Raw genomic sequence first — 576,716 nt, 5'->3', positions numbered from 1 at the left:
GTGGGCTGTCCTCAGCTTTCCTGTAGAGCATTTTGTGTAAAGCAGCAGCAGATTGACCTGGAGCCTATTACTTTCTGGGCCATTCTCAAAACTCTGTGGAGCAGATTATGTTCACTACAGATGCTGCAGATATAACCCAAGAGCAGTATTTTGCCACTCTCACTTAGTAAACTAAGTGGTACCCTACCTTGTTACAGAGCAGTTTTCCTCCTCCGTAAAATTCCAACATTGACTAGCAACAAAATGTCAAGTGAAAAATCAAAACAATGAAAAATGTTCAGATGCATGTTTGCCAGAAGAACATCAGGCAAATCTCAAACAATTCAGTTCAGACCAGCAACAGGAGACCACAAAAATTCAAATTACACCATAGGCAAAATATCTAAGAACTTTATCTTACTTTTCAGATTATTTATTGCCCTGTTTAAATATTAGCCTAAAAAGTCAGCTGTCGCCTTTGCATTTGCTTAGGTCCATAGATCACATATACCTCAAGCTGCATAAACAGAAGTAGACTGCACTGTTAGAAGTAACTCAGTTAGGCTGTTCTAAAGAAAAAAAATGAAAGGAAAATGTGGCTTATTGAAAAAGACAAGGCATTCGTGTTGGCATTTGACTTTGAAAGTGTTAAATCTTTAGTCCTGAATAAAGAGGGGCTGGATTAAGTTACCCTGGGAATATGTTATCATGTTTGTCAAGAAAGACACATTTTTAACGAAAGCTGGGATTGATGTGATCATAGGACCTGGGCTTCACAGCAAATACCAACATATGAATCCAGCTTTGATTAAAGAAGAAATCCAACACACCACAGTAGAAGAGTTCAAACAGTTCATCATATGTCCCTGACTAATCACTTTTAACATTTCTTGTGTTTGGGGAAACAGCGAGGAGCTCCACACCTCACGGGTGCTGCCCCCAGCCTGACACCGCTGCTGGGCAGCCGCAGCGGGTGCCTCAGGCGTGTCTGCATTCATCGATACCCTTCTCGCCCCATGCTTACCCAGCATTTGAAGAGGACATTTCAAGTGCATTGAACACAACACAAGCCTGAGTAGATGAAAATAAGAAGAAGAAGAATCCTAAAACAGTAATGCCACTGTGTACCAATCCACTGATCTGGAGGAGCTGTATCGCTTAAGAGGAGCGGCCAGGCTGCTGGATGGCCCCAAGGCTGCAGTTAAAGAGCCTTCAAGGCTCAAAAGCTTCAGTCATCTCTCTCTCTCCTCCCTGCACCTCAGGAGCTGGGAATCTGGATCATTTCCAGTTACTTATGCGCCACACGCTGCCGTTCTCTCAGGCACACTCAAAGGCAACATGCCTGCTCAACAGGTAGAAATACCACCATCCCAGAAACTATAACATGCAGTCTTCATCTTTGGAGGTTTTCAAGGCCATATTCCTGAGCAGCCTGGACTGATCTCAGAGCTGGCCTGGCTGCAATCAGGAGGTTGGAGTTGAGACCATCCTGAATTATCGCATGACCTTAGGGTTAACTGCAGATAGTTTCTCTCATTAGTTTTACTGACTTCTATAAAAAGAAGACTAAGAGGAGCCTTACAAAAACTTCTATCAGGCTACCTTCAGGTTTGTTTTGTTAATGAAGGAGATTTTGCAGGGGGAGGCTGGCAATTCAGCATTGTTCACCTTTTTGAAGTTAACTATTGAAGCTTAATACCTGAAATTTGAAGTAATTGTGTAGCATTATCCAGGCTCCAGCAGAATGTTACCAGGATCAATTAAAGGCTACATTAAGTTTCCAGTTTCCTAACAAAATATGGGAAGAGATTCCCTGAAGCCAGACTGATTTTTTTTAAAGGATTTTATTGAAGCTAGGATTTCAATTGTCTTCCAAAGTGTTGCCCAATCATTATGCAGACTTTAGTTCCTTCTTCCTCTTCCTCACCACCCAGCAGAGAAAAATTAGGGAAGAAGAATTTCTGGTTTATATATTGAGCCTCTTATAAGCCTTCCATTACGTTGTCAGCTCAGCCCTCAGAATTCAAAACTCATTCTTTGGGGATGGAACTAGATAGATATGAAGCCTGCAATCACTTGAAATACTTTCAGCACCGAGTTGGTGAGAACCCCAGTTATCCCATACCCATGTGTACACGCCCCCTCTCAATACTTAATGTGTCTGAAGCAAAACTTACATACAGTTTGTCCCAAAATGTCAGGAAAGGTTAAAATCCGTTTTGTTATTTGTGTGATCTCTAGTAACAAGCACGCAGTTTTGCAATCCTTGTTCACAGAAAGACCAGTATGGCTGAGATTACTGGAAATGGAACAAAAAGGATAGAGTCATAAAGGGGGGGGGGGGGCAGGGGGTAAGTATGGTTTAGACAGCAAGCAATGTGCTTTTACACATTCCCAAACACAACTGTAAAGCCTTTCAATAGAATTTAGAGGAATATAGCTACAACTAACAAAAAAAAAAGTAGTTATGCCTATTTTACAGTAGATACTGCATGACACTATGAATTTAGTGAAATTCATTAAAATAATTTTTTTTTACTCAAAATTACATTAGACAGGACATTTTAGTTAAACACTAAGCTTTTTGGGGTATAAACCACCACTAGTTCTTACAAACTTGGAGGTCCTACCTACATGAGACTCATCATTTTCTGTTGACTGCACTGTTGCATGTAATTTTTCTTTCAGGAAAAAATATGCCTCAGCATCACTAATCATCCTTAGTGCAGGGCTATCAAGACAGGTGAACACAAGTGGTAAAGGATGCTAATTGCAGTTTCCCAGCATTCTCAAATCTGCATTGGCATCAATGAAGAAGATAACTGAAAAATAGGGTAAAGCTTCAATATGGAAGGGCTTTTCTGTGCATGGAAACATGCAAAGAGAGACAACACACCACCAATCATTTCCTCAACACCACTTTATCAAAAAAGATTCAGTTCCCAGACTTATATATGGTCAAGTCTCCTTCCAGTAGGGATCCGGTAGGAGGATGAGTGACCTGGGTGATACTGATAATGATCTAGATTTTGGCTGAAGCAAAAAAAGGACCTAGGCTGGGTGTGCCCCTGTACTCCAAGGTCTCACTACTTCAGTTCAGTCAACAAAACAAGAGACATCAAAGGAATGAAAGATCTGCTGGTATTTTAATGAAGCTGATGAGTCGGGCATTTTCTCCTGTAATTGTAGGTTGACCAGAACTGTTTGTGAGAGGTTTCCAGCTGTCTCAGGCTGCCTAATCTGTTTGTAGCATTTCTGATTATTTCTATCCAGTCAAAAGAAAACAAAAAAACCCCACAGAAATCTGTCTTGCTGAGGTGAATCTCAAGGAATGCTTCATAAAAAGAAATTCACCAGTTTTAGTAGTTTGTGGGCTTGTTATGTTACCATATCGCCATTATCTCCTGTATTATTTCCTGCCGTGCACCACCGAAGTTGGGATGTTGCAAACCAAAAGAAAAAAAAGAGAAAAAAACAACCCAAGCAACCAACCAACCAAAAAACAACAACAACCCTCTAGTGGCCTAAAATGTCCTCAAATATCCTTAGGTTTTCAAAAGCCAATTCCAATTTTAAAATTACTTTCTAAATCTCTCCAAAGCTTGAATCTTTTTTCTCTCCATGGATTCCATCTAAGCTTTCAGTGACTGTTTATTGCTCTTTCCCAAAACTTCCCAGGACCCTATAAAACACATAACATTTCCAAAGTGACTTCCATGTCACTGGACCAAACCTCAAAGTTCTTGCTGCTCTTTCTTGTTCAAAACACACCATCTTAAAAAGGAGCTTTGTTCAAACAGGGACCAAAGTGGAACCTGCGACTTCAACCCACTGAGCAATCCCTCTGCTCTAAGTGGATAGACAGCACAGCTGTCAACTTTTCAGATCTGTGGTCTGAGTTATGTATCTCCCAGGCTACATATTAGAACACTTCAGTCCATTTTCCTAGAAGAGATGAGAAAGCCTGGGAGATAACATCACTTGAAAAATGCCTAAACTTACTCCTCCATCCAGAGGATTTATTTGAACTGATGACATGTTTTCTTTCTACACTGTTGCAGTAATATGCTTCTGCAATGCAGTAATCTTGGCTTTAGAGTGCTCTTGGAGCAACAGCAGCCCAGCTTCAGACCTGTGACTGTTTATCCTTATTGGCATCCCATTTCGTCAATTCATCTCCATTATCACATGCATCTCGACTTTGGTTTCCCTGACAAATCAAACTTGGTTTATTCTCAGGCAGAAAGGAGGATTTCTTAATGTTTCTCTTGCTCAGAGCACAGTTTGTAACTTTACCGTGTCTTGAGCATGCCATAAATGTAGAATCTCTCTCAAATCGTGGAGCAGAGCCGAGCGGAGATCAGAGCTGCAGCAGCAGCCAATTCCTTATGCTCCAATTATCAGCTACTCAGCATTTTCACTCTGGTAAATCTCTAACTCAAGAGCTTATGAAATGAAAAGTTTGTTACAGCACAGACATTAATAAGCCCTCTTTAAAAGAATACATTTGTAAGTATTGCAAGGAAGCTTAATTAACAACATCCTTCTCTAGTCTCTTTTCAAATCACCCCTCTAATTTAAATTTTATGTTAAAGAATATCTTCACTTTTATGGTTCTATTAGTGAACTAGGGAAAGATGCCTGACTGCATGGTAATTAGAGAGACAGTGACATTTTAACGTACCTTGTAATATGGTACTGTTGTATATAATTTGTAAAGTTCCATAAGATTTTCCATAAATAAATAAAAAAAAATCTGTGTAAAAAAAGAATGTAAGCAAAGATTTTAATCAAGCTGAGTCATATGGAAATTCTGTTGAATGACCAACTCTGTTTATGCTTTCAGCAGATGAAAACACTCAGAGGAAAAGTGCAAAGTGACATCTGAGCCATGTATTTATTTTTTTTTGCCCACTTATCAGTGAAGCAGATATATAATGTTTCTAACCAATGAACATAATTAACACATATGTGACACTTCATGAAAACTCATAACATTAGAAAATCTATGTATTGGCATTTATACCTGACTTCCCTAAGTTACAACTGACTTGTTGGTAAGCTCCACTTCTGCTCTCCTCATTGCTTGAGGACAGAGATCAGGAGTGGGGGCTGAGATGAGGGGAAATGGAAATTAAGCCTCTGTATCTAATAGAGGGATCCTTCTCCAGAAGGCAAGATTAACAACATGGCCTTATTTTAGACTTTCTGAATCAAATTCTTGGGCAATCTCATCTTCTATCAAGGACAGGAGAAACCACAGATTACCCTTCCTGGGCTGAAGCTATGTCTTCTGCAAACACCCCTCAAGGTACTTACACAGATGATAGCTCAACAGAGTCAGGTCTAGGACCAATATTTCCTTTGAACTTAGTACTACAGTGCATCAACATCTTCCAGCTGCATAAGAGAAGATAGTCTTATTTCAACATCATGCAAACCCAGGGAAATCTTGGCAGTGTCTTCAGTGTGAGGAGAAAGGGACATGCGACAGACAGTGACAATATATCTTAAGTTATTTCCCATATGAGGGTGAAACCTCCAAGTAAACCACATAGCTGCACAGGTATATTTAAGCTACTATACCTGTAGGGCATTATTAAAAAAAACTTTAAAGAAAATTTATGCAATTTTACTGCAATTTCCTTTTTATCCAACATTCATTTCCAAACCTTTCAAAATATATTGTGTTCAATTAAATTATTTACCATCCTGCTCCTTAAAATTAACTAGGACTGAATTTTCACTGTGTTATGCCTGGACCTACATTTAATTACCCACACTTAGAATATTAGACACCATGCTGATTTCTGTCTAACGGAAATGACCTAGGATCATTGGAAGCATATGAAGTTCATTTTAAGATGAAGCAGTAACTTATATTAGAGGATGTAAAAGGTCTTAACCTCCAGTCCCTCAACATACTGCAGCAAAAAGCTCCTCTTTTTTTTTTTTTTTTAATTAAAAAAAACATCTGCAATGCATTTTTCCCCCAAAGTCATTTAACAGTCTTTAAAACAAAAGTCTTCCTGGCTAAATGGCTGTGCATGAGCATACATGTAAGAAGCATCACCCAACCTGGCTGGCTGGCTTTGTTACAGTAGTTCATGGTGCTCCTGAAGCACAATCTTTATTTCTGTCAATTTTTCATTTTAAAACATTTAAAAATAATAAATAAAAAGTGACCAGTCTGACACACACAGAAGCTTTTCCAGAGCTTGAAATTCACTGCTAAAAATGTTGAACAGTTTACTGAAGCACAGATAGAGATTTGGTTGGCAGTTGCTAGTTCATAGAAATACGGTACCTGCCTCTTAAAAAAAGAAAGAAATGGGCACAGCTATGACAGTAATTATTTAGCGCTTGTCAGAGGCTGTTTTGGTTGATTTCAGGGAAATAACATAAATTGGTTACTCAAAATAGGAATTTTACAAGTGCTTCAGGAAATTAATGTCTGAGCTGCCTATCAATCTTGTCCAGTCATTATTGTCTAACTAAAAGCTGAGTTAATTAGGCTTTCCATTAAGTGCACTCTTTCTGGAATTTACACAAGGCTAACTCAGTGAGCTTGCGAGGGCTGATCCTGACAGTGCTATATCCTTTCCTAAAATAACAAAATGAACTTTAAAGGCAGAGGCAATTGCATTTTGCCTTGGAATTATCAGGACAGGATGATTATTGGAGGCAGATTAGTCAGTCTAAAGCAGAGGAGCGAAACTCTACCTTGCAAACAATGTTAGCCTCCACTGAGAACTCCTGCCGCCAGCTCTCCAACAAGGAAATCTGAAGCGAGTTAGCATTGGAAGTACTGTAAAAGACTTCAACAATACCAGATCTCAAATAACATAAACTTTAAGAGACTAATGCTTGCACCTTAATTTGGCCTTGCTAACATCTAACGAGACAGCACAGGAACAAGTTATCACAAAGGCTTCTGTGAGAGATATCTCATTAAGTGTATCACAGATGAAAAATTCTAATTTGATTTGTACAGTTTCAACATTTCCAGTGCTTCCTGACTTTCCTTGGTCAGAAAAACAAAAATACAAGGATCTGCAACTATAATGGACACCGACAGCAAAAGACTTGCAGTTTGTCAACATCAGGGTCTTTTCCCGTTCTCCATATCCAGAATTCCTGGTCCCATATTGCCTTTCTCCTTAATCCTCCTAATCTGGCTCCCCCACCTCAGACCTTTGTTTCTCCATTACTCTTTTCTTACCACAGCCCCACATTCCCCAGCCCAAGGCTGGTGATGCTAGTTCATGGAAATATGGTGCCTGCCTCTTAAAAACTGAAGATTAAAATCACCAGCTGTTCCCCTCTGCCCACAATATCCCAACCTGGCAGTGATATTCCCATTGCAAAGCAAATTTCCTCCTGACCACAAAGACTGTGTCTGGAGCTGCAAAAAGGAGGTTTTGGCCATGCCAGGTTTTTTCTGCTGCTCAGCATACGAAAGAAGATGGCCAGATGCCTGGGGCTACTTCTACCTCAAGGGCTTCACTGGCTTCTGCTGTGCCCCTTTGTACATTTACCCAGGGGCTGCAGCTGCAGCAAGGGTGGCTCCTTGCTCTGCAGGTATGTGACCATGTGACGAGCATAAGCCAATGTAAAGCTGAACAGGCCAAACGTGTTACCTTACCCATAAAATGTGATGGGCCAAAAAAATTAAGAGCAACTTGCAATTCAGTTACAGGCTAGTCATAAAATATTATCTCAGGATGGCCATTTCCACCCATGACAGAAGTATGTGAAACATGGTGGTTTAAATTTTAAGGAGTCCATGATCAGTTTCTATGAATTTGTCCTGCATACAAAATTTTGAAGAACCCAGCAGGTATCACTGATTTCTTTAAATGCTTTGTTGTAATTTCTAAGCAAAGTAATCTGACACAGTTTCTACGAAGAGCCATCTGTCATCTCCAAACACAGTTCAGGCTATTCTCCAAACTTTTCCAGACTTGCAAATTTCTCTCCAAGTCTGCTGCAAGTGCCAGCCTTTACCAAGTTTCTTGCAATCTTGGCTGAGAAAGATTATACAAACAAGCAAAAATTATTTCAAATTTCAAAAGAATAATTTATGCCCAGTCCATGGTTTGGACAAAGTTTCAGGTCAGCTCTTTATTTTACCTCCACCAGTTCCCACATTGCAGTTTACGATGGAAACCTGAACCAAGGAATGCTCTCAGAACAGCTACAGCCAGTCTGGACACACAACACTAAAAACCAGGCTCAGAGATTTGTTTGTTCAAGAGCACCGACCAAGCACCTTTACCATGTGTTAAATACAGGTTATTTGAAAGGCATTTGAAAGCTAAATTGGGCTTAGTATTACCTTTTATGTTTTATGGGTTGTGGAAATTTTCCCTGCTTAATTATCAAAGCATTTTATGGCCTTCTACAATCCCAGGAAAAGGAGGACAGAAGAGAAAGGTGGGGGAGGCAGCCTGATCCGTCAAGGCATCCAGATGAAAGCCTGACCTCCAGAGCTCCCGGGGAAAGATAGAGTTTGTTAGCCTCCCAAAGCAAGAGAGTGACTGCCCTTTCCAGGAGGGCTGGGGGCTATAAAATGGAAGCGGAGAGGCGGCAGCTGTAGTCATTTGCGTGGCATGGGCATGTTGTGCCTCAGACCAAACGCAGCTCCTTGGTGCTTGGAAAGGGTGGCTGAGGCTTGCTGTGAGGCCCTGCTCCTACAACAGGCAGCTCCTCTGCTGGGCGATGGTCATGGAGGGCAGGAAAACAAGCACAGTGGCTGCAGATCACCACAGTGTCTGTCCACCTGGCGCAGACCAAGGAAACTGAGCAGCCTGGCCTTTTTATCAGCCCAACTGATCTGCTAAGCACTGAAGAGGAAAACGCAATTTACAGCCCAAGTTTTTTCCTTTAATAACCATAGCAAACCATTCTAAAAGGCACCGTTTCTTCACAGTCCCTGTGGGCTGGGCTGAGGTTGCAGAGGTTCTGCAGAGTCTCTAGACCCACCAGTGGCTAATGTCATGGTGGTGGAGAAGTGAACCAGGCTCTTCTAGAGCATCAGCCACTACCTGTGCAACCTGCTTCCTTTTTTGTGCCTTCCTTCACCCGTCCCCTGCCTCCTGTGATGGCAAAGGATGACTCCCTCCTCTCACGTTTACACTGAGTCCAGCACCATAAAGCTACTAAGCTCTCTGCTTACTAATACTGCAGAATCAAATAATTAAAGAATAAATTCTTCTAAAACTAGCTCAGATCCCTCATCCCTCAGTGCATTCCAATGGGAATTTGTACCTAAGCTTCTTGGAAATCCTGCTAGGAGTTTAACTGGGTGTCATATAATTAAAGCTCCTTAAAAACAATATGACCTTACTAGGCTGTCCTTTGAAGACTTTGGCATTCAATAGGAGGGACTATGAAAGTTTTTACGGTGAGCCATAAATTAATTTCCAAGTTACAGTAATAAGGGAGTGCCACATTTATTCAAACTGTTTCCTTCCTTTTTCTATCAGATGAAGTTAAAAACTGAGCACCAGAAATAATCTAGGCACACTTGCCAACATCCAAGGCTGGCCCAGGTTTTCAAAGGCTATCACAAGCTATTCAATGAGCTTCCTAATGCTGCTAGATAACCACCAACTCAACAGTTTGCAAAGCACAAGCTTGCCTAAACAAACTTATTTCTTCCACAACATGTCTGAGCAAACAGCTACTCTGACACGTGGATACAGTGCCGGTATCCATTCACATATGACAATGATACAGCAATTGTATTGCAACCAGTCGCAATGTACGTAACATAAGAATTTTGCATGCAAGGTGTGCATGTTAGAACGAGGCCATAGAAAAGTGCAATTTTAGACACCAGGTTGGTACTAGATGAAGTTGTGTATCATCAAGAACAAAAATCAAGAGCTTAATTAATGCTCTCTGTACTCGTATTTCCCCCCTTATATCTGGCTTAAATCGGTGATACATATTTTAAACCATCATTAGATGGTTCACAACAGATGCAGCGTTTACACTGCATCCTCTCCTACTCTGGTCCAGCACCCCAGGTCAAGAAATCAAAGTGGCAGCAAGACATTTGCGCAACAAATATAGCCCACCCCTCTATGAGATCCAAGTAAAAAAGAAGGGATTGTCAAAGTGGCAAGAGTCACAGAGAATATGGCAGAGAAAGAAAAGCTAGATAGGAAAGCAATTGTAAAGATTAATCTGAAGACAAGGGAGGCTGCTTCTACTAAATTGTGCAGGTGGCAACCAGGCAGAATTCGGGGGAAGAGATCTCCAAAACACGCTCTTTATTTTCACAAGCTATTTATATTCTGAGAAGACACTGCCACTTCTGAGAAGGGATATCTATTTTTTTTACCTCTGCCTAGCTCCAGGCTTTCCCCATCACTTTCCTCCCACCTACCTTCAGCCAGGAATGAGCGACATTTTCTAACAGGGCAAGGAAATAAATGGAGAGTGGAAAAGGAAAGGGAAGAGTGAAATCCTTCAGGGTCTTTACTCCAGCCACACAGCCCTCACTTTAAAGTACAGTCCAAATAAACTCAGGGAGATTTTTTATAAGGTAATGATAAAGAATTAAACCCTGTATCCAGCGTCACATCAGCAGGACAGAAATTATCCCCTCAAACCCAAGACATGACTACAAAGGACCTTACACTCAAACTGCTTCTGTACACCTCACCTAGATTTAGGCAGCTGTAAATTAGGCAACATTTAAGTTGAATACACCACCAAAAGACTCAGACCACGGATTGCAATTGCTCCAGCAATACGCAGCAGCTCTTTCTTCCTGCTGACAACCTGCAGAGCCAGGTGAAAGAAGTCAGCCTGCACTGTGTTTTGCAGTGATGTGCCGTAGTAAATTGGATTTACCAGTTTGCACCCTCTTCTCAGAACAAACAGTGCTTTTATCTGTTAAAAAAGAAGGCTCAGAAAGCTTCCCTCTTCCTTTCCTGAGGAAAAACAAAACCTTGGCAGCTAAAAATAAACAAAAGTGTGGGGAAATGATAAATGACAATAGAAGAGAAAGATGAGATAAATTTAGGTTTCTGAAGATCAAGAAAGGAATAGACATGCCAGGTATGGAGGCTACCTCAAAAAGCCGCCCCTAGGAGATGGAAACTATGGGTCTAGACAAGGAAACTCAACCTGCAGCCTAAGTTTATTTCAGTAGATATTAAGGTGGCAAAGTCCCAAATCAAAATTTCTAGCTAATAAAGCAGAGCAACAACTTCAGGTCAAAGATAAACAATCAGTTTTGTTAAATAGTAACAAAAATTTACTGGAATAAAATAAGAGAAGCTACCTCCAAGTCTGGCTACAACTATGCAGAAAAAAAACATGAGACTTTTTTTCTGCTTTCAAAAGTTTTGCAGTCATTTCATTTGCCTGCTGTGGAAGGAAAAAAATATTTTAAATTAAAATTTAATTACTTTCTCGTATTTCATAAGCTACAGTCTGCTTGCACTGAAATTTATGGTTAATCTTATCTTTGTAGTCTTGGCAAAAGGTATCTGAAGTTTTGGAGATAATGCTGCTTCTAATAATTCCTTAAGTTGTTGGTTCATTTTATGCACAATTCAAACAGCCGAATTACTGGAATCAAGAACAAACCATTACACTGTCCTTTTGCTTCAGTGTTTGTGTTAGTTATTGGTAATTTCATGTACCATGAACAAATATTTGCTTTTGACTTTTAGATTTTTTTTTATACATACAGAGATACTGTTGCTTGTATACAGCCAGCTCCTGTTCAGCAGCACATGGTAAGCATCATCTGTTGATGCTCCTGTCTTGAAAAACATTACCAGTAAGGCCACCGCTAGATAAATCACCTGCAGAGTAGACGCCTAGGAGCAGGGTACTGCCGTGTACTTCCACTGCACGCACCTTCCACCAGAGGGCAAAGGCAGGTGCCCACTTGTAGAGGAACGAAGCTGGGTTAATTGGCATTGATAATATACAACCGTGGGTTGGCTTCAGGGGCAGCGGGTTGGCCGAAGTAGATAAGGTGCAGCTGTGGCTGGTTAAGTGAAGTGGTTGAGAGTCAATGAAGAGAGAGCAGCCGAGGAAGAGCAAAAAGAACACACTTCCTTGGATGGAAGGCAGCAGAGGAACTGTATGAAGAGTATACTGGTACGAGATATTGCAGCATGATAGTTTGGAGAGTGCTGTGACACCCACTCACCTCCTGGGTGGTGGCCGCACACAGGGCCTGTGCTCACCCCCTGCATCTGAAGCTCAGATTTGGTAGTTTTATAGGGAGAAGCTGAGTGTTGAAGAAATTGTGAATAGGAACATTTAACATAGGAGTTAGGACTATCTACTGTGGTGTTGTGAATATGAAGTTATATTTTCTGTGATTCAGCACCTGGAAAGTGAGGGAGCTCACTGCTGCTGTCCAGCTAAGGGCAGGATAACCCATCCCACACACACCTTTAAGATCTACACGCACACCCCTTAAAATCTCATTGAGACGCATATTATTGTTGCAAAAGTCCTTTTACCCCAGCCGAAACTCTACAACTGCCTCCACGTCTTTGACTACAGTCAGCCAATGCCATGCAGTGCATTTTAATTCATGAGGTGTGTTCATAAAGTATTTTTTTCAATTTGCCTCCACGCAGTTCACGTTGTTTTCGGTCCTGGTGCAGCTCTCCACGCGCTGATTAACAGGAAGCACAGGACGATGAACTAGCCATGACAGCCAGCCAGCCAGAACACGTAGCAGTAACAACATACCTTGTACTGCAAGTCACATCAATGAGGGAAAATAAACTCTGCTGACTGCAATGGTGCTGTTTCCTTAGTTCAGTTGAAGACCTGGGTCACCTGCTTCCTTGTAAGAGTTCCAGGTTCAATGTTCAAGCATGGACTATGGTAAGTAGCAGAGATACAAGCCACAGTAAAAGGATGAAGGGAAGAAAAAAAGCACCCGTGCAGAGGCTCTGCAGTAGCAGGTAGGATATCATGTTTGAGCTGAATATAGCAGTAACCCCTACAAGTGTAGAACATATGTATGCATACACATAGGAATGCATACTTTGAGCTCCTACACACCTACAAAAAATGAATAAACAGCACCAGTGGAAAGCCATAAGATTGTCACCTAGATAAGTTTCATAAATCTAGTATTTCAGATCTCTGAAAATAGGCTTTGGCTGTTTGATTCACCCATAAATCAGGATCCCTGTTAATCTGGTTTTAGAGTGGCTTTCCTGTGCAGGTTTGAGAGTCTCAAAGGAATATACTGTTCGTTGATTTATATACTACTCTTGCTGAAAAGTTGATTTACCATTGCTTTCTGCAAACAGAGTATTGCAGCTAGCTGGTTTCTCTGAATATGCAAAGCCTGTACTATATATAAAGGTGGGAGAGTTTGACAGTTTGCAGCTAAGTAAATCACACTGATCCCAGTGTTTGCCTTGAGATTTACAGTGCACACTATGATTTAGGCCCCAATGCCGACCCACAAAATACAGCCAAAAAGGAAAGTGTTTTGTCATCTTTTCATACATTGGAACTTCTTTTGTTTATCCATTATTTCAAAGTTACTCTACCTAACAAAAGCCACTTTGAAAAGCATTACAGTGATATCTAGAAATGTTTTCAAACTTAATTTGACCACAATCTCAACCAGTACATTTTAGCTCTTCAAGCAACCCTTGGGCTTTGAGAAGTTTCCTTCAGATTTCCAGCAATGCTTAGTTATTTTAATACGAGCCACTGTGTACAGTCACAATTAAAAGAGCCACAGCAGTAAGCATAAGTTCCAGAGGATTTCTGAAACCCAAATGATGCAGGCTAACCATGGGTGTTTCAACTCACTCATGTTATTAAGCTGTTTAGTCAGATTTCTCCATACCCGCTGCTCATATGCATTTGATAAGAATACTGTAATATTTATTTCTATGCATGTCATAAACACAAACCTGCAATCAGCTACAACTTTTTAACAGAATTTCAGGACAATACATCATCACAAGGTCATTTACCCAACCCATTCACAACACTGAATATTTGTGAATCTAGATTCTTTGCCTGCAGAAGTGACCCAGCTGTCACCATAGTGCAGATATCAAGATAGCAGATATTTTTCTTTTTGCTGATGTTTAATTTGGCAAACTATAACTTGACGCATGCTTTATAGTGACTTTTCCTGCTTCTGGCCAAAATTGTGCACCTCACTGGCCAGCTGAATAATGAGGAAAGATTATCTCCTTTGTAGAAAATCCTGCCACCAGTGTCACAATATAAAGACAGTGTAATTTATAACTACTTCTCTCCCTCCTCTTTTCATTTTGGCCTGGACACTAGGTCTTTTATATCAAATTTCAAGCCGTTTTTCATTTTAGGAGCTAATCTGTTTGGTTACTGAAGTGGAAAGACAGAACACACCTGTGATCAAAGGGGAAGGTAGATGGAAAAAACATCTCCTGAGTTCATGTACATACTACATCCTTTACCCCGACCTTGAAACACAGTGCTTCGTATAGGTTTGGTCAATTATTAGACATTTTACAGTTATTTTCAGAACAAAGAAACTATTGAGCAAGTCTGGCATGCACTTTGTTCCTTATTAATTTAAACTGTCCCAAGCAATGACTCAAGAGAGGTCAAATATCTCTTAATAAAAAAGAAAAAAGAATCCCCCCTATATAAGGGAGCATATTCACAGAGGCAAAACACAGAAATTATAATTCTTCAAGACAGAGCAAGACCACCCCCTGCTACTCAAACCAAATGAACGATTAGGACCCTCTTTAGAGTGAAGAAATCCCATATTCAGGACCTGGCTTAAACTCAGTGAGCGTTTTCAAGACCCAGATTAGGCTAATTCAGGGTTTTCCCCCAGGAGCAGTTTTAAGTGTCTGTTTTGTTCCAGTGGGGAACAAAGAAAATCACACTCTGAGTGCTGCAGTTTTTCCACCAAGATGGAACTTTTCTCACCCAGTCACTTTTAATTAACTTCCCTTGCATCATGAGAGCATTGACACATGATGGGATTGTAAAGTTTACAAGACAAAGCTAAGGGCCACAATCCCAGCCCTGCAACTGTCTCAAACTGCAAGCAGGAACAAGACTGCTGGCACCATACTTTAATGAACGTTCCTTTTAAGGCTCATGGACTTTTAAATCAATCTTAGGATTTTGTTCTTTTTTTTTGTTTTGTTTGGTTTTTTTAATACAGTCCTTTATCTTGGCCAGAGAGCATGCTTCAGCTGGGAAAGCAGGGGAAAAATGGAGCAGGAGGAATCACCTCTGACAAGACTGTGAAGAACCTGGTTATCAGTTCATATGTTGCTGCTTCTGTCCTCTGTCTAATACCCAGGTCATGTTCCCCTTAACGTTTTACTGAATCTTAAGGAAATAATGATAATGAAGAAAAAAAGCCAGGGCTGTCTGCTCATTTACTTCCTTCCTTCATTTTAAATAATAGATTATTTGTGATATCATCTTTCATTGCTATGGAGGCAACTGCGGTGGAGCAGAGGATTATGTGAATTTAGCAAATGGCAGAAGCTCACTAAACTCCTTCAAGGGAGACAAGTGGGTGGCCCGCTTATGCGGGCCCACTGCAACAACAACGTAACAGCAAGCAAAACAAAACAAAACAAAAACAAACAAACAAAAAAAACAGAAAGAAAAATGAGGAAAAGCCTCCTTTCCCTTCCTCCATCTACCCCCATCAAACCCATCAAATTATTTCCCATGGCTGTAAAATGTAAAAATCATGTAGAAAATAGAGAATTTAGAAAAATGCCTCTAGATAAAAAACATTTTAATTTCAAAATCAATTTTTCCATCAGCTTTAATGAAGGACATTCAAAATACAAGGTATCTGTCCAGAAGAAGCAAAAAAGAGGAAACGCGGTATCTTGTAAATGTTGATTTGCGTGGAAAGTATAACCTGGCATTGTTACAAGATACATTTTCATTGTTTCATAGATAAAGGAGCCATTTTCTCATCTCCTGTGATAAGCTTTTTCCTCACTGGTATGCAGGCCCCTATCTCTCTTCCTTTGAAGGATGAACAACAAAACACATTCATCGTTTTCTCTCTGGGATTATAAAAAACAGGTGTTAGGAATTCCAGACACATTCATTGCAAAATCCTTATACCATCTTTGTGAGCATAAAATATGATCTTCCAGATGCCATCCTATTCCAGTGCCATGAAACCCTTGCTACCAGCACAAAAATGAACAATACACAAGCCAAATCAAATGGCACTCCCAGTAAACAACATCTATTTGCTTAAAGGCAATCTCCCATTCTGGGAAACAGCTGCTGCTCTGCAGCTAAGGAGAAGGTAGGCTGGTTGCACTACCCTCTGATATGCCATAGGAATATTTCCTCCAAAACAGCATGGAGGGCACCGACGTATCAGACAGCATCCAAAATTCTCAGTTGCCCTCTCTCACTGATCTGGCGCACAGTGATGTCCAACTGCCATACAATTCATACCGTATCTCCAGCTTCAGGACTGGATTCTGCCCCATGGGATTCCATGACTTTACAGAGAAGTATGCAGGTGGAAAACATGAACTTTTGTCTTCTTTTTTTTTTGTGAGCTAGAAAAATATCTCTGAATATGCCCTTAGTGGTAAGGTCAATGCATTTTGGGGACCGTTTTTTGCAATTGTGAGGTGTCTGTAAACTGATAGCAGTTTATGTAAAATGACAAATTTGTATACCTTTATAGCACATCAATCAAATCTCTGGGGGAAAAAAAAAAAAACCCCAAAAAAAAACCCCAACCAAATGGAAACAGAACTTTTGACACGGAAACATTTTTGTAGACTCATTTCTATTTCCACATGATCTTCTATCTAGTTTTAGCTAAAGTCTAAAAAAAAATAGTATAACTGTTTATTCTTTCAATTGCTCCACCTCGCTCAAAGTTAGGAAACTTAGCCACAGTGCTTGAGCAATTCTGAATGAGAAGAAAGAACTGCTAAGCACTGATCGCAAATTTTGCTGTGGAAAAAAAAATCAGTTTGTCAAACTCAAATTTATCAGTAAGAGGTAAGCACCCGTATCAACAGTAGCAGGCATTTGGATGTGAAAAGAAGTGGAAAGTGAAAAAGGGGAGAAGAGAACCCACTTAAGCTGACAGTTCAGCAGGCAGGGTACCCCCTTACTCCTAAGCGCCATGAATCCATGAACTACAGATTCGGTAGTTACAAAACGGAGCAGCACGAAGATAATAAAGAAGGCCTGCTCCAGAAGACCCCCTCACAGCAGGTCAGCACTCACCTGTGCTGGAGTTCTCCACCCAACTTCATTCAGATTGGATTGAACCAGAACCCAGAGAAGGACCATTATCCTACAGGCACTTTATTTTTTGCTAAATGCTGGGTTTGGTTTTAACAAATAGGCATTTTCCAGCAATATGTTTTCACAAGGAAAATTCCCAACAAGCTTTTCTTAGAAGCAAGCCAATTTCTAGACCAGAGATCTAGATTAAATAATTTGAAGACATTTCCAAGAAACATCTGTTTCTTCCACATGAATTTCCAAGTCTTTCTGCAGTTACTCTTTGTTAATCTTCTACAGTTGCCTTGTTTGGTTGCCTGTTTTTTGTTTTGGTTTGGTTTTTTTAAAGGAGATGGATAGAAAAGTCACTGTCTCTTCAACTACAAAAACAGTGCAAAGGAAAAGACTATTTTCCTTTTATTAATGGCACAAAGAATTACTTTCTGACAGCAAAACAAAGACCACAAAGACCAAAAAATACCCTGCTTTTACTGATGGAAGGGCTGTAAATAGGACATGCAACTTACTTTGTGCCTGTTTTTGAGGACAGAAAGAAGAAGCATTCAGGTTTCTACTGCTGGCACTATTCATAAGCATTAAAACCCTATAGCACAACCTGTAGAGAGACTTGAGTTTGTTCTGCTTGTACTCCCATGCTGACAAGAAACCCACAGCTGTGGTTAGCAGGGCACCAAGCCCAAGCTAATAAAGTTCAGCTGAGAAGCAGGGCATATTAGTTTAGGCCTGGTGCCATACTAGTTTGCTATATGGCTTCTAGTCAGCTCAAAGCAAAGACAGAGCAAGCTCACATCTCCTTGCAAAAGATCACGTAGCCATTACTTCAGATAAATACAAAAAACTTCACATAGGAGCTCTGAGTCTTCAGGTTTGCAGATGTACAGTAGTTAGAAGTGTTGTTGCCCTTTCAGACAAATGTGCTAAGCTCTGACCCATCAGTGGGTTATGCTCATTCCCGGTTCACCCCCTGGAACCAACAGGTGCTTCACCCCATGAAAAAGTGTCCCAGTAGAAAACTACAAACACTGTAGCCAGACAAAGATGTGGCGTTAAGAAAAATCCTAAAGACTTCAGATGTAAATTTCACATAAGTGATCTACTAGTTCAGGTTGCTGGAAAAAAAATCCATAGAAATAAGAGAAATTACCACGATAAAGCTGCTAGTGGTGTCTCATGAGACTCTTGTGTGTTATGGTGAGATGTGCTCATGCTCTGAAATGGCACATGTAACGTGGTGTTACAATAAGCTCATGACATGTTTCCAGCTGACTTCTCTAATATGATGTTTTAGGGGAGAAGCAGCTGCAGTGGAGATGAGGAATGGGAACTGAGAAAACACCTGTCAACGTTCACCCTTTCGAGGTTAATACCACTGGTCTGAAGTACTCAGCTCTAGTCTGAAAGAATGATTAATATCCCGTCGTGTTTGTCATAGGAGTAAGAGCTCTCCAGAGCCATCATGCTGCTGCATCACATTTTAAATTGCTACTGCTTTTCTGAAATCTTGTTAAATTTCAGAAACGTTCTATGATAGGATCAGATAAATGTCGGTATTGATATCTAAATTATTACTATTATCGTCTGCTGTGGATAACTTTCTTGTTTGACAGTCTGGCTTATGGCCTCTAGGAAACACAAGATCTTTCACCCTTTTGTTCCAAAATAGAATTAACAGCAAGGGATTAAAATGTCTGTAAATTACCGCACTCACATTTCACTGCTGAGAAAAGAGGCTGCTTCATTCTTTACTGCCAGATCTGTATGGTGGCATCTGTCATGCCTCTCATCCATGGAAGAATAGCAAAGTAAAACTGCAAGAGACCAAATCTCTGAGGTGGTTTTTGAGTAAACAGGTGTGCTCTTCTCAAAATTGATGCACATCAAGCCGTCTATTAACACCTATATGGCAGTCTGAGAGCTGTGAATCTACCTCCATCAAACATGCGGGCAAAAAACCATTTCTGTCTCAATGATCTTACCTTGGATACCTACAGCATTCAAACGTTCAGACTAATTCCCACTGTAGGCACAAGGCATGGGAAATACCTACAGAGAAGCTCACTGGTCGTGTGGCTACAGCATCAAATTGAGATGCAGGAACTGGGCTCAGCCTCCTGTTCTGCCACAGATGCCTGTGCAAGGGCAGAGTCACTGAGCTCCTCTTCTCCCATCAGTAAAGCACAGAGCATAACCACACAAGCATTCCCTGTACCTAGATATGTTAGGAAAAAAGAAGAAATTAGGTGCACATGTAAGGTGTCAGATATTTATGTAGTGATTTATAGTCACAGCATGTGAATACAGCACAAGATTTAGAAACAATCTCAGAACAAATTCCTAAAGCCATTAACTGTGCCAAGTCCAGACCCCCAAAAAAATTCATAAGCATTCAGTAACTTCCCTCTCCACCTGGGAAATTACTGTAATTTTAGAACTGCCTTCACTGCCTGCATGTATGGTTGATATCAATCCATCTGATTCTTACAAAAACCTTGGTAAAGAAGGGGGTCAGATCTCTTATCTGGCATCAATCAAATGTCAAGAATGAGATTTCTGTGGCTTTTACACAGTCCCATAGATGGAGAGATATTCATGGGATTCGAAAAGCAAAGGCTTTGTTGATATTTTTCTGAGTTCATGGAGGTAAAAGCATGTTTGCTCCACCCAAAGCTGGAGTGGCAGCAATGTGCTGGACTTTGTTTGCATGCATTCTTCCCGTGCCACCTACCTGTCCAATAAAAACAGTTAGGCCTTCGCTCTGGTTTCATATACACTCATTTTCACCGGGTAGAGTGATAGTATTCAAGACTTTTGTCACGGTCAAGTGAAATCAGAAATTGATTCCATCTCTGGTTTTTATATTTAAAAGAAGGGTGGGGCAAAAGGGAGTGAGTTGAAAAACACCAAATGCTCCAGATCAGAATCTAACCTGAAAATAAAGGCCAGTTTTAAAAAGGTTAAAAAAAAAAAACAAACCACAAAACAAAAAAAACACCACCCAAACAAAAAAAAAAAAAACCACAACACCCAATTTATAGCTTTGTATTTCTTCTTTAAGGTCTGATTGCACTGGTCTTCCTCATGAGGAAATGGAGGAATCTGTGAAATTTCTATTTTATACCATTTCACTTTGGAAAAGTTTGTACCTTCCTTTCCTCCACTTTCCTCCTTTGCAAATTGTGAACTTGAAAATTTTGGTATATAAAATGGGTAAAAAAACATGCCTTGTTCTACATGGAGTCACATTTGTCCTGAATTACAGTCTTTTTTATTGTAGAGTGGATATCTTTATTAAAACAATAATACTCACAAACATATAAATCTGTAGTACCAATTTTCAGTTTCTGGAAGAAAAACCAGAAGTGTGGAGGCCTTTTCTCCTCTGCAAACCTGTTTTCTAGCCCTTCATATTCATTTACTTTCTTGTACTAATTATGATATGAACAATTGACTTTTCACAGTCCTCTTTCTGTGCTGATATTTACAAGGAGCTAGAGGACTGATTTTATATACTGCAGATCTGAAAACTACTCTTGGACTTAATGGTGTCATTTAAATGCCAAGTTTTTGTAAAGGCCTCACAAATGTCTTGGATTTGTAGTTCATGAAAAGTTTCATTCTTTGAAAAACTGAATAGTCTTGCCAGGGAAGTGGTGGTAAAACAGTTTTAGCACTACTGTGAAAACTGTAGGACAGATGATTAGAGATTATAATACATGGAACAGGGTCTTGGAGAGTACGTTAGATCTTAACAGCACTCGAAAGCTTAACTAGAAGCTGGTCAAAGAAAACAAAACACAAAACCCTCTCTCCTTTCCCTTCCCCACTAGAGAGACTTCAGTCTTTCACACACACACACAAAAATAAACAAAATAATATAAGAATTAAAATACTTGGATCCAGAGTGGTTGTTATCTTGCCTCAAAGAAGATTAAGTCAGCCTGGTTAACGTGACCTGTATGGCAGAATGACTAGAGGCTACAGAACTAGAAACCTCATAAGGCTTTGCCATGGCATATCCCAATCTTTTAAACCATTAAATGCTTCAGAACTGGGGTTCAGTACTTCCTGGGGAAATGCAATACTTCATGCAGAATTGGTTTTTAATCATAAACTGAATTTTTGTGTGTCTGTGAAATAAACTGATAGAGAAAATCACTTATTTTAAGAAGTTATCTTTAGACCATTTAGCAAAAGATATTTTGTGTGCCCGAATTCTTTAGAAACCATTTATCCAAGCAGTAGTTGAAGATAATTATCCAATCACATGCTTACAAAGGAAGGTAAGATTTGTAAGAGATAATATCTTTCAAGTCCATATAGCTGGAGGAAGCAGACAAGCTTTCAGACATATAAGCTTTCCTTCAGCTTATTTTTTCTTCCTAACTTCCTAAGTTGCTATAATAAAATAAACCATTTACATCCCAAAACTATCATAGCTACAACACTGGTACTGAGACAAAGCTGAAGACTGAAAAGGCATACTGCATGTGAATGTAAGATGTCAGCTGAAAACTGTTCTCATGTATTGGCAAACAAAAAAACCCCAAAGCTTTACCAGCAAATATTTCTACAAAAGTGTGTGTTGAAGTTCTACCTTAAAGATCTTCCCGGTGAGAACGAAAACCTGACAGGGTTTTTTGGTTTTATTTTGACTGTTGATGTTAATAGGAATGTCCTGTTCAAAGAACTTCAATGCCAGGGAAAAAAACAGACAGACACAGGGGTGACTGGATGCTGTAGATTCCTCACAGTTATAAACGAAATACCAGAAAACACATCTGGGAACCACATTGCTGAAGGCCGAACAAAATGAACCTAATGATCTGAGGGCCAAAGCACTACTGGGACTGAAGGCAGATAGAGTCCTGTGTACACAGCAGACCAGCAACATGAAGCATCATGTTTACCTCCAGCATCTGCAGTTGAAAGAATCCAACTTCGCCAAAACTGTTTTCAATATAAATGCACTGGACCTTGTTTACTTCTCCCTGACATGTAATGAAGGGAGACAGCAAAATGTTGGAGAAAATTGCAGCTTTGCTTCTCAATATTCTCCTGCGCGTTTCCCAACTTAATGCTAAAATAGCAGTGCTACTTGGGTGCAGATGCCCACCTCACTCTTCCCATCAACGGAAATAATTACCGGTAACAGGATCCACTCAACAGCAACCTTTAAACTCTTGGAAAAGTGTTTTACTTTTCCAAGCACATAGACACTGCACAAGTCCTACATTTGGTGGATCACAGATCCTTTGTCTAGGTACATTTGGAGAACAAAATCTAACTGACTGCTTGGAAGTGTCACCCAAGACTTTTCTTCCTCCAGCAGCCTTGTGGATTACTGCAAGACTGATGCTGACTGTCATGCTTATCCACATACATCTGATGTCAGTGACAGAAGAAATCATCCCTCACTTATTCTTGGGAAGTGTCTTACCCTGGTGTTTTCTGCTATACTGGACAGTCATTCATAATTTCTTGTAAAGGCCCTTTAAGAACGATTGTTGCTTTCATCCATGGTCTGTTCTTCTTCAGATCTCTGTGTTACTATTTTCACATGTGAACACAGTCACTAGAGGAAGAAGCTGAAGCCGGTCCCACGTGGCTTCAGCTTGAATGCACCCTTTGCACAGGCACATTCACAGTCCTCAGTCAGGCTCACCGAGCCATGCCTGCTTGCAACATTTCCAAGGCCACACAAAGAACTGCAACCCCATCACCTGCTCCATCTCAGCAGACCTCCCAGGCCACTGGGTGGCTGACCGTGGTGCCACAGGATGGGCAACAGCAGCTTAGGGGAGCAGCTCTTGCTGGTATTGTTCCCATCCCAAAAGTGCAGCCACCATTCCCATCCCTATCTGCAAAAAGAGGAGCCCTCCTGGTGCTGCAGGTCTAACCTGGAAAAGGTGGCTGCTCTTCCCACGGTCACACCATGCTACATCTTCCTTGGACTTTTCAACGAAGCCTCCAGGAATGAGACTAGAGCTTGCTTTGTAGTGTTGCACACAGGCTCGGTCTGGAAACCATCTGCCTGCCTCGGCACACAAAGCACCTCAAGTGCAGTGGCGTTCGTCATCAACTGGTTCTAACAAGAAGCTGTCAGCTACTGTGAGCTTTAAACTAAGCAGAGGCTCCTGACATGAAACAAAATCACGGCCAAACTGTGGATTGAAGCCCAAGGTGAAGCCCAAGTATACCTATAATTACTGAATTAATTCATGGAAAACTCATTTAGCAAAGACTGCAGAGGTGATGGAACAAACAACAGAGCAAAGAGAGTGGTTGGATGCCACCAGGTACCAAGACAATTTTGGCAATGAATATTCTGTCTGTCAAGTAAGCTCTTGGTTGGGATTTGTCGGGTTTTTTTCCTTTTTGAAGAAGTTCTTCACAGAAGCAATAGTTCTGTAGAGCACAGCCTCTTGTTTTGTTATGCAGCCTTCCAGAACAATGAGGCCTCATGAGCAAAACACTTAAAATAATAAATAGCTTTAATTAAAAAAAGATTGTGTATTTATTTATTTATTTATTTTTAAAGCCAAATTGCCACTCCCAGTATACTTCAGCCAGCTCTGCAGAAATGTAGACATATTAGACACCATGAGAAACCAAAGAAAACGGTAAGTAGCTGAAGAGTAGGTTCAGTTGGCGGCAAAAAACGAAAGGAGTAACTGCATTGTGTACAGTTTAGCTGAGCAACGGCTGAGGAGACATATGTTAACTCAGTACAAGCATCTGTTAGAAATAAACAGCTAGCAGAAGAATAACAAGTTAGGGTAGTAGAAGAGAAACAGCTAGAAATAACAACACTAAGAAAGGCAAAATTTAGACTAAACATCAAATATTTTTTACCACAACAGGTCCTAGGAAGTAGAATATTCCCAGGGAACTGAGTAGAAACACTTTTGCATAGAACATGCAGTTTTGTTCCCATAGTTTACGGCCAGTCAATATGAGGAGGACAATCTTGCACTGTTAACCTCAGAAACCAGAGAGGGTTTCTCTCCGTAAGCATCTTCTTCCAGATAAAGGGCCTGCTAGTTGCAGGGAATATCGTTCATTGCAGAAACCACTGCTAAAAATCATCTATTGTTTATGTAAGATAAAAACAAAAACAAGCAAGTGGTAAAAAACAAGAAGTGGCCTGTTCATCAAAATGCTAAAACTGAAATAATTTTGTACATTTTCTGCCCTTTTTCTTAGGGCAGTCTTTTTTTTTTTTTTTTAATTTAAACAAAAATAAAAATACAGCCCATTGGTACCCTAAATCCCAGGATGTTTTAGCAACAGCATTGACCTGTCTGAAAATTTTCCAGTGTCTCAGCATTCTTGAGCTGGTATCTTTTCTGCAATTGGTTAAGAAAAAAACAGGTGTGTATTCTCTAGGGTCATCTCAGTGGATGTATACTCAGGAATGACAAATTCTGGATGATATTCAAACATTCCTCTGGATCTGTGTCATCCTGGCAAACAGCTATAGATGTACATACTGACCTGTATCTCTTCATCTGCTCTGTGTTTTGCTCAGCCCTGTAACCACAGCCAGTATATGGATTTCATCACACAGAGGTGCCAAGTCTCTGCAGGATTAGTAAAGAGGAAAAGTGTGTGACTCATCCTGAATATGACCATATGTAATGTTCCCATTACCTGTTACGGTGAACACATTACCATTTCAAAACTGTCTGGATTTTCAGGGGTTGCACTGACAGCTCCATAGCTTTTCATTATCCTTTGGAAGAATTGCTCCCAAAAAGGTCGTCGTCTTCTGCAGTGGATGCACAGGGAAGCCGCTTTAGCAGGTTTCAACTTGAGCCCACCTTTTAAGTTTACTCTTCAACAACAGTCCCAAAGGGAATCTTCATGACCCTGTGAAGCTTAACCAAAACACTAAAAAATAAACCCAATTTCTAAACATCAAGACAGAGCTAGAACATGCTGTTAAGCTCCCCACAGCACACAGAGGCACAGAGAAGTAAACCAAGCCTCTCTCCAAAGGCTACAGCTTTATGTTCAGCTTAGACTTAGGCCAAGGAATAGGGTTGACTGTTCAAGCTGACTACTAAAGCAGCTCACACGTCTCTCTGTCCTTACAAAAATCCTTCCTCCTTCCTCTGCACCATCACAGAAGCTTCCCATCCTCCCTCTAATGTGCCACATTTGGTATAATTCACTGATGACAGTACTTAGGAACGTTTAAGCAATTCCTTCCATGTCACCATCTTTTATGTATGCTTACATTTTCCCTTTCCCTTGGCTTGAAAATATAAAACATAGGATACCATCCTTCAGTAGTTGCAGACAAACCATCTGCTCCCCAAAACGCAGCAGCTGAATGCTTCAGTCATTTAAGAACTGCTGATAGTTTATACATAACTTCCTTCAAAATAAATATCCACTAGGACAAAAAGAAGCATGTCTACCCACTTATATACATGCATTTGATACATGATCTAATGCCCCATAAAGTTAACTTCAGTGGCTTAAGGAAAAAAAATGAAAATGAAGTGCTGAAATAGGTAGTGCAGAAACCCTTTAATCTGTAAGAAATGAAGCTGATAATACATGCAAAGCCTTCCACCAGGATTTACAGAGTTACTGTCTGATCTGTTCCACAGACTGAAATCACAGAGTCAAGGTATGTGAGCTGGTAAGCATTAAATATTATTTTGCTTGGAACACTGTTTCTTTTGGTATCATTACATATTTGCGATAAACCAAAGATGTCAATTTTCTATGAGTTTGTGGGTACGCTTGAAAGTGACCTCGTCTGGCACAAAGCAAATCTCCACTTTGTTTATATTCATGTTTAACCACTGCTGAGCCTGGGGCCACCAGCTTATCCCTAGGCTGAGATCACAGAAATATTGCAGCTCACATCAAAGCTGACCAGAGGTCTGAGACAATCAACCCAATGACCTTATGTAGGAGAGGGTTTGACTTCAACATGTTTCATCTGATGCCTTTACATAGAGAGCCAGACCATATGAGCTGGGATTTCAGCATTCCACCTTGCTGCTGCTTACCACAGTGGAACACAAGCAAAAAGCAAAAAAAAATCATAAATAATGTCTACTAAAAAAACCAGGCAGGAATAAAAGGGTGTTTGGAGAATGAATAAACCAGACATAAGAAAAAACACGGGCATTTTCCTTAGCCATTTTATTTTGTAGCTATTTGTAAGACGTGATTAACATGGAATAGTCTGTTGCCGATTTCATTTTGGGGCTGAAAGAAAGATATCGGATAGTGTCTGAGAGGGGGATGAACTCCTCTGAGCTTACAATTAGCAGCAGTGGCTGGGTCAGGGGATCTGGTAGGAGGACACAGAGAGCAGGAATTCCCAGGTAAGCCCCTGTTGCTAGTGAGCAAAAATTGTTTACATGCGAAGGCTGTCCCCCCGGAGACTTTTGAACAACAGAAAAGTATTCTGTTGTGGCTCAGGACAAAAGGGGTTTCTGTTCTCCTGAAACCTCTGGTATGTCCTGGTTGAGCAATTTCAAGTCGACCACAACAATATTTCTGCATTTCTTCCCCTTTAATTGAAAGGGAGACAAAAATGAGAGAAGACAGCAGTGCAGAAGAACATTCAAATTAAGTGGAATTTCAAAAGAAAGTAATGACAGAACCTGTTCAAAGTTTGGAATAAATTATCATAAACATGCATTTATGTAAAAATTAATGTTCCAGGTTGTTCTGAAATAATGGTTAAAGCAATCATCCATGTACTATCTATACAGTGGCACTTAATATGCTCAAAATGATGCTCCAAATTTCCCTTTATTAATACCCTCATTTTCTCTTTTTTGAAACACTTTTTCCAAATGTTGCTCATCCAAGAAAACATTTCCCATGACACATAATTGATTTCAGATTGAAACACAAACAGAAAAACCAATGGCAACCAAAGTAACCGCTGAAAAGTGAGCTATTGTGAAGTTCCGGTGATCTCTATTAAGCAGGCAGATACCTGCAGTACCGTCCTCATGCCTTGGAAGGAGGATGTGAAACTCTGAAAGGGGAAGATTTGAAATAACCTGTGCCAGAATTTCCTGGCATTTACTATGCTCATGAAAACCGGCTTAAACTTAGCCAAGTTATCCACTTTGGGAAAGGAAGGGCTGGTGGCAAAAGGAAGTCCAGAAGCATCTTTTGCATGTCAACTGGGTGCTGTGCAATGGGATTCGGCAGGTGTACATCATTTTTTTAAAAAAAAGAAGGGGGGAAATAAATCTATCAAACCAGCAAGCCCGACTTCCTTCTGAAGTGCACATGAACAAAACCTACTGTTATAGGACATGTGTTTGGGCTGTAAATTCAAGCCCTCAAAAGCAAGGACATGGCGCAATCAAGGCTGCAGAGCCCAGCGGCCAAGAAGGGCTTATGCTGCAGGGTGGTCTGAAGAGCAACACTTCTGCCCATTGAACTTGACTGCATTTGGTTGGAATTGGGAAGACACAGAGAAGGAGTCCAGGGGCTGCAGGCAAGTTATTTAAAGTGAACTTTGAAAACCCCAGTTCCAAGGGCACCTTAAGCACTTGCAGATGCTGACTTATGCTCCCTGATATCATGAGTTATTAGACACTTCATCCAGCTAGGTGTTTTGGAAAACCCAAGCAGATATCTAAGTACCTTTGAAAATCATGTCTGCGTGGGGACCATATTACTTTTGTATTAATAATGTGGTGACCAGCTTATTAAGAAAAACAACTTTCAACTGCTTTCATTCAACTGGACAAAATTAATGATAAAATAAATGAAAAGGGTAATTTAGATATAAAAAAATATTAATATTTTCTTATTGAAGTTCATCTTACCAAACAAATAAAATGTCTCTTAGGCATTCTCTGCATTTTCATAGGCTTCCATTTCCATCCAAAGTCAACCAACTGGAAAATACATCTCTTTATAGAGAGCAGAATGAAAAATACAAAGCAATCAAAAATAGAATTATATCTAGATTTCTTATTCAGGTTAGAATTGAGTGAAAAAGCTACTCTGGGCCATCCCAGGGACCAAACCACAAAGTACCATATAAAATGTTCCCAAGAAACTTATATAAAGGCATTTCTTAACTTCTTAAATTTTTTGTAAACCCTACTAACTATTTGCTAATTCTATTAGCATTCCTGTACGACAACAGAACAGGTGAAAACATTGTCTGAAGAAGCATTTCTATGCTAACATCTTTCCAGAAACACTGGCAGAAGAAATCTGGTTCACTTTAATTTGAACATTCACCAAGCATTATAAACACTCCTAGTCCAGTCCCTCCTAGTCATAACTATGACTGTAAAAAAATCTTCCTATTGGTAAAATGAGGCCACAAAATATATTTTCTTTTGCACACGGACAAGAAAAAAAAATCCAATCTCACTTTGGAGACTTAAAGGGATAAAAAAGATGCATTTGCTCTTCTTCTGATAGCTTCCAATGTACTAGAGAGATCCGTAACTATCCCGGAGATTTGGAGTAACAGCATCTCTGGAACAGAGAAGGTGGTGTTTTCTCCATGCAGCACTTGCAAGAAGCCAAAAGCATCCACAAATAGCTGACTGTGCCATTTTAAGTCTAAGCCAAACCCGCTGGTAGCCACTCTACTCTCTTCAGCAGACTATGGAGGAGTCACTAAGTGAACAACAGATCCATTCAAGTCAAATTCTTTACTGTATCCTTTTTTCCTATACCTCCCTAATAGTACAAATGGTCACTTATAGATGATTCAGCCAGAAGTTGAGAAGTGGAGCTCTGGAAACCTCTCAATCCTGTTTTTTCAGCTACAAGATGAAATGTTGCTGTAACAGATGCTGCCTGGAGGACTTCTACACTTACGCCTCCACCAACATGCATACCACTAATTTCTATGGCTACCATCAACTTCACCAGAGACTTCCAAACAGAGATGTCTTAAACAAGAATGGTCCTTCAGCAGCCCCTACTTGAGAGCACAATGAATTATTAATCTAATGGAGTGACAGTTTCACATAAATCTGATTTTACCTTATCAGACATTTAATCTGTAAGTGCAAGCAGGCTGGCAATGTAGGCGCTTCTCTCCTGCGGCAGGGATTTGATCTGGCAGCCCCATCACAGAAGATTTCTCATCATTGTAACACTTCTTGTTACTATGTAAAGAAGCTGGGATCGCTAATGAAAACTAGGGGGGGTTGTACCATTTTCAATTATAAGAAGATTTGTGAAGGGTTTTTGGAGATGTTGTGCTGATTCCTTGCCTCTCTACTACCTCCCGCATTCATCTTTTTATTTTGTCTTTCATGTCCTTTCTGATGCCCCACATCCCATCATGCCACACTGCACTGGTTAAATAAACCCCTAAATCTAGCTTTTGTGTAGCACTAATCCTTTTATTTCCTAAGTCTTATTTAATCCAAAGGGCTTCCTTTCATCTCTTTAACTGTCAGTTGGGTCACTACTGTTTCCTATCAACAGCTCCTGAAAATCCTGTATGGAGTTAAAAACCTTTCAAGTGTTTCTATGATTCTCATTAGTTTCTGCTCTCCCCAACACCTGCTAAAGACCATATTGCTGCTGCCCATGCCTTCCAGCCTCCCCCCTCCCCAAGACAGCTCTCGCTTAACATCAGCAATAACCACATTAGAAAGGGTTTCCCATTTTTTTCTGGAAAACTCCCTACGCTAGTTCCGGCTCAGACATTAGTAAGGCTTGGTTAAGTACACATTGTATGCATACAGTGCAGAAAAAAAGAAAGGATTTTAGTCGGAGGAGGTTGGGGAGAGGGTCATGAGTGACGCTTTCCCTGGTGCCACAGGGGAGGCGTTATCAGCTGGGTTTTCGTGCATTAAATCACTGCCCATAGGAAAAGGTGTCTCCGTTTCCCCCTGTGCTCTTCTCCCCTTGATCCCTCACTAGCCAGTGAAGCAAAACTGATTCAATGGGGCGGGGGGAGAAGCAGCTTCCAAAAGTCACTCCCTGTAAGAAGCACCCATTCGCTAACACCCAGCAGGTGCCTGCGGCAAGGTCCTGCCTCCCCACAGCAAGCTGTTTCAGAGTGAGTCCTTCTGTTGAGTGAGAGGCTGAGCAGAAGTTGCAGTGAGAGGACACCTCAGCTCTCGCACTGCTGACTTGCAGACCATGCATGCCAGCTCTCCGCTCCCAGCCCTCGCTGGCCCATAGCAGTCCTCATGCTCTGCCCTATTCTGCAGCTCTCAGAGAGATGGTACAAATTCTTTACATGTCTCCTGCTCCTTGCACCCTCCCGCGGTACAGGTGGCAGCAGTAAAAGCCAAAGCCTGGAGCTGGCAAGCATGGAAATACCATCCCCTCCAAAGGGAGACAGAGCTGCTGCTGCTGCACTGTGGTGAGAGGTGAGTGTTTATGAAGCTGCCCAGACTTCCTCCAGGCACCCCATCACCTCCATCCAAAATCTCTTGGTGATTTTAGAGATGCCAGAGATGACCAGTCACTTCTGTATCCTACTGGACAAATAGCCCAGAACATCAGATGGCATTTAGCAGTTCAGATTTATAACAAAATGTGTGAGATTTACTCCCATTTCCTCCCCTTCAGGCAGTGGTAAGTGTGAATATGAACACCTGAATGACACCAGGATCAGTATACTCACCAGATGATGAGCGCCCTTGTTTCTTGCTGATGGACACCATGTACAGAGAAAAGGACCACCCATTCGGCAGCACCCTGGGTCGTAGCCGTCAGGCACAGAAGAGCAGGCACCTGTAGTCCTCCATTAACAACCCCAAATGACTGTGTCAGGGGACAGGATAAAGCCAGTGTCATTGTGCAACTTCCCACTCTCCACAGCCACCTCCAAACCCTGCCTTTCCCCAGCTTGTAAGCTGTCTTCTCCATGTTTATTCATGTGCTGAAAGCTAACCATTTATACCACATGGACAACATTCATATCTTCAGATAAATAAAATTTCTGGATGAAGCACTGGCAGTGACACCGTAGCCAAGTCCCTCTCTACCTCCCCACATGGGTCAGTCCCTGCTCCCCCCTGCAGCTCCACTCTTCAGCCCTGGCAGCTGAAGCTCCTGCAAAGTCCCAGCATGCAGGATGGCACCCTCACCCTCAGCTGGGGCGAAGCAGCTAGGTGAGTCACTCGAAGCACAGCACAAAGAGTTTTCTTGAACTCTAATGTTAAATTGCTGTCAAAATGTGAAAGCTAATCTCCACCTCACTTCTGTTTTGCCTGGTGTAGCTCTAGCTTTGCCTCTGGATCCTAACTCATCCTCTCCCAGCTCCCAAGCACTACCTCCTAAAGCCTGCTAAGTCAGGCAGGGGATTTCTTGCTAAATGCTACCACGTGGGCCCACTGTATGTAACCAGTTAAACTGGCTAGATGGCTGCTGCAGTCCACAGCTGCTCCAGTTTACACTCAGAAGCAAGTTGTTATTCGCACAACACAAGCCTTATCTCTCTGCAGACATGCAGTAGCACGTCTGCATCCTTTGCACTACCACACTCATGTGTTAGACAGGGTGGGCCAAGCAAGTTTAGTCAAACTGCAGAGGCTTTTATTTGTGCTGAAATATTGTTTAAGAAGGCAATGGCAGGGACTGTGAAACTAGCATGGGAACACAGTAATTATCAATTTGTCCTCACTCATCTCTTTCTTACAATGCTAATAAAAAAATCTTCTAATGCTTTTAATTAGATTTTGCTCAGTGTGAGTTCAGTATTTTACTCATGTAATAACACTCTAACAAAGTTAACCAAGAGCTACAAAATTTAGAGCTGGATTTTTAAAAAGTCTTTTAAAACCACAGATGTCTTGTACTGAAGGTTGAACAACCTGCCTTGGGATCTAGAATCCAACCTTTCCTCCCAGCCAGCTACCAAATACTCCTACCCAGAGGGTCATCCACCACCCTCACAGTGCAATGCCTTGCTCCAGTGTGGGTGTAATAACAGGACACAACCAAGACAACCCTCCCAGAGGCTATTTTCCAGCATCATTCTGGAAACTGCAGTGAGCCAGGGATGACCACAATAAGCAGCACCATCCTGCTTTGGTGGGAGAGGAGATGAGCTGCATACCTGTGAAGTGTGCTGTGCCAGTTCCCCTCCATGCCAGGCACCCAGCTGCATGACCAGGGCCTGGCTGTTTCATTTACTTAGCAATGACAGAAGCAGTAAGAAGCAGAGCAGGAAGTTTCAGATCTCACCAGTCATTTATACTGCCACTTCGTCATCCACCAAAGGGTATGTGATTTCATCTACCAGATAAAGCAATGTATTAACAAAAGGGGAATTCTCTCAGAAAAATTAAATAGAAGTTAGTCTTTAAGAACACACACAAATAAAAGCTTAAGCATGTCAGTAGTGTACTGAGACCTCAGCAGGAGCAAGGCACCTGCCTGCTATATTTAAGAACCTTTCTGAACAGAAAGTGATGTGCACATCACTTTGATGCTTTCCTAGATGGGGATATAAATATCTGAAAGGGAAAAGACCACAAAAAAGGGGGGGGGGGGGGGGGGGGGGGGGGCGGGGGGGGGGGGCGGAAGAATAAAGAAGTCCAGTATCTGTCAAACTAAACAAGTCTGGACTATTCCCCCCCACCAAACAAAACCCAAACAAAAAACCCACCATAACCCACAACATTCACACTTGTAAAGGAGAAACACGAATTTCAGGACAGAGCATGCTTCGTCTAGCAGCAGCGGTCCTGTCACCCTTTGATCAATCCATGATAAAGAAAACTCCATTTTCCTGTGATGCCTGTGAAGGCAACAGCCAAAGAAGGAAGCATCCAATGCAGCCAAAATCTCAAATTAACACTGCTAGTTTAAAATCAAACTGCCACTTTATAGGCATGCAGTATAAAGAATATAGGGTGAGAGTAATTTGAGTGCAGCAGCTTAAAGCTGGAGAGCAAACAGTTCTGCTGCAGTCTGAGCCTGACAGAAGAGATCTGCAGAAATACCACTGTGAAAGAAAGACCGTAACTGATCTGCAGGGTTATGGAGGCATGTGTTGTTATGAGATGGTCTTGGGCTAAAATGCAGTAGCACCTGCATATACTTTGCAGCTGACAGATGTTGGAGAACCACAGATAAAGTAAATTATATCAAAATTCATAACTACTTGATCTCCAAACTTGTCACTTCAACATGAAATTACATGGAAGACTAGAACTGTGGTAATATTGGCAATGTGGGAACACTTCAACTCTCTAAAGGTTCAGCACTTACAGCAACAGGAGGGACAGCAGTGTAGTCCATCACTTCTTCAAAGTTACCTGGGGACAAGTTTTAAGTCAAGAGATCTTCCGTGGTTTATATCTCACAGGTTGCATTCGGCAATATCCATCTCACACGCACACAAAACTTGCCAATATACCAGCAAATTTCCTCACTCAGAGAAGCAGCGGTGCATTTCCTAACCCTTAACAAAATGCAAAGTGAGCAGAAGTGCTAGCAGGAGGAGGTATAACTGTCAGACTATCATTTGTGACCCTGGTACTTTTCATTGGGGTTATGGTAATATTAAAAAAACACAGAGGACGAAAACACTAGGCATAAGGCTCAAAATCTGCCTACATTTCTAACATGTCACTTAATCGCCTATATGCTTAGGCAAGGTTTCAGGTTTGCTACTTCTGCAGGGGCCCTGGTTCAGAAAACATGCAGGCACAAGCAGCACCTAGGCATATTCCAAAAACACCAGCAAGTTGGAGAGAAATATAAAAGCAAATCCCCCAATACTCATTTTTCATCTGGCTTCACTTTACAGTCTTTCATATCCTGAGATCATCCTTCTCCAGGAATTACATGGCTTGCCCTTTACCAGAGCAGTTCACAAATAGTAAATGTGTTTCATAACAGAAAGCTGGAAGGAAAATAATCGCAGTTGGTCTTGAATTTCTTTTTCATTTTTGATGAAAAATTCAGAATTCTTTTTCTAACTTTTATTTCTAAATTATGAGGAAAACCACTTCATATTTTACAATAACTCCACCTTCAGGTCATCAATGTGACATGAGGATAAATCACGACCAGGTAAGTAGGACACACAAACACCCTATCTGGAACATCTCCAGCTCAAATTAGAAGGAATGAGTAAATTTGCTGAGGCAAGAGAGGAACTAATGTAAATTTTCACCAGTTTGCTCATAAAAATGGGAATTTAGATATTTGTGATGATTTTGTCGCTCTTTTTGTCTATGTTGAGCTCTCCTGATGGAGCATGTTCACCCAATTTCCCATCACCTTTGGCAGGCCCAGGACAGTGACACAGCTCACATGGGATTGTGGTAAGAGCCTAGGATTTTAGCTGCTTGCCTGCCTTACCATCACACATCAGACATGCTGAAATGGGACCATCAGTACTTGTTGCCAGGTGGAACAACAGTTTAGTGCCTGAGAAAGCATCTGTGACTTTGGTTTCCCATAAAAAATAACAGTCACTGTCAGCGACGTGTGTGTTAATCCAGTATTTCTGTGCAGGTAGCCAGGTGTGCAATCCCAGAGCATGAAGCCTTCTTTCTATCCAAAACAATAGCAGAGGCAACAGCGATGCTAAACCATACCCTCCTAGTGATGGAGGGAGTATCCAATCGGCAAAATGCCCATGCTTATCCTAAATAGCTCCAGCTACCAGGTCTGGCTCCAGCAGCTTGAACAGTCCTGCAATGCGGCTTCAAGCTGCCTGGGGTGTCTCTGCTCACACTGCCAAGAATATCACCATTTTAAGCTACTTGTGGTAATGCAGTTTTGGGGATGGGTAGCTTCTTGTAAGCCTCCTCAGACTCACTGCACGTGCACTGCTAAAGCTGTCTGAAATAAAATTGAGTGTAGCAGAGATTGTAGATTATGAGATATATAGTAGAAAAAGAAGTATGACTAACTGCCATATGTATGGGTTACAGTGTGGACAAGTGCTTCTCATTTTGGCTGAACAGTTTTACATTAAGCCTTTCAGAAAACCGTCAGCACTGTATATAGGTAACAGTTCAAAATGCTCAAGGGTTTATAGGTAAATATAACCTTAAATATAAAAAGCTTTCCACTGTAAATGCAACTTCTCTTGTAGAGTACAAAATTACTATTGCTGCCATATTCATCATCAAATGATATGTATCATTCAGCCAAGGAAATGCTGAGTAAGGTCCTCAGCTTGCTGTAGTTAAAAAGGAAAAAAAAACCAGGGAGGGTAAATAATATCACAGAAAGGATTCAAATATCAGCCTTGTCACAGAGAAAATGAAATCCTTTCCACCACTCACACTGCCAACCAAACATTTGTGTTTATCTGTTTCTGTCTCTCGTGCCATCCTGGATGCAGGGGATGACCGCATCATTGGTGAGGTTGTCCAGGCAGCTGACATCAAAGCAGCCTGATAGAGAGCTGCAGCATTTTCCGAAGGGTACAGGACCATTTCAGAACTCCCTGCAAACAGGCTGAATCGCAGCACTGTCTGCTTTGATCAGGCCTCTCTCCCGAAGCATCTGGATGGAGCCTCAGACAAGAGATGCTCAGAAAAGGAGTTGGCTGCTTGCCCTGCTGCAGCTGAAGAATTTGAGTGGGGTGGAGGGGATGGGAGGGAGGGAATGCGCTATTTCCAGTGGAGGGAGAGATGCAGCCAAAAGATATCCCAGATCTGAAGGAGCTTTATCGGCGTACAGAATCAACGCATTTACTTGCAAAGGGAGGTAGGAGTGGCTAGGATAGACTGACTGGGTTTTGAAAGGTCTTACTCCATCTCCAAATCTGGTGGGTAAATCTAGCCAAATCTAGGCATAATTTCTTCTCTTGTGCTATGGTAATTCATGGAATTTAGAGTACCAGAGTCAAACCTAAATCAGCCCAAATTCTCTACCAGTGTTACAGGGACAGAGGGTGCACAGATAGCATGCACAGCGTGCCTCCAATGTGCCTGTCAGCCTTTTAAATCCAGTCTGCACAGATGTAAGCAACACAAGGTAAAAAAAAACAGTTACGAACTGTTTCCAGTATCACAAGCCATTGGGTTATGATGTTATAATAAAACCTGGGGACCCAGCAAGCAGACATTAGACTGACCAAGAGATTCCTACACGAGGGATCAAGCACCATTTTACCTGGAATATCAAGGTCGGTGTCAATGTTGTAGGTGGCTACAACCCACACACTAGCAACCCCTGGAGCAGCATGCTCACTTCCACATCACATAACCAAGGTGCAGTCATGTGCAATTGCAAAGGCATTTAGCGTGCGCTGAGGGTGGACACTGCCCTGACTGGCATACACGAGCCTGACACTGCCCTTGGTCAGACCCCACAGTCACGAAGTGCGTCTGTGCTGGGCCACGTGTGCGGGAACAGAAATCTCTCCAGTCAGAGGTTTTCCTCTCTCATGGAAGCAGTGGGTTGTAGCAACATGTCTCAGCTCTGAGCTAGAACACATGGAGAAGCAGGACAACATACTCAACTGCTCTCCCACCTCCTCTGCACAAAAGACACTTAATTTTCTATTGTTCTTTATTTTCTTGCACATCATTTTGAAGGAGCCTTACAATCACTAAGTTAAGTGTTTGCCAGAATTTTTAAGAAATTGCCCCTGACATACAGAAATGGCACAGCCACACCTTTTTGCACAGAAGGTGCAACATGCTGCAGTACTTGCATAAACATGGCCATTTCACTTACCAAAGGTTCTTCTGAGCTCTGAGAAACCCTGAAACTTGCTGCTGCAGCACTAGTTCACTGCTCAGTAGTCACCCAGACTTGTGGTAGACAAAACAGCTAGCCCAGGACAGCCCATCCCCTCGCCGTCTTTCACTTGTAGCTCCTGCATTTGCTGCCAAACAATGATGATCAACCTACCATGGACTGCTAAGCCTTTGGGACCACAGTAAAGCAGTAAAGGCATTGGCTCTTAGTAGCTACTCCAGTGCTGTGGGAGAGAAACAGAAACTCCTTCTGGAAAACTAACTGCATGTGAGTAGAAAGAAAAATAAACCGACCCTTTGAGCTTTACAGAGCGTGGGATGCAACCCGTGTGGCCGTCCTCACCAAAGATCAAGAGTGAAAACACATGGAGTCTCCTGTGTTGCAGCCACAGCCTTAACCAGAGACTTCAACCATGTTCAGTAACACGAACTGCCGAGTCCTGCCTGACCCAGTGCACGGAGCCAGCCTCTGCAGCAGCGCTGGCTCTGAGCACCTGCGAGTGATTATACGTGTGCTCCTTTTTCCTGCCGAGCAAAGCCTGGAATGATGAGCCCAACAGTGGATGTGTAGGAAGCGGGTTACGCAGGCAATGAGGTACTGCCTGTGAGGAAAGGAGGGTCTAATCCCCCTTGAACCTGGTATTTGCCTAGAAGGCAACCAGGGGCCAGATAGAAGAGCCTCAGATATTCCCCTTACTTGCACTCACATCACTAAGTCAGAGATAAATGAGCACAACCCTGCTGGTACCTCAGCCAGCAGCCGGAGCACCAGCAGTACAGGTGCCCTCTCCTCCCTGCCCGTGCACATACCGGAGCTAGAAAAGTTGTTCTTGGCAGAAATTCAGTGGGCATCTGTGCCTGCAAAGGTCTTCATTGCAGAAAAGGTGAGAGAGCTCCTGGGAGCTTTATAGTCACTCAGGATTCTGGTAAACAGCAAACTTTTGCAACATAAGATTTAGCAGCACCTCAGAGAACTTAAGGCAACTCTATTTCTAAATATTTGCTCCACCAAACTCAGTGAAGCTGCCACAGTATTCGCATCCACTGAGAACAGGACTGAGGTGGATCCAACCCAGGCTGACACAACCCCACATATGTATCCTGATCCAGCTATGATTTTTGCCAGTGCCAGTTCAGTCGCAGACAGCAACGGAAGAATTCCTGTCAGGGCATTTTATTGACACAGATGTCTTACACATTTTTGTCTCCACTGCAGGAGACAGCACCGGGTTAGGCTCCGCAACTGCACACCAACTACAGCTGGTCGGCAGAGCAGAGGAAACCCTACCTGTTAGAAAAGGCCAATTTTCAAGTCCTGCAGTCAGCACATGGTGCTTAGGGGGTCTGCATACACCTCCGAAACCCAGCCCGCTGTCATGTAGCCTTTATCTGAGGATCTTGGAAAAGCAGCACAAAAGAGAGAGATAGTCTGGTACTGTTACAGAATAAAAACCATGAGACCAAAGACCAGATTTCTGAGACAGCAAAATTTAGAAGACAGCCTTGGGTAGATAAAGAAATAAGTAAAGTATTGCCCCCGTAACTGAGCTTGGTGTTGTTAGAAAACCACCTTTTTCTCAGTCTCCTTGTGCTCCCCTCCTCCTTGTACCAGCACTCAGCCCCTCTGGGTGCCCTGGCTCAGTTAGGGGAGCCAGCAGGACAGTAACAGCACTTCTGAAGGGTACAGCAGGAGGGGGAGTTAGCTTTGCACTAGTTTTGCTCCATGATTTCACTTAGGAGGAGGGATGCAGTGCAAAGATGCTATTGGGGGAGAGATGCTGTGAGGGGCAGAGCCATGGCAGCAAGCCTCACCTTTAGAAACCAGAGATAAAATGTTTCTCTCTCTTCTGTGGCACTTGCAGGTTAACATCGTCAGTTCCTGGGTTTTGTTCCTCAGGATTGTTCCTTATTTTCCTTAGTAACCATGTCACAAACTCTGACAGTCTTAATATGGCTGGGCTGCACAGAACCTTCTTCAGACCTGCAGTTGACACTGTCTCCTGGCCTCCTGCTGCACAAGCCAAGCAGCTTTGGCCAGGGTGCTGTCCTATGCCATCACCCTTTCCTCTGACACTAGTTTCCTTCTCACGAGCAGGCTATGTTCTAAATTCAGGGAGCAGAAGCAGAGAAAGGTTTAGTTATATGAAGCGTGGTAGATTGCATGGGGATCTTAACATTTTCCAACCTACACAGCAGACAGTAAGGGACTGTTCATGCATTCAGTAGCTGAGCAGCGGATGGACATACCCCCTATCCCTCCTCAGGGCTCTTCAGCCGTGTGAATGAAACTCACAAGTGCAGAATTCATGTGAATGCCACAAAAAAACAAAAGCTGAGCTGAATCCTAGCCAAGCAAACCAAGTGTGTGCAGCTTTGTTTTGGGGAGGGCACGGAAAAGAAAATATAGATGGGAGGCTTTTCAGAAAAGATTCTTCCAGAAAGTTTATCACAATTTCAGTTTTCAGTTGGGTAGTCACAGTTACAAAAAGGATCTCTGTCACACAATCTCATCATTTGTTTTCAAAGCAAAATAGCAAATTTTTTCTCCCATCAGCATAAATTAATAGCATATATATCCAGTAAGAAGAGGGTGTGTGTTTGAGCAGAACAGCAATTTTTTTTTCATTCATAATAAAGCAGTGGAACATTTTCAAACCTCATGAAAGAGTCTGTTCTGGGTGGGCTCAAGTATTGGACAAAGATTAAGATACATCTTTGCTACAGCCAAGCCCGCACTTGAGGATTTGAGTTCTGTGTGGTTTAGTGCCATAATCCACCTTCATCACTTCTCTCTGTGTTAGAGTTTCCTCCCTTCCAGCTGCAGAGTATCCTGTCCTCCACACAGCAGCCAGCAGTCCTTTAATGCCCTCCAGCCCACTAAGCTTTTACTCGCATGTCTGTGCCCACAGAGAGACAGCTGACGGAACTGCCTGCAAAGTGAGGGTTCATCAGCATGTTTTCTGCCCCAAGCCTCTTGCCCAAGAAAGCACTGGTGACAGCATGTTCATGGGACACTCCATGTTTGGAACCCAACAGGGAGACTTGCACATGCTACATGAAATCCCCAGCACTCCTGGTAGCAGAGGTGGACCAGAGCCTGAGCTGTTACAATGCACAAGCCACTGGCTGCAGCACTTCTGCTGATAACAGAGCATTCATCCTGTACCCACACACATGCCAGGATTTACTTTTCAGTAAACAGGTCAGCCCCCACAGCTCACCAAAGCTCGGCCACCTGGAAGAGCTAGCAGGGCTGGGATGGGCATGGACTATTTTCCACCCATTTTTTTCTCTGTCCCCTTAATAGAGAAACTTTCTTGACCAAGAATCTCCCCAGAATTGTGTATTTGTACAACTCCGATGCATCACACACACACACCCCTTGCAGGATGTTCAGAGGAAGGCATCGGCACAGGTAAACATGTATACCTCCTATGTTCAGGTGCAGACATTAACCACCTATACCTCTTTACTGCTTTAGACTCTGTACATGAGACATTGGATGCAAACTCCATCAACATCAAACTCCAAAAAACATCTTTTGCATCACAACAAGACTTCATGGCTTTCACCACCATGGACCAGGACACCCAAGACAAAGACTCGGTACAGTTCCTGATCAGAAGCCCAGTGAAGCCAAAAGCCAGCCATGCCCCTCTGTGGTGTCCTGAGAAAGGATAACACTTTGAAGCTCACTGGGACACCTTTAAAACTCAGTGAGGAAGATGACAAACAGCCAGAAGACTTCCCATCTGTGGAAAGGGCACTTGCTTGGTCATCTCTGCCAGTTCCCACAGTGGTAGCATCATGGAGGGGAAAAGGGCAGTCTCCCTGGTAATTACATCTAAGACCATTCACATGTCCAAGCCAAAACCTTGAATTTCATTTCATACATTGATAAAGCACGCCAATACCTCAGCAGTTGATGTCATCCAAAAATTCGAATAAGCAGACTGAAGCCTTAGGTGTTGCTGAAAATAGACAGTGCTCATCTTTAAGATCATATTCACTTTTGGGGGTTAGGGCAGTGGGGAAAAGAAACAACTAAGCAACAATGAAAGTGGATGATGCTTTAAAATAATATTATTTCTAACAATATGTCAGGTTTTTCAGAGAAACAATACTTTTCTTGGCAAACTGCTTCTTGGTGAGCTTTTACAACAGGAGCGGAAGGAGAACCACTGGACCACATCCCACCACCCTCTGGGATGGTTCAGAATGAGAAGTATTGTTCCTCAAGGCCTGTGGCAAGGGAAGGCTTCATAATCTTTTCCTCCCATCTTAACTCACAGCGTCAGAGAGCTCCTCACCCACTGCTGCTGATCCTGCACACTGCAAGAGCTCTGAGTCCAGCTGAGCACCGGTAACTCCTGGATCCCTCCCCAGAAATCTCTTCCTCTAGAAAAACAAGTTCTTCAGATTAAACAGAAATATTTAGAGAAGCAGCAGGACCCAAGAGATAAAAGGCTGGTCTGGCTAACAGGAGACTAGGGGTCCTATTCACAGATGTATTTCAGGTACCAGTGCAAAATAGTTTTTCTGAGCAGTCAGTCACTTTGGCAAGAACAAAGGCTAGCACAGAAAGTCAAAACTTCCTTGCTGAGCTTGAGTAACTACAGTTTATAATTTTTATTTAATTTATGCACGGGTACATAAGTTTTAAAATCAGAGATAGTCAAGGGGGCTAATTACTATGTTTAAGATATTCTTGCTTTCTTTTTGCATATCAATTATTTCATTATTGTGAAATTTTAAAGAAGAAACTACTGAGAGTCATTAAATGAGTTTTTTTAAGGCAACATAAAAATATCAAAGCAGCTTTATAAAAGCACTTCTAAGGTTCTACTGAATTCAAATCAAGCCAACTTCAGCAGCTGACAGTGGGCTGACATTGTTCTGCCATGTTAGGATGGAAAGTGAATGTCATTCTCTGTACACATCTCGCTCACACTCTTGGACTCCCAACAGCAAGATTTTCATACATATAAATACAGCATCCACTAGCCCCTCCATCCAGCCCTTAACTTCAGGATTAGTTCCTGCTGTTCTCCAGGTAAACCAAATGCAAATACTGAACAGGTATGCTAGTTCAGGTTGTATTCAGTGCCCAGTAGTTTTATTTAAAAGAAATAAATTGGAAGAGTAGTACTGCAGTCCCAAAAAGTTCCACCAGAGCTGTCAGCAGGTGAGGGATTCACTAAAGAGTTAAGGAGTAATATTCAGACTAACAATGAAATTAATTTTTGCAATATTTTCAAAGCATAGAAAAGATGTATGAAGCAATCACCTGTGACAGAATGGAAGAGAAATAATCATAGGGCAAGGTCAATGCAAGGAAAAATGAGCTTCACTGTGAAATGGCACCTTAGCCCAGATAAACTGATTTGCCTGTATACGTAAAAGATATATTAAATAGTCATTGCAAGACTTTAACAGAAAAAGTAGTGTCCTTCTTTACTGAATCACTGAAGAAATTTAAGCATTCTGACATTTTGCAATTAAAAAATAGTAATAGGTGGGGGATGGGCGGGTTTGGGGTAAGGAGTGGAATTAAGCTAGCTGAAGGTATGGTTTAATTTGTCAGCAGCTGTAGACCAGCAGAAAAAAACAAAATACATTCTGGCAAAGGGAACAAACAAACCTCTTAAGGGAAGTTGTTTCTCAAGTTGTATATTCATGTGTTAAAAATACAGTATCATTACAGCAGGGAGCCAAAAGCAGAATTTCATTAATTTCATGAGTTTATGAAGCAGTTGGTGCCCCTAGAACTGCTCATTTCCCTTTGTGCCATTATCCTTTGTTGCTCAATTACTACTCTTTTTAATTACCTAATAAAGCGTTTTAAAAAAAACCCAAAACAAACAAACCTCCCAGCATATGAATAAAGGGAAGAATTTTCAGAAGATGTTAGCTTCCCCTCTGCTCCCTCCTGCAGAAATATTATATTAAAGAAGACCAGATCTGGGACTGGTGGGAAGCTTCCAGTCCTGAGTAGCTTTGTGGTGGGGCCCCATCAGAGACATCAGTCTCACGTCCCAGGTCAGGGGGAGGGTGGCATCTCCCCTTCCCTATCCCAGCATTACCCTCTCCAACCCATGGCCAAGCATCCTAGCTTCCCTCCCAAGCCAGGCAGGATCACCAGTCCACATGGCAAGCTGGCTGCTCAAAACACCCAACAGCCTCAAAAATCCCCTCTGGTGGAGGTCTTCAACAAAGCCAAAGAGTTTTACCACCCCATGGGGGCCCAGCAGCCACCTCTGCCCTGCCCCACCTCTGTCTTGATGTGGGTCCCATTGCAGACCCCGCCATCGGTGCCTCCTCTCCTGCTCTCCTTGTGCAGGGAGGCAGCAAAACTGGGGGAGGCTTGAGCATGGAACAATTGTTTATATCTTTGTGCACGGGAAATCTGGGATTATTTATGGAAATTCAGATGTTGCTAAATAACAGATGCTCTTCAGAGAAGGAAAACTTCTTTTGTTTGGTGGGGGGGAGGGTGTGTGTGTGGATTTTTTATTTTAATGTGGTTTAGGAAAGAGCTGAATGTTTGCTCCAGAATATAGAGGAGCTACACTGACATAAAATGAACTTTTCTTGGGGCATGCATTTCATGCAATACCTACCATCACTGGACTTTGTGGGCATCCCAGAAAAAACATTGAGAAAAACAAGATCTCCCTCTTAATTGCCAAAAATTAAATAAAAATTAACTAGGACTTTATTACCAGTTTGGTCTGTGCCCTGTAGAGAAAACATACTCCTTTTCATGCTATTGCTTCGCTAAGCGTGGATGGAGAAAGGGCCACGCATATAATAAGCAAAGAATTAAAGTACACTGAAATCAAAAACTTCACATTTAAAACTTAAACAACAAAAATGCACAGTTCAGTAAAACATGGAAGCCCCAGCTAATTCCTTCAGCTCAGCCATACCAATTTGTCCTCTGCATGATCAGCACAGCCCTACTCCAAGTTTGCTGTATAAACACATACACCACAGCTCTTACTTTGTCTTCTTGCTCATGGTGGAGGTTTCAGATAAATGTCTTCCTGTTGGATACCATATTCCACCTCAGTACAATTAAAAAGACTTCGTATTTTGTGGAATTTACAATAAATGTGCTGGGGTTTTATACAATACTCTTAAAATCTGGCCCCCATTAATTGATTCTATGAAACGTGCAATTTTCTCATATTTAACTTCAACTTTTAACTTAAAATGTTGCATTTTCTTGTAAATATATTATATTTGACCAAGTCATCTCCTACTGGAAAGAGTTCACGCATTTTTTTCCAGCATTTAACAGTGCAGCAGCATGTTACTGTCACAAATAACATACCAAGAATGAGCATTAGTAATGCAACTAAGCCACCCTCTGACATGTTTTAAAGAATATTTTAGATACTCAAACTGCCAAGACTAACTTTCATCAAACAGGTTTATTTTCTGCATAATTTTAAAATTAATTTTACATCATGGCCACAAAAATATATCTATGTATCAGTAAGAACACACAGAAAATAAGTAATGAAGAATATAAGGAATAAAGAAATGCCTTCACTGTTCTAGAAAGTGTCTGTCTACCGATAGTAAAGTGACGAGATGTGCCCCGCATTTTGGCTGTAATGTTTACCAGAGATGACAACATATCATGGAAGCGTGACGGAGAGAAGGCCAGCATGCATATAGCTACAGCTTATGCACTGAGCACTGTGGTAAATAATTAATTCTGTGTATTTAGAAAATAAAAAGAGCTCACACACAGTGTTCCACCGACCATTGCGAGCCCGCTCGGCTCAGCAGCCCAGCACCAGAAGGCTGGATGGGGAGGCTGAGGTGGAGGCCCTCTCCCCACCACCTTCCTACCATCTCCTTCCAGCAGCTGCAGAGGTACCTCACGGCATCACCGCACTACCCTCTGACAGCAGATGCAGAGGGCAACGCTGCTTTAAGGATCTGGGGCAAATCCAGATGGCCCATGTTATATGCCCGGTTGTCAATGGAAGGTTCTGGAGGCCACACAGGCCTCTGTCATGGAAGCTAAAGTTTCAGTCTGAAAAATCTGGATCACAGATGATCATAGAGCCATTATTTTAGGGTCATCTCTACCTTTTTGAAAGCAAAGGGTAGAGATTTCACTAAATAGTAGAGATATTACTAAATCATGTATGTAAGACTTACAAAAACTTGAGTACATAGACAAGCAATAAAAAAAGGCATTCATGCTAGCAACGGGACATGCTCTTCACCAGAATCTATCTTGAAGTACGCAGAAAGAAATTATCAAAAAATTATTTTTGCATGTGATTTTTCAAGCTATCCTTTCATGAAACTTTACTTTGGTTTCTATTTTTTCTATGATTTCAAATTCTACCCATTGCGTCGCCTCTAAACAAATGCAGAAACACACTGTAAAGCAACAATTAGGTTGTCTCTGGCTCTTACAGAAGGGATTTTATAAGCATATATATCAAACCCAAAGGCCAGGAGCCATGCCTGAAACATCTCTTAATCAAATTTATAAGGTATTTATCATATTCATTATATTTAGGAGGCCTGGATCTTATCAGTTCGAAGAAACCAACTAGATTTGGTGATTCATTAAGTAGACTTTATAAACAGAACATACCAGGTAACCTTTCAAATAAGTTTTCCCTCCACAGTGCAAATGTTTGAGCAAAGCTAAGGATGTTAGAAAGGATGGTGCAGTGTGGATCAATACGTGGATCTGCTTTGAAGAAACCGTAGCTAATTCCCTCCAATGCTTCCAAGTCATTCTCGCGGAGACACGCAGTGACATCTTTTCTAAACAATTTTTTTGTCTTTAAAGTATCTTCATTGCCAAAATCAGAACTTTTTAGGAGACTGCACATTGATTTAGTGGGTGTTGGGGATTTAGAAGTAGTCAACTAATGAAACCTTCAGCCTAAAACTTAGGAGACTCCACTCTAAAGATTCGAGTCTGTTCTGCCGCAGATTTCTAGAGTGACAAAATCACATTTAGGACATGTTAACACTGTGAAATGTAATCCCAAATCAGCGCAAGCCCGAGCCAGGTCATCTGTACAGCAGGACATATTCAAGGCTATCCTGTAGTGTCCCCAGAATAAGACTATTCACCTGCAGCACCCCTGCCTGCACTCAGAGAGTCACATGCACAAGCCCTGCCCAGCAATTGATGTAAAGCACAAAGGGAGCTTTAGCGGGATGTTTGGATACCTCTTACCCCACACCAGCATCTCTACCGATTGTCACCTTATTTCTACATCACTCTTCCTGCATGACTGCAGCAGCCACCTCCAGAAGGCTGAGCTTTCATATACCTTTCCCTTTGCCATAGGTGAGTCTGGGTTTAGCAGCTTCTGTAGGAGTGCCATGAAGTTTTTTTCCAGTCTGTGAACTCTCAGTAAAGCTTTCCTCTCTTCACAGCTGCTATGAGAGCAGATATAGTAAGGGATGAAAAGCACCAGACCTTATAGCCTACATAAGAGGCTGTGTAAGGAACCAAGGAGATCTGGGACCCCAGGTACAGTATCATTCTCTATTACATGGAAATTCCATCCTTTTTTTCTCATAGTGCTCTTTTCCTGTGAACTTTTTTTCTCCAGCACTATCAATCCAGCACTTTTCACTAAGTACACTTTTAGGAGAAAAAAAAAGAGGCAGAGAAACAAAAAGAAATTCTCACTGAGACAGCTGAATGTACAAAAAAAGTTTGTAAGTGAAATTTTTGTTGAGAAAAACAGGAATTATTTTATTGAAAGCCAGGGGAATAAAGCACAGGGAAGCCTTTCAGTAAGACATCCAGGCTCTGTGTAGCTCCAGTTTGTAAAAACACCTTGGTCTCTAGTGTAGCACAACCACCCCCAGGCAGGTGGGAAGTACAGCCCACAGCAGAGCAGCAGTGAGCTGGCATTGCAGGACAGGGCTGCAGGAGAGCGGCAGCCAGCACAGGCACTCCAGTGCTCCCACCGCTCCAAGGGTACCAATCAGGCAACAGTAGAACCAAACTGTGTCAAACACCAGCTTCCCTACAAAGGTCCTCCATCAGGGAATGAGCTTCAGGATGTGCTGGCTGGTTCTGTATGGGACTACACAGCAAAAACAGAAATTAAAAGGAATGCGAAAAAAAAACAAGAGAAGGCCACACAACCAATGACTTTTTCAGACCCAACTAATAGAACTGCTATGCACATCTCCCAACACAACACATTAGCCACCTCCATCTAAGCCAGTCATGCTTTTTCTGTCTCTTCTTTTTTTTTTTAATAAATCATGATGATCATCGCACACCCCATTTAATCATGTACTACAATCATCGTGTCATTGCCACTCTTTCTGGCAGTTCAGGACATAACCCATGAGAAGAGGCTGCATTACTCAGATTTCATTGCAGCAACTACAGAAGAAACACAATAGGGGACAATTCTGCCCAGCATCACCATCTGCAAAAGTCACAGGGCTGCTATTAAAACAAAATATGAATTCTCATATTTTTCTCAGAATTCTCAGAGATTTCTCAGCTACATGTTTCTTCACGTTTCTCAGAGTGGGTGACAAGGAAAGGCACAGGACTTCATCTGGTAGAGGTGATGGCTTTACAAGGTAGAGAATCAGGGAAATAGTATGTAGCTACACCTGTCAAAATAAAAAGTGACAAGCAAAAACAATAGTGCAGACTCCCCCATTCACCCCAAAAAGGATGAAGCATTAAAGCCTCTAAATTTAACCTTTGCCAGAATCCAAAATACACCAGGTTGTTTCTGTACTTAGGTCAGAAGTTTGCAAGTATTAGGTAAAAAAGGACACACACCAAGTTAATCAAACTGCATCTAAATGGTCAAAGAGGTACATGTTAAATTGAGATAATAAGTACAGGTTATAGGGAGTACAGTTGCTCTGTCTCTTAAATTATGCCTCTTGAGATTCACCCTGGTGCACTAGCTTAAGTTGAAACCTTCAGTACAATGAGGGTTCTTGAATTATACGTTTGTTGTAAGAAAATAAATAGTACCAGCTCTTGCAGGCATATTAGTTTCTGCTAATACTTAGTGTCCTGGTCCCAGAAAATGTTTGCTGATTGTAGTAAACATGTCTTGATTACCAAAAAAAAAAAATAAATCTTAAATTAAAATACAATAGGTATATTAAGAAATCTCTCCTAGTAGCAACAAATTAGTAACATCAAATCCTGCCAGCTCTTACATATGCACTTAATTGTAAACTCATCAGTAATCCCAAATTAAGCACATGCAGAAGTGTTGAAAGGATTGGGGCCATCAGAGAGTCATCCTCCAAGTACTGACAACCTAAGTAATGTGCTAGCTTCAGCTAAGACTACTCAGAGTTGTAAGATGCAGCTCAGGCATTAGGCAACTGCAGCATCAGACCCCAGTTTACAACTGGGTATTGACATGCAGCTAAAATGTAAAGCTACCACATAGTGTCCTTGGTACTTACTCAGCAAGCATCTAAGTACATGCATAACTTCAAGACTTCAAATAGTCTTGATTTCATTAAAGCAAACCAGACTCAATTTTTACACTGGGCAAGGTTTTAGTGAACAAGTACTGCATATAAAGTTCTTCCCAACTAGCTTCAAAGTGTTTTCTATGTAAATGCACAGCATTATTACAAATCACCATTTTTAATACAGATCATTTTAATAAGAAACAAGCAAAAAGGTATTGAGTTTAATAGTATAGTAGTACCTTAAATACGGAACAATGACTAGTTCCCATCTCTGCAAGGTTATGGTCTAGGTGAGAGCAAAGGTGAGTAAAAACCAAGAATACCTTACAGTGGGAGGAGGAAACCATTAAATTCATTGAATCCAGAATGAGAGATTATATTAAGACACCTAATGAAAAGCTAATTGGATTAGTGGAAAAAATACTTGGATTTAAGATGATATATAATTGTCCTTTTGCTATAAATTTGTCATATATACTGGCCTGGAAATGGCAATCTTTTAATTGTGGTGATCTTAAAAATAATTAATTATTTATAATAATTAAAAAATTAAGAGGGGACATGTTAAGATGTTTTTACTTTTAAACTGAACATGAAGCAATAGCAGACTAGTTTTATATTCTAAAAGGATTTCATTTATTGGTTCCCTTCTCTAAAGTCCACTTAAATATTCAAGTATTTGTATGAAGGGTAATGTTTTTCTTCAGTACACTGCCACGGGGCTGGTGACATGTGTATCTACTTAGGCCAAGATGACATTTCGTATTGTTACAGGATGAGAAAAACTAAACAGGCACCTCTTAGATCTTTGTCCCTTACTGTGAGAGAAAAATCCCATAAGAGCCATCAAAGCACAATGCAGACTTAAAATAGCAAATTACTAATCAAAACTATCCAACTCATTCATCTTCAAAATGATTGCTGAATTCATGCCCTGCCTCTCCCTGCAGAGGCAGAGGACTTGGGGGCTGATGACAATGGAGGTCTTAAGAACATGAATCGAGTGCAAATTTGTCAAGGAAGCGAGAAAGGGCAGGCTGCTCAGTCAGAAGTAAGCTCTTCTTTCTCTGCATAAGTGCTTGTATGAGACCATTTCTGAGGAAATCCTACCTATAGAATTAGAATCATTAAAAGAAACATTTGTGGTATTGCATAACAAAACGAGGTTTTGCAAGTCGATAGGAACATAGCATTGCTTAAACGAGTCTTTGTCTACAAAAGGTCGATAGCATGGCAAATGCCATTTCCTTTGTCAGCCATGTTTTGCACTGCAGTCTCCAAACAGGATGAGATTTTCAAGAACATTTATGACTCAGTTGCTCCCACTGTGACACTGGAAAATATATAAAAGTCTTGATTCCTTACATATTGACAGTTTAGTTCCTATCAGGGAGAGGGGATTTCAAACATCTTCACAATTGTGTCAGGAAATAAGAGCAGGCTAATATCCAAGGATCACAACAGAAGTCTTTGAATAAACAATCCCAGTCCACCTTCTACTTGATTGATAGCAATTTTTCCTCTTTTTAACCAGTGCTGCCACAGTATCACTCTTGAACAGAAATGACAGCTGTGCACCCCACTGCAGAACAAAATGAGCAGGAGAATGTGTCTCCAACCATGGGATAAGAGTGTATTTCCTAAAGAGCTCGTGACCCAGCTTTATAACAAGACAATCAAAACACAGAATAAACAGAATGGAGTGGGAAGGCAGAAGTATTTTTGAAGCACAGTGAGGTTTTCACTTTACTTAGACCCTTCTAGATGATGCCACTTAGGATGTAACAGCTGGGTGTAACCTGCAGGGCAGGTGTGCTCCCTAAGCCCTGCTGCCTGACGTGTCAGACCAAGGCAGACTACAAGGAAAGGGAAACATCACAGGTCCCGTAGTGCCCTCCTGAGAACCAACCGCAGGGGAACAGCAGCATACAAATCAACGATGCAGCACAGTCAAAGCCAAGGACCCCATGACGGAGATGTGCTTCAAGCACCATTCAGCCTCTCACTGAGGAACCTTGCTCCTGATGATACATTCAAGGTAATGGATGATCTTCAGACTGACAGATTTGCTCCTTTTGCAAGGCATGACGGACAAAGTATGCTTGAACTGTAAAGAAATGCAGAAAATGGAGGGTCACCCTTTGGCAGAGGTAAGATGGGGTTTTAGTTCTTTTTTTTTGTCTGTGGGAGAGCTTAACACATGTTAGTGACAGACAGAGCACCACCAAGTCACAAGTGGCCTTGAGCTGATGGCCAGGAGCATGTGCTTACTGTGTAGAGAAGGTCATTCAGTGACTCTCACAAGCAAGAAGGTCAGAATGAAAAGCAAGGGTGCAGTAGCAGATTTCAGAAGAATAAGGTGAAAGCAACATTTCCCCCCCCCCCTAAAAACAGTGCTGCAGAAACAAGCAAGCCACCCATTTTATAGACAGATAAACACCCTTCACACAGATTCCCAGACTCTGCCTTCTCTACATCTCCCAGCCCTACCTACATTTATGTCATGCCTAAGCCAGCTTTAGGCTTCTATTTACATCACATCTCAAAACTGAGATGTTCCTGCTCTCAAAAAATAATAAACCCTCTAACAGGGAGCCACCCACCCTGTGACCCACCAAGGCTTCCCTAAGGCTCCAAAGTTACTTTCCATCTTACTAAAACCTAGTGGTGTCTGTAAACTCACCCCACCCTTTAGCCCAAGGACTCCCTCTGTAATCACAAACATCTGGTTATAAAGAATTTCAGCTGCTACTTTGTACTAAAGTTAACAGGTTTGGTACTACTAAAAACACCCGTACCAGCCTGCATGCGTTTCTCTTTAAAGCCTTTAACTTGAGGCTGTGATTTTGCTCACAACTTTGCCATTTGTTTTAGGTGCTCTCGTCTAGAAACCACTTTTCCTGCTTTCCCCCAATCCTAAATCACTACTCAGTTCCTACTTGCTTCTCTAACCCCAGCTCAGAACATCACAAATCCTTTCCAACTAGTACCCACTTTTTAGGACATCACCACAAAACTAATGCACCCTGCAACCACTTCCAGCTTGTAGGTGACTCAGCTAAGCAGCAGTGGGTTTAACATCTCTCCAGCCCATGGAGACAGAGGCAACAGGGCGCATCGCCACCTAAACCCAAGTCCTTGCCAAGTGTACCATAAGGTTGGGTGTTAGGCTAAATGCATGTGGGACCTTTCCCCCAGTGTGGAGCCCACCAGCCGAAGTCACCGCTGTCTCTGGAGTCCCACGTGATGGCTTTAGGCAGATCCCAGCATGTCCCCCCAGGATGTGCCTGCTCTGTGTGAGCAGTGTTTCAGGCCTATGGAAACATAAAACTGCTGACTCCAGCAGAAAAGGGGTTATGGTCTTTTTTACTAGGGAAAAAAGAGCCTTAGGAAGTCTTGGTAGATATATCATTATAAAGGGAGAGTGAAAGGGGATCAAAGAATTTACTGAATGAATGTGTTGTGAGATGTTAAGAGAGAACAACAAGAAGCAAATAACTCACAGAGTTGCTGGCAGTGCCTGCAATGCCCTTCGGCACAGAAATAACCCACAAGGAGTGAAAAAAATCTATAAGGAGCTAGAAGAGAATAGCATATTCTCTTCTATCATATCTATCTAACATATCATATGTTAGATATCATATCTATCATATCTTCTAACAGATCAGTGCATGGGTGGGGAATGGGGAGATGGAAAGGGTCATTCTCCTACTAGTTAGCTTTATGAAACTGTTCTACCATGACCTGGCAACCCGCTGTTGGGTCTGGCTGATTGCTACAGCCAAGGTTCCTCCTGAGTTTATAGTAAGGCTGCTGTAAACAAATGCTTTTCCACTAAAACCCATATAAACAAGCCATCTGCTAACACACTCTCCCTTCCAACAATTGTACACTGTCAAATGGCGTGTGAGCTCCAAAAAGTAACTCATATCCAAAAGCAAGCAGTGTTGCTTTGCCTATCCCCTTTCAACTTCATTTTGTGAACTGAAATCAGTTTTGCCTACCCCAGGGCAAGTCAGAGCTGACTCAAGCCCAGAGACTTCTGTCCGAACACAGGACAATGGCAATTCTCACAACAGGGGGAAAATATCTATAGCCATGGGAAATCTAACACAGCAAGAGCAGCATTTTTTAGCTACTAAAAGCCGATCCTTTTGCCGTGTAGGAATAGTATTACATCCATGTAGCTGTTCTACAGTACTTATTGTTCCTGTTACTAAATGTAGATTTGCAGCCACATCCTCATCAGACAGAAGCAATTACACCTGATGACTTAAATTAAGGAAGACAGATATAGCAGTGTTTCTCTAAACGCAAATCTAATTGGGGCAGAACAAAAATATATTACGGAGAGAAACTTCATCTGGATCTCAAGGTCAAAGCCAGAGTCTGCTAGTTTTTTCTTCTGCAATATCCCCATATCTGGCGAAGGAACAAAATATTGTCCTGAGTATTGATATTAAATGTTGACCTAGGCAGAAGTCCCTGAATAAAAGTCAAATATTAGAGGATTCTTCTGTCAACTTTCTTGTTAAACACATCAATCAGCAATTAAATATTGCTAGTCCTCAAATCCTGCTTGCAGTCTCAGGGGAACCAGCAGTGGAATTCACCAGGGCTTTCTTCAGCTGCTCAAAAAGCCAAAACCAATGCCTCAATCTGTAACCAAATTGCAAACACTGTACATCATGTGCAGATCAATCAGAAGATGCCACACAACTGTTACTAGCACTTCAACATCAAAATGCATTTTGTACTCAGCTCATATCACTCTTTTCAAGATCATACTCTTCCTCTGAACACCAACAACATTTAAGCTAGAATTAATACATGTTTAGCAAAATCATCTGTGCTCTTAAATGTTAATTTAACTTCAGCAACAGATATTTCAGTGCACTAATAGACATAGTACTCCAGCTGCATCTTAATCATTTTGGAACAGAGCGGGAACTTTCTTCACACATCTTGCAGGCAAAAAGTAGTTTACAAATCAAAGTACAAGTCCATCTTTTTGAAAGGAACATGGCAATCACAGATTTCCATTCAAATTGTGACACAAAACAACTCTTAGATGCTTTTCTGCAAGATCTGCTATTTAACCAGTTGTTCTTATCCTCTTCGTGTAGCTTTTGCTTAACTATACTACTCTATAGCAACTACAACTCTACTACCAATTTCAAAGTTAATGAATTCAATCCCATTCCCTCAGGCCATTTCTCTAAACTCATTCTCCAAGCATCCCCTTGGTTAACCCAATCACTCCTTTACGTTGCTACATCCAATCAGAAAAACAGTTCTACAGGCTTATCCATTCAAAAGTAATGGCAGAGATCTCCCAGCCACAAATCACATTTATTATGGTGGTTTTGACTACAGTAAGGAAAAATTTATGCCAAACACAAATGAAGAAAAATGAATGAGAAGGAAGATTAGAAACTTATGGGTAGATGGCCTTTTTCACAGACCGCACTCCTGCCAAATGTCTGATAGCATGGAACGTGCTCGGTAAGGAAAGAAGTTATTAAATGTTCAGGAGTAAGTGCCATAGGCACAGACAACAGGGGTGGAAAATCTATACCTCTCCAGGAAGAGTAAGAAGATAAAAAACGCATCTCTGGATTACAATGAAGAAAAAAATGAGGTTTTTCCTCATTTTCCTAATATCTTGCATATTCTAACCATGAAGCAACAAAAATCAGCAATTTAACCCCATAACCTGTTGTCAATATGACCACTCAAGCATGGAGGTATGTATAAGTGGCAGCTGATAAAGACAAAGACATTCGTGATTTTGTTTATTCCCAAGACAACTGTTCTATCTCATAGTTGTGCACAGAGGAACAGCAGAATTAGATTATCCGGATGAATGTTCCGCACAGTGTCAAGCAAAAACAAAGGAACCTGAGATCTGAAAGCCATAAGAGAATCTTTTTTTTTATCATAGCTCAGCTGCCATCTGGAAAACCTTGTGGTACTATCAGACTTGCCAGAAAACCTTGAGACACTTACTGGGCAAAAGTCCGCAATCCCATGACTCTGAATAGGGCCTTTCTCAAACATGGTCACTTGACAGGACATATCTGCACAGGATAGGAAATGCCCAAAGCTAAAAGCAGAAGTCAGGCCCCATCCACAGTTTTAAACTGGTTGTTTCATGGGCAGAAAGACTAGAGATACATGCTCTCATCTTTTGGTTCCTCATTGTCCAAAACAGATGCAAGGTCCACTTGAAACTCTTCCCATCATTGGGGATTTCAAGACATCTTTACCGATGGAACCAGTGCTGATACTCAGTGCTGGTCTCTCCCTAAGTGTCAATGCTAACATTTCTCTTTCCTCCATCCATCCAAACTTCCAGAAATGTAAAAGCTTTCTGATTGCTGCTGACTTTTCAATTTTGATTGAAACTGGCCAATGGGTTTAAAGGAGGGCAGGAATATTAAGGGGAATATAACAGATAAGAGGACATACGGATCTCCAGACAATGCAGGTAACAATTACTCTGGTTTGATGAGTGCTTTCTGAGCTGCAGCAAACTTAGCTTCATTGATATCAGCAAGAAGTTTGCCGAAGGATATAATTTCCCAGGTTTGCACAGATTCACATAGTTATCAGTCCTTAATTTAATAAATATACGTCTGTGTAATGATTCTTATGGGAACATTTGATGATGTGAGCCTCCCTAAGTCCTCCTCAGCAGAACGAGCTTGTTTATTCCTGGTTCATGGACTAGGGCATTATTCTGCTTTGTGATTCTGTGATTATTTTGATTTTTTGTTCTCTCTGCCATCTAATTTAAAATAAGACACACTAAGCCTACTTTTTTGGCATATACCAGACAGAAAACCTTGTCTATAAGAAAAGAGGAAAAATTATTTGGACAATTAAAGGCTTTTGAATGAAAACCTCATCCACAGTTTTAGCGCACACTTTGAAGGAAAGAAAGAAATTAAAGACATGGAAGAAAGTGGAAAATTGGGGGTATAAAGTAAAATGGGTTTACCAAAGGCTGGACTTTTCAGAATAACAGAGTCTTAAATGAGAAAAATGAACCAGTTTTTATATATCTGGACTTCATTAAAGTTCTTTCTACAGTGTCATATGGCAAAAGACTATGCTGTAGAAAATGGGAATTGAATTCAACAATTGTAAGATGGTAAGAAACTAACTACAGGGAAGGATGTGCTGACAGCAAAACAATTTGGGGGTGGGGGGAGGTTGTCTTGGAGTTCTTCGAGAAACTATATATTTTTGTTCAAGCCTCTGGCTTAAAAAACAATGTCAGAAGGATAGATCTATTAATCAAGAGGACAGCCAGAGTGCAGTCAAAAAGTGGGGTACCTAAAAAGCATGACTTTGTGCACCACACACAATATATTATACATATTTCAGTAGATAATGTGTGGCTCTGCATGCCACTAGAAGCTGCCAGTGACTGTAACGGCAGGTCCACTGGATACCCACCACTACTACTGAAGCTGCTGGCGCTTTTCAGTGGCAGGGGACAAGGGGAGGGCAATTCCTAGTTTCTCCAGACATTGAGAAGAACCAGATGATCTTAAGGCATGGAGCTCTGGAAATTAGTTAGCATTCAGCAGTGCCAAGCATAAGGTCAGGCAGTTAGAAATCCCTAAGATTTTTTGTCATAGGCTGGGATTTTATTAGTTTGATGAGGAGCAGAAAAAAAAAAGAGTCAATCAGCAACAGGAGGAGCAAAAGGCACACCTATGATGTCACTGCAAATGAAAATGCAGTCTGTATATATATAGAGGCAAAATTATTTCCCTATCCAGCAGGAATACAGATTTCATTATGTAAGACTTTTGTGAAACCATCTCTGTATGTTATTAATCATACAGTCCCAGTCACGCATGAAAGCACATACTGGAACTGGTGTGAACTGCTAGGCTGGATGATGCTAAACCAGTTTGACTTATACATCCTACAAAAAGGAGGCTGAAAGCAGATGAAAATGCTATCTGTAAAAAACAGTTGGGAGTGACAAATGTAGATACTGATAAAAGTTAGTTAAACTGCAAGACAAGACCAGAATAAGAGCAAAAGGTATAAAATAATCATGAATACTTCCAAGCTGTAGATTAAAATTATTTTTCTAAAAAACAGAGAAATAGTATACTAACCCTAACCCCAAACCTATTCATTGCAAGAGGCACTTAGCGACCCAGAACGTCCATTCTAGTCCAGTACTTTTGTATTCTTCCTAATAAACAGGCAGCCTAGCCTCCTACACACTGAGAAAAAGATAACTAAACCCAGCACGTTATAAAGCTGGCAAATTAGATCAAGTAAACTGCCAAACCGAAGCCTACCTCAGGCCAAATTAAAATGGACAGAATTGATTTTTTCTTATGTGGTGCACTATGTGTAAGGGAGACATGTAATCTATAAAGCTGGTTCTCTGTGTTTCATGCCAAGATTTTTTCTTAAGACTTGCAGGAATGACTATAGAATCACTAATCTTTCAGAGTGACTAACTTCAGTCAGAATTACATGCATACTAGGCAAGCCACCTGAACTCACTTTAAAAAAACACCACAAGACACCGATTCAACATGATCAAAGACCTTCTCTGTGAAGCCTCAGTGCTAGGCTGTGCTAGGAGGAATTTTCCACTTTTTAATTTCAGATTGAATAAATAAATTTAAATTGCATTTCTATAGTGTCCACATGGTAATAAATAACAATTTACAAAAAGAAAAATCATGAAGCAATGGAATTCCACAGCTCTTTAGATGAAGCCACATGAGTTCATGCTGTATTCTGAATTAAAATATGTATTAAAGGACAATTGTACCCAGAAGTTGAAACATGGAAAAAGTTAAGTGTTTTGTAATAGGGGATTATTCCCAGAAACAATTATGCTACTTTGGTGTCCTACTCATTTAAACAACTTCACTCCTCTTTCAGTGGTCTCCATTCATTTATTTATAGATCATTCATTTATTAATATTCTTTTCCAGCAACCCAGAAGACATCTTCCCTATAGAGTCAGAGGGGTGTACAATGCAAGAACAGGACAGACTGAAGAAGGCAAAGTATATGTTTTCCAAGAATAGTTCATTTGTTGCAAATGTTTTCCTATCCAGCAAAGGCCAAAAGGAATTACTAGCAAGCTCCTTAGGAGGCCCACTCCTACAAATAAACACATGGACTGAAAAGGAACCCATATACAAGGGTTCACTTGAGAACTTGGAAAGTGGTCATGCTATGCGCATGCGCTGGCATCCAACAAGTGACAACAACCAGTGGAAGGCCACGTACCTTATTGCTTTTCTAGTGTCCATGGAGCAGATGGCACCATACCTCATTGCTTATATAGCATTTGTGACAGCATAGTCTGCAGCAGGGAAAACAGCTACTCCCACAGAAGCAGAGATTGTAAATGCCTGTAGGAAGTTTGGATATGACTAGAGAGGAACCAACTGTTGCACTGTTTCCATATGTAAAGGGGTTTATAAGAAAGGGTCTGTAACGATAGGACAAGAAGTAACCGTTTTAAACTAGAAGACAGTAGATTTAAATTAGATGTAAGGAAGAAATTCTTTACTGTGAGGGTGGTGAGACACTGGAACAAGTTTCCCAGAGAAGCTGTGGATGCCCCATCCCTGGAAGTGTTCAAGGTAAGGTTGGATGGGGCTTTGAGCAACCTGATCAAATGAAAGATATTCCTGCCCACAGCAAGGGGGTCGGGCTAGATGATCTTTAAAGGTCTCTTCCAACTCCAACCATTCTGTGATTCTGTAAGTGTTTGAAACGTTCAGGTTTCACAACTAAGAAGTTGCATGCACTTCCATAGATTATATCAGAAAATTTAATTTTTACTATTAAAAATTAAAGGATGCTTAATGACTCTAAAAGCCTACGATTAATGCAGAAAGTGAATCTTACCGTAAGTTGTTTTCATGTCTGTGTGCTTTTTACAGAGTGACTTTTTTCCACTTCTTTCTAAATTTAAGTGGAAAAACAGTATTTCAGCAGAATTCCACTAATTTAACTGCTATTTAGCTCTGTAGATCTTTCCTATTTAATAGAGTTCTAGTTTTGCCATGTATAACGATACCACCATTATCCTAGCGAAACACCCCACCAATAAATACGCCGGTCTCATACCATCCACAAAGAGTTAATACAACCTATAAACCCTGTAATTTAAGGGGCAGGTGAGAACATTTCTATAGAAAGAATTGCTTTCTGAGGTCTCTGCCAAGAAGCCCTGAGAAAAGGCAAGCTAGAGTTTACTTTTACTTCTGATGGGTGTTTTTGGTTGTAAAGTAAAACCCAGTGCTTGCAGAAGCAGTATGTTTGAACTAGATACAGATAACACACCCACACTAGGAACAGGGAGCCAAATCTATGGGCTTAAAGACAGTTACAGAGATCTAAGCAAAGTCACCCAGACCTACGCTCAAAATCCTATTTCCGATTCCCTTCAGTCTGAAGTTTTTTGGAATCATTTTGCCAACTAAGGCTTAAACAAAGGACTCCAAGGTCAAAATGCTTGCAACCTCAATCCTCTTTGAGCCTCTGACCCACAGTATGACTTTGGACCCAACTTTTAACTTTCTTACACCTCAGTCAGTTCAGCTGGAAAACTAGGTAGGAAAACAGCTTCACTGAAAACCAGATGCTCCATCTAAGCCAGTTCTGCTGAAAAAGAAGGGAACATACGCTTTCCTTAAAGCAATCACTGCAGACAATAAAATGTGCTGTGGGGGAATTCAAATATAGTCTCTCACAGAATATAAATCATAGATTATGATTTGTTAAAAAAAGGAAACAATACAAACAGGACATATACAAAAATATTAGGTTCCATAGAACAAAGTCAGCACTTAAGTTTGGATTCTGCAAATGTGCATACATACATATGTAGACAGAGTTTTACTCACCTGAGGTATTTTGAATTCAGTGGGATTAGCTGTATGCATAAATAAAAGACTTGATATGTTTATTTCTATAAAGTGAGAAAGCAGGGTGTTTTCTGTGCATGGTAAATTTAGTATCGGCTTCATTCTGTCTTTCCTAGCAGACACATTCCCCAAGCAATGAAGGATCAATAGCAGGAAAATTAATTGCATTGCACCTATCTGTAATGTTCAGAGCACAAGTTGATATATCAGATACAGTGCTAACATTCCTGTGCACATAATCCTTTCTTGCTAGTTTTAAAGCACTCAGCTTACTTTTTTTTTCTGCTTACTTCATCTCCACATAGGTTTGTGCATCTTTGGCACAAAGACCATTTTCACACACGTCAAGGAAGTCTCTGAGGTATCAAATAAACAGACATTTCTTAGTGTAGTCTATATTTTACCCAGGTCCGCAGAAAGAGCAAATTCAAATACAGATTATGTTTTAAGGGAGTCCGTAAGTCTGGGGAAATTCAATTTATTTTGGTTAAACATTAAAAAAAAAAAAAAAGATGGCAAATCAAGGCAGGATGGTACTTTATAATCATCACAAGGTATGGAAATAGTGAAAAAAAAACCCAGTAACCATTTTTAATTTTGCAGAGTTTTTTCTGTTTCTTTAGGAAGTCTCTGCAGGAAACAACCCAGCAAACATTAGAAATTGCAAGTTCATTCTGCAAGACTTAAATCTCCCCTCAGGTCTTGCATTTCTCAGCTAATATTTCAGCATGGCCTCATTACCAGTCTTTACTGCCGTTAAAGCCTAAAAACTATTTACATGTTTAAAAAAAAAAAAGAAAGAAAGGAAAAAAAATAAAAGGAAGACTTGGTGGAGTGTATTCACAAGTAACACAAGACTCCAGTCTTCAGTGCTTTAGCTCTTAACTCTAGCTGCTAAAGAACAAATACAACAAAACCAGGAATATCATGGTATTGTCCACCCATACACTATCTAATATTTATGGTGAATGAAGACAAAAAAGTGGAAAAATGTGATTTCTTTACATACACAGAAATACACTGGCTTCCTTTGCATAATAATGTGATTTCCATAGAGCTTCCTGTTAGCAGTGTTCGAAAGGGAAGTCACTACATTTTAATGCTGTGGGACTTCCTTTGCACAGCTGCACATGCAAATTGGTAAAATCATTCTAAATAATAGAATTGAAGGGGCACAGAGATAAATGCAATATGCTGGGAAGAATCCATGCAGCTTTCATAGAAGGAAGTCACATCCCTGTGCTGATGTAGTTCCTGGAAGGACTCACAGTTGCATGAGTCTATGCACACCTATATGTTGAATACTAAATATAGTTTTCATCCCACCATCACAAAATGGATATAAAAAAGCTAGAACAGGCCCACAAAAGCCTGGTAAAGATGACGAAAAGCATGAAGCAATGTCTGTACAAAAAGTGATTTAAAAGACTAGAACTGTTCATCTCAGAAAAGAGATAAATGTGGAAAATACAAGTGGAAAGAATGATATGACCAAAGACTTAATTATATCTAATAATACAGGAAATAAAAGCATCAAAAGAAGTTATCAGGTGATAGTTTCAAAGCAGAGAAAGGGAGATTATCTTCTAAAGCATCATATGCTTAAACTGGGGAATCATTTTCAGACAGTATTGTGGATGACAAAGTTTACACTGTTAAAAGATATCATTAGATCAATTCATTGAAGAAAAATCTTTCATGAGCTGTCAGATGTCAGGACACCCATCTCTGGCTCAGGAAGCCCCTGAACTACATCTCACTGGAGCTTGAACAGTGCACCAAGGAAGTATCATTACAAGCTGTCCAGTGGTAGTAGCTAGCACTGAAGTCAGACCGCTGCACTACATGTACATGAGGAACGGCTGTATGGCTCCTGCTTGTGGTCTCCCATGGGTCTTCTTCAACAGTTAATCCACAAACATTGGATTGCAACATTCCCCAATACAGGTAAGTATGACATCAGGGCTCAGGGAGGTTTGGGACCCTGCTCTGTCAGCAGCCAGGCTGGAATTTGCAATGGCAACATCTTACTCAGTGGGAACAGCAAGGAGTTTTTGCTGCTTTTGGTAGGGCACAGCTCTCCCACCTTTGACTATTTGTTTTATTGTTCTGTGCATCTCTCCACAGATTTCTTTCCACGGGACTGTGCTGACAGGAACAAAAATGTATTCATTTTACTGATTCTTCCCAAGGGAAAGCATGTCCTAAACAAAATCATTTTCAGCAGCTTTCTGTGTGAACAAGTGATAAGATGTCTCTCCAGAGAACGCGTGCATGTGTCCCCTCAGCAGCTGTCTTCCCTCCTACCGAGCACAACTTGTTGGAATTGCACACGCAACCCCAAGGATTGTTTTTACTCCACCCACGTGCTGCCAGGATATTTTTCAGACTTTCAACATGCTGTTTCCAAGGGTGACCATTGATCTCAGATCTAAAATACTGCCAGCGCTGTATATCCTCTTTCTATTCCCTCCTCCTTTTGGAAAAAGATGTGTGTGAGCCCAATTTTGCTGTACAGACACTCCATACTACACACACCAGCGGGGCTCTAACAAACCATTACCTAACGCCTGGGGGTTCCTCTTGTTCTTGTGTTTTGTACAGTCCATATGCACCAAGCAGCTGTAAAACACTGCCAATCTGATGTGCCTGGAGGTAATTTAGTCCTTGATATTTAATTTCTTATTGTCCTCAAAAAACCTTACAAATAAGAGGTTAGGTTTCATTCAGGGTATCTAGGTTTTGTGGGGAGGGTTCTTCCAGTATAAGGAGATGTATACTGTTATTAAACTCTTTCTGCTGCTTCCCACACCATTACTGCTCAGGAAAGCTAAAGAGACTGCAAACAACAGCCTGCAAAGGAAAACCTACTTTCACTGCACATGCACTTGTAAGACAAGAGACAGGGACCCAGCAAGGTTTCCAGAGGCTCCAGAGGAGAGAAAGGAACCAAGCAGGACAGACAGACACAATCATACCACGTGCAGAGATGTCCACACATGTCCGCTGCCTCTCCAGATGGGGAGCCTACAGCCCAGGCACAGTATTTCCACGATGAACAAGCCCATGGTGAACCAGTGCTTCGACCTCCTGCCAGGCATCACAGCGGCTGCGCAGCCTCCAGTTCCTGCTCCCCACTGAGAATGGGGTAGGAGCAGACAGCTGTTCAAGCAGTCTGTGCCTGGAAAACAGGGGCAAAATCCAGCCCTAAACAGGAATCTTTTATGAGGCCACTAAACATGAATCCCCATAGCTCATCCAGTCCTAAAAGTCAACATCCTCAAAAGGTCCGCCTCAACCACGTAGTTAAGGACACAAACTCAAGAAGTCCTGCTAGTGCAAAATACCTTGCTGAATCCCATCCTAAGGACTCTGCAGAGAAGAGACAAAAAGCAGCCTTCTTTATGATTCCCTTTTGAACTAGCTGCATTATTTCTGGCCTGTACATTAAAACAGATGTCTCATTGATTTCCCAGTCACAAAGAAATCATTCTTTTCATGTCTTGTGATGGATGTTTCTTCAGATGAACAGCTTCAACTTCAAACAGGATCTTTACCTCATGGAGTAACTTTCCCCAAACTGATTTAAAACTATCTATTAGCAAACCAAAGCCAGCCTCATTGTGTCTCTTAAGCAAAGGGTGAGGAGAAATACTGTCTTTTCAAAACTGTGCAAAATGTCACTGTCGTTTGGCATTTTCATCCCATACAGCACTGATCACGACAGAACACAACAGGTGCCTAATTAAGGAGCATTTACTTATCTTTTTTTTTTTTTTATCTCATTATCAGCCCTGAAAGAGTAAGCCCCAGACACATCTATGTTTCATTTCAATTGCTTCTCCTTCATTAATGAAGGGAAGTTTAATGCACTTAAAACATTCTCAAACTACTTTTGTAGGGTTTCCTTAATCTGTAATCCCTGTGAAAACTTTAAAAGAAAGGGAAGGAAAATAGTGAAGCATATAAATAAGGTTTTCTACTTTGAAAGTAAAATGCCCTGTGCTGAGGTAAAGAAAAACCAAGGAAATAACTTCATGGTTTACCCAAGTGTAAGAAGGGAAGTACTTTATATACCATTTTGGGTTCTGGTTTAGAGAGGGACACAATGCTAGAAAGGCTACCTTGGTTTTTTCCTCTTAATCCTTGGCCACACAAATCCTTTGTCCTACTTGAACTCACTATAAACGGGGAATAAACCTCTCCCAGAGTCGGGGGGTGGGGGTGGGTGGCTACGCCTGATTACAACTTTAGCATGGCTTTTGATTTAGTCAGGAGAATTTGTAGTGCCATTCCCTCCAGCAGATCTTTTTTTCTGAAGAGATTACAGCAACAGTTAGTAAAAGAGCAGCTAATGCATCTCACAACTAATACAGCATGAAAAGCTACATGTACCAGCTTCACAGGCAGCTTCTACCTGACCAGGGCACACCTGAGCTCCTGCTTCTTCAGAATATGGTTGCAGTAACTGCTGTTTGGCTGTCAAACAGGACTTTAAAAGGTCTCATACAGAGCACCAAAAATACACTCACAGTACATCTCACTTTGTTAAATCAGCAACAAGCTCATAAACACCTTTCTCATTAGAAATTTAATTTAGAAGAAGATCTAGCTTAGGATTTAAGAGTAAGGGCAAATATGAGAATTTGAAATGCCAGAGCTTAGCCTCCACAAGGCTCTCTTGCATGGATTGCTCATCTTCACCACAGCTCTATCTAATGACATGCCTGCTTTTGTTTCTCAGATAATACAGAAAATGAAGAGTGGTATTGGAAAGTGGAATTTCACATTATAAACTGTGGACTTTCTGTTCATCTGTGCCATTCTGGGTACATACTGGTGATCAGACTATTTACATACCTGTGTATACAGAGCTGCAAAATAAAGATTTTACCAAACAGAATAAGTGTAATTCAAAAGTCAGAACCACAAGTTTCCCCACTGCAGAAATCTGAAACACCATGACACATCCAATAATTCCTCTAGTAAAACAAAAAAAAAAAAAAAAAAAAAAAAAAAAAAAGAGCAATAATTTCAAGAACTTTTAAAAACTTACTCTTGGTTGCAAAAATTCTTGCAGGCAGAAATAGTTTTTTTAAAAAAAATGTTAGTCACATAGAAAAAAAGACAAGTTATTCCACGGCCGATCCTTTAGCAGCAAGGGCAGCACACAGCTCCTCCTGGTTTGCTCTCTTACCAAAAGGCCTCGTGCCTTCCAATGGAGTAACAGGGCCCTGCGTTTGCTCTTTATGCACACAAGCATGGCACTCTGGTTGGATGTAGATATGGGATACTTGCAGCCACCCATCACAACAACAGAGCCACATATACATAAGTCCATTGCTGCTTTACCTTGAGGGTGACAGAGCAGGGGCACAGGCTGCCCAGAGAGGCTGTGGAGTCTCCTTCTCTGGAGATATTCAAAACCCACCTGGTCATTATCCTACACAACCTGCTGTAGGTGACCCTGCTTTAGCAGGGGGGTGGACTGGGTGTTCTCCAGAGGTACCTTCCAACCCTGACCATCCTGTGATTCTGTGACTGCACATGTGCAAAAGCATACATGCAAATGCCAGCAGGCTTGGAGCTCCAGAAGCATGGGCTGCGTTATCCCTCAATCCACCCCAGCAGACCAGCTATTTTAGGCACTGCAGGAGCATGGGTTGCTCTCGCATACAAAAACAAATATGTGGGGTGACATCCTCCCCACATGAAAAGACGAGTCTGTAATCTCTGTGGGTGTCAACTTAGCATAATCCCCACAGAAAGGTTTGGCTTGCTTTAAAATACACAGATGTCGTATGTAAGAAGGGCCCATTCATTTCAGGCCCAAAATACATAAACATGCCTTGAGTAATAAAGCAAAAAAGGTACTTTTTGCTAATGCGTTGTGGTTTAGGATTTCTGAGGAGGTGAAGTATAGAGCTCAGTTGTTGTTTTCGTTTTCTGAGGGGTTTTTATTATTATTAAGTTTTAATCTAGTTTGGCTCAATCTTTATTTTGTAGGTATGTAAATACAGGCAATCCAGTGCCAATAGCTAGAGCAATAATTCTGGTCAAAATGAAACACAGAGCTTTAGGCTATAAATGTAAGACAAAAATCAAAGGATTTAAATGAAATCTGACATGGCAACTCATTAAATTCAAGACTATCCATGATATTTTATTAAACATCAGTTAAGTGCATCTTTAAACAAGATGAATGCAAGTTCAGGAAATGAAACAGTCATTGCCTAGATATTTAACACGCTAGAGACAAAGGAAACACACGACTGTCGAACCAAACCAGAGGAATTGCCCCAGCTAGTCCACAGCCTTATTTACAAGACCTGTCCATATCAGCATCTCCAGAGGCATTTATCTCCTTTCTAGAATAAACTCTAAAACTGGCCTTAAGATCGGATGACTGAACTGAACGCAGTATTTCCAATAAGACCACATCACTGTGAAGATGATCAGAGCATTTAATTGTTTGACATCAAATATCTTAGGCATTTGACCACCAAGTTTGATTTTGAGTTCTTTTTTTATATGTTGAATGCAAAGCTTTCACAATGACAGCCAAATACCAACTTTCAGTATATAAGAAATGCCATATTAGGTCAAAGTCAAAGTCTCAGTTTGCAGTCCCATTTCCAGCAATGTCTAGGTGATTCAGTGGAAGACACACAAGACCTACAGCAAGTGACTGAGATGATCTTCGCTCCTCCCATGCTGGAGATCTTCCTTATCGCTGTTGGTTGACTTTAGTTTAAGGTCTTTTTCTGTGTTGGTAGGGGTTAATTCAGAGTTCCAAATGTTTCCTCCAAAAGCATATTACTTTACAGCTTTCTTTGAATTTTATCTGTCATTTACTCAAGTCACTTACGTCCATCTGACGTTCTCCCCGGTGACATTTGTTGAAATAGTTTTGTGCTATTACATGGCTTTTTTTCACCTCTTTTTTTCATACCATTAGAAAATAAGATAACTTCTATCCAAGGATATGAATTCAGCTGCCTTTTTGTAAACATTTTACTATAATATTCTTGGGGTTTGGTGGAGTAGGTAGGGATGTGGACATTCCTGTTTTCTCAAAACACTTTGTTTCTCACACCATGACTGTCTAAACCTTTTGTGGAGGCTTTTTACCATAATGAACAATGAAACTAATTATCAACTGACTTTCCTTTATCTGTTCTTTTATTATGACCCAATTTAAGTTTATTAATAGACTGAAAATGTTGTGCCAGTTACATTCATGTGTATCATGATAGCCTTAATCTATTATTTCACTTCCAATGGTCTTTTTAAGCAAGAATCATCACTCTATGCAGACGTTGCTGCTCTATCGTTACTCATATCACCTTTTGCCCTTTTAAAAGATACAGATCCAACACAGTAAATAAATCAAAGCAGGTAAATTAAAGCAATAAGAATTTTAAAGTCATGAGATCTTTAGATATTTAGCTACATCCTTAAGCATATAATGTTAAGAACTGCTCTGTTCCTGTATATGTATAAATAATTAGGATTTAGATGAGGGTATAGCAGAGCTTTTTCAAAAATAAGTACTCCCATTCCTGGCATTTTGAAAGTTAATATAATGTAGGCTGATCTGCACTACAAACAGCCTCACTGTTCATCTCACTGCTTAGACATACATACATTGTATGGCAATTCAAAACAGATTTTCTCAGTCCACCAAATCAAGTCCTCAGTCTCCAGAGGATTTAAAGTGGCTAAGAATAGGGAAACTTAAGTAGCTGCCAAAATACACCTGAGTGTGGCTTTTCTCAGCTTCTCCTGCTTTAACAGGCTAAACGAAACACGGCTTGTTTTACCCTACAGCTCATGCCATGGCCACGCTTCCTATTGTCGGAGCTCTGCAAGCTGTCTGCAATGGGGTGCAACCTGTTTCTCAGAGCACTCAAGACCGCTGCAGACATTATTTTTATCAAAGTTACCACAGGCAATGTATTAAAATCATAAAGTTTTCTCATTTATACTTTAAAGAAAAAGAAGGGGGGGAAAAAGGACTTCAGAGAGTTTACCAGCTGAGAGGAAGATCAAGTCACAAAATGCCTGTGCCACAGATGTTTTGCTCTGCCAATTTTAAAGGACCAGTTTACAAAAAGCACTCCTTGGGAGAAGTATGACAGCTGTTTAACATGGTTACCATATAGATGAAACAACATTCCTCATTGCATGAGGAGAGTCAGTAGTGACCATTTAACTAGAAAGGAGAAGACTGCTTTTGTGTGGCTTCTCTGCATTAATGTGCATCTGGTTGTGAGCACCAAGCTATCCAACTGCACAGAGCATCCACAGAGCTCCCAGTTACCAGTGGAAAGCCAATTTCTTGGTTGCTCATAGTGCACTGGCCTTGGATCACCACGATTATGTCTGAGCTGACATTTGTCTGCCCCTCCATGCAGCCTGTTTTCCACATTTTTGTGGCTTGACGCACCTAACACATAATCCAGTATAAAACATAACCCTGCATGCTCTGGCCAGCTTTAAAAACATTGCAACAGGTGCAAGTCTCCCATGTGTGACACATCACACCTAATCCACCACACAAGGGCTGATTGCCTGAGACATGGCATGGTCCAAAGAGAAAGCCTAAGCCCTCCTTGCTTTATCTAGAAGTATGAATGGCACCAGCATTTTCTTAAAGCCTCCCAAAGCTGGTAGACCTAAGATAAAGTTACTGGTGAGCCATCTCAGCAGCATCATGGACAGATCGGCAGCTAGTTCTGTAAACCTAAAGGCAAGATGCACAGCCCCACTTTGGGGTGAAATATTCCTCTTCAAGTTTGAGGTGTTTCTGACAATCAATCATGCTGTGACCCAATACCCTCCGTGGGGCAACAGGGGATCTCAGCACCACCCACAAAAAGTAAAAACCCTGTTTCACCTAGAGAGGATGGTGTGAATGGCCGCAGCACAAGTGATGTGAAACATAACCCAGGGGACGGGAGAGGGAAATGGAGGAAAGGGAAATTCTGAGCCCGAGGACTTTTTCAGAGGCTAGTGGCAAAGCAGTCATGTGACTGTGGGATTTTCTTCCAAAGGACATGCCACTGATGGACTGAGTCCAATATCCACAAGCTCTTTGATCTGAGCTGCGAAAATAAATTATTTACGGGGCTAGATGGTATCTTTGGGAGTTCTAGTAGCATTGTCTTTCAATTTCCTTTAGCTGTGCATAACAGATGGGTAACATGTTAGCTTTATTTACAGACAGTTCTCATTCACAGAACAGAGATGGCAGGGGAACAGCCTGTTTTGACATGAAGGACTTCTCTCAGAAAAAGTTCTACTGAGAGATTTAGGGGGACATTTTTTTTAAATTGTTTTGCATTATCAGTTTGAACTTAAACATCTATCCCACAGCTCTATTGTTCTCTCCTGGAAACTTTTAATCAACCTTTAAACATTAATCACAGAGGAAATAAAACTAAAATTACCTCTAAACTACAGTGAGTTATGTCTTGGCAACTCTACCCTTTTGACCCCGTTATCACTTTGATGAATCCAGCCTATTGTGTTGTGTAGTAAAGTGCTGGCTTGCATGAGCTATAGCATAGGCTGCCGAGTAGTACGCTGCCTGGTTTGTAGATGCCTCTACTACCAAAGCCTCTGAGTGTGTATAGACAGTGTCATAGATCAGGTTAAACCAAACTACTGAATAAAACCAACATCCAGGCAACAACTCCCATCCATCAGACAGAAGTCTGGGAGTGACTTGAGCCTTGTACCATCTCATGAAGATCAGTAGCCTCAAATTCTCCTAGATCAATGGGGATGAAAGGTGGCAGGTAGTAGTTTTCCTTAAGAATAATTGGTTGGGATCTCCAATTAGTAGATCTACCATTAGTCGATCATAATCAATTAGTACTAATAATCCACTGTTTAGACTAGCAATCCACTCATCTCACTTGTCTTGGCAAGACAAGTAGTAATTCAAAAGGTCTTCCTCCGACCTGTGTAAGGAATCAAAAATCCTTGAGCCCTTTGTGTCAGGTTGTCACAGAGAAATCTGTATCAACATCTTCAGCTGCACTCACAAGCAGAGAGTTTGCAATGGAGAAGAACTAATATATTTTGCCTTCCTCTGGCAAAACTACTGGGCCTGTACACTGTAATCATGGTTCCACATACAAAGGAGACCTCAGGTGCTTAGGAAAGCCAGAACTCCCAGCTCTGCCATTGCTCTGTGGTGGGACCTTACCCATGCCATGCCAATGCTCTGCCATTCTCATCATCTCTGCTTTAGCCTGATGTTTTGCACTACACCCACATTACATCATGTAGACAGTAAGACTAATAAAATTCTGTCAAGATCTAGATCTAGCAGTAGGCTGCAATTACCATCAGAAAAGATGCTTTTCTAGTGATATAATTTCAGTGTCATCAGAGCTGCCTGAAACAAACACTTCATTGTTTTATTGCATAAACATCCTTCTAGGTCATGTCTGCCTTGACGAACTTTGTGCCATCAGAGGATGGAATATGGCAGAGGTAGCCAAAGTGCGTCAGCTCTGCAAACCCACTGTTTCCCGGTTCAGCAGCTAACCGAGCTGTGTCCGCACATCACTGCTGGGGAGCCGGCTCTTTCCCAGAAGGGAAATAGAAAACGTACTATATCATTGTGGGGCAGCTCCAGCATGCTAAATAGAGCCATATACTATCACTTCATAAGCAAAACCTTGCTGCTGAGGGGAAAGAAAGGTTATGTTTATTTTTGAGGTTTTAAAAGCATTTTTTTCTTTTTCTTTTTTTTTTCTCTTAACCCAAAGGGATCCAAACCAGAAGTTCCTTCCTGTCTGAAAGAGTTAGGCATAGGACATTTGTGGCCTGAATCTCCTCTCAGATTGAGTCAGGTCAGATATACCTCCAGTGAGCAGACAGAGCTACTTCAGAGTAAAACCAGGGCAAGGGAGACAAGAATCTGCGCCACGCTAATGAGGTCATAGCGGCAGCAGCCATCCAGAGCAGCGTCAGCGTTTTCAAACCAAAACGATGTTGATCTTTCAGCTGGAACACACAAGATTTTGAAGCTCATTCAAGTACTCTGCACCAAAATATTCAAGTCCTTTCCAACATCATTTTATTGCAGTCGATAATATGGGTCTGTAGCCTGTTGAGGCCAAGAAAAATGGCCATGACTTTAGCCTCATTTCTCTGCTGGCCAGTTTTTAACCCAGATGAAAGAGAAGACTAACTAGAATAAGCAACAGTAATGGGTAAGGAGCCCTTGCAGGTGCCACAAGGTGTGCCATTCTACAAAGCATCCTGACACTTGGTGACATTAGGGACTGTTGTAATCACAGCCTATGGTGTGCAGACCATAGAAGTCACTCAGCAATTCCTGCAGTCAGTTCACAACCCTTGGGTGACTTGGAAGGTTAGGTTAGAAGGGTTTGGACACCAGTAAACATTTTGAATATTTGCCTCAAGCAAGGAGAAGGAACTACCATCGTGTACCTCAGATCTTTTTCTTTTTAAAGCTAGCTATTTCCAATGAGCCTACAAAAAGAAGAATCTCACAGGATTCTGTCTGTGATAAATAAGTCTCCTTTCTTTGAAGAAAGACAAGTGCAGCCTCCAAGTTTGGTCTCTGTAAGAATTTGAGACCCAGCCCAGCACAAAACCAGATTTTCTGGGTCTACTTAATCCACTACAGGTAGACTCTGCCATGGGGGATGTGTATGTTTTCAGCATACAGTGCTCCTTGTCTGCTCAGTCTTTACTTTGGCCTTTGAACCTCACTTGTAATTCCTTACTTAGCTCTTGACCCTTCTTCACAGGCTTCTGATTTGACCTTTGCTTATTTTCTTCCTCCTAATCCTGATCTGCTTGTCTTACATTGCTTAAACCTTATCTCATCTGCTATCCCAGAATCTGCTCTGCAGTTTATAGTCCCTAATCTTGTGGTTAAGCCTCTGAGAACCTTCCTGACCAGACCTTTCGGCTAAGCGCAGCCTATTTCCAAGATTCTAATTGACTGCAGTACCTTCATGCCATCTTCAATACCGTTTCCAGTTTGACTCTTGTCAGGGGGCCTGATCCCCAATATGCTACTGTGTGTGTTTTACCTCCCAGGGTAGAGGAACATGACAAAGTAGCTCCTGAATCATCTGTGATAACTACCAATATCCAGCCTACATTCATTGCTAAGCCACCCCCTCTCTTCCACATCAAAAATTCTCCCCCTTTTGGGGAGACTTTTGGGGCTGAAATTGTTTTTGTTTCTTTTTACATTCCTGTACTTAAGCATTCGAATCCAGTAGAGGTCCTGAACTATCAGCAGTTACCCAGGACCCACCCTGCACACTCCAAGTGAAAGATGTCTTCTTCTATGGTCTGTTACAAAAGACATTTCCCACTCTGGCAATGGCCAGCACCAGCCCAAGGCAGTGCTAACCATTCAAACGTCCAAGTCTCATGTTACCCTCCCAGTCTCATTATATTTTTTGTGATACTCTCCTGTATTGCCTCTCATTCCTGCTTCCATCCTAACCTTCATAGTCCAACAGGTGTGTTGACCAAGACAGGATTCTTATGGGGTTATTGGTCCCACCTTGCACAGCATGCAGTCCCTGTCACACAGTTGAAAATTTGGCAATATCACAGAGTGGCTGGACACCAAGCAACCATGAGGGCATTGCCCTTCCTTTTGTCTGCCCGTCCTGAACTAACGGTCCTTGTTCTCCACCTAAATTACTCCTTCTGGAGCAAGAAAAGCTTAACCCTGCTGATGAATCTATCTCCCCTGTGCACACCCTGGCTGCATCTGCTGGCTCTTTCCAGTGGCATCAGGTGGAGAAGATGGGATGCTTCCTGTCTGCATGCCCCAGCTCCTTGGAAGTCTGGATGCTACAACACACCCAAACAGCTTAAATTAGACAGCACTGTAAACTGGGGATGGGATTGGTGGAAAAGCATTGTTCTCTTCTATATCACCAAACTCAGAATCAGCTCAAAGCTAGTCAAGCAAAATCAGCTTTAGGTGCTGTTGGTAAAGTCTTGACTATTCAGAATAAGTTTCCCGTACACAGGGTACTCAAAAATAGGTGTAAAATGATTCTGACTAATATTAGGAAACCCAATAAGAACAAGGCAGGTTTTATGCACAGATTCTTCTCCAGGCTGCACAAAGATATGCCTTCTCAAAGTCACAGGCAACTTTTAATAAGTTCTAGAGCCCGTACTAAATCCTTCCTTTAATCATCTCCTGATGTCTTTGAAGCAGTGATCCAGAACCAGTAAAGGAAGCATGGCTGGGTGGGTGTTTGTGAATCCAACAGCAAGAAGTTATGTGGTTTTCCTCTTTACCTGTACAAAATACAGGCACTTTCCTTTCTGGGGAAAAAATCCAATCAGTATGCACTGGCACACTGATGATTCTTTGACTTTCTCCCTCACTTCTCTCCTGAAAGAGTACACAAGAAACCATATAAGTGGGGGTTTAATGTTTTATTACTTCTCTGAGATGTTTATAAAGAAGGAAATCAACCTTTTCCTGGATACCAATGAACTGTCAACTTCCTCCAGCCAGCTTCTTTGTAACACATGAAAAGCCTTTCTCATAGGCAGGTTTATTAGCTTTGCTCCAGCTATAAAAGAGGAGTGAAAAGAAAGCAAAGGGGTTGGATGCCTCAGATCTTTCCCTTGAACTCCTCCTCATATTCACCATAAACAGGTAGGAGCTCAGTATGTGGAACACGTCTCAGGCTGTGTTCACACTTCTTGGATCTGGGAAGGATTTGAGCAAGGAGAAGGCAGGCAGTGTGTCAGAACTTCCACCAAAGCAAGGGGCCTTAGATAAGACCCTGACTGCACATTCAAGTGCCCAGAATAAATTGTGCATTGTTCCCAAAGATATAAATAAGAGATTCTTTACCTTTCATGCAAGCCCTTGCAATTTCAATTCTTTCCTTCACATATGTGTCTGGAAATGCTCTTTGCTAAAATATAAATGCCCCGATTCTCTGTGTCCCAGCAGGAAACCTGGGACATCCATTAACAATATTGGAGCTTGCCAATACCCTGAAACCCATAATACCAGGTAAGGCACCTGGCCTGACAGTTCCTAGGTTAATTTTGATGCTTTTTTACCCCCCAGTAAACCTGCAGGCAACTACATACTTTTCTCAACAAGTCTCTAGAGGAGGGTTCTGTCCTCTCTACATTAAGGGAGGGTTTGATTTCAATGGTTTTCCAAGATGGGCTGGGATTACAAATCAGGCTTGAACTATTGGCCCACCTCTCTCAAATTCTGGGAGGTAAGTTAGAGAAATTCATGCCAAATATCAGATGTCTGAGCCAGGTGGGGATTCATAATGGCTGGGCTAGCTCAGATGGCACCTTTAGCAGGATTAGGACACCAAGCCATTCACAGCTTGGACAAAGAAGTAGCTGTTGACCAAGAACAGTAAACACACACACTCCTGTGATGTGATTTTGAGTCCTCATATATGAGAAAAGGACTGGGAAAAGCCCCTCTTGTACAAACATAAGAGCCATGTTTAGTGCAGAAGATTAGGAAGTTAAAATGGATCACATCCCTGGGGGGCACAGAGGTGCCTGAACTCTTTCAGAACAAAAGAAGCTGAGGCTTCAGAAGAAAGCAGATAAAAATACCCATAGAAACAAGCCAGGGGCACAGTGCTGCATGACTGTGAGGACCCGGGGAAAGAGCCCTTTGTGGTTACATGTCCTGGTGGGTGGTGGTGGTGGGATTTTTTGAGTGTTGATACTGGGAAAAGAGAAGAGGCAGCTGCTGCAGGAAAGAGGCTGGGGCTCACCACACTACGGGGAAGAAAGGGCTGACAGAGAAGCTCAGGAGTAAAGGGAGCCATGGGCCTGAGCTTAGGGCACCCATCACAAACAGCTCAAGAAAACTGCCACGCTGCAAGGGTGGCACTATCAAAGGACTGAGAAGACAAGTGTGTGACAGGGTCGTGGGCTGATGGTCTGAGACAAATTTGACAGCGGGATCCTATGTTAAGAAGCAGAATTTCACAGGCAGGTAACTCTCTCACAGGCATAAGAATATTTCCTCCTATTCTCCATCCAGTCCTCTGGCTTACAATGTGATTTCCCCTGGCATGAACAGCCCAATGGCTTGTCAGTTCATGCTATCAGCCAAGATAACATTTTGTCTGCAGTGCACCCTTACTCTTCTGGCATCAATCCATCATTTTGGTTAATTTTCTGCTTACAGAATTTACTGGTGAAAAGTCAGAGCTGTTGCAGCTCCCTTTGCTTCCTGGCAAGGGGAAGAGAGAAAGAAAGATTAAAATGCCAGGGAACGGTACAACTGTCAGAAACAGCCTTTCTGTAGCCAGCAGGAAACAAAAATCAGTGAGAGGCATTTTGCCCCCCTCTCTGGAGAAACACAGCACATTAAAAATGAATGTGTTTCCTTGGAATTTTCACCTGTTTTGAGTGTCCCTTCTCTCATCATCTCATTGTCCTGTTCCAAAGATTTAAGGAGACCAGTAAGCACTTTATGCTGGGTTTGGAATGATGCCAGGAAGGCTGAAGGAAGTTGAGAGCATCTGTGTCAGATACCCACCTTTCAGGGAAGTGCTGTTGCCCCTGTCATAAGAGTCCAGTCATTTTTCCAGTCATAAAAGAACCAGGACAGAAAAAGGTGGACAGGTCAGGACACATCAACATAACCTCCCTGGCACATCAACACAGCAATTGGTTGCTACTTATATTCTTTTAGTGCAAGGCTGTTTATACAGAAAAAGTTAAGATCCCAAATACCAGAGCTTGGGGTTTCTTCCCCAGCTATGATGCTTTGATGCAGCTCTGCAGCCTGTGGTTTTCCTTTGTCACCCCATTCAGAAAGGCTTCTGTGTACTCCCTTTCCAAGCATCTTGTTGCAGAGATGCTCCAAATATGCAATCAAACATACTAGTCTCAACATTGCTCATGAAACTAGAGTTAAAATGTGTGCTGCCAATCCACTGGCAAACAATCCTACTTAAAAAAAAAAAAAAAAAAAAAAGCAAAGCAGGAAAACAGAGTACCAGCACACAGGTATTTCCATTAAAAAAAGCTGCTTCTCCAAGAGCATCAAGTACGGGTGGCTGAGAAAGGATGAGTCAGGCTCAGAACAGCTTCGGTGCCTGCCCAGTTCTCACTAACTTCCTTGGTGAGGCTTGTTCCACCACCTGCTCTGCATTTAGGACCTGATGCAGCTGTTACACTGAGCACGTGCTCAATGGAAAGCATGGTTACTGCCCGTTGGCATCAATACACACCGAGTTGCTTCTCACAGGCAGGAGCTAAGGAGACAGGAGCTCTTCCCTGGCAGGCATGCTACCCTCCCCCGTGGGCTGGCTCAGCTCTCCAGCACGAAGCCGTGCCTGCCTGCAGCGTGTTTCTGCTTTTGCCCTGGCTCTCCTGCTGCCAATGCTGTTTCAGCCTCACACTTGCGTTTCCTGCGGTGATCTTGCCCTGACCTTTGACAGGCTCCACACAGTTAATTAAGTCTGGCTGTAAGTTGCTTCATTTCTAGTGGGGTTTTCATTTTGCCTATTCCCTTTCCCCCGCTGCTGCAGGATGCAGCTCTTCAAGGGAGACGAATTCTGTCTTCAGCTGAAATTCCAGAGTCTTTTTCGTTGACCTAAATTAAACTCCAGATTTGCATTGACATCAGAATTTAGTCCTAGGACTTTCAAGTCCTGCCAAATTCATAGAAATGGAGAGCAGCATACTTAAAAATCTCCTTCCACTCATTAAAGTATTTTAAATAAATAATTTTTATAGTACAATTGGACATATGCATGTGTATTTCAAGTGAATATTGGTATTTTAAATTATGCAATTAAATGAATCACAAACATAAATTAGATGCCTGTACCTGGGGAGTCAGCAAAAGGAGGGACAGAAAGGATTTCTCTTCTTTTACCTGCTTAAGAAAATAGTTGAAATTATATATGTTAATGCTAGAAGGTGGTTCTGGAATTCAAACTTCACAGGGCCTTCAAAAGAGAATACAGGGCTAGGTAAGAATGATTAATGTGCTTTTACATAAAGAATGATACTTTTTATATATCTTTGACCTTCTAAGGTCAAAAGGATTATAGGACTGTTTGAAGTTCAGGAGGAGCTGAGCAAGGAAACAAGAGGGCTTTTCATGGGGTGATGAGAAGCTGTGGCTGACATTTCAACAGCAGAAAGCCTATTTTCATTAACTCCTTCTTTCTCAGGTGAAAAAATGTTTTTGACAGAAGAAAACAAAACAAGTGTACAAATGTGCGAAAAATAATCCAATTTCCTCTGCAAGCACTCAGATCTAAACTTGAAGTTCAGCAGAACCAGCGTGGTCATCCGTGAGGAGGCAGAAAAGAAAGGGCCATAACAGGCAGATGATCACTGACGGCAGGATAGCACAGCATTGTCAGCAGTTAAATTAACATTGCTCACTGCACTTCTGGAAATTTATTAGGACAGCTGTTCAAATTCTTCAGGAGCCGTAGCATATTTTTACCTTAGATTTTTCTGTTTAAACTTTTGAAGAGTATGCCTTGTACATTTCTGTGCACAACTCAGTGGGTGAGTGAATACCAAGGCAGTTATTTGAGCATGCAAATAATAGCAAATACAACATGTGTGAATAGAGAAAGAAGTACAGCATAAGGACTCTAGGGTAGTTAGGTTATTTATTCTCAGTGAGTATTATATTTGCTGAAAACATTTCTTGCAAGGGGGCAGGGGATGGATAGGTTAAATTTAATTAATAGTTTGGGCAGTGAGCTCTTAGAAAGATGAATGACAGGGCAAAGTGTTTCATTTGATATTTTCAAGTATTTTTTCCCTTTCCTGTTTTAAAATGGTATTTTTTACTTTAAAAATTGTCCAATTACTTTAAAGAGTTCTTAGAAGTTTAAAATCCCACAAAGGAAACTGAATATTTGACTTTGAGTCAAATGAAAGGTTTTGATCATTCTTAGATTATTTTTGTTTTTATAATATAATTGCATATGGGTATGTGGCTTTTAGCATGGATAGTAATATTTTGTAAACATACATAGTTATATCAAACATAAAGTAAATTATGTGTACCAACTTTCTCAGCCATGCTGGTAAAGTGTGGAGAGAAGCATTTTCCTCTTTACCGGTTCTGAAATATACTGAAATTTTGTATTTTAATGCCACAAGAAATTCTTGCTGTTGAGTCCTTGCAAAACAGGAAAGAATTTTCACTTAAGGTCACCAAAACAGCAACACCCTATTCCAGTGTTCTCAACTCAGCTACCAAACTGAAAATTCCATGCAAGAGAGCCTGTATGAAACACTTGGGTCAGGGCTTGCTTCTCCCTTTACACTTTTGTCTAAATTTTCTGATTTTTTATGGACTTTCTCACTTTTCCAAAATTACATTTCATCTTCTCGCTCTAGTAAAAAATAGGAATAAAAAAATCCCATTTCGCACTCTGTTTGCTTACCCTCAAGCTATGAACACTAGTACATGACTGTTATTAATGCAGCTTACTCAACTTACATTAGACTTTCTGAGCATAAGTTGATGTTGCCAACAGAAGTTCTCCATCTGTGTATACAAAAACACATATAGGGGTGCCATTTTCTACAAAAATGAAATAAGAGTTCTTCTTAAGAATGAATTGGGAAGAGCCTGCAAGCTTCCATAGTCTAAGGAATGAGTAACCTACTTCCGTGCAGAGCAATTGGCTTGATTTCAGCTTTTTTCCTTGTCTGTATCAGGAAAACATGAGAAGTTTCCATGTTCATGAAGATGCTGTCACAGAAATGTACAATTCTGGAAAACCTATTCAATCCTAAGCCGGGCTTCCCTCAGCTCATCCTCATCAGTAAAGCAGTTTGAAGTGGCTGTTTCCTCTTCTTCTTCATTAATATTCTCTCCATAGACACCCAAATGCCGAAAGCAACTTCAACATAGCTTATTCAGTCAAGGGCTTAGACCAAGTACAAAACTATACCTAGAGGATATAGTATCTACCCTATAAAATCTAAAATTTAAATTCCTTTGCTGCCTATAGACCACTCTGCTATAGCTCTATTTGTTTTGAGAGAAATGCCATATATAGACTTGATTTCTAGAGCTTTCTGAAAGAAAAGGTGAATTTCACCTTAAAGGCTTCATTCAGCCCACTGTTTACTCTGGACTCATACTGTAAATTCACACATGTTCAAGGACATTTTTTATTTGGTGGAATACCTGCCATATAATACATGTAGCAAAGGGCAGACTGGTCAAATTCACCAAATCATTTTGGCTTGAAGAAAAGTTTAAAAAGCCAGATTCAGGAAAGCATTGGTTGTGGTATTCTTTTAACTGGTATTATAGCAGTTGGAGAATGCAGGTGGATGTGAGAAAACACTGGTTTCCCTCCTCTGCCAGAGGAGAGGTAACCAATAGCCCTCACCTCCCAGAAGTTCACCCACAATATCAACTCTTTGTATTCAGGGCAGGGTATCTGTCTCAATCTGCCCTGTTAACTAGTTTGATTAGTAATTAAAGAACTTAAGAAATAACTAAACTGCAGGTTTCCCACCTTCCATTTGAGCATCCTACCCACTGGGGTAGGGAGTCACATTCACTTGCTCTAGTTGGCTCAGTTCCTAAAAATCCTATACAGGCTAGAAGAGCTTCAACAGAAGCAACTGAGACACCCCCACTAAAACCTGATGATTTGGATGTTTACTACAGAGATCTGACTTAAAATTCACTGCTTTCTGATTTAGGGGCTTGGTAGTGCAGGAAAAATGAGCTGTACATGTCAGAAGTAGTTAAAGGCTACACCACACAAAGAAGGTATGTGTAAACTCACCCCTCATCTTTACCGCTGCTGTGCTTCAGAATGGGGACTGGAGTGAAGGTGTGCCTTCTGGTCTACTTTTTTGTAAATGTTTTTTTAAAATCTTCATGGGAAATAGATACAGGAGAAGGCGTAGGTAGCCTGCAACTTGGAACACTCCTCTGGGCTCATTTCTGTGTTTCAATAAATATTTATATGAAGTTGAAAAGTGACAAAACAGAAGAGTTCTCTGGCAATAGGTTAAAAGTGTCCAATTCCCTCTTTTCATTTACCAGTTTTGTGAATCTATCCCTTAATTTCCTTTGCTTTTCTTGCAAATGCTTGGAAAATGAAATGTTTCATTTTGGGTTGAACAGAATGTTTCATTCAACATAAAATGTAATTTTGGGAGTTCTCATTCTTCCTTGGGGAGAAAAAAAATATGGAAAAAAGGCTAGATTCATTTTAATCCAAACCAAAATCTTGATATTTTTTTAAACCCAGTTGCTAGAGAAATTCTTCATGTAGCCTTAATGATATATTCAATCAATTGCAACTGCTAGATCTCACTTGCTCAGCTGTTGTAAGAACTCCAAGCTACAAAACCAAATTGCTGCAAGAGGAAAAGGTGCGCCAAGCAGCACATCTAAGTAGAAGACAATGTGATTACTGTAAGACAAGTGAAAAAGGGAAAGGGAAAATGAGGGAGCAGAGAAGAGGAAAAAAAAAAAAAGGAGAGGAGAAGATAGGAGAAGAGAAGAGAAGAGAAGAGGAAATTATCTGATGCTGTCTGCAACAAGGTAAGTCCCATTGACAGCCACAGTTATTCTGACTTCTAGAAATGTGAAAAGCAAGTAGGTAATGGGCAATTTGGATCTGCTGTTCTGTTACATTAATGAAAAGAATTAAAAGGAGAAACTAGTCCAAACTCCTACACTTCAACACTCCCCTGCATGCAAAACCAGGTGAGCCTATGCCAATTCCTCCCAGCATGTGTGTCGAGACTTGGCTGATGCTGCATTCCACAAATAATTTCTCTTCTCTGTGCCTGCAAGACATTTTGGTGCAGGAATGGGAACACAACCCAACACTTTCAGTTAAAATAATTATTCAAAATTGGCAAACTCTGAGATACTTCTATTGTTTCTTGCTCAAGAGGTGGCATTTAAACTTTCAGAGATACGGAGAGGAACTTTGTTTATAGATTAAATGTAGTTCTAAGGAAATCCTGCAACTCGCTTGCCTCTCCTGCAGATCGCCAAGCCCTCTCCAAGGCCTCCTTATAAGAGGACATTGTTAGTACATACAGATAAGGATCTTATTGCACATTCAGGAAAATGTTCCTAATAAAATATAAGCTGTATGGCTATAAATATTGTACTGTAAAACAGCTGAATATCATACAAAATTCTTATATTGCTTGCATAGAACAATGCACCATCTCCCTTTCTAATGCTTTAATATTAATTAAACATCTCACCACCTTTTTTACATGCTTCATGTTACTTTCTCTATTAACACAGTTCCAAAGGAAAATATGAGAAATTATTCAACTTTCTTTTTATGTAGACTGAGAAAAACTAGTCTTCTTCTGGATTCATAAGAACAGCACATATAAACAAATAGCTTTTTTAAATTACAAATAGCTATTAAGTCTCATTTCTTATGCATGATCATTCTTACAGAGAAGCTGGTCTGGTGCTACAAGGCTTTGTGATTTCTAAGCTCCCCTGGTTGGTGTGTGTGTATGCATTACAGCTTTGCTGAGGCAAGTTCTATTCTTTGACTCCAAATGTCTCCCCTGTGGCTCAACCCTTTCCTGTTGCTTTCATGAAAATAAGACATAGCCCTTGATCACAAAGTTCCCAGGTTTTTCCTCACATTGACAAAGGAGATTGTTGTTAGCCTGCTGGCAAGTGTTGAACTGTACCAAAGAAATGAGGATCAAGTGAATATTGTCATGGATCAGGAAAGGGTTTTTTAATCCTCTGTAGAAGCATTAAGGACACAGCGATGGGAGCATGTAAGAGAGGCCAAGGGCAACTGTGCACTAAACCCAGTTCTTTGGGCAGTTTCTCAAATTTTTCCACCCATGACCTCACTTCCCAGTGCACTTCCAGGCTCATGACCCCACTTCTGATTGCAAGCCCTACTCTTGCAAACAAGTTCCCATAAAGCTACCTCTTAAGTGCCATGACCTCTTGTTTGTAAACCAGTGTCCTAAGAGTCTGGTAAAGAGGTAACTCTCTTGCGATTCCCTCAGCACAGCTGCTGCCAGCAAACTGTGGAGATCTCAGGCTGCCTGCCCACGTACCGTAGTTCCTCACACCAGAGGCCAAGTTTTCACCCAAGATTTCATCCGGGAGAAAAATGGTCCTGACATTATGCACCTCTGCCCTAAAACTATAGAAATAAGATGTTTAGACCTTCAAAATACATGTAGGCCAAGAGGCCCACACAGTCCCCCCACAGCCAGCCTGCACCCTGGCCTGTGATTCCTCAGGATCAAAGGACCATTTCCACTGACCACCCAGACCTTCACATAGGATGCTGCAGGGCTGAGTGTGGTCACAAAGAGGATGTGAAACTGTACCTTGCCATGGCTGTTTCACAATCGCTTCACCCACAATCAACAATTCTCCTGTGTCACTAATACAGGGAAGGGGAAACTAAGCCACCCTGGTAAACCTCCCTTCATTTTTAATCCTTCCTTATAAATCAGTTCCTCTGCTTCTGACTCTGAGGTCGTTCATCTCTAGCTTTCCTCCATTTTACCATTGGAGCTAGAGAGTTTTCAAACATATGATTTTTCTCCAAGGCAGTCTTTAAAGGACTATACACAGGTAATTGCAGAACTACAGACTTGGGTCATGATTTAGGACTGAAACTCACGCCTAATCAGCCTCACACATGCTCTCCTCTTCTTGGTATCACTTCTTCTGAACTGCCCAAAATCCCACTGTGTTTCAGATGCCACTGCAGATTGGTAGAACCCCACAAGGATTCACATTCAGTTCTGCATGGAACATCCATATACAGCTCAGCTTTAGGTACATGCATGCACATCCACTGTAGCAACAGAGGGGAAAATGTATCCTACAAAATGTTCTTTGTTTTAATAACAAATAATTCCTTACAGGGTGCTGGAAAATCTGCCACACATGAAAAATGCCGTCTCTGGCTGCAGTAATGATATAGGAAACCTTGGATTGAATTGGAACTTTCAAATGCATGTTAGCCGTCATGCCATATGACTCCTTTTCTCTGACCCTGTCTTTCTGAATACAGGGGAGATCTTCACACCTATGCACAAAAGCACAGAAGCACAGATAGATCTTTTTTTTCCCCCTTAATGAACATGCCTGCCAGAAGGCAAGCCAGGAAATACCAACTTCCATAGGCACTGCCGCTGTGGGTGGTTTGAGGCTGGTGCACCCATCCCTCTGGGGGAACAGATGTTGCCACTGATTCACTTTGCAAGCATGTGAGTCAAAGTCTACATCTGTGACAACTTACAGTAAAGAATCGTGAGCAGCTGCAGAGCAAAAAGAACAGAGTGAAAAGTCAATCAAGATGTAAGGCAAGATACTGCATCAACCCTGAAGACTGACAAATGGAATCCATTTGATTCAAGCTGCGGCAAATCTACCTGAGCAGAAGAAAGAAAGGAGACACAGACAACAGTTCACTGTGTGCCCCATGCATGATTCAGGGTTACTGCTCTCTGATGCCTTAAATACCTCCTTTCACATTAAAAAAAGGTGGAAGGGGTCTGTACGATACTGCAGAACTTCTGACAAACCTCTGATCCAAGCGCTGCAGCCCTCTGCACCTTCTCCCCATCCCCTCCGTGACCCAGTGAATCACTCAGAGGGTCTGGCTGAAGTGCTGCTCCTTGCCATTTGCACTCACAGAAAGACCTAGGACGTTGCTCGTTGCAGTGAAAGTGTTGATTCAAGTCTGCTGGTCAAATTCCATTTCTGCCATTTATTTTGCCCCTTCGATACAATATTGGCATGCTACCGAAACTAAGGGATGTTGAATTGGTGTGCCATGTCTACTTCACACCACAGGCAAGTGCAGCTCAGACAACACTGCAATTGGAGTTTATGTATTGCTCATTGTTTGTAAAAGGGATTGGAATTCTCTAGGTGAAAAGTATGGCCTACATAAAGAAGTAAAGCTACCTCCATGCCTACATAGGCGAGTGAATACTGAGGGGGGAAAAAAAGGTCTGCAAATATTTGATCAACTTTCTAAACAAATGCTTCCCAGCTGTTTTGCTCTTTTATGTTTGCTTTTTCTGGATGTTTACGATAGCGAGTTTTACTAGCTCAAATGTTTCTAGAAGGCAGAAATACACAAGGTTGCATATTGAGAAAAAACAAAATTTAAATGTGCATTACCCCCTAACTTGACAAGAAGCAAGATTGTATTACTACAGTGGTCAGTAACAAAATCGAAACAATTTCATTGATCTTAAGTAAATTAAGCCTGTGACGTGAGAACTTTCTCAAACTTACTGGTAGTATCTGTACACCAAAAGCTAGTTATCTTTATAATCTTCAAACAACTTACAATGATAATTAACCTAATTTAGTCAAAGTCGGGGGTTTGGCCAGTCAGAACACTTTTCTAGCAGTTACCAAGACTATAATTTTGCAAAGGGAAGCAACATCTTTTAAATTACGTTCCTTATTAATGTTTTGTCTTTCAAACCTGTGTGGCTCAGGGACTTATTAAACTTAAAAAGAGTGATTTGCCTACCTGAATAGTTTCTATTTCTTGTGTGGGTAGGACTTTCCCTACTTCATATGCTACTTGTAGCAGCTTAGTAGCTACATGCTGGGAAGAGATTTTTCACTTTTTTATTGAGTTCCTGTAACATAAGACTGTCTACAATGTACAGAACACATTCTGTACATTTGCAGTGTATTTATCCATTGTTTTTATAATTATTACTGCATTTATAAATTGCATTTAGCAATACTGAACTTCACTTGCTACGAGTAGTTCATTTATCTAGATTCCTTAAGGTTCACCAAATTTTTCCCAGTCTTTGTCTTCCCATCTACTTGTTTCACCTTGACTAACCTAAACTATTTGGGGGCCATCTGCTGACTTACTGCCTCTGGGCTCACCGTCATTTCCAGGTTATTACTGTGTACACTAAACATTGGCCCTAACATGGAAACTTGTCAGACTCTGCTCTTAGGATTTTGCAATAATAAAAACTGGTCACTGATGGAAATTGATTCCTTCCAGCTTTTTCAGTAATAATGACTGTTGGACTTGGAGCCAGTGACTAATTAATTTTTCACTAGCTGCTGTCAAAGGTCTTTCAAAGTCTAAAGAAATTTTACCAACTCCCTTTACATTATCCACTGACAACTTCATTGACACACTCAAAGAAATCCAAGCCCAGCACAATCTCTCACTGCTAACATGCATAATGATCTTCCAGATTCATTTTATTTCATTAGTTCAAAGCCTTTTGCAAGGTCTGAATGTAAGGTTCATGTTCTAAAACTTCCTGAATTGTCTCTAAACCAATATAATATTTCTTTAAAAAATAAACTTTCACACAAAACTTTTTTGAACAAGAGTGTGAAAAGAAAATTTGAGTGAATTGCCCTAAAAGTGTTTATTTTCATTCTGTATTTTTTTAAATCATTCTGGTTTTCTTAAAACAAACTTTTTTTTTTCTCTTTCTGTTATTACTACTGTTCAGCTAGGCTGGTCTAGTCTAGCTCTCCAGACAGATATAAAATGATGGCCTCTAAGATAATTACCCCTCTAGAGTACAATCCTTTATGTGGATATTTTCACATAAATACAGGTTTGGCACCAAGAAACCATCAGTAAGGAAACTCAAACACTGGGGCTTTTAAAGAAAAGACCAAAAAGAGTTGTTGTTATTATTATGCCACTGCATGTATTTCTCATGTGCCTGCACCTTGAACACCCTGTGCAGTTTTGCTCTTCCGACCCCAAAAAGGATATATTTGAACTGGGAAAGGTTCAGGGAAAGGTCACAAGGATGATCAAACGCATGGAACAGCTTCCCCACCAGGAATCACTAAACAGAATAGGCTGGAAACAAAATGACCAAGTGGGAGTACGACAGAGGTCCATAAATCACACATGTGTGTCACGGCGGGAGCAAGCTGGGCACAATGGCAGCACTGTCCCCTCAGGGCAGGAACCAGGGGCATAGCATGAAGTCAGAAGGTGCCAGGTGGAAAATAAGCAAAAGGCAGAGGCTCTTCACACAACGTGTTATTAAGCTGTGGAGTACTTCGCCTCAGGATGCTGTGGATACCAGCAGTTTCAAAACACAGCCAGACAAATTCACGAAACAAAAGTTTGCAGGGAACTGATGCATTTTACAGATGCAAATTCCAGCTTGGGGGGGTGTTAAGCCCCAAATTGCTGGCTGGCAGGAGAGCGTACCAAGCAAGTACCATTCACTAAGCACTAAGCCCTGTTCTTATTTTACCTAGACACCCATGGCCCACCATTAGAGAAAGGACCCTGGTTTCGATGGGTGCCTGGTCTGACCAGCACTGCCATTCCTACATTGTTATTTTCTATCTCTGATGCTGAAAACTAATTTTAGGGAAAGATACTTGCTAGCATCTCAGCCATCTCACATCCAAGTGTGCTGGCGTCAGACAGGGAAGAGTTAATTTTCTTCATAGTGATTAGTTAGGGGCTATGTTTTGGATTTGTGCTGAAAACAGTGCTGACACTGATGTTTAGTTATTGCTGAGCAGTGCTTACACAGCACCAAGGCCTTTTCTGCTCCTCACCCCACCCCACCAGCGAGCAGGCTGGGGGGGCACAAGAAGCTGGGAGGGGGCACAGCCAGGACAACTGGCCCCAAATGACCAAAGGGATGTCCCGTACCATATGACAGCATGCTCAGCATATAAAGCTGGGGAAAGAAGAAGGAAAAGGGGAACATTCAGAGTGATGGCATTTGTCTTCCCAAGTAACTGTTACGTGTGATGGAACCCTATTTTCCTGGATATTTCCCAGGCTGATCACCTGCCTGCTGATGGGCAGTGGTGAATGAATTCCTTGTTTTGCTGTGCTTGCATGTGTGGCTTTTGCTTTACCTATTAAACTGTCTTTATCTCAACCCTCAAGTTTCCTCACTTTTCCCCTTCCGACTCCCCCATCCCATTGGGAGGGAGGGGGCGAGCAGCTGTGTGGTGCTCACCAAGCTTCTCTATCACTTCCCCCCTCAGCAGAATGGGTGTGTGTGTGTGTGTGTGCATGTGTGTGTGGAAAATGGGATGAAAAAAATCTTGTGTGTCAAAATTAAGTCAGTTTAATGACGCAATAGCAAAAGGCATACACGAGGAATCGAAGGAAAACAAAAGACGTTATTCTCTACTTCCCATTGGCAGGTGATGTTCAGCCACTTCCCGGGAAGCAGGGCTTCGGTATGCGTACTGGTTGCTCCAAAAGACAAATGTCATAAATAACGAATGTCCCCGCTTCCTCCTCCTTTCTCTTGGCTTTTATACCTGAGCAGACATCATACTGTATGGAATATCCCTTTGGTCACTTTGGGTCAGCTGTCCTGGCTGTGTTCCCTCCCAAGGTCTTGCCCACTCCCAGCCTACTGGTGAGAGGTGGGGGGAATGTTGGAAAGACAGCTCTGATTCTGTGCAAGCACTGCTCAACAGCAATCAAGACACTGGTGTGTTATCACCACCTTTCTAGCTGCCAACACAAAGCACAGCGCTATGCGGGCTGCTGCAGGGCTCAGCCAGACCCAATACAGGTTAAACCACAGCCAGCATAAGCTGTGCTGAACCTGACCTGTAAGTTTAAAGCTAAAGATAAATATTTAAAATAAAAACAAAACAACAACAAAAAACACCCAAAACAAAACAAAAAACAAACAAAAAACCAGAAAATAATCCTGCTTTACTGATGTCCTGTATAAGTGCCTATATATTTCAAGAGCTACATTGGATTATCTTATCCTCCAGGGTAAAGAAGGATTTAAAAAAAAAAAAAAATCTTGCAGAGAAAACTTCAGAAGTTATGGAGCAAATGGGTACATATATTTGATTGTCAACATGAACTATATTTTCAAGCTTGCCTAACCATAATTAAAAATTCAGGGCCTATGAACTTTTTGTCTTGTTTTGTTGCGGACTTACTTGTTTACATGCAAACATTCCCCCATTTGTTCAAAAAAAATACTTTTTAATTTATTTATACACACTGAAAGCATAAACACCAATGCAGCAACGACAGAACATCCAACAACAATCCTGGCTGCTAAATTTGACAGGGTCAAGCTAAAAATCCTCTGGGCTTGCTTAATAAATATTCAGTCTAAAAAGGGTCAGTAACACTTACCCTGGACTCATCCCAAACTTCGGCTTTTCAGAAGACTCTCAAAACAGGCCTTCCACACTAGTGAGACATCCTGCACTAAGAATTGGCTCTGCTTGTGAAAGAATGGAGCAATGTGGCCTGCTTGACATGAAGAACTAAATTTTCTGGGTTTCATTTGTGGAACTGTCACCAAACCATTGTATAATTCAGTCAGCGGGATGGCAGGAATTTTTTCAGTTAAAGAGGATTTTCCTCTATCAAAAAATGTTATTTTCGTAAATATAGAGTTTTGATGTTTGTGTTTCTTAAACAATCCCAACTGATTTCTGTTTTTATTATCTTTTAATATCTTTGACATTTGCTACTTTCAAAAGCACAATAAAACTCCCCATCCTCTCTCTGTTACCTTTTCTTAAGTTTTTCTTTGCACTGGAAGGAAGAAGGTCACAAAAAGAGATAACAAATACAATCAGTATTTTTATCTTTTTATACTCACCTCTGGAAAACTGATGAGAGAACAAAGATGTCAACCAAATACTGTTTAAAATGCAACTTCTATGATGCATTTTTTTCCATTTAAATAGGCAAAGTACTGAACCTAAATCGGTCTCATCTCACCCATCATACATACAATGTACTAGAGCAGAAACAGTCAGACAACAGTCCTGACCTTGGCTGTAAGTCCATTTCACCTAGAAGTCCCTGCAGTCCCAGACTGACGGTGCTCTGCATCCCTCACATCTCTTCCCAAGGAGTATGCTCCTTGGGATACCATCTAACCCCTTGGCCAGTCCTTCCTAACACTCCTGATGCTGGCGTAGGCACGATCTCCTCGTGCTAAAAAGTGACTGGGTGGGCAGTGGTTATTTTTTGGGGCAGATCATTTCCCTGCTCAAGGTCATTGGGTAACCAGAGTTGTGCTCATGCTGGCCAGAAGAAGAGGCTGCTCTCCCAGATAGGAACAAGCATCGAAGAGCAAAAAGTACAGCTCAGAGTTTAGTGCCTGTTTGTTAAATTACAGACCCCATCTCCGGGAAGGCTGGGCTGAACTTCCCAGTTGCCGCCAAGAATGCAGGTCAGCCCTGGCTGCAGGGATGCCAGCGGTCATGCACGGGGCACAGGCAGCTCCTGGGGGCTCCTCGGGAGGGTGACCTGGAGGAACTGCCTGTCCCCCGCAGACAGGCACAGCTCTGCCCCTTCTACCACCACATAGCGTGCTGGCCTCCCCATGGCCCAGAAGCCCTGTAAGCAAGGGCAAATCCATTCTGTGAGAGCACAGCTGATGCTGGCCTCTCTAAATGCTCTGTGTGCCTGTGCTGCACGCCCGAGTACGTGCTATGTCAGAAACAGCTATGCTAGAAATTGATGAAATTATGCACAATGTTAAGAGCTTCCAGAAAGGAAATAGCAATGTTTACAAATATATGAGATTTCATCAGAAATAAACTATGTGGATACGGGATCTTGCTTCATTCCGCATAAAAAGCATGTATATTACACTGTTGGATCCAATACACTTAACAAAGACAGGAAATAAACCTCAGTCAAAATTAATTTAGCTGCCTGATCTACAGAGTACACACATGAAAATATAGTGTGCCTCATCTTCTCCTGTAGTACATGATAACGCTTACCTACTCCTTCAGGTTATTACGAGAATGTTTTAATCTGATGTAATTTAATCCAGTGCTTTAGTACCACTTACCTACAGCTCTAACAGTGAAATGGATGCATCAGTTCATTCCATATAGCAGGGTTGTTCACACAGAGCCATGTCCTCCAGACACAGATATAGACGACAATCCCCCTGTATATAAGGTTGTTCAAGAACATAAACACAGGGCAAGACTGGAGCCTAAACTTGGTCTGTGGTACCTAGCCAGTACATTAGTTTTTGCTGGACACTGACACTTGCTATTTTTTATTGGCTCTCACTTTAATTCCTATTCTTTAATAGCCTGATTTATTTTGCACAGTGGTCCACAATTTCATAGAATAATGTGTCTTTTCTGAAAGGAATCACATGTTAAATTTTTTTGTTGGGGTTTTTTTTGGTATTGTACCACTATCTTTTCAAATTTCAAATAAAAGCATGACTGGAATAAAAGACAGTTAAATTGCATCCACATGGCTACTAATAAGCAGTCTCTAAAGTCTTAGCCAGTTGCTGAACCAAAACACAAAGCATGTGGGAAAGAAGGGGGCCTAAAACTGAAAAACAGCAATTCTGTACTTTGATTGTTTAGTCTGCATGGCTGAGGGGACATGAGTTTCGGGATAGGAGGGCAAGCATTGGAAGCCTAATGCAATTATTTGGATGCATAATGATGTTAAAGGGCCTCCACCTGCATGTGTAGAACAATATGGTAAACATTTAGGTCTCTACTCTTCCAAAAACTTCTATTTGTTGTTGTTTCCTTTATACCTGTACATCTAAAAGGTCCAGACATGGTCCAGTGTCATTGCATCCAGAGCCTCGTGTGGAAGACTGAATAGCCTTACTCCTAGAGAATTCCCTAAGAGCTTGGAGCTGCTTATAAATTATCATCTTTTCAAGGCCCAAAAGTAGGGTGCAGCAAATGGTCTGCAAAATGAGTGGCACGGAGCGGGAACAGCTGCAAGAGTCCCTCAGCCTCTCTGAGCCTATTTGCAAAAGGCAAAAGGCACGCTGCATTGCCACCCAGCCTGCTTCACTCTGCAATACCCACAGAACCGGATCCCTCATGCTTCCCAGTGTGTGCGTTTTACTAAGGGACAATTATATCTGGAAAAAATGTGAGATTTTTCACAATTGTAATACGCTGTTACTCTGCTTTCATTTCTACTCAGGCAGATAAAGTGAAAAAAACCTTTCTGTTTCAGAATCCGCATTTCTTTTCTCTGACACAGATTTTGGTATGTTGATGAAAAGACAAAGGTTTTCTCTGTCCTTGCCTTGCTTTCAGAACAAGCATTCATATCTGAGCTATCTTATCTGAAGGGAATCCAGAAAGGACTGAGAAATTATGGTGTAACTAGAAGTGATCCGATTTTCAGAGGAGCAGCAGACCTCCACCCGCTGCAGTACTCACTGCTGATCCATACATCAGGCAGCCAATCTGTACCAGCAGCACTAAGAAAGTATGGCAATTACAAAGTGTTTTTCCTTGGTAGATCATGAAGTGATTGTCCCAGATGGGTAAATATATCCTCTGCTCACCAGGAAACAGAACTGAACAGAATCTGGAATGGTTTCCGTCTGAGAGGCAACAACGTCTTATTGACAAAACAGTGCCACGCATCTCGGAAATCTGAGTACCAAGATCTGACTGTAAGACCTAGAATAAATCATTAATGAGCGTTAAATGCTCATTAATTTTGGACACCTCAGATGGATTCTTGTTTTAACATTAACATTTAATATTTAAACATGTATGTTTAAGAAATGTTTATAAAGATGGATGGTTCCTTTGAACAAGAAAGAAGGATTCTGATCCCCAGATCCCCTGTTTTGGCCCCAGGCCTCTTCGCTAGATTCACAGAGGGCATTTTCTGCTAAGTAAGGTGAATTTTTTCTCTTGCCTTTCACAGAAGTGGTGAAAAATTAATCATTTATTGATGAAGCCCTGAAAAACATATTTCACCTTAAAGTAGGGACCCAGCTAAAACAGCTCAGAAAATTACGAGCCAGTGAAAACAACAGCTTACCATTGAGAACATTATGCAAACTTAATGACTGTAATTCAGGAGAAGCATTTGCTTAAGTTCAACAGACATTCTATCTTCAGTTTCTGAATGTATGTGATGAGATTATTTGAGTTGAAATAATTATAAAAACTTACGTGGGTTAATGTTCATTGAATGCAGATACAGCCTGCAAAAAATTCTTACAATGCCAGGGCCTTTCCAAACAGATGTTTTACTTTAATTTTACAAAACCAAGCTGCTTAATCTTGTGACACAATCTACAGTTTAGACATAAAAGGATTTGGCATAGATACATATATATATCTATGTGTGTGTGTATGTCTGTGTGTATATATGTATACACAAACACATATGTGAACAGACACATACTTAAGATACAGCTTGAGTATTTTAACACTAATATTCATATGCAGTAGAGAAATAGTAACAGGAGAATATAATGTAGTTGGGATGATAAACTGTACCCCATTCTGCTTAGTGTTTCTTCAGCTGCAACTATCTACCAAGTGTCTTTCATTGGCAGATAAATATTTCTTCACAAAAAGCTTATAAAATGTCTCTTGTTAGCACATCTCTCTAAGTGTTAACTGCCACCATATCTCTGAGGGTGTTACTTCCCTATACCATTATATTAAAATATTTTTTGCCTATGAGTGTTTTGAATTGCCTCTGCTCTGCCCAAATATCTGAGACTGTTTAGCTAAATCATGGTTTCTTTGACTTCGGCAACAAGTGACTGCACTATTAAAAGCCTTCTGTTAAGCAAGAGGTCAGGCTAGACCAGGGCTCCCTTGGTGTGATCATCACAGAGAGAAAAAGGACCCTGAGCTCTTATAACATAAAGTCAAGGTATGAAAAAAAGAGTGGAGGTTCAAAAGCAGAGGACCAATAAGGGCTCCATCTACTCTTGAAGACCATGTTGTATCACTGCAATACAGGCAAATTTCCTTGAAACAGACTGTGGAAATGTGCCTCCATTCCCACTCTTATCATTCGTAACTTCTTGGAGGCAAGATGCATAACATGCATTAAAACTTAGGACCTTGAAATGAAAAAAAAAGGGCTTAAAGCCCTTTCAGACCCAAAATGGCTCCCAGCCAACATCAAGGAGACATAAAAGTGGGTTAGAGAAACCCAGTTGTTTGCTTAACTTAAAGGTTTAAAATGTTGGCATTGTTTTCTTAAACTAACATTTATACAGACAATTTTTTGTTCCATGTCAAAGATGACAAATTTAAAATGCAGCCCATCACAACTCATGCTCAAGCCTGAACCACTGTCACTTCTCCTACAGTAGAAGTGAACACTTTTCACTTTTGAATACATGGACAAACCCCAATACAACAACAAAGAAAGTTGAGTACAGGACTTCCTTTCTGTTGCAATCAAACACCCCAAGAATATTTCTTTGCTCTTCCATTGTATTAGAAACGGTCAAAAATTTCTACAACAGCCTCAGGAAACATCTCCTCCTTTCCTTTTAGTGGGAATGAATCTCCTTCTCAACTTGCAAATTATTTTAGAAGCATTTAATTTGTGGTAATTTAAATTTTTCATGAGTACACCTTTCAAAGTGAGATTCTGAAAAGTTTTGCAAGAAATAAGTATGCCTATGAGATTTATGATTCAGCCAAGGCCCACAGAAATTAAATGAGATAACCAGTATAATGCTAGTTCATGGCTGAGCTGGTACTGGAACTTGAGAGTCCTGCTTCTGAGTTCTCTGATGTTAGATTGTATGGATTTGAAGAGATAGACATCTTGGACTCCCAGAGGAAAGTGCTCCAGACAAAATACATCACTGTCAGAAGTGGGTGAGATTCCACTGAAGTCATGCCATGGGTGAGTTGAGCAATTTGTCTTCAAAGAAGTTCATTGCATCTTATCTCCAGGAAGATATTAATGATATTAATGGCACATTTACGCAATGTAAGTTTCAACATGCAAATTATCTTTATTAAGACATTTCTTTCAGTTGTTTGCACTTGCTTTCAGACCGAACTATAAAGGATTTGTCACTAGCCTTGCAACCTACCCCACTTCTGCTAAAACCAAAGGTGAAACTCCCACTGACTGCAGTAGGAAACTTCTGAACTGTATAAACCTGGACAAACCCTCAAACAACATACTTGGTGGTAGAGGTGGGCTTGAAAATTGAAAAAGCAAGTAAAGGGGTAAATACTTTCATCATGAGAGTTGGCAGAAAGTAGGCTGATTACCATCCTTTATTTGAGGACTGCTGTGCATGTCTCTGTTCCTGGGATACAAGTTCTCCGGCCTATCACGCCATAAAGCATTCCCAGTGCTTACATCTAGGACATTTGCCCAGTGAATAAGGAGTACATAGCTCTTCAGAGCAAACTTCTGTACTGTCAAGACTCCCAAAGCCAAGTATAAGCAAGTAAAAGAAAGTTTGGGGAGCTCATAAACAGCTACAGACTCATGTCAGACAGGAAGATGAGTAATAACAGTTTGGTAATGGCTGACCATGGAAGCATGAGAGCAATTAAATTGCACTTCTCTCAAGTTCTCGATTTCCCAGCCTTGATGTTCAAGGGAGGAAGGGAGGAGGGAGTCTGTGAGTGGTGGAGCATGTTGCAGAGGGCCCTTTACACACAGCCATCTGTACTCCTCTTCCCCTTCCCTTGATTCCTTGGAGGTGTTAGCCCATAGGAATCTCAACCTTGCTGTGGTGGTATTGTCAGAAAACAGTAGCCATGCTACTAACTATATTCATAATACACAGTAATAAAAACAGATACTAGCTACAGAAAGGCACTGTTGTTTTACTCTCTGTGAGTCAAATGTTAGCTCCTATCCAGTGCTTGGGTCGCTCTGTGGCCCTCATGGAAAAATGGAAATCCACAAGGCAGATCTGGTACGACCCGAGGAATTTGGATGGACTTTTCCTTCCAAACAGTTCCACTCATTGCAGGCAGCTTGCTCCCATTTCACACACAGTGATACTCAGGAGAAAATTCTGCTCCCCACACGTGCATCAATGCAGAGTCACGAACCAGCTGCTCACTCTGACCATGTTAGCTTCTTCCAGGTCTGGGAGAGTAGAGACCAAAGTGAAAGTATCAGGAGCTGTTTGCCCCTTGATTCACAATGGAGGCAACTTCTGCAAAATGCTCCTTTAAAAATATCTCCAGGAGTTTACCACACTTGCATGATGAGCAGAGCACTCTGTGTGCAGACTCCTTCACATCAACAATTGCTACCAAATGTACTTTTTATTTCTGTAATGTGATGGGGAACAGCTCAGTAATTAACGAGCGGGCTGAAGAAGATATTTGATCACTGATTTATCTGCCAGGAGTAAGTTGCACACACGTGTGGCTATAATTGGAGTAGCTGTGATTATTCCAATGGGGAAAACTGTTCCATGGGTTGCCTGTCTGTGGGGTGTTTGTGTGTGTGTGTGTGCACACGTGCGTGCAACAGAGGCAGAGCAGTGTGAGGGCCACCACGTCTTGGCTGCCTTCTCCACAATCCACACCTCTGCTCTCTGTTCTCGTCCTGGAGCATCCCACGTGCTCAATCCCTTACCACGCCAGGCAACACAGGTGTGAGTATGTCCCTTTCACCAGGTGTTTTTTATAACCCTCCACAGGTAGATGTTCCTTGCTGGTTTGAGGCTGGGCAGCAGTGCAAAGGGAAGGGGCTAAGAAGAGAGCTGGGGAAGGGGCTGCCGGAGCTGCAGGGGTTATAGGCGGTGGATGCTACGGGGATAAAGGGCTTCTGCACTGCTGTTAATTCGTCCCACAGCAGGAAGAGAAGGTACTGCTATGTGCTGTTTGACACAAGCTAATTGCAACTTTGTCCAGAGCAAACATAAAAGGCAGGAAGGGAGGCATGAGGGATTCTCTGGACACAGAGACCATGTGACTGCCTGCGGCAGTTATCTATATTAGGCAAAGATGCAAAAGGGGACAGAGCTGCCCTCTTACTCGGGGTGGTTACTCACTAGCTATTTTCTAAAGCCTAAATAGCATCAGCCCCAGGAAACACACAGATGTCTTATGCCACCCTGCCAGTTATGCTCCTACTTCTTATACCAAGCACAGAAGCAGGAAAGGAAAGAAATGAGCCAGAATTCAGCTGGTTGGTGTTTTTCCTTTCCTTCTTCTCTGCTCTTTTTATCACCTACAGTTGTAATTTAGCCACTGCTCCAAGAAACTTGGAGCTTCTCCCCAAGAAGCTGCTGGTAATATTTCCTCAGCAGATAAGCAGTTTTCCTACAGAACCTGGCAGCTTTTAAGTAGCCTAAAGAACACCTTACAGCTGCAGACAGAACTGTCTGGGAAGACTGCAGTTTACTTCAGGCAGTCAGCAAGCTGGCTGGCTGCGTATGGACTTGAAGAGCATGTACTAGGATAATGCACTATCCAGATGTTTCAAAGACTTTATGCATATAGAAAATAGACATATTTTAAGCATATGTACATACATCACCTATACAAATATATGTATATAACATATATTCTACATTGGTAAATAGATGAAAATGATGGAAGGGATTCAAAACTTACTGCAGCTGATCGGGAATACCCTGAGGTGATGTAATATACAGGCTGCCCTGTAGAGGCTGTGGAATCTCGCACCCTGGAAATACTCAAAAGCCATCTGGACATGATCTTGGGCAACTGGCTCTTAGGTGGCCCTGTGTGAGCAGAGGAGCTGGACCGGATGACTCCCGGAGGTTCCTTCCAACCTCAACCTTTCTATGATTATGTGATCCTGTGATATTTCGTATTTACAGCCACACTAATGCCATTCTATCTGTGGGTAAACTCCCACCCTAAGTTACAGTTCATACCGTACGTGCATTACTGTTAGACCATTAAGTTACCCACAAATTTGTACTTTTTCCCCTTACTGTTGGGGAAGCTGAGGCCCTGAGAAACCAAGTGATTTGCACTGGCCTTGCACATCAGGCCAGAGCAGAGGCTTGACTCTGGCCTCTGTTCCATCCTGGCTGCCAAGACTAGAAATGGTAAGTCTCCAAGACTTCATTACTTACGTTTTTCCTCCTCCTTATTTTCAAACTACCTGGGAAAACTTACATTTTTTTGGAGCCAACTGTGCCCTCAGTGGCCATGCTGACACCTCGATTATGTCATTGCTTGAAACTGCATGGCAGTGGTATTCTTTTGCTTAAAGATGCTAGTTAGCCCCCTTTGGGAAGAAGCTTTGATAAAATGCACTTTTGCTTGAGCATACAAGTGGATCTGAGAGCCAGGATCCTGATTCTAAAATTCAGTGAATGTTCTGAACAAGAGTCAGCTTTGTAACTAATGGAGAAAAAATGCCTGCATGTAGGTATGCTTGAGATATCTGCAGAACTCCAAGACCATCATATCCGCATTTCAAGATCAAGATTGAAAGTGGCTGTTATAATACCGCACTGAGAAATAGCCTTAGCACAAGAATGAGACCAGATACAGACCGGCCAAAGGGCCACTACGAAAACCCAGGAGCACTGTGAGACAAGGTCATACTTTCAACTTGTGTTTAGCCATTTGTGTATCTGAGGCACATTACAAGAGATTGGTCAGCAAAACCAAACACTGACCAAAACCATGAAAGAAAATTTCCCACCTGCTCCCTTAAGGCAACGCCCAGGGTCCAACTGACCACTACTCAGGTCAGCTGCAGGCAGAAGGGTAGGAGGGTTTCCCTCGCCCCTTGCAGAGGAACAGCTCTATCTTTACCAGGGCTGCCTGGAATATGTTCAGTTTTCCCACTCTTTGTCTCTCCCCTGGTGCAGAAGATCACCAAATGGAATGAAGACCAGGGGCAGTGCTCCCTGAGGGATGAAAATCACATTTCCCCAAGGATGTTATTAACCTGAAGAAGCATTGGCCCCAAAGGGACTACAAGAAGAATATAAACTAACAAAGTAGCTCCCAGGTGTGTTAGCTGCTACTTGAGACTCTTTACACAGGTTTGGCAGGGCATGTTAATCCATTTTTCAGTTTGGAAATGAAAACTGCTTCTTTGGATAGTTTATAAAAAATTGTCAGAAATTCCATTTTCTCTGAGAAATTAATCAAAATCAAAGTTCAATTTCACTCTGAGAAAATATAAGCAGTGGCGAACAACACTGTACATGTGCTTAATTTTTTCCAGAAGTTTTCTTTTGTTGTCAGCAATGGAAACAATCATTACTCTGACCAGTTGCACAGCACTGCAGAGCAAGAAGATACATACATAGAGGGCATTTTTGCCCAGACTGCAACAGTTTTTCAATCTGCTGGTTTGACTGTGTGGGGTAGTTTGGGTTTTTTAAGTCACAACATCAGAAAGCCACTGTGCAAACAATAAAAGGCATAAACAACATTTATGAAGGTATTTTTACCACACTCATTTTCGTGGTATTTGAGTGCCATGAATGAATGAAATTGGCAGCGCTGGAGAGGGTTAGTGCTTGTACGTACACTGGATGAAGAAATACCTTTGGCCCTTGTTTGCCATGCTTCCAGATGAATGCTGTCAGCATACAACAAGCACTAGCTGTTCCAGCTGGCATTTCCAACAGCCTCATCCAGGGCCTTGCTCCAGCCCTTGCTATAGTCAAAGGCAAGACCCCCGCCACGCACACTGGGAGCTGGTCCCAGCCCTAAAGCTCTGGTTGCAGCAACAGCACCATGAAATTGTCCATGGTCATATTAAAGTAATTCTACACAGAGAGGTTCCTCTTTGGCTCTGAACAATCAAATCACAAGCACATTTTAAATGCCAGAAACAAGTGGAGAAACAAGGAGGAGAGAGCTTATTTTATGGAAAGCCATTTGCTTTGTTTTTTACATCTTTCTTCGATTTCTTTGTCTGGGATGGCCCGAGCTGCACAGGGTCTACTCTCCACATCATTTTATACCTTTATTCCCACCTACTCTTTAAACTGTTCTAGGAAATTTAAAAAACCTGCTTCATATAACTACATTTTTGTGAAACCAGCAAGTCTATTCTAGCAGATGGGCTCTGTCTGTGTGTGTGTGTGTACATGCATGTCTCTGCATGTATCTGAAAAAAATGGAGGGAAAAAAGCCTATCCTGACAGCCATAAGACCTTCTTTTTTACTATGTTTGGTCTATATTTTCTATACCTATTACCAGGTAGCAAAGCTTCAACATACGCATTGTGCCTTAGATGACTAAAATAAATGCATTTCCAAAACATACTTCTCAGACCAGTTATCTACCTAAACAAGGAAAAGCAATATAGGACAGACCTCTGCGGTAACCTGTACCATCTCAGAGGCACAGACTGCAGGTGAGCATTACCACAGGTACACGCTTGAGAAAACCAAACCCAGATTCACCATCCCTTAAAATAATCACAAAAGTCCGCTGGCTTCAGTGGCTGCATTGAAGATCAGGTCTCTGGTAGGGGAAGGTGAAATATTCTGCACAATTTGGGAGTCAAATATCTAGAAAAAGGTTCTTTGTTACTTTTTGCAACAAAGAATAAGGGAAAAATCTGCAGCTTAAACACCGTATTCTAAAAATACAAAAATAATAGATGCAGTAACTGATAAACCCTGCTATACCCCAGAAACTATAGTGTTTTCAGTCCAAATTGAAAGGAGAAACAAACTAATTCCCATTTGTTTTACATCATAAAACAGTTTAACTTCTCCCTCAAACAGCTGAAGCCAAAATAAGAAATCACATAGTGCGTATTTCTATGTATCAGACAGGCTCCAGGCTCATCTTGTGGATTCTAACTCAAGCTGGACATGTAGGAAAACTTCTCTCCAAATCATTTAATTTGATGTATTTGTCATGGACAATTCACATATACAAATCTGACAGACGTTTGATTCTTTGTGAATTAGTCACTGCACTCCTTTCCAATAAGTCCTGCTCCTTTGACTTATTCAAAGGAACATATTGTCTTTTTAAAAACATAATATAGCCATTAGCAAATCATAGATGTGGCACTGCCAAAACATTACCAAGTCAAAGAGTTCTGCCCTATCTCATTCTTCCCCACAGTATAGTGTCCCACATGCTCACTGCCTCCATTCTTTCCCATCCTCTCTCTTTTAGATATCTTTCACCACCAGATTGGCATTGGCAGCCAGCCAGCCAGCCGGCACTTAAGCCAGGCAAGTGCTATGCTGATATGCCTAGATCTTTGAAGTGTCACACAACAAGTCCAACAAGTTAGTTTTCTTCCTATTTTAATAATTTTGCAGAGGCCCCCAGCCACAAAGTACATTTCCCATCTTTTTTTTTTTTTTTTTTTTTTTCAGAACAGCTCCTTTCTGTGCAAACTTCTGCAGACGACTTCCTTCTTGAAATGCTTTGACTTCTATGGTATTTTTGATAATATGGCAGAGAGATGCCTTTTTAAATTATTTTACATTATACCCACATTAGGTATATACCCTGCCCCAGGAGCCCAAGTTCAGAAAGTCATGGTTGGATTGGTTAATACAATTTTTAATGAGCACTGATGTGACATTCTGCCTAGATCAAAGTGCAAAGAGCTGTTATTTGTCACTGGCTCCCATTACAGCATTCTGAACAGGGACACAGTAATGAAACAAGTAGGACTGGGTATTTTTTTAAAAAAATATTGTGCACCAGGCAGAAGAAGCCCCATACCCTTAAAATAACACAAAACAAAAAAGACAAGTAAAAGACAAAGTACAGTCTGTTGGTTTTGGCACATTCCCCTATGTCTGAACCCACTGAGTATTGATTTCATTTCATTACCACATCTAGAGGCTGCACCGATAGTAAATCACAAGTGGAGTCTAATTTACCAAGTTGGCCAATGGAGCCATAAAATCATTGCCCTTTCCTCTTATGAAAAGCTGTTAGTGATGCTGCCGTGAGGGACTGTCACTTCCCACAAGAGAAATCATGAGCTTCTGAGATAATTGGCTTTTGGGATAAATACTTTTTTGCAGGCGATTCTTAGCCTCATCTTTTTGCAGATTATTATGTTGATCAATCTGAGGACAGTAAAGCAGGTTGTGTCTATAGAAAAGGACTCTGCTTTTTGATGTTGCTGCTGTCATACAATTATATTGCAAAACTGCTAGTCCTTAGTTACTGCTCACAGTGATGCTGGCCCACCTTTTACATTCAGGCAAATAGCAGGTGACTTACAGTAGGAGCCTTCCTGCATGCTGTATTACCCGTACGCCTGCCAAACACGTCAGAGTCCTCAAGCTGGCTTCTTCCACCAGGCAGGAATCCTTCGTAATAATCTGGTGCTTATGGCCAACAACAGGTCGATCCGCTCTCCCACATACGCTGCCTCTCACTTCTCTTTCTATCACCTGTTCACACGCCTGGCATTATCTCGCTGATCACTCTGGCAGGAACTTCTCTTAGGAGAGGCAAGCGTCATGCACAGATCTGAAGTACATCATGGGTCCTGAAGACTCAGAAATAGAGATGCTTGTACTGGATTTAAGCAAACTTCATTTTCCTTACTCACTAGATCTGTTTCACTTATTGAACATGCAGGTGAAGAAAAACTACTTGGGTGTCTCTGCCACTGTAGGATTGCTACAAGTGGCGCAATCAGAATTTTGCCCTGGATTAGTCCTGGAAACAGCCAAGTGGACACACAAGGCTTTTTCCGAATGCACTGCATCTATGGCAAGAATCGCCTCCTTTCACACATGTGCATGACAAACACATCTGTGGCAACTACAGGAACGGGTGGAAGACAAGCAAGCAATGTCAGCCAAGGCTATTTTTACAGCATTACCTAGTGTTACCTGCTTATATTCATAGACATATGTTGCTTTTCTCTGTGCATCTCTGTCCAGGTCACTGGAAGGCTATCTGACAGCCACAGCCTTGCACAGACTGCCACCAAGGGCTCTGGAAACTATCCTTACTGGCTTGAAAAACATTTGTGTGACGACACAAACGTAGCCCTGAGAATCCAAGGCATTGGAGCTCTAATTCTGACTCACCGCTCACTTGTTTCTGCCCCAGTTTCCTCCCTGTATAAGTGAGGAAGATTAAATTTATTCTTCCCTCTCAAGGGAGTTGGAAGGAATCATCATTTGTATTTCTTTTTAAACAGGCAGCATGTAAACAGCTCGGTTGAGCTGTTCAGAACTCAGTTATGTTGTCATTTTCTGAAAATTTCCTCCAATTTGTTACACATTCTTTGCAATGAGGCCCTACAGCTGAGCCCACGAGCCTAAATGCAAACTAGAAAACACGCTTCCCTGTCGAGAGGTTACAGAAGAAAACCCTGCGCTTCAACGCAGGCTGCACACCGGCAACTCACATGCACAACGTTAAGTCCACGCGTGTTTGCATGGCCAGGGCCTCACACCAGACTAAAAAGCAAAACTCATCAACAACAGAGTGAAAAGCATGCAGGAGTGTGCAGCACCGAAGGCGGCAACCTTGACAGCTATTTTTAGCCTTTAAAACGCCCGATTTACGCGGAAAGCCGCAACCACACAAAGGCTTCTTTTCGCGGCAAAGCTGCACGCCAACTTTCGTGCTCTCCAGCCTGCGGGCGCAGCGGCAGCGGCGGGGCCGCCCGCGGCCCCGTGGAAAGCGGGGTACGGGCACCGGCAGCCGCGGGGTACGGGTGCAGGCAGCCGCGGGGTACGGGCGCCGGCAGCCGCGGCTCCGCCGGCGCCTCCCGACCCTGCTCGGGCGCCTTCCCCGCAGCTGGGGAGGGACCGGCCACCCCGCCCGCTCTCCCACCCGCGCGACCCTCGGCCCCACGGGCTCAGCCCCCCCCGCAGCCCGGTGCCGGCCGTGCCTCGGCCCCGCCACCCGCGCCCCGCGTGGCCGCCCACCGGTCCCCCGCCGCCCCTTCTCCCGCCGTGGGAGCGGTGTCCGGCGTCGCGGCGGAGCCGCCCCCTCCCCGCCCCGGGACGAGTCCCCACCTCCCGACCCCTCCTTCTCCTCCTCCTGCTGGAAAGGGAAATATGAAGCGGAGCCGCCGCTGCGCTCGGCGGAGACGGCGGGAGAGACGGCGGTGGAGGGGGCACTCTCGGGCACCGAGCGGCGGCCGGGGCAGGAGCCCTGAGCGGCGGGAGCCCTGAGCGGCGGCCGGGGCGGGAGCCCTGAGCGGCGGGAGCGGCGGTGGTCTCCGGCCCCGGAGGGTGCCCGGCGGTCCGCGGCCCCGCCAGCCGCCTGCTCCCCAGCGCCGGGCCGTGGGCTGCCCGCGGCGGTGCTGAGGCGCGGGCGGCGCGGCGGGAGGTGGCGGCCGGAGCGCAGGAGCAGGGAAGGGGCTCTGCGTGGCGGGGAGATGTCCGCCCCGTACGGCAGCCTGATGAGATACCTGTTCCCAGCCCTGCTGCTGCACGGTGAGTGCGGGGCCGGGGGGGGGGGTTGCGGGCCGGCTGCCCGGGGGTCCCCGCCGTCGCGGGTGCGCCCGAAAAGCTGGCTGAGTTGCGAAGGGGGCCCCGTGGCTCGCTGGCTGGTGGGGGCAGAGGGTCGCGGGTGGGTGCGCTCGCCCTCGCGACGGTGGCCGTCGGTCCCGGCTGCTCGGGCCCGGGGGTCTGGCAGAGGAAAGGTCCGTATGGATGCCGAGGCGGGCAGAGACCCTGCCGGCGCTGCGCGACCCCCGCGGTTAGCGGCACCCCTTGGCACACCGGGTGGGCGCGGCGTGGAGCCGCAGCCCGCCGGGCCGGGTGAGACCACGCGGAAGGCGCCGCGCTCCCGGGCTGTGCCGGCGGCGCTGGGTTGCGCGCCCGGCGCTGCCTGGATGGACCCGCTGGCCCGGGCACCTCACGCAAAGGCTCTTTCCTCGCCGGCGGGCGAGGGGCTGGCGCTGCCAAGCCACGGGGAGCCTGGCCGGGGCGTCCGGCGGCGTCCGCATTTCAGCGGCAGGCGAGGAAGCGGGCTTTGCCGTGGGGGTGTCGGCTGGGAAGCCGGGGGCAGCGGGGCGTGCCAGCACCGGGGCTTGCACAGGCGGAGAAGCCTTTGCTGCGGCGCACGGGGACCGGGGGTGTCGTTACGCACAGTCCCGCCTCGACGCTCGCAGCTTCGCCCTGGTCTGACGTTTCCCTGAAACTGCACAGTAGGCAAAATTTTAATGAGGAAAGCCAGCGTATTTAAACTTAAAATTACAAGTTCATCTTGTCGATCTGTATTTAAGCACTTAAACAGATAACCCATCTTTCCAGAAAGCCAGTGTTCTTCAAGAGCAGCTCCTGAAAAGGGGGTTACTTAATGAGCTGCTTAGGTATGGCTAAGATTTGGCAGCCAGATTAGAAAAATCTGGGCGCGATATTCTGAAAGTGTGACTCAACTTACTCAGTTACAGCATCGTTCTGAAGAGTGTTCCTAATTCTCATGTACTTCGTAGCATGTAGCCTTCTTCAGTTCAAGTTCTTAGGACCCCAAGTTTCCTTGTAAAGAGAGGAAATTTTTTTAACCATTACAATGCAAGTGACCTACATGGAGTCAGCGTGAGATCTGTGGGCTGGGGTGAAGATTTCAAAGCTATTCCTGGGGTTGATTTTGTGAAGCAGGGATTGCCTCTCTCTGTGTTTGTACAAGTGCTAAGCACACAGATGGCATTTAATAAATAATAAGAAGCATGGGTTTCTGATTGTGTATTTTCTTTTGAGAAAGAAAGAGCAGGAGACCCTGTTCCCCAGGAGGGGGTTTTATACCTTTCTCACAGCTCAGCTATGAAATCCGGAGAGTGCAGAAACGTGTTTAGCTGAGCCAGACCTGCTGGGACGCCAGAGGTGTTCTTTAGAACTCTGTGATCTGAGATGTAAAAGTCGAAATGGGAGGTTTGAAGTTAGAGGGTAAAGAGAGGAGGTGTAATTACAGGGTTGGACTCCCCAGCTCATCTGCTTGGAATTACAGAACAGAGCTGAACCCTGGCTGGAGCAGGAAACAAATCAAGGCCAGTGATCAGATCAAAAAAGCAGCTGCCAAAAGAGGATGAAGGAGGAAAATCATCTATTTCTTCCATATGCAATTGTGTTTCACCAAATAACATAAACCTAAGTTCTTGTAGAAAGACAGAACTCAGCACCTTGCATGTGAAGATAAACACCTCTGTAATGTAGTAGTGCACAGTTTGGATCTGAGCTTCAAGCACTGGGAAGCTGCTGCCCTCTTACAAACTTGAAAATTACATCAGTGGCATATAACGCGCTGAAATGTATCCTGTCTAAATGTATTTACCCTGTTAGCTTTAACTTGGCCTAGAGTTCTTCCCTCTGTGCCATAGAGTCGATAGGAACATCCCTCAGTCAGCGGCTAGCCTGAATTGGTAATATGTAAGAATAACCAGCAATCCCAGGGGATCACAGTGCTAAGCCTCTTTATGCCACATGTTGTTTTCCTTTGCATTTCTATTGCACGTGGCAATTTAAGGGTTAAAAGCAAGTGAGTGTGAGTGGGTGGTTGAGGATTTTGGGGTCTTAAAAGTTTTATAACAGAAGTTGGCTAAAGCTTCTTTCAATATGTTAAGAAATGCCTACTTTAACATCACTGAATTGAAATTTGGAAAAACTTGTCTTCATTAATCAAAATAAAACCTGTACAGTGTCAAAAAAAAAAAAAAAAGGTTTGCAGCTGGAAGTTGTCCATTATCACTGTTTTCTTTGCTTAGACAAAAAGCCACAGAAGTTTCAGATGTCAAATGCTAAGATCGTTCAGCTCCAGAACACCTGATTAATAAAAGCTACATTCAAGTAGATTCAAAACAAATTTGGATAATTTCTTTTGTAAACGTAAACTTTTTTACAAATACAGATGCTATGAAGAAACTTTAGTGTATTTCTGATTATGTTTCTCTTAGAGTAATGAATTAGAAACTTTAAACCACGTTGTTGATATCATGGAAATAGTACTAATAAAGGTGATGAAGACAGAACTGCGAGGCTTTTTGGAGCGAAACTGTTTATGCTTTTAAAAGCTCTCTGGTGATATTGCTTAAATTAGTTACATAGAAGTGTTTTATTTCAAAACCTGTTCAAGAAAACAATATGTAAATGCATCAGAAGATACCAACACTCATATCCATAAAATGGAAAAATATTGTGCGCCATACTAGAGGCATATGTGATCTGTTCCCTCAGGAAAGTACTGCATCTGGAAATCTGGAAGACAATAAAGAGAGAAAAAGGGGGAGAGACACCGCTCAGTGTAAGGTTTATGGAGTTTGCAGGGAGAGTTAGAAGGTGGACTCAATTTTATTCACAATTTCATCAGTGTAAATTTGATTTCACTGATCTCTGTAGCTTGACTGTGGGCTAACAGTGGTGCGATGTAGGTGTCATGAACAGTAAGGGCAATTTTTACGCCCTGTAGAGTGTCCGTAGGAGGTAGATGGCAGGCTGTGGTCCCCAAAGCTAGCCTCAACCATGAAGGCAAATACCTTCAGCTATTCAAGGCAAGGCTAGTATTTTATTACAGACGCGACGCTTTAAGCAGGGCTGGTAGAGGGTAGGATTATATGTAGCGGGCTCGTTTGGCATTGTCTTTACTCAGACACAAGTCCCGTTGGTGTTGGGAGCAGTTCCACCTGAATAAGTCCTGGTGCTGAGGTGTGGTCGGAGGATGGGGCAGAGGTCTCTGACAGAGAGCAGATGTTCCCTTCAAAGAGAGCAAGACCAAACTACCATTGATATTGAACTGCACTAACGGCCCAACGCTGCACCCACTCATCCCACTGGTGCCAGTGGCAGAGTTCCCGCTGCCCTGCAGGGAGGTGGCCTTTAACCCTTCAGGGTTTCGTAAAGAAGCCCATGCTCCTGGCAGCAGGGTTTCACCTGACCTGGGTAGCAGCAGGCATCCCAGCTTAGAGCTGAACTTCAGCTTAGCAGAGGTTATCAGCTGTGCAACTGCTGGGTTCTCTGACCTCTTCCAAGAAGGGGCATCAAGTAAGGACCAAGGTGTCCAGGAGTTTCTCTTTAGCTGTCCCATCTGAACATACTTTAGATCTCTCTTCAGGACCTTCCACCCTCTGAAACTTTATTTCACATCTCTTTGAAAACTGTACCTGGAAACTGTATGCACAAGAAAGGCAACAGATACATGTGAAAGGAAATCGTTGTCCCGTCTGCTGCCGTAAAACCCAGCTTTCCTTTCCCAGCCCTTTTGTTTGTAGTAGCTAATTTAGGTCCCAATCTTGCAAGGACTCTTTGAAGTTTCAAGTGAAGGGAAAACACTGGTAAACACAGACCGTGGCTTGGTAACAGGACATTATATTCTCCATGGCAATTATGTAAGTTTTCAGTGTAGCTAAAAGCCTGTCACAGGCGTTATCTAACACTATCCCACATCAAGAAAGAGCGTAATCCAGATGTCTATTTATTTAATTGTGCAGGGCAACTGCCCAGATAAGGAGAGCTATAAACTTAATCCAGCCAATTATTCTTTATCTGTTGTAAGGTTTTTCAAGTTCCAAACAAGTTCTAACTTGAAAAGAGTTTGCTGCAGAAATAAAGCACGAACATTAAAATGTTTCTATCCCAGATGAAGCCATCACGTATTTTGAACTTGTACTGTCACTCGAGGTTGTTGTAACTCATAGTAAAATCGTGGTCTTCTGGATTTACATTGCTATAAATTAAAGAAAAAAGTGAAGTGGTTTCTGCTGAGCAATCCAAGTCTAAAGCCAGGTTTGAATCCTACTATTCAGGTAACATTTATTCTCCCATTTAGCAAAGGGTGAACCTGCTGAATGCCTAGTAGCTTGGAGTCTGGTTTGAAGCACTACACTTGAACATGTTTGAAGCCATGGTGTAGATTCTGGTAGAAGTGCTCATTAAACTGATTAAATCTAAACAGTTTAAGATTTAGGATTATTTGCACTATACTTCTGCAATCTGGCATAGCTCAGAACAGAATTTGGCCATGGTGTTTAGGCGTGAATTAAATTATAAGAATTTGTTCCAGCACAACCCTACTTATTATCTGTGTTGCAATTGTATGTTATTTGCATACTATTTTTCAGAAAACTGAAACATTTATTCTAGCAGCTGGCAGTTTTTTGCAGAAGTGTTGGCGGAGAGCTTTGTCAGAGCCATTTTTGAAACACATTTGAGTAACAGGCTGCCAACAGATTGTCCTTTTAAGATTCGTATTTTACTCGCAGCTACATGCAGAAATCTTTGAAGAACTTGAAAGTAACCTATCTTCCCATAACAATTATTTTATCTTGGATGGTTGTTCCCACGTCAGACGCAGGTTTATAGGTGAATCTGAGAGCCTGCAGTCCTCCTCTGTCTGTTGTGGTGCGTGCCTCTATCCATCCTACTGGAGCAGCAGCTGTGCAGACCTCCACCTTCCCACTTGGATGTTACATCTTCCCCTGTAAAGTGTAATGTGTGAGGGCCTGGGCAGGGATCCCCAGCTAGCTGTAGCACCTCTTACACTATTTTCAGTTAGTTTGATGCTGAAACTGTGATCCACGCTGCTAGGGCTTGATTATGAAAGAGAACTTGGAGAGCAACTCATCGGAAAATGCATTTGTTTTGCTTTGCTTTTCCAGCTGGCATTTCTGATGGATTCTGGAATTTTCCTTCTCCTTTTTGGACTTGCTCCTTTGTGTAAACAGCTGGTGTGGGGTGGGTGATACAATCTTACAACCTCTGGTTGTGGTGTTGCTAAAGTGAAAGCCGACCAGAGGCTTCACAGGATTACTGCTGTTAGTCTCATACAAAGATAGTTTTTTGTTTGAAGTCTGTCACACTTTTGAGTAATAACATGGTGGATTTTATTTTTATTTTTTAACAAGTGGGTAAGATTCCTTTCATAATACCCCAGCATTTAAAAGGCAGTCAGTCAGAGAGAGTCTGAGATTCTTCCATGGCGTGTCCTGGAGGTATTGAAACCTACCATCTGTCTGCGCTGTAGAGAGTAGCAGACTTGGATCTCCTTGAATGAATGTTGTGTCTCCAACTATGTTGCAACTGTGTCTAGGCTCCAAAGTGGGCTTTTAAAGAGCCATGAAATTCTTTTCCCAGTTTCCTGAAAGCACATATTTTACCTCGAGCCTTCCAGCAGCATCCCGTTTAACATGGCCAAATAGATCTTTCACAATTAGTGACATCATCCCTGCAGGACCTCAGCTTTGCAGGACACTTGGTTGTGCACCACTCGGGTGGAGCAGGGGGACACTGCGCTGCCCCTGAGCACCTGCTGAGAGCAGAAGCACGGGAAGGCAGCGTGCGGCTTACTGCCCTGCGTGGGAAGCGTATCGCCGCTCTTGGTGTTTGATCTTCAGACGGGATAAGGGGAAGTTAAGGCTCCTCTGCACACTAGTTGTATGTACAGGCATATGTCAGTAAATACAAAAGCATTGAAACGATTACTTGGTAAGGAAGAAGGCTGTGCTAAATTATTTCCTAACCCCAGCAACACAAACATAGGTAAAGGTCCCATCGCTGCCTTTTGATTTTATACTGTAATTGATATTCAGATATTCCTGTCCTACTTACGTGATATTGCCTAGCATGTGTGTATTTCTACATCCCTTCCGCTGTCTCTGCAGCCGTCCTTACCTTCTCATGCCTGTCTTGATTACCTAAGCTTGTTCATGCCCTCATTTGTCACAGTTGGGTGGATAGAGTCCCAAACAAACACCCTCTTTGCAGGTACAGATTTCTGGGGCTATTGAAGCAGATCTCCCTTCCATTCACTGGTTATGGTTGGTCATTTGCAAGTTGCAGACAGAACTACATACATGTGACAGAGAGAGTGGGGACCCAGTGGCTTTTGAACTATATCAAAGAAAAGACACTGTGTAATACCACATAAAGTTTGGCTTCTGTTCAAAAGCCTCTTCATTATTTCCTCCAGGGAATAACTGGGAATGCATAATGTGGTTACTGCATTTTCTCGCTTGATATGTGCACAAACAAGATGGTAGCCACCCACAGAAGGATTTTTGCTTGGAGAAATTAAATGCCCAAGTATGTTTAAATGAATAAATGATTCATTTTTAAGTGCATCTGTATTCATGAATCATATGACATGAGCTAGGCAAAAATACAACTGTTTAAAAGCAAGTGGTATAATAAATACACTTTGGAAATAGTCACTTGAACCATTTCAAAACCTCCTCTTGATGGCAGGTTTCAAACACTTGACAACTTCAAGTGGAAATGTAAATTTTCAAAGGCTTTTTCAGTGTGAGATAATTTGTATGCAGGACACATTCTAACAGCGACATTTCTGTTGAAAGTTAATACTGATGGCTACAGCCTCTACCAGGTACCTTGCAGGAGGTGTCACTTCTGACCCAAAAGATGTTCCGAGCCTATGGACAGGAGCACTCGCTCCATTTCAGAATGAGGTGCTGAAGTAATGGGGGCTTTTTGAGTGTGTGGAGACTTGGAGATGGAGAAGGGTGCTAAAAGGTCACTCTCAGTCACTAGCTGTGGTTCAGAATGATGAAAATAAGTATACTGGTAAGTTCACCTGTACCTGGGTGAACTTGTTCTGCTGGTGGTGTGAAGGCCTGTGATATCCACCCCATACCCACAAGGTTTCAGAAAACCCAAACAAGCCCAAGTTTTTGAGAGAGTCAAGTGCTGCTCCAGGTGCGGTGAGCTGCAGGCACAGCACAGCACAGAGCTGCTGTGCAGAGATGCTGGCTTCAGCCCCGGGGGCTGTAACGTCACATACGTGAGGCACTGACCTTACCTAGTAAATTCTGCCTCTCCAAAGTTGTAGTCGGCTCAAGCAGAGCATCACCCTGTTGTGGCCATGCCATTTCTGAAGCAGTCAAGCCTTTTCTGGCTGCAGAACGGGAATTGTTTGGCGCTAACACGAGTGACTGCTCAGCATCACAGAAATGCCTGAAAGCCTTGACTTCCAGAAGGCGAGGAGTGTTCACCCCCTGAAAATCAGTCTCCTTTAAGGGCGTCTCAGACAGCATGCTCAAATATCAAAGCATCTCTAGTATTTATTACCCTTTAGACAGAAAGGCCATAAATTCTCATTCACATTGAAGAATTGTTTGTAACCTGCAACAAAGCTGCCAGATTTTCCAATAAAGACTTTGCAAGGTTGTGTTTATTAACCTCATTAAATCTTGAGATCATTCTCAAGTGAGCACTGTTTACATTCAGGTATTTATTGTATTTCTTCTGATCATTCTTTAGTATGCCTACTACATAAGTCCTTGCCTTTGTTTAGCTATTTTTAATTGGTTGACATGTATTTGTATTTTTAGCAATGACATTTTTCCAGGTGTAACACCTGGGAAGTCCAAGTTTCTTCCAGAAGATCTAAGACCTAGACAACATAATGAATCACTGACACCATTTTCTTTTTTGCAATAGGAAACAGCAAAGTTTTGAAATATTGTCCACCTAAAACCAAATAATACGGATTTTCCTGTAACTTCTGTAGCGATTCTGTGCACTGCCCAGACATGTGCCTCAGTGTTAGACGGGGCCTGGGGAATAAAGCGTTACAAAGGGTCCTGTGTTAGGCAGCTCAGCATGGTGCAGGGTTGCACCATGCACTGGTGATCCCCAAGAGCTCATTTCCTGAGTCGAGTCAGCAAAGAGGGCACCAGAAAAGATGGGAGTGAACCTAGACCTTGCCCCTGGGAGCACGTGTTAGCAAGACATCCCTCTCCTGATATGGCCACCCCGACTTCCCAGGCACACGACCGGCCCCTCCACACCACCCCATATTTGTTTTCTAGCCTGCTGGTTCTTAAATTCCTTCTGGCAAAGTAATACCGTTTCCAACCCATTATGTCAGGTTCGTGTTTATCACCTCCTAACCTCTAGATGTGTGTTTTTCTTTTGATCCATGTTTTCCAACATATCTAAGAGCAGGCTGTGCCTGAAAAAGTAAAGACACATTCCTTCTGAAGCTATGTATTCATTTTGTTCAATTAATATTGTGTAAAGAGAACGCTGGTGGGTTTTGTATGTATACATTACTAGAAACCAAAATTACTGTGTGCTGGAGATAAAATTAGCTTTTGAAATTCCTTTTCCCCTTTAAAATAGAAATAGCAGAATCTGCCTTTAATTGACCACCTCAGTCATCACAGAGGCTTCCTGTGTGTAGAGGCTTTGCTTTTAGTATCTGTTTTCCCTTGGCTTTAAAGTGTAGTCTTTATTTGCAAGTTTATTATAGAAGCGTCCAAATTAGAGGTGGGCTGAAACCGCAAAGTTTATGTCCGGATCTGGATGCAACTTTCTAAAAGTTTCAAGGTCCAGGTTTTTGATTGTTCTGACCAGAGATTATAGAGGTGTCTGTAAAATTCAGGTTCAGAGCCACGTTTCCTGGGTGTGGAATTGCAGCTCTGGTTCAAGCCCTTTTTCCCAGTATATTTCATGAAGCAAATTTATTTAATGGATTATTAGTGGGCTTACAGAGGAGAATAGCTTTCCAAATTATTTTTTTTTCCCCAGACAAGAAAAGACACATAAACAGTACTTTCCCAGACACATAACAGTGCAAACAAGTGTCACTGTACACAAGATGTTCACAGTCTCCTTTATTGTGTTGAAGCCCGTCTCAGCAGGGTCTTATGATTATTTACACTTTTCTGCCACAGGGCTGGGAGAAGGTTCTGCTCTTCTTCACCCGGACAGCAGGTCCCACCCTCGATCCTTGGAGAAGAGTGCATGGAGGGCTTTCAAGGAGTCACAGTGTCACCATATGCTGAAACACCTTCACAATGGAGCCCGGATCACTGTGCAGATGCCTCCCAATATTGAGGGACACTGGGTCTCTACTGGGTAAGAAAAGATAAAACAAGATATATGTGGAAGAGAAGAGGGCAAGGAAGCAGAGGTGGAAGTATGAATATTCCCACTTTAAGCAGCAGGGGAAATATTTTCTTCAATATGGTGATGCTCTAGATTCCAGCTGCTTTCTATATGTTCATGCATAAAAGAAGAAGGTGGGGCATTATGTACTTTAGAATAGCGTGCTATAAAGCTGCCTTGATAAATCAATTCATAGTTTGGATTTTAAACAGCATGCTGTGAAATATCTTTAAATCTCTCTTTGAATAGGAAGGAGCCCAACAAGTTGCCAAAACTTGGATGCTTATTCAAACATAACATCTTTGACTGCATGCATTAGATCCATTGAATAGGTCCTTGTTTTCAGAGCATGTGTCTAGCACAGGTTTTATTAGCAAAAGAAATGAAGAAGCTGTATTTCACAAGTTTGTTACTCTCTATACACGATGACTTGCAATTCAGAGAGCTATTTTGCTTTCTGTGTTTCAGCAGGCAATATTCACGTGGCTATTTGAAGTGACTTGTAGTAGGACAGACGGGGTTTTTTTAACAGAAAGGAGTATATTTATGTTAAGGAGAGGGGATGTGAAAACGGGGACAAGCTTGAAGGCACAGAAGGACTTTCTACAGGAAGTGGAATTTAACTGTCATTGACTTCGGGGGAAAAAAAACCCACAAAACCTGAATATTGCATGGTCCAAATTCAAGCCAAATTGAAATTTTGTGTTAAAGGTCAGAGGTTTCTATTAACTGCCACTCCTGTTGAAATTTTAAGAGGAAAAGCTGAGGACACAATCCTGCACGTCCTCTGCAGACCAGAACTGGTGGAACTCCACTGAGAAGTTTCTACAGTAGCATAGATGTCGGTGCTTTGTACTGTTGTGCAGACATTTGGGATTTTGCTTTCTGATGTCATCAGTCCTTTCACTAAATCTATCGTGCAAAAGCAAAGAATAGATGTTTGATAAGCCACTACTTTTTTTCAGAGAAGAATGGAGTTGCATGGTGGTCCCTAGACAAAAAGTATTTAAACCTTCAAAGATCAAGCCCTCAATATGATCACCATGAAGCAGTGTATTAACAACAGCATAACATCAGAGGAAGCTGTTGGTTAATTGGCAGGCCACAGGTGCCAAGTTCCTATTTACTCCCATTCATGCCAGTGGGACATTAGCACCCAAGTGTCTCTGTGGACTCATGTGAGTTTGCTCAGTTTCATTACCTGTAGTGTACATGATGTGTCACCTTGCTAAAATTTTGTTTCTATCACTTTCTGTCTTCCCACAGCTGTGAAGTTAGAGCAGGCCCAGAGTTCATCACAAGATCTTACAGGTTCTACCACAATAATACATTTAAGGCCTATCAGTTTTATTACGGTGGCAATCGCTGCACAAATCCTATCTACACATTAGTTATACGTGGCAAAATTCGACTCCGCCAAGCATCCTGGATCATCCGAGGGGGTACTGAAGCTGATTATCAGCTACGCAGCATACAGATCATAAGCCACAATGATGCAATAGCCAAAAAATTAAGTGAGTTGGTGAACCATACATGTCCTGGATTTATACCAGAAGATAGTCCCTGGGAGCAAGATGTGAGCTACGATTTGCTGAGAGAAGATAATGGCTGTGAATGCACCAAAGCTCTGAATTTCGCCATGCATGAACTGCAGCTGATCCGCGTGGAGAAGCAGTACCTGCACCACAATTTAGACCACCTTGTGGAGGAGCTATTTCTCGGAGACATTCATACTGATGCTACCCAGAGGAGGTACTACCGGCCCTCTAGTTACCAACCTCCTCTTCAAAATGCCAAGGTATGTGTGTGTATATATGACCTCTTTTTAAGATACTAGTGACAAAGCTCACGTTATTCGGCTATTCTGAGTCAGTGCAGTAGCGTAACCTAAAGTGCAGATGTGCTTCTAATATAAGAGGTCAACTGCAGCCTTACAGGTGATGCAGCCAGTTAACAAAAGATCACAGAATGTATTCTGTGAGAATAGTAACTTTGCTGTGGTTTATGTGACTGCATCAAATATGCAAAAAGTAGTCTGATGAGCTAAGGTCCATAAAGGCCACGCCAAAGATGGAAGGCTTGTATGCAGAGGTGGGAGTGGCTGGCTGGGACCAGAGCTGTGGGCTGGCAGCTGAGAAGAAAGTTTCATACAGGACTGAGAAAGGAGAAGAGAAAGAGTTTGTGTATGTTTGTATAGCTGCAGGGGTGCCAGGGAGAAAGGAAATTAAACCATGTCAGCATATGGAAGTTGGGTGATCAATAACCTGAAAAGAAAAAGAGGAAATTGTAAGGTAGACACATGAAAGGGGCAACATGAAGGGGAAAAAACTGATGGGCTGTGCAGGTCATGGATCCAGACGCAGGCACACACATTAATGAAATGAAAAACAGGTGAATTTTGAATGGGGCCCTAATTCTATTTGATAATTCCGTTTTCAAAGGGGCCTTAAAGTGCCCTCAGCTTTGTTGGGAACCGATCAAACCATAGTAAGCTAAATAAAAATCAAACAGGAAGAGTAGACGCTGATGGCCTGTAGCAGGACGGCTGTCTCTAGATCTTTCCCGGTGACATTTCCAAGGCAGGCAGCAACTGGAACCACACTGCCAGGTGCTGCTGCCGTCGGTGTGCTCCCACTGAGCGCTTGCCACAGCATCACTCCTAGCTAATGGGATATGACCATTTTTAATAATCTCATTGCAACCAATTAAAAAATCAGCTATGGCTTATTGACAATAGCGGGAAACACAACAGGGGAAGGGAGAGTTCTGATGAGAAAGCATGGGCTTTCCCTGCCATTCAAAACTGTCTGCCCTGGATTGCATCTGCCTCCTGTGAACATCAAATTTCAATAGTTCAGGACCTCATGTGGTCTGCCTTTAGTTGCCTTAATAGCCTGGCAGAGGGGTAATTTAATCTAGAGTCAACTGTGTCTCTGTATGAAAGCTGTTGTCATTTCTGTCATTCTTATGCTCTTTTCAAGTGACCAAGTACAAATTTGCATATTCTTTTAAAACATATCTTCCTAAAACAGAGAGTTTCAGCAGCAGCAGATGAACCACAGCACGTTCCTCATTAAAATTTTACTTTTCTTTTATTAATTCAAACAAGTGCATTGAATTTCTCTTTGCTTATTTGGGAGTGAGGGTTCTTTCCTAAATGTCTTCCTTGCAGGTGTCTATAGGTACAAATTATCTGACACCACCTATATGTTGTATACATTCTAGAAAATATCTTAGGTGTTTTTCTGACCACATAAAACAGAGACAAAAATCTTCATTTAATTTACCCTAGCTGATTATTTTTTTCTGGTCAAATCTAGTTGTCTTATTATGGACTGGTACATAACATAGTAAATGCTTATGCTTCCACCTTGTAGCAATTTCATTACTGTCAGAGTGATCAGCTGTACTACCAACCAGCTTTATAAAAATAAGATTTTTGTCCGGGTCTGCTGTAATTTTAGGACACACTGGTACACACGGGTAACAAATTTCCTGCCCGTTTCTTCTGCTACTGTAGCATCACTTTTTCCCTCTAAAATATAATGCTAAAATTTAAGGGGTGAAATCTTGCATAAGAGGTCGGTTTCTTGAGCCAGGTTAGCTAAATCAACTGTGAGAGCACGGAAACTCTCATTTATGTTCACAAAGACCATTATTTCAGGCGTGATCCGATCCATTCTGACCTGAGTGGGTAACATCACTATGTGGAAGATAAGAGCAGCTTCAGCCCGCCTGCCTGAGTCACCCTGCATGCTGTTATCCCTCAGTCCCACATGTCCAGACATGCAGGTGCTGCCTGCGGGTACCCGTGCGCTCCGATCGGGGAGCGCCTGCAGTGTGGGTCCCAGGGGAGGCTTCCACATCATGGAGTTGCAAGGACAGGGGGAGAGGAAAAGCAAACAAGCCAACTAGTTCTCCATTGGTATTCATGGAGTACAGTGCTTCCAAATGCATTTGTTGGTAGCCAGGTCTTGGCAGGAGCTGGATCTTGAGGCTAAATTATGACACTGGAAGCTTGTTCGTAACAGTACTATGGGCTACAGAAAGTACTGTTACTTGATAAAGCAAAGCTTAACTTTGAGTACACGAAAATACGTATGGATTCCAGCTCTCCAGGGTGAAACCACTGTAGTTTAATAAGTGGAGGCCCGGGTCCTGACTTGCAGGTCACTGCTCAACTCCCAGTTTGGGCAGTTATGACTTCTGACAAGTCACATTACCTCTGTTCCTCCTCCAGCTGTTGTCTGCATGGTCCCCTTGGCTCCTACAATGTGTATATATATACAGCATCTGGGCTGCTGGGACACCACTCTCAACTGGAGCCTTCAACAGCAAAAGATATGTAGGTTTAACACAAGTTTTAAGCTGCAACAGCACAACTTTGCAGCTCGTCTTTGTGGTTTTTGGTAGGTTCCTCTTGCATAGATTTGATGTGAGATTTCTTTTTTCTCAAGAGAAGCTGGGCCTGCTGATACTGGCTTTCAGCACAATATAAATAAAAATAGCCTTAAAAAACCGAACCTTTGCTTCAGCTGCCATGAAAGACTCCTGGGTGTTGGTTTGTACCTAACCATGAAGTTCTCTATGCCAACAGGTTATCAACCCAGCCATCTGACCTAGTGTTCGCCAAATGTAAGAAGAACAGTAACAGAGATGCTTTTTTTTTAAAGTCCAGTCAAACATACCGTTGAAAGGTTATAACCCTTCTTCTTTGAACTCTTTTCCTTTTCTAATTGTTGCTCCACTGGGACCCAGCTGAAAATGAGTTTAAATGCTAAATTGAGTTTAAAACTACAAGTAACAGACTCCTCTGGAAACTGGACACCATGAATAAATAGAAACGCTAAATCAACTTGTTTTTTTAAGGTTTCTACAGTCATACTAAGAGGCTGGGGAGGCCAGGAAATTGCTTCTGAAGTGAATCAGGTGTATTGTGTGGAATCCTTCATTTAAGGCTTTTTTCATTTCCTTTTTATTTATTTTTATTTTAAACTTATAAAGGCCTGCCTAAAATAAGTTAAGAGGATTCACATTTTGTGTTAAATTTATAGTTAAGCCTCTATATAGAAGAAAGTTCCACCCAGCTCAAGAGTTTACACAGCCTGTAAGTTGGATGTGGTAGCCACATTCATTACTTATGTGGTTGAAATGAATGGTAATTAAAAGCAAATGATTGCTGGATATGTTAGGAATGCCAAAGCCACATGATCAGGACTTTAAACAAATAGAATTGGACCTTCTCCAAATTCCTGCAGCGATTTCACCACAGGATGGTAAATCAAAAGGGCTGTCCAAAAACCAGACAACTTTATGCTGAGCTACAAATCTGAATAAATTCACAGATTACTGTATCTCAAGTGTTCATATATAATCAGGGAGCTTTTAAAAATATATAATATGTCATCTCTTAAGGGTTTATGAATTCTCATAGATAACAGCATACCTTAAACAAATTCCTTCTGTAAAATGGAAGTTTCCCGGTGCAGCTGATGAATGAGTCACTGTATAGATTTATCGTAGCAGTCCTCTAGCCTTACTCAAGATATCAGTTAAGACTAGCCGATGAACGGGCCTGAACATCTTTGATGTCTCTTGACATTATGAGTTGATAAGGGGTTCAAGCTATTGCACATGCAACTTCTTTAACCAGCATGTGAGAGCACATGGGTGGAAAGGGCAAGGATGGGGGAACTTGGCCATCATCACGTATATTACACAAAATATTCCCGATTAGGACAACACCAAAGAGCCTGGCTGATTGGTTGCAAAATCACACCTTATTTATGAATGCATACAGGGGCTTGGAGCATGAAGGAAGGCTTGAATGCAGTATTCGTTCACTGTGCAGAAGGGCAGAAGATGTTTTCAGAGATATCTGCTCTAAAACTACAGGAAATGTCTACAACAGCAATACTGGGACACTTATTTCACACGTAATTGCCTAGCAATAGGGCTTTGTAAACAAAGAATTCCTTGTGCTATTTTATCGCCTGACAGAGTAGTGGGAAAGACCAGAGCAGGGCTGTGATGACAGGTCATTCTAGTTAGACCATTATTTAGGAATAAGGCTGGAGTGGTCTGGAACATCACAGGAAGCCTAAAACTTACCAGGATAGCCTTCCTTCTGCCTTTGCCATGTTCAAACATTTGCTGGCCGCAGACCTTCAGTAAGATATTTTCCCTTGAAAACACAGTTCCAGTGGATCAATTCTTTGTTACAGGTTTATTTGCCGCTGGGAGCTGACTCCCAGCAGCACCTGGCATTTGCAGCTAATACAGAATCAACATGTGGAGTCTGCTGCCTGGGCTTTCCTTTAGGCAGACAGTGAAACAACAAAGTTTTTTCTGCTTTTCAAGAATTGATTCTTCATTTTATTGAAACTCAGTGACTTCATCTATAGGGGAATGCTATGTACTTGAGGAGCTCCCAGGGAAATGAGAACATAACTTAATAAATAGATGTTAAACATGTGAAGCACCTCAGAGGAATATGCAAAACATTATCTTAACCGAAGAGTGTAATTTTGGAGGACAAAACTCCTTTGCTTGTCAGAGTAGCACCACTAGACTTTTAAATTAAGCCAATGCTTGAAGGGTTTCTTTTGCTCGTTATTACTTGTAGAAGACTCTTGGTTAGGGAAGTTGTGAGGGGAAGCAAAGAAAGAATATTCAGAAGAATGTTCAAATAGGTTAATTCCAGGCTTACGAACACTAGCAGCGCATGTGATGATGCCCTGCAGAGATAAGAGAAGCAAACGGCTTCCGGCTGAGGCTGGTCCTCACCATGCTGGGCAGCACTGTTGGCTGTGGCCTTGCAGAAGCGTGCTCCACTCTGCGCTCACTGCCTGCACTAGCATTAGTGCTAGGCAAGGGCTGAAGCAAAACGTTGCTTTTCACTCTCCATGTGAACCTTCAAAAGCTAAGTGTTGCTTTTAAAACCCTATTCATCTTTGTTGATTTAACTACCAATGTCTGTTCTGCAGCTGCAGTAAAAGCATGCCCCAACACAAATACAGGACCAACGATAAAAATTAATTATTTAGCCTAGCAAAATGAAACACAGGCCTTCAGATCAACTCAACATGTGTCTCAGCTACCAACACCTTCCTTCTTGTTGTCATCTAAACACAATTGCTTCATCTTTGGCAAAAGGGGAGGGAGGACTTGCTGGTAATGTCGCTATATGGTTCAGAGGGCTATATAGGTTGCTTTTTAAAGGCATAATAAACACACAAGGCAGCTTTATTTTGGAATACTCTGTTCCTGAAGATGGACATTGAAGCTGTCCCTTCAGGTTTTCCAGGAATTTTTTTTGTTGATACTTCCAAAACGTTCATGTCACCATAAATTAGTATCATCTTAATTGGATAGATGACACACAAACACATTCACCTGCGAAAAAGGCTGGTTTTCTCTTTGTTCTTGTCTTTTACCCAGGCTGAAATATTTTGTATCAGAAAAGATACAGATTTTTGTATCAGAAGACTTTTGCATTTCATGTCTGTTGTGTTTATTTCAGTTTTATGCAGCATTGTGCAACAGAATCAACACTGTAGATCGGACAGTTGTGTAATGGTAGTGCCTTCAGATTCCTTTGCTATCTTTCCCTTCATGGGAGCAGTTAATAAAAACCATTCCTCAACATCTTGAAATACATAGTACGCATTTGCAGATAAATCTGAACATATCTCCACCCTCCTCCCTGCTTGCAGCACCTCTGTTCCCCACCAAAAGAAATCCCAAACTGACAACCCTGTAAAGGAGTTACCACTCTCTCCAGCATTTCACTCGCTTCAAGATTTTTAATTAAAGTTTAAATCTTTGTTATTCTTCATTCCGTTTGGCAGGATGAATTATAACTGTGTCAGCCGTGCTTGTCAACTCCCCAGAGCCAGCCTAATGCATATTAGCCAACTCAGCTTCATATGAGGTCATGGAAAGCCTGCAAATTATCACTTGTGGTGGGGAGAGATTGTAGCCATTTGTTAAAGTGCTGTCTTGGTCTGCAGTTATCTAGAGCGGTGGAGGAGCAGAGCTTGATACTATACTGAGCAATTCATAGAAGTTTCCTTGCTGTGGACTCAGCTCCTTGGCAATGTGAGCCAAAGTCATCCAACTTTTTGTGTCGAGTTGGAAGCATTTCCTTGAATTGACATTCTCCCAAGGGTTTCTATTTGTACTCGTCCTGGGAGCACTCAGTTACTAACACTAAAAGCTGGCACCTGGTTCTCTTGGGTGGTGAGGTTTAAAGCATCCTGACCAGGCATGGTCATACCTGTGACACATGGTATTTGGGCAGGTGTGAGAAATCATTGCAAAGCATGGCTTTTCTTCTCCCTCTTCTTCAGTGCTTTCCCTCATGGTAGTATGTGCATTCACATGGCAGGGGTTTCCTACCCCAGCTTTTGTTACTGTTAGACCCTACAAGACACTGGGCCACCAGTTAGGGCTGTGCTGCACACACATTTCAGACCTGAGGCTGCACTTGAGGAAACCCGATGGCTGGTCCCTCACCACAGGTCGTCCTGCAACAAGGATATGCTGGGGGTAACATGATGGACGCAGCCACTGCTGTGTGGCCCATCCAGTGACATTGCATAGCCAACGTGTCAGGCAAGCCAGCCACAGGACTCACCCTAAAAGGGAAGCCCCTGATGCAAGAGCAACCCGACCTTGTGAACGACCAGAGCCCGGGCTGCCTCACGTGGGCTTCATAGCTTGGTCAGGAGCACCTTCCCAGGGATGGGAAGGTGCAGAAGGGAGCCGAGGTGGGCACAGGGGCTTTTGCTAGCCCTTGTTTCTCACAATACCATATAGATGCAACCTGTCCTCCTGTCCCAGCCATGAATGAGCCCTGCTTCTTGCTACACACCGGTAACTAGTGCAAATCAGGGCTGGCCAAAGGTGGTTCCGTATCAGCTGAGAACCTGTCTCTTCCCAACAAGCTTCCCACGCTACAGCCACCAGCACAGCCGTGGGGGCTCAGATCAGCAGGATATTGCTACAGAAATTTGAAATAAGTGACTTTGGCATAGTATTATTGTAACTGGGCAGGGGGGTGGTGGCAGCCCCTGGGGAGACCAGTGGGCAGCGGTGCAGGGGCCAGGCAGGGAAGGGCGTACTTAGAGTAGCCGCATTGAATATCTGGGTTTGAATAAAAAGTGAAAGCTAAAAGTCCTGAGCTCCAAGGGAGGCGTTACAGAAAGAAGCTACTGCTCTGCCAAGGGTTTCGGGCTGGGCTTTGGTTCGATACCAGCATCGCTGGGTCAGGAAGAGGAGAGTGAGGAGCCCGAAGGCAGCCCAGCCGACCGCCACGTTCACGTGCTTTTCTGTTCTGCTGGGGCAGAGCTGAGACCTGAATCTCTTAACCAGGCTGTGGTGTAGGAAGGATGTGTCTGGTGTGCAGTGGCTCCAGATAAAAAGAGAAGGAGAGATGATTTCCCAAGTTACTTTGGGAAACTGCTGTGTAATTTCATGCAAGTTTAACAACCTGGCAGGTGTAGATCAAGCTGCTACTGAGAAAACGGATCAGGTTCACTGCTTCTCAAAATTGTCCCCTGCTTTTCCCTTGCTTCGGGTTGGCTCTGAACAGCAGCAGTCCCACAACTGCCCCAGCACCAGGTCTCCCATCACAGGAGCTGCCGTATTTTTGGATGGTTTAGGACCTTACTACACACCACTGCCTTCTATGCTTTTGTCTTCTTAATGTGTCTGGTCTGGTAAAATACCAACTATTTGCAACTATAAAAGATGACAGAAAGACCCTTTCAGAAAATGGTCAAAATTCTCCATTAAAAATACCAAAATATCCCCTAAAAATGCTTTTCTCATTTTTTAAAGAGAAACATTTGCTTTTCAGAGAAAAACTGTATACCAGAAAACAAAATTTTGCTTTGTATTTCTCTTCCTCCAGACTGTGTATATTCAACGAAATATTTTCCTACATCCTTTTTAAAATAAGAATCTAATGAAAAGTACCACATTATTTTTTCAGTCTGTTCTGCTGAGAATGCACTGCATCTCTCAGACTCCAAGTAGCCTGAGCAATGAATCTTCCCTTAAAAAATGTAACGTTATAGTTCGAATTATGTTAATTTTCCATTATGTAAATAGCCAAATATCAGAATAGTCATCTATTGTAATTCTACAGGAGAAAGATTCAGTTACAATTTGAGCTGTTTCAGACAAATAGCCTTTTAAATTTTTTTGATTGAAATACAGACACATTTTCAAGATATAAGGAATAAATGGATAGATAGAAGAGAGAGCAAATCTGTTTGAACAAGGTGTTCAGTTGAAAAATAACTGCATTTTCAGCCTCCTCTTTACTATTAGTGCTTGTTTGTTTTATCCCTGAATACAATTTGCAGTACATCCTGCAGATCCTTTCCTTGATGTAAAGCATTGATTTCAGCTTCTGCTTGAACCATAAGGAAAGGGTAGATTTTCTGTACAGTTTGAAAAGGGTTTGGTCCGTAGATGTCTTATTCTGTAACTACAGCATCGAAGTACAAAGGTGTTCAAAGCAAGCTAGAAGAAGATCATTCTAGGTGTTATTCAAAGCTCATTTCACCATTGTTCAGAGTGCATCCCAGTTCTGTGACAGTTTTTTGGCCTGGGCCATAAATAACACTGTGATTTGATTAGAGGCAAATTAGTCCTAGGCAGCCATAGAGTCCTGTGGAACTTAAAATTGCTGAGAGGGTTTATGCTTCTGACTATCTACAGCAACTGGGACAAAGATCAAGGAACCTCAGCCTTGGTTGCTTTTTTTCTGTATTAGAAACCTCCCTGCTTGGCTTCCAGAGCTCTCTGGACCTGTTACCACTTCAGCCAAGGAATGGATAAGGAAAAATGTTGGCAGAAATTATCAGATCACAAATTATTTTCTTCCCAGCTACAAGAACTGAGTTTCCAACCAGAAATTCAGGCTTGTTTCAGCCCACGTGGCCTCATGGATTAATGCAGAAATTGACTTTAAAGAAACGGCCAGGAGGGCGAGGAGTTGGGGCACCATGGATGTGGCACAGCAGAGCTGCATGGAGGCACCTCCATAGGAAGGGATCTTCCAGTCGCTGGGCAGCAGCTGTTTCAGGGGCCAGTACCTCTTGCAACACTCCACTATTAAAAATATTGCGTTGTACACCTAAGGTAATCAAAACATAAAACAGATGTTCATCCTGTCCGCTGTTCATTTTATTGCTTTTAAGATTATGTCATGCCCAAATGAGCTTTTTATTAGTGAGTACTTAATCGTGTTTGGACTCGAATGTCCTCTCTCTCTGTTCCCTATGTCTTTGAAAATAATCTTTCCCTGAGACACATGGAAAGGGAGTGATTTGCAAAGCCTCAACTAGTATAATTAAGAGCTAAGAGCAGCTGACCTAAAAAAGCAAGTGAAAAATACAGTCAATTTTTAAACATAAATTGCTCCACAATTAAGTCAAATTGCCTCATAACAAAACTAGATCTTTCCCTTGTCCATTGCTTGGACAAAAATTGTACTGACGGAGTTCAAATGTGGCATATTCTTCCACTAAGAAGTTCATGACTCTGTGAAAGGATAGTATCACACCAACAGAAAGGTTTCTGTGGACTTAGATTTGAGCACTGGTCTCAGGGAGGCGATGCTTTCGGGGTACAGCCGTATGAGGTGCCTGAGCCAGCCTGATGCCTCGCTGCTGTGAAAGGGATACTTCTGCTTCCATCCTCACCGCCCCAACCTCTCCCTGTCCCACTCCCTGTTTGTTGGAAAAACATGCCCATTCACCGCAGCCCCTTCACCTGGGCACACCATCGGTATCGGGAAGGCAGGCTGGCCATGCCTTAGCAGTGCAGCTGGCCAGGCCTTCAGAGCTGGTGCAGGGCATTCAGAAATAGAAGGGCTACACAGAGTTACAGCAGGTCAGGACCACAGAGGTCAAAGGGCCAGATGAGCTGCAGACAACTCACAGAATTCACGGTGAAGTTTACCGGTGGGTTAACCTGGACCTTCCTTGAGTTTGCCCAAGGAGTCACCTCCACTCGCAGCGTAATGGCAGGCAGAGTAGTCACACCGCGAGTTTTGTAAGTTTTGGGAAGTAATTCCTCTTTATGCCTCAAGACATGAAACCACCCCTGATAAGGAGAAAGGGGCCACCTGTAGTTACGAATTTCCTGCCACCGTGGAGGTCCATGGACCTTCTTCTGCCCACTCTACCTCTGGCCACAGCCAAGGGACTAAGGAGCTGCAGGTGTTACTGGTCTGCACCTTCTGCACTCCCAGTATGATGGAGAAGGCATCAAACTATGATAATGCTCCCTGCCCAGCATTGGAGCCTCGACTCAATACTTCTGTTTTTTAATGTCATAGGAGACACCTGAAGTCACTGCTAGAAAAACAGCAAAAAGAACATTTATGCTTGATAGTCCTTCCTGGTCAAAAAAGTAAAAATATAACGTAGCTGCAAATAGGACGGATTACAGATCTCCTTCTTGTCTATCCACTAGACCTGAAAAACAGCGGAGGAATGCCATAAACAGCCAAGAGCGATCAAGAAGACAGCGGGCTGGGCTTCTGTCTGGTTTTCTTCAGATTTTGAACAAGGGCAACAGAAACCACTGGTTCCCAGGTTAAATTGCCTTGGCTTACAAACTGATTGTGGAGGACAGGCTCCCGAGAGGGAAGTGTGAATATAAACCAAACCACCATGCTGCTGTGCCAGGGTCTCCTCTGGGAGCTGATAAAAGCTTTCAACTTGGATAGAGAAGGGACTGTAGCAGAAATTGTCTCCTACTATTAGCCAATTCAGCTTGTATAAGTGATGTTTAGGTTTTTAACACTGTCTTTTCCTTGCTTTCTTGCTTCACTTTATGTGAGTGGGGCAATCACAGCAATAAAGTCACTATCATCAGATTATTAGCCCTTAAAGCGTTCAGGGAGCAGTGGCGCCAGTCTGCCCGATGGCAGGACAGCCACACTGGATAAACAAGTGCTTGGTAGACACTAGCATCTTCCACAGAGCAACCCCTCGGCCCGGATCACTGCAGGTGTCTGTGCAACACGGCGGCAGCTTCTTTTGCATGTTGATCTCCAAGAAGAAAAAGTGCTATTTCTATTACACTTCAAAAATGTGTGTTTCCTTGGTGCTTTGGTTGGCAGTGAACAGAATCCCACATCTCAGCCAACAGTTTTCTTTCAGGGAAACAAACGGGGCAGCTCTGCTGCTGCCCAAGATGGGCCAAGGCAGCTTCCACCTCTCCCCAGCACCAACTCATTTCCTAGTCATTTATAAGGCATCTGCCCCCCAGCAATCCTGAGCTGCAAACAGCCCAGTAAACCAGGCTGCTTTCCGGAGAAAAGGACTGACATCCTCTGAAGAGAGCTAGGGATTCAACAGATTGGTTTCATAAATCCCAAAAAAGATTGCAGATGAAACCTGGTGAGATTTTACTGTATGCAAGAGGAAGATAGACACTGGACTTCTGTCAGATTCTATTTGAATGTTTGTTCCAGGAGTACAGAGTACAGTTACTATTATTATTATTATTATTATTATTATTATTATTATTATTATTACTACTACTACTACTACTACTACTACTACTGTATTTTTAATCATATCCAGGCCCCTGACATTTCTGTCTGCTTTCTGACAGCTTAGTGTCTTTATTTAGCCTCTTACTAGTCCCATCCCAAACAGAAGAGCTGCAATTGTCCGTGTTTCTATGAAATGAGGTTTCATAGAAAGTGACAGGAAAGTCACACAAGAAATCTACAGCAAAATAGGAAACATAACTGGATCTTGGTTCTGCTCTTGACCATCAGAAAACCCAAACTGAAACCTGCAAGAAGACGGCTCAGTTTCACAGTCCTTCTGCATTATCTGTGCTTTCAGTGTCCAGGAGAACCAGATGTTTTGCACCAGCCTCTGCTGTCTGTTACTATGGCACAAATCCATGCTAACTTCACCAGTTGCAGTTAAATTACTCAATTGAATGTTCTTTGTATTTTCGCTAAGATACTAATGGCCCTTGTACCTGCTTGCAGAATTTAGCTGAAAAAAAGTATCTTAGAATTAGTCAGCAAGCTCCACAATGGGAAAGAACTGCATCTACTTCAATAACATGCTGACATGTCGCTCCCAGAAGACCACGTGTTTTGGGTTGGAAAGACCTTCTGGATGTCACCAAGTCCAGCCTCCTTCCTCCTCAAAGCAGGGCTGTTGGCCAGCACTGGTTCAGATCAACCAGAGCTACTCCATTTATAGTTATTTTGCACATAGACCATTACTGTACATCCCAGGGCTGTAGAAGAGAGTAGACTTTTCATTGATTTCCCTGATTTTTGGTGTCTATCTGGCCTGGGGTGGGGGCAAATACAAACCCTGTTTAATATGTGTAAAAAGGATATATTGTGGGAGTTGCATGTTGATTCTCTGAAGCTACCTATGGCCATGTTACTGGAGAAACTCAGGGCAGTAATGAAGGTTGTGTAAATGTCACCCTTAAAGTGTGCCGTGAGCTGAAGGCAGTGAGTGGAGAAATGCTGATTCCATAGCTGCTTACACGGACTTCAAAGTACGAGCGATGAATGTGAGTATTTACATTATGGAGGGAGCTCAGAGAGATCTCAGAAAAGGGAGATGGAAAGGGGTGCAAGGAAAAATTATTTGTATAAATCTCTCTCCCCGATGGCTGTGTGGAAAGCTTCAGCTCTTAACTTGGTGCAGTACCTCAGGAAAACACTTTGCAGCATGAACAAGGGGGATGTGAGTAACCCCCCCAGGCATCCCCCTCTCTCCAGGAAGGATCAAGCAATGTCCTTGAAAGATGAAGGCACAAGCTGTCTGTGTGGTCTTTTGCCTTTACTACTTTTGCCTTACACTTTGAGTGTAAGCTTGCTGACAGCTCTGAGCGCTGCCCCTCTGTACGCCACCAGCCAACATCATCGGGTCCCCGAGATGTAAACAAACAGCACACTGCCAACCCAAAACGGGCACCAGGAAAACAGAAAACACTGCTTTTATCTTGTGGGGCAGCATTTATTCTTCTTGATCTAATTATATGTCATCAATTAAGTGAGCTAAAAAATTAGTTTCATAATCCTTAATCAGTCCATAAAGGGCTTATCAGAGCAAAGACAAAAGCTAATGGTGCCGTCTCTCTTGCCATTGAAAAAATGCAAAATACAGTTTGAAAAGTGAGAGGTCAAACTCTTTTGCCAACAAGACAAAACCTTGCACAGGCAGGAACAGCCTTAGGAATGACTGCGCAGGTGTCTGCAGTTCAGTTTCTGATGTCAGGAGGTGGAAGCCTCAGGGTGAAATGCCCACCCCTCCTGCCATGGACTCAGAGCCTGCACACCCCTCTTAAGACACCCCTGGTGGCCACAGATGGGGCTGGGGTACTTGGCTGCTTGGCCCACAGCAGTGAGCCACCGTGGGGCCCAGCAGGCACCACGCACCCCATTCCTGCTGAAGAGGGCCATAAAGCTTTCGCTGTGTCTGGCAGCAGCCAGCCGTATCATACGCTTCACAAGCTTGTGTTAGGGCTCACAAAAGCTGCGAAAGGTTAAAATCACTGGTTACCGTTCTCCCAGGCTGCCACCCAAAATGAAAAGTGTCTTTAGGACACCCGTGTCTATCTGCAGTACCCAAAGTTAACAAATAAAATGAAGACAGATGCAAAATAAGAGCTCAGTAAATGTACCCATTTCTAACGCAAGAGTTGCCAAGTCCCTACCACGGTAAATTACCATCTGCCAGATTCTCATATGGTTGGAAGGATAAAGTCAGCCTTTTCTAGATCCTATAAAAAGCTGAACTAAAATGTTCATTTCAGATAAATGCAGATGAGGGAATTAATATCTTAACTGCTCTCCTGCTGTGCAGTCTCATTCATACAAAACCAAATGATGCCTTGTTTCAGGTGCTTTGAAGGATAAGAACCTGCAGGAGAACACTAGCAAGATAAGAAGTGACAACATATTCCTCAAAATGTGGAGCCGGTGTCACTTCAGCATGAAACGGGCAGCCTGATTCATTGCCCTGTATCGCAGATAATGCCTAACAAGAGCTTCTCTCCGCTTCATTTCAGAACCATGACCGCACATGCATCGCATGCAGAATCATCTACCGGTCAGATGAGCACCATCCTCCCATCTTACCCCCCAAGGCGGACCTGACCATAGGCCTACATGGAGAATGGGTGAGCCAGCGCTGTGAGGTGCGACCAGAGGTCCTCTTCCTCACTCGACACTTCATCTTCCATGACAACAACAACACCTGGGAAGGTCACTACTACCACTACTCCGACCCCATCTGCAAGCACCCCACCTTCACCATCTACGCCAAGGGACGCTATAGCCGGGGAGTGCACTCATCCAAAGTGATGGGCGGCACGGAGTTTGTGTTCAAAGGTAGAGTGGCTTGCTACTCTGGGGCGGAGGTGGTCAGTTACAGACCGGAGCAGAGTTTGCTCATAACAATTTGGTTGCTGATAATTTCATTCCATCATTTTCAGGAGTTAGTAATTTATTGGGAAGTTTGCAGGCGCTGCGTGAGTGCCCAGCTAAATTAAACATCTGCACAGCATTTCACACCGCTGAAGCAATACTCATTTGAGGCAGAGATCGTGAAGTACAGCACAAAAAAATAAGATTTCACATCACAAAGTCTTGGAGTCCAGTGGCCAGACTTCAAGCATCTAAACAAAGTGGCCAAGATTAGATCTGTGTCCTAGGGCTCCTTCAACAGAGAGAAAGAAGCACCTTCAGAAGGCATTTTAAGTCTGCAATGGTATAAATCATTTTCTGTCAAAGACAGGTGTAGCGGCCTGGGTCTTTTCATCAGCTTCCAAGGGGCCCTACAGTAAATAAGGATGTCCCCAAAGACAGCTCTGAGTAATCCCACCACAGTGAAGACTAGATGTATCTAACTGAAGCCCCACAAGTACTTTGGGAAGCAGTGCTCAGTGGTGACGCCACCCGGTTCCCTGCAGCTGAGAAGATTTTCTCTGCAAACATCCCCGTAGCACCCTGCTTAGAAAGAGCTCGGTGGCTTTAACCACTCACACAAACAAACAGCTCCTAAATATGACGTCCCACCATGGCACCAGCCCCAGCGGAGCCCCTGAAAGCCCCAAGCACTCTGTGGGCTCTTCTTCTCCTTATTTCAGTTAACATGTGAGAAGCATAAAGCTTCTTGCATGGCTCCAATTTAGATAAACATCTAACTATAAGAAATAATTTACTAATCTGGGATTTTCACAGGAGGCAGGAGATACCATTGCCTGTCAGAACTGTTGCTCTTTAGAGCTGCATGCAGCATGTCCCAGCTCACCTCCTGGGGTGAAATCCAGCTTTTGCTTGAATTTCTGATTTATGTATGCCAACTTACCTTACAGATTGAGGTCAGTAATTTGGTTTCGGTAAAAATTTTGATTCAATTTGTATAAATTACCTTTTACACCATCTAGGGCAAATAATGGGAATTGTTAGAGCCATTGAGTCAAATGTCTTGTTTATAAAACCTCAGAATAAACCTCCCAACGAATCTTACTATAAAATGACCTGTGAGAGAATTTGGGATTTTGATGTGCTGGGAGGCACGAGGGCTGGTTATTTGCTTCTGTTTTGGTCAGCACCGATCCATTCAGCTCCCCTTTTCTTTACATACAGTCTCAAATGCACACCAGGAAGGCTCCCATAAGCTCATTCAGTTTGGCTTTTCCCAACTTTTTAAAATATGGCTGAAAAATAAAACTTTATGTGCTTTAAGCTCTTTTGAAATACAGCCAGGTTAGAACTGAAGAAGCTGCAGCACTTCTACATTTGATACTGCAAGCTGCAGCCACTGTTTAGATAATGAGAAAAAGTGTCTCTCTGTAGTTCAGAGACATGTTATAATTCATGAAAAAAGTACCAGTAATACAGGAAGATAGTGCAGCTGTGGTACTTTCCAAATGTTCTAATATGAACTAACTATTTCATTAGCTTTACGGGGTAACAGATGTTAAAAAAATGATGAAAAATACATGATAAACAGCCCTACTTATGGATTAATACAGATGGTAATAAGATATGAGTAAAGTTTTATTGTTTCCTCTTCTACCTATCTCCTAGTATAACCAACAGGCTTTTATCTGTAAAGGATTGTTTGGAATTTATTAAAAGCTCTGCTTAATCTCTGGCTGAGATACGTGGCCATCAGGTTTTCTTCAGCTGAGTTGGTGTGTGTGAGTTCTGGGCGAGAAGCCATTATGTCAGAGATGTAAAATGATGCAAATAGATTCGTTGGCCATACCTGCAATATGAAAAATTGAATTTAAGAATGAACAAGGAGAGACAATTCTGATCCCACAGGTGCACCCCAATCTGCATGTTGTCTTTGCTTTTGTTTTTCTCCCTCTGCTAATAGCTCCCCTCTTGCTCTCTCGCAGTAAATCACATGAAGGTCACTCCCATGGATATATCCACAGCCTCGCTGCTCAACGTCTTCAACGGGAACGAGTGTGGAGCACAGGGGTCCTGGCAAGTTGGGGTTCAGCAAGACGTCACCCACACAAACGGCTGCATCGCACTTGGCATCCGCCTACCTCACACCGAGTACGAAATCTTCAAAATGGAGCAGGATGCCCGGGGCAGGTACTTGCTGTACAACGGCCAGAGACCAAGCGACGGGTCCAGCCCCGACCGACCGGAGAAGAGAGCCACCTCCTACCAGATGCCTTTAATTCAGTGTGCTTCATCAGTACCCAGATCTGAAGAGTCACCAGAGGAGAATAAAATAAGGCTGTATAGCAGCAGAGCATCAGAAAAATATCCAAGTGCCCCAGCTCTTGCTTTGGTGTTTATTTGTACTGTGTCATATTGGGACATTCTCAGCTAGAAGTGAAAAAAACTTATTTTTCATGACTACAAAGCCAGGATTCCACCAGACTGGGGGTTGTTTTTCTTCCTAAAGAAAGGGACATTTATTTTCTTGATGCACTTGAATGCCTGAGAACTGTTGTTCTTTTCCGTACTTCCCCCCTCCTCCTCGAATCCCAAACGGCACTCGTTTGATGTTTGTGCTTTGAACTTCATCCAGTCTGATCCCTGGCCTGACATGACTGCACAAAAGTAATTGCACTTTAGGACTGCAGACTTCTTGGGGGTTGGGGGGGGTGGGGGGGAGGAAGGGGGTCTCCTTTTATTTTTTTATTTTTTTTTTTAACTGCTGGGATGAACATTATGATCCCGCTTCAGTCATCTCTGCCGTTTTACCATTGTGGTACTCCCCAACACCCAGTTTCCCATCAGAATTTAGCTCTGGGGAAGGGCTCAGTGTCACGCCAGTGCTGTAATAGCAGCTTTCGCCCCTGACTTCACAGCTCTAATGTAGATATGTATATAAGGAGGAAACCCACAAAGATTTATCTTGTTATCTCACAGGCCATAACACAAAAAGAAACAGCAATTCAACAGCCCTCTGTTCAGATAGTGCTGAACGGTTAATACTTCCAATTAAAAAAAAATATTCCAAGTAATTTAAGCTATTTTTAAAATCACTAAGTTGTAAAAATAACCAGTGGTTTAATATTTTCTTGTTCAATTTCCTTAGCTATGTAATTGCTTCAAGGCCTCCCTTTGTATCTAGTGAGCAGTTACAACCAAGCCTCCTTAAAGCCAGACAGAAGCAGCATTTGTTCTGTCGGGTGCACGCAGTGCAGGTAAGCTGCTGACACCGGGAAGCGGGGATGACTTCTCTTGGCGTATTCCTGAGGCCTTACTTACTCCACGTGCAGTATTTGTGCCTTGGATTTTGTTTCAGCCAGGTGGGCAAAGTAAAGAAGCAAGTGGGGTCTGATGTGTTTCTGCAACCTTATTGAGCAGTATCTTTTTTAGTGATTGACCTCATGTAGGAACAAGTGAAGGGTTTCAGCAGCACACACACCGTGGGCCCTAGTAGAGCAAGAAAGCAGCTGGAAACAGACCCACGTCCATCATGGACGGAGACTGCCCCGGTCTTACCAGAGGGAGAAGCAAGAGTTGCATGAATGCAGCCACGGCCTCCCTTTCCTCCTGGCTGGACTGGCCCAACACATCCCATGGTTGCACAGGGAGCTTCACTCAGCACTGGTGTGGGGAGGCATTGCTGGGAAGGTGGATAGGCACAGCCCTCAGAGAGCATTCTGCAACAAGAGCCTGCCCTGGAAAGCCTCGGATTTCCCCCAGTAGCAAATCCATCCCTGGGCGCACTGATGCAACCAGAGCAGACTCTGGAGGCACTAGGGGAGATATTTAGGGCCAGCAAGGAGGAACAAGTGAACCATGCTCTCCTGCTTTAACGGGGCACGAGCTGAGGGCACAGCCTAACCTTGCGGCATATGGGCTGTGGCTTTTATGTGTTTTGGCTCCCAGGAGGAGCAGGAACCTGTGTAAGAAACATAAGGAGTTAGGTCATAGCATTTCTTCATCAGTATCGGCAGCTTCCAGCTGCCCCGCCCAGTACTATATGAGAAAAAAAGCCTTTAATGTGTTATTTTCAGCATCATAGAAGAAGTGTGTCTTGAATGAAGGTCTTTCAGCTTTACACAGACGAGTCGCCATACTGTCTGCCATAGCAAAAGCATTCTTTGAAAACATAGTGGCAGTGCTAGCAAAAACAGCAGGAAAAAGCCATTCAAGTGGCAAATGGCTATGATCAGGCCCCCAGCTTCCCCAAAGTCCATGCCTTCTTGACAGTTTTTCCAAGCTGGTATCAACCTTGGACGTGAACTTCATCAGAGTTGGAACAAAATTGGTTCACCTAGTTTTGAGACAGCAGGAGGAAGGGGAAAAAGAACAATATTATAGATTCCCTGCCAGGTCAGATCACGATCTTTCACATTTTTTCCTCAGACAGATGAAAAGTCACAAAAAACTCATTACGCGTCAGGATCTGAGCTCAGGATGGCTCAGTAGTCACCAGAGAAAGTGTTCCTCCATCCACCTGATCTCAGATCCTCCCTTCAGCCTGCTGGAAGGAGCCGAAAGCCAACTCACCATGTTGAATTAATTGAGCCCTGTGGACAACGGCTGCTCTGATCAGCATTTCTCAGTGGTTTTCTGCTCTACACAAACCTACTTGAGGAGTCAGTTCTGGATCAAAGGCAGCAGAAGCACCATTTGAACTAGAGAGGCAAGAAGGAGACACTATCTCTGAAAGAGAAGCTAGGAACCAGGATGGAGTTCGGTTTTCTCTAGCTAGACTTAAGTTTTGTATTCAGATTGACACCAGCGTATCTCCAACCGATTTACTGAGTTACTACAGTCAAACAAGTCCCTTAAATACTAGCTTCATTCTGCCTTCTGTCTGAAACCTAGTGGCATGAGTGAATTCACATTAGTTTTTATTTATGAGGATGGGTATGGTGTGATGTTCCTTAGATCACACAAGACAAGCTTCTTCCACCACCACCAACCTTTCGCGCATTAGGTGGTCCTGTCTCGGGCAGAATGTCAGACCCTGTTCCTTCCCTATGCAAGCGCCGCACACAGCTGGGTCCCGGCTAAAATCTGTACGTGCTTGTGATGCAGAACTGCAGCAGAGAGCAAAGGAACTGCTCCACAGCAGGATGCTCTGTATGCACCAGACAATGATCTACAGTTTATTAGTGCTTTGTGGCTCCTCTGTAAATTGCCTAATGTGAGAAATGTTACACCAGTTTCAAGAGAAAGACTTGCTGGGTTCTCACCTCTAAAAAGCACATTCGTGTCTCAACTGTTTTGAATCACAGACTTGCAGAGGGTCTAGGTTTTCCAAGGCTTACAGTTACATTAAATGCAAACGTGACTGAATGTACAATTTGTACAAGAACTGCATTTTTTTCCCCTATCATCTAGAGACAGTTAAAAAGGAAGTATTTGGAAAAGGCCTTCAAAATACATTACAAGAGATCTGACTGGGGACTACTCTAGTTCATTTGTAGTGTTGACCAGAACCATGATTTTATGATCTGGGTTCTTTACATATGATGCACCAGCTTCCCTCCACGTGCCTATATTTTTCTTTATTTTTCTATTAACCAGTACAAGTTGGACAAAGACTTAAGTCTTCAGAGTACATATAGTTCATTTGCCAATCCGCATTCTCTGCAAGGCTTCTCCTAGGCTACAGGCACAGAACTAGGAGCTAAGCTTCCTTTATGTTTTGGTTTCGTCATGCACTAAATTAATTGCTGCACAGCACCGTGTACATTTCTGATACAATATTCCATTCATTTTATTTCTCCAGCCCAACCTCATGTGCTCGCAGCCCTGACTGCTAAAGAAGTTACGCTGCAAGTGGTTTGGCAGTGGAAGACCTACAGAGTGATTTGTCCCATACATAAATGCAGAAACTTTTAAAAAAATGAAACAATTAATGTTGGTATCTTCAATAACTGCCAATTGCCAGGACAGGTGAAAGTCTTTCCCTCAGTAACATCCTACTCAAGGAGGCACCTGACAGAAGAAGTGGTAACCTGAAGAAGTTTCTTGGGCAAACTGTTTTAACAGGTTCTATTTAAGAAATATGACAAAAGGGATCAGAAAAATCAAAACAATTGTTCTTGCTCTGTTTCTATACTGTTTACATATTGTGCCTGCTGCCCAGGGGTATAATGTCATTTCTATGAACAGAAGTCCGTATTTTAAGATACAATGTCTGTCTTGCTTGATTTGGAGTGTGCTTGCTTAAAGTGCAGGATTTTAAAAAAAAAAAATCTTTTTATTTTTGTAAAGTTATAGAAGATATTTTTCTTCTCAACTATCTTCCAGATTAAACTGCCAGGGAAGTTTAAGCACTTGTTAAACTATTGATTGAAATAAAAAAGCCTGACTGAAGAATTAAGGATTTCTTTGCCTCCTATACACGTTAGATTTTTGTTCTGTTGACTTTCTACCTGTAAAAGTGTAATAGATGTCTCAAAAAGCGTTAACCAAAAATGCCCATTGAGTAACTTCTGCACAGAAAAGCTTATTTCTTACTACATACACAAGAAAACATTTTTTGCTTGAGAACACATCACTAGAAACAGCTCTGATGGATACAGCTGGGGTGATTTGGGTTTGACAGCACATCTTCAGGCTCTCTGAATAAAATGGGGGCTGGAAGTGCCCAGCACATAACAATGGTGTTGGCTTGCAAGAAGAGTAAGGTCAGAGCAGCTGTGTCAGGATAAAGGTGCGGTTCAATAGAAACCAAGTATTTTTCATAAAATGAGATGTAAGCAAACAGAGCAGCATTACTGCCCTGCTACTGCATCTTGCTTGATTTAAGGGCTACAGCCTGGGGGAAGAAGCAGGGAGGGATTAGAAAGGACACTTCTCCGAAAAAGGAAGAAAAAGCTGAAACCAACTGAGAAGGGAAAGCAAGCCACAGTATAGCAAAAGCACCTTTCCTCAGTGCTGTGCAGTTTCATTCCTACCTCGCTCGCACACAGAAAGAAGAGGTGAAATGGCAGTCAGCGAGGCTTCCACCACCACCACGAGCTTGGGAGCTGAGCAGCTTCTGAGTTTTCAGAAGTGACTCAGGAGATCCCTGAAAGAGGAGCTGGGTTTGCAGGAAGCATGCCCTAAATTACAAGGTACTCCAAATGCAGCAGCCACAGCCTGTGAAGAAGTGGCCTCCATTCCACACAAAGTGGTGGGCACAGATTAATTCAGGCATAAATAGATTTCTGCGTGGCTTAATTTTCTCACTCCTGACACAACAGGGAAGGCTAGGGAATAAAAACCAGCACCACTCATTCTGAATTTTATAGTTTCATTAATTTTCCCTCTTACTACAAGTACTTGCCAAGCATCTTTCCCTTCTGGTCTTCTCTAGCGCAATCACTGCTGATTTTTCTTTTCGCTGCTATCTGCTGCCCACAATAAGTAATAATAAGGAAATGAAGAAACAAAATTTCCACTCCATCACTGAAGCAGGCAGAAACAAATATGGCTGTGAGGAACCAAACCCCAAGTACCCTCAAGCGTTAGGGAAACGGCACTGTCGGCCTGAGCAATTACTGACCGGGCACTTTCTCCCCACCCGTCCTCCTTCACAGCTCTGCACGGGGCACAGCACCAGGCCACCCGATGCATTCTAGCTGCTGCGCCACCAAGCCCTGAGGACAGCAGTTAATTCCTACACATCTTCCACTAATGGGAACTGCCTGTGACCGCTGCCTCAAGCAGGCATGATCCCCAACATCCTTGTCCCATGGGAACCCCATCAGTCCTTGCTTGCTGCCATTTCCATGACAGCCTATTGGAAGATGAGACAGTGGGCTGCAAGGGATAGCACTGTCTTCAAAGAAATTAAAAACTTGGGAGAAAAAACACTTATGCTTGGGGTTGTCAGGCATTAGATGTCCCAGATTAACTGCCTGAATCCTGCAATTCCACCCACAGAAAAAGCCCTGGATCAGACCTATGTATTTTCAGCTGGAGGGCAGGTGCTCGCCAGACTCGTGCATCATCGAACTCTTTAAAAATAAATGCCCAGCCACCGTTCTAGCACCAACCCGAACACCCCCAAAGGTGACCAAGACGGTATGTAGATACTAGACACCACCGTTATCAACCACCCCATGCCCAGCATCGCTGGAAACAACCCTGCCACCCAGCCAAGGCGATTAGTGGTTTCGACACCGCAGAGCAGGGGCGCGCAGGCTCCCGGGTGCTCCGCCAGCGGCGTGGGCGATGGCGCCACCTGGCGGCCAGGGGCTGCGGCACAGCCCGGTTTCCGCCCGCCTCCCCCGGAGCAGCCGGACCCCAGGGGACATCGTCTCTCACCCACGTTGCTGACAGGCCATGGGCCACCACCGCGGCTGCCTGGGCGACTGATCCATGCCTGTGCCCGACAGCTTGGCAACCACGCCGGCGCTAACTGGACTAACAGCAGCAAGCCGGGCAGGGATCCTCCCAGCTCCCTGTGCAGGCTTGCCCTGGATGGGAGCACCGTCTTAATGTCTTTCATCTCGGCTCCGCCTTTCCTGTCATTGGAGGTAGTTGCTATCTGTGAACCATCAACCTCTACCAAATGTTGGCTTGAATTAGATTTCAAATTCACACAGGGAGAAGCAGCACAAAGACACCACAATCACATAAACCTTGTCCTGTAAAAAGTTTTTCCACAAATCCGCTGACCTTCCTTTGTCATTGTAATCTGGTTCCTGTGGAGGCAGGATGAAGAGGTAATTTCACCTAATCAGGAAAGCAATCTATTCTGATTTTCTTGAAGCTGGGACATGAAATGAGAGGCCCAAGGGCTGAAGTATTTCAAGGTATTACGCAAGAAAGTGAAGTCTGAAAGCAGTGCCACGAAGTTGAAGCTGTGTTGGAAATCTGAGGTCAGACAATCTTGGACAGGAATGCAATGAAAATCCTTCTCCTGGCATTCCCTCTTACACCATCAGTCACCACGTCGAGGCTTTACACCCTGAGGCTGGAGAGAGAGAACATTTCCATCACTGCAGGCAGCCACAGCAGATTCCAGCTTGTGCCTGAGGAGAAGGCAGCTCGTACAGACCGTAGCCCAGCTGCTCCAGGAAGACAAAGCCATCACCAAAGCCACTTCTGAAGCAGTCCACCTCCTTCTTCTCATGACTGCCTCTTCCTGCCATACTCCCTTTCCTCACTTGACTCCAGCCACTCATGATATGTGGGACAGGTGTCTCATATTCATCATTTCAAAATTCTAAACTAACTTGAGGTGATTAAGGCAATCAAGGAAAACTAGCCACCATATGAGCTCCTACCTTCTACTAACGACTCACTACTTCATTATTGAAGTTACATTCTTTAGTATCTCCAGTTACAGCTCCAGAGGGCCACCTCTATTTGACCCAGGGTTCAAGTTGTGTTTCCTGTAGATTTTCCTCCTAAGCCTTTCCAAAACACGGTTCTATAAACTAAACTGTCCTACATAATGATTTAAAGCAATGCCTCTCAGCCACTAAGAAACAGAGCACCATCTTCATAATTAGTCACTAGATTATCATTATACGAGCACTCAAGTGTACTGCAGTCTGAAAAGCAGTAATACGAGCAAAGCATTTACTGATTTGGAGTGAAAACATATGAGTAAATTTAACCTCTGGAAGAGTCTACTATTTTTGGAGCACCTTTGCTTCCAGGAGTCAAACATGTTTGGGTTTTAAAAAAGTTGCTTGGCTCTTATGAAAACCGTACCTTAGCTGTCTTATCATCTGTGTTTGGACTATCAAAGAAGCAATGGAAAATTATTTTGCCACTCCTATGAGATACAGCAGCTGTGGTGGGGTGACGCAGGCTGGAGGCCAGGTGCCCACCCCACAGCTGCTCTGGACGGGAGAGGAAATATAACAAGAGGCTCCTGGGTCAAGGTAAGGATGGGGAGATCACTCAGCAACTACAGTCACGGGCAAAACAGGCTGGACTCCGGGAAATTTATTACCGGTCAAATCAGAGTAGGATAACGAGAAATAAGACCAAATCTCACACCTTCCCCCCAGGCTCAGCTTCACCCCCGATTTCTGTCCCCCCCCCCCGCCCAGCAGCGCAGGGGGACGGGAGCGGGGGCTGCGGTCAGTCCATCACACGCTGTCTCTGCCGCTCCTGCCTCGCAGGGGGAGGCTCCTCACACTGCCCTGCTCCAGCCTGGGGTCCCTCCCGCGGGAGACAGTCCTCCATCAGCTGCTCCGGTGTCAGCCCTGCCCACGGGCTGCAGTTCTCCACAGCCTGCCCCAGCCTGGGTCCCCGCGGGGTCACAGGCGCTGCCAGGACCCTGCCCCAGCCTGGGCTCCTCTCCCCGCGGGGTCACAGGCGCTGCCAGGACCCTGCCCCAGCCTGGGCTCCTCTCCCCGCGGGGTCGCAGGCGCTGCCAGGACCCTGCCCCAGCCCGGGCTCCTCTCCCCGCGGGGTCACAGGCCCTGCCAGGACCCTGCCCCAGCCTGGGCTCCTCTCCCCGCGGGGTCACAGGCGCTGCCAGGACCCTGCCCCAGCCTGGGCTCCTCTCCCCGCGGGGTCGCAGGCGCTGCCAGGACCCTGCCCCAGCCTGGGCTCCTCTCCCCGCGGGGTCACAGGCCCTGCCAGGACCCTGCCCCAGCCTGGGCTCCTCTCCCCGCGGGGTCACAGGCGCTGCCAGGACCCTGCCCCAGCCTGGGCTTCCCACGGGGTCGCAGCCTCCTTTGGGCACCCACCTGCTCCGGCGTGGGGTCCTCCATGGGCTGCAGGTGGGGATCGGCTCCACCATGGACCCCCACGGGCTGCAGGTGGGGATCTGCTCCACCACGGACCCCCACGGGCTGCGGGTGGGGATCTGTTCCACCATGGACCCCCACGGGCTGCAGGTGGGGATCTGCTCCACCATGGACCCCCACGGGCTGCGGGTGGGGATCTGCTCCACCATGGACCCCCACGGGCTGCGGGTGGGGATCTGCTCCACCACGGACCCCCACGGGCTGAGGGGCACAGCCTGCCCCACCGTGGGCTTCACCACGGGCTGCAGGGGAATCTCTGCTCCGGCGCCTGGAGCCCCCCTGCCCCTCCTGCACTGACCTGGGGGCTGCGGGGATGCTGCTCTCAGTCTCACTCCTCTCTCCCACGGCAATTTGTTGCACAGCTTTTTCCCCCCCCTTCTTAAATATGCTATCCCAGAGGCGCTACCACCGTTGCCTTGGGCTCAGCCTCGGCCAGCAGCAGGTCCATCTTGGAGCCGGCTGGCGTTGCCTCCATCGGACACGGGGAAGCTTCTCGCAGAAGCCACCCCTGCGAACCCCCAGCTACCAAAACCTTGCCGTGCGAACCAAATACAGCAAAATATACAACCACTAACAGGGTAGTTGTACAGATTTAGGGCTGTTTTCTTTTACTTGAAAGGTACAAACAGCACTGGCTCCACAGGTTTTTTTGATACGCAGACACACCTGAATGTTCCAAGGCTGCAAACACAACATGCCCAAATGTTTAGATCTTCCCCATCCCCCCGGGCTTACTGTGTTTAGCAGCAGTCAGGCATTACAATCCCAGTAAGCACAATCCACTGTCAAACACCTAACAGCCATGTTTTCTACCCTTTGAACACTCGGCTTCAAGAACAGACAAGGCAACAGCTAAGCCTTTAGGAAGGTGCTTTAAAAGCTTATGTAAGATTTCCAAGCAACACGAAGCAGCATTTTAGAAATCCAACAAGACAGACTTGGACAAGGCTCAAGGAAGGCTTGATGAAAAATAGGATGGAATCTGTGCTAGAGAACAGGGGCTGTGCCTCAGCCATCCTTTCTCAGTAATTTGTCCCGACATTTGTGCCTCAGTTTCCCCATCTCTGAAGCCAGTGAGCCATCCTTACAAGGCAGACTGAGACACTCACAAAGATTGCTGTTTGGTCACTACCCACTCTGAGAACAGCCTAGACATTAACCACCAGTGTGACAACCTCCAAATTCACCTATGCACATGAACCTGCACCAGCATTAGTAAAAACTTTCAACATCCTGAGACAATTATTCCCAGACAATGGCAAAAAAAATTTTTTTACACAACGTGGATGATACACAGACTAACCCTAAAACAACTCACAGCACTTCTCTTATACACAAGTTTGAAAGGTAAGAATAACTATTTCAATCACCTTTCAATTTTTCATTTATTTCAAATGTCTGAGCTCAGACTGCTTAGCTATAATAACCATTTCTCTCACACCTCTGTGCGTGGATACCATAACAGCCTTTAAATCTTTTCTAAAGAGGAGGGAGGGGAAGAGCAGCATTCCACCACTGCCAGCAACAGAAGTTGCTATCGTACAGAGATTCAATACCCTGCTGTCAGTATTATCAATATTACATAAACTAGTAACAAGCTTTAAATAAAATGGCACTGTAATATGGCGGGAGATGCTTATAGCACAATTTAGGTAAAACATAATTTGCAGAGGATGAAACAATGGATTTAATCCGAAGCAGCTTCCAGATCTGGTTCACCACCACACAAACACATAAACCCTTGTCCCAGCAGATGAGGAACAGGCACTAACCTTACCATCCAGCAGCAATGAGAAAGCCAGATAAAAGATAAGAATCAATCATTTGCTTTTGCACAAGACCTCATTTCTACATAGCCATTTGTCACTTAAAGGTCAAATCAATAAATGTGATGACACCATCGCTACTTTTGCTTATGCTGTCAGAATCAGCAACTCTTCTTAAACATACACAACCTTGCATTCAAAAACAAAACCACAACAGACTAACTTCGATCATATACTTGTTTACTTTAACAGAGTGCCCCTGTAAAAGAAATTCAGACTGGAAAGAAAGAAATCTGTCTCACAAAACCCACTCCTGTATTTAGCTCTCCCTCTTGTCCAATATTTAAGTGTGCCCCCAGTCTAAAGCTGCCAAAGAAAGTCAAGATCAGCAAAGACAGAGCCTCCCTGGCAGCAGTGGTCAGTGCTACGCATAGATGTGCCTTCCTGGACTCACTCCACAGAGCCATTCAACAGGAACCAGCGTAGAAAGCAAAGCGGTGAACTACTGCGTTCACAACAATGTGACCCAAAAGACCAGCTACAGAATTTCAATCCCACCTGCAAACACGAAGAGCCATGCATTTCAATATTACAGTAAATGTTTATTAGGGTTGCTCTGTAACCATGTAGCTCTCATTCCATCATTTACCACAGACCGAAGCAAGCGTTTGCCCTGGCAAGTCAGTTCAAGCTAGAGACTCCAAACAGGAAAAAGAAAATTCTTTGTCACGACAACTATTATTATAAACCTGACAAACCATCAGCATCCTCAGTGTTGTCTGGATACAGGCACCGGCTCTTCACACCAACACTGAATCTTCATCCAAGGCAGCTGCATGCTATTTACTAGCAGCACATAGCAGCAGCGCACTAGATACACCCATTCAGTATCAGCAGTCTACAGAACGTACATAGTCAGGAAGAAGTTCCAAAATAAAAAGGACAGTACTACATTTTGAATGGTTTATTAACACTTCAACTTTTAATAACTTTGAAGAAGCCCTGAAAGATAAGTTTTGCTTATTGACTTTGTCTTTTCCCCTTTGTCAAAATGTCACCTTCCACCTCCTCCCTCCCAAGGAGATAATGAAGTTTCAAGCTAGTGTTTGGTTGCTTATTATGTAAAAATTGGCTTCAATCATAGCAGCAGAAACATGCAAACTGGGGCAATAGTGTTTGTCAACAGTTTTTAGAGAATGCATAGAAATGCACAAATAACTTGTGAATTGATACAAATAACTTTTTCTTAAATGAAGTTCATATATATTTATTTATAAGTGGGTTAAATTTGGTGCCCAGAATTAACTGAAGCTATATCTTCTATTTAACTAGGCTTTTTCCCCCCAAACCATCACACTACCCTTTTTTTTAAAGTGCTATATTCATAAAAACTTTAAAATACTACTTTGATACTTATACTTGTTCTGTCTTGCCTTTTTGAGAAATCAGAAGGGCAACCTGCAATGCATATTTAACTGAAGTTATACATTTACCCTCACACAATTTTATGGGCATCTTCATCTGATTTTATCACCAGGAGCAGTGGAGAGTGCTTACATACACAAGTAAGCAGGCAGACAAAGCAAGAAGTTCTAACCATTTCAGGAACAAAGACAAACAATTTAATCCATATTACATAATTAACTGAATACAATTGATCTCATCCAAAGTGACTCCTGAGAGCAAAATAGTTTTAGCATTACATTTTATATACAGCTGTGAAGGGATTACTGGAAACCAAGACGTTATCCTTATACCATTAGTAAGTACACTGGTTATGAGGCCGCTGCACACTATCACTTTGAAGACATTACTTAAACCATGACCAAGATTTACCACCACCTGTTTGTTATTTATGAAAAAAAAAAGTTATTTCAATCTGATTTTATCATTATTTTTACCTTATTACTCTTGCCACACATCAAAACCTGGGTCAGCTGAACAATGACTCCTTTTTCTGCTCTCAAGTCCTAAAAGTGCTAGCTACCCTTGAAAACCTCTGTACACTATGCTATAAACATTGTAACATCTTCCAGAGAATTCCCCACCCCACCTTCAATGCAGCAATGACTGCTCTGTCTGAAGCAGACTACATCCTGCACACTATTGCTTTCATTATTTTCCATGTAATCAGTTTTTGGAACTGGCTATGACAGTCTGATGTGGCAATGTTCTGTTAGAGGAAATAAAAAGATTTAAAAAAAAAAAACAAACCAGGACTACAACATTCTGAACCAGTGGAACCAAAATAATCAAGACCTCAACACAGCTTTTCCAGTCACTGGGATAGAAGGAGACTTGAATGCAGACACTTGAACAAGTAATTGGAAACATCTGTGCTTGCATGCTTAAGTGAAAAGATAAGCAATATTTGCATTTTCTTCATCAACTTCCTTGAAAATATGCACGATTTTATAAAAAAAGTTTATCACAGAAAGCAATGACAGAACATGATGTAATTATAGTTTTCTTTTTTTAAAAAAAGCACTAGGAATCAAAGGCAACCAAGATAACATACATCTTCTCCAGAACATTTTTCTCAGCTACATAAGGTGTGCATACACCAAGGTCTAACACACTTAGCTGCACCACATCAAGTCAAGCTGTCCAAGAGCATATACGATTTTGCTTACAGGAGTATACCCCTTCCACAATTTTTCAAGTTTACAAGTAATTCCCTGTATTGGATTATGCTTAGCCAGAAGTACAGATAATATTTTGTTCCAATACTACAGTTTGGTTTTATGACTTATTCAGAGATGAGGCAAGACATAAGATTAAGTGCAGGGAAGCATTTCAGACCCCCACAAAATGCATTCTTTAAAACTTAGCTATACATGACTAACACAGGTAGATCTGCCAAGAGTTGCATTAAAATTATTTTCATTTTCAAAAGGTGAGCAACTGAGGCTCACTCAGCAAATATCAACTCTTCTGCATCATGGAATTCACTATGGGTGTCTGAAAGATTCAGCTTGCATTTCTGAATATCTGCTGAAACAGAATTACGAACTAAGTTAGTATATATGAATTAAGTACTCTTATGAAATCAAAGAATAATGTTGACTCCTGGAAGACACCCAGAAGATCCAAAGATGGAACAGAAGGTTGATTATTACACTCCCGCACAATTCAAGCAAACTGTTAATATATTGATAACATTCACATCTGGTATTTGTACCTGCTGGATATCCAAATTACGCTGCTCCAAAACAAGTTTGATAACCATCCCCTCTGTAGCTGAAAGCAGCCAGAAAACAGTTCATTTTAAACAAATGGAATGCAAACCTTTTTTTTTTCCCCAAAAAACTTCAATTACAACAGTCTAAGCCAGAGACTTAAGCAAATAAACTTCAAAATAGCCATTTGTTACAAGTAGCAAATTACCATGAACAATGAACTTGTTAGGAATCCCTTCTAAAAGTACAACACACACAAACAGGCTACCCAGCAGAAAAATGTTAACAATTTTATTTCTTTTGTAATGTTAAATATTATGGGACAGGACTGTAAGGATGAAGAACTCTCAACAATGCCTCACAAGAAGTAAGAAACGAATTCTGCCATGATATTAGCAAAGTAAGGTAAGGAGAAAATTTACACAGTAAGAGGCACCATTTCCCCCAGAATACCTTTTGCCATATTCCTGAATGAGTGGGATTAGCAATCTAATAAATCATTTTTCAAGAGGTAACAGCAACAGATAAAATTTTAAAGGATTATTAAAATAACATTTACAAGACTCTGAACAATTTTTTAATTCTTATTAAAACCACAGAAAGAGAACAATTCTTTATTTATGAATTTTCATAAAGGACTGACTGTGCAACTGACACCTGCTATTGATGACTTAATGTACAATTTTGTCCAGTAGCCGAACAGTTTCTCTTTTCAGATTGTATTTTCTAATCGTGCGAGACCATTAAAGGCAAAGCCTGTTATGATGCTGTACACAAAAATGGCCACTTGGACCATACTACCAATGAAGTGGTAGGTAAACAAATCTTTTTCTGGCCGAGGAAAAAAAAAAAACAAACAAAACCAAAAAAAACCCAAAAAAAACCCTCAAAAAAAAAAAAGGAAGCTGCATTTTGCATGCTTCTCTCACTCATTCTTTCTACAATATGAACTTCCCTAGAAAGAATCCAATGAAAATGGCTGCAATTACAACAAGAAGTGAAGGAAGAGAATTAGAGCCATTATCTCTGAGGGCCAAAGCTGTGGGTGATCCAGATTTATCTGAGTGCGCTACCTTTCTGAGCCTCAAGCCTTCATCCTGAGGGGGAAAACAACACAGATGGGAAAAAAAATTATGAATACACCTTCTTTACAATAGTAAAAACTGAACTCAAAGGCCAAATTTGCTGGCGAATATTTAAATAAGTAAAAAAACCCAACAAACCAACAACCAACATTGCGCCACACCAAAATCCAAAATATAAACATAGGAAACCATAGTTTTTCAAATAAGGACAGGTAATCACTAGTCTCTCTCTCTCTCTCTCATTAAGAAAGATTCTGAAATTCTTGCTAGGCACAATAAAGAAGCCTGCTTTTAGTTACCGTGTCAGAATTGAATAGCAGTAATTCCTTATTATTAAGGAGAAACATCTACTTTATGTAGGGCTTCTCCAAACGTTCCAGTGCCATCAGAATTACAGCTGTGGAGACACCATTATTTTATGGCTCTTTAAGAGGCTACCATGGCCAATGAAACTGTCAGATACACAAACACAAATTTATAGAAAAGTCACCAAAAGTCATGTATTGACTAATAGAAAAGTCACCAAAAGTCATGTATTGACTAATTACAGATTACTGAAACGGGACCTTTATATAAAAGTACTGGAAAGTAGTGTTTGCTTACCTTCTCTGGCCAAGCAATTGTTCTTGTTCACTAATAATTTGTGATACAGAATGTTACCTCTTTGGATTTCATTTACTATTCTTAATAATAATAATAATAATGCACTTTTATTAAAAGCTACTCATTCAGTATTTCTGACTTAGACTTAAAGTAACTAAAACCACCTTAAACAGGACCATTTCACTTAAGAAGAAAATTCCACAGCTTCAGTATCTCATCCATGACAATCACAAAGTTTCAATCACTGAGAAGTTCAAAATATACAGGACAGTAAAATCGTATTACATATCAATCTTGACATTCTAACAATTCTATTTACTTTCTGGAATACGCATCTATTGGCCTAATTACAAAATAGACCTTTCAATCAAGAAAAATGAAGCCACTTCAATATAAACACAAAAGCAGAACTTACTCTCAGGTGCCGGTTTTCATCCGTCAGCTTCATAATCTCTGCCTGAAGTCTTTTGCACTCCTCCACTAGCTTCCTTGTTTCAGTATCATTAAGTGAAACGCTATGTGGTTTTGGCATCGGTCCATCCTGCTTAGATGTATTCAGTACTGGCGCGGGTTTGCTTGCATCTATATCATTCTACAAATATTAAGAATTACTTGAGAATTTTACTTACCTAGAGAAAAATCATCCACAGCTTAAAACTGAAACAATCCAGCTACTAATATAGTTCAATGAAGCTTATATTTACAGTAATCTGAACAAAAACTTCTGTTATCAGTTCAATTCCGATTAGCTCAAATATTAAAAAGCAAGAGAAAATTGCACCATTTACATTTGGTACTACATGCTACTGACACAAAAATAAATACTTTAGCTGTGACCCAGAAGGCATCCAAATGACAGCATAAACTGCATGAAACAGTATTTGAACTTGGGGGGGGGGGGGGGGGCAGGGAATAAAAGGAAGAAAGTAATCCCGCAATAGTAATAAACAAAACAAAGTAGAAGGAAAACAGGTTATGTCACAAACTAATACAAAGTATGTATGGCACAAATATTTTGCACTTATAGCACCTCTTACTGAAGGAAAATAAAGTATTGCACAAACATGGAATTTAGGTCTCACAGCATCTCTGAATTACACATGACTAATTTTGAATACAAGTGAAAAGTCACACAAAAAGCTGTGAAAAAGCCAAAAGTAAGATTAAAAATCTAGTTCCCACAGCTCTGCTCAAAACACACAATGATCTTCAGCAGAAATTAATAGTTCAATGGATTCAGCTGTATAGCCCAGGTTACCACTTGTAAAAACACAGCATTCATATGGCAATACACTCAGATCAGATCAGATTCAGGCTTCTGTATTGCTACTTGCTTGGCTATACAGCTATGCCATTTAGACCACCACCATACTGCACCTTTCGTAACCAAAGTAGTCCAAGCTAAGTACTAAATGCAATAGAAAACCTATTAAAAGGTAATCACATCTACGTAATAACAAAGCAACTTAAAAAAAGGTGCAAGAATTTCTTTAGTTCCTATGCAAGTGGCAGTTATTTGGTCTACAACATCTACTTGCATTTTACAATTTCTTGCAATGCAGCCATAGACAGGCAAACAGCCAGATCCTGCTACTCCCCACAGATACTCCTAAGTGGATTTAAAAAGACCAACACAATTAAATCATGAGTAAGCAGATTGCAACCTGTTGCTTTTTTAACTGGTTAGCTAGCTGAATTGAATTCCTTTAGTAGCACTGAAACTTCATGAAAGACCTAAGTCTTATATCTCTGGAACAAACCTCCTTCTGCTGTTCGACCTCACTGACTGGTGTTCTTCATGTCAATTTTCTGGCTATGACTGGTAGGCATCTGAAGAAAGTTGTTGCTTACTGGAGCGAAATACTTGTGTCCTGGTGTAGGTATATCCTGAGGTGGCAGGTGAGGCTTACCCCCAGGACTTGACAGATTTCTCATTGCCAAGTTTAAGGACATTGACTAAATCAACTGCTAAAGCAGGGGTTTGCAACCCCATGCTGCTACTCAGAAAAATACAAGTATTTTATACAGTCAATACTATGAAGATACCACACTGAAGAAAGCACAGAAGGAGGTAGTTTTGTATAATCCACTACATTTCTCTCACTACATTATACATTTTATACAATTAAGAACAAGTATATTTTTTTCATTATCTAAGATGCAATTTAGTAAGAAGGTAAAAAACACAGAAAGTAGACAACTAAGTGCCTTGATAATAAATGCTTAACTTTACAGTTTTAGTATTTAACACACACTTAGGCAGCTTACACCTGAATAAAAGGCTGAAACTCAAATTACCCTTGCAAAAAAAAAAAGAAAAAAACCAACAAACAAAAAAACCCCCACAACAAACTATGAAACTCATCAAGAACATTATGCTGACATTACATCCAAAAAGTCTCTTTACATTACACTCCAAAAAACTATATTGGAAGAATACTTGCAAAGACATCTACTGGCCAGGTAGCAGCCTTCATGGAGACCCTTTATGCATGTAAATAACAAGTAACAAGATGGTTTTTACATGCATGGAGCCATGCTACTTTCCCCCAACATGCTTTATAGACTACTGTAAAAACTAGACAGTATTAAAGAGAAAAGTCAAGGCCATAGTGAAGAAGGTTGTTCACAAAAATCCTACTTTAGCACTCTCTTCACAATGCTAAACACCAAAAAAAAAGCCCAAAACCAAAACCCAAAAACAAAAAAACCAACCACAACAACCCAGAATATACACTATTAAGATTCCATAAATCAGAATTTCAAGTATGAGGGCAAAAAAAATGTTCATGCATAAGAATTCAGTCATAGTCTGCAAAACTTCTAGGTAACTGACAGTTTACTACTATTCCAAATACCAGGCAACACAAAACAGACACCTTCAGTCTATATACAATGCAACTGTCATCTCCTACACAACTGGAATAGATCTTGTCTGAAGGCAAGAGCATGAACAAGGTAATGGAAATTTTTTTGTCTGATTATCTGTTTTTACCCACTACCTTAAAAAAAAATGCATTTAGGATTCCTAAAACATGCACTAATTCTAATTGGTACTTCCTTTTCTAATTCAGCTGAATTAGAAACATATTTTTTTTATGTTGAAAAGCACTTAATCTTTTAAAAAGCAAATTATGCAATTCACTTTTCATTGTGTGTAGTATTGAAGATTATTTATTTTTAATCTGACAGCAATAACATTCTAAAGCAAATCAACAATAAGAATAATGGAAAGATAATAATTTCTGGCACTAGTCTCCATGGCTGAAGGATTTTAAGATACAGTTGGACAAGGTGCTCCCTTTCCAATGAAAGGCTTGAGCAGATATTTCCTTTCAATCTGGGCTGTTCTACAATCCTATGAATCTTTGAAAATGTTATATACTGAACATCCCTCCCATCTAATTTAGTACAAATTTCTACAATCCATTTAATTAACTAATGATATACGCCTAAAAAAAATTCAAAACAAATTTCCGTGAGATCCTACCAGACAATGCATGACAGTTTCTTACTTACCAGTTTATCGTTTTCGTTGGGCATTTCAAACACACATCTCAATTTGGAGTCCATTAACTCATCAGGCTTTGCTTCTTTCCACTAAGACAACAATTAGTATAGTTATTTAACTCTATTTAACTCACGCAAACATTTGAACAGTTCATAAGCTTGCTCTTGGTACTTGCCTCCTACACAGCTGAATACTGCCCTTACCCTAGCTGCAGTTTCTGATTTGCTTCCTTAAGAGTATGGTTTTGTTCACTTTGACTACTGCAAAGTAATGAAAGCTAGAAATGGTTAATCAACGGAACCAGAAATAGAAATTAGTAAATTGAACGCAAGGATGGATCCAGAGGTGTGTAGGGGATAGGGAGGGGACAATACAGTCGTTCCTTTAACACACAATGAGGAACAAGTATATCTGAGTCTGTTTATGAACAAAGTTCTAGCCTTATCACTCCTTGGTAAATGTACTCCTTATGTCCTATCTTGAAAGCACCAATTTTAAACAAAAAGGTTGAAAGACACCTTTTCATGTCTCCATATTTAGTTTCAGAAGAAATTTCTTTAGTTCTTCATCTTTTAGCTTTTTAACCACTTCCTCATTTTACTGCATAATACATTACCATTTAGGCCTAGAGAATTTTCAAATATGTTTATAAAAAACGTTTTAAATTTTAACAGTTACCAATATATCTAAATAATTATAAAATACACTGGAATTTCGCTGTTCAACTGACAATTAACTTTTAAAAGCATGCACCTCATGTAGTTGCCTTAAATCCTTAGGCTCAGAAACTGATCTGAAGTCTACAGCAATTTTTCCAATAGGTCCTCTGAAATTACCTTAGAACTGCAGGTCTTACAGACTAGACCCAGGTTTTTCACAACACACTTCCCCCTTTTTTTGTTTGTTCTCCTTTTCAGTGGCATTAGTTGTACAGTTAACTTGTAACTACAATTATCGATTTTCTGCAACATATGTTTCTCAGTATGCTACACTTAAACACACCGAGAAAGCAATTATCTGAAAGGTATTTCTGAAGTGGCTTTTTATATCCTCACCAAATAGTTACACTTCACTTACCACACATAACCAAAAGCTATCAAAGCATAGTAAGAAAAAGTAAACCAGAACAAGAAGGAAGAGAAACATTAACTTTCGAGCTACATGTCTCAAAAAACTTCACAAAATCTACAAGGTTTTCCACTGTTTGCAGTGAAGCGTGATGCCACAGTAGTCTTTCCTTTCATATAAGGGGACAGAGCCTCAATCTGCCGGTCTAGTGGATTTCAGCAATTTATAAAACCTCATCTCTATCCTTTGTTTCCCCTCTCCTCCTCTGCCTTGAGTGAGCACTGAACATACCTGTGTAAACCCAGGCATTCCTTAAACAGTCTCTAGAGACAGAAGCCTATGCATCTTTTCCCCTCCACCTTAATATACAAGCTTACGGGAGTTCATGTACACCCTCAAGGGCGTGTTAAGACAACCGAAGGCTTCCTTCCCATTTCTGCCAGCTTGTAACGTCAGCAACAGATGTCCTTCCTTCTGAATTAACAAACACGAACCTAAATATCTTCTTTCTGGACCTTTCATCAGACCAGTCCTGCCTGAGAACAGAATCTACAGCATATTCTGTTAAAACGGAATATAAATCTACGATTTTGCTGTATTTAGCCACTTGGTATCTCTTAGAGAGACCTATCTTAGTCTTCCAAATGTTTTAATTTGTTATAATCCCATACAACATTTCACTGAAACACTTTTCAAACCAAATGCACCTATTTCATACAGCTTCAGGCTTGTTCTTTAAACATACTCTTGATTCCTTCAAATATAATCTGTTGATCCCCTTCAGATTAGCCACATATAGGGTACAACATGCTCATATTTTAACACTGAACTGACTTTACCTTAGATTCACTATTTCCATTCCACCAGTTCATTAAGCGAGTTCTAAGAACTAAGCTTGTATTTAATATTAAAATACCTGAATCACATATGCAAGTCGTACTTGTTCAGAGAAAACCCAATTCTTCTCCAGAAAGAAATTGCAAAAACACGACTCATTTGCACTTAAGCCTGAGTTTCTAAGAAAAAAAAAATATACAACAGTCATTTTACCCCATTTTTACTTACCACTGCCTCCATATCTGAAATATTTGGTGGTGCATAGGTTGTTTGTACCATAAACTTGTGTTTACTCTTCTCATTTGGGTCATAGTCAAAAGGCTGCAGCATTACTGTTCACAGGAAAAAAATAAAGGATAAAACTCTTGATTCTTCAGCTAATCACTGTAACAAGCATGCTATCTATACGCTTCAGATTTGCTTCTCACTGAACAGACACTGAAAGTTGAAATGCAAAAGACAGTATTGAAAATACAGCAGATATACACTGTAGCAACCAGTACTGAGAGGAAAGAGCTTGTAAGTTTTTCAGTCTGGTGTAGATGACATTAATTATTTCTGTAATTACTATAGCTAAAAGGCATTTCATATACAAGTATGAACAAACAGATCCTGTAAGGCAGACACCAAAAAAAAAACCCCCAAAACAAACAAACAAAAAAACCCCACAAACTCAAGCAAACAGCACAGGACTTTGCTTTGGAATAAACACATTGTGTGATTAAATGCACGCAAATTTAGAATTGTAGCACACATTACAATAGTTACACGGGAGGTGGGAGGTGGTATATTAATCTAAGCTGGGAGCAAAACTACTAAAATACTTCAAAAACTACAGTTACTATAGGAGGTAAAGCTGTCTAGGGTTTTAATAATACATCTTCAAAATGCTTTCAAACTGAGCTCTTTGTAAAAAAAAAATCTAGCATTTAAGTTATATAATAACTACACAATATATTATACTCAGGTTTTAACATTCTTAACCGTAAATCCAGTCTAACAGTTAAAAGTACTCCAAAAACCAGGTACACAATTTAACTCTATGCCACGTTTTGGGTCTCCATTGCACCTTACCAGCAAATAGAGGGATGAGAGTCAAAATCAAATTCCCTGTAAAGGCAGCTTTAAGTGAAACATTAAAATAAAATGCATAATACTCCTTGCATTTTATCTTATGTATTTTCTCTCTGCATTTTCAGCTTTCAACATATTGTAATGCAGTTTTAAAAAAAAAAAAAAAAAGAAAAAGAAAAAAAACATACCACCACCTGGATGGAACCAGATTCTTTGACACAACAAAGTCTGTGCTACAACTTTTTGTTGTACTTTTTGCTACCAGAGTTTGATTATGCAAGCAGTTTATACTTTCTAAATTAATGCCTTTTCACTGTATTTTCAGCTTTCCAGAGTTTAAAACTCTGTTGGTTAAGAACAGAAACTTATGCTTCTAAAGTTGTTATTTTGAGGTGTGCACAATCCTGGTGAAAAAAATTACATCACTGACAGTATAGCTTCCATTATTTCTACAATACAATACTTTTAAATGAAAGCTTTAATTACAGCAGCACGGCACCACCTTCATCCATCCAAGTTATACAAGGTCATCCAGGCGCAGACTGTGTTTTTACACTACATAGCAGCTGTCCCGGTCATCCTGGCATCACTATTATGTGTGTGGTTTCTTTAGTTCACAGGGACTGAAATAACACGATGTTTATAATACAGACCAGGAGATTACAACTTTTATAGGATATAGTTGCATACCCAGGGGCATATTATAAGGGTTTGTAGAACCACCTGAATACACAAGTTTTGTTATCGTAGTGCTGGGGGACTACTGAAGCAGAGAGAGGGATACACAACAAGCAGCATCTACCTCCAACCATACTGGCTGGAGCAGACCCTGAAACAAACTATCATGTTAGCCCCCTTGTCTCCTTTCAGAGACAACTAGTTGCCTTAGGCCAGATGGGAGGACTGAACAACACAAATTATATTTAAACATGTGTATGTAGGTACAACACTTGTGACTTGGTCTATCAGAGGATAAGGACTCAGAGAAGCTGAAGTAGTTTTGGATAAAGATTTAAAAAACCCCAAGAATAACATTTCTGGAGTCCTATCAACAGGTATCTGTAAATGTACCTATAGCAGAAATACTGACTGAGCTAGAAAAATACACTGTAGTCTCTGAACAACCTTCCCATATATTCTAAACCAATTTGTAGACTTCAATACTGCTATAGTTTTAAACAATTCAATTATATTTTCCACAATTCTGAATCTTCATTGGATGTACAGTTCAATATGCTTCCCTTCACAGAAAGTAAATTCTTCACGGTAGGACTGAACTGCATTAGTATATAAAATGCTAAGTGCAGTATCAAAATTACTAACTTGGCCTTTCCATTTTCCATTCACTAGTACCTATGAGAAAAGTTACTTCTAAATTTAATTACACTGCCACCCAACCTTAGGCCTTAAGTACTAGTTACAATTTGCAGGTGTTTGCTACAGGATGGTTATATATTTATTTTTTTCCCCTTGAATTTTATATACAATGTAATCAAAGGGTAAGTGAATAATCTGAATCAGATTTATCTCACAAATAAAGTACATAAAGGAACTGCATTATTTGACATGCTTTCAAACAACCTGTTTGGAAAGGTTTAAAAGTCAGGGTTTTTTCTTAATCATTGGTCCCACTGTGGTCCAAAACGTAACTGATCAAACTAAATACTTCTTCCATATATCAATGCTATAGCAATTTATCTCTAAGATTTTTTTCCATTATGGCAAAACCAGCTTTCCATCACCACAGAACTTCTTCACATGCTGGCAGAATCCCTGGATAACTAGTTAAATAACTTTACGTTCTTTGGCCACTCGGTAACAACTGAAAATCTCATTTAATTGAAAAGCTGCAGAAAAAGACAATCCACAAATTCAAAGAGCTCTTAAAGCTCTTCATGATTTTAAGTAATCATGGAAAATCTCCTAAATATACGAAAGCACAGTTTTAAACATATTCTTGGAATCCCCGAGTTGTCCAAAGATCACTTCTAGGGGAACCACAATAAACAGTTATGAAAGCAAGCCTCTTGTTAATAGGCCTAGGTTTTCTACACAGGAGGGCTTTCTCTCCACAAAATAAATGTCAAAGGGGTCTGAAAACCAGAAGGAAGAACAATAACAAGTTTTCTAAAAGAAGAGTAACACACTATATTCTGAAAAGAAAAAACAACAAGCAATTGTCAACAACAAGCAATACATGATACAATAATAAATAGTTAATTTAGGGCATCAAGGTAAAGAAAAACAGATCTTTCCAAATCAGTATTTTGGGGAGGAAAAAAGAAAGTGTAAACATTGCTGAAGAAGGCTACCTAGTGATTCACAATTAAATGATAAACAAAAAACCCATGGACTTTCTTAAAATGACTGTAAATTACATCTCCAACAATAGATTTAAAAACTGGGTTGACTTTCAATGAGCACGATGCATTATATAGGCTGAAGTCAACGTTTAGTTTTGAAAACAGTTTCAGCCCATGGTATCCTAGAGTGAATTCTCTCTGCACAACAACATGAGATAAATCTATTTTTAATTATATGAAAGATGAGTCAGCAGTGAAAAGATTCAGTTGAGAGATCGATGAGATAACAAAGTGGGTCACTAGAAAAATCATCTGCATAGTTAGCTTACCAAGTGACCCAAAAGAAATCATACGGTTAAAACCAAAAAGATTAAGCTGACACTTCGGGAAGAGAACTTAATTCTGAAAAGCACTGTAACTAAACAAGTACACGTGAAAGCATCTTGAGGGGGGGGGGGGGGGGGGGGTCACTGTAGCTGAATAACTGCATGAGAATCCAGTAATACAGAAAAAGGGATATCAAAGATTCCCTGCTATGCAAACTGAAGAGTCAAGCAGTATGATACTGTTTCCCTTTATTGGTGAATCTGAAGCTGAAATACTGTTTACAGCTCCAGTATTATCTCATTTAAAACACTGAAATATTCCAAGCATTAAAAGAATGACATAACTATGAAAACACATTTTAAAATAGGCAAATGGAATTCTTCAATCTCTGAAAAGAACGTCCAGCAATATCTTGATTGTGATATATGACTACCTACAGGAAAGATCCCTGATACCAGATCAAACACCCAGTCAAGACAAAATGGCTGCAAGTCGAAGTTGAAGATGGAAATGAAGTAGGCTTTTGACTACTTGAATCATGAATCAGTTCTCAGTAAAATGATCTTTCATCCACAAGATGCTGGATTGTCCACGGTAAACAATGTTGAAGTTTTAAAGGGTCACGTTCTACAGATCATATTAGATAAGTAAACTGGTGTCTCTCCTACAAGAAAACTTAGTCTAAGGTTTCAATCAACCATAAATACAAAGTATTTCTGAGTTACTCCTTGCAACATTTGAACACATAACCTGAAGCTTCTCCAGCTTCTTTTAAACTTCAAAGGGTATAAGAATATGAATCTGAAAAGCTCTGAGGTTTGCTCCATGTTCCCCTCTTGCTTTGCTATGGCTCTGCAATCATTCTACAAAAATTAACTTTCTAGACTTAGAACACGAGCTCACACCTGTATTGCCTGTGATCTCCACAACCTATAAAGAGGGGATTACCTGCTCTCCAAGTTGGGAAATATGGTATGTCTAGAGAAATAAAAGAGTTTCTCACCTCTTGGAGTCACTGGTTTGAGAATCCCCTTTATTCTGGAGATTCCTACCTCTAGATAATTGGGAGAATGACCCATGAAAATGTTACCAAATCAAGACTGACACTTAGTCTTATCCCATTTCCTTGACAATGTCTACTCCCACGATAACTAACACCTGGTCTTTTTGACACACACATTGCATAGGATTAGACCATTATACATCCAACTAACTTCATTCTGACAATCCACAGAATTTTGAATGTAAGCCAAATTTACATGGAGTTTCATGGAAAAAAAATAAAATACTGTCTGGCTTCAGGGCTCACACTCTGCTGAAAAGGATATTTTTTTCTTTTTTTATTCTCTCACCTAAAAAAAACCCAGAAACAGAATAAGGGGAGAGTGTCTCTATAGTGAAACATACTAGATTTTTCAAATTTAAGGGCTATGAACTGCTCCATTTACCTAAAGTAACAGCAAATATAATTTTTAAAAGCAATTTAATGACTGCCACTTAACATATATTACTGTGATAAATGGAAGAACTATGAAACAACAGAGTTCAGGGACCAGTACCATGGTCAAAACAACTATTCAAAACAACAGAATGAATTATTTTGGGGGTTTTCTTAAATGCAATGAACTGCCAAATGTTAAAACTTTAAACACATCACAGCATCCAAGAAATGCCCTACTTCAAGATATAAGCATGAATATAGTAGTCTGAAGAACAGATACCATTAAAGTCACTGCTATTTCCAACCTTCTTTTTCTCCTTTCAGACAGCTGCAGACAAATGTGACAAATGGCAAGTATTTCTATATGGAAGATTCTTCATGTATCATTGCAGGATCAAGCATTAGAGAGCTTCATTAAAGGCCTAAAACCACCTAACCTACAACTGCATATATTTATATTTGGTTTTACCTGAAACAATTACAGATGATCCTGGGTCAATAATTCCACTGTTCGGCCTCACACAGTATCGACGAGGTGCTGTGGTCTTCACTTTGAAGCATACTTTCCTATCTGATGGATTTCGTAGTTTAAGATTTGTAGTTACTACATCTGTAAAGGGACCTGGAAAAAGGGTTGTTGTTTTAAATATTCATGTAACTCTAGAAAAAAAAATCTGTGTATACATCACATATTTATAAAATACAACTTGATGGCAACAAAATTCTAAAAGCATGTTAAATCATACATCTGTTAAGCCCATACTGTTACACACAAAGCACGCTCTATCATCTTAGTTATAATAATAAACATTACAGCAATGAACAAATAATTCTTAAATAGTATGATAGACACAAGCTGCTGGTGCAAAAATTTCATATATATATATATATATATATATATGCTAATTTTACCAAATCATTCTTAACATTTTAAATACCTAGAAGGTAATGGTCATATGCAAATGTAAATTTTGCTGGAGTTTTCTTCAGGAACAGAAGCAACACACACTTTGGAACTCTTTCAAATGTTCAAAGATAGAAACACTGTGATACTGAAACATACTAACTGCTCTTGAGATTTCAAATTTCAACTTCTTTTGTGCTTCTGAGCTCCTATAGACTTGACAGAAATAGACACCAGCCTCATCTTTTAAACTCAAAATAGGCAAGAGAGATGATATGTTGTTTATGCACTTACTCTATAACTGATCCACAGGAAAGAAGTTATAGTTGCCATATTTACATATTCAATGCAGTGTATTCTCTAAACTGTGTTTATGTTAAACCACCAGGATAGGACTTGCCTCTAAAACTGGATTGGACAAGAGGCACAATTTCAATGTCAAGTTGCAAAAGTATGTCTTCCAACAAAGGTCACTGCCACGTGATGCCACACAGTAACAGCACAAAAAGCAAGTAAGGTTCACACTGTTCTGAGCTGTGTTAATGTCCCTTACGTTTGTGTCATCTGAAAGCAAGGCTGCACAGGCACTAAAAGAATGTAACTTAGAAAATGGAATCTCATATGAATATGAAATCAATTCAATAATATTTCATTGTACATAAATTTGAAGAACCTTCTTTATCATTCCTTACAAATTACACATTAAATTAGTACAAAATAATTTTCATCAGTATTGAAAACATGACAATTACTTTTCCATTAAAAAAACACAAAGAAAGCAAATTTTAGATTAAATTGGATGAAAGCTATACATGATATGAACAAGTTGTAAGGCACAACAAAACCACTAATTGCATGAGACAAAGGAAGTAAACTAAACTCTTTTCTGAACACCTGATTCCACAGAGGCGTCTGGACTATTCCAAAGGAAACGGTACTGGCCACTATCAAACATGTTACTACACTAGAGGGCTCACTACCCGACAGATATCTTTGTCTCATTCCAAACGCCAGATTTTGAGAGTCTTGACGCAAACACCAAGATACAAATCAATACAGGACTAAACCAGGAATTAATAAGAACCAGAATACAGAGACGTAGACAAAGATAAATGCAACCTAGGTTTACATTCAACAAGGTTCTTCTGTGAAAATAAGAACTGGTAGTACTTGTCAGAAACTTCATTTCTAATCTAGCTTTATACGATGGATTAAATAGTCACCCTCTCAATCCAAGCAAATTTTACACAGCACACACAAGGATGATTTACAAAACTACTTCAAAGTTTCCTGCCACTTGCCTCTTGACGGGTCTTGCAGGATCCAGTTGCATTTATTATAGTGTGGTCCAAAAATAACTCGCATCACCCATACCACAAGCTGAACTAAAATCAGGCAGCTGAACACTCCTCTAAATCTAAGGCTGGTGATACACTCAGAAAAGACCAAACATCTATTTTTGAGCTACACAAACATTTTTGAGGAAGTTGTTCAGAGACTCTTAGTAATAGCCACCTAGGCATTGCCTTTGCAGTGCCCAGCAGCATACAGCACCTTGAATCTGGCTTTCAAAGGTGGGGGCTGCTTTTTTTAACTGCAACTCTAGACAGCCTGAGGAGCTCTGCTTCTCAGTCATCTCAACTACTATTACTAACAAAATTCCACTCAAAGGAAAAAAAGGCTCATTTCAGAGGCTCATTTTGAAAGGCACAGTCACCAAGAAAAGGAGCTATACTATTAAAAAATAGCTTACTTAAGACAAAGCAGTGAATTTATAAAGTGATGATAAACTGTTTTTTAAACTTTAGGAAAAAAAATGTTGTTCCTTTTGAGACGTGAAAGCTGCCCTAATGCCTGCCTTCTCAAAGTACATAGTAATGAGATAGAAGTGACAGGAAATATCAGAATAATTTAAACAGTATTTTGAATCCTAACACCACAGATAATTGGGAAAAAAATAAATCTGCTTTTGTTCCCCAGGTACATGAATGCAGTGACCTCCTTTGCATTTCCTGGATACTTCCCAAAAAAAAAAGAACCTTTAGCTCAGGGACATTTTTTAGTATCAGACATTTCTTTCAGAGCAGACTGAAATCTTTTTCAAGGTCTAGAGCACCCTTCTTACAGCTTTACCTTTCCCCTGCTTTTTAAAAGCTTTAAAGAAAAAAAAAGCTGTATAAAGCTTCTGAGACTTGCAACCACCAGTTTTCATAAACAGCTGATAACAAACTGGTGTACACAAGGAAAAGATGACTGAATTTCACTGTTCCTGCAGAATCCAGCTGTTGTGGTAGTTCAGCGGCATACCAACAGACAGCACTGATCCGAGCATGGACAGGCAGGAAGAGACGCGAGGACAGTAAATCAGAAAAACATCTCTCTAACCACTCAGAAGCCACACAATCTAAATTAACGTAACATAGCCTTCAAAAAAGAAACCAGGCAACAGCAGAAGAGGATTCTGGAGTTCACATTCACACAAACATAAACACCACTACCCTTGGGGGAGTAAGGAAATAAAGTACAAGCTGGCACTAACAGTCTGAGCGCAAAAGCCTAAATCATGATGGTTACTTGAGAAAAACAAGAGAAGGGAGGGGAGGGGTAGAATCAGGAAGGAGAAACGCTTTGGCTGTACCACACAGCATCTAAACAAAGAAAAGAACAGGCAAAGATGGATAGACTCTGCACATGCATCAAAAGATGGACAAATGCATGCCAGCTTCATCTCAGAAAACATACAGGTATATCAGGACAGCATTATCCTCTGAAAAAGAGCATCTCACTGCTTGCATGACACCCAGGCCAAAGCTGGTTTTTATTGGAGCACTTAACCCTCAGACTGGCTGATTTCTAACTGTACCCACCAGACAAAATAGGTCGCGAGTACCCTCTACTGTTGTTTGCCCAATACTTCCACTGTAAACTGCTTAAGACTATCTTTTATCTTACATTTGTACAACTTAAGACAATGGACTTCTGGATCTGCAACTAGGGTTTTCAGAAGCTGTGGTAATTAAACTAACAAAATTCTCAAGCTATACAAATATAAATATGATGTCTAATGACAAGAGATCATTGCTTTATAGATCTATTTTTTCAATCTAACAATCTCTGGGAGTCAAAGCTACTTTAAAGGGGACAGGGAGTTCAGCAACCCCCTTATAGCAGTGTAAATTCAAGACACCAATGACAGCATCTTCCTAGAATAAAAGTTGTGAGAGTGCCAGATCATTCCAACAGTTTTGAACGGAGCCATGACAATCCATGCCGAGATTTTTCCTGTCTTTTTGACTTACAAGAAAGAGTCTTAGAAAGGAATGACAGACATCTACCTAATCACACCCAGAAATACTAGATATCTCCAAAAACATTAGGTACTGAATTTCTACTCCAGCAATCTTACAGTGCAGCACTAACGCTGGGGTTGCCTCTGGCAACTACACATCACAGACTACAGCAACTAGTGGGCAAGGAAGAAGCGACACAAATTCAGCAGAGCCAGTTTCCACTGCTGAAACACAGGGCCAAGTTTCCTGGCTTGCCACAAGCTTGCCAGTTACATTGCAATAAAACCAAAATACTATGTATTACTGGACAGGTAGAACGTGTACAGAGATTGTTTTGATCAACAGTGTTTTCTTCTCTTCAAATTTAAGTCTCCTTCAGTTCCTCAGCTCCAAAAGTCATCCTTCTACTGCCTGGGATGGTCAAACATAAGGGAAAAAATGATGACATGAATATGCCTTTCTAGAGTGGGAAGGAAGAGCTCAAACCAACCTCCTCAGCCTGGGGTACCCCTGGGAAAGGTGAGAGATCACCATCAGTATCTCTAGTTGTTGGTAGTACAGAGTGAATATAAAAGAACTTCGAAGAAGCGGACAGGTTTGGTTATCAAGGAGGTCCATTCAAATTAGTAAATCTGTCACAATGCACACACAGAGCCTGTCACAGAATATCACCTACCTAAAACTGGATAAGAAATTATCATTTTATTAAATATAAAATCTTTGATAATTAGAAGGCAGATAACTGGAGTTATAAAAAAATGAGCATGCACTATTAAACAGATTCAACAACATTTTATATGTAAAACCTTAAGGGTTAAGTATATCGTCTCTTTAAGACACTGAACAATAGCTGTTATAAAGACGTATATCTAAGATGATTGCCAGAAAGCACTCCCTTTCATGCACAGAACTAAAGTTTATTTCAGCTGTAAACTGGCACAGTAAAGGGATATATTCAACCACATCTGAAAACAATATAAGCACACATAAAGTACACAGACTGGCAAAAGGAACCCAAACTCCTTAAAATGTGTAAATTACAGTGTTAATTTCAAAAACTATGGGGATTATATGCTTTAAGTGAGATGCTGGTTTTTTCACAACTGTTTCATTACCTTTGAAATTCCAAGAGCACCTGAAAGATACAAAGCACTTCAAGACATCTTTACCAAAACAAACTGGGGAAGTTTTCTTTCAGCACACAATAAAGTCAGGTTGGGCAGGCAAAGAAAAATCATTTAGTGCATTTGACAATTTGAGCCCTAATAAATGAGAAAGGAATTAAAGTCAGTAGGATAAAAACTAGCAATAATATTATAAAGCCAGAAAGACAAATTCTGAGAATAAGTGAACTAACTTTTGTGATAGACCTGACAGTAACAGAGTAGGATCTCCACCAACTCATTCTGCTAGAATCAGAAGTAAAAACAGAATAAAGAAAGAATAAGTTAACATAGCCCCATGTAATCTACATTTGTACAATGTAATAAAAAAATATTTAATTAGGCCAAAATTTACTTGTTTTTCTTTCCCATCATTTGACATGGCAATCACAGAATGGTTGAGGTTGGAAAGAACCTGTGGGGTCATCTGGGCCAACCTCCTGCTCAAGCAGGACCACCCAGAATCAGTTGCCCCGACAGCTTTTGAATATCTCCAAGGACAGAGACTCCACAGCCTCCCAGGGCAACTGTGCCAGTGCTTGGTCACCTTCATAGAAGAAAAAAGAAGAAAGAAAAAAAAAAAAAAAAAAAAGCGTTTTCTACTGTTCAGAGGGATCCTCCTGTGTTGCAGTGTGTGCCCACTGCCTCTGGCCCTGTCACTGGGCACCTCCACAAAGAGCCTGGCCCTGCCCTCTTTGCGCCCTCCCTTCAGGTATCTGTGTACACTGGTAAGATCCCCCTGAGCCTTCGCTTCCCCAGGCTTAGCAGCCCCAGCTCTCTCAGCCTGTCCTCACAGGAGAGATGCTCCAGTCCCTTCAGCAGCTTTGGGGCCCTTCACTGCACTCTCTCCAGTATGTCCATGTCTCTCTCATAATGGGGAGCCCCTGAACTGGACCCAGCACTCCAGCTGTGTCTTCACCAGTGCTGAGCAGAGGGGCAGGATCACCTCCCTCGACCCGCTGGCAAGGCTTCTCCTGGTGCTGCCCGGGACACCACTGGCCACCCTGGCTGTGTGGGCACATTGCTGGTTCACAGTCAACTTGGTATCCACCATGACCCTGAGGGCCCTTTCTGCAAGGCTGCTCTCCAGCTGGTCAGACACCAGCATGTACAGGTGCATGGGGGGTTATTCCTCCCACGGTACAGGACTCTGCACTTCTTGCTGAACTTCAAAAGGTTATCATCAGCCTCTTTTGCGATCTGCCAGCTCACTCTGCACTCGTGCATGCATTCCATCAGGGCCCACGGACTAGGTATGTCCAGTTTACTTAAGTATTCCCTGACCTGATCATCCTCCACCAAGGGTAATGAGGGAAAGATGTCTAAAAATGAAAGACCAGTGGCCTGCAGCAAGTCAAAACTACCTTGACTGTCAGATAAGAAAAATAATCTTAAAATATACATAAAGCACTTATCTAAATGGAACTTTATAGTACTTTCTGAAAAAAGCATAGGTGACAGCTGACACAAAACTGAGAGATTTGTTATTTCCATACATTACTTTTAAGAAATTAATATTCAGACCTCTGTGAAAATAATCTGAAGAGAATGCATAACATGGACTGCCAATGAGCCTAATCCCTTCCTCTTGAAATACCAAAACCATAACCATTCAAATACCTTCTTCAACTGGAAGAAAAATTCCGACTGACAAATTATCTATGTTAAAATTACTCCTGGTCTACGAAGCATAACAGCTTACATTTCATGGATTAATACTTCAACACTAGAGGTCTGAATGATCAGGAATAATCAGTGGATGAAGGTGCAAGATCAATAATACCTACAAATAACCATGGCTCTCATGTAGATATCCATACATTAGAGCAATAATACAAAATATTTCCTTCTTTTTCTACCCTAGCACTTGAGAAAGTTATTAGTTTTATCATCAACCTGTACATAAATGTCAGAATGCAAAAGGCTTCATAAGAAAGCTGACACATCTCAGTGCCCAGAGCTCCTGAAGGCTGATTCTATGCTAGCGCTGTTTACCGTGGGTAACATCAGATTTCATCTGAGCTCCCCACAATGACACGCTGTCTGCATCCATGCTGATGATGTATCTGTCAAAGATTTTTCCTTCTAAGAAATGCTGAGACAATGCCCAGTTTTTAATCCTAAAAGATCTTCCTGTCAAACAGGCAAGCAGAGCCTATATATGGTTATCCAGGTTGCTAGACGTGCTTGTGCAGATGCTGGCATGCATGCATGCTTTACTGGGGTCTGATGGCAAAGGTGAAACCTTTTGCCTGCCATTCTGACAGAAAAGTCAGTGATACAATACAGTAGCATTTCAAAGCAGACAAACCGAACAATTTTCTTTCTTACATTTTCTTACTGGATCTAAATTTCATATTCATCCCAGCTTGTTACTGACATGTTGTTAATGGCCAAAAACACAGTAAAAAAGTAATAAGCATTTATCTCAATGGTAAAGTGGAGCCACAGATCATTACCATGAATTCTGGTAAAGAGAACATTATCTGGTATATATAATAGATGAAAAACAGACTAAAAGGAGACTGTCCTGCTTTTAGTATTAAATATGGACAACGGTTTCTTTAGCCTCCACAACAACACACAACACTATTAGTAAGATGGTGTACAATGGAACAACCTTACCCAAAGATATTAATGCTTGTATTTAGCTTAAACTTTATAATCTAGCAGTCTTGAGTCCAATTCAGTCATATAGGTCTATTCTTGATGTTTTCCTGTTGAAAGAGTGCCTTTACTAAAGAACTGTCACGTTACTAACATCAAAGGCATGCTTGTTATTTAAACTTAACCTCCACATTAGTGTAAATTCCTTACTTACAATTTAGCTTTATTTGGTTACATTGTTATTCTTGCCAAATACACATGAAGAGCATACTAAAATTAGTAGCTATTCTGCTAGGATAAAGTCTTAAGAATCTAATGATAAATAAAGTATTATTCATCCCAAAGTGCTCTCACTGTTGAAATAAGGGCAGTAGAAATATTTTTACCAGCTAAACATGAACATTTAAACCAGCAAATTATCCCCAAAGTCCTGAAAAAACTAAGCAATATGTACAAGCAATCTTTCAGTACAGATGCAGTATTTACAATTTAGTTCAGTAAGGGCTGTGTTATTAAACCCTTCCTTGCTGGAGCAACTATTCTCTTTACTTGCATAAGGTTGGATAACTAATGAATTTGATAATGAAATTGATAATTTGATAATTACAGAGGCTCCTGAATGTCAAGAATACTAGCTTGAACTAGAACTAAACGAACAAGTAGATTTTCCCTTTCTGTTCCCTTTTAAACTTGCTTTGCATTTTAACCAACTATAGCTTACAACAGGTTTCAGTTCCAGTGATGCTGAAAAGCCCAGCTCTGCCGTTTAAAATATTCAAATATTCAGCACTTTCAAATATGTATGCACCCTCAAATACAAAATTTACAATTGGATACACCTTTCTGATCTGAATGGCAATATACAAGAAACTCTTCAAACTCTATAGTAGTAATCAGAATATTTGCAATCATATCAGATGACAGCTGCAGTGGCACATAGAAAAATCAGTCTTTCTACAGAAGACCTGACCAAAAGCTGCTACTTAGCACTTTTCCCAGTGTGCTCGAAGAACTGGCTATCAGTGGCCAGACTCAAAGATTAAACAACACCAGAGCTCTTGCGGTTTTCACCAGTCCCCTTTCAAGTAGTATCCCAAGAGTGGAACAAAGTAACTTTAAAAATAAATTGATTTCACACTTCTCATGGACAAAAGCCCAGAAAGTTCTTTTAAAAAAAACCCAAACAGTTTCAGGTGTTTGACTGTTAAATGGTGCCTAACCTCAGCACATAATGGGCCTGGTCTAAACAGGCTTATATTATAAGACATTAAAATTTTCCACAGGCAGGTCCAGCTAACACTGAACTACACCCACAAAGACATTAACAACTCACTTTAGTTTCAGTGTGACCCTTCATTCTCTGGAAGCACAGACTACAGGTCTCCATCCCAAATCTCTGAAAGTCAAGTACAGCATATCCTACAGTCACTCAGGAAAACATGCTTTAAATAAAAGTTGCATCCAGTCACAGCCTTGTCACTCGGGCAGCATCACAAACTCCATTCCCTCATTACCTTCACGTCACAGTACTGAGCTGAGCTAATGCAGCCACGCTACCCATGACCAGTCAGCTCACTTCTATGGAAGCAGCTAGAAATCCAACTTGAGCCGTAACATGGAACATGGCTAGTAGACATACAAATTAAAAACCAGTTTTTACTTTCATTAGGTCTACTAGACTTAGTGGCCACATTAACATCACACTGTTAACACATTAAGCACGTTAAACCATCATATTCCTGTGAATTATAATTACTAAGTTTACTTCACAAATGGAACAGTTACTCCTAGGTATATGATTTTTAAATTTATGAACATTCCTTCTTACAAAGAAAAAAACATTAAACATGTACCTCAGCCAACCTATTCTAATGTCTTGGAATATATACCATGACATACTGGCTTCTAGCTCAAGTACATAATTAGGTACCACCACTGTCCTACCAAACTTTCAAGAAAATTGTAACCTCATGACCTAGGAGGAGCCTTCTGAAGTCCACATGAAGCAAACCATTTTGTAAGATCGCATCTAATGAATTTAAAACTATTTCTGCCCACATAGTTTTCAGAAGTTTGGTTCAGACTGACATGATTCAGATTTTAAATTCAACTAGTTTCTAATGATCTAAATACATTCATAGCCACTTGATGCCAATTAATTTTTGTACCAATCCTACCCTTTAGCCTACACAGCTTTTCTTCTCCCCGGTGCTTACCTCTTCTGATATATTATAGAGAGCAATCAAATCTCTTTTCAGTCTTCATTTTGCTAAGATAAACAAGCCAAGCTATTCTACTTCATTTACAACTCTTCATTTGCACCATTCCCATTTGGGTTAATTTTCACTGACTAGGGGTTGCCAGAGATGCATTTAGATAAAAGTTTCATCAATACCACAAACCTTGACATTAATACTTCCCTCACTACAAAACTATAGTTTCATTATTTGCCTTGTTTCATGACTTGTCACACTCACAATAAACCTGGAGTACTGCATCCAGTGCTAGGATCCCCAGTACAAGACAGACATGGAACTGTTAAAAATGGGATCCAGAGGAGGGCCACAAAAATGGTCAGAGGGCTGGAACACCTCTGCTGTGAAGAAAGGCGAAGACAGTTGGGGTTGTTCAGGCTGGAGAAGAAAAGGCTCAGAAGAGACTTTATTGCGGCATTTCAGTATAAAAGGGGCTTCTAAGAAAGATGGAGAAAGACTTTTTACCAGGGCCTGTAGTGACAGGACAAGGGGCAACGAAGTCAGACTGAAAGAGGCACGTTTGGACTGGGCATAAGGAAGAAATTCTTTATGATGAGGGTGGTGAGACATTGGAACAGCTTGCTTAGGCTGCGGATGCCCCATCCCTGGAAGTGTTGAAGGTCAGGGTGGATAGGGCTTTGAGTAACCTGGTCTAGTGAGATGTCCCTGCCCGTAGGAGGGGAGTTGGACTAGGTGATCTTTAAAGGTTCCTTCCAACCCAAACCATTCTATGAAATAATGTACTGACACCCAGTAAATCCAGTGGTAAAATCAAATTCTGTTTGGGGGATGCCAACAGAAAAGATGAAAAAGAAACAAATTAAAAAATTTTTAAAAAGACACAGATAGAGAGAGAAGGTGGTCTCAGATCAGACTGGTACACTGTACCCAGAACACTCACACTGCATTTTATTCCATATTCCATTTACCTCCATGTCTTTCATTATTATTTCCTCTAAGACTTTGCACACTGTCGAGGTCAGACCTATTCAAGCATTGAAGTGTCAAATTAAGAATTACTCCAAGTGAGACCACATTTTGAGAAACACAGGAGGGGAAAATTCTGATGTGACTATCTTTTCAAAATCCAGGCAAACCATTTTTTCTTCCTTTTTCATTATTCAAAAACAAACACCTGAAGTGCTACACCAGGATACTATTTAGAAAATTATCTTAACTCTCAAGACCTTGTTCATATAGAAATAAACCCAAAATATTTCTTTAATTTACATAACAATGCATTTTAAATACTTGCAAACCCTAAAATTAAATACGACACTGCCAAATAATTTACAATGTAATGAAATAACTGTATACAACACTAAAAACTACTAAAAGGCAAGAGAAGCTAAAGAGGCCAAGACCACTATGCACCACAAGATAAAGTCTTACTACCTTAAGGAAAACAAAGTTACCAGAACTCTTTTCTGCTTTTTTATTTTCACCAAGACATCAGAAACTGTCTTAGTAGTCATTTGCTGGTTTGGGGCTGGGGGCGGGGGGGGAGTAGGTTGGGTTGGGTTTGGGGGAGGAAGGTGGGTAGTTTGTTTTTGTTTGGTTTTGGTTGGGTTTTTTTTATGAAATTAGCTTATACACTTTTGTCTGGCTCATCTGACAATAAAAGCCTTGGATTGGAAGTTGACAACTTTCACAGTGGAAAATGTAATACTTATCTGATTAGTCAGTGATATTTTTTTCCACTTTACACACAACAAGTTCTCTCCAGCAGCCTCTTCCAACTTGAATTTATGGCTTGTAAACTGAGCACGTAATAACCCTTTAATGACTGATGGTCACAAAGATCTGATTAACAAACATCTCCCAAAGACAAAGTTGGTCAGAAAGTAAAATATATTCACAAACCACAGTCAAGCCAAAACAGGAACAATTTATAAAACCACAATGGACAGCTGGTGCACTAAATATTCAAAGCTATTAACTGATGCATAAAACAGCTCCTCTTGCTCATGTTAAGTTTCTACTTTTCAACTTGGTGTTGAACAATGGTACAGTGATCATGTATATATAATACAGTATTTTTTACAATATTGATTACGATGTATTACAGTGACCTAGAACACTTGCTTAGGCTATCAACAAGCAGAATGAGTAGGCACTTTACATTGATCATAATGTAAAGGTGAAGGTTTTACACCAATGACTACACCAGAAGTACAAGACTGTGAGGTTGGACAGTGTTTCTCTGTTTAGTGAAGATGCAATATTAAGTAAAACACAGTCCTACAAATTGCAGGCAAAGGAAAAACTTCCAAATCCTCACTGCTATATACCCCTATCATCACAGGGAAATCCTCCATTTTGAATCTTAAAACAAATGGCAAACTAGATCTGCCGAAATATAATCTAACACCTATAATACACCTATATTCACAGATCAATGCAACTCCCTTTTTATTAGCCAGTTTTAAATGCAATCTAACACCATGGTAGACACTTACGTATTAACATAGCATCACCTCATAAGCAATACAACACCTGGTAAAAAATATCTTCCCTTCCACTTCCTCAACATTCCCACCAATCATTCTGCGTCTCAATTTTTATTAACACCTACCATTAAAAAAAATCAAAATACTAACAAATATTACATTTGAGACAGGAAACAATGAATAGAAATACAGATACATAGGAACAGTAAACAATTCCAGGAATCCCTCTTAGATTAAAAAAAAGAAAATAAAAAAAAAAAAACAACAAAAGTCGTCAAAGATTACTTGTTAAATACTGAGCCATTCTATGGGATGTTCAATTTTTGTCATCACACAATATTCAGCTGGCAAAAATATTAAATGGAATCATTTCAAAATATCAAAAAGCCACAACCGTGTTACTAATCACTTACAACCAGTTTTTCACCTCTGCACTCCCATTGTTTAGTTTCAAAAACTTTCTTGAATGACAACACCAGAAAATTAACATCCCAATCACCTTTTTTTTAACCTGTTTTAGAAGTCTGGGACATCACAAATTTGTTGGTACTTTTGAATAGAGTGATATCATCAAGACACACACAAATACGGCACACAAAAATCACATTTGAGGACTCAGAATTCTGCCTACACTAAAAGATAACCTGGGCCAACTCTGGTAACAGACTTTGTGGGCAGGGGATGCATTTAACATTGAGCTATTTTTACCTTTAAATTCCACCTTCTCAATTTACAGCAACACATAGCCTGTGGCTTTCAATGTTACCAACAGTAGTGTAATGATTACAAAATCTACAGCAATATCTTTGTATTATTCAAAAGGTCGTCGAAATCTGCATTTCAGAATGAGATATAATACTTAAGTGAACTGCTCTCTACCTCACCTGTAAAGTCATTTGAACATATTAACCAGCTGATCATTGATTTCACACACTAACAATCCTAGATTATTAATCAGATTAATAAGCAGAAATTAAAACATCACCTGTCTATAATAATCTCTCCCAATAACTCAAACCATCAAAGGGAAAATGTATTGCACACAGACATGCTCAAAAGCTGGTTTTAGTCTGCTGACTTGCTAACATTTCTAGCCTCAAGGTAGTAACAAAAAAAAAAAAGCGTGCTTCATTATTTTGAGACATTTACAAAGTTAACATAACTGGATTTCACACACTTCTAAGCAAGAACTTCAGCAAAGGACTTCAATTTAGAATATTCAGACATTTTTGTAATGTCTGACTATTGCTAGTCAGACATCTCTGAATCACATGAAATTCAAATTCCGAACACTGTCTCCTAATCTTCCAAGGCTCATCAACTAGTGCTGATTTTCAATTAGGTGTTGCAGAATCATGTCTTATTACTTAAAGATTTAAAGATTTGGTGAAGGTTTTCTAAAAAAGGACCATCATCCAAGACCAACTTAAATACATTAGTTACAATTGCAAAACTAGCTTCTTTGACTTAACGAAGACAGCTTCCATAAAAATGCTAGAAATCTTTGAACTGAAAACTTCAAGTGCTGCTATTTAACTACACAACTCTTTAAATAAAAATTATTTTTTAAAAATGTATTCACTCACATGGAACTAATTCCAGATTATCATAACCTTCACTAGACTAGAGCTACAGACATTATATGCATCAGTCACGTGAAAAAGACCCCAGTAAGAAGCAGATGTTCCAGGTTCCAAATTAGTTGCTTTTAAGTGCCTCCTGTTTCAGTTCTTCCTATCTAGTCTCAAACCCAAACAACTTCAGATTTGAGAAGCTAAACAAAATACATTAGATACTTTCTGATAATAAGTTACACTTCTTCTGAGTCATAGTTTCTCTTACTAGCCAAAAGAGAACTCTCAGAAATCCCTTCTGCCAATAACGTATTCTTCAATGCAGTACTTCACAACTGAATTAGTTTGTGGCCCACAAACCTTTTTAAACACCTCGGAATAATCAGCTAGAAAATACTGAAAGTGCACTCGATGCTCTCCCAACAGATAGCTTTTTCTATAGTGTATTACTGCAATAATATAGTAATAGAGAGCTTTTCATAGAGCATTAAGACTGCAGTCTCATTATGCTTCAGATTTTGCTTCTGCTTAGTCTGCTCTACAGAAATCTTCCTAATATATGCATTAGCCTGAAACCAAAGTTTATGCCTAAAGAATATACATTTCATGCTCTAAGTACATAAACACACAGCACAATAAAGATCACTGACTGACAATGGCTTCATACAGACAGCATTTCTAATCTAGTATTTATTCTATATTCCCTGTATCAACGCTGTTTCATATCACACAAATACAGCTTACTTGCAGCTTGAAGACAGCTCAACATTTGAAAGCTTTGAATTAGACACAGTAGCTTAATTTAAAAATTTAAAAAATCATGTATTTTCCCTAACCTGTTCTTGCAGTAAAAATACAGTGTATTGCAAGTATTGCAATCTGAGTGCAGACACATCTGACAGCATTTTAAACACAAAAAAACAGAAGCAAAAGAGGTAAGCTCCTGCTACAGTTTTGAGTCTTCTAGATGTGCAATTAAAAAATTTCAAAATTGAAGCTATCAAGAAATTAGTATGTGTGATCAGACAGATTTTGGGGTTTAATGGTGGATCAATAAAACAAGTATAGTTTGTTACAAGTCTGTCTAAAAGCCAGGCCAGCCAAAGGTATTTTGGGGGAACAGTCTTCTTTGCTAATACAAACATTATTTTGTTCTAGTTGTCCATTTAAAGATTTTCAGAACATCGTAAATTCCAACCCCTCCCTCTAAAACAATGAAAAATGAGTCTACTAGAAACGGAAGATAAAACAAACATTTATAGGATGAGGCAAGTACACGTGCTGACACTAGTCACAAGTTCAGGAAACTAACAGCTTTAAGAAAATTCTAACATTTCTGATTCTAAATCTGAAACGTTCTGAGATTTTTCTCAATGCCCCTTATGGGTGTAAAATAGAAACAGGATACTACTGAAAACTACTTATTCCATCACGTTCTTCTTAACGCCCTTACCTCTCAAGGACCACTCATCTTCGGAAGAGCTTTCCTTTTCACAACTCTCTAATTTATTTATTTAGGAGAGAAAAAGCCCCCCCATGGTCACAGCGCTAAGCGGGCCCTATTCTGACAGAGGCATGTCACGCCGGTCAGTCATGCGGTCGGCACGCAATACCCAATACACAGAAACTTCCGAAACGCACACACACATTCCTCTCCCTCGTTCCCAAGAAAGGAGGGAGCTCCCCGTGTCCGTACTGAGAACCTGCCTGAAACGTGACAGCTTGGAGGAACGGGCGGGGAGCCACTGGCCAGGCCTGCGGGCCAGGCGGTAGCGGGCACAGTGTGCGAGAGCCTGCACCCGCACGTCGCCCCCCTCGCCCACCGCCGGCGCGATGGTGCAGAACGGCCGGAGCCCCCGCGGGCCGGCGGCGGGGCCGGGGCCGGGCTGGGACAGGCGCCCACCGCCGGCCCGCCAGGGCGCGGCACGGGGAGGCCAGCTCCGTGCCGCCAGCCCTCCCGCCCGCTCCCTCGGCGCGGCGGCGAGGCTTCCCCTCCCGTTCCGGACCTCCCCTGCCTCGGCAGCCAGGGGGAGACCTCCGGCCGGGGAACCGGCGGCCACAGCAATGACAGGGCAGCGACAGCTCCTCCCCGGGCCGGACCCGCTACTCCAGGGCCGGGCCTCCCGACCGGGGCGGTGACACGGCAGCGGCCGCGCCAGCACGCGCGGGGGGACACGCGCGGGCAGGGGGCGGCCGGGCCCGCCGGCGGGGGCCGGAAGGGGGCGGCCGCCCCCCGAGCGCCGCGCCCGGCAGAGCGGGCGCCCGCCGGGGCCGCGGACACGCTCTCGAGTCCCCGCGGGATCCCAAGATGGCGGCGGACGAGCCCGTTCGCCGGCTCGGCGGCGCCCCCCCTGCCCCCCCGCCGGGCCCGTGCGGGCATGGCCCGGCACCGCGGCCCGGCGCAGGAGAGGAACGAGGCGCCCGGCGTCGGCCCAGCACGGAGGCGAAACGGGACCCCGCGCCGGGCCGGGCCGCCCTCCACCCCCCGCCGGGCTCCCCCTCACCTTTGAATTTGAGGTCGGTGGGCGGATCGAGCACCAGGATCTGCTCGTGCTTTGCCAGAGCCCCGGCGGCCGCCATCTCGCTCGCTCGCTCCGGCGGGAGGAGGCGTGGGGGGAGGGAGGAGGAGGGGCGGGAGGGGGAGGCCGGTCGGCGGCGCCGCTCCCTCGCGGCGGGCGGGCACGCGGGCGGTGGCTCCGCGCGGCTGCGGGCGCTGCCGGCGGGGCGCGGGCCGAGGGCGGGCGCTGCCGCCTGCCGCTGCGCGCGCTGCCGCCCCGAGCCGCGCTCGCCGCCCTCCCTCGCCCTCCCCGCGCGCCTGGCTCAGCGGCCGGCAACGCCACCCCTCCGCGGGCACGAGGGCGGCGGGGCCCCCTGCGCGCATGCGCCCGCGCCTGCCGGCTGCCCTGCGCCCGCGCCGGCGGCTGCAGCGAGACCCCGCGGCCCGGCCCTCACCGCCGCCGCCCACCGGAGCCGCCGGGGCGCGGGAGCGGAGCGGAGCGGCACGGGGCGGGCGGGGAGGGGAGGGGAGAAGCCCCCTCTGGCCACACACGGTCCGGGCAGGGGCAGCGGCACAGCGCGCATGCGCCGCCGGAAGAGGAAGCGCGCGGCTGGCTCGCCCTTGGGGCCGTGCGGGAACCGTGCGGGAACCGCCGCTCCCGGCGGGCGGGGGCGGCCTGGGGGGCCGTAGGCGCGGCAGGGTCGGGCCCTGCGGCGGGCCGGGTGGCCTCGGCCGGCCGCGTCCCCCCGGGGCTGCGGGAGGAGCGCGGCCCGCGGGCGGTTTGGCCGGCCCTTCCCTGGAAGCTGGGCGGAGGGAGGGCGAGCCCAGGTGGCGGGTTCCTGAGGGGCAGTTGGGAAGGGGAGGGGGCAGGCAGGCTCGGCGTGCCCGTGGCCGCTGGCAGCTCAGGCCTGGGTCCAGGCCGCTCACCGGTGAGGCTGGAGGCGCTGGGGCCGGCTCCCGGCGATCAGGTGCCCGTGTAGGGATGGCTGCGGCCTTGCCCCAGGGTAGCTCAGTCGCTGCCGGGCTGCACCTCGGCACCATGGTGCGTGGGCCTGGCGCTCAGGCTGGCCGGGAAAACTGCCCAAAACTCTCCTCGAGTAGCAGAACTGTTGTTTGGTGAAGGCTGAGGAGTAGTAACAGGGAGTCTATGTGGAGAGAGACTGAGCTCTTGCAAAACTCTGAATGAGAAATAAGCGCCATTATTTATTAGTAGGCAGGAACACGGGGTACTTGCCATCTTTCTCACTTGCACATTTTGTCAGACACACAGTTTTTGTCACAGGCCTTTTTATTAATACCATGCTTTCAAGCAGATGGTGCATCTTTGGAGATTTGAATACACTGGTAACAAACAAGAAACGACAGCCAAATCCATCTGAACCTTGATGATTCCTGTGTCCTAAATCTACTTCTGAAGAATCTGGCTGTGCGATAGATACGTTTGTATTCATGAGAGGCTGGAATACAGGTGGTGGAAATGAAGTCAGAAGGATTACACATTTTTCCTCTCTTGCAACCCAGTATAGGTAGAGAGACATAATCACCCATTTAAAAAATGTGCCCTGATAATAATTACATTGAAATGACTTAAGTTCTTTACCTTCAAAATCAGCTCATCATAGTGGATCACATAATTTCTCTGGCAAATACCCTCACCTCAGCTCCACCATGAAGGAAGGGTTGTAAGGTCTTTCAGTAGGGGACACCATCTGAGCAATTTAGGTTCAGGCTCTGCCTTGGCTTCAGCAGAGCCTTCATTCTCCATTTCAGCTATCTGCCTCTCTTGCAGGCCTGCCACTATCACAGCTGCCTACTTCAGCACTTCAGTCCATGCAGATACGCATATGACTTTTAATACCATCACTGACTGAACAAAAAATAAGTGAGAAGTGTTCTAGAAAGTGCTTCACAGCGGTTTTACATGATTGGAATTGGGTTCAATAGGTGGGCTTACATGACATGTATGTGAAAATGTTGCTAGAAGACTGCAACTACTCTGGCTGCAGTTTTCCTGCTACAGACTTATTTTATGATATGCATAAACCCGCATCTTAAATTACATCTTTCATTTACAGTGTAATATTTAAAGTTCTTGGCTGGTGGTCTGCCACCAATCTTCCACTCTGTTTATGCATTCTTGCCTTTGGGATCTGGAAGATAAACTGAAAGATGGAGGGTTTTTTCTGTCCTAGTATATGTTAACATGGACTTTTACTGTATTACCTCCACTCTGTTTCTGTTCTTGAACCCACCAAAGATTAAGCCATAGCCTGAAGCGGTGATTTGGCTCCAGAATTACCTGGTGATTATGTACCAGAAGAACTGGGTCTCAGCTTGCAAAGAATTGAAGCATGGGAAACTGCTGCAGAGTACCAAATGCCACAAAAAGTTCTGTCTCTTCTCCTTTTAATGGGGTTAAAAAATAACAGTAAAAAGTGCAAATTCAAAAGAAGCTTCCTTTATGCAGATTTAGCTGCAGACAGAAATACCTCTGTTTTCTAATTCTTCTGTACATCTCTTGTATAAGAAAACCTGAGGAGACCAGAAGTTCAAGATCTCTTCTTAATATGACAACAGTTCTAACAGGTTTTCCCATGCATGGTTTCCAGTGAATGTACCTTGTTACACGTGGTTGCGTGATAGATATAACTGACATCAGAGGATGTGCATGGGTTGGGGGAGGACTGGGTTAAACCTTATCACCAGCATATCTGGAGGCTGTGAATGAACCACAGGGCACAGCCTCAAGCTGTGGCTCACAGGGGGGAGTATCACAGCATCACTGAGGCTGGAGGGGACCCCTGGAGGGCCATAGTTCAATTTCTAAATCAAAGCAGGGTCAAAGCTGAATTCAGGCCAGCTCACTCAGGGCTTTGCCCTGTGGGGTCACTGAAGCCTCCGAGGACAGAGATTTCACAGCCTCCCCAAGCAGCTGGGCTCAGTGCTTGCCTGTCCAGCTTCAGCCTGATTCTTTTGTGTCACAGTAATGGGCAAAGTTAGTACATAAACACTGAGTAGGTAGCTTAGTGGTAATTGTGGATTAGCATGTTTTTCTACTGTAGTCTTTGTTGTTGCTTCAACACATTGAGAGCCTTAATAATACATTAATCTGTTTTGTTGCTTTTAGTATCATTTCTAATCTAATGCTTTTATTTCATGCAGACTGATGTAATTTTTTTATATTAAACAACACCTGTGCTGTTGATCAGCAATATCTGGCAACATTCTCCAGCATCTGATTCATTTCGGTTTAATACCTTGTAGCACAGTTCAGGAATGAAATCTTGGATCTGTTGCAGTCGATAGAACTCCTATCAGATTTCGGTGAGATCGTGTCGTCATTTCAGAAACTGTCTTCATAGGTCTATATTCATCATTGCTTGCAAAAGGATAACATTTGCTTAATCTGAGGTCAACTTTTGTCCTGTGTGTTTGTAGATCTTCATGTTTTTCACACTGTGAATTCAGTATCGTTGTTATAATATCTCAGTTTGGAGACAGTTTGACTGTTGTCAAAACTGTTCGCTATAAAATAATAAATAAGCTCTCCTTATACCTGAGAAGTGGCAGAGTAGATTCAGTTTTATAATAGTGTTTTCACTCTTTATTATGCAGATAGTTTATTCAGTCCCACCCATTATGAATTTAAAAATGTCTTGCAATAAAACAGTATCATGACCTTCTTTGCAGTTTCTTGGTGTTACTAAGACTGTCAGAAAAAGCAACCGAGTGCCGCATTCCTTGTCGTGTTAATGGGAAAATTCTAGATCTCACTCAGCGAAGTATCTCATGCATCCTGCACTGCTAAGTTAGCGAATACTGAAAAATGCAAAAGTATAAAGGTAAGAGTATGTTTTAATTTCTCTTTAGGAAAATTCTCAGCCTTTTGGTGCTGATGTTTATCTTCTGAAATACAAAACTGATCATACAGCAGGCTCTAGTCATCATTTACTTGCTACTAATGAATTCCATATATAAATTTAGGCCAAATTGTTGTATTGTAAATCAGAGGTAAGATTGCAGTCCACACTATTATTGAAGATTTATGCCATTATTCAAATGTTGCCACAGTTTGGAGAAGTAGATCTTAGTTGAATATTTTCAAGTTTGCTCGACTACAGTGTATTTCTTTACCTAATGACATTATTATAAAAACACCAATGTGTGTTGAATATTCAAGCAGGGAGAAGCCAATAACACATAATGGCATAGTCATAAATAGCTATAACATAAAATTTGATGTACTTTTCATATTTTGGACCCAATTCTGTTCTGCTGAACACAAAAAGGCCCTAGAGTATTAACTTATATAGGAACAAGACAAAAATAGTATCTTGTCTTTGTGGTTTAAAGCAGCATTTAAAGAACTGAATGATTCCTGATCCAATTTCAAATGTGCTGAAAGCCATTAGTCCTTTGATAAAGGACAAAGTTAAGGAGATAGATTTTTGAATCTATTCTGTTTTCAAGAATCAGTTTGTACAGTTCACATAGATTGACAAGGGATGTAATGAGAAAATTCAATATACAAAATATGGAATGTATATGTGTTGGTTGGTGTTTGCTGGTGCTACATTTCTAAAAATGCACAATAACTTTCCTAAAAAGTAGCCAAAAATCAAATATGCATAGTTAAGTATGCAAATCTAAGTACATAGTTGAAATTCACCTCCAGAAGAGAAAAACGGTCTTAAGTAACAGTCTTAACCTGAGAAGTAATCCTGCAGAAACAGCATGCTGGTGGCCTGTGGTCACTGCATCTCTCTTCCAATCTGATATTCTTGGAAAAAAACATCATGGTCTTTCTCAGTCTCAGTTTGGAGAACTTACCTGGCAACTGGAATTCAGCTTTCCCCTTTCATTTGCCCTGTTAATACACATAGCAGCTCTGCAATGCTAATTCTGCCCTGAGCAGCTCCTAAGTGGTTCCAGGAAGCCCTCAAATCATATTGTCAGATTATGCCTAGGTTCAGTTCTAATGGGTCACAAAGTAAATAGGAGCAAATAATGTCATATCAATGTGTGAAAGACAAGCATTGTGCTGAGACTGCGCATGACACGTGAAGAGGTTTCCCTCTACTAAGACCTTCACTGAAGTGCTGTGTACATTTTTGGGCTCTGTCCTTCAGGAAAGGTGTGGGATAATTGAAAGGAGTCCAGAAGAGAGGACTTGTAATGACGAAGATCCAGAAAACAAGATAGACAGAAACATGAGAACAGCTTTAAATAGCAAGTTTGTTTCCCCTAAAGAAGACACAATTGACTGACGTGTTCGGTAATAGTCTTCAAGTACATTAAAAGCTATTTCGAAGAGAAAGAAAATAGTCTGTTCTCATTTACTTTGAATACAACAGGAAGTAATGGGTGTAGATTGGAGGAAGAACTGATTTAGAGGGGATACGAAGAACTTTTTAAGAGTAAGGTTAATTAATGAAAAAGATTGCCTGGAAACGCAATAGATGGAGTCCCAGTCACTGACCTTTAAGAACAGGTTAGACATCTGTTGGGAGATATAAATTTAGCTGATCCTGTCTTGAGATGTGACCTCTGAAGCCTTTTCCAGTCCTATGAGTCTATGACTGTGTAACTTCCAGCAATGCTCAAAGTTTAAACTGATCATCCACAGTGGAAATGTCCATTCCCCAAGGTCTGAGCTAAAGTCCATTAAAATCAGGGGGAATTTTTCCAGTGACTTTAATAAGCATTGGATCAGGCCCTAATTGAGTGTGTAATTTGGAGCTGCACATGGAATTTGATCCACAATTCTGTTAATGGTATTTGCAAACGAGAAGAATCCAGCTCCTTTTCCCAGGGTACGTTAGTTTGCAATGGTTACAAGAGAAAGTAAACACACACTGAAGAAGCAGCGCTAGATTTTTCTCACAAAATTGAGTAGATTTGACTGAAGACAGACACAAGGAGATCTCTGGGGAAAAATTAGCAACTTTTCTCAAGGTTGAACATTTTAGGCAGCTATTTATTACATCAATTAAGCAGAGTCAGACAGAAAGAGACAGCAAAAACTATGTTAACAACACTTTAAAATAAATAGGTATCACGAACATGAGAATGAAATGTTTGTCTCTGCTGAAAAATCAGATTGGCTGAGAGCCTGAAAATGGGCAGAGCAAAAGAAGGGGAGACATGGAGAAATTCAAATTGTCAGTGGATTCAATCAGTTGCATAGTGACTCATGAGGAAATATCCATTCCCCCATAGTCTGTACCAAATAATGTAAAGATTTTCCTCCACTCTGAATGATCAATTAAACTACAAGCACTTACGCCAGCTAAAGATCTGCCTCTGCAGTGGCACATATTTATGCAATCCAGAGGAATACTAATATGCATGAAGTTAAGAGTCTGCAGATTTGCAAAATCACAGCTCCTGTGGACATCCACAGCTGCTCTGCTTTCATGGGTTGTGTGCATCTCCTGGAAATTTTTTCTCTCTTGCCCTTGTCTTGTGGCAGGAAACGGGGAAATGCTCAAAATGCTCCTCTAACAGATGCAGGAACCTAAGGTTACTAATATGGGGCTAATACACACATGAAAGATCTTTGCTCTTGATTAATTCATTATCTCTAGGAGTAAAGGTAAAATCATCTCCCCACTGTTTGTTGCAGACATGTTCTGTGCCTGCACACAAGCTTGAACGCTACCTGAGAGATCATTTATGAAATACTTACTTTGCATTCAGGGAAGAAAAAAAGAAAAAAAGTCTGCATAATATTATTGATGGACTCTTTGGCTGCCAAATACTGAATTATTTATACATTAACTGTACAAATGATACCCATGAGGGCCTGTTAGATTGCAATATGCAATTGATACACTCTGCAAAAACAGGGAGGTGTCTTTCAGACTTTGTTCCGGTTCTTTGCAGAGTCACGTTAAAACAGGTACGAACACTTTGCAGAGGCAAAGCTGGAATACCCAATTCATTTTTGAAGTTGCAGGGGGTAAAAAGGCCTGCAGAAAGCCCCATGTAGGAAAAGATGATCTGATCTGGGTTACCCTGTGTGGGACCTTTCCACTGCCAACCCATGTGTGCCCATCAGCCAGATATCTTACCATCCTGTGCATGATTCTCTGCTGCTCCCCCTCCCTGTGCACAACCCAGCCCCTTCTGCCCTTCAGCATGTCCTACCTAGGCCATGGGCACTGCAACTCTGTGCACAGCTTTCTGCCTGCAACCACGAATATTCACCATTTTCCTCCCCCCCGACACCCAGCACTAACAGGGAGGGTTAGGAAAGGTGTACCCACTCACCTGTGACTTTGGTCATATGCCAACATACTGTTGCAGATAAAAACCATAAATAGATGTTTCAATGTTAAATTCATAATGTTAAATGCTTGTAAATACTTTGTTAGCATGCCTTTCAATACAGACTTTAACTGCACAATCACTATTTTAATTCCCCGTGTTTCCTGGCTTCTATTCTGCTTTTCAGAGGGAAACACACTACAATCTATTGAGACTCCTCTGCTCCCACTCTATCACCCCAAAGCTACTTCTGTCCTGTTTTGCTAGGGGCTTTTTCCCTTCCCTCTCCACATTGTTCATGCCATTCTCTCCCTGCTGGCTATCAGACAGAGAGGCCAGAAACTTCCCCTCCTTTTACTTTCAAATTAGGCAGGTGTTTTTTCTCCTCCTTTGTCCCTAGTATGAGAAAAAGCAATTTAATAGAAATTAATACCAATTTAATAGAAAACCACAGTCAGCCACTGCAGACCTGGAATGTGATTTTTTTTCCTGTGCCTGGCCATTCTTTGCATTTTTTTTCTTCCCCAAGCAAGGCAAATAATAGAAATTAGGAAAATGGGAATCTGTAGTGGATCAGAGAGTAGTTTCTATTCATTCACCACCCTCCCTCTCTGGGCCAGCACCAGAGGCTTCAGAGAGTCCCACCATAGACAGACAGCAGATAGTATCACTTCCACAGTAAGACTCATCCTATTCTTAAATACTGACTTAAGGCTTAAGGTCTGAAGCACCACCTTAGATACCCTTATGTCATTTTGTTCTCTTTGTTCTTTCCTTTCCAGTGATTCTAGTGTCATTTGCAAAGTTATCAGCAAAGGGTTTATGTTTTCTTCCAGATCACTGATAAAGACATTGAGCTGTGTTAGCCTCTTTGAAGCCATTAAATAACCCATTAGAAGAGAGCAGAAACATGCTGATGTAACTGCTAATTGATTCACAGAGCATTTGATACAGGTAAATTGATTTTGTATAGTACCGGTGGTTTTTTACCAGATTGTCATGCATGGTTATATCAAATGACTTAAAGAAATCCACGTATATTGTCAATACATCTACCTTAAGGAACTGCATTTTAGTCTCATCTTGTTGCTTGAATGCACCTATTTTTCATAAAAAATATATTGATTAACATTACATAGTTACTACCTATGAATTAATTTCTATTCGTTTCCTGTATCTGTCTTTTTTAGCATTTTGCCCAGGGTCTGTGTAGTGCTTTTAATTAGCTGAACCCATCATACTTATTCTTTACAAAGTACCATGTTCACTGTTTACCAGCCCTGAAATTTCCCCCATGCACTAATATTTGTTCAGAATGAATATGCATGGCTCCAAGAGTATCCCCACCAATTTTTGTCATACTCCTGGGACCATTCAACCCTGAAGATATAAATGTGTTTTGCTTTCGCTAATGAATATTCTCTCACACATACAGTGAAAGAGAATTTCATATCACTTCATTATTATAATAGAAAAAATCCAGCTTTTCAAAGTAGCTTCATAAAAACTGTGATTTCTTATCTGGAAAGTAGTACCCAGATGAATTCAGTTTCATTCACATTAAAGGCAAACAACAAATCATTACATTTTGCTTTTGTTAACTATTTAGAAACAATATAATTGTGACAAACAGCTGAGCTGGATTTTAGCTTATGCATCAACAATAACCAAGTTAAAATATTGGATGTTCAATCTCAGAGATAACTAAGCCAAAAAGGTCACCCTTTAGGCAATTTTCACATTGTAAATTGAGTTTCCAAGTCTGGCATGTAATCTTCAGCAAATCTTAGGAGGCTTGATCTGGATAGCTTTGATGGGCAGCAAAGCAAGAAACTGCATCATTATGTTTTTAGTAAGTCACATTTTAAATCTGAGAATTAGGCTCTTCCTTAAAAACTGTCATGCATTTGGGAAAGCTTGTGTATTGCAGTGACATCATGCATGATATTTCTTCACAATTTTTTTCCTTTATATTTACTGAAAAGTGAAATGAGGTTTTAAGTCTTCTGTTTGTCTCTTAGAGAGTGAACTGAATAGAGGTTTCTGAATGACTCATTTGGACCACTGACTCAATTGTAACAATTTCAGTTACAATTCATTATAAAAGGCTGGACAGGATGGGAGGGCTTCTGGCAATGTTACGACTGGCCCAACATCTGATGGTTTCAGCCTGGATAACATAAACTGATTCATTCTTAAATGCATGCAGAAGTAACTCACTGGATGGGATGATCATAGCCACATCTATCAATTATCTGATTTTATTTTTTTATATTCTTTTCTAGAAACTATAACAGCAGAGTTTGCCCAAGATGAGCCTAAACAGACTTTTGTGCATTACTGTCCTTGTTGCCTTTGTGTAACCTGCGTAGCTAATAAAATGAAACTCTCCCTCATTGTGTCATCAGCAGATACCAGATGACATCATAAGAAAATTAAATACTTGCAGTTGCCTCACAGGAAAACTTAGAAATGCACAAACCCACTCATGAAGCCTACTCTTGTATGAGGCAATACAGAGGCCAGTTCTGATGGAAGTGATAGAATTGCCATGGAGACCTGACAGCGTGGTAATTCAACAGACACTAAGACAACCCCAGCCCTCAAGGTCTCAAAGGCCTGACTTTGAGGCCAGAAAGGACGGATACATACATCGGAGGCATCTACCCTGGTGGGAAAAGGGTAACAATCTGTCATAATCTGTCCAAATGTCACTTTCCGTAGGCCAAGTTCCAAGTATGAAAGAGGTAGGTAAATGACAACTGTGACATTATAGTAATGGTTCTGTTTAAAATTCTGGATGACTGCAAAATTTGATAGAGAATTTTTCCATCACCTCATCACATACTTTTTATGACATGGTTGTATATAAAATCAGATAAGCTACCTAGCCTGAAACACAGCTTGCTTACATTTCCAGAATGACCTGAAGATACCGTAAGAAAACTACAGGTTCCTGAACTCCTAATTTCCTGCCTGTGGCTGCCTGGCTTAAAGTATACATTGGAATTAGCTAACATCCAGGATTTTGTTAGGGCTTGGAGCGTCCAAGGAAGGAAAATTTCTGATGCTGGTTAAAAATGGCAGGGATCATGTCTCTTCTCAAATGTCTCTGGGAACAGGGATCTCTCATAGAAGTTCTGGCATCATTTCACCAAAAAAAGCTAGCTTTATTCAAAAGCAGACCTGTCAGAAGGCAGTCTTAATAACTTCAGTCTCTTCTGCACTACCCAGAGACATGGGCTGAGTAATCTCACCAAATAGCTTAGTAACTACTTTCTTAGAGCTTTGAAACCCATAGCTCCCAGACATCCTCACCTTGCTGTCACTGATGTGATGCGAAACAGGCTTCTCAGATGGAGGGAACTTCAGAAGGAGGCTCTCCTTCTAATCTGGTAGTTGCTTCAGGCCCTGTAATTTTTTAAACTGTGTCTATCGCACAAAGAAGGATGCAATTTTCTGCCGTGGTATGCATCTTTCACTGGTGTGTGATTCACAGTGAGATGAGGTGAAGTGTCTGAAAGACATGCCCGCTGACAGTGATGACTTGATGACTCAAATCTTGTGGATTTTCTAAAGCATCAGTTTCCTCCTGGGAAAAATAAAATAAAAATCCCTCCATTTTATCTTGCAGTGATGGATGTTGTGTTATTGTAAAGCCTTTATACTCTCAGCAGCAAGTACTTAAGTACATACTACATGCTGTGGTTAAATCAGTCAATGTGAATCTACTTGGATACATTTATCACCACCTCATCATTTCTTCCTTTTTCTTCTCTGGAACAATTTGCCCTTTTCATGCAAAATTACCCGTCATTCCAAGACATCATTCAGCCAGAATCAAGCTTCATGAAAAGCTAAACAATGCTGGCAGGGTGGCTGCGTAAGTACATTGGAATGTATTCGCCAAAGCCCTTTGTCCAGGGCTCCAACTCAGTAACGTGTCATGGACTACACGAATGAGTATCCTCTTTTATTCAGTGGACTTTGCACTATGTAAATTCAGGCATACCCACACGTAAAGATACAGTATCATTTTTTACAGGTGGAGTCTAGGCACCTGATAGGCTCTTAATCTTGTATTTGTTTATGCTTATTTATTAGCCAGGGTTCTCAAGTAACAATGTTGGTAACGTGGCTGTGCCATGAAATGCATGTAATGCACTCTGACCATTTATAACGTGACATCCTGTTTACCCCAAGTCTTCCATTTCAGACATCACTTTTGTTCCTTCTCTCATCACCTTGATGGGGTTGTGACCCACCATGGAGAGTATCTTCCAGGTTAGGATATCATTATGTTGTTTGTCCCTGATTTTCAATCCTAAACATTATTTTCCCTCTTCAGAATTTTGTGATCAATGTCATATTCTGGCTTTGTTCTCGTTTCAAGAAACCTATTTCCCCTCCAGAAATTACACCTCCTAAAAACGTTAAAAAAAGACTGTGGTGAAAACACTTATTAAAAAAAGACATTTCCTTTTCTGGTTTCTCTGTCATGAGGAAACAAGTTTATCTGTTGAGAGCCCTTTCATAGATCATTATGAGTTCATATTTCCAGCACATCTCAGAAGCCTCCTTTGTATTCCAAACTGCCAAGAAACTGAGTCACCTCTATTAGAAATGTCAGCTGCTAGTAAGGCTTCTGCTCCTCCTTACTGAGACTATGGGCAGAACCATTGTGGTGTCGAAGGCTATGCCATGGGGGAAGAGCTGGTTAGATGCCAGGAGGTGGTTCAGATTGCCACCTTGAAAGCAAATTTTCCCCAAGAACCAGGAATGACCTACAGAGTGTGGTAAAACTCAGAGGACAAATGGTATCTCTAAAGGGAATGGTGCCAGGAAAGCTATTTTGTTCCAATTTGGGTTTCTGACTGTCTCAAGAAATAGCACAGAAAATTTAAGTCTTTATTTTTAATGTCCTTTCTGAGGGCTCTTACTAGATTCCTGCTACATGTTTTATGTTTTTTTAGTCAGTATCTGCAGTGCAAAATTGTCCCACATGATGAGTGATGAACACAGGAACTTGGATATTTGATAGTCATTCTAGGTTTGCTAATGACTTGATTTTTTGCAGAGCTAGAATATTGGAAAAGGATTTTGAAATGCACTGTCGTCCAGGTTGCATCCATTGCTCTTCCTTGCTAAACCTCTGTGAAAACTCCCAACATATTTGTCAGCAAAGCAGCCAGCTTCTTTGAAGATGACAAGAAGCAGGGATTTCTTTTATAAGGTGCTTAACCCACATTTCAACCCTATTAAACAAGTGAAGAGAAACTGTTACTATCCTCTTATTTTTAAGTCAGTAACAGCAATGCTATTGCTTGCCCCCCAAGACATGTTATATTGACAAAGAGGAAGGAACGTGTTGTTCATTTTCCTCAAGGGCATCTCAGACATGTAAGCCAACTTCCTTATTGATTGGTACTTGTCAATATGTAATCAGAAGCATAAGGATTGTATGTCTTTTAGTCCGTAACAGATCATTTCCCCAGAATACTCTACTTGCTGTAGGGGAACAGGGATGTAGTTGTTAGGTATTTATCTTCTTATTTAAACATGTATTTTACTGTCATGGAGGGCACAGGCATGGCCCTGACTCGGTAAAATTAATGTGAATTAAATGGACTTCAGGGGAAATGCATTTTTGTTTTCTAAAATTCCCATAGTGTGGCAATCAGAACGGTTGAGTGTTTAATCATAAATAAGGTGTGTCTCAAAGAACTTTTGACAGATGATGGGGAAGATAAAGCTTGGATTCTCAGGGAGGTTTTGAGAAAACAAGGTCAGTACTTTTCAAAGAAAGCTTTTTCTTTTTTTTTAATACTTCAGGGAGTCTCAGGGATAAAAATGATTTCTGGCTGGAGTAATTTAACAGCCAGAACAAAGAAATCCTTCCCAAGCTGATAAACATTTAATACCTAACCAGAAGCCTCAAAATTCTCCTCCACACTAGTGCTAGAGTTTTCTGCACTGAATAATGACATCTTATTAAAATCTTGTTAATTGGTGTGGCACTAAATGCAAGTTAGTACAGGTCTCCTACACTTCAGGTTCTGCCAGTGTACTATCTTCAGGTTTTCACAACTGTGTTGCAAAATAATTTCAGTAATGCTTCTACACCATATCTATTGAAAACACAGTGATTATGAATGCTAATATTATGAGCCTGTCTTCATATTTCTACAAAATACACGACAGTGGTAGGTGATAATTCAAACTAATGTGCATCAAGACCCACTTGGTAGTATCAGAAATACATAAATTTTGCAATAAGGACTCTTAATTGAAAGAGAAGAAACCCATCTGACAGATTTTTCAGACACAAAAAAGGCTGCGTTTTGCTACGTTATGCTATTACTTATTCCTGCTCATCCTAACCTGCTAAATGTGATCAACCATTGATTTTACAGTTTCTAGTAAAGATTCTTACTTTTTACAGTGAGAGAGCATTTATATCAAGCAATTAATTTACCCCTGGTCCAGCTGTTGAAAAATAGATTTAATCAAAAGCAGGTATTATTAATGGTCAAGAACCCCATTACACATGAATGCATCCTATCGGTGATGCTGAGTCCTTAGGGAGTAACCTGCACCAAATTAACGGAGGCATTTGCACAAATGCTTTCAGCCAGTCATTCCTCCCATGAGTGTTTTAATACTTTTAAGAAAACTACTTTGTAGCCTCGTGTAAAACAACATTGAAGGGGAAAAAAAACCCCCATCCTGACCTCACTGTTTTCCTTTCAGGGAAAGGAGGCATTTCACAAACGTGGTAGTAGTCTAAACACTTTTGCAGATTTGGTGAGGGGGTGGAGGTATGAAGTAGTTACATGGACTATTTCATCAGCCTTGCTGTCCTGATGACAGGGGATCACACCAGGGTGTCCTGCGATGCATTTTGCAGAAAGACTGAAGCCACAGTCGTGAAGATTTTGAAGGCCAAAATGTCAAATACTTTTCCTTAAGTACCCCAAGACACAACCTTCAGTCTTCAAAAGGAAAGCAGATTTATTTTCCAGCAGAGATGTATTTCCAGCTCCTCTCATTGCTAAACTCAACTCTAAACTAAGCTAAAGCACTACAAGAACATGCTTCCGAGCCACGTAAAACATCCCATTGACAATGCAGTGACTGATCCATTGAGGGGCACAACTCTCTTTCCACACTAAAAGGAAAAACGGTGTTTGCTTCTGACTTCCCAACACACTGATAATAGTTAGGAGAGGCTTACTTAGGCTTTCCTTGAAGTAAGTACATCACCTCTTACAGTTTATGGTTATGTACCTGGGTTCATTTTTATTTATGCATAGCTAGAGATAAGACACATAGTTTTTTCAATACAATTAGAAATGCTTTAAAGCAGGGAACAGATCCTGCCAGGTAACTCCAAGCAGTAACTAAACTCACAACCCTTTGTAATCCCTGTCTAATCTCCCTTGAAATACTGGTTTCTCCTTACAAAGAGAAATGGCGTCTGTGGTATTATTTGAATTACAGTGCTTCTTGTGTACTGTTGTGCACTGAAGTTATCATAGTAATTAGAAAAGCCTTACTCAAAAGCCTGTTTTTCCTTAAAAAAACTCCAACCCTTTATTCCTCACAGTTGTGGTAACAACTTTGAAAATATGACCTAGACAGTGCAAAAAACTTCTGGTGAATTTAAAGACATCTTGAAACAATAGCACTAAGAGGTATGAAATACTGCATACTTCTTAAAGGAGTGTTAATTCTCAACTCCTGAAGACAAGTTTGAGGGATATAAAGTAAGGGGGGAAAAATTAAAAATAAAAACATACAAAAGAGAAAGTGTCTTATGAGCCATACTAGGTATGATTGCTATTCAGAGCAAGTGGTAACTGTAAGCTCACTTTCTACTGATAGCTACACTTCTAAATTTCCAAGCTGATACCAGCTCACTCGGGTACTTCTCTTGTAATGGATAAATCAAATAACTTAACAAAGGGATTTTCAGATAATCTTTTTCTGTTTTTTCAAAGTTCACCTGCACTGCAGGATCCTCTAGGAATACATCCAGTTTCTGCTAAAAAGCCAGCCACACACATTTCAAGCAGGATTTAAATCCCAGGTAAGCAATCCAGACTGCAGACAGCCCTTTTTCAAGAGAAGATGATGTGAAAAATAGGACCTATTTTGTTCTGCTTTATTGAGACCAGAGACATCCCCAAATCAGAGGTATTTAAAACATTTATTAGCGTTAATCATTGTAGGTTAAATAAAACACAAAAACTACATTTTAGGGCAAAAAATATTACTAGGTATGATACAATTAATGTGTAAAACAGAAGGTAAAGTATTAACAGATTGCAGCATCCCATACGTGAAGCGAGTGGGTCCAGCCCAGTCAAAGCCCTTATATAAAAAAACCAGAGGAAAAGTACTTAACAGGTGATTTTAAACTGACAATGTATCACTTTGGTTTAAATAATTAAGGGTAGGATAGTAAAATATATCATCATTGTACTAAAAAAGTCTGATTATAGTCAGAGTGCTCACATGTATAATCTAATCACGCTTATTACCACATGCCATGAAGGGTTAGTGAAGACAAGGGACGACAGGTAACTTTTCTAGGTAACCACACAGACCCATGTTCCATTGTAGCACTGTAGATAGACCTGCTGTACCATGAACAAAAATAATACTTCTTTCTTCTTTTCTTTTTTCTTTTTTTCAGCATCACTTTATTACTTGCGTCTCAATTCTTGGATAACAATGGTCTTTTTTAGATTTCTCAGTCTGCAAGGTGAACTTTTTCTAGAATATGCCATTTTCACGCATAAGAATGGCAAGTCAACAATTGTACCTACATGTATCTCCGTCTTCTTGCTACCTTTGATCCGTAACTATAAGTTCATAAAGGTGAAATGAACATTAACAAAAAATGTACTTACAGAATACAATGTGCAGTATATGAGAACCAGACATAGTGAAAAAACACTACGTGTCAGCATAACAATATAAAACTGTACTTATATACACACACATATGCCGAGCATATATGAAAACCAGTTCCTTCATAATCTTATTTTTAAACTAGTTCATGACAAGCCAGAAAAGCAAGTCACCCACAACTGGACAGTCACAGTCTTGAGTCACGGTGCAAACAAGCTCCACCAAATATCCTTGGCACTGCAGCCTATGCCTCGGTCCTGCTGCCAGCTCTCTTGAGAAAACCAATTATGGACAAATCCAGCACCAGCTGGCCAACCTAGAACTGCAGCGTTATTGTTATTATTATTGGTTTATTATTATTATTATAACAGATCAGCTACAGAGTCAGATGCTCCTGTACAGTAATCCAGCTTTTCACCAGCCATTAACTATTAAGGGGAATTCTGGTTGTTGCTGCTGAAGCATTTGACTCAGAGTTTGGGGTTTTTTTGTATGTAGTTTTTCTGGCTGTTTACGAAGGGTGGTGGCACTATCCAAGCAACACAGGCAACAAAATGAAAAAGAAATTATGAATTTTGCATTTGAAAATAAAAAGTGTAAAAAAAAATAATTGTAAAACCAAACCATTTCCCCATTTGAAGAGGCATGGTAAAGCTGCACTTCAGCTTTGATGAACAGCGGAGAGACAACGTCATGGTCAAAGGCGAGCCCTGTCTTCAAACAAAACGCGAGCAGCTCTACACAGCATAGCGGCCTGTTATTTTTTCTACCTGTGACTTCAGAGTTCCCTACTAACTCTCCATAAGCTCCCCATAACCCAAATCTCAAGAACGTGTATGATCAGAATCCTTATTAATTTAAATATTTTTCTTGACTAAAAGCAGAAAAAGGTGATTTAGATTTGGTCCACCAAATGCAAAAATACCTTTGAGCCTACTTAGCCAGCATTTGAATTTTAAAATCTGCCATAGATCCATTGTAACAACTTCCAATTTTAAACTACTTTAGCATATAACTCATAAACCTGTTCTGATTCACAAACAGCTCAACAGCAGCTGAGAGAGCTGGTTTTTCAGAACAACATCCCATACAGATCAGCATCAATTGCCATGCAATTCTAGCACAAATTAAGAGTATACAAGGTACTTGCAGAATTGTCTTACAAAGCCTTCAGACATCTCAAGTAGGGTTTAACGAGGTTTGAGATGTCACATTAGGAAAAAAAAAAAAAAAAAGAAATACGCCAAAAGATTTATGACAGCTTAAAAATCAGTTATGGATGACTAACTAGACATTGAACTAAAATTTATGGCACCTTTAGAAACATGGGTTCAATCTCAACCTTATTTTCTTGGTAACACATCTACTTTTACTGGGTTTTATTTAGGAAGAACCAGATCTCTTGCAGCATTGGGTCATAGATCCCATAAATTATATGAATCTGTGATGTTGGTAAGTTTGATATTTCTTCAGTGCTGCAGGCTGGGTTAACCTCTCCCTCCACAGCCAGGTAAAGGAGCCAGGCACCCCTGGCAGACTTGCTTGTACTAGGACGGGATGAAATGTTACCTGAAAGAGCCTGTCTCCCTCCTCACCTATCAACAATGATGACTGCTGAATTTTCACTTAACGCTGGACTACCTGTAAGATTGTTGCTGCAATGAAGCAGCGATGAAGATCTCATACCAGCACAGGTGACAAGAAAGTTGACCTGCAATACCCTTTCTCATAGTTGCTGTCTGAGTCTGTGTATTATCTGAGGGCGTATTTTCAAGCATGAGTGCTTTCAAAGGAGTCTAAAATATGGGGAAAATGGATTATATGTGAAAAAACAATGCAGTTTAAGACTCTTAGATGAAGCCCAGTAGAATGTTTCTCACCCGTAACTACTTCAAGCTCTCTGAAGATAAAGAAACCTTCCCATTGATTTAATCTGGCTCTGTTTCAAGCCCTGATAATTACTGCCATTTTATCAAAGCAATCTCACAACCAAGCAATGAAGTCAGGGGGAGGTTTTGTATAAACACAGAAACCCAGCTCTAGCCTGCCTATTCATAACTTATTGTGGAAAGTTGTTTTTCCCTTTCGTTTGCTCTTCCTAAGTCCCCCAATAAATGTGCAGCGAGGTTAATTTTCCTCAGAAGAGAACAAATTAATATTGGGAAATGCAGGCTAGATTTTGGTTTTGAAGCCTGCGTTTCTCACCCTAGTTCCCATTTCCAAAGAAACTGATGAAATGATAAATTTTTATTTTATCATCTCAGTCACACACATTTGTAAAAAAATGGAAGTGGAGAATGCATACAGTTTTACATTATTTCTAGTTCATAACCACCTATTGGATTTTTTTTCTACACTGTGTTTTCAAGTGCCTCAGGCTTCAAAGGTATCACGTAGTGGCTCCTCCCTACTGCATCCCCACACAAGTGAGGAGACCACTCCACAAATTCACAGAATTGCATTTGTGAAGCAACGTTCTGGTTTCTTTTATTAGATTCCAGCCTTTAACCCCAAATTATATTGTGCTCTTTAAAGCTGTTTTTGTACAGAAATATCATCCTTCCAACTTGAAGACTTCTCTGTGTGCAACAGTGAGACCATGAGGAGTGCAGCACTGGCCCCCTCTTCTACAAATCAAGGAAGCGGCACCTTCAAGCAGAGACAACATTGGACAGGGGCACAGATTTGGAGGAAATCTGGTAAGTAGTTGAGATTAAGCTGGCGTTTGCGTTCTTTTTACAATTTCAGTAATTAACGAAGCTTACAACCTGGAAAAGGAATCAATTCAGGCAAAGCACAGTTGGCTGCATCTTCACTTCTTTCCAGAGCAGACTGGAACTGCACGGGTCCAGCAGTCTCCTTCATGACAACTCCTTCTTTCACATACACAGCACCTCCTGACACAGATTTTGATTTCTAGCCTGTAAAAATTGCAACCGCTCATCCTTTGGATCAATTTTTTTTCTAGTTAGCAAATTCAGTACATTTCTTGCTGATTTTTACTGAAAGTACGAGATGAAGCTACAGATTTAGAAAAATACTAAAGCAAAGTCCAGCCAGAAAGATGGCAGAAAACCTGTAAGCCCAATTTCAGGTTTTAAAGGGTTTTTTCCACTCTATTATTACAGAGAAAACTCTGAAAACATGCCAAGTCCACTTTGCAATGTAAGAAAAGAAGTTTTTGTAGTAAATCTAAATTTTATATATAAAAGGATCTTTTTATGAAAAAAAAAGAACAATCATTGGTTTAAACAAAGAATTGGAGCACTTTGAAATTGTAATTTTGACAGGGTATTTGAGAGGATTTTCCAACTAGGATTTGCAAATTCCCTTTGAAGTAAAGCTTTCTGCTTTTGGTCCTTGCATTATTGCTCTTGGGAAGTACTGAAACTACCGCTTTCAAGATAAGGAGCCACTTCACTGGGATCAGGAAGTCCATTCTCGGTGAAAAAAGCAAATGGTGCTGTTTTTCAAGTAAATCTAAAAACATCAAGCTGGGTCAGCAGCACCGCCTACCCGTCTGTGAAGTCTGCTTTCCAAGTTTGATTGCTCCATTGTTACTGTTTTCATGAGGATCTAAGGGTGGAATTTGTCGGCCTGAAACACACAAGGAGACACTGAATTACATTTTCCTGTAGTAACAAAACATGCAGATAACAGAATGATTTAGCTTCTGTAAGAATTAGATCTGTGAAACTTCACCAGAAAACAACTGCCCCCTGTGTACCTTGAATCCATCCCCTTTCATCCTGCTTATGAAAGAAGATTCTCACATTTAAAAAAATGCATGAAATACAACTATCGAGCATGCATGCAGTACACTGAAATTATGTTATCCATGTATTTTTTAAAAAATAGTTATCTTATTGAGCACCTTACAAGTAAGAATGAGAAAATTCTTGGCTTTCTCCTAATTCCTCTTAAATGTAATGGTGCTAGTTTAATGAGATCTTGGCTGTCCTAAATCTGCACAGCGTTTAGTCCTTGTACGCTTGAGTTTTACAAAGCACTGTAACTAAATACATGCTGCCTATACTTGAAAAACAAATCTGTTCTTTTCATTTAATCCCCGCCTCCTTTGAGGGGGTACCATGTCTTTGCAGTTGACAGCTTTCATTACTTAACACAACCCCCCAACCCTCCTGACTTTTTAATCATCTTATGAGGTGATTATTTTAAGTGTTTGAGAGAATTTCAGCCATTACAGGAGAGCCCGAGATTTTTCCCAGGGGCAGAAGGTGATATGGAGAAATAATGTGAAATGGGGATAATGGACATGGATTGTGATTGTATGTGTCTGCTTAAGGAATGTGGGTATGGTGACTAGTCATGGGTGCGGTGACAACCACAGTTTTGAGGAGACGCCTGCCCCTCTTCCTCTAACAAAGGGGAGACGCCTGCCCTTCTTCCTCTAACAAAGGGGCTATTTAAAAGAGAATAAGAAAAGATGAGAGACATTCAAATGCTATCTAGAGGGAGGGAGTGCTAAGTCTCCTTGCTGGAAAAGATCGGGTGGTCACAAGGACATGAATCACCTGAAGAAGATCGGATGGTCACAAGAACATGAATCACCTACAAACCTGCAAGACCACCACATTCCAGGAAACGGACTGATAAGCTAATTAACATACGAAGCGGGGTTTAGGTAACAAATATGTATAGGCATTAATTGAATATTCATTTGTTCATTGTATAAATGTGAGATGGTTCGTCACTTCGGGTATGCACGCTTGTGGAGGAGCGATCCCCCGTGCATCTGCGCGCAATAAACATACCTACTTTATAACTTTCGAGTTATAGAGTCTAATTCCGCACGTCAGTTTGGCGAGCCAGGCAGGAGGATTTCTGCTCGGCTGAGGGACCAGCTGCGGAGCGGACGCTCCTAGGCGCGCCCCGGGAGATTTCCTCGGAGGAGCCTCCTCTTCTCAGCTGTTCACCCGGGAGCAGAAAAGAAACCCCTGGATCCACGGATAAAACGGTATGTTTAGTAACGGGGCGGCTGGTGAGACGCACGGAGACGTCCGGCGCGCAGCGTAGTCCCCAGGAGGAAAGGTACCTTGGGAGGGGGTTTGCTGACCAAGGGGTGGCCGCTAGCGATCTTGAGGGCAGATCGAGCAAACCCGAGGTGACTGCCATTCCTAAAAGCCCGGAGGCCTCGTGACGGAAAGCGGGGGGCGGGACGGAATAAGGCGGAATCTCACAGGAACAAGAGGGACCTCACAGCAAAAGTAAAAGGGAAACTTTTGCGTAGGAAAAAGAGGAAGCTAAAAACTTCCTTTAGGTTGTCTTAAGAATTGGGGAATTCCTGGAATGTAACAACTGAAATAGCGCTCTGTGTCTTGTTTGTTCTATGTGTTGTCTTGTTATATGTTCAAAACTCGGAGTTATGAAATGTATGTTGAAAAAATATTAACATTCTGGTAATTTGTGGCAAATAGCGGAAAACTTAACACTCTGCTTAAGACCAGGAAAAATTGGTTTTTGTTTGTTGTTTGTTTTTTGGCAATTGTTCATTGAAATGCATACTTTGTGAACTGTTAGTGTTCCTAAGAGTTTGTACATAAGTGCACGGTACCGTATAACATACTGCTTGTGTGACTGCGGGCTGCCCGGAGAGTGTGAATGGTGTGATTGAGATGCGCATTTTGATTTTCCGTGTATAGCTTAATTATTTTGACTAAGTGTGAGTGCAAGAGTGCTTGAGACAGGCGTTTGAGTGCAAAACGAGTAAAAAGCTCTATCCGCGTTTCCAACCTTGGGTGGCTAAGGCGGCCGGAGAAAAACAAAGTAATTAAAATTGCAAAATGGGAAATGGAAGGAGTAAGCCCTGTGAAAAATCGCCTTTGGGTTGTATATTAAAACATTGGAGTGATATCGTAGGACAGGGTGGTACCGAAAATAGAAGGAAATTGGTTAAATATTGTAATCAGTGGTGGCCTTTGTATAAATTGGAGAGCGATGCGAAATGGCCTCAGGAGGGAGGAACGTTAGATTATAACACTCTCCTTCAATTAATGTTGTTTCTGAGGACAGAGGGAAAATGGGATGAAGTATTATATGCAGACATGTTCTTTGTCCTCCAGGACAAACCTGAGTGGCAAAAGGACTGTGGATTAGTACCCCCTCGGGATCCTATGGTACTAGCACTAGAAAGAGTGCGGGATTAACATCACCTGATCTTTGATTGTGGCTCTAGAAAAGGATGTTCTTGTTGAAATTTTTGTGTTAAAAAGCTCAGGTTGCGGTTCCTTCTGTGGAGCAACCAGAATGAAACACGTTGTAAGATATAAAAACTTGTACTGATGTATGTAAAACCTGAGGCATGCGTGTGTGTGTGAAGAATCAAAGACCCTGTGAAAGTGTTGAAGTATTGGGGTGAGTTTGTACAAACCCCTGTACCCCCTCGAAGGTGCGACTGAATCATGCTGGAATGCATGGCAGGATGTTTTCTGTTTGCCTGCAACGGCATGATACGTAATAACAACAGACTTAAAGCAACAAGTAGCAGATTTGCATTCAGGGTAAGAAAGAGTTAAAACAGAAGTGCTGCTGCAGAGGCAGGCTTGTGTAACCTGCAGAGCAGGAACAGCATCTCCTGCCCCGAACCCTTCTGCTGGTGAGGAGGAGGGGTTGCTCTTGCTGACAATTGAGCAGAAGGACCTGACAATGTCACCCCAATTGCTGCAGCATTTGCAGTACAACAGGACCGGTAACGGCCCCTCTAGGGCAGGGAATGGGTATGAGGTGGAATTTTAGTGAATACAAAACCAACTTACTTGTTAAACTTCAGTAAAAAAAAAAAAAAAAAAAAAAAAATTGTTACAGTTGTGGGAGCTGCTGGCCACCAGGAAAACATCCTGAAACCTTTAAAGTACAAACTAAAAAAAAAAAAAACAAATAAGAATGCCAAATTCACTAAAATCTTTGTTGGGATGAGATTTATTAGAACATCTAGACGTTTAAAGAAGGGGAAATGAAATTAAAAGTTAAATATGATCAAGTAATTGAAATATTGAGCTTATCTTTAATTCAACAGAAAAGAGGACCTCCCTGAAGTAAAAGAAATTTTTAACCAGGTGTATCTGAAAATAAATTCCAGGAAAGGTGAAAAATGCTTTACCTGTTACAGTAAAATGATAAGGGGGAGGCTTGCCCAGTTCAGATAAAAACAATATCCCTTGGTCAGCAAGGCTGTGGGGATATTGGCAGAAAAACTGAAATAAAATACACTCTGTAGTAGTTCTACTAATGTAAATCTGTGTGTTTTGCCATGACAGTGACTTGTTATGGGATGTGCAGATGAAACTGCATTGACAATGAAGTACAAGGAATAAGGTTGGTCAGGTGCCTCCTACCATAGTCAAGGGCAAGACTGGGTTGGCCTCTGTGTTTGCCACCAAGAAGAATCTTGAGCTCCGCTGTTGGCTGCAACCCAGCAGGCGTTGAGCGGTGGGAACAAATGCCATGCCAGACCTTGATGTGAGGCATGGCCCACTCTGAGGCACTGATTTGGAAATTGGAAACCGCCTGGCCGACCATGAGGCCAGACGAGTAACAGAGGAGGTAGGAAAAGAGGAATTATCCTTAATACCAGATGATAAAATCCAAACTGTAAGTACAGATCGAGAGCCAAACTATTCTAAAGAAAACTTAAAGGTAATTCAGGACATGAATTATAAAATAAAATTAAGTAAGTGGACTTATTTAAGGGATGGTTGTATAGTGGTACCATCCAATTTAATATGGACCACAGCCCTATTATTAATAAGACGCATTGGGGAGCTGATACTTTATATAAAAGTCTAAATCAGAAATTGAAAGGGTGAAACTTGTATACTGTAATAAAACAGGTGACTCAGCAATGTGAAATGTGTTTACGCAATAATCCCAATACAGCAAATAAAATAAAACTAGGGAACATTAGCAGAGGGAATGTTCTAGGGCAACATTGGCAGATCGATTTCTCAGAACTTCCTAGAAAAGGGGGGTATCGATATTGGTACTAATGGATACCTTTTCAGGTTGGCCAGAAGCCTTCCCATGCAGAACTGCTTAAGCTCGCGAAGTGACCAAAATACTACTCCAAGAGATAATACCTAGGCTTGGAGTCCCAGCGGTAATGTCCTCGGATAGAGGACCACATTTTGTGTCCAGAATAGTGCAACAGATCAGCCACCATCTAGGAATAGATTGGCAATTACATACCTCATACCGACCACAATTGAGTGGCCAGGTGGAAAAGATGAATCATCTAATCAAACAACAGATTGTCAAGTTAGGCCAAGAAACAAATCTAACTTGGCCCCAGTCTTTGCCATTAGCTCTTACACGAATTCGAACTAGGCCGAGAGCAAAAGAGGGGCTTAGCCCATTTGAAATTTTATATGAACGACTCTATGGGGTACAAAAGGGGATGTCTTCACAGATTGGTGAAGAAACAATGACTTCCTATATGGTGGCACTAAACAAACAATTAATAAGAATTGAGAAGCATATGATGGGAACACGCAGTAGGGGTCTGGATGGACCTGTTCACGATATACAACCAGGAGACTATGTATACGTTAAGTGTTTTGCAGATAAAACCCTGGAACCACAGTGGACCGGACCTTTTCAAGTCCTACTCACCACCTACACTGCAATCAAGGTTGAGGGACAGAATTCTTGAATTCACCATACCCGGATTAAGAAAGCCCCTGCAACTTCTTGGAAAGTAACCCCAGATAAAAAAGAACTGAAACTCAAATTTACTCGGACAAATGGGAACAATGTGGGTGGCAAGTAAGTGAACCTGAGCAGTTGCGGATTCACCATATGGGAAGGGCACCACAACAAACAATATAGAACAAGAGTCGGGGACTGAGCCAGTGGCCAGGCTCGCCCAACTTGTTATTAGTAAGCCCCAACTCAAACAAAGATATTTTTGATCAAAACAGATTTTAACGTTTAGATTCTTAAAATGATCAATAGTGGGTTTAAACCATTTGTGTTTTTTTGTACCCTCTCTCTTGCCTACAACCAAGAGCCTGATAATTGGCCTTGGAATCATGCTCAGAAAAAACACACTGGAATAATGGGAAAGGTGGACTCAAAGACGAAACTAGCTATGGTGGTTTTTTCTGAAAATGAGGTGTACCAAAGGAATCAATGGGATCGGGAGGATGTACACAAAGTCGACCGATTATGGGGAAAATTAGGAGATAAGATAAAAGTAGGATGTCAAACATATAATGAAAAGGATAACACCAAGATTTCGGGAGACACCCAGATTAATGTCAGAAAGGTAGATAAGGAATTTACCCTTCTAAATACAACCGTGTGCTTTAATTCACGGGAATGTTGGCACAATTTTACCTTAACCGAGCCCATCTTTATAATATGCCTAGGAAAGGAATCCCCAAGAACAGCTCTGACTTATAAGATCAAAATAACAATCATGCTAACCACTGTTCCTACCACCACCACAGTTACAACAACCCCATTAACACTTGATCTTAAATTAACTAAACCAGATCCAAAGATTTATACAATTGGACCATATGTAATCAGAAATACAGGTCAGCAACAAATGTTGTTTAACCCAGAATGGTCTCTCAAAAGAATAGAGTTAAAAATACAAGTCAATGTTTCTGATGTTAAGCCATCCTGTTCCCCCTTCTTACGAACCTCTTATGAGGGATGGACAACTTGGTTAAGAAAAAGGGGAAGTATTTATCGAAACAGAATAGTGAGAGATGTAACTGGAATGTTGGGAACAGGACTCTGAGTATTAAATTCCATAGACTCAGAGGTGATAATGAATAAACTAGCCGCCACCACGGCCGATCTATCAAAACTACAACAACCACTAAAATCTTCATTATTGGCATTAGGGGCACATCAATGGTTGATATCGAAGGTACTCCCCAGGTGGGAACAAATAAACATGGAAGATCATCAACTCATCACTAAGGCATTAGGTGGTTTACAGGATGACGTCGCCCTGGCTCTAAGTTGCATCCAAGCCCAAATGTGGATGCAATCAATAGCTGCATCCATAATAAGAGAAGGAGAGGAAGGCATATTTCCTACAGAAATTCGAAAGATGGTTTGGGACAGTGCTACGGAGGTAGAAAGAAAACTCCAGTCATGGTGGAATATGGTGAACTTTACCTATGACCCCAACACACACACCATCACAGCTTTTGTGTTGACCATACATAATGCAGTAATAATTACCATACACCCCATTGTAGCCCTTGGAATTAACCATAATGGGGTGCTCCTATACCCTTTTGAACATAGAACATGGGCCAGAAAGACAGGCGACAAGTGGCAAACAGTAGATTTAGAATCTTGTATTATGCGAGAACAGCAGGGCTTCCTCTGTGAAAGCAATACTATAATGGCTCAGGATACTTGTTTAGATACAGATCAGAAAATATGTCATTTCAAGGCCCGACCAAATGCAAACTTGAAAACAGTAATTATATATGCAGGGAAGGGATGTGCGTGTTTGAGAACTAAGTGTAACACAATAACCATAGATGGGGAGGTAAAAGAGACTGCACAGTATTCAAATTATTGTATTTGTAATTTTACTACTATCACAGGATGCGATTTTAGTTACTCAGCCCCAGTAGTGTCTCATCAATTCTTAAAATCCAGTTTTACCCTATCACAGATAATAATTCCTACCCCCATAGGACTAAATATAAGCAGTATAAAAGAACTATTAAAACATGCAGATTTACAACGTATACTGGAAGAAACCAAAGAAAAGGGACATGAAACTCTTCTTATGATCCATCATGATGTAGAGGGGATCAAGAAAGTTTTAAAAAAGGTAGAACAGGATGGAAACCATAATTGGTGGGATACTCTCTTTGGCTGGTCACCCTCTGCAACAGGAATTCTTAACACTCTGGTACACCCCATTGTGATCTTATTGATCAGTTTAGGAATTTCCTTAATACTAACCATTATGTTATATTTGTGGATTTGGAGAATGTTTAAAAGAGTAATACTTATGTATGATGCTTTATATCATTCGGGAAGGCTGCTTAAGTAAAAGAATTTACTTAATTTAATAGAAAAGGGGGGATTGATATGGAGAAATAATGTGAAATGGGGATAATGGACATGGATTGTGATTGTATGTGTCTGCTTAAGGAATGTGGGTATGGTGACTAGTCATGGGTGCGGTGACAACCACAGTTTTGAGGAGACGCCTGCCCCTCTTCCTCTAACAAAGGGGAGACGCCTGCCCTTCTTCCTCTAACAAAGGGGCTATTTAAAAGAGAATAAGAAAAGATGAGAGACATTCAAATGCTATCTAGAGGGAGGGAGTGCTAAGTCTCCTTGCTGGAAAAGATCGGGTGGTCACAAGGACATGAATCACCTGAAGAAGATCGGATGGTCACAAGAACATGAATCACCTACAAACCTGCAAGACCACCACATTCCAGGAAACGGACTGATAAGCTAATTAACATACGAAGCGGGGTTTAGGTAACAAATATGTATAGGCATTAATTGAATATTCATTTGTTCATTGTATAAATGTGAGATGGTTCGTCACTTCGGGTATGCACGCTTGTGGAGGAGCGATCCCCCGTGCATCTGCGCGCAATAAACATACCTACTTTATAACTTTCGAGTTATAGAGTCTAATTCCGCACGTCAAAGGCACTGCTCCAACTGTGTGTCCTTTTAGTACTCCTGCATCTTTTGTCTAACTGGCTTCCTACTCATGCACAACACAGTACGTGCTTAATAAAAAGAATTATAAATGGAAAACCAAGATCCTCCCAGGTTCAATCTGTCCTCTGTCTCTGGTGTGGGTCTGGCTTTTCCATTAAACACATTGTGTGATCTCTCCATCAGTATCTTGGAGAGCTTACAGTCACGGTAACGTACTTTCTCATTACCTTGTGGATCTCCTGGAATTTTTTTCTCAAGTTGAGTCTACTTTCTATGAATTACTCCTGGGTTTACTTACTATTACTCATGTTAAATAACAAGAGTAAAATATTTAACATTTGTTTGTTATATGCCACTTTCAGAAAGCATAAAGTTCCTGTGAACAGCTCATCATAATCCAGGTGGATTTCACAGTTCAGATTTCCCCATTTAGTCAGAGCTCTCTCTTGCCAAATGTTCTATGAATTATGTACCTGTGTTGAAGCCTGAGTCCTACAAATTACTTGGGAGAGTGGTTATGGGAGGGTGAGGTAAAACGCATTCCAATGAAATCACACAGCAGAATTTGTCCCTAAAATACCTTTGCTCGAGACTATCAAAATCTCACCTTATTCAGGCAGTTCTGAACAGGTATCTTATACAACAAAAGTGTGACTTTTGAAGCAGATAATGTTGTGTGTTTGTACAACTGAACGAGAGGGGGGAAAATTCCTCACATTACTAAGCTAAGGATACTGGGTTTGGTCCAACAGGGTGAGAAACAGTTATCTTGAGGGCTGAAGCACATATAAGCACTGACATTACAATACTACACAATATTCAGGTCATTAAAATATCAGCTTCACACCCTGCTTACAATCTGTTTGGGCTTCATGTTTGTAAGTGCCCTTCCAAACTAAAAATAAAAAGCAGACTGGATGGTTATAGACACAGATGTTAGATGCATTACTTCTGCTGGCTTTATTTGGAAACAAAGAGAATCCACTAGTTCTTAAAACCCTATGAAGAATATGAAGAACACAGTTATCTATGAGAGGCTTTCCAAGAAGGTAACACTGTCATGCAATTGTTGTAACAGTTGTTTCCCCCTGTTTTTCATTCAGTGTTTCATATTCCTTATGTGTTTCAAGTCTTTTCTACAGTCCTCTTGATGTATATGTGAAGAAACAGGCAAATTTGTCTTTGGAGCAAAAAACATGGCAGGCTTCAAGGTCAGTGAGCACCTTGTCCAGTTCAGACCAGGACACAATACACATTGTTAAGAATCACCTTGATTTTTTTCATTTCTCAAAATGATAAAAACCACATAGATAACAACTACAAATAACAAAGAGGGAAAAATCTCTAGACCTAATATTTGCCAATTAGTTATTCTGGCCTTTGATCTTAAGTACTGTTTGTCATTAACTAGCCATGTTTTCCGCTGTTTGGATACCACTCCCACTCTGAATTCAATACAAGAAAATAAACCTTTAAATGGTCTAAACTTTTTTCAGATTTGAGAAATATTTTTTTAGTGAGTTTTCTCTCACTTATGGCTCTTATGACCAGATTTATTAAACCATCAAGTTAAATCATTCTAGTTTTAGTAACAAGACTTATCCCAGCCCAAGCAGCTTTTATTATCTGATGCACAGTTGACAGGATTAACTCTCTTGGAGCACAAGACTCAGTCTAACACTTGACAACCTGCTCCACAGCAAATGATAGAGTGATTTTTCGCCAAGGTTCAGGGAAGTGAATAAAAATAACCAATCAAAAATCAGTTTGACTGATTGTCTCTCCCTGGGCCTCCTTGACAGCTAGTCTCGCAGCAGATGCTGTAACAGAAAAAAGGTTTAAGCAACAGCAGAACATTAAGGATGCACAGTGAAATGCTGAGCCTGCTCATCTACACTCCCTGCTTCTAAACCAGCTCAATCACTATTGCTACCTAAAAGCACTGCGATCATCTCATCTTGTCATTCAGCTCTTGATAAATACAGCTTCAATATTGCTGACACAAACACAAATATAGCTGGCACCGAGTCAGCATCAACAGAGGTCATAAAGTGAATTCATTTTAGAAAGTATATACTCATTTAAAACATATATCTCACTGGCATACATAGTCTCTGTTCCAGAGCAATAAAAAATACCTCTGTAATAGATAGCCTATAACATTGTTAATTTATGCTATTTCTTTCATCCAGTCCACATCAGAAAGGAATAGTAGTGCTTTGACATCCAGCCCTGCAATTCTCCTGCTGAAGAAATAAAAAGATTAAGACAATTCCTCTTCAAACCAAAGACTACTCTGTTAAGGCAGAATCAGCTCAAAAGGTCCATGAGAGACTGAACTCATCTGTTGCTTAACTTAAAGATGACAAACTAGACAACATATAATCTTCTACCAACAGCACATCTTAGGATTACAGATAAAACGGTCAATCATATAGAGAAAAGCAGATGTGTGTATATTTATCTAAACTCTGCAGATGAACTAGTAAAATGAGGAGTTTAGGGATACACTATTACTGTGACAGTATGAAAGATTCATATAGTTCCCATTACTGATATTACTATGGAGTGAGATGCTCTGACTGCAATTTAAAAATTAGATTTTGCACTTGCATTAATTAATTATCTGATTATATACTTCAGTTTCATTTCATTAATGTTCACACCATGTTTCACAGATTTTGTGCAACAAAACTGTCTGTAACCTCTGCACATTCATGCTGATGTCTTGGGGTCCTCCATGATCTCATCTCAGTAAACACACCAGGATGTGTAAAATAGTGTCACAAGATACTGCTCAAATGTGGGGGTTACAGAAATTGTCACAGTTCTGAACCACCCAGGTTGACAGGTGAGAAGCACTACATCAATTGCATCTCCTTTCTGGCACGTTTGAGTTGGGCCAAGACAGTCCAGATGAAGGTCAGAGTCTTCTCCAATGCCTGGCAGAGTTCCAACTCCTGCTATTGAATCTGAGATTTGTTAAAGAGATTAATCAGCACTCTGGGAGTTGCTGTTCTGAGAGTGCCAGAGGCAAAGAGGTTGTGAAATGGGAGGGTGGGACAAGAGATAAACAAAATGGAAAGGGAGAAAAATGAAAACTGGAACAGGGAAGCAACAGAGACAGCAGGGACTGGGTGAAAACTCTGCAAGTAGAACTTGAAGAAAGGCAGATGGGCATTGCTCTGCTGCAGCTGGAAGCAGGATGTATCATCACAGCAAAAGAATCTGCCCTCCTCGTTCCTTTTTGAATGTGATGCTCCAGTTGCAAGCCGAGACATCCATTAGCTCAGAAAAATCAGGCTTGGAGTTGAGCTTTTTGGTTTGGTTTTTTTTTTTAACATGAAACTAGTTTCATCACTGACCTGTACAAGACTGCATGAACAGCTGGAAACAGCCTTAAAGCTGAGCATAAGGAAAAAAACCCCACAAGTGGTTACCATGCTGACAAAGGGACAAACACAACAGTGCATTGAACAAATACTTGTCTACTGTGGAAACAGACCGTGATGTGATCAACCTGAGCTGGCATATCCACGTTAAGTCAAAAGTTCAAAAGAACCACACAGTCCTACCACCTAACACAACTACAACAATTCTGCTAAGGGCATAAAAAGCAAGACATCACAGTGCTGCACGGTGGCATTCTGCACATTTCTCCCATGTGTTCTCTTCCTGAAAATCAGGTACAACTTGATTTTTTTAGGAGGCTGGAGGAAGGGGATATTTTCATTAGTGCAGAATGTGAAATTCATTTCACACTGCCCCAGAGCAACAGACTAGCAGCTGCCACAGCTCTTATGGCTCACCTGAGCAAAGGCAGACAACAGCTATATAATGGCCAGAAACTCCTCCTAAAATTGCGAGCTGTGTCACAGCAAGGTAAACCCCTGCAAAGCATTGCTCTCTGTAGAACTCATTAATAAAGCACGGACATCTGTGAAGTTATGGCAGAACGAAGCAGCCACATCCCATCCAACAGTTTTGGCATTTGGGTACAAGACTTTGTGCACGTGTAGGGCTTAAGACAGGCACTCTTACCTCCCCAAATACTTTCATCCTTTGAAACTGGTTTCACTGGTATTCTACAAGTTCCCCACATCTCTCACATAGATTATAAAGCTTGGCCCACTGGTCAGTCTCTAGTTTCTTCTCCTCTCCCATACTCGCAGTGGGGCAGGATTTCCCCAATTTACAGATATGACTGCTGTTTACTTCATGTTGTAAGTTTACATGCAAGGTAATGCATATTTACAATAAAGGATATTGCATAACTAAACGTAGTTAACTTGCAATTCTGTTAATACTCCTAATAGCATACCTAACAGCATCTCCATGCAAGAAAATAAAGCCTTTTTTTTCTTAAGCAAAAGCACAGATTGCTGAAATTGAAGTTCTTGCTAGGAGCAGCAGAAATACAACTAGATTTTGCTCATTTAATTAAAATCTGCAGAAAAAAAATATGTAAATTTTACAGGCACCAAAGTAAACCACAGAATTCCTAGTAACTTTAATTACTAAGAGATCCAACCTTGATTTGAGGTCCTGCTGTAATTAACATTGGGCTGTTTCGGCTTATTTACTAGCTTATGTTGAAGAGCTCTCCCCTATGGTTGGAGAGAAATTCAGGACCTCGTAAGTTTAACTTTAGGAGTAGTCCAAAGGCCAGTAACTTTTGCTTTATTCATTAAAATTTGAAAGCAAGAGAAGAACTAATACTAGAATACAGGGAGCATAAACTGTAAAGAATATAATGTCAAACATAAGTTAGGGCAATGTTTTTCCATCCTCTCACAGGGTGTCAATTATGAGCTTGGGCTCAACAACCCTACAAAATGTCAGTTATGAGCTTGGGCTGCCTTAAAAATGGTGTATGTGAACTGCTTCATAATATAAACATACTTGCTTCTCTTAAAACGTCTTTCATAGACCTCTTCAAAGTAGTTCACAGATATCCGCAGATCAGCAGATAAAGGATGAAAACTCATCACTCACAAAGCTTGAAAATTGCCCATCTGCAATTCCACCCATCCAAGTCTATCCGAGTCAGTGCAAACATTGAGCATTTGCTGGAAATGATCCCTCCCCATTCCACAGACAGACATGTCACACATTCCTCTCTAGTTTGCCCAGTATACAACTGGTTAAACTATAAACTGTAGAGACTGGGTTTGTTTTTCTTTTTTCATTTTTGGTTTTTTTTTTTTTTTAATCTCCCAGTATTTCTAGGAAACAAGTATTTGGGTTACATTAAATATTCAATATATGAGCTACCGGCAAGGCAACAGAAAATCAATAGCTTCATACATTTATAACTGAGCATTTACCATATGAAAGGTTGTATCCCGAGTCAGAAACTCTCTGCTCTTTTCAGGAAGCCTTGCCTAGCAAGAACATCCTTATCTGGATTTTTAAACATCAGCCTGTCTCTCCTCATAGAAACAGCATCAGTAAGACCTAGTGTGCTAACAGCTCTTTACACACTTTCTGTAGAGTGATTCTGATAATCTTACTTGCTTCCCTCTCACCATTGACGAAAGATGCTAAAATGCTTCAATCTTGTCCCCTTTGGTAGCACACTAACCTCCAACGCCCAGAGAAGCTGTGGATGCCCCATCCCCGGAAGTGTTCAAGGCCAGGCTGGATGGGGCTTTGAGCAAACTGGTCTAGTGGAAGGTGGAAGGTGCCCTTGCCCACTGCAGGGGGGTTGGAACTAGGTGATCTTTAAGGTCCCTTCCAACCTAAACCATTCTACGATTCTATGATTTGCCAGACTTAAAAAAAAAAAAAAAGTAATAATTGCGTGCCCATAGTTTATTTTTTTTGTTTAGGCACATGTTCGTTTCATATTTCACTTGGCTATGTATTCTTCAGCAGCTTACTTATCCTGCCACCTGTTTACCTTTGGACCTACTGATACAGACTAGTGTTAACCTGGGAGGTACAGTCTCGGCATGGCTTTTACGTAATCTTCTCTTTCCTGTCTGGGGCACCTTCATGCCCAGGGTAACAGGCAATACACACAGGCTGCAGAGAAACAGCTGGGTGCGTACTAGATTTGAGTAAGGTAACAAAGGCTTATTTGAATTGTTAAATGAACAGGTGTCTGACAATTACAAGGGTGTGATTGCTATTAAATGACAGTACACTTGGGGCAGCTTGTTTAGTCACTGAAAATTAAAAAAGTTTTAACGGGCAAGCTGCCTTCCCAGGCACAAGCAGTGGTCAGCGGACCAAAGCCCCACGACCAAGAAGGGGTAATACAGAACTGGTATGACCTCCTGCACAGACACAATTTTATACTGTATTATACTGCTATTGTATAATACATTCCTGGAATTTTTGCTGCTGCTGCTGAAGTATAAACCAGTGACAAGGAGCTGCTGTGCCTATGATTCTTCTAAGGCTCAGAATAAAAAGTTAATAACATTTGGTCCTATAAACACTCGGCTTTTAAACTACTGGAACATGAGAAAAACCACTATAATGTTAAGCGCTTTTTACATCAAAAACCTTTCAAGAAAGGCACTAGGAAAAATTTAGCCCAAGTGGGGAATATACAACTGTACTAAAAATATTATTTTCTTGTTTACAGAGAAAACAGCCACGTGCTGTTTCACAGTCACAGCAAGCCTTCAGTAAGGCAGTGCTAAATGTAACCAGGGTAAGTGCAGTGGCTTGCCATCTGAAATCACAGGGGTACAACAATCAGCCAGGAGCTGCATCCCATTACGCAACTCGGTGAAAACTCTCCGGCACAGAGAACACAGACTTGGCTGACTCTTGTGCACAGTCTGCTTCCTCAGCCTTATTCATATGAGTACACTGACGGCAGAGTCCCTCTCCTGCCAGTTTGCCTCACCTTCAAAAAATCAGAAACTGACTAATTCTAGTCTTTCACATCTTGTATTTTCCTGAGAAGAATTAAGGACAACGGATTTGTGTCGAGACTGTTATTAAGACATCCCTCAAAGCAGTCAAATCCTCAAACCCTGAGAGAAACTTATTGTAAAAAAATTGTTTAAAAACAGTGTCATATAATAACCTGACAAATGAAGTGAACTGTCTGTAATCTCTATAATTTTTCCAAGATTTATCTGGTTGTCAGCAAAACATCCCAGTTCCCCTTTTATGTTCCACCTTTTTTATATCATTATGTCAAGTAAGTTCTTCCCATTATACTATTCCACTCCGTTTACAACATTTTCCCTGGAAAAGAGACAGTTGCTAGACACCTTAGGAAGCAAAAATGATTATGTTAAAATACCCCTGGGAAATGAAAAGCATAAGCAAGCAGGAGGCAATTTTCTCAGCTAAATTAAAATGTAGCCTACCCTTTCTGTTTGGGGTATCAATTTCAAGAAGGTTTTTAATGGAGAAATTATCCATGCATGTTGGAATACGCTTCCAAATCTAGGCTGTAAAACAGCCAACACAGTCTACCTACAAGATCCAAGGTAAACAGAAGTTGTTGTGTCCCTGGTCAGAGGACGGGGAGCTGCACCATGCCCTTCTACAGCAGCACAAAGAGAAGGACACGAACTGTCAGGCAGTGTGAAAGGCAAACTAAAGCTGCAGCATGACTTCTAGGGCACCGCACAAATAAAATTAGTCAACAGGGAAGGAGACATGGCCACAGAAGGACTTCATACACTGAAAAGGCAGAAATGCTGCCAGGCAAGTTAGCCATAGCCAGACTTTTCTGGAAACTGCACAAAGACTGAAGTGGTATCAAGCATCCCAAAGTTATCCCTGCCCTCTGCCCAGTCACAATCATGCTACTTAATTCTCCTGCTAATTAAGCGTTTTTCACTTGGTTTCCACTATGTTTCTATAAACGTACACTACCAACTCTCTCCTTTCTCTCCACTGAGTATTTGATAAGGTCACGAGAACATTCACTGAGACCAAATATTTCTATATATAGAAATAATTGCCTGTGGAATTAAGTGCACTTGCCTGGGTATCTAGTTCATACTAAACTGAATTTAGCTGATTTTCATTTATTATATCCATTATTAGGGACAGTGTATGCTGCCAGCTGCAGCATTGCCTATCAAAGACAGAAACTAATTATCTAATTACATGGCAAGGATGTGCTCCTCCTCAAGAACATTCACAAACATCAGACGCAGACAATCAGTAAACTGTCACAAGAAAGAACCGGTTCCTCCAGACAGCCATGTCACACACTCCTTTTTTTAAAGGAGGTAAAAGAAAGGTGGCGTATTCTAGGAATATCAGTTCTCATTAACCATTTCAAAATACATCCCAGGCAAGTGAAGCAAACACTTGAGTAGGCCCCACCTCAGACGAAGTGTGGTAGATAATATGAGCGGATTATGAATATGTGAAATAAAATAAAAGACTTCAGGGAAATAAAGTGGAGTTTCTGGACTTGCTGTCTCCTAGGCCTCTGCACCCCAAAACAGGAATTCAGGGAAAGGAAGAACCACCAGTACTGGAAGAGGATGAGTCACAGAGCTCTTAAGAAATCTCAACCCATACAAGCCTGAGGATACAGAGTACAAGCCAATGCCACTGCAAAGCTGTTCCTTATCATCCCTATCTATTGGTTTTGAAAGGTTGTGGACAATGAGGGAGAATCCCTATGACTGAAGAAAGGTGAATGTTCTGTTTGTCTTCAGAAAGGGCAGTGACAAGCCATGGATCTACAGGCTGGTTAGCCTCACTCTGCTTCCTGGGAAAATCACAGATCAAATAATTTCAGAAGCTGCTTCTGAGCACACAAAATGGAAGGAGGTGACCAGGACCAGTCAGCACGGACTTACCGAGGGCACACCATGTCCAGCCAACCTAGTTGCCCTAAGTAACAGTACAACTGGATCTGCGATTGAGGGAGAGCATTGGATGTTGTCTACCTTGACTTTAGCAAGGCTTCTGATACTTTCTCCTAGAGCATCCTGGTACATCCAAGCTGGGATATTATAGTCTAGATAGGCAGACAGCTGTGTGAAAAACTGGCTGGATCATCAGACTCAAAGGCCAGTGGTTAATAGCATGTATCTGTCAGTAGGCCAGTTACAAGTGAAGTACCTTGCTTAATACCTTTTATCAGTGTCCTGAAGGAGGAGAACATATGCATTCACTTCAGCCCTCAGATGATACCCAACTCAGGAGTGCATTCAATACCCTTGAGGGCAGGGCTGCTGTTCAGATCGCCTCAGGATGGGGCGGGGGGGGGGCGGGGGACGCGGGGAGTAAAAATGGGACAACAGGAGCCTTATGTGGTTCAGAAATGACAAATGCCAAGTCCTGCTTGTGGGAAGGCAGAGCCTCTGGCTATGAGACAGGCTGGGGACTGGCTGCCCGGGAAGCAGCTCTGCCAAAAAAGACCTGAGGGCAGCAAGCTGAGCAGAAGCCAGCAGTGCACCCTGCAGCAAAGATGGCCAACAGCACCCTAAATCATACCAACCAGAGCCAAGCCAGTATATCAGGTGAGGTGGTTCTAGACAGTCTAACACAAGCTGAGTAATGTGTCCACTTCTGGGCCCCACAATACAAGAAAAACGTCAAACTGGCACAAGTTCAGAGGAGGGCCACCAAGACAGCCAGGGGGCTGGAGCGCTTGGCCTGCAAGGAGAGGCTGAGGAAACGGGGCCTGTCCACTCTGCAGACGAGACGGCTTTGGGGGACTGCAAAGCTGCCTGTTCATACCCACGGGCAGGGCTGCTGGTAAGACAGAGCCAGACTCTTTACTGTGGTGCCTCCGGGACCATGAGCAATGGTGGCCGTGAACTGAATCAGGAGAGGTTCTGACTGGATACACCTGAGGGATGCCACCATGAGGACTGTTTAAACATCAGACTCGGCCACCCAGAGAGGTTGCGGAACCTCTGCTCTCAGGCCTAGCCAGACAACGGCCCAAGCAACCTAGTCTGAATTCACTATCAAGTCTGTTGTCAGTGGAAAGTCAGACTGAAGGTCTCCTGAGGTGCCTTCCAACCTGCAAGGTCCTTCCCACTTGCAGCCAGAGACCAAAACTGGAACCCCTAGGAGGCAAACTGAACAAGACTGTTTTTTATTCTCCTCACAAGGAATGTCAATCTCATCTTGTTTAAGAGACCTGGAGAGAAAATAGTTTTTTTTAAATTGATTCCACTGCAATGACTATTTTCTACTTATCATAGCCTTCCAGGTGCATTTCTCAACATTTAAATTTTTATCAACATGATGATAAGAGCAATGGTATTGCCTCTACAGCAGGGTTGGTCTGAAACAGAAGTGGCCCAGGTCAGCATTTATACACAGATTTAGAAGGAATAGGCTTACCCCATATCTAAAATCTACTATGTTTTGCTCTGGTGTGTTCCAAGTCATTCTTAGTTTTCATCTGCATGAACAGCAGCCATACTACTGGCCCAGTGGATTTCTTGATGTCCTTGGGAAAAAAATTTTCAGACCCAAACCAGACAGGTATTTTCAGACCTCCAAATAATCACAAATAAACAAACAGATAAATAAAGGGAGCACTGACTTACTTATTCCTTGAAAAAGTTCTTCAATGTTAACAGCATTCTTTGCACTGGTTTCAACAACAATTGCACCTATAGATTCTGCATATTCTCTGGCATCCTTCATAGGAACCTCCCTAAATTAAAAAAAAAAAAAATTACAAATAAAAGAAAACAAATTTTCAAAAAGAACTTAATTGGGGGGTGGGGGAAAGACATTAAATACAGCCTAAACAGATGAGCATTTGTATGCTATTCTTCCATTCTTTTCTGCAAAAGTAGCACTATCTTTCTTCTTCTTATACCATTTAGATCACCATATTCAAATTATCAAAGTTTCACCAATGATCAATCTGCAGATTTCTTGGACTTGCTGCTGAATCTTTGCCTTGGAAAAAGGAAGATAATTTACATGACAACCCCATCTGTTTGATTTTTAAACCTGACCCAAATAAGAAAAGCATTGAAACACTAGAGAAAAAGACATACAGCTCTGCTAATCCAGGCAGCAACCAGCACTGTCCACACCGAGTGTTCAAACAAGATAGGGCACGACTGCTGCGGAAGAAAATGATAAGAGCATCATATGCTTAAGTGTTTGCAAGCAGCAAGAAAATAAGAGAGATGCTGAAAGAAATAAGAAAGCCACTGACCCAAGCACATTGGCAAGATCAGTCTGGGAGTGCCAGGTTCACTGGGGGAGTACCAAAAGCTGGTAAATGCATTTTACAATGTGCAGAAGACCTCTGCTTCAGACACAAAGCAAGCTCCATGCTGACCTCGTAATCTGCCTCGGGCAGGTGGCAAAGCTGAATCTGCCTGTGTCCACTGCTGCCTGTAACCACCACTGTTCCTGATTTTTGAGCAGCAGCTTAGAATCAGAGACTGAACATGCCAACAGGCACCCTATGTATCCCTAGTCAGGGAGCACATGCTGAGACACCAGGCTGCCAACACTAGTTTTCTACTAGTTGTTCAATACATCATCTGATGTGTTTGGTGTGTCTTTATAGCTATTGCACACGCAGAATTTGCACCAACTCCTTCACCCCACAGCTCCGATGTACCAACTCAGAGACTCCTAGCACAATTTCCTCCTAGTATGAGTGCCTCTGACTTTAACAGAAGGTACCTAGGTGGAAGCACAACAATGCAATTTCCCAATTGGTTTATGGAGGTATATTTTTTAAATAAATTGGATCTGCTGCTCATGGGAAACATGCAGAGAAGCAGAATAATTGCCTGATTTATTACAAGTGGTTTTCAAAAAATTAGCCTGCAATTCCAGCATCTGGATTCACACAGCTTGTTTCCATTGCTCACTTCTTTGTATTACATGTCTTTTTATTGCAGAAGACACAGGGAAGGCAGCATTCCCCTTACTATTTCTGAAATGGCACCTTGGCCTTTATTATGAAAGGTTTCACCATCTGTGGATAGCCCTGGAGATAGAAAAAAGGAGCTTCATTCACTCTCTAACATATTATTCAAACAACAGTAAAGGAAGAAATTTGAGAGCACAGGGGTATGTAATGAAGACAAAAACTGGCTGTAGTTTAGATGAGAAAGCAAACTTCAGGAATCAAGGAAACAGTAAAACTGCAGCAAGTGAGATTATTCCAAGGAAATATCTTAAGTCTTCTGTAACGACACTTCTAAAGGAAACCTACAAATGTCCACAGCACGTGGGCAATAATTATCATGCCATCCAGTGCTCCCGACACCAAGAAAGCTGCATACATCAAGCGGCGTTATCATAATCTGGATGTCAACATTGCTCAGATCCTACCTTGTCAAAATAGAAAACCAAAAATGCTTGAATTCTAAGCTGACAGATGAATACAAACAAGATGAGGTGAAGGACAAAGGCAAGAACCATCAGTGGAGTGTTGAGAAAGTGTTATTCGAGGGCTACAGGAAAAGTTTAGAGAGATGTCAATTATTTCACTTTATCCTTTCCAAATCATCCTATTGATCCAATCTCCCTTGAGATTTTCTGAGTAATTACTGAATGATGAAATATTCTGGATGCATAGAGGGAAGATCTGAACACAAAATTCTGCCGAATTCTCTTAACAAAGGATCTGGCAATTTCCAGTGAACACATTTGTTAAGAAGATGCACCATATTTATAGGGAAGCAAACACTTCTTAGTTGCTGTAATGCCTATTGACTTCTATAATGCTCCAAAAACATTTTGGACACTCAAAACTTTTTAACATTGGAGTCTCGGCTCCTGTCTTGGAAACTACTTTTTAATGACCTGTCAGAAGGACAGGACACATATCAGAAGGAAAAGTATATTACTATTACTTTAAAGCATGCCAAATACTCAACAGTACTAGAGTTGACAGTACTATAACAAAGATGAGGCTATATACTAAACAAAATGGCCTGTCTATCTGCAGACAGTCCCTTCAAAGTGGAGAAGAAATTTACTTCAACAGAGTGCCAAAAACTGCTGACAGCCTATTAACAACACTGAGAAATGACCCCTGAGTGTCCCAAATCCACCTTGGCCGCTCAAAACCAAATTTTAGGTGCTAAATGAGGAGGGTAACATGGTCAATGATTATGAGAAACAGTGCCAGTCTTTCCTCAAAGGAAGAGAATTGGTTCTTATGGCTTCCATTCATTCCTCCTTACGTTATCTCCTACAGTCATAGAGATGGCAGAATGAAATCAACTTGAACTGGATGAGCTTGTCCTCTTTTGCCTGTATTCACATTAGTCTTAATAGCAGCTGTGTCTCTGATATCCAGCAAAACATCTGCCAGAAATTCTCCAAAACTAAAGAGAGATGCCAAAAATGCATACAAACAGCAGCTTGCTCCTGCTCACATCATTTTATTTTTAAATTCTCTGTGCCCAAAGGCACGTGCATTTTCTACTCATTAGAAACAATCTGATAAACTGGTGACACATTTCACCTAAAAATCATTCTTACTGAAGTAAATTCGAAGATATAAACCAGCCAGAGAATGCACACAGCTGCATGTTTTGCTTAAACAATCAGATTTCTAGAACTGTGAAAACATATCACGTACAAGTTAGACTGCCTTCTATTTTTCCACCAAAATCTCTTTAGGTGGACATGACTAAATGACTTTAGAAAGAAAAAAGCCTGGGGGATGCGGAAAGAATAACTGCATGAAAACAATATTCTCAAAACTATTCAAAATTATGTGGAGAAAAAAGCACCCTCCCTAACAAAACAAAACATTAGCTTACAGAGTACAGTAAAGACCATGCAAATACCAGAACATTTACCGCATGGGAGAGCTGTACAGGCTTAACAGAAGCAAGAAATAGATGGCCAGCAACCAGTAGACAACAGGTAGTGTTTAAGAATAACACAGCGGGAAGATCACACTCTGTGAGGAACCCCAGGTTTCTCACATTTCTGGCGTGCAGATTTTTCTTCATGCCCCCACGTTAACCTGTCATTGGTGGAACAGTATTTAAAATCTTGCTGCCATGGCAAACACTACCAAAAGCAGGGGCACGGCTGGTTATGGATTCATTTGCAACTTGTGCCATCTGTCACAATCTCCAAACTTATTACCCTTGATTTAATCAGGCAATCATATTGCTGGGATCACTTAAACAACAAATTTAAAGTGACTCTCAGGGCAACTGAAAACTCCCAATTTGTGCTAACTGGTTTTTGGTTTTAACTTTATAATTGTCCTTTCCTCTTTTTCTACTCCATATTTGGAAACCTTCAGTTTTATCTTACGGGACTTCATTTCACCACGTCGACAAGCGTATCACAATGTCATGTAGGAGACGCCAATACACTCTCTGTGTCCCTGATTCTCAGGCAAACAGACACCATGAATCTTCTAGTGTCAGAGCTCGTTCAGGTCTTAAGAGAAAGCAGTGACTTTACAGTATTGTTTGGTTCATGGCTAACGGTGGTGGGGGTGGAGGGGGACAGGACACCAAAAAAACCCCCAAACAAATCAACCCAAAAACCCACACAGGTCCAATTCTTGTAGATGCCTTGATTCAATAAAGCACTGCACCATTTACTTGAAGTTACACACGTGCTTCAGGGCTCTTGTGAACCTGGGCCAAAGTAATGATTATAAAACAACAGAGGGATGTATTTGAACAATCATGAGAGCCTACGAGGAAAACATTAAATATGGCCATTAAATCAGTACTCATAGCTGAATAAAGAAATAACACTCATGGACTGACACAAAAGACCGCTACTGTACAGCAGAATATGATTCCATTTCCAGAAGGGATAAATGCAAATCCAAAACAGGGCTAACAAGCAGAAAAGTGACTAGCTTCACTTTCATCCCAAACAGCATCAACCTGGCTCTTCTGCAGGAGAGAAGATTTAACCCTCCCCTCTTTTACCCAGGATGTTCTTTGCTTCATGCAGGTGACACGAGCTTTACTTGAGGTTATGCTCCTAAAAAACCCAAAATACACTGTCTACATCCAGTATTATGGGACAGTTTCAGTTGTTGCAAAGCACGAATTCCCAAAGTTTCTCTGTGAATCGCATTATTCTACGCCAGGCCCATCCTTCCAGCTTTACATTGCTGGTTTGCTCATCACTTAATACATTCTGCACCTTTTAACACGAATGGAAGGTTAAAAAAAAAAAGACATTATTTTTCCATTCCCAATGATTCAGCAGCTAAAGGGTGTGGACTTTACAAACACACAGGAAGGGCAGTAAAAGGTTAAATAAAAGTACATAATTCAAGATGTGCTGCTCCTGGTGAGTGGTACACTGGTAGAAGCACTGGTACCATGAAAGACTCTATATAGTTGACCAAAATTACATACTACTATAACAACAAAACAAACTGGTTACCTGAAGGAAGGAAACAATATAGTTACTGCAACCAAAGCAACAACAAAAATGGATGCATTACCTGATATCAGAAAGATCACATTTGTTTCCAGCAATGGCCATTACAATGTTTTCAGGACCATGTTCTTTTAATTCTTTCACCCATTTCTTCAAAGTATGAAATGAATCCTAAGTCAAAGAAATAATGAATAAGCCAACAGCCTAGTCTCTGTTGATGTATTGCTCATTTTTTTTGAAGGTAGAGGAACACAGCTTTGACAGTGTTAATGCAGTAATATTTTATAGATCACAAGACCAGAAGAAGATCGCTGTGTCTATGTAATCTGCTTTTCAAACTGTAGGTCATAAGACTTTCTCAAATTAATTCTTGAACTTAGACACTTCCCCCTTTGCGCCCCTACCCAAAGCAGCGCTGAATGTTTTTCTTAGAACTTTCAGCTATGAAAAAACTACTACAGCTATTTTAAGTTAGTAGCTAATTTCCTTCACTTCTGATGTGAGCTTCATTTGTCCATTTTCAGCCTCTGCCCAGTGGATTACCATCTCAACCACTGTCACACTTCCAGTAACATCCAGGAGAGCTTTCGCAGTGTCCCCCCTCCTCTCAAATTTCTGAATCTGTGACCTGGTAAATCTCAATTTACTCATCATGAAACCAAAGAAACAAGTGACAATTCACTTGGCCTTTTCCCTCCAAATACAAAATTCAAACACTTTTTGATGCTACCTACCTTTTAATAGTAAATTTTCTATTTCTTTACACTAATGAACTAATAGCATTAAAATCACTTTTGTTCCTAGAGATTCTAATTATAACACACGGTTGAAATTGTAATTGAAACTCAAAGTGAGCTCCCAAATGCATTATTAATAATTTTTTTGCCTTCAGAAGTGCACATAAGGGTTGTGTCTAAATCAGCAATGGCTATATCAGTATCACCGAAGGGAGAGCACTATCAGTTATTTGGGACAAAAACATCCATTCTGCTTTAATGATCAGCACTGAATATTAAGCATCAGAAACTGAAATAGACATTGACTTTCCTCTCCTGTTTTCCCCTCTTTATTCCAAGAGCTGTTCCACACAAGCTTGGAGAAAGGCTGGCAAAACAAAACTCTATTCTTACAATGCATTACAAGATGAACTATAAGATATTTAAATTAAAAATAAGCATAAATCCACCACAATTCACTCTTCCTCATATTTTCTTGGCAAATTAGCAAAGAAGAACAGTACTGCTGTGCAACAGTGGTCTCCATCATTAGCCACAGATCATTACACTAATGCACTGGAGAACCAAGCCAACCCTCTCAACCTAGTAGTAAATAATTCAGTAAATAATTCAGTTGGCAGTAAAGGAATAAAATGCTAGTGAACTATCATGATCATCCATCCATTAATGCCGCTTCTAACTCAGCTTTATCAGCAGGGGTTTCTTTCAGCAGCAGTGGAAGAGGCATTCAGCTAGAACCTCCTAGCTTCCTCTGCCTGAGAACTGAGCCAGAGCAGTTGTGTCTGAAAATACAACTTTCATTCCCAATGAATAATGTTGAGACAAAGGTCAGAGACTTATTATTTCATTACTGGTTTCAAAGTTAAGACATGAGGCCTGGAATCCAAAGATGAGATGACATGCTTAGTTAAAAATATTTTTTAAATCAGTAGATTTTAAATCAAAGAACTGAATTTCTGTCCAGTTGATAAAACAGACAGCAGCTTTTTGTAGTAAAAATTCAGTTTCATGCAGAGAACGTAAGTGGTGGTGGGAGGGGGTATTGCAGGATACTATCCTGTCTATTTAGCCAGACAAAATCCAAAAAACCACTGACAAAATACAGTCTCCAACGTTTTATCTAAATGAAGTTTAAACACAGAAGTAGGACTTCATGTAATTTTTTAAGGCAGCTGGACACCTTCATCCAAACCTACACAAACTATTGAAGCATATATACCCCACTGACATGAACAGGGATTAACACATAAATACTTCTGCAATTGTGGGTTTTAAGTCCAACTCCAGCCCAAGCAGAGGAGTTAACACAGACTAACACAGACAAAAAGTGTCCCGAAGGTCTTACCTGCTTGGTGATATCATAAACTATGACAGCTGCTGCTGAACCTCGGTAGTACATTGGAGCCAAAGAATGAAACTGTTAAAACATAACAACACCCACCACCCCCCAACAAAAAAACGGCATTAATAAATCAGAATTATCACACACTTTGTCAGGACTTGCCGTGGCAGGACCATCAACTTTCTTCCCACAGAGAACAGACCTCTTTGGTGGCTGCCCATCTCTTAATTTTCCTTAAACGTCAAGGAAGCAGAGCTCCCTTATCTCCTGCTGTTCTTCATCCCAGTGGGTTTAGGCCATCAGCACTTACTGGTTCAATGCATCTTTTCCATTACAGGGTAAGGACTCCCATGACAAGTTTCGACATGAAAATCACCTACACTTGGAGGCCTAACCTGTCAGCGTGCAGACCCCCTTCCCCTGGCAAACCACAACATTTTGCTTTGTAGTTGTAACAGACAGACCGGATTCAGCCTGGGTTCATGTTTTATAAAACATTGCAAATGAATTGGGTAAAATTAACTTGTCAACAAACTCAACACCTGCCATGTTTACTTATCCTATATACTATGACAGATATTTTGAAAAACATGGGTTCTTGCAGTTACTCTTCAGCTTTTTGTTTCAAGGAAAGCATCCTTTAAGAAAAAAAAAGCCAAATAATAAATATGTTTATTATAACGACAGCTTGCCAATGAACAGCATAATTTTCATAATTCACCATGACTAAGCAGTTGATTTAGAATTTCAGCTTGTAATTACACAGAGAAAGGAAGTCAAAAAGCCTTTCTGCTGATTCAACTAAACTCAGTCTTAAGCAAACCAAAAATAATCTTTCTTATAAAAGGCATTTAGTTTCACTGTACTCACGCAGACATTTTACAATTTTTTATTTGCAAAGTGATCTTCAAAAGCTTCATATAAAGCTACAGCTAATAACTGATGTCAACTCCTAAATCAAATGCATTATTAGAGCAGGGTACAAATCTCACTGCTCAGTGAGCGTGCATGGATCCATGTGTTACGTTGCAAACCTCTGCAGATTTACCAGACACACCATCTTCCCAGAACTGTACTTACAGACTGAGCATTCAGATCTAGCTGCCTCCACATTTCTTGCTATTTCACATACAACGTATAAAGCGAGATATTTGCAATATTGGTTCATCCACCAGTTGGTAAGCTATTTATCACAGATCACACGTTCCCGCTCAAGGTCGATACTTTCTTTTGTAACAGTAAGGATGCACAGCAGCTGTGACAGATGGTCAAGTGCTGAAGTGTTTTGGGGAGAGAGGCAGGTGGGAGAGCTCATTAATAGGAGAAAACAGCAGGAAGGAGGATTAGAAAAGAAAGAGGAATCAGTCAAGAAGCATGGTCTGAAGAAAAGGGATCAGCCAAGATCCTGAGGGAGTTGGGTAGACGTGTGCCTTTCAGGCTTTTAGTGTGTGGCTTTATTACTTGCATGTTTAATGCAATGAACGCTTTCCAGAATTTTAAGGCTTCCAGATCATGACAGAAATTTCCAGTGTGTTAGAACAGAACAGACTAGGCTAGGCTATTTCAGTTGGAAGGGACCTACAATGACCTGCCTGACCAGTTGAGCACTGACCAAGTTAAAGCACGCTGTTAAGGGCACTGTCCAAATGCCTCAAACACCGACAGGCTTGGGGCAACGACCATCTCCAGAGGAAGCCTGTTGCAGTGTTTGACCACCCTCTTGGTAAAGAAATGCTCCCTGATGTCCAGTGTAAACCTTCCCTGGTGCAGCTTTGAACCACTCCCACGCATCCCGTCACCAGATCCCAGGGAGAAGAGCTCAGCACCTCCATCTCCACGTGCCCTCCTCAGGAAGCTCTAGAGAGCCATGAGGTCACCCCACAACCTCCTCTTCTCCAAACCAGACAAACACAGAGTCCTTTGCCACACCTCAAAGGACATTCCCTTCCCACCCTTTCACCAGCTCTGTTGCCCTCCTCTGGACACATTCAGGGACCTTCACATCCTCCCTAAATCGTGGCTCTGAGCACTGCACGCCGTACTCGAGGCGAGGCTGTACCAGTGCTGAACACAGCAGGATGATCACCTCCTGTGACCGGCTGGTTGTGCTGTTTGATGCCCCCCAGGACGCAGTTTGCCCCCTGGGCTGCCCGGGCACCCTGTGACTCACAGCAGCCTGGTGCCGACCAGCACCCCCAGAGCCCTTTCTGCGGGGCTGCTCTCCAGCCGCTCCTCTCCCAATTCATACCTGTGCCCAGCACTGCTCCATCCTAGGTGCAGAATCCAGCATTTAGACTTGTCAAATTTCATCCCATTAATCACAGCCAATGCTCCAATCTATCCAGATCCCTCTGCAAGGCATCTTGCCTCTCAAGACATCAACAGCACCTCCCAGTTTAGTACCATCAGCAAACTTGCTAATGGTGCATTCAACTTCGGCATCCGTACCGTCGATAAATGTATGGACCAGAACCGGCCCTAGAACTGAACCCCGAGGAACACGGCTGCCGACCGGTCACCAGCCCTGTGCAGCCCCATTCACTACAGCCCTTTGATCCCTGCTGTTCAGCTCGTTCTTCGCCCAGCGCACTGTGAACCCGCTCATCCCACAGATGGACAACTTGTCCAGAAGGATGCTGTGAGGGGCTGTGTCAAAAGCCTTACTAAAGCCCAGAAAAACTACATCCACTGCCTTCCCTTCATCCACCAGGTGGGTGACCTTATCATAGAAGAATATCAAACAATACTTTCCCTTCATGAACCCATGTTGACCATGCCTGATGATTGTATTATTCTTTAAATGCCTTTCAACAGTACCCAGTATAATCCCCACAATTTTTTTCCAGGAACTGAGATTAGACTAACAGGTCTGTAAGTTCCCTGGGTCTTCCCTCACACCTTTTTTGTAAACTGAATTAACATCGGCTAGCTTCCAGTCAGCAGGGATCTCCCCAGACTCCCAAGACCTTTGGTAGAGGGATTGAAAAGGATCCTGCCACAGCATCCTCTAACTCCTTCAGAACCCTGGGATGAATCCCATCAGGCCCCATGGGCTTGTGAACATTCAGCTGACACAGCTGGTCCCTTGCAGTTTCAGTGTCCAGAAATGCAAAGTCACTGTTCCCACACTCGTGGTCCTCAGACTCAGAGGACTGGGCAGCCCAAAGTCTATCAGCATTATTAAAGACTGAGGCATTCAATGCATTTTTGCTTCCGCTTCTTCTTCATCCCTATTAGTCAGATGACAGTCTTCAACAAGTATCAGTCCGATGTTTTCGTTTGACCTCCTCTTGCTACTGACATACTTTAAAAAGCCCTTCTTGTTATCTGAAACAACGCTGGCCAGATTCGACTCTAACCGAGCTTTGGCCTTTTGTGTCTTCTCCCTGCATATACAAACCACAGCTCTGTACTCTCCCTGCGAAGCCCGACCTCACTCCCAGAGATCACACAGTTCCTTTTTCCCCTTGAGCTCCATGAGGAGCTCCCTCTTCAGCCAGCCAGACTGGTCTTCTGCCCTGCTTGCTTGACTTATGACACAGCGGAATTGCTTGTTTCTGTGCTTCTAAAAGGCGGATCTTAAAGACTGACCAGCACTTGTGGACTCCTAAGCCCTCAAAAATAGATTCCCAGGGTACTCTGCTAAATAGCTCCCTGAATGGTTTAAAGTTTGCTCTCCTGAAGTCCAGGGTAGCAACTTTGCTGTCCTTTTGTTCTCATTACACTCAACCACTTCACGAGCATCGCAGCCGAGGCAGACACACATCATCGTATCCCCCACAAACCCTTCTCTATTCACATACAGCAAGTCTTTTGTAGAGACTTTTGGGCATCTTTTGTAGGTAGCTCACCGAGTACCTGTGACAAGAAGTTATCTTGTGCAAACTTCAAGAATTTCCAAGACCTGCTCATCAACACATGTGTGGCATTAAAGCAGCCTGAAAATCAGGGACCTTAAGTGTAGAGGGTATATCTGACCTTTGATGCTGTAGGCATACTCCTCCCGGTCTATAAACTCCCGGAAAAATAAGGACATACTCTACACACATGCTGACTTGGTTTTAATCTAGATTACATGGTATTCATGAATTTACAAAGAGTTCTCAGATAACAGTAACTGCACTTCACAGGAGTCATGCAGTTAAACTAACATGCTTCACATTCCTTCAATACCATCCCAGAAAGCACACTGAGAATGTGTCTATCATCTTGGGAATTTCTCTCCCTTTTATTTTGACCAGGTGTCAGGAACACTTTCCATAATATTGGTTTCGTTGAAGAATATTGCCAGTGTTAGGGCCAGAAAGTAAAACCAATGTCAATAACAACTCTAAAAAACCCAAAACAAAACAAAACCCAAAACTAAACCAAAACAAAACACACCACCCAAACAAACAGAAAAGCAGACCTGTCACTGGTTCTGGACAAGTAGAACCAGCTGCAAAATGGAACCAGGACACAAACTACCATTGTTTTCAGTAGAATTAATTTTTAGCTGGATTCCCAAACCAGCTTGTTGTGCATCAGATAAGCCCCAGGCTCAGCCAAAAGGAGGGGGTGGGAAAGCATGGCTGAGAAAAAGGACCACTAGAAGCCATATCCACCTCAGTTTAGACCACACTCCAATAGCTCTGCACTTGCAGAACTACTCTGTGCACACCTCTGCTGGTACAGTCTACTGCCACTGGCAGTTTTGCTTTTTTGTTTTCCTATAATGGAAGCAAAAATCATTTTAAGATCAGTGCAGGTAACATGCAGAAACAAATAAAACTTCTTTTGAAATATTTTTTGAGATTAATTAATCACTTCAACAGCATGTTGCATTTCAGTAACAGAAACGCCAAACAACAAACTATGTTTGACCTGCTTGTTGTGTCAAGAAACATAAAAAGCAGAGACCAGACATGTAGCATGCAGGAGGAATGCAGTTCCTCTGTAATTCAAGACAAAATCTACTTAAATACTCCAGTTCCTCACAAGCTTGGAAAGAAGGAGGGCCAGCTAGGCTCAGAAAGGCAACTGCCTTTGAAAGGCGCTCAGGTTCAGTAGCTGTTGTTAACACACACGTACGACCTCTCTGCTCTACTGAAAATCTATTTACTTGCTCAGCTGACAGGACAGTTATTTCCTCTTTCATGGTTCTATAGTAATATTTTACCTATAAGGGCTTTTAAGAAGAAAAAACATTCTACCCACATTTGGGCATGTAGCTTCAGGATTTGGGGTTTTTTTTATATCAAGTCATAGCTTTCATCTGGCACATAAGTTTATATTCCTATTTGGATAAATCTGACGCTCAAGATTTCATATTTTACATTGGACAAAGTGAGAAAAATGGGATTACAATGTGTCAACACATTTCCTACAGTCTGTAAGGAAAAAAATACTTTGAAATTGTTTACTAACAACTGAAAGTACACTAGTAACAACTATTATCAGTTATCATAGTACAGAATAGCAAATAAAACCAAAATGAAATCTCTTTTGTCATTCTTTTGTACGGTCTAATAAACAAATACAATACATTATGTCTCAGACATAAGAAATTACTGCTGTCCACAAGAAAACAGCAAAAGACTCTTTGCAACACTGAATGAATCAAGAAGGGTTGAAAAACTGTAACTGAGTAATTTTAATGATCTAATAATAAACTCTTAATGAATGTGGTTTACAAGCATAGATTTTCCAATATCACAAACACACTAGTAAAAATACTATGCAAATAATAATGTTTATTTGATAGGGTTTTCTTTTCCCTTTTAAATCACTGCCGAAAACCAAAGCCCTCTTGAGCCTTTTTCTGGCCTAATTACCTGGAAAAAGAGAGTCACACAAAATTAATTAAAAGGGATACAAAATACCAGTGTGCACATTTTTCATCTGCCAAGGACCAAATGTGGGACAAATGCCCAAAACAAGCGAGACACAAAAAAAAATCAGCTCATAAAATTAAATCTCACAGGACTACCTTCTGTATTATAAATAACATTGTCTATAACCTTGATTTTATAGCTCAGTATTTCCGTATCCAGTAATTCCCATGAAAATTAGGAGAACCAGGAGCAGTGACAGACTTGGCATGAGAACAGCTCTGCTTCTCAAGAAGGGCTAACAAAAATGCTTGGGCAGCCACCCCTGGCTCTGCCACATGGGAACCCAGGTCACAACCGCAACTCTCTGGGGAGTCAGCCCCTCCGTAACTCACAGCTAAGAACAGCGCTCTGGCAGATGTCACCCTTACCTGCAGAGAGCAGCAGCTCACATCACCTTGGGCTAACAGGGAAACAGACCCAAAACAGTCATCTATCAGCTCCCACCATCACAAATAACCACATTCCTAACCCATTTTGAAAGTTGATCAAGGTTCAGCCTAAAATAATTTTTTTTCCATGATACTTCCACGAAAATATTATTTTAACAATTAATAAAATTCTGAATTCCTAAATTACTTGTAATTTACTTGCACCTTGACTTACTAAAATTCAAGCATCAGTGCTTGCCTTTAGCTGAGATAGGAATATAGAATAGTCTTGCAGTCTAAACTTTTCGGGTCAGCTAAACCATGCTCTTCCAGTCTGAAGGTAGCGGGGAGAAAGCAGAGTCTAATCATGTTTCTCTGTGCCTGGTCCAGCTTCAGTTCATCCTTCCTGACTGCTGGTGACCACGTTTGTATGCAGGACTCTAGACATAAAACAGCCTTAACTGTACTTCCCCTAATGTGTAACACATTTCTCATGGCCGCATCATACATGCATGATCATCCTTTAACCAATACACTCATTCACAGGTGGCTTTCCTCCCCTGTTTCCAAAAAACATCACTTACAACTTTACAGCATACATTTTTGTTGGGAGTCAAAAAGGTACAGGGACTTCTACTTACACTACTGAATTTCATCCCCACAGTGTCCTTCTAGGCCCTGGGAATACCTCCCATCTTGAGTAAACTATCATTAGCTGCTCACTTGCAGTGGAAATTTAGAAGTCACGTGTCTCTCATTCAGTCTCCACAAGAGGTTTGTCTATTTGCAAATACTGACCCACCTCATCACTTACTAGGCCTGTTCTGCTTTTGTAGGAGTTGGTAACAGCTTCTGAGGCTGAGGTCACTAAACCACGCGATGCGATAGTTAAATTGTAGGGGTACATCTTCCAATTCAACGGCTACAGCCAGGCTAAAGGGGCCATCCAAAACATATATAAAGAACTGATTTTAACAAAGACATTCCAAAAACCAAAATCAATTACTTGTGTAGCTTCACGCAGGCTTTTAAGACTCTCCTCCTTAGAGCTCGCCACACAGCGTGCTACATACCTCCACAGTTGCGAAAGTACTGGTGCAATGCTAACCAGGTTCAGAGTGCCTTCATACTAGCGCTCCTCTACCGACATGTCCACTTTGCACTTGCGGTTCACTATCTCTGCCACTAAGGAAGAAGTGAGGCCACATGAGTATTATGAAATTTCCCCTGAAAGCAGGTCCCCTTTTTCTCAGGATACAATGAGAAGCTCCCCAACCTTTACAGCTGTACAGCCCTGCAGCACAGAGGACAATTCAGTCTCAAGGGGTGCAAATGCAAGCTCAGCATAACCAGAGGTGCTCTCGTTGATTCCAAGAGTATTTGGGGATTCTGCAACCCCTCATCTGGCCATTACACTGAAGTCAACAGAAGCTTTGCCCTTGCGAAGGGCAGAAAAATGGAACCAACAAGCCATTAAGGAATATACCACCTATTTAAAAGCTCTGCAGTACTTTGCTTTCCATTTCCTCTGCACCTCATCGTGAAGGGGCATATCTGGTCGTAGGTAATGCTTTTTGCATTTCCTCTGTACTAACAGCACAGAATGAGGAAGAAGAACACCCTACAGAGCAGCCATACCACAATACTTAGAGGAGAAAAACAAATTCAAGGGAACACAACGTAAATCACACCTGAGCTGTAGTAGCAGAAGTCTCTTCACCGTGCCTTACGTAATGCTGGCTTAGGAAGCAAAACAGGCCAAATAAATACAGAAATTAAAAAACTACCACTCCTGCCTATTTATCTAGAAGCTGACAAATGCTGCTGAAGACAGTCTGGATTCATTCAATTTGCCAGGCACACCAGGGAACACTAATTCATGTCAGCAGCTCTTTGCACCATCCTGTAGTGCTACACCCCAGCATTGGCTTACTGCCACGGCATGGCTGTCTCTTCCGAACTCCACTGCCAAGAGGAAAAATAAACCAAAGAAAAAAAAAAACAACCACCAAAACCCAACACCCCCACCCCTAACTCTATCGCACTGCTTTTACCATTCTAGACTGTAAAGAACATCACTCGTTCTTCCTGCAAAAGGATTATAATTCTGCCTACAAGCATGGCTAGAAAAGGTAAGGATGCACAGAGTAAGCAGAATCAGACCAGCGTTCAGCAAGCGTTCCACGCCTTCTCCAATCAGGGGTCAAATTCAGCTAAGACTTTTCCATATGGTACCTCTCCAAGCACCTGCAGATGCACAGCAGCACAAGATTTGTTTCCTGACAGCTGTAATCATTTGACTAGATTTTATTCCTATTCTTGACAAGCTGCTTCTGACTACACACATTGCCTCTGAGTGGCCAGGACGAAATGGCTTGGCTCCTCTCAAGGTCAGAGACCCTTACCCTTTCTTTATCTGGGTGCCATTAATGATAAAGACAGCCACAGCTGTTGGCTGTCTGCTAGCCACTCACGCGTGCAGGCAGTGACACAGCTCTGCAACTTCCCTCCCCTTCCTATTACACACACACTCACCTTTCTAGACTAAGACACTCATATACCTCGGTCCCCTTGCTCAGCTGTCCATTCCCAGCCCCTCTACAGGTGATTTTGGGTGTCCTGCTTCTCCTGTCCTTGGCCCCTCCTGCCACGCCAACCCCACAAATCACTTCGGTCCTGTCCCCAAACCCAAGTAAAGCTCATTCCTTCTCATGCTTTGGTCCCCACTTCTACAACTAAAACCACTGAGGTCCTTGTGGTGAAAAGCATAGTAGACCAGTGCCAGAAATTTGTCACTATCAGCCTGTTTAAGGAGAGCTGCCTTAACTGCTTCTGTGGATCAGGTAAGCACCCATAGGGTAAGTGAGTGGCAACCTCTGAGAGCCAGAGGTTGCCATCACTGCGTCTGTGTTGCATGAGCTCACTGAAGCAGCCCATGCACCATGAACAGCACCTATTCCACAGCTTGGGAGACGCTACTTGCACAAGTCAGGGCATTTACATGCCCCATTCCTGTCACTTTTGAGGCAGCAGCTGCCAACAAAGAAAATCAGGGTGTGAAGAGAAGCAAAGGCAAAAACCAGAAGCACGAAACAGATTACCCTGACACATAAGCTTCTCGCACAAGCAGGGATACAAAATTCCTGGAATTCTCAGCTGGCAAAGAGCAAATGCGAAAATGTTATGCATGAAAGCCACTATCAAATACTGTTCAACATTCTAGAACCTTGAGTAGTTTTCCCTATATGATTGAAGGCTAAGATTCCAGTTCTCGGGATTTGCAAGCTGAATAAATCAGGAAAGATCTGTCTGCCTCCAAACTACATGTATTTTTTGCTAGTTAAATTGAAGAAGATAGATAGGTAGATATAAAAAAAATGAGCATTTTTCCCAAATATGTATGAATTCTTGAAGTGAACCGGGAAAAATTCCAATGCTTTAGGATAATTTTTTGAAGAAACTTTGAATAAGCAGAGAACAAACTTTTGCAATATCACAGAAGTAACCTGTGCTTAGCCCTTCTGAAGTTTACAGTCATTAAACAAAGGATGCAAAAGACACTACACCTAAACCATGTCTCGGTCAAGATACACATGCTACAGGTTTGTTGAAGCTTAAGAAAAACACATCCACATGCATCTCTTAAATGATTTACTATGCTTGATGCTCACTCTAAAAATAGTTTAACTAACATTCACTTACTAGCTCCAATGCCACTTGTGCTTTCACAAACACACATACTACCAAATCACCTGTTGACCTCTGCAGCATGCAAGCAGTATCTCACTGCAGGGAGGTTCATACACCACATGCAAGGAACCACCTCCACACCGACTGAGCTGTGGACTACCCCCAGAGTCACCTATATAAAACTGTGGAGCAAAATTCAGGCCATGCCTTCACTGCAGAAGTAATTCAAGTCATTGGTGTTAGCGCCTCTCAGGATAGTCTGGTTTCAGAGGAAACATCCATAAGCTTTGCAACTAGGTGGCTCAGCTTAGGGGAAATGTCCCAGCCAAGACCGCAGCAAGGACAAGTCCTCCTCCTCCTCTCATGAAGCGTTTTCACTCCCTACCTCGTGACACTGCCTCTGAATCACCCGGGCAATTACCATCACTCAGAAAAGAGGGGGCTATAAAGCACTGTAGGTATCTCATCAGTCAGTCTTTTCCTGGAAATTGAGCAGTTTAAAAAAGAAAAAAGCAGCCCACAACTCAGGGTAATTCCTGTCAAGGTTTAAATTGGGCTCAAGTAATTGAGGCTCCTTCTATTAAACAAAATTAAAAATCCCAGCGTTTGACACAGTAAATTTAAATAGGACACAGATAAATTTTCCTGCCCTAGAAATATGGCCCTCAAGCTCCCTAACTATTTGCTACAATATTTCTCAGCTGGCAAGATGGAAAGCTGGCAGCCACCCAAGGTATTCAGACAAAGCATTGTAATTAGAAGGTACTTAGGGCACCATGAACCAAAATACATGCTAATAAAAACATCATTAACTAACTTGTGAAGACACTCTTCTTAGGGGAGGGAATCTTTGCTAACAATAACATAATTGTCCTGCATGTCCTGAAACCCACAGCAACAATTTAAAGCTGATGGGTGGGAGAAAAAAGTGAGACAGAGAAAAAAAGCGACATTTGGAAAATAGTGGGGTGGAGGGAAAGTGACTCAGAGAAACAGAATAAAGCGAGCTTGTCTGATAACACACCAACACAAACCCGCTGGGTCCACAGAGACCAGTACTTAGGCACAGAAAAGCAGTGGGATTTTGCTAAAAGTGCTGCCAGTTGAAAGTTCTGCCTACCCAAAAAAGGGAAAAGAAAAACAAGATAAAAGAATTTAAGAAGCTCTCTCCGTTTGTAATCGCGTGTGAATTCTCCACAGCGAGACCTGCTGGAGAGCCATGCACCCCTCTCCAGGGTCTCCACCAGGAAGCACGCTGAGCATTTGCTCCCACTAAGGCTATGACAGAAACACTGTTGATCTCCATTTTCTGCTGTATTATCGTCATTCTGCAGAAGTGACACTTGCTTATTATTTTCCACAAAATGGCAATTCTGGTTCCTTCTCTACTCTGCCTACAATTCCGAGTTTCCTGACACAAAAGAAGAAATACTATATCTATTATCTGTATGAATCAAAAGTTATCTGATCTCCATGACCAACCTCCGACTGGCTGGTCTGTACTTTAAGGTTCTTCAGCTAACTGAGGTGTTCCTACAAGCTACTAAACCCAACAACAACCAGCATTTCAGAAGGCTTGCAACATCACAAGTGGCTGGCTGGCTGAAAGCTGATTTAATACCTCAAGGGGGTGCTGAGTGCTTCCAACTGGCTTCTCTGAGCACCCAGGACACAGCTCCTTTCCAGAAGCAGCCACATGTATTTCCAGTTTCTCCCAGCTGACTAAAGGCAGCCAGGAGGCACACTGGTTCTCAAAGAGCATTGCTTAAATAAGGGTTTGCAACTAAGGTATTTTAGAGTGGTTTCTCTACGCTCTCCAAGCTGGCAGTTTCCCAGTTCGTTGCCCAGAGAAACTCAGGAAAAAGGACAAACCCATGAATGAGGAGCACAGAAGTGCTGCTGCTGTTCTTCCTGCCTGCCTGCTCTACCATGGTTAAGGTTTGAGCTTAACTTCCATGGCATACATGAGGCTGCAGTTAAATTTCATCTAGGGCTCTTCTGCTGTGAAGGCTCCACATCAGGATGTAGACAGAGCAACATCTGGCACAGTTGGGAAAGCACAGAGCACCCTGACTCCGGAATTAGCACACGCAAGTCCTATGCTTGGCCTGGCGCTTAGGAGAACAAAGCCAAATGAAGGCAATATTGAAAGAGCAGGAAGTCCTAAACACTGCTGTCAGCAGTACAGACAATAGGGGCATTGATGAAACTGCCCAACTTTAGCAGTAGAACACAGAGCCTCCACAAAAATTGCAAAGAACAAAGGACGGACAACAGCTCCCAAAGGAGAAACATCATGTGGAAGACGTTTATTAGTACACTACGAAAAACAGCAACGGGCCCAGAGGCTGGGGGTAGGCTGGAATCTTTGGGTCACCACAGTTGTTCAGAGGATAAGAAATCAACACAGGGGGAGACACTTGTTCTTGAATAGCAGTTCAGAAGGAGCAACCCAAGACAAACCCCAGCTACAAATTGAAGTGAACAAGCTACTGAGAAGCATCATGTGTTTAGCTGTAAAATGGGTATGTTCTAGGACAGAGAATGACCTGAACAGTATGGACCTCACCCTGGAAAACTTGTCCATCTCAGCAGCTAGCACTCAACGCCCATCAACTTTGTTTCCTGTATCACCCATTTCCTAGAGTCCTAGTGAAGGACTGGGAATACATTGTGTAAACACAGAAGAAAAAGATGGTCCCTGGCCTAAAGAGCTTATAATTCAGGATTACACATGAAAACCTGTAACAGATTCTGAGCAATTTAACAACGTTTGTGGCGGTCACTGCTCATCACTGTTGAACACACACACACAAAAAAAAAAAAAAAAAGGAAAGCAGATGTTTGAAAAATGACAAGCTTAAAACAAAAATTGAGAGGAAACATATAGGACTAGATGGGAAGGATGGATTTTGTGTCCAAGAGTCAGAGCTCAGTCACAGATTTCCTGCCTCAAATGAGACATCTTTTAGTTCAGTTAATAGAACTTTATTAATATTCACCTACCTCAGAAAAAAGCTTTGAAAATCTTTTTTCCCACATCATTGCAAGACTAATACTGAGGTTTGTGTGCTAAAGAGCTAAAAGAAAAAAAGAAAGCAGAGCAGGGCAGCAGAGGGAAGTGAAAGAGAATAAGCAAGGAAACTCAAACCATGGGAAAGAAAACGGAACCTTTGCTACCTCTTGCAATAATTAGTCAGTTATCAGCTGCATATCATGCAGAAATGGAACAAACAGGATTCAAGGGAAGGAACTATGCTATACTTCAAACATGTTTTTCAAGATCCATTTTCCCATCATAAACAGCACACTGAGTCACTAAGAGTCAACAGACTTCATCAGGGCCACTTTACATCATACTGCGCATTGTAAATAAAAACACGAGCATTTCCGGCACTTAACAGCAAAAACTTTCATTGCCTGCAATTCACTTAGAAGGTATGGATAATACAGTGGGCTGTACCAGGACTGACATTACAGCCTGTATAAGCATCTTATTTTACCTCAACCTAACACGAGCATAGCTACATTTTTCTATGAACAGAAATGGCGCGATTTCACAAGAAACTTTGAAGATATTTTAAAACACGTGCATGGTTTTTTCTATTTCTTTCAAACTTCTCAAGATAAAGGTGGGCACGTATTAAAGAGCAGTCTACAGTTCTACAGCCCATTACTGCACACTACTGCCATTGAGACTATTAAAAGAAACAAATGGCTAACCAGGCTCACATACAGTCAACATTAATTAATGCCCACAAATTTCACTATGGCTTTTTTGAGAACCAAAGGAAAAACTTCTTAATTTGAGCACTTTACATCACACACTTGAAAAATCAAGACAAAACCCCTAAGTGGTTCAGATTGCCAGTGCTAATTTCCAAAATAATAATGGCAGACACAACCTATGTGCATGTTCAGTGTCCCAAATTGGGATAACCCTGGGGACACCACCTAAGCTCAGACCATCTGCCAGCTTATGCGCTGGAAGTCAAGTCCCTGCCAGCACCAACGAAAGCTGCCACACATAAACCTGATGAAACCAGAGAGGGGCTGGACACCACTTGGGCATTGTCCAAGCTGTCTGGAGGGAAGTAGCTGACAATTCACACCAGGCTGTTTTTTCAGGTAAGTGGTATGGTCAGACTGACTGCATTTTCCCCATCTATGAAATAGGAATCTATATACTTGGTGACTAATGACCACCTGCTTCGCAGAGCTTTGCAAAGATTCAGTAGGTTTATACTTACAAAGTCTTCTGAAGATGAAAGATTTAGACAAAATATGCCAACACATTAAAAGAGATCAGTATAACAAAGATATACTGCAAAGGAATACTCACCCGCTCTTGACCAGCTGTGTCCCAGATGAGAAATTTATGAAGCTCATTCCCACAAGGCACAGTTTTAGTCATGAAGGACGCTCTGAAAAGAAGGAAGCCACAGAAATATGTAACATGACTGACATTCCAAATATGCAACCTACAGACTTTATCTGGTTCTGCTGGGTGAGACTTCATGTGGGGAAACTCCAAAACCCTGGTAAAATGCCTATAGAAGTGAAAGTCTCTCTTTTCTTAGATAAAATATATGATACCTATATATGTATTTAAAAAGGAAGGAAAAGCCTCTGAGGTTCAGAGGGTATTTCTGCACCGGCCCAGGAACACAAATGCTCCTGCCACTCACACGTAGCTTCTGCTGCTAGCTAGTTCCATCTTCTCAGTGATATGGACCTGAGAGAAAGGCATCAGCCAGCATCATACCAGGCAACAAATAAGCAACTTCCAGCTCAGGCTTCTTCATGCTTCAAAAGGCAGAGTTTTTGAAGATACCATCTAACCCTCTGAACAACAGAGAGCCATCAATACCAGTCCTTCCCAGATGATTTAAAACAGCTCTCAACACACAAACCAGATCAGCCCTTCCCACCCAACCCACTCTATTGTGAACATTACATATTAGCTTCCTCTCATAAGAGAACAAGAATTCTCAAAATTTTCCAGGTATTGCTGGACTTGGCAGATTTGTCTCTAAGATGTTAAAAGAAAAAAAATTTGAAATTAAGATCAACTACAGGACTAGTAGCCTTCTGATGGTCTGACACATGGAAGCTTGGCAGTTTTTAAAGAACAGGTACGAATTAATTACACTTGGTTGAAATTGCATTGTCCCTATTTTGAGAAAGGCAGGATAATGCGACACCTAAACCTAGATGAAAGCATGTCCACACCTGGGAACACACACTGTCCACGTTCCAGCCCAGCCTGGCAGGACACACAACATAGGTATGCCAAGGGCTCCGCATGGTTCTCCTGCCATTACTCAGCTATGGGGTGCCCTGGTTGCTGTGCAGATCACAGCCTCTTGGGTTGTGGGGTTTCGGTTCTTCAAGCTCCAAGGATCAGATTCGATACTTACTTGACCAGTAGGAACTAAAGTGATTTTAATCCTAAGATTCTACGATCGAAACAGGCTAAAGTGGGAAGTTCTTGACAAGACAAAAAGAAAAGGATAACAGCCGAGTAAGACATCTAAGAATCTCTTGGTGTGAGATGGGTGAAGAAAAACTAAACAGAACAGCTGGAAGTCATGGCCATGCACAACGCAAGTCAATACAGCATGGTTCTGGACAGCCCCAGAAAACAGGCTATTTCAAGAGACTCCATTCACAGGAGGAGAATGGCAGGGCTCTGCCAGTCTCTCCATAATAGAGTACGCTGCAACGTAGTAAATTTAGGGCCCTCTGTATTCCCAGATCAGGGAAAGCAGAGCAGACCTGGTTTGGGGCAGCCCCCAGGCTCTCTAAACAGGTAACATGAGCTTGAAAGCCATTAAAGAAGAGTACAGAGTTGAGTGAAATTAATAAACTGGAGGGGGGTGGGGGTGGAAAAAAGATATACAGTACTCAGAGCCTTGAAAATAAAGAAAGGAGCTCAGCACAGGGCAGTGAGTTAAAAAATACACAGAAGAAAAAAGCTATTATGCATGGTACTTACCCAATAGTAGGACTAATATTGTGGTCAAAGTGGTCCTGGACAAACCGACACACGATGCTCGATTTCCCAACGCCAGTATCCTGAAAATAAAGGACAGCATGACAGTGACTTCAGGAGACCCTAGACATCAATACTTCACCTGAAGAAACAGTCAAATATTAATTTGTGAAATTAAATCCTCTCTAGTGGCAAGTGGGACAGGTTAAACATTTCAAAAGAAAAGTGAGCATGTGGATTATCCTTTTCAAATGTCAGCACTGTGAGTGGAGCTCCCTGGTACTCCTCCCAACACTCCCTTCTCTCCAGGCCTCGTGATCTTTTGGGGTGGATTTTATATTCCTGTTGCAAGGACTGCAGTACTTCAAGCACAGCCTTTAACTCGTACAGGGAAATCCTGTGCTTTCAAACACATGGCGCATTCCCCAGCAAAGCAAGAGAAACAGGTGCACTCAAGCCTGCTGCAAGGGCAGCCCAAGTGTGCTTCCAAAACAGATTACTAACACCAACCTTTCAGTACGCTTCAAGCACCAATTTGGTGGAACCTTTTCATGGCAAGACAAACAAGCCTCCTGGTGGAAACTTTGCAGAGGTTGCAGGTGGTTTTGAAAAGGCAGGAATCCACAGATTTGGATCTCCAGAGATGTGCAGCTATCACTGTGCAGGTTGTGTTACTTGACTGCGGTAAAACAGCATTACTTTAAATGCAACACAACTTGCTCTCTACGCTGCAATGTGGCGGGCTGTTTCCATTTGCAGGAATAGCCTTTTTTTTAACCCCCCAACCAGTAAGCAAAAATCACAGCAGTACAGTACTGGAACAAAATTCAGAATAAATGGGGGGTGGGGGTAGGCAGGGGAAAGCTTAACATATGCAGAATACAATTTTAGGCATTTAAGATAGCAACAAGTTTTCCAAAATGCAACATTTTTTGATTTGTCTCTGTTATTCCACGAAGCCTTGGATGGTAGGTAGAACAGCTTAAATTATACAGAGAATTATCAAGGAGGAGGAATAGCAGTATTGCTCTGTCTCCCACGGAACTGTTAAGAGCCTCCTTGGAGACAAAAAGGATGCCAGGAAATCGATCCTGACCTTTCCAAGATGTTAACAATGACAGCCCAGGGTCCAATCTAACTCATTAAAAAGTCAATGGAAAGTTTTCTATTAATTTCATTGGAAGTGATTGCAGAACTACCAGATTGCACCTGGTAGTTCCATTCGTATCCACATTTTAAGACACTTGAATAATTTACACAAACTTCTTGAAAACTGCCAAGACATGACAATACAGTTTGTTGAGAGCACCACACACATAACTACACATTAAAAAAAAAAAAAAAGCAGCCTTTGCCCACACATAACTACATATTTTATATATTAAAAAAAAAGTCCTGTAATCAATTTTACAATATTTTATCTTCTTTTTGAATAGGAAAGAAAAAGAAAGCCTGCATTTAGATTTCCTTTCACCAGGCTCAAATGGAACAAACTATAACGCCACAGCAAGCAAAGCCTTTATAGACAGCACTTATTAGAAAACCATAATTTAAACTCTCATATTTAATTCAAAGCTGTCCTTAGCTTAAAAGCCATAATAGATGCTCCCGGTACACAGACGTTTGTTTATCTACTGTGTTCAATCAATAGAAAAAAAAGATCAAAGAGAGTAGCAGTGCTTAAAACCAGCCCCACAGCCTTTGATCAATAGCAGCAACACATCCTGTTGCTATTCCCAAATTTTGCCTTCATTTTCAATTCCAGCTGACATCTTTGTATAATCACTAGACCAGAAGGCAGAACACATTAAAAAAACCCAAACAAACAAACAAAACCACAAAAAAACCCCGAAAACTCAACAAAGCGGAGTCCTCTGTGCTGAAACTGAGGATCTAATTCCAGATTTCAAACCTTGTGGAGAAACCAGAACTATCACCCACTGGGTGCAAGCAGTTATATTTCCTACTTGTGAGGACAGAGTTTCTGCCACAGTGTTCGAAACTAGACATTGACTCCCATGACCCGATGATGCTTCAGTTCCATCTGCTTCCTTCAGCTCCCTTGACAGCTCACTCAGAAGGGCAACTGCAATTATAGCTCCGGAGCAAGAGGAGCCTGGTCTCTGGCAGGGACGTGACATCCACAAGCAGGGATTAAAGCTTAGCTCATTTCCTGGAAGCTCCTGTCTCTTCATCTTTCAGTTTGTGGCCCTTACTAATGTTTCACGGTAACATTAAAGGAACTTTAAAAAAAGTTTCTATTGCTCTTGCATCTCTCGCAATGAGCACTGTTAAACTTAAGCATATGCCAGGCACATCAATAGCCTTCAAGAAGCTTAACACATTCTTACACTTCGTTCCTGGGGTTCCTTGGACTACCAGCAGGGCTAAATATACCCTTGGTGTAACTTCAGTGAAACCAATGGACCTGGACCACAAATGAATCTGTCCTTAAGATGGCTACTGTCGTAGCCAGTGGCCAGTGCTTTCCAGGAGCTGGGCAATTTATTGCACCAAGGGGTTCAGTTGAAACAAGCACTCCCAGCTTCTGTTTTGTTGCCTGGAGGATACAAATGGCCAGCTACTGGAGTATAATTAGAACACAGAGGGGAAGGAAGTAAAAAAGAAAAAAAGCTTCCTACTTAAGGCAGTGATTATCATTCCATCGCAGGATTTAAAATACTTAGTTTTCAATCCATATTACTGTACTCGCACCCATCAAACAAGATGTTCCCTTGCCTGAAAGCAAAGCAAATCATGGTATGTAAATGTTATACATACAACTTGAAAACTTATTAGCAGTAGAAGATTTCTACTCAGATCTTACCTTTTACTGACAATAGGGAACTATCTTTCAGGTCAATCTGGCAGAAGTCAAGGAAAGTGGGGTTGCTTCAAGTAAGTAGAAAAGGCATTCACTTCTCAGCAATGAATTGAAACTTCCTTGCTAAGGCTGTACAGAGCTTTCCTGCTACCATCTGCTTTGCCCTTTACTATATGGTCTTCCTCTATAAACATACATTTTTCTAACATCTGATAGGGATAATCATTTGTTCCTTTTTTGTTCAAAGGATTATAACAGGCTTACCATGCCACACGCCCGGGTAACATTCTGGCATGCAGATGACTTAGGTTTTCAGTTTTCAAAGTTCTGCCTTTTGCCAGCTTTTTACCTCCTCTAATCTGTTTTTCTTTTTTGTTATATGTACGCCAACATGGAGTAAAACATCAAACATATACAAACAAATTATATTTTGGCTTATGTAAAAGGTGACAGTGGTATTGAGCTAAGTGGATTGGACAAGTTTCACCAACTGAGAATGTGTCCTCAGGAGTTAATGTCGCACTTTAAGGAACAGACCCTGCAATTCTTCAGAAAAATCCTTATCCATAGAAAATGCAAGGGTTTCAGCTCTATACTAATTGACTCATCACAATCAAGCACACACCACTCCATGAGAGGAGTGGCAGGAAAGGAATGAATGTAAAATAATTGTTCTGAATCAAGATGTTCATGATACATTTGATGAGTCACTCATGGGACCAAATGCATTTTGCTTTTCTCCTTTCTTCTTCATAAGCCTTGTCGCACACTTACAAAATACCAGTTATAAACTGCATTATACTGAGATAAGCAAAAGGTGCGGGGTGGGGAGGAAGGAAAGGAGTAGAACTGTAACCTACAGTAAGTGAACCACTATTAGAGTACCAGAAGAAGTAGTTACCACTTCAGAATCTCTCACTGGTCAGCAAAATGGATATGGAAATCTGAAACCCTATCAGATGCTTCTGATAAATACAAGGAACCGTGCAAGCATGACTTCTTTCCGACTTTTACCCTTTAACCCTGAAAAGACATTCTCTATTCTTCTAAAATCCCTTACCCACAGGTTTAGGCATGAGGATTTTAAGAGCACCAGAAAGAGAGCAGCACGGCACAAAAAACAGTGCTTCCACCCACACTCCTGCTCGCAGAGAACCACCCCACTTGGCTCTTCTCAGCTCACATTACTGTAAAGGAGATGAGACTGTGTTTCAAGCCAGCAGAATTACAGGGTGCTGGCAACTCGTTTTCAGGCAAAAAACAACTGAGCTGCTGATTTCTTCTGGCTGATTTGTAGCAACATAGAAGAAGATTAAAAAAAAAAAAAAGCAGAACTTCACTATCAGCAATATAGTAAAAAAGAAAACCATTTCCCCATTACAAATAGGCATTTGGTATATTCCTCTGTCCATTGTTCCAGCTCTATTTATCCCGGCAGAAAAAAACTAATGCAGAAAAACCTAGTTCTTTAATTTAAATCTGGATGTCTCATTTATATCTTTGCATAACCAGAGGGCCCAGTCCTCCAAGCGCTTTTCCAGATTGAAGGGAACTGCACTACCCTGTAAACACATCCCTGATAAGGATGTTAGTCTTTAGCCTTGATATCATAACAGCTTTTAATAGATTCAGATGGGTCAAGACCTATTGTGCTGAGCAAACTGAAGTCTTCATGTAAATTCTTTTTACATCTGAAATGGAGTAAATGTTCAGTTTACAAAAAAATCCACACATATCGTGACTGATGACTAAACAGCAGCCCTATAATTATGCACACTGCTGCAAGAGCTTTTTTATTCTTGACTACACAGAATCTTTCTGTGCTATGTTGACACATAGGACTTTTAAAATATATGTAAAATTAAATAAACCACGCAAAAATCCTTTTATGACTCTAGGATTCTGGAAACACAAATAAAAAAAAAATACTAGACGGCACTTCACACAAGGAAATGTCATGCTAAAAATGAACATACTGAAGAAACTACCTTCTGTCCTCCCACTCGCAAAGTAAGAAAAGGAAAAAAAAAACCCAAAAGTGAACATCTGGCTTGTAACTACCACAGATCTCATGACTAACTTCCCGCTTCAGCTTCAAAAGAAGGTTGAGATATCCTGGAGACTGGTGCCACAAAAATCTGCATTGAGAAGTAACACAGAGCTGATCTCCGTAAAACAGGGATCCAACAAAAGGCTCCTTTGGAAGGCTGGAAATTTTCCCATCAGCTTCAGCAAAGCCAGGATTACATCCATGGTATTTCAATTTGTATAAATTTTTACAAATCAAAAACGTCTGTCGCCCTAAGCATTTCTCATAGTAACCAAGATTCATTGACTGAGTCTTACATGTCAGAAGAACGATCGTGCCCTAGCAACCTGGAGGGTATTAATACCCAGTGTTCAAGAAAAGCAGGTAAAGCAGATGTTATGTCAACAATAATATGAGAAACCTTTGAAAGTGACAAGTCTTTATCCTTTCCCATAAAAAAGAAACTGATCCCATGGCTCATGTGGTTTCCACCGAACACAGCAGGACTCTGCTGCACCTCACACAGTGGGAATGCATCTGCCCCTCAGAGCCTGGTTGTGCTGGGGCTCCCCCAAAGCCAGCCTGCCGACCACCCTAACTGCAGCATGAGCCTTTGGCAGCCCAGCCCTTCCTCTGAGAATCCCTACTCAGGAGAGAAAAAAAAAAAAAAAAAGTTTGCAACCCACGCAGACAGGGTTGATTTAGCATAACCCCCTGGTGGCAGCCTCTTGTGGAGCAGCTTCTTCATCAGGCACGCAGCTGGAGTCACAAAGCTGCTCACACCGATGAGAACCCAGATTCCATACAGAAGGCAATACTGGAGCCTACCAGCCAAGCTGCTTTGAAGCTTTTCCAAGACAGGTTAGCTCCAGAGGTGCAAGAAGTGCATGCACCAGAAACAACCATGGTCAAACTGGGCTCACTAATGATCTTCTCGGTGCACCTTCCAGTGAGATAATGCTGCCTTGTGCCATCTTTCAGAGATGGGGGGGAAGCCTCAATCAAACATACAGAACAAGGGTACAGTCAAAAAGCTGTCCCACTCTCCTGGAAGAGGATCTACTCAGAGAGGAAGCTGGCTGCTCCTGATATTAGGAGAAGCAACAATTCCTGGCTCCCTGTCACCTATTCATGCCACCGGACAGACTTCTTGGCTGGTTCATTAGTAATGGAAAAATAACAGAAGAGCCAGTTTATGCTGAAGATTTCCAAGCTAAATTCTCCCCTTTGTTACACCGATCTGACTCTTGCCAGTGCTACAGCAGAGAGGAAGGAGAGGTCCTTGCCTTACTCAGTGCAGAACTTTTGTTGTTGGAGCAATTAAGATGTACAGATGCAAACATTTTAATTGGTATGAAGTTGCCAAAAAGGAGAAAACTGTCCTTGATCATCAATGCATTTGATATTTTAAATGCAAAAAAAAAAAAAAAAAAAAAAAAAGGCACTCAATCTCTGCGACTGGCCAGGCAAATCTGAGGTAGAAAGACACGCTTTAAACTTTAGGGGAAAAAAGTAATCAATGAGTCTTACAAAAAATGCAAATGCAAAGAGACCTTTCATTCTAGTAGCTCTGTAAAGTGCAGCTGGTTTTGACTTGGCAGTTCAGTTTCTGCACATTAAAATAGCCATTCTTTCCACTGTCAGAATTGGCCATGCTTTAGGTTTTGATTTACAGTTGAATCCCCCTGGCCCATTCCCATTATCCTCAGCAGGACTCTGATGGAATTTGAAAATTCATAGCAGCGTAATCACATCACAGTGCTGCTAGATGGTTAGCATTTTATCAGCTGTCATCAAACAAATCGCTAGGCCTGCACTGTAAAGTATCGCTGGGCTTTCGCGGAAATGTATGTTCAGCTCTGGTCAAGCCTGGTATCTGCGAGGAATGTCACTCCTCAGGCAAGGTCTGGCATGCCGCGCTGAGATATCCAACCTGCATCTTCATGCTTTCAGAGATGCCAGTCCTTAACCCAAAGGCACGTGGTATGGTAAGGCTGAGTACAGGATTACAGCTGTCTTAAATTCCAATGGAGGTAAAAAAGCAATGAGTTGAACAACAAAATAAAGCTTTGCAATTTGCAGCCTGCTTTAGTCCTCTATGCCTGCCATTAACATTTTAATCATTACTCAGACGATCAGATGCAGGCAGTATTGCAATACTTTCCATGTCTTACTAATCCAGTTACAGCTGCTCTGGAAGGCTGTGGGAGGCATCTTGAAGAGCACCTGAAACTGGCTTTGGATTTTTATCAACTGTACAAACATACTAGGAAGAGTTATGCACAACAGACTCCTGATCACAGTTTCCAAGGGCAGTATTTTAATCCAAGAATTACTCTACCCAGTAAACTTTTTGCTAGCCTTAAACACATCCTTCGTCCTTCCCTGTACTTGGGAATCACTTACTTGCCTGAAAACACTGCAGTAAGGAGAAATACCTTTCAGGAGACTTGGGTTCAGATACACTCCTGGGACCGAACTGAATCTGCCAAGCATCAGGCTTGTCCCCACAAAAATGCAGCCGTGCACTGCAGAGCAGTGTCTAAGGAAGAAGTGCAAATAGCTTCTCACTGTATTCAGTTTTTCCATCTGCAAGATGTATCAAGCAAGCCAATCCCACCACTGCATAAGCACACAGATGAAAATACAAGAGCAGCTCTTAGACTGACACATTGGCTCACAGCCACATCACCAACACAAAACTGCCTGAGGCTTCAGCCTGAACTAGAGGGATGCAGGCTGAGGTGCTCTGAAGCCTCACTTCTGCGATCAAAAGAATACGCATCTCATTTGGGACACAAATAATTTTGATAAATACTAACTTCTGTTACAGCCCTATACAATGAGGTATTTCCCGTGAGCAACATCATTCTTGGAGAAGTTCCTCCCTCTGTTGATTTGCTGGGATCCTCCTTCCAGAGCTACAGAACTGGCCCAGGGGCATGCCTGCTCCCCAAAGCGGCACCACGATTTTTCAAGTCCCCGCCAGGGCCTCTATCAAACAAGAGGTCCATTGTATGTTTCCTCCCTAACCCATCATCAGTACCTTTCATAGTTTGACTTCCTTCATTACCAAGCCTGGCAATGTACTTCTGCAACAAGAGCCCCAAACAACACTGGACGTGGCCTTATGCCAGCAGTGATCTACAAGGAATTTCTGCAAAGGTCTGGGGGTACCAGCTGCAAATCAAATTTTTGAAAAGAAGAACGAGAACCAGAGTTGGTCTCCAGGACTGTCAATGCACTATCATGCACTTTCCCAAGTGAAGGGTGCTTGCCAAATGAACAGCAACTCTCCCACTGAACACTGGAACCAAGCTCCCCAAGATCCCAGTATAAACACACAGATCTCAATGCAACTGCGTTTTGAGGGGGAGGATTATTCTGCAGGGTCTCACTTTTACAGTAGGAACCACCACAGTTCTTTTGGTCATCTGTCCACGTGTGAACCTTACAAGTACATCCCTGTCTGCATTTCTGTTTGTTGCATGACCTGCTTTAAACTCATAATAGATGGTAATACTGGTATCTTTTAAGACAGTCAGTATATTACTCCCATAAAGTTAGGATGGTCTGTGTCAATTCTCCCACAGTAGGACACCCTACACATCATTTCTAATTGCTAGTGTAATTTCAGGTCAGTGCTGGTGTTGTGGAGCACAAATTAGCTACAGCACAAGGCTTTTTCCTCTGGTGCACATTAGCATTAGATTAGCTCTAATTCCCTCTGCACATAGGAAGTGCACTGTTTGTTCTCAGGGACATTTTTCTACCCCCAATGAGGTCAGTCCTGTTATATCAGAATACAATCCTTCCTCCTAGGGCTGCAAGGACTGCATTTGGCACAGGGATTCTTGGATCTATCCTCCTCAACTTAATAGCTGTTAAATGAAAATAGTAATTACTTGATTTTTATCTTGTAACAGCATTATGGGGATTTATGTTGGTGATAGTTGTAAAGTGTTCAGTCGGTACAGTTACAAAGAACCATTTAAGTGCCTTAAGAGACAGCCAAGTGCGGACTGTGTTTGTTTGGTATTTATATGCATCTTCAATATCATCTGCATATTCCTAATTGCCATTTTAAAACAGAAAAATATCTGCTGGCCAGGGCTTAATGCTCTCTGGCCTCTCATGGCAGGCTGACCCTGGCTGGGTACCAGGTGCCCACCAAAGCTGCTCTATCACTCTCCTCCTCAGCTGGGCAGGGGAGAAAAAATACAGCAAAAGGCCGGTGGGTCAAGATACAGACAGGGAGATAATCCACCCATTACTGTCATGGGCAAAACAGACTCAGCTTTTAGAAATTAGTTTAATTTATTGCTGTGGTGGTACAGCTCACCCCCTTCGCTGGGCTGCACTATGACCTCAGGAATCCCTGTTAGGCTTTGGCATTTGAGTAATGAGTTGGACAGTTATGCACCTCTTGATCATACCAACAGCTCTTGCGTGACTAAGGTGGGGAGTGGTACTGCCTGTACCAGAAATTCTTGTTACCTGGAGAACGTGGAAATGAAAACAGTAAATGGTCATCCCCCGACAGCCTTGGGGCATTCCTGACTGAACTGTAGCCCAAGTGGAATGGTACCACTGCCACTTGAAAACGACCAACTCACGTAACGGCCAGGATGGAGTTTTATGGATGGCTAAAGCCAGTCATCTCCAACCCTATAAAGTAGTGGTTGAAGTCAGACCCTTTGAGCTCTCCAGCTCTCCTGGACCGCACCAGCTGCAACCAGCATCACAAACTCCTAAGGGGAACTGTCACCAAAGGCTGATGATGGAGCATGGGCCGATACCCCTGCTCCTAGAGGCTCAACCCTTTGCCCGCTGAGAAATGCAAAGGCATTCAATGTGAACATTTCACTGAACTCGAGGGTAACATTTAATAGGTATACCTTTGTATATATATTTCCATATACCTATTCCTTTCCGTTTGTGCGTGTGTGCAATTTGGATACTGCATGACCAATACAGTATACGCGACATCATTTCAGATCCATAATCAAATCGCTGTTATAACTGAATTAAATCCTATTGAATCACTTGGAAAATATTAAATCAATGGCTGATTAAGTGCTGCTACTATTTTGTGATCAACCTTAAACTGTGAATAAACCCCCACTCTCTATATACCCTTAGATATAATCTGTTGTCTAAGCCTGCAACTAGGATTGGATCTACCACTCACAACTGCTATCAAAGCATTAGAAAGCAAGGGTGGCCACTCAAACCCGTGACTCAACGGAAGGCTTCCCTTACCCCTTACATCACATCTTTGATCCCTGTGTAAAATCATTTTGGGCCAATTTCAACTTGATTTTTAATTTGATTTTAATTTTAAAAGTCAAGTTAAAAGAATTTTCTGTCTTCTATCCATATAATAAGTAACAGAGTGAACCTTGCCATCGAACTTGTAAAATTGCAAACTCATATTAGAACTATTTTGCTCATATCTTTGATGGTGCTTCTTTAAGCGACTTTAACATAAACCATTTCTTTGCAACAACTACTGATCAGATCAGAGTAGGATAATGAGAAATAAGACCAAATCTCACACCTTCCCGCCACCCCTCCCTTCCCCCCAGGCTCAGCTTCACCCCCGATTTCTGTCCCCCCCCCGCCCAGCAGCGCAGGGGGACGGGAGCGGGGGCTGCGGTCAGTCCATCACACGCTGTCTCTGCCGCTCCTGCCTCGCAGGGGGAGGCTCCTCACACTGCCCTGCTCCAGCCTGGGGTCCCTCCCGCGGGAGACAGTCCTCCATCAGCTGCTCCGGTGTCAGCCCTGCCCACGGGCTGCAGTTCTCCACAGCCTGCCCCAGCCTGGGTCCCCGCGGGGTCACAGGCGCTGCCAGGACCCTGCCCCAGCCTGGGCTCCTCTCCCCGCGGGGTCACAGGCGCTGCCAGGACCCTGCCCCAGCCCGGGCTCCTCTCCCCGCGGGGTCACAGGCGCTGCCAGGACCCTGCCCCAGCCTGGGTCCCCGCGGGGTCACAGGTGCTGCCAGGACCCTGCCCCAGCCTGGGCTCCTCTCCCCGCGGGGTCACAGGCGCTGCCAGGACCCTGCCCCAGCCTGGGCTCCTCTCCCCGCGGGGTCACAGGCGCTGCCAGGACCCTGCCCCAGCCCGGGCTCCTCTCCCCGCGGGGTCACAGGCGCTGCCAGGACCCTGCCCCAGCCTGGGCTTCCCACGGGGTCACAGGCCCTGCCAGGACCCTGCCCCAGCCTGGGCTTCCCACGGGGTCGCAGCCTCCTTTGGGCACCCACCTGCTCTGGCGTGGGGTCCTCCACTGGCTGCAGGTGGGGATCTGCTCCACCACGGACCCCCACGGGCTGCAGGTGGGGATCTGCTCCACCATGGGCCCCCACAGGCTGCGGGTGGGGGTCTGCTCCACCATGGACCTCCACGGGCTGCAGGTGGGGATCTGCTCCACCATGGACCTCCACAGGCTGCAGGTGGGGATCTGCTCCACCATGGACCCCCACGGGCTGCGGGTGGGGATCTGCTCCACCATGGACCCCCACGGGCTGAGGGGCACAGCCTGCCCCACCGTGGGCTTCACCACGGGCTGCAGGGGAATCTCTGCTCCGGCGCCTGGAGCCCCCCTGCCCCTCCTGCACTGACCTGGGGGCTGCGGGGGTGTTGCTCTCACATATTCACACTCTCTCTCTGGCTGCAGTCATTGAAGTCTTCTCTTTCCCCCCCTCTTAAATGTGTTACCCCAGAGGCGCTACCACCATTGCTGATGGGCTCGGCCTTGGCCAGCGGTGGGTCTGTCTTGGAGCCGGCTGGCACTGGCTCCATCAGACATGGGGGAAGCTTCTCGCAGCTGCTCACAGAAGCCACCCCTGTGTAGCTCCCACCACTCGCTGCTACCAAAACCTTGCCACACAAATCCAATACACCTCTGAATGTATAAAATATCATGTGAAGAAATCAGATGATTTGTTTTCCTTCAGGTCACAGCAGTTAGCAAAACACGTACAGCAACTGCCCATCTGCCCTGCACAAGAGCTGGGTGCATCTGCAGCCCTGCCCACCTCTCCCATTCCTCACCAGCCACTGCAGCCAAATGCCTGCTGCCGGGTTTTGGCTCCTGTCCCAGTGCGATTATTCAGCATGTGATTTCCTTTCACACACATCCTGCACACATCCTCCTGTGGAACTGAACTCGGACATGCATAACTACTCTTGATACCTGCCATACTTGGAGCCAGGGAATGCAGTCCTACTTGTCCAGCCATTTTATAGGCTTCTCTGGAGTCAGTAAGTTCCTCCATATCCACTGTCACAGATCCATTGCTCTCCACCAGATGCCAGCCTAGTAACCTTTTAAAGCCAAAACCCCCTAACAGTTTCAAATACACTTTCTTTAATATTTGCCTGCATCCTTTCCTCTCTTATACAGAAAATAAAGATATTGCTAGCTCTCCCCCACCCCTGGCCTGGAATATTAATTACAATCTCTCCATCTATCTACTTTTGACAAAAATATACCTGGAGAGTCCAGGCAACACCATGGCCTCACCAAACTATAAAGTAAAAAGCAAACATAGATGCCAAAAGCACTTTATCATTCTATCAAACCAATGTGCCTGGCCAGAGATGAGAAAGACAGAAGAGCAGGCTAATGTCTGTATAGTAGCTAATGTTAGCAATAAATTCACTTTCCTAGAGATATGCACGTATTTGTGTATGTAATGTTATATGAAACCAAAATCTCTCCCAGAGTGTTTTCAAGATACTTGGCATTATCCTATTATAAGCAGGGCTCCAATCTCCAGCTCTTCATGCTGAGCTGAAGGCATGGAGAGTTGCAGCTGCGGTGTGAAAAACTTTGAGACAAGTGGACCAGCTGTACCTTCCCTCTTCTTTCTTCCCCAAACACTTGGTTTTCAAAAGGATTCACCCAAAGTGCTCGCTCTCACCTGACAGCTAATAGGCAATCCACTAACTTCAGCTGAAGATCTGACTCCAAGTATGGAAAGGTTTCTCCATATGCCGGGACTTGAGGGAAGGAGCATTACCACCTCAAAAGAATGCAAGAGACAGTGTGGGAAAGATGATCTAGTCGGAAAGGGAGTTATCTTTCCTTCATGCATGATCCAGTGACTGACATGTCATTAAACCAGCAGTAAGGAACAAATCCTTGTTTTACACCGCACTAGCAGTGGGTGGCAGGATTAGTGGTCAGTTAAAACTATCTACTACCCAAGAAATCACAAAGCGGCCCACAGGCTGCTGTACATTTACTCACCCAGCACTTAGAAACCACATTGCTCTTTCATGACCTGCCAACTCTTGTGTGTGTCAAATTGGCATGGGAATATAAAGTGATCTTTATGAGACAGGGAGCTGCGGAGGGAAAGGGAGAACAAAGAAGCTTCCTTCAAAGCTGTTCTTTAAAATAACTCCAATAGAATAAAAATAAATAAATAAAACCATAAGGCAAAACAGAAATGCTATTGATGAAGAAAACATAGCCCATGGGTCAGTACTCCAGCTACCTCAGTTCCTTTGTCTGCCACATGACTCAAGAAAAGCAACACTGTAGAATGCATTAATTATAACAACCAATTAACACTGCAGCCAACCTAGCTCTGGAATGTCCAACTTTGCAATTTTTAAAGCTCATCTACTTTGGTCAAAAAATCCCTAACCACAAGCTAACCACACCGCCATGCTAGCATGAGTGTGGATGGCAAAGATAACAGCCTTCAACTGTTATTAATATTATTTAGAAACTGCTTCCCCACATCAAATTTCCAGCTAATTCTCTGTGTCTTTTCTTACACATTTCCTTTCCTTCTCCACACAAGCTATCAAATTCAGAACGGTAGCTGAACTGCTGAGAGAAACGGAGGATTTTAAATTGAAATCAAAGAGCAGAATCTCAATCAACTAATTTCTTATGCCCTTGACAGCATGTGGTATGGACAGCTGCAGAAGAATTGCTTAGCCCAGTGAAAAGGAAGACGGGAACTTGGTGTTTATTTGCATTCCTTCATCTCAAATTGAGGCTTTTGGGGGCATTGGCTATTCACTTAAGATGCTGAACTCCTTGTTTTGAACTGCCTCTACAGTTTCAAGGAAGAGCATGATCCCTATAAAAAGCAGCTTCACGTAAGACGGTACCAATCTAGTTGACTAACAAGATGAGAGGATGAAAGGAGGAACGAGGAGCACCTTTCAAGGGAGCAGTCACACACCCACCCCTCTCCTTTGGAGTAGCAGCATATGCCAACGAACAAGCAAAAAACCTCCCACTGGATGGGGGGGGCACCCAAAAGCACAAAGCCTGAGGATATCCTTAGTGAGACCTGCTCATGCTTTACACTACAGTAAAGCAGCTTTTGAGTACAACTCTGTGGTCACAAGCTGTGCAGAAGCAGTCCAGCCTTTTTGAGACCTCAAAGTCGAACAAGGCACTGGCTGATTAAGTCACAGGGAGCAACTTTGCTGCAAAAAAATTGACTCGGAACTGAACACATGGCAAGAAGCAAGACCCCTCGCGGTACCCAGCACAGCTGCCCACCAAAGAAAGCTCCATCACAAAACCAGACACCATAAACCCCAACCCTTCTACGAGGGCTGGACTATGCTGCAATGTAAGGGAGGGCATTTAATTGGGAAATAGCACCACCTGGTGACTCCTGGTACTGAGGGAGAAGGAAATGGCCAACTGGGCCATACTGGGACAGGAAGAAGGAGGAAGGAGCACCGGCTAAGTCGCTCAATGAATTGGGAACCAAGAGCCTGGGTAAGGAAGGAAAGAGGATTGCATGGCATAGTTACAAGGAATAGGCAAGCGGGACAGACAGAGATGGAAAGAAGAGGAGAGCCCGAGACCTTCCCCTGGAAACACGGGCATCTCCCACTGCTGTTACCCCCTTGGGAGCCCTGTGTGACAATGAGTGGTGTGAACGTAGCAAAGGCAGCTGCAAAGGGATGCCATACGCCACACATAAATCACCGTATTAATGAACCAAGAAGGGGGGGGGGAAACCAACCACACCCAAGTCTGCACAGTATCAGCAATGTTGTATGCCACAGGGGGATGGGGTTTTTATTGTTCATTTTTAGGAGACATATAGCTGTGGGACCTCATAGCGTCACTACCATCCAAACAAGAACCATAATTCCAATTGCCTTCTACTGATCACTGAATCACAGGATCCTCCTGACCAAGGCATAACACAGACCAGCAGGTAAACCTACCCTGACAGACGCCCTGTAAGCGATAAGTCAGTCTATTACCTCAAACTCCACAGTGTGCTCTCCTAACTTCTCATTCCCAACACCTCTGTTCACCTCGATAACCTCTCCCTGCTACTGGCTTGCTGATTTCCCACCTAAGCATCACCACAGACACTTAAGTATGATCACATCCATGTACACCGCTTCATTTTTCAGGTGAGAAGGAGAAACGAGAACCCTGGTTTACCATGGGAAAATTCCTACTGTGGTGCCACACATGGGTGGTGGTCACCACTCATCATCCCCACCACCAACAAAGCAGGAACCAAGAGCAAACAGCACATCTCTCCAGCACATGAAACATCAACAGGCAGGAGCTAAAACCAAAGATGAAGTAAAACAAAGAAAAACTGCAAGCCCTGCTTTAATGCCTATGCAATCTTCTTGACAGTGAGACCCGATTTTGGCAACTCAGATGGTCAGTTTATCTGCTGGACAAATTTTGGGGATTTTTTAACATCTGCTATCTTTTTCCTACCCACTCTATGGCAAAATACACAAGCAGTCATAAAAATCCACTTGATGTACTACTGTTTCCACAGATATATTCCTATTAAAAACAGAGTAAAAATCTGTATGAATAGTATCTGCTTAGGAATCCTGACAATTGGCCCTGGACTTGAAAAATTAAGTAAGGGGTAAGTGTAAGGAAGTAACCTAGAAGTAAGGCACTGTACCTCACATGGTCAATGATAATGACTATTGATTGCAGGGGCTGTTATCTCTATCGGCCATGTGCACACACACCAGCATAATCTGGTTAAATATCATTCATCACCATTGTGCAATGCAGTGATCAGAGAAACTAAATTCAATTTTCAGACGAAATACATAAATATCCTGAGGCTTTTGTAGTTCAGTAAACATGTTAGGCAACATCATCCTGACAAATGTTGGTTTTGAGTACAGTTTGGCAGCAAAAAACGGGATAAACAATTCTGAGTTATTTCCAAACCAAACTCTTTTTCTAAGTGAACCTTCCCCACACATATTTGTAGCAGCTGAAACTTTCAAAATAATGGTATAATGAGGAGGTAATCTTTGACCTGAATTGCTGTTTGACACGAGTTTCTGCTCATACTCCAACATCCTGTCTCCTCCATAGTCAAATCCTATCATTAGGGGCCATAATTTCAAAATGCAGGCTTGTTAGTGTCACTTACTAAAAGGGGGGGATGGGGCGTGGGGGTGGCAGTGTCAGAGATTTGATATAACTGCCCCCACACAGAAGATATTCAAAGTCTTCCAGCCAGTCTGGATTGATAAACCAACCCAAACATTATAGTTTCTTATTACAGAGTGCCTACAAATCCCAACAAAGCAATTTTATTTTACTAAATGAAAGCAGTGGCTCTTATGCAATCAACTCTATGCACATCAGCTAGGTACAGCATTTGAGGAAACTACTCCTGGTGTTGAGTTTACTATTTCAGTAATACAAAAATTGTCCAGCAGTCACCTGGAAAATTTGTGTAAGGGCTGAATTACCTTCAGATTTGCCCATTCAAGCTCAGTAAGCAACTCAATCCAATGTTCAGACATTGCCCTCCCAATTTGTAATTACCTCACCTGCAATTTATTATTGCATTTCATACCAAAAAGGAAGAAAAAAGCCACACACATTATGAGTGCCAATTTAAACACCAGTTGAAAACTTCAGCCCTGGAGGAAAAAAAGCCTGATCCCTTCTCTCTTGCAGCAACAGGCAACAGAGAGGAAGGAGACATCAGAGGGCAGCTATATAAAGACACTTCCCCTAACAAATGGGAACCAGCCCTGTGGCCCCGATCTCTGCTCCAAATTAGCAGAGCCCTAGTACTGGGTATGTCACCTACCGAGACCCAGAGGCAAACAACTCCTAGCCTGTCCACTGGCCAAAGGCGGCCAGACACCAGCAGCCTTCAGTGGTTCAGGGTGCCGTGAGGGTGAGGACAGGGGCTAAGGATTTTGTTCCTGGTTTTGTTGCCCAAAACTCTGCCTCTGCTTATCAGTTCCTTTTAGCTGACACAACAGCCCGGAAAATCAGCAGTCTCTGACGACCATCAAAGGTCTGAGGTACCCTCCTTTATCAGAAGGTGAAGGTTGACCAGCTGCTAATGGCACCTTCTTTATGCATACTTACCACTTGTCAGCCCATCCACAGCCTTTGAAAAGCTGCCTTTGTAGCCTTCCAGATGCGTTAAAAAGCGTGCCTTCCTCCAGGGCAGCAGGTGAGGGGGCAGAGTTGAGATAACATTTGTTATCTACCGTTAAATGTAAATATCATGTAGATAATGTACATCTACATGGACATTAAATGGCACCAAGGAGAGATCTAAAGTCCTTGAAACTGGGGGTTTTCATTTCCTGAATTGATGTGCAGGACTGAGAATGGACAACCAGAGGTTTGCATAAACCTAGATCTGCATTAAGAAATTTTTCACCAAACTATTATGTTTAATTAACTTGGATTAATAGTGATTTCATTTTCATTTCACCTATTGCCTGGATCTAAAGTTTTCCCTAATATAGTAAATGTCAACACTTATTTTAAACAGCATCATATAAAGACCCACCTGGTGCTTTCCCTTCTGTCACCCATGCAAGTAAACCGCAGGGATAACAGCAAGCATAGTATAATAAAACCCAGGGCTGAGTTTTTTATCTGTGGATTTACTGTGTGCTGCTGTCAACCTTCTGAGAGTAAAGCTATCTGCACCAAACAGGCTCATAAATGGAAGACATTATCAGCACAAGGTTGTATCCCTTAAGCAGATGACTTCTTGAGTATATTCACTTCCCTTTGATTTCAGCTGGAATGAAACCCAGCAACTCCTAAAGCTGGTACCACCAATGCTACGAAATTCAACATTTTAGGGAAAAGCCCTTAAAACGAGCAGGAACAGACTTTGTTGCTGTTATTGTCACAGCACCTTCCTCTCTCCACACAAAAATAACTAGGAAGTAAGTATCTAACTTGGAACTGACTGGCAGAAGGAAATTTTTATCCACCTGGCCAATTTTTCTCATCTTCACTCTGAGTTTGTAAACCAGAAATGGTCAAAAGCATACAGACTTCGCAAATCTCAACTGATAAACGTGCTGGGAGCATTTCAAGTGGAATGCTAAACCATGAAGTTCGGTACATTTAAGGACAGCTCAAGGGACAAGAATAGCAGGGGTAGAAGAAGAGTGGATTTGATCTTTCCCCCCAAAGCAGAAAAGACTCAGCCACACAAAAGGAGCTTCTCTTTCCCTCCCTCCCTCCCACTCTGACTTACCCTCTCCATGTTCCTCATTCCCTCCCACTGGTCCTCCACAATGCTCCTCTAATGCTTTCCCTTGTTCTCTCAATTTCAGTCCTCCACTTCCTCCTCCATTAGTTCCTCCAAATCTCCTCTACATCGACTTTTACACCCCTTTTTCTACTGGCCATCACTTAAAATATTCCTGAAAATTTTGGGGGGCTGTAGGGCTACCACTGCCCTTCAACCTTTTTTAATTTGGACTTAATTCTATGGGTGCCAAAGGTTTATTCTCTCTCTGCCTTTCTCCACACCAGCGTGAAGGAGAAGGCAAGCCTGGTCACGAAACTCTGGATAAACTTACTACCTGGTCACCATCTTCAAAGAGCCTACCAGATGCTGAAAACCAAGCAGAGGTTAAACTGAGCTTTACCTGCTTTTTATCTGCTTTTAATGTTAAATGACAGGAATCACTCAAGAGCTGCATTATCTCAAATATTTAATTTACATAAACTTTTATCTTTGTCCTCCACACAGCACTGCATTCAGCTGTATATTAAAGTATACACTAAGCTTTAAGCTTGGGATTCAATTTAGCCCATTCGGCAAAGGCTGAATGACATACCCTGATACACTACTGAAGAGGGATTACACCCCAGTGCTTAGAATCAAACAGATGCTTAAGGACACTACTCAAATTAGGGCTTCAGTAACATAATCTTAAATCAGCATTTATGTTACCTGGTTTTATACAACCACAATTTTTGTAACACAAAATGTGCTCCAGTTGCCTGTCTTAATGCCCAGGCATGCACTTATTCTTTTCAAGCACACCCTGAAGGGAAAGAAAAAAGAAAAAAAAATCCGAGGAAACAAAGAGTAAATATCCAAGGACAAAACAACTGACTCTGAAGACTATTCACACTAGCTACCCTCTCCTGCTGGAGTCATAACAGTTGAAGACATTAAATGTGGGGGGCAATGTTTAATTCCTTCATTGACATTCAAGCAAACTAAGACAAAAATAAAGTCCAGCTTTCCTTGAATTTTCCACAAGAGTGGTATCGTCCAAAAAAAGAAAAATGCTGACTTAAGGGATAATGCAAGAAAAAAAACAAAAAACAAACATGTAACACATTCAAGGACTGAGTATCCTAAAAATAAGGTTGCCTGCATAGTATTGCAAAGATTGAAGTCAGCATGGATTATGCGCCATGAAGGACTTCCGGCCTAAATGTGGTTGGAAGCTTCCTGTTCATATTAGCTTTAATAAGATATATTGCAAGTGTTGATGCTGGGACTCTTAAAATAGACGTACATGTATTTAGTACACCAAGGAAGAAAAAGCTATCATGGGCTTCCTATTCAATAATGGGAATCTGTTCTTTCTAATTTCCCAAATCCCTCCAGGAACTAACCAACTGCCAGATTTACCCAGCCACAAAGTGGAAGAGTGCCTTTACAGGCTGCTGTGTATATCCATCAGTGAAAGGGTTGCTTTTTTTAAACTAACAAAGATTGCCTTAAGGAAACATACGTAGTATTTGCTTCCACAGACAGCAGAAGCTGCTTGAGATTAAAATTGTGACTGTGCATGGACAAACACCTCAAATTTTTCAGCTGTAATATGTTTCTAACTCCTAAACTACCAACCACAACAATAATGTACTTTCTCTCCCTTAAATCAAACAGTTAAAAAGAATTAAAAATCCCAAGAGCCAAGCTGAGCCTTGGTGTGACTCCACACCATATTCAAGGGAGTCCTCTCACCAATGCTGTTCACACCAGTCTTTGGGAAGCTGTAAGACCTACTACAGCTTCTCTGTGTTGGCACACACCAGATGTTGGCCAAATCTCTAAGGATTCCTCTTCTGCCGCTGAATTCCCAGCATCAGCCTCACAAACAAGAAATGGGCACATCTGGAGAAGGCAACCCTGGAGACAAGGTACCAGCTACTGATTACAAGCCTAAGACAGAGAAGGTTAAAGCTTCTCTAATGCACAGTATTAGCTCACAGGTCACCAGTGAGCATGGGAGGACACATCTCATCGCTCGCAGCACAGCTTTGCTGATGAACCATAGATCCTACTGACGCTTACCAAGTTTTGTTTGCTGCAGAATGAAATGAGCCCAAAAAATTTGCTTTTTTCAAAATTAAACCCACTTTAGGACCTCTTCTATCTCACTTTGGTTCTGTAGACAGGCTTTAAAGTAAAGGAAAATCTGCCTCAGAGGGTCCCCTAGCTGTAGGTGAATTCTTGCAAGAGGCTGATAATTGTTTTAAAAGACTGCCCTTACAGTTTTTTATAGTCCCCTGCAGCTGTGCCCAGCAGAGGCTGACCCGTCCAGTCGGGACACCCAGTGACGTCTGCAGCATCCTGTCGCTCTGCTGACAAAGGAGGAAACAATAACTCAGGGACACAAAGTATTTAGTAGCTGGATTTCTTGCACATGTACTTCCACATGTTGCCCAAAAAAGAACATACTCTGTCCAAAACAAAAAGTGCAAAACCATAACTGCTCTATCCTCTCCAAGAAATATGAAAACCACACACTAACTAGCATTTATGTTTAAAAATAGTCAAGTGAAAATAAACGGTGCTTGTTCCACTGCCTGTTGTTTTCGGGAGCAGCCCTGCAAGGCTGGAGACTGTAAATCAAACCATTGGCATTTGCTTACACAAGGCCATGCTCCGAGCTGGCCTCCCATCCACCTCCTCTGTCAGCTTTCTAAAGCTTGGATTTGTCTCCTTGCAGTGGCATTCAAAACCACATGTGTCCACGGGAAGGTTGTACAAGACGTTTCAGAAGAAAACTGAACCATGTCCCTTCCCTGGTACATTACAAGTTGAGATGGAATTTAAAAAGTTTCCTTTCACCTTGACCCTTACACCATTACCCAGCCTCTACCAGGTAATGTAACTAGAAGAAAAACATCTCTGTGAGAATAAAAACATCTTTTACTCTCGTTTACTTCAGGTGTGCGTGCCCCATGGAGCTCCCATGTACCTCCTAGCGAAGGGCTGCAGTTGTACTCACACGAGCTGCCCCTAGGCTGCAAATGCGAGGCGGTGGGGGGCATGATGAGCCCCGACAAGGAGCAGAGCACTGAAGGCTTGCTCTACTCCGTCCAAAAAGCGTGGGATGATCTAACCCATCAGTGTGATTAGCGCTGGATGGAGGCAGGATTATTATTTTTTAATATTTTATAATGCAGCCAATTATCCAAAGGAAGTGGAGAGGAAAAAATAAACCAGCTTAAGTCCGCTGTAAAGGTTAGTAGGCGAAGCATTTAGAAACCCACAGCCAGCAGCTCTGGCCATGCCTGGGGGGCTGTGTGCTACCCTACAGCCCCCTGTGCCAGCTGCTGGGTCCGGCTCACCCACGGGGCTGCAGAGCTGTGGGAGCAGCTGAAGGCACAAGCCAGAGCAGGAAGCACTCGGCTACCAGCCTGCGTGCCAGCATCCACGGCACGTGTGAGCAAACCAGGGGCAGAAGAGGGAATAGATACTTACTGAACTGACATGCACTGCCAGCTCTGGAGACGCCAAACGACTGTTGGCCTGAAAACTAGACTCTTGGTGCTCCCAGCTTTACAGATGAGCTTTATAAAAGGAGACCAACCCTGAGAAAGACTGAAACAAACACCTGATGGGCATGCTATCTAATTTAGCCAGGCAAATGCCTTGTTCCCTTTGATATCAGGATACAGCAGACTAGACCAGATGAACCCACCCAGTTTCCCCACCACCTTTCCTGACCCTTTTGGAGGGTACCTCTGGATATCCATCCATGTGTTGGGCATTCAGCTGGCCCCAGATATAGTTTGAGGAAAACATGAGCTGAGGAAGCCCCAAACCTCCAGATGGAGATGATGGCAAGGCGGTCGAACCACAACTCCAAACTACAAGCCTCTCATCAATGGAGGTTGATGAACCACTGAAGCTGAGAAGAAACAGGTTGCCCTGCACTCAACAGCTTGTTTTCTGAGGCAGCAGCTGAACTACGAGGAAGGTGGGGTCAACAGTGTGAACCTGCTAAAGCCAGCTCTGTTCCATTTCAAGGCACCTCTCGTCGTCCCCCTCAAAACCAAGGCATAGGAAGCTAAGGAAATGGTGCCTGCCTGCCCTGATCTCCTCTGCACAGGGTGCAGCCAGAAAATACATGATCAACAACAGTCCCTGGGGGGTCTAACTAACCTGAAGAACAGGCAAATGGCACTTGGAAGAGGGAGCAGAAGGGAGGTGTTTGAGAGCAACCGGAGCAGAGATGTGGCTCCAGCCTCTCTGTACATGCTTCTCACACCAAGGCATTAGCTTGAGAAATTTTAGAAAGAATACGTCTCTCCAGCCTGTACACTTGCACTCTGCAGCACCCACACACCCAGCTCAGACACAACCCAACACCAGCAAAATTTATGAGCGCTGTAATTTATAAACATCACTGTATGCAAAATCCCTGCAGGTTCAGAGGCCTTCACCCATGAGCAGCTCAGCTAACGCCTATTTTGCTCCCCACTTCCTTTAACTGCAACACACCCTATCCATAAGGCAAATTAACACTTTAGAAACAAGCTGTACCATCAACCAGAGTCTCAGAAAACATACTTTAAATGTAAATAAAAAATGGCCTTTTAATATGCTTTGACCTAAGCCAGTTAAAAGTACTTGTCTGATGAGAGTGAGAGGCTTTTTCTTCTCCCCACACATTTCTCACATGCAGAGTTTCTGGTTGCTTCACACAGTCTGCCTCAGCACTACTTCACTGGGTAGGGCTAAAACTGCATTCATCCTCGTTAAAAAAAAAAAAGAGAGAGTTTATTACCCATTCAACTTCCTAATTTCGGTAGAAAGAATTTACTGAGTTCTCAGAATTACCGTGAAACAAGGTTTCTCAATTTTTCAGCCAATACTAAGAAATCAAAAAGAAGCGCTGGGGAAACATAAAAAAAAAGCCCCGACTGATAACAATATAAACAAAGCAATAAATACAATTTCAGAGACAGTATAACTACAGACTGCATATGATTTCTGGATGACAGCCACAGCATAGTCTCATTCAACAGGCAAGTTATAAGCAGTGGATGGGAGCAGAGAGCTGGTTACCAGCGGACCTGAGCCGATCACGTGCAGCAGCAGGCACCAGCCATGGGGTATTCTCTTGCTGCCCAGTCCGTTTGCAGCAGCAAGCTTCCCCTTCAGAGGCTTTGCAGCTTCTGAAAGTAAAATCTGCCCCGAGTCTTGCCTTCTGCTGCCTCAGAAATCCACTATAGTTGTGCTGCTGGAAACGAAAGCAAAATGTGGCCTCCGCACTCATCTTTTCCTAGAAGGATGTTCCAGTCAACCCAGCCTACTCACTTTCTAAGCAATCCCACACAAAACTTTGGAAGATATGAGTAAATAAAGTTTTGCAGATACATCAGGAAAGCAGTAAGGCCAAGGTCAATATGAAATCCTGAATTCTGTTAAATTCTGAGAAATTATTTACCTACATATTAAATATCTACTACATCACAAAAATCTGATCGTAGCCATTTAAACATAAATTAATAGGAAAAAGCTAGTTTAGGCTTCTGAACATACTTGTTTACTGATACAAGAGAAAAGGCATTTCTCACTTGGTATGTAACTGGATTTTTATGCAATATTTAAAAAAAAAAAAATCCAACCCCAAATCACCAGCCCCAGTCTCCTTCAGCATCCTGGTAGACTGTTCTTTTGAATGGCAAAGCAGAGCAATGGCATACAGAAGTGCTATATGCACACATGCAGTGCAAACCAGAGCACTCTTCACCAAGGAAGAATACAAGGAAAGCCATTTCCCAAGGAAATGAGGCATATGTAGTCACACTAACTGCGTGTCTGGCTGTCTGCCTTTCAGTTCCTTGTGAACTTAAAATCATCGTCCAGTTTTACATGTGATTTCATGTTTCACTACAATGCAAAGAAATAAGTGGCTAGGAAAGAGACACAGAGGAGGGCTCCTTTGATGGAAAGGCTGCAATGATGGACACTTCACACCAGTGACTCCACAAGACAGGCAGCCATGCAAAGTCATGATTCAAAAATTTCCCTCATGATAGTAATTCATGGTTTATTATGTAAACAAGTAACTCTAAGTAGATTACGAAGAACAATTAACAAGGAAGGGGGGAAAAAAAGATCACTTGTCAGTCTCTCTTCTTCTCTCAGACGACTATTTTGTGGACAAAATTTTAGAAGGCATACATCTACTTCATCAGTACAATCTTCTCACAACCACCTTTGCTGTCTGCACTACTTTGGTCCCTCTTGTTCTGTTTTAGGCTACAGCACTGTAGCTACTGATGTACGCACAGCTTCTGCACTTGTGTAGTGTTACTGTCTTCAGCAGGAGGCTCACCTCAACATGTAGACCCCCTTGCACGTATCTAGTGAGAGGAAAGTTCCTTAACTGGTACAAGCCATCCAGGGGTGCATTTTTAACAGCAGTGCTCCTATTTGGGTCGGGACATCTAGGCACTAAGAGCATGAATAGCAACAAACATTTTAGAGTCAAAAGAGAAATAAAATTGTTGGTTTTTATTAACACCAACGCAAACTATAACACTCTCAGTCATACACGTTCAGTATAATAGCTACCCAGAGAAGAAGAGTGGGTACTTCAGCTTTGCACCAAAAGGTCTGACACACGCATGTGCTCTGCTACAGGGATTTGTTCTCCATCCAGCAGAATCCAGAGCTTTACATTATCACAACATGAAGAAAAGAAAACCAGAGAGATTTTCTCCTTGAGAAAACTATTATCACGTTCCCAATTACTCTGAACGTCAAACAATTCTGAGCTCAGTTCCACAGCCTACACATGCAGACGCTGCCCACCAAGGTGGCATGACATTGTCAAAGGTAATAAACTGTTCTCCATACATAGCAAATGGGATTCAGTTGTGGAGAAACTCCTGAGGAAACCTCCTCTGCCAAAGAGGAATCGTCACTCCTTTTACAACGTAGGCTTACCAAACCTCAGACTGTATTTTCAGACTACATGCTAACAGGACACATGCCAGCAAGTGACTTCTTATGAGCAAGAAAATGAAACACAAACAGGAGGCTAAAGAAACAAGCCTCAGACAAGGACGATGTAGGCAGTACGTTTGGAAAAAACTTTCTGCAGTTAAGAGCAGTTAAGCTCTGGGACGTAACTCTGGAGAGAAGATAAATTTTCATCATGAGTTTTTTTAAGAACAGGTGAGACATACATCAGTAAAGTTATAAGAGGAGCTTTAGGGCCAAGGGATGACAGCTGAGCCTTTTCCAGTACTACCTTCTTTGGTCCTACGATGGACAGTCACAACACAAAAATGTAATAAACAAAAAACAAAAGGAAAGGAGTAATGGAGGTCACTTTAGATGGTAGTTAGCAAGCCACCTCCCAAAGTCTCTCTGAAGGACCGTCAAAGTTTCCTCAGGAAGCAACAAAGACAAGAAACTTTGCCTTAGTCCGAAATCTGGCAATCTCTTCTGCGGTTGCCACACACAATTATGTCAGGACTTGGCAGAGAGTTGTAAATCGCTCCTCCAGCTTGCATAAAGAAAAATGTCAGGAGCCAAGGCACATGGTACTCAACGGCACAGCCAGATTAGGAAACCTGGCAGCTGCACACATTTCGGCACTCAGAAACACACCAGTCCCCCTTTGCCCTTCTCTCCTTCACCCCCTCGAGAGGGCACCCACTCAGCACAGAGACATCACGCAAGTCAAATGGGAGCTGCACTTCATTTCACTGCATAAACTGAGCTGCAGCTCAAACATGCTTAGCCCTAGATGCAGGTGGCCTCAGCACAGGGACAACTGGTGTGAACAAACAACAGACTGGACTGAGAGACCAGGAAGAGTTTGGGGTGACAAGCCAGGACTTGGAGCTGATGCTCAAGTGCACTTAAAAAGACGAACACCCTCCACGTCCAGATAACTCACTGCCCAGCAGCAATAATTTACTGGGGGAAGTAGTTTAGGAGCAGGCTTGAGGCCACTTGCATGGCAACATACTCAAGAGAGCTATTGAAGTTGTACCTCCACAGCTCTTGCACCTGAGGCTGTGAGGCACTGAACAATCAGGCAGGCATCCCATTCCTGCCAGCCCAGCAGCAAACTGTACCCACCTCTCCTCAGGGAGCACTGCCTTCTCAAATTCATGAATAGCAAAGCTCTGCCATCAACAACGCTGTCTTCCAAACTGACTCACACCTGGCCTTGAGTTGCCACAGATTTCCTCCCTGTCCTCCTCTTGCTGGCCACTTCCTTGCCTACAAACCCTACCACCATCCTCTTGTTGTGCAGTAATCCAGGCTGCTCCAAATCGTTCCCATCACACCCACAGACAGCTTTAAAAACCCCAAGATTCTCTGGAGGAGGAGAAAGTGAAATGCAGATACCCAAACCCCAGGTTTTTTAGATTTATGCTACAAATCACAGGCCAGGTTCCCTCCTGGCAATGAGGGGTTTCATCCAAGAGCCAGTAACTTACTCCCCATCCCTGCTGCAATGGCTCCAGGCCAAACACTGGCCCTGGAGTACTGCACTAGCTTATAGGGCTGGCAGCATGAAGCACAGCTCTGTTTTCTCTATCCCCCTCTCCTCACCCTCCCATCCAGACCCTCTACAGCCAAACAGGGCTTCAGGGCTTGTGGAGAAGCTGGCTTTGCAATCATTGTGCCAGCTGCAATTTTTCCCCATTGGGGAATTCTGAGCTGGCAGAAACAGCCCAAATCCAGGCCCTTTGCACAGCTGAGGGGCACAGACCATCAGTGATCCTCCCGTCTGATTTCAAGGTGCAGCCTACTAGGGCTTTGTTCAGAAGTGGAGAGGGATACAGGTTTACAAACCAATTTAATCCCTACTTATGACAAGGATAGGAACTCCCCTCGGGACCTGGACACGCCAGACCTGGCTGATTATCAGGGGACCTTCTAGATACAGCACAGATTAACCTACCAGGTCCAGGACCTACCGAAAAGACAACTGTTAAGATTCCTTTTGGTAGATCTGAAAACGTATTTTTGAGTTGCCATCTAGCTTTCAAGCAGATCAGAAGATTAATGCCTACACTTGTTCACATGGACAGTTTCCCTGTTCTGGAAACCTGTCTGAACTTACTGAGGGGATTCGTCATATGAAGGATTCCTCTCTTTCGGGAAAAGTGTATCAACCTTCACGGTAAATGAGATGTCTATGATCAGAAGTAGATGGTTTTCTAGGATTATACCCTATTAAAACTCAGGAAAGAACATCTCACTAACTGCTAAGTGACTGTAACTACAGACACATCTTCCTACGTATTTCCACTGCCACCCTATCATTTTAACCAATCTACAGAGTAATTGCACACTCCTAGTAACATGGAGCTGCTTTGTAAGTTTCTTTTCCTGTCTTAAAAGTAAACAATTGCCTTGCAAAACCTCCAGTACATTTTAATGTTACAAAACAGCAATAAGTAATAGGCAAGAGGAATGTCATCCCACAAGACATTTCATTTCCATAAAATTACAGGATTTTCTGCTGGGGAAGAAAAAATAAAAGACATACCCACATATTCTACCACAGACTCCTCACATTTGTATAAACCATATTTATTTTGCCTCTATGCCATTTTAAAAGTCAAAGGTAGGAATTCTAACCAGGAAAGGAGGAATGGTCACCACTAAATACTTTGAACTCCCCAGTGCCCTGGCACTACGTCCTGGCACTTACTCCAGGCAAGGTACTCACTCCTGCTGGGGCAAGCGTCAACACAAACCAGGACTGGAGTGCCTGCATCTGTTTGGTTTATAAATGTTGGACTCACTTGCAGTGTGTGAACAAGAATCCACTCTAAAACGCCTTCAGTCACGCACCTTTTCTCAACGTTTATGGAGACACAGACCTAAAAGCAGCCTAACTCGCATCGCAAACATTTGAGATGTTTGATTTAAAAAAAACCAAACAAACCAAACAAACAAAAAACCAAACCAAAACAACGGCTAAGTAGCGGTGCTCTGCTAGTAACTGTCAGAAGCGGCGGCTCTGCTCTCCCGGCCGTGTTTGTAGCAGCTCGGCGAGGCGTTTTGCTGTAGCTCCCTGCGAGCAGGGCAGCGCGGGGCCAGCGGAGCCAAACTGCAAAGCTAAGCACATTGCTGCTCCAGATGGGAAACGCGCACACGGGTTCGCCAAAAGCAAAAGAAGAAAAAAAAAAAAAAAACAAACCACCAAAAACACAATGGCAAAAAGGACATTCCCGTAAGGAGGCGAGCGAAAGAAGCTCTGAATAAACCCAGGCAAGTCACGAAACAAAGCACCGACAGAGCACGTCGGTGCCACGGGGCCGAGGCGCCCGGCAGAAGGTGCCAGCCCAAATCCCGTCGCTCGCTCCCCCCGCCTCGCTGCCCACCATCGCTGCAGGGGCTCGGCGAGCCCGAAGTGACCAAACCCGACAGCCTGCCGGGCGGGGGGCGGCCGGCAAACCCCGCCCGGGCGCCGTTCGGGGCTCGGGCACCGGAGGGCCACCGGCCACGGGGCCGCCCCCGGCTTGGGAAGCGCGGGGGGGAGGCGTCCCCAAAGAGAGCCCCTCACCCCTCGCGCCCCCCCCCCCCGCTTGAAAAAAGTTCTGAAACAAGGCAAAACCTGATCAGAACACCCCACCGGAGCCCCCCCGCAGGCCGGTGCGCGGCTGCCAAGTCCCGGCGGGGGGGGGGGGGGGGGGGGGGGCGCTGCGGCCAAGCCCGGGACGGGGAGACGCGGCGCCCGCCGGGGGTGAGGGGGGGGCGGCTGGACCCGTTCCCCCCCTTAGCCAGTCCCCCGTCTCTCTCAGCCCCCACCTGCGGGGTGGGAAAGAAAGGGGGAAGTCGCCCCCCCGCTCCCCTCTACTCACTCCAAGCAGACACACTTTCAGCTCGCGTATCGCCATCATCTGCCCGGGACCCGGCCGCTCCGCATCCCCCAGGCCGCCGCCGCCGCTCCGCACTGCCCCGCCGCGGCGCGGCACAGCACCCGCCGGGGCCGCCCCCGCCGCCGGTCACATGCGCCCGGCCCCGCCTCGCCGCCGCCCGCAGCCCCCCGCGTCCCGCCTGCGAGAGGGCCGGGGCGGGCACGGTGGCCGTAGGGTTGGAGGAGGGCGGGGAGTGTGCTGGCCTCGGTGCGGGAGTTGGGCTGCTTCGGTTAGGAACGATCTGAATCCGTCTGCCCGTCCAGTGGGGGGTTGTTTTGGTTTGACTTCCTATGTGCAGAAAACGTTTAAAAGAGTAACTCCGTTTGTACCCAGTTCTGGTAATACGGACCCTTTTTCGATTAGAACAAGCCGGCCTCAGGTTGGTAGCAGGGCTGCACCCCACACGTCAAAAAGTTGCACTGAACACTGCATCGTGGCTGATGTTAGGACCAGTCCACCGAAATCAGCGAGGTGGGTTTGTAGCCACTCTTCTGCTCTTGGTAGCCAAAATCCTAGAATTAATGGGGAAGAGTTGCATGCCATAACCCCCGCAAAGGACAAGAGTGTCATTTGCCAGGGATTTTAAATTATAGCTTCTGTTCTATAGTTTTATTTTCATTTTTTTTCAGTAATCTATCTGGTAGAATTGCTAAGAAGAAATGAAGGAAATCTTCATTAGTCATTGTGAGATTACTGCCACGTCATTAGGAGCTTCCTGGCAATAAACTCTTGTGGTGTTCATTATGTCACTAACTATTTCCACATGGGGTCCCACACTCGCATTGATAGGCTGGAAGATGTTTGCACTCTTCCAGAGCTCCAGAATCCTAGGCCAAGGAAATGTTTGGAGCAGAGAAGTTGTTATCCCCAAGGAGGAAAACACAAAGCATTTCTAGTGGAGTATTACAGCCTGTCAGGGGAGAGAGTATTAACAGCAGGAGATCAGAGGAGAGAATCATCAGAGAGATGCTTGTGATTAAATTAAGCTTTTCTTTTTTCAGGAGAACTTAGCAAAGAGAAGCAAAACACATCAGGTTTTCAGACAACCAATGTTAGGATTCTGTCTGCTCACTGGCTTTCCACAAGGATGCATTATACAATAAAGTTTTTCAATAAGCAAATAAGATACACTCACTAACACAGAACAATTACAGTTTGCACTCATAGCACAACTAAGTTCAAGCAGCTTGACATTTCAGTCAGTAATTTATTCTACAAATCAACAGCAGGTGAATTTTTAAGGTTTTACACCATCCTACTCCAGCCTTTCTTTCAGTTTTAAGTCTGAGTTGAATGTTGCTCCTCTGACTTGGATTCAGACTTTTCCACTGTTGAGGGACTGAGATTCTGAGATTCACAGATGGTGTTATGGTTCAGGATCACCTTTCCATAAATTCTTCTCTCTTTTTTTTTTTTTTTTTCTTTTTTTTTCTGGTCACATCTTCAAACAGAAGTCATCTCTCCCTTTTCTTTGGTTGAGAATTTGTAATTTTTGATGTGTGGGAATTTTTGCTTATTGTACATGTGAAAGAGTTACATTAGATTCTAATCAAATCTGCATTAGATTGTGGATTACAGAAAGAGACTGAGAAGTGGCATGCTATGTTCAAAGCTGTTCAGTGCTGCAAGCACGGCTTGAGTGTTTGTCCATAGGTGCGCTGGGATTAACCTGCAATGATGTAATGGCAATGGCAGCATCCATAGAGCAGGTTAATGCACTTTACTGCATGTGCATTGACTCTGCAGCTTTAACTGAGGTGCCTTAACATTCTAAAGCCTCTCAATGCCGACGTGCACTAGAGTACAATTAATAGAGTTCCAGTCTGGGAGAGCACTTGCTTAAGCCTATCCATTTTTGACAGTAATACATCCTACCAAGTTCAAAGGCATGTAAGTACATGCCTAATTGCTGCCTTGACGCAGTACCACCGTAATACAAAACAGCGCCTGAGAAATTTGCCCAGGAAAGCAAGTCAGATTCCCATCTTTCCTCTTATCTGGGGAAACTTCTAAAATATGGAGTTGAAATGGGCGCCCTCGCTAAAAAAGGTTAAAGCCCAGACCTCAAAAGCTTACTTCTGAAGATAGCAAATAACTATTTAGCTACTTACAAACAAGCACATTGTTTAAAATAGTAGCACGAAGGTGACCCAGTGGAAGCTGTTCAGGCTGAAACAGCAGGAGAGAGAGTATTAAGGACGGGCAGTTTTACTTGCACAGGCAAAAAGACTGAAGAGCCAAACAAAAGAAGAACAACCAGAGGAAAAAAATAACCTATTCTATACTCATTTAAACAAAGAGTCTAGGAACAAAACCAAAACAACACACAAAAAAAAAGAAAAGGCAAAAAATATGCCCCAAAACTAGGGAGATAAGAAGAAAGAAAACTAACAATATAAACAGACACGTGCTCCAGTATTAAAAAAAGCTAATGACATTCGTTCTTCCAGGAACTGGCATAATCCTTGTGTTTGTCTGCATGCAAACGCTGTGGTCAGGAAAACATTTTTGAGGAATTGGTCATGTTGCAGTGTTTTCAAATGTCTGGTTAAAAGCAAAGGAAAACAAGTCTTTGCATCCTAAAGGTTTTCTTTTTTTCCCTTTTGTAGCGTCTCAGTCAATGAATAATTATAAGTTTTGAAGCAATGATTTACCTCACTTCTTTCTACCCAACTGTATTTTGCTTTTGGGAAATACAAAGCCAAGTGGCTTTGTTTTTCAGCAGCCTTTCCTTAGAGTTTCAAGTAATCTCTTCTCTCCTCAGAAATAATTTCCCTCAGTTTCCAGAAACTGGAGAAGCCAGACCATCCTTTAGTTTATTCTAATTTTATAACAGTGCAACTGCACTGATCTCAAACTGGTTACTCCTTAGTGTGAGAGATTTAGGTCCTCAGAGCTGAGATTAAGCCAGAAAGATGTGATCTGGCTCAAGGTGTTTCTGAGTGTGATAGCTGGAAAGTTTGTTCAGGCCTGTCTCTGTCTGGAAATTCAAGGCAGTACTAGTCACCTTGGGAGGGTAGGATTGACTCATCCTTCACTTTGGACTTTTTTTTCCCCCGGCTTAGACAGCTAAAGCAGGACTATCCTGTCACTCACCCTATTTTTTTCAGTGTGACACCACTGCTTTCATGTAACAGAGGAAGGAAGGCGGCCTCCTGCTTAGGGGCACAAGACCAGGAGTACAGAAGGCCGGGTTATTTCCCTGCCTGCGGTGCTGCCGTGCTGTGAGGCCAGGGGCTGGGCACCTAACCGTGCTCTGTCCCGGCGTGTGGCCATCCAGCTGTCTGGGGCAATGGTGGCTGGGGCTGCTGCTGCCCTCCTCTTTGCCCCTGCCTGCATGTTCCTGCCCCTGTGGCTCGTGCTGGTAGAAAACTAGTCCTATGTTTAAAAGTTTTCTACAAATTCAGCCTCTTCCTCTACAAGTGGTGCAGTGGTATTTATTGAGTCTGTACTGGTAGGAAACTGGATGCCTGTGGGGTGCTGTTGATGTTCCCAGGCTTATAAAGGCATCTGCCTTCCTCCCACTTTCTCACTCCAGTGAGTGACCTACGTAGAGAAAAATCCATCCAAGACCCTGACGCGTACCCAGCTCCCGAAACTGCTGTTGTCTGTCCCGAGCACCCGATGAGTTACTTCCTTTCTCCCACTGTTGCGTTCCCTCTTAATTTCTTGGCAAGCATCTTCCTCACACAAAAATGTAATCCCTCCTCTTCGATGGCAAATTCAGTCCAGGCCCTCCTACTATGGGCTGCCATCCCAGCCCTTATTCCCAAGACACAGAGCAGGAGGCAAGTTAACTCCATGCTGCCCAGGGAAAAATGCCTCCATGTCCCATGGCTGACACAAATTCTCAGTACACTAGTGACTGCTGCCACAGAAATTTTGCTGGTGCCTGCCCAAGGATCTGCCAAAATCTCTCAAAAGGAAAGCAGCTGCTGCTGAGCAAGAAGTTCTTGGAGCAGGAGGAGCAGCTTCCAGCTCAGACCCTAGATCCCATGCAAAATCCAGTGTTATGAAATGGCTAAAATTCTGGAAGAGGCTGTTTTTTGTTCATTTGTTTACTTAATCACCACAAAGGTTAGAAAAGGGCTGCCTTGGAAAGGCGGCGTGAGACTCCCGAGATAGGAAAACCAGGGAAGTATAGGAATGATCTGGTGGAAATTGAGGGCCTGATTCTGATTTCAGTCACATAGGTCTTAAGCCACTGCAATTTTTTTTTAACTTGAGTAGGGTTATTCCACTTCATTTCACATTAATTAAGCCCTTCATAGCCTACTGGTTCCAGCATTAATGCCAGTAGAATCTGCAGCTGCCTGTTGTTTTGTTGTAGGGTTGCTTCATGTTTTAACATCTCTTGTTTGTGGCAATTTATATGGTCCAGTCACTCCCTCCTGAAGAGAAAATCTGCTGGAAAAGGTTGGAGGGGAGTAAACCTCTGCAAGATCCTACTTGCAGCTTCACTGCCAAGTACTTTGAAAAGCAGCATTACTGCTGTTGAAAAAAACTTGGGGGTTCTTTCTATAAAGCTTACCGGCTTGTGATAGACCTTGTAACAGATGCACTGCTCCTAAAGCGCTTGGGAAAGATTTTTGGCAGTATAGATGTACATTGTCAAGAGGGTCAAATTTACTCTACTGGTTCACTGTTAATCCCCAGGGCAATCTCTCATTGCAGGAGAATGGTAATGAAAAGTAATGCAAGTTTTCTTTGCATTCTTTGCAAGGGATGTGCCATAGCCCCAAGCTGGTGGTAGCACTACCTTTCTTCACCGAGACTGTGAAATGGGGAAAGAATCAAAAAAAGCTTTTTTCTTACAGCTGAGAAACAGAAGCTGACGTACAAATTGAAAGCACTACAAATGCTATAGGCAGTTAACCACCAAGAAAGAACAAGAACTAGCTAAAGTAAAATATTTGCTCAAAACCAGACATAAATTGTATAATTTGATGGATTTAGTCTGGAAGTTAGGAGTAGGGCTTTCTGAGGCTTTGGAAAATTTTTCTAATAGTAGCTGTCAGAATAAAAAACAAAAACTAATTTAAAAGTAGAGCTTTATATATGTAACGAGAATTTTCAGAGATGACCTGAAATAGCACAAGTCAAGACACAGTGATCCAATAGATTATTTGTCCATACCACTAAGTAAATTTTCCAATCAACATCAGCTGTTGGGGCTGGACATCAGGCCCAACATGTCACAAATGAATCGTTAGAGCTCTTTCTACTGTGATTGAATATACTGATGTATTTCACTCAGTCCAGCAAAAGCCGTCCAGCTGCATCAGCCTGTCTATTACCTTCAGCCTTTATATCACTTAGGCAGGATGGATTCATACAATCAACTCCTGATGAAAGCTCCAGATCTTATTATCAATTTACTTTTCTATATGAAAATTATACATATACTAATGTGAGCCATGGTGGTGGATGAGTCCTTTCTCTTGTTACACTCCATACAAAAGCATGCCTGAGCATGCATGTGTTTGCAATGTAAACACCAGTCCAAACAAAAGATTGTGGTGTTTTCATGTACCGTGGTGCAGTTCAGAACAGGGGGTTCCTGACCGTGGGCATTCAAGGATGCAGTTCGTTTGTGTCTGTGGTTGTTGTAATATGTTTCGTTTTGCAGGTCCTCTCTTTGGGCTGCCAATTTTGAGCACCGTTTGAGAAGACATTATGATGATTGTTAAGAGTCCATGGAGGTGACATGAACTGTCTCAGTTTACTTTTGGTGGTGTTGACATTGGGTTGCTCCATTCTTTTCACGCTTCTGATATAACTGATACCTGTTAGTTGCTGCTTGGAAAGGGAATGTAGAGATCAGCTTCGCCCAACTAGATGTTGTCTGACTGGAGTGACAACTGCGGAGAGACTTCTACTTCAAAATGCAGGGAGGACAGCGATACCTTCTTGCCTTCCAGCACGCTGTGGGAGCAGCCCAGTGAGGGTCATTATAAATTACAACTGGATTTACTGAATGGCAGTGCTGTTTCCTCCTAGCAGTATATTCTACAGTACACTATTCTCATAGAAAATAGAGTAGTATCTAGTAGCTAACTTTGCCCAGTCTACCACCATTAGCTTTGTATGGGGTGAAGGAGCCTGTGTTTACTACCAAATGAAAGGAGGGCATCCACAATTCTCCTTTTAATTAAGCTTAGCCTTGTAAACTGTGAAAAGGGTATTATATTAAGGCCAATGTTCTATTGTCAAACAAGCAGGCTGCTATTGTGCATATTGCCAAGGGGAGATAACAGGGCTCTTATACTGTCAGAAATTTGTCCTGCCAAGTGGGCATCAGGTTCATCTAAAACATGCCCAGCGTGTGTGTGCTGCCAGCCAGAGGGCGTTTGAACTTCACATTGATTTTTCTCATTATATCCTCGGGCAATGAATGCACATTGGTAGTGCTTCCTCTGGTTACAGAAGAACCAAACAGGGATCTTCCAAACAAACCTCAAATGAAAATTTTCAAATGAAAATGCATCTATCCATGCTGGCCTGCCAGTAGTTTAGGTGGTGAGTAGGGTGTCTGTAGCCAGCTTGTGGTGTCACTCCTATGTTTTTGCCTGTATCAGTGGAACTGTTCATTATCAACAACTATGAGGCAACTGAGAAGGAGAAATTAAAATTCAGTTGTAAGCCAGGTGGTGACTGAGGAGGCTTATTGACTAAGGTTGATTCATTTGTTTAGATTTAACAGTGAGAGGTTTCTTTGCAGTCCAAACTGAATAGGAAAACAATCTAAGAAAGAAATCTCAAAGGAACAAAAATCTGATCAAGAAGTTCTCATGAATTCAAAAAAATCTCCTACAGCATGAAAGATAGTCCCCAACTCCCCACCCGCTCTCCCCCCCCCCCCCCCCCCCCCCCCCCCCCCCCCCGCCCCCCATCCTCCCCCATCTCCCCTGGTTCTGCTATGAATGAAATTCATGTGTGTTCAAATGAGCTTAAGACTGAGTTTGGGAGTGTGACCTCTCCTCTTCCCACCACCAGTCTAAACAGTTCTGAAGTGCAGAGGATGTTTGATGTAAACTCCAAATCTCCTTTTGGGTCTCTGTTCTTTAGGAGGACAAATTAACCCTTAAAGAAACCTGCAGTTTTGACCACATGAATTATTATTATTGCTGTTATGATGTCTGTGTTTTTCTTTTCAGAACAGGTCCTTGTTTAATATTTATTCCAATTTCCATGTACATCAGTGGTAGTACTGCCTGTTTATGGACTTCAGAATTTGCCTTCAACATAGATAATCTGAGTTTGTTCAAACCTAAAAATAAATGAGAAGACTGTATGTTTTGTTTTGTAGGGTTTTGAATATTTAGTAATAAAATATTTTACAAGGAGGAAAAGAATGCACTACTTGATCAACAGCTTTGTTTTTCTAATGAGGAGTAATGATATAGTAGTCTCTTCAAATAAGCGATGACTTCTCAGGGCCTTGACTGTACCAAAAGATGCTGATTACCCAGACATAACTAAGAGACTAACGTGAAGAGCAGAAATTGGAAATATGCACAATGCAGCATATTTTATCAGTCCAGGTTTTTTACCCTCCCCTTCAATCATTTTTTTGTGGTTTCGTTAAAGGTGATTGAACAGTGATGCGTGGATCAGGTCCAAAGGTCCTGCAGTGTCTGAAGAGGCTCTAAATGTTATTTTTCAGGGCAGTTAAATGCCAAGCAAAGTTCTATACTAAGCTTGCATTCTAAGGGTACACAGACATATCTTCACCAAGTGGCACCCAGATCAGGAAATCACATCTCTCACCTTCACAGCTAGAAAAGTTTTAAGAACTGATGAGAATTAAAATAATAAAGCAATTATTGGAAAGGTCAGTTGTGAAGGTATAAAGAGAACTGGCACTAGTTATCTGCAGTGATGGAGTCAGCAAAGTGAAGATCTATCTGCAGGACAACCTTAGAGAGAAGCTACCACAGTCATAATCTTTCTAATGATATCAGGAGGGTGATAAAATGGATTAGAAAATATTTATGACAGAGACAAAATATCGTTCAGTCAAAACTCAGAAAGAGTCAGAAGTCTCATTTTGGTGTTAGGGCATATTAAAAAAAAATCTCTTAGCTGAACTCTTCAGCTCTTGGTTGAAGTCTAAGTTTGACATAGTCCTGCTGAAGCCAAATAAATCCTTTCAGTAAGACAGGTGGCCAGAATGGAGATGTGGTCCCCAGCCCCCTGGTCCAGGTGTTCATGCAGTCATTAGCAAAGGAGGAGCTTAACCCGTGACAAATTTGCACTTTATTCGAGCTACTATTGTTCACTGAACGTCTGGGCATGTGTCTTGACTGTAATCCCTCTTCCAAAAAAAGCTCAGATGAACTGCACCTGGGTGGGAGTATCCCCTTTGGCTCCTCCACAGAGGATGGGAGCACTTGGGCACCTGGGTGATGTAGGTCATAGCGCTTGCTTGTGGCTGCAGAGCGAACAGCAACCTGGAAAGTAAGGAAATCAGAGCTCTGGAAACAGAGGATTTGGGGAGCTGGGTCCCAAATGATTTGCACAGAGGATGCAGAAAAATTGAGCTCCTGGCTGGCTCTGTCCTGCAGGAAGGGGAGGTAAATGACACTATGTGGGTTCAAAGACTTCTATGCAAACGCAGCACTACCTGGGTGTGTTACCCCATAGCAATAGCAAGCTCACATTTTACTTGCTCTAACACATGAGCAAGGACGTAAGCACCCCTTTGAGGGGTCACCTGTTCTACACCTATTCTTGGACTGGTCAGAACATAAGCTCAAACTGAGGGCTGGTTGGTTAGTTTGTCCAGCCCAAGGGAAGAGGTCAATTAGGCAAGTAATCAGGCTCAACATGCATATGCTGTGCTAGTGGCAACTAAGGAGCTAAATGTGGAAGAGAAAAGGATGCAGAGATTTTTGAGCATAAGCACACACAGAGCCTGTCTTAAAGCAAGACATGCTGCTTCCAGCTCTATCTTTATGAAAGCTCTGTCTCTGGATCAAAGAAATAAAATTGCTCTAACAACTTGTTTTTTCAAGATAAGCCAAATTTTCTGCCTCTCCTCTAACTTGCGCTGGCATGCTGTACGCTGCATGCTTTTCTGTTTGCTTACCAAAAGGTATCATGAGATAATTAATGCATATAAACTATAGCTTTTCAAGAGAAATAACCTTTCCTTTGTTTTCAGGTTCCTAATATCCTGAAGTTCTGCTTCCTGACAATTTTGAGGACTGTACAGATTAACTTTTAATGGGTAGGTGAAGGATACCGCAGCAAGCACAGCCTTCTATTTCATCTGTTTCTTGCCGAGAAAAATTACAAACCAGAATCTTCCCTGTATATTTAATCTAATTTAAATCTTAATGGACGTTTGAGTGAAAGGATGTAATATGTTATTTAAAGCTGATCCATTAACCACAGGTTAATAGCATTCATACCCTTAAAAAGCCACAGTTGATAGGAAATATTGAGAACTAAATAGCATCTGTGGAATATTAATTCTCTATACAAAGGTCTTGAAAAACAGCAGACTGCTTTTCCAAGTCAAAGGTAGAAAGCCCTCCGAAAACATTGCATCTACACTGCTTCCTATACCGAACCCTTTCCAGCACTGGGGGCAGAGCCAACCTTTCTTTTAGCTCCTGTTAGTAGGAGAGTTTGCCTTGTCCCATTCTGCTCCTGTCTTGTTGGGAACGTGAGTCTTGCAAGCTCCCTCTCCTCCATAAAACTCTTCCTCATGAGACAGGGTATCTGCAGCCTTCCTCTGGCTAGTTTTCCTCTTACTCCAGTGAGCTGTCCTACCTCACAAATGCATGGATTATGCCAAGGAATCAGTTAGGATTACCACTATCATAACATCATTTAGCCACTGAATCATACTGAGGCACTGAAAAAAGGCACTGGGACTGTTAAAGCAATGAGAAAGCCTGTCTCCTCTGGCTCCCTGACATACAGCACATGTACACTGCATGGTATGACGCGTGCTGTACCATCCTCTGGGTCTGCACAAAAGCAGAGGTGTTCTGCTGATCCCACCACAGCATCCCTCAACTTGGCTGGGCTTCCAAGGTGGTTATGCCCTATGAGTGCATCAAAGTGGAGAAAGCAGGGATAAGGGCAGACTACTCTGTTCTTACTCTTTAGCAAGCAGTATAAAAAAAGCAAGACATAATTCTTGATCAGGAGCCAAAAAGTAATTAAACATAATATAATTAAACAGAAGTTTTATAAATGTAACAGCTTGCTTTTTAATAATTGAACTCAGGACAACATTATCACTCATACCAATACGAAACCCCCTAAGCAGGACTCAGTTTCCCAGTGTTAGAGCTCCTTGCTTTCCGTATGAGTGGCTCCTTAGTCTCAGAAACAAAATCAGCTCTGTGGTTTTCAAAATGCTGCCTGGAAAGAGATGTGAACAGGAAGAGTGCAGATGGAGTGAGGTATATGCATGCAAATGTGCAGCCTCAACAAACCCATCTCAGTGGGCTTATGGATCCTCACTTAATAGCAAAACTGTATTTAAATAAAAATGTTGCAGCTACCCTGTTAGAGAATAGATAGACATTTCTTCTATTTTGGAACTGCAGACAGTGTCCCTTTAAATAAATGTTATTTTTATTAATTTTATTCATTTTCCTGCCCTTTACTCCCAACAAGTCTGCCTGTAGTCTCATTGCCAATGGAATATGAAGGTGAACGATGAGGTTTCTTGTTTTACTTTGATATTTTCACTGGGTTTCACTGGAATAAATAACACTTGGAAATATACTGAGGTTCTCATGGGGTAAATCCATCTTTATTCAGAAAGATTTCCTGTATGCTGTGCTTGAAAAACATATTCCACTAAATCATTACTTTGATCCCACCCACATTCCAATACCACTGTGCATACTTTGTCTGACTTTCTTTATGAATCACCCAATAAAACACACCCAGTTCAAGATATTATTGGCAATGCTATGGTCTACGTACATTAAATCTCATTTTAAACAAAAACCTTTGACCCTGAAATGTTGCCTGTGCCTGGATCCAAGAAGAAGTTTAAGTGCAGTAATCTAAAGCTTCTTAATATACCTGACACTCTTTAACTGTTCCCACAGTTAAAAAATACTACAGCTTACATTTGTATCACAACCAGGCATCCAGTGGTTCAGGCCCTATATGATAGTAAGAAAAATAGGAAATGGTCATTTATATGTCAAGTGAGAAAAGCTAATTTGGAAATTATTGAGAAATGAGCCTAGCCAGGAGTTGCTTTAGGACCATAATGTCCCTTTCACATCCTAGGTAATTTAATTATACAAAGGGACTATTTTTGGACCAGACGGCTCTTTAAACTTTTGGTGCTTGCTATTACAAACCATCTGGCCCTGTATATTGTCGGATTTCATAACTCATACTGTATCACCATCTTCTGCAGAGATTATACATGGGGTTTTATGTTTATTTTTCTCCCATCTAGTTTTGTGTACATTGGTTTCAAATAAAACACTTTGTTCTTTGGATTCCCTCCCAGTTCAATAGCTGAAAAGTTTTGTGTAGGAACTGGCACATATCAAGAACCATCATTCAGTTGTCCTCTTATTTTGGGTGGCTTTTTGATGGTTTTTCCCTCTGCTATACAATCCTTGCTCATAGTCTGCAGATCATTTTCTAACACTGTAAATAAGATAGATATTGAGTCTTTTAGAATATTCTCAGCTTCCACTTTTAGAAGAATAACTTCAGTTTCAATTACTTCTTTAATGAACAGACCTCTGCTATATCTTGGATATATTTGACTGATTTCCAAATGTTGTGCCACTGCCTGTCCATACATCTGTCTGGGCTCAGTGCTACGTGAACTGTAATTACACAGCTATTGATTTGAGTTGGAGCACAAGCAGAATGAGCTCACATCTGCCCTCAAAAGACTGTACAAATACGCACATCTAAAGACTAACTCCTCCAAAGGTCTAAAATACACGTGTGTAACTGACCCCGAAATTCAGTGTGCTTCCTACAAGAGCCAGGGTTATCTAAACAAAGAGTTCTTAGGATGTAACCCCTTGACATCTCCACCCCTCACATTTTTTAGGATTGACATGTCCTAGCAATCACACAGACTGGGATAACAAGCCATGTCCTAAAGCAATCATTCTCCTGACAGGCATCCCACTGGCACCTTACTACCCTTCAGATCAGCAAAATAGAGCATGGCTGCCTGCATGGGCACATACCCATTTCTCCCTGACTAAATGGATTACACTGCTGCTGGCTGAATAGGGTGGCCAAGGCGACTTCCAGCCAGCCAGTATCCACACGGGTTGTGAAACAGTGTTACTCTTGGATCTGACATAAGCCCAGTTCAAATCTTAAAAAGGTCCGCAGACAGGTTGCCAGGCTCCACTTCTGCCAGGATTTGGGGTTTGTTTCTATTTTACTTTGGAAAAAAATGCAATGTGAGTATATGAAAACAGTAAGAAGGTTCAAAAACTATCAATGAAAACAGAACTAGAAGTGAGGTACACAGCAGCTTGCTGCAAGGAATTTGGGATGGAGGGGCAAGAGGGTGGGGAGAGCTGGTGCTGTAGTAAGAAGAGAAAGGATCTTAGGAAGGGACCAGTTGGAAGGATGTGAAAGTGATGTTGGAGGACAACCACCAAAAGGAAAAGCAGGTTTGGTGGTAATGGTAATTCAGTCCCATTTGTCCCTCTGAGATATGTTCTGGGATCTGAATAGCTCATCTCTGATTCAGAAGATGCGAGCCCTCTGATTCAGGGCGTGAGCACATACAGTCAGCTCACACTCTTCTTGTGAAAGCTGATTGTATGTGCCAGTATCTCAGCAGACCTAGAGAGATGCAAATTTAAACTCAGTAGACCAGGAAATGGAGGAGTGAATAAATGCAAATATATTAATCTGAAAATCAGGTTAGGTATTGCCAGGTAGGGACCGGTTGGGTGGGGAAGGGAGACTGCGTGGGCTGAGGAAAGGCTGGAAAGCCCGGCTGACTCAAGTACAGGTCTAACAGGGAGGCAGGGTCTGGCCTGGCATACGACTCGGAGCTGGCACATTAGGAACCACGCATTAGATTACTACCTGTCATATATGCAATGGCATCAGATAGCAAAAAATAGCACAGATTTTTTGGGTGTGCTTTATTTTATTCACTGTTTTTCATCTCAGGCCTCGAGCAATATCAGGCACATTTTCTTCTTTTGTTCTCTGTTTCTTTACCTGTAAGATGAGAATAATGATATTTACTTCCTTTCAAAATTGTTTGGAGATCTAGGATGAAGGGTTGGGGGATATCAGTATCTACTACAATAGTATCCCAGCTACACTTCTATGTAGTTGCTGTAATTTCTTGAAGTAGTTAAAATTTGGATTTTTTTTTCTCCTTGCTCAAAATAAAGAAATAAATTAAACTGGCAGTTCAGTGAGGAAAAGATTCAGTTCCTGATTGCCCAGTCTTATTTCTTTCCAGTATGTTGGTGAGCCACAAACCTCTGAGAACCAGGAAATCCAGAGCTAAGGTACATTGGTACGACCTGAACTTTGCCTTGTTTGATCAGTGACTCAGTCTTCCGGTAGCATACACATGATTCCTGAAGCAGATCATCTCTTAAAGGAAAACTTGTGTCCGGACCAGTGCTACTTAACAGGGAATCCTGTACAAATGCTGCAGTCAAACACTGAGATGCAGCTCCCCAAAACAGCTCTGATACATTAATTCTTTGACCTTTTTCACAGTGAGCTTGAGCACCTACAGAATCAGATACAGAAACTTTCATTTGCCCACTGTAAAGATCACAGACCACTCTCATGCAGTGTCTATAGCCAAAGGAGTTGGGGATGTCACCACCGGTAGTGGTATTAATTGCAAGACTTGTCTCCAGATTTACATGCCTCTCTTCTGTTTGCCCACACAGCTACCATCTTCATGCCATTGGTGCTATAGATTTGTTTGCAAATTAATTCCAAGAGCTATTGTGAGCCCTCGGTGTAGCCTTAATGTTGCACCGGGGTGTACGTCAGGTGGATATGTCCTAGTTTTCAGGGGTCTGAGCATCACTTGAGCTTGCTGCTGAATTTTTTGCTGTCCTGGAATGACATAAGGAACCCACAAGGCAAACTTAATTTTGTATTAACCAAGCTCTTTGTCAGCAAATTTAGGTGTTAAGTTATTCATGGTTGGCATACTAATGTGTTTATGATTCTTCTGTGAGGCCTTCACTGGGAGCAGTGGCAGCTGGACTCTGATATTAAGGTTTGCAGGTACTCACCAGCTCAAGCTTTTACTCAGGAAACATGGAAAGCTAAACAAATATGACTAGCGCACTGTCAAAAACTTTCACAACCACAAGGTATGTATCAAAAAAAACCCTCCAGTATTTTTATTGGAGGGGAAAAAAAAGAACACGACTAGGGAAGGGAAGGAGAGAAGGAAGGAAAAGGGAAAGGAGACAAGTTTTATGACTAACACCTCTTTTTTAGCAGAAAGGCTTTACTGTATTTTCAGATGCAAATTGACTGTGCCCCAGGCTTCAGCCATCAGGTTTTCACCTGCATCCATAGGTATTATAGGTACTCCTGTGCTTATGTGTGTGTATATGTATCTTAATCTGTGTGTTTAGTAATGGGCCAATTTTGGTTAAGCACTCTATAAAGAACAAAAAGGTGGTCTAAGAAGTAAACAGTGTATAGTTTAGCCATAAAGCACAGCATATGCGTGCAGACAAAATCCTGGGGGTGGACAAGAAAACTATGACTCAGGATAACTCAAGAGGATAAGTAGTTGCCTTGGTGCACCAGCAGTCTAACCCCAGCACATTTTTGGTAGGCTTTACAGGAAAAGGGAGTTTTGAAGAGGAATCTGAAGGAGGGTAGCAAGATGGCTGCATAGGTACTTACGGGAAGCTCCTTCCACACACGAAGGGTAGCCTGTGAGAAATGCAAAGCTAGTTAATATGCAGACATTGAAAGCTAGCATTGTTATCTGATCAGACTTGCTTCTTCACAGCAAATGAAAGAAAATAGATAATAATATGCTAGATAATAATATAGTGATAAGCGTGAATTCTTGGGGCTACAGGGTTTTGAGCCTGAGGCCTTTACACCTGCAGCAGTTTTGACTGAAGAAATGTTACTAATCCAACTACAGAATAACATGTTGCAGATATGTCTAGATGGATGTTGTGTATCTTGTGTCTAACTTGGTCACTTGTGTAGGTTTGAAAGGATTTATGTAGTAATTTATGTAAATACTGTAATGTCTTGCTGATTGCTGTGGACTTTTTTTGAGATACATCACATAGATAGCAATACACGTGTCTTCTATCACAGGCAAAGGATCTTGCCAAAGAGCCTTCCATTTGTATCCTTCCATCCATAGCCTTGGCTTCCACCCTTTGTAGCGTGTTTTTCCATGGGATAGCGTGTGCGAACGTTGAGTTTATTTCTTAGCTTTTTTTACTTTCCAGCACCTGTAAGGGTACTCAAACTGACAATGAGAACTCCAGTACAAAATGTGCTAGAATTTTTTAGCAGGTGCTATATTACTTGCTCCTTAACACGTCTTGTTGGATAATTAGGTATGTTATTTTAGAATGGCAGTTTATCATGCTGTCTGAAAGAGTCAGTGTCTGTTGTACACTTACAGGGTCTCTGTCTGCCTTGCATGTGACCAGTGGCAGGGAATCTTACCATCAACTTCAACTTTGAATCAGGCCCTTAATCAGTACCTGGGGATTCACTGAAGCCTAGAAGTGTAGAAATACCTGGTTACTTATACATTACGTGGGATTTCGCGTTGTGTGTTAGCATGAAGCCAAACAATTACACATTTTTTTAAAATTATTTTCCCCTCTCCATGTGTGTATCACTGTATAAGCCAAAGGTTTTGCCGCAGAGTTTCTACTCATAAAGGAAGAGACCATTCCTGATGGCTGCTAGCAATATTGCTAGGACCAGCTGCGCCTGACGAAGAGTCTGATGTTCTATGGGTAATACATAGCAAAAAAAATTGCAGTTCATGAACAATTATAATTTGTCTTGCAAGGCTAAATCACACTGATCCTTGTTATCTGTGCTATTTAAATACAACACAGTCCTGCCTACAGAGAAAGAACTAACCACCACTTAAGAAGAGCACATGCACATAGGAAGATCCAAAATTCATTTATGTATAATTATGTTAAGTATAATCTTATCCAATCATTTTAACTTGCTTTATTGCATAAATTGTACTTCCTTTCTTTAAACAAATATGTACATAGAAATACAAAACAAAACACTTCAGAGACCATTACATGTGGGGCAATCCTTAACTGATGATAATTAACACTATTATTACACTTTTAAGAGCAGTAATTCTGGTGCATTCCAAATTATAAACCCAATTGTCATAGATGTATCTCACTAAGTTCCATTTCTCATTCTGATGACAATAATAATGGTCAAGGTAGCTTTGATGGTCTCAGACCACAGTAACCTATAGTCAGTGTGCATTACTGCCTCTTTGTATAGTTGGAAAAAGGAACCAAACCTCTCGATTCTTTCAGTGGAACAAAACACACCACATTTTAAGCTGTTACTGAATTCAGAGGAAGCAAAACTGGGCCTCAATTGTGGTGAAGGATGCAGAGAGGAGACGAGAAAAAAACTTCCTGGAAATAACTTGCAGCAACAGAGATAATAAAAATGGGATCTTCAAGTACACTTTACTTTTCTGTTCTAGTACATCCAGCATTGCCAGTGATTTGTGATGTCAAGTATTTCCCCTGAATCGCCTCTTAAATTACACTGGCAGAGAACAGCATGGTTCATATAACTTAGTCATGGTGAATTTACTTGATTTACTCCAATTTTGAGGTTATATATCTGAATAAAAGCAAGTGTTGGGTAATCAGTATCCAGTTGGCCCTAGTGACTTGTCTGAAGATTGAATGGGCATGAAACAGGACTCAGCTTGTCCTATAGGATTGTAAGGAAAAGGATAGATGCATTTTAAAAGATTACACGTTTTCAGCCTCTATAGCAAAGAGAATGACTACAGAGATTTACTCCTTGTCCAACTTACAAAATAAAAAAAACCTTTAAGATGTTAAAGAGCAGCTTACAAGACATTCTGTCAAACATTCAGTTAAAACAGAACTACTGAAATTGCATCCTTTTCTGAAAAACTGAACAAAGCCAACTTATTTTGTTTTCCAGAGTATTAACAACTTCATTACTGACATAAAAATAAGGCTGTGGAAGGCTCGGATAAGACTCCCAGGTAGCACCAGTACCAGTAATGTTCCTTTCCTTTACCCAGTGCTCTGGGTATCAACTAATTAGAGCATCCTTTTTACCCAGCACTTCATCTTCTAATTTACAGTGGAAAACCTATTTAAGATGACAACAACTATCAGCACTGACCATAAGGTAAAGCCAACAAAAGCAGAAAACGATAGATGCTTTTGCACATACGTTCAACTAAATCGTGTATTTTTAGAAGTCAGAAGGCAGGCGGCCGAGCCGAGCACAGCCCGTGTTTTTCAGCCAGAGCTTCTCGGCCGCTGGAAGCCGGCAGGTCGCAGGGTGCCGGTGGCAGGGCCACCTCGCAGGGGTCCCTTCTCCTCGGGCGACCCCGCAAGGCCCGAAGCAGGGACTTTGCGGCCCCGCTGACTCGCCCAGACCCTCTCCCCTGGAAGCGGCGCCACGCGGCGCGAGCCCTTCCCTCCGGCCGGCCCCGCCGCACCGGGAGCGCCGTGGGGCAACGCCTCAGCCCGCCGCCCTGCCCGCCCCTCGGCGGGCGGCAGGAGGAACCCAGCCGAGCCCCGGGAGGCCGGCTGGGGCTGGGGGCGAGCCCAGGTGAGCGGGCCGTGCTGTGCCGTGCCCCGCCGGTCGCCGGCTTCGCCGCCCGCAGGCCGTGCCGTGCCGCGCCGCGCCGCTCCGGCCGTGAGTCAGAGCGAGGGGCGGGGAGGCGCGGCCGCCTGTGCGAGCGAGCGCGGCTCCGCCGGGCGGAGGCGGGGGCAGCGTGTCCGGCCCAGACCCCTCCTCCCGCCTTCCTCCGCCCGCCCGCTCCCTCCTCCCTCCCTGCGCGACTCTCCCGGGGACGCGGGGAGACGCCGCCGGGCCCGGGGCCTGGACCGCGCCGGGCCTGCCCGCTCCCGCCGCCCCCTGCCTCGCTCGGCCGCCGGGTAAATGTAGGCGGGCGCCCCGCGGGGGCTGCAGCAAGATGGCGGGTAGGTAGCGCCCCCCTCCCCCTTTCCGCACACGCCGCCTCCCCGGTGAGGCGCCAGCCCTCCCCCCCCCCCCCCGGCTCCCCCGCCCCGGCTTCGGAAGCGCTTCCCGCTGCTGTCCGGCTCGGAGCGCGGGGGCCGCGGGGTGGGGTCAGGCCGGGGAGGGCGCCGGGGCGCAGCCTGCGGAGCCCGTCAGCGGCGGCGGGGGGCGGCCCCGCGGGCGGGCCGGGTCACGCGTGGCGGGGGCGCGGCGGGCCGGGCGCCTTGGCACATGGTGTATCTCCCGCAGATCTGTCGCTGCTCCAGGAGGACCTGCAGGAGGAGATCGACGCATGTGAGTGGGGCCGGGGGCCGGCGGCGCGGGGCGGCTGTCGGGCGAGGAAGTGGCTTCAGCGGGGAGCGCCCACGGTGCATTGTGGGAGGCGGCGGCGCGGTGGGGGGAGGAGGCGGCCGTGCCCCGCGCTTCCCCGTGCCCATGACACGGTCGCGGACGCGCGTGGGGCAGGCCGGTTCCCGCCGGGCTTTCCCGCGGGGCAGCGGCGGCGCGCAGCGGGGTGCGTTGTCCGGCGGGCAGCGCGCGGGGCTTCCGTTAACGGCCACCGAGGGCGGGCGGGAAGGAGGCAGCCCCGCCGGGAGGTGTGGCAGCCTGCGGGCCGCCGAGGGGCGTCGTCCCCGCATGGCCTGGGCAGGGGGGGACGCCTCCGGGGAGGAGAATCCTGCCGCGCCGGAGGCTGCAGCGTGTGGGTTGTTCGTTCCTTTTATATCTACGGTGGTTGTTTTATATATATATATTGTGTGTGTGTGTGTGTGTGGTATCCTTCCCCCTCCCCCCCCCCCCCCCCCCGGCCCCGCTTCCTGACCCCGCTGGAGAGATGTGTGGAAAAGAGTTCACGTCGCGGTGCAAATCACAGAATGTGGTTCAGGTACAAAATGCCTAACTCAGGGGTACGCAGCGCGGCTGGGCAGACAGGTAGATGTTACTCAGGTGAGGAGGTGTCTGCTGGCGATGTCGGTACCGAGGGAGCTTCTTGGAAGCAGAGGAGGATAAATTTGGGGCTGGAAGTGAAAATGGAGGCGGAGGCAGCTGGTGAGGCAGGCGGTGCGGCGGGGTGCGGAGCCCGGCCGGTGCCGGAGGTGTGCCGTGCTGCACGGCCGCCCGCTCGCCGCGGGGGGGTCGCGGGAGGGAAACCTTCCCGTGCATGGCTTACGTTTTTAGAGGAGGGTTGGTTTAACTTTTCAGAATTGAACTGCTGCATCTTCTTTTTCAGTTTTGACATCTGACGTTTAAAAGGCCCTTATTGCGTGTTGCCTTGCACAAAGGGGGAGCAAGCTGTAAGGCTTGCTTTTTTTTAATTCTGATGGCTTGAAATCCACATCGATAGCATAGCCGCTTGGAAACTTTGTGTGGTTACAGGAGGAGGACTTCAGAAGTGACACACTGAAAAATAAAAGTGTGTTCTTTAAATTTCCACTTAAGATTATGATTTTCGTTGACTGTAAGAGAGGCGTTGAAGTAAGAAATTGCGTGTAGTCATTAGAGAGGTGATTGTGAACCTGTGGGCTCCTGGTGGTGGTTTGAATGTTATGGTCTTGTGTTTAAAGATGAAAAAATAATACATGCATGGAGGTATGACTCAGTCCAGATGAGAGCATCCTGAAGGTGGGAGCCATAGAAATCTAAAAATTTGAAAGCTCATTAAAAATTACTGAGGTTTTGATGGAAGCAGATGAAAGCGAATAGCTCAATACTTATGCATATTCTGTTAAGAGAAAAAAACAGGAAGCTGTGTGAATGAATGTGTGCTGTCTGGACATAGTTCAGTCACATGATGTCTTTTATGGTTCTAAATTGTATATGATTTTCTTGTGAGATGGCCGTGAGCTAGAGAAAAATAATACAGACCAGGGAGGCTGTACATGCTAGTCAAAAGAAAGACTGTTTATTGTGCGGTGGTATTTCTTTGAAATAACCATGTTTTGTACCCATGAAACAGGTCTTATATAATTTATGAAAGCATTCCCAATTGATGTGTTATTGGGGATTACATTTCATGGTTGCACATATGAAACTGACAATGGAAAAAAAAAGGCAGACACAAAGCTGCAATTTTTGTCTGAACCCCACCCTACAGTACCTCTCTGTTGTAAATAGCTGAAATATTTCCTGTTCTTTCGAGTAGTGGAGTTAGACACTGTTTTAGAGGTGTATTCCTGAAGTAGGAGAACGCAATTGCGAGAAAACTGGAAGCGCTGGCAGCTTTTATGCATGTGTGATTCTGCCAGCTGCGGTCTTGCTATTACATGTGCTAAGCTATAGTTAAAGACAAACAAGGAAAAAGACATACGGGCATACTTGTAGTCCTGGTTAGTGTAATTAGGAGCAGACACGTAGGTAAATGTGAAATATTGTTAATTATATGAAAAGACTGAGATGGGATCAATGGATTGACTATTTTTGAAAGACAGCTATATAGTTTTCAATAAATCTTTGGGCTTTTAATTGAGCTGGTATCAAGCAATAGCAGAACATCAGTGAGGTACACTGGAGAAACAGGGAGTGATTGAGACTAGGTACCTGTGTAAAGATCTGGATTGGACATCTGAAGCTGCGTCTCTAATTAGGCATATGGTTTAGGACATTTTACTAGATTAGGCATTCCTTTGTAGCTCCTCAGTGAGTCTAGGTTTGATTCTGAATCACAACATTGGGTTTTTTTTTGATAATGAGAATCTACAATGTGATTCACTGATTTTTAACGCAATAAAAGTATAAAAGAAAATTAAAGAATCTTTAAGGTGACCAAGAGATACCTTTTATTAGTCTTAATCTAAAGCACTAGGAGAAGGTCCTGGAGCTGAGCAGAAAACAATGCACAGTTGCTGCTAAAAGTAATGATGCAAGCATCTGTGTATCTTCTTGGATATGCAGAGTTAAGAACAGGCTGGTTTACGATCTTTGTCTTTAAGGTCTCTGGAATCAAGTATTTTACTGGGAAGTTGGAGTTTAAACAACGACTTGTAAAAATGTACAATTTGTGCTTCCCCTCATTTATTGTGCCAACTCATTGGATGCTAATTAACCCGAAACATAAACCAGTAAATTATTGTATCTTTGGAGTATGGTTTTGATAGTTTCTTGTAAAAGGAAGTTTACATTTTCATAAAGAGAGCTTGATAAATATTTAGGTTAAATGAAAATTCCTAGATTTGAGCAGAGTAGTAAATTTGCTTTTGGAGTGCTGGGGGAGCAATAGAATATATGCTGTGGAAGGCATCTTTTTAAAAATTGTCTTTTGTTTATTTGCTTAAGAGGTCAGAGATTAAACAGGAGCTTTTATAAGAAAGGCTTTTAGAGAGTGGTTGATAAACCAGCTGGATTGACTTTTAAATAATTAATTTCAGCTTTGGTTTGCACTTCTATTTTGAAAGCTTCACATTTTCTGCTCTTGGTTGCTTGGTTACCACTGGAAAGCTCAGATTTATTTTTTTTTTTTTTCTTTTTCAGGTGAATGCATACTTTATACCTGATGGTGCATTACACAGATGATTGCTTTAAGTAGTTACATAGTTTGGCATGTGGCGTTTCAGTGCTTTAATTTTAGCTAATATTTTGCTTCTGTAGAGGTAGCTTCTGGTGCCAAAGGCTGTGATAAAGAAATTCTGGTTCTCCCATATTCAGCCAGTGGCTTTTCCTTGTTCAGTAGTTAAAAAAAAAAAAAAAAGGGTGTGTGTCAGTGAATGCATCCTTGCTGGACATGCAGAAGGTTATAAACCTTATATTAACTCCTAAATGCAAGTTCTTATTGTGAAAGTCAACTTTGTTATTGACTATAACCCCTCAAATAAGTAACATATCATTGCATTTCGTTTGGGTTAAGGTAAACCTCGTAAGAATCCTTGTGTGATACTCATTAAAGCAAAAAAACCCAACCAACGCCATCCTAAAAACCCCACCCCGGTAATAGGGTGGAAATTTGAAGTGGAAGCAAGCAGAAGCCTCCCCATCCTATCTGGTTGCTATAAGGTGGCAAAATTAAGTTAGTGGTTCAAAGTCAGCTGGACAGTTACCCATAAACACTGCTTGGACTGTTGGCTTCCTTGATCTTTTGTCATAAATCTTGCACAGGATATGAAAAGAAGTTGGGGAAAAACTGGCTTTTGTTCAAATCTTTTTGTGCATACGAAATCAAAATACAGTAGTGTAAATGCGTAAGCTAAGTATAGAACAGAAAAGAAAATAAGCAACAAAACTGGTTGAAAAGCAAATGAGGGGTTGTAGAATTACATATAGCTGATGATAAATAAAATACTCTTTGACTCTTCCTAGACAGTCCTGCCCCTCTGCCCCGGATTTTTCTGAAGATTGAACTGATCAGTACAGATAGATGCAGTCAAATGTACTATGATGCTAACTTCTTTCAGTCTGTCCATTGATGTGTGCAGGATGTGTATTCTAATTACAGATGGCTCTATTTTTCAGAATCTAGATTGTGAAAAAGGATAGCTTTATTTAACTCCAGGATTTTAATTGTGATTTAAATCAGGAGAGAAAAGAAATTTTGATCTAATACCTGGTTATAATACTGTTTTGCATTTTTTTTTTTAAAGTTTATTATTGATAACTGACAGCTGCATTTACATACGACTTTTGGTAGTTCCAGCTACTATATGCATGCTTTGGTGGTTATGTAGCTTAAGATCCAGATTCTGAAGCTTTGACTTTAATCATGTTGAAAAATGCTGAGTGATAGTTACCCTCTTCTGTATGCATAGTGTCCAGATGTTTTAACTAAAAATGCAGAAGAGGGTATTTTAATATCTAAGCATAGTTTTGACAGTTCTAGTTTAGAACTGTTAAATGAGTTTTTATAGATATACATACACACCTATGCGTAAACTTGTTTTCTTTAGCATAAGAGTTTAATGGTAGATGTAAAATTTAACAAGATAGTTTTTACAATTAGCAAATCTAGTGTTACTGGTTGGATTTCACTAGTGCATTAAACAGTTCTAAAAATAAAACCAAATACAGTAGCCATGATCTAATATACCTCTGGTCTAGCATCAAGTTCTTTTTCATTGATTGGAAAGGGAGGACAGGTCTTTCTAAGCTTTCCTCCCAGCTGGCTTCTCTGTGAGTGAGCCAGTTATTTAGCTGAGCTGAAGAAAATAGTCTTTGTGCATCTGCAGATATCAAAAGCTGGTTTATCGTTGATAGATTCCTTTCCCAGGTGATTAGCAAATCATCTGGTATTAGCAGTGAGCTTGTGTTGGTTGAATGCTTTTAATTAAATTATTTTCTTCGAATTTGGGTAGCACAGCTTGATGCTGTGTTGTAGTTCTTACTTTCTTGTAGTGAATTATACGGGCATAACATTCATTCAGTGTGTTAAAACTCACCTTCCCTTTCCCACAGCTGTACATAGTAATATCAGAAGCTTTTGCATTATGATTCCTTTGTTTCTTTGCCACAGAACAAGAATTAGTAAATTTTGTTATGCTCTTAGTTGTTATGTATAGACTGCAAGTCGGGTCACTTAGACTGCATTCCAGCTTTGAGTATAGCTAAATTTCCAACATAATGTTCAAATGCCATGCTGCAGTACTGACCTTTTGGTCCCATCAGAGTCTTAGCTCTAGTTGAAGAGTGCCAAGTTAGAGTTACCAGGTTGGCATTTCAGTAGTCCGCACTTTTTAATGTCTGTGTTGCAAAAAATAACAGAAATTAATGGCAGATTTTCTGTAGTGCTTAGAGTCAGTTCTCTGGTGTGACTTGAGATTCTGTTCTGTTGGGACTCTAATGACCATTTTTTAATGCTAATGAATCATACTTGTTAAGTCTGTTGTTTCCCCTGGAGATCAGGTTTTAATTCTCCTGACTCTTCAGTTAATTTCTTTGTTGTTATTGTGGTGATTGACCCTCATAGAAACTGGGAGACTCGGGTGGATGGCTGTGTCCCTGTAGAATTTTGATTTTAGTGGTCTCAGGTGGGTGATGGTCAATCTCTTTCTCGAGCAACCTTTTAGGATCCTAGAGAAGGAGATTATGTGAGGAAAGGATTGTGCTTGGTTTGGTATAGGCTGATGAAACTTCCTCATGCAGCTGCACATGTTTTCTCCTTTACACCTAGCAGAAGATTGAAGAAGAGGTAATTTTCTAGGCTTTCAGCTTCCCAAGACCAGTAGGATCACTTCTGATGTGAAAATGTGCTTTTCGCCAGCCAACTTTTATGTTCCTGTCTCTCACAAGGATCCTCAATTAACGTTGCCAGCTCTTTTTTTTATTATTTTTATTATTTTAATTTTACTTTGTCTCCTTATTTATCTCCTAGGGCTTCAGGTATTCTCTTCCCTTTCTCGCCAACTCAGAGGAAAAAATCAAAATGAGGTTGGAGTGAATGAGTCCAGAAGGAGGAAGGAGCTGGAAATTTAAAAAATCCTAAGCTTAAGATAGAGTAAAGCCTTGGTGTGTTCATGCAGTTGTTTCTGACTGCTGACCTATTGTGGAGGTGGCAGACTGCAGGCTGTTGAAGATAAAATGCCTTTCTTTCCTGTGTGTGTCTTTTGCTGCTAAGACTTCCCCTCTGTGTGGGCAGGAAGTTTTCATTGTAAGAACAGTAGCTGCAAGAGATGACTTGTAACACTAGCAGAACTGGATGAAAGGATAACTTCTGCTTTGAGAGCTGGAGTAACAATTCTGTCTTTGGAAGAGCAAGGCAGGGGCTGCTGCCCCTAAAGGAACCCAAAACATTAGGGTTTCTCTGTACAGCATAAGAAAACTTTATGTGAATTTTTCTTGGTTTGGGAGGGATGCTGCGGTTCTTTCTGGCAATAGACTGTTAAAATCCTATCCAATATTATAGGTTGAACAAAAGGTCAAGGTATGTTTGTGAAGGGTGTTCATTTGCAACAGCAGAGAGAGAGTTGAGAGTACTGATTTGGTGGGGTTTTTTAAACTATTTTTAAGGTAAAGAAAAATGAAAGGCAAATAGTACAATAAATATGCATTATTCTGAGATAAAATTTTCATAAAAGCTAAATATATTAATGTATAAAAGTGGCATTCTGTATGAGCGAAAATGCAGACTGTTGGAGTGTTTTCCTCTGATAAAACAAGTCTGCTTAGGGTTTTTTTTTGTCTCGTTGCCATAGTGCCTGAACAGTTCACAAATACTTTAATGGGAGAGAGACTACCTTTTCCTTCCTCTCTAGCCTTCAGGAGGAATAGCTTGATTAGTCTGTAGGGATACTTGCTTGTGCAAGTTTGCTTGTATATATGTTTTGTTAGAGAAAACTGTATTTTAAATAACACTGAAATTAACACCCATGACTGTTCTTACTTTTTCTAAGAGTGAATCCATGAGTGAATCCACTGCATTCTGTACTGCTCAGTCTTCTCCCATAGATCAGTTTTATACTTCATGCTGAACGTGGGCAGGAAAGGTGTAGAGAGTTGCAGAAGGAAGAAAAGTGCGAAGAGTTACAGAAAGAATTTCCATCTTCGAACGTCTGGGAAACACAAAGGCTGTCCCACAAAGAGTTTTGAATGCTGTCAAGACTGTCTCAAGAGTGTTGTCTGGGGTTTAAGTGGAGAGAGAAGTACAGTTAGGAAGTTCAAAGTGATTTATTTTGCAAAGCCATGTTTTATAGATTATGGATGCACTAATGATAGAACTTGCCTTCCCTGCAGCATTTAGCCCAAGTAAGTGTATTTCAGTTACTGTGATTGAACCAGTCAAAGTAACTGCAGAGCGGAGCAACATTTCAATCAAGTGAAACAGTTGGGTTTAGTAGCTGATGTGTCATAACTCATGGGGTCACTCAGGGTTGCAAAGCTAGCACAAGCCTTTGCAGTGTCTGAATTTGAACTGCTTGCTTCATAATGCTCTCTCTTCCAGTTAGCCCAAGGTTAAAGCATATGTAGTTTGAACTTGATGTTTTTGTGTGTACTAGATGCCCAGTTAGGGGGCAGAATTTGAGCATGCCCCCAAGCACAGTGAATGCATGTGTCCTGTCACGGTGGGACCAGGGAAAACATCTTGACTGAGGATGGAAGTGGAATTCTCTTTGTACTGCTACAAAATTGTCAGTCATGGAGTTAATCGAAACTCCCACAAGCGACCGTGCTCTGCAGAGAGAGTGGATGCTTTTCCCTGACTGTAAGGAACTTGTAGAGGAGAAAGTATTTTAGAGGAACTTCCTGCTCCCTGCTCGCACTAGCTGACTTTTGCTTCATTCCACAATTCTTAATTGCATGCAGTTGTTTGGAAGGAGTAAAAGATAGGGACCTAAATAGCAGGGAACTTGAGTACCATGGTGATCTGTGTGACATGCTCCCAACAGGAAACTGGCAAACAAAATATAAACTGTTGATTGTTATAACTGGTAGCTTAGATGTCGTCCTCTTTGTTTCAGTTTCCTCTGGACCAGCTTTTGTTGCAGGTCAAACCATTAACTGGTAGAAGGTACATTCTGTTGCTGTGCAAATAAATGACTAGTGAGCAGTATGAAGTAGAACTCTTCTTTTGTTTCACAGCAGATCAGGATTTTCAGTGCTGCCTGTGTATGTCTGGAAAAGACAAACTTGTCTGTAGCTGTACCAGTCCTTGCTGCTTAGAGAATTTTGTATCGCTCCTTGTTTCCTTTGATGCTTGATGAGAAATGCAACTCCTTTGGCATGCTTGATAACTAACTATATTTTTTTAAGGCCTTTGCTAAATGAAAATACTATTTTAGTCTGTTATGTTTAGTCTAGCGGGTTTTTAAATTTGCTGTGCCATACTTGCATGAGTTCGGTGTGTAAACAGCTGCTGATTTTGATTCCTGTGCCTGTCTTTCATCTGCTAAATGCTCCCCTCACCAAGCCTGTACCAAGGCTTTATTTTAATGGGTTTGCTCTGGGCTTCAAGCTGTTAGCAAGCTCTTCTGTGTAAGTGCTACATAGGGGCTAATGTGGTAAGCTTTGCTGTTAACACCACAGCTTTGCATCAGAGCTGCTTTGCATTTCCCCCTTCTTAACTTCTTCCTTGCTCTTGCCTCTCTCCTCCTTCTCCCCCATCCCCAAACTCAGAGTGTAGACAGAATCTGTGCATATAGGTGTGGTAACTTCACATTCATAAAAGGCTCAAGGTGGACAGCACTCTGTGTTTGAAGGGGAAATTTAGGGGAGAGGCAGAGAAAGGGAATTGTGGTTCTTATTTATCCTAATATGGTGGGTGGACTGGAATATAAGATTGTTACTTGCAGATCCCTTTTATACTTCTGTTCACCTGCTTCGTAATTTTTGCTGATTTTAATCACACACTGTTCACACTAGCATTTTTCTCCAAAAACATTTGCAATATCAGGGTAAACTTGTGGCATCTTATTTGCGTGTTTAGTCTCAGACTACAGCAGGAAAACAGAGATAGCAGATTTCAAGTGTCTCTTAGAAAAATCAGCTCCCCCTTTCTGACAGTGGGATCTGTGGTCACCAGTGAGTGATACCTGGATTGGGCAGGCAAAGTGGTGGAATTTAGCATGACGTGCATTCTGTAATACATGTGCAACTGTCATCACAGTAGCTCTTGGTTAATATTACTGAAGCAGCACAGTAAATTTGTGGTAGCAAATGAAGCTGAAATAGTGTGACTAACACTTTGGTCTGTGCTGTCGCTGCAGAATCAGAGCTGGAATATAGTGCAGTGTGAAAGGGTAAGAGTAATGAATTCATAACTGTGGACAAACGTAGATGTTTAGCTTCCAGGCTTATGCTGAAGTGCATTTCTTTTTGCAGAACGTCAAGATGTAAAATGATATTTTGTATAGAAAATTAGATGGAAATGAATCTATTCACAATATTGAAGGACTGAGAATATTGTGTTCTGCAAGAATCTGAATGTAAGGTGAATTTATTCCTTGATAGCATAGAGGATGATAACTTAGAACAAAACTTGCTGTTATTTTGTGATTATGCTATCAAATGTTTGGGCTCACAGAACTACTCTTTTTGCTTTGCAATTAAACAGAAGAATTACTTGAATAGTAGAACAGAACTAAGTCCTTTCTGCATATTTGCTGTATTAACCTGGACATCCTTATGGTAATATTCGATGTAGAGCATAGTAGTTACCGGAACTATAGCTGAATAAAAAATAGTCCCTTTTACTAGATATATCTGTAGCAACTGCAGTAGAGACTTAGGATCTTGAGAATGCTTGGGAAACGCAGAAGATAAAATGAGAGAGCTCTAATATTAGTTGGAAATCTCAAAGCTTTAAAATTGTTTTTGCTCAGCTTTCAGAAATGAAAATTGCTCATTTTTAGAATACCTGTTGTCTTACCAAGTTTCCATGCCAAAATGAGGGAGGATATGTTTCTGCCATGGAGCCCATAGTAAACAAGAATACATGGAGACCTTGCTACCAAAAAGTCTATGGCAAAGAGTTACTCATGCATTGTCAAATAAAAGAAGAATACTTTTAGAAACATGATCTTGTGCACTTGTCTCTAAAAGAGACAACATGATCAAGATCTTTGTGAAGCGTACCATGAAGATGAGATATGTAGTAGAAAAATTTGCTCTCTTGAAAATTGTCCTATAGACTACACTTTTATAGGGGACTGAGTTTTAAATGGACTTTTGTTGTTGTAAGCTCAACCAAGCTTGTCAGTGGTTGACAAAGCACCTCTAAACATAGTCTGTCTCATCATGATTGCTATATGGTTTATGTTAGTTAATAATCATGGTAAGTAGTTGTTGTATCCTTGCATAAAACAGAGGAAAGTTTAAGGGAAACAGGAGAACTTAAAGTGGGAGGCTGTTAATGTATTGCTGGTATGGTATGGACTGGATGTAAGATAGATAGACAAGCCTGAACAACTTCTACAAAAAACAGTTAAGTATTTGGACAGGAAAATGAAGGTACAGAGAGAAGTTACTTGGCTTGTGTCATACAACGGGTCAGTGGTAGTCAGATACTGAAACAAAATCCAGTGCTTATTTTGTTATGCAGTGCTGCCTTATATTTGGTGGTAGTTGTATAGAGTTTTGAAGAGAAGTTTGCAAACTACTTACTGTAGATAAATCAATTTATTCAATTTGCTCTGCTTTGGTGCTTATGTGGACAGAAAATAGGGGCATTTGATTGCTTTTTGCACTGTTGTCCAATTACTGTTCCTCCCCCATCAGCACTGGTGACTTGAAACTGCTGGGATAGTTCTTATAGAAAACTTGAAACTGCTGGGTTTTTATAGAAACTCCTAATTTGTCTTAGCTGTACTTCTTTTGCATGTTGGTGTGAACATGTAAGACCAGATTAAAAGGTACTTAGGCTCTGCACTTGCATTAGTTTTCAGTGGTGTGTTATAGTTTAGATGCCTTTTGAGCATTTGGTCTGGACTTTTTGGTACTGGTTTGAAAAACTAAGAAAAGTGACCTGTAGTTTTTCTGCAGCAGGAGAGGGAAGTAACATGTGGCTCTGTTGCCTGTTCTATATTCTTAAGTGGGAATGAATTGGGATGTTCCGCATTTGAACTAGCCAAGACTTGTACTGGTTTTGGCTAGGATAGAATTAAATTTCTTCATATTAGCTTGTATTGTGCTATGTTTTGGATTTGTGCTGAAACTAGTGTTGATAGCACTGTTCAGCAGTTACTAAAACATCAGTGTGTTTACACAGTGTCAAGCCCTTTTCTGCTCCTCACACTAACCTACCAGCAAGTAGGTTGAAACAACCCCGTAAGCTGCTGTGAACTCTGCGCCAGCCAGAAGCAGTACACTTGTGTTCAAGGTTGTCTTCTGCATTTGTAGAATTTACAAAAAGGTCCTGTTGTGGTACTTGGGCAAGTGCTCAAAGCTGGGTGGAAAGCAGAGGAGGGCAAGAGGCAAAGCTCAGTTAACAGCCTTTTTGATAGCTTTTTTGGAACAATCTTCCAAGTGTAGGGAATATCAAAGTGACTTTGTTAATTGAATAATGCAAAATATATTCTATATGCATTTTAGATGAGGAGTGGTTAGATTGTTGGTCAGTCATATTTGGGGCAAGTTAAAGACAAACATCCACTTGAGGGGCTTTGTTAGAATGGGAAGTGTACTGGGCTGATGGCTCTTTTCACTTGGATTGGTGTCTTACTGTTGAAGGTGAAAATGAATATGTAAGATAACAGTAACAGTACTTGAATAGAACTTTAAACCGTTCATGTACAGTTTGTTTATTCATGTACATGTTCATTTATTTTTATCACCCCTCTTCCATGTTGGTATTAATGCTACGATTATCCAGATGTTGCTGTTTGAATGATCTCTTTTGTGACTATAAGCTGAGATGCTGGAATTTATTTAGATAATAAATGTTGCTCGGCATCAATAGCAGAGGCACATCAAGCCCAGTGTAGTGGTAAACTTAATTTTACAAAGCACAAATGCAGCACAAATCTACACACCTCACTTTCTGTTTGAACTAGTAGGAGACATCAATCAGATAAATTGTAAGCAGCTGCTCGTATTTTTATCATTGATATTTAGATGTGATATAGAGTGGATTTAGAGTTTGTTTGACTTAACTGGTTTCACAAGGCAAAAATTATCAGAACATTCAGTTTGCTAAATCAAAGGCATCAGAAATATAGTCACCTTCGGTTCATGTTTATGCATCGAGACATACAAAGTGAGCAGTTGCCATGTTTTACACCATCTGAGGTGGCATCTACATTGAACCACTCACTGTAGGAGTGTTAGGGGAGAGTAAATGTAGAGGGAAGAGAGAGGAGCATGGAATATGAAGTTGAGGTTGAGAGGAGAGAAATGGAGGGAGTAAAACTAGTGCTGGTTGATATAATGTCAGCTTTTTTTATTATTCCTGCATTTGATAGCTAAATAAAAATAATCATATTGGTGACAATAATTATGTTGATATTTTGACATGTTTCTTCAAGTTAAGCTTTTAAATTTGTAGTATGATCAACAGACTTCAAAATAGGAAAATAGGACCCTGCCGTGGAATTAATTTCACTGAATATTAGTGATGGGTTTTTTCTCCCCAGTTGGTTATGTCATAACTTAACTGTATTAATTTAAGTTCTATAGTTTAGAAATTGATCTGAGTGCAGTGCTTTAGTTCCCAAGTGAAGGACTCAATTGTAATGAGTTTTAATGCAATTAATTTCCTGGAATGAGGAGTACCTGTGTAACTTAATTAATATGTGGATGCTGCAGAATGTGTTTGTTGCTTCAAAGTATGTCTTGAGTCAGCACTCCAACAGTAGGAGCTTGTAAACAACAAAATGTTCCTATGAGGAATGGTGAAGGACTTTGGCCTTGTCTAGTTTGGAGAAAAGGAGGTTGTGGGGTGACCTCACGGCTCTCTACAGCTTCCTGAGGAGGGCACGTGGAGAAGGAGGTGCTGATGTCTTCTCCTTGGGATCTGGTGACAGGTTGCACGGGAATGATTCAAAGCTGTGTCTGTCAGGGGAGGTTTAGACTGGACATTAGGAAGCATTTATTCACCCAGAGGGTGATGAAACACTGGAATGGGCTTCCTGTAGAAGCGGTCGATGCCCCAAGCCTGTCGGTGTTTAAGAGGCATCTGGACAGTGCCCTTAACAGCGTGCTTTAACTTGTGGTCAGCCCTGAAGTGGTCAGGTGGTCAGAGTAGATGATCGTTGTAGACCCTTTCCAACTGAAATATTCTATTCTAAAAAGACTAGTTTGTGTGAGAGGATCATGGCATAACTATAAACCCATGAAAACCTGTGGTTTCAGTTGGATTGATGGGTTGAATTAAAGGCCTATGAACCTGTGAAAGGATGTAGCCTGGTCCTTGTTAACTTGACCTGCCATAAAACCCTAACTTGCATTATGAGTATATTTTTACCTTCCCTCCACCTTTCCTGTGAAAATAAAATTGCTTCTTGCAAAAAAACCACAACCAAACCACAAACCCAAACTAAAAACAGGTTCAAAGTTGTGTAAACCTGGGGTTGCTAAGTGCTTTCTTTCCCTTTGTGCTGCAGTAGCTTTCTGCATCTGACCTTTCTTTTGAGTCTTCCCTTCCTCCCCCTGCAGTTTATCCTCTGCCTTAGGTGTATCCAAGAGCACTAGTTCCTCTCCCCAGATTGCTCTTTCATCTACTTTGTCTCACAGCTCCTAGCACACTTTCTTCCTTGCCCCTGTCTCCCAGATTCTTCTTACACATTTGCTCTTCTCCCATCACTTCTTCATTTTATTTCTGGCAAGGGTTTCATGTCCTATCAGCAACTGCAGAATTTGGGCTCTCTTCCAGGCGTAGGATTTATTTATGACCAATTAAACAATGTCCATTGATTCTCTACCTAGAAAATGGGAGAATTAGTTTATTGGTAAAGGGATGCTGTTTGACTCAGTTTAGGTCTAAAAATATTACTCTTCTAGAGAAATTTGGTGTTAAACCTTTTGACATTTGAAATACATTAAGGAAGACTTCAGAAAATGGTAGCTACTTGTGTATTCTGAATGTTGAAGATGGTACAACGTTTGATAACCAATTTATGTAACATAGCATAATTGTACGGAAAGTAAGAGAATATTTTTTCTTTGCTCTATAGCTTTCACTTTTTTTAAAAAAAATCATTGTTAGACTTCTAGATCTATCTGTATTTCTCTTCATCTCTGCTAGTTTTCAAAAGGCTTTTCAGATAAACTTGGCTAGACAAGCATAGCTGTAGTGTTATATTTTCAGGAGTAAAGCAGGTGGTCTGGGATAGTTCTTGCAGATAAGTAATTGCATTTGCAGGCTAAGGTGTGTGTGTTATGGGTCTGAGTTTTTGAGCAGTTTAGGGGGCATATGGAAGCTAAAAAAGGTGGTAGTTCAAATCTGAATTCTTCAAGCAGTTCTGCAGAGCAGGGATGGACCCCTTTTCCACACTATTGTGGTTCCATGTTGATAAAGGTGTCTGTTCATATGAAGTTCCCTGTTGATGCCCTGGTTAATAATAATGCAGTAGGTGAATTGTGCCTGTTTTATTTGGTAGTCGGATATAGCAACACACATCTGAACATGTTAACATGCTTAATTTAGATTTTTCTTTTTTTGAAAAGGTTTGTTGGTCTGTTAGATGATGTATTAACTCTTTACTGTTGGGCTAATTGCAGCTATGATTTTAGTCTTTTGTGTCTTCAAAAAGCTGACTTTGGAATTAGCTAGAAGTAATTTCCTTATATAAAGATACAAGGTATAAAAATACTGTTTGTCAGCTAAAAATATCATGAACCTGGTATGTTTAGTGAAACATTGTATTTGGGAATCTAGAGAAATTTACTCAAAATCCATTTAGTCCAATTGGTATGTCATCAATCACTCTTGTGTAGAAAAGGCTTTCTGGGGTTGAAGAAAGCTGGGGGAGTGATGTAGCACAGTTAGTAAATACGTTGTCAATGAGACCTTGCCTAGACTTCTGTATTTCAAACCCAACAACAGACATCATTTTAGTGTTAAACTACTGTGATTATAAGGAATATTTCTGATGTCTCTGATAGTTGGTGTGGATGACTACAGCTCAGAGTCTGATGTGATTATTATACCTTCAGCCCTGGACTTTGTCTCACAAGATGAAATGTTGACGCCTTTGGGAAGACTGGACAAGTACGCTGCAAGTGAGAACATATTTAACAGGTATGCTTTTTGAATGTCCTGTCTGGCTAATGGTGTGCAAGCTATTTATCTGATTCAAATCTACTGAAGTTAATTTGCATGAAATACAAATAATTTAAAAAACCCAACAACTTTACAAAATTCTTCTGTTTCTGTTCCTCCTTGTGTTTGCTGATGCTCCTCCTTCTTACTGAGGGTGAATTATTATTGATAACAGAAAAACATTTGCTTACCTTTGAAGCAACTGTAGTTCAGGACTTCTGGAACTTTTTCATTAATTGAATGTTGTGGTTTAGCTCCAGCTGGCAACTAAGAACCACACAGCCGCTTGCTCACTTCCCTCTTTCTGTGGTGGGATGGGGAGAAGAATTGGGAAAAAGGTAAAACTCATGGGTGGAGTTCAGAACAATTTAATAATTGAAATAAAATGAAATTTAATAATAATACAATGAAAAGGGAAGAGAGGAATAAAATCTAAAAGGAAAAAAAAAGCCAACCAAGCGAGCGATGCACAGTATAGTTGCTCGCCACTCATTGACCAATACAATACCCAGCCAGTCCCTGAGCAGCGGTGTGCAGGCCATGGTCAACTTCCCCCAGTTTATATACTGAGCCTAATGTTCTATGGTATAGAATATCCTGTTGGCTAGTTTGGGGCAGCTGTCCTGGCAGTGTCCCCCCTGCCCCCAATTTTTTTCTGCTTCTCCAGCCTTTTTGCTGGCAGGACCTAAGAAACTGAAGAGTCCCTGACTTATTTTTAGTTGTTGCTAAGTAATGTTTATATTGACAGTTGTGTTACCAACATTATTCTCATACTAAATCCAAAACCACAGCATTGTACCAGCTACTGGAAAGAAGATTGACTCTATCCCAGCTGAAACCAGGACATTGGACCACATCCTTTTAGGTTTTTTTGTGGGTGCTAACATTCCTGTTGACACAGGACTAGAAGATAATAGTCAACTGTATCCATAGCTCTGTGGAAATTGTCTTCAAGAAAATACTTCATGAAAGGTCAGGAGAGGATAATGAACAGTATTGTAGGTTGCCAGGGGAACCCAGTAAGTTTTTCAGGATCATCCTCATCCATAGTTTACAGGTTAGGCATTTCTGTTTCTGGTTATTGAAAATGGACTTGTCCAGGTAATACTGTGGTCTGCATTTTCCTCTTTGTATTTAATGCCACTGAACTAGTTGCTCCATTTAAAAGCGCAGGTACCGTAGCATACTTCAGCCACATCCCTCACTCCCTGCCCCATCCCCTGCACAGAGACTCTGCATTGGAATGGAGCAATTCAAAACCAGCTTTAATTGTATCTGTAAACAGTTACAAGATCACAGAAATGTATGAAATATGTTAAGGTTGAGGTTTTCTGGTGTTTTAATATAGTTTAGTTTGGGCTCCAAATAAATCTTTAATAAAGTATGTTTGCTTTTATGTTGAGTTCTTGTTTTAGTAGTATGCAGAAGATAAGCCTGTGATCAACCACCCTGTAGACTAGCCTCTATTTTGTTGTTCATGGCCAGAATTCTGTAAGGATTTAGTCTTTTGCTTAACTTTAGTCATGAGAAGTATACTTAAAATTCTATACTATGTATATGAACATACCCGTGTTTGGAAGGTTTCATTCTGATTGAAACGAACCTAACAATTACAGAATGTTTTCTTTTCTTATAACTTACATAAATCTGTATGCATAAATTAGTTCTGAAATGCCTGATTTTAAAGTTTTCTGTTTTCCTGAAATCCGGACTTGGTTGTATTTTACAATTTGAGATGAAATGAGCAGTTGCCAACCAGGAGGAAGTTTTTGTGTGTGACTTTTCATGGGGAGGGAGGGAAGAGGAACCTTTAGGGCTATAGGTGACAACTATGTAATGAAAGATAGGAGGGAGGAGAACAAACTCAGAAACTCCAGTTGTGTGGCTTGAATTTTAAACAAGAATAGTAGTCCTCATATTTTACTTGCTCATTTAAGAAAAAACTGACTGTCTGAGTCTCTCTCTCTGTATGGTTTGTGTGGGGTGTGGGGCATGCATTAGCTTGAAATCTTTTTGATGATGCTGTCCAGCTTTATGCATCCTCTGCTTTTCTGCAGGGGAGGATGGGTGGAGTAACAACAAGTTTTCTCTGGGTTTTTTTTTGTGTGTTTGCTTGTTTGTGTTATTTTTGCTGGTATAAACATGCTGTTTAATCCTAGTTCTCTTTGTAGGCCTACTGAGTTATGTAGCATAAGAAAATAAAGGAAATAGCATATGATAGCCATTAGTGATGTAACTGTGAATAGCAGTGATAACACTGTAAGTGATAGTGAGTAACTATTGCAGGCAGTTTATGATGATTCAGCATTAGCCAGTCTCAGGGATAATTGTTGAGATTTTTGCTAAACAAATGAACTGGGGCATTTCATAGGGAAAAGATAAGAATAAACAAATGTAGTTTAATTTATGTCTCAGTATGGTATAGTCACATACAATTACTTATGTGTAGTTTAACATATTTAATATTATGATTGAATTAACAACGTTTCAGTTGTTTCTGTGATCTTGAACCTACATTTGTATGGCAGCTTCAAATTATAGATGCCCAAACCCTTGAAACCTAATTATTGAGCCTGGGTAAATTAGGCTAAGAATTTTTTTGTTCTTTAAATGGATGAATTTGCTTTTAGTATGGTTTTTATGGGGAAAAAAAATGATTTTTATTTGAAGTATTATTTCTTTTTGCATTTGTTTTAATTATTGTTTTCTGTCTGGTTAGCCATCTACATATGTATCATATTTGCAGCGTGTGATTATGTTGAATGGTTCAGCTGGTGTCTTGAAGGCCAAAGCCAGTTGCTCTGAGATGGAAATGGATCTGTATCTGCATCCTAAGAAATTTTAGCAGATCAGATTTGGAACATGCAAATAAGATTTTATGCTTCATTTATATGTGTATGATTTTTGATGGGATGAACAGAAAAAGAGAGTGTGAGGTAGGGAACAGGAAAAGAGAGTGTGAGGTAGGAAATCCTTTAACGGTTTCCCAAATGGTGGAAGGAGTTGCTGTGTGACAATTTTTGGCATGTTATGGTCTACATCCTCACTGTCTTTTAAGTGTTGATCAGACCACAGATGATCTCTTCGTCTATGAGAATGGAGAGGAACCTGACAAATATTACTATAAATGACCCTTCTTGTATCTGAAAACCAAAGCAAGTGGGACTCTGGTTATGGTTTTATTAATGAAGAGGCAGCCTCCAGACCACACACTATTTCTGGGGCTGCAAGCATGTTGCCGGGCCATGTTGAGCTTCTCATCAACCAACAAACCCAAGTCCATCTCCTGAGGCCTGTTCTCAATCCGTTCTCCACCCAGCCTGTATTTGTGCTTGGGATTGTCCTGACCCAGGTGCAGGATCTTGCACTTGACCTTGCTAACTTCATGAGGTTTGCACAGGCCCACTCCTCAAGCCTTCCAGGGTCCCTCTGGATGGCATCCCTTCCCTCTAGCTGTCGACTGCACCACACAGCTTGGTGGTGTTGGCAAACTTGCTGTGGGTGCACTCAGTCTCACTGTCTGTGTTGCTGACAAAGATGTTAAACAGCACCGGTCCCATACTGACCCTTGAGGAACACCGCTCGTCACTGGTCTCCACAGTCTTCTGAGATTGGGGAAAATAGTGTTCCGCTAAGTTGCTACTACCAGTATTCACTTAAACATGAAATGAAATCTTCATTTAGAAGTTCTTCAAAAATGGGCAAGGAAAAAAATAATCTTCTTTCTTTGCCTTTCTCTTTTTTTCTTTTAACATCTGCTTACTTGCTAAATGTACTCATTGTGCAGATGAACTCATTTATATTCTATACAAGAAATTTATTAAAGGGCTAATGATGGTGATTGGTACACAATAATTATACCACTTAGAACTCCCAGTATTGATTCCAAGTAAGGTCAAAGGGGTGTATAAAAGGAGTTTGAATGAGCCAAGCAAATATATTTATAGCTCTTCTGGACATATGTTGTCACAAATCCTAATTACATCCGTGTGTGGAGTCTTCAAAATATCCGTTCCCTGCATGTGGACATAAAGACAGGATGTTTGTAATCTATCCCTGTTTTATCACACTGCTGATTGCAGTGAAGTGTGCCTACAAGTTATCCTAACTTACCAGTTTTTCTATTATTGGGCAAGCTCTCCCCATGCATGCTCATGAAAACTCGAACTTTGCTAATTTTCCTCCACTTAGGCACACATAATAGCTGAAGCTCTTGTACTGCATGCTACGTTCCAGCCTTTGGCCTTTCTTTGTGCTGTAAGCTATTTAATGGATAAATAGATGCATTGCTGCTTAGGTGGCAGTCATATGCCAAAGACACATGTGGTGAATAAATAGTTCTCTTTGAGAGTTCACAGCTGTAGGTTATTGATTTGAAGCATCACTTGCCAGAGCAGCTAGTGAAAGTCTCTTTGGACCTGGAGGAATCGGGTACAAAATCTGACTGAACAGGCAAGAAGATGCAATTCTATTTGTTGCCGCAATGAAGACAATTCTGCTGGCACGGAGAATGTGCAAAGGTAGAAGTTTGTAGTGAAGCTTAGTATCTCATTAGAGGCAAGCACTGCACAAGCCCAAGCCAGTGGCAGGAGGGAAATGGCAGTAAACCATTAATCCTTGTCCCAGATTGTGCTCTGATAACCAGGAGTAATGTATAGTAACAGACTGTATGCCACTGAAATCACTTATATTGTCATCATTAATGTTGGTGGAGCTATTTCTGTCACATATGTACTTGAAGGAGTCTGATTCCCTGTTAGAATGCAGTTTATGAGCACGTTGTCATTATCCCTAGAGGCTCCTCCTCCTTTTCGCTGTCACAAGGGTATCTCCTTGACTCTTGTGCTTCATGAAGCATGTCTGCCTATTTTAATTTTGTTGTCTAGACCAGACAGGTCATTCTTCAGAGCTCTGTAAAATTTCACAAATGCTCACCTGGTACTCACCTGCCAAATTGCTGGGCAAGCTACTCCTTGCTTTATGTTGTGCTACTATGCATTGATAGTTCATTGCAATCTTATGCTGTAGGCTTTTTTGTAGCTCGACTGCCAATGCTTGCATGAGAAGGAAGATCAGGCTGCTAGACAGGGCACCAGGGACCCTTACTTACTCTCAGCTCCCCAGTAAGCGGATCATGTCAAAGTCTTGGCTTGCAGGGCACAAGTCATTCTGCATTAGTTGCCTACATGCTAGTGCTCAGCCTGTGGCGAATGTGAGGTAGGTTTAGCTCTGTGTTCTGGGTTCGTGCCTTGCAGGCACAAGAAGGATTTTGGCAGATTGCTGGGGATCATGGCAGAACTAGGTCAGAGCCCATAACGTTTGGAGGACATGAGTGTATATTGTCTCCCAGAACACTAGATGGATGGAGTTAAGAGAGTACCCTGTCATTACTGGCTTTCTACCCTGTTAGGTGTTTTGTTTTTTTTTTTAAAGTGAGCTTAGCTTGGCCTGTTGCCTTTTGTTGTAATGCTTTGTACCAGAATGTGCTAAATGTAGAAGTTCCATTGATTTTATTACAAGCCAAAGAGGGAGATACTGCCTGGGTGCAGGTAGGGGCTATCTTCTACGTTTAGTCCAGGGGAAAAGTTGAATGCCCCTTCTTAGCTTTGAGTGAATTTAATGAATAAGTCCATGTCTGCTTCAGGTTAGGATTTGTGTTTTCATCTCCTCCTCTTGAGCAGAAGGTTTGTGGCCTTCAGTTTACAGGGTGGCTTCTTCTGCATAACCATCTGCCCAACTCACAGGAACTAGCAAAGACTTCCTTTGGGATCCAGCCACCACAGTTCAGGATACTGCTAACAAAGCTCTTGAGGAGATGAGAGTCTTCTCAAAACTCCCAGCATTGTAGGGGGGCTATTCCATAGTCTCCAGGAGCCAGATGGGATGTAGTACTGTTTGTTAGATGGGTGTTGTAGTGCTGTTTAGTGTGGATCCTTACTTGCTGAGACCAACCCCATGGGTCAGTTGACGTGTCTCTCCCTTTCCAATATTACATTTTATATGTAGCAGACATGTATCCAGGCAGGCTGGTTTATGAAATATGCTTCATCTGTTCCTCTTCTCTTTTCAGAGGTGTCCAGCCCTTTAAAAGACCAAGCCAACTCTGCTTCTAGGTTAGTGTGTCATGTAGTCTTGTTTCCCTCCATTAGGATTTTGATAGCTGAACTTCCAACTGCATATCAAGACCTTGGCTGAGAGATGTTGCACTTTTTAACAAGTCAAAAAGAGTGAGGGAGAGGAAATTTGTTAAAGGCTAACAGTTTTCTGCAGGTTTTTTTTTAAGAGAGTTTTGTTCATCTCTATGTCAAAACAGTTGAGTTTAATAGTTTTGCAAGTGGCCAATGTGAAACATGTAAATTACTGATTTTCAGTTTGAGAAAATAGAAATGTCTGCTTAGCTTTGGGAATTCATGAAAACCTACTGCATTTCTCCAGTTACATGGAATTGTGAAGTTCTCAAGCTTCCCCTATACAATGGGAATGTAACCATCAGTTTCTTACCAGTTTGTGAGCATCACTCACGTTTACCATTTGTAGTGATGATCAGGATTAGCTATGCTTCTGTTCATGCCTACAGCCGTGCTGTTTGTCAATAGTTTTTATAGGCTACATCCTAACAGTGTTTCTGTCAGGCAGAAATATCTGGCACTTGACCCTTGCTGCTTCAGCATTTTGATGAATTGCTCTGGGGTAGTACAAGGGCTAGCAGCTTGTTGGATACTGTTCCTTGGCCCATTTCACTGTTGGGATAATCCTGCTAGCTCTCTGAACTGATGTTCAACCTATGTTGTCCAAAAGTGTGAGGAAAAACAAGTGTTATACCATTACAGGCTGTTGTTGAGGAGAAAGGTTGATTGCCACACATTGTCAGCTGCACTGTTTAAAAACTTAATATTAGGGCTCTTAAGGGAACTAAGTGATGTGTATGGCTTTGTAACATAGACTGCAACAGAACCTTAGAGGACAAACTCCCACATTTGTTATCTTGTCATGGACCAGTTAATCCTTAGAAAAATTTCTCATGCATTGGAAGTAGTAACTGAGTTTATTCTGACTTGTTTCATATTTTCTTGATGTTTCATTTTCTATGCTTCATGGAGACATTAATGGGCTAGTACATTTTATTTTCACAGTGTATACCCATTGCGCTATGTAGCATTTGAATGAAGTTTAGCTTCTAAACGTCACCATCAGTATGGGAATCTTCAGCTTGAGTGTTCGTGATTCTGTGAAATAAGTTCATAATTCTGTTTAAAACTGTTCCGACAATAGCGGTGTTGTCTTGCTTTCTATGGAACAAGTTAGGGAATTCAGAGGTGAGGATGGAAGGCTGACACTGACTTCCTAACATTCAGCTCCTGTTTGCCCACTTGGCAGATGGTTACTGTTTTTTATCTTTGTGGCTGGTTTATGTTATCCTTGTAAACCAAAGGGATACTTTTAATGTTAATTTTAAAGTTAACTGTTCTTTAGGATTGCGGCAGGTATCGGAATTAAGAATTCCCAAAGCAGGACTAACTAAAATTTACTGAGTTAAAAGTGAATCGATGTAAAAATCTTACTGTTTGGTTTAAGAAACTTGTATGATTACACAACTTTTTGATTTGGCTTTATTTCTGGACACAATGCTAATTTTTAATCTTTCTTGTAAACTAGGCAAATGGTGGCTCGAAGTTTGCTGGACACTTTGAAGGAAGTCAGTGATGATGAGAGAGATTGTATTGCTGTGTTGGAGAGAATCAGCAGATTAGCTGATGATTCAGGTAGGTAGCATTAAACATTTTACTGGGCTAATGAGGGAAAGTCAGAATTACTGAACCTGTGTTTAGCACAGGACCAGTACGTTCTTTTTCATCTTCAGTATTAAAACTAGTCTTCTGCAAATGCAATAAAACATTGTAAAATTGCCTTTCACTAAATCATTGCCCCAAGGATGACTTTTTTTCCTTATTATTTTCCTCAACAGAATTAAGCCCCCTCAGAATGTAGGATTACCACTTCCCATCAGTATGTTTTTGAGTAACTTATATTATGTGCTTTGTCTGTTCAGCAGATTTACATGATTATTTTAGATTTGTAGATAAAGATTAATTTCTTGCCTTGAAAAAATCTTGCAAAACATCTGTGCAAAATGCTTTTAGTTTTGGTAGACTTGAAATGCTGAAGTTGTTCCCTTTGTCCCTTTTGGGCTACCAGTTTCGAAGATGAGGCAGCAGGAATTTAAGCAAGATGGGGGTGTAAGTAAAGAGTAGGAGGGCTCTGTGAATATAGAAGGGCTTTTGCTCGCAAAACCAGGAGGATAATGGAAAAAAAAAGAAGTGAAATAAAAGGAGTGCTTAAAAAGCAGTGGGGGAGTGGAGGAAGGGAAAAATGGTGTGGACAGAGCTGCAACAAGATTCCAGACTGAAGATGCTCTTAGAAAGAATGAAAGGCTTGATTTCAATGTAGCTGGTACAGATGAAGCACCAGAAGGAAGGCTTTAGCAGCAAAACATTAGTGAAGATCTGAATTTCATTCTTTTGTCATTGTAGGAGTGCTGTGGAGAGAAACTCTTATTAAATCTTGTACAAGAAGAAAATGTTTCTTTTGTTTAATGTCTGTTAGTTTTTCTCCCTTCTTCTGGAATTGCAGAACATAATGCTTTCCAACAGTAAAATGGTGTTCTACTAATTTCTATTATCCTGTTGTTACTATCTTCACTTAAAATGCATGTGTTTATTTTTCTGAGGGAATGTCCTTGTTTGGCCAGGGAGAATGGTTTGTTGTGAGCATTACATAAGTTGCTATTCATTTAAGATTAAATGTGGTTTTAATTCAGAACAGTGGCATGCTACTGTTTCTAGGTGCTTTCCTAGCAAAGCTCTGCTTCTGGGATCTCTATATACAGTGCTTGTTTGTGTGATCATGTTAACAGTTTTGAGTATCAGAAACTTTCTGAAGCTTCATTTCAAGTTTGGAAAATGGGACCTGTCCAGGGGAAAATGGCCTTGTGCAGGAACTTTGTAGCCTTATGTTTTTCATTGGTGACCACCAGTGTGTCAAATTGTTTGTTTAGGTAGAAATGTAATGGCAGCCAGAGTTGAGCTAAAATCAATTTGTTTCCTTTAACAAGGGTGGAGTACATTTTTTAGTCAGGGTTGGTATTTTCTCAGTGTCAGTAAAAGCAGCATTTCAGGCTTTTCCTGCGTTAGGGAAGTTGCCTCAGATCTGCCAAACTAGTAGCACTGGATTCTGCAGCTGCCTCACAAATTAAATTTTCCAAACTTAACAGCGAGTTTTGTGCCTCAAGCAGTTGCAGTACTGGACTTAGCCTGTTTCTGTAAGATAGGTTATTAGAATATTCTTGTGTCTTAAACCATGTGAAAATTTATTACAGAACTAGATCTGCTTTGTGTCTTAATATATATGCTTGGCTATTATTAAAACTGCAACACAGGGTTTTTTGTTTGCTTTTTGTTTTGTTTTGTTGGGGGTTTGTTTTGGTTTGGGTTTTTTTTGTCAAGGTTGCTATTACTGGAAGTGTTTTTCATTTTTCTCTTACCTGATGCTTTTTTCCATTCACGATACTTTTTTCAACTTGTTCTGTAAAGCAAAAACCCACACAATTTATAATAAGGAAACATTATAAAAGTATCTGCATTTTGACTTGCTTGGTTAGAGCCAGATACTTGTATGGTTAGAGCTATCCTGGAGTTAAGCCTTCATGTTTAATGTATAAATAAATAAAAATAAAAGCACACTGTTGGGAAGTCAAACTAAACTATGTACAGGTCTTCTCATTTATAATAGGTGATAGTCATATGCCTATTTTAAAACATTTGGAGGTATTTGTCTTCTCTGGTCAAATCAGGTCTCGGAAAGTGAAGTACTTTTTTTGGCAGTGTTGGTATAACGAGGTTTGAATTGAAGAATGTACCCAGGGTACACAATAGTTGTTCTCTCATTGTGCCACTGCTGCTGTTATCTAAAATATAGATACAGCAGTGACCTAGAAATACCAACTGTCCTGAAGTTGCCTAAGCAGTCCTCTGTACTGTTAATACCTTGCGACTTCAGAAGTCCTGTAGTTGGACTGCTGTTTTTCAGACATGATCTTTGCTTGAAAAAGAAACATTTTTAGGTTTTTTTGTTGTTTGATTTATTTTTAAGTTTTTGGGGTTGGTTTTGGGTTTTATTTTGTGGGGCTTTTTTTAGCTTTTTTTTAATCTGTTTTGGTTTTGTGTAGGTGTTTGGGTTTTTTTATTTAATATGCTGGGGCTAAAATAAGACAGCCATTTCTGTGTTTGAGAGCAAGAGAATTTCAAAACAGTTACTGTTTTTATTCTTCATGTACTGTGATAATATTTAAAGAAGCTAAATGTTATATCCATTGTGCTAAACACTGCATTAATATGAAATAAAAATTAATCTTTACTACAAAAGGATCTAGGTCCACATATATGGTTGTGGGATGGAAGGCACAAAAAGTCATGAGGCTGTGGTTTGGTATGATTGACACAGATCTTGACATACCAACTGGCTAGCCAAGATGTAAATTTTTTGAGGCATCATGACAAAGGCAAATAACAGCTCCCAAACTATTTTGAAAAAACTATTGACAAAAAAAATCTCAAAGAAATAGCTTTAGATGGGAACTCCTTTGGACTCTTTGAGTAGTGCCTTATTAATATTACTAATTTATGAAAGTTTCTTTGAGGGGAAAGAATTAAATATTGTCTATACCTGAAGAATGCTCAGTGATGTTTTAACATCTGTCAACAGCCAGTGTGCAGGTTACGGGTGGATAGACAGCGAGCTGTAGTGAAATGTGTTTTGTGAAGGAGAATTCCGACTACTGTTGTGTAACTGCACGTACCAATGATACGCCTTGGCCTTTCTCCTGACAGGGCAGTTTGTACTTCCTAATGAATTAGTTCCAGGTTGCATGTGGTTTTGCAGCCTTAAGTTCACTACTATGATTCTACTGGGAAAAAATATCCACTTCAGGTGATACTGGAAATTAACTGCTCCAGTGGAGGGTACCCATCAGTGGCAGTTGGGGAATAATGTGCTGTCTCCAGCCTGCTTACTTGCTGAAGAAACTTTTTCTCCAAATTTCAGTTGTTTGGAAAACTTACTTTCTTCAGTGTTTATCTTCGTTGCTGTAGTTGGGTGTTACTACTAAGTCTGTGATTTTGCTGTGGGGTTTGGGTATTTTTCAGTCCTTCTGAACTCTGAATTTCCCTGCTGTCTTTGGTAGTGAGTTCCCCAGAATAGCTACAGCTGAGATATTTGGTATTGCTTTCAATTCTGCTGTTTAATTGCTTTGCAATTTCTCTGTTACTTTAGGGATGTTGGGTATGGCTTCCCACTTAGATGTTACATCTTTTATGATGTTTTTGAACCTATAGAAGCCAAGAAGCAGCTTGGCATAGAAGCCCAGTGCTTGGAAAATGTGAATTTATCCCCCATAAACCTTTGTTAGAGATAAAATGCTTATATTTGTGTTAAAACAGCTGAGCCTTCTTCATCTTCAAATGTAGACTAGCCATAGACTTATGTGAGCTTGGACAAGGGTCTTATGTCTGTCTGTTTCACTTGAGTAAATTAGTATCATTCAAACTTCTTTTTTTTTTTTTTTTTTTGGTACCAGCTTGTGAATGGCTTGTAAGATACAAAGGCTTCATCATTGTGTGCACAAGTACAATTAACTGGCTTTGAAAGTTGGCCTCAGCTGGAATTACTGCATTGTTGGCATTTTGCTCAGTGTGGTTGCAAGGGGCACCAGAAGCTTTAAACTTCATTTTCTGAGGGAGAGTCTATATCTTCATTTCTAAAATAGATGTGGTATTTTAGTGTACTATGAAACAGATACATATAGGTATCATTCTAAAGAAATTATGGGGAAAAAGAAAGGGACTACCTGGAAGACTGGTGCTTATTTGCTTGAATATAACCAACTAGAATTTTTTTCTCCGAAATGAAAAGTAATCTCTTTACTGCATAGAATCAATTGTGAATGCAGTTTGTGAAACAAACTGATTTTAAAAACAATTATTAGACTAATTGGTCATTAGGTTTTGAAGCTGTATAATCAGGCTTGATATGGATGGCCTGACAATCTTAAATTACTTAATAGAGTGCTTAACCTATGTTAGTAAGACCATTTCAATTACTGCTGTTGGTATAGTGAGAGAGGCCAACAATACCTGTCAGATAGCACATATTACAGCATTTCATTTCACAATATCTTCGTATGTAAGCAGCATTAATGGGAATGCTAATATTTACCCTTCCCAGCTGTCAATAGCTTTGCCTGTGTTTTCTCCCCTTCTGCAACTTAATGTTTCAGGATTTTCCATCCTACTTCTCTTACCTCCAGCTACACTTAGAACTTTTTCCTTTGCTTGATGTGATCCTCTTTTGTCTCTCCATGCATCAGATGGGTGACTAATGGTGACTTTACCCTCTTTAATTAGTTTGTATTTTACTCCTCACTCAGTCAGTAATCAAGTCCATTTCTGGGTAGTAAGAGAAAAGAACCTGGTTACTGAAGCAGCACACAAGTCAACCTGTCTTTCTGATGGACTCCTAAGCTCAAAGGAATGGGCCCTGGATACAGTGTATTTTACTTGTCCAGATTTTCTTTTGTCTTCAAAAAAGGTATGAAAGTTGGAGGGACAGATGAAATGGGAAATGAGTAATGGAATTAAAAACATGGATGACCCTAGAAAGAAAAGAAGAGGGGAAGGGAAAGTTATATTTGGGAAAGAAGGGTATAGCTAAAGTTTGAGTTGACAAACTAGAATTTATTTAAACTTTGTCTCTGATCGTGCAAATGACACTCACTTTGAGAACAGGTGTGTATACAAATCCAGTACTATTGCTGTGCTGTTGGCAGTTTGGCAGGTTAGTGTACTGTGGACCTTATATTCAGGCTGAATACAGAAGTAGGGATCTATATAGGGGAAAGGGAATGAAGGTGTTTTCTGTGCTGCTTGTTTCTCTCTAGCATTTCTCATTTGCCTTTCACCGATACATTTTTTTAAAGAATGTAAGTGTAAATGTGAAGCTATGCACTTACACCTTTACTTCTTACTCACAACCCTTAACAAGAACAAATGTTAATATTATTAATATTCCTGTGTACTTAAAAAAATAATGAAAAATGTCAGTTAAAGCAGCATTAACATCACCCGTAATTGTTCTTCATATACAAGTATAACACAAAAACCTTACAGCCCCTCACAGATGCAGGGGAAATTGATTGCTGCTTGTATTCCAGAATCGTCTTTTTTGGATAATGAAAGCATTGCAGAATTTCTTTTAAATACTGTACGTTGTAGAATAAGCTATTGTGAAATAAATCTGGTTGTGAGCTGGCTCTGGAGTAATTACTTCATTTGCAAATAACTGTTCTGGAGCAATTAGTTGGTATTGTACTGTGCAGCCCTGCAATAATCCCCTTTTAATTTCCAGTAGACAGGTAACCATGGTGCTTTACTTCCTCTCAGCTGAAGTGAAATACGAAGTGAACTGAAGCCTCAGCAGGGATGAAATAAACATTACAAATTTATGTAGGAAAGCTAAGTGGCTGTGCTAGGACTAGTTAGATGAATATATTGGCACTTGGCTTACATGAGAGATGGTGTCAATTTCTAAGGGACATTTAAATGTTTTTTCATGGGTGAGGAAGGAGCAGTTAATGACTTCTGTGATTTTGGAGTTAGTTTGGAATGTTGATTTAAACAGTGAATTGTGAAATAGCTAAATTGAAGGATGGTGTGTGCAGATCAAAATCTGCTCAGGTTCTGGAGACGCTGGTTGGAATATATTGCTGGCTTCATGTGGCCTGGAAATTGAGAGGGGTAGAACTGTGTCATTCTGGCACCCTCTTTTCAAAGTTATTTCATAAACAGAAGAAAGGGAAGTCTATTTTCATTTTCTTCTGTCATTCTCTTAGTTTTGCTTGATTTCTAAAATTCAGTTCAGTGTAATTCTGTATCTAGAGAATGCACAAGACCCGATAGAATGAAATAAAGTGCTAATGAATAAGAAGAAAAATGAGTTTGCTTCTGAGATCAAATTTTTTATATTAATATTTGTTTTCAGATTTGTTTGGACAAGTTCAGCTTTTTTTCCCTAGTAGCCTGCTACTTTAAGGCATAGACTTGTACCTTCAGGACATAGTTTGAAAAGAGTAGTATTTAAAGATACTTCCTCTGCTAAATGGAAAAATACTGTTCCAAGCAAGTGTTATGGAGAACCTAATTGTACATGGTGATTTTCCAGAGTGCCTAAAATAGAAACTTTAAGTCTTGATGTGAAGCAAAATTCTCCACCCAGATGTTCTTTATACTGTATGAAAGTCTATTCCTGACTGTATTGTACAGTGTAAAAAAATATGTAATATAGATGTATTCCCCAGCTAGATGACCTTCTGCTTTAAGAGGCTGTGTGTAGTAATTCTGAGTGATAATGCCTTGATCCATTCATTGTGGTGATGACCAAACCATAAATTTGGTTATAAAAAGAGAAAAGATTAAGCTGAAATGGTGGATGCTGTCAGATATTGAAGCCTGCTGGAATCTGTATTTGGATCTGCCACCTGTCTAAGCTAAAGACAAAGCTGAGGAATGGATGAAGGGAATGAGAAAGAGCCTTATCTTTAGTGGAGATTTTTGGCATTGTTGCTTGAGTCTTTAGAAAACATAATGCAAAAAAAGCTCTACTGTAACCTCATCAGACTGCAAGATTAGGCTCTATTCAGTACACACTGGAACATATGCTTCAGCATTTGGAAGAACTGAGCTCTTATCTGAATTGGTAAGCTTAAGGTTCAGGTTCTTGCATAGCAGCAGTAATTGCCGAGAACAGCACAAATGCCTTTTTGATAATGAATTATGGTGTTGCATTACACAGCCAGTTACATACACAGTGCTCGTTTGTTGGTTGGTTTGAATTGACCTTGCTAAGATTGCAAAGCCATGTACTTAAAAGTTAGGGGATGTAAGAACTAGTGTGACTTTACAGTTCTAATTCATTCCTGGGCATTAATTTTTCAAATCTTTAATTGTACCATCTCATCTGTCTGTGTTCCTCACAAAGCCAGAGCTTGCTTAGTAGCTATGGAAGAAGGGGGCTCACTTTACGTGAGCAGCTCTTCAGTACTGTCAGGTAGCGTGGCCACTCTCTTAAGTGCTGCATAATAGATGAACCCTGTTCTGAGGAAAAAAGGATCTTATGGTTTTGATACACATTGCTTTCTTACTGGAGTGCTTCATAAAGAAATTTATGAATTCAATTTCCCAACAAATCTAGCCAATTTGGGGAAAGGAAGTGTTACCATTACTTTACCAGTGAGTGGGCAAGCTGTAGAGGTATCACAGTCAAAACAGTGTGCCTGCTTTGAGTGCCTAGTGTCTAAAGCTTTATACGTAGCTTTTGATATGCTTAATACAGATCTCTTCTGTTTGCTTTGATTGCAGTGCTGGTATTTCTTCAGCAGTGAAGACGCAGAGTTCAGACTTGCAATCACATGAGCAGCGTGCAGTTACTCTGTGAAGAGTCTGGCTTGAGCATTTTGCACAGCTTTGTGCTAGACAAAGGAATGGCTTGGGTTTCTCTGCATTTTGCTTCTTTCATCCTGTTTTGATGGTAATGTCACAGTAAGCAGTCCCAGTGCCCTCTGTTACCATCACTTGCTTGATTCTGTCATCACATAGTTCTGCTACTTGAGGGAAATCTGTGACTGCAGAGGGAGAACAATCTTAAGTGCCACTTCTTGCTGTTTAATCATGCTGCTGTGGTGGGGCAAAAGTTGTGTCAGCCAGATGAGTTCTTTGATATGGTTTGTTGTCTGGCTGCAGGAACAGTTGCACTGGCATAATGGAGCTGCAGGTTTTGGCTTTGAGAGGGTGGGAACTGCCTGAAGGAAATTCAGAAACAATTTAAGAAGCACCGCTGCCAAACATACAGCTTCAGCCAAATTTATCTTCCTCATTCTCCCTCCTTCCTGCCCCCCACCCCAAGTCATCATGTCTACTGCAAGAAGTAAGGCAGGAGTCCTAAGAAGAGAGAATGAGATCCTAGTGATAAGTGTCGTGACATGAGCCTCTCGTACCCTTAGATCATGTCCTGGGCATGTCTTGAAATAGTAGCCTTTTGGGAAAGGTGGGAGTAAGTCCCGCCAGTCCTGGCACTGGGCCCTGGTTCCAGTTTCTTGTACAGCAAGTTCCAGTCTCCTTTCCTTTTAGTTGCTGGTCTTAACTCCTTGTCAGTTGCTTCTCAGCCCTCCATCCCTCTTTGCCCAGTCTGATGGTTCCTCATTCTGTTCTGTTACCCATCTGCAGCCTTTGAAAAAGTGGGAGGGGCTGTGTACAGCCCCCTCAGTTCATTTCTTCTCGTAGCAGTACCAATTTGGGTTGACTTTCTGCTCAGCAGGTTTCTTTGAAATAGGTGGCATTCATAGGGAGTTCAGACAGATTCTGATACTTGTAATGTTTGGTAGCTTGCTTTCTTATACCTCCTCTTGGGTTTTTTTACTAAGAATATGGGACCCATCTTTTTAGTAGTTTAGCAATACGGAGTGTAGTTGTACCTGGTTTTGCAAAAAGATGGTGCTTGTCAGAATTAAGCTTGACATAAACTTACTGATGTGAACACTTGAGAACATACTTTGTGTGTACGGGACTGTAAGAAGTTTGTTCTGACAGTATCTGGCAGTATCCTCGTAAACATTTATTGTGCCTTTTTTGGTTATATCTTGACCCTGACAGAGCCAACAGTGCGGGCAGAACTGATGGAACAGGTGCCTCATATTGCTATGTTCTGTCAAGAAAACAGACCTTCGATCCCATATGCTTTTTCCAAATACTTACTGCCTATTGTGGTACGATACCTCGCAGACCAAAATAACCAGGTAAGTGTCTCTTACAAACAGTTTATTAGCTAGTTGAATATACCTGGTGTGATGTTAAATTTAAATAATTTAGCATCACAGAAGTGTGTAATATTTTGGGGGTAAAAAGACTTTGAATTAACATGAAGTACATGGCACTCTGAACTTCTGGATTAAAGAAAATTTCCAACATCTTTACATCTAACATGATCTGTTCTGATTTAGGGCCTTTTATCTGGTATTGTATTCTTATGGACAAAATCAAACAGTCATTTAGAGATGCTTACATAATTTAAATTCTGTCAAAAAGGAAGAGTAGTCATGAAGAACTGACTCCTTGGTATAATTCAATTTTTTTAGCTCCTTTTTATGCCTTCGCGACCAGTTATTTGTATATTGATTCAATAAAGCTTTCAGATTGAACTTGCTCTGCAGGTATGAGTTAGCTTGCCTAAAGCTTTCTCTAGGTTTCTCCACATCATTTCTGAATAGACTACTCCTAGTTGATACGTTAGTTTAAGAATTTTAGGCCTCTGAGTTTGTCTCTCTTCCCCCCTGCTGTCTTGCCCTTTCTAAATTTTCCATAATTAAAAATAGGTATCCAAACCTATTGTTCTTAGTAGTTGTTTTGCTGATTCTTGTATAATACAACAGCCATCTGCTTGATATTGTCTTGCTTGCAGATTCAGTGGTTCTTTTTGTTGTCTTAACCTCTGTTGATACTCCATAGTTCATTTGGCTGGGTTGCTCTGAAACAAAGATCTCAAAGGTGTTTTCAAAATTGTTATGTTGCAGTATATAGCCCCTTGCTGTATGTGATGTTTTCTTTTCTAATGAATTTTTTTTAAGAGAGGCAGGGGTTAGCCATGTGTGAAGTCCATTATTAATGTTTATCTTATTGTTGTACAGGCATTTTTTTTAGGTGGGACTAAGCAAAATTGTGTCTCAGAACTTAAAATACAAAATAAACACAGTTATTCATTGGCAGCCAAACTTGTTAATCTCAGAAAAAGAGGATTTTTTAAATAAAAGTCACATTCCTCTGAACTTTGTTACTCCCAATTAGTCGTGCTGCTTTTCTTTATATATTGCATGAGCTTTGCCGTGACTGCTTTTTTTGACATTGCTGTCCTGTGTTTTGGGAAGTGTGTAGGTGGGCACTTCTGTAATAGCATTGCCTTAGTTTAAGATATGCAAGTGTTCTTGGGTTCAACCACAGTTTGTTTCAAACATGAAGTGTCTGCAAAACTGCTTTTGGATCACTCCTCCTCTCGACAAGTGCAATTAGTATAGGTGTGTGGCAGTGTATAGGTACAGCTTCCAGAATGAAGAACACACATTTAAACAGAAAACCTCTTTGAATTCCTTGGTTTGTTTTTTTGTCTTTTTATGATAGGTAAGAAAAACAAGCCAGGCAGCATTATTAGTTCTGTTGGAGCAAGAACTCATAGAGAGATATGATGTGGAGACGAAAGTATGCCCTGTTCTGATAGATCTGACAGCTCCAGACAGCAATGATGATGTGAAAACGGAAGCTGTGGCTGTAAGTAACAATACAAAATCACACAGTATAGTTTGCTTGAATGCTTGATACTGCAGTGATGGTAGTGTGTTTCCAAGTTGCACATCCATGTGGTATTAAAGCAAAAAAATTGCACTAATATCCATAAATAATCTGTAACTTTTTCCATGCTGTGTTACACTCAAGGTTATATTTAGATTCAGTAGCTTATATATGCTGTAAAGAAAACCCCAGCTGGACAAGGGAGCACATGGGATTAATGTTAAATTAATTATTTAATTAATATTTCATAATTAAGTGAATAATTCAAAGCATCTGCTATTGTTCCCTTTTTGGTTTTTTTTTCAGGTTGGTTTGTTTTATGGAGGTTTAAATTGCATTTGTGGAAAATTTCAATCAGTGGGAAATCTAATGCTTGAGTTCTGTTGGACTTTGCTCTATGTCTACTCTCTTTATTGATTTTGTCCTGTTTTATTGGAAAAAATAATAAGCATCTGAGTTGAGTAATTCATTGTTGATTAGTGGATTTATTTTTTGCATTAGACACAACCGTAATAATTATAAAATACTATGTGTGAAATTAAAACAGTAGGCAAATAATGTAATTTATAAAGGAGAAATGGCAAAATATGTGTGCCCTGATGATTCCCTTGAATTTTTGCAATTTATGTTGATGCTTTTTGCTGGACGATTATTTTTATTCTTTTGGTTTTGCTTGAGACCTCATTTAATATTTTACTTCCATAATGTGGCTGAACTTGTAAACAGTAAGCAGGCTGGGCATTACTGCATTTGGTACCGAATTTCTAGTACTTGCTTGAAGAAGCTTACAGATATGTAAGGAAATATAATGTAAATAAGAATATTTTTTAATGCAGTTTCATTGTTTTGAAGATATTGAAACCTGACAAAGGTTTCTGTAGCTCACCAACCCCCTAGAGGTTAGACAAATAATAATTTGCTATTACAGGAAAATTAATTTAAATAGTTCTACTGACGTGATTAGTAAAGTTAAAATTATTTCAGTTTACCTTCTTTTTTGGAAAGTTTTAATAAAAATCTGAAAGAGCAGTTAGAGGGAAGAGCTTTCACTTTCTTTAGTAGGATATGCTTTTCCAGTAATTTTATGTTAGGGGGGCCTCATCCTCATTATGGAATGTTGTAATTTTTACAACAGAAGTTGTAGAAGTTACTTCAGAATATTAATTGTCAATAATTTTCTGTTAATTGTAAATATATATTCATTAAGTATTCGAACAGTGAAAGAATCTTCTTGGGTATTTTTTTTTGTAGGTCTGGCAAGATATGAGAGTAATTTCTGAGTTCATTCACCTCCATTAGTTAGGAATTTGATTTAGTTTGGTGAAAAGCAATGTCTTCTGCAGCTATTTTACATCATGAGAGGGTGAGAATAAAAAGAAAAAAAAAACCCCATAGGATTTTTTTAGAAGTGGCCAAACTTTTTCAATTAAAAATACGGGTTTTTTTCCCAATATTTTTCACAATTTCCAATAAAATTATGTGCATCAGAATGAAGAACAAATGAAAAAAGCCTCTGCTTAACTGGCATGAAGTTGTGTGTTGTGCAAGCATCCCTGATTAGTGTCTGTCTGTCCATCAGATAATGTGCAAAATGGCCTCCATGGTGGGAAAGGACATCACAGAAAGACTTGTTCTTCCTAGGTTTTGTGAGATGTGCTGTGACTGCAGAATGTTTCATGTTCGTAAGGTATGAATTATCAGCATCTGGTCTGGATTATCTATGAATGTCATGAACTTGGGACTTTCATTTGACTAAATAACATTTTCCTGCTAAATCTTGTTTGTTACATATATAAGTGAAAGCTATGGGGTTTCTTTGTGGTTTTTTTCCCCCACAGATTTTATTTGACAGTGATTTTTTTTCCCAGACTCCCTACCTTTATTATCAGAAATAAAGAAATATTCTGCTTGTCCTTATGATTGTGTAGGTAGCCACAAAAATGTGAACCAACAGTAACTGATACAGCATATCAGCCACCTGAGCTCATATCTTTGTGTATAGATGGAATTAAAGATGGTCATTAAGATGAAATAAACCAGTACTCCAGCACGGTATTTGGGTGCTGAGGCTGTGTTTTGGTTTTACCCTGCCATTGCATAGCTTATTTTCCCTGATAACTGCTTGTATTCTTTAGTTTGACAGCACTTAGAACACATTTTAATCCCTCTTACCTTTCACTTTATTTCTGGGTGGTTATTTTGTAATTAAAAAAGACTGATTAAGCTTGAATTGAAGAAAACCAGTCTGAATTTATTTTTTTTTTTTTAAACCATGGGATCTGATGGAATGGGGAAGTAACTGATACTGAGTTTGCACTAAAACCTATTTTATGGTTTTAAAAGCTGTTTATTTTTTCCTTTGATTTTGTGTGCTGTATGAAAACTATAGTGATTATCTTTTGCGTTTTGTCTGCAAGGTATGTGCAGCCAATTTTGGAGATATCTGCAGCGTGGTTGGGCAGCAAGCCACTGAAGAAATGCTGGTAAGCCATTTCTGAAAGGATGTTTCTTTTTAATACAAGCCAGTAGTACAGCTGGACAAGGTACAGAAGAAGGGCACCTGGATGTAGTAGTTGTCTGATCATTTCCCTTACGAGGGACTAAAAGAAGCATGACTCATCAGTTTTGCTGACATGAGGTTATGATTGATATTTACAAAATCTTGAAGACAGTTATGAATACAGAACTCTTATTTGCCAAGTCACACGATCTAGAGTTAAGGCCCACTCTATTCTAGAGCTGGGAGAAGGGTTTAAACCAGACTGAAAAAAATATGTCGGGCTGTGGAGGCAGGGTATTTGCAAGTTCAAAAATACATTAAGCAAGAAGTAGGCAGGAATGTGCCTTCTAATGTCCATCTAATGCCCAATAAGAGATGACAGATACAGGAGGAGCATGGGAGGGTATAGACGGCTAGAAGTGGCTTATGTGGCCTCTTTAAACATCACTTAATGCTACTGTTCATTGATTTAATCTTTTAAAGTCAGTTTTCGTGGCTCTAACAAAGCCTCACAGCCTTCCTGGGAGGGAGGGAAAGAGAAGGAAAGGCAGAGAAAATTAATCTGGGCAATAACAAATGAAGGGAAGAGGTATAAATTCAAAATGGAAAAGCAGGGAACTGGGTGGAGCAGTGAGCAGAGGATCCTTGGCAGTGCTCCCATTCTCCTGGCAGGTCCAAGGGGCTGGTGGATTTTGCTAGGCTTGGAGACGTGATGGGGCTAGGGAGCAGAAATCAACCTGACAGTTGCAGGGATCCTTCTTCAAGTTTTCTCCTCTTGAGGATGTGGACAGTGGGTTGATGAGTCAGTGTCATGAATTAGTGAGGGACTGACTTGGAGAGAGCATAAATGCAGGGGTGACTTCAGCAAGAGGCTCTGCAGCTTTTTGCAGATGTGGTACTGAGACAGGTAAGGCTAGTGTAACCCTCAAGGCATTTTTTACATTCTTACAGCATTTGCTGCATTTTTCCCTAGGTACTGTGTGATTCAAGCCATTTGATAATTAAGTAGCGTTTGCAGATTTACATCCCATATGTTTCTTGCTTTGGGATGTAAATTGATTTCTCACACTTCTCACACTCAAATCGTTTCATCTATAGTGAAAACCAAGAAAGAATTTGAAAAAAAGGGATGTAAGTTAATCCTTACAAACAGTTAACAAAAAAACATGGCCTTGGAAGAAGGAACTGACCATAAATACGACATTTTGGAGCACAAAATAAGCTCAGGGATCACCAAATGGTTAATGAGACTAACCAGAAATTTACGGGAACTGTGTGTGAATTATCCAAATTAGCATACTAAAAGATCCACCCTCAAGCAAAGAGAGCCCCCTACTAACAAAGCCCTCTCCCTCCCCACCAAACGAGCATGGTTAAAAAAAAGCACACTGTACTTTTAAGTGGAGACGAGACTTGTAAGAACCAATGAGAGTTAAGCGTGACTAAACAACTGTAAAAATTGTTCAAAGTGTCTAAAAGGTTCTGCTATGTGTTAAGTGGTGTGCTGGCTTTGTGGGTTACCACCTAGCACTCATCTCTGCGCAGACAGGCGCTGCACAAGTATCTCGACACTGTGTGTGGATCGGCGCTTGCACCCCGGGTGAATAACCCAGATTCAGGGTAACGACAGAAATTGGTAAATCCAACAGTGGGAAGTTTAGGTGGGAAAGAAAGGTTTTCTTTCTTTCTGAAGATGCTCTTCGTTTACATTTGAGTGAAAATCTTACAAAAAAATCTGGTCTCTAATGAGCAAAACGTTAATGCAACAGTATTCTTTGTGAGTTTTGTTCTGATCAATGTTCTGACCTGCTTTAAAAGAATGGTGTAGAGATGAGAGTTTGTCTTATGATAGGTTTTATGAGCTTGGGGATAGTTTTGGAGTTGGGTTTTTTGGCTATAAATGAGGTTAGAAACTTAGGACTTCCTTGCTGTTCTTCAGACAGCTGCATTTTCCTTATCTGTATCCATAAGTAACGTGAGAGCAACTGATTAGAAGGGTGGCGCTCCTGAATGTGTGTTCTTTGTCTTGCAAATATTAAACTGATGCATCTGAGTATGAGGGCGGAGAAGCATATGAAGGAAATAAATGTGAAAAAAGAGCTTGCTTTGAAACTAGTGCTGCCTGTTAAGACTTGCAAACTTATTCATTATGTTCCTAATAGCTGCCGAGGTTTTTCCAGCTCTGCTCTGATAATGTGTGGGGAGTTAGGAAAGCCTGCGCTGAATGCTTCATGGCAGTTTCTTGTGCAACATCACAGGAAGTCCGGAGGACAAAATTGTCAGCCCTTTTTATTAACTTGATTAGTGATCCTTCACGATGGGTAAGAACTGTTTCTTATTTCTTGATGAGCTGTTATATTTAAAGGATTTTGCTGTAATAGTCCATATAGAACTTTTCCCCATAGGTGTGGGTAACATAACTTGTTTCACGCGACTCAAGCTAAATTCTTTGACTGCGTAGTTTGTCAATGCTTGTAGAGTCCCTCACGTTTTCAATGCAGCATGTAAGAGAAACCATCAGTGGGATACCTTTTCTTAGCTACAGAACTGTCTGTTACTTAACATTGCTGAAAGTCATTAACAAAACTGGAAAGTAGATGTGACTTATTTGTATTTCTTCAGGTTCCTTACCACCACCTCCCTTTTTGGGGTGGTGGTGGTAGTGTTTGTTGTTTTTGTGTTTGGTTTGGGTGGGATTTTCTGGGTTTTTTTGTTGTTGCTGTTTTTTTCGGTGGTGGTGGTGTTTTGGCGTTTTTTTTTCCTCTGTGTGTTTTTTGGTTTTTTTTTGGGGGGGGTGTTTCTTTTGTCTTGAAGATGTACTCTAACCTTGGTATGTTTGTTATTGAGCAGATTTGTTCTAAGAGCCAAAAGCACATTTTTTGCACAGGAGCATGAGATCTTGTATCCTGGAAAGTTGTGCAAGTTGTAGTCCAGCAGAATTCATAAAATAATAAGAATTGAGGTAGATAACTTTTGAGAAGGAGAGAGAAAATAGTAGGAGAAAGGTGGAGCAAATGAACAGCAAAGCCAAATAGGAAAGGGAGAAAAATGCAGAGCTTATTGTGAGTCGGACTTACAGTAGTGAAATGTCTGTTCACTGCGTAATTTTTTCCTTTAAGTCTTTTAAGTTGTTAAAATTCTTAACTGAGCTTTCAAATTTACCTGCTTCTATTGTCTAAGTAATTGTGATTTCTTTGGTTGTGGGGAGGACTGTCAGCTTAGTTACCCATGATTTGCCCTGCTTTTTCTTAATTTTTTTTTCACTTAGCACTTTATGTATACAGCTGGCTGACTATCTAGGCAAGAGCCTCTGCTGTTGCTTTCCTCAGTAGGCTTATGACCCTTCCAATTCCTAGTAGCAGGTGTTTGTTTTATAGCACAGCAAGATTTTTATATATATAAATAATTTTTTTTCACCTTGGACCCTGTCCACTAGGTCCGTCAAGCTGCTTTTCAGTCTCTGGGGCCTTTCATATCAACTTTTGCTAATCCATCCAGCAGCGGCCAGTACTTTAAAGAAGAAGATGGTAAAAACCCAGAAGATTGTAGTTCTGCACAGGAAAGCAGGTAAAAAACTTGCTAAATCTACGAATTGTTTTTTCCTCCTTGTTTTTTCTTCTGCATGAACTTCAAGTTAAGAAAATTAACTTTCCTGTATAAATTGAATATTTATCTTGGTAGACGGAAAGATCTGGAACTTCTAATCTTACTTATAGACTACTAGAACTTTCAGTAATTTACTAAAAATACATGACTATTCATTAACTTAAGATATCTTAGGGTATACCTTCTGTGATGACGTGACTGACTTGATAGACAAGGGAGAGCAGTGGATATAGTCTACCTAGATTTCAGTAAGGCTTTTGACATGGTCTCCCTTAAGATCCTTAAAGAGAAGCTGATAAAGCAACATCAACTGAACAAGCTGAGAACAAGCAGTGAGGACAGCTGGCTGAATGGCTGGGCCCAGAGGGCACTGATCAGTGACTGACACATAGTTGGAGGCCAGTAACTGGTCAGGTACCTCAGGGGTCAACATAAGGTCCAGCCCTGTTTAACATCTTCATTAACTACCCAGACAGTGGAACAGGGTGTACCCTCAGCAAGTTTGCTGATGGCACAAAACTGGGAGGAGTGGCTGATGTGCCAGAGGTTCATGCTGCCCTTCGGAGGGGCCTCAGTAGGCTGGAAAAATGGACTGGCAGAAACCTCTTGAAGTTCAACAAGGGGAAATGTGAAGTCCTGTACCTGGGGGGAAACAACCCCAGGTACCAGTACAGGCTGGGGTCTGACCAGCTGGAGAGCAGCTTTGCAGAAAAGGCCGTAGGGGTCATGGCGGACACCAGGTTGAACATGAGCCAGCAGTGTGCCCTTGCAGCAAAGGTGGCTGATAGTGTCCTGGGCAGCACTAGGAGGAGCCTTGCCAGCAGGTCGAGGGAGGTGATCCTGCCCCTCTGCTCAGCACTGGTGAAGTCACAGCTGGAGTGCTGGGTCCAGTTCAGGGGCTCCCCATTATGAGAGAGACATGGACATACTGGAGAGAGTGCAGTGAAGGGCCCCAAAGCTGCTGAAGGGACTGGAGCATCTCTCCTGCGAGGACAGGCTGAGAGAGCTGGGGCTGCTAAGCCTGGGGAAGCGAAGGCTCAGGGGGATCTTACCAGTGTACACAGATACCTGAAGGGAGGGCGCAAAGAGGACAGGGCCAGGCTCTTTGTGGAGGTGCCCGGTGACAGGGCCAGAGGCAGTGGGCACACACTGCAACACAGGAGGTTCCCTCTGAACTTCAGGAAACACTTTTTCTGTTGTTTTGTTTGTACTGTGAAGGTGACCAAGCACTGGCACAGGTTGCCCTGGGAGGCTGTGGAGTCTCTGTCCTTGGAGATATTCAAAAGCTGTCGGGGCAACTGATTCTGGGTGGTCCTGCTTGAGCAGGGGGGTTAGCCCAGATGACCTCCAGAGGTCCCTTCTAACCTCAACCATTCTGTGATTCTGTGATTTATTTTGCTATGCGGTAATTAAAACTAGTTTGATAAATAGCAAGCTGATAGCATGTGTGTGAATTTTCAAGAGCATGTTTGTAACAAGTGTGTTTTGGTTTTTAAATGTTCATTTGCTTTGGCATTCAGCAGTGGACAAGTCAGGACTACAGAAGATGTCACAACAGAGGATAAGCACAACAGGACAGAGGATCTGTCTTCAAATGTTGATAATGACGATTTTTCCACAAAACTTGAAAATGCCATGGAAGATCAAAATACGGTGTCAAGTAACTCCCAGAGGGAAAGCAATTTCCAGACTGAGTCATCCTTCCATTGCACTTTGTCTTCAGAATCTTGTGGGGAAGTGGCTGACGAGAATGAGCGAAGTTCTTATTGCTGTACAGCAGGTCTGCGGGAGGCTGGGGTGAATTCACAGGAAACCTCTCTTTCAGAGCAGGAATTGTACAACTCTTTCCATTTCTGGAGGACTCCACTTCCTGAAATAGATATTGACTTTGAGCTTCAGCAGAATTCTGAGAGAATACTTGATAGAGAAATTCAGGAACTCACCATGCCGGTGTCTCCAAACATTCCTATGGCAACAAGGAAAGAATTGGAAGAAATGATAGAAAATTTGGAACCCCATATAGATGATCCAGATGTTAAAGGTATAGTAAAGATACCGAAGCATTTTTACTGTTCGAAGGTAAACATATGTTGCTTTAGCAGTTTAGGCTTTAACCTTTCCATTGTTTTAGAAGTGACAAGTACTGCTTTCTTCCAGTCCTCAAAGAGATTGTCTCTGTTTTGATTTAATTGTGATAATTGATGAACTAAAAGAGAACGTGTGTTTGTGTAAAGATGTTTAAAGGTAGCATGATTCCTTCGGTAAACTGAATACACATAGAGTTAGCAGTATAAACTTTTGACTGCTTGTTTTGACAGTGTAATCAAATAAATGGTTCAATGGCTTAAACTGTTGATCAGGAAATTAATTTATAGTTAGCATACATGCAGAATAAGAAGGTGGATTAAGATTATTTTTTAAAACATTGAAGTGTGATGAATTGTTTTAATTTTATGCATTATCAATTATATTTTTAATGAATTGATCTCCATTTTTGTGCAACGGCTTTATTACTGCAGTCAGATGTTGTTGTCTTAAGTGTGCCAAGTTTGTGTCACACTGAGAATTGATCCAAACTGAATTTTTGAAGTGAGTGCACATCCTCCTTTTGAAAAGCTCTTGAAGGTTGTGGAAGGGTTTCATAAGTATAGAGCAGCTGGTGGAGCTGTACCTCAGAGGCACCTCCTGGGCTAAAATGACTTGGCTGTTTCACATGTACCTGCTGGAGATACCTTTCTTAGAATTTATTCAGCTTATGAATACCATAAGGCACTTGATCATTGCAGTCAAAGTCCAGAAGTACCACTGAGGAACAAGCCTTGTTATTCTAGAGCTAAAGAATCCCTAGGGGAAAGCATGCCTCTGTACCAGAAAAAGTAGGAAGAAAAAGGAGGGGCAAGCTGGGAGTGGGAAAAACTTTTTAGAATAAACTGATTCTGCTTTCAGCTTCTTTTTGTTTGTTAGTAGGTTGATATGCTGATAACTTTTTTCCTTAATCCATTTTGGGCTGTTTCTATCTAATCTATTGTGAAGTCAGCAGATGAAGCTTTGTTGCTTTAAGAGTGCTTTGGGCACTCTTTCCCTAAGGCAAGAGAAGAAAATGTTTCAGCCTTGCTAATGATCTCAGTCTTTGCAGAACCCATCTCTGAAGCCCACTGTTAAAACTTGCACTGCTGTTCAGGTTTGTTTTTATACAACCTTGTTCTGTCCAGTTACAGAACATATCTGAAACGCTTCTAATGAAGATTTATATAGGCATGTATTTGTACGTCTAGAATTGTCCCGTGTTATGGAGTCGTTTCTGTTGTGTGTGTGTTCATGTCTTGTTTCAGAGCAGGTTGGGTTTTTTTGTAGCAAGGTGTCAAGAGGTGTTCTATGCAGTTAGTTGTCCACTAGCACTTGCACATTTCAGTAGAAGAAAAGTATTACTAGGTTGTCAACACCATGGGTTCCCAGTGCTCACAAGTTAGGAGAGGTTTGAATTAGGGTTACCAGCACCATTTATTCTAATTTGGAGTGGGGTGGGGGTGGGTGTTCTTAATTACTCAGTCATCATCCTATGCTGTTCAGTATGTCTGACCTGGTCAAGGCTGTGTAGCAAAGTCCCATGGAACACACCTAAACCTTGTACTCTTCTTCCCCCTCCCTCTTGCCTGTACTCTTCGTTATTCAGTCTAAATACTTCAGAAGCTGGAATTTAACAACATGCCTGTTTTGATTTGATAATGTTGCTATTTTTGTTTTACACAAAGTGCCTTGAGGCATAAGGAAATTGAGACTTAAACCAATAAAATAGTATGGATTTTGCATGCTTGTCTCAAACACTAAAGTGTGCATGGAACGGGTTGGTATCGAGACTTTAGTCTCTGAGTAGCTGACTTAATGCCTATGTTTTGGACCTTATGCTCAGTAAATTGTGACATGAGGGAGGTAGACTCCCTTTGGGTGATCCAGAAGATTGGAGCCCTGACTGCCTCTTTGCTCATGGCAATACCAGGAATAATGCTTCCATCTTTACCATCTAAAGCTGTCGTTGCAAACTGATGGTGTATATATTCAGTCCTAATTTGTTATTTTCATAGACATTTTCTGAAACTTCTTGATTTCACAAGTAATTTTGTTTCCAGAATATGTGGCTTAAAAATGTTTGCCAAATAGCCCAGGTTTCAATTGGTGCTTGGGGTCTTTGCCTGCCATCCTCCCCCTCTGCCCCTTGCAAGACTAGCCGTTACATTTTTATGGGTATTGTACTGAGTGGGTTGGTTCTTAGTAGCAAAGACTTGAGCAAGCTAAGAATTATTACTACCCCCCCCCCCCCCCCCCTCTTTCTTACTTTTAAAATCCCTGTGACCTTTTTCTTGCACTTATTTTCTTCACTGGTTTGCTGTCACCCAAGTCCTGGATTCCTGCTTCCATGCTGTGCTCCTGTCTTTATTGCTGCATTCCCAGCCAAGGGATGGGAGTGGAAGATGCTGTGTTCTCTGTGGTGGGTAAGCGGAGGCCTGCCATACTGGAGAGCTCCCATAGGTACACGTCTTCTGGTTTCTGAAGCAAGTGGGGCAAGCATCCTTCACAAGGTGAAGTGGGGATGAGTGACCAAACGTCTAGTTTGGGAGTGAGGCTGTAGTGTATGATGTTATGCATGTGTCAGTAAGGTTAAGTTGTTCAGGCGACCTTAACCTGTGGCTGTACCTAGCCTTTCAGTGCTTGACTGTGCAACTTCAGCATCTTTCTCTTAACATGTTTTGTTTTGGAGAATATTTTCTAAACTTAAGAAAATTAATACCTCTTATGTGGAACAGTATTGGCCAGGGTCATTGTCTTGGAGTTTTTGAAGGTTCTTAAGATCACACTGAATTTTGATTATTTGACTCTGCAGAATAACTGGTGATGGTAGTAAAGTGGTATCCTTCATGGTACCATCAGTGGAGGTGGATTTCCATTCTTCTAGTTGGTTTCAGAGGGAGTCTCTGACAGCTGAGGCAGGTGTGGATATTTGGTACTGGAGTTTAAGTGGCAATGATTCTTTGAGTCAGAGGAGTACAGGTGGTTTCCTGCGCGCCCCCACCCCACCCCGTGCTTTGTGTGATGTATACATCCAATACAACTACTATACCTTTATACCCCTATCCCCTCTCCATATGTATTTCCTCTCTCATTTCCTTTTTTGTTTTCATTTCTCTTCCTTTCTGGATTCTGCATTCCTCTAATGCACGTCTCACCTCACCCTTCCATGTTGTATGGGTTGCTTCTTCCCTCACCTGCTTGCATCACTATAGTAAAAGTGTTGAGAACAGAATAACTGAGTTTTTATCTAAGGGGTACCTCGGCATACCCTACCAAGGGGAAGGGTCAGTTGAAAGGAAAGGCATTGCCATCTCGTGTACCCCAGAGTATAGTATGTTCAGTGCACACCCCAATCTTCCAGGTGTCTGGGCTGCCAGGCCCTAACGGGTTACTGTTTACTTACATAAAATGAACTGTTTGTGTGTGTGGGGGGGGTTTGTGTGTGTTTTGGGGGGTTTTAGGTTTGTAACTTGACTGTGTTTTCTGTGTTTCTGTAGCGTACCTCTCTATCGTCACAGCAGTTTCCATTTCAAACTTAAAATCCTTGCTCCAAGGCATGGAGACTGATGAGGTCTCTAGCAAATAAAAATTTTAAATAGTGACCAGCAACTGCTGTAGAACATTTTTTTTTTTTTTTTTCCATAATCTCATTCTCAGAAGGGGGTGAACTGTTTTAACTGCATCTCACTGCCAAAAATCTTTACCTTGAGGCTTTCTTTCCAGAACTAGCGTGTTGCCAAAGTGATAAATTTGAGTAATAGGTAGTAGAGCAGTCGGCAACAAAGGTAAAGAAAGCTTGTCTTTTCACAAACTCTGCTAGCTAGCAGAGCTACACAAGATATGCAGAGTTAAGCAGTGGTATTTAATCCCTGTTAATAGGATCTTTCCAATTCTCTGGCCAGACATCCTGAGGATCTCAGACTGGGAGATGGAAACCTGCACATTCCCTTGAAGTATGCCAGCTCTTTTAAGATTATCACAGAGTCTTTTTTTCAGGTCACCTTTTTCCAGCTCCCTGAGGCTGCTGCTGTTTTTACTTACTCCAGTGGTCTCTTGTCTTTCCCCAGATGTTTTTTTTCTTTATTTTTCTTTCCAGGGGCACTTTCTTCAGCTTTGTCTCCTTACATTCTACATAGAAAGCGCTAGATTGTGTAATGTCAGCTTTTCTTAATGTTATCTGGGGGAAGAGAGAAAGTCCAACTTGCAGGTTACTGGGGCTAGCTGTGGGGCTAGCTGTGGCTTATGTCAGTTACAGGCTGCTTTGCCAAATGGAGACCTAATGGGGATAAACCAGCCCAAATCTGGTATCAGTTGATCCCATTCCTTATAACATAGTTCCTTAACATAGTTTTTCTAAGTTAGGCTGCTAGTGCTACCTGCAGTAAAAGTCTAAAATGGTATTGTTAATGGAACAGTATGTGAGAAGAAGAAACTCTTATTTTTATGTTTTAATTACTTGCATCTCAGTACCCATTAAAGCAGCCATAGCTTTTGCCTCTTGAGTAAGAGTGAGGGTATGGAAGGCAGATCCTTCAGACAGAAGAAAGGAGCGTGCTGCTAAGTAATACCAGTGTCTTATGGTGAAACACCAGGAGAAATGGAAAACAACAATAAAGCATGTTGAAACTCCTGAGGACCAGGAAATTTAAGAAGGCCAGGTGAAACACGGTTTTGAATTTAAAGGTTGTGCCAGTTATTTTAGGATGCAGTTACAGTAGCCAAGAGTAAATAATTCCTTGCTGAAAAATACTTCTCACCTGAAGCAAAAGTCAAAGGAAGAAAGAGTTAGTTAGCAGATGGTTTAAGATCCAGTGAGCATTGACCAGTGCAATATGCACAAAACTGACCTTTCACTCCAGTTTTTCCTGAAGGTAGTTGTGAAAGCTAGTCAGCCAGCAGATTCCCTTCCAGTCTTCCTCACAAAAACGTGCTTTCCAAGAGCTCTGGAGGCATTTCTCTGTGTCATGCCTGAGAGGGGGAGCCTTATCCTTTGCTTGTGCTTTTAATGGTTTTCTGGAAAATGTTGCCTGTCTTAGGGCTGTAGGAAAGATCTTTCTGGGAGATGGGAAGGAGCAGCAGCCACCTCAGTCAGGAGGGTCTGTGGTGTGTGATGGGATTATGAGGGAATGTGCCCTGGCACAAGCAGCCCAGGGTGGTGAAAGACTGCTCATTAGGATGCTGTTTCAAGTTTAATGTCTTCAGGGCAGCCACCTAGAGCTCTGCACACATATGCACATACTCACACATGCACTCTCTTTCTTTTCCTCCTTTACTAAGCCCTCCACCATTCTGGAGCCTTTCATAGTGACTATGCTTGGCTCTTTTTTTGCTTAGGACCTTAAGATGTTTAGGGACTTCAGGTCATTCACCTTTTGGTGAATGACAGCACTGGAGTCACCCTTGGTGACAGCATCAAAGAAGGAGGCAGGCGCTTGCCAGTCAATGAAATCCTTGGGAGTTTGGCCTCTCCTGTTCTTCATCTCCACATTTGGGGATTGTAGCATTGGCAGGAAGCTGAGGAGATGCACGCTTGAGTGATGGAGAGTCCTTGACTTAGTGTAAACACTGCTTAGCAACAAGTAAAACATCAATGCATTACCAACATTATTCTCATCCTAAATCCAAAACACAGCATTGGTCCAGCGACTAGGAAGAAAATTAACTCGATCCCAGCCAAAACCAGGACAGATAATACCATCACTTTTGTTACTGGAACTAATCTTTGGAACTCTGTGTTTTTTTCCAGTAAATACATATTCGGTGTTGAAGCAATATGTGTTGCCTAGTCAGAGTAAGCTTTCTTGACTTCTGAGTGAAAATGAGAGGAGTGTACTTTTTTTTTCCCCATGAAGTTGTCCTTCATGAAAGGAGTCTTCATGAAAAACGTCTCCTTGATGTGCAGCAGAATACAGTTATTCTTAATTTTCTTATTTGATTTCTCTAAATGAGAATAAATTGGAAATCACAGGCATTTTTGTGCCTTAGGTGCTCTGAAATGACCACCTATTTTGCATGGGCCTTATAAGTACAGAGTTTTGTCAGTGAAGTAACACTTGAAGAATGAAGTCATAGGAATTTTACAGTTTAAGATTAACAAAAGCTTCCTATTTATATGTCTAGATTATATATTATATTAAAGATGCGTATTGAAACTATTTTCTAACATAATGTGTTTGATAGTGGAAGTATTAGTGTGATGTTGGTTTTAAGTTTCTAACTTGCTGTGCTTTTTCCTGTTGAGGTGAATTGCAGTAATACAGCAAGAATATCTTTCAGTTATTCTATCAGAAATTTGATGACGTTACAGAGCTAGCATTACATATTGTAAAGAATTATCTTTACTCCTTCTCATCAGATTCCGCCTAGAAACCAGTGAACCTGTAATGTGTTTCCCAATTTTTGCTAGCTAAGATTGTGCTTCTTGTAACAGATGTATTGCATATCTGTGTCTTCTGTCTACAAACGAGTCCAGCTTCCTTTGTTTAATTGTTGTTAATAACCCTATTAAAAAAGCTAGAGGGAGAAATTTAGATACTGTAACTTAGTGTGGCAACGTGGGATTAAAAACAAGCATATAGTTTGTTGATTAATTTTACAGTGAGTATTTAAGAAATGTTGGAAAAGCCGAAGTCTATGATGAACAGAGCTTCTGGATGGCTGGGTAAATTTAGTGGGTCAGGAGATTATTCCCCCTTACCTTCTTGGAAAAAAGTGGAGGAGGAGAGAGGCCAGGTAGATCTGTCAGCACTGAATGCTGTGTCGCTTGCAGCTGAGATTGCCTCTGATACCAGATCTGCTTAGGTCAGGCTATATCCAAGGAACATTGCTCAGCAAAGCTTTTTTTAATTAGCACTAAGTAGAGGGATGAAAAGCAAAGGGGTTCCAGAACTGCTGGATCTTTTTCAAAAGAGTGGATGGCAGGGTGTGAAGTGCTAATGCTTTCTTTTGATGAATAAGAAGGCATCAAACAGTGCAACCTTTATTATTTGTTTAAAAAATGGAAGGATGCTAAAGTGTCCTGTCCAGGAAAGAGTTACCAGGGTCTAGCATCTTCCTGTATAGATCTTGCTTTAGAGTTGCTGTAAAAACACAGGAATTTAACGACCAGAGGGAGAGAGACAGCCTTTCAGAACCAAAATCCTTTCTGTATGAATAAACCTGTTCTCAACCTTTTGAGTTACCTTTCCCTTCTCTCTCTTAGTCCCACCTCCCACAAAAGACCCAGTCAGTAAGTTAATACTCATGTGCTGCTCTGCCCTGAAGACTATTTGCACTGTTAATATGTACCGAGATTATCTTAAAGAACTGATCCTGCCATAACAGCAGTCTCTTACTCCTGTTTTGGGTTTGGATTTTTTTCTTTAAAGACAAATTTCACTGAGTTGAGGGTTGAGCACCCTCGGAAAATAGTGGATTGTTAATCTGCCTTAGATTTTACGCTAATTGTCCCCAGTTTGGGATTTACTAACAGTCGATAATCTCAAATTTGTACCTCTCCCATACTTCTTCCACCCTCTCTGTTAGTCACTGTCTAAAAGTTGATCTGTGGACTTGCTAAAAGTTTATTGCAGTTCAGTCTCTCATGTATTTCTCTCTCGTGTGCTGCAGCACAAGTGGAGGTGTTGTCGGCTGCACTCAGAGCATCCAGTTTGGATCCTCAAGAAGAGACAACGGCCAGCATGGGCAAGGGAACAGACTCACAGACTGAACTAAACATTGATGACCAACAAAATTTTAAACCTATACTGGGTGATATTGTGCCTTTAATTGGTGACACTGTTGAGGTGAGTGGTTTTGTATACTTTTTCTCCCTCCCCTGCCCTGGGATTTCCAGGGCTGCAGTACTAGAGCTGTATTTTGTGTTCACGTGGTAATTGCAGCCAAGTGCTTCCTACTTTTGGGCAGCGTGGTGTTTGGTTTTGTTGGCTGGTATTGAAGCACTAGCTACTAAAATGAAATTAGTTGTATTGGGTGGCTTTGTTTTTGCCAGTTCTGTGCTTGTCCATGTAAATTCTTGAAATTGTTTCCATTAATCTCTGTTGTGACTATGGCATTTTAAGATGTTTTAATGCTACTGCAGTTTATTCCTGTGAAATTGCCTTCCTTAAAACAGAGCCCTACTGGTAATAAGCGAATCCCCTTCTCCAGTGCCCTCACTGCCCTGCCCCCTGCAATCTGGAGAGAAGGAGGTACTTTGTTCCCTGCGCTCCCTGTCAAAATGTTTTATAGAAGTTTATTGGCCTGCATAAGAGAAGTTCAGAACCTGCAGTCTAGGCTGTTGTGTGGACTGCTGGAAGAGAAAGTGGATTTGAACAATCAGTAACAGTTTCAAGTTTTTTGCACTAAATTTTTCAGCACCCTGACTGAAGTCTGTGGCATTTGATGCTATTTTCTGTTCTGTACTGAGTATTAGGCCAAACCTACTGTTTTCACTGCATGTTGTGCCACAAGCTGTAGCTACGCAGGAAGCAATGGTTGCAAATATGCTCCATAAAACCAGAGCAAGTGATTTGTTGAATCATATTGCCTAAATGATATTTTCAGTTGAAATTCTGATAAATGTCTTTGAAAAGTCTAGGAGTTGACATCAGTCCAGTGGAAACATTTTCAGCCTTAACTGGAGCAGCGTTTCTAGCTGATGTTTAATTAACTTTTCACCTAAGCTGCCCTAGCTACCACATAGCCCGTTCCTGATGTCAGTCTTGATATGTTGTTGTTGTCGTCACTTTCTAATGCTAATCTGTAAAAAGACAGTGTAAATGCACCTGTTGTCCTTCTGATTTCTGGGGGTGGTTGGGGTGGTGTTTCTTTAGAGGGACTTATGCTGCATTTTATACCTTTACAGAGTAGGATGCTGGCAGAGTTTAACAGCCTGTCACATTGCTAGTATATGTTTGTTTTGCATGTTTCAGATCTACTTTTTAAAAGGATGCTTATAATCTGTCAGTTCCTTGTTTATTAGCACTGAATCAAGTTCTCATTTTACAAGTGAAAGGATGTTACAGAGGTGACCTAGAATTTGGGAATCAAGCTGTGATCTGTTCAGCAAGTAGACTGTTGCTTCAGTGAAGAGAGCTCTGATTTTTACAGGTGTTACTTTTCGTGGGTTTTTTGGGTTGCTTTGGTTTTGGGTTTTTGTTTGGGTTGGTTTTTTTTAAGTCTCAGTATAGCTACGTGTCAGTAGGGTACTGGACATTTTAGAAGAACCAAGCTACAGCGTTTTATGTTTGAAAGCAGCCTTCACAGTTCTACACACATACAAAAGGCAAAATAATAGTTTGTTTGTCCTTCTGCAGCTGTATTGGCTCCCGAAGGAGTTAATGCTACATGCTAAGGAGAGATTCTGTATTCAGATGAAAATAAGTATTGTAACAGAATGAACAGATAAGATTTTGGGACATAGATGAAGCTTGTTTTTTGAGGATGAGGGTAGCAGTTTTATTTTTCCTTGAGCCACCATTTTGGGGTTTTTTAGGTTGTATGCTTTCTATAAGGTTTGACGAATGTAAGCCTGAAGAAATCTCCCAAATCATATTCCCAGTGGATGGGTGTGGGAGTCCTCTTTTTTTAATTGGGAGTAGAGGGAGAAGGGAAGGAAAAGAAAGAGAAAAGAAACTGGACTAATATCAGCCCACTCCTGTGTGGCACAAGTACTTACTCTTACTCTGTAAGAGGAGGGTGGATGCTTGGAGGAGACTGGACCCCTGAGACTGGCGTCTTCTCTTTTTCTTTGGGCCAGCTGCCCTGTCAGGAAATGCCAGCACCATTTGTCCTGGTGCTGTGGGCTTTGCGTGCAACCATGGTGCAGAGCAGGTGTCTATGGAGCACAGCCACAGAGATCTTGTAATACTGCAGCTAAAGGAAACCTCATGTAAGAGGTTTGTAAGGCCATGACAAAGGTTTTGCATCTCGAAGGTGGTGGTTCACCAGTTGGGTATGCAAGAAGCTTTCAGGCTAAACCCTGCTGAATTTTGATGTCCTGGCTCTCTGCAACGCTCAGTTAGTTCAGTGTGTGCGTGTTACATGGAAAGAGTACAGATGGAAATTCACCTGCAGGAATAGAGATCCTGCATTGACTTAACTACCAACTGGTGCTGTGGTTCCTCTGTACTGAAGCTCTTCCTTTCTGGAATGTGTATTTGACTTTAAAAGTGGCATGGTAAACACATTCCCATCTGTGACACCCTTCAGTATATTTTAACTTCACTTTTTAGAGTTGAGATAGCAGAGATTGTGAGATGGAGTCTTTTGATTGTAGCAGAATCATAGAATCATTTAGGTTGGAAAAGACTTTTGAGATCATCAAGTCCAACTGTTAACCCAGGACTACCAAGTCCATCACTAAACCATGTCCCTAAGCACTGCAGCTATGCATTTTTTTAAATACCTTCAGGGATGGTGACTTCATCATCTCCCCGGGCAGCCTGTTCCAATGTTCGGCCACCCTTTCAGGGAAGAAATTTTTCCCAATATCTATAATCTAAACCTTCCCTGACATAATTTGAGGCCGTTTCCTCTTGTCCTGTCACTTGTTATCTAGGGGAAGGGACCTACCACCCACTTGCCTACAACCTTCAGGTAGTTGTATGGAGCAATAAGATCCCCCCTGAGTCTCCTCCTCCTCTCCAGGCTAAACAACCTCAGTTCCATCAGCTGCTCCTCACAAGACCCTTCACCAGCTTTGTTGCCCTTCTCTGGACATACTCCAGCACCTCTACATCCCTCTTGAAGTGAGGGGCCCAAAACTGAACCCAGTATTTGAGGTGCAGCCTCACCAGTGCTGAGTACAGGGGGACAATCACTGCCCTGGTCCTGCTGGCCACACTATTTCTGATACAAGCCGGGATGCTGTTGGGTTCTTGGCCCCCTGGGCACACTGCTGGCTCATGTCCAGCTGGCCGTTGACCAGCACCCCCAGGCCCTTTCCCACCAGGCACTTCCCAGCCGCTCTGCCCCAGCCTGTAGCGCTGCGTGGGGCTGGTGTGACCCAAGGGCAGGGCCCGGCACTGGGCCTGGCTGCACCTCATACAACTGGCCTCGGCCCATCGGTCCAGCCTGACCAGGTCCCTCTGCAGAGCCTGCCTGCCCTCCGGCAGATCAACACTCCCACCCACCTTGGTGCCATCTGCAGACTTACTGAGATTGCCCTTAACCCCTCATCTAGATCATCAGTAAAGATATTAAACAGAACTGTCGCCAACACTGAACCCTGGGGAACACCACTTGTGACCAGTTGCCCGCTGGATGTGACTCCATTCACCACCACTTGCTGAGCTCAGCCAGCCAACCAGCTTTTAAGCCAGTAAACAGTACACCCGTTCAGGCCAGGGGCAGCCAGTTTCTCCAGGCGGATGCTGTGGGAGACTGTGTGGAAGGCTTTACTAAGGTCCAGGTAGACACTATCCACAGCCTTTCCCTCATCCACTAGGCAGGTCATCTTGTCACAGAAGGAGATGAGGTTAGTTAAGTAGGACCTGCCTCTCATATCCCCATACTGGCTGGACCCCTTGGCCCTTCAGAACTATCTCCCAAGGGTCTCTGTCAGTCAGGCTCTTAAACAGGGCAAAGCTGGCCTCTGCAAGTCCAAGATCGCGATTCTGCTGACACCCCTCCTTACTTCTCCAATAATCAAAAACTCTATCATCTTAAGATCACTATGTCCAAGATGGCCTCTGACCACCACATCACCCACCAGTCCTTCCCTGTTTGTACACAGCAGGTCCAGTGGGGCATCTCCCCTGGCGGGTTCTCTGACCAGCTGTGTCAGGAAGTGATCGTCCACACACTCAGGAACCTCTTAAACTGTTTCTTGTCCACGATGTGTATTTCCAGCAGACATCTGGTAGGTTGAAGTTCCCCATGAGGACAAGGGCTAGTGATCTGGAGAGCTCTCCCAGTTGCTTGTAGGATGTTTCATCTGTCTCTCCATCCTGATTGGGTGGTCTGCAAAGGACTCGACCAGGATGTCCGCCTTGTTGGCCCTGCCTCTGATTCTTGCCCATAAACACTCAGCCCTATTGCCACCATTATTCACCTCTAGGCAGTCAGTGCTCCCTGACATACAGACTTACCCCACCACCTCTCCTTCCTAGTCTAACCCTCCTGAAGAGTTTGTAGCCCTCCATTGCAGCTCTCCAGTCTTGTGAGTTACTCCACCATGTTTCTGTGATGGCAGTTATGTCATAGTCTTCTTGCTGCATAATGGCTTCCAGCTCTTCCTGCTTGTTGTCCATGCTTTGGGCATTGGCATAGATGCACTTCAGCTGTGCTGTTGATCTCACCTCCAACCCTGGCATGCTGCCCCTGGGCTCATCTCTAATGAGCTTGGTTTTATTCCCTTCCCCCTTTGAATCTATTTTAAAGCTTTCTAGATGTCCCCTGCTAACCCCTGACCTAGTTAACTCCTGACCTAGAATCCTTTGCCCCCTGTGAGGCAGATGAAATAATGATAGGAGAATGGATGCCCATGTACCTGGGCAACTCATGGAAAGCACTGTGGCTGCCTAATAATTTCTTGATTTGAAAGGGGTCAAGGCAGGTGACTTTCTGGCAATGCTGAAAATTGTCTCTTTTTCCTGGGGAGAAAAAAAAGGCTAAAAAAGAGTAAAGAATTGGCTGACAAACCGAAATCCTACTGAGATGGTGTTGAGAGCTTCTGGCGGTTTTACAGTTGGAGTTTGCTGCTTGACACATTTAGTTACGGAGTCACTTAAATATCTCTTCTTTCTCTTGGCTCTTTGACACCTTGCTGCTGCTTGATAAGCCTGACAGGTGACTTGGGCTGCTGTGCCAGCGGTACGTAATTGCCTCACAGTTCTACCTGTTCTTTATCACCTGTAATTATACCTCAGCAACTAAAATTACAACCCAGTGCTTAGATGAAAGCAGCTCATGGAAGAGGAAAAGCAACTGTCTGAAGTTAAACCAAGGAAGGCAGATGGTATCCTGGAGGCTTTTTTGAGGAAGTTTTATAGTTCATTGACAAACTGATCTGAACAGCTGGTAGAGTAGGCACGTTCTCAGTGCTTGTGTTGACCCTGAGAGCTCACCCTGCAGCATCTTTGGATAGATCCCTTGGCTCATATCTAGCAAAAAAATGCCTGTCCTGTTCTGCCACACAGGAGCCTGATCAACTTTTCAAATACTCATCACGTATTTCTTGAAATTCACAATTGATTGTGCAAAGTTGATTATATTTGGGGAACTTCACCAGTATAGAAAGTGACCGTGCATCCCCTTAGCAGCTCAGTTTATGATAGAGCATCAAACCTTTACTGCTCAATAGAGTTCTGAAACAGAGTCTCAGTCCTTATCTTCACAGCCCAGATACGTAGCCAGGATGCTTGAATGATTGCTAAAACTTATTTTAATAGAACTGCTGAGAGGGGTGATGACTAGTGTCAGCAGCAATGGTCCACTAAGATTCTGTATTATAAGGTATAGCTCATCTGTAGAGGAGATTACAGATCACCTCTAGGGAAGGAACAACAACGTAAGTCTCATCAGTTTATGCTCTTAAGTGTGAGGGTGCCTTTGTTTTGACCTTTTCTAGCACAAATCCAACAAAATCAGCTACAGATGTTTTCTCATTTTCCCTTCAGGAGAGAAGCAATGTGTTAGATTTTCCTTAATGCAGTCTTAAAGGTACTCCTCTCCTGTGATTTTCATAAGAACCAAAACAGGGTAGAATAAGAGGAGTGTGTTTGAAAGAAGAAAGATTTATCTTACATACCTGTTGATTTTGGGCTGTAGTGAAATTGTATTAGATATTAAAACATTTATTCCTTTAAACAAAGAAAAAATCCCTGAGGTGAGGACAGCACTTCTTGATGTTGACACTTGTTTTGTGTTTAATCCTTGCGTGTATTTTGTGTGACCCTTTTTTTTCTTCCTCCTTTTTCATAGAATATTGACTCTACACTTCACTATATTCACAATGATTCAGATTTGAGCACCAACAGTAGCTTCAGCCCTGATGAAGAAAGAAAATCCAAAGTGCAGGTAAATGACAATGATTTCTGGTTTTCCTACGTGTTTTAGATAAGTGGATTTTTTTTGTGTGTATGTGGGGATTGCTTTTATGCATGGTGTTCAGTCGTTTCTGGTGTAGCTTCTATTAAATATGGCAAACCTCTCAAATAAGTATTTTAAAATGTTCTGTGTCTCGAGAGATAATGGCTGATTTCAGCAGTTGCTTCTGTTTTAATTATGTATAAGAGATACCAGTATTTTTTGACATGAGGTAATGGTTGTTGTAGACTTCCAGGCTCTGGTTTCATTTGGTTTCATTTTCTATGGAACCTATCCTGTAATGGAAATTAGGTTATTGAGGAAACAGGATTTTTTTTTTAAGGGTTTTGAGTAGAACTGCCCCGACCCCATGACAGCTTTTTGCAGAAAAGTTGCAAGAGGGTTTCATTAAGCTTGAACTGTCTCTTTGTTATTTTTTCCCAAAAGGAATGACTGTTTGTTGTTACATAGTTCAGTATTAAGCATGCCACCTTGCACCAGTGTGATTCCTTGAGTGGGAACCTCAGTCCCTCTTGTTGCTTATGTAAGCTGAGCTATTTGGCAGCTGTGTTAAGGAAATCCTATTGTGCACCCCCTTGGGTAGAGTCAGTGCTTGAAGTAAACTGACAACAGCTGAAACAAAGACTGTGTTGAAGTCAACGCAAAGAGATTTTCACAAAATTTTAGTTCAGATGCTTTAATTTGTCAGTGGGGAGAAGTATTGGTCTTCACTGGAGATCTCTGTCTCTGGAGACGTCTTTTCCTTCCTGCTGAGTGTTTAGGGCAGGGGTCCTTGAACTACGGCCCGCGGGCTGGATACGGCCCCCCAGGGTCCTCGGTCTGGCCCCCGGTATTTACAGAACCCCGCCAGGGGTTGGGGGGGGAAACCAAGCAGCGGCAGATGGCTGCCTGCCACTTCATCCGTGTGCCGGCCCCCTGGTTAAAAGGTTTGAGGACCCCTGGTTTAGGGAGTCCAGAAGCGATATGGAACATGTATACTCTGCCCCCTCCCCTTCCCTCCCTCCCCAAGGCGTTGTAATTTAGTTTTCTTCTCCCTACCTCCCCAAGATTTTGAGAGGAACAGGAAAATTATTTTCGAGCGAGTCTCACTTGCTAATCTGCTATTTGTGTGGATAAGTTATAATGACCAATTTGCACAGCCTGTGAGCCTGAGTGTTTGTAGAAAGGTAGAATGTAGCGTCTTAATATCCTGGTCTGCCAAAGTAGACAGTGATCTGCCCATTCAACTGTTACTAAGTTAGTCTGTATATTTTCAAATAGCCCTCAGTCTTGTCATCGTTTCTTTGGAACTTTTTGGTGGAACTTATGAAATACAAACCCTTTTCATTCTTAAGAGATTGTAATTAAATCATACTCTATATTTGTGGGGGGAAAAAATTTTCTTCTGACAGCGTGCCCTGGAATTTTAGTAAGCCTCATGAAAATTTACTGAAAATAGTATAAACGCTCTACCCTTTTCTTGCTGTAGGATGTTGTACCTCAGGCCTTGCTAGATCAGTATTTATCAATGACTGATCCATCTCGTGCACAAACAGTTGATACAGAGATTGCCAAACACTGTGCCTACAGCCTGCCAGGTGTGGCACTTACGTTAGGCAGACAGAACTGGCACTGTTTGAAAGATACCTACGAGACACTGGCATCTGACATGCAGGTAAGCTCAAGAAGCTCTGACAGTGAATGCTCTGAACTGTTACGATGATTTGTCTTGTTTAGTGGGTGTTGGGTTGCTCTGCTCTCTCCAGTGGGAATGTGAAGGAGAGGTCTCCAATTTTCTCGGCTCGCCTGAGATCTTGTGGCAGTGCTTGGGGTTCTCATAGGTATGAGAATTTGGGCTGTGCTGCTGTGCATGAGCAGACATGTGCCCCTGCAGGCATGTCTGGAGCTCAGTGAGTCAGCCTCACACCAGGCCTTTTTCGGTGGCCTTTTGGTGCTGTATCCAGTTAGTCATAAGGGAATAACATCACCACCACCACCACGCAGTGTTGCTGTTTTAAAAACAAATACTGGAAATAACAGCATTTTCCTTGTCAGGTGGTATGGAGGTAACTGTGCATTTTACTGTTGGTTTACAGTTGTTCCCCATTCCTCCTTTGTTTCCTTTTTTGGAGATGCTCTTTTTATGTTTTGGGTTTTTTAACATTCTCAGACTACTTCACCTCTCTTGAACTTGCTGGTTGCTATGTCAGAGCAGCGGTTCTCGGTGATGTGCAGTGAGTAATTTTATACATAGCTATTGCTCACATTTTCCAAACTCTTTTGAAGCCATTAAAAACAACTAGCTAATAAATTTAAAAATTAAATATAAACAAATTACTCTGTGTTCAAAACTGTCCAGAGTTTATCACCAGTCTAATCTAAACTAAGATTGAATCACTAAACCAGGGCAAGAGAACAATACACATGTTAATTGGAAAGTGCTGGCTAAAGAATGGATGCTTTTTTCTTTTTGAAAAGACTTACTTGAAATAGTTACTGTATTAAAACAGTGCCCCCTCGGTTTAGGGCGAGTAAAAGCTCTACTGGTCCTTAGACTGCTGAGCACTCGATGTGGATGAAACTTTACCTGTTATGGAAGCTAAAATATGCCAGCTGGAACACTGTTGGATATATCTTATGCTGTTCTATATATTAAACAACTGAGAGAGTAGTAGTGTGGAACTAATTTATCCAAAAGAATTTATAGCAGAGTGTAACATGTGGAAGAGCGCCGATGTCAGGAATACTGTTCTCCTTCCCGACACCTGGAAAATTGAAATATTTTCATTACTCTGTTTGCCTAGTTCCTTGATACTCAGGTGGAAGAAGTGATACCTTGTCATTTGTCCATGCCACCCTTCCCCCCACCCCCCCTTTCTTTTTGTTTTTAAATTCGCCATTTAATTTTCAGTTGTTAATTGAGATGCTGTGGAATATATTTGTTAAGTGCTGTAGCTCACTGGGAGTCACACTTGGATACTGACCCTCAAGTTAAAATAGAGCATTTCAGATGATACATCAATAGAACTTATTTATTTGTTTTACAGTGGAAGGTTCGGCGGACACTAGCATTTTCTATACATGAACTTGCCGTCATCCTTGGAGACCAGCTTACAGCTGGAGATTTAGTTCCTGTCTTCAATGGCTTTTTAAAAGATTTAGATGAAGTCAGGATAGGTGTGCTTAAACACTTGCATGACTTTCTGAAGGTATGTCTGTGTTCAACTCTGGGCAAGTGCAGTTATGTGTTTTGCTTCATTTAGTTGTACGGACTTTTTAAAATAGCACAGTATAACTCTATGGGAATCTATGCAGATGTCGGTTGAATACTAGAATGTATTGCTGATACTTTCTTTTCTCTGAAGAGCCTGGTTCATGCATGTTTATTCAGTATATAGATGCAAGCGGATAGTATTAAGTTTTTTTTGACAGCTCTAACCTCTCTACACAGCTTACTTCTCAAATTTCTTTAGGAGTTTTTGTGTTAACTGCCTCATTTTTGGAGCTGAAAGACACAGTTTGTAAAATCTTCTAAAATCAATGCTATCTTTACTGCTTACCCGTCTTGTTTCCTAGAGTAAAAGTAGAGAATAGATTTTCATTTCAGTAGTGCCCCATGTGATTTTACAGACTTAAGCATGATAGGGTTTAGCCTAGGAAAGCAACACTATTGCTGAACGTATTTTTTTTCTAAATTGAAGAAAGTTTTTCATTAGTTGTACTTTAAAGCTGCTCTTCTATGTGCTTATTGTAGCCTACGCTTTATGTAAGCTTATATTTATTGTTACAGCTTCTTCATCTTGACAAAAGACGAGAGTATCTTTATCAGCTTCAGGAATTCCTCGTGACTGATAACAGCAGGAACTGGCGTTTCCGTGCTGAGCTGGCTGAGTATGTAGTTTTCTGGATGCTTGTTTTTGTTGTTATGGATATGTAAAAATGATAAAATGATAGAATAGATATTTTACAGTGACATTATTAATTTTTAGTTAGTGGATAGTCCCTATCCTCCACTCGTTCCTGTTGCTTAAAAATTCCCAGTAGCTGTATATCACTGAAAATATTGGAATGTGAATGTCTTGTTCCATCACCATATGCTGGAAGCATTACCCTTCCATAGAAAAGAAATTGCCAAAAGAGAAGACCACATCTGGTTGCTCTTGAAGTCAAATAGAAGTGGTTTAGCTGTTTGGTTTCGAGTTGCTGTATTTGATGAGTAGGCTGAATTTGTGACAGTGAAATGGAGGAGATCGAGATCTTGAGGGGAGTAAAGAAAGTGAGCAGCAGAGTAGTGACCTTGGACTTCATCTGAGCAGACTTTAACTTTTTCGTGGAACTGGTAGGGGGGCTTCTATGGAAGGCAGCTCTGAAGGGTCAAGTTGCTCAGGAAAGCTAACAGAGGAAGGGGCTTCTGAAATTCAGTGAGGGACAGATGCCAAATCCTGTGCGTGGGAAGGAAGAGCCTCTGACAGTGATAAAGACTGGGGACTGGCTGCCCTGGGAGCAGCTCTGCTGGAAAGGCCCAGAGTATCACGGAGGATGGTGAGCTGCACGTGAGAGAGCAGTGTGTCCTGGCAGCACAGTCCTGGGCTGTATCGACAGGAGCGCAGTCATTATCTGCCAAGGGAGCAGATTAGCCCCCTCTAGTCAGCACTCACTAGATCTCATCTGGAGTCATACATCCATACCAATACAAGAAAGATGCTGATTGGCTGGAACAAGTTCTGCAGAGGGCCACCAAGTTGATCAGGGTTGCAACACTCATCCTGTGAGGAGACACTTTGTGACCAGGGCTTTTCTAGCAGGAGTGATGAAATGAGCACGTAGTAATGACTATGACGGTGTATCTTTTGAATTAATTTTGAAAGACCTAGTTTAACAACTCATCATGATGCCATGATGTTTTTGCTGCATTTAAGTGTTGCTTTGATTTAATAACTATAAATCACTTACCTGTTACTGTGGTACGGAGGCGTTCAATCAGCTGCTTGTGACGTGTCATGCCGCTTCTCTTGACATGCTTTCTACCATTCATGACACACTAGTGTCTGCAACTTGCTGAAATCTTGATGAACTCACTACAAATTGAAGAAGACTGGTAATTTGTCTAGTTGTCCAGTATACTCTGAAATAGAGAAAGTTTATTGATTCGGTAAATCAGTGGACGGAGGTTACTTACCAGACTTAAAGAGTAGTGACTTTGTAGCTGTACATGTGTTATGTGTGAGATGTCTTTACTAGGTATTCAAATGTGCGTGCACACTGCGGTGTCCTTCACAGCTGGATCACTGTGCTGCATGTACATTGTAGCTGTTACCAGGATCCCTGCCTTGTAAATGCAACATTGGTTTCCTTGCCTTTTCCCCTAGTTCTTCATTCTTTGAGCTCATGCATGCATTATTGTGAATAAGTGGCAATTTAAAATTTGTAAGTGACCCATAGTCTGACTGATAGCACTGAAAAATAGATTTTACTTTTCAGTAACTTTATTATGGCCACTTTGCATATTTAGCAAGTGTTGTCTTACAAATGATCATATTCACAGTTAAAGCTACCTTTCTTCTTATTATAATGTACTCTGGTTCTTTTTCCATCTTGTAGGCAACTGATCTTGCTTCTAGATCTGTACAGTGCCAGAGACATTTATGACTACTTGCGACCTATTGCTTTCAGCCTCTGTGCAGACAAAGTGTCTTCTGTCCGTTGGATTTCTTACAAGCTGGTAAAACAATCTACGTAAATTCAGGATTTCAAACTTCTGAGGGTTGGTGGTCAGAAGTAATTTTTTGTATTTTTTTTTCTTCTCATTTCTTCAAGGTTAGTGAAATGGTAAAAAAGCTGTACCTGGCTTCAACATCAACCTTCGTGGTAGATCTCATGAATGAACTTGTTGAAAAGTTCTGTAGATGCCGCAAATGGTCTGGTCGGCAAACTTTTGTCTTTATTTGCCAGGTGAAATGTCTTTTTGTTCGTCTTACTTGGTTTTGGGAGGCAGTGGTGGTAAGAATTAAGGGGAGATAGCCGCTGGAACTCTTCAGCTGTCTATTGACACTATTTTAATCAACATGTGAGAACTCTGTTTCCAATAGGTTTCATAGCTGCTTTCTTCTGTGTTGCTCCGTAGGTGAGCTTTAGTGCATCTTCAGCTTAGCATATTAACATCAGCTTGTTAAATCTGGTGTTGAATGTAAAACAAAAGCATAGCAAAATAATCTCTAAATTGGGAAGCCGCTTTGTTACTCGGCATGAAATGAGATTTTTACAGTATGCTGCAGCAGCCTGCTGCTTTTTTGGGTTACCCTTCAGAAATCAAGCACTAGGAATTGCCTAGAACTCTGTAGCCAACTAGTGCAGCTTGGTCAAAACCAATGTATTCTTAGCAAAATAAGCAGAAGAGTTGAAACTAGCTGGGGTCCTGAGGAAATGGTCACATTTGGAGGCAGTAGCAGAGGTGCAGTCTGGGAGCCAGCATGACTGCTGCCCAAGTGGGACAGTTCTTTGAAGTATTTGGAGAAATGCGAGCTTTGAGTGTATATAGAGAAACATGTTTGGGTGCAACAGAGGCTTATTGAGATGAATCATTCTTATCATAATACAGTACCTAGTTAAAAGAAAGAGTAAATCAGTCTTGAGAAGGATTGGGAAAGTCTTTTACTTTTCTTCCCTGTTTTTCAAATGATACGGTGATTAAAAAAACCCCAAACAGTAAAAATAAGTTGCCAGCCTTCATGCAAAATAAAGTGGGCTTCTAACCAAGCCTGAATTTCCTCAACACTAACTTGCTGCATTGTGTATGACTTTGTGCTAGAAAGTATTGTACCATATTTTGTAACGTTGTGGATACACCTACTGTATTTGTGCTATGAGGGCAATAAGATCTGTTAGCTCTGATTATGTGTTGGGATTTTATCCTCACTGTGCTGAAATGTAATGAAATTGTTTCTGTGCTCTTGCCAGACTATCAGCGAAGACGACTGCCTGCCCATGGACCAGTTTGCTGTGCATCTGTTGCCACACTTACTACACTTGGCATCTGACAGGGTTCCAAATGTTCGAGTCCTGCTTGCAAAAACATTGAAGCAAACCCTTTTAGAGAAAGGTTAGTCACAGAGAGAGTTGCAGTGAGCTCACTGCGTATCTTTTTGTCCCTCCGCTTTCCTGTAGTCAGCTGGGAAAGAAGAAACAACATCAGAAGTGGGTCACACTTGCTTTAACAGTTTCCTTGGTGTGGGATGTTACCTTGGCGGACATAAACCCACAAACCTTGTTGTGGCATCAGAGCCACTGTTTGTAATGCTGAGGAAATAAGAGTTCTTGCTCATATGCCAGCCTGCTCTTTTGGTACCATTTTCCCTGAACAAAGTAGTTTGTGGAGTTGTCGTCAGGGCACAGAAAGCACACATGAACAACTAGCAACTGTGAGCTTGTTGAGCAGTGCCCTTTCTTCAGTTAAAAAAAATTTCTGTTAATGTTCTTTGTAATAAAAGAAAGAGAAATCCTTACATACAAATCCACCATCTGTTTTCTTACTGGAGATGTCAGCTGTTTGTTTTTTATATTTTATGGTAGCAGTGGGAAGAAAGTTTCTCTGGAGTATCTTCAGGGAAATTAGACTTCCAACTTTCAAACTGCAGTGCATGGCAGGTGCCAGAAGAGTCAGTGGTGCTCGGTGCCCAAAGTACTGTAAAGGAAAACAGCATCAGAAATACTATGCTATTTTGTAAACAAGCAGTGTCCACACTCGGAACACTTCATCCAGTTCTGGTCACTTTCTCAGAACCATAGACCGGCTTGAGGACTGTTGTTTGTAGTGTAGAAAGCGTGAAAATAAATGCAAAATGTTCAGGGCACCGGACAACACAGAGGATGCCAGCACAGTGAGAGCTAGGCTACTGCTAGCTGTCCTGTGCACGCTGGAGACTCTGAGTAAACATATGTAGGCAGTTAAGATGGATCAGCTGATGTGCAGTAACTTACCCTCTTGTAAACTGTGCCAAGGCTGTCACTGTTACTGTGTAGTATTGATATTTTTGTTGTTGTCCTCGCTATTTTTGTGTTCCTCTACCTGGACGGTACACCCCCATTGCGCATTGCCACTATGTCAGCTTATAATACAGATAGTCCCTGCCTCAAAGATGTTACGTATATGATTAGGGATGGTGGATAGATTATGAAAGGCAGATTTAAAAAACAAGTTCGGAAGTTTTTAAACCTCGGATCTAAACTGCCCTTTCTGAGCTTTTTGTAGTTACGTCGCTTTTATGCAGTTTGCCTAGTTCATGAAAACTGTCAGATGTTGTAACTTCTTCCACTCTTATTTCATGTTACCCGTTTTATTGTTTGATAATTATTTGGCAATGGAATTGGAACTGAAATGGAGTGGCATGGCCATGGGTTTGTGATACCTTCCGTCACAACTAGAAGCACACTCCTTCCAAGTCTCTTGCAGGTTGTTTTTCCTCTGCTTATGGAGTCTGTCATGCTTACTTCTATACTGAAGGACCGTAGAAATCCTGTACTCTAACGCAGCACTGTTAGAGCCACTGTGCTTTGAATGATTCTCATTTATTCTGACATGGAATGATTTAATTTTTTTAAAAGTGAATTTATAGGTATATTCAGAAGCATATTGTGTGTCTGCTCAGATATTCCGGTTTGACTATACGTGTACGCGGTCTTCTGAGGTTTTGAACCTCATGATAGTATGCTGAGGTTTGTGTTGAAGTATCTGCTGTCTTTTCTTCCTGTAAGTCTTGTGCATTTTCTCTTACAGAATATTTTCTGAATTCTGCCAACTCTCATCAAGAAGCTGTGGAACAAACAATTATGGCGCTCCAAATGGATGATGACAGTGATGTCAAATATTTTGCAAGCATACACCCTGCCAGTACCAAAATTGCAGATGATGCTATGAGCACTGCTTCATCAACGTATTAAAAAGTTCTGAATGTTGCTATAATTAAAAAAAAAAAATTAAATTAAACACACTGTCCTCAAATGCTTCTAAAATGGTTGATCTAGGACAGCCTCTTTGGAAGGAGAGATTTCTTGCCAGACTTAACAGGTAGATGTTATCTAAACCTGGTAACAGGAAATTTTAAGTCAAGAGAAGTAAACATACCTGTGTCAGCTTGACTTTAGAAAAACACTGCTCAGAGGATTATTTTTGCCACCGAAGCCTTAAATCTTCTGTCTTCCTGAACAAATGAAACTTGAATTGGCAGATCATTTTAATTGTAGAAAGGATGCGATTTCCAGAGACCTGCATTGTTTCTCCTGAGGAGTTAACTTAGTAAGTATTTTCTGTAGCAACTGATAGATGAAATGGCCAGAAAGGCAAATTTATACCAGGATGCAAGACCTCCAGTATTAGCGCTAAAAGTTTTTATCATTCAAGGAGTTGATTGTGCAGCTGGGCACACCCTTAAGTGGGAATAGCTTTGATGTTTGTAAATGGGAAAAGTAGAAATTTGGATTTCTCTTAAGGGCTCAGTGCTAACACTAAACTAGAATTTGATTTTAATCCTTAAATGCAGCATATTGCTGTACCCATTAGCAGACAACTTTGCTGAGTACCTGTGTCCTAATTATTTTCATGCTGGTCATGACCTAAAGAAAATTTATTAGCACATGTGCTTTAAGTCAGGTATTTTTAACTTGATCATGATTGGCTCTGAGGTGCAACTTTTTTCTTCATATACTGTACATATCTGTGAGCCTCCTTGGAGAGCTGCAGTCCTTACTCATGTTGTTTAAAGCTGTTGTGATACAAGTTGTTCTCTACTTGTCCAAATAAAATTTATTAATAAGATTCAAAGCAATCTTGTGACCTTTTTAAGACATTAAAAGAATAAGTTTGAAATTTAAGTGGTCGTCTTTTTTTCTAGTTCTTTACACTCTGATGGCTGTTGCAGGGGGAAGTGGTTTGCTTAGTGATTGTGAAGAATTTTTCATTTTGAGATGGAGTGTACTACAGCACAGGTATGCCGTGGCTGTGTAATTGAGGTTTTGCTAGATTGTCTTTCAAGCATCCCTGTTGTGCTTGGGAACCTGTCGCTCCGGTGTGAAACGGCATCTTTGCTAAAGTGAGTGTGAGTATCCACCTCAGTGCAGATTTACAGGAAACTGTGAGCTGCCCTTAACCTACCTTCAGTCCCTTGACTGCTTTTGTTTCCTCTCATTTAAAAATACTGATACAATATCTTCCTCTGTGTCTTCCAGGGGCAACTTGCTTAAATCAGCTTTCTCCAGCCTGGCAAACCTGAAGTGTATGAAGCTTATTTTCTTGAGGAAGTAGAAATGGTTTATGTCAGCTTATCTTTGATGTATTTTAGCAGAACTTTTTCATTTATCAGTCAGGTGCCCAATACTCTCAAGTTCAGCCTCAGGCAGGCATGTGTTTTTTTTGTGTGGCCCTCTTTTCTTGGGAAAACCGATTCCTCTGCAGTTTCTTCTCTGGTAAACAGAAAGCTGCTCTTTACTCCCCAAAGGCTTGCTTCTTGATTCCTGAGCATGGCCATGGACGCATGATACAGAACCATCTCTGTCTGCCTTGAAGCTTGGTGGGTTTGGGGTTTTTTGTTTGATTTTTAAAATATTTTTTTATTTATTTTAGGGTTGGAGTTTGTTTTGTTTTGGGTTTGGTGGGGTTTTTTTTTGTTCTGGTGTAGAGGTTTTTTTTTTCTTTCCTTTTAGATTTTTCCTTTGCTTGTCCCTTTTTCTTTTCAAAATTGGCTTAAAATTTGAAGAAGTAACTATATGCCCAGGTCAGAAGTTACTGTAGTATAGGTAATATTCTCATCAGGTGTTCTCCTCCTCATGTTCTCTAAGAATTGTTCAGAAATCATGTGCAAATCTCTAGAGAACTAGGCAGGGTGCCAGCAGACTGTCAGAAAGCAGTGAGCTCTTCAGGCGGGAGGGTATCTGAGCTCTCCCTGCTGACATGGAGAACAACTAAAAGTAACTAGCCCTTTCCCAGGCCAGATGATTTCCATTTGAGAAATGCGTGTTGAAGTCCAGTTAATTTCCACATTTTTTGGAGGGTACATAAATCCCTTTGTTTTTTGCCTCAGTGACGGTTGAATTGTAGTTGGGTCACGTGTGTGATTTCTAAGGTGAATGGCATCAGCTTTTTGTTGAGACCAGAGCATGCTTCAGGTCATCTTCTAACTGTGAATGGAATGCAGTACTCGCTGGAGGAGTAGTGAGACTTAATAAATAAATAAATAAATAAAATCTTAGCGTTTGAAGTCCAGAATGAACATATCCAACCTAATTCCATTACTGTACTATCTACTTGTTCCACTAGTCCAGTAAAATGAAGCATTATATCTGATCCATTTAGGTATTTTCTAGTTATTTAAGGGTAAGACACCTTTAAGTTGAAAAAAATGAGACCGATCTTGCCGATGCTTTATTTCTCTGTTCTGTGTTTCTTCAGTACTGGTGTGGACTTGTGAATTTGAGGTAAAGTTTGAGGCTTTTCCTAAGGAAAACTGAGTGGTTTCAGTTGCAGAGTGCTTGAATTCCCCTGACATGGAACAAATAATGATCATATTGAGGGAAGAGAAGAAATAGCTGTCTTTCTCCTTTTTCCTTCACCCAGCATGTCATGGATCTGTCTGCCTCTTTTTCTGCTTCATTTGGTGATTCCCAAGAAGTGAAAGGTAAGGAAAGGTTTGCTTTATTCTCGGCATTGCCCAAGAGCACTTGATCTGAGGGATGTCGTCTCTATTGCTGAACTTTGCTAGGGAATTTTCTCATGCCAGCACTGTTAGTGGTGTTGGTAATTCAAGCTTCAACTTGTCCCTAAGGATATGGAGTTTGGCAAAATGTGTATCTCTGTTCTGAGCAGTGAAGAAAGATGTTTTTTCTGTGGGACAGTGCCTGGGAACACTGCCAAAGATCCTGGTGAATTCTCTCGTGTGTCTTCCCCAAAGAAAGATTCGAGCTTTATATCTCAATTGATTTCTGTTTTGGTCAGGATTTCTTGAGCAGAATGTGTGGTGGCTACCAAATCGTCATCTGTTGGTCCATGGTTTCCCAAAAGCAGTATCACAGCTTTACCCCCACCTTCTTGGGAGAATACCAGATCAGTCCTTCACAAGCGATTTTCACTGCTTTCCTTTCAATCTCTTCACTCACTCATCTTGGAGCTTCTTCATGGGAAATCCCTTTTTCCCCACGTCCTGGTTACAGCTCTGTCTGGCTTTCTCCCTCTTGCTGTTTTTCACAGCAGGTTTTCTGTCTTTGGTTGTTCCTGCCCAGAGAACGTCAGGATTTTGTAGGGCAGTTTCCTCACCACGCTTTCCTGCGGATGTCATGCCAATACAAACTGGCAAATGTCTGACACCCCCTTGAGGGTAGTTTGTTTTTAAACGAGACATGACTGATGCTTGGAAATCAGTTTTTACTCTTTTGAGTGTCCCAGATAGCTGTTGCACAAATTCCTGGCCCTGTGGACAAGATCTGAGGTTCATTAGGACTACAGAATAGCAGGTTAATTTTGGACCAGCTGAAATAAATGTTTACATGGGCTTGGCAGCAATCCTTTGCAGGTGTAGGTCTGGCTGTGATTGTTTTCATGTTCAGCCGGTGGATCATAACCCCTCAGCTGCTTGTTACGCACTTTTTAGTGCTTGCCCCCTTTTCTCTGCACTGTCAGATGCAAGGGTTCAGAGATGGTTGATTTGAGTTGGTGGTGGTTGGGCAGAGAGGGGAGAATGGCTAAGTCTCTGCTCGGCACGCTCTGACGCTTTGATTGGGTTCCTTCCCATTGGCAGGGTCTCTTTTGTTCCCTTGTCCTTTGTGTGGAAGCTGGTGTGCAGTGCTTATGTTTTCTGACCTCATTTCAGCCTGGGCACCGCTCTGTCTTGGTAGGATGGCAAGAGGAGGCTGAGACAGGCAGATGGGCAAAAGCTGGTTCTGTTTCATTTGTTCTGTCATGTCAGTTCTCCCCTCCCTGATACTGCTGGGAAAGGCTCGTCTTCCTAGCTGTGCTGGCGTTCAGACAACATGGAAAGTACATTTAAAGTAATTAATCTTTTCTTTATATGCAGAGTTAGGACATACCGATGGACTGCCTTAAAAATGTAACGCCATGACAGGAAAGGCCATTTAAAATGTGCATGATCTTCTTCTCCCCCTCATCCCTAAGTGCTTTCAGACTCTGCCTTTTAGTTTTACTTAACTTTTACTTTATTTTTTACTTGGATCAGAAAAGGAAGTAAAGAGCCCAAGGTAATGGGATCGATTGCTGTTGAGGTTGGACTACACCTAGCCAATTAAAATACACTTGTGATTTAGCAGAGACAAGTACAGAGATATTTAAACATCTCAAAGCCCTCTAATCATGGTCTGCTTGGAACACCCATTTCTGCAGAGGTGTAGTAAAGTTGTATGGGAAATGTTTTAAAAGCATTAACTGCAGGTTTTGAATCGTGGCTGTGAGAAGCGAAGGTACTGAGCACACTTTTCTGCATGTGTTGTAACAAGGCTACTGAGAGGAGGAGAGGTGCGCTGTTTGAACATCAAAAGAAATTTCAGTTGGTTTTAGTCAATCCGGGTTTCTTGGGTAAGTAAGAATCCCAATAAACTTGGTTTGAGTAAGGTGACAACAAGGCTGAGATGGGGCCTGGGCATTGTGTTGGTCATTTGTTTCACAGTTGTTTCTTCTGGTCTCTTGACTGAGGGCTTTTGTGTTTTGTTTTGCTTTGCTTTTTTTTAATTCACCTTCTGGATTTTTGTGCCTGACGGTGTTTTTTCCTACAAGCGGTATGGTCAGCAGAGGTGTCCTCCCCTACCTCCCTCCAGGTCCCGCACCGCGATAGAACGGGCACTGGCTCGCAGGACCGGGGTGAGGGTCTGTGTGAGGGGGGGTGCAGCAACAGGAACGTGGGACTCCCAGGCAGACCTGTTGCTTGTTGGCAAATGGCGTTCCTTGGTGCAGAAATCTTGGATGCAGTGTTCCCGCCTGTCAAATCAAAATGTTTAGGGGCTGCTGACTTCCCCAGTCGTCTTCTGAGCTGGAGCTAAGCACGGCTGTGCTGCCAGCTCCCTTCCCCCTCCGAAGGGGAGCTTCAGGCTGTGCGTGAGGGGGGCAGCATGGTGGTTCCTCTCCCAGACTGGGGAGTCCAGCAAAAAAGAGGGATTTGGGAAGGGGAAGGCCCATGCTGATGAGCCGCAGTTCGCAGTGAGCTGGTCTCTCCAGCGGCCTTGGTGCGTTCCTGTTTTGGAGGATGGAGCAGCCCTGACCTGATGGGGCAGGCCGGGGAGCTGCATATAGGGAGGAGTTGGGTGACAAGTCAGAACGACTTGAGGAGCAGCATTAGAGGTTTTAGGGTGCAGCGACATTTAGCCTCACAGTAGAAGGGCTCTCGGCCACTTTTCTGACTCTCGTATAATCGCAGGGTACGGGCAGGGCATGGGGCCTGCCAGCAGCGCGGGCTGCTCTCGCTGCCTTCAGCAGTAACCTCACTGTATTGAGAGCTCTTGTGTTTTGCTGTTCAGACAGGGAATTTTTCAAGTGCGTGGGAGTGGGGTTGTCCGGTTAAAATCGTATGCTTTGCAACATAATCCGTTGGCAGGCCACCTCGTTCAAGCCTTTTAAGATAACGACGCAAGAAACTCCAGACAAAACACGGTAGCAGTCTGTTGCATCCAAGAGGGTCAGCAGGGAAAGTGCCAGGGCCGAGTCAGGGGCACGGAGTCTCCCAGGGGTCTGTTGTGACAGGTGTTACTTTGGGTACCCGCGTCTGTGACCGGATGGAGGAGAGCGGGCGGCTTGGGCCAAGGCTGTGCCGGGTCTCCCAGCACCAGGAAAGGCTGACAGCCATTGCCTGGTAGAGTGCAGCGCTGCCGGAGTCTGTTGTAAAGAACACTGCAGAGAACTTGTGCTGCTGGGTAGAAGCCCTGTTTGGTCTGAACGAGGCATTTTCCCCTCTGCAGATGAAACACTGTGGGTCAGAGGTGCATGCTGAAAACAGAAAACCTTGGCAATTTAAGCTTGGTGAAACCTTTTTGGCAGAGGTTCAGGTTGGTGCTTTAATGATTTTTTTTTTCTTTAATTGAAACAGAATAGTCTTACATGATCAGGTGTAAAATTCTTGGCTTCGTACATAGACTTCAAAAATTAGATTTAGCTCTATCTGACAGGACAGAGAGGTAAAAATGAATCTCTCAGTGCTAGTATTTAAATTAGCGCCTGGAGGTGGAAGCTTCCTGTACAGCAGTTCTTCATCTTCATCATGGATGATGAATTTCTGGAACACCTTATGGTTCCCTGAGAGGAGGAGAGAAAACCTTTCAGAAGGTGGCTTCTGCCTCCATCAGAATGAAGCTGAGTTGAAAACCTGGTGTGGACAACGCAGAGCCCAGGAAACATGGAAGGCCACTGGAATGCAGCAAGGTGTTGGGACACAAGCTGATGGCTTTAGACTTGTGGTAGGGGTATGATCTGAGAGGGATACTGCCCACTGTTTTTTTTCTTTTTTCTTACCAATAAATATAACACCACCACCCCTTTTTGACCGCTTGGACAGTAACAGTTCACTTCAGGCTGCTATTTTTCAGAATGGAAGGACATTATTGGGAGGAAAAAATCCCTCTTTGTATGCCAGAGGCCTGAAGTTGGTTTCTTGTACAGCTGCAGTATTTCAGTAAGCGATGAGTCCAAAAGCGGTCACATTTCCAGCTGGAAGTCACCTGCTGCTGGCCAAAACCAGGTTTGTGTCCTGATTCATGTTGGCGTTGTAGTCCCGGTGGCTTGTTTATACGGTGCTTCTTGCTCCTTTGGGTTTCTGACTGGTCTGACATCTGTTCCAGGGTTGTGTTGGAAAGGACTATAAGGACAAATAAGGTATGTAGTTGTCCCCTGTCCTGAAGTAATGCTCCGTGGTGGAAACACCTAAGATTTTCAAGAGGAAAGTGGATGGGCCACATCAAACTGTCACAAAAGTTGTCAAGAACACTAGAATAAACGTTGAAGGCCTGTTGTTTCTTCATTTTGGTTAAGGTAAGTCAGTCTGGCGTTTTGTCCAAAGGTCTGACAGAGGTGGTGTTTCTGCACTCAGCACATACAAGGTGCACGCTGTTGACTTTAAGTCAATTTCAACGATGCTTTGATAAATTGAAGATAAATTTAGATCAATTCAAGACCTCACAAAGGTGGCTTGCTGTGCCGGCGCCACGGGAGGTGATCGCTTGAGCACCGCAGCTGCAGATTTCACGGTAAGGCACTTGGGGCTGGTAAGGCAGTTTTATAAAGTGATCTGAATAACGCAGTCAAGATTATTGTATTGTAATTACTTTCCACTTTATTTGAAATTAGCTTTGGGGTTTTTGGCTAAGTATTCGCAACTGCTGCACAAAGTCTTTGAAAGCCGCATCATGGAGGTTATTGGGGCAGGAAAAGCAGCCACCTTGCCCCAGCCCCACCTGCCCCTGGGTGAGCACCTTGCCCGCAGCGCTTCTGCAAGGGGATGGTGTGTGACGCAGGGCTGGGAGGCTGTGGCCACCTGCCCCGGGACTTCCCCGAGGCTGTCTGGCTTCAGCGCTGTCAGTGGGTGTTTGATTTGGCCAGCACCGACTCACACCTAAAATTTTAACTACAGCTTGACGGGAGTTATTTTATCAATAACTGTTTATCGTTGGACATAGCATTTGAAAGAACATGAAAGAAAGTTTCAAAGAAACATCTTTCTGCTGTTTTGAAACTAAAGTTCTGGTTGTGGTTACAGTTGCTGTATTACTGCAGGAGCAGCAATTCCACCTCCATTTAAGACTTCAGTGGCAACACAGTTCAAGTGCCTTGTAAAGAATGGTGTTCATGTGTTGGAAGTAATGATGTGAACAAATAGGATGGTTTTTACCTTTGCAACTGAAATCTCTAGTAGTAATAGAGAAGCAAAGTCTCAAAATCTTTAATTTGATCCAATTAAACTTGATCTTTAGCTGAGTTACAGAAGCTGACAGTATTCTGTCAGAGGAAAGCGGTTAAGGAAGTCTGAACGCATTTTTCGTATAACTTCTCAGCTGCAGGCAGCTACCCAAGAAGAATAACTAACTATCATTTGCATTATGGAGCAGATAAATCAGAAACTACTTTCAAATGGCTGTTGAATTTATTTGTTTGATAAATACAATCCTAACAAAATAAAAGTTAACCAATATTAAGAGATTTGAAGAACATTAGAAAAACCCATGACAATTCAATAGGAATTAGTGTGAATTAAACAAAAAAAAGTTTAAATATTGCCAGCAAATATAAAATGTTTGTAACGAAGGCAAGGGAGAATGCTTTAGTTTACATTTGTCATCTGACCACATTTTCTGTGTTTATAAACTTTTTTTTCCAAATTTTAAAAAAATACTATGCTGTTTTCTATAACATATCAAAGCATTATTTGTACAAAATCAAATCATGGCCAATGATTCACAACAGTGCAATAGATAAAGAATACAACCACATCCAACAGGTGCTGAAAATAAATATCCAGATTAAAAAATAAGATAGCCTATATGCACTCTGTGGAGTTTGCTGTCTATATATGGATTGATGGATGAGTCTTGTGAGTGTATCTGAAACATTAAATGGCCCTTAAATGCCAGTGTGGCTGGAGACTTTTAAAGGGTACAAGCAATAAACCAGATGAAACCAAAAGTAAGTCCCAGGTGGTGGCTGTTGGCTTTTTAAACAGCAAAAAAAAGAGAGGCTATTGCTGAACCCACAGTGCCTCTCATTGGCATCCTTCTTCAGGCTTGTTTCTGCAGAGAGAGATGCTATATTGCTTGGTCAGGTAGATGTCTCTTACGTGACATAACCCACCCCTGTCACTGCCTAAAGCATCCATCGGTGGATTTCTCAGAGGGACTGAAACATTCTACATAGACTAAAAAAAAAGCTCTTGGCAATATGGCAACAGTGTGAACGCAGCCTGTCTTAAACACAGGTATGATGACGGTGGTTTATGACTAAATGGGTTACCTACATTGCTAGTAGATATGAACGGCTCTTGATGAACATTTCCATCGTACAGGGACATAAATGTAAAAACTCGAGAGATGTTATTTATTCAGCACATTTCAGAACAAAAATGAAGCTTAAGGGCATGTTAGGTAAACACTATACCCCACAGTCTCCCAACTTTTCAGCCAACCCAGAATAAATTTAAAGCTCCCTTGTATATAATCTGCATCAGAAAGGTATCAAAGGCACAAGCAAGAAGTGACTAGGTTAATAAGCAGAAATAATGGTGAATGAAGATGAAGAGATTCACAAGGCAAATAATTAGTAAGTGTGGGTGGGGTGTTGTTTATTTACTGAAAATGAGATCTTCCAATTCTGCTCCAAATGAATGTATATGATGATTTTGGTTTAAAATAAAACCGTTACTGAATTACTTTAAATCACCTGAAGAAAACCAGTCTTGAAATAATCTGATACTAACTGGAAAACTTTTCTGGCCTCTCCAAACTCACCTGAGTCTGATGAGTAGAAGCCACAAGTATGAGAGACAAAAGTCTCCAGGGCTTAAAGAAAAGTTTCTTTACAGAATGTACACAGCCAGCAATAATTTGTGCAGTTTGACTCAAATTACAGTAATTTGCACAGTTCAGTTGATATTATGCATATCCAAGCAGCCTGATCAAATTGGAGTTTCTTTCCTGTCTTTACTTGGCGATGGCTTGACTTGCTGCTCCTTGCTTGCTTTTGGCTGCTCTTTGGCTGCTTTTGTCTCCAGGACACTGTCTCTTTGCTGCTGAGAAACACCCCCGCGTTTTTCTGGCTCCTCTTCTTCCTGCACCTGCTGCTCAGCTTTAGCTCGCTGCAGTAGTCGAAGCTGCACTCGCAGTTCTATGATGGCCTCTCGCTCCTCGTGAATCGCCTGGTTCAGGTGATTGTTCTTTATCTTTTAAGTAAGGAAAACAAACGTCAGGCTCCTCCTGACAAAGAGCTGCTTGTAGCCGGTGGGGGCATTTAGCATTGGACAGTGAAGCTTTGCTGTTAACCTGGACAGCAACGTGGACTTGCACACAGCGGTGATTTAAAAACAGAGCACGTGAGTTGTACCCCTCGGCAAAACTGATGCAAAACTACCCGTCTGCACATGTGCAAACATGTCTGCAGACTAAATTGAGTAACCATTAGGGAGAAGAACAGCAGCCAATAACAAGATTCAAATCTTACCTCCAGTTCCTCATTCTGTCTCTGCAAATCTTCCAGGATGACCTGCAGTTCCTCCTCATCTTCACTCTCACTTTCACTCTCAGAAGAATATTCCTCAGTTTCACTTCGGCCGTGCTGCTGGCGACTGAAAGATCAATGACAAAGTCCAATTTAAACACTTCCTCAAGTCTGCAGAACTGTAGCAGCGTTAAAAGAGTGAACTTACATTCACTGAATAATCTGCAATGGTTGTAAAAACAGTATCAGAATTTCCTTTCAAAGCTTAATTAAATCAGTTATTTCCTAGGGGGATTTTTTTTTTTGTAGTGCAGAGGGTCTAGTTTCCTTTAGATCATAATTCCGTTGTTACGCTAAGAAAATATTATAGTTGCTGAGATTTCAATAAGAGGCAGCTTTCAGATGTGATGTTCATAGGGTAAGCTTTTCAGTGTAGTTTAGAGTATGATTTCAGAAAAGCCTCTATGTATTTTTAATGAGAATGCTCTCCTGCTGGGGGCTGTGGTGCCAGTAGTTTCTCTTTTACCTTTGTATTTCAGCTATTTCTGCTCGAAGGCGATCTATTTCTTCCTTCTCTGAGGCAATCTGTCTCCGCAGAAACTGCTCCATGGCCAGCAGTTCTTCTTGTTCTGTTAAAATCTCATTCTCCTGCAACGATCAATTAGTTCACTTAAAGCCCAGACTTTATTTTCTACAGGAACATAAATATGAGACTGTGCTCTTCTCTGGCATACTTTCAGTAGAAATGGTTAGCATGCCTGCTTTGAAATCCGATTCATCGAGACCACAAAGCAAATATATGTTCAAAATCAACAATGGTGTGTCATCGCATCGCCACAAGTATTCAGTACAGCGATAGTCTTGGGGATTCAGAACAGACAAATTCTGCAGGCCTGGCTGCCTGTTTTTTCCTTAAATCACAGGAGGGGAAAGCTCTGGCTAACCAGTAAAATAACTAGAAAAACTGAATTCTAAAATACTTCTTTGAAGATGAATATAAGGAGGAAAGTACACTGGGAAGAAGATCAAAGCTACTGAGGGAAGCAAAGGAAGGTAAAAAAAAGCCAGAGCAGTGCCTTACTTCCTTTGATCAGCAGGACAGTAGTAAGTAGTTAACAGTATTAGAACTGGTTAGATCTGGAAGTGCTTTCTAAGTACATTAACACCACAGAGGCTACTTTTTCTTTTTTTGCACAGGGTCTCTTTTCTGCCGTCAACAAGTCTACTCAGCTTGGGGTTCTCTCCTGCAGGCAGCATTCCTTCCCTGATTTATTTACCATTAGAACAAAGTCTTGTATTTTAATGGACAGAGAGACCCCCTTTAAGCCTTCCATTCCCACTGCATTAGAAGGAACAGAGAAGTGTTTACTATTTCTGAAAGATACAGAACAAGAAATAGCAGCAGACAAACAGGAAGGTGCCTGCCATCTACCTGTGCAAGTAGAATATTTATAACTTCTTCATTCTCATTCATTTCTTCTTTGGAGACATCCTCCTTTGAAAGGCTAGCAATTTCTTGTGCAATCTTTGTTTCACACTCCTGCCAGAGAAAGGGAACAACTTTCAAAAGGACAGCTTCCCTGGTCACTATCTACTGTAGAAATTTTTTTTTTTAATATATATAATGTATTATTTTCCAAATTCAGAATCACCATCTCAGTTGTCTTGAAAGGTTTCAGCAAGGTCTGTCCCTTCTCTGGGACATGAGACAGTTTGGGAAAAAAAAATGCTTCTGAAGTTTGGTAACCTTGAGTCTTCCAGTAATTCCTCTTGGTACTCCAGGACATTGTTTTAAGCATATAATGAATACGTGCTCTGTGAAACATGAATTTTTTAATGATATGCTGGGCTTTTTTTTTTTTTTTTTTTTTTTCGTAAACAGCTGTGAAGCACTGAAGATCTTGCTGTCCCTAGGGAGAGCCTGCTGACCAAAAAACGCAGTACAAAGATTGAAATGTGGTTTAACCTAACTGGGTGCCTTTGCATCATTGCAAATTAGGGATCTGTGATTTGGATGTTTGGCCAATAAACAGAAAAGTTACCCACCTGTCTCTTAGCTTCTCTTAGTTTCCTCTTAAGAGCTGTTAAAATTCTTTGCACCTCCCAGAGTCTCTCTTCTTTGGATAAGTCTTTTATCCCTGCCTGCAAGTCTCTGTGTAAACAGTTCAGTAGGAACTCCTAGAAATATTGCCAAAGTAATTAGTGTCTTTAAGGTATCATAGCAGGGCAGACAAAATAGCTTTTTGGCTTTGTGGCAACAGGCTTAAGAGTCCTGGTTTTCAAAGCTTGATGTCTAACAACACGTATTAACATACATTCAGCACATGATCTAGATGTTCTTAACACGTTCTCCTAGCCTCCCTCCCACAATAAAAGTCTTGAAGGACAGAGCAACACAATGCACGACAGACACGGCTATAATCACCGCAATACTCTAACAACTTTAAACCCATGAAACAGGTAAGAATATCACCAATCTCTTTCCAGTGGTCTCCGCTGACAGGATAATTGTGATAGAATTAAAGAATAGGTTAGAAGTTTATGAGAATTCACTACCAAATATACGCAAGCCAGCACAACGAGAAACAGAAAAACACTAAAGTAACTGCCAACCTGTCGCCTGATTTCTTCTTTGATGCTTTCTTGTGTTTCTGGAAGTGCTGGCATTGTTGCCATATTTGACCAGCGAAGAGGTTTTGTCACCTGCTTTAGGGTCACATTCCCAAAGAACTCTTGAACATGTGTAAAAAACACATACAGGACACGGTTGCTGATCTGCAAAGAAAGGACAGACAAGATATTGGTTAAGATAATTTATTCATATCACGTGTATCTGTGAAGCACAGTATCTTTCTTCACAAACAGAACAGCCTTTACTATGCCTTTCTGAGTGTTTGTCCTAAGAGGTTAAAAGCTAGATTAAAAATGATGCTTTCAATGACCCAGCGCTGGGCTCAAGGAATCACTTCAGTCTCTCTCACCTGTGTATCTGAGGCATCTTCACATGTCTTAATTTCCATCACTGGTAGATACAGAAATGTATTAAATCTTTCTTTTTACTCACGTAAAGGTAGTGACAGCAACAGGTAAGATGGGACATCAACCATACTGTGCTGTGGCCGGTTGCTGGCCACCTTCTCTCTCCTCCCCCTACCTGAAAGTCTATAACTTCTCTCTCAAATAATTTAGTACGGTTGAAAAAAGTAGTTCGAAAGGACCTGCTACTGTATTCCTTGTTTTAACACGAGACAGAAGCAAGTATTTATTTTGATACTACTCCTTCCATTAAATTTCAAAAATTTGTCCCGAAAGGAAGATCAGAGTTCTGTCACTACCTACTTTTTAACTGCTAAAAATCTACTTAACAAGACATGATTTGGCTTGCATTGTTTTATATTAATTGTTACTTTTTTTGATAACTAGAAAGTGTCTGACACAGCAAAACAGCCAAGAATGATACCCAGCCCTTTTGCTACTGGGCCTCCACGTAGACTCTTAATTATAAAGCCTAGCTTTTCTAAAGTGTGGGTTTTCTTCTAGAAGACCTACACACAAATAATGCCACATTTCCATTACACACAGGGCTAATTCTGAGCTGTATTTAAATTAAGTATTTCTAAGATGTTTATTAAGGAATTAATTAATCCAGAAACCACACCATCTTACTGGAAAACAAGTCAGTTGTTTTTCCCCAGACATTTGACTGCAGACACCAAAGCCATTATACTGAAGTCCTTACTGCACCAGGAAGATCCATTTGTATGACAGGGTTGTACACTGGACATGGCTTGATATTAAAATTAAGCAACAATATAAATATAGTCTTCACTAAATTATCACTGAATCAAAAGCCCACAGAAACTGTGTATCTGCATGAATTATTGGATGAATACTTCTGTTCACAACTGCATTAAAACCCTGAGAACAGTCTTTGTAATACTCTCATCATAAATCAAATTTCAGACCCATAGCATGCAAGCTCACATTTAAGAAAGTCTTTTCTTCCTCCCTTCCCAGCACTTTAGGTTCTGAGGTATAAAGAGAAGCTGTAATTTAGCTTAACTGTATCAGACAATACCCGATTCCCACCTGCAAGAGAATTCCTACAAAGAAGTCTTTCTTGGGCTGTAGTTCTGCTCTGACCCTTGCAGCGTAGTGCACGTACCTGGACAGTAGGGCTGAGCACTATAGAAATATTCTGGATGTTCATTTTTGTTTCCAGTTCCTTTGCAATAACATGGTCCATATGCACAATCAGCCAAGAAATTAGGAGGTGGTTACACTCGGGCAACTCTTTCAGCAACCTCTGGCACTCCTGAACTTTCTCAGCTTCTGTGCTCTTCCCACAAGCATCTTCAAAGCGGGGCATTAGCTCTTTGGTAAGCAAATTTTCAGGCAGTTCTCGTAGGTACTGTTTCAGCAAGCTGGCTACTGTATTGGGCTCATATTCTTCCAGGTTGGGAGATTCTTCTCGATCATAGGCTGCTTTTAGCTCATCAACTTTTGATTTTATTCCTTAAAATATTTAGATCAAGAATTAAGAGAAATCTTCAATTGTAAATGTGTAATAAACTTTTTTTTTTGAGATGCATTTACTTCACCTCTCCTTACAATTTAAATTAATTGAAGAATACCTTTTAAAAGTTACCCACATGTAACAAAGTTAAAATCATGACTCAAATTACGCGATCACTGCTTCTAAAAGCACTGACTACTACTGTGAAGCAAAAACAGCACTGCTGAAGCTCTGAGTCCAAACTGGTGCCAGCATTCCCTTCCCTATTCAAGGAACATAAAATAGGGTGGAAGGGTAGGGGAACGTAAGATCAGCTGTGTATCGGCATTCAGCATCTTTCTGGCTGTTCAATTATATAGCCCTACACCAAGTAGCAAATATGTCATCAGCTCAAATACTGTGCAACATGTTCCACCTATAACAGCTTTCCTCTGTCAAAACAAACCCCACACTTCTTAGTTTCCAGATTTCCAGCTGGCCCTCCTCAGTGGAAGAATCCCACACAGGATTCTTGATTTGAGGCACTGCATGAATAAAAGTGTGTTCACATAATTACTTAACCCAGCCAAGATGTTCCGTAAGATGGTTTTATAAACTCAGTGACATTCCAATCTTCCCAAACTCAGGGAATTTTCATTCTTCAAGCTCAAATACCCACGTGAGTTACACCAACTTAACGCAGTGCCATGGCTTGGCTCATACACAATAAATATGAAGTCAGCCCATGGTAAATGCTGGGTAAAATATGCTCAGTTTCATGTCCAAATAAGTTAGTTGGTCACCACAACAGCTGGTAGGTTGTTAAGCCACTGCAATTGTCTCTCTGAGCTCCCAATTTAAACCATGTCACACACACAAGAGGGTGCTATTGCACTGGAGAACACCTAGAAAGTACAAACGCCAAAAGTGATTGAGGGAAAACACACCGCCTTCCGTGAAAATTCCCAACACACTGTATCTTGAAAAAATACACAACCAGAATGTTCCAATAGGCAAGATGAAAAAACTGTTTCAGCTGCTGCAGTATTTATGCATGCCTACCAAATACCATGCAGATCAACAGCATGAAGGCAGCTTAATGAAGCTTTTAAAATCGTTTGATTACTGTTTTACAGAGCTAGGCAACTTGCTTCAAATGCTTTCCCTCAAATTCCTTTTCTCACTTGTTCTTGCTCCCTTAAACATACCCACAGAAGTACTTACACAAGTTATATATTGCAGGTGCGGTCCACAAATAAAGGGACTGTTTTGTTTCATGTGACTAAAACTGATGTTTCATTTACGTTAGCTGGTGTTATGCAACTACCATGGTTAATTAGCCTGCTGTTGCTAATCTTAAACAGTGAAACTTGTATTTTCTGCTTATTAAGTGCATTAGCTCGAAGAAAACAAATTTTTAAGAAAAAAAAATCACATAATGGAATTAACTGGAATAAGCAACTTAGGGGGAAGCTTAAGTAATAAAAATCGTATCTTTGCTTTTGCAGTCAACTAGCACTGTATTTCTAATGCAGAAGTAAAAAAACACAAGCTGGACATACTAACACATTTTATTCATCCTTGCCATCCTATCACAAATGGCCAAAACAAGTGTATTTTTACTGCCATTAAGCAGAACCACCATATTAGCAATTTTTCTGGTACTTCAGACTTACGGGTTTAACTTTAGCTACCAGATTATCTTTTGGATAATTAAAATTAATGCAGCTATAAACAGAGTCTCTATGTGATGAAAATGCTAAACAATATGAAAATTGCAAGTAAAGACCTTAGGAACCTGCATGTCAGTGTGCCCAGAGTACCTGAAACTCTGTAGATGCCTTCACATTTCATGCCATACTTCTCTACGTAATCTATACATTCACGGAAAACTGCTGGCAGGCGGATGCCATCGTACATCATGGTCCTGTCTACTGCATCAGACAAAGGAATGCCAAACACGGGTCTATGACTTGGAACATCCACTTGAGGTATCTCTGTCTCCTGAATTGGCTTTTTCTTTTTCTTCTTCTCTTTCCACTGTTTTACAACATCTGCTGCAGTTAAGTCTTTTGACTTCTTCTCCTTATGTTTGTCTTCCTTGTGTTTTTCATCTTTGGGTTTCTCTTTTATTTTAAAATCCTTTTCCTTTTTTTTGGAAAAGCTGGGTTTCTTGAAGACATGTATTCCCTTGGACCGCTTTAACTTTGAAGGACTTTCAGCTTCGTCACCAGAACTGTCCTCTTGAAATGCAGCATAACCTTCCGCTATTAGGCAAAGGAGGAGAAGGCAAGAGGACAGCTGTAAGCCTGTTTAGTTTCTAGACAGCATATTATAACAAGGAGAGAACAAGAAGTAGTATGTAAGGAGCAGAGAGAAGAAGCAACACAAATAAAAAATAGTGCCTGCCTGACTCTTCAGAAGATTTTATTTACACAATTAAGTCGACAAAGATTAAATCAAGGTTGTATAACCACACCAAAGATATGCCACACAGCTCCTGAACGATCTAAACAATTAATTCTTTATATACTTACTCATAATGGCAATGTCCATCTTATGGGCTAGTTTCCCATCTAACAGTCAAGGAAATGCAAAATAAAAACAACTGTCTGGCAACTTCTCTATGTTCCTGTAATCAACAGTATAAGAGTCGCTGTTAAGGATCATCTACTGCACACAAGTTAAGTCCAACAAACTTCTATTAAGAACAAACTAAATTTCAGCCACTTAACTCCCCAATCCCTTTCCAGAATATTACAAATTTTAAGGTAAGTATGAAGTTAATAAAGTTTCCGCCTCAAATATAATACAGGGGGAAAAAAAGGCCAAGCACACTTACTTTTCCTTTAGACGAATAAAACAATTCCAGTACCACTAGCACAATACCTGTCAGCAAAGGCGTGTATTTGCCTTAAAAAGCTTATGTGAAAGCTTCAAACAAGTCCATGGATGGAGTGCACCGTTTCAGCAGCAAAACACCAAGTGCTGACTAAAACATGCACCAAGTGCTTTTATTAACTATGCCTCTGCAGCTAGCCCTGCCTATCCTTCAGGCAAGAACAAGAACATCTTTAAAGGTGGGTTACAAAAAAACCCACACCAACAAAAAACAACCCACATCCAAACCCAACAACAAGTCAATTCATTGTGATTTTACCTGAAACCTGGCCAACAAAGATGACATTTTACATGCCATTTGCACCAGTCAGGTCCCCCAAGGCAGTGGGCAGCAAGCTCTTGATCCTTTGAGGCTCTTCCACTACCTACAGGCAGTGCCTCTGCCCAAGTGAGAAAGCATGCCGACAGCCAAGTGATCTTCTGGAGCGAATAGTTTTGGGTGGTAGAAAATTACTCCCTTAGATTACAAGGGAGAGCATCGCAGATGAGATTAGAGGCTGTAATTTTTACAGGTGAAAGATCTTATGCAAAAGAACAAGGGGACATTCAGTCTTTTGTTCTTCCAACCATGAACTATACTAAGCTGCAGAGTTTCTCAGCATTATTTCAGCACATCCAAGGAGCTGTCTGTATTTTGAAGCCTCTGTGGCTGCTCTGTAGAAGACTGCTTTTAATAGTCAAATAAATACAAGAAATGTATTAAAGCATGGAACTGGCATAAAGTAACGAAAATGGTTTGACCACGTCACCCTTCCTATCACAGACTCTTCCCTAGGACTACCAAACATGCACCGTTCATAGAAGACAGCGAAAGACCGTAGCACTGTTCCTGTCCAAGTGAATTTTAATATAAAAATGCAAAAATTAACTGGAGGACAACCAGCAACCGGGTCTCATCCTCCCAGCTTACCGGCTACACTATCGTTCACTCTTTTTATAACCTAAATGGGCAAGGAAACCTGCAGCACATAAACTAAGGATTCAGATCTCACTCCGATACAGGAAGACCTGCTGGTGCGCCAGCCACAGGACGACGGAGGAGCACACACCACCACCGTGTTCTGTGAGAACGAGGTGGGGCTGGCACCGAGCTTCAAGGTGGGCTTCACAGGTGTAACTTCCAAACAGAATGGCAGACCCTCACCAGCCAGAGCCCAGGCCAGCCTGCCCTCGATCTGTCCTGCTGGGCAGCTGTAACAGCTCCCAGCCGAACAGTGCAGGGTTCCCCCCCACCCATGGAAAAGCATTCGCATGTCCCCTGGGTCAGCACAGGGGACCCAAGCTTGGAGGTCAGTGCCACCAGCAAAGCACCTGCCTTGCATGTCTCAATACTCCACGTTGCAACACAAACCTCGGTGCCTTTCTACATCTGTGGTAACGTGACACCAGCAACAGCACATTACTGAAACTGGTATTTCTTGACTTCGTGAGAAGACATGAAGGAGCAAGTTAAATACAAACCCAGCCTACGTTAATTTGTCTCAGTGACGTTAAGTCAACAAAGTTTAGAAATATATACTAATTACAGATTCACTGAGAATCTCCCACCCATACCAAGATAGGATTTGCATCTCTCTCACAGTAGCCTCATTTTCTTTACCATACTTCTAGGAATAAAATTACTGTATCCCTTTCACCGGTGATACAATATATTGAAACATATACAACCTAAATTCATACAGAACACAAATTATCAAAAGCACTTGACACATCAGGTAATTTTAATGTGGAAAGAAGTATTACCTACAGTTAGTAAACTGGTATCTCTATCCACTGTTTCCTTAAGACTTCTAGTACTAATAGTCTTTTCCCCCATCACTAATGTATGTCAATGAAGTTTTCCTGCACCTATATGAGACTAGTACTGATTTAATAAATACTCCAGTTCCACCACCGCAACAACTGGACTATCTGCCAGTTCCATGCTCGGACATTGTTAGACCTCCCCACAAGCATGCCTTAACTGCAGTTATTTTAGATGTGATGCTGCAAATGTAGCCCTTATCTTACTGAAAATTATGGAAACTTCTTTCAAAAATAATTTTAAAAAATTCCAGCATTACTCTGGAAAAATCTAACTTACAGGCTTAAAAGCTTTGTTGTGCAGCGAGGCCACTGTTTCTATCAGTCTGCATCCTTGGGAACACTTCTCCTGCACTCCTACAATGAAGCTATAAATGCGTAATATAGTATTTATTGTTAACACAAAGCGTTGTATTATGTAGAGTTGCCGCTTATCAAACCTAAAAGATACATTTTGACAGCAAGTCTCTAATGAGTTTTTAAGTCATTTATACCTCTATACCTAATTTTGGCTCACTGGGGAAATCTGCATGCATCTGTAATTAATTCACTGAAAGAAAACATGGATTGCTTTAATATATGGAAGAATTAGTAGGTCAAATACGACTATATGGACCGATGTGCAATGCTAGCATTAGTTGTCTAATTTCAATTTGTCAGAGGGATTGCCATCAGCTTGTATACCATTTCTAAATAAAACAGTAAGACACACAGGGATGCAGAATGAGCTTGGGTAGATGGCTTCTGTTTTCTCTCCTCACCCACAAAATGTATTGTTGTTATTAACAGAAACTTCAAACTTACAGGCACTACCAACGCTTACTATCCAACTTTCATTTAGACCAGTTTGCTTTTAATATACGTTCAACTCGCTGATGTCAGCACAGCACTCCCAAACAAATTCTGCATTCAGATTAGCCCACAGTGCTATGCAAGGAGAGCAAATTAAGTTGAAATATGAATTTTGCCTTGCTTTATTTTGATTTAAGATAATTACTGGCATTGAAAGGTAGACTTTTAAACTGTTTGCAAATGGTACTTTGCTAAGTCAGCAGAATAGGATGTAGCAACACAGAAAGATAAACCTTGGTATGAAGAGCCTTTAATTTATCACGGGTTGAAAATTCTACTAACTTCTTATTCTGTAGATCTGGAAACTGTATTCAGAGTTTCCCTACACACCAGATCAGTAAAAATAATGTTTTGGCTGCAACAGCAGCTACTTGATTATCTTCTAGGATGACAATGGCCTCCTTACAGTTTCTGACAGACTCCTAGAGATGTGCAGTATCCACTCCTACTGTAGAATCCATCTCCATTAGCACTCTGCGCAGAACTGAAGGATCATAAGCACAGAGACAACTTACAATGTCATCGCTCTACCTGGAACAGCTGGGAATATCGTTAGAGCTTTTGTATGGTTGCTGCATGTCCATATTCATGAGCAGAAATTATTTTGGAGAAAAATCCCTTAAGATGACAGGGGAGAATAGGCTGGCTCTTCCACCTGGTAGTACCTGGCGGAGAGCTGCAGATCACTAGAACCTCAACTCAGCAACTCAGAGGAAGAAGGTTAACACCCCATTTGGACCAAAGATTGTTCAGAGCAGGTCACCATTTAACAGCTGGAATACTTCAGCCCTCATCTACATCAACAGGACCCTCTGCCCAATACAACAGGAATTTGACCTTCAAAAATATTTCCTGAAAATTTCAGACGAGTTCATACCCATGATATTACTGTCCTTTCACAAGATAGCTTTGTTTACAATTCAACCACTTCTCCATTTTCCTAAGAATTATAAAAAGAAAAATTATTCTAAACAAAAAAATCCTAGCTGCATACTGAACCCATCCTGCCCAACGGAATCAATCTTCCAAGTAAAATGAATAAGCAGAGTAAGATCTACCACATACAGACTCTCTATCTACAGAGGTTTTAATGGATAGAATAGCTTTTTCCTCAAGTATTTCTTATAACCTTTTTCTTTTTCAAGGAACTGCATATTTTGTGACTTTATCAACATGTGATTACTGACAGGTGGTTAAACATTAATTTTTAAAAATCAATTATACTGGCCACGGTCTCATATAAACCATTACTGTTTAAAAAAAGATCTATTTTTGCTCTCCTGCTGTCCATGGAAGAATTTGTACTGTGGCAAGGGATATTTTGAGTCAGGGAACAGATCTGAGTTAAAACTATCGAAGTAAAAAGAAAATTTTAATCCCTACTAAGTCCCCTGATCTAACTCACTCTGCAGCTAACCAACACTCAGTCTATCACAGAGGAATGGAGAGCAGAAATTAGTCGCTGAAAAGTTTTTCCAGCAGCTGACAGGCCACACAAAACAACAACATTACATTTAATTTTCTATCGTCTCCAAAACATTTTTAGGACTCTTTCCCCAGAATAAATGTTATGCATTATTAGGTTATTGCCATTAACACGGAAAATATTGAATCATTGTATTAACCACACAGGAAAAAAGGTCCCTTGCTAGCACACAAAGATGCTTTTTTTGATATAGATAATAATACTGAAGCTAAGTGCATTTCTCACGCAAACAGGATTTATCTGAAAAAAACTGAAATGAGTAATCTTGGGATATTTATCCTTCCTGTCTCCACATACCCTCCTGCTCTTCAAGCATTTCTGAAGTTTACATTTAAAGTATTATCAAAATACCCCCAAATCATTGTAGGACTAAAGTTATACACAGTTTCAGTAGTTTGGATGACCTTATCATTAATTCACTAATATTTTAAGTTCAACAAACATTCACTCTGTCGTAATTTAATGTCAGCACTTGTCTTTCTCTCATTGAAATGTTCAATGGTATTTGTTGAAACTTCAAACTACATGACCACAGCAGGTTGTCCATTGTCCAAAATCAAAGCAGGGAGCCAGAAAGGTGAAAAGAAACAATCTGAACATGCAACAGAATTTAAAAGATGGAAGAAACTGAAGAATCAAAAGAATGAAAAGCAAAGTTGGAAGGGGAACTCTTAAAAATCAACCGTGTTAGGAAAGTGTAAAGAACCTTTGTCATTTACATAAGTAGTCTGTTCAGGGCATACTTACGATAACAACCGTTCATGGACTGTATGAGATGTACTGAAAGCTTTGTATGTTAACTTACACTTACATCTGACTGGCAATTATATGACATACTTATATTAAGACTGAGAAATTATGAATGCTTTTTACATTACAGCTGCAAGAGAATTTGATTTTTCCTAATTTTTGCATTTTTGTGTTTTTGAGGATTTTTCATACATTTCAAGCTTCTTCTAAGTCACAAAAATTGCTTTACATCAGCTATAAAACGTGTTGTAAACCTTGCAGAAGAAAGCAGTTACAGTGCTAGTGTGCACAGACCTGCGTGTATTTGCTGAAGAAGCATTTTTCCTCTTCAGCCTTCAGTTAGACTACCACCATGAGACATGCTGAATTACACCATAAAGAAACCCCCACTACGTATAATGCTGACCTCTAGCAATTCCAAATTTAGAGGTGTCTGATGCAGAGTTGTAACAGAAAGCCGATTTGCAAGAACTCCAACTACTAATAGCCTGAATTTAGACCTATCCAATCAATACCAAATTTTCACCACCGATCCAATAATCTGTATTAAGTTGTCACTTTTCTTAAAACCTGTAGGAATTTAAACTGTTGGTTTTAACTTGAGAATAATATATTTTTGAGTTACAGTATTCCTTAGGCACAAAGCCTTTAGATAAAATAATAGTCCTTCTAAACTGTGGGAGAAACAATGCCTGCGTTCCAGGAAACTGGTTTGATTAAAAGCAGTGCAGTGACAGTAAATTCTTAAAAAGTAATTATTCAAATACGTGCATGCACATTACAAATAGTCACCATATTCATTCTGACAGAATACTGTGTGCTGATCTTCCAAATTTCACATGTAAGAAGAAGCCAGGGTACACTGGCACCCAGAGCTTCCAGGCAAAAAACAAGAGTCATCGTAAAAGAGGAACGTTATTTCAACATTTTGCTAAAACAATGTCAGTTAAAAAAGTACTAGCATTTGGGCTGTGATATTTAGGTTTCAGAGACCTGCACAGTAAGGATCTTTCCGGTACTGAGAGTGCTCACTATCAGCTTAGTATTTTCAAGTACTTTTTTCTTTCAGAATATGTAGAAAAATTCTATCGAATAAAAACTCTCATGTTTCTAAAATCTTCTGCACAAATCTAAAGACAGGAAGTAAGATTGATCTTCTGTTGATCTGGAGGAACAGTGCACTTTTCAAATGAAAACTTCCATTCTGGACACTGGTACACTGACAAAGGATGGGTTCTATAGCCAAAGCTTTACTCTCCTCTAACCTTTACTCTAGTCGGTTCTAATAAATTCAGATCTCGATGCTGGCTTGCACGTTTTTGAACTCTGCAATACTTTGGCACTGCTAGAGGAAACTGCATCATCAGAGTAGACTGAGAAGCTAGACCAAAAAAAGGACACAGATTTTATTACTCCGCAAATAATGGTGCAGTGTGCACATGAAAACTTGAGATGGTACACAACTGCAAACTCTGAACACTGAAGATATAAGGGGAAAAGGTTAAAGCTGTTGAAACTAACTCTTCCAAATTTGAAAGTACAAAATTCAGGTCAAACTTAAGAGTTTTGTTTTAGGTAGCACCTCAGCTACAATTTCAAAAAGCATCTATTTGGAAATACACTTAAAAACCTCCACCTAGAATGTGATCAGATAATGAGATTAGAAGAACACAGTGGCAGTCAATTAGCAATGCATCGTTAAAGGTTTTAAACAAACATGTTTATGAGTAATTCTGGGCACCTGCTTGGCACCTGTATCTTCGCAATAAAAAACAAGTCAATTTTTTGGTTAAGGTGTGGGGTTTCTGGAAGAGACACAGGTGTGGCACAAAACCTGTTTGTACAAGTTAACTTCCTTCACACATAAACAAGCCTAAAAAACCCCATTGGGAATACTAAGAAATTTTGAGAGAGAAAGCAAGAGAGAAAGAGAAATTATAAGCACGAAATAAGAGAAGTTGCCTACTCACTTCTTTTTTCTTTCTTCTTAAATTTTCCTTTCTTCTTCCCATGCTCCTTTTCATCATCAGATACTATATCTGGAGGCTCATGCAAGCTGTCATGAGGTGGTGAAGGCTCACCGGTGCGGTACAATCCAGGGAATTTTGTAGGACTTATTTCTTCAGAGCTGGGAGTACGAGCAAGACCCCCACTGTGTTCTACTCGACGGTGTTCACTGGGGCTGCTAGTGGGAGGCAGGAAGCACTCAGTCATTCTGATTCCCTGATATCAAAGTGAAATTTTGTGCTACCTGTCCATCACACCTGCAGCAGGGAACAACAAAAGAAACCCCACACAATTTTAAACAATGGGTTTCAGAACACCTTGTTTAGAGCCCAGTCCCAAAAACACAAACAGCAATACCTTCCACAATGAATGCTCCAACTTTTGTCAAGACACAGTAATATCAGGCTCAGCATTTACAGAATCTGTCCATTAACTCCTAAGCCATATTAACATAATAAGGGAGCTGCTATTTTAGCCATTTGTACGTTAAAATATATTAAGTTATGTATTAAGTATCAGAATATTTTAACATTTGAAATAATTCTTAAAAAATTCATAGGCAGTTTGCATACTGATTGGTAACATTTACTATAAAATAGTTAGCTAACTATTTTTTTGACATAAAAATAAATTTGTCTGGAGGCTCTGAGTGTTTGTGAGCACTGCACTTAAAGCAAAGTTCATTATCATCTTTCCCAAGCATATTTTATAGATGCAAATAAGAACTTGCCCAGCCTGTTGCAATGGGGGGGGCGGGGGGGGGGGGGGGAGGGGAAGAGAGTGTTAAAGCAAATCTGTCTTCTAATTATGCTAATACACATTAAAGAAGGTAGAAAAAGAATGAATAAGTTTTTTTGGTATACAACACCACCTTCACATTTGAAGAAGGTTTATCAGGTCATCCACACCCAGATGCTGGTACATTGTTTGCTTGAGAGTTAGGGCCAAATAAAAGCTTATATGCTGAAGGAAGCCAACACATAAATTCTCAGTGATGGAACTTGTAAGCAAAAAAGATCTTCCTAGCACATACATACTTCGGAATTCCACAGGATAGATATGCTGTACGGGACATCACACCACTGGAGTCCACTTTGCTGAACTTGGCCCTTTGTGTCTAAACGGTCACCCTCAGATATGAGCCCTTCTTTCAAGGGATGAAAGGAAAACAGAAATAAGAGCAAACCTTAGAAAAAGAAAAATCTATTTCCCACACCCAGTGGTGTACTCGGATGACAGGTCAAATCATGGTTACATGCTGACTTTAATCCAACTGAAATCTGTGCTGCTGTGTTGCTGCTGAAAGGAAACTGATCTACTGGAAGACAAACAGAAGAGCTTTTTCTTAAAGCCCCGTCAGTTCCACACAGCCTGGCTCTCTGTGCAGCCATGCAAGTGTCAGGGCAAGCACAAGGAAGGCTGAGAGATGGAGGAAGATGCCCTGCACTGCAGACAAAGCGATCAAGGTGGCTGTGTAGCCATGGACTCAAAAAAACAGAATTAAAACATGTTATAAGAACACACACAACCCCCCTATTAAACCTACTTCTGTGAGTAGTTTAGTCATGACAAGAGTATAGATATAATAGCTGTGGCTTCTGCCCTAGCCTTCGGACTCTGCAGTCACCTCTGGCACTCCTGCTATTTAATCCTGATGTACAGATTACAACCAAGAAGAAAGCAGTCAACCCTTTGCTAAGTTAGGCAAACAATCAGGAATACCCGGTATTTTATAAAATCTCATTCAGGGAAATAACACATACTGGCTGAGCAGGAACTCCTGATACATCATACAAACCAGACTACGACTTCTTATGCAAAAGCAGAAAACCTCTTTAAAAGAGAACAGCATTAACATGAGGCACAGCCATTTTCATTTTTGCCATGCTCATTGGGTTTGTTATTTTTAAATTTATATCAAATAATCCACTGCTATGCTAATTTGACATTGTGTTTAAACAAGTACATGGCATGCTCTAACAAGAGATTTTAGAAGAAATGTCCAGGTATCTGAAGAGTCTGACTTACAGATATCAAAAAAGGTCAAAAATATCAACTATATAAGCATTTTCAATATTAACAATGATACAGACTGGCCTGGCAAATGCTATTGCATCTTATCTGAGTATGAGAATGATCTGTAAAATTCCTACACAGCATTGCATCCACCAATTCCTCTCCCCCACCCCAAAAAACAACCTAAAACACCCCACCAAAAGCTGCTAAACAACAGACAGTGATTCATAGAATGAGATATTACATATAATTTTTTTAAGCTAACAGGACAGACCACACCTACAACAAATTGGTGCACATCTACAGTGGGCAAGATGGGCAAGCACACAGAGGAAAAAAGACAATGCCATTGCAAAAGCACAGAAAAGCCACCCTGGAAAATGAGGACACAAATGCTTTGCCTCTGGAACCTGGCAGAGCTCCTGGGATGAAACCAGCCTTAGCCCGAACATTGTACAGCACTCTTCAGCAGTGTTACTCAACTCCTGGGGCTGTCTTTACAGATTGGTAGAATATGGAAACACATAATATGGAATTATGTTTTGCCAGGTTAATAATTACAAATGTATCCAGCTAAGTGGGTTTTGGGGAGGGTCGTTGGTTTGTTTTGTTTGTGGTTGGTTATTTTTTTTTTTAAAAAAAACTCTCATCCTTCAGTTCTCTGTATGCAAAACGCAGCGAAAATTTAATGTAAGTATGAAACCAAGTACCTCACTACAGGAGATCACTCACAGAGTGCTTATGGAAATTAACAATTACTCAGATCAGAATTTGAATAGAACACAGTAAGAGACAGAATTATGATGAGAAGCAAAATATTCATGAAGTCTTTTCATGCTATTCATTCTTTATTCTGGCTAAAGGAAAGACACTGACTAAAAATAAAGGTAGTGGCGCATATTTGTAAATGTGACAAATTAAGACTGTACTTAGGTTTCATGTTTTTTATTTTACCGCTTTGAGAAAGCATTACTTTCCTATATGTGTAATTTCCTAGGCCTTTAAGTAAGGAAGAAATTTCACAATGCTCAAATTATATCCAGACTTATCAGCAGAATCAGAGCCTTCAGGCCTACCACAAAAACCTCTTCCACTTTTACTAATGGTTGTTAATGTACTGTTGCCGTACAAATCTGCACCTTTCCTCTGGCTCTTAACAGATTTTTTGCTGACAACAGTAACTGGCGAGACTGAAAAAAACATGGATCCTCTCAGCTGATTGTCTGCCAACTTCTCCCTCTCGGACTTGACCCTTTCTTCCCAGTCTGTTATTGCTTCAGTCCTGCCTCTGCAGCAGGCTCCTTGCTTCAAATTGCTTTTCACCTATGTGGTTCTCATCTGCCAGGAGATTCAACAACTCACTACTGCCACATGGGGAAGGTCATACTACTCCCTCCCATTAACATCCCCCACCCCCCAATTCCAGTAGTTTGCTCTCCCAAGACCCCTTTGTGAGATGATTCAATTTGCTAGCTGCTCCAACAAGCTTCTGCTGCTGAGTTGGCTCATGGAAGAGCCCAATAAGCACTAAAGATGGAGAGCAGAGGAGTGGAAGAACCATGATGACAGGAGTGCTGCCTCCCTCTTTGGGCAGCTCTGTTTTGTGATACTGTATGCACAGCTTCATCTCCCCAGATTTCACTTCTTTCTTAGTATTTTCCCCCGTAACTTCAAGTTTTGATTTCTTTACCACCCAGTGTCAGTACTCCCATGGTTCCTGTCTTGATTGATATCTTTTTCACCCTCAGCATACCACACACAACATGTTCATCTGTGTTGGTCCCTGTGACCCAAGCTCAGTCTCCCACCTTCCCCTCTCCTTGTTCTTTATTCACCTGGTTCCTACTCTCCTGCTGCACAGTGCTTCCTTCAGATAAAGTTCTCCCTCTTCTTCCTCTGTTTCTTCTACCTGATTAGTTATCAGTTCCTGTTTCTTCCCGGATGTTCTCCTCTGCTGCAGTTTTTTGTTTCCTCATGACTATCTACCTCACCTTCTCACCTTGTCCCCGTGTCTCCCACAGATTCTCAGTCTCTCCCTCAAGACTCTCACAAGAAGTCATCTTCCTTACCTCACTACCAACAGCAAGCTCCTCGACTCCCACCAGCTCTCGTTCACTTGATTTCTCTTCCACAGGAGCCATGAACACTGTTACATGACAGTGTCAGAGAGCTGCTCGCAGTTCAAGCACCTCCTCAGGCCTAGCCATTCTTTTCAGTACTCCCAAAATGCAGTTTCTTGAACCATCTTCCTGCTCAACGTGGAGTCAAACCTTCAGAATAACTGAGTGTCAGAAATAAACAGCCTTCACTGAACATGTGTGGAATTGTCACCTTTCCTCTATCCCCCAAGGAAAGACTAAATTAAAAGAGATTTTAAACATGGAGAGGAGAAGGCATGTCCTTAACACAAAACCTCCCGCCATCATGTCACCATCTTTCAAGCACAGGAATGTGGATTGGGGAGAGGAAGACGCCGGCATGGGCAAAACAATGTGTTTTTCCAAGCCTCGTTTTTGAAAGTAACTGAACTCTTTCCTAAAAAAAAATCAGCTGAGCTACATGTCTAGTAAGTAAAAAATAATATTAAACAGCTGAGGTTTGGAAACAACATAGAAAAGTGAAGACAGTGACATGCTGCAGCCAGCTTTAATAGATTTCACTTATTACAGTGTGTCATCTAAGTCGGCACGAACACATTAAAAGAGAGGCACAGCCTAAAAGACCAAACTCAGAGCTCTTTCATTCGGTACAGAAGGCTCCATTATTTCTGTTTTGCACTGAGTCTGTATTGTGACTTTGTGCCTTGTAACCAATTGCAACAGCAGAAGCAAATTAGAGCAGGTGATTGCAAGCACAGATGTTATTTTGTAAAGCTGTTGGGCGGAATGAAAGGCACAGGGAATTCTTCTGCAACAAAGTATTATGCAAGACCACATCTGAAGCATGGTGGGTGTCCACCGGTTATTCCGTTTTGCCACAGACACACTCTGAAAATGTGTGAAAATTAAAAAACATTGAAAATAGTCCCAAGAAGTCAGTAATCAAAGGATGAAGGCAGAGTGGGGCTGCTCCCTCAGCTACCAGAACCTGTTCTATCCCAACTACTCAGTAACACAGCAAGGCTGCTAACACAGCCCTGCCTCGTCATCATAGGCCCCGAGTCCTACAGATTTGGATATATGTGAAGAAACTGATACTACCTGAAGAAATGAGGCACACCGCTTTTTGACAAAAATTATCCTAGTAACAAGCATAGCTCCATTTCGGAAAGTAATCAACCATAAGAGGAAAGAATAAAAACTACCACTTACGGTCTAAGCATGTCAAAGCACTTCAGAAACTGTGAGTGGTACCCATACAGCTGCTGAGATGGTTGAAAAAAATGACTTGGAGATGAGGACACAGAGTTTGACACAAGTTATTTACCAAGACTGCACAATGTCTGAGACATGTCTCAGTTCTGTATCTTGCTCAGACCATTGCATTTTTTACAACATACTGAAAAGCTTAATACAAAACACTGCCTTCAAACACTTCTTAGACTGAAATGTTGCCATTCAGTCAAATAGCAAAATTACATTAGAGGCCATCTATTTTATTTAACAAGCAGTACCCAGGTACATAAACAGTGCCCTTTAATAAGGCAACAAAGCCATGAAAGGGGAAAGAAAAGGGAAATGCTTCATGTAGACAGGTAAAGCAAGTTTAAAATTTCATAAGTCATCTCATAAACACAGTATTAAGTAACTCCCTTGTGAGTTACGCACTCTTCATACTGGCAAGAACTAAAGCCTCAGGAATGGCCTTCACAAGATTATTTTGGATAGAGAATAAAATACAAATTGCTTAGCAGCATTCAGCTCCTAAACCTAAGATTACCTCACAGGATATGTGACGCTATCAGAATGTTAGAAAATTTACTTTAAGGGAGAGTGTGTAATCACACAACTGAAGTCACATAGGAGCAAGCTGCACATTTTTCAAAGATAATGCCAGCACTATAAAAGTAACAAACAGGTTTGTGTGTTTTCCCATTTACCTGTAGGTGGATAAAGTCTGCTGCAGTTACAGCACCATCCAAAGTATTTCAAGTTCTGCTCTGAGAGTCCATACCAGCTCAGAAGTAGTGCTATACAAATACACAAAACTACCCTTAGCTCTCAGCAGACAGCTATAGACCACATCCAAATCTGAGTGGACTGTTGGAGGAGCCAGCTCCCATTCAGAGTATGTAGCAGTATCCAGGTTATTCCCTATTACTGAGGGCATTCCTGCTCTTCATTAATCCATTCAGGGGACAGCCAACCTTAAAATAAATAATTAAATAATACCCTAGCATTTTAGAAATATCAGAAACAAGCTTTCCAATCACATTATGATTAAGTCTCATAATCACATGAAGATAGAATCTCCAGGTATGTGGTAGCATATGCTTTCCAGTTTGGTTCACTTCAGGGGAACAGGATCAGTCTCCAGTCTACAAATTCTGTGGAGCTCTATCAGGATGCAATTCACAGGCTGTTTCCAACAGACATCTTGGGGAAAACGAAAGATGGATGCAATTCACAGGTTGTCTCCAACAGACATCCTGAGGAAAACAAAACTCAGATCCCCTGGGGGAGAGTTAAGTGCTTTGCTCCAGAGAGAGCACACCTGAAAAGAGACCAACCATAATCGCACAGGAAAAGCCCTGGTCCCAAGACTCTACCTCCTGCGCTGGCTGTGCTATCACACTGCCTGTTTAGCTGTAACATCCTGCTTCGCTGGTGAGGCATGCTGTGACAGTTTACATCTTGCTGTCTGCTCCAGAGCAAGCTAAAGCAGGCAGTCTAGGAGAAAAGCCTTGGCACAAATCTTTGTTACAGGTAACAACGAAAGCTGCATACCAAGTTACACAAACCATGCCACATGTGACTCCCACACCCATTCCCATCCTTCAGGTGTACCTCAGCAACTCCTGCCACATGTCTTTCCCTGGCTGAATTAACTGCAATGGAAGCAGTTTCAAAGCAGTGCATTATATTACGATCACAAACAGATATATATAAAAGGCATTCTTGGAAACAACTGGCCAGCTAACAGCTGGAGAGACTGCTGTTTAATTGCTGGACACTGCATATTTCTGAAGGAATAAGCAGAATGTCTGGACCCTGCATCATGAAGCAGACGGGCACTGTAACCAGGACAGACTCTTGCAGGATTATCTTGACTAATCAGCTACCTGCATCACAACTGTTACTGCCCGCCCAGGGAATAATTCCTCATTCTTCACACTTCTGGAGAAAGTGCTGGTCCACTGTTTGGGGCCCTCCAGTCTTACACCCTATGAATGCTGTTCCTGGTTCCTATGGTCTTGTGACCACAAAGTAACCCAATACCAACTCCTCCAATACCATACTCAAGCCTGGTACGCTAGTTTCCCATTCCGTGGTCTAGCCCCACCACTCCCCAGGTTCAGTCCCTCTCCATTAGTTTCTTCATTCCCCTCTCCTGCAGTCCAGTTCCTCCACCATCATCATCTTTCTCACAACCTCCTCCCCACCATGCAGGTGTTCAGCACTTAGGCCCCCGCAAGTTCAGTTTCACCATTCCTCTTCTCCAAACCCAGTTCCTCATCTGACCTCACCTTTTGGCTGCTCACTGTTTCCCAGGTTTCCCTTGCCACCTTTATTTCTCCTATGTTAACTTCCAATTAAGGCTTCTGAAAATTACAGTCCACACATAAGCAAGGAAACCCAGGAGGTCTTCTCCAGCCAAGTTTAGGTTTTCCCTCTAAATTACGAAGAGTATTACAAAGGCTTGCCTGATTACCAAAATATTTTTTTATTACAGAGAACAGGCAATTCTTCCCTGATAGCTAAATTCTCAGAAACAGTTTGAACAATTGGGCTAGTGTTTTTTGATTAAATATTTTAATCCCAGCCTAAGAAACGCAACTTTTCAGCCCAAATGAAAATGTGATCACTTTTGATAAGGGCTGAACTATTGAGAGCTGAATCGAATACTACAAAATGTCCTGCAAATCTGTCAAACCCTCCTATACTTCTGAAAAACACTACATTGTACAGTATATATAATATGCCCTATTGCCTGGATTGGCCTTAGAATTATTCCCAACCCCTATCCCTTTTCTCCTGTCCACCTCTCCAAACTCCCGCTTGTGCCAGCACTGATGGTTATAAAACAGAAAGTTTTACCACTTAACAGAGGAAGGGAGGAAAATGCAATAAAAGATCTGCAGTTTACTTTTTCAGCAACTGCTATAAACATAGCATCACCTCCGGTTTTGTTTGCCTCAGGACTATATACATGTTTTACACACTTTGAAAAAGCTGTCTAATCCCTAGTCAGCAAAGGTCTGCAGCAAGTTGTACAACAACTGATGGGATCTAGTGAATTAAGGCTAATTTTTATACTTTATCAGTTCCTGGGCTGGATTATTTAATGACGATTTACCCTTATTAGAGATTTCAATTATGACATAGTTCAGTTCCACTCCAGTAGCTGACCTCAAGCCATCTTGAGAACAGCTGTCCATTTAGTGGAGTCAGTTAAAATACCAAAAAACTGTGATCAGTGGAGCTGAATGTACTAAAATTGCTGATAAAAAAACCAAGTGCTAATCATCAGAGTGAAAAAAAGCAAAATGAAGCAGAAGATGAGCCAATGGATTTGGCATCAAATTTTTTACTGGAGTTTTAAGCATTTCTACTATTCTTTCAAGAGCATCTACAGACTAACCACAACAGATCGCATGACAGACAACAGAATCCAGTTTTCCAGAGGCCAGAACTTTGCACATTCAGTTCCACTACCCAATTAAAAAAAAAATCTAAGGCTATATATAGCCTAGTTGTGGGTTTTGTGGGTTTTGGGTTTTTTTTTTGTTGTTTTTTTTTAAGAGTGCATTACCTAGTCCATGCTAAAATACTAGAAACAACAAGGGTAAACAAAAAACATTAAAGATGCTTTGCTTTGGATTTAGCACTGGTAACAGATTTTGGACATGTCTATACACCAGAAACGCGTAATATAACACACCGGGCATTTCTGTAACAGCAATATATCACCTGGCAAAAACAACAGCAGCAGCAGAGATGCAGTAATACATCGTGATGCTCCTGCCAGCAGGTAAAGTTAAATCTCTATGGAAATCTTGGGAACATACCCAGCTGACATGTATAGGCAGACGCCAATGCCACGCATTATCTTTCTTAACCATGCCAATTACAATGCAACCAGAACGGGTATGCCCCCCCCCCTACAAACATGGCTTAACTTGTGTCTGTTGGTTTGTCCTTTAAAAGCCACTTGCCACCACCTATTAGCACACCAAGTGCAGTACGGCCGAAGCCTGCTACACTTTGTCAGCTCCGTACACCTGCTTAATACATGGAGGAAGTGACAAAAAGCACATGTGTCACACGAAGTACTGCATGCTGAACCCTGACAGTGTCGCTTTCTAATCCATTACAGTAGAATGAGTTTTATCTCAGCCACCATAATTCTGTTTAATATTCACTAAAAGTTGGATATGATTTGCCTGTGTTACGTTGGAACATGCAGGGTTTTAAATATGAAACAAAAATCATACATGGAAACTGATCATCTGTGACATATCACACTATGAAAAGATCCAAGCGACGCTGTTTGTTCTTAGTTCCTTCTTATGTTAGAGAGTTGTCAGTTCAAGTGACAGCCTATAAATTATAGATCTCATCATCTGTGTTCAATACATGGTGGCAAAAATTAAATGTAAAGCACAAGAAACTTAATTTTCACAGTGTTAACTCTTAAAAGTTTGTGTGGCAATGTATTTTCAGAAAATGCTTATTTCTGGGAATGATGAAGCCTTAGAATTGAATATTCTTTGCCTTTAGTAAGGTAAACTAGACTGTTCATACTGACCTCCCAGTTAAAGGATTATGAATTCCATAAATGAACTTCAATGCTGTTTGAAAAATCTGTGAATAAAATGACGAGCACAATTCAGCCAATTTAGTGAAGAAGCAATTTTTCTACATCCAATCTAAAAGATAGTATCTCAGTAAGAGAAGGAAAAGCAAAGACATCTAGAAAAACAGTTTATGTAACAGCTTCTCTGATTATTTTTAGTGATTATTTAATAACGACGTCTATCTGCAGCACCTTAGTTTTTGGCTTAAAGAGTCCTGTATATTATCAAGCTAATACCAGCAGTATTAGGTAGCAGTATTGACCTCGCAGCCTAAGTAGAAGGAAAGTCTCCCCTTATGCCTTCACCAGTTGTTTTATTAGGCCCATATTGAGTAAAATCAACTGGAGATTGGGTTGCATGCAAATGTTTTCCCAACTTAACTGTAATGGATAGGAGTATAATGTTGTCATGCTCCCAGCATAGCAGCTTTTAGGAAAGCTTAATTGTAGATGCAGTTTTACCTACCAAAAGATTTTTTTCTGATGTAGGTTACTTCATTTGAAGATCTGTTTTGAGCCATGCCAACAAGATAATGGTTTTATTGATCCATGTTACAACTACAGCAGTGCTACCTGATGGAATGGATGCTGATGTCTGTCAAACTCATGCTACATAGAAGAAAGTTATCTTTTTCTTTTCCTGTCTTTTTTTTTACCATGGTACAAGACAACTATATAATCTCCTCCTTTCAGACATATTCCCGTCAATGCCAATGGCAACCCTTCATCAAGACTGCATGAAGTATTTAGCCCTTCTGCAAATTTCTAAATTTTTAGGGTGTTTTTTTTCAGTACCATGCATAAAGTTGGGATTAACAAGTTCTGTTTTTCTCCTCTGCCCCAGACTCATGCAATACCCAAAGGGAAAGTAAATTTAAATATTTATAAGCTCAGTAGATTATTAATTATGATTAACATCACCACCTCCAGGGCTGAGATGTTGCAAAATGTCATGCATGTGAACACTGAAAACATTCACAAATACATTCAAGGCAAGGTGTGGCACCACTCGTCTTGGGGCAGCAGCTGGTCTCTGCAGCAAAAGGCTGGGAAGCAGAAATCTGTCTCCAGAGCCAGCAAAGGCCAGAGGCAGCTATGGGGAAAACTGATGAGTTAAATCACCAATTACTGAAACAACAACAGGACCCGAAAATTCACAATATTTGTCTTCTAAGCCAATTTACACAGCCAAACAGCCTTACAAGAAAACTTACATGAAATACCAGCTTTCTGGAAAAAAAGTATAAACAACCTTAGGATTTTAAATTAAATTCACATAGATTTTCTAAAACAAGCTTCAGCTCAGTCTGCAGCACCCACCACAGTAATTTTTGGCAATCCTATGGCTTCAGAGTATCATAAAAACAAGCACACCTTAGGAAATACATACTGATTGCTGTTTTCAATTTACTTGCCAAATACAATAAAAATGAATTCAATAATAACAAAAATAGACACTAAAAATACATATGCCTCACAGCTACTGAAAAAACTCAGCATCTGACAGGGCAGGAACAAACAAATTCTGACTGTCATTCCCAAATCTGCTGTGTAGCCTAGTCTACACAAGAAAAATCACGCCGCTTTAAATAAAATTAGTGTACATAGTTTAACGGAAGCCCCAGTATACATAAGCCATTGTCCTCCCCCACAAAAAACACAAAACTGCCTCTGTCAGTATAAAACATTTTTCAGAGTTGTGAAATTCTTGCTCTTAAGTACTAAAAAACACCAAATGTAATTACCCCTCGAAAATACGCATCCGCAACTAACTGTTCTAATCACACAGACTAACTGCAAACTCCTGTGACATATGTTTGTGATTCTTTTAGATGCCTTCAAAGTTGGGCTGAAATAGCCTATTAAAAACTTACTCACAAAAAGATTTATAAAGAACTAGCAACCAAAAGAAGCCAAACACAACAGAAAACTGAAAGCCAGTTTTATCATAAATAGGTAAAATATCATAAAATTGAAGCAGCACTGCAGGTAACAGCCAATGCAACTTCTCCATTGTTTTTTGGTAGAGTATACAGATTTTGGCATATTCCAAGACATGTTTGTGATAGTCTTTGCCAGAAAATTAGTTCTTAGTTATCTTTTTCTAGGAACTTGGATTTCAATCTCCATCGTTGTATGTCAGTTACATTACTGAACCATCCAGACAACAAAGACAGAACTCCACATATTTATCACTTCCTCTTTCAGCTGGAAAGCTGCATTTCATTTCCTCCAACAACTTTTAAAATCCTTTCCAAAACATGACTGATAAAACTACGCCTGATCACCAGTGGTATGAGTTGTATAATTTTTGGAGAACTGCAACCCCAAATTTCATGATTAAAGTTTCAGAAGCATGACTTGTGAAAGATCTCCACATCTAAGATTAGCTTGCCAGTGGCCAGCACAAAGAAAACTTAGAGAATTTGTGAGGATTATAACATCTAAAGAACAGGAAAAGCTAAACCCACTAGACTAAAATAATCCAAGGAGTTTCTGGGTAACTATCAAATCAGTTTTGGGTTCGCTGTTGGTTTTGGGTTTTTTTTGTTTGGTTTGGGTTTTGGTTTTTCTTTGTTCGGGCTTTTTTGGTGGTGGTGGTGGTGTGGTGTTTCTTCCTCCCAAGCTCTTACATTTTTAGTCCAATCAATTAAAAGAATCCCATCAAATATGAAAAACTCTTTAGGCTACCTTAAAAGAACAGCTTCCATTGAAGACACAACAACTGAAAATTAAGAGGAAGTTGTGAGGTGATACTTTTTCTCAAATCAAATTTAAAAAATACAAGTATTTAAGGCTTTGTACAGATTAGCATTATATTTTTATACAGCATTTGAGTCACAATATTAAAATCTACTGGAGCTAGATTATTACAAATATGGTAAAATATACGCCAATTTAATTATCTTACATCAGGCAACATCAAATTAATACACTTAACATTAAGTATGTGAAAGCAGTGTGGACAGAGGAAAACAATGACCAAGAATTATGGACTCCCATACTAACATGATAGAAAAACACTACTAATACCATGAAATGAGAGAGTTTAATTGCTGGCATGTTTAGCATTAGAATTTACATTTAGTATTCAATGTAATTCATGCTCATAAAAATCAGCGAAAATTTATTTTCACTGCAACATCCAAAAAAATTTCTGCACCTTGACTGGTGACGCTTATAGTTAAAAAACACACCTGGACAATCTAGAAATGTTGAAGTAGCAATAAGCCTTGTTACCAGGGTAAGTTAAATGTTAAATTTCAAAAAAGCCATTATAGAAAACACATTAAAATTTAGCTTCTAAGTCTTAGGTATAACTCCCATTTCAAAAAGTTAGGTATGGTTTTAAAGAGAAGTGATATCCTTGCAGAATTCTTACTCAATTTTCTGCGAAAAAGAGAAGCTGCATTTTTTGTAACTGTGATAGCTCTTTTTCCACAAGTGTCAGGTTAACAGTATTATCGTCGTACATTGTGTTTTTTAAAAACCATGTATCCAGCTCAAGCTCTGGTAGCACCAGAGATCTATGTTCAGTCCCAAGAGTTCCTTTCTGCCAGATGTTTGTTCTCCAGCGTGAGGCTCAGTTACTCATAACACAAAAGCCTAAGGATCCCACTGAAACTTTAAAACAGGAAGTAAACTTCATGTGCTGACTTAAGCTAGATCACAGAAACGGGGAATTTTCATACTACAGAGGGCAAAAAAGACACAAAAACACATATTATCTATACGTAACTATATGAATACTTGGGCAACGTTATTCACTGATAGCAAACAAACAAAACAACCAACTTGAAACTAGATTTATTTTTCTGAAAATAATTTCCAGTTTGGTCCAAACTTGCATTTTGATTTGGAATGTCAAACCTCACCACTGAGCTCTTCCTCCTCAGTTTTCCTCTACTGCAGCCATTTGGCCCCTTCCCACCTCACGCAAGCAGCCATCGCTCATACCTTCCCTTGTGTGCCTCCGGAGACCAAAACAGCCAGTCTAAAAAAGCTCAGTTCCTTGTGAGCAAGAAGGAGAATAAAGGAGGCTGTGTGGAAATGAGAAATCTGCTCCTACTAGTTGCAAAGCTGCCCCTTCCATTGCACTGAAGTGGAGGGCAACATCTACTCCTACAAAAAAGTGTAACCCCCAGAAGCTAAAACGGTGCATCTCTGCACACTTACACAAGGTGCTCCCCAGCGCTGTGCTTTGTGTTGGGCTGTAGCTGGCAAGAATGGTTCAGCCATTCTCTGCTTCCTCCAGGAAAGATGGCAGCCCAGATGGAGGCAAGCCAAAAACTGCCTACAAGGTTAAATTGTAACACCAAGGATCATAAACCTTCTTTGAAAGAAATGTTATACTTTTATTGATTGCTTAAGGTTTGTATTTCTACATATCTTCCCAGCACTTAAAACAAATGGACAGGTGACAAACTATTAACAATGAAGGGCATACCTATGAGGATGAAGTGACTTACATCACACACTTCAGTTATTATTATAACAGAACAATTGCACAATTTAATTCTGCACACAAAAGACAATACTAAATTTGATATTTAAAGCCAAACATTAAATTTTCTCCATTAATTCTTTTTTTAAAGTGGGCTACATACCACATTGATTCGTGCTATTAAACAGCTCACTATACTTTCTCAGTTTTACATTATTATTGTTTTAGCAGCTGGTGAGCACTTATTTATTTATTTAATAATATAAAAATATGTGTTTATGAAATAATTAGTTGCTATTTTTTAGTCAGGATGGTATGCTGAGCAGCTTCTGGAAGAAACTGGGACATGTTCATTACCTGTACTTCTGTTTACGTAGCATTACAGAAGCTACACAATAAAAAAATACCGAACTGTGTTCTCTATTTACATATGTCTTATTTACTTACCAAAGGAAACATCACTTGTAGGTAGTGAACTGATTGCTCCTAAATACTGTGATCTCATGTTTTAGATTCGGTACATCTCAGTCTCCCATACATACTTGGAATTCATAGATTAGACAAGGAAAAAAAGATGCCTTCTGCTTTTTCAGCACACAACTAGTAATAAAAAACACTAAGTACCCCAGTTACACTTCCCAAATATTTTTGGTCAGACATATATTGTTTAGGTATTAACATTGTTTTTTATCTTCCTAATAAACTACTTTATCCGCTGAAGCCACTGTACTTTGTATTTATCTTTTTCACAGATTCTGCCCTGCTAGTTCAAAATTGTCACAGCAATTTACTGATGAAACCTAAATAAAATATTTCTTCCTAAACTGTAATCTCTTAACATATTTCAGCTAAGTGTTGTGTGAGCCTACTTACTGGATCACCACTCATTACTCAGGCAACTATATATTTATCCCTCCCCACCCACCCAGCTGCTCCAAGTAAGCAGTCATCCCTCGCTTTCTACTGCAGCCTAAAGAAAAACTGGAAGTGGGGAGCACCGAATCCCTACTGTAATTCAGCTTCAGAGACAAAGGCTTGCTGTTGCTGCCACTAACATCAAAGGCTCTTTCACCCTACTACACCTTCACAGCTTCAACCAAGTTTGTATACCCTGATGTCACGCCCGAAAGGTGAGGGATGGCTGGAAAGGGAAGGGTAAGTATGGACAGGAAAGGAGTCATACCTTTCCTTTTTCTAAAATCAACCCGCATCCTTGACTTTCCGGTTTCAGCCATGGCAGGCAGAAGAACTAACCATTACCTGGACAGCAATCACCTCTAGACACCACCGTGTCTGGGGATACAGCCTCCCACAGGCTATTTCCAGCCCAACTAGGGGCTCATTTGATTTTTTTATTTTTTTGAGCAACATTTTGAAAACTATGATCCATGAGGCTCAGCTGAACAGCAGAAAGCTGATGAATGCTTTAGGTGAAAATATGGAGCAGGCATATGGCAAAGCATGACTAGTTTAAGGGTAGTGAATCATTCACTGATACAAAATAATCAGATGCTTTAGTTCAGAGAAAAGCTTAGTAGCTTATACTAGAGATACAATAAACTGAAGACAAATGTCACATGAGGCTTTATTTTGGCGTTTTGAGGGCAGCTACATGACACCAAGCTTTACAGAAGGAAAGCAGATTTTCATTTGTTGGTATTTATTGCTAAACAGCAGCATCTTCCACATTAGTCCAAAAACAGCTTGTAAGAAACAGCAGTGTTTACTCTGAAAATATTAAAATCTTTCTGTAACAAAATATAGCTAAAACACATTAGGGAAGTGCCTAAAGGGTACAGCTGAGATCAGAACCTCAGAGTGTTATATATGGTGCCTATGCACATCAGTTTTGCTTTAAGTCCATCTATAGAATTAAGCCATGCAGCTCTGAAGCAAGAACGCTATATTGCAATACCAAGACAATACAGTCCATTAAAGACATGCACATACAGAAATGGAAATACGCTACCCTACAGAACAAGAAAATAAACTTTCTCCCTGTATAACCATCACACCAGGGGTTTCACTTGTCAAAGCCTTACTTTTTTTGGGGGGGAAAAAAAACCACCCTAACCAAAATACAAAACATGCCCTCCCACCCCTGAATGCACCTTCACCAAGACAGAATAATGCCCAAGTTGCTCCTGGAGTATTACAGTTTTGAGGCAGCTATTTCTATTTCAGATATGGGAAGACTAAAGAACACAACTTATTTTCTTGAAGTTAGAAATGCGATCCCTAGAACAGGGAATGTAAAGCTCCCTGCTTCACCATAGTAAACAACTTGGTTTTGACCCAGCCCAGCTACTTAGAACTTTACAGTAGGGACGGGTAGTAGATTTCAAACGCTTAGAAGTAGCAAGCAGTCAAAACCACAACAGTTTGGAAGCTTTTTTAATTTCTGTTTTACTTCTCTGCAGACAAAAACCCCTGATAAGTATGTATCACACTGACTGTATAACTATACTATAGATGGACTGTACCAAAACGAACTGAAGAAGCCACCAGAAGGCATCATTCATCAGAAGCTGTACGCAACACCTCAAATGACATCAAACCCCAAATCTAAGGGAACTCTCTGCCATTTTTCTTTAAGCTTGCTAAGAAAATCACACCCATTACAGTCCTGCATCACGTCCAAGAGAGCCTTAACATCACCCTTGAACAAGTGTACGATAGCAACGCTGAACATGCATGGTAAGTGCTTTCCAGAGAAATACGAATAAAACCGTAATTACAGCTGTTTTGCTGTGCTGGAACAAAAGACTTACACAAATCCATCTGGTTTATGTAACTGGTAAAAAGGGTCTTAGTCTATTATTTTTTATTATTATTCCTCATTAAGGATGGCCATTAACCTCAGGGACACTGGGGCATGGGGGAATTCAAATGACACCACTCCTGTGAGCTGATACTTTCATACTATCCGCGTGGACTGCCTGCATATTTTTTGTCATTTGTTCTAAAATACATAAGCACTTGGACGTAAGATCTGCTTTTTTACTCAGACGTCACACACTGACATACGACGTATGGTAACGTATGGTTTCTGAACAACGTAATTCGGTAGACAACACAGCATCCTTAGAACCTGTTAAACGTACTAGATGCAGGAAAATGACAGCGGCAGTCGGAGTTGTCTGGGGTTTGGTATGTGACCTCTAGGCGAAGGTAAATGAACGAACGAACGCGGCCTCTCCCCTGCCAAAACCAACCCCGCCGCCAGCTGCCCACGGCCCCGCCGACCTCCGCTCCGTGCCCGAGCTGCAGCGGCCCCGCACGGCTCCGAGCGCGCGGACGCTGCAGGAAGCCTTAAGCGAGGCGCCCGGCGCTACCCCGAAGGGCAGGAGGGCGGCCAGGCCGGCAAGCGAAGCGCCGGGCCCCTCCTCGGCAGCCCGACGGGGCACTCGCCGCCGGGACGCGCGGCCTGTCCCCGCCGCGGCACCTGTCCCCCCCGGCCGGCCGAGGCCGCCCGCCCCGCCCCGCCGGGGAGGGCCGATCCCGCAGGGGGAGGGCGAGCGGGTCACGCCGCGGGGGACGGTGGCGGCCCGGGCCGGCCGGGGCGGCTGCCGGGGGGGAAGGGGGCGGTACCCACGACGGCTCCTCCCCCAGCCTCCGGGCCGCCCCACCCCCACCCGGCAGCCGCGCCTGGGGGCGGGGGTGGCCCCCCGCCACACGTTACCCCCACCCCCGCCCGCCCGGAAGCGGCTTCCGCGCCCCCTCGAGCCGGAGCGGCAGGGCCCGGCCGCGGGCCGCGCACCGCGGGCACTCACCGCCGGGGTCCCGCTCGCCGGCGCAGCGGCTCCTCCTCGGCCTCACGCGCGGGGCCCCGCCTCGCTCCCCATTCCGCCTCCGCCGCCCGGCTCGCAAGGACGGCCGGGGAGCGGCACGAGCTCGGCACCGCGCAGGCGCCGCCGCCTGGCTCCGCGGGGCGGGGCGGGGCGGGGCGGGGGCAGGGCCTGTGGGACGGGAGGCGCGTGCGCCAATGGCCCCCCGGGGAGCGGCGCGCTGCGCCTGCGCAGCGCCCTGAGGGCGGCGGGGGCGGGGCCCGGCCGGCGCGCGGGGCTCGACGGGCGCTGTAGTTCCCCCGGGGGAGCCGGCGGCCGGGCCCCTCCGGCCGCCCCACTGCGACCGCCAACGACAGGCGCGCCGCGGGGGGGCGGCTGGCCGGGGGCGTCCGTGGCTGCCCCGCTGCCCCCAGGCCCGAGGTCGGCTCTGCCGGCCGGCCGGCGGGAGGGAGGCAGGCGCGCAGGCAGGCGGCCCGGCCGTGAGGAGAGCTGGCGGGCGCCGGGCCCCGGCCGGGAGCCGCCTGAGAGGACCCCGGCGCCAGGCGCCCCTTCGGCCTCAGCCAGCCAGCTCCCGGCGTGGCGGCCAAACCCCTTGGGAGAGAAAATCTGCAACGAGGCGAAGTCGGCAGCACATCGGAAGCCGCTAACACCGGTACCGGGGCTGACCCAGCTCCACGGGTGTCTGCATCTGGCCTGCCTTCCGAATGAGGCAGCTACCGACTTGCACGTTTTGCAGCTCACACAGGAGCAGCCGCCGACTTCGGCTTCATCTTGCATAACGAACCTGACCTTGCACCGTTACCCGCCGTCTCTGCCACTCTGGAATACAAGAAAATGGAGAAACACTCTGGATGCGACTTCAGGCGACCTGTGCCAAGAAACCCATCTCCATCTCAGCGCACATCCTGTTTACAGTGATGTCAAAAGGAATTTTGTATTCTTTGTCTCTTGCAATGCAGATTTCTGTTATGTTAAGCACCTGCATAATTTGAATCTTTTTCAGGATTCCTCATCAACAAGGCGGTTTGTTTCAGTAAGAAGCAGACCGATTCATTCCCACAGCCTCAAACATAATCCCTGGGATACTGGGCGCATTAATACTGTGGCAGCGTGCCACCTGCTTCATTTATTCACTTGAGATTCAGTGCTGCTTAGTCCCTGTCAATTGGGCTCTTTGTGCAACCTCCTGTGGTAATGTAAAAGGTCCCCCACAGGAATTTGTGCTATTCAGTAGAAAATACAAAAGGGAGGGTTGTAAACACTCCGATTAGTGTTGGGAGCACAGAGGTATTGTCTCCACAACATATTACGCAACTTCCAATTTACCTCCTCCCCTCCAGAAAAAACAGTTTAACAGCAAGGGCTTACTGGTTTATTTAACTTAACATTGCAGCTAATGTGTTAGGGTGGGTGGTTTTTTTTTTTTGTGCTACAAAGGCTGTGTTAATTCTGGCAAAAGAAGAAAGGTTACTTCAGTAACATCCCGTAGTAATTTGAGATGATTGCCTGAGAGGATCTCCACTTGAAGCGACAGCCTCGGGAGGCTCTTAGCTCTGAAGAATAAGTACTATCAGAGGACACTGCCAACACAAGTTCATGCACAATGGGCCCATCAGCTAACGAACCCGGAATGAATCTTCTCCCAGTTTTTGAAGACAAACAAGTGATTGTGTGCAGTGCTGAGGATGCCAATTACTAGTGGCACAATGGTGGGTGGGGGAACCCCAATATGGTACCCAGGGAAATGAGCCCTTCCCAAGGCTGTCCCATGGCACCCATCCTTGTATGTTATGGGGGTTCCTGCCTACAGGATATAGAGGAAGAGCATTTTGGGGTGGCACAGCACTCATTACAGGATTTGTAGCAGAAAGACTAAAAGCAGGGAAAGGGAGGGATCACAGTTGTCTGGGGAGGAGCAAAGATGGAGAAAAAGGATAAGAAAATAAAAGGGGCTGCTCAGCTGTAAACAGGTGGCCAGTCAGCACACTTGTCTGGCCAAGCCCTGCGGGTAACCTCATCACGCACAGTCTGTCCTGTTTTCTCATTAAACTCTTCCCCTGGGTGAGGGGGTGCCTGTGCTGTGCGCATGGAGGTTTAAGTGCCAGCTACTGGGGAGGGGACCACAAGTCACAGGGACCTGTGTGTCTCGGGTGCCTGTGGCTGGAGACAGCGGAGCATGTACATGTTGTGCGGGTGTGCGTGTAAGCGTGGGATTGCCAGCAAACATCAAGCCAGACCAGCCAGTCTGGGAGTTTGGGAGCCAGGTATCGAAGTAGCCATACTGAAGAGACCATAGATACGTTATTGAAGGTATAAGCAGGTCTTCTTTTATTTCTTAAGTACTAGATGTGAAATCCATTGAATGTACTAAAAGCAATGACAGGAAAGCAATGTCATGTTGTGGCCATTGTGCTCACTCTTTCTGCAAGGTGGCAAGGCTTCTGAAATTTACAAGCAACAAGTGCCTGTGGGGAAAACCAACCAAACAGAAAAACAAAACCAAAAAACAAAGCAACACACAAAATTTTCTCTACTTTTAGAGAAAGAATAACTAAAGGCCTTTAACTCCTTCTCAGTCAGAACCCCAGCAGACTAGGGATTTGTATCACTTCTTGTCATATAAATTCCCTTTTGTGCTTCCCTTTAAATTCAGTGACTTACAATTCTGTTTCCAAAGGACAGTGATAAAACTGGCTGATGCTTTACCTGGAGAAGATTCCTAGGCAGAAAGTTTTTAAAACATGTTCTTAAGTATTATAAAGCGCTTAAGTGAGCGATGGTTTGCTGGCATCCAGACGTGGTGAAATAAGAGCCCCTAAAATAAATTATGATTTTTCTTGCAAAATTAGTAAGACTAAATAAACATCTTTCCAAATGGTCAGATTTGTCAGAAAGAGCACTTTGAATATTAATAAAATTCTATTTTATTCATTTATGTAAAGAAAAAACCCCTCGAAACCAAAATTTTAGTTTTGGCAGAAACCATATTATTGTCCATGTAGATCAGTAACTTTTACAATATGCTTCCTGATAACACTTCCCTGGGAAATTCCTGAGAAAGAAAACACAAGAACCAGTAATGTCTTTTTATTAAAACACCACTTAAAACATTCATCATAATAAAATACACTGGAGGTTGCTGTATGACATTTGCATACACACAATGTTTACAGCAAACTCCGGACAGCACTGGGAATTACAGAAAGTGAGGGAAGCCCTGGAAAGTGTGCATCCATATTACCTACTCTCAAGCCATTACACAGACAGCTGAGCTTACATTTTTCGGCTGTTCCCCACAGATTTTCCTGGACAGTTCCCCACCCCCACCCCCTGCCACCGTACCTCCTGCTCCCCACCCTTGCTGTTCCCTTGACTTGACCTCACAGTGAAATTCTGATGAATTAAATGGAGCTGGTGTCACAGATCCACGGGGCAGCAGGTGCCTGCCCAGAAACGTTAGCCCTGGTTTTCCCCCCCAAGAAGATTCTGAACTACCATAATGTTTCCAATAATTGAACACTGCAAGATTCTGAGGCATGCTAATGACCTGTAGTGATGCTTACTATATGTCTTCTCCTATCTTGGTGAAGATAATTGATGATGCATCACACTTCAGCTAAAAACAGTCACAGCTACTCTAACATATTCTTTCTCTCCATTCATTTTAGGAAACTCCAGCAGAAGATAACATGAATTGTCAAATATAGGGAGAACAACTTCATGAGAAGCTACGTTTTTCTATTCACGTCTATGATTTTGTATCACTTAATTGCAACTTTAAAGTATGAAGGTATTCCATTATCCACCAGTTCAAAACAATAAACATTAATCTTTCAAGTACTTCTTTATAGCTGAAAAAGAGACTGAAGAAAGTAATGTTATTTTCACAAGAGTAGATTTTTTTATTCTTATTATTACTACTTCATGAAAGAACTGTATCGTGAGAAAAAAAATGAAAAAACATTCAGGCAAACTTTTCAACAAAATACATTTAAAATGACTGCTTTCATTTGTACACGGTACAGATAGACAGGTGTGACTAGAAAACAGTTTAATCCCTCTAGACTGAGGTTAGTGAGAGAAACATGAATAGTCAAATTCTTTTTTGTGTGTGCATAGGCATATACACATTAAAAAAAAATTTCAATGAGTTAAAACCTACATCATTATAAATACCAAAAGCTGATCATTAACTACTCACACACTTTATTCTTGTACTTAGTACCATTATCAGTGGAGCCCTAACCGGGTCATAGTAAATGCTATGTAACTGTCCACATATTAAAACGTTTACTTGGAAAAACAGACAATATTATAAACTCAGAATATCCTAATTTTGCTTTTGTGGACACATCTTCCCTTCTTCAGTGACAACACATCATGGGGAGGGGGCGGGAAGAATTGTTTCGGAATAAATATTTACAGCAAACTACTAAATGGGAACATGCCTGCTTCCAACTGCTCAGCTGGTAGCCCTGTACCGCTTGCTAATCCATGTAATTTCATTCTTTTTTATTCATTTTGTCATTAAATCTATAATCATCTTTCATGTTTCCTTTACTGGACTGAACGTTCAGGGAGTAAGCAACCCCAGAGAACAGTGCAAAAGGAAGGAGATGCAACTGCACTTAACAGCTTTATTTTGGTATCTCACAGAAGACTGAAAAGATAGATATATATTTAATATATCAATTATGCAACATAGGCCCCGATGTACTTACGAAAGCAGGGCAAATGAAACTTGGAAGAAAAATATCCCATACATAGTGTTTTGTTGGGCAGCCCTTCTAAGAAGGTAGGATTTTATCCACGACAGCCCATGCGTTGAACTTCAAGAGAAAGCACGGATTTTTAAATTTTTCCTCAAATGCCACCTTCACAATAGAAGACTAAGCTCAGAAACTGGAGGCTAATAAAATTAAAAAACAAAGTCAGAAACTAAAACAAAAAAAACCCAGCCCCTAAAGAACAACCACCCCCCTCCCCTCCAACCTAGCAGCCATTTAACTTTTTGTTGAACTTAGATGATGGAAATCTCATTACCATATTCTTAAGGTTTCCCTACTCTAAACTACGAGATATAGTACTACATTCTGAAAACCAGTACAGTCAATACTTTCAAATCAAAGGAAAACAATCAGAACAGCAAGGATGAGCATGGCTGTACCATTCAAGCAAAAATAAAAATAAACATAAAACATAGTGTTGAAACTTCTACTAGTTAGCCTTGCGTATGAATTAAAAAAAAAAAAAGTTTTCAGATTTTATACATCTTTTTTTTCAACCAGGTACATTTAATTGCAACCAGTAGGCACTCCACCAAAACGCAGTATTTGCAATCCCCATCTCTTTAACTGAGAGAGATTACTTTGGCCTCAGTATTTCAGTACTACAATTTTCCTGCTTCAAAACATGCAGTTCATACATTTTACAGTTTTACTGCCATAGTCGATGCATTCTGGCCCAATACACTCACAGCAGGCGTTGTGAAACCATCGGTATTTGGAAGCTCCCATGGACTCGCAAGAGATCTTGCACTGATGTATTGACATGCAGTCATCAAAATACACCACAGTACACATGTGTTCTAAACCAAGAAGGGGGAAAAAATTTGGTTTAAAAGGTCTTAGAATATTTTTAAAGGTTAGTTAAAAATTAATTAAATGTGCAGCTTTTGAAGTAGGATTGCAAATCATCATGACAATGAGGCAAAAGAAAAAAAAAAAGGAGATAGTAAAAGCAGAGAGAGAAGAGGCAGAGAGCCAAGGTACAATCTATCAACTTCAAGACCGCAGTGTCTACAACTCAACCGTTGTCTGCTCTCCTCGGAATGTTTTGGGGTTTCATCCCCCAGTTATGAGAGATACCTTCTGAAGTGTAAGGATGCCAAAATAACAAGCCGGCATGTGTCCTCTGAAGGTAATGAATGTATCACTTTCACAGTTGCCAGCAGTTACTATATGCTATCATGAAAAACTTCAGGTTTAGAGTTGTTTTTTAAAAAACCACCAAACCCCACTACATGTAAATGTTTCTCCCCTTGCCTGCAACTCTACAATATTCTTCAGCCACATTAAATCACAGAGCTAGAGAATCCCCTTTTCCTCATCTTGAAACTGCACTTTTTTAATTCCTTTAGCAACACCACCAGCCTCACTACTAAGGTTAAGAAACCCCTTCTGCCTAACCGTTTACTTTATTCTTCTAGCATCCATGCTATTACTTGAAATGCCACGAAGTTCGGTGTTGCAACCTCAAACTGGAGCAGAGGCATTCATCACAACTACCGAATAAAACCATCCCTCCCCAGTCTACTTCCAGTTCTCCAAGGTGACAGATGCTACCAACTTTCTTCTGTGCTGAACTGTGTGATTACACTTACTTCTTCCTCCAAAGGACCTTGTTTGCATCACGTTTACCTCCAATGTAAGTTGGCACAGTTTTGGGAAAAGCACAACTGAAAGCTGTCTGTGAACACGAATGTCTCACTCGCGCACATCAGACAGATTTGAGAGCAGGAGATGTCAGGGGTCTTTCTAGCCTAGTATGATAAGGTGCGTGGATCCAGGAGAAACATACTGACCTACATTCCAACATGGATTAGAAAAAATATAATCCAAACATAAATGGTAAGGCAAGACAGTGGGGTTTTTTCTTCTGAATGATTATAGAGCTATGGAGAAGGGTGAGTAACTCTCAGTGCAGTGTAGTTGTTAACCGTAGCGTTTACTCAGTCTCTTATCTGTGAGCCAGTCTCGGGAGGCTGAAGAGCACTGGAACCTCCCCTTCAAAATATTGGTGCTCCATAGCTGAGCAGCCTCAGTAGTACGCACATCTCATGGCAAGCCTTAAGGTGAGGTCCAAAGGTGAGTCGAGGCTAGCAATGGTCTCCATCACCTTACAAGTCATCAGATCTAAGCAGTCTGTTTCCCCCGTACCAACAGTAGATGATCTCTGCGGTGCCCATGCTTTTGGGCACATGACAGGGGACAACACAACATACAAGAGAGCATGATGCACCCTACAGCTTTTCTGTAGACGCATCCTCCTCCTTGACATGTGGAAACCCTGCCCGCTCTTCTGAGAATTATCATTTGTTAAAACATGTATGAGGGAACCCTGACCACTGTCAAATCATTCTACTACTACATAAACAGCTGCAAGAGGGTCACAGGACACGCTGCCCGTCCACTGAACGCAAGAGAGTATTCACTGCCCTGTTCAGGCTCTGCACCGATGTACACGTCTTGCAGACCCCCTACAGAGGGCAACAGGCGGTAAGGGCCTTGGGGAGGAAGTGCAGACCTGTAGCTATAGCAGCCTTCTGGTGCCAGACAAGCTGTGCTGTAAGTAAAGCTGCAGTTGTCCAAGAAATCTTGGAGTACCTGAAATACTGCTGGGAATGTCAACAAAACACCCTGTATCTGTGTAAGTCCTGTCCCATTCCTGGCACTTCTGCTTCTATGACCCTTTATAATAAAGCCTGAGGCACAGCAACCAGAGGAAGAGAGTTCTCAGAGAAAAAAAACCTGTGCCTAAAACCAACCCACATATCTACAGCTTCAGTAAGGACATGTTATTCACAGAGGGGAGGAGGAAAGATCAAAAGAAGTGAACGTGATGGTACCACGTGCAAAGAGTGACCAGCCAGGTGTACACCTAAAGTGCTCAGCCAAAGCTGAAAAATGGTAGGGAGATGCAGCCACCACAGCCTCAAAGGCAAGAATCCACCCAGAGGTCATACAGCAGGTCCATCTTCTCACAGAGGACACACAAGAACTTGGCAAGGATTTCATCACCAGCAACAAAAGGCTCACCAGGGTCCCACGAAGGAGCACACACCATCCATTCCCAGGAGGTCCAGACACTCTCAGGGATCTGTCCCTCTCACACCTCACAGGAGGTTTGCAGTGGAAGAGCAGGATGTGAGGAGGTAGAGGCGAGTCTCCAGGCAGCATTCCTCAGGAAATCTAAGCACCAGCGAGTGCCCTGTCAGTCACCTAGTTCAGTGCCGGCGTACAAGCACAGGAATCTTACAGAAGCCTAAGACATACTCATACTCTTTGTACCCTCTCGCTTAAACCAAGTTCACTCCTCTGATACGTTTTTAGTAGCTTTCTTGAGAAGTTTGACCTTAAGTGCCAAGGCGTCAGCTGGAGGCACAGCCTTTGCCTCGAAATACACAATCCTGGCTAATGCAGAAAGATTTCTTCCTGCAAAACCAGCTTCCAAGATGCCATCTCCAACTGACTGACTCTTTACAGAAATGAGAGTCCTCTCCAAAGGACTGCCAGAATTGCTCACTGCTATCATGTTGACCGCTGCACTCCGACAGAGGAAAGCCCACAGTAGGTCAGGAAAGCTGGTCAGGAAAGCGGTGCATGCTCTGAGGTGGGCTAGCTGCTCCCAGCACTTGCAGGCTGTCTTCAGACCAGAGAATGACCAGTGCCCTCTACGTGAGGAGACATCTGTGTTCACCTTCACGTTAACCTCACCTGTGACAGACTCATCCATTTTAGTACCAGTCAGAAGTCCTGGAGAAGCCCAGTTCATCAGCTAATGCCTACTGAAACTTGAAATAAACCTCTTGTGGAAGAAGAGCCTATGATTTCTAGCATGTAAAGAACAATGACACTGAACCAAGACACTGAAGACATTGCCGGGAAGGGGGTGGGGTGGGTGAGAAGAACCCAGAGGATGAGCAGCACCAGACCCATAACTCTGGCAGAACCAGATGACAGCAGTGAGGTCCTGTGAGACTGGAAAGACTGGTCGTCTCAACCACTCTCCCAGAATCAAAATGAGAACCAAAGCCAAACCTCGACCTTACTAAGGCGGCAGCAACAACCAAAGACATTAATCTTGACTGGAGCAGAGAAGAAAGTTTATTTCCACCTGCACACAAGCTAAGAGGATTAGGTCCTAGAGGACCAGTCCAAAAATGCCGTGAAGGGGAGAGAACAAACTGTACGCTGCAGGCCAGAGCCAGCAGTAGATCTGGCTGGCTCCCAGTAGCTCTTGTAAGCAGCTGGAGTACACGCTCCGTGTATACGCTACCAAATGATTTCCGAAGTCTCGTTCACTCGGAGCCTCACCAGGTCTGAACGAGGCAGATGGGCCAGGGTGCATTCTGTTGTCATGGGACACCCCTAGTCCCCTCCTCAGCAGCCTATGTGTGCCAGGGTAGAGTCGGAATTACTGAAAGCAGGAGAGTTCCTTGCCTCACACATTAAATCCCTCTTCATAGGCTGCAGAAACAGAGTTACACAGGGAAAAAAAATACATACCTACAGGCTCAAATGGGATCCGGGAGAGTATTTAAATTGTTTCACAAACCTAATTACATAGTCATCACTTGGCTCCCTCAGTGTAGATAGAAAGGGTATTAGTTAGCGCAGTTACAGCTCTTTCATTTGCATTTTGCCAATTGTCACACAGTAAGGACTAGACTACAGGTGTGGGGGGAGAAGGATGCAACAGCGTTCTTTTTTTCCCCAGAACGTGAGTTTCTCACCTCCCCGCCCCCTGCAATTCATACCCAACAGAGGTTGTGTAGGAGAAACAACAATCAAGTCTAAATTGAAAATAACCACAAGAAATGAACTCGCATTTCTATCAGGCTTTGCTACAATTCTATCTGTGCAGCAAGTGAGACCTGTACTGGTACACTATGGAAGAATTTAGCAACTTGGAGAAAATTCAGTTCTTGTTAAGAAAAAATGGGTATCTACAAGATGAAAAAAAACTTTCCCAGTTAATGACAATTCCCTGTGTGCCACCTTTGAATTTAAAGGTGCTATGCAAGTTCAGTTGTCTGCCGGTCTGTTTATCGGTAGCTCTAAAAGTACTTTAAAAAGGCAACTGTCCATCCAGCAGCCATACCGTTTTATGCCAATCAGAACTTATAAAAAGAAGCATTTTTTAAAAAATAAAAATCTTCCTAGAGTATCTACATAGGTAGATGCCACTTTACTGGATTTCTAGCTCTCCTCTACCTGGCTGGCACTGGAGGAGAGCGGAAACGCAGAGTGGACACCATCCCCTGTGTCACCAAGCAGTGTAAGTCAGAAACCCTTAATTACAACAGATTTTGTTTCATCAGTTGCCAAAAGATTATCTAGTTCCCCTCTGCCTCTTGCCAACATCCTGTCATCATCTGAAACAATTAAGCTTATTTAAACATCTGAACTCACAGTTCAGAGCTCTGAGGGTATCAGCTAAAAGTAAAGCAAAAGGAATAAAGTATAAATATAGGTCTAGATTAATAAATATCACAATCCTCTCTGAAGCACTGGCTCAGATGCCAGAAACTACTGATACAAAGAACTCCAGCAGCTCCAGCAGTGCACACATACTTTGGCAGCTAAAACGTTACAAGTCAATTCACAGGAGGAAAGGGAAGACACTCATTAAGATAATAACGGGGAAGTTCAAGGTCTGCTGGCTGGGCTTGCAGTAGGCTGCGGCAAGAAAGGAATGCTTTATATCCCACTGTACCCCACCTCCTCCGGGATCTGCAGCCGCCCTCCCAGGGCCGGTGGCTTCACACCACTCATGCACAAAGCTCACGGGTTCCCGTGGCTGGTACTGCTTTTCCTGGCACTCGCCCAGAACTGCACTCAGCAAGTCTGGCATCCTGGACCGGCTTAACAGCAATCCCTGCATGAATGTGCGTTGAAATTAAAATCAGAACGGTGTTACTCGATGTAACAAGGGGTACCGGTAGGCAGAGCCTTTCCAAATTTTGGTATGTATTCCAGAAGATAGCACAGGACTACTTGTCCCCTTACCAAAGCCTACCTCTCATTAGCCCCTCTCCCCTTACAGACAATGCAACAGGCTGCTGCCAGCACACCATGTTGGAGTGAAGCACGCAAGGAGCTGCAGAAGAAGTATAAAATGGAGGAGGCACAGCACCGTAAAGAAAACGTAAAGCATCTGTGTGTTCCTGCTCACAGGAATATTCTTTCAAAACCCTGAATGTCATGGCCTTGAAGACAACTGCTTAGTGGGTCACCTTAAGGATGCCTCCGTTTGCAAGATCTGCCTTAAGCCTAGCAGCATATTTGGGGAGAAGGAAAGGGTCCAAGAGATGGTCTTATTTCTTCTACTGCAGGCTGTGCTTGTACTGCTACGTATGTACTGCAGCTGAGCACGCACACATACACCACACAGACCCCCCTTCTCTTGCAGTGGTTCCTTAACACATGCTAGCTTGTTAAACCACAGGGACTTGATTGCATGACTGAACTTTGCATAAGCAGAAGCCATCAGACTCCAGCAACTTCCTGGGCTCCCTCTCTGCGCCCATAATCACAAGGCTCTTTAGCCCTTGACCTGCTACTCTTCCACCTTTTGGTTACTGCTTCCCCACCAAATTAATCAAAAAAGCATTAAAAACAATGCCACCCCACGGCTCACACAACATCCAACACAAGAGGTATAATTTCCCAGTTGTCCTTGCTTCCACCATAATAAACATCAGCTGACCAAGGCCAGCAGCCAACTTTTCTTTCCACCTTCTCTGTTCTCAATACTCAAGTCACCCATGCTTTTATAAGCAAACTTTAATGTCACTTTGAAAAAGCAGAGAACTATGAAGCTATCTGCATTGCAACCAAGAAGAGAGACTCCTCAACAGACTTAATTATTTAGATACTTAAAGTATAGGATGTTGTAAGCCATCTTCTACCTCTTCCTGTTCTTCTCCATCACTAAGAGGGAGGAGGCACAGTCAATGATTACAAGAACAGCTTTGACATTTATTTCTGTTCTAAGTGTCGACTGAAGCCTGAAAACCAGTGGCATTTGGTAACTATTTCCAAATACCACTGTTGCTTTTGGACTGTCATCATTTCAGTGAAAGCTCTTTCAATCTAATCTCTAATACATTCTTAGTAAATGAAATGGAGACTTCTGACTAAAAAAAATTGCAGTGTTATGTATTTGTCTGTGTTGTTACACTCAAAACTCCTCCACACCCTCGAGATGCAATTCAAATTCCAAGTTTAATCCAAAACTATCATTAGCCCATCCTGTTGGTATGGTAGTAAAGGACTGTTAGGGAACATCCATCTGGGCTGCAGGACCTAAGTACAGTGGGGTATATTTAAGATTGTTCTAAGCACCATATTTCCCCCCCCCAAGTATAATTTACATCTTTAAATACCGTAGCATTTGCACACAGGGGTTTTTGTGGCTTGCCATCTAACGTGGCTTTCTGCATCACTCTTATAATGGCTAGCAAACGTTTTAATAACGTCACAGACATATGAATGAGATGCTTTCTAACCATCTGGAATTAATTTATTTTCCTAACGTGCCTTAACCAAAGGAAATTAGAAAAGTTGCCATTACAGTCCCATTTAATCAACAGCAGTCCTGCTCAGAAACGGAACTAGGTCAAAGGTTCACAATGGTATGGAAAAGCAGCATGCCCATCCATTAGGGTATCTTTCATTGATGAGATAAAAGAGCCATCGCAACAGCAGCATGTGGGGTTAAGCATATTTAAAGTGTGTGTTGGGAAGGAAGCAAAGCATTAATTGCACTGATAAAACAAATCAGATGCTCTTTTTTCTCTGTTAAGCAGCAATTTCACTATGAACTGTTTATGAGATTCTTTTAAGTCTGATGTAATAATTTCAGGGAAAGGTATTTCAGGTTTAGTATGGAAACTAAGTAGCAGAGAGTGTTTTTCTTATGCCACTGTCATCACTACTTCAATCTACGCATCCTCCCCCCCAGCAAACAATATCCTGAAGCCTGTCCTCTAAAGTGAAGGTAAGAATATAAAAAACTCGATAAGAGGAATGAGTCCGTAAGTTGAACCCCTGCCCCCAAATTATTTTTAAGATTGCCTGTCACATAGCCCTCCTCAACATACAGAGCAGTCTTGCTAATCTTACTCAGTTTACTGTAAATCCTGGATTTCTTACAAACCATCCTCCTAAAGAGTTCAAGTTATGCCAGCTCAGATGAAAGAAATAAACATCTACTCCAGATACAGGTTTATAGCATGTGGCTTTCTCAAACCTCTGAAGCCATGCATTTCAGTTGCCTGCCTTTGCACTGACACATGATTTGGATTCGGTTTTTGATCTGTCCTGTCTCCTAAGCTACAGGTAACTGCTTTGAAGTCAAAGAACCTACTGTGCCACCGCACATGAAATAACGTGAAGAAACTGCCTCATGCCACAGGAGGAATTTTACAGATAAACTCATGTGATTCAGCATCTCCTAAGATCATCAAACACTGTAACACCATCTTCCACGTTCTTCAGTACTTTTGCCTCGCTCCTTTTTTTATGTCAGGCCCAAAATTAGACTGAACTTCTCACACTTTCTTACGGGAAAAGAAGAAGCAAGCACAGACAAGCAAAGAATACGCACCAAGGCGGCTCCTGGAAGAGATGAGAGGAAACACGAGGAATTTAGACACTACACTCATTACCTTTGTCACTAGAGTAAGGTGCATGGACATTGTTGCTTGGAACAGAGATGTTCTGATGCTGTGGCTGGTTCACTGTTTCTAAAAAGGAAACAAGGTTCTCGTGGTGCGACAGTTCTTCTGCCACAGGGAAGGAGACGATATTCCAGTTCAGCTGAGTATCCCCTTCTGTCAGTGCCCGGAAAAGGGAAGGAATTGGTTCATGCAACTCCTCGACAGTGCTCTTGGATGTTGGAGGTGTGTCACTGTAATTGCGAGGATTGCACATACCTGCAAAGAAATGAAACAGTAAGTTACATGAAACACCCTAAACTCTTCCCCTTGAAACACGCAGGAATATTTAGAAAATAAAATTGCTGTTCTTTGCTAAGCAGAACGGAGATTTCTCATACATATGCCACTCTTAGCTCACTAGCTGAAGTGCCACCACATAGAGCAGGATGAGCTTTCCATAATGACAGATTTCAGATCTCTGCAGACTTCCACAAAACACACCTGTGACTTTGTGAGACCCCAGTGAAAAGAAAAACCCAATCCAAACAGCACTTCGCTTCTCTTTTAATGCTAGCATCACAGTTTAGAACAAGAAGAGTTCTCTTCCCTGGGAAAAGAGACAAAGCACAGTATAATGGATACTAGCATAAATCTGGAACAAAAGTTTACAACTGAACATAGTATCTTGACAAGTCCTGAGGCACACGAAACTTGTGATCACAATTCAAGAATCTGATCTCATCAGCTGCAGCAGTGCACTAGATCTATTTAGTCATCTGCCAGAGATGCAAAGATCACTATCAGGAGGGAGCCAGACTCTGAATTACTTTTCCTGCTTAGAGACAACTTAAATGAACCTTGTTTTGCTACTTAGCTGGAGGGGTCACTACAGGCAAGATGCCTATTTCCAGGTTACCTCTTCCTTACTTTTCAATGGATTTTGTGGTATCTTTTTCAAACCTTGTATCCTTTTTTCTCTTTGCCATTTCCTATGAAATGTTTTTGTGACATGCAATGCAGGTCCCAGTTTTTTATAACCATTTAAACGCTAACATTTATTAGTAGCAATGAAACTGAAGGATATCTTGATTTAGTCCAAACATTGAAACAACGAAGATTAAAAAAGAAAAGGTGTATCTGCACAGGTATTTAAATTCAGAAGCAATAAAACACTATCAGAAGTCAACTGGCAAGAGACAGACAAATCCATTTTCCTCATGCCCATCTGCATATTGTTTTGGGTAGTTTCACAGACACAGTTCACACTAATCCTTAAGATACCAAAGTGATATGGGACATAAACGTTCAAAGTTTACCTGCCCCACACCACCAGAGAAGCATCTCCTGCCCTGCAGATCCATGAGGACTCCAGCTTCAGAAATCGTATTGCACTAGAACCTTACACAAAAGCACGATCTTTTCAATCTAAGTAGATATATTTCCATAATGAACAAAGCAGAGTGAAGTTTGTCCACGACGATTAGCAGATCTGGCAAATCTTAAGCAAGTGGTTAGCATTACCAGCATTTAATAATAGGAACACCACAAGGCAGTCTGCTCCTATAAAAAGGTGAGCCAAGTATTGAGTAGGAAAAAAAATAAGCCTCTCCTCCAAACAACATCAGGTCACACTGAAAAATAATTCCGCTTACACAAACTTCCTACCACAAGCAATTTTTTCCTACTCCTCTCCACTAGGCTTGTTCTTCACAGATGTTCCTGGACTCACTGCCTTGATAAAAATGTTCTGTCCCTGCATTACTATCTTTTAGTAAGCACTTGCAATACTGACCATACAACTGTAATAAAGGATGTCCACCCGAAAATTAATTAGGAAGATATCAAAACAGGTTAGCATTTCATACACATACATCAAGAGACGTACACTTCAGTTGATACAATTGTATTAATTTTGTGAAATGGAAACCAGTGAGCCTTTCCAGAGGCCCCCTGTCATGCCGGATTCAGAAAAATTTCACTGATAAGAAGGATACAGGAAAAAAATAACATAGATTGTTTATTAAATTATTGCAGAATGTGTACAAGCTTGTGTGTGTATCAGTGCAGTATTAAAATATTACCAAGAAACCATTGCTCATAGTTTAAGGGGTTACTGCTCATTCCACAAAGACCCTTCCCTCTTACTATTTTTAAAAGCATTTTAATTATAATAATTATATTTTTATATAAAGAATATTATAAATTGCTAGCTTTGGTTAAAACAAAAATAAAAAAGCTTAACTTATGAACAACTGGTAAGGAACAAACATGTCTACATTACTGCTTTGGAGTGGATGAGAGGATGCAGAAATGGGTTATGGAAATGATGGGAGCAGACAAGCTTTTACACGAAAGACCATAAGTACTTAACTCACAAAGCTTAGAAAAATGGAGGAAAGAGGAACCCGCTGCTGTTCTCCCTCATCCACTGGGTTTGTTTTCCCCTGTCAGGGAAGGGAAAGAACATTCACACAAAACACAGGGCATCAACTGAGCATCAGTACAGTTAGTGCTGGAGGGCAGGAGATAATTCCTGACTTCAGGGCAGACATGACCTGAAAGACATGACAACCTATCTGCTTTTACATTAGACATGATCATCTTATAAAGAGACTTAAATATCAGCTCAAGTATCAGCAAAGAACTATCCCCAGGAAGCTGGGCATGGCTTGCGCTCCCGTTTCCTCATTTGAATAAGGCTACAGCAAGGATGACCCTACACTGAAAAGAAGGACAGGACCACACCATAGAACCAAGCAAGGTCTGAGGCACCTGCAGAACCACCAGGAGATGTTTCAGCTTACTCAGTACAGGGAAAATGAACCTGAAACCTCATTAACTTCTCTCCTGGATAACACCATGCGAAAGAGTAGCAGTATAGCAAGTAATCTGCAGATTTAGAAAAAAAAAAAAAAAAAAGTGTGTAGACTTTGCTTTTTTCCTTTACAACCTCAAAAGATAGGTTCTTCCTCTCCCTAGAGGAGCCTTGCACAATACGCCTTGCTTTCTACAGGAGATGATGGTTCTGGACTAGAGAAATAACCTACTATCCCATTCCTCATTTCTATGAATATGACAACAGCGCACTTTAGCATTGCATTACATTACAAAAAGCATGAAGGCACTGGAAGGGCAAAGGGGATGGGGAAAAAAGGATATATATACACACATACTTATTTATATTTTTTCACTTTTCAAGGAGCTCAATATCAAATAGAAAAAAACCCCAAAGTGTAGGGCTCCTTTTTAAATGTATATCCTCCACACATGCATAGGCTGAAAATACGTTATGCCATTGAGAAGAACCACACATGCGCAGGACCGTGCCACTCCACTGCTTACTGAAAGACAGTAAAGCAAAGGTAAGCTAGCCAGAACCAAGCAAAAAGCAGGATGTCAGAGGGCATATTTACATCACGATAGAACAGGAGAAGCAATGGACTGCACTGAACAGGAGCATTTTGACACTAATCATCTTCATGAATTCAGAGAAGACCCAGCCAGCCAGACAAGCTGAGGGCAGGTACAACACTCAAAACACATCCCTTTCATGGAAGCCAGAAGGATTTTGAACGGCAGCAGAGGGAAACTTCCAACAAGTACAGACGGATGAAGCTTTCAATACATGTAAAACAAGAGACAGAACTAGAATACACCCTCCTTAAGCAGGGGAAGCATTCACTTGCAAAGTTCTGGGCACTCTGAACACTACCTGTTAGTAGTAATACTGTTGTTATTAGGACTATCATCTAATCCTACAGTAAGAACTTGTATGCCTCTTTCTTACCCTCCATGAAAAGCTCTTTTTGCAAATGAAAGAATGATGAAAACAGTGGGCCATGCATATTTACTGCTAGTCCCAAGGATTCGTAAGGGAACTCAAACTTAAAATTGCCTGTGTGGCAGCTGTAAATACACTCGACAGTTTAGACACCTCCATACAGCATCCAACCCCTTGAAGCCGGTGCTGTGTAGTATCCTCATGATGACAACTGAAAAAGCAGTTTATGTTTTAGAGACAAAATTAGTAAGTCAGTTGTGATGACATTAACCAAGAAAAACCTGGACTACCACCCCTCCCACTCCACAGAGCAGATACAGCCTTCAAACGTTTGGTTCCCCACAGCAATTGACTCAGTACCCACAGAATGAGCGGTAAGATGTTTAAAGCACAGATTCTGTCCCGATGTTTTACTTCTATTATAAGACCGTGAGCTCAGCATGTGGCAGGAGGAAGCAATTTAAAAAAAGAAGAAAATCCCAAAGAAATGCAAGCTTACCAACACAGTCACAGCACTCATCCCAAAGTGTGCCCAGGCAAAGCATGCACTCCTTACAGCAGGAACAGTTCCCTTCCCCAGGGCGGCACTGACACAGCTCCTGAAAACGACAGAAACTCATTACACTGCAGCAATCCCAAATGTAAAACACTAACACAGCAGAGCGATTCTTCCTCAAGCCACAACTCAAATTATGACATTAAAAAAGCTTAGTACACTAATGCAGTAGTGAGTAAGTGGTAAAATTGTTCCAGCCAAAGAACCAATCTTAGTTTACAAAAGGATCTTCTGCAAGATTGTTTTGGTTTTGTGGTTTTTTGTTTTTTTTTTAAATAGGTGACATTCTGAAGACAATTTTCATCGAGAAGCCACATTTAAAGTCAGTGTTTAAAAGAGAACAAAATCCTACTCACGGGAAAGGTGTGTGCACTTCTGTGTATGCCTCAGCCTAGAAGTCCTTTGAATGTTTTTCCCATCACAACAGGAAATTCAAAGCAGCATGTTTCTTTATATATAAATAGTGCATGTATGTTATAATTTAGCTAAAAAAGCAAGTTACTATAAGCCGCATGTGTACATTCAAGAAGACACACAACATCTACCATCACACCTACTTGTGGATTCTAAAAGGAACGTACTCAGTTAAGCCATCTGACCACAGGATTTTCTGCATCTCTGAATGCTTGCTACACATTGCTCTCCATCTGCAGTATTAGTGACCAGATTATTTTTTTTCCCCCCAGGTCCAGCTGATTTATTTTCTCTATTATGAAAATAACCCTCCGCCTCCTCCCCCCTCAAACTGATACCCTGGGATACTTCCAAGACTTCTGGAGCCTCTAGAAAGTGAAATGGTATACGTACACATTTTTTGTTAACCTTTATTAAGCTAAAAAGATGAAAAAGGCATGGAAGCAAGGAGACAAACCTTTCTCTTTACGTTACCTAAACCTAAAGGCGCTGGTTTAGCAGTCCTGCAGGAGACATACACTTATGGACCTCAAAGCCTGGAAACAGCTTACATGGATGAAGGAAATCTAAAAATCTGGCAGCCTCCTTCCCTCTAGCTCAAATCCGTACAAGTAATTCGTTTGGCCAAAAGACTGTGGCTACATGACAATAATACATGGGCTTGAGTTACACCATACTGCAAAACGTGGACAGCCAAGAAGTCACAGTCAGTTGTCCTGTCGAAGCATTTGGTTTTGATGACGTCTGCCTAACTATCACATTACGCACAACCGGTGAGAAAACAAAATCCCGTTACTGGAAACACTGACCACAGGATCGTTCCCACCCTTGGCTTTACTGGAAGAGCCACTGGCAGATCTCTGCTATGCACCAGCCTGGGGAGCAGATGATGCCCATCCCCGCTCTTTGATCCTGTTCTCCAGAGGCAGGGGAGGACACACTGTGGTGTGGCTGGGAGATGCACATGGACAGGAGGGAAGGGCAAGAAGATGGCTTGGTGTGAAATTCTCCTAACCTGGAGTCACCACCCCAGGCTGCACCTCAGGGAACCACAGCTGGGTCAGCAACACCACTCCTTACAGGCAGACACAAACATCACCCACAAAGTCTTTCTGTAGCACCTTGGGAAGAAGCCGAGGGTGCAAAATTCCACTTTAACCTCTCCTGCACCAACTCACGCAGGCACACAGAAGACCAAAGGGTGCATTTTGGAGGGAGAGGCCAGATCTGGCAAGGGCTGGCTGGGGACAAAGCTTAAGGATACAGTGAATCAAGCTGCAAGTTCTAAAACTCCAGAATGTGCTGCAGACACGCTACAACAACATAGTATAAATGCATCAATCCCTTATTTTTCCATTCACTTCATCCCAGATCACAAATCTTGAAAGCAGCAAAGAATCACAATTCAAAACTACTGTGTGTGCTATGTAATGCTGAGAAGTGCTGTCCGTTGTGAACTGTTTGCCCTGCTGACTGATGCAAGTGTGAGCTCCTGCTCCACATGCATTTCTGCAATATGCAGTCTTAGGAACTATTGAAATTTTAGAGTGGAAAACTACCAAGATTTTTACTTTTTCATGCTCAAAAATTATTAAAGTCACCTATTACTATGCTGTTTCCAAGTGAAAGATGAAAACCAGGCTCATTAATAAGATACACAAATTTTTCCACAAAAGGAACCACAAGCTTAGAAAGATGACTTATGTGAATGAATGCTGCATTTATGTAATATTTCTCTTATCATTTGATAAATAGATTGTGTCAGCCTTGCGAATAAAAAGCCTGAATAAAACAACTTTAAAAGCAGCCATGAGTAAAGCACTGTTACCTTGACCAGAGAATAACATTAATACATATTAGCATTAAAAATATCCTATATATTTGTTCTTCAACAGTAAAACTGGGCAAACAACTTTATACTTATTAAAGACACTGTAACACCCACAAGCCACTACGTAGGAGGAGGCAATTCTCCATAAACTATTAAATGTAATGCATGAATCAAAGCCAGAAAATTCACTAAATTTGTTTCAGTTTTATAGAAGAGCATTCTTACAGAATTAAACTTAACCTTAAATTCTGGACTTACAACGTAATAAAAAAAATTTCTACTTCGCATCTGTATGTGTCAGCACTATCCTGGGACCATCATTATACCCACCAGTATTTTAACAGGTTTGTTTTCATAGGAAGGGCTTAGGAGCAATGTGATTTTTGGAAAGTTTTTATTTTTTACCTTTTATTTTTTTTTAAACTTGGAGGGGGAGGAAGGAAGACAGACCAACCTGATTAATCAGTCTTCTGCACGGTTCTTCAGCTCCCCCCTTCTCAGAGTCTGATCATCTCTTCAGGGCAGTAACTGTATGTTTTTCCATATATGTGTTTGCATGAACATGGTTTCCTTAACCACTCTTGAGTCCTTCTGCCTGACTCATCCACACTGGATACTTGTACAGGATACATCTTTTAAAAAGAATGCTTACACGAGATGTGGGTGAAGCAAGGCAGGATGAGAAACGTTCCTTGTTGATAGCTGGGGGTGGCGAGGCGTCAGTGGAAGAAAATATTACTCATAAGTCAGCTTGGCAACCTCCCAAGCTGAGCTACTGAAGGTGCATCAGAGAATGTATTTTGCTAGGCAAGAAATAAGCCTCTCAGTCTAAAAATACAGCATTAAATAGGAAGCAGGCGTGTTCATACAATAAAGATACTTCTCCTCCAGACAGCAAGTAAAGGTTTTTACAAGGCATTTAACATCTGCATTTTTTCAAAGCTTTCTTGAAACGACAGAGGCTATTTTCTCGGTGCAGTGAGATACAGGACCTGAAGGCACTGGCAACATCTTTGCAAACTGGAAGGGGGAGTACAAGAAAAAGAGCTCATGCTTTTTTTCCTAGAACAGTTTAACAACAGAAAATCTCCTGGAAGCAAACCAGCCAGAACTGTTTTGTTAACCCGACTGTGTTATGTACTACAGCTACAACATACACACTAAGAGCAATTTTTAGACACCCGAGCCCTGAAGTTAAGGAGTGGTGTTTATTTCATACCACAGGGCTAAAAAGTCTTGGAAATCCTTTCAAGCTGAAAGTTTGTACAAAAGATTAACAGAAGGCGAAGACAAAGATGAAGAGATATTTTAAGTGGAATGACTCTGCACAAGCTGAGGTGACTGCAGGCATGTAGCGTTCAGGACAGAAAACGCCGTATTCACCGCAAACCCACCCCTCTTAGGAGGATCTGAAATCCCTGCCTGAACTACAGCGCCCGTTTCCTACGTACTAGTTTAAAGAGCTGCTGCAGATGAGACAGCAAAGCTTGGCTTCCAGCACGACGTGGACATCCCCACCCCAGCCTGGCTACTGCAGGTAGCTACGCACTGCGAGAGCCAGCCTGGGACTCGCCTCAAACCCGTTTGCTATAAACAATTGTGGGAACATCCCATCCTAGAGGTTTCTGCCTTCAAGGATTTCCTCCATGTTTCAAGGACACAATATACGCCCCCGCTCCACCCAGTGAGCGTAACTGGCCTTCTCATCTCCTCCACACATGGAAACATCAAAACCACCCATGCATCCAAGTCAAAAACAGATGTGCTACAACAAATGCTGCGATACACACGTTGTGTGCAGCCAAGGCTCAGTGGCCTACCTGAACAGCAAGGTAAGGTCAGTTATTGGCATCAACACCCCAATTCCAGAGATGTGGGAAGGACCTATGTCCAAAGCCTTCAAGGATACTAGTTTTGTGGTCCCACTCTCTGCACTCCCAAGTCTTATCCACAACTCCTTCAACAACTGCAGGAACAGGAAGCCACAAAGCTTTACTGCGAAGGCTAAGCTGATGCAGAGAGATGCCTCAAGCTATTTTCTTACAGGTCTTTGCTTACAGAAAACCAAGAAGTAGACTACAAGAGCACCAATGAAGCTACAGCCTCAAGACGGAAAAGGAAAGCTGAATGCATGCGAGCTGTTCATTTCATGCTCTGTTCCGGATCTAACAAAATAAATATTTATGTAGGGACCACCCTTAAAGCAGAGCAGCTCCTAAGGAGTGGCAGTAATGACTGTACTGACTTCTGGCCATGCTGGCAAAAATATTTATGTTAACTGTATGCTTTTTGGGAGTGTGGGTCTTTTGTCCCGTTACGCCTCTAAGACAGGCAGCCTCACTTTCTGCACACAGATGCAGATGACAAACAGTCACATTCTGTTTGCTCCCTCAGTCATCTCCAAGTGACATTATCTTGGTCTCTAGCCATAGATTTTGCTGAACTAGAACCGTTATAAAAATAGGTTAGGGGAAAACATCATGCAATAGTCAAGCAAACTCCATCAATACAATATTATATTTGTAAGTTCAGATTTCTCCAGAAGAGTTTAGTGGGGGAAAAAAATTGACAGATAAACTCTACTTGTATACTAGCCCAAGAAGCACAAACTTCACATACCAGTGCAGCACTTCTGCCACAACAGTGCTGAAGACTTTTTTTTTTAAACAAAAAAAAAAAGCCAAGAAGGATGACAATTGCTTGAAGTCAAAGCTTTAGGAGTCTTCATATCCATAATCAGACTAGTCTGACCTGATCTGTTCTTCTATAAAGAATGAATAGTGACTAGTATGCCAGGCCTGTTTGCAGGAAGAGAGCAGCCAGACGGTGAAAATGAACAGCAGCATTCCACCGTAATTGTACACAATTCACCTGGCCTCGGTTACTTTAGGGTCTCAGAGAACTGCATACCATTTTGGTTTTAGGGAAATGCTTTAAAAACAGAATCCACATCACCTGTACAAAGTAAGAGAGAGCACATCTACAACAAGTAAAGCAGTAGCGGGGTCTCTGCATGCACAGGGTTGTGTTGCTGCAGAGATGCCAACATAATCCAAGTAAAGCACAGTTGTGTGAGCCACCTCCACGCAGCGCTGAACCTCAGGCATCTTACTCCCAGCTGAGGAAGGACTCCAGTAGCATTAGCTTCACTTCTCCTGGGCTGTACTCGAATCAGACTAGCTCACAAAGTTTAAATGCTGGGTATCTCAAGCTTGACACAATAAAAGGTGACTACTTGGAAGGAGATGCCTGTGCTTTCACGGACAGTGAACTCCACCAGTGGCACAGGAAAAGGAGACAATAGGTCCCCCCTGTTTTCCCCTTCATGTGGGCCAACAGCTTTCCCCTGAATCAACAGATCTGTACCACTGCACCTGCTGTTTAAGCACCTCGTACATCTAATGTCACAGCTAGCATCTTACTTTTTAAAGGTTTCAAGCCTAGAAGTAATTTGAAAAAATGCAACAGAAGAAACTTTTAAGTGCATCAATTTGTCACAGTCACAATGCCCAATGTACCAGCAAAAACACTGGGTTTTCTTTGAAAAGGTAAAGTCAAAAGCCTCTTCCCTGTTCCCGTATTTAACAACTTCACAGACGATGCTAGGCCCAGGAGAATCAGCAAAATATTTTTTTTATTTTTTTTAAAAAGCAATGGCAGTGCAGAAGCCAGAAAGAAGCCAGTTCAGCCTACAGCCAGTCTTCATTCCACAGGCTGGATTTGTGAATCTGGGAAATATTTTTATTTGTAAACAAGACAAATTTTATACAGAAGTCAATGAAATGAAGTAAACTTGAAATGCTTCACGCTACTTCTGCATCACTTTTCAGGCTGTGATTATACGTTTACAGTAAGCATACTAGCACATTACCAGCATACGATCCGTGTTCTCTCTGCTATTGCATTTCCAATCTACAAAGAGGCAGTAAGAAACTGTTTCTTTTAGAGAAGCTGCAAGTGACCACATGAAAGCTACTTTTTTCAATATGGACTCGAGAAGCATGCTCAATACACCACTAGTAAATAAATATTTAGTAGTTACCAGAACTGCTTGCAATTTTGCTAGAAAAGGCACTTTTGTTCTGCTGCACACTGTACCTCTTAACTCCTCCTATATGAGCAGCAACCTGGTCTCAGTCTATTTCTTTCAGTGCAGGCAGACACACAGCGAGTCAAAAGCAGTGCCTGGATTTGAGTTTAAGATCCATTTTCTAGCAGTTTAGCTCATAAGTATTTGTTTTGGGCTTTTTTGTTGTTGTTTGGGGTGTTTTTGTTGGTTTTTTTTAGGTGGACTCACATGCTTTCAGAGCTTGCCCATCACCATTAGCAGCTATAGGTCCCTCCTGATCAAAATGCTTTTCCAAATGCACCTCAGGAGTCTAAGACAAGTTAGGTCCCTATTCGTGTTAGTTCCCTCATGTGAGTTTTTAGACATCTTTTAATCAACTGTACAAACCTGACATTATGGAGAGCATCAGGCGTCAACCACTGACCCTCTGCCTGGGCCAGGAGATTTAAGAAAGTGGACAGATCGCAAGTTAAGGGGAACAGATATGGACAGCACCTCAGACTGAGACAGGAGCACTGTAAGCACATCTGAACCTCACATATTGCAGGTATCTTTAAAAAACCAAACCGTTGCCCACAGAAACCTTTCTAATAAAATGTCTGTTTTAAACTGCTGCATGTTCATAATACCACTAATAAAGAAGAAAGAGACTGAAAACTAACAGCATGACTGGTAGTGGCTTCTAACGGTAACCCAGCAATCATAATTCTCAACTTGAAAATGTTTTCATTAAAAAAAATGAAACATGCCCATATACACATGCACTTAATCTTACCTATAAAATGGTTGTTAATCTGCATTTGTGTGTGCAGGAGACCAAATAAACTTCTTTAAAAAGACACTATTTAACACCAAATACCAGTTATTTGTATCACTGATCAAGCCACAGCTTCAGAACTGTCTCTTGAACACTTAAAAGCAAATAAAGGAACCACAATTCCTACCTGTATCAGACATTTACTGACATCGCTAGCACAGAGAGCCTTATTGCAGCCTGTTGACGACTGGATCCACAGCAGGAACAGCAGGACAGCGACCATGGGTGCCGTGATGTACTGAGACCTCATGTTTCCTGCAGGTGAGCAATTTTCACAAGTACTTCAACCAGCACTGAAATAAAAACCAGCGAACGAGAAGGCTATTGGAACACAACTTAAATCCTACTTCCCTTCCCCCTTGCAACTCCTTCAATAAAGATTAATATTTCGGGGGAGGGTGGGGGGTAGGGGAGAGTTCAAGTGGGTGTGCCTAACAACAAACCCAACCCCTCCTCCCCCACCTAACTTGTGTATTTGAAGCTTTCTGCTACTGAACCTTTGGATTGAAGCTGCAATATACTTAAGTGAAGAATCTCGAGTTTGCAGTATCAACCACGATACCCTATAAGCAGTGACAGTAAAAAAATGCCTTCCAAGACAAAACCCACCAACGAAGCCACAATTCTGTAATGCATAAAGCAGACAGATTTTGTGTAGCATCTCCTCAGGCTAAAGGCACATGCAGGTGTCTAGGAGCAAAACTATACAGCAACTTTTTATGGCCTGTGAGGTTAAGTTGCCATGTCATCTGTAATGTAGACAGACAGTTGTTTTCATGCTGATGGATGTCACATCGCCTTTCGATTCAATCACAAAGTTCTTAACCTCTTTTTAAAAAAAAAATTTAAATGCTAACATTGTATATATATGAAAAAAAAAAGGACCGGAGGCTTTGAACAATGTAATTTTCAGGAGCCAGGCAAGTGACTGAAGTCAACCGGAGACAGGATCTGCTACTTCAAACGGAGGATGAGCCGGGTTTGTTCAAAGCATTCCACCTTTCCCCCCGGTGCATCCCGCAGGTGGGACGTCGCCAGGCCCGTGCCTGGCCGTCCTGGTGCTCGGCCAGTGCACCCAGCCCCGGGAGGGACCCGCCGCACCAGGCACCGCACCAACATATAATAAAAGGCAGCCCATGTTTGGGCAAGCTTACAGGGATTGTTCTCCTAGGAGAGGAAAAAAAATGCTAATGGGGCACTGGATTCCTTTCTTTTGGTATCTAGAAACGTTTTTCTGCTTTAGGAACTAAAAAAACCCAACGCGCTCAGCGAGCAGCATCCGAACACAGAAGAGCGGAGCCAGGACCCGCACACACACCGCCCCAGGTCAGTCTGCTTCAGCAAATGCCCCCGAACCGCGCCGTGCCGGGCGCCCCGCCAGAGCCGGGGGGACCCCCCCGCCAGAGCCGGGGGCACACAGGGGGGCCCCGGGGCCGCCCCCCGCGCCGGGGCTCGCCGCCCGCCCCCCGCGCAAGGGAAGTTCCCCCCCCGCCCCGCCGGCCGCCCCAGCCCCGCGGTGCCGCGCCGCGGCCAGCACGGTGCCGGGCGGGACGGCGACACAGGGCGCTGCGACCCCGCACCGCGGCGCCCCGGCGGGGCTGAGCCCGGCCCCCACACAAAGGGCTCCCGAGACGCGGAGCCGCTGCCGGGAGCGCCCCGCTCGGGCGCGCTGCCGCCCCGGGCTGATGGCGCACGTACCCCCGCCCCGGGCTCCCCCCACCGCGGCACCTTCCCCCCACCCGCCGCTGCCTCCCCGCACTTCTGCCCGGCGCCCCCCGGCAGCCCCCCCGGCGGCCCCGGCTGCCCCCGGCCCCGGCTCAGCATCGCTCCCCCTCCCTGCCGCGGCGCCCCGCCGCCCCCCGGGAGGCCCGGGCCCCAAAGATGGCACTGCCCGCGGCCCGGGAGGCCGGTGACAGGGCGCGAACCCCCTGCCGAGGCGGCCCGGGGCAGGCGAGCCCCGCACGGGGAGCGCCGCCGAAAAGCCGCCCCCCCGGCAGCGGGGGCCCCGGCCGCCTCCTCCTCCTCAGGCGGGCGGCGGGGCGGCTGCGCCGCGCCGCACCGAAACTTTCCTTCCACAAAGAAGCAGCCGCGGCCCCGCCGCCGCCTCCCCGGCCACCGGCTCCATCCCGCCGGCGCCGCCGCCCGCTCCGCTCCCTCCGCCCCACCGGCGGCTGGCTCACCGGGCGGCGCCGCGGGCCGGGCACCCCCCGCTCCGCCGGGGGCTCTCGCTGCTCCGGCGGCGGCGGCGGCAGCAGCAACCGCGCGCCTCGGCCCGCTGCTCCCCCCTCGGCCGCAGGCAGCGCGGAGGCGGCGGCGCGGCCTCGCATCGCCCCGCCTCGGGGCACCGTCAGGCGCCAGGACCCTCCCCCCGCCGCCGGCAGCGCGCCCCGGGACCCTCCGCCCCGGCGGGCAGCGGCTGCGCGGAGCGGGGCCGGGCGGGAGGGGGAGGCTGGCGGGGCGAGCTTCGCGGCCGGCGCTGCCCGGCGGGACGGGAGCGGAGAGCGTGCGCGGCGGCGGCGGGAGAACGCTTCTTCCGGGGCGAGCGGCCGCACGTCCCCCGCGGCCCGGGGCTCCTGTGGGAAGGCGAGCCGGCCCGTGGGGCTGGGGGGGGCGCCGGGCGGGGAGGGCGTGAGAGAGCGAGAGGGGACGGGGCAGCCGCGGCGGGAGGCACCGGCGGGCAGCCCCAGCCTGGCGCAGAGCGGGGCCGTGCCGTGCCGTGCCGTGCCTGGGGCAGAGCCGGCGGCGCGGGGCAGGCGGCGGGGAGAGCTCCGCAGGGCGGGCCCGGCCTGTGCTGAGGACGGGACCCCCCGGGCTTGCGGACAGCCTCGCTCAGGATCGCCACGACCCTGCCGCGCAGGTGGTTTATCTTCCCGCCGAGATCCAAGGGAACAAGTGTGGTCCCTAGAAGAAGAGCGCAGGAACGCAGAGTAGCCCTCGCCCCCCCCCCCCAGGAGGCAGCTGGACCCCCGCGAGGGAAACAGGGCGACCACCCCACAAGCTGCTCCCGTGCCTTCCTCTCATCCCCCCTCCTCCCCTCCCAACTCCAACCCCTTCGTTGAGGGAAGCCCACCGCAGGCTGGCTGTCCTTAAATAACGCCCGAGGTATCATCCCGCAGAGTCAACGTGAAAAAAAGTAACAATAAATACAAGACTGGAACAAAGCCGGGACTCAAATGAGAGAAGCCAGGAAATCGTCGTCTAAGAGACTAAAACATGTGGACAGTCCCCTTCCTTCAAGCAACTGAATTTTTATTAAGCATTTGCAATTGAAAAAAACCCAAAAATCTGTTTCACAGGCACCGGTAACAGGAAACTGTCTCTCCTTGTGCAGACGACACAGGCTAACCCTAAGAACCATCTGTCTCCACATCTCCTTAAAAGACAGGGTACTGCCAAAATATTTTCAAGTTACCACAAAAATGTTTTTTGCTGATACTTCCAGAAGATGAACTTTCCGTTTGTTTTACATCAAACACACCCAGACCCCTACCCTCCTCCCAGCCCTGCGAGCGACCCCTGGGGTGTTCTGGCTGCCAGGCGGGCACAGAACTGCTGCCGTGGCCCCCAACATCATCCTGCTCCCTGGTTTGGGGTACGGCCCTTGCCCGGCCCACCCTGACATCCTTGCTCTCTGAGCACATGCCAAGGTACCACTGTGCATGCACACCAAGGTCCAGCTGTAAACCTGCTTGGCCATCTTCTCCGTCCCTAGGACTTTGTCACCTGCTTCTTTTCTAACACAGCCAACACACCTGCGACCCAGTTTATCTCTTCTGTTGGTTATGCAATACCCTGAACTAGCCACATCCTGTACTTCAAAGTCTGTTACGGGTTCGCCCACCTCCAGATATGTACGTTATGTTTTATTACTCTTAAGTATCTGATAAGTAAAGTCGTACCCACTTACTAGTTGTTAACACCTTGTAGCTTTATCCATTTTTTTTTCCTTGGGATTTGAAGCAGATTAATACAGATTTCTGCATTATTTTGAAATTCTACAGCTACATTCAGAAGAATATTTTACTTTCAGGAGACTATCACATTTGCATTTTCCTCAGGTACATCTTCAATTCTGAGCGATGTCAGGAAGATATTCCTACATAAGAGCAGGCACAACTACTCCTTCCACAGGCACCTAATAAAAGTGGAAGAAAAAAGTTACAGGGCAGGAACTACATGTTAATGGGTTTTACTGTGCTTGAGTTACTGTTACTTTATTCTGGACTGGAACTAGCAGCTATGTGCACAGGGGCAGGAACCTCCTGCCCATACAGTCTCTTGTTCCATGCTCGTTTGCTCTCCATCACACGGAAGGCACCCTGGGCACTCACACATAAGCATAAGGAATAGAGTACTCTGTAGTAGTTCACTTAGTAATTAAAAAAAAAAAAAAAAAATCAGCTTGGACCAAGTACTTTAAATCCTGTTTCTGGGTAACCGGGTCTCTTGCCTAAGCCCTGTTTCTTTCAGAAGTAACTTCACAGACATCTGACCCCAAGCATTCTTGAATAATTTACAGACTAGAGGGTAACATCTTTTTCATGAATACCTGTAACCTCCTAACTCATCAATAATTAACTGTCTGCTCATTAACAGTACTAAGAATAAAAAAGCATTACATTTCACAACACAGGAGTTTTTTCTAGTTTTTCATTGAGCCTCCTTACATAATATTTCAGGAATACTACAATTTGATATTATCAAGTGTTACAATATTAAGAAATTCCAAGTAATAACATGACCAATAAAATTTATTAAACATTATATTTACAACTATTTACATATCCTTCTATAGATTAATATTAAAATAGACAATATACAATTTAAGAATTTTAATTCAAAGGCATTTTGTTGGAAAAAATAGGCTCTATTACGAGACCACCATATAAGAGCAAGAGGGTTTTTTTTTGTTTTACACAAAAATAGTTTCGGTATAGTAAGTCATAGGTATGGCATTACAATAGCTGACTAATATGAAATATGATTTTGTACATATTACAGTTTAGGTATCAGTTATTGGAGTAAAGGAGTTAAGAGTTCTGTGAAGCATGCAATACAGTTCAGTTTCAATTCTTTTACAGTTATGGTGATGAAACAAGCAGCTAAATCAAACACATGCCATACAAAAAAAGAACTGCCAACCAGGAACACGCTACACTTAATAAAAACTACAACTTTGGTCCAATAAAACATTAGACAAAAACCAGTTTTACAGTTAAAATATCTATTTTTATACAAGTTTGAACATTAATTACAAGACTATTTACATTTGCACAATATGTATAAAATAAATTATTCAAAAATGAAGACAATATTACATCTTTTTCCAAGAAGAAAACTGTACAGTAATTTACAAAATGTAGTAAGATTAATAGACTATTTTCCTCCAAGTCTTACATTTTCTTCCACAGGCTTTTTCATCACTTTTCTGTGGGAGTTCAACTGTTACTGAAGTTTCATAATACGAAGCTTTATAGCAGATTTTAAGTGTCATTTGTTTTTTGGTGGCTGTTTTAGTTGTTAACAGCTTCCAGCACTGTTAACTCACCATGTTTCGTCATCTTTTTGAGCAGTAAGCTCTAAAGCTACAGGCAATTTTAAAATACAGGTAATGGCAGTTACTAGGAAACTGACTTTAAAATTAGCATCCATCTTCTGTGTTTGAACAAGAGCCTGTGCCATGCTTCTCTGAAGGAACACCTCAATTATTGAGAAAGGTAGCATTCCACAGAATTAAGTGCTCTGTCTTAAAAGAGAAATACCTTTATGTATCACTGCACCTCAATCTCTAGCTGTCCAAGGGAAAGGGGTGAGACAGAAGATGCTAGTTGTCATATTGGCGTCAATTCAAAGTCATCATTAACATCCACAAGAGGAACATAAAACTCCTGAATTTCATAAATGCTGAGAGATTTGTACGTAGCAGGATCAATTTCTTGTAGTTTAAGCTGCCACTCCAGTCTTTGTACCGCATTTAAAGCTGCTGCTTCATGCTGCTGCCTCATCAAAAGGCACGTCTGTTTTAAAATTGAGGAAGAAGTTATTTCAGTATTAAAAAAAAAAATCACTACGAATTTGAATACAGAAAGAGTATCTAGGAGTCTCTATGGTGATAGTAATTTCCCTACTAGTATTCAGAAATTTGCAGATTATTCCATTATACTATATAGCAACAAATGTTAGTTTCTTATACCGCTAGACTCTCCTTTATGTTGCCCTTAAAACCTCTACAACAGCCTATGATTTTGCATAGAAATCCACTCTTTATTCATCTATTTATTCATCTAATCTTCACAGTGACATTAGAGTTTTGGTTTGCTGGTTTTTTGGGGTTTTTTGAAGTGGAAAACCAAAGAAGTGTACCTTTAATTTGTCAAACTTATCATCAACATCCTGTAACCACGACATAAACTGTCTTGCATTAAATCGATCCCTCACTGATGTTTTGCTGTCATCAGCCTGCAAAACAAGATTTAGTCTAAGTTATTTGATGATTCAAACTTAAACATACTTTAAAACATAAAACCTACTTTGTAGGACCTTCATAAACAATACTTCAAATGGAAAAATAAGCTCAAACTATCGAGGTATATGTAAGCATAAATGTTGACCACCACTTTCACTATGAGCCAGCTGCTCACTAAAAATGGGTATTTTCAGATTCCCTCAAGCTTTTTATTGTACTTTATTTTTTAAGTTTCAAGTAGTAGGCTTAAAGATTCTTTCTGTAAAGTCTTCATCAGTACAAGGCAGATCCTTCCACAAAATTGCTGTATCTTTGTTCTCTTTAAAATTCAGTAACAAATTAAATGGATATTCCCTCAGGGAAAAGCAAAAACAATAATAAAGGAAAACTTAAGCAGCCTGACTTAACTGCTACACAAAGTAATAATAAAAAAATATTTCCACCATCAAAATCCCCCAAAGGAGATTTTAAAAAAGTGAGCAGACGTATCTTATATCCTACTCAATAAAAGGTCTTTTTTTAATTAATTATTTAATAAGAATTTAGAATGTCACATCTGCCTATCGTGAGAAACTTCAGATACTCTGTAGATAGTCCTAAAACCGGACTATGCCAACTTAACATTTAAATAATAATCAGTAAATAGAACAAGCTACCGTTACTTCTTTTTTGGGAGCGGAGTGGGAGGTTTGTGTGTGTATGTGGGGAGAAGGACACTGCAGGAATTTGTCCACTGACAATGGGCAAGAACAGGAAAAAAACCTGAAAAGCCTGAAATCTCTAGAAAACAGCTGAGATTTCAGATATCAAGGACAGCTGAACAGGTTGGTTCTAGAAAAAGCCTTCACCAACACTGATCATGTAACCCTCAACTGTAGGCATTTAGGTGAGCTGTGACCAGCTAACAGTCTGTTCACCAGAAACTTGGGCCTTTTTCCTCTCTTCCTCGTATGACTGTAAACGCGGTTCTCAAGCTCTGCCCAACACGTGCAGCCATAAAGGCAAGCCTCCAAAGACCCACAAACCCCATAAAACCAGTTCCGAGGTGGTCATTTTCCTGCAAAATAAACCAGATCTTAGCTGACAAGTCTTACCCAGCTATTTGCTCAAATATGACAAAAGTTTCATCAGAATGTTTCTTCACTGTACAACAAAATAAGGAGTTGCTAGTGAGGTAACAGAAAAGTGACAGAATATATTACAAAATAACGGTTTCTTATGCATCTTCATTCTTCCTATGAAGCAAATTTAAATCAAAGCATCAAGTTGGTAGTTTAAAACATTGATTTCAGTTATAATAAAAAAATATATTTCATTTTGCGCAGAACATTATGTGCAGTATTATAATTTTCTAGGAAAAATTGCCACAGACTGAAACACAAAGCTGTTGAGGTACTGAGGCGGAAGGACAGGCGTTTTACTAATGCTACTGTTTATTTTATGGATGGTCAAACAAGCTGCAGTACTTGGTGGCGGAGGGAACACGGGACAGGACAGAGGGAGAACTCCACAACTTCTCCCCCAATAAAGAAAGAAGGATTCCTTTTGTTTCACAGAATTCAAACATAGAAGCAGTTTATTTCGAATCAGTTTTAAAATTTAACTATAAAAGTGCAGTTACATGCATAACTCAGATGTATCTTAAATTTCTAGAAAACTCATGGCCTCTAAATTAGCACATGAAAAAGCAAACAACGTTCTGAACTTCAAAACTAACGATGACATTTGGACTGCTAACAGAAGAGAAAAATCTCATTTTTTCCCTTTCAGTTAGATTTACTAAGGAAACGATGATTATACAATTTGACAGTATAAAGCTTAAAACGGGAGAACAAGACAGTCTCCATGAACTGCTGTCCCCTGGTGAATCACCTTGTGCATAGCTCTAGTTCTTTATAAAGATGAGGAAAACGTAACAGATTGAGGAAACACTAGAAGCTGTAATAATTCTCTAAGTGGCTCCAGGACTAAGGTAGAATTACACAGATGTTGGAAAAACAGGTGTTTCATTTTAAAATGCCCAACATCCAATGCATCAACACTTTTATTACATCCAAACCATCAAATTTCTTCCTTGCACTATGTGGTCCTCACAGTCCCTAAAGCAGGTCCTGAATGCTGTTCCCATTTTTGTTAGTTAGCAGACCTGTTCACAAAATACTGACATCATGACATTGTACTCTCACAAGAGACACAGCTGCAGCAAACCTCTGAGTGGTAGCCCATAAAAGATATGCAGATCATAAACTATACTGCTCATTTACTGGTTTAATCACAACTAAATACCAACATTGAAAGTGTAGGTAACACTGCACATGTAGATATTATGGAGCTTGAGGTGATTTTGAAAAAAATAATTTCATCTGGTAGTGTTCAACATTTCACTGTTGGTCGTATTTTTTATGGAGCAGTTCCAACAACTGCCTTATAGAGAGGAGAAAAGTATAATGCAAATATCTCCACCAAACATTTCCCCCAAACCAGTCTCATCACTTCACATACTACTGCATTCCAGTTCTCTGGACGACAGACAAAAATGATCTTCTGATATTATTTTTTTATTGTTTAAGCTATATTTGTAAGCTTCCAATATTCTGTTTATGACTGAAATCTATTTTCATAAAAATCAGAGTAATGTTCTCATTTTATCCTTCTCATAACTTCTGGAGATGAAAGAAAACCAGACATGGTACAAAACAGAAAACCAGCATATACACACCCATATCCTCTTGTTATTGTACACCCAAATGAGGCCTAATCAAAGTAACAATCTATAATACTCAAAACCTTAATTCCAGACAGATCAATGACCATTTCAGCATGGGAACAGGATTCTCCCTAAACTCTCCTTTTTTGAGTCATGCTAAAAAGACCCTTTTTCTCTGAAATACATCTCTTTACCTGAGCATCCAGAGGCACATTATAAACCTCAGCATCCAGCAGAACCGTGCAGGCACTGAATGGTAGTGCTTGATTAGCTAGCGTTCTTGCCGCTCGATAATGAACACGTAGAACTTCTTGTTCATTAGAAACAATAAGCTTTTCCTAATTGAATAAGGTATCAAGATAAAAATATACAATTGGTAAATTAAGCATTTCCATTTGATTCATAAAGATGTCCATTCATTTAAACATTTTTTTTTAGGGCTTACACTTTCGAACAGCGTGGGAAATGGGCTGGTGGAGGGAAGAGTGGTTTGTTCATCTAATCAAATCCAAAATTTCAATTTAATGATGCAAAGAGTGTTCCCTGAACATCGGAACTGAAAACACCTTCTTCTCCCCCACCACTGCTGGCTGAACGTCATGCCCAGATTTTCTACTTGGTGCTATTGAGGCAAGTTCTAGTTACTGAAGGTGAAGATGAAAGGTATGAGGAGCACAGGGTTGGGATATAGATTTGTGAGTCTCAACTGTAGAAAGATTTTTGTGACATGCTTGTCATGCTAGGCACAATGGCCATGTAAACTGAAGCAGAAGTATAATTTGCAGATGATTTAAAGTTTGGTTCCTTTTTTTTTTTAAAAAAAAAAACAACATGCACAAACTCCATAAATTCATAGCTGGACAAAGATTCTTTCCTGACCCAAGACAAGAAAATATAGCTTACTTGACAAAACTTAACTTAGTAGTTGTATAAAGTAGATTTGATTTGAAGAACAGTCTATTTTAGCAAAATAAATAAACATATGCCAAATTTTAGAGATAAAAGATAGTGTGTGTTTACTGCTCAGCAACATAATGGCTCTAATTTTTACTGGAAGAAAAGGTAGATTATAAAAAGCTGCAAAAACAGAAAAAGCAGCATCTTTCCTTTGGCTACAAATTTCAGTCAGAACTTAAAACTATGTTTACAGTCTTTGTGTTTGTTTTTTTTATACCTAGCTTTACATTGAAATATCAAATTCAAGGAAAACCCCTCCCTCAACTGGTTTGTTAAGCCACACTGAAATCAACTTAACTAAAAAACTACCACACCACATTTTAATGAGCCAGCTGCTCATATAACTGTGTAGAAATCCTTAAGATACATTCCATGTGAGAAACAGGTCCTGTCTGTGTCCTCAAGCAATCTGGCTCACAATACTGACAAGACACCTAAATCTACCCTGCCAAGGAAAAAGGTTTTGGCAGCTTAAAAATAAAGAATACTCTTAAACCAGGAATATTTTCTCAATTTCTGTGTTCAAATTCAGTGAAGCCTACAGATGTACTTCTAACAATCTCAGGCTGCTTTTACAAGCAGAATATTGCAAATTATATTTTAGAAGACACATATGGCTCTAAGACTATGAAAATGGATTTTACTCTTGCTTCAATTCTTTTAACTCAGACAGTTTGGTTCTGAAGTCTACACCATCATTAGCTTTCAAAACTAGTCTGCAGCTTTCTTCCCACTCCCCATGGGAAAAATCTGGGCCACATCTTAGAGCAATTAACAGGAAAAAGCTGCTCTTATTAACATAAGTATTCTACTAACAGTTGTCAAAACTTTTTTTTTTTACTTAGAAGTTTCTCCAATTCATAAGTTTGGATAGAAGGCGTATTATTTCTAAAGCACTGTTAAATTGAGCAAAATATAGTCTGTCCATTGAAAAAGAAAAAAAAACCTAAAGCTTAAAGTCGGGAGATAAAAAAATAGATTACTTTATTCTTACCCTTTCAATACTGTGCTGTAAACGTAGTTTCATCCTTACAACCTCCTGTTGTTTAAATAGTTCCTTAAGTGGGTCTGACAGTGAGGGAGGTGGTGTAATCTGTGGAAAAAGTTTTATAAATAGCATCATTAATATATATTTAACACATGTTTAACATTGCCTATATGATACGAGCATTTATTTTTAAAAAAAACAACCCTCCAAAACATATGCAAGGTATTTTTTAGGGAAGATACAACAGTTTCATACATTCCATTAATTATGTGACTTCAATGCACTTGCAATAGAAGGTTTTAACGAATCTTTACCTTAAAAAGTTAATAAACCTAACTGAAATGGCATTTCAAACTATTTAGTGCTTTTAACGAGACACTGTCAGCATGCCAGAGCTGTTCTTTGAAAGGGTTATACATTGTAAGATAGTAAAAATAAAAGTTACTGTCAATTTTAAAGACTCATTAAAGCATAGCTGTTCATTTTGAGAAGTTCAAAAATGCCTAGCCAAATACAAGAGCAAAATAAGAAAAATATTGCTAAAAAAAAGTCAGTCACTTGATACATCTATAGAGTGTCACTGGCATTTTATAGGGCACAGAAGATAACCAACCATATTCCTAATCTTACAATCACACAGAACACAGGCAAGAACAAAAAGTACACCAGAGCCCCAGGCAGTAGCTTGGAAAAGTGTTTCTTCATGTCAGTTATTCAAATAATTTTTTTAAAAAAGCTTATGCCTAAGCCAAACAAATAAATAAAAAAAAAAAAATAAACTTGAGCGAGCTGTCAACACTGTTACTGATTGGCTATATTCTAAACGTTTTGCATTTTTAGTCAGTTATAGTAAACAACCGGTATTACTCTCTGGACTGAGCTGTATGCCACACTGAAAAGGCACCTGGAGCCCTCACAGCTACTGCAGAAATCAGATGTTTCTTGAGAAGTAACTAATAAACATCCTGGGAGTTTTTAAGGCTCCACCAAAAGTTCACTTTTCTATATGCCAGTTCAGTATTGTTTTTTAACAACCACTTGATGTAAAAGCATTGATACTGCTTTGGAAAGACGCATCAAAACTAAATGACATACTGCTTACTACCACTGATACTCAGAAACCACAGCTGAAATACATACCTACAGGTATGATACTCTAACTTGTACTTACCACAAACACATAGACATAATTCTGTTCAATAATATGGATACTGCAACTGTCAAAACCCAACAAATCCATTATGAAAATACGGACACACTGCATGACTAGTATCGATCTCGCAATATTACACTCTAGTAACAAAGTTATTTATCTACCAACAGTTACTCAATTATTTTATCTTGGAAAATTATTTCAGGACATTTTTTTCCCCAAGTGGAAGTCAGCCAATGTGTTTGGAATTAAAGAACATACTGAGTAACCAAGTGCAGTTCATTCCTGAAGCTATTATTTACTATAAAACGACATTAAACTCCTTCACGTTTCAAACTACTAAGCAAGATATGCTTCACTTTCCTCAAGGAAAACAGTTTGGCTCCCAAACTAGTGGGTAACATTTACGGCATATCCCATTTTGTATAAGTCATCAGTATTAAAAACAAACACAACAAAAAAAACCAAACCACAAACATCTACTGCAATAATCTGTCTCAATCACAATGGGTATCAGTGTATTTAAATTCAGCCCGAGATACGCCGCAGTCTCGTTTTGCCCAGAAACTTTGCATTCCTGACACAGTGCAACAGTGCAGTCATAGTCTTTCAATAACATAAGACAAGATGCTTGTAGTAACACCAAGCTTTTATTTAATTAATTTTACTAAGCCCCGAAAGATCTCTCAAAAATCTCAGTGCTTTTGCTAACCGAGAAGCACACAGCATGAGGCAAGATAAACAACCTGTCTATAAAAATTATTTGAGTTTATGCAGCCACGTTGTCCAGAAATAAAAATTTTGGGGCTGGCGAGCACCCGTATCAGCTGAACAGTTTCAAATATGATGAAGCGTTATTCCCTTGAATTTATGGACTGTTTAGTTTTGCAACGGAAATCCCAACCAATGCCACAGCAGATAACTGAAAATGACTTAAATTACCTACACGGCAAGCTTGTACGGATTTTTCCTTAAACATCCATGCGGACTGTGCCCCCGGGCAGATGCCGCTCGCCCCCAGCTGCAGTACCCGATGGGCGCCGTGCCGGCCGCCCCGTGCCCAGCAGCCCCAGCGGCAGCGCCGGCCCGCGGCCGGGCAGGCGCCTCCCGAGCGCCAGGGGGCGCCCTAGCGCCGCGGAGGCGGCTGAGGCTGCGGGCTGCGGCCATGCGGGCCCGCCGGGCGCCAGCGCCGCCGCCCCGGGCGGGCACCGAGCCCCAGCGGCACCGCGATGGGCTGCCTGTGCGGCGGCCACCGGTGCCTCGGGTCCCGGGGATCAGCCCGCCCTCGGCATGCACTTAGAAACGCTTCGCTCCAGCCAGCCCTACACCGCCTCCCAAAACAAAGTTGAACACGGGGCTGATTCTGTTTTGAGTAATTTCTGAAATGACGAATTTTTTTTCCTCTCCTCGGGAACACGGGAAGCCGGCCTTCACACCCTTAACGCCTGCGAGCGCCATCCGAGTGGTGTCACCACGCCTGCTGGTGAACAAGCCCCGCGTTCGGGCAGGGGAACCCACCGCCCCGTCTGGGAAGAAACCAAAGTTGAGGGGCTCAAGGCAGGAATTGCCGGAGGAGCCCCTCTGGCCTCAGATCTGAGAGGCTGTTCGTAACCAGACCTCAAAAAGCCTGTTGGGAGAACACAAACACGTATGTTGGACTTGCAAGAACAGAGCATGACACTGAATGCCAAAAGGAAAAGGTGCCCTCAGGGTTTTTTTTTTATAACCAAAATAAATTATCAAACTAGTTTCTTAAGGGCTCAGACTCCATGTGGAAGAGAGGGAGGCAAAGGGGTCCTGCCTTCTCCAGTATTTTGTAATCCCAGCCGGAGAAACCACCCAGAAGAGCCAGATGGAGCTCAGCCTTTCACCTTTGTCCCGCTGCACCAGGCAGCCGCCGCTGCAACAGGTTCGTTCAGCCATCACTGAGGTCAAAGACATACCCTCTCCATCTCCAACACGTGAAAATCAATTAAACGTGTTCCCTGCGTGCCTTGAATTCTGCATAACTACTACTACTAGACCACCACTCTGTAAACCTTCAGTCCTTATTTGTGTCTTTTACAAAGAACAACAACACTGAAGCTAACTCAAAATTCACACATACACAAGTTTTCTGCAATTATTATCGCACATCCCTCTATCTCCCCTCGCCTGTGCCACTCAAATCAACTGGCCTGCTCTATTGCTATCATATTTGAGCATTCAGGAAGCAAGCTTCTGGTAACATCACTAACATAAGCTTTTACCACTTAAGTTTCTACAGGAAGGTCAGAAACTGGACAGAAACCCTTTTACTAGAAACGTATCTTCTAGATAGCCATCTGAAGCTGGAAATTAATCATCTTGGTATCTCTTCTCAGGAGGCTGTACAGATAAAGGCAACTGAACCCTGCCGAACATACTGATTTAGCAATCTGAAAGGCAACTTAGCTAAGTGCAGTTTAAATTTACTGTTAGAAGATTGAGATTTGTTTCCTTCTGTTTTGAACTGACCTGATGTACCCTATCTTATGTTTTGTATTTGCATTGGTGAGAGGGAAGCCACAATTCATATGTGACTATCCTTACAGCCTTAGGTGATATGGGTAATAAATTACAGTACATAAACAAGGCTGTGGAAATCAAACTTAAGCACACCATCTCCTGGTTCCCACCTACAGGATGTTTGCAGTTCATCAGATAAACCATAGCGCATCATTAAAATTCCAATGCAGAGAACAGCATGTTACACAAACTATTCTGAGTCTCAGAGTGTCAGAGCTAAATATATTGTCTTCACACAGACCTTCACACAGTGGTATCTAAAATATAGGAATAATTTAAGAAAAAGTATCTACTTTCCCATAGCCAATGTACATCCATAAGGCAAAAATCAGGTTAACAGAGAATCATTAAAGAACCATGAAAGGAGAAATTTAAAAAGAATCCCAAGAGAAAAGTCGTTTTACCATTGCACCATACCATTAAATTACACGTTATATGCATGACAACATGTACATGGTATTAATATTCCACAACTGTGGAGAGGCTAGGCATAGCCCTTCTTTTCATGTTGTTGGACAATGTGTACAATATACACATAAATAAATATTTCTGAGCATGAAATGATATCTGGTTTAGCAATACTCCTTTTATGGTATTTGTCATAGGCACTATTATGATTGAGATTTTCAATGGTGCCGAACTAAAATTATTAAATTGTATACACAAGCAAGCTCTGAAGAAGCTACTAATAAATCAGCTAGAACTACTAATAATTTTTTAAATGTTATCTTTTTTGTGCAAAGAAACATGAGAAATTTTGTGAAAACGGTACATTTAAACAAGTGACAGTAATTAAACAAAGCATTTAGCTGCATTGTAGATTATTTTTCTGGCAAAACTAAGATGCTTGAAGTATTTCCCTTGATAGATTAAAACTAACTATGCTTTAAAGATGCTACTTTCTTACACTTTACTCCTGAAGGAAATAAAAATCAATTTTCTCATAATTTCTTTTGGATTCTCACAACTTTTTTCCTTCCCTTTTGCTCCGAACAGCCTGGAATAAAAATCTCCACCTGTTCTTTCCACAGCTGTAGAAGATTTAACAGTACCACGGAAGCATATACAAAACAAGTTACAGTTTAAACATCATTATCACCAGAACATGTATGTGTAGGGACGCAACCCAAAAATCTAAATGAGATAAAAATCAATGACTGTAATCCTTCAAGTACATATTCACATTTTTATCAACTTTTTAAAGAGGTTTTTAACAAGTAATTAAAAGCCATTGAGAATGGGGAACACACATTTGTCTCTGGTATCTCCTGAACTTAAGTTGCCCAAGAATTTGTGCTACCCTACTACCTAAATTTATTTTAATGAACTGCAGATCCCTATTATATACAGCATGAGACATACGAAGGAAGCATGAGGCAGTGGCTTTACTATGTCTCCCTTTCTTACAGTACCTACATATACTGCCATTTATGACAGGGAAATGAATTCTACTGCCCAGGTAGAAGTGGGCCAAGGAAAAATACATGCCATGCTTCTCCACTTTCTGCTTATCCCAAATTAAGCACTGAAGTGTGATGCCAAAGCAGTAAGCTGCAGCTTGGAAACAGTATGTACTTGACTAGCAGCTGCTATATATACATATATATAAAAAATAATCAAAAAAATCTCTGCTTCCAGTGATAACGATACATTTCAGAAGCTGCAACAGCTACTGAGAAACCTGTAGCCTGGGGAAGGCTGACAGCCTGGTACACTGTAGCAAAGCTTACTATACATCCTAGTTCACTTACAGACCAAGTAGATGTGGGTCATCTTACCCACATCTTTCCTCAGATTACAAGTGATCTACTAACTTCAAAGAACCGTGGTCACCATCAAATAAAAGAACTCACTTCACATTAAGAGGATACACATTAATTCTCTTGGGCAGACATAGCAGGCACAGTGGAAGAAGAATGAGAGGAAACAGTCTATACAGGGGATTATGACTACCTCTGGAACGAAGCAAACATTTTACAATTTACTTTCATGTATTACATTTGAGTTCATTGCTTAATCAAAAGAATCTTCAACTCTACTGGAAAAAGCTAAGGCAACATCCTTTAGCAGGGGCAAGTTATCTTAAATGGAGTCAATGTAACTAACCTGTTCAGAAATAGAGAGGCTGAAGACTGGATGCTTGGCTTGTGCTTACGAGATTTCATACACACAAACAGCTCAAGTTTAGTAGGCATTTTTGCCATGCAAGGATTAAGATATTCTCCCCAGTAGTCCTAAACAGACTTTTCCTAACTTGACGCATGTTAAGGAATAGGCATACAATCAACCGCTACTAAATTCTGACATTATGAAGCTACTGTATGTCAGCCAAAAAACTGCTTTAGGAAATAAAATATGTGTTTTTAGCCTATTTCAGGTATTATGTGTGTTAAGTTAAACCATTCAAACAGGTTTAAGCTAATATGTTTTACCTCAGAACTAGAGCATTTTAAATGGGTCAGATAATAGGTGGAGAAATAGTAAACCTCCTACTCCCAGAAGTAATAGTTCTTCAGAAAACCCTCAACAGCAGTGACCGTGTTACTGTGTGACACCTTGAGGGGCACCTCCATAGCAAACAGCAATATTAACTGCATTTAAGCCAATTATGTTCTGCATTGCACAGACCTCCCCCACAGCTGTTATCAGACATATGCCCAATATGCTCGTGTCAGAACTACAGAGAGCCCAGAACCGAACAAATGCCCCTAAACTATGGATGGCCTTCAGCGAAAAGGAAAAGAATTTCACATTATTAAACAGAATTCAGAACACTTTAAATCGATAGATTACAGAAGTTGGGACACAGCAGATTACATCTGCTGCTCTTGGGAGTACTAAGGAGAAACTGAGATAGCTAGCAGGTACTCTCCTACTTAAAACTTTTGGTGAGGGACTTAATATTTTGAAGCACTGCACATCCACACACACACACACACACCCCCCCACCCCAAATGTGACAGCTTTGAAGAATTAGTATTAACCAAATTATTGCCAGCAGAAATTCAGAGAAGCTCTCAACAACTGACTTCACTTTTGAGAGGGTAGGTATTACAGTAGTAAATGCTTTGAAATACAATATTTGTCTAGGTACCTTTTACAAGTGTCATACATGACTGTTCATCTTGCAATGACTGTCAAACCACTGTTTTTATTGCCACTGAATGGGGCTTTTAAATACGACATTACTGGTCAATATTAATTTGACATATACTAAGTTACTATTTTCAGCATGAATATTCAGAAGCAAGTTAGGAAGACTATGAAAGTTACAAAACTAAAACCAAAACATTTACTTATTTAAAGACCATGTTACTTACAGTTGGGATGCATATCTTGCTCAAGGGATTGCCATCCAGCAGGTATGAGCCATTGAAGGTCACGTATTCATCATAATATTGAGGTGCCTGGGGAATAACACTGCACAGTAATTTACGCTTCTCTTCTATTTTTTTTCTTATGTGCAAGTACTCAAAATAAGGGTTTGCTCTCTCAGAACTGTATGGCTGAATCTCTTCAAGTTTCAAAGAATCAACAATAGCTGCCAGTGACTGCTGGGTTTTCTCCTTAGCCTGCAGTAAAGAAGGGTTCACTTGCACAGGCTGAGGCACACGTGACACCTTTCGTTTACGTGGATGATGTACCTGAGCATCATCCTCTTCAGTTAATCTAATCCTTGCTTTCATAGATGCTGACGATTCAGACTCTTTTTCTGATGTCTGCATGCAGCCAAGAGGATTCTGCTTACCCTGGTTAGCAAGCATATTTGCTCTGTTCCTCGTGATTCTTTGAGGTACTTCTTGTTGTTCCACCTTCTGATCCTCCGCAATTTCTTCTTCTAGTTTAACTATTTGGCTGTATTTATGCACCTCTTCCTGTGTAATCTGTTGTAAACTATTTTCCAAATTAGATAAAGAGGAGTACTGTGGTGAATCATCTGTCAACACATTTTCTCTGTCTGCAGTGCAGGGTTTTTTATTAGCCGATTCGTTCATAATTCCCTTTGACATTCCTGAACTTAGTTCACAGAGATCAACATCAGCTTTATTATCAACAACATGCACTGAAACCAACTTTTCTTGTTGGCCTTTTTCATTTCTAATGTCTGAAGCATCTGCTGTGTTACTATCCTCTTCACTCTGAGCATTCTTACAAACAACTTTACTGAATGTGTATGAATTTACATTTAACTGTGAATTGCTATCACTTTCAGGAATATCTTTTTCTAACGGTACTGTAGGTAATTCATTCACCCTTTCATTGCTCTGTAAAGTATCCTTCACAGAGCTCTCAGAAAGTACAGCAATGGGTGCATCAGCCGCCTTAATGTTTGAAGGGAAGAAAGCATTTTCCAGCTCTCTGGTACTAGTAGCATCTGTCTCCAAAGTAGAAGTTGTAGTTTGAACTGGATTTTGTTGTTGTACAAATGATGAATCTTGACTGCTAATGCCTGGTAGAGAAATGTGTTTAGATACATCTGGGAGTGGCTGGATAGGTAAAGAATAAAGCAACTGTGAAGGCAAAAATGATGCAGATTCTTGAGAACTGGAACCTCCCTTAATTTCAGGATGCTGAGGCAAAAATTCAGATACTTGTTGCTCTTTTAACGTCCTGTTTTCAGAATTATGCACTGCTGTAACACTGTTAGTATCTTGTTCTGATACACCATAACCTGAGCTGTTAAACTCATTGTTTAATGGATTAAGTCCGTCAAAAGGCACATCCCACGGTTTGGTTTGCTGAGTCACACCACTTTGACTACATGGCTCTAAACGCATATTACAGTCTTCTGGAGGGCCCAGCTGAGCAATATTTTTAATGGTACTTGTACCCGTTGTTGCCTGCTTGCTGCTAACAGCTGCAGTTGGAGATGATGTAAAGTTCGACTGCAAACTAGACATACTACTTTGACAATCTCTTTCAAGCACGTTACATAGCAGTTCTGGTTTAGGAGAAGTGCTAGCATAAGTCTGAGCTGATGGAGGAGCATTTTGATTATTTTCTTCTGATGCTCGAGGCTGTTTGCTGTGTTCAGAAACAGCAGCAGGCATGCTGCATCTTCGAACCTCTACAACAGGTCTACACTCATTTAAAACCAGTTTAACATCTTCAACAGATGCTGATCTAATGTACATTGGTGGAAGCCTGTTTGCAAAAGGTGGCTTAATGCGATCTGGCAACTCGGCAAGACCATCGGTCTCTTTTTCAAGAAGGGCCGGTGATTTGGCACTTGCCAAAAATGGTGACTGTGAAAAAGACATTTGGGAATCAGAACCTTCTAGCATAAAATCTGAATCATATTCGAGTGCAGGCCTTGGAGTAGTTACTGTGGTATGGCAAGAATCCTCAGAGCTTGCAACTGAAACCATGGACACTGATCTGGAGCTCAGACTTGTCTTTTCACTTTCTAATTTGGGGGATCTATTTGAATTATCTGAAACCAATGAAGGCTTTATAACATTTACGGTTCTGGTGTCTACTGATTGCGATCTATTACTTGTGGCGTCTTTCAGCTGTTTTTCCTTTACACAAACATCTGGCAGCTCTGAGCTTTTTGAACGAATCAGTTCTTTGCTTTTTACTTCAGCTAATGAGTGTTTCTGTTTTTCTTTCATCTTGTTAAGTTCTGAACAAGTACGGTTTCTTAAACGTTCCTTCTCTTTCTGCTTTATTTTTTCTTTATGTTTTCTATGCCACTGCTCTATTTCCAGATCCTTAAGGCTAAGCATTCTTTCAAAGCTAGTTTGCATTAAATCATCATTGACTAATCTTTTTTCTTTAGGTCTAGCATCTTTTGGAGCAGGAGCTGGTTTAGGCTTAGGTTTCTCATGTTCAAGTTTTAGTTTTAGTAAACTACTTTGATGCAGTTTATCTTTATGCTTGTCTCTCTCTTTATATCGGTCTATATCTTTATCTTTTTTGTCTTTCTCTCTACCATCTGGAGTTTTCAACAAATCGTCTTTTGGTTTTTCTTTCAGAGATGACAGTTTGTCATGCACTGTTTTATTACTTTCTGTAATACTGCATCTCCTTTCCTCTTGCATGTGTTTTGAGTTTGCTACTGTTGAGATCTCCTTATCTTTGGATTTGTCTTTTTTTTCAAATTCCTTTTCTTTGTCTTTAGTTCTGTTTTTTTCTGATTTAGTACATTCAGATTCTTTTTCACACTGTTTGACTTTTCTTTCAGTACAGTGTTTTTCTTTGCTTTCAGCCCAATGCCTGTCTTTATCAGCCTTTTCTTTATCATGCTTCTTATCAGTTTTTTCTTTATTTCTTTCTTTGTCATCAAGTTTTTTAAGACTACCTGTGCTTTTTATCTTATCATTTTCCTTAGGGCATCTTTCCCCTTGCTGGGAACAGGGCCTCTCCTTTACTTTTTCTGTATTTTCATTTACTTCTGCTTTTTCTTTCTCCATCTTGTATTCATGTCTTACCTTTTTCTCTTTTTCTCCATTTTTTCTTTCTATCTTTTCAACATCTTTTTCTTTGGCCAAAGTTCGCTTTTCAGTCTTTTCTTTATTTTCCTTTAAATTCTTTTCCTGCTTTTCAGTATCTGTTTCTTTTTCTATTAAATGCATGCTGGCTGCCACGTCTTTAACACCAAAGCAGAACAACTCCATCTCTTTATCTGCAAGCGTAACTTCTTTTTCTTCTTTTGTATCTTTTAGTTTTTCATCCTTGAGAAACTTCTCATTTTCCTTTTTGTTCTTCTCTTTCTCTCTCTCCTCTCTAGCATTTCTCTCTTTCTGGATCTGTCTCTCCTTAACCAGCTTATCTTCTTTTGCCACAGCTTTTTCTAGCTTTGATTTTTTGTCTGAAGAAAGAGATTCATGTTCCGTATTTAACAACGTCTCTTCATTTTCATCACTTTTGAAAAAGTTCTCTTTCCAAAATTCTCTGTCAAACTCAATACTTCTTTGAACCTCTTTAACATTATCTTTATGTTTATGTTTTTCCTTCTCTCCATCCTGCTCTTTTTTGTGCTTCTCCTTTTCTCTTTCTTTGTGCCTTAATTTATGCTTTTTCAGTGTTTTACCCTCCTTGTCAATCTTTCTCAGAGTATACTCTGAATTCTCCAATGTTGAGCTATTGTCTTCCTCTTTAATTTTAGGACTAGATTTTTCACCAAATTCTAAGTGAAAATCTTTCTGATGATGCTTGCTTTTATCTTTGTGCTTGCAAGACTTGCCACTAGAACTTTCTACTAGATATTCAGAATCAGTGTTGTGATCATACCGAACTAATTCTGATTGCAATGTTATTTCAGAACCTCCTGGTGATAAGCAAGTTTTGGTGTTTTCTTGCTTTAATGGTGTTGACTGCTTTTCGCTTAATCCACAGGGATGCTTTGGAGATTTGCCAGCAGTGATATGGAACAGATGTAAAGAAGAATCTTCTTTTGGGGTGAAAGACTTCTTAAAGGTTTCTTCCTCTCTAGTTTTATCTAAAGAATCTAAGCCAGAAGTAGCTATATTTGTTACTCTAGCATTTTCTTTTTCTTGCTTTAGTTCCTGATTCTCTTTATTTTTGCTCTGATTTTTTACGTTCCTTTTAACTTTGCCTTTTTGCTTGTGTTCACTTGTAACCATATATTCGTTCTTCACTCTTACATCAGAACTTGATGTCTCTGAAATAGAGCAAGGAGAGACTATATTCTTGTCCTGAAGTACTTCTTCATCTGAACTTTCAGAACTTGAATACAGAACTCTAGATGGCTTCTGCTTTTTGCTTTTAAATGATTTTGAAAAGACAACTTTTTCCTGCTTCACAAATAAGCTGTTCTTCTCAACTTCTGTCTCATCCTCCTTCCTTGGGTCTTTTCTAAGAATATGTTTGTCATCAACCATTTTTTTCATTTCCTCTTCATCATCATCTTTAAACTCATACTCATCAAGAGCAGATGGAAGTGGTGCCTTACTAGGGACCATTTGTTTGCTGTCATTGGCTACAGAGTCCTTTTCTGCTTCTGAATCAACATTCGCCTCTACGCTAGAAGGATTTACAGATGGAGCTTCTTCAGAATCTAGAGTAAGAAAAAAATATTGGTTGAATATTGATGGAACATTCTTCACACTTTACTCAGGACAAAATAGTTCAGTTCAGCAGTCATAGAAACACTCAAATCACAACAGATCTTCTCACTGGAATTAAGCTTTTTAGGAGAAAACAAAAGGTCATGAAACCAAAGTGCTCCCCACACTTAACAGCTCTCACTCAGGTATGTAAAAATATTAATTAGTGTTTACATCCCCCAATCTAACAAAAAAACAATGCACTTTAAATTTTGTAAACAACATCTACTGTGTGTAATTCCTGCATAACATGACTCTTTCTCAAGGACATCTTACGATGATGAGTCACTCTTCTAGGAGACAATTCATCAACCGTTACGCTCTCTAATAACTAAGCTATGTTTCTCCACATGAATATTCAGTCATGTTTCAATGGCAGATAAGATTTTACTCTTAAAAGACAAAGAGCTGCTTGTGTAAAGAAGTTTGCTCATGAATCTTTACGCACCCAATATGGACAGCCTAAAGCAGACCATGCTATAATTCACTGCAACTGGTCTCCGCTATATGAGTGCACAGCATGGAGCAAGTATATTGTACTGGGTATCTTGGACTTGGAAGTCCAAAATGTAAACCTCTCAACTGTTGCTAAAATTACATTTTAAGGAACATTATGAAGTGTTATCACCACCTGATCACACAAAAATCTAGACCTCAAAAAATCTTTAAGTAGTATTTCTGGATGTATTGTTCCCTCCAGATAAGGTTCCAAATCAAGCCTCTTCAGCTGAGTCTATTGGTTTGCTTGTTAAAAATAACTGAGTATTGTATTATTCAGTACCATGGACTAGAGATTTGATGTACTGAAAAAAAAGTAACAGATGAGTTTGAAATAATAGTGTAAGGGAAGCGATGAAGCAGTTTCAATGCATCAAAAGTTTGAATAAGAAAAAAATAGTTTTTCTGCTGCAAGATTCCCCCTCATGTCCAGTAAGATCCAACTGCCAGTACATGGTGATTAAGACACATACCTTGCCAACAGGCTTCTCAGCTCTTTTTTATTCAACAACACTATCCATAAAATAGATGTCAGAAGTCTCTATTATCTTCTATGTTATCTGATGCACCCAGAACATATTACTAGTTTTGTGCTACCAGCTTTTTATATACATCCCTCCTTGCCCATACTATACATGGCATCATCTTCCTGCCTTAACTCTAACCACTCCTTTCTCTGTGGCTTCCCTTCACCCATTTCCTACAAGGTAGTTGGTGCTTCTCTCTTCCGTATCCCTATTTGCTTTGCTCTTAATAGTCTTTCCCCATTCCAAACACATCAGGGAGCTTACTCTTTCATGACTAAAGATAAAGCAATGGAAGTGCAAGAGACAGATCACCTATTATCTAATCCTGACTCCTTGAGAAACTACAGAGAACATTCTGCTCCTCTTGGAAAGCAGCCCATGGAAACTAAGCAATACCCTGCGCTGACACACAACTGTTGAGGAATCAATTGCTAAATAGTAACAAGTTTCTATGTGGCATATATAAAAATATTTTTCTCAGATTAATGATGTAGCTAAGCTTAAGTAGATTCTGTGGAGCAATGCTGTGACTGTCCCTTAAAACGGAATTACTATGCATGTATTTCATATTATTCTAATGCCAAAAAAGTTAACACTACATCAGAACATTCACTAGCTCTACATAGGACAACATGACTTTTTTATTTGGCTTGAACTACAGTGAAATCTTGAACAGAAAACATTCCTAGCCATTTGTTTTTGATCTTTTTTTTTTTTTTTTTTTGTTAATTTGTTTAGTTGGTTTGGTTTTGTTGGTTTTTTTTTTTTTTGATTGTTAGGGGAAAAGAAACTGACTTTAACGTTCATGTGACACGATGCTCTCCCTCCTGTTATTTTCAGGATCACAGAATGGTTGAGGTTGGAAGGAACATCTAGTGGTCATCTGAGCCAATGCCCCACTGAACCAGGGACACCCAGAACCCGTTGCCCAGGACTGTGTCCAGACAGCTTTTGAGTATCTCCAAGGACAGAAACTCCACAGCCTCCCCCTGGGCAACCTGAGCCAGTGCCTGGTCACCCTCACAGTAAAAAATGTTTCCTGCTGTTCAGAGGGATCCTCCTGTGTTTCAGCTTGTGCTCTTTGCTTCTGGCCCTGTCACCGGGCACCTCCACAAAGAGCCTGGCCCTGTCCTCTTTGCGCCCTCCCTTCAGGTATCTGTGTACACTGGTAAGATCCCCCTGAGCCTTCGCTTCCCCAGGCTTAGCAGCCCCAGCTCTCTCAGCCTGTCCTCGCAGGAGAGATGCTCCAGTCCCTTCAGCAGCTTTGGGGCCCTTCACTGCACTCTCTCCAGTATGTCCATGTCTCTCTCATATGGTGAGACCAGAACTGGACCCAGCACTCCAGTGCTCACCAGTGCTGAGCAGAGGGTCAGGATCACCTCCCTCGACCTGCTGGCAAGGCTCCTCCTAGTGCTGCCCAGGACACTATCAGCCACCTTTGCTGCAAGGGCACACTGCTGGCTCATGTTCAACCTGGTGTCCGCCATGACCCCTACGGCCTTTTCTGCAAAGCTGCTCTCCAGCTGGTCAGACCCCAGCCTGTACTGGTACCTGGGGTTGTTTCCCCCCCAGGTACAGGACTTCACATTTCCCCTTGTTGAACTTCAAGAGGTTTCTGCCAGTCCATTTTTCCAGCCTACTGAGGCCCCTCCGAAGGGCAGCATGAACCTCTGGCACATCAGCCACTCCTCCCAGTTTTGTGCCATCAGCAAGCTTCCTGACAGCATACTCTGTCCCAGTCATTAATGAAGATGGTAAAACACAACTGGACGCAGTACTGACGCCTGAAGTACACTGCCAGTTACTGACCTCCAACTAAACTTTGTGCCACTCATCACCATGCTCTGGGCCTGGCCATTCAGCTAGTTTTCAATCCACCTGATTTCTTTTACTCAAAAGGATCTGAATTCCTGAAGATTCTGTGAAAGCAGAATGAGAAGTTGCTCCCTGCACTCAAGTTACTTGTTGTCAAGAATCTTTTGCTTCCAAGGAGAAAACAGTTCTTTCTGTGTCCCAAGAGGTGATACCTGTACCATAATCTTCAGAAATACAGTTGGGGCCAAGAATTACTGCCTCCATGTAAGCAAGCTACTACCTGGTCACCTTCACAAATTTGTGATTCGCCCACTGGCAAGGATTTTTCTTTACCAAGTGTAAGTTTTACCCACGTGTGACACTAGCTGCCAACTCATCTACTAAGCCCATGAAGCAAGTGACTTTGGGGATATTTTCCCCCAAGAAGACCTCTCAGAAACCACTTCGTAGTATAATAAACACGATTTTTCTCTGTATCTTTCTCTGGAAAACCCACCATTCTGAGGTAGGGCTTATTAAGGAGAGGGGGACAGGCTTATTAGGCAGAGGGGCAGGAAAAAGGTCAGGATAAATATTTCAGATAAATCAACTCAAAAGATTTGAAAACTACCTCTAAAAGCAGGAAACAACAATAGCAACTGCTACCTGCAGCAACTCTTTAATAGCTAATGTTATGCAAAAGATTAAAACCACCTAACTTCAGCCAAATTGATGCACCTGAAGTAAGCAATTAAATGGCTACTTTCACCTGAGCAACTGTCATCATCATCAGAGATGGGCACCTCCCTTTTCAATAGCATTTCCAGCTCTTCAGTTTCAGCAACATCAACAGGTCTCTCCCCATGCTTATTGGCTTGAAATGGATTTCCACCATGTCGAAGCAACAGCTTCACAATCTGCAAAATTAAATAAATTAACTTTCAGGTGTTCCACAACGTTACTTGACCAGCATAAATATCTCCCATTGCACACGAATGTGGATAACTAATATGAGATCCTAAACTCCTACCTATGAAACTGAGACTCGAAAGCAAGTCTTCAGCAACTAGAATGCTAAGTCCAGGTATATGTAATCTGCCTGTTAGAAGAGGTAACGGGGAAGACTAAAGAAAGTTGTCCCTCTGTTATACAGATGTGGCACCATCATAAATAAAAGCAACAGTGGCCTTTTGTTCTTGCTGTTCTAGCGTTTCCTCAACAATTCATCTGGTTCCTCACCTACCAAGCTTGGTGCTCTTCTGCACTTGATTCACCTCCTTGCTCTGAATTTTATAGAACTTAACCCTAAGGAACAGGGAAGTTTTTCAAGTACTAGCAGCATTGGTTACCACAGCATTTCAGAAAAGCCCTGACAGAGATCCAAATATCTTAGTGGAAGAACAAACTACACCCTTCCCCAACTGAATATAATACAGCAAAATCATAAATTCCTGTAACATCAAGGGCAACTAATCATTGAAGTTACAACAATACCAAGTCCACTTCATTTTCAGCACAGCATCCAGTATGGGTTACTGTTTTTTTGGTCCTACATGTTAAGAATGGGGAATTTCACCAGACTGTGGTATGTTAACATGAAACTTCAGAGTTTTTCCAATACATAATGTCAGTGAGATGGTCTCAGATACATATACTGAAACCAGACAAGCAAGAGGTCCTGTTCTCCAAAAGTCTAGGTCAAACTTGCATAAAACTGTAGTAAATACCCACTTTTGTTTAGATACCCATAAGAAACAGTTACTGAACAGTTAATAAAAGTTTCCCAATCAGATTATCTTAATTCACTTCTCTAGCTTTTCCAGAAGATCCTTTCAAACCGAACATCTTGTTTGGAAGGTATACTTAAGGATGTTTTCTATTTTCTGCTTTATACAGCAAATCATACAGAGCAATGAAATAAAAGAGATCTAAAAGGAGAGTGGAGTCATTTCTGCATCTAGCAGAAAACTAGAACAAATTCAGAAAGCAATATAAAATACCTACAGTCCTCCATTTATCCTCTCTGCTAAGTAATTATTGGCAAATCAAAAAAAAATATTAAGAATATACATACATCAGTGCTCTGCGTCAAAGTCCATAAACAAAGATGTAAAAATACATGTAGGCTATATAGCTTTAAATGTTTATACATCTATATATATATATATATATACATACACAGCACGTACTATTTGGATAGCATATCCATAGCACTGTGAGAATTCTATACAGTAGAAGTCTTAAAAGAAAGTAATTTTAAGTGTTTTAGTAAAAAAGTAAAACTGAAACTTTTAAACATTTAAGAAAACAGACAGGGTAGAAAATATCTGATGATAGAAGTAAAATGAAAAGCAAGATGAAAATCAGAACAGCTTTAAGATGAACCCAAAACAGCAGAAGCAGAATTATAAAACCATATGACAGCTATCAGGACAGTTAGGATTTGTTCTAAAGACTGTGCATTTCAAACCACTTATTTTTTCCCTTCCCACTCTCCCAGTACTCACATTTCTATGACCACTACTAGCAGAATCATGAAGTGGCGTATCATCATCCAAGCCCTGTGTGTTCACATCAGCTCCTGCTGCTATCAGGACTTTAGCAACATCGTAGTAACCAACATTACAGGCTTCATGCAGTGGTGTCCAACCTACAGTGAAGAGTAGTTAAGTGCAAGTTTGAAAAGCTGAAGATTTACGTTGTTTTTCTTTTTCCTGTGCTGTAGATTTCTATTGCCTTGAAACATTTCAAACTCTCACACAGTAGTTGGCAGGAAGATAATGCCATCCATCTGATGCAAAACACATGCTTTATCAACTTCAAGCTTCATGCCAAATTCCAAATTTTACTGTGATTAAATTGAACACAGAAATCACTAATCAAATAGTAAAAGAAAAAATCTGGCACAAAATTCCCAGGCTAAACATGTTAGAAATACTTTGACTAGTGAGCATTTGAACATAGTGTTAGGTAATATATAAATAACATTATCCTATGTGGAAACAGTTTGAAAATCATACTAGTGGAAATAAGTATGGCAAATGGTCATAACCAGTGCTCCTACAGAGCCACTGACCACGTACCAGGAATCACTAGTAACATTCAGCAGCTATTAGTCTAGATAACAAGCTATTAATAAACATTGGCAGAGAATTAATTCCTGATATTTCCTAGAATATTAGTAAATTTTTGCAATTTTCATTTCCACATTGATTTTTTTGTAGCAGAGCCTCAACTGAAGACAATGATCAACCCACACACTATATTCCTTACCTCAATTCCTTCTCCACAACTCGATGCCTTCCACTTCATAGATGCCCTGAACTTCTACCCTGTTGCTGATGCCTTCTCAAAGCCCAGTTCTGGGAAGGCACTCAACTATAGTTTCCAGCATAACCAGTGCAAGTTTGGAAGAGTTTATTCACTTGAACTCTGCATGTAATAAGTAATGGTCTTGTACATCCATGAAGAGGAGGTACACGAAAACCCTAACCTATCTAATCCCTCAGTAAGGTAATTTCTCATCTTCATCTCCCACTCAACTTCTCACCTGCCACTCATTTAAATAAAAAAAATAATAAAAAAAGGAAAATAAAGCTTCGGCCTTATTCTACAGCAAAACACTTTCTCCTGATCTCCTTATACTAAATTCCCTTTCCAATTATCACCTGGGTCACTCACTTCCAATAGTGCCTGGCTAACACCACCTTCTTTCCGTTTTCTTTTCCCCTTTCCCACTTTCCCTTCTTTCCCATCATTTTCCCTTTTTCCACTCACCCACAATGATGACACTCTTCTGCTCTCAGACCTCTGATCCCAGTCTTCTTTCCCCTTGTTAATTCTCTCCGTAACTCGCTGTTCTCCATGTTTTACTGCTTTTCCTTTCTATCCTATCACAATGTCCAGCCTGCCAACTGTAGCCCTGGCTTGCTCTCAACATCTGTTTCCTTTACTCTTGTTCTCACACGGCAGTATCATTCTGGCAGACAGCCCATGAGCAGTTACTTCCTCCATTACTAATTCATTTTCTGCTCCTTTAGTTCTGCCAAATTCTTAGCTAAAAAAACCTGTAATTCTCTAAACTTCATTACATCCTAAACTCTTATTTTTCTCCACTAATGACTCACTGCTCAAATCCTCTCCCTCTTCTGACTTCTGCACAGAATGTTGAAGCTCAGCGACCTCTGCTTCTCACTTTGGATTACCAATAGAAAAGTATCTCACTTGATCCCTAACACCTCCTCCAGAGTTTTGAATGAAGTCTCCAACGACTTGCTCCCAAGTGATTCTCAGAACCAGCTCTCAGCCATTCTCCTTATCCTTTCACCTGCCTTTAAAATTAGTTAAATGTCTGTACTAGGTTGGGCTGGGATGAAGCTACGAAGTTAACTTGCTTCGTAGCAGCCTACAGTGTGCTGTGCATTGCATTTGGGGCTAAAATACTGTTCATAACACACCAGTGTTTCTGCTGAACAGTGCTTGTACAGTGTCAAGGCTTTCTCCCTCTCCCTACACAAGAGGCTGGGAGGGGACATAGCTAGGACAGCTGACCCAAAATGACCAAAAGTATATTCTATACTATAAGATGGTCATGCAATAAAAGCTCAGGGAAAGGAGAAGGAAGGAGGGATGTTTGTAGTTATGGTGCTTGTCTTCCCAAGCAACCATTACACCTGCTGAGGCCCTGCTTCTCAGGATGTGGCTGGACATATGCCTGCCAATGGGAAGTAGTAAATTAATTCCTCTTTTCCCTTTGCTTGCACATGCAGCTTTTGCATTTCTCATTAAACGGTCTTTAATTCAACCCATGAGGGCTTTTTTCCACCTTATTTTCTCCCCCTGCCCTGTTGAGGAAGGGAAGTAAGAGAACAGCTGGGTGGGCATCTGGCAGCCAGCCAAGGTTAACCCACCACAACATCTCTTCTTGAAGCACTTCTATTCTCCCTGTGATTTCTATGGGCCTGTCTTCCCCTGAACCTCCCCCTCCTTTTCTAAAATTGCTCTTGTCAACAAGTTCTTCTCATCTCCTCTCTCAACTTCTCTGAAGAGGTCACAGGCTTCCTTTCTCTTTTTCCTCTACATATCAGTCCTCAGCAGCCTCATCTTCAAGCACAAATTCAGCTACCCACTGCAAACCAAGACATTACTATTCTGTTTCTAACCTAAAAAAAATAATCAAGATTTTAGTCCATCTCATTAATAGCTAATTTTACCACATAGTTCTCGATTTCTTCCACGGTGGCTCGATACCTCAGCTCATCTCACCCATTCCCATTTGAGAGTATTATTCTCATGATAACCATCCAGACCCATAAACTGAGCATCTTTAGTAGGCTTTGCTGTAGGTCTAGTTAAAATTCTCATTCAGACCTTGATTATGTTTTTGCTTCTGTTATGCAATGCCTCTAAAAAACTTGAAACTACTAGTGTTGCCATCTACTGTCTAATGAATCTTACAGATGTCTCCTAGTCCCCAACCCCACAACCTCTGCACCTCACCTTTATCCTCTGATTTGGCCTTCCCTTCACTCTGTTACATCCCTCCTCATCACCCCAACCTCCTTCTGTGCCCTAAACCTCTACCCAATACTCCAGCTCTTAATCTTTAGGCCTTTTTACACTAGTTGAGGAAAAACCAGCAAGTACTGTAGCTTATGCCACTATGTAAATGCATTCAGTTCTGTGCCTGGCCAATCAACAACTGGCAACTACTGAACTCAGAACTGCAGGTTCTGTCTTCTGTGAAAGCATTACTTTGGGGACCTCGCATTTGCTGGAGATTTTCACTACAGCATGTAGAAACTCAACTACTGTGAGTTATCAAAAGCAAAATAGGCAAAAGTCGGTCAGCAGGTTCAAAAAAATTGTTTAGGAGGTCTTACAGACAGACAGACCATAAAGAAAGATACCAAATCAAGGTTACTAAAAATATGGTACAAGTTACAACTCACCTTGAAGTTCATCAATCAGTGCTGAAATCACAGCAAATACTGACATATCAAAACTACCATTAATGTAGCAGGACTAGATGGCAAGTGTGAGCTGTATCACACTCATCTGCTTTGGTGCATATTTGCTGTCCCAGTAAGAAGACAGTGTACATTACAGAGCTACCACCTTCACTGTTCCTACACTTGGTATCTCCTCACATAGACTACAATTTTATTATCAATTACTGACTTCACCTAGTATAATTCTACAAAGTTCAGCAAGAACGCACACATATTCTTGTAAATACCTAGCATGCAAAGGCCCTGGTCAGAACTAAAACCTCCAGGTATTAATACACTGTTCTAATAATATATTATTAGTGTCCCAGTACTACCACTGCCATCAGAAATAAAAACCATGACTTCAGACTATCTAGTAAGTTTAAAGTTATATTTTTTCATTTGCATATAGCATGAACCGAAATTAAACATCTGATAACAACCTCGGCATTAATTTTGAATTTGTGCCGTTAAAAGAACATGTATCAACTTACCTGCAAAATCTTTTACATTCACATTTGCACCTAAACTGATTAACTCCTTAACCTGTTTAACATCCCCTCGAATTGCTGCCATATGTAGAGGAGTTTCCCCTCGTTCATTTCTCTTGTTAACTTTGTCTTTTTGTCTTGAAGAAGAGCTTGATGTTTTCTTTTGTGTTGGTGTTGTTTGTAAGGGATGATTTAAGGTGGAATCTACAAAATAAGTTTTTAAATGGTCACTGCAAGTTATTTAATAATATTTTTACTTCACCTTCTTTTAACACTTGCACTCAAAGATGACAATAATCAGGAAATAACTGTATACAAATAAAGGAAGTATTTGACACTTTACACATACCAACAAAATGCCTCTTTGAATGTGCAAAAGGGTGTTTTGCAAAATGGCACTATTTTTAAACTAGGTTTCAAGAACAGATGACTTCTATCCAAACTACAAGGTTCACATACTCTGGTATAAATTCTGCTGAAACAAAGCATGATCATGAAAATTAGTATCTACCCTGCTTCCTCTTCCTCCAGCACAATTCCACTACATTTTTATGTAGTGGGATGCCAGTTTAAGGAATTACAATCTGTATACTGTACTCTATGTACTTCCTCAGCTGTGCCAACCCAAATATTTTCCAGTGGGCTGGATAATTCCTTAAGGAAATGCAGCCATTCACTTTTAATTGCCAATTTAAAAAAACCCCAACATTACAACTGTATAGCATACATAAGGTCTTTTAAATACAAATGGACCAAGGACAGTTTGAGGTTCCGAATTAAAAAGAAGGTGCCTCTCCTCTCCCATTAGATCCTAAGGAAATGATCCAGTTTCCTTCTAAATTAAAATCCTGCTTCAAATTCAGACAATGAGACAGTAGTTAAACTTCATAAAAAACACAGATAATACTTTAGTTTTTAAGTAATACACATGGAACAGTGTTTGAGAGGCAAACAAAAAAAAAAACAATGGAAGAAAAGAGATTTTCAGATTTTACACCTATCATAATGCAAAACTTTGCACCTAAATACTGAAGATTTTTTTCATCAAATCACTCATCAATGCAAAGGAAGAGTTTTAAAAGAATTATGAATAATTTTTTATAATTTCAATAAAAGTCAAGGATTGCTGAAAAAACAGCAGGGTTCAGAATATTCTGACAGAACAGAATTAAACAGGCAGGAGAAAGAAAACTGTTAACTTTGTAAGATCACCTGGACTGTTGTCTCTTGCCGTCATCTGCATGAGAAGTGCCATCTGTTTGCGCTCTGACAGAGGATAACCAAAAAGAATGCTAACTGGTGTTGATTTCTTATTTCCTGCATCCTTCTTCATTTTCTTTTTCTCCGGACCTTCCTTCTCTGGAAATATTAACATTTATAAACTCAAACCACTGTTCTATTTGAACATTTTTCTAGAAATAAAAATATCCTTTTAAGGTATGTGAACTGGTAGTTGGCGGTAGGTGATAAGAAACGGAAATTGCATCTATAATTTACTGCATTTGCATTAGTTTTGGTTACCTGTTCTAATTGCAACAGGATACTAAGCTACTGAGTTAAAGCACTTAAAGCTGTAAGGAAGATTACAAAAAAAATCTGAAAGATGAAAAACCTGTTTCACAGCAAGAAGATTACATATGTCATAACTTTGATTTTCAGAGAATCAAGTCAGGTGCTTAAAAAATTCTGTAAGATCAGCTAGTCAACTTTCAGCCTTGAATACAGATCTGAGATTGTGGTCTACTCTACTTATCTCCAGACACCATGTTAAAAATTAGGAAAAGACTTTTTAATATTGGTATTGTGTAGTTTGATAAAAGATGTATTTCTCTCAAGCTCATCCTGTTACTTCAGCTTAATTTCTTCTCCAAATTTCATATAATTCAAAAACATACAGCTATTTTATATACATAACTTCTTTCATGAATATTTATGGAAGTTGTTTAATATTTCATGTCCAAGTTTTAAACCAGAAGCTAAAATTACACATCTGAATAAACAAATCATTTCTAAAGTATTCAGCACCTACAAACTCTCACAGATCTTCAGATTGGTTAAATGTGCTCTGAAATCACACAATTTTTTAACATCTAATGAATTTAAAAACTAGAACTTTATTTGTGTGATTTGGAAACTTTGGCCTGTATCTTCCATCCTTTTAAAAAAGTTCCTCCTTCATTTTCCTGTGTAAAAGTCCCATAAGCCAAAAGCAGGCATTTAGGTTAAAGTATGATAGAAAACAACTGATTTGTGATTTAAGTGGCTTTGACTAAATCACTTAACTGGAGCAGTGTTTAATGATCTTAACATCAAACAAGTACAAACTCTCCATGCATGAAATTTCTTTTGGTACAACTGTTTCCTACAGATCTCCCTACTTGGTCATTATTGTTTAACTGTGTTTTCTAGAGACATATTAGTTTACATTTATGTGTACTGAAGACCATTCATTTTGTGCAAAACCTTGTCTTTCTAGGCAACTACTCTTTTTCCGTCTTAACAACTTCTTATCAAACACAACAATTTATATCTTTTAGGTAGCTTACATGTTAGATCTGTAATGTCTACTTTTTTTCTTCAGAGCCTCTAAGACTACTACTTGAATAAAAATGCACTGGATGTAAAAGATGGCTCAAGGAACCTTAATAACAAATCAGGCGATTTGGAATTAGAAGTTTTGAAAGAGTTAAAAAAAATAATTCTAACCACCACTGTCAGGAAGGAATGGTCCGAAGAATATTCTAACAGACTCAACCAACGGAAGCACCATCTCCAAACCCCGAGCAAATAATTCTCCTGGTTTCCTTCCCTAAAAGCCCAGGTTCAGTATTAGGTTTTCCAGAGATTCTGCTCACTCTACTACATCTTCTCCTTCTGGAAGCCTCCCTACCGACCACCTTCCTAACAGTCCTTTAACAGCTGGACAGGACTCCGCACCCTGCAGTCATGGGTAATCCCAGCTCACCTCCAGGCTGGACCACTGACCACAAAGATAGGGACAGAATTCCATAAGCATGTCTGTTGCCTGCTTTTTCTCCTCTGTGCCATGAGCCAACTCCCATAAAGCAAGTAAGTACATGAAACGAAGCTGAGCTCTAAAAATTACAAGAGAATATATAACAAACGAAAAGGGGGCTGGGAGGAAAGTTGTGGGACTGCTTGACCAGACTTGGCCATACTAAAATGCTAGAATTCGTCTGGGAATTGGTTGAGGATTGTTACTATTAGTTAATCCCAGCTGGCACACTGATCTTTTTAGCTTTTTCTGTAGTCAGTTATTTAATCTTATTTTTACTGTGACCAATTACCATCTGATGAGACACTGTTCATCCATTTTAGTTAATCTTAGTATTTTGGGTCACACTACAAAACTTCTGGAAATGCAATTAAGCTAAAGTTAAAGTAGGGGGTGGGGATTTTGCTTTTATTATTGTCCCCATCGTTAGACTGGTTCCCGTTTCCCTTCCTAAATGCCAAGCTCAAACACCTATATGATAAAAACATCATTAAAAAACCATGTATTTGTCATCTGCAAAAGCAGAAAAATCTTAAAACAGAAGACTCCATTGAGGCAAACCTCAGTGATCTTCTGCAGAGAGACAAAAATTAACTTTTAATTTGTAATTTTTATTTAGTCCCTTTGAGGTTTCTAACCATGCGATTCCATGTTCCATTAAGCCCCAAACTGACTCTTTTTTTATCTTTTGATTTTCTACACTTCTGCCTCAGGCCCTCTGTGGCCCTCCTTGTTTCACTTGTTTCCTCCCAGCTCATTTTCTGCCTTCCTAGCCTTCTCTAAATCTCATCTTCCAGGCTTGATTACAGACAGAGGCTGTAGTAATGCAACACTCCCGAGGCAGAGGAAGGCATGCATATAGTGCAGATCTCAAATTCCATGGTGATCAAAGAAGAAATACATGATTTTACAGACTAAACAATTATAAGCAAGGCTATTTTAAGAATGGAAAGCTGCAGACCTATGTACATATTAACATCCTTCCCCCCCCCCCCAGTTTATCCATCATGTTTAAAAAGGAAGCCAGGTCCCTTTTACAGAAGTAATTGAGATTTTTTCTAAACCGCATGCATCTCATACTCCTGAACACCTAAAAAAATTAATTCAACATCCAAACCAACACTACTGCCCTATCACCAGAACATCTGCATAGGAAAATTTGAAGAAAACCCTACAGTGCAATTGTACTTTCAACTTTTCACTTCAAATATGTTGTTGTCTCTCCAAGGATAACATACAGCACACTTCACTGACTAATTCAGTACTTCCATCAAAACAACACATTTCCGTTTGTCTGGCATGATGTGCCGTTTTGTAGCTTAAGCTATTTACTGCTCATGATTCTTTTCTTGAAAAGCACATTCATTTTCATTCTGAATTATTCCTTACAATTTTATAGATATAATCAGCTTGAGAAAATAATACATCAAAATAAGTGAAATAAATCTTCTGACAATCTAGCTTTTACTTTTTTACTATACAGTGTACTTTCCCAGGTATTTTTATCTGTTAGCTTTTGTTTGGGATTTTTTTTTGGTTGTTTGGTTGTTTAATGATTTTATTATAAAAAACTACTAAGTAAATGAACACAATTTATTCCTGTCTCACGTTTACTGTTGTCAAACATCATGAAGATCCTCCTCTACCTATTCCAATGCATTTCAGTGGTGGGGCACATTATTCTTCTATTACTTTTTAGTAACAGTGTTTGCAAAGCATTTCTAGAGCTTACCAATGAAAAGTACCAAGTAAGAATAAAATTGCTCTCACCAAGCTATACTGCAATGATGCCCTTACCACTCAAAACCCATACAATTTTATTAAAACTTATGTCAGACCTCACACGTGTTTTCAGTGAATCTGAACAGTTCAATACACAAAATTAATATGACCAACAACAAACCGAAAAAAAAAAAAAAATCAATTCTCAGGACTACAGCAGTTGCACCTGATAATCCATTTACTAAAGCATGTCCTGTAAGTGGATATTGCTTCTCCCCCCTGAACCTGATGCATATGTCCTGGCTCTGACTGTACAAGATAAAACAACATAGGACAGAAGGGGTGGAAGGAAGCAAAAGGAAGGGAGTGGGGCATATAGAAGAAAAATTTGTATAAACCCACAAATAAATTAGATAGTAAAAAACTACCTTTTTTTTAATCCCAGGAAAACAACAATGCAACTGCTGTTAAAACAGCTACACAAATTGAAAGAAAAAAATCTTATAAATTACTGAGAATCCCCATTATGCTTACTACAGAATGTATTATAAGATTTGTTTTCCCTGCTCCAAGAATACCATCACACAGCACACTATACTTTATTTAGCAGAAGACCAATTTAACATTCAGCAACTTTAACTTTTTAGCTATGCTTTTATCTTGTGGTAACAGGAAACTTTTCACAGCTGTGTGCTTTATGTTTACACAATTGGAACAGTAATAACTGTTCCTAATAGAATAATTTTTCATAATAAAATTTCAGTTTAAGAAATTAAGTTTAAGTACAATTTCATGTATAAGATTGACTGTTAAAGTAATTTAATTTTTTTTTAATTTTATTTTTGAGCATTTTTGTTTCAAACTCTATGGAATACAAATATTTTCTTTTGCATTCATTTTCTTGTCACTATTTGGTGTTCTTCAGTAGTTAGAAGATCAGGGAATTTCTTACTTGCTATCAAAAAAATAAAACTCTTCAAGTGGCTCCATGTTCAATTATCTGTATTAAGTAACCTTCATGATATGCAGCCAAATCTACCCAGACAACATTCCTTTTAAGATTTTCCTTTTGCAATGTAAGCTTTTTCCTGGCTATTCTTAAATCCTTTTTTTAAAGTCTTTGGTGAACAGTGCTTTAGGTGCATTTCAGCACTTGTAGCAGCGCTTCATGAAATACACTTACAGTACTTAAATGTACTGGCACAAGAAACAACAGAATTACCAGCAATTATTTTAGGAGAATTTATGCATGACAGATTATATCCCAAGGCAACCAATAATGGATCTGGCTTGGGTTTTTGGGTTTTTTTGTTTTGTTGAGGGGGCGGGAGTGGTTTTGTTTTTGTTTTTGGTTTGGTTGGTTTTGGTTTTGGGTTTTTTTTTTGTTTGTTTCTTTTCTATTATTTAGATAAACTACAAATTCCCAGTTAAGTAATTTCTATAATGTTTCAGGAAAAGAAATAATGTGACATGGGGATTTCTCAAAACAAATCATGCCCAAGTAACAGAATATTCCATTTTGTAAAACAACCACCTTAGTGGATAAAGAAAATAAAGGAAAAAGACCAAATTCAACTTTCAGGGCTCATGACAGTCAGGTTTCAGGAAGAACTCCTATCATAGTGCAAACTGTAAGGAATAACAGGATTAAGAAATAGGACCACGTGAAGCTAAAATATGAACTACTTGAAATAAATGCTTCTAAGGAATTTAAAAGATGGAGTGATACACAATACTCATATGCTTATTACTAACAACTGTAGAAGACAGGTCAAGATGATCAATTCTGCAGATGTCAAAAGTAAGAGAAAGAGTTACTAAAGTCTGTGTGACTGTGCTAATCTGACTGAAGTTATTTCAAAGAGAAACACATCATGATTGACTGCTGCTTCCCACCTTCAGTAGAAGGGAAAGATGAGAATGTGATGATGAGACCTCACAGTATATTCAACACTGCAGAGATATCAAGGTACTATTGTGATACCTAATTAATCAAGTTTATGGAATATTTAACCAAACTAACACACACACACAAAACCACCTCCACTTTCCTGCCTCTAGCCCAAACAACAGTTAAAGAAACTTGTAATAGCGGAACAGTAAGTTCAAGCCCAGCAAGCAGTAACACTGTAAACATTCCCTTTAACAGCCCCACTAACCTCTGCACCTATGGGAAGCAGAAGTATAGAAATTGTGTTACTACGATGTACACATGGAACATAAAGAGGTCAGTTGCTTTGCTCTTCTGCATGTCATCTAAATGCTGAAAGAAATATGACTGTGCCATGTTTGGACTACTTTACAGACAAAATTGAAAGGGTCAGAAAACAAAACTGAGATGCTACTATAAACAGAGAGTCTGGAGAACATTAATTCCAAGGGAAGATCAACAAACTAGCGCATTCAGTGTAATTTAACTTCTGTTGTTCTTTCAGAATAATCAACTACATAACAACGCTGCAAAAAAAAAAAGCCTACACTTAATCTTCACAATGCAAAGATTTTTGCAATCTGCAGTTATGTTTAATTATTATGAAAAATTCAGCTTTCTCTCTTCAAACTAGTAAGGTAGAGAAAAGAAATTTGTCCTTTGCAAAAGCAGCACTTGCCTGTTGTTCTTACTCTGCTAACCACATCTGAGGTTATTTAAAAATAACCAGATAAATCAATTAAATAGCATTACTGAATTTTTTTTAGTCTAAATAACCGATGTTTTTCAATCAAATTATGTTTTTGGATCGGGAGACCTCAAATCAGAGAACTTACTTAATAAGGTATGAAAAACGCTTCTCCTTCCAACAGCCATTCTACCAGTCTTAAAGCTTGCATGTAGAATCTTTCATAAGATTAACTTAAATAAGGGCTAAAGCTATACTGCAAATTTTGCAGTATAAATAAATTTGACTGTAGTACAGATATACTGTATTAGTTTTTGTGGTTGCTCTAATCAAAGAATGGGTGTGTGATAACAGAGTCCTCAGATTTATATGGCCATCGAAACCAGGATCGTGTATTAGAACGGACCCCTGCACACTGAAAGAAACAGACTAGGACACCGCTGCTTAAAGACAGGTATGTAGTGCCATTTCAGGTGCTGTCGTTGTCCTGCTGGCCTCTTCAGAAGGCCACAGGTCTCCTGTGACTCACATTATCTTTCAGCCCACTGCAGACTTCTCTGCTACTGCAGGCATTTCAACCTGCACTGGATGATTACCTTTAGGCAACTATACTCAGTCCTAACCAGTATGAAATTATGAAGAAATTAACCTAAAGGCTAAATCTGAAAGTGTTTAATACTAGTTTATTGCAGCAGTTTCTTAGGCAAAAACACCGATCTAAAACTAAATTTAGATAAACACAAAGACTAGAATTGTCCTAGGCTCTTATGGGACACTACAAGTGCTGTTTGATTTCAGTCTTGCCAAAAGTGACTCTGTAAAATTTACTTTATGCAGAGTAATCATCTCTACATAATGTAGAAATCAACATTCAGTTTGGCTTTCTATGTTCATTGTCATTTGTAGTTTCTAGACAACACCTGAATCAAAATAAGCCCACCATGAAAAGGAACAAGTGGAACTTCAGGCGGCAATTTTTACCAAAATAAAGCAAAACAGACAAAATCTTAACTTATGGATGAATATTCTGGAGATAGAACCAAGATGGCTCTAATGATCTAAAAATCAGGTATTCCCATTCTTTGATCGATTTACCCGCCTAAACAGGACAAAACCCAATTATCATGGGATTTCTACAGTCAGCTAGCAAACCTATCAAGTACCTTGGAGATAAACCATTTATTCAATTAAACAATTAAATCGAATTTTTTAATACTGTAACTACTTTTTATGGCATTTCTTGATTTTTGTTCACCCAGACATTTTTCGAAGACCCTAAATCTTTAAAAACATTTGGAAAAATCAAACTTAATGGTCTTATCTGTTACAGAGAAACTATTCAGCAAAGCAGTAAGAACGTTTTGCTATTCTGAACTCTGAAAATGTTGGAAGGCTATTAAAAAGCAAACTATCAGGAAAGGATAAAATACATTCTGGAACTGTAATGCACAGTGGGAACAATGGAGTAGTACCACATATCTCTTGAGAATCTTTTCATTTATGAATTTTATACACAACCTTTGACCATTTCCCTAGAATACCACTACAGATTTTCACACAGTATCAGAAGAAAACTGAGATTGTGGGTTGTTTTGTTTTTGGTTTTTTTTTTAAGCACTATCACTACTAGCCGATAAGAAGTTTTTCATCACCTCGTCTGTTGCAGGTTACACATCTCCAAAAACTTAATAGCTATCAGGGAGACACTTCAGTCAGAGGTAACATTTCTGTCCAGTGATGGCAAACCTTTTCAACGTATAACGCCAAGTTTGTGTCAGAAGCACCACCACATTTCATGATCACTGATGTCAGTTCTAATCCATGTCTGTCACAAGCCTGGCACTAATGTTAATTCCAGTGGTTAATTCTCACTAGTCTAATCTAACTGGTTAGGTACAGAATCAGCACTACAAGAACTGTTTTTTCATCCTAGTAATGCTCCTGCCTCTAAAGTTTCTGGAAAGCTTATGTTCCTCATCTGCAAAACAGGGTAGTTGCTCTTACCTCTTTACCTCAGCAGTAATGAACTGGACAACAGGCTATGAAGTTTGCTACGCATTAGTTAAATGCTATGTGCTTTCTATTGTTATATTTGCTCCTACTTGAACTGTTTATTTCATCTCCCTGATACAACAAAAAGGTCTTGTAGTGTGTGCATTGTCTTTTTGTGCATGTCTAAGTGCCTAAAGTAATCAATCTTGCTTGTGGCAACTGGACAATAGATGCTATAGCAAGAGAAACACAAACAATTACATTACCTTACAAGATGCTGTGACAATGAATTATTTAAAGTTGATGGGGCCAGGGAGAGATGACGAAAATTTTTCAACACAGAAAACAATAGATAAGTGCTAAATATTACTTCTAAACAAATTTATTTCCATTATGAAAAATAGTAAGGGTCTAATACCAAGCAATAAATTTAATAAAGCAGATGCTGGCAGCATACTCTTAAATTATGCATGGTCTTTTCAGAATCAAGCGGTATCATGAACAGTGTAAGACTAAAATTCTGTAAAACCACTGATAACAGAGTTCTAAAGCCAAGAGTATTGTTTTGTAATGTGACTATTACAAATTTGGATTTCATACCATGTTTTTTTTACAGTAACAAAAACATGAGTGTAATATCCAGGAGCCAAATCTGCATGAAATACATCCTGGACAAAAATTCAACATGTACTGAGATATATACTTCTGTCTTGCATTTAAATCTAGAGCATATTATGGGAATTACCTATTTATTAAAATATTCAAATGTACAGTGAGCGCTGTACAAGAAACTGTAGTACTGCGCCTTTGAGAAATTTGGGGAACATACCTTCTGGTGGCCTTCCAGAAGGCATTGATACTGTTCTGCTGCCAACAGAACTGCTACTGAATTATGACACAGATAACTGATTACCTAGACTCAGAGATAACTGTACTCTTGGAATATATCCAGATCCCTCCATCTTGATTTGAAAAGAGCCATGTCAAGAATAGTATTTTGAAGTCTTTAAATCAGTGCTAACAGAATATGATTAAGTTAGGAAGAACTACGAGCCTGTGCAGAAAAGGTATCCCGAGCAGATCACAGGAGCTTAGACTGAAAGAAAAGTTTGCTCTCCATGACTAGTTTAGTTACTTGTATTACCTTAGCAACCTTTTCTTTTATATGAAGGACAGTACATCTACCAATCTTTCCCCCACTCCCTCCCTGAAAAGGCTACAAATGGCTGACAGCTGTCTCTCAAATCAAGGCACTTACATGTCTTTTCATCAGTTTACTTGTTTAAACAAATGGACCTCTAGAGATGTCAATGAAAAGAAAGATTTATTACTAAAATAGGAGCAAAAGAATGAGGTTATGAAACAACCAGAAAATGTAAATAAACTATGCTGGCATGTTAGCTCTTGCTAACGATAAGGATGAAAGCCTATCAGGCTGAGATGCAACAATTAGAAGCAAGCAAGCAACTTTTATACTTAGTATCCTTTTTTATGGGGGAAAAAATTAATCAGTATAAAAACATAATATACAATTAATTAAATTAGGATGTATTTTATCAACAAATAATTAGTTAAGGAAATAAAAAGGTTCTACCTGTGTCTGAATTGCGATCTTCATTTCTGGATGGACTAATAGTAAAAGGAAGTTTACGTTTCATGGAAGACTTTTCTTTCATCTCCTTCCCCACATCACTCCTATCCACTTTTGGAGTTTTGCTGTAGGATGCAATCTTGTCCTTGCTCTAATATAAATAAAAAGTATACTAAGTAATTTTTGCATAAAGCAGAATAGTCTTATAACGTATACAGACTGAAAAGACCTGCTATGCGAGAATGTATATGCATGTGTGTAAGTAAATGTATTACATAGTTTATTCAAAAAATTTTAAAGTAACCTTTCTAAAATAATGGCATTTCTTTCTTTTAAAAATGAGTATCTTCTGTGTTATTTCTACTTCCTGATAGTTCTCACTGTAGAACTACTGTTGCCTATTAGAGCCTTGATTAATAAGCAAAGAAACAACACAAACTGGATGAGTATTTGCTAAGTCTTAATGACCAACCCGATTTCCTTCTTTGACCACAACATAATAATCACATTAAAAGCATATTAAGAGCCCACACTGCAATTCAGACTGTGAACACAGTAACAACAAAGAAAACCTCTAACAACCCTCCCCTGCCTCTGCCTCCACCCCCACCCCGTAATCCATCCAAACAGAACTCTCTGTTTCAACAAGAATAATAGTGTGGTGTTTCATTTTCTAAAACAAAATTTACAAAGAACTTAGAAAATTAATGAAGAAACTTTTAAAACTCATATCAAATGTAGAAAAAAATAGGTACAAGCTATTTGGAATTTTTATCTGGGCCTACAAAATGTATTTCAAGATAAACAGAGAAAAACCTGGACGGGCACAATATTAACTTATGTTTCATCACCTTAATAACAGCGTCAAAGTATGTAAAAGAAACCAGGTTAGTGAGAAGACTGCTTGAGGGAACCCTCTGCAAACCCCAACATTTTGGCCTATCAATCAAGATGCAATATAGAGACACAGCATTTTCTGTTCATTACATGCTGCAGAAACATATTATCAAGCTGTCAGCTATCACAGCTCCACAGCTTTGTATCATTCCTACAGATGATCAGATGGAAACACTAAAAGATTCATTTTCTAAAGGTAGAAGAGGAACATACACTGACTTGCCAATCAGTGAAAAACAAAAGCCTGCTCCTTGGTACTTTTGAAGCAAGAAGTTAAAAGATCTATTCAGATTAGAGAAAAACTAGAAAATAACTCCAAGTAAAGGTACTATTCCCAAAAGCACCTTTCTTTTTTTTAAAAAACAAACGTAAGTACAAAGAGTAGTTTGATTATCTGACACACTGAAATTGTGTGCAAAGTGTAGGCAGAAGTGATTACAAAAAGAACCTGCAAACAAACTGCAATCTTCAGATGACAAATATCTGTACCAGGGAAATCACAAGGAAGTGATCAGTCTATGTCAGAAGAACTCCAGAAGTAACAGGTTGGTGCCCCCAGACAAAATCTATCTTCGCTCTGAGTTTGGAAACCTGGGGGGAGGGGGGGGGAGGGAGGAGCAGGGGGAAACAACAAAACCAAAACAACCCAAAACACTAAACCCCTAAACCAAAACACAGAATAAAACCCACACATGAAAACCAACCCTCCTCCAAAATCCCAGAGGGAGCAACAAACACTCCTCCCTGCCTTTTTCCTACATGCTAGAACATCGAAGTCTGAAAGTCTAAAAATCTAAACCCCCTTAAGACTCCCCTAAGGCCTTGGGAGACAGTGTCTGTACTATTACTTCTGAAAGAAGCTAATCAATCTAACACAACTGATTATTTTCAAATAGATAAATTGACAAGAGCAGATACAAACTCCATTAAGCCGATACCGATCTCTTCTGCTACACGTCTGAATTTCACACTGCAGTCCAATCTCACCAAGAGCTATCTCATACCTTGTTCCAAACTACTCATTTATTTGTCATATTTACGCATGTAAATTTCCCACAATATGATAAAGCAGTATTACAATTTATTGCTTTCTCTGGAATATTATCTTACGTTAGGTACTATGCAATAGAGAGGATCAATTAAAATAATTTTAAAGTCTTAAGCAGGAAACCTTGCTTTCAACTTCTTCTATAGAAAAAAAAAAAAGGCAAACTTTTTGTGGTTGGCAATCCTTAAAAAGTATCAGTTTTTTGGTACTAGTCAGTAAAGTATATCAGTATGTGCTCAAAGAGACACAAGCTGCTTAAATAATTTGATCGCTTTAAATTTACTCTTACTCTTAAATTGTATATATGCATTATATTAAATATTATGACTGATGCACTACTTTTGATAATCACTGAATATTAATTTTGTGATGATCTAATTAGGAGGCAAGACAGTTCAAAACGTGTATTTTCAGATAAATAAAGATACATTGAAAAGGAAAGAAGAGGGTATATACAGAATACACAGAAATGGGGCGGGGGAGGGGAAAGGGTATTTTGTCACTTTGCTGTTGTCGAAATAAGCATTTAGCCACCATCAGTGGTGCATTTTCTAACCTAAAAGATGCAACAAACAGGGTGTTTGAGAAGTCTGTACGAAGTCAATGCTATTTAGTATTTTCTGTGACAATGCTGAAACAGAGATGCAATTAGATATGCAGACATCATCACAACTGGGAGAAAGGGAGAAGCAAAAAGCACTGGCGAAGGGAAAGTAAAATAACTAGTGAATTTGAAAAACAATCTAGATACAAAACAAAACTGGAAAAGTCAGGATAAAATCAAGGTTCTACAAACTGATAAAAGTAATTAACTGTACAATCAGAAGACCCCACATTAAAAGCCAGAAAACATGTAACAGCCTCCTGGATTCAACTTCAGGTAAAAGAAGGGAAGAGAAGGTAGCAAGCCCTGTAGGTCAGAACAGGCATTTTGATTTAAAGAGTGAACGTTCACTGTTACAGATGCTCCTGCTCACTGCAACAGCATAGACATCTCTTTTTTTCAGGGTCCAAAGCAAGGTTCAAAATTCAGCATGAATAGGCCTATGTATTAGTTTAACGATATCCATGGAAGCAACCTAAACCAAAGCTGGTATCTTTTACAAAACAACCTGTAACTTAGAATATCTGTGGACCTTCTAAAGAGGTTCATTAATCTAAAGTGAAAATTGCTAATCATATAAAACACTCAAGACATGATACTGTTCAGATACATAAACTATTTCTGCAAAGAGAAAGGCATTACATACTCTCCATGTCCACTACAGTTAGAGAACATTTAATGACTTTAGACAGCAACAGAAGACAAACAAAGGTTATTTATCCTTCTACTAAATATCTAACTCCATGCCAGTCAGCATAATTAAGTATCAGAATAAACTGCCCAAGGAGACTGGAATTTCCATCAGGCAAGGCTTTAAAGAAAAGGTCTGGCAAACATCTGTCAAGAACCGAGTACAGCTTATTCTACTCTGGGGCAAACGGATGAACTGGATCTGCACGTCTCAACATTTAATGCATGCCTCACTGGAGAATGTAGTAACAAGGAAGAATTTTCTCTGTTAACAAAACCATACTAGTGTGCTGTGATGAGGAACACATTTTTAATCTGTTCCAACAGAAACTGTCTCAGAAGGCTAACAAACAGCAGTCTGGACAATTTCTTGATATCCCATTCCAGCTCTATTGTCTGGTACTGCTACAATCAATGACAATACACAAAAGGAGACAACAAAGTGCCATATAATCTAGCAGATGTACTAAGCCCTGGGAGAATAAGCATTCTTTTTCTGCCTATCAGAGAGAATTACATACTGAAGCCTGTTCTGTACGGTACTGTAACAGCTTTGGGCACTACTGTTGGACTCTTCTTAAAGAGAGTTAATTCTTAGAAATCCCAAATGTGTTTCCCCTTTGGACGACATACCTATCACTTCCCTCTTTAGTTTTGACCATTTAAGTTCTAAAGTATAAATTCAGATAAACTGAAATTTCATTGTGTTCTTATGTCTATAAAATATCTCACGCAAACACTAAGTGGTCTATCCACTGTACACACTGTTACTGTTTTTTAATTTATTTTATGATCCCAAGATGAGCAACTGAAGTAAAAATACACATAGCCTAAAGTATGTATGATATAAACTCAACTTATTAACAGGAAGGTTATTTCTAATGACTTTCTTTAAGATCTCAGAAGACCTGAACACATAGCTGATTCACATAGCTATTTACTGGTTGCTAGAACAGCACAATAAGCATTAATCTTTCATATTTGTCCAGTGGAAGTTAAGTCTCATAACAACAATAACTTTACTACATTCTTCAGTCAACAGCTAAGAGTGCACAACCAGTAAGAGCTAAACATTTTATCAACTATGAAAGGAAAACCAAATCCTGCAAGTGTTTTTTTCTTTTATCTTAATGTATTAACCATTGGAATAGTCTTACATCACATATGCAGGCCATTCCAGTTTTTATTTTGAGGAGGAGAATGAGGATCTTTTTAGGGAGTGGTGTCCTTTAACATTACTGTTCATTTGTAATATGCACTGTTTTGTATGAACATCACTTCATATTAGGCTTCAGTACTTCCTTATATCAATTGCACCAAGTTAACGAATCCCTAACTTTTCGTAAGAAGTTTTAATGTTTCCAAAACTATTGTTTTAAAATTAATGGTTGCAAATATACATACTGAGAAAAATCCTGATTGGCTTTACAGAAGCTTCCAGTACTTTCTAACTATACTTCATTTTAAGTTGTCACTGTTGACTTGGCCTGGTCAATCTTTACTTCAGGGTTTTAATGTTTGTGTATGTAATACAGATTTACCTTCATGACTTTCTGTTGTTCAAATTCAAATTTTACTCTTTCCCTATTGCCTGTTGAATTTTAAGTTATTTTCTATGCTGAATCCAAATGATTACAAGTGGCAATATTTTGTCTATTTTTTCTAACACAGGGGAAAGATTGCAGATTAGTCAAGAGCTAGCTAAACACTTCTGACAATTACTTGTCTGTGTGTTACAGAACAGATCACGTGTCTGACTATCATCTTAAACATGTATTCAGTTTTTCCTCAAAATATGACAAAAGCAACCCAACTGTATTTATTATGCTAAACAAGTGAATACAGGAATATTAACTGCAGCACTTAAGTAATTCTGCAATTTTATTTAGCATCTCACATTTTCAATATTACATATCAATTTATATCATACAATCCCCAAGCCAAACCCTACATTATTCTAATCTCACATTATATGTTGTTCCAAGGCGGACAACAAACAAGACTGAACCTAACAGTGCAAGCAGTTTATCAGCTTCCTTTTTGGTATCAATGTAATTAGTCCACCATTGTGATTCCCTAGCTATGTCCTTGGTGAAACTTCCATCTTCCCCCAGACTCTAATTTTCTAAGTAATCCTGCTTTGACTGGCATCTTAATCTCAAATACCAGGCAAGGTAGAATCTAACACTTGTCTACATTTCTAATTCCTGCACTGGTGATCAGTCTCAACAACAAACACCTCCTTGTTAGAGCAACCAGCTAAGGACAAACCTTCACACCAACTAATATGACAATCAAAGGGGTATCTGTGACCATTAAAAATAGAATGTTACTATAATCCTTTCTAAATCAAATCTTGCTGTATTTCCTGGCCATTAAATAAATAATAACATGTTCACTCTTCCGCTCCCTGGAAAGTTACGCCTACCTTCATATGAATTTGTATCTTTAATGTTCTGGCCAAAGAGCCCGCATGTTTCAGAAGACTGCCTAACTTTGCAGAGATTGCAAGGTATGGGGGTTACACAGCTCAGCAGATTAACTGCTGCTGTTACTAGAAGAGAGGGAACAGTCTACTGGGATCAAGGGCAGGAGATTATGGGAGAGGAAGGTGTCAAGACACCCTGTGAATACTGAACTGGGCACAAGGGTCACTGATAAGGTAGTTTCTTTGGCAGTGGTTGCAGACTGAACAGCCACTCCGTAGACTAGCACCGTTTTTCTACAATGGCAGCAAGCGACACGGAGGAGATGAGGGGGAGTAAGAGGTGGAAAGTGGAGGAAGAAGAGTGGCCTCCCAAGTAAACTATTTTTACTGATTTATATATATTTTTTTTAACTCAGATTACAGAGCAACTTGTATGTAAAATTCAAAGCCTAGGAAGGAAGGAAGGAAGTAATCTCCACTATCAAAATATAATCTATTTCTACAGACTCAAACATATAAATGCATTCCAGCCATTTCAAGCCATACCTTTAGCAAAGAAACAGGGAAAAGGAAAACTTAAAAATGGATACATTCCAGCAAACCCACTATTTTTGCTGTGAAAGTGAACAAAACATGAAAATTCATTTTAACCTCTATTACAGGTTTTTATAAATTTTTGGTTAGATTATAAGTACAAATTAAGCTTGAAAAAACTGATGTCAAGTCTGTTCTCCTAGCATGAGCAGCTTTGTCTTCCAAGACTTTCCTGTGCCAAATGGTGGGGTTTTTTTAGAAATACTGAAGTGTCAATATAGTAAGAGTTTATAAAGCCAGAAAGTATTCCTTTTGTTAAATAACCTAAAACCTTTACAAAATATAACTTAATTACAAGTATATAAATAAAAAAGCAGTATTTAATACCACTAAATGTCACTGTAATAGCCTTCATATTCTTGCTCTTGTAGGCCCCAAGACATTCCCCTCTCTTTCCCAGTACTGAACGAAACTTCAGTTAACTCAACCATATCCCAAACAAGAACCAGGAAAAAAAACCCCAAACACCACACAAACCAAACCACTCCAACATTTTTTCATCCCTTTACTAGTAAGCCTATTTCCTTTCCTCATTCTACTCTGTTACCTTCCTCTTCTTATCTACATATTTCATCACAACTAGCAAAAGTAACTACCTTTGCCTCACTTTACTGGGAACCATAAAACAAACTGGGAAGAGATTAAAAAATCTAAAGGTTTTTATGAATGTTTTCAGAAGACGAATGGTTTGAAGTAGATGCTGGATCTTCTAAACTTCCCTAGTTTTTAATCTCTTCCTATCTTATATCCATTCATTAAATGATCTTGCAGAGAATACAGACTTCAACAAAACAGTAAGTATGACCACACACACACAAGAGTCTCCTTTTCCAGAGAAGACACTCTTAAATACCATTTGGGTGTTAAATGGATTCTCTTTCCTTAGGGCTACATACAACTCATCATTCACAATTCAGAATTTTATTTTATCTTCTGTTATTCATTAGTACTACAGATAAAACTGTTGTCTATTGTAAAATTGTACTAGGCAGACAAAACTGAGAACTGAGTTATTTGCAACTCTGCTCCAGAAGTTTGAAAATGGTAGGATACTTCACATTTATAAACAATAAACCACTCTTCGGTGTTACGAGAGCTCCCGTATTCCTTCATTCTCTAACACTCAAAAATGGATCTTACCATTTTTGAAGTGGACTCCCTTGTACAGGTGTTACTCTTAACTCTTCCGCAGCATTTAGCTTTCAAGTCCTCCTAACAGAGGGAACAAGTCCCTGTGTTACAAAGGAATGTAAGAAACGTGTTTTTTCACCGGTCTGTGCTGTCACAGGTCTTCAGAAATGTTTCATGTGTTTGTAACAGAGAGTAAGACCGTAAAATTAAATAAAATATGAATCATTGTTCTTGTGAGCGTATGGACTTCATATGATGTAAGATATGAAAACCATGCACTAACTTACACCAAATAAAGCCAATCCATCCAGCTTCTTCTGAATTAAGTTGCAAGTTACAATAAAAGGTGTATTCCCTAGTTTAATTTAGTTAAAGCCATGTAAAAACCTACACTTCTTTTTTTCTGCACATAAGATATCAGAATACAGATTCATATTCAGTTCTTCCCATTACAGCAAAAAAACAAACCCCCAGTGTCAGAATACATGCTCTTCATTTCACTGAAATTAAATGGACATGAATATGATTTTGTTACCTTTCTTGCAGTTGGTTTTTCCACCATGGTGCTATCACTATCAGAATTTTCAACTTGAACTGTTTTTGTAGACCCAAATTTGGGCATTTTATAGCGGTTTAGCTAGCTGTATCTTGCATCAGTGGGTTCATCGTGTGTCTGAAAAACAAACAACCACCATTACATAAATATACACACTGCAGTGTTATTTCAGGGCAAATGTTGTTACTGCACATGGTAGCAGAGTTGAATAGTGCCCCAGAAAAGATGACTAACAATGACACCTGACTTCAAACATCCCACTCATCTGCAGCTTAAACCTTGGGGTGAAAACACAAAAGGTCTAACATGGCTGCTACTGGGGACAGCGTCATCAGAAAGCCACAAAGTCAGCTGCTGAACTGCCTCATCCCTCTAACCTGCACCTTTGGCAGACTTAACGCTTTTGGGTATTTGATGTCTCATTGGTTCAGTATCTCATTTTTGTAAGTAATAAGACTGGGAAGATGCAGAAGATGATTTCTAGCAACACTGAAGAGAAATCAAGCTTTCTAGCCTGAGGAAGTGAAATATCATCTACCCAAAATATTATGGAAAGAAGATCAAATCTTGGCGATTTGGTATCCTTTCTGTCGGAATGAGAAATAAGTGTCAGAAGAAAAATCTTCTAAAGCTTAGACCTGGAACTAGAACCCTTAACTTTCACTGTCTAGCAAATTAATCACATAAGCCATCACTACATATATATACGTATGCACATAACACTCTTAAGAGAGAGAATGTGGCGTTTCATCTCCAGGGTATACCAAGTACATTACAGATCCACATAACAGAAAAGGTCTGATTCGCCTCTTCCACAGAACAAGGAGTCACTCCTCTCCTAAGAGGGCCCAACAGGAAAGGTCACGTGAAAAGCACAACTGCATCAGACATCACTGTAAAGCTGGTGACATTTTATGGGTCTTTTTGATATGATGTATTATGTTACAAATATTTAGGTGATCACAGTCTTGCTAAGTCTTGCGGTGATTCTAGATCTCAGCTAGATGTTGTTTCATGTGTGACATTTCTACTGCTGCTTTATAGGTTAAAAGTTTTGGATCATCACGTCGCAAAAATGTTGCTGTCACAGGACCAGGGCCACTATTTTGGTTTGACACAGGTAACTTACAATAGAGACTGGTATTTTCTCACTGCAGATGACTTTGAGAAAACCGTTTTGCACACTAGACCTGACACACAGAACTTTCATATTCAAGAAAATTTCTACACCCCACTGCACCAACCCACCCATCCCCCACAAGACCTAAACTATGGGAAATTCCCTTACAGAATACTTGGTTAAGATTAATACCATTGTATATAGCAAAGTAACATCTTACTTTCTCATTCTTCCACAAAAGGAGAGGAAGAACAAGAGGGGAAGGAAAGTTCAAAATGTTCAATCCTAAAGTTAGAAAATTAGGAAATGATACACTATGGTTTGCTCTTTTCTTTCCTTTCCCCCACACCGGAGTTTTTTGTTTTTATTTTTTTAACATTAACCACAAGCTTATGAAAAACAGGAAGAGCTTAATTAGAAACTGTCTCATGTACAATAACCTGAATCTTGTCTCCACTACTATACAAGGTACAATATTGTGAAATTCCTACTGTTCCACTCTTACCTAAGATAAAAGAAACATTAGGGTATCCCCTTCATTTATGTAGGGTCAATAGGATTTATGCCCTACTGGACAGGGACAGTAATTGCTCATTTTTAATGAGCAAAGCACACTGTTATTTGCCTGTTCTTTTTATTTGCTTTTTGTTAACAGTTGCAGGAAGAAAAAAGGTTATTGGTGCAACGCAGAGTACCCTAGAATGAGTTGCCGGTAGTTTACAACTAAAAGAAGCAATGAGATAGCATCCTCACAGACAACAACTACTGTGTTGATTACACCACAGAGTATTACCATAGCAGCAAATACCCGTTTTCATGGTTTTAAAAAGAAGTCATAAATCTTCTTTTGCTCAGTTAGCCTCTCAAATCCTCTTAACTTTCATTCACAATTCCCGTTGTATATATCATCATGTTTATAACTACTTTAAAACAGATTAACATGTGAAAGTTATCTTTATTATTTTAATAAAAATATTTCTCATTGCATATGCTGCTGTTTTCTTTCCTTTTTTTCCGCTGCTGGACTCCCTGAAACTAACTCCATCCCTGCTTTGCTTCTTTTCCCTTCCTGGTTTGGTAATGCCATTCCCTATACCCTTCTGGTACTGACAGTAAGGACCCCAGATTCCTGAGCTTAAGTAAAATTTATTAGCTTAGGCTTGGCTCCACTCCTTTTATTTGCCTCACCAAGGGGGCTAAAACACATTAACTGGACAAGAGTTCTTCCTCCACAAAATGCCCAGCTTCCCTGCATGTCCTTTCAAACCTTACCGAGCAGAAATAATTTATTTTCAAAAATGGTAGACCAAAAAAAATTCAAGCTATAGGTATTGTATAGGGACAAGAGGATGATGAAAACATTTTCAAAATAAATTTAAATTAAAGGTATTTTTATATAACACAGCACAAATAATACACAAATTAAGTAAATGAAAACGGAAAGCATAGGATGTTTCCATTTTCTTTACCACATAATCAAAACAAAATGTGAATTCATTTAATCCTTGACCCCAAGCCAGCTATGTTTTGAAGAGAAAACTGTTTTGGAAGTTCACTAAAGCTGAGTATCACATACTGTATTATTAAAGTAGAACCATCCACCGATCACATCGACACACGGCAGTATTTCCATGAAGTGTTTTATGTACCAGGCTGCCGTTCCACAATCCCTGTATTAAATACTTTTCAGACAGACATAAATGCTTCAAATATTTGAGAAAAAATTAAAAAAAAGTCATAAAGGGTAGGGTTTTTTTTTTATTTCCTAAGATATCACAGTCCAGAAATGTAAGCAAACTATTCAACCCATGATCACATACTATATATTACAATAAAATGATGACCTGAAGAAGTGATTTTACTGACATTTTAACTTTATTTCTGTTTGCCTGCAGTTCAATGCCATTTCAACTCATGTTCTGAACACAGTAATTTGCATTCCAAGTGAAAATGGAGAACATTAGCAGGTTCTTCCAGGGAAACCCAAATCTGTCTGCTTTGAGTTTCCTTCAGGGCTGTTTCTTAATGCGATTACTGGCTTATTAGGCGGTCTTGATGGCATGTTTCAAATCAACAGAACTTTAATTTAAAAAAGTTAAAACTCTTTACATTCAAATTATTCTCCTCTGTCACAACAAGCAGCACCATCACTTTTCATCTGACAAACAGGCACAGCTGTGCTTTTTCTCTGACAAACTGATCTATTTCAAGCTTTTCAAGAAAACATAGAATCTGCTTCCGACTAAAAGAAACTTCTCTGCATGTAAAAGAATCAGATATTCTGATTTTACGTTTGGACATCTTTCCTGCACATTCATTATAGTTATCAATGTCCTATTACTCAAAAAACAGTTCAACTTCTTTTGTTCATTTTTCACCTAAAGGAACTAAAAGATTCTTTTTTCTCCTTAAAGTATCAAAGGTGAGCATTTTGACAGATCTACAGGCAGTGATATAAAAAGCTGGAATTATTTAATAAAAAAAACCCCACCAACTACCAAAATTTCAGATACAAGTAGCTTCAGAAAATTCAGCATATAATAAAACTCTAATACCAACAAGTTACTGTATTGATTTGTACAAGCTTACATCTAGCACTAATAGAAGGGCATGCCTTCACTTACGTAAAAACCCAGAGAACTCACACAGTACTCCCAACAACGCTGCTGCCACTGTTGTTCAATCCCTTTATATGAGTTTTTGCTTTCACTCCAGTCACTTGAGAAACGGAGGCCCATGTGTTCGTTACATGCATATGTATGATTCACCAATGACTTTCACGCCCGTAGACATATTTTCTTCAAACTTGACAGCAGAGAAAAGTTTTCAAATATATTAAACACTCACAAATTTAATGGAAAGAGGTGGCTGGTAGATAATAATGATCATCTTGTCACCGTTTTCCCCGAGGGAAAGTTTCAGTATGAGCTTCATGCTACGTTGCATATAAGAAAACCCTATGTGAGATGGCCTTTACAAACCACTTTCCTTCTTTTCCCCTAGTCACAGGGCAAGTTTCAGTTGAGACTTGCACATTACCAGAGTCAATCAACTGTAAGACACAAATCTATAAGAAATTAAGCATCACTAGTTCTGGTGCTCACAGAACTACTTGTTTCCTTTCTGGTTTATGATGCATGCTTATCTTATTCCTGCATGTCTTCCCCAAAATATAAACAGCAAAAAGTTACATCATACTTAGGGAAGGTTTTCTTTGGCAGCCCTGTTGTACAGTTGATCTTGAAGGTTAGACGACTGCTATTATAGAAGATCAATGGGGTGCAAGACTGAACTTGTATGAGAATATTAGTAGCAGATGAGTTAATTTCCAAGATACTGCATTTATGCTTGAGCTCTAGAATACATCTGCACTTGAAAAGCAGGGGATCTAACATAAGGCAATCTTCTCAACTACCTGTTCTATATTTCCCGTATCTTATTTCATCTGCAGAGGAAAAAAAAACCAAAGAAAAATATCCCTTTCTTCTAATAGGGATTTACTCCAGACTAGGAAACAGTGAATCAACTGTAAAAAATTTCTGCTATAAATATTTGACATGAGTGCTTCAGAATGTTTTGCTAAAATTAAACAGATGAAAATGACAGCTAAGGCTACATCTACATTAGCAAGAACTACAGAATTATCAAGAGCAGATCTCTAGAGTGGAACTGCTTGTAGCAAAAAATCAGAATTTACTCTAGTTACATTTAGCAGTTTTGCTCTGGACTAGTTCTAGTGCAGTCCCATGTACTAAACACATATTAAAGGTTGGAGCACACATCTCTGCTTAAAACCGAAGGAATCAAGCTCTGCAGCCACTGCATAGATCAAGCTAAACTACAGAGAGGAGAGATAAGGATAGTCACTAAAAGTGTATTCCTGATTCAAACTAAGACACTGACCTGATTTCCTCTTGGCAATCTCCTCCCTCCCACACCCATGACTTTGTCTCTTCCAAGTTTATTTAGAAATGACTAGTACGATCTAGATCTCAAAGCTATTCAGTCTATTATGGAAAGGGAAAAAAAAAAAAAAAGCTGGTGGATGAGCATAAGAGAGCGACGTCTAAGAACAGCTGAACTGAGGGAAAGGCAGGCAAAAGCCAACATTACATATTCTGTTCAGAGAAAGCCAGCTGGCCAACCCGTATGTACATACTGGCTAATTAAGAAGTAAGTAGGTAGCTCACACCTAGCCATGCCAAATGCTATCTGCGTTCTGGTGGGAGTGTCAAAGGCAGCTGAGGTTAATGCACTGGGAGAAAGGGAATGGGTATAGCACAAAGGACCAAAACCCACAGAAAATTGGGCTTTTAAAATACTGTAAGAAGCAGAGTTTAAGCAAAAAGATGTTCATTTAACTAAGTTTAGCACTCTTTGGGTGTTGTTTTTTTTCTTCTCATCAGGAAAGCGCAAGTGACTTCAGTATTTTATTTCACAAATAAAGCATCCCTCAGCAAGTAACTCAGAGAAGTGTTTTCTTTCCAAAAGAGAGGTTAACAAACTCCAGCACTACTAGCGCTAAAAGAAACATTGTGATGGGAGATGTAGCAACATTGTCAATCATCTTGTTGTTCTTCCAGAACTCTGTGCTTCTATATCCACAGTTACTCAGCCACAACCTACTACCACACAATGCAGCCACTCCCAGTCAGACTGTAGTGCATGTACTATCATACCAGCATCTCCTTCTCACCTACAGCATCCACCAAGAAAAAAAGCGCATGAGTTGAAATGAGACATTATTTGGGAAATTTTGGTTAGAGGCTGGGGACATTGTAAGAGGCACAAGATCAGGAATTTGGGACTGTCAGGAAAAAGACCATTCAGGTCCAACACACAGTAGGATGGTAGTAAAGTTCAGTAGTACAGAGCTGGGCTTTTCTGGCTTGGGAATTTAAACATCATGTGTAGGAAAAGACCATCTATACTTTTTACCTGGTATTTCCCACACAGAAGTATGCCTGTGAGGAGTAAAGGTTCAGATTAGCTAAATAAGAGAATGTGACTGTGATGAGGAAGCAGCAGAGAAACTTCAGAGGACAGGTAAGAAGGGATTGTGCTTGGGAGGAAAGCACAGTAGACTCCATGATCAACACTCAAGAATTTTTTCCCCAGAACATAAAAACACAAATCAAAATTCTTTAGTCTTGCCACTCCTGTGGCCCTGTAAAAAAGCACAAGTGTTTAATCTTCTTTTAGTTTTAATGGAGAATGACAAGCTAACTACTGTGGTCAGTTTTCCATTACCTTCTTGGACAGACATACTCATAGAAATGAAGTCTCAAACACTACTGACATCTCATGAGAATGTCAAAATGGTGGTAATGGATGGGATATTGCCCAGTGCATACACTTAAAAAATCTCATTCTAACATTAAACAAAATACTGCTCTGAAATTTCAAAATTTCAGAGAGACCGTAGCCACAAAAACATTACGTTTTGTACCAAGGTTTTCATTGCAGAGGACTACATAAACACAGCTATTCTATAATCATTGCAGCAGTTTATTTGATGTTTACAATTAAGAAAATTGAAAGGGCTAATAAAGGTTTCATTTGAGCAAAAATATTTTGAGGTTTCTTGTGCAGAGTCCTATGAAAACATGTTACATGGATCCCCCCAAAAGACTTCTTTCCAATCATTTAGCAACCGATGATGCTGCTGGGTCCGCACACACATTACTGCTAAGTAGGATTACCAAACAACTTAACTACCAGGGTGCTAAAGTCAAAGCTGAGTAGGCATGAGATCCACATAATGAAACATTTTTTCCAAAAGCTGATAATGTATTACACACACAGAGCTATAATGGACTAAACATACACAGCAGTACATCCCTACTGCTGCAGGATAGAGGCATTATTGTCCTTCACAAGCTCAAAAGGAATACACATTTTGCATAAGAAAAGATTAAATAAGAGGCTACGTGTGTGTGTTATACTATTTAAGACTAAATTTTTTACCATCACCCCTTCCTGTATATGGTGTGCACTAAAATATCATGAAATGTAACAAACAGAACAATTTACCAGGCACTTTTTGCCATGCACTCCACGGTGTCTCATTGTACTTGCAATACAGCAACCAGCAAACAAGTTACCAAGTACTACTGGCTTTAGGTAGCACACCAATTAAATATATAGGAGAGAAGAGTGCCTGAATGATACATGCAGTGGCTTTTACAGATGAAAGTTGACAAGAACATTTTTATTTGGAAAATATTCGCAAGCTCTTTTCACACGATTGCGACAGTTCAGTCCGTGCAGATTCCAGTGTCAAGAGTTATGATGAAAGACCTAAGCTCCAACAAAGTCTCAAACTAACAGTGCCTAAGGCAACAGTCTGTTGTGGTATTAAGTGTAAACGCAGTACCCAGCATGGACATGAGTCACAAATTTGGCAGATTTTACAGCATTTGATGATAAAATATGACAAAACACTTCTGGTCCAGAAATGAGAATATTTTTTTTTATTAATTTTCCTTTAAGATTTACACAATACTTGAGATGACTTCGTGGCTAGAACATTCAAGGCTGAGTTCAGTTCTACTCCTTTCTTTGCTGCACCTATTGCACAACCTCAGAAAAAGTACCTTACCTCTCCCCTGCAGCAATTCTCCCTACCAGATTTTAGAGGCTACACTAGAAATAAATAAATAAAAAAAAACCCAACCCCAAACCCCAGCCTAACAAACACACCTTTCAGAAATATATGCCATGAAACAACTTGGGTATGTGTATTTCAGAGACTCCTCAGAGCCCAGCTAATATATGCAATGGACTACTAGACTGGCTGTCCTATCAGAGAGTATTTCTACATTTTATTTTCAAATGTTTAGATACCTGAGATCAAACATAAGGATCACAAAAATCTTTCTGTAATAAGGAAAATAAACTATTTGAATCCCATTTTATAAAGGTGCCCTTGAACAGTGAAATAGGAATGGGCAGTGACTACTCAACCTCCAGAACGGCTTTTAAAATACTCCTAAGTACCTACTCATCCCATGCCAGACTACACTACACAAGGCTAGGATGAAGTCCCTAAAAAACAGCCAACACTCAGGCAGCAAGAAAGATTTTCCAATACTTCAGCTGGAACTCACTACTACTTCCTACCAAAATAAAGAACGTATCTCATAGTCTAGGAATTTCTACTAAGAGCAAAAAATGAGAGGACATACAACTCTTTCCTACACAGAAAACAAACAAGACTCTTTGCAGGGGTTTTGTTGCACTTGCCTGTATAGGACCTTGGGCTCCTACCCAGAACACCTCCAAATTCGTATTTTAAGAGCCTGAGTTTACCTGTGCTTGGTTTCAAGTATCAAGTTCCACAGATTTCACAAAACCCTTCAATCTATTTTCCACACTAACAGGAGCACCCAGACTTGTCGACCTCTTTCTAACAAATACACCCTATTAAAGAGCATGACCAAACCTGTAGTTTTCTGATTGAGTTTTGGTAAGGCTTCCCACCTCTCCCCCCTTTTTTTTTATTTAAAAAAAGCTAAACACATGCTTACCAAAGAACACAAAAATTTCATTGATCATAGAATTGAAGAATAGTTGAGGTCAAGGGACATCTGGAGGTCATTTAAGTCCCTCAGTTATCTAGTCAGTTAGGCGCTTTCAGCTGTCATACCTTACACAGATCAGGTTGTTTGTTACTTGAGGAGGAAAAAACAGTAAAAGAAACCATGGAATATACATACCTTGCTATTCCTGATTAACTGTAGGCACCTATACATCATGCAGCAGTGTTTTACAACAGCACACTGTGGAATAACAAAAAAAACCAAAACCAAACAACTTTGGCCCAGAATTTAATTTACAAAATTTTATTCACTGATTGAAAATACCACACCCCAATATGCCTTTCAGATTTGTTGCACGGGTTGACTTGAATTTTAAAGGTACTACTGGTTTATAAATTACAGATAGATCATGCTTCGGTAACAGCTGTCTGAGCAAGTGATGGCTCCTCTTTCATGACACAGCTCATCATTAAAAATACACCTGCACTTCTTTCTGTAATCTTCTCTTGAAGCTACACTTACAATAAATGTCAACCAAGTGAGGACTGAAACGTACTGGAGTAGCATTGGACACCTCTTGCCTCATGCACTTTTAAGTAAAACTCCAAAATCTACCTATTGGAACAAAACCAACACACTGGTACTGATTTGCTTCAGAAAGTAGAAACAAAACATGACGAAACAAATCAGATTTTTAGTGTAACTTACATCTCTGATTCATACTTCCTTAGATGTGATCAAGCAATATATTAAATTTGCTGAACATTCATTCCTTTTAAGCTAGTTTAATGCTTAATGCTCCTGCTGAAATGTTTAAGCAGCACTCAAAGCAAAAAGCGGACTTCAGTTTTCTGTGATCATTGTTACTACTGGCAAAGGCAAATTCCCATAGCAATTCGAGACACTTGCTTCTGTAGCTGTGTGAAAATTTTTTGACAAGCTGGTGAAATTCTGAGGAATTACTGACCAGAAACACATGCAGCAAGTGGCTTTACTTGCTTCCACAGAAAGAGAATCTATCTGTCACTCATACCACAATTCCCTGCTATTTCAGCTTGCCTCAATTTCTACCTTCTTAAAGAGAAGGAAATGTCTACAACACTTTTTTTAAAATTTGAAAATAAAACAATCCTCCTAAATGAAAAGGAGGGCCTTACCCTGGACAACACCACAGAACTTACTATCCAAAACTCAAAATTTGAAATAATAAGGGTTAGGCTCTCCCCCCTTCCACAGGCATTAATTTATTTTCACAATATTGCTGGAAGATAAAAACTTATTATTTCCTTCATTTTACACACGGTGACTTAAGTGCACAGAAATAATAAAGTCATGAATTTGACTACACTTGCCATGTCCATAACACATTATGGACTTTATTTTCCTGATTACTTCATGCTAGGTAGTACTTTATACTTGGTTAGACCATAGCTGCTAGCAACTTCAGTTTCAGCTTCTGCAAACAACTCTTCTTCCCTACTACTGCTGAAGGAATAAGCTGTAACAGTCTCAAAGCAGTTATCCACAAGGAAAACACTTGGCAAATGCTCATAAAAAGCCTGTATCTTACACAAATTCCAAAACAGACTGAAAATTGGTAATTTTCAGGGTCAGTACTCAACTGTCTTTAACATGGGACCCTGTTTTCTCTTTCTGCAACCTCCTCTTAAGACAGAGAACTCATTCCAACTTCTGCAATAGGACTCCTCTTGGAGCAGTTTCCTGGATGCCACGATCCATCCTCAGAGAACCACCTAATTAATTCTTTAAAGTGTAGTCCCAATCAAAAACCATCAACTCATGATCCCGTTCTACTATCTCTGCAGAAAGGCAAATGAGCAGTGCTACTCTAATATATGGCAGACAGAATTTCTGACACAGCAGACCACAGAGGTTAGTGACACTGTAGCATAGAGCAAGAAGATGTTCAAATACAGACAAGACACACTTGTTTCACTACTTTTGCAACACACTCCCATTTCCTTTCTTAACTTTCTCGAAAGTTTCCTGTCTCAGATTGTGAGATCCTCCCACTGCAAATGTCACTCCACACATCAAGATTATGAAAAAAATCAAATTGGTCTGTTGGTATCAGACTTCTAAACTCATATGGAATTCATCAGTTTACATTTTGCCAAGCCACCGAAAAAAATCATAAAGCCCCCTAACATTTTATCAAAATATCCCTGCAGGTGTTATACCAAATAATCTAGTCTTGCTTGGCATGTAAGAGCTAAAAATTATTAGCACAGGAAAAGAAATAAAAGGATCCCAGCTATTTATAAACAACCTTTAATGTTCTTCCGCATAGATAACTGAACACAGAATAACTAAATAAAATGAGTGTGCTAGGCTCTACTTCTGCTTTAACACCTCACTGTAGTATACTAAACATTAAGGTCCAAGTATCCAAAAAGTGTAATTTTCAAAGGACAGGAAACACTCAAAGAATCTGTTAAATTCATGGACCCAAACCCTGGGTAAATCCATCTACATCAAGCCCCATCTAAAAGAAGACACCAAGAGACTTGTCTCCAAAGACCCTGTAAGGTGCTGAGAAAAGGTATGAAGCAAAATAAGTAGGGAAGGGATGAATTCTTTCCCAGTTGACTCTTAAACACTTTCTAGAACACTGAAGTCCTTCATAACTTTAAAGAAAAAAAAAGAAAAAAAAAGAAAGCTATGGGAATTAATTTAATGCTGTTCAGGGTGAAAATCAATGCTGACAAACATGGCCTAAACTGACAGGGTGGCACAACACTGAAAACAGGTGAGTGGGGAAGATGGTGCTTTGCACAAGGGATCCCAAAATAAGATTTGATATAAACAGACAGCTGAAACAAGGAAGCATTGAATGAGAAGGTACCTGAAGGAACAAAAAGTAAAATCAAATACTATGATTTCTTCCCTTTCATTTCTGAACAGAAATAGTTTCACAAGTCTGAGATCCTAAATGTTACTTGTTTAGTAAAAGAAATACACAGGGCAAAGGAACTGTCTTTACAATAGGTACTCTCTGATTTACATCTCAATTGTATAGACATTTATATTCAGTATAATCTTTCAGAACAGAAGTCCTACAGTTTAAGATTACAGAATTATTTCAAAGAAGTCTCTGAAGGGCTGTGGGCTTCTATAATAGTGAAGCATGTGGACTGGATACACACATTACAAATGAACTTGCAAAACCATAGCCTTAAGTAATTAATAATTTTCGCAAGACTGGGAAAATGCTAGTTTTTCTAGAAAAGCATAAAACAGTAGGACGTTTCATATCACAATGGCATCCCAGATTGTACAAGAATGGCAGAATCTTCATCAATAAGCCATTATTACCTTGCATAAAAAGGTAGATCATTCCATTATCAGTATTTTCTCATATGATTTCCTCTTAATACCCAAGTGTTGCGTTCAAAATCACTTAAATTAATATTTTATGACAAAACTTATTTTAAATTAAGCAGCTTAAATTATCAAAGTTCAGAGTTTGTGGAACTTGCATAACATAAACCAGGTGACATTTTTATCAGAGAACGGTTAGGAATTATTTAAAAGCAGAAAATCCTCCCTGATTCTGAGACTTCCGCTGAAGATACTTTTTACATGTATAGGTACACATCTCGTGTCCCAAACTAGGAGGGGCAAGATGCAAGAAACAAACATTTAAGAGCAGGATTAACTCCTGGCATTAGCAACAAACAGAAACAAACAAACAAACGGGGGTGGTGGTGGGGGTGGTGGGACGGGGGGAAGCATTGCCTCTCCCAAAAGGGTGATAAACCTGACTTTGAGAAGTCAGACAGTGACTCCCACTTCAGTGTGGTAGGAGCAGCTGCCCCATAGCAACAAGGGGCATCGTTCCTTCTGAACCAAGGTACTCTTTCTACAGCATTCCTCTACGTGGGCCAGTAAGGATCTGCAACCAGCGCCAGAATCCAAGATGAATCCAAAGGATGTTTGTCAGTATTGTCTTACTCTCAAGTGCATTTCTCTACTCTCAGATTAACACTTTGTCTTTTCATGGAAGATACTAGCATTATTGCTTTTCCATATGGCTGGCTGTTCTGCAAGGAAGCACTGGAAAGAAAAACAGAAGGATGATGGTACAAATAAAACCAGTTGAATAAACTGTTTTTTCTCCTTGAAAGGAATGCTGCAAGCTCAAAAATATTAAGTTTCTTTTCAGATGTTAGCAATATTCAAATGATAATTTCTGAATAAATGCTCTTACAATATTTATGCTTTAGCTACCTTTCATATTTCTTCTTCAGTTGTAGAAAATAAGGTTGTTTCACTTTCAGTTTCTCATTCACAAGCCTACTCTGAGTTGCAGACATTGGGAGACTTCCTTCAAGTAAGTTCCAGCACAACGTAAAGAAGAGATACACATATTTGTCTTTCCTTAAAAAAAATAATCAGAAACTGCATTTTTAATAAGCAAAACGAAGTGCAAATAAGTCTTATGTACCCAGTTAATTAGTCATTTCAATAAAAAAAAAGACCTCATTAAGAGTCTGTATAGCAGTACTTTGTAGAATGCAACACAGCTTTACAAGACTACCACACGCAGGCAGTACAAGAAGAATGCATGCTTCTACTATTAAAAATTAAATTAGTCAGGAGAAACACATTACCTACAACAGCTGAAAAAGTTCTATTCCACATTTGAAAAAATGAAGTTTGACCATTTTACAATTTATCAAGCCTTCAGCACCAGGTTCAGCACAGAATCCCAACAGACTAACTAAAATCAGAACTTAACCACATTTTACTCATGCTGTTGGGGTGAATTCCAGGTTCAATCAATCATGGCTATAAGCAAGCTGCTCTAGCTGACCCTGCTCTGAGCAAGGGGTGGACTACATGACCTCCAGAGGTGCCTTTTGATCTCAACTAGTCTATGATTCTGTTCCATGAATGAAAAATGCAGATGTTTTTTACCTCAGCAGCAGCAGCAGCATGCCCAATGGCAGTTCTCTCCTCCTGCTGCTACATTCGGCACATGAAAGTTTTTCATACTCTCCAGCAACTTATGCTGTGTAAACAGGACTGAATTTATTCCAAAGACTTACATACGTGGCTTGAAGAATCTGTGTAGCTTGTGAGTACTGATGTCATACTCAAGTTAGATCATATCATTAAGACAGCCACACAGAATACAAGCATCATATTCCTACTGAAGGACATACTAGCTGTCGAAATAAACATTGACATGGGAAAACAACCCCACCTTTTTACTCTGAGAATCAGACACACATAAGCTTTCAGAGTGCTTGAAGGGATCTCCCTTTATACGGGCTAGCCTCTCAAAACAAAGCAGATTCTTGATCCTATAAAGAGGAAATCTGGGAAAGAAAGAGAGTCACACTTGCCAAGAACTCTGGCTCTTAGGAGCCAAAGACACTTATTGCAAAATCCATTAGTCCTCCCTTTTAATCTGCAAGTCTAAAAACTCGTATGTTCACAGGTGCTTCCTCTTGAGTCTTTTTTAGGACGAGTTATGAGTTCAAAGGAAGCACCTGCACAGATGTTTAGAATAATATGATACTCCCTTTAAGCTAAATGGAGAAGTGGAGTTGTAAACTTCAGTTTTGATCTACTGGTTATTCCTTAAAGGTGTAACTAAGCCGATCTCTGTCAACTAAGACTGATACATTAGTACAGTGCCTAACAAAGAAAAACATAAAAGACTTTCTATCAGTACTTTGCCCAACTTAAGATAAGCAAGCCTATTGCCCATTAAATTTGAATTCTTCTAAAGGAACCTACTTCTCTCTGGAAACCTGAAGATCTGCACAATAAGAGATTTGAAATCTGCTCTATACATTACTACTAGGACCTCCGTAACTTCTATTTAAATCTTCATAAGCAAATGATAATTTGCCAAGCTAAAACCAAGAAAACCCACAACTTATCTGTAGCACTGCCTGAAGTAACATAACCACAAAACACGCAAAGGCCCTTCATGGGTTAAAAGCAGACTAACTGGCAACACCTACTCACAGTGCTTCAACTTTAGCCGGATTCAGCACGGGTAAAACAGTGTGCATGCGTGCTACCATTCACGAGTAAGAGCTAAAGCAGCAGATGCAGGAAAAAAGCAAGCCTCTGACTAGGCTTACTTACAGGTCCCCAACTGGGTAACAGAGGTTTTTGTCCTGGCTAAATTGTGAAGACATGCAAAACATTCAATGGTCTTTATTGCCACCTCTTGGCCATCACCACATATCACAAAAGTAACAGAATAAAATCATATGCCAGTTCCTCTACATAAATAATTTTTCTTTGAGGGACAAGAGATAGTGAGTGAACAGATGGAGTGGAAACAGAATAACCAGAATACTGTTTGCATCCAAGTATAACTATTTAGAGCTGTAAAACTACAATAAGTACAGCAATTAACCTTCATTAATGTTCTGCTATGTCATCTGGAGAATTGAAGGGACTGCAAAGCAAAGTATGAGTTATTTTCAAGACAAAAGAATTATTTTTTATTTATTTAGAAAAGGTAATACAGTTGTCAAAACACCTGTCCCCTCTTGAAGTCAGAAGACGAATGATTTAGTATTACCCACATGAGAAAGTATCATGAAATGAACTTTCCATTTTCCCTTTATTATTAAACTGCTAGTAAGAACCCAGATTAGCAGGTTGCTAAACAGCATAGACTACCACACAAAGTTAAAATTTCTCTCAGCATTCTTTGTTCCACACAATCTTGCAGCAAATATAAACAAGAAGGTACTTCCACAAACTGGCTCAAGGAAGCTGTTTATATCAGAGCTTGGAAGTTTCAAAGAACCAGACACCTATTAAGTACAACTAACACAAAAGGCTTTGAAAGAGAAGGGAAACTACAGGAAATGTCTTCTCATAAGTAAGCTCATTTCTTCTGTCATCAAGCAATCAAACTTCCTAAGACTTCTACCACAATACTCCTGGAAATGCAAAGTGTTATATGGTTTCTGTTGCATTTAATAAATTTCAAAGCTAGGAGAGGGGAAAAAAGTACCTTCTATTTCTGATATTTTCCAGCCTCATGAATGCAAGACATAGGACAAGAAGAAAGTAATTCCAATACTCTCCATCTCCACTGAGGTTTTGGTTTGCCAGTAGCCTATAACAGGAGCAGGGAAGAAAGAGTCCCCTCCTCAACTTGCATTTTTACTTGCTGCCTCTAATATAGCTCATAATTCTCTCTCTAACATTGCTAATGGCTTTTTTTGCACAAACCAGTGTGAAACCAATCCTGTTGTGACGTTATCACTACCTAGAGCACTCTTGAGTAGCAGCCATGAAACTGAGGAGAGTTTATTCATTTGTTGCTTGCTAAAGATAAAATCAGTTGCAGCAGATCGTCAGATCCAGAGAGACAACCTAAAATAAGCCAAGGCAAAGTCACACTTCTCAAGGTCTTCGAGTCTCTCCTTAAATAAATACTTAGGTTTTATGCAAGGTGGCAATAAAGGTCTTCAGCTGCATAGTTAAGATACAAATCAAGTCTCCATAAGCTTACGGAGGAACTTGCAAAGACTTCTTTAGGTTCTGGAATAATAATGAACTCTTAAAAAAAAAGATGTTAGCAGGGCTCTGACTTCTGTTATTCTGTTAGTAAAATTATTCAGTGTCATAACACAAAATGCAAGACAGAGTTTGTGCTAATATTTATTTCATACCATCTGTTGCTAAAGTCTATGTAGACTCTAATGATGCAGTTTAAAAAAAAAAAAGTCTGATTTGGAGACTAAATGACCAATCAACATTTATACCACTCCATCTGCAGTAGAACATGGAAAAGAAGAAACACCAAACATTCATGCCCAGCCTACCTCTTCATAAGATAAGGTCCAAAAAACATCAAAAGTTGTTCTCAGTGTGTATATTAACAGGGCGGTAGCAGGTTAATCATTACATATTTTGTGATCAATAGTTTTTTCCAATTTTAAAGAGGACCAACTGTGCTACTCTTTCAGATAATTTCATCAGCCTAAGATCATCTAAACATGGTACGTCAGTTCAACGAACAGAATTTACTTTCATCTATCTGTATGCCCAATACAGAGGAAGAAGTTCTAGCTCAGCCATTTCTAGGTGCCTGTATTTCCACTAGAAGGATATCCAGGACTTTTTTCCATCTAGTTAAGTTAAAGCTGTAATAGTTTACAGGTTTTGTAACAATTTAAAGAGACACCTAATGGTGCAAAGAAACTGCTGTTTCACACTATGATTGATGACCTCTAATTTAATAAACACAGATATTTAATTTTTAGTATATACTTTTAATTGTAAAGGAAGTGGTAACATAGTAATAACCCCTGTAACTAGAACCAAACACTGAAGCTTCATACAAGCACTCATTCAGCCTGCTCATTGAAAGATCTCCTCCTCAAAGAAGTTACCTATTATGCAAGCCTGCTGGAAGAAACTGTAAGTGAACTGAAGTTTGTTGCACAGAGCCTGCTTTCTTACACAACATCTGTCCTAAGCTTTACTGTCTCTACTACTCAGAGTTCACAACTAATTTTGAATAATCCTCTGGGTGGGAGAAGAACATGCAAAGAGGTAACAATGGAAAGGCAGAAAGCCTTGTATTTGTAAGACTGAGCTGTCATCTTTGTGAAAGAACCAAAGGCGCTCTGATCATCTGTCTGCACTTAGTAATTACTAGAGAAAAGCCAGGAAATCAGAAAAGGGACTCACATACTATACACCAAAAAACTGACACCACAAGAATGCCACCACAGTCCTCTGGGTGCAGAGAAAAACACTGGCACTCCTTGACATTTTAGCTTACAAGACACATACAGGAAAGTAGAAGTAATAACAGGGGGGGTGTGTGTGTGTGTGTGAAGACATAGTCAATGGGTTTACCATTACCTTCCCAATGAAGTATTCTACTGTACTTCAATCCCTGCAGTTTTATTTGACCAGCTTCTTAAGCTTGCACATAAACATAGTGAATTTACTCAGGGTGAGATTAAGGTCCCTAGCTGATCAAGTCAAAAACGTTGAGTTTCCAGCTAAAGAATGAAGAAAAGCGAGCGACACCCAACATCTGCACAAGCCTTAAACAATAAGAACAGGTGAGATGCCCTGACGTATCATTTTGAAGATCTATTGCTCTGGGGAGTATTACCCACTGAACTATAGCAGAGGATTACAGTGGATGAAGGAAAGACAGCACAGGACGCTCTTTACAGCTACACAGCACCTGTGAAGAGCTCACCATGTCCCTACCTAGAGTAACTAAGATGTGAAGACAACCAAGCTGCCATCAACTTCCATACTAAAAAGCATCTAAACCCTTACTGCTTCAAAACTAGAGAGCAGAAGCACCCCCCACCTCCAAATCATGACATATCAATAACAGTAAAATTATTTTAATAAAAGTTAATGATTTCTTATAGACATGATGATCTCACCCTTTCCTAGTGTTCCAAGATTATACAGTTTTTTCCTGGAACATAAGAACATTTGGACTTTTCCACATCTGTCTGATAGCTTTTTGTTCCTACAAGCATCACAACTTACTCACTCGTCTCCATTAAGGAACTGCTTTACCCCACAAACTACCTTTCAATTCAGAGGTATAAAATTCAGATTTTCTTCCACATCACATGGCCCACAGAAGAAAGGCACAGAACACATTGGCCATGTCCAGGCAATTTCCACAAGACCTCTAGCTGGTAATACTGGTAGTAAACTGCTCATTTTATTTGGGAGTTTAAATAAAAAAAAAATAAACTAAAATAAAAAATCCTATAATTGCTTGTCAGCTACCCAGTCCTTAAAAAAGAAAAAAAAAGCTGAATATTAACAATAGTACCTAGAAAGCCATGCTAGAACTGTGCAACTGAGCCTGGCATTCTCTCATTTCTTGTCCTTCCTTTGTTGCCTGGTGTCACCTGTGCTGTGCGAGTTACGGTGCTCCACACCGGCGGCGCCCGCCGCCTTGCACTGGCACACCAGGCAGCTGAACGTGTTATTCTGCAAACAACCGGGCAGCCTTTCGCATTTAACGGAAGGCGCCAGAAACGCCTCAGCCGCCCGCCCCGGGTCTCGGCTTGACGAGGGCAGGCTGGCCCAGGGAGGCGGCACGGCCGAAATCGGCGGAGCAACTCCCGAGGCTCCAGGGAGCGACCGAAATTCCCGAAACGGAGGCGAGGCGGGTGTGTGAGCGTACACCGCCATGCCGCGCTCGGCACCCGCGCCCCGGCCGCCCGTGCAACCCCCGCCGCCGCCCGCCCCGCAGCCCCGGCCCGGCCTCCCGCTGGAGCCGCCGCCGCCCCCCGGCCGCAAGCGGGCCCCCCGCCGGACTCGGCGGGCGAGAGGCGCGGCCGCCAGACGGTGACAGCGGCGGCCATGGCTCCCCTGACAGGCTGACAGCGCAGAGCCGCTGCCCGCCGCCGCCCGCGCCCCGCGCTGACAGGCCCGCCGCCCCGCCGGGCGGGAGCGGCGCGGTGCCCGCTGCCCGGGAGGGCAGGGCAGCGGTTACACCCCCCGAGGCGGGCACCGGGTCGGGGCTCCCCGGGCGCCCCGCGCCACCCGCCGTTCAGAGACAGGGGGGCGGCACCCCGCGGGCGCGGGCACCGCGGCGGGGGGTGGCACGGCGGGTCCCCGCCGCAGACCGGGAAGGGGCGTGGAGGTGCGCTCCGGTCCTTACCTTCTCCTGGGAGCCGGCGGCGGGACGCGTCCTCCTCCTCCTCCCGCCGCTCCCCCGCTCCTCCCTCTCCGTGCCGGTGCGGCCGCGGAGATCCGACAGGAGCGCGGGTGCCGCCCGCCGCCACCGGCGGTGCCCAGGGGCTGGGGCGCGGGCTCAGCCCCGGCTCCGGCCGCCGTGGCTGTCGGCTCCGAAAGCTCCCCTCCCCCGCCCGCTGTCGCCCTCCCTCCCTCTCACCCTGCGCTGCCGCTCCCCTCCCCCTTCCCCAACGTCGCGGCTCGAGTAGCGCTCGGCGCGGCTCCCATTGGCCGAGCCCCGCCCACGTGGCCTCACACAGGGCACGGGACGCGGGCGGGCGGGCACTGCCGCGAACGTTACACCGCCCGGGCGGCGGTTGGGGAGGGAAGGGGGAGGGGGGGCAGCATCACGGCACCGCTCTGTTCCCCATCCCAGGGGGAACGGACGCGGACGCGCCCCCCCCCACCCCGCCCCGCCGGGCTCCTCAGCCGCTGTATGGGCGGGGCGCCCCGTCCCCCCGCGCACGCAGGCGGCGAGGAATAACGGGCTCGCAGGGTGCGGGGACGGGGTGGGGGGCGTAAGGGAAGAGGGCGGCGACGGGAGGGCGCGCGCAGTGCGCACGCGCCGGCGCAGCCCCGCTCCGCTGGGCCGCGGCCGCTGGAACTTTCTGGAAATGGCGGCGGCCCGGCCGCGCCGCGCCTGGCCGCAGGGCAGGGACGGGGCCGAGAGCTTCCCGGTCCCTACGGGACAGGAACGGACCTAGACCCAGAAGCGCGACCTTCGCCGCTGCCACGGCGGCCGCTCCCTCCCCGGGGAGGGGTTTTCCGGCGGCGATGGCGCAGTGAGTTTTAACAACCGGCGCACTGCGCCTGCGCGCTGGGCGCTGCCCGGTGGCGGCGGCGCATCCAAATGAGGCAGGTGCGGGCGCTGGCGGTTAGGGGGTTGTTGGTCCCGTTGGGGGGGCGCCTCACGGCCGGGCGTACGCGTGCTCACAGGGGCTGAGAGGAGCGCAGCGTACCGGCAGGCTGCAGGTACAGGGCCCGCAGCTTTTGGGAGAAGCGCCTGGAGGCAGGTGCGTGTGGCGCGGCGCCGGGGGGGCCGTTCGCCTTCGGGGCACCCGGGCAGAGAGGGGGGAGAGCGAGCCCGCCGCGCCGGGCCTGGGCAGAGCCTCCACCGCACCCCCTCGCTGCTCCCAGCCGGCGCGGTGGGGGCCCGCAGAGCGCTGCGGGACCTGCGGGGGGAGCATGCGGCCCGCAGGCGGGCACAGCTTGGCCTTTGAAGCTTAGGCCCGCTTCCAGGTTTCAGAACAAAACCAGTATTTTGCGGTGGGGTCTTGCACCGATAAGACAGACGTCATACAAATGCATCGATAGGGGTTACAGTGGACTAATGTTAGTCTTAGCTGCAACCTTGAAAACTGGTCATTCATCTGCACTTGTGAAAGATTTTGCATCTGCTTATTAAAGTAGTATCATGTCGTGAGACTTAAGGCATCTGTGTGGTTCTGTACTGGTGGGTTCTCAAATAAGACTCTCCAGATTGTTTCTGGAAGGTGCTAAAGACAGGTGGGCTGTTGGGATGCCATGTTTTGAGAAGGCAGCTGAACAAGGCCCTTCCATTTAGTCTTACTTCCTGTGCTTAGTCTACTACTGGATTACTTTCAACTGCTACAGTGTAGAAAGCAAGAATTCCTTAATATTCTACACAAGTCAGAAAGGTGAATTTTTCAGAATTAAAAGGTGACTTTGATTAAAACTATCTATTGTGTGGACTTCCCTTATATTCTGATTTCCACCCATCATGTTCCAGAATGGGTAGAGAATAGCATCACAAATCCCAAACATTCGCATGCTGCACAACAGCTCATTGTCTAGGCAGACTTCTCTCACCTGCTTTCAAAATCTTGGTGTACAAACACAGAGATAATACGTAAAGCAACTGCCTTCATTTTCATTTGATTCTGCTAGTGTAAGATGAGTAGTGTCAGCTGACCAGGAGCAGGTAGGCCAGCACCTCGGACCACCTAACAAAGGGAGTTGCATTCACTTTCCTGTTGCATCGATTACAGAGATCATCACTTGAGGTGGCAAGTGGATGAAGAGCAGATGGGCTATAGACTGTCAGCATAAGTGGAGTAGAACTGTTTCCCAAGGCGGGGTATTTTTTCTTTCCACAGTACTATATAGGGATAATGATGATTGACCCTGTAAAACATGACAGGCTTCCAGTGTAGTGCAGTGGTGCAATGCTGCATTCTTTGTGCATCAGCGTGAGTGGTGCACCTCCAGGATTTCACTGTGTGTTGGTAGGTGTTTGCAACCAGCAGCTAAAGTAACAGGGAAGGAGTCTCATGAGAACATCTCCAGCAGCAGATGTTAACATTTTATAATAGTGTCTATCAGTAACTAAAAAATAGTTCCTTAAGCCTTTTTTAAGAACTATTATTTGGACTAGTAAAAAGCATCAGTCAGTTAATTGCTACCACTGTTAGCTTCTTCCCCTTGTCTCCAGAAGCCACTCCCTTTTACATCCAGCATAGCTGCAAAATGCCTTTGTAGCTCCACTGTGGGGGCATGCACAGCACTTCCCTTGATCTGCCCTCCCTAGAGAAACATTTGTATTGTCAGCTGTGTGAACTGCTGGTCTTGACAAAGACAAACGCGCATAGCACCTGGTTGAACTGTGTAATTGCTGACTTCAGTCTAGTAATTGAATGACTGAAAAATCTCAAGACTGCAGTACAAAATACTAAATCAAGAACTTTTATGCTAAGAACTTGCACAATGTCATGCTGCTGAAAGCATACATACTGGCCCCTGGCAGGTCAGCCAGTGAGCCCAGCTAACACACTGCACAGGTAGAACTGAATTTCATTGCTTCTTCCTATGTAGTGATAGAACACTGTTCCAAGTAACATTTTTCTAGTGGCACGTGGAGGTCTGGAAGTCTTTCCGTTATCCAACATTGAACACATCATTGGGTATCCAGTGGTTTCCTATTATTCCAGACTTTCTTCCATCTTTACCAAAGGAAAGAACCACGACCTACTCAGTCCAGTGGATTCTTTCCATGTCTTCTGCTTCCATGTTCTAAATCTCATTTCTTTTCCCAAGACTGTACCTGTTTTTCTTAAAAACTTCTCTAGGTAGTCTTTTATTATTTTTTTTCCCCCTCCTCCCCAGTTTATTGCTTTTGTTTTTTTTTTTTTTTTTAACTTCAGCTTTTAGAGAATTTCTACAGCATGTGAATTCTTCCATTTTTCCCCCATTGGAGAAGAGGGGCAAACAAGACCACTGAAAACACAGGATCAGTTCTGTTAATGCTGCATTACCCATTTTAAGGAATGTCTTGACTGTTGCTGTACTTGTTTTTCATTTGACCACTTGGTACTCTTACAGTCCAAGATAATAACTGGTAGATCAAAACTGCAGAACTGTGTTTACTTACTTGACAGGTTAGCATCAGCTGCCCAGAATTACTATTAGTAACCCTCTGCTATTAAGAATTGAGGATAACAGAAATTTTGTCCTGGTAATACTTGTTACCTAAAATATTCAATACTATCTTTCAGAAAAGCGTTCATTAACTTTAAAGTACAGATAATACTTCAGGCAATGTAATGTTTTCTGATACACACAGTATTCTATACCACTTGCAAGGTTTTTTTTCATGCTTATAGGGCAACTGCTTCACTCATCAAGTTTACTTTTCCATTTGTATGCAACTAAATTATTTAATTTTATAAATTCAGTAGTGTAGAAGGGATAGCAAGTTTTACATACAAACGATAAACATATATATTGTTTTCAGAACTACCAACAGTAACACTACTTGTTCAACAATAAATCGAGGAACTTCACAGAGCCTACTGAAATAAAGGTGGGGCACAAACATATAATCATTATGCAGGAAAATCTGTAGATGCAAAATTTGACTTAAAGGAGGGACAATAGTTTAGAAAATTAATTGGATTATAAAAACAACATAATGTAGAATAAGATACAAATAATACAGTTAAGCTCCATCTATCACATTAATTGTAATAAATGTAAGTTCCACAGCAGATTTTAGAAGAGGCAGGCACTATATGCTCTCAGGTGACAAACATGTTCACATTTCCCGATTTACAGTGAAATGTATGTATATGTACATATATAACGCATTTGCCAGATTTTATAAGCATAGATATTGTGTTAATATGCAGTCAATTCAACTTTGTATTGGGAGGAATACCTCAATTTCACACAGATTTCTTAAAAGTAGCTGATACACAGCAGTAAGGTCAGAGAAGGATCTGTGATCTAGTTTCATATATTACGCTTACGCATGTATTAAAGTGCCCCCAACTGCATACCTTGGCTGTATTGAGTGAATTTGTACAGGAAGTTGTTTCTTGTTGCTGTACATTCTTTTAGTAGAGTACTACCACTATATGGTTGGAGGTTTTTTGTAACAAAAAAAGGTAATTTTCTCATTTTTCCTGGCCACTGAATGGTGACTCAAGAAGAACCACTTCTTACTGAACATACCAGTTTTTTTTTTTAAATGCAGCTTGGATCTCCTTTCCCATTTTTTAATAGTTTTTGAATTGCAATTAAAAGTAAACTGTGATGAAGTTGTGACAGATAATTTCCTTTCAATTTGTTTCATTATGCGTTTACCAGATTTGTAATTTAGTCAGTTTTAATGCTTTGTCAAAGAACCTTAGAAAAAAAGTGGAAGGAATTTTCAATGACAGATCAAAAGATGCAGCTTTCACCTCTCAGTGACCATAAGTGGACTCTCTTAGCGAGTCACTTTACAGAACCACTTTTCTTATAATCCAAAATTACGATTATGCTTTACAGGAGTTAAAACCACAGCAAGTAAGATACACTATTTGCTGTTGCATTCTTCATTTTTTAAAAAAAGTAATAGCACATACATCACTTTACTGAGATTAAAGTTACTTTATTATTTTTAGACAGTTCATTTTGTATTACAAAAATCCTTAGAGGTCAGCTCGAACTCCAAAGCCTGGTCCTTTGGGTGGTTCAGTCAAAGAAGTAAGGCCACCAGCTGGCTCACAAGAAAAACGTCCGCTCCTGAAAAATAAAAGCAGTTTTTTTCATTACTGGTATTGTTATAATCTCAGATACTATTTTAATCACTGGATAGAAGACAAGTTACAAAATCTGACTTAAGGCTGAAGCCACTTTTTTCTTTTCTTCCTATTCCTCCTTCAGAATGCTACTCTTAAATCAAAAGGATTCTAAATCAGGTAGTGACAAAGTCTTCTGACTGAAATGCAAGACAGGACCACTAGTTTTCTTTCATTTATTTGCAGGTTGGCCAGCCAACACATGATGTTGATCCCAGTAATACCAAAGGCAGTATCCAATTGTATCAGTGATTTTTGTTAGTGATGCTTCCCTGTGTTTGGAAACTGTACCTGTTTTAAGATTGTTCTTGTATTAAAAAAAATTATAGAATCAACAGGAATAGCTAACACGTTCAAGTCAAATTAATTCCACCATCACATAAGCATATGTGTAGTTGGGCTAATAAAGAACAGTGGGAAATAACTGATTAAGAAAAGTTCAGAAATAATAACACTTTAACAAACTCACTGTCTGTTTTTTGTCAGAAATAAAAAAAACCCCAAGCAACCAACAGGCATTTGTTGATTTAAATGATCAAGACAAAAAAAATTTCCAACAGGTGATATCATTCACCTGTTAATTACTAAGCCAAGTCAGAGTTGATGTTTTCACTCCTCCAGTCAGTCATCAATAACATCAAAATTCTCAGTTCTTTCCTGTTCCTTTTGGCTTTGAATGTATAGAAAGGCACAGAAAGCATGCCATTCTGTTCAGTAAATTAATGCTTTTTAGCTGTAGGTTGTGAACTGAAATCACTGGAACAGGAATTTAGTTTCTGAAAAGGATCAGGCTTCAATCAATTAGCCAGTATTATACAAATATACCTCGGGCCAGGTTTAGGAACTTTCCCAGCCTTTAGTTCATCAATTATGTCTTCAATATCTTTGGGTGTCAAATCTTCCTGTAAAAAAAAGTAAAATAAATCATCAACCAACCACCACTGACAAAACAGAAAAATAGTCAGCAATTGTGCTAACTGCAGCATTCAAAATTGTGCTCTTAGGTGTTAACCTAGCATAGGTAATTCTGATCCTGTCCATTAACACACATACTGGTTTAAACAATAAGGAAAATGAAAAAGCCTACTGTCATTTTAACGTGAAAAATTTGTTTTACATGTAGTTGCAGAAGCTATGTTAAAACTTAACAGTGTTGATGTGGATCCCCTCTAACATTGGTTTGTGTTTCCAGCTTCCTTGGTACATTAGTGAGCTGGATCTCTGCCTACACACTATACACGTGCTGTTGGATGTACTGCAAAATAGGGTCAGCTGTGATAAAAAAATGTGGATACAGTTCAAGAGAACAGTTCTGAAAATATTAGTCAGACCAATAACTTGCTTTTTTAAAGAATATTTAAATATTTAGATTCAGTCAATACATTAACTCCTTTGGTCTGATGGCATCTAAATGAGTCATAATAATTCCAGAAGTTCAAAAATAGCGTTAAACCAGTCCACGCTTTCTAACAGACTGCTTTAAAGCACATTTAAAGGCTTATCAAATACCTATTTAAAAATTCCAGATTACTGGCAGACCACTACCACCAAAAATATATTGTCCCACTTGTATAAATCAAGACAGTAACTGAAAGGAAAAATACACTGACACACTGTGATACAGATGAAGTGTTCTAGGAAGGGTCCAAGAAACTAAAAGATGCCCTAGGTTGTAACATTGTCCCTGCCAATAGGAATTTGAAGTAACTGACCAAAACTTCACAATCTGAAACATGTGATAGTACAGGTAACCCAGCAAAAAAGTTTAACCTTTAAAAAGGGAATGTAATACTTACATAGTAATTGTCGTTTATTTGTACCATCGGGGCATTTACACAAGCACCTAGACATTCCACTTCTATCAGCGTGAAGAGTTTATCCGGTGTGGTTTCCCCAACTTTTATACCTAAACCAATAAAGAATACTAGGTTCAGCAATGCTTATTGAACGAGTTTAATAAAGCACGAATTTAAGTACTCCATAGACTTCTCATTACTTGTAGTTTGGCCTTAAACATTTGCATAGTTAAGTCCCCTTAAATACGTCCAACATGTTTCCATTAAAAATTCTAATAAACTGTGAAGTCTGTTTTCAGATACATTTCTGAGACCTCATTTACAGGTCTGCAGGTATGATTTATTAAAAATAACTATGAAATGACAATTCTGACAAACAGAACAGCTCTACTCAGGAACATTTTTAGTAATCCATGCAATAGAATCGAAAAATAGGGAAAACATAGCTTTCACATGCCGATACGAAATATGTTAATATGCAGTGCTGAGTATTAAATTCCCAAATAAACAGATCCAAGCATTAACATTGTTAGCTACAAATTCATAAACAAGTTCCAAATTTATACACAAAGACTCATTTATGCAGCAACTCTATAAACATAAGTTAACTTCATGACACACTATTGTTGTAGAGATACAGAACCTCCCCAGAGGGCAGGTTAGCTGGAATAACATCTCAGAATCTGATCTTGACAAAATATTCCATGGAAGGAAGAATGCTGAAAGCAGTTTTCCTCCATAGTTGGGGGTGTGTGTGTGGAGTGGGGGACTAGTAAAAGTCTTAAGGAAGGTCTGTGTCTCAGTAAGAGCTACACAATTAATCCTTAATGCTTCAATTTCTCAAGCTTAAGAGTTTCAGTTAAAATTAAGCTACCTTTGCAGTAACAGACTTAAGACAAATTTAATCTAAATATGCCTTTTCCAGACAACAGAATATATGAAGTGCAAGATAACAAGCAGCTGTTCTGCAGCTCTTACCACAGTGATTCTTAGGAAATGTTAGCACAGATTGTGCCTTCATAGAAGTGGAAATGTTGTTAGTTGCTGATCTTACCCCCTCCGCATGACCACCTAAGGATGAAAAAACCCCACAACCAAAGCCAACCCACACACAAAACCCATGAGCTCTCCTTCTATCTCGTATGATGCAGTACTCTCAATTGACTTTTTCCATGGAGAATACTTAAGGTATATTAACATCACGTTGGCCATCAAGAGGAACCTTGACAGGCTAGAAAGATGGGCCTGTGTGAACATCATGAAGTTTAACACAGCCAATCCCTAACATGGATGCAGGCTGGGCAATGAGTGGATTGAGAGCAGCCCTGAGGAGAAGGACTTGGGGGTACTCATGGATGAAAGACTGGACATGACTCAAATGTGGGCTCACAGCCGAGAAAGCCAACAGAATCCCGGGCTGCATCGAAGCATGACCAGCAGGTTGAGGGAGGCGATTCTGCCCCTCTGCTCAGGTCTTTGCAAGACCCTATCTGGAGTACTGTGTTCAGTTCTGGGGCCTCACAATATAAGGAGGACATGGGCCTGTTGGAGCAAGTCCAGAGGAGGGCCACACAAAAATGATCAGGGAGCTGGAGCACCGCCACCCCACCCCCCTGCATGAGGACAGGCTGTGGGAGTTGGGGTTGTTCAGCCTGGAGAAGAGAAGGCTCCAAGGAGACCTTATAGTGGCCTCCCTTTATGTCTAGTGGAAGGTGTCCCTTCCCACAGCAGGGGGGTTGGAACTAGATGATCTTTAAGGTCCCTTCCAACTCAAACCATTCTATGGTTCTATCACCTTATATAAGTAAAAAAACCCTCACAAACAACTTTTATACAGCATATACCTTAAAATCTTACTTCACATATAAAAAAGTACCCCATAGCATTCAAAGTCCTCTCCTATATACGGGATAGGGCTTACTTTCTCAGTCCAGAGTCATACTAGAATAATGTATTTCCTGGCAAACTGCCCTTAAAACCACTTTAAGACCACTGAATGGTGCTCCAGACAATGGTCTTTTCTGCTCTACTGTACTGAAATTATTAAAAATAAAGAATAAATGCCAAATCTGAAATGTGAAGTGTTTAGTGCCTGTTTTCCAATTATTTCACTCTATAATTTCAATACTATTGCTCTGTCCCCACCATATGAAAAAATTTACTTCAGTATCATTAAGCAAAGGTAAAAAAAAAATCACAAAAAGTATTATAAATTCGTGACATACCAAGTTTCTTCTTAATGGCTTCTAAAATACTATCAGAATCTCGCAGCATGCAAGGCGTGGTAGTGCAGACCTGAATATGGTATTTCCCAACAGGTTTGCGATTATACATTGTATAGAAGGTTGCCACTTCATATACTCTCATGGGAGGCATTTCTAAAATTTCAGCAACCTGTAACAAGGGGAAAACAGACACTATATTGAATTCTCACAGGGCATTAGTAAAGGCATTTAACACACCATTTCAGTAAAATCACCTGTCCTCTGTTGGTAATGGATAAAGGAGAGGAAGGAGATGGGTATCAAAGCACAACTGTATTCAAGTGCCAAGAAAAAGCACTTGAGTTACTCTGATTGGAGTCACCCAGCTCGAGCACAAACTTGGTCACTAAGGCACAGATTAGCAGTGTGGAGTTCAAGGCAATTCCCCTCCAGCATCTAGCACCATGCACAAGCAGATGTGAGGAGTCAGCTGGGTTCTAGCTTTCACTGTCACCTCCAGCTCATACTATACTTCTCTTTTGCTGTATGAATGAACAAATTTGTATGAATCTGCTTGCACTAACCCACATAGGACTTTTTTGTTATGGGATACTTACAGGCTGGCACTAGCTCACCCAATTCAGATACAGCAGGTGTGTCTCAGGTTCTGTGACACACCAGGGCTGGCCCAAGAAACACCACAACTGCATCTGCAGGTTGGCATCACATTTAATAAATAGGGAGTGAAGCACAATCTCCATGAAGCCAGTTCTGGTGCAGGTATCCCTGACCTCATTAACCTGGAACCCTGGCAAACTGCTCAGGTTGAGAACTGGCTCTGTTTTCAAAAGGGTAACTGTTTTACGTTCCAGTCTCTATAGTAGACAAGTAACAAGCCATGGAAAATATCTGTTCACTTAAAAAAATATCTTAAGATTATTTACTCTAAAATATAGTATCAATCCAAAACTGAAATAAACAAAAATACTTGCCCCATTCAGTAGTAATGGGGATTTGAGGCTTTATGTTACACTGTAGAAACAGTTAGCAGATATGTTGCCCTTCCCTAAATGTGCACTTAACTCCTTCAATAATTTCTATAACACTGACACTCAGCACATCTTGATTGCATTAAACACTTTTCACTTTAAAACTGATATGCCAGATTGCACCACAAAATAGGACAGATTTATTGATATGAATATAAACCAGAAATTTTTATTTCTTGGTATCTGATTACCGTCATGCAACCTGTCACCTCAGAGCAGTGTAGTTGCTTGCTTATTTTGAAACCATTTTAATATATAACTTGCTAAGTCTTCTGGGCACTTTCTGTGAGGCATTATACAACACTCATGACACATACTACACTAACACTGCTCTGCAGAAGCCTTTATGGGCCTAGAGTACAATCCTGGCAATGCATGTTGTGCCACTGATCTGGGAGGAGAAAAACTCCATTGTTCTTTTCTTCTTTCCCCAAATTCAGCAGTGAACCAAATCTTTCAAGTTTCTGTTCCTACTTGCAGGATGATTCTGGGAAAAGTGCCTATCTAAACAGGGCTCATGTAATTTTTCTTCTGTCTGCAATTTCTAGCAATGAGCTAACATTATGTAAACAATAGAGCCCCCAGTTTTCTGCATTAGTCTTCCCTTTTATTTAAAACATATTCTCATAGGAAATTCTCACAATTCTATACCACATGTAAATTCCTACACTAGTATGCTAATATTATAGCAAGATATTTAAAGAAAACAGTATTATTCTGCTTGAAAGACAATTAATTACCAAATACCTTGTTCATAGCTGATATGGGCAACCATCCATGCTGTCTTTGTGCCAAATCTAGTACTGCCATGACAGCTGCAGACTTATGTCCCCCTGGGTAGTTGTTTATGATTGCTTCTATTCGCTTTTTAAAGGGAAAGAGGGAAAAGGTATCAGTACTGATGTGAAGACAAAGTCTGTGTATTTAACTTTGTTTGTCTGCATACCTTTTGGTTTTCAGGTGTGAACTCAAATGGAGTATCTGGATTATTTTCAGGACTATCTCTGTGCTTCAGAAAAAGAAAAAAAATGTGTAAACATAGGGATTGTCAGGAAATTATTCAGGACAGATTTACTGTTGTAAAGTATCTTCTCATTAGACAGTTACAGTTGAGTAGCTTGGGTAAAACCAATATATTCCAGATAAAAATTTCATAGTACTCAAATGATTAAATATCTCTGGGAAAGTTATCAAAAATACTGATAATTATTTCATCACTCAAAAATAATGACTTATTCCTCTTATTTCCTATTCAAAAAATTATTTCCTGAGGAATACAGTGTTATCAAAATATACATTTTTTTAAACACTGTTAATACAGTTTGGCAATTATGTTCAAATTCATCTCTGGTAGATTAAGAGTCCTCCGGTTAATACCTTAATAAACAGCAAGGGACTAACACAACAGCCCATTTTTTCTTTTCCCGTGAGACATTAACTATAAATACTCTAAAATTCATCAAGAAGCTTACTATGCAACTAAAATGTTTGCACATTCAAACACATTATTAATTCATTTTAACATCAACTTTTGATTTGTATTGGATTTAAACATTTTAATTTTAGATACAATTCTGAATCAGAATGGAAGAAGCAGAATTTTGAATTAAGATTTCCAAAATAAGATACTCTATCATACTGTTTTTAAGGTGGTCTTCTAAGGAAACATCAAACTGAAATTAGTTCTTCTATTTTCAGAAAATAGAAATTTGGAAGTCTTGAAGAAAGTGACATTTTCCTATAATAAAATCTTAGTTCTGATGAAAATCCTTATCCACCAAAGAAACTTCCTGCACAAAAATTTCAGTTATCTCTAAGCAGCTCATTATGGTATCCTTGAAATAATCACAGCTAAGCTTCATTCCAAACTTTATAATTTTCAAATTGAGAAAGTTTGAGGAAAGTACAAGTTATACCTGAGGCTTGATGTTAAAAGTAATCCACAACTACCTAATAATAAAAGCTTTAAAAGTATATTTAGGAGAAAGAAACCCACTCCACTGACTTTGATCATTATCTCAAGTAACCTAGGGTGATTCTGCAGTTTCCACACTGCATTCTATTAAGCAGCAAAGGATTTAATGAAATTTTTTAACATTGCAAGATACTTACCTACTGAAAGACCATCATCAGTGCAGAAATGAAAGTATGTATGGTCCACAGCTATTCCTGGACTTAGAAATTTTAATATGGAATTATCGAAAAACTTAACTTCAATTACATCTGTTGGGTCTAGTGAGAGATTCCCTTTGCTTATCCTGCCTATATCCTGGAGCAGACAGTACTACTGCCATCATCAACTGGAGAACATGTATCCCTACTACAGTTCCAAGTCAAATACAAAACTACAGTCAATATACACTTCTCCACCAAGGCTGACTTCCCCCTAGTAACAGGAATTACAGAAAGATAACCAATTCCCTTTACAAATATTTTATGAAGTATGAATTAATTGTCTATTGTGTGGTCTACAAGACAACATAAAACAGGTTTTAGGAACACAATTGCCATTTTTTTATACTGACCCTTCCAGATAAAGGATTTGAGTCCTTGTATTTAGTGTTAGTGGGTTGATACCAATTTTAATGAAAGTCCCTCCATCAGCAATTTTTTGCTAAAAACTGATAGTAAATACTGTGCAACTTTCAATTTTTTTCCCCTTACAGATCTGTTCTGCAACTACACAGACCAAATACAAGGGGATAAAGGATAAGTATTTCCATAACTTAACTTTTCCTTCTCAAATCTGCATGCCCGTTTTATTTCAGGCTGCTAGTCTGCTTTCCATAGCTATTTCATACAGTTACAATTGTACTTGATCTGAATTTGTTTTCAAATAAGTATATTTATTAAAATCTTCTTGTCTAGAACAGCTGCTCCTTTCAGTCTATCATCTCTAAACTGATATCCTTAAATACCCTACAAGTGAAAAGGAATAATAAATACTTTATATCAGAAGCTGGTTTGTCACAGTCAGCTCTGTGCAGCAAGGCTCCAAGATGCACTGTAAAAGCTACAGCACAGGTGAACACTGAATACGATCATATCACCTTGTTTATTGAACACTGAATACGATCATATCACCTTGTTTATTCTCCATTCTAAGTGGGCTTCACCCAATTCTGTGCTGTGGTAAGTTTCATAGTTTTCATCCAGAGTTTACAGAGTTCTAGGCTTAGCAAGCTGTTAGGAATTTGTCAGTCACCTTTTCCCTAGTCTTCCATTTGTATGATCTATCAGAGACCTGCACGATCTCACTTACTTCTAAATGGCGAGTGCATTTCTGCCTTTTTTTAGGCTATAGATTCTGCAGAGAAAGATCACAATTCAGGACATAGTACTGGAAAAAATACTGTCTTAAATCACAGAGTGGTTGAGGTTGGAAGGGACCTCTGAAAGTCATCTGGGCCAAACCCCCCTGCTTAAGCAGGGCCACCCAGAGCTGCTTACCCAGACCATGTCCAGATGGCTTCCGGACCTTCTGTGGAAACTCCACAACCTCTCTGGGCAACGTGTCCCAGTTCTTGGTCACCCTCACATTAAAAAAGTGTTTCCTGATGTTCTCTGAGGCTGTCACTGGTCCTGTCACTGGGCATCACTAAAAAGAGCCTGGCTCTACCCTCAGTGCACCCTCCCTTCAGGTATTATGGACATTAATAAGATCCCCACTCCCTCAGCCTTCTCTAACAGACCAGCTCTCTCAACCTTTCCTCATCTAAGAGATGCTTATAAAAAGAAACAAGATATATTAAGGCTTCCTCCATACACAAACTAAATACAATTACATATATGCCAACTACAGCAGTTTCTTGAAATGCAAGGTCAAACTCTATCCACACATTTTTTCCGATACCCTTTCACGCGCTCTGCAACTTCCTGAAGTCTTACACAATAGGTTTTGATTCCATGCATAGCTTTACTGTATCATATTTGTATTGCAGCATCCAGCCTAGACTACTTAAAAGTGTGAAAAATGCACTGAGAAGGCCTACCCAAGCCACGCTGTCCCCATAGATCACAGTACTCTCCCAGGGAAGGTACTAAGGCTGCTGGATGGTCATCTCACATTTTTTGCTACACCAACCTGGGCCATTTTATTTTTCTTTTTCAGTGATCTATTCATCTGCCTTTCTTGACACAATTATTAAAGAGCACTGAAGAATTACAATAGAATAACTAGAATGATTTAGCTTTCATGTATACTGCAAAAAAGCTGGCTGAAATTTGACCTGTACCCTGCAGTGAATGCCAGTTAAAAACACTGTAAATCAAAATGGTCTGCATGGTCTGCAGGGGAAATTATGTTTAGGGCAACAACCTATTAAAAGTCTGTATCAAATCAGCAATGAAAAGAAATTTACTACTTCTCCAAAGGGCAAGTATTCACTGTTCCAGCAGAACTCCACATATAAACCTCTTAATTTAAGAACACTGGAAGTGCTCTCAGACCCAAGTAACTGACCATTTCACAAGTAACAAAAAATATAATTAGCAATTCTGTAACCTTCTCTGCTGAATCCCTGTGCAGCCCTATGACAAAGGCAACATCAGGGCAGTTGATGTGTTAAGGAAACTCAGTTCATATATTAAAACCCACAAAGTACAACAGTTAAGTTTAACCTCCTTTTAACAGCTACAAGTCAGGCAGAAGTCAAAGATAGAGAGGGCATGTTTAAAGAAAGAAAAATAACTATTATAAATAAAAGTATCTTTGTAATCAGGCCTTCCCTAACCATCAGAAATGATAGATTTGGAGCAGCCCTCATATTACTATGGGCAAACAATTTATCTAGTTTTGAATTTGATATGTTCTTTCTGGAGTGTGATCCAGCTGCCTGTGATGGCACCAGACTGAGTTTAATGGTTGAGAGAAAGTATCTTCTTGCTGTTTCAGAATAAAACGAGGTTTCAGTAGAAGTTCTCTTATCTCTGTATGTTTCTGATAAGATGTAAGGCAAAAACTTGCATGAAAAAAGTTTGCAAAGGGATACAGAGGCACAGAGATTAGAACTGCCTTTTAATACTAGATTTTAATTAGACCACCAGGTCCCCTGCTAGCCTGTCCCCTGCTGTTACAAAACAAAGACACTGTATGCATTTCCCTTCCTCACATAGAGATTTCATACGTGGCAAGTGCAACAAGAAGCGCCAATATGCTTTGCAAGACAAAACAAAGACATTTGTGTGTAAACTGACATACAAAGAGGACCACCACAACAGGTTACAGCTATTCCCAGGTAAGCACACTATTCCTCCACAAGTGGTTCTTCACAGCCTTTGTTTGACCCTTTATCTGCTAAGACCTTTTTCATGTTGGGTTTTTTCCTCTAGAGAAATGGGACATGGACACACACACGACCCATTTTCTGATTGTATACAAACAGCTACTGTTGATTAAAATAATGCCTTTAGCTCAAATCAGCAGGACTAGTTTCCCTTGAAATTTGCTCTGAAGGTTTTTATTGTAGTTAGGGCAACTACACACACACACACAATGACATCCAAATGTCTTCTTCCCATAGCCTTTTACTTCACAGAACAAATATTACCCTGTTAAAAAAACTCAACACACACACAGAGAACAAGCCCCCACAAAAACAATTTCCTATGCTCTTCTAGCAAAAATCCTGTTGCAGAATAAAAATAAATTGATGCTATTAAATAAACAGTTGCAAATCACAAGAAACTAAAACAGACAACTTCACTTTTCTACTTTGCTTTCTGTTTTCAGGCTCCTCCCTCCAGCAAATAAGCCAGACACCAACATCCATTAGGGTACAAATGACACCTTTTGCCTGTCTTTACTAACCTCAAACTACATCTGAAGTTTCCTCAGTTGTCAGCCTACGTCGTTTCCTCTATCCCTTGAATACCAGCTCTCACTCTGTAAATCATCAATGCCTGCTCAGGTTTCTGGAAATGTATCCAAAGCATGTACTGTAATTCCATTAACTTCATCTTAATTTAAAAAGCTGTAGAAACAGCTGCATAAAGGCAACAACAACAAAAATCTGTTAAAAAATGCTGAGCATCTCCTTTCAAAGTTGTCAGTTTTGTACAGTGGTGATTTCTACCAACTGTTGGAAAAATCCCAAATTATTCAGCAGTTAAACTGCAGACTAGGTAAAGCTCTGAATGGAGCAGAACAGGACAGAACACACCTCTCTGAGATGCTTCTGGTTCTCTTCAGAGGTAGAGAGCCAACGCACGTGCTTTACACAGTTAAATTTGAGGGCTTTTTCTTTTTTGCAAGCACTATTACTATTTATAACTATTACGATAATGCCTAATGGCCTCAATTATAAATCATTATGCAACATGTTATATCAAATATAATATAAACAAGAATTGCACTTTTCAACACCTGGACCTAAGGGTAATTCTGCAGCAAATTTTAGAAATCAAGAAATTGTGCCTGCAAAAATTTTCATGAGCTTCAATTACAAACTCAATAAAAAAAGGAAACAAAACCTGTTTCATAATGAGATAAAAGTTTAAGCAAACTCTCATCTGCAATCACATACAAATGCTGCTAATATTACCATTACTATTAATAAAAGAGTTTTTACTATATAAGGAAAGAAACACAAGGCCAAATAAATAAGCAAGCCTTTTTGCTTCTCCATCACAATTCTAATGAAAAGTTCTACTGGAAAAAACGCTTCTTCGCAAATGCCAGCAGGCTTCTATAGTAAATTTCTGCCCATCAAAAACTTTTAGGCAAATTAAAAAAGCATATGCCAAACTCTTCTTACACATCCCCCTTACAGTAAGGTAGAAAACTACATACCACAAATAAGGCTCCTCCACTGGCACGGCACACTGCTGTTCTATGTAAGTATCGGACTTGTCTTATCTACAAAGAAAATAGATAGTATTAATAGTTAATAATTTACATACTGCTAGTAGCTGCTTTCAGACCCAGCTTGATTTCTATTTAAGTGTAAGCCATTAATTCTACTGTCATCATTAATAATTTAAATCAACTCAAGAAGACTATTAACAGCTCTCCTGTACTATTAGGAGAACAAATTTCTTAACTCACCTTGACCATTTCAGACAATGTAGAAGTTAAAAGGATTTAACTTCAAACAGGTAACATTCTGCTACAGCTTAATTTATGATTTATGTGCCTTGAACAAATTCTTATCAAACATTTCATGAATAATTTTCCAATTTTTACATCACATATGCTTTAAAGTTTGCAAAAGCTACCATTACTACCGAGATTCTTCTCTACATTTACATGCTTCTTCAGCTTTTATCTAACTGAACAGTGGGATCAGGCATAAGAGGACAAACGTAAACACAAACATGAAATAACCACACACAGACCCATATGCAAGTTCTGTTCAGCTATTCTCAGTACTTTGTCTGGATCCATCATGACAAAACGGATCAAGAAAATTAATTTTACATAAATTTTTACATTGGCTTCTAGATCAAGATTGAGATCTCTTCAAAGTGGAAATATAGCATATTAAAAAAAAAAAAATCCCTCAACTACTTAAGTTCTGTTACCATATACAATTTGTGGGACTTCCAAGTGGCTCAGCATCAAACTAGCAAAAATACAGTCACAGGGCCAGATTTGAAATACAAACCTAAGTACCAGGGAACTACAGCCCCTGCTCTTCTGTAAGAGCAACCTGATCAGCTCAGTGTTTTCAGAAGCATGTCATGTAGTTTCACCTGCAGCATAGTTTCACATGATGGCTGCAGTCATACGATCAGTCCTTCCAGGAAGAAATTTACTGGATTGCAGTTGTGTGTTATATTGTACACATGCATTTCATCTTTGCTTTCTAGTTCTGGCTCATCTGAAAGCAGCAGCCAGGAAAGCAATTAATCTGCCATTTCTGTGTCAGAGGCCAAGATGAACTCTGGAATACCTGCGTAACTCTGTGGACTGCAGATCACTCCTGAGTGACAGGAGACCCTCAGTCTGTTGTCTTTTATCAACAGACTGAGGCACATCGAATGAACTGCACTGACATGCCAGTGTGACTGCCCTCAGTGAGCCAGACAGCGTATAAAATTCGGGCAAAAATCTTATAAGCCTTAGCAGAGCCTGCAAATACAACTGAAATTCTGCAGACAATGCTGAAAGGCGCATGTAAATGATGTGATGCTGTAGTATATATAACACACATGCGGCGCTCCTTCAAAAGGATGCACTTCAGATGGAAGCCCTTTATTCTATCCATAAATACTGCTCTGTTTTCAAGAACCACACCTGTAAATTCCAGACTTGAAGACGAACTAAGATGAGCCCCCGTTTTCTGCACTGGCCTAAAGGATTTCAACTGGCGTGAAGGGCTGCTCAGGACCGAAAAACAAACCAAGGGGCTTCCTTCCCGTGGTTAGTCTTACGTACGCCAAGTCGGAAGTTTTATTCCCGCTTGGGAAGCTTTCCAATAACCTGCAATCGGCACCGAGCAGTCGCTGCTGGAGCCTCTGTCACTCGAGGCAGAGAGCGCCCCTCCAGAGCCGGCCGAGCAGCTCCGGCAAGCACCGGGGCCGCCAGGGCGAGGGAGACAGCCGGCACCGGCGCCCTCCCACCGTCGGCACCGGGCCTCTCTTCCCGAGGCCCCGCGCTACGGCGGCCCCCGACCGCCCGCCCACCGCGAGGGCAGCACCGGCCCCGGCCCCCACCCCGCGGCCTCCCACCCCTCCCGCGGCCTCCTCCAGCCGAGCGGGCGCCCTGCCTCGGCCGGCGGGGCCAGACGCGTGGCCGCCGCTGCCTCCCCCTTACCGAGCGTGTGGCCGCGGCCCGCAGGGCAGCGCACAGGAACATGGCGCCGGCGGCAGAAACGGCGACCCCCACCTGGCCGCGCTCTCCTTGAGGCCTACCCGCGCCCTCCGCGCCGCCCAAGGAGACCCGCCCCGCGCATGCGCCGGCCCGAGGCGCCCGGGTGCGCGCGCGTGCCCGCTGAGCCGGCCGCTCCGGCGGGAGCGCGCGGCGGCGGTTGGCGGTCGGGCCGCGGGCCGGGCCCGGTGGGGGCCGCTCGGCCACAACGCGGCGGCTGCGGCCGGCGGGGCTCCCCCGGCGGGGACGGCGCTGCCTGCTCTGGAAGAAGTCACGGCCTGCCCCTCCTGCAGCCTGCGGTTCCTGTCCTGCAGAGCGGGAGCGTCTGGGTCAAAGAACGGAGGGAACCCGCAGGGTCTGTGAGAGAACGTTCGGTGAATTGTGAGTTTCTGTGACGTACATCAGCGTGAAAAAAACCCAGTTCCTTCGGAAGCAAGGACCTGAAATAAATAAGGGGAAGCTGCAGAAACTGTTGAGGTTTTTTTGGTCCTGTTTTCCTCCTTTCTACCCAGTTCTGTTGATCGGGGTACTGAATGTTGGCACTGCTTGCATCTCTGTTTTGACCTCCCTTGACCGGAAGAAACAAGACTGAACGTTTGCTTGTCTTCTTGGCCTTTGGTGAACACTCTCATTTCACTGTGTAATCCAGTGAACACAGTAGAAATGTTGGAACTGAAAAAGATCTAAGTAACAGGTTTTTGGATGCAGCATGCTGTTAGAAACTTTGGTCCATCCTTGTACAGACACCTTATCATTCAGGTCTGGCAACGAGGAGCGCAAATGTGTCTGTCACTGTAAAATAAATTCACGTTTTTCAAATAACAGCTAAGAAGGAAGTGTTTTATACCGATGAGTACTCAGCATTGCAGATTGCAAAGCATCAGGTGATGTTCCAACATCTCTTAACCTTGGCCGCCTCCTCTCTGAGGAGGCATCTCCTCTGCATTCCCCACCCTCTCTACCCTGGCTCTCAGTGGTGAGCCTTACTACAGTCATGCAGTGCCCAGTGAAAATCTATCCATGTATAATTTACTTCTGCAAAAATTGTGGTTTTTGATTGATGATATAGTATCAAGTACTTTTAGTAAATACATGCTAAAACAAAAATTCAGCTTTCCTTACTGTGTTTTCCTTCATCCAAAATGCTAACTTATTTTTCATGTGCTTATTTATGTTGAAACACTCTTTTTTACTTCATACGAACATTCAGAAAGGCTGGATTAACTACACTAGAGCGAACTGAATTTTATTAAAAAGGTTTCATGACTACATTATGGATTTGAACCGACAAAATGATCTATCAGGGCAGTTGTTGGAACTAAAGGCCAGGTTACATGGAACCACAGCGGCTATGCCTGTGTAGTTGCACCCGGAGGGCCCCTGTAGAGAGAGACCTGTGCATGTGATGAGACAAGAGCCCCAGTGTATCTCAACAGCCCAAAACACTAAGCAATGCACATGCTAGAACAGTTTAAGATACTACTCTTTCAGACAGTTGCATACATACAGACAGACATGCATGTGTATGTGCATGTATATATTTGGCAGCTGTTATTGTAATTAATGTCCTTTTAACATTGCCATTTGCACAGATCAGGTAGGATGTGGTGCTAGCTCTCTGGTTAGATTACATTTGGGTTTACTGTAGTCAGTGGTTGTCTTCCTGTGCCTTATTCATTTCCTCAGTGCTGCAAGCTACTATCAATATTTGTAATTTAAGTGCTGCTACTGGTATTTGACATTTTCATTGATTTGTTTTCACTAATTGTTTAGTTGCTTATAAACCTCATTTTTGTACTTGTATACTACCCTGAGATGAATTCTTAAAACACTTAAAAGACTGACTAAAGCAGAGCAAGTATAACGGTGCAGCCATGTTCAAGCACAGATTACAGATTCTGTAGCTAAGCCAAATTTTTATATTGTGTTGAGAATCAGCCCTAAGCATACAGTCTAAGAATAGCAAAGGCCATGTATGATTAGATACAGGGACTGTTCCTGTGCAGATAAATTAATAGGCATTCATTTTGATAGTATAAAATATAAAATCACAGTATTTTATTAATTGTATGTTAGGTCAACGTGCATTTTTCAGTTGAACTTCATAAATGTGTTACTAGACAAATAAAAACAAAGGATTTAGAAGCATTTGTAATGTAAACTCAATCAATTTATCAAATGGCATTACTAAAAAACCAGTGTGGCCTCAAATGGGAGTCCAGTATCTGCAGTGATACGCAGACTTGCCCATTGCTTTTTGCATTCTGCCTTCTTCGTGCACTGAACCGAAGTGCCAAAGTCCTGCCCATGCAGGGCTGCAGCGTGTGCACATGACTGCTCAAACTGCCAGTGATAGCTAAGAGGGTCTTTTGTGGACCACAATGATTTGAGACAACTCCTTTTCCAGTGTGACCCATCAATAAGGGAAGGTGCACCAAGGAGAAAAAGACTCCCTGTGTTTTGACGAGGGTCTGGAAATGCAGCAGATGATGTACTCATGCCTGTGCCACCAATAGGGCAGGTGTGCAAGGATGGCTGAGGAATGGCCAGACCACCTCTTTCTGTAACCTTGCACTCTGTCCCCAGCCTCCTCACAAGCTCTAATTGCATGGATTAGTAAGGAAAAGATGGAACATGCTGTTGTTTTCTGCAAATGTAGGCTAGACAATTATTCTTGCAATCAAATAATTATTTACTGTGTCACTGGATTTCTTTATTAGTATCCATTATGCCAAATAATTGCTTTCAGGCTTTTGTTTTAAATGGAAATATACCAGGGATATTTAATGACTGTTACATTACTTTCCATCTTCAAATAAAAAAATAAACAAATTGGCTTTCATTAACCATCAATCCATTATTTATGTACAGGCATTTGCTGTGTATTTGCTGACATCCAAAAGCAGTACTTCCAGCCATAGCGGTACAAGTAATATTAAGCAATCATACTTGAAACGATTCAATTTTTATTATTTTATGATACATGCTCTCACATTAAGTAATGTAAATAGTAAGTAATTTGCAGTGTAGGGACTGTGAATGTTGACAAGCCATTTGAAGAGATTCTTCTGAAAACAGGTCATCTGGAAAGAACATAAACACTACCAATGGTATCAGAAGCTTCTTATCACATTAAAACACCTTCAATCAGCTCTGCTGTCAACTATGTAAAAGAAAAAGAAAAAAAGAAAAGCCTATTAAGATCCTTCTGGCACCTCAGAACATTAGTATGTTCATATCTAACCAGTACAGTGATCTCTTTTAGGAAGTGTGAAAACACAGGGGACAAACAGAAGAGACCGTATTAAATAATTAAGACCTAGAAACATTGGAAAAAAAAACATTCTAAGTTGCAGTCTTCACATTGCAACATTGTGTAGAAAATTGGCTTATATACCCATCAGTGTTGCAGATGAAAAAGTGTTGCTATCCTTGTGATAGATTAGATTTAATTAATCAAAAAAGGATATGTACTACAGAGCAAAATTAGTGTAAAGTATGATCTGAGACCCATTTCTGTAAGCAAAGTAGAGACAAAGTGGACAATGAAGCCTGCTTGGTTAACACACTCGCCTGAGAACTGTAAATATTAGAATAAGCATTTATTAGCATCATAGAAGTAACTCCTGAAACAAAAGATGACTGTGTGAGTAATGTTCAGATTGTACATGGAACCACATCTGCAGAACTATTTTCTTCTGAGAAATAACTGCGGAACGATAGAGAGTGGAAAGAAAATGAGAAGGCACATTGCAACGTGGAAAAAAAACCAGCCCACAATTACTTAGCCACAGTGCTGAATAATAATTAAGAGCCAAACTGGAAGTGAACACCAGGGAATACTGCTGTAGGAGGAGGTTGTCTGGGATGATAACAGTCCTTACTATACCAGAGCAACCTGGAAGGTGTAGTAGGTGTTCGAGCCTCTGAAAAGATGTTATAAAGAAGAAGCATGATGCTGCCATGGGCAACTGGCCATATCTTCTGTGCTGGTGGAAAGTGGTATAGTTGCGCTGATTGAGAGAGGACGGAACCGATTTTCCTCATCCAAGCATCAGGCCCAGTAGATTGCGAGATATGAGCTTTCACAGCCCATTGTATGCAACAAACATATTTAATTTCTTTTGTTGATAATCACTTTGCTTCCATGGCTTGAGTACTAGAGATGATAAATTTGCATCTCTGTTCTACAGTTTGCTTGAAGCAAATGGTAGCAGTACCAGTAAATAATGGAGAATGACAATAAAAGTAGGCTCAGGCTGTATTGTGTACCTTATGGAGATAAAATGCTTGTAACCTTGGCATCCTTTATACAACACTCACTGAACAAATAAGAGGAAGTTTTGCATTAGCTGTGGAGACATGAACTCAGTAAAATATTGATACATGGCTTAGCTCGTTTTCTTTGATATCATGAAGTTTTATATATATTTAAATATAAAACTAATTTGTGCTTAAATTCAAAGATGACTTGCTGGCATTCCTTCATGATATAGTCTGTTCTGTATACAGATGGCATTGCAGATCGGCAGCACATGATGTGTTTTTCTTTACCATTTACTTCTTTTATGACACACTGTACTTTACTCAACATGCCTACATGTTGCTTATGTTCCTGGATGTTGCTTTAGTGTTACTGAGGTCTAACAAGCAAGCCTGTGCAGTAATATGAAACATTCTTCCACTGATAGAACAAGGGGTGATGAAAAATGTCTTAATGGTGTTTACTATTTGCACAAAGGCACTGCACAATTTTCTATGTTCCTTGATGAGATTTGTACTTTCTACAAATACAGTTGTTTCAATATGCTGTAGCAGTTTTAATTTCACCTTTATGTGGATTTCGTATTATGTATGAAAGTGGAAATGCACTTAAAGTTTAGAAAAAATCTTAAACTGTCCTTTAGTTCTACTACTAACATTATTTAGTAATATGTAACAATAACTTAACTGTGCCCATACAGATAACTATTCGTGTAGGGAGTGAAATAATTGTAGTTGGTATATAATTAAGACTTTGTTATCCAAAGATGACAACCTTTTTATAATGTGGTTATGAATTACTGTATCTATTTTACAGATAGAAAATGGGAGGCAAATGGGTACTGACCCCTGGTTAGTCACAAGAAGTCACAGAGAATTGGAAAAGAATGCAAGTCCACCAGCCTATAACCTGGCATCCTATTCCATGGACCATGTTTTTCTCCCAGTCTGAAAGAAACTCAGTTCCCAGTGATCAGGTATTCATAATCCCTCGTCTGCGGCATGGGAAGGGCACTAGCAACAAATTCTCCTCAATTAAGCTATTAGAAGAGAGGGATGAGGAGGTAAATGCATTCACACACTTAGCATTAGACACTTAAATGCCCAGGCTAGGAACCTGCACCCCTCCTGTAGTTAACTGAATCTCTCCTGACTATGTACAGAGTCCAGACAGCTATTTTCCTAAGTTAGTCTCCCAAGCCAGGTACCAAAAGCTATAAGGAAGAACAGCTCCCAGATAGCCTACACGATTTTAATTTTTACACACATTGCTTCTGTATTCAGGCTTAATATTAATTTAAGCTTAAGAATGTTTTGATGTGTAAATAAACTGATGTAAGAGATACTGCTCTTTTCAACAAGGCTGTGAAAGGCTAGTGTGACTTCTATTGGCATCTTCTCACTTTCTGATGTTAACAATCCGTGAAGTTCAAACACCAGTTCAAAAAAAGGGATCAGCATATTTTTGCAGCAGCTTTGAACCTTCTTTATTTAAAAGGGCAGCTAGAACTATAATTAGGTACAGCTAGTCTTCATTACTTAGCTCATTTATTATTTATGTCTTCCTCCCACAGTGCCTGTGAACCTCAGATCTTGTGCTGACAGAGATGAGAGTCTGAATGTTGCTCTGCTTGCAGTCCTCGTGGCATGGCCCTTGATTCATAAGCTGGGCTGAGGGTGCTGACCAAATGCAACCAGTGACGTTGCAGCCTCTAACATCCCAAGCAAAGCATTTACCACTTTCTCCACCTTTCAGGCAAGCAATCACAGATGAATCCCCCTGTACACAGTACTACCTGCACATATCGTAATTCTTATCACTCCCTCACTGCAGTCTCTCCCCACCTCATGCTGGGTAAATTTTTTTTTGACATTTTGAGGGTTATTGTTATTAAGTTCTGCAGGTCTTCTGGGAGGTGAGAGGAAACGTAACTGTTATTTTCAGTGGAGTTAAATGCAGGAAGGACATAATGGGATGGAGTTTTAGACTGTCATTCTTTTACGCTGCTGATGGTCAGTGTGTTACTGTATTTTTACAAAGCTCATCCATGACCAGAATGGTGAAGCTAGTAACAAGTTGCATTGCCTTGTCATACTCTTTAAGAACAAGTTTCGTCTTTCCTGCAGTATGCAGCTTTCATCTTTGTGGGATGTCTTCCTCCCTGAATCCTTAACTGTGAAGGACTAGCAGATGGAAAGGCAAGAACTTGAGAACAACCTGGTGGGTATTGAATGGGTGAGGTTAAAATGGAATACAGTAGAATTGCTAAAGTAGATTTTAAATTTCTGCAGAGCTTCCCCCCCCTCCCCCTTCTAAAGAAAATAAATAAAGGTTTAGACTACAAGTTGTTTTAGAAGGAGGGCAGTGCAGAAAAGGAAAACCAGTGACCTACTTAAAAATAAATTAAAATGCATTAAACCTCTTGGGGTTGAGGTTACAAAAAATAGTAACAAAAATATGGCAACACAATCAATGCGAGCATGAAAGAAGACAACATCTTCATTTCTTCCCTAGAGGCAAGGCAATTCTACCAGGAATGAATTTTACTTCTGGTCAAATTATTATTATGCAGTTGTTATTATTATGCTGTTTAAAGGGTTGTTTTTACTTTGCCTAGTCAGACTTCTAGGTGCTGACTTTCTAACGTGTTAGTATCTTGTCTGAAAACAAATGCTTCTTACCCTGTCAGGTATCCTAGGGCACAAATAAGTTTCTGCCATCCTTGTCTATTAACCTGTTTATTAGAACAGTTATACTGTATTTCAGTAACTCCTTTTTTAAAACTTTTTTTTTTTTTTACCTATTACATAGACACCATCCTGGATGATCAGAAGCTATTTTTAATTTGTCCTTTAATCTTTGATCTGTCCACCTTGGATGGTCCTTCCAGTACTTAATGCTTCTGTTGGCACAGCTTTTATTATCATCAGGTCACATCAGTTTTTCCCTTTCATCAAAGCGGGTCCCCAGGGAGTCTATTTTACCTCATGTAAATCAAAACATGCAGACCTAGTCAGAGCTACCTTCACAACTCTACGGATAATAATTACAAGCTCCGGAATTACAATTGTCTTATATCCAAAGCTTTGAGAGTAATTAAGTGTGTTGGGAACAGACAGGCTAATTTGATACCTTTGTGGATTATTAGGATCCAGCTCCTGTGATGAAAGAAATCGCTGCCAAGTTGACAGGAGCATCCTGGTGCACAGGTCCTGCTTACAACACAAGAGCCTCCCACGGCTGTGTGCCCTGCACACTCATGCCATTCCAGCACCCAGCACCAAGCCTGGGTGCCAACAGCATGACTGCGCCAGAGTTCGGGCCAGTCTTTCACCACCAAAGCTGGCACAATGATTCATGATCGCCACACTGATCAGAAGTGTGGAGACAGGAGACAGAGGAGCTGTGTACCAGGTGCCCAATGGGAAGAAGTTTCCTATGTGTGCGAATATCTAAAATAATCTTTCGATTCCTTGTTAAAGTTCTTCTTTGCTCTGATACCTAAAACCCCCATGACAACAGTTAAGACTGTTGGAACTGATACCAGTCACACTGCTGGGTACTGTCGTGTCATTTCCTTGCGCTTCCCCATCTGTCCTGTAAGTACTTCTGTCCTCTCCTGTTTAATGCTTTGATTTAACCTGGAGACTAGGATAGGGTGCAAGAGGGGCTTTAGTCAGAGGAACAGTTCCAGTGACAAAACTACTTCTAACGTGGGTCCCTGCAAAAAAAGAGCTATATTGGAAATTACTGTAAAGGGTTGAGTGGAAGAGCGATGTGAAGGAAAGGGGAACCAAATCCTAGTCCTGATGTAGATTCATTCTTCTCTCCCACAGTTTCGTATCCATTTGTGGTATGGTTGATTCTAAACTGTCAAATGTAATATTTATAATCTCAAAATCTGCTCAAATCAGTAGATGTTCAGTGCTTAGAATGCTGTCTCCTATTTTGCATGTTCTAACTGTAATTGGTGTTAAGTTATTCCTATTTATTCTGGAAATACAAAATGTGTTACTTTGCTCTTAATCTGCATAGACTGAAACCATCTGCTGTGGTTCACAGTTGAAGAACAAGAGATTATACATTCCATCTAGTATTTATATCCAGCCTTCATTAAACAAGTAATCGTTACTGCTACCAAGTTTTAAGTCAGGGAAGTGTACAGTCATAATCTGAACATTGAAGCACATGAATGATCCATTCCCTTTTTTAAAAAAAAACCCAACATTTAAAGACACTTTTGTCTTTTGCTTCTACCTAATGCTGAGAAGGCAGCTTTTAGTGGCTTAGGTAGAGAAGGAGTGGAGGCTGTTGTCAGATGAGTCACTGACTTAACTCCATGCTGAGTAAAAGGTGATTTGACAAAAGAAGGAAAATCATGCTGTACTCAGTTGCGGGATCAGCTAGTTTGCTTCCAGAATGGCAGGAAGCAAGAGTCAGCAGGGATAGCTTTGCAGTGAGATGACCTATTTGAGAAATAAAGGTTTTTTTGCATTACACAGACATACTACAAGCCTGCCTGAATTAAAGCAGAAACATGAGGCATCCTGTTTGCCTTCAACCCAGACATACCACAAGACTGTTTGATTTAGGAAGTGAAATATTGTGTAATATTTGTTTGCTTGGCATAGTTGCACAAAAATAGTAGAGCTAAGATAACTGTACCCAGTCTGCAAAAAAATGGAAAGAATCAGATATCCAGCATGCAGTCTGCAAATGGGTAGCACCCACTGAAGAGGCTGGACAGGACCTATGTGCAGAAGAGTGTAAAATCTGTCTGACAGGTCAGAACAGACTGGACCTGACCTAGGGGAAGAGGAAGTAAACCTTTGGGCCAGCCTGGGCTTGATCCATGGGAAAGCTGTATGTAAAGACGAGTGAAATACAGTAGAGCTTGGGGAACTTCCTTTGGTTTTTGCTTGCCCTGCTGGAGAGCTCTCAAATCCAGCCACCACAGCCTTGGAGGCTAAGAATCATCACATGATGTAGCCACCAGAAACCACAATGCAGCATCTGTCCCACAGTATTGTAGACCTAAGGCTTCACGTTTAGGTCTGTATGTTTAATTAATGCATGATTTTTTGCTTGTTAAAAGATAGATTGCCTAAAAGCTGAGCATAAATAGGTAACTGCTTGAATTATTGATTGGCTCTTCCTCTCAGAACCCTCCCATTACAATGGTCCCCAGGTTGCAGCTGCAACAGTGGGTGAAAAGCAGTTTCTGCTACACACACCAGTTTGCCAGGCTTTGCAGGGCTTGAAAAGAAACTCCTGCTGGGATGAGTAATACCACACAGAAGCTGAGGACAAGAACAGGGTATCTGTGAATCCAGTGGACCATGCCTGCTGTGTTGGTAGGTACTGGAGTGCTTTTAATGCATGCATTGAACACCGAGTATTCTCATTGGGTTTGGATATTCGAAATATGTAGACAGAATTGTATCTCCCACATTACCCATGCCCACTGTCTGTCATCCTCTAGCAATCAAATACTGATTCAGTCTTGGTCTTAAATCCAGCTAAATTACACCAGAGGTGAATTTGGTCCTCTCTGATTGGTAAGTAGATTTTGCTTCTGTCCTAAATAAACCAGAGAAAGAAATAAAAGCAGCAAGGCTGAATGTGTTAGAGCAGATTTGAATCCTTCTTTAGCTTTTTTCTGTGATGCAAGTCTTCACCTCACTATCTACCCTTATGTCTCCTAGAATATACTTCGAATGCTGCTGCTGCTGCACTCTTTCTGGAACTGTTTACTCAAATAATTTGTTATATTTGTGCAACATTTTACAAACAAGATAGGTTGAATTTTTTCCTGTTGCCATAATTCAACAGGCTTCACTTAGGTTTGCCTAGAAGGAATTTGGTCCAGTTAGTTTTGTTTACAGATTTGTTCAAAATCAGGAAATGCTTTTAAACTCTAGGTCTGCACCTAGTTTTCTGGCTGACCTTAGAACTGGAAAATGCCAAGGCCCATTTTTTGCTCTTGAAAAATGGCACTTATGAATAAACTTAAGAATCTTCCAGTTCCTTATTTTGAGATTTTAATTGTATTTTCTGTAAAAAAATCTTTCAACCACCAATCTTTAGACTGTTTCCAAAGAAAAAGTTCTTTCCCCCATCCTTTTAAGGGAGCAAGTTTCCCCATAATTACCCTGGTCTGACTTTCTAGAGGAAGCAATACAGCAAGATCTAATCTGCTGAAAGGGGGAACCACAGAGCTTCTGATTCTGATGGATTTAATCTACAGTCTGTTTGAAGAGACTGAACCTTTGGCTGTCTTTAAATATACAGCATGTATTTCGTGTCATATAAAAGATTTTAGCATAAGGGGATGATACAAGGCAGTGTTGTGACCCTGTGAGCAGCCCAGAGAGATTTGAAGAGCATAAGGCAGAGCTCCTCAGTGACAGGGACCCTCAGAACTGGGTAGGTGTAAAATTATCTTACATCTAAAGATCTTGTAAGATGATTCAAGCACAGCACAGAATCTCACCTCGGCGCTTTGTATCACTGTACTCCCCATATGTAATTATGAATATAACACTTCTCCCTCAGTCTGGAAAGGCCTGAGATAATGAGCTTATCCTCACAGCATCTTTATGCCTGGATGAACGCTAGTTTGGTTCTAAAGGTCTTAGCCTTTATAGCTGGGCCTTACAGCTGCTGTAATCACCTGACTTCAGAGAAGTTCTAAGAAATAATTTCAGGTCCTGTTACCATATATAAGTATAAAGCATATATATGCAAAGAACATATGTAAGTCTGTTTGGTTAGGCAGCCATCCTTACTGATTTAGAAGTGTGAAACTTCTCCCCTCATGTGTAATACCACAGCATCATACTTGCATTCAGCAATATTCTGCTGGTTCAAAACAAACAAAAAGAGACACCTTTTCAAGCAATGCGTACTTAAATGTGGAACTTACTGCCATGCAGAGCGATCAAGGCCAAACCATATGCATGTTGAGAATATGGAAATAAGACAAATCCATTAACACCACCACCACCCCAAAAAAACCCAAACGAAAAAAATCCAGCAAACAAAAACCCACCAAAGCACAAATATCACCTCTAGGCAAGTGCCTGAGCTTCAGGCTGGTGGGAGCTGGAAGAATTTGCCATCAGTATTCGTTTGCCCTGTTACCATGTGCCCCATGCTCTACTGTGGGCCACTGCTGGACTGGGTGGACCTTCAGTGTGACCTCTCGCAGCCACTTCCATCTCCGCATGTCACTGTCTGTTAACACACAAGCGCGGAACAGGGGCTTATGGCGATGCTATGTTTTCACAGGCAAAATCGCAAACACCACGTCCGGGTGAGGATGTTTTTCAGATGTTCAGTTCACTTAAAACAACGCAAGAGGGAAATTTTTTGAAGCCTTAAGGTTAGTATTTGTTAAGCGACGAGGTTCGAGTCCTGCAGAATGCTGTCCTGCGGCAGTCTCGGCCGCCTTTATGCGGTGAGCACTGTATTTACAACAAGGTTCAATCAACAGCACCATCAGAGCTCCCCCGCGAAGGTATGGCCGATCTCGTTACCACGAAGCGAAAGGATGACGTAAAGAGCAGGCTTTAGCGTCAGAGAGGGACAGCCACTGAGCGAACTGCTGGTTGCCGGCACAGGCAGTGCCTTGGCCTGCCCCCACCCCGCCAGCCCCCCGCATTGCCACGCCGCAGCCGCAGCGCTGCCCTTGCGGATGGTACCGAGCAGCCCGGCAGCCCCACGTGGTTTAGCCCGGTGGTTTAGCGCCGCCCAGCGGCCGGCGGTGGCCACTGCGGGGGCTGAGCGGGGGCTTCCGCTGGAGCCCGGTGCCAGCGTTGAAGCGGAGCTGCCGCCGCGCGCGCCTGTGGCGAGGGACTGCACCGGCCTGGTCTGTGGGACAGCTGCTGCGGCTGTCTGAGTGAACGTGAGCCTTAACGCCTCAGGGGAGTAGAGGAAGAACCAGCCCTACGTAAATACCTGCAGAATCAAAACATACTGGGTTGGCAGAGCCGACTTCGGTGATAGTAGCATTTTTCATGAAATTGGCAATCAGGTGGTTTGTTATATAAGCATCAATGAAAAAATTTAGGAAATAAATGGCAGCATGAAGTGCTAGTCAAAGGGTCCATCAACATGAATCACAGAACGGTCAGGGTTGGAAGGCACCCCTGGAAATCACCCGGTCCAACCCCCTGCTAAAGCAGGGTCACCTACAGCAGGTTGCACAGGATCGTGTCCAGGCAGGGTTTGAATGTCTCCAGAGAAGGAGACTCCACAGCCTCTCTGGGCAGCCTGTGCCACTGCTCTGTCACCCTCAGGGTAAAGAAGTCCTTCCTCATATTCAGATGGAGCTGCCTGTGCTGCAGTTTGTGCCCGTTGCCCCTTGTCCTGTCGCTGGGCACCGCTGAAAAGAGCCTGGCCCTGTCCTCTTGACACTCACACATGGGATATTCGTGTGCATCTGTATGCATTGATAAGATGAGTTTGAGAAGACTATTCACAGTAAGTGTGAATTATGCCTATAATCCTAAATGAGTGTCATGGTATGTTGCATCGTATTCTGTTATGTATATGCTGTTTATATACTATAGGAAGAAAATCCAGTTTCTATAAATTTCTAAATATCCTAGTTACGCAGCTGAGAACTACTTATTTTAATCTGAAACATATTGAATAGAGGGTCTGGTAGCTGGTACTATGCAAAAATTCTGTTTGCATTCATCTATGATTTTCTTCAGTCATTTCTGCTTTTGGGTTCATCATGGCATTGTATATACCCATTTTGAACTATTGGTAATAAAGTATTTCCACTTTAATCACAGTAGCATAAAGTCTCCAGACATGTATAAGAGATGTTGTTTGTATATTCCGGATAAAGCGTAGTGGAGTAGATAACTCTGTGGTGTAGTATGCCATTTCTTATATACATTTATATTTTCCTTGGATAGCTACTAAGTTAAACGCTAGAAAGAACCTAAGTCAAACACTAGGAAGAAAGCACTGTACAGTATTTTTTTCTTAACTGTGCCATGTTCTAGACTGCAATGCTTAATAGCTAAGTTTTGAGCTGTGGGGGTTATCCCTTTTCCTTCTCAGGTACGTCTTACTAAAGCATGACCCTAAAGCATGACCCTTACCAAAACAAAAAACCTGTGAACAATGCTGGTGTTCTGAAGGAGGCATTTCCAACTCCCAAACTCCCCAAGCATTTTTAATGTCAGAAGGGAGACATCATTTTACCACCCAATCAATAGGTGGCCCTGCTCTCTCCTGCTCGGACAGGTGCTCTGGGAAGGGCCTCCTCTCCGCTGGTTAAGACTGTCCATTCCTCTGCACTTAGGAAAGACTGGTAAAAGGTGGGAATTGTCCCAGTGCAAAAATCCACTTCTATAAAGTTAGATCATGTCTTGATAGGCTGAACACAATGCCTACAGTAGACAATGCACAGTATTTCCAAGCTACGCAACATATGACACAGAAGGAGGATGGTGACTAGGGTGATAATGTTGTCCTTCACAAATCTGAAATACATCCTGGAATATCTTTGTTAATATAATTATCCTCTGATGACAGTATGCAAGATAAAATAGAGCAAGCACCAGATACTCTTCACCTGACCCTGTGGCTCCCTTCTTTGTCAGGATAACTTGCATTATATGGAACGGTTCCTTTCATGAAAAATGGTAGAAAAAATCTACTGTATAAGGGCTACTCAGATTAAATTTATCCAGGGAAATTTACCTCCTTTTGCTTATCCTATAGCCAATGGGGTGAGGTAACTTTTCCTATAGTCCAGAACAGCTGAAATATTGTGTAAAGGAGCTGACTATAAAAGAAGCTCTGGGAAATTAGTGCCCTAGGAAAGAGTTAAGAATATCACTGATTATATTGATCAAACTTCATAATTTAAAGAAAACTGTGTGCATGTTGCTCTGACCCTGCAAAGCTCTGGCAAGGGAGTTTATGCTCAGGAAGAACTTTGAGCAAAGTGTAAGCTGCTATACAAACTTGTCCACATAAGGAAGTGCTGTGCCTCAAATATATGCCTATCTGCAGAGCATATGCTTTTCCTATTGCTGCCTTGTGGGCAGGAAGATAATTTTCAGCAGGTCTTTGAGAAGAGTGTGCACTTCTTTACACTGCTTTGCCAACAAAATGGCTATCTGAGATTTTTATGGGACAATTCCACTTTAGCTGGAGGGTCTCTGCAACAAAGGCTGCCTGAAAAAAACCAACATACCTTTGGTGATTCAGGGAGCGCAATGACACCTCGATGTTTTTGGGACAGCATGATGTTTGGGTGTCTTACCATCCAAATGATAAGTTTTCCAACTATAAAGACAATTTCTCTCACTTGAATGAGCCCAAAAGGAGATAACATACTGGCATTATATTACTCATATTCATATTAATTCATATGTTCAAATCTTTCCAGGAAACTGAGGCCTATAATTTGATATGAAGCATTCTTGTGTTTTTGCCCTTAGTGGCAACATTTTTAATGCAAATAACAGCTATCAAAACATTCAGCTGCAAGCACAGCTTTGGGATTTGCACGTGTAAACACAGATGTACTCATATGGAGCTCCACTTATTGAAAATGTGGCCCAGTTTATGCTTTGGTTCATACAGGAGGAAGAATTAAGAGGCACTAGTTTGCATGTAAGTCCAGGGATGTCGAGCTCCACATGATAAAATTTTGAAGCAAATTAAATAATAGGAACATGCTGCCATCATTTTCAAGACCTGTATCACCAGGGCTTAATCCTAGACGTTTTCTTTATCATTGCAACATTTTAATGATTCCCATAACATCTGGATGCAACCATAAGACTTCAGACCACTTAATCATTTATAAATGCTCTTTTCTACATGTTTTTTGTGTTTTGAAAATGAAAGCATTGTCAGAAAACTGTAAAGCCTGGTTGAGTGAGGACCTCAACTTTAGGTCTTCTCAGCTTGCTTTTCCTCCTATTCTGTAGGTGAGCAAACGGTTGCATAGCGTTGGAGGTTGAGTACTGAGCTCCAGCCCTGCTTTTACTTGCCAGGCTTATGAAACTCTGGCTCCCTGCTACTGCAGTCCTTCATCGTGCTTAGTCTGAGGAAGAACAGTCATTGACAGGCCAAGTTCTCTACATGAGATGTTGGGTACCTGATTTTTCCAAAATACCTTGTCAACCAAGAACTGGCTCTTGACTCATTTCTTCAGTGCTGTGTCCTGACTACCCTTGGAAGATGCCTCTGATGAAATACTGTCTGTGTATCCCATTGCCCACTGAAAACTGACTTTTCTTAAGATTAATAGAAGTATTTTAAGCAATTTTTCTATCTTCATGGCCCTTGGAATTTCCTAAACATCTCCAAGCAAAGCTAAGTGATTTATTTTCAGAGCTCAGCAGTTCCTCTTATTTATAGAACTGTGAGGACACTCCTGGCTGTGTAAGAAATCTTAATATAACCAAATCTTCATCCCCCAAATGGCAATGAAGAATACTGCCTAATTCAGCACACATTTTTATAAGCTAACCTTTGCAAGGCAGTAGCTTGTGGATAGCAATTTCTCATCTCCCTTGCTATGCTGCAATTTAGTCCTCTGGAAAGGCCTTTCAGGTAAATTTACCAAAGACAAACGTAATGACGATGATATATTAAAAGCTCCCAAGCTGGTTAATCTTTAGAGGCAATGGAAATTTATTGAGAGCAATAGAACAGCCTGTGCTAGCCTCTGGTCACAAGATAAAAAATGTGTTTATTTTTAAAAACCTGAGTGAGGGTTGAGCTTCACAATCTATTTTCCACACTATTCCACTGAGTTCAAGGAACCTTTGGTGCTAGACAGGGAAAACACAGCAGCCTGGATGCCCAGGGCTCTCTGAACACCAGCAGAGTCTCAGTGTCAGAACTGGAATACAAATGCCCAGTAAGGTGAGCCAGGGGTAACTGTTCCTCTGAGGCGCCCGTATTCAGGATTGTCATGATAACACACGTAGATGCAACACCTACTGTGTAGCCATCTCATCCTGTGGGGTACCATGAGATATAACAGCTTACATGATAGTTGAGGTTGTGCTTTACGTGCTTTTTTTTATTAATGGGGAATCTCTAATGCAGAACGGAAGAGATTATTTAAGGATGTTTTTCTCTGGGGAAGTTTATAATCTGTACTGGTTTAAACAGATCACTGAGGGTATGTTAATTTTAGTCCCTTTGTGAACCCCTATGTGATTTTAAGCTTGTTTTCACTTTGGCTTAAACTGCTTTTGAAAAGAAATATCTTGAACTGAAAAGAGACAGTCCAAATCCTGAGAGACACTATCTACAGAAGTTGTCACACCTCAGTAGTAGCAGTGTAACTATTATTCTTATAGCTGTTTGGAAAATTTCCTTTCACAGGCAAGTTTCTGCAGAAAGTTTCTGTAGCAGAGACTATACCCAAAAATGCTCCCATTTTATTTCCCTGGGGTAGCAGCAGTTGGAAGCTCTGCTACTGCTTGTGAGCCAGTTACAAGGGAGGGAGGGAGAGGAATGTTGATCCAGCACTTTGTAGATGGTTACATTGGCTATATAACTAATTTCACTAATGGAACATGAATTTTCACTAATGGGTTATCACCAGAAATACTGTTATAGGTAACAACTCTTCCATAATACACCATTTCTGACTGTGAACAATTGCAAGTTACAGAGGGGATGGAAAATACACCAGAACACCTGATTCTCTTTCGTCTTGAAGATACCCAATGCATAAGAAAGACTTGAAAATAGATGAAAATATAATCTACCTTTAGACAGAGCTTTTACTCCACCAGAGTGACAGCAGCATGAGAGAAGGAGGAGCCAAGTTTAGAGTAACAACGGTTGTAGATAAATAAAGAAAATATGGTATTACTTCGGAAAGTACTAACAGTTGAGAAATGATGTAACCCAGGAGCTGTACTTAGTACATTAAAAAGATTAAAAATGTATATCTATTCTTTATATTGTTGTAATAGTATTTGTTCATGAAATTGTTAACTGCAATTGCTGTAAAGAAGTGTGAAAAAACCTGAGCATCTGAAGCATGATATTGCAAAAACTAGGCAGAAATTTAAAATATCTTATCTATAAGCTTTCAAGCATTACGATTTCTAAGCAGAGGCAATCTCCTAAACCAGACCTCTGTTAAGCCCAGAAAGAAAAGAACTGAAGTATCAGAAGTATGTGTCTGGCAAAAGGTTTATTTTACTGCCCCTAGTTTATGATTGAGAGTGCAATATATACATATAAATACATAAAATGAAATGCAAAAATATCCATATGTTTATTTATAAGTCCAGTTATTATGCTTTACAATCAAATAATAGCAAGATCAAGACAATATTACTATTGAAATATCCAACTTCAGTCACAGCTTTGTATCTAGTTATATAAATACAAACAGGTAACATAGCTCTACCTTCTGAAAATCTGGTGTTGACAAAATTCTTGATCAGGTGGGAGGAAGGACTACAGAAGCATCAGTCTGCACGTAACATCCTAGGGAAATACAGTCCCTAATAATGTAAGTATGGACCGTACTGCAGATAACTGTAGTTTCAAGTATTCCGGTGACCCCAGGCTAGCGATACAGCTGTTTTATATCACAACAGGGAGTTTAATTGTGGTGGTTTCAAATTCAAACAATCCAGAGATTTTGTTTCTATGGCAGCATCAGCCCTCCACTGCAGAAGTCCAAATGCATGTGACACCATTCAAGTCCTTTCACATGTGCCCATTTTATTTCATAATAAAACCTTTGAGAGCCAGCATTTAACCATGCTAACACAGCCACTGCGTTAAGTAAAGTTCAGGGTACTGTTTTTAGGAAATACATTTCACAGCATTTAGCTTCATGACAAGAACCATGACTCATAACACTGAAGAATGTTTTCATTGCTAATAATAGGCTGCAATTAATATTTTTCCTGAAAAACAGTTTCTACTGTTACATAAGTCTGCAGGTGATGATCTCAGGGACTATATGATATTCTTATTTCAATCAGTCAGATGCTAGAATATTCTATAACAACTGAACTGGGTTTTATTTATTCTTATATGAGTCCTATTACTAGAGGAGCACCTTACATCTTCAGTGTATTCGTCCTCTCACTGTCCCTGTGAAGTAGGACGATGTTTATTAAAAGGTCTTTTAAACCTGTGGATCTTGCTTGCCAACATTTTAAATATTTCTGCAAAATGTGGCATTGATATATGTGACATGTGTACGTATGTTGGCTTACCCGAGAAAATCAGCCCTCCTTTTTTTTAGATTGCCACATTATTAACCTGTTTCCTGCTTCAAGGAACTCACAGATGGAGATTAAAAGAGATTTTTATGTGGTCATGGAGGTCTGTGAGGAGGAAAATTGTTCCCTGGTTTCCCAGTTTCCCGTTTAGTGCCATAACACAAGGCTGCTCTGTTCAAAGGCTGCAGCTGCGTGTTGCTGCGCTGTTCTTCCACTTTACCAGGAAACCAGCAGAGCTACATCACTTTCTTGTCATGCTGAAGTCCCTGCAACTTCAAAAAGCCATTTGCAGGTAACTGATTTGTTTTGCTTGGTGGACCGAATGAGTTACCGTTGCGAGCTTTACGCTTTCCTGTAGCCGCCCGAGTACAAAATCAGAGGGCTTCTGCATGGCAGTGTCTCACTTTTGACAGATGTTGCAAGATATTGTATGAAATACGAGAGCTTGGGCTGGAGGCAAAGCATTGCACAATGTGAGTGAAGAGACTTTCAAAATAATGTAGATAAAATTATGTGAGAAGATCTCTCAATATTAGAGACTCCTGTGTATGTTTTTCTCCAAATAAGGACTATAGGGTAGCAATAAATAATTTGTACATACGTATGAGTAGCCTGGAAGCATCTCTTAATTCCTCAGTCAGTAAGTCACCAGTCACTTGCGGCGAATCAAGAGACGGGACGCAGCTTGATGCAAGCAAATGTCAATTTATTGTACAGAAGCACGAGTTTTTATACACTTTCAGAAGCTGCGCGTTTTAAACTAATTGGTTCTTGAAGCTAAGCATTGCATACTAGGCAGTCCCTGATTGGTGGTTAACTACCAGCAATTAACCGCAAGGTGTTACCTTTCCTTGGCACCATCCTTGGCGCCATCCGTCTCCCACTCCCCTGTGCTCTGCAAACACGCCTCATCATGTTAATTGTTGTCTAGACAAGCTCGAGCACATTCCCCTCAGCTAACTGATTGCCATGCATGGTCCTAGTTTCCAGCCCGCTCCTGCAGTCACTTTACTTTTAGAATCATATTTTAGCGTATGTTTGGATGTTTTTCTTTGCATAATGATTTTTTTTGCCAGGCCTTAGTAGGTCTTTGTAAATGCATGGCATTTACACGGGCACCTCAGTATGTTCATGTTAAGAGTGCACTGCGCTTCATTCCTGTCAATTTCCATAAGAGAAAAATGGCATTTACCTTCAGGTTATGATGGAAAGGATGGCTTGCAACCCTCCCTCCAAGACTGGAATTACTCAAGCTAAAGGGAAAAGAAATCTCCGTAGGCAGACTTTATTGAATTATTGTTCTGGAGATTGTATTTTTCTATCAAGTTCAAGGTCTAAGATCTAAGAGAAAGGGAAGTAAGTGAAAGTGGAAGAAGAACTGATGGATGACTGAAAAAGATTGCTTGGATACTGTCTATTTGAAATTGTTTTCCAGTCATGATGTACATAGTATCTTACTTGTTAATTCATTATTTATATCCTTAAATCTAGACATTTATTTAAATGAATACAAAAGTTGAGACAGTTGCAGCCAGAATACTGATGGCCTTTTTATACATTAAAAATAACAGCAGATGCCTCGTCAGTCTTTAAAAGAGCTACAGAGTTTGTTCTGAGGGCAGTAAATCTGGCTTTTGTACCAAGCAAATTTGTAGAAACTGTAAGAGACAATATAATCAGTCAGTGAGTAGAGTGTAAATATGAGATACAGGGGGAAAATCAGCTCAAATTTCTTTCTATTTGCAAGTTTATTACAGTGTTTTGAAGGTGTCAATGAGCAGATGATTACAATTGTTAATACATAAGGATTTAAAAAAATCTTTCAAAAAGATTTCTTACCAAAGGCATGTGAATCTATCATGATCTAAACCAGAAGATATCGCAGGGATTAACACTGTGTTGAAAAATAGGAAACAAATGGTAGGAGTTAATGTTCTGTTTTCACAAATAAATTTCACATTTAATGAAAATCTTGCCATTCATCTTGAAAGGGTAGCACTTGAACTGGGAAGGATGCTAAGAAGAATGGCAGCATTGACCTGCAAAGTGGAACAACTTCCACAGAAGAAAAGCAACTAACCTCCAGCCCTTCAACTTGGAAAACAAACTGTGGAGGGAAGATGGGGGGGAGACGTGATAAATTTTATAATACCATGAGTAGTTCAGAGAAGGTGATTAAGGAGTGGCTGTTCATTATTTCTCACAGTATGAAAAGTACAGAATATTCAGGGAAATTACTGGGTGTCAGGTTTAAGAGCAAACAAATGCAAGTTCTCTTTCCACAGGGTACATGATTAAATCATTAAACTCAATGCTGCAGAATGCTATCGAGCCCAGAGTATAAAGGTCTTCAAAAAGGATTTAGAAACAGTCATTGGAGACCCTCTAGCTCATGACATCCTAATTCAGGTGGTTGCAAAATGAAGCCCGTAATGAATGACTTTGAAGACACTAAGTTGATGATTTACCTCTGATATTTGTGTTCTGATAGTCAATTTGAAGTAAATGTGACATATTAATCCTGTAATTGTTTCCCAAGAATATCTTTTAAATGTTGTAGATGAAAAACAACCGCAGCAAGGCTATTAGGTTGAGGGAGGTGATTCTGCCCCTCTACTCTGCTCTGGTGAGACCCCTCCTGGAGTCCTGCATCCAGCTCTGGAGTCCTCAGAACAGTAAAGACAGGGACCTGTTGGAGCGGGTCCAGAAGAGGGCCACCAAAATGACCAAAGGGCTGGAACACCTCTCCTGTGAGAACAGGCTGAGGGAATTGGGGTTGTTTATCCTGGAGAAGAGAAGGCTCTGGGGAGACCTTATTGTGGCCTTTCAATATTAATGGGGGCTGATAAGAAAGATGGGGACAGAATTTTTAGTAGGGCTTGTTGCAATAGGACAAGGAGTAATGGTTTTAAACTAAAAGAGGGTAGATTTTGATTGGACATAAGGAAAAAAATTTCTACTATAGGGTTGGTGAAACAGTGGAACAGGTTGCTCAGAGAAGTGGTAGATAGCCCATCCCTGGAAACATTCAAGGTCAGGTTGGATGGGGCTTTGACCAACCTGATCTAGTTGAAGATGTCCCTGTGCATTGCAGTGGGGGTGGACTAGATGACCTTTAAAGGTCCCTTTTAACCTGCACTTTCTATGATTCTATGATACAAAGACACTGTCACCTTAGTGAACACCTGTGAGTAGGCGCCAGAGAATTGCTTTGCTTGAGAAATTTGAATATCCTTACGGACACTATGAGTCATTATTTGTGTTTTATTGCTGTGAATAAATAAATACATGCCTTTTTCTCAGCAAAATTCTGCGAAGACATCTTTCCACACAGCTACATATGAGACGTGGGATGGATTCTTGTTTTTGTTTTGTTGTGTGCATGAAACATTACATACCACCCCAATCTTTGGAAGAGAAGACTGGCTCATTCAGCACTCCTTTGGCTGACTAAGAAATGATGCCAGGAAGTTTTAATGTCGGTCTCTGCAGTGTCTTTTTTTAGGCAGATTAGCAACAGTTCCCTCTTAGATTCTTATAGCAGATGTTGTTATACTGCTGGAGCGCAAAACAGAGTGCAAAATATCTCTCTGGAAGGCTGAAGTTAGAAATGTGGGTGAAAAGAAATACAGGATTCTTTCTTCCACGCTGGCTCTGTACTGTTTTCTTCCCTAAGTCCGTCCAGAAAGATACTTTTGCAGTTTATTCATTTGCAAAAACTATTTAGTTCCTAAGGTGGAAAAAAACCTGCCAGTTTGGAGGCATGAAATTCCTGATGCATCCAGCTGAGCTGCTAATGCGATGAATCACCTGCAGTATACAGTGCTGGGCTCAGCATCACTTTGCATTCAGCCTTATCAGGCTGCTAATGTTTGGTCCTTTATGCAAACCCATGGGGTACAGGTATCATCTCATATGGGCAACACTCCCTCCTGTGAAGTGGGTCATGTCTAAATACATCTAAATGCACCATCTGGCATCTGAGTTAGCAGCAGGTATTGGCTTCCTCTGAAGAGAAAGAGTTCAGTTTAAAACCAGCAAGCACTTTCCTTGTTGTGGGGTAAAATTGAGGGAAACTCACAGATTCATTAAGGACTTAATGACCAAATTAGCTTTGGCAAATGAAAGCAAAAGAGAGCAACGCTTAGAGCAGGATTAATCTTATCATGTGCAGTATATACATTAGGACTCTAGAATGATCTTTTCACATGGTATTTTTCTTACATGTATGTGAAGAGCAGATAGCTCACTGTTTTTGACTGTTTTCCACCTGAACTGAGGCTTTTTTACTCTTCTCCCTACTTTTCGGTTCAGTCTGGCTTTCCTCTCTTGCAGCAGAATCATGGTTTGCTCTTTCCCATCTCAAACATCTATTCTTGACCTTGTTTGTTTCTCCAGTCCCTTTCCCATCTTATTTCACCACACTCAAGTGATTCTGCATTCTAGAACTTATTCATTATTTTCAGTCTCATTTACAGCTCGTGGCTCATGGAGGTTTTGTCCAGCCCACTGCCTTCCTTCTTCAGAGTCACATCTCAGAACCAGTGCACCATTTCCCTCAGCCTGGTCTAGGGAGGTAGATTAAATTTCTTAATGGTTGGGACGTACACACGTACAGGGTAAGGAGAAAAAGGGCAACACTCACATTCAGGCTGTGGAGCCTGCTCCCAGAACCAGGCACCGTGCTTACGGGTGCAGCCACGACACCCAACAAATATGCCAAGGTCCTGGCCAGGGATATGTGGAAGGATGTAGAGGGAGTTTGTGGTAAGGAACTGCAGGCTGGTCAGGTAAGTGTTGTAACTACTGGGACAAGTTTCATCTGACCATCACACTCTCCAATTGCTTAGTTTAGAAGACGTAGGAAATGCACAGCCTGGAAATGATGAACAGTAGCTCTTTTAATTTTTGTTCTGTTCATGTAACTGTAAGTGGCATCAATAAATGAGGCATACTTTGGAGAGGCTGCTAACCTACCTGCTTTAATAACCTCTGAAATACTGAGATTAATAACTGACACTTGGGAAAAAGGAGGGAGAGTAATCTTATTTTGCTTTGTAAATCAGAGTAAATGTGGAACTTATTGAAGAGTTAGATGGATAACATAAATCTGTTGGTTTTAGTCACTGCCTAGATCGTCATTGACATTTGGAAGACCCTATGTAACATTGTTGATTATAACAACTATTAATTAAATCAGGGGGAGGGAGGTATTGTTTTCTGTTTGGTTGATCTTTTTCCCCAGAAATTCACCAGTGTTTTTTTAAAATACATCCAAGAACTCATCACTCCATAGATGTTTTATTCTTTCCACAGAGTGAGACCATAGGCAGACACAACCAGAAATATCCCGAGTTCCCTGGAGGAGAGGTGGCCGTACTTGTTTATCACTTGCAACCCCGAAAGAGAGAAGCCTGCTTTCTGCATGGTTTGGAGCAAGGATAGAACTGGTCCCTGAGTGAATAGCAAATGGAGTTGAAACATCCTGCTGCAATGCAGAGTTTATGGTCCTGCAGCCTGAATAACTATCATCACAACATGAAACAGGACTGAGAACGAGAGACCTGGCAGAGGAGGAAGAGGGCAGGTGTTGTCCTTGTTTGGGGGTAAAAATGGGATCATAATCCTCCCTCCTCAACCCCCTCACTGCTTTTCTCCTCAATAGGTTTTAAATGTGGAACATGTATTTGATGCAGTTGCTAGCGCTGAGAAATTAGCAAAAGTGGTTGAACGAGCATGCTGTCCTGTTAGGTATTAATTTAATTCACTTAGAAGATTTTAAAGCAAAATTCCTTAGGTTTTCATCTTGAATAAAGGTGACTCAGATGAGATCTTTACCCTTGGGCTGCAGATTGCAATTCAGGCTGCCAGCATGCAGGGAACATAAGAACTGATTATTCCTTCTACCTGGACAATTAAGACTAATGGGCAAGGGAAGAGCTGAAGCACCATCCCAGAGCAAGGCTAGGAGCTGTAATAGTTCCTTCCCCTTGAGTTATTAACCCACAGGGTAGATGCGCAGCTAACCCCTTGGTCAAGATGGTAATCTCAGACAGGAGATGTCTGATTAGCTACCTATTTCTTCTGCTATGACAGTAGAAGTCCTTAGCAAATGGCACAGGTATAAAATATGAATATATGAGAGGAAAAGTTAGGATTTAAGTGTGCAGAACAAAAAGGAAGTGTTCTAGCTCACCTTGGAAATTGGCACACACATAAAATAGTGACCAAGGGGATGAACAAATGAGTTGCTTCCACGGTTCTTGCAACTGATTTTCCTAACGCATTTGAAAACAATTCTCTTTGACCTGTGATGCACAAATCTCACAGGACTGCCACAGAACTCAGTGCTGCCTCCAGATCTTCTTGGTCTACTTTTGCTTCCTTTGCTGCTCTATTCAGTAATTTTTAAGATATCTGAGCAGGAATCCTTGGCTTGGAGATATTTGGCGTGCTTTCTGAACCCCTTGAAACTAAAGTAAAATACCTGACAACCTAGACTTGACTTGAACCTGCTATTAGCAAGAAACAACTTGGCTTATGGTAATATAAAGGTGAAAAGGTGAACTGAGAGTAATGGGTGAAATCTTGCTCTCAGTTTCATCTGCGTGACATCCCTTCATTCATTGAAAAAGCCTAAATGTACCTCGGGGTCAAACTTGTCTACTGTGAGGAAAGAAGAAGAGCAGGAATGCTAAAGGCTCTTGGGAATTAATGAAGTTCTGGAAAGGAGAGTGATGGATGGGTGTTCATTCTCTAGCTTGCTTGGGCTGATGGCAGGCTACGATCAGTTTTTAAGCTAGTCTACACCTCCTCCTTCAACAGACATGATATGATAAGCATGTTAGCCATACTCTGATGCCTTACACACCAAACCCTTGAAGGAATTTAGACAAGAGAACATTTTTGTTTTCAGTTCTTGATTTGACTTGAGCTTGATCTCTGCATAGACCGTATCTGATTTTTCTTGGATGATTCCTTCCAACTTTCTAGGAGGCATCCATGAATAGTCAGGTAGCTGACATTAACCTTCCCTGATCTGGATGCCCTTTTGGGCTTTTGCAACATGCCACAAAAATGTGGCACAGATCGCTACGTCTGAACCATGTGTGGAAGTGATGACACACTAGCTTGCCATTACAGCTCAGACTTTAGGTCACTTTTTCACTTTAAAAGCAGTTTTGAGCAAAGAATTTGGTGTCTACTAATAGTCACATTTATTAATAGTCAGTCACATTCTGGCACTTCGAAATCCTCTGTCTATCGAGACAAAGGCAGTACAAGTCAGAGGACCACAATTTCTCTGCCAATTACTCTGTTCCCTGGAGCTAGATGGACTCCATTCAGAAATCGGAGGACAGTTTATTTCCATGCCTCTTGGATTCTTGGTCTGTTTAATGAGCTAACAAGGAGCCCACCTCCTGGGTTTTATGATCATGTAGCCATATTATCTCTTGTTTACAATATCTCTGCTACAGTTTATGATCTGGCATTTGTAATGCAACACAGCAAAAAGGTAGAAATTAGGAAATTATACAAGAAAGTTACAGAAAAACTAAAAAGATAATCAAAGACCAAAACCCACCACCACCAAAATCAACAAGCATTTTCCATTGACATAGAATCAGAATCATAGAATGGTTGGGATGGAAGGGATCTTTAAAGGTCATTTAGTCCACCCCCCTGCAATGAGCATGAACATCTTCAAACAGACCAGGTTGCCCAAAGCCCATCCCATTGAACACTTCCAGGGATGGGGCATCCACAACTTCTCTGGGCAACCTGGCCCAGTGTTTTAACCACCCTCATAGTAAAAATTTTTTTCCTTATGTCCAGTCCGAATCCACCCTCTTTCAGTTTAAAACCATTGCCCTTTGTCATATCACTACAGGACTCAGTAATAAGTGGTCCCACTCCTCAAGCCTGTCAAGGTCCCTTTGAATGGCATCCCTTCCTTCCGTGTCACGACTCAGCTTGCTATCATCTGCAAACTTGCTGAGGGTGCACTCAATCCCACTGTCTACATCATTGATGAAGGTATTCAAGAGTGTTTGTCCCAGTACGGACCCTTGAGTAACACCACTCATTACTGGTTTTCACTTGGACATTGAGCAATTTAACTGACTCTGGATGCAGCCATCCAGCCAATTCCATCCATCTAACAGTCCATTCATCAAACCGATATATTTCCAATTTAGAAGTAAGACTGTTGTGGGGGACCATATCAAAGACCTCACAGAAGTCTAGGTAGGTGATATTCATAGCTCTTCCCTTGTCTGCTGATGCAGTCACTCCATCGTAGAAGGGCACTAGGTTAGTCATGCATGATTTGTCCTTGGTGAAACCGTGTTGGCTGTCTCTAATTACTTCCCTGTCTTCCATACCTTTTGACTTACCTTCCAGGAGGATCTGGTCTGTGATCTTAGCACACACAGAGGTGAGGCTGACTGGTTGGTAGTTCCCAGGGTCCTCCTTTTTCCCCTTTTCAAAAATGGGTGGATGTTTCCCTTTTCCCAGTCACTGGGGACTTTGCCTGACTGCCATGACTTTTGAAATATGATGGAGAGTGGCTTGGCAACTACACCAGACAATTCCCTCAGTACCCTGTGATGCATCTCATCAGTCTCATGGACTTATGTATGTTCAAGTTCCACAGGTGGTCTTGAACCTGATCTTCACATAACCATGAGTTCTGAATCAACTTCTGAGGAAATTAACTGCTTTTTAAATTTGGTATTTATTCCCACCTCAGATACACTTGTGAATGAATAACAAAAAATCATTACAGTTTGCAGACAGCAGGAGCATCAAACCAAAACTGTAATTCTTTTCTTACTCAGAAAATAGTGATTTTATTTGCTTTATTTCTTTCTGAGTATATTTAAATCAGATAGTCTATCAAGATCTATGAACTGCTGGAAACTGAAGGTAGCTCCTTTTACCTTTCATACCTGGCAACTGCATTATACTGTCTCAACAAGTTAAATGAGAGAAGAGAAGATAACAAAGTCTTAAGTAGTGATGGTATAAATATTTTATTCAGGATTTTTTTTTGCTGTCTTATTTCTGTGGTTTTTAAAAAAGATCTCCAGCTGAAAGCTGTTCAAAATCAAGCGTGTCAAATGAAGCAATACCAAAGAAATTTTAACATGCATTAGCTTGACCAATTGGGAATAAAGCCAGGTACTTACTAAGAAAATATGGCCATCAAAATATATAATGCCTTTAAAAAACGACCAAGAGGCTTGTTAGTCTCATCATTTAGCAGTAGGGAGAAATATAAAAAGAGAATTAAAAACAGATTAGGTAACTTGAGTAGAGGGCAATCTTGAGAAAATGTGACCCTTTGTGGCTTTTTTTTGTGGCCAAGAATCAAAATACAGTTTTCAGAGTCTGTGGCCAGGGACGAATAGGCCAGACAGGAAAGCTATGGTGACCTTTCATCTGCTAGCATGAGTTGTTCCTGTTGTGTATCCCCAGGTGCACTAGTTTCACCTTGAGCATCTCAGGCAGTGGGCTTTGACCATACTCAGAAGACTTTTTTACAGTTTTTGTGCCATGAAAATGGATGTTTTTCCCTTCAATAATGTTTAATTCTTTCTTCCCCAGCGTGTTTTTAAATACTTTCCAAACAACTCATCTCTCCTTGGTATTTTTATCCTTTCTCGATGAGACTGTCAAAACCTCTCACACCTGGCTTACTGCCGTTCTTATCAGAGTCAATTGCTAAAGCACTTGGTGTTACAGCTTTTCATTTGTTGAAGTCAGTGGATGTGACTACTGGCCTGACAGATGCTATGGAAAATCTGCACTGTCCTTTTTGGATTCAACTTTCTGTTGAAATCTACAATTGCTTGCATTTCTGGCAACTGCAGCAGCAATAAAGAAGCTTGCACTTGGATGCAGAAAATTTGATGTGACCTTATTTTGGAATTTAAAACAGAACGACACAAGCTTGGCTGAAAAAAATACAACACCCTGCATCTGCACTCCTTCCATACAGTTTCACAAGCAGCCAATGCAGCCTTTCCCACTGTGTGAGCAAGGCAAATATATAAATTAGAGTAACAATTATTTTCCACCAGGAATGCCAGTGTTGATTTTCAGTCAGCACGACCGATCCCAGCACCATGCATAATTTAGCCATTTTAAAGGTGTTGAGCTCTAATTAGATTTGCTTCCATGTAAGTAGTTAGATTACCTCTGCATATTCCAAACTCAGTGCTCCCTGAGCTCTGCCTGAGAGTTAAGCTATTAAGAATTAAGCTATTACCACAAAAATAATGATTTCAACTCCCAGGGAAACCCCCCTCTGAGACTTGCTTTCAAGTGCCTTTTCACACTGGCTTCAAAAGGCTTGTTTACCACATTAAAAAGGAATTGTGTCTAAAATGTAGAGAATGTAACAAATTAATACAAGATACGTATTATTGTGTCCAAGGGCCTGGTCCCACAGACATAAAACACAGATTTAACCTTGTTCCCAGTGAACTGCTTGGTTCAGTCAATGGTTTACTCATAGGAATAATACTCTGCACCTTTTTCTGTGTGCAAGCTCAGAGCCTTCTGTTTAGCAAATCATACCGATTGCACAGATCCTTGATAATAACGGATGAGAATTCTTTGTCTCTTGTAGTTTGTATATTATTTAAGTTATTGCTAGATGAAAGAATATAGAATATTGCTACAACTGTTGCAATGGATTTCTACCTTAGATTTTCTCCTAAAATGACCAGTTTATGATCATTCAAAAGAGGAACACAGATTTTTTTCATTACTTCTGATAATGACTAAGATACTGGCCAGAGAGCAAGAAACTCTTTTTATACTAAGTTTTCAGGAGGGAATGAGAAATCCATTATAGTTGTCTGGACCAGTAAATGACATACAGTGGCTAGAAACCTGCATCAGTTCCTCAGAGGAGACCTAGAGGATTCAAGAACGATGGTCTCCCAGGAACCTGGTGGTACTTGCACCAGTGCTGATTTGATGACCCTCCTAAGCAATTCCATCTTCCGTTAGCAATTTGATATTCAAGCACCACTTTTGGAGCACGGGTGATCTTGAGCCTGTTTTGGAACAGAAGGGCGATGATATGGATGTCAGAGTCCTGACTGCACAAAGAGGGTCTGCAGCCTCTTCCCTCACCACCCCAGGGATTTAGCGGCCTGTGTGTTGAAGGCCAGCCCTGATACGGTGTGGCTGTGTATCCTGGGACCAGGGTGCTGTGGAAAGAGCTGTGTGGGAAAGCTTTGAGAAGCCTTGGCAAGGGCCTTCCCTTCCTTGGCTCAGGAGCTGCACTAAAGGTCAGGCACTCACCCTGGGTCGTTGCCTGAGCTATGTTGTAGGTACCTGTCTGTGCCTGGTCTCGTGGCTTGCTGATTCTGACCTTGCCTTTCCCACTTGGCTTCCCAGCTTGACCTCAAACCTGCCTTGCCACTGTACACCTCTCTGCCAGTCTTCACTCTCAGCTGACTCGGGTTAATTTCGTTCAATTTGCTCTGCTCTTCGTGTTCGAGTGCTGTGGGACTGCACTCCTGCTGGCGAGGTCCCTGCTCCTGCCTGCCTTGCTGTCACTCTTGGCTCCCACCTTCCCTTCCCAAGTGGAGCAAGCTGCTGCTGCTCTCCAACAGTGAGGGCTGTAATCCAGCAGTTTTACCCTTGCACCATCATTCTGAGTAGCAATACTGCACTAAGGGACCCTACAATAAATGAAGGTGACCAAGGCAGCTGAACAGGACCATCTGGTGCATGCAGGAACTGAACAAGACCCTGTTCGTGATGGCAGTCTTCACAGGCACCCCACTCCAGCCCCTAAAGCTGTTATCAGTAGCATGTGGCAGAAGTCTGGCAATGAAATTTGTAGCAGCTGAAGCCTTGGTCTGGCTGGAAAGAAACCTGTATTTTAAACATCCATGCTAGGAAGTTGTGTTAAAGCCAACATTATTATATCCGGTTGTGTCTGGAGATGGAGAGAAAGACAGATGTGCATGTGAGAAGCAGGAGCCATGAGCTGAGAAAGAAGCCCTGTAATGAGTTCAAATTAGATTAAATTAATGAATGCAAACTAATGCTTTGGAGAAAAAGAATCCTACCTATACTTGTGCAATGATAGGTTTTTAATTACTTATTACCACTGGGGAAAGACATCCTGCAGTCTCTGCATTTAGCTCTTTGAAAACATCAGTGGAAAGCAAAAGGCAGATCAAATGACAGGAATTATTAAGGAAGGAATAACTAGCAAAACAGGAGACATCATTATGCTTCAGCATAAATCCATGAATAGCGTGTGTGGTTTTGGTTCTCTGATCTCTGATAGAGTATAACTAGAAACAGAAAAATGGAAAAAGGATGATCTTCTTGCATTAGCCTTGGTGTGGTAGCAAACGCCTTACATGATTTTTTTTCAATGGCCCAGATATGCTTTTTAGCAGGTTTAATCCCTTTGAAGCTGGCTGTTATAGCTGTGAGTGGCACTTTGTGTTGAGTTTGCAGCACTTGAGTTCTTTCTCTCCAGGCCATTAGACAGCAATTCTTACAGTACTCTTGAGGCAATTCTCACTAGACTGAATTATGTTTAGTGCTAATTTTGGGGAAAAGGTCAAGCACAGAGCTGGGAAATGTTTGCGTCCATCTGTGATGTGCCAGACACATAAATAAACTTCCCATTTTTCTTTTCTTTTACTAGCAAAACCCCGTCAGGACACAAACTCATCCTATTTCATAGCAAAATTTCTGAGCCGTGCTCAATAGTTGAAATTTCTCAGAAATTCTCCTGACCCAAGTAGGAAATCAGCCTGCAAAACCCACAAATATGGAGCTGCAGCATATGCAAAGTTTCTGCATCAGTACAGTCTAATATTTGAATCACAAAGCAGTAGGGCTAGTTGCATACCTGGCTGCAAGCTACTGGCTCGCTTGCTCCTTCTCACTCGAGAACTCAGCAGAAATATGGCACCTATCTTGCCAGAGATGTATCCTACAAGTATGCCACATGGCAGAAAAGCAAGATTAGCAGGTAAAGCGAAAACTGGGATGGGGATTTCCTCTCCTATTTTCCATCAGATATTCCTGATCTGACAGCATTTGGGCTCTCCAAGTGCTCAATATTAGCCCCACATGCTTTTATATCCTATATGGGCCATTCTCTTGCAGGAGAGAAAAGGAGGTTGCTTGAGGTTACCAGGGCTGTGGAACACAATTGAAATGACCATCCTTTCTCTTGCATGGAATTTCTGATTTTATTGCAAGACAAACATACCCAAATTAACGTACTCATGCACCTTATAAATATTTTAAGTAAACACAAATTAGTAATAGTTGTTAATTTTTTGACTAGATCTTTTACACTCGTCCAGATCAGGAGCCACAGTCTGATCTCACAAATTTATAACAGGGTAAGTTTTTTCTTTTAAAATTTAATCCTTATTTATACAAGAAGGAGAGAGACAAGAACCAAGCCCCACATTTCCATCAGGAGGCCTTTTTATTAAAGTTGTCATTCTAGCTTTCTCATTCCGTGTCTGTAAATTTACCTGCAGCAGTTATGATATTAGTCTTTTTAAGTGTTTGCACAGCATTGAGGAAGCCTCTAATGGTGAGCTATCAAGAAAAAAAAAAAAAGCTTGTTCAGTTTTCTGATGTGCAGCCCGCAACCTCTCCCTTAAGCAGGTCAGATTTTTCATCAGCTGCCATGCTCCATTGCACAGCAATTCTCCAAAGAAATAGAGCAGCCAAAAATGGGTCTGAGAGTCAAAAATCAAATATATTTGAAAATGTTCTAGGGAACATACTTTGTGAAGACATTACTCGTGTATGTATGATAGCACGGCAGGTCACTGATGGCCCATTCGTTATGTAGCACCCTGTGAGGTGTCTGCCTACATGGCCTCAGCGTTACAGTAAGCTTGTAGCAGTAATCAAACCCAGAGTAATATCAGTGCTTGCACTAGAGGTACCTGTGAAACGGAAAGTAAACAAGACCTTTGGTTTTGGTTTTGGCAAGTTAATTTTGCATGACGTATTAATATATTCTGTATTTTGTTGGTACATTAAATGTATACTACAGTGTACATCCCCTTCCTTTGGGAATGTCATCACTTAGCAAGATGCTAAAAATGGCTTTAGAGAGGATCTAGCATCACTATGCACTAATTTTTCCTCTGTGTGTATGTCTGTGTAACAATTTTGGCAGCTGCCTTGGAAAATCTACTGTACATTTTCCCTCCAAATTATCTTCCCCCTGCCCCCCTCATTTTTTAGAACCATGGGTTTCAGACAAAATTAGGTCCACATAGGGTAATAACTTGTGTGAGTTCAGGTGAGATGACTGAGAAAGTAGTTTTTTTCTGCTTACTGTTACTGGTAGTGAAGGTGCCAAATTCTACTCCCCCTGTTCCTCTTAGCTCAGCAAGTGGCCCCAGCCATTTTCAGACATTGAGGGTGTCACTGAATTTGGCTTTGTGAATTAGAGCAGTGCAAATCTGGCAGCATGCAAATAAATAGCAAAGACTGAGAGGCAGGGCCCTCGAAAGACTGGTATCTCATATTGAAATGTCAGAAATAGGTATTACTGGATATATGAAAAAATTCCTCTGTGAACAAAGGGTTTAGACAGGAATTCATCCTTAGTCTCTGAGAGACTGTCACATCATGGGAAATAAACACAGATTTAGGTCCAAAATAATTATACTACAGTTTTAGAAAATGCAAAGTGGAAGCAATCTAATTGAAAACTCTTTCCATAAGCAGTAAAAATGTACCCCAAAATTTGAGTGAAAACTATTGCTCGTCTAAAATCTTTTTTTTTTTTTTTTTTTTTAATAGAGTTTAAATAGGACAGTTCTGAACTGAAAGAAGAGCAGAAAAAAACATCTAAAAATAGCCAGCCACTATTAGCAGTTGCCAAACATGCCTTGGAACTGTAATATAATTCAGCCTGGCCTGGAACAAAACCCTTCCTTCAAATCACAGTCCCCAGGTGCCAAGGTAATAATGAGATATGTTAGAAAACATACAAAAATAAAAAATCAGATGATACCATGGGCACACTAAGCAGATGCAGAATTAATGACATTTGGAGGACTTCATCTGAGGATACTTTCTCCACACACCAGAAAACAACACTCTGAAACCTGTATCTGGAAAACCAGGTATTCACCACCTTTTGTCCATTTTCAGGCAGATTTGGTTGAATCAGTAAGGCAGGGAAAACTCGGGACTTCAGCAGCTGGAGAAGCTTAAACGTGTTCTTGAAGGGATTTGGAAGTCATTAAAGAGGTGGGAGTGGGAGAAAAAAATAAGGGCTCCTATCCCTATGGCACTGTGATTCTGCATGTTGTGGGGAACTTGAAATAGGAAATGGGAATTTGCTCATAGGCATTTTCTCTGAAGTTAGATTTGCTCAGCGTCAAGGAAATGGTTTTGTTATTCTTTCAATTCTTTCAATAGTGACAGGTGTCTTAGTTACTACTTCTAAGTAAAGTAATTATAACTTAGGGGATGGATGGGATCCACCCAACAGTACTGAGGGAGCTGATGGAAGTGCTCACTGAGCCACCTCCCGTCATTTATCAGCAGTCCTGGCTAACCGGGGAGGTCCTGGTGAACTGGAGGTTAGTCAATGGGATGCCCATCTACAAGAAGGTCAGGAAGGAGGGTCTGGGGAATCACAAGCCTGTCCACCTGCCCTTGGTGCCAGGGGAGGTTGTGGAGCAGGGCATCCTGGCACCATCACGTGGCACATGCAGGACGCCCAGGGGATCAGGCCCAGGCAACATGGGGTTATGAGAGGCAGGTCCTGCTTAACTAACCTGATCTCCTTCTATGTCAAGGTGACCCTTCCTGAATGAGGGAAAGGCTGTGGATATTGTCTACCTAGACTTTTGTAAAGCCTTTGACACCATTTCTTGTAGCATTCTCCTGGAGAAACTGGCTGCTCATGGCTTGGATGGGTGTGCTCCACAGTGGGTAAAAAAATGGCTGGATGGCCAGGCCCAAAGAGTGGTGGTGAATGGAGTCACATCCAGTAGGTGGCCAGTCAAAAGTGGTGTTCCCCAGGGCTTGGTTTTGGGGAAAGTTCTGTTTAATATCTTTATCAATGATCTGGACGAGGGGATTGAGTGCACCCTCAGTAAGTCTGCAGATGGCACCAAGGTGGGTGGGAGTGTTGATCTGCCGGAGGGCAGGCAGGCTCTGCAGAGGGATCTGGTCAGGCTGGACCGATGGGCCGAGGCCAGTTGTATGAGGTGCAGCCAGGCCCAGTGCCGGGCCCTGCCCTTGGGTCACACCAGCCCCACGCAGCGCTACAGGCTGGGGCAGAGCGGCTGGGAAGTGCCTGGTGGGAAAGGGCCTGGTGGTGCTGGTCAACGGCCAGCTGGACATGAGCCAGCAGTGTTCCCAGGGGGCCAAGAAGGCCAACAGCATCCCGGCTTGTATCAGAGACAGTGTGGCCAACAGGACCAGGGCAGTGATTGTCCCCCTGTACTCAGCACTGGTGAGGCTGCACCTCAAATACTGGGTTCAGTTTTGGGCCCCTCACAAGAGAGACTTTGAGGTGCTGGAGTGTGTCCAGAAACAGACAACAATGCTGATGAAGGGTCTAGAGAACAAGTCCTATGAGAAGCAGCTGAGGAACCTTGGGTTTGGTCTGGAGAAAAGGAGGCTCAGGGGTTGCCTTATTGCTCTCGGCAACTACCTGCAAGGAGGTTGTAGTGAGGTGGGTGTCAGTCTTTTTTGCCAGATAACAAGTGATAAGAGAAGAGGAAATGGCCTCAAGTTACATCAGGGGAAGTTCAGATTGGATATTGGGATAAAATTTCTTCACTGAAAGGGTTGTCAAGCTTTGCAACAGGCTGCCCAGGGAAGTGGCTGAGGTATTTCTGGTGGTATTTAAAAGATGTGTAGATATGGTGCTTAGGGACATGGTTTAGTGGTGGACTTGGCAGTGTTAGGTTTACAGTTGGACTCAATTATCTTAAGTCTTCAACCTAAACAATTCTATGATTCTGTGATTCTATGATTGTAATTCTGCACCTGGGAGGATATTTTGCACCTGGGATGGTGTAATCCTGGATGTAGATGTAGACATGGGGGAAAAAGAGGCTGGACTGCATCCTGTAGAGAGGGATCTGGGGGTTTTGGCTGATGATAATCTCAATATGAGTCGACAATGTGCCCTGGCAGCCCAAAGGGCCAACTGTAACCTGGGGTGTATTAGATACACTACAACTAACCAGTAAAAGTAAGTGATTGTCCCACTATACCCAGCACTGGTGCAGCCTCACCTTGAGTACTGTGTGCAGTTTTGGGCTCTATAAAAATATTAGAATGTGTCCACACGGGAGTAACATGGTGAAAAGAGTAGATGGCATGACTTATGAGGAGTGGCTGAGGATACAAGGTTTGCTCATCTTAGAGGAGACTGAGGGGTGACCTCATTGCTGTTTACAACTTCCTCATCAGGGGGAGCGGAGAGGGAGGCGCTGATCTTTTCTTTCTGGTGTCTGGTGATTGTATGCAAAGGAATGGCTTAAAGCTGCATCAGAGGAAGTTTAGACTGGACATTAGGAGAAAGCTTTTCACTGAGAGGGTGGGCAGTCACTAGAACAAATGCCCCAGGGAAGTGGTCACGGCCCCAGGCTTGCTGGTGTTCCAAGCTTTTGGACAATGCTCTTAGATATATAGGTTTAACTTCAAGGCTTCCCTGTGTGGAGTCAGGAGTTGGATTTCATGATCCCTGTGGATCTCTTCTAACTTGCAATATTCTGTGATTCAATTCTGTGTTTCAGTGATCGTATTTCAGCACAGCTGGGGGAAGGATCTGAGACTGGGACCCCCACAGTGGTAGACACAAATTAAGGGAACAGCCTGTAGTCCAAAATGTTCCTACGTGGCAGGGTCCAAGCAGAGCTAGAAGTGAAGGTCTCAGTTCAGGCTTGTACAATGAGGTTTCTACAGTGCGAGTGTCTATGTGAGAGTCTGGTGGTGAGGGTGCTATTATAATGAATGGTGAGCTACTGTAGGGTTCAGTTGCTTAAAAATGGGTTCTTGGTACTGTCTGAGATGTCTCCTCACCTCTGGAGCATCCATGCAGGACTATGTATATGACATAGGACCCTCAGGAAATATTTACTCTTCCGGAACACCAACCGGACACTAAGCAAGGTAAGATACTTCCAGTGTGGACACTAGATCCAGCATCTATGAATCCTCCCCATGTCTCCTGGGGAACTTGTCCTTGCAGTGGATGAATCTATAGGATTATTGAATGGATGTCAGTGTCTGCATGCCCAACTGCATTGACACGTGGTTCAGTTGCCTAGACAAGGTTATCTACATCACCATTTGGCCACCCTCAAGTATTTATCTAGTGCCAGTTGAGGTGACCAGGATGCCTTACCTGGACAAGTAGGTTTATCTGTCATTTCAGACAGGCAAATACCTTGCAGAGGTCCTGTCCCATATCTTCCAGCCTTGTACACACCATCACAAATGGTAACGGATGCCCATGCGTGAGCAAGTAAATGGAGCCCCTAGCTTAAGGACATCCTGCTTGGTCTTTAGCAGGATCTTGGCCCTGCCGCAGGACACAAATTCCCTGTAAACAATGTGTAACAGCTGCCCTTGGGAGTCTCAAATAGCACAAGACGCATTTAAGAAGCTGAACCGACCCTTCAACCTCTTTTATGATAATGGTGCCATAGAGAGCTGCCTCATCATAGACACCTACACTGTACACACCTAAATTTAGGTGCCTGAATCATGTCTTATAAATAGATTCTAATCCCATCACTAATGCTGCCTTCTTTAGTTAGAGCATTTCACTGCTTCACCTCAGTTGCAGTATCTGTACAGCACCAACGTTATGTAAACCATGAGGAGCTCCAGTTTATCTCATTAGTCCAGCAGTCTGCACGGGATCTGTATGAAGGCACACCGAGAGTAAAAGAGAGTTGGGAAGAGAGTCTGAGAGCCGGTCTGCGAGTGTGTGACTGGAAAGCTAGCTGCAATCAAAGAAATTCAGGAAATATATCTCTTGGTTAAAAAAAGAGGAGCTTTTCCTGACATTGTTCCACATGGTTCATGAAACAAATGAAAAGGAAGAGCTGTATATAACTAAGTTGCAGTGCAATAAGGTGTTGAGTACGAGCTGTTGCTTAAGTTTCTTCAAAATTTTAGAAAGAGTTTTGAAGGTACTTGTTGTTATTCAGGTGTGACAGAAGGATTTACCCAACCTGGCATGCTGTGCTTCCTTCCCTAGAGATCTATCGGACAGCCACATACTGAATCTCCCAGCAGCTCTCATTAATGGGCCACTTGTGGGTGTGATGCCATATTTCAGCTTAAAGCTGTAGGTGGTGCTTCTTGGAAGTTTTATTTCTGTTGCTGGAGGGACTCATCCCTCTCACGAATGGGAAGGGCAGTTGTCAAGGCACCAAGAACTTGCCTGCCACAGCTTGAGGGCAAAGTCCCCAAAACACTTTCTGCACTATAAGGAGCTTTAGCTTTCATAGCAGACTCCAACTAGCAGAAACAGAACCTGGCAGAGAAAGGAAAGATTAAATACTGCCATCACCTCAGCACCACATGATCAGGTGTAGCGGCATGTAGGACTGCCCAAGTGAGCAGGAATGACTCAGACCTGGGCCGTGCGCTATGCGGGTATCTAGGCCTGTCTAATACAGCAAGATGGGTCTTACTAACCCAACTACTTGGAACAGAAGAAACAGGCTAGTCCACCTAATTAGCTTCAGTAGTGGCCAGGAGCACTTGGTCCAGCAAGGTGTCTCATCAGAGCTGCTCCCCAACCTCTGTGCCACTCTCCAGTTTTGGGTGACCAACACCGCACTGACACAGGCGCAGTCTCTGGCAGCCAGTCTGACACTCCCAAAAGTTGTTCTGATTTCCAGGAATGGCTTTGATGGTGGGTATCTGGTACCATGCTTCCCGCCTCCAGACAGTAGGAGTAGTGGAGTAGGAACTGTCTACCAGCTCAAGCTGTGAGATGAGCTCTGCAGTGGCAAGTTAAGGTGACCGGTTAAGTCTTCAGGGCAGTTTTGTGCTGATGAAGGAGCAGTGCAAAGCCTTAACATGGGACAGGATCCAGCCCTTCCTGTTGACTTGTCCAGATGTAATACATAATGTTTCCCCAGTGAATGGATAGCACATTTATTCTGTCCATAACCTGTATTACCTGTATCTCCACTCTCTTCAGTGTTCTGAAGTATTCCTCAAAGATAAGAGATCGCAAATGTACGCTGACAACTTTTTTGTGAGCTTCATATAAACCCAGAATTTGTCCCAGCTGAAATTTCTGCAGTGAGTTCTGGAAAAGGCAGGCTGATTTTGTCCCTGTTGCTGTTCAGTGTTGAACTGGCAGGTCTCTGTTACAACAGTCTATAGTAATGTAAATTTATTGGAATTCTGTTCTTACAGTGATTAGAAAATGACAGGGGAAAAAAAAAAGTAAAAGAACATGTCCTATAAAATTTCTGTCACCCTGCTAAGGACATCCCAGTAGGTTTGGAGAAACATAAAAGACATCTGACTCAGTGAGCCTCAGAACTTTTGGACATTTGTTCATTAATTATTTCCACTTATTAAGACCCTTTTATTGCTTTAAGACTCTTAACTGCTAGTGGGACCCTTTTTATTATCAAAGCATATAGAAAGAAAAACACCTGTTTTGTGAACAACTTACAGTTTACATAGGTGAAGAAGACAAGTGTTGTACATTTGCTGTGTATTTTCTCTAAATATATGATCTGTTGCAAATTTAGAATGACTCAGTAGACGGGGCTGGAATTATTTCCAGTTAAACTAAAAGCCCAGTCAGACTCCATATACTCAGCCAGCAATAGGTTTGTGGGAAATTGTATTTTTGAAAGGATTTCGCAAGAGATATTTGGAACTACTTGCTGTGTTGTGCAGATGACTGTATTACAGAATACTGCTGGACTAATTTTGAACACAGATTTTGGAAGATTTTTATCAGCGCTTGGTCTCTGAGTGATTTCTGAACTTATCTGAATAGTACGAAGAAATGACAACCTGCTGTCGTCTTGTTGATACATAATAGCTCCTTCAGCTGCTGTGCTGATTTAGTATACAAAACCAAATGATTTATGTGAAAGTGCAATCCTGAAAGTTTCATGTTCAATTAATTTTTTCAAAACTTAAACCCCTCACCCTTATGAAGTAATTAACATTGTAAAAATATATTTTCCAAGCAAACAGCTATCCAGGAGCTGATTTATCTAGGGCATACAACTTGCTGTTTAGTATCAAAAATAGTGAATGTGCTGAAACAATTTAGCAGTTTCCTCCTTTTGAACAGCAAAAAGAAAGAAAAAAAAGGCTCATAAATTCCATAGTTCCATAGTATGGAACCTGCTGTATCTGCACTGGGATCATTTAACTATTTTTCAAAACTTTCAAAATGCTTTTGCAATTTCCCCCTACCTCCTGTGTTTCTCAGTTGTTTACATGGTGCAGCCTTACAGGACAAGACCCATATTCTTCACACCATAGCCTTCACACCTACAGTTATTCCCATCCTTTCTCAGCTTTCTACCCAGATTTTTCTTTGGATTTTGGTGTGGTTTTTTTTTTGAGCAGAACTGCCCGTTGTCATGCAAATATAAAAGTAACTGGGTTAATATGGTGGGTCAGACTCAGTGCTGAAGAGGAAAGCCATATACACTTCCCAATGTGACATGCCAATAAATGTGTACCCTCAGTAAATTCCCAGGGTCTTTGGACAGCTGGCTGGAGTGCAGCAGCAGTCCTGCATGGAGAGCAATGGAGTCAGGAATAAAGACAGCAGTGACAAGGTCCGGGCACTGCTGCCTCCCTGGGGTGCAGTTTTGGGCTCCCTGTGCACAAATGCTGCCACTATTGCCTGATGGCAAAGAGCTGGGGTACAGCTTGGAGGCACAGGGGTTAGGCTGGGTCTCCTGGGCTGAGGAGACCAAAAAACTGAGGCAAAAAGAGAACATGACTCCTGTCTACATGAAGGTTTTGTTATGCAGCTCGTGGCATCAGGAAGCCTGAGGTGTGAGAAGACAGGGTTACATTTTCTCTGTGTGATTTTTCTATAAAATCTCAAGAAACTCACCATAGGTTTTTATCTGGACACTTAAAAAGAATCATGCAGCAAACAGACTAGAGGAAACTGGATTCTTTCCTCTGTGTGTGTTTTCATTTATGCTGAAGTAGAACAAATCATGGGCATCAGCTCTGACAACAATTCAGGACCTGTATTTCAGGCTCCAGAAATTTCAACACAAATTACCTGAGTCAATATTCCAAGCTTTTCCCTCTCAAATGCACTCCTGATTTGTGAGACAGATCGGCAGTCACAGGGGGCTGGGATTTACTTATTATTGGTAATGAACTCTTTTAAAATTTGAATTACTGTTAAGAGGTTATTTATTAAATCATTGTCCATAGAACTTGTTTGCCCTACTGTTACAATGAAGTTTGTTTGTTGCTTCATGAAACTTTGCAAAGATATGTAGTTTTCTATATATTTCTATACTTTTAATGGTAGGAATTAGCTTCCATCTTTTTCTTCCAGGTTTCATGAAGGCTTAACCATGTTAATATTGTGAGAGTTGCCAGATGGTGTTTTTTGCAGGTACTATTTACAAGTCCCATTTAAATGACAGTGTACTCAGACCTTAATGAAATAATTCTTTTAATTGGGCTGTAGCTGTTTTTAAAAGCCATGTTAAGCTGTTTCAAAAGCCAACGACAAAAAAAAAAACAAACCCCCAACAAAAAACAAAAAACACCCAAAAGCTGTTTTAAAAGCATGTAAAAGCTGTTTCACAAGCCAACAAGGTCACTGAAATTCTGTCTTTAACTCATTCAGCCAAAATTTTGGAAATGATCCTCTAAGAATGTATGTAAGGACCATTGTGACTAGGGACAGATTAAAGCAAGTGAACAAATACTTTCCCAGAGCTGGGCCTGTTCTCCCCTAATCAAATCCCTTTTAGGGTTTGTTCTGTGACTGTATCCCATAACCCCACAACCAAACATGTTCTCAGAGCATGTTACAATGTAAGTTATAATGTGACAGATTATGAGACACTTGAAGATAAATTTTGTATTTGCTCTTAAGTGGCTGATTGCCAAAATCAGCAGCAGTTATAAAATGTGTATATGGAGCCAGAAATCCTCCAAATAGGCATTCTCATGTGTACATTGAAATAAACCCAGAATAGTTGTTAAAATGTGTTTTTGTCAGTTATGGTTCTAAAGCACATCTTTCAATTATTACTGAAGTAAAAAAAAAACAACCACATAACAAAACAATGGTGTGCCATAAATAGGACTTTTGGATAAACTTTTGTCATCCAGGATTACACGATTTAGCCTCTAATTTCCAACATCTGCTTTAGATAGATTAGCATAGATACTCAATACTAATTATTTTGAGGTTTAGCAGCTATGTAAAACATAACTGTGAATCTTGATAATTTCATGGCTCTTAGCCTTCAGTTTCTGAGCTGTTAGTAACCACAAGGCATTTAGTTGACACTTAGTATTTTACTAAGTTTAAAGCATACACAGATTTGAGACAATCTTCTGATTTTCCCCCCTGATTTCCTTCAATTGGATTATTGTACAGTTTGTGTTAAGTTTATCCACTGGTGGGTGACATTTTTTGTGCTAGTGACCTGAATGAAAACAAGCTGCAGAGAACTCTGTCCGAAGTTGACAAGAAAAATAGCTGCACACAAGAAAGACAGCAGGAGCATTCAAGTGCCTTACTAATGATTTTTACACCTCTTCCAAAGCTCAACACCCTGTACTTACAGCAAGCAGGACCGAGCTCTCCCCTTTAAAATTCTGAGTCAGCACCACCACATCACTTTGCGACAGCTGGCTGTCAGGCACCCCACGGCTCATCAGCCCTGCTGGCAGAAATGACAATGGTATGTATAAGAGCACAATGACCTTGGTGTCAACGACAGTGTCTACCAAAGACTGGAGGCATAGTAAAACTGTAAGTTTGATGGCTTTTTCCCAGCTGGCAAATGTAAGTTTTCGTAGGACTTAATCCATATGGATGGATGTGGAACTAAACAAAGCAAAATGATACTCTTCCTGGGTCTCAGCTAGAGGGCCAATAAGTGATGAGTTTGACCAGTGCAAAAAGCTGTAGTAGGAGGTAAAAGTAGTAAAGTTCATGGGGATGTCGAAGCCCTTTCCTTTAGCAAGCACTCATTGAAGTAGAGAAGTGTTGCTCTCTGTTCAGTGTTCACCTCCTGGTGAAATATGAGCTTGTGAAGAGCAGATCCTCCCTTTGACACTCAAGTTTGGCAACATGTCTTGTTTCTACTGCTTATCTTCATATAGAAACTGCAGATCCAAACTTGTAAATCCTGTTTCTCAGAGGTAGCCCTTGAATATGTAAGGGTTCTCACAACAGAAGCATACTTGTGAACAAGAAGTCACATCCCTGTCCCCGGTATGGCTGGTGATGGAAGAAGCTATTTAGGACCTTCCCTGCTGTTGGAAGTGTTATGGAATACAGATCCAAATTCTGCTTTCCATCTGTCCTCAGGAACTGTGCTTAGGAAACTTTTTTAGCACCACTACCTTTAAAATCATCAGAGATGGGTATGATAGAGGTTGACTCCAGGTCAACAGTCCCAAGAGCCAAGGGGGCTCAAAGCTCCTGTGTGGAGGGCAATGCAAACCACACTCCGTGAAGGAAAAAGTGGGCATATGGGGTGAATCCTTATCTGGGTGAGGTAATCTGTGGTGCTCAAATACAAGCACCATTGCATATGAAGAATCTGCAGCTAGAGACAAAAATAACCTGAAATAAAAAAATTAATATTTATACTACGTCAGAAGTCTGATGTTCAAGAGAACATTACAGCTCCTTGCAGAAAACCATATATCTTCATGATGGTTATAAAATGAAAAAATCTTTTATCTCAAATGAAAGTCCTCGATTATATTTAGAACATTTTTTATATGCATCATTGATGATTAAGACCTTGTTTTCCCCTAAAATGTAGCAAAAAGAGAAGGAAAATATAATTAAATGTCATGGAGCTGTGATTGTTTCTAATTCATTGGACAGACTAGCAGTCAGCAAGATAAATAAATCATCCATAGATAACTCATATTGCCATATTTATGTGAGTGGGGTTGAAAAAAGAAAAGCAGTCAATAAAAATTAAATTGGAAATGAAAATATTGTTGCAGCACAGTTTTCCAAATGCATGCGACAAGTGAAAATAAGATGTGATAAAAAGTGAAATGTGAAATCTTTTAGTTCTTCCTACTATTGTTTATATGCTTTATTGTTTTATTCTTTATATGCCAAGCATTAGCTCATAAATATTTAGACATGAGAAAAGTAACGTGGGTACAAAATGGGTAGATTTTCCAAAGAACTTCTACTAGTGCTAGTAGCGATGGAGAAACAAACTTAAGCTGAAGCAAGATATAGAGTCTGGAATATATTTAGGCATTTATAACAGTCATTTCGAAAAAAAATAATCCAATCTCCTCAACAGAGGGTACATTATGTTTAGCAAGTGGGAAAGTGAATGATGATTAAAATATCTAAGAGAACTAACAGAGGGATGTTGGAGCAAGGAGTGATGAGCCAACCTCATCAGAAGGGATTAAAGTTCCCACGCTTCAGCAACAGAAAATATTCCAGCTCGCTTTCCCTCCAGTGACATGAAGGAACCATAAGCAAACCTTATGCAGTGCCACACTGGATGTATTGCATGTGTCAGATCTCTTTGACCGGATTTTCTCTTTCTATTCTTAGCAATTTTGTTTTCTAACACCAAAGTTGAAGGCTAGTCTGAAAGGTTTAAGATGTTACAACCATAAAATAAACATTAATCATAAGTTAGGGAAGAACATCTCCTGTACTGTACAGAGCTGAATAGGTATCTGTGTTGAAGACTCAGGAACTAAGAAGTTTTAAATGTGGGAAGGGTATTGGTGCTCCACAGACATGGAAAATGCTGAATAAGCTCCAAATGTCCATCGCTCCCTGTAAGTACTTCTATAGCCCAGTAGCCACCTAATCACGGCACTAAGTTCAGAAAGAAGCAGCAGACCGAGTGTTACATTACATTACAGCCCATTGCACATGAGCTCTGGAAAAGAGAGTGTAGGAAGTTTGAACACAGAACCCATCAGTTAATGAAAGAACTTTAAAGACATCCTAAGACCAACATCCTTCTGCGTGGATGACTCGGGCAATAACAGAATTTCTAGGGGGTACTTCTAGTGGGTAGCCTTACAAATCATCAATATAATGCTGAATTCACTTGCTTCAAAAACATGTATGTATCTATCTATCTATATTTTTTTAATATAAAAGAGTGCTGCCTGTTCTAAACATGAGGCCTGACTCTGATCCTGTTCACAGCTCGATGAAACAAGAACACTCCCAGCAAGATCCACAGAGTTTCTTTAATGAAGAATGAGTGAATGACAGATTGCATCCTGGGCTCATCCCAGGAGTGAAGCATGTGACCCATGGCTGAGTCTTATTCTTTAATGGTAAAAGGCTTTTTGAAATCCATTTAAGTATATTAGTGCTCCCAGAAAATTGTGCACTCACTCATTTTCTCAAAATAAATATCCTGGACTTAATGGAGCGTAGTGTCCTTTCACTACCGGTACCCAAGAACTCCAATTATGCTTTATTAAGCTATTAAATTGAACTGAACGAAAAGAACTGGCACTTACTGGCAAGATCAGTGTTCTAAAATGCTCAGTAATAAGCTATGGAAGAATTAGCAAGCAGTTATAAAACTGCCATCTCCTACCAGCTGCTATAATTCTGTTTTCTCAAAGAGTTAGAACATATTTATGAGCACATCTTATGCATGTGCACATATACACAGAGGGAGGCATGCACAGAGGTCCACCTGTGCTGTCACAGACTGAGCTGGCAGGGGATTTCAGCAAGCCAGCTCATTCTTGAGTGTGTTGTAGGCTGGTTCCTGCAGCATTTCCCTCATACAGGGTGTCCTCTGGAAGTCTCTAAAATCAGAGCATATATAGGACTCTACAGACCTCATGATGTAAAGCAAAAACCTTCCTGAGCCCCCAGATAGCTGGCGATGTATTGTGATGACAAATTAATCAACACTGGAGCTTCTTTCTGTTTGTTACTCCATGTGGTATGCAGGGAATGTAGAAAGGCGAAAAATCAGGCATTATAAACTTGTTACAATCTTGTAAGGTGGTATGATCCATGAACTTGAGATTTCCAAATAAAAACGTGATGACAACATTATAAAAGGCTTCAGGGATGTGAAAACATCTCAAATGATCATTTAATGCTTCACCTGCTTGAAAAATCAAAGAATAACTAAGTTATTGTTGACTTCAATGCCAGCTTGTTCAGTCACTTGCTTTATGCCTCTTAGAGCGCTGTTCGAAATACACAGCCAACCTTCATGATCTTTGCTTCACACTAGATTTATGGTAAAGCAGTGCCTTCATTGTCTTGTCTGCAATGCTGACATCCATTATGATATATTTCTTTTTTTTTAATTACTTTCTATATTTATTTTCTGACATTGATTTTATAGGTGACAAACATTCCCTTGAGTTACTGCTGAGTTGCCTCCTCACTCTTTCCCTAATGCGTGCATTAAAAGCACATGTTTAGATCTACTTGCTCAAAATTGCCACAGTATGGAGTGAAAAGAGCAAATAAAATAGTTAATTAATTATGCAGAGCTGATAGTGGAGCTAAGCCAGAGCTACTAGCCCTCTCTACTTTTAGCAGCACAATGCAGTTTATCTCCATGGAGTTTTATTGTCAGTGAGCCCAAGAAGAAAATACAGTCTTCTTAAAGGGTGTAATAAAGTATAAGTTTATATCACACCATATAAAGTTGTAAGGAGTTCACAATGACTGTGCTGATTACACCAATGAGTAGGTAGAGATTGATGACTGCAAATAAATTTTTTCCACTCACGGCTGAGCTCAGCAGCCATTTCATGCAACGCTGCTATGGGCCATTGCAGCCTAGCACAATGTACCAAGACACAATCCGTTCACCAGCCAGATTGAAGAGAAAGCACTGAAACCTGTTGTGCATTGTCACACAAGGAACTGGCTAGAGCTACAATTTCCAAAACCTCAAAACCTCACCTTTAAGATTTGATACCTGAATCCCTGTTTACATGCTTTAAATATGAGTAATCTGATTGCACACTTGCTGAGCACTTATGGTCTCTCCACTGCTGTTGAAATAAAACTGCCTTCACCCGCATTTGTTCACACATATGGTCAGCATGTCTGGGTGCATGACTGAGGCTTTAGGAATTTGGTTGGTTGGTGCTCTTCTGGGATAGGGTAGGGATGCTGGCTTCTGTGGGCAGTATCAAGTAGAAGACCCTGCTGGGCTTCTTAACTTGTTCCAGCAGCCTTTTTTTCCTTCTCTCTAAACATAGAATCAATGAAATACATTTGATATCTTTTAAAGTAGAAACTCATAATAATCATAACCAGTGTATCACACAATAATGGAAATTATGTATGGTCATTTCAGATTGGGACAAAGCTAAATGCACATTCACTTACTGAGGAATGAGGATTTATTGTTCCATATTCTCAGCCATTAACACTGTGAAAGAAGAAACCCTCTTCTACAGTCAAAATCACACAGCTATTCAAGTGACCTTTATATTTAATAGGCACTAGTTCAGCTGGAGGTAAGCAGGCATTTACTTTCTAGATTGCAAATAAGAATTTTGGGACTTTACAAAAAGGCTTACATTTTTTATATATACTTTGTATGAATAAGTATAGTATATTATTTATTGAATTAATAAATCCCCCTAAATCTGCTCACAGGGTTCTTATTAATTGGTGTTTGACAAAATGTTTAGTGTTATAGATGTTTAAAAATAAAGAACAGAAGAAGGAGGCTGTATGTCATGAACTCTCCTGAAGAGCATCTAAATGCATGGGAATTACATGCCAAGAATCAGTTTATTTATGTTCTTTCATGTTCTGCATATTTCTTTCATCCTTTCCCAAAACTGCTTTGGCCCTCCCTTGGAAGAATGTAGGAGGCAAACATATGCATAGGTTAGTGGCACTAGAGAAATGTCTTTTGAGATAACCTGTAAAATAGAGAGAATGATATCACAATTACACTGCATTTTCAGTTGTCAGCCACATGGCTTTTGATTAGGAAGGGAAGAAACTAAATAAAAGTACTCCAGATGACAAAATAAGCATTCACCTCTTCTGAGGGGTAGACCCCTTCCTTTTTAACTTGTACAGATATTTCAGTGCTCCTGAGTTTCTTATTTCCTTTGATTCATTGCCCCCCTCCAACCCCCCCGCAATGTTTCTCCATTTTACTGGGTTTAAGAAGATTTTAATTTCACTTGTTTCTGAGGGTTTTTTCCTCTGTTCTTTAGGACCAGAAGTCTAGATGGGTGGATGAAGAATGTATCTATTGCTTCTCTGTGCTGCTTTTTTTCCCCAACCAGTTTTCAGAGTGCTGAGGAGAAACATCAAGGAATATAGACTGGAGGATGATTACTTTCCTGCATAGCTTTTGCCTGTTTGCTATTCCACTTCTTCAGTTCTTTCTGTCTTCATTGTACTGGCATAAGGAGCTCAGTTCATCACTATCTTTAATCTCCTGCAGATGCTTACTCTCTGGCAAAAAAACATTTTGCCCACAACAAATGAAAAACGCTGTTAGGTGCAAGTGGTGGAAAGAAATGCCCTCCAGTGAAAATATCTTTCCTTATACCTGGTTTCTGATATTGTTGCACTTAAGAGCTTGCTGGATACTGGATACTGCAGATCCTAGATGCTGCAGAGGTGCCACAGAGCTCTCCTGAAGGAGCATCCATGCACTTGCTAGAGACCATGGGGAGTATGGCCTGTGACCGCCATGGGGTACTCGCACTCACAACCATCTCTTGGGCCACAGGAGCAGCTACAGAAAGCCAGGCACTGCTGCTGTTGTTTCTCTGGAGGCCCAGATCACTGAGGGCTGAGTGATGAAAAAACGTGAAAGCTGACAAAACCAGCCCCTCCTCCCAGAGAAGACTCTGTCCCAGTCCCCACCACTTCCCCCTGGCTGCATTTTCAATCAAGCACTTTTTAGCCAGGTTCCTCTTTTTGGCCAGGTCATTGGGGAATGGGAGAATTCTGTCACCTGACAGTAGCCAAAAAGCAGAGAAAGATACTTTGACGGGGAAGCGGCTAGGGGCCCCTCAGCCCGGGCCGTCCCGCCGGCTGGAGGGCGGCTGGCTTGCGGGGGGTGCGGGCTGCTGGCGCGGGGGTGCTGCCCGGCTCTGCAGGCAGCGTGTCACTGTGCGGCCAGGCAGCCCGCTTCTCTCTCACCGCTCTCCTTGCGGCCACACACTCGCCCCACCGCCATGCCCTGTCCCCTGTCCCGTCCCCTGTCCCCGTGCCCGTGTCTCCGTCCCGGCGCCGACACAAGATGGCGCCGCAGCCCCCGCGTTGCAGCCCGCCGGTGGCAGACAAACGGCGCGGCCACCGCCAGCCGTCGCCGGGGTCACGTCTCAGGCCTGACCAGCCCGCAGGGGACCGCCTTGAGGAGGCCGAATTACAAACTCTTCTCACGCGTCGGCCTTTCTTTTCGGCGTGCGTGCCCATAACGATGCGCACGGCTGTGTTACCAAGCCTGGGAAATGGCGGCCGGGCTTCAAAAAAGCCAGGCCGAGCGCCATGGCCACTGGTGGCTTTCCTCCAGGAGGGAGCCAAAGGCCAGGCACCCGAAATATCCCCACCTCTGAGTTACGGTCAGGGTGCTGGCAAAGGGAGGTGCAAGCACAGGGGTGTCCTCCGCTGCTCTCAGCTGCTCCCCTTGCAGGGGGCACACACAGGGGCTGAGGCCACCAGGTCCGGGGCCTGGTCAGGGATCCGGGAACTAAGCTTACAAAAAGAAAAGGCAAAATTTTTTTTCTCCCTAGAGGCAAATTTTCATGCAAGCCTGGACTTGGAGAAGCTGTTGGAGCTCTGTGGCATGAGTATCAGTGGGTTACCTGCCTATCATCTGGGACTCACCTGAGGGGTGACAGAACCCAAGGTGAAAAGGTGGCATAAAGCCATCTGAGCTGAAATGCACTTGCTAGACTGAAGCAGATGAAGCAGTAGTCAGTGTTACGTGCATATAGTACACATATATATGTAATGTAGTCTAAGGACATTACTGAGATTTAAATACAGGGAAAGAAAAGATTCTGCTCTTTTTTTTTTTTACAAACCTTCACCTTTGTGTGCCTCTGTGCCTTCAAACACAGGCAAACTAAGTCCTAACAAAATCTTTTGCTGGCAGCGATAAACAAAGAGCGCTCAGAAGAAACCTCTGCGCTTCCCTGCTGAATTTGCTTTTCTTAGCTGGGTTAGGTCTCTGCTTCTCCAAAATCTGTTATCTCTGTGGAGAGAGGGAAGGAGTGGAGGGGAGAGGGGCTTTATAATGCTTCATATGGCAGGGATGGAGTATGGGCAATGTGGAGGTGCAGTATGAAGGAGACTGTATCTTTATCAGAAGGTTTTTGTGGTGCCCTCGTGATTGTTAGGAAGCAGGGAGCCTCGATGCCCTGGATGTGAGCTGAGGAGGGCTGACATTAGGTTGCCTGGTGCTGAGTCACTGTCCGGCCACGCCTGGCACTGGGAGCTGGACGCTCAGGCAGGACATGTATAAATAAACTCACCGATGACTCCACGGATGTGCATGTGCACTCCTCTGATAACGGTGTGTCTGAAAGCCCCTATGCCAGAAAAGTCAAAGAATGGGACTTTGGTTGTGGTCTGGAGATACAAAGAAATGCGATAGTGTGGTGATGAAAGGCCAGCATTAGCTGAATCGGCCATAAGCAATTTATTGCCATTTCCAGAAAAAGCCTGACTCATAATAATGTTCTCTTCTTCCCTGCCCTTCCCTGAGTATAAATATATCTCATTCAGCTGTGCAGATCTCCAAACTGAAGCCAAACCTGGAGGAGCTGTAGTAGTTGCAGATATGTTCTCATTTGGCAAGGGTGGAGCGACGTCCAGAGCTGGAATATGTCAGTCAGGCTGACAAAGCAGAACAAAGCATCACTACAACAAAAACCTCTGCCCCATCTTAAGTAAAGCATTGTTTGTGACTGCTGGGCTCCCGGTGAGGAGAAAAACACCAAGAGAAAGTTAATAGTCCTTCAAGAGAGTTCTTAAGAGGTTTTCTCAGTCCTGCAAGTTATTTTGATTAACAGGCTGCTTGTACATGTTGAAACTTGCCTAACCACGAGTTGTTTATTATTATTGGAAAAGGAATTATGTGGAGACCCATACCTTCAAAGTCTGGCAAAAGGCAGCTGGATCTAGTTATGTGGTAGAGAATTATGCTAAACAACATGATCAACAAGAATACAAAGAGTAAATGAAGTAGGATGTAATACGGTGTCTGTCTCTGGTGTATCACCGTGCAGCCTTCCTTTCAGCTCTGCCCGGCACCCGCCCCCCCCCGCCCCCCGCCCCCCCGCCATGAGCTTCAGGCGAAAACAGGGAAGAAAATCTTGGTATTTTCTTTCAAGACATCATCAAAGACTTACACAAAGACTTACACTACATTGTCAAAGGAGGGCAGTCTCAAGTAAAGCAAAAGACTTACAAAACCAAACCCCTATGACCCTCAGTCTTTATGAAAAATCCTGATAAAAGATGCTTTGTCTGATGCTTTCTGAAAAGTCCCTCTTGGTACAAACCACAGTTACATTTTCCATAGCCATAGGAGCAAATGGGTTCTCCCTTCTCTGAGTGCTTTTATAGAAGATGGTGGAACAACAATGCAAAATTGTAATGAATAAAGCATGATACATAGCAGAGAACAGAGATGAGCTGATAGTCTAGTGAAAGGAACAGTAAATAATAAACAAGACTATTGAGAAACATGAAAAACTTAGGCTATCCTGTAGCTAATAGATAACAATGACAGTACCCCGAGGATAAAGGTAAGGGAAAGCAACTACAATTAGTCTTTTCATAGGAGTGTATCATTTGTAGAATAAGAGGCAACAAAATGCAGTAAAAAACCCTCAGAAGGCAAGTTGTCTGTATGTGTTATTAATGCAGGAGGAAGAACTGAAATTGTCTTTGGCCCCAAAGAGATCTGTGTGCATCACCCGTCTGTTAAGAATAAGGGCAAAAAGACAAAGTGCTGAATAGCGCAGGGAATAATGGATGAACAAAAAACCTGGACATAAATCTGTTAGTAGGATGAAGTATGAGGCAGTAGTGGCAACCTGCTAAAATCAAATCAGTGAATCTGGACATTAAATGTATCTCTGGTGCACCTTACCTGATTCACTGAGAATACACTTGGGATGCAGTTGACAAACGGTGTTTATTAGCAGGCTAGTAGACTGAATTTGAACAGTGAGACAGAAATAAAGCAAATGATTGACAGCTCTGAGCATTTTCTCTTGGTAGTTCCTGTAGGACGCAGTGACTTAGTATACGCATCCCTCACATGCAGGTTGCTCACCAAATGCTTCATATCAAAAGGCAGCAAAAACATCCACTCCTCCAGCCTCAGCACCAATGTGCCTGACCTGGGGAGCAGCTGCTAGAGCTGTGCCAGATTTTGGTGCATGCTGTGCTGTGCCACCCAGTGACTACATCAGTTTACACTACAGTGTCCTGTAGGACCTGAAGACCAAAATAATTTGACCATCCCCAAATAGATGTAATATTTTAGGCAAGATTTATTTATTTGGTTAATGCACTTATTGACATTTATCAATTTATTTTAAAATAAACATTTTATTTACACTAAAGGACAGCCCTAATTTAAAGAAAATATAGGACATAGATGAGAAAGCAGGAGAGCCTGGGGAAAAGCCCAAATGCAAGATGTTAAATTCTGTGACAAGAATACAGATCTTACCTTAAATAAATATAAACAGTCAAAGCCTGCTGTAGGTGTATACAGGTGTCATATTGTTCTGAGGTGCCTTGCTTAATTTATTTTTTCTGCTAAAGATGACTTTCAGAGATAAGACACCAAACAAACCCAGTTGTTACTGAGGATGACCATACCAGGTGCCCATTTGTGGTGGAACCTGATTTTTTTATACAGGAGCACCCTGGAGCTGGTTGAATGCAGGTTGGTTTCCATTTTAAAAAATACCCTAGACCTGGATGATTCTTTTGTGTAGGGTGGTGATGCTGAGCTGTCTGAATGCAGAAGAGCTTCCATGACACTGCCCTCTCTGTCTGTATCTCCTACCCAAGGCAAAGTTTTCCATCCTGGCTTCCACAGCAAGAGAGACCGAGAAAGCAGGAGCTTGTAGGCAGGTCTTCAGCTATCTAGAGGTACTGTGCCTCTGGAGTCTCACGTGTGACTGGCAATTTGTTGGTGCAAAGAGCCCACTTTTTCTTTTTTTCTTCTTCCAGAAGCCTTAGGCTTTCCTAAGTGGCTTGTGGAGCAGGGCTTCAGTTTAGTCTGACCAGGGTGCAAAAGGTTTCTTTCTACAGCTGCAGCAGACCATGAGCAGTTCCATTGCTGCGTGTGATTTCAGGGTTACTGACTTCCTTGCACCGCTCCCAAGTGCCTGTCTCTCTTCAGTACTCACATTCAGGCACTTCCAGGAGGTTTTCAGAGCTTTCATACCTCTGACCTGATCACTTTTAGTTATTCCTCTGTTCTCTGGGCATCCATGGCTGTTTGGGTGGGCCAAACAAAAGCATCTGTTTTATCTCCCTGTATATGTGTGATCTATGATATTTATAAGTATTTGAAACATCAAAGAGCCTACAGGGTGCCTTAGATTCGTTGCAAGACCTTAAAATAGCATGGAGAGAGGAGAGTTAAGGGCAGCTGAGAATCTAGGCCACAAGGTAGCTGTGATGCAGTTTTCTATGTTCATTCAGCTGCTTATTGTTATGATGATGAAGGAGAAGCACTGAATAAAATGGGTGAAAATGTGAATCTGCAGAACACGTACCACTTGTATGAATTCTGTTAATAAACTTACTTTGTCCTCAACAGTATGGCTTCTGAGCTGTCTCTTAATCTTCATACATTTGTCCTCACAAAGTGCCTCTGAGTGCACTGCTATTGTCCTCGTTCTACGTGGTGTTCAGGAACAGAGAGATTAAGTGAATTGTTTGATGACAACCAAGTCTTGTACGCTCCAGTCTAGTGTGTGGGGTTGGAGATCATTCTGTATTCCAGATATTAATTATTTTAATAAAGGGACCATGGGATACAATTTCAGACTTCTTGAAGCTCGGTTGTGAAGAAGATTCAAGAAATTTCTCCCGTCTAATTTGCCATTGATGGTGTGCCTTGGGCCTTCTCCAGCTCTCAGGCTAGTTCTTATTTCATCTGTGATACCTTCTCCCACATCAAGTCTCTGCCATAGTGGTCTAACACACCAATAAAGGAGAATCATAAGAGAAACTGAGATTAGGTTCTGCAGACTGTAACTATTTGTGTAATTGGCTGTCACCTCTATAATTACATTTATCCAAAAGCCAGATCAAACTAAACTCACTGGGGAACAGGCTGTCAAAAATGAATAAATATATCTCAAGGATAAAACCTCAGGTATTGTTCTGAGAGAACAAAAGTACAATAAAATATTTTTTTTAAGGAGTTTTTATGATTTTAAAAAATGATAGGCAAGAGACGGTATGATGCCAAACACTAAATTTTTGAATGAAGTTGTGATACTACCATTTCCACGTTGCCGTGAAGTGTGTGTGTACTGTCTCAGATCAGTAAGGGACTTGGTGAACCTTCCTGCAATCCTTTTTGTATAGGTAATCCATGTCAATAATCTTGAAATTTTCCTTAGAGAAGAGCATTCATACTCCTTCAGGTGTATGCAAATTTTTATTTTTTTTTTCAGCTCTCTACATTGCCAGGGGTCTGTTGCTGGTTTCCTTGGAAACTGGGGTAGAAGTGGTGATAATTTCTGGGAAAGCTGTGTGAAATGCTATTTATCTGAAAAGTTTCCATTATAGGAGAGTAGGCTTCTTGGAAGTGAGCTAGCTGGAGCTTGTGAATGAAATCTTCAGTGGGAGTAGCTGGAAGTTGCTACCGGTGGATTTTGCCTCTGAGTAAGGCCACCCATGCGATCTGCAGCGCAGAGCCAGTCCTCTGGTGCAGCAGGTTTTGCCTTTCCCTGGGCAAACACAGGGCAGGGTGTGGGCTGCCCAGGGGTGAGCTTCCAGGCTGGAATTGCAGTAGGTTATGGAGCCCTTTGAGTTGAGCAGATCCTAAGCAAGAGGAAGGAACCTGGATCTCAGGAGATACAGGGGACACAAGCATCTCAGAGGAGATGGAATAAATTGAAAACTGATCTCTGCAAGTTCAGAAGGATGCACATGTACAATGAGTGGTCTTCTGAGAAATATAGAGTTGCAACAAAGAAATTCTGAGGGGAAAACATGACGTTACCTTATGACAGTTATCTATTAATTAAACAGCACCTTGCCTCCTTACCCATTCCTCCTGTGAGGTTTATTGATTTCTAAACAGACCTTTGTAAGAGTTGTTTATGAGACCAGAAGGAGGAATTAGCTAGTGCCTGTCTGACAGTTTATATTGGTGAGTTTCAACAGGAGAGAAAACGGTAAATTGTGACCAGGTACACTACTGTGAGTAGATGTAAATTGCCAGCCCACCAGTACTTCAGAGCCATTAAGTGCCAATGCTTATTGATTAGTATGCACTTTCTCCTCCTAATGGCACCAATTTGTGAACAGCCAGGGTATGATTCTGACATTCATTATCTTTTCAGTGACTTGAAGGGGACTCAGCTAATTTTGCCCTTGACTTCCACAAAAATCCTTCCTAGTGTCACTAGTGCTCTATAGACCTGAGTTACTTATATGATGACTAGAAGCTAAGGTCAAGGCTGGTACCAATTGCCACACTGAAAATGCAAAGAGCAGATGCATGTAATAAGCTGTGCATGTTTGTGTGTAGTTAGAGAGTTTGGTCATTAAGAAGAAAGAATGAGAAATAAAGGCTGCAAAAGCTTCTTTCTTCCCTGTCCACTCCCAAACCCACAGAAACTTCAGTCATTTTACATTCCCTTTTGTGCCTTGAAAGAAGTCTTTTAGCTGTCAGCCAGCACCTTACCCTGCAAAATCCTCAAAAAGGACAGAATTCACATTTCTGTTCTCTGGGAAAGAATACCATTTACCCCTTATCACTAATGATTAACAGCAGAACAAATACACTAAAATACATCCACCCCCTCACCCCCCTCAAATCTGTTGGCTGAAATCAGAAACAGTCTTTCTGGGTCCTGACAGCAATCAGTTTTGTCCTGGGGTCAGCCACATCTTTTTGCCAAGCAGAGGATGAGCTTGTAGAAGAATGTGCTGAGAGCAAAAAGGCCCAAAGGAAGTTTTGGCTCAGCTCTCCAGGTGTGTTTGTGTCAAGAGCTTCATCTGGAGGGCAGGACTCAGAGAAACCGACTAGGCAGAGCTGCCCCTGCAGGATGGGAGTGGGGTTTGGATGGGCAGGAGTTGGTGGAGAGAAGCTGAGTTCCTCCTGGCTGCTCTAATAGGACTCACCTGGGGTGCTGCATACAGAAGAAGGGGATTTCTTCGGGCCAGGCCCTGGGTGCTGAGGTCAAGTTGTGAAGCTGTACAAGCTCAAAGGTTTTTTATCTGAAGAAAGGGGAAAACCTGTGTTAGGAAGGGAGGAGGCATAAAGCACATGCTGAAAATAACCAGTAAAAGTTACAAGGTGCTAGACTGTGTGAAAAGCTGGTGTAACAACTAAATACATGGGAAATGGGTAGTAGCTCCTCTTCTGGCACTTTAAAAATGATTTTATAACAATTACTTAATTTTATCACATAAAAAGTTCAAAGAGTTCTCATGTTTTCACTTAGTGCTACCATCTCATCAGCCAGCCAGGTTTTTTTTTTTCCAGGGGAAAGGGATTAATTCTCCCTTTACAGAAGTTCAAGTAAAACATGAAGAAAAGAAAAAATATTTGTTCTCACTCGTCATCACTCAAGACTTGTGTGAGCCTGAATATCTACTGAATTCCTCACCCTCACAAATTTATAAACAGAAAGCTTTTCATGTTGAAAGCAAACAGACTTTCTGGAAAGAACAGAGAAGAAAAGATTGCTTTTACCTTTGTGGTTAACCTGGTCACTCCATCCCAAACACTTTGTTCCTTTAAAATATGTGGGAATGGTGAGGCTACAGAGAGAGGTCAGAAAGAGCTGAACAGCAGAAGGGTGAGACAAAGATCCAGAAATCCCATTTTGACACAATCTGCAGTTTCACAGGCACATCCTGTCATGTACCTAATAATTCGAATGCAGAGAAAATAATATTTTTAAGATTATATAACCCTGCCATAAACTTTTTAGAATTAGAACAGAAAGAAAAGGAGGAGGAATAAGAGTGCAGTTACATGAGCAGATGTTATCCTTATTGCTTACCAATTAATGGCTGATACCAACTCACAAAACAGCTGAGTCTCCACAGGTGTTTGGAACTCAGCTGCATCTGCCACAAAGTACATGGGAAGAACATCCTGCAGTTTTTGAATGTGCAAGGACATCTCCTTGGGGAAACAATGGCCTTAATGATGAAGCTTTGAGGGAGTGAGAAATATTCATTAGTCATAAAGAAATCTTGTTGAGCCACCCAGTCACTCAGGAATTTAAGATCATTCTTGTTCTCAGTAAGAATGCATATGAATTTCAAAAACATGTAAGAAGAATGAAGTGTTGCAAGAACAGGATGCAAAGGAGAGAGTAAACAAAGGGAATTAATCTTTGGATTTTTAAAGTAAATTAAATCCCCCATTGAGCTAGAAATCTGACACCTGAATAGTCTGACAGATCAATGTGTCTGCCTTTCAAAGGCAGTTCTCCATCTTCTTTGGTCAGTCCCAAGGAAAGATGCAAACCAGACTGTGCAAACTACTTCCCAAACTAAAATGCAATCTGGCTGCAGGACCTGCTTGTCATGTTGTGACTGCAAGATAATACAGCTCACAAGTCACGATGCTGTGCCTGCGCCCACGTATACATTTTTTTCAGCTCTTCATTCATCTCTTTGTTCCAGCAACTTTAATTGCTTAGCCTATGCATTTGGGACTTTCGGAACAGGCTGATTCCTTGTTGGAAGATAAATGTTGGACGTACAGTTTGTGGATGTTCATTCTTAGTTCACCTTAATCAGAGCTGGCCAAACCCAGGAATGTGTGCTTCAGAGAAACATGCCATTATTTTGACATTTGGTTTTATTCTAGTTTGAAGTTAAATCCAATTTGTCAAAATTTCTAGAATAAATTCTCTAAGAATAAAGAAAAATTACACAGCAAATACCAACAACATAGTATTTTTGCAGGGGAATATGCCTCCTCAAGAGGCAGGCATGCAAAACCACCTGCCACAGAAATGTGGAGATGGTGGTGCTCCAGGCTTGGCATAGTCTGAGAATGAGGTCTTCTATGGCTCCAAAAGTTAATCTCAGCTTGAATTGAGGCTCTGAAGGGTTTTGTGGCTCTCAGGTTTCTGCTTCCAAGACAGAAAATTTGGAAGTGGTGGTGGAGCAGTCCTGCACTGGGATACCTTGCACTGCAGAGAGCTGGGCGTTACTACGCTGCTACTGGCTCGCAAGACAACTTCATAATAGAACCTTGAATTCAATTCAGCTAAAATCCTAACAGAAAATAACTTCACAACATGTTACGAGTTTCATGAATCAAGATTTTAAAATTAAATTCTGTTCAATAATTACTAGCCAGTAATTGTTGCAATCACGCTCTCTGTATGCTTGCACAGGGAGAGCCCCTTTACTTGGAACAGAGATAGCAAATGGACGTGTTGGTTCTCCCTTCAGAGCTGAGCCAAAATTTTCATCTCTTAGTAGTTCCCTACAGTCATGGCATTAAGTTAGTTTCCTCATCCCATGCTGATCCCATCTGCTCCGTATTAAAGGTTTCTGCGTCTGAAAAACACCTCTCCTTGTAGGCACACAACTTCCTTTCCCTGAGCCTGACTGTCAATAGGCAGCCCCGAGTGCTGGGCTGTGTGGCTTTTTGAGGCAGGGTGGGTACATGGCAGAGAGCAGGTTCTCGCACACTTCTCAAGACAAATAAAACACACAAAAAAAGGAAAGGGATTGAGGTAAAGTTGTTGCAGGGCCAAGTGCCTGCACAAGTTTGGATGGTGGTCAGGTTTAGCGGGGTTTTTTTGGCAATGACTCAAACTAAATTCTGCAGTCAGAAGACTGCAGAAGACAGTCAGAAGACTGTTGGGAGAGCTTGTCAATGGTCCTTGCCCTGTTGAGATCATTTGTCAAACTACCACTGGCTTGGCAGGACTGGCTTGGTAGAACAGAGTTAGATAGGGTTAGATGAGTGTACTGTTGAAAATACTTTCACTGCTTTTTCTAGAATATCCATGTCTAAATGTTTGTGGAATATGCAGTTTTGTCTTGGTTAGTATATTTTGCTAAATGCTGCTATGTTAATTCAGGAACGGGCAGACTTTTTCCTGAAGTGATTTTTAACTTGGCTTGGTAAGAAAATGTAACTTAAAAGGTCACAATTGTGTGTGTGCTGTAATATTTTAATCCATCTATAACTGAAGTCAAAGCTCATGTAATGTAGCCTTAAGTTCTGGATTTTTGTCTTTAGGATGGGGAGGTTTGAATGGAGGAAGGAAGAGTGAGGGAGAAAGTGATTTTCAGCAACTTGATTTGCATAAGGCTACAGTTAGAACTTGTACATCATTAGACATCCAAACCTTGGTCATGCTTGAATGACTTTGGAATTTTGAGAAAGACACGAGGGGCAAATTTGGATTGCTATAAATATATTTTATGTTACTTTATTCACTTTATGGGAAAAAGTGAAGTGGTTGTAATGAGGCCTTCTGGTCACATTTTAAATAAACTACGATACACAGTATGGCAGTCCTCTTAAACTACACGTGCATCTATTTTTTAATAATATGTAAACATTAATTTCCTACATCTATGGAAAGTTGTATTGAGGGGAACCAAAGCTGGCAGATTATCCACCCCATTTACCAACACAGTGAGTGTTGATATATGTCAGTTATACACAATGCATAGTAAACAGAAAAGACCATGCAGCAACTGTTACTCTATCCATTAGGTACTTGAGTAATGAGATTTCAAAAGCTTTTTGAAGGCTTGGTGTTAACCTGGAAGATCTCCTATCCACTCTTTGTCCACTGGAGATAGCACATTTCTTTTAATTTACAAAATGATTTAAAGCACTGGGCTTTGAAAGAGATGGACTAGAAATCAGTAATGCCAGAGAGAACTGCAAACTGCAGATAGCAAGAAACGTTGAAAACATTTCTGTAACACAACTCGCCAAGCCTTTTTTTTAATTCTTATTTGTCAAATATACCATGACAAATAATTTTGTAAATTTGCAATTTTAAGCAGCCACATGTAAAAAAGCATTCAAAGTTTTCCAGAGGTAAAGAGAACAAAAGTATGTTGTTAGGATTTTATTTTACTTGCCAGTGGTGTAAACACCAAACAAGGAAGGTAATGCGGCATTTCTACATCAGTTGCCAGTAGATCACCTGAACGTGCAGAAGGCACTTAACTCTCTCTGCTTTGACAGATGAGCTCTGGGGCAGGTCTGCAGTGTCTTAGGGGATCAGCCCTGCCCTGTCTGCCCCTTCATGGCTGGCAGGCAGATGACTGGAAGCAAAATACTGCTGAGTGATACCTGCCTACTGAGCCTGAATGGGAGCTCTAAGATCCTGTGTGTCAAGATAGTGGTGTGTTGATGCACCAGTGGTTCTCCTGCTCTGAGGTGTTGTGAAGAAGCAAGACTATCATAACATGGGAAGATATAATATGATCTAAGTTTTTGATTGTTCCTGTGATAAATGGCTGTTACTTGGAGCCTTATGTTAGGCTCTGTATTCAGATAGAGTGCTGCCGTTATTTCCAGGGGAGCCAGTATGTGACTTCAGGGTGGAACAGGATCACAGGTCCACACTAAGTTACACTTTTGTCTCATTTCTTTCAGAGTGATTGTTCTGATGTTTCCTGTCCTCATTTCCACCCTTTTTATCAGGGTTGCTTACAAAGCTGTCACTCTCACTGGTTCTCTGATGGATTCTGGGGAACCTCAGAGAACATAGCAAAACCACCCCCCCAAAAACCACAAACCACCACCAAAACCCAGTGAGCTTCCAATTTAAAAGGAAAAGTTAGGGGTTTTAGCAAGCTTTAGGGATGGTGTATTCTATAGACGCAATGTATATGGCTGACATAGTAATGTGCAAAAGAAATGCTTAATATGGGCTAAACCTGGACTTCTCACTCAGAAGTATTCAACACTCAGGCCAGAAGTATTCAACAAAGCTCTAGGGTCTGTTTATCTTGGGGTGTTGCCGACTGATAGGAATGGGATTTAAAAATGCACTTTAGTATTTTACTGGCTAGGAATTAATCTGTGCATTATTAGAACCAGGCAGTCAGAACAATGGGTTCAATTAGTCCTTCAATATTAATTCAGTTTAAATTTGGCAAATACAGCGCTGCATTACAGTAAATATCTGAGAGGGAGATGCCTTCCTCAGAAATGGGTCTGTGTACAACAGACTGAAATCCAGGGGGCGAGAACACCATTGTGTGGGCTTCTGCTGCAGCCATGCCTTGGGTCTGCCTTAGGAACACCATTACTGGTGAGATGCAAGGAAAGGAGATTAGCAAAGCCTGAAAATGAATCAGGGCCTTTGGGTTATTTGTGTCTGGAGAGATTAGTGGGCAGCAATATAAGTAGTTTATTATACAATAAACAGGGGAAACAGTGGAAATAAGGAAGTCCGATTTTCTTTAAGTCCATGTCTGATTTCCAGCCTTGACTTCACTGCAATAATCGCAGGCTCCCCAGCATGTCTTTTATGAGGCCCCTGTCATTCCTGTGGTTCCTGCTCTACTGAATCTTAAGCCTCTTCACAGTATCTCCAGGCCTTTCCACACCCACACCTACCAATTTGAAAGAGGCAGTACCTGGCTGTTGCCAGCTCTGAACTGGCTCTGTAAAGATGATGGATAAATGTTAAGCTTTATGCTGTGACTGTTAACTCAGCAGGCAATGGAGTTTCATAAAACCTGTTGGAATTCAGAGCATGATTCAGGTGCCTAGACATTTATGTCATTGCCTGAAGCTGGTGTGCTGCCCTGGAGACTTCCACATGAGATTGGAGATAAGATGCAAAATATATTGAAGACCTGCATCTCTCTGGGGCAGGATATGGAGAATGCATGTGGACATCTAAAATAGCTCCAGATGCTTGTCTGAACAGTTGAATTGTCTCCCATTACCTATTAAAGTCTCTACTAAGTGTCAGATTTGATAGAAGTCAGCTAAGTATTACTGGGAGGGACAGATAGACATCCAAATGCTATGGAATAGGCTTCATTTCCTTAGTAAACAGAACTAAAAATGTTACTGAGTAGGCAATGAGAGTGAACATCTGAGCTACCCAAATGTATCATTGCTTGGTAATTAGTTAGTGAAAAATAACTGGCTCTGTAAGTCACTATGAACTCTCAAAAAATGTAGTCAATTTACAGTGACATACTTGAAAAGGATCCCTCTATTGTTCTACATTTTCCCCACACTCCAACTTAACCACTTTTCTTCCTCAGACTTCTGACAAAATACAGGTATGTCAATAGTGTCTCTAAAATGGATGCATTTCCGGACAACTAAATGGTGAACATTAATGTTAGGGTGAAATTAAACTGAGATAACAGTGTTAAGCTTAATAGAATCATACAACACTTTGGGTTGGAAGGGACCTTAAAGATCATGTGGTTCCAACCCCCCTGCCATGGGCAGGGACACCTTCCACTAGACCAGGTTGCTCAAAGCCCCATCCAGCCTGGCCTTGAACACGTCCAGGGATGGGGCATCCACGGCTTCTGTGGGCAACCTGGCCCAGTGCCTCGCCACCCTCCCAGTGAAGAATGTCTTCCTTTAATCTAAATCTACCCTCTTTCACTTCAAAGCCATTCCCCCTTGCCCTATCACTACAGGCCCTTGTAAAAAGTCCCTCTCCAGCTTTCTTGTAGGCCCTTTTTAGGTACTGGGAGGCTGCTATAAGGTCTCCCTGGAGCTTTCTTTTCTGCAGACTGAACAACCCCAACTCCCTCAGCTTAGGAGAGGTGCTCCAGCCCTCTGATCATCCTTGTGGCCCTCTTCTGGACTCACTCCCACAGGTCCATGCCCTTCTTATGTCAGGGACCCCAGAGCTGAGCACAACACTCCAGGTGGGGTCTCATGAGAGTGAAGTAGAAGGGGAGAATCACCTCCCTTGACCTGCTGGTCACCCTTCTTTTGATGCAGCCCAAGATGCGGTTGGCTTTCTGGGCTGCGAGTGCTCATTGCCGGGTCGTGTTGAGCCTCTCTTCAACCAACAACCCCAAGTCCATCTCCTGAGCCCTGTTCTCAATCCATTCTCCACGCAGCCTGTATTTGTGCTTGGGATTGTCCTGACTCAGGTGCAGGACCTTGCACTTGGCCTTGTTGAACTTCATGAGGTTTGCACAGGCCCACTCCTCAAGCCTTCCAGGGTCCCTCTGGATGGCATCCCTTCCCTCCAGCTGTCGACTGCACCACACAGCTTGGTGGTGTTGGCAAACTTGCTGTGGGTGCACTCAATCCCACTGTCTGTGTTGCTGACAAAGATGTTAAACAGCACCGGTTCCAATACAGTTCCCTGAGGAACACCGCTTGTCACTGGTCAACTTTGACATGGAGCCATTGACTGCATCTCTTTGAGTGCAACCATCCAGCCAATTTCTTATCCACTGAGTGGTCCACCCGTCAAATCCATGTCTCTCCAGTTTAGACACAAGGATGTAGTGCAGGACAGCGTCAAATGCTTTGCACAAGTCCAGGTAGATGATGTCTGTCACTCTTCCCTTACCCACCAGCACTGTAGCCCCATTGTAGAAGGCCACCAAATTTGTCAGGCACGATTTGCCCTTAGTGAGGCCATGGTGGCTGTCACCAATCACCTCCTTATCTTCCATGCACCTGAGCATAGTTTCCAGGATGATCTGTTCCATGGTCTTGCTAGGCACAGAGGTGAGACTGACTGTCCTGTAGTTCCCTGGGTCCTCCTTTCTCCCCTTTCTAAAAATGGGAGCTATGTTTCCCCTTTTTCAGTGGGAACTTCACTGGGCTGCCGTGAATTCTCAAATATGATGGATAGTGGCTTAGCCACTTCATCTGCCAGTTCTATCAGGACCCGCAGATGCATCTTGTCAGGTCCCATGGACTTGTGCACCTTCAAGTTCCTTAGATGGTCTTGAACCTGATCTTCTGCTAGGGTGATCAGTTCTTCATTCTCCCCGTCCCTGCCTCTGCCTTACGCGACTTGGGCGGTGTGGCTGGAGCACTTGCTGGTGAAGACCGAGGCAAAAAAGTACTTCAGCCTTCTCCATGTCCTGTGTAACCAGGTCTCCCGTTTCCTTCTGGAGAGGCCTCACATTTTCCCTAGTCTTCATTTTATCACCAACGTACCTACAGAAGCTTTTCCTTTTGCCCTTGACACCCCTGGCCAGATATAATTCTATCAGGGCTTTAGCTTTCCTAACCTGATCCCTGGCTGCTCAGACAATTTCTCTGTAGTCTTCCCAGGCTATGTGTCCTTGCTTCCACCTTCTGTAGGCTTCCTTTTTGTGTTTGAGTCTGTCCAGGATATCCTTGTTCATCTATGCAGGCCTGGCATCTTTCTCCGACTTCCTCTTTCCTGGGATGCATCACCTCTGAGCTTGGAGGAGGTCATCCTTGAATATCAAAAAGCTTTCTTGGGCCTCTCTTCCCTCCAGGGCTTTATCCCATGGTACTCTACCAAGCAGATTCCTGAAGAGGCCAAAGTCTGCTCTGCTGAAGTCTAGGGTAGTGAGCTTGCTGTGGACCCTCCTTGCTGCCCTAAGGATCTTGAGCTCCACCATTTCATGGTCAGTGCAGCCAAGGCTGCCCTGAAGCTTCACATTCCCCACCAGGACCTTCTTGATGGTGAGAACAAGCATAGCACCTCTCCTCGTTCACTCCTGTGTCACAATGCACTCCACAAATGTCTTAGATTGCTTATGCTCTACTGTTTCGTCCCTCCAACAGATATTGGGGTGGTTGAAGTCCCCCATGAGGGCCATGGCTTGTGAATGTGAGGCTGCTCCTAGCTGTCTATAGAGGACCTCATCCTCTCAGTCTTCCTGGTTGGGTGGCCTGTAGTAGACTCCCACTATAATGTAACCTGTCCCTGCCCTCCCTTTAATCCTGACCCATAAACTCTAGGTCGGCTCCTTGTCCATCCCCAGGCAGAGCTTCATCCACTCCAGCTGGTCATTGACATAGAGGACAACACCTCCTCCTCGTCACCCCTGCCCGTCTTTCCTAAAAAGCCTGTATCCTTCCATTCCAACACTCCACTCATAGGAGCCATCCCACCACATCTCTGTGATGCTGCTAAGATCACAGCCCTGCAGGCGTGCTGATGCCTTTAACTCCACTTGTTTATTCCCTATACTACATGTGTTTGCATAGAGGCAGGGAGATCTAACAGTAAGGTCTCTTTATTTCCAGATTCATGAGTCAGTCCTCCCATAAGCACATATGTATAATTTTAGAATTTAGTGTGCAATAACTGTTCTTTAGTAGAGTTCTTGCTCTTTTCCTATAGAAAGCTTGCTTAAATAGAATGATGACTATCTGGAAAAAAAAGGAGTCGGTGTATACTAAAGTATAGGATAAAAAATGATGTGAAAATGGGGCATGAACACCACAATATAAAGTCTGGCCTTTGTATAGGACCATGGAGAAGTTTTAGCCTCTGCTTGTTCCAGCCTGTCTCTTTCTCTTGGTTGTAGCCTCTAGCCCAGGTGGAGACACCCCTGTTCCAGCACCCTGAGCTAAACCGGAGACATGGCAGCTGGTTGCTTGTGCTTACTGTGTGTATGCTAATGGCTCAGCTGGATCAATTTCTTCATCTCACAAAATTATGAAAGGTACTTGTTAGTGCCTTGTTCCATTAGGACAGGACTATTAAAATGCAGAAGTGATTTCTCTGGGGCTATATATGGCTGGCCAGGACACAGAGATAGGATTTATTAGTATGCAGTTGTACAATAAGTAGCAATCAATACTTCAGTCTTGGCACAGTTTACCTCTGCAGAACAGTCTGAAGACACAGTTCATGCCAAATGGCAGTGTAGGATTTAGTGCAGTACAGATGTATCTGGAATATTTTAATATAAAGAGGGGTTATGGAAAACATTTGGCAGTTTCTGGAGTATGCAGCAAATATTACATTATATACCATCTATAACAGTATAGCTGAGCATGTGCAATATACTAAAAAGATGTTGCATCCATGTTTTCTAAGAAGTTTCACCTTCTGTAAAAATGTGCCAATTTTTAAGGTTTGTAGTTAGGCCAGATTGGTTTGGAAATAAAAATCACATTTGTGCTAAGCTTGACTTATTTAATATCCTTGAGATAAGATAAACAACTTTGTAAACTCTTTGCAATGGGTTCTATAGTCTTTAATTAAAAATGTTCTTCCTAGGAAAGGAGAAAACGATTCTGGACTCAGAATCCCAAATATTTCTGCTGGTTTTAACTGTGACAGCAGAAAAAGTCTTTCTGTTCCAATTTACTGTTTTTCAGATGAGGCAGCATTTCAAGGACTATCATGATGAAATCACCTCCTGAGCTCAGTCATTAAGCTAATGCAACGCACCAAACAGACACGTTAGAGTTAAAACAGTGTATCCTTTAGTGTGGCACTTAGAAGGGCTGCCGTATTAAAAAGTAACTGTACCCTCTCCCCCATTAAGCTCCTTCGGTCCCTTAGTGGTATGGACAGTGGTGAAGAGATCCACATCTGAGAGGAAAAAGTACTTTCCCCTGAGCCATTAAGGGTGGAAGAAGACTCTGCTGAGCATCACTGCCTTCATTCAGACTTGAAATACCATAGTTGCAAGGGTGTGAGCAACAGTGGAGTGAGAAACATTATAAAATCCCAAATGAATGTGCAAATAGAAGCAGAGGAAGTATTTTATTTACCAAATTCTGTTACACCCAGTTGAACTTGTCTGAATAAAGCTAATCCTTTCCACACCAGACCACTGGTGAATATTGACAACAGGGTCCCTGTGAAAAGATGTAATATCATGTGTCCCCTTCTCCTTTGGCATACTGCAGCCCTAAATGTGTTGCTCCTACCCTTGCATCACTGCGTATACATGAACAGGAAGGCTACAGGATCTCTAATCCTTTCCATGCCTGCTGTGGGAGTCATTGGGGCACTGGCAAAATGTTGACATCCGAAGAAATAGAGACTGGTGATGCATCCACTCTGGAAAGGCACTGAAAAGGAGCAGATCACTGCCAAAATTATGAACTGTATAGTGTGTTCTGAATGCATTACAAATCTTAGAAGTAGGCTTCTGTTTCTGTGGTATGATATAAAGGTGATTATGGCACGGTGGTAGTGTATCGGATCTTTCACTGTCTTCTCACTCATTGCAAAATTGTGTCAAAAAGACTATTGTGCAGTATCTGCTCAGCAGGAAGTAGAGAGGTGCTGCTGTAACCATTGTGGGCAGATGAGGTGATCTTTTAAGTAGAATTGATCCTTAGTCTTGTGTCCCTTGCAGTTTCTAATGTCAAACCATTTCCAACGTCCATGCAGTGTTGGATTCCTACACATGTTAAGACTTTCAAGAATTGAAAGCCTGTTAGAATGATATTTCATGATTAAAAGCCTAATTTTGGTTTTCTTTCTGGCTTATCAGCAACACATGTAGTATAATGTCTGGAATAACAATGCCGAACTAGTCATTCCATTCAGTTTTGGTTTAAGGATGATTTTTACTTCCGCCACCACAAAAGAGTTGTATGGCATAGATGTTGCAACTTCAGCACTTGTAAACTCGTTTCACATTTGGAGTATAGTCTCCTATAGTATCTACAGAAGCATATGTAGTAATGGATTGTGTTCTGGTTTATGGCATGGTTTTATACCTGTAGGGCATATAACATAGTTGGAAATTCATTCTCTGAAACAAATCACTCATTAAAGCAGAGGACTGATTTATTTAATATGTGTAGTAAGTCAGCAGTTAATATGTGTAGTAAGTCAGCAGTATAGGTGAGTGACTTCTTGATGGAAACCTAAGATCTTTGACAAGCTGTTGGTACTTTCACTTGTTAAATGTTAGTTGTTGCAAATGCAGGGTTGGCTTTGCTTTTCAAAGTGTTTGTTCTGTCTCAAAATATTTCTCTTGGAAGCCCTGAAATAAACACAGTAGGGAATTTTGCATGTTTTTTAACTTTTGACTTTTAGACAATGTATTATTAATACTCATATTCCTGAAATACTTTGTCATGCTAGTAACTTCTTATCTAATGGTGCAACAAACTTTCATTGCTCTTACTGGATGAACTTAAGGAACAGCCACATTGCTTGGACACGTGCCATTTCCCCATGTTTTCTTATGGCAGGCTGTTACTACAGACAGTTTTAAAACAAAAAGTCTGTGATGACATATAATCTGAGAGTCCCTCTGGAACTCCAGTAACATTGAGACAGATACTGCTTCTGATTATAAAAGTGGGAAACTTTACAATATGCACAAATGGAGTGCAATACATAGTAGGTGGAAAAGGGAAAAGACTTACAGTAGTAAAAAATATGCATTTATATATATACATACGTGCATGCAAACACACACACATGTGCATCTTGTGTGTGTCTGTGCAAGAACCAGCAAGAATTTAATAGCACCCTCTCATTTTCATATAAAAAACCTTCCAAGCCTTAGCAGTCTGTCTTAGTCCTTATCCTGGTATTAATTAGTCAAGGGCTTTTCTGGTGGAAGTACATAAGCTGGGTCTGCGCAGTAGTTGTTGATGAACATGGCCAAGTATTAGTGGGAAAGTCATGGTCATTTTTCCCATGAGTAATCAGTGATAAGACTGGTAGAAGCAATAAGGTAAAGGAAACCAGGAGGATGATTCAGCAGCTATAAACCTGAAGCAGGGCAGAAGTGAGGTGAGTAGGAATTATGAAGAAGAGAGACTTGAATTTGATGGAAGAGAACAAGAGAGTGCTGAAATAGCAGAACCCAGGGACATGGCATTCAAAGTGGAATGGACTGATAGAATAGGATGAAATATTCAAGAAGTAACCTAAAAATCCCAGCTGGGACCTTCCTACATGTGCAAATGTAGAAAGAAGGTTGGGCTCTTCTGACGGTAGAAGAAGACAGCTTGGTATACTTCCTGCGTGATACAAGAGCTGAGCCAGAATTAGAGAATGCCAGTTCATAGTCTTGGTGGCTTAGGGTAACGAGGGCGATCAGGAGTACCACACTGGTAAAAACACAGTGTTAACTCAAAATCTGCTTTGAAAAAGGCCTATATTGGAGGCTGTGTTCCTTCAGGCCTTGAAAACACTCCTTGAGAGAAACATCCGCTAAATACTTCAAGTAAAATAAATGAAAATGAGGTTGGGAATGCCAGTTCATGTGCTGAGTATGAAGTAGGCTTTTATGACCTTGTATCTATGCTTTTGTACATTATTTCCCTGCATTATTTTTTTCTGAAATGTCACCATGAACATAATCATAAGAACTCTTCTGGCTGTAGGACGCTGTTTGGGATGTTTGACTCTGGAGTATCTAGAGTTACTCAGAACAGGCTACTTAGTAGTCAAATCTTTCTGAGAACAGAAAAATGCATGAGAATTGTATTAACGGTATGCAAACATGAAGATGATATTTTTGTGTAACAGGAGCTGAACTGAAATGGCTTCCCCTGCTCCCTGCACTATAGCTTTTCAGACAGACACTTTTGTTGTTCTAGGCTCACTAGCAATTAAATCATAGTTAATTAAACAATGCCAGAGAACATTTCTTGGCAGTGAGATTTGGTCTTTTATGCTACTACACAATTAAACCAGTCCCCATCATGGCTGCGATCCAGATCAACTAGCATTTCCCCCCCAGATTCTCAGGCACCTGTCAGGAATGTTCCCAACAGGACTACCCTGCTTTGAGGGCTCTAACTCTTCAGCTGTGTGGGTGCAGCCATTCCAGCTGCATTGCCAGAGGATGGTCCCGGGGACATGCCACTATTACTGCAGATGCGACCTGGCCGGAGTAATTTAATCGGTTCTAGTACACATCTGTTTATTTTGATGCACTGGCACTCCTTTTAAATTAAGAGCAGCTTAAATGTATGGGTGATATTACCAGTGATAATTCTAGGCCATTTGTTCATCTGAGCAGGTGTCTGGCTCATTAAGCCCCCAGTGCACGTATTCACTATAATGCACACAGATGGATGTGGTAGGTACCCAGCAATTAGGCTAACGCAGAATTAAATGAAGCTGCGCTTGACTGTTGTGTGCATGCAGAGATAGGAGATAGCCCAAAGTAGGTCTTTAGTGTCCTATTTTTAATATTTTATTTCCATAAAGTACCTAGAAGTATTTTATTCAGGAGTCCTGGTACCTTTTCTTAGGAAAAATGAACATTCAGCGCTGTAATAATAAAGCTGAGTATAATGTACATCTTAAAAATGCTCTGCATGTGTCAGGTTGCTAAGCCCTACAAGGCTTCTGTGAGGAAGGGCAGTATTTCTGAGGAGTATTTCTAGATGAAAGCATCAAAGCTGAGAAGTCCAAAAGGATTTAAGAAGGGAGTAGTGAAGTTAAAGCCATTAATCCTGACACTGAACCCACCACAAAAGTAACCTTCTTTCACTTGGCAGTCCCAATCCAGAACTTCTTCCCCAGATATGCAGCTTTGCAGGCTAGCAGATGATAACACTTGTGCAGAGAGCTGTCATCAAGGTGCTTTGAGATGGTATGAGTACAGGAGCAGGTGTCTTTTTCTGGGTCACAGCTTCAGTGCAGAATTTTGCTTACGTTTTTCCCCTCCCTCTATCACATGTATGATCCATTTTCAGGACCTGGTAAATGCAGCAGCAGTTTTTCTAGTATCCATCACTGCAGATACAACAAAACTGGTTATTGCTACTGAAAATAAAGTGCATCTCCTGTGTTTGAGATGCCCAAACATTTTCCCTTTGTGCTGTTGTCCTGGCAGACTACAGAAGCCCGTCCAGGACGCTCTGGCTGGAGCTGCTTTGCAGAGTTCCTGATGTTTGTTCAGGCAAGATTCTGATATATTTCAAGGTCTTTCATTCTTTAGGCTTTGGACATCTCATGGCTACTGAGGAGGGGGAAAAGTTTCACGATCATTTATGCTTAGGCAGGTGTGACCGTTCCCTTGAAACTGGCTGGCTATAGAGATTATTTATACATCTTAAAAATGGTGGTGGAACTTCACCTTCTTTCTTACAATACCAGTCCACCAGCAGACACTCATGTGTAAGAGCTAGATTTATGGCAAGTTTTTTCCTTTTTGGTTTCCTCTGTAAAATGTGTACATTTTTTTAACTGACAGAGGTACATAACATTCTCAGTCTTAAAACTTATTATTTTTAAGGTTTTGGGTATGTTCTCCAGGCATATAATTTATTTTGTTTATTTACAAGTAGAAGAACACACAGTGAGATTTACGGTGGTGGCGTTTTCCAGGCAGTACAACATGGCTTAGAGAAAAATCTTAAATAAGATTTTAAGGATCAAGTTTCATCATTTACAGGCTTTTTGAGGAGCTTTTTTCCCATGAGTGGTCCTTTCCCTTTGGAGCTTGGGCTACAGAAGAGGAAGGACCCTTCTGTTTGTTAAGCCTAGGCCCCCACTTCAATGTGCAACTGAGCAACATAACACCATGCCCAAAATTTAATCAAATAGTGTCTTAACTTTTTTTCTCGTGCAAATAGCATTGAGTGCAGTTGGAATGCACAGGAATACAAGACAGATCTGAGCCTTAAACTTTCCATGAGTGTTTCACATAACAAAAGCAAACTGGTCGAGTAAGCTGATGAAGAACCATGTGTTTAGTAAAGGAAGGGAGACAAAGAGTGAAGTCTTCCAGCACACGGCGTGATTCCGTACCATTCAGCAGAACAGCTCCAGTTCGATGAAAACAGAGTAAACTCCTACTTTAACAGAGTCTAAACCTGCTTTTAAAAAAGAATGCTTATAATAAATGCTTGTACTACATCAAGAATGACCCTTTTTCTTACAGAAGAGGCATAAGGGAGATATTGTTCAAAAATGTATATTCAAAGCAAAATTTTCTATTCCACTGGGGAAGGGAGCAAATTTTTTTCTGACAGTTTCTGATGCAGATAGATTAGTCTTTGAAGCAGTCACTGAATGTACACAGCAATTAAATTGAACTTTGGGAAGCATATATAGGGGGATTTTTAGTTAGATCACGTCACTTCCACATGTCATTTTTCTTTGAATATTACGTGTTGAGATAGAGGAACCAATTCCCGCTGAATGATACTGATAATGTACAAAAACCAGAGATATTTTCAAAGTGCCTTGTCTCTTCATATTAGCAAAAGAAAGTATTTGCTGAGCCTGTATTGCTAAATTGAATGAGCCATTATTGGATGCAATGAAATGAACTTGAGCGGTTTCTCAGCCCACTGGCTTAGCTCTGTATTTGTGTGCCACTAGAAATTATAAACCAGATTCTCCTTTGCAGTAAGATCACTGGCTTTTGCTGTGTGGGGATACCCAGCTAGTGCACGTATCTCTGCAAGATACTGCGCTGTGCCATTTTTGAACAAGGTCAGTGCTTATTAGCCTGGCCAAAGAGTTTTGCTTCCAGGTCTAAGCTAGCTCCCCATGCAGTAGCTAAGGCGTATCTGCACTGCACTGCCTTGTGCTACAATAACATACATCAAGCAAAGCTGCACTGAACTAAAATAATGTTTTAAAAATCCATTTGATGTTGAGGCCTATATAGGCTTATTTACTTCAGTCTAAGCTGTCTTCTCTCACTTTAGGGTATATCTCTTGCTGAGGCAAGCTAAGGCAATATAAAATAGTTTTAAAGCTACATGCACACACATACACGTTAGCCTTTGCAGTGGTTTACCTAAAGTGTTTTTTAAACCAGTTTAGTTAAATGGGTAGAATCTTGGTGCTTTGAAGTCAGCTGGACCTTTGCCAGACTAGTCAGGATTATATGTAAGATCTTTACGCTGTGCCAGTGCTGGGAAGTGCCATACAGAGAAAAGTTACAGTCTCAAAAGCTTATCTTTAAACTGAAAGCAGGATC

At 41.5% G+C, this 576,716-nt stretch overlaps 8 protein-coding genes and 7 long non-coding RNA genes across 37 annotated transcripts; 8 read left to right on the top strand and 7 right to left on the bottom strand.

The window, feature by feature from the left end:
• The first annotated feature begins 102,183 nt into the window (after positions 1-102,183).
• On the top strand, positions 102,184-134,698 carry APCDD1 (APC down-regulated 1). 2 transcript variants are annotated; one of them, XM_037382237.1, is made up of 5 exons: positions 102,184-102,455; positions 111,647-111,830; positions 113,127-113,658; positions 127,941-128,262; positions 130,284-134,698. In XM_037382237.1, exons 1-5 carry the CDS (start codon positions 102,398-102,400, stop codon positions 130,730-130,732), a joined length of 1,545 nt encoding a protein of 514 aa, XP_037238134.1. In that variant the 5' UTR covers positions 102,184-102,397; the 3' UTR covers positions 130,733-134,698. The 2 variants fall into 2 exon arrangements, 1 of the variants encoding a protein (XP_037238134.1); XR_005103457.1 differs by lacking the exon at positions 102,184-102,455 and having other exon boundaries at positions 111,504-111,830; positions 130,284-130,965; positions 131,447-134,698.
• A 7,743-nt stretch (positions 134,699-142,441) lies between these two features.
• On the bottom strand, positions 142,442-173,154 carry VAPA (VAMP associated protein A). 2 transcript variants are annotated; one of them, XM_037382238.1, is made up of 6 exons: positions 172,221-172,908; positions 156,740-156,892; positions 151,354-151,457; positions 149,229-149,309; positions 146,125-146,301; positions 142,442-145,118 (listed from the first exon to the last, which is right to left on the bottom strand). In XM_037382238.1, exons 1-6 carry the CDS (start codon positions 172,891-172,893, stop codon positions 144,960-144,962), a joined length of 1,347 nt encoding a protein of 448 aa, XP_037238135.1. In that variant the 5' UTR covers positions 172,894-172,908; the 3' UTR covers positions 142,442-144,959. The 2 variants fall into 2 exon arrangements, with proteins under 2 accessions (XP_037238135.1, XP_037238137.1); XM_037382240.1 differs by lacking the exon at positions 172,221-172,908 and adding an exon at positions 173,018-173,154 and having other exon boundaries at positions 144,302-145,118.
• Positions 173,155-173,157: 3 nt separating this feature from the next.
• LOC119145605 lies at positions 173,158-186,343 on the top strand. Of its 4 annotated transcripts, none has more exons than XR_005103461.1 (4): positions 173,158-176,334; positions 176,701-181,233; positions 182,688-184,563; positions 185,357-186,343. It is a non-coding gene; the product is annotated as an uncharacterized LOC119145605 (long non-coding RNA). The 4 variants fall into 4 exon arrangements; XR_005103460.1 differs by having other exon boundaries at positions 173,158-176,852; positions 181,116-181,233; XR_005103458.1 differs by having other exon boundaries at positions 173,158-176,852; positions 178,140-181,233.
• Positions 186,344-188,469: 2,126 nt separating this feature from the next.
• On the bottom strand, positions 188,470-263,530 carry RAB31 (RAB31, member RAS oncogene family). 2 transcript variants are annotated; one of them, XM_037379937.1, is made up of 7 exons: positions 263,411-263,530; positions 234,198-234,277; positions 232,542-232,623; positions 218,272-218,343; positions 216,254-216,360; positions 211,380-211,489; positions 188,470-192,792 (listed from the first exon to the last, which is right to left on the bottom strand). In XM_037379937.1, exons 1-7 carry the CDS (start codon positions 263,447-263,449, stop codon positions 192,695-192,697), a joined length of 588 nt encoding a protein of 195 aa, XP_037235834.1. In that variant the 5' UTR covers positions 263,450-263,530; the 3' UTR covers positions 188,470-192,694. The 2 variants fall into 2 exon arrangements, with proteins under 2 accessions (XP_037235834.1, XP_037235835.1); XM_037379938.1 differs by having other exon boundaries at positions 263,426-263,507.
• On the top strand, positions 192,799-203,514 carry LOC119144472. The gene is made up of 2 exons (XR_005103137.1): positions 192,799-193,433; positions 200,863-203,514. It is a non-coding gene; the product is annotated as an uncharacterized LOC119144472 (long non-coding RNA).
• A 17,985-nt stretch (positions 263,531-281,515) lies between the features above and the next one.
• PPP4R1 (protein phosphatase 4 regulatory subunit 1) lies at positions 281,516-347,801 on the top strand. Of its 7 annotated transcripts, none has more exons than XM_037381473.1 (20): positions 281,516-281,661; positions 281,948-281,992; positions 297,203-297,287; positions 304,965-305,071; positions 314,066-314,208; positions 315,584-315,730; positions 317,331-317,438; positions 318,169-318,234; positions 320,414-320,572; positions 321,688-321,818; positions 323,378-323,898; positions 331,533-331,708; positions 337,830-337,925; positions 339,424-339,609; positions 340,982-341,143; positions 341,725-341,825; positions 343,536-343,656; positions 343,752-343,886; positions 344,892-345,033; positions 346,708-347,801. In XM_037381473.1, the coding sequence occupies exons 1-20, from the start codon at positions 281,655-281,657 to the stop codon at positions 346,869-346,871; spliced, it is 2,802 nt and encodes a 933-aa protein (XP_037237370.1). In that variant the 5' UTR covers positions 281,516-281,654; the 3' UTR covers positions 346,872-347,801. The 7 variants fall into 7 exon arrangements, with proteins under 7 accessions (XP_037237370.1, XP_037237369.1, XP_037237367.1 ...); XM_037381472.1 differs by having other exon boundaries at positions 297,152-297,287; XM_037381470.1 differs by lacking the exons at positions 281,516-281,661; positions 281,948-281,992 and adding an exon at positions 282,119-282,212 and having other exon boundaries at positions 297,152-297,287; positions 323,381-323,898.
• Positions 347,802-349,849: 2,048 nt separating this feature from the next.
• Positions 349,850-355,175, top strand: LOC119145210. Its single transcript, XR_005103341.1, has 2 exons — positions 349,850-353,656; positions 353,757-355,175. It is a non-coding gene; the product is annotated as an uncharacterized LOC119145210 (long non-coding RNA).
• Positions 355,035-389,760, bottom strand: RALBP1 (ralA binding protein 1). Of its 2 annotated transcripts, none has more exons than XM_037381467.1 (10): positions 389,601-389,760; positions 371,375-371,668; positions 363,436-363,879; positions 361,283-361,632; positions 359,731-359,892; positions 359,164-359,295; positions 358,550-358,657; positions 357,644-357,765; positions 357,121-357,244; positions 355,035-356,842 (listed from the first exon to the last, which is right to left on the bottom strand). In XM_037381467.1, exons 2-10 carry the CDS (start codon positions 371,616-371,618, stop codon positions 356,579-356,581), a joined length of 1,950 nt encoding a protein of 649 aa, XP_037237364.1. In that variant the 5' UTR covers positions 371,619-371,668; positions 389,601-389,760; the 3' UTR covers positions 355,035-356,578. The 2 variants fall into 2 exon arrangements, with proteins under 2 accessions (XP_037237364.1, XP_037237365.1); XM_037381468.1 differs by lacking the exon at positions 389,601-389,760 and adding an exon at positions 364,150-364,244 and having other exon boundaries at positions 371,375-371,487.
• Positions 389,761-389,922: 162 nt separating this feature from the next.
• LOC119144231 lies at positions 389,923-394,855 on the top strand. Its single transcript, XR_005103015.1, has 2 exons — positions 389,923-391,324; positions 393,284-394,855. It is a non-coding gene; the product is annotated as an uncharacterized LOC119144231 (long non-coding RNA).
• On the bottom strand, positions 392,687-418,898 carry TWSG1 (twisted gastrulation BMP signaling modulator 1). 4 transcript variants are annotated; one of them, XM_037379262.1, is made up of 5 exons: positions 418,427-418,898; positions 414,655-414,820; positions 407,340-407,439; positions 403,069-403,335; positions 392,687-395,202 (listed from the first exon to the last, which is right to left on the bottom strand). In XM_037379262.1, the coding sequence occupies exons 2-5, from the start codon at positions 414,775-414,777 to the stop codon at positions 395,021-395,023; spliced, it is 672 nt and encodes a 223-aa protein (XP_037235159.1). In that variant the 5' UTR covers positions 414,778-414,820; positions 418,427-418,898; the 3' UTR covers positions 392,687-395,020. The 4 variants fall into 4 exon arrangements, with proteins under 4 accessions (XP_037235159.1, XP_037235161.1, XP_037235162.1 ...); XM_037379264.1 differs by having other exon boundaries at positions 418,435-418,898; XM_037379265.1 differs by lacking the exon at positions 418,427-418,898 and adding an exon at positions 416,708-416,867 and having other exon boundaries at positions 414,655-414,782.
• A 362-nt stretch (positions 418,899-419,260) lies between these two features.
• ANKRD12 (ankyrin repeat domain 12) lies at positions 419,261-485,155 on the bottom strand. Of its 5 annotated transcripts, none has more exons than XM_037379256.1 (13): positions 484,929-485,155; positions 465,584-465,721; positions 465,058-465,129; positions 457,660-457,807; positions 447,930-448,076; positions 446,721-446,921; positions 442,744-442,886; positions 441,006-441,153; positions 432,666-437,368; positions 425,652-425,750; positions 423,895-424,038; positions 420,891-420,986; positions 419,261-420,544 (listed from the first exon to the last, which is right to left on the bottom strand). In XM_037379256.1, exons 2-13 carry the CDS (start codon positions 465,668-465,670, stop codon positions 420,359-420,361), a joined length of 6,174 nt encoding a protein of 2,057 aa, XP_037235153.1. In that variant the 5' UTR covers positions 465,671-465,721; positions 484,929-485,155; the 3' UTR covers positions 419,261-420,358. The 5 variants fall into 5 exon arrangements, 4 of the variants coding, with proteins under 4 accessions (XP_037235153.1, XP_037235154.1, XP_037235155.1 ...); XR_005103009.1 differs by lacking the exon at positions 465,058-465,129 and adding an exon at positions 421,911-422,050 and having other exon boundaries at positions 420,467-420,544; XM_037379257.1 differs by lacking the exon at positions 465,058-465,129.
• Positions 485,156-485,187: 32 nt separating this feature from the next.
• Positions 485,188-490,428, top strand: LOC119144228. Its single transcript, XR_005103010.1, has 2 exons — positions 485,188-487,100; positions 490,270-490,428. It is a non-coding gene; the product is annotated as an uncharacterized LOC119144228 (long non-coding RNA).
• Positions 489,476-504,026, bottom strand: NDUFV2 (NADH:ubiquinone oxidoreductase core subunit V2). Its single transcript, XM_037379260.1, has 8 exons — positions 503,888-504,026; positions 501,923-501,988; positions 496,079-496,141; positions 495,880-495,996; positions 494,105-494,273; positions 491,880-491,989; positions 490,909-490,985; positions 489,476-490,027 (listed from the first exon to the last, which is right to left on the bottom strand). The coding sequence occupies exons 1-8, from the start codon at positions 503,927-503,929 to the stop codon at positions 489,934-489,936; spliced, it is 738 nt and encodes a 245-aa protein (XP_037235157.1). The 5' UTR covers positions 503,930-504,026; the 3' UTR covers positions 489,476-489,933.
• LOC119144230 lies at positions 497,793-501,916 on the bottom strand. The gene is made up of 2 exons (XR_005103014.1): positions 498,217-501,916; positions 497,793-498,182 (listed from the first exon to the last, which is right to left on the bottom strand). It is a non-coding gene; the product is annotated as an uncharacterized LOC119144230 (long non-coding RNA).
• Positions 504,027-504,094: 68 nt separating the features above from the next.
• Positions 504,095-530,135, top strand: LOC119144229. Of its 3 annotated transcripts, none has more exons than XR_005103012.1 (4): positions 504,095-504,322; positions 509,022-509,181; positions 509,779-510,425; positions 527,768-530,135. It is a non-coding gene; the product is annotated as an uncharacterized LOC119144229 (long non-coding RNA). The 3 variants fall into 3 exon arrangements; XR_005103011.1 differs by lacking the exon at positions 527,768-530,135 and adding an exon at positions 511,354-512,231; XR_005103013.1 differs by lacking the exon at positions 527,768-530,135 and adding an exon at positions 511,354-512,231 and having other exon boundaries at positions 504,095-504,337.
• The last annotated feature ends 46,581 nt before the right edge of the window (positions 530,136-576,716 follow it).

This window comes from Falco rusticolus, chromosome 3, assembly GCF_015220075.1.
Source record: "Falco rusticolus isolate bFalRus1 chromosome 3, bFalRus1.pri, whole genome shotgun sequence".
NCBI classification, from domain to species: domain Eukaryota; kingdom Metazoa; phylum Chordata; class Aves; order Falconiformes; family Falconidae; genus Falco; species Falco rusticolus.
The sequence above is the reverse complement of the archived record's forward strand: the minus strand, read 5'-3'. Positions and strand labels throughout refer to the sequence as shown.

Coding starts and splice junctions, on each gene's coding strand:
- TWSG1 (XM_037379262.1), bottom strand. CDS start 414,777: ATGAGGTCTCAGTACATCACGGCACCCATGGTCGCTGTCCTGCTGTTC. Junction 407,440..414,654: donor TCAGTAAATGTCTGATACAG/GTAGGAATTGTG, acceptor TGTCGTTTTCAG/GAGCTGTGTCAGTGCCGCCC. Junction 403,336..407,339: donor TGAGTGCTGTGACTGTGTTG/GTAAGCTTGCAT, acceptor ATTTCTTTGCAG/GTATGTGCAATCCTCGCAAT.
- PPP4R1 (XM_037381469.1), top strand. CDS start 282,134: ATGACACGGTCGCGGACGCGCGTGGGGCAGGCCGGTTCCCGCCGGGCT. Junction 321,819..323,377: donor AGTTCTGCACAGGAAAGCAG/GTAAAAAACTTG, acceptor TTTGGCATTCAG/CAGTGGACAAGTCAGGACTA. Junction 343,887..344,891: donor CTTTTGTCTTTATTTGCCAG/GTGAAATGTCTT, acceptor TGCTCTTGCCAG/ACTATCAGCGAAGACGACTG.
- RALBP1 (XM_037381467.1), bottom strand. CDS start 371,618: ATGACTGAGTGCTTCCTGCCTCCCACTAGCAGCCCCAGTGAACACCGT. Junction 361,633..363,435: donor AGGCATCTACAGAGTTTCAG/GTACTCTGGGCA, acceptor AAATATTTTAAG/GAATAAAATCAAAAGTTGAT. Junction 357,245..357,643: donor GAAATAGCTGAAATACAAAG/GTAAAAGAGAAA, acceptor TTGATCTTTCAG/TCGCCAGCAGCACGGCCGAA.
- VAPA (XM_037382238.1), bottom strand. CDS start 172,893: ATGCCCGCACGGGCCCGGCGGGGGGGCAGGGGGGGCGCCGCCGAGCCG. Junction 146,302..149,228: donor CCAACGAAAACGATAAACTG/GTAAGTAAGAAA, acceptor TAATATTTGTAG/AATGATATAGATGCAAGCAA. Junction 145,119..146,124: donor ATGAAAACCGGCACCTGAGA/GTAAGTTCTGCT, acceptor TTTCCCCCTCAG/GATGAAGGCTTGAGGCTCAG.
- ANKRD12 (XM_037379256.1), bottom strand. CDS start 465,670: ATGCCCAAATTTGGGTCTACAAAAACAGTTCAAGTTGAAAATTCTGAT. Junction 437,369..441,005: donor TGATGATGACAGTTGCTCAG/GTGAAAGTAGCC, acceptor TTCTTACTCTAG/ATTCTGAAGAAGCTCCATCT. Junction 420,987..423,894: donor ATGTGCCTCTGGATGCTCAG/GTAAAGAGATGT, acceptor CTTGTTTTGCAG/GCTGATGACAGCAAAACATC.
- APCDD1 (XM_037382237.1), top strand. CDS start 102,398: ATGTCCGCCCCGTACGGCAGCCTGATGAGATACCTGTTCCCAGCCCTG. Junction 111,831..113,126: donor GGACACTGGGTCTCTACTGG/GTAAGAAAAGAT, acceptor GTCTTCCCACAG/CTGTGAAGTTAGAGCAGGCC. Junction 113,659..127,940: donor CTCCTCTTCAAAATGCCAAG/GTATGTGTGTGT, acceptor GCTTCATTTCAG/AACCATGACCGCACATGCAT.
- NDUFV2 (XM_037379260.1), bottom strand. CDS start 503,929: ATGTTCCTGTGCGCTGCCCTGCGGGCCGCGGCCACACGCTCG. Junction 494,274..495,879: donor CCATATCAGCTATGAACAAG/GTATTTGGTAAT, acceptor CCCTTGTTACAG/GTTGCTGAAATTTTAGAAAT. Junction 490,986..491,879: donor AAATAAACGACAATTACTAT/GTAAGTATTACA, acceptor TTTTTTTTACAG/GAAGATTTGACACCCAAAGA.
- RAB31 (XM_037379937.1), bottom strand. CDS start 263,449: ATGATGGCGATACGCGAGCTGAAAGTGTGTCTGCTTGGA. Junction 234,278..263,410: donor TGAAAGTGTGTCTGCTTGGA/GTGAGTAGAGGG, acceptor CTTTATTTTCAG/GATACTGGCGTTGGGAAATC. Junction 218,344..232,541: donor ACACAGCTGGTCAAGAGCGG/GTGAGTATTCCT, acceptor ATGTTTTAACAG/TTTCATTCTTTGGCTCCAAT.